Source organism: Mytilus edulis, chromosome 5, assembly GCF_963676685.1.
Source record: "Mytilus edulis chromosome 5, xbMytEdul2.2, whole genome shotgun sequence".
NCBI classification, from domain to species: domain Eukaryota; kingdom Metazoa; phylum Mollusca; class Bivalvia; order Mytilida; family Mytilidae; genus Mytilus; species Mytilus edulis.
The window spans coordinates 22047734-22515799 of NC_092348.1; the positions used below are offsets into that span (position 1 = coordinate 22047734).

The 468066-nt window shown below is 31.9% G+C and overlaps 9 protein-coding genes and 9 long non-coding RNA genes across 20 annotated transcripts; 10 read left to right on the top strand and 8 right to left on the bottom strand.

Annotated features, from left to right (window-relative positions):
- Positions 1–5059: 5059 nt before the first annotated feature.
- LOC139522320 (uncharacterized) lies at positions 5060–11267 on the top strand. Its single transcript, XR_011664383.1, has 4 exons — positions 5060–5147; positions 7238–7310; positions 8786–8995; positions 10431–11267. It is a non-coding gene; the product is annotated as an uncharacterized lncRNA (long non-coding RNA).
- A 5577-nt stretch (positions 11268–16844) lies between these two features.
- LOC139522321 (uncharacterized) lies at positions 16845–22923 on the top strand. The gene is made up of 3 exons (XR_011664384.1): positions 16845–16906; positions 21300–21485; positions 22796–22923. It is a non-coding gene; the product is annotated as an uncharacterized lncRNA (long non-coding RNA).
- A 31641-nt stretch (positions 22924–54564) lies between these two features.
- LOC139522322 (uncharacterized) lies at positions 54565–63301 on the top strand. 2 transcript variants are annotated; one of them, XR_011664385.1, is made up of 4 exons: positions 54565–54614; positions 56260–56332; positions 61924–62130; positions 63164–63301. It is a non-coding gene; the product is annotated as an uncharacterized lncRNA (long non-coding RNA). The 2 variants fall into 2 exon arrangements; XR_011664386.1 differs by having other exon boundaries at positions 63167–63301.
- Positions 63302–70981: 7680 nt separating this feature from the next.
- LOC139523194 (uncharacterized) lies at positions 70982–80995 on the top strand. The gene is made up of 4 exons (XR_011664574.1): positions 70982–71045; positions 78639–78711; positions 79694–79858; positions 80882–80995. It is a non-coding gene; the product is annotated as an uncharacterized lncRNA (long non-coding RNA).
- Positions 80996–93591: 12596 nt separating this feature from the next.
- On the top strand, positions 93592–100034 carry LOC139522323 (uncharacterized). The gene is made up of 4 exons (XR_011664387.1): positions 93592–93678; positions 97679–97751; positions 98734–98898; positions 99921–100034. It is a non-coding gene; the product is annotated as an uncharacterized lncRNA (long non-coding RNA).
- A 31650-nt stretch (positions 100035–131684) lies between these two features.
- Positions 131685–137446, top strand: LOC139522324 (uncharacterized). Its single transcript, XM_071315860.1, has 3 exons — positions 131685–131759; positions 134732–134950; positions 137350–137446. The coding sequence occupies exons 1-3, from the start codon at positions 131714–131716 to the stop codon at positions 137397–137399; spliced, it is 315 nt and encodes a 104-aa protein (XP_071171961.1). The 5' UTR covers positions 131685–131713; the 3' UTR covers positions 137400–137446.
- Positions 137447–176905: 39459 nt separating this feature from the next.
- Positions 176906–181123, top strand: LOC139522325 (uncharacterized). The gene is made up of 3 exons (XM_071315861.1): positions 176906–176979; positions 179943–180122; positions 180940–181123. Exons 1-3 carry the CDS (start codon positions 176934–176936, stop codon positions 181056–181058), a joined length of 345 nt encoding a protein of 114 aa, XP_071171962.1. The 5' UTR covers positions 176906–176933; the 3' UTR covers positions 181059–181123.
- Positions 181124–188247: 7124 nt separating this feature from the next.
- LOC139525427 (uncharacterized protein C20orf96-like) lies at positions 188248–205276 on the bottom strand. The gene is made up of 12 exons (XM_071320755.1): positions 205117–205276; positions 201906–202043; positions 201036–201181; positions 199087–199145; positions 197217–197316; positions 196613–196712; positions 195900–195979; positions 195064–195141; positions 192937–193038; positions 189792–189857; positions 189137–189279; positions 188248–188462 (listed from the first exon to the last, which is right to left on the bottom strand). The coding sequence occupies exons 2-12, from the start codon at positions 202024–202026 to the stop codon at positions 188402–188404; spliced, it is 1056 nt and encodes a 351-aa protein (XP_071176856.1). The 5' UTR covers positions 202027–202043; positions 205117–205276; the 3' UTR covers positions 188248–188401.
- Positions 205277–211961: 6685 nt separating this feature from the next.
- On the top strand, positions 211962–212864 carry LOC139524993 (putative nuclease HARBI1). The gene has a single exon (XM_071320165.1). It carries the CDS (start codon positions 211962–211964, stop codon positions 212862–212864), a length of 903 nt encoding a protein of 300 aa, XP_071176266.1.
- A 573-nt stretch (positions 212865–213437) lies between these two features.
- LOC139523195 (uncharacterized) lies at positions 213438–215041 on the bottom strand. The gene is made up of 3 exons (XM_071317013.1): positions 214872–215041; positions 214307–214577; positions 213438–214160 (listed from the first exon to the last, which is right to left on the bottom strand). Exons 1-3 carry the CDS (start codon positions 214920–214922, stop codon positions 214003–214005), a joined length of 480 nt encoding a protein of 159 aa, XP_071173114.1. The 5' UTR covers positions 214923–215041; the 3' UTR covers positions 213438–214002.
- Positions 215042–222536: 7495 nt separating this feature from the next.
- Positions 222537–240260, bottom strand: LOC139525426 (uncharacterized). Of its 2 annotated transcripts, XM_071320752.1 has the most exons (5): positions 240124–240260; positions 234102–234176; positions 228690–229142; positions 227220–227393; positions 222537–223743 (listed from the first exon to the last, which is right to left on the bottom strand). In XM_071320752.1, exons 2-5 carry the CDS (start codon positions 234168–234170, stop codon positions 222673–222675), a joined length of 1767 nt encoding a protein of 588 aa, XP_071176853.1. In that variant the 5' UTR covers positions 234171–234176; positions 240124–240260; the 3' UTR covers positions 222537–222672. The 2 variants fall into 2 exon arrangements, with proteins under 2 accessions (XP_071176853.1, XP_071176855.1); XM_071320754.1 differs by lacking the exon at positions 228690–229142.
- A 10810-nt stretch (positions 240261–251070) lies between these two features.
- LOC139525430 (uncharacterized) lies at positions 251071–260970 on the bottom strand. Its single transcript, XR_011664895.1, has 3 exons — positions 255519–260970; positions 251800–253697; positions 251071–251363 (listed from the first exon to the last, which is right to left on the bottom strand). It is a non-coding gene; the product is annotated as an uncharacterized lncRNA (long non-coding RNA).
- Positions 260971–276811: 15841 nt separating this feature from the next.
- LOC139525432 (uncharacterized) lies at positions 276812–279051 on the bottom strand. The gene is made up of 2 exons (XR_011664897.1): positions 277069–279051; positions 276812–276949 (listed from the first exon to the last, which is right to left on the bottom strand). It is a non-coding gene; the product is annotated as an uncharacterized lncRNA (long non-coding RNA).
- Positions 279052–280604: 1553 nt separating this feature from the next.
- Positions 280605–283193, bottom strand: LOC139525431 (uncharacterized). The gene is made up of 2 exons (XR_011664896.1): positions 281969–283193; positions 280605–281599 (listed from the first exon to the last, which is right to left on the bottom strand). It is a non-coding gene; the product is annotated as an uncharacterized lncRNA (long non-coding RNA).
- Positions 283194–293807: 10614 nt separating this feature from the next.
- Positions 293808–377610, top strand: LOC139525422 (pleckstrin homology domain-containing family G member 4B-like). Its single transcript, XM_071320747.1, has 24 exons — positions 293808–294345; positions 305959–307179; positions 307893–308255; positions 324442–324883; positions 340047–340193; positions 345349–345472; positions 347218–347317; positions 348235–348339; positions 349007–349123; positions 350186–350436; positions 351114–351252; positions 361439–361561; positions 364051–364245; positions 365682–366652; positions 367487–367687; positions 368397–368646; positions 369283–369372; positions 370100–370243; positions 370991–371242; positions 371721–371898; positions 372863–372982; positions 373436–373630; positions 374210–374382; positions 375218–377610. Exons 1-24 carry the CDS (start codon positions 294244–294246, stop codon positions 375221–375223), a joined length of 6009 nt encoding a protein of 2002 aa, XP_071176848.1. The 5' UTR covers positions 293808–294243; the 3' UTR covers positions 375224–377610.
- Positions 377611–380031: 2421 nt separating this feature from the next.
- On the bottom strand, positions 380032–412442 carry LOC139525433 (uncharacterized). The gene is made up of 6 exons (XM_071320758.1): positions 412405–412442; positions 406071–406776; positions 404882–405017; positions 399617–399718; positions 382821–383126; positions 380032–381785 (listed from the first exon to the last, which is right to left on the bottom strand). Exons 2-6 carry the CDS (start codon positions 406761–406763, stop codon positions 380098–380100), a joined length of 2925 nt encoding a protein of 974 aa, XP_071176859.1. The 5' UTR covers positions 406764–406776; positions 412405–412442; the 3' UTR covers positions 380032–380097.
- Positions 412443–418316: 5874 nt separating this feature from the next.
- Positions 418317–421929, top strand: LOC139523197 (uncharacterized). Its single transcript, XR_011664575.1, has 5 exons — positions 418317–418627; positions 419471–419676; positions 420169–420235; positions 420547–420618; positions 421585–421929. It is a non-coding gene; the product is annotated as an uncharacterized lncRNA (long non-coding RNA).
- A 5235-nt stretch (positions 421930–427164) lies between these two features.
- Positions 427165–467516, bottom strand: LOC139525434 (uncharacterized). The gene is made up of 6 exons (XM_071320760.1): positions 467428–467516; positions 437639–438332; positions 436678–436804; positions 434714–434815; positions 433768–434073; positions 427165–429553 (listed from the first exon to the last, which is right to left on the bottom strand). The coding sequence occupies exons 2-6, from the start codon at positions 438317–438319 to the stop codon at positions 427902–427904; spliced, it is 2868 nt and encodes a 955-aa protein (XP_071176861.1). The 5' UTR covers positions 438320–438332; positions 467428–467516; the 3' UTR covers positions 427165–427901.
- Between the last annotated feature and the right edge of the window lie 550 nt (positions 467517–468066).

Here is a 468066-nt window from a genome sequence, read left to right on the forward strand (position 1 = left end):
TCTTTTTGTAGATATCAAGCAAGCACCAAACCACTATTTCTTTTTTCTTGAAATTATCAAATCCTGTCTGGTCTGGCGTTTTCAAACTTTACCAGCATCAAAAGCATTGTTTGCAGAATTTTGTTGGATGATTCTAATAAAATACAATCCAATAAAAATAGTCTAATATTAACGTTTTCCCGGTCAAACCCCACATTTGTGTAACGGTAAGAATTTAAATTGATGCCAATAGAAAACACAAATCAACAATAAAGTATAAGGATCTAACCTTTAATATAGAGTTGACACGTCAGTGATTTCTGAATTATATCTAGAAGACTGTCGTTAAATATCTAATGATGTTATGTCACTCAAGGAACACTTGTAATTTTTTATATTTATCTATATGTCATATATTATACAGCAATTAGTACTGTTACATGTTTTGATCCTGTCTTTACAGAAATCTGCATTTGAAACAGATGCTCGAAAGCAATCATCTTTATGGTTTTATATATTTAGATTCAACATTAAAGAATAACAACATTTTAATACGAAGATAAATACAGACTGATTACGACTGCACACGCAAAAACAAAAAATTGTAATGATAAAAGTTATTCAAACAACATTATATTATCAAATAAAAATGAATTCAAGTAGACTCTATCTTTAATGTTTTCTCTGCAAACTATATGGTTATATTGTTGCTATTTTTTTAATTCTAAGGATGTTCTTAGTTGAGGTTTTGGAATAAGTGTCAAATGTTCGGACTCCTCGGTGTTTTTCCATACGATACATGGTAAAATATGTTTCACCTATTTATCTTTCAACATTAGACTTAATAGCTCATAGAAGGTCATTTAACGAAATTAAGGATTCTTGATTTTCTATCTTTTGATTTGAGCCCCAAAATACCAATGCAAATATAAGGTAAAAATCCGAGTCAGCCTGTTCCCGCCATATTTTATAAATCAAATAATTCGAAAAGGAGGTATCATGACCTATCACTAGTTTAAGCTTATTTTGAACCCTTAACTAATACTCTTCCAGCTTAAAGTATCAATTTTTAATTCTTGATTTATTTAATTTTACCTTAGATCACCTAAGTACCTCCTTTTAAAAAATATGAATATCTGAAATATCTAGCCACCCCAAGGATGACTGGGGTATAGAAATATGGTCACTTGGTCTTCTCATGACCGGCAGTAAAACGCTTGCCGAAGTGGGGCGTCCGTTTGGCTGTGCGGAATGTATTAAGTTCGCAGTCACGTCCGGTCAGAAGGGGGACGTTAAATCCGATGCCTCGAGTAAAGAGAGTGCCACGCTCTTTGCACGTTAAGAACCCTTGCAACAACTCTATGAGGGGTCCGTAGGTGGCCTGTTGCAAGGCAAAATTTCTGTTCCTATCCAATATACCCTCATTTTCCAGTGACAGTCCAAATTTCACCGACCATCATCCCATATGGCCTCTATTGTATTTACCTACCTATTGTATTTATTGTGAACTTGTTCTAGTCCTGAATATACATGAAATATTTGCCACTGGACGTTAAACAACCAACAATCAATCAATCAATCTGAAATATCTAGAAAAAGTGCATTTTGTGCACATTTTGTTTTTACACCATTTTAAAATCATTACTGCATAAAATAGAAATTGTGAATATGAAATAGCATGTTTACATAATTTGAAGTATTTTTTTACGTCTGGTCTTGTTTGAATAGGTAAAACAAATATGCCTAGATCTGAGGCTATCAAATTATATTATTCGCCCACATTACACAAAATTGTCTTTATTTTGAGTGACAGCATATAGATTTTTACATAGTTTAAATAGCATTTGTCCCTATAGTAGTAATAATGGAAAGAGCAGATGCAATTTTTCTTGAAGAACTGCATTGCGATATAAAAAGTAAAATCACACAAAATACTGAACTCTGAGGAAATTCTAATCAGAAAGTAACTAGCCAAATGGCATGATCAAAACATCAAACACATCAAACGAATGGATGAAAACTGTCATATTTCTGACTTGGCACAGGCATCAGTGTAGAAAACGGTGGATTGAACCTGGTTTTATACCTAGCTAAACCTCTCACTTGTTTTAACTGTTACAACTGTTTACTCCATCTCAGTAATCATCTATACGATGTTAAGACTTTTGGCCTCATATGATTTTCTCATTACCCTTACAAATCATGAATTTACAAAATATTTCCGTTGAAATCCAGAAAATGACTCGGCTGCTTTCGTTTATCTTTTAATAATACTGAAAGACCAACAGTGAATGCGACAGCTTTTCGCATTCCTTTCCCTGTCACATTTCATGAGAAATGTTAACCCTCATTTATCTTGTTTTTTTAGCAAAGCCAAAGTGTGGTATATAATTCTATTTTTAAATATGTAGGACAAATAGGACGTTCATTTAAGGGCACATGAACACTATAGAAATTCAAAAGTATCGGTTTATCATGAATTTCATATGAATCCAACCACTCAAAATTATCTGAAACAAAACGGGCAATCGCCTAAACAATTGAAAATTCCAGTAAAATATCCAACTTTCACAGATAAAACAACTGCAGACAACATTACCCTGGGTAAAAATAACAAGGGAACATATCTTAATTTTCCTCTATTTATATCATATATATTGTTGATAAAAGACAATAAGGAATAAAAGGTATCATGGCACACGTTACAATCGTAATCAACGGAATAAACAGCGTACGATTACACACTTTATGATATCCTATCTATATTTGAAAATAATGGCAGTCATCAATAATTACGTAAACTCGGTCAAAGACAAATTGGTAAGTTTTATGATTTTTTACAAGGAATGTGACGCAATCTGGTTCTTCAGTCAACTTTGTAAATATTGATGTATAGTTGTAATTAAACGTCAGTAACATCGACGCTTGTGTAGAAAATTATACTCTTCTAGCTTGAGACAGACAATCTTTAAATTTAAGATATGATCCATATGGTCCTGTTATTATGAGCTAAATATCGTTCAACCCCGAGCGGACAATAAGCTTCTTCTAGAATACTATAGCTGCAACTCATTAAAAGCCTTCTTCTCTAGTTAGAAAGGAAAATATGTGAGATAAACTTATTGGAGGTGTGCATAATTTATTATAGTTTTAAGTATAGAAATACTTGGCATGCGTAATATTTTATCGTGTCCAGTACTACAGACAAAACTTCACAGAATATGACACTGCATATAAGAAAATAGTCATCACTGGAACTAACCACTTTTTCCCCTGTGTTCAACTTTAGTGACCATGTAACCTCAAGTTTCCAAAATATTCTATAGAAAAATTAATCAATATAGAATGGTGTTTTGAAACACATAGATATATGTGCATGACTCAATTTGTGTTTTTACTGCTGAAATATCGGATTAATTTCCTACAACTGTCAAATTAACGGAAACCCTTTTTCGTATGCAACCGGATTTGACGTACAATGATTTGATGGCATTACACCTTGGAAAAAAAATCCACTCCGAGGAAAATTCAAAACGGAAAGGCCCTAATCAATGGCAAAATCAAAATATCAAACACATCAAACGAATGGATAACAACTGTCATATTCCTGACTTGGTACAGGCATATTCTTATGTAACCAACGGTGGATTGAACCTGGTTTTATAGCTAGCTAAACCTCTCAATTGTATGACAGTCGCATCAAATTCCATTCTATTGCCATCGATGCGTGAACAAAACAGACAGACATTATAGATAAAAATTTAAAAAAAAAACAGCAGTCAACATTGTGTTTTAATTTCAAAATTACTAGAAATTAAAATATATGTAACAAAGAAGCACAAGATGGCATATAGACCAAGAATATTAGCAAAAACTAAAGACAAGAATACACAAATTTACCAAGGCAAAATAACACAATGACAGGATGTAAAAAGTACAGAGTCACGTCATATATCTAACAAAAACATATTAAAGTATAACTGAAAATAGCCAAAGCTACTAACTACAGACAAGTATAATGACATGTTGCGTTGTTAAAACAGGAGTTGTTTTTCCTTTCAACACCTCAATATTTGAACTATTTAGATACTACATATAATATCATATTCAACAAACTTATCATACTTTATGAATGATTTCTTACAAGTGCTGGAGTAATAACGAATTATTCAACTGGTAGAATGATTTAAAAACCGTTTCTTCAAATTTTATCCTTATGTCATACTTCACATAATACTGCTGAACGTTTTAAACAGAACGGGAAAACACCATCATTGTTACCTTATACTAGTTCTTTAATTCAAACTGTAAAAGGAGACCAATCAAACGCGCTTTTGCCTGTTCTTAATATTAAAGCATATACAAAGGAACCATTGAAAATCATACTTCGAAGATAGAAAGGGACAAATGATGGTTAACATAAAATGACGTATAAAAGCCACAACTCTGCATTGAAAACTTTTAATAACACTAACGTCTTTGGTGGGGTTCGTGTTGCTTAGTCTTTAGTTTTCTATGTTTTGTATTGTGTACTATTATTTGTCTATTTGTCTTTTTATTTTTTAGCCGTGGCGTTGTCAGTTTATTTTCAATCTATAATTTTGACTGTCCCTCTGGTATCTTTCGCCACTCTTTTTAACGTCCCGATAAATCATAGTGAACGTGTTCAATTTATTAGTATTCAATTGTTTCTACTTTCTTGACTGTATGTTTAAGTGCCTGCAATTGAATTTCGGCCCATTTCAGTCAAGAATATCTAAATTAATTCCAGATTACTGCCGTTAAATATTTAATCGCAAGCAAGGTATGCTGCACTTTCTAATATTCATAAATAAATATGTCATATATTGTGTAACAGTTAATACAGTTATATGTTCTAATATCGTATTTGCATGAATCTACATTGGAAACAGATGATCGTGTGAAATCCTCTTAAATATTCTATGCACTTTGATTCAACACATAAAAATACCAAAATTTCAATACAACGATAAATACATGCTGCTAACGATTGCACACGAAAAACAAAAACGAAGTAAAAACTAAATCCTTTTCAAAAATATATACACAACTTCTTTCACGGATAAAACATTATGCAATTACTTCTGGGTATAAAAAGAAAAATATGGTTAATGAAACTGAATGCTCGTAACAACGTTTTCTAAAAGGTATGACTTATATGTTATTTTTGGGTAAAACAAATACAAAAATATGTTATTGAGCGTATAAATCTGTTTAAACCTATTTTTAAAATTATCGGCAGATTTTCACCTGAAAAATTCAAATATAACATTAATTCCCTCATTCAATTTGTCATATAGCAATTAGCATCATCTTTTATATTTTTACTATTAAATAATGGGTATGATCGTACTATGTTTTTCCTATTTGATAAGAGACTCTCATTTTGAATTTTACTTAGGTTCTGTATTTTTGTTATTTCCTTTTTGTGTATATTTCTAAACTTATATCATGTTCATTTCATGAGTTAAGTATTCGGAAAAGGGTTTGCTAGCTCAAATTAGTTTAAGTCATGTTTAAGCTAAAATAAGTTGGGAAAGCATAACAAATAACGAAAGAAATTCTGCATTGATCCAGATTATGTTTGATGATGCAGGACATAAGATATTAAATAAAACATCATGTTTAAAAAAAAACACCACAAAAAGACTATCAACAGTCATCATTACACATTAGGACAACTAATGATTGATAAACACAAACTCAATCAAAATCAGGGTACAAATGTAGCATTATAGATGAGTCTGAATTCATCAAAAATGTAAATTTACGTTTGTTACCTTATTCACCGTGTAGAACGCCGCATGCGGGGTGTCGGCTATGTTTGACAAGGGGTGGCAATTTTTCGAAGCGAGGAAACATTATTAAAGTAAGTTCAAGTATCAAAATTTCTTTATTTAGAATTCTTAGTACCATATGATGTACTGCACAGAAGGAATTGAAACTCAATCTATTTCCTGCAAGTAAAACAGTCGTTTCAGTGCTCTGTTTTCTCAAACACCTCTCCCTAGTTTTCGGTGTTGCAGATTTTGAGGCTTCATATGCACATTTCTGGATAAAAACTACCTTAGACGACTTCCCTCTGCATTATTTATATGCAATTTAATTCCTATTATAGAATTTAACCAAATACCAGCTTCATACTTAAAATTAATTGGTTTTAAAACTAGTTTTTTTTATCAAAATGTAAAGTGTCACTTGGGATGTCAGATTTTGCACCTCAAGGGGTAGAGGCTTCCAATAAAAAACGAATAGATTTGCAGATAAATCATGTAAATCGGTCTTTATCTGATTCTTTTTAATTCAAACATTTACAGAGTCCTGCTCCTCACCAAAGGTGGAAAGCGACACAACATTAGGTTTATTGTTACAATCACTTAGTGGTTAGTCCAATCAATGTGTATGTGTCTCAACTTACTATCGACATGTTGTCGCATTAGTAGACATTTAAACAAGACATAGTTTGATGTGCAAATTAAAAAAATTTCACATTTTGACTGAGTAAGGATTTGCAGGGCGAGTAATGCATGCATATGCTCTTTTTGAAGTCATTCAAATTCCTTAGTGTTACTGTTTACCGTGATCCGAATCTGCTAATAAAATTATAGAACATAGGTTATTTGATGTAATATCGATTAACTCCGTTTTATGTAGTTTTCATTAGCATAACGTTTTTAACTTTATTGATATTTCTGACAACTAATAGATTTTCTAAAAATTTAATATTACAAAATTAAATAATCAAATTGATTTTAGTAAATAATCATGATTAATGTTCGTTAGCAATTACCTGTCATCAGTAATATGTCCTTCCAACCTGGATTCTGGTTTTGTATATAATGCTAACAAAATGGAACTACAATTTTGCCAACCTTCATTGAACAGTTTTACACATTTGAAGTCCCGGAAAGTTGAGCAACGCATTACAATTAGCTCCATCGAAATTGTTATGTGACGGGTTCGATTTTAACGAACATCACCTGTATACATGTAGGTGGTGTATTTTGTTAAATAGGAAATATCACGATATAATAAACTATTTTTGTTCACATCATATCCAGAACAAGCTAGATGATAAATCTTTAAATGTTGTTTCTTTTGAATTAGAAGAAATTGAATTTGATATAGTTTTCATAATAATGTAAAGAGAAAACCAAAATAAGATATGAAGATAAAACGGAAAAGGAAAGAAATTGCAAAACATCTTGAAGTAGAACTTATTGACTTTTTTATTTAGGTTTTCGAGTTTAACTAGCTCTGAAGCATGCAGAAGATTCTTCTTTTCTTTGTTCTGGTATTGCTCTTAGCTGGTGAGTTGAACATTATATATTATCTACAGTATTTTTAAAGAAGGGAGCAACAAAACAAAATATGGAGGAAAGAATGAGTGCTCCAAACTTGTTGAACCCTTAACCAGGTTGTGGTATTGTGCTAGTGGGTTGCTGTCATAATTATAATCACGTCTTGCTGTTGATACCAATTAAAATAATTTTAAAGATTTTTATCTGAAATAACATTTCATGTTAGAAGGAATCTTTTAAAAATATATATTTTCATCTCTCTTCTTTTTTATTTGCAGTGACAATATAATTATTGGTAATAGACCTAAAAAAAAACTTAGATAAATAAAGAAAATAATTTATCGCTGATTTTTGTATTCCAATTTTTCAATTGCCTCGATTCGTTTGCTCCATAGTAAATTTTGCATGATACAATATACAATTTGCTCGTTTTTTCTGGGCAAATTCTTTTATATTGACGTCCGATTATAATCATTAGTTAACATAAACAAGTTTTATAAACAAAACACAACAACCAAGGTGCAATCAACACTTCATTTTGTGAGATACCATGCATTAGCTACCCCTTAGAGTATATTTTTTTTTATAGCAATCTAATATAAAACTATATATCACTGAAATCATAGTTCACTTAAGTTTATAAAGAATTGAACAATGACGTGTAATTTAACCATATTCTTTTACATTAATTCGAATAAATAGCATAGCATCTGTCTGTTGCTTATTTTATCTCATTTTCGCCGTCTGTCTACTATTCAGAAGCCTAGCGGAAGTGTAATAAAGATACAAAAATGACTATAAAATACAAAATAAAATGGGTTTTGGTTTCTTCAAATGCAAAGTTTTTCTTCGGTGTCCTTTGTAATCTGTTAAAAGTACGCTTTCGTCTGTGTCATTGAAAGTTTTAATTTACTAGCTTAACAGTAAACTCTCCCCCGAAAAGGTGTTTATATCCATATATCTGAATTAAAATTATATCGAAAGATGTTTTGAATAAAAGATATCCTCCTTCAGCAAAAGCAGTCTGGTGTAAAATGTCGTCCCTAGGTTTCATAACTTTCAAAAATCTGTGTTTAATTAGTATGATTGTCAAGATGTTTGAAAATTATCGAAGCTAATGAGGCCATTTTTACAGAGATTCGACCCTTTTGACAAATATAGAGATACCAGTATTAAAGTTGCAGAGTTGCCGTCGTCAATTTGGAATTTAAAAGTCAAATACTGGGCGTCGATTCAAGAGCAATACCAAAAGATTTTGACTACAAGGCATATGATTGAACTTCGATTTGGAGTCATATTTAGGACATCGATTTGAAGAACGGGAGACTATTAGAACCCATTCATCGATATGAGTTAATATATAACAGAACAAAATTAATCAAGAAACTAAGGACAAGCATACACATTTCTAGTCAATTAGTTAAAGTGAAGCAGTTCGTTTGTCGGCAGGTTTACCAAAACTAACCGAAATGACTTTGTTTCAGTTGTGGAACAAACTACAGGACAGAAATGTTCTCTACAATATTGTCGTCGAAGGCCTAGAAGTGATTGTGGATGTAAAGGCTGTTGTTGGGGTAAATTGAATTGTCGATTTGGTAGCTGTGAAAGGCACAGGGGAAATCGACGAAGGGGACCAAACGGAAGAAGGGGACGAAGGGGGCGAAGGATTTCTAGTTGTTTCTGTTCGCAATGTGGCAAGTATTATCAGTAAAAATCGTTAAATGTTTACATTAGAATTCTAGTTGCCTATACTATGAGAATTCAAGAATACTTCATTTTCAATGAGTATTAAATATAACAAGAAGGTTAAGTTTGATTCATACTTAAATTCGTTGTCTGCTCTTAGGAGTGATGGTAAATACTTAACTCAAACAGTAGCTAAAAAAACTGGCATTACAAAGTATTCGTAACTAAGCAATATTTGTCGAACTGCACTTACACATCGAAAAAATGTCATATGTATAATTTATTCTTCTAGAAATACAATTGATATGAAATGTAGTAAAAGAGGTCTATAAATTAAAATCTATAGAAAATATCTAAAAAGCGCAGAAATATCCGTATTTCAAACATTAAATTGCTTTGACTCTAAAATACGTCCGTGAAATGTTGATTTAGAAATTATGTGTTATTGCTGTCATTGTTATGAAAGTGTTCTGGTTTTTTTTTAAAGTTGAAATTAATAAGTCAGACTATGTAGCGTGTTATGGTATAATAATTTAAACATAATCATCGTCACATTGCAAAATCGTATTTGTTATATTTTAAATTTCAATCATTACTCATACGTTAAACAGCTAGAATCAAAAGAAACCAAATTAATATTCAAGTTCATAGGTTTACTAACTCAAAACGCTAGTGCAAAAGAAGAAAAACTACCAAACGGCAAACATCAGAACACAAAAACAACACAGTAAACTAAAAATGACCAACACAAACACCACCGGAAATGTTGGTGATCTCTTGTGCCCCGGAAGGGTCAGCAGATCCTGTTTCGCATGTTGCAACCGTCACAAAATGATGATTACAGTTGAAAATAAAGAACATGATGAACCCTATTATTCTCATCTCACATATTTCAATTTTAATCACAGTTTTTTTATCACAGTTTTTAACTTAATTTATATATTTTTAATCTACTCCATCTCTAATAGCTGTAGGTCTGTTTTGGGAATAGCTTGTTTTCTTTTTTTTGTGTAACACCTTAGTTCATATAGACCAAAACAGTTCACAATTTATCTTTTAATTGAATTTGTCACTTGCATTTTGCTAGCAATAGTTCGATACAAATTTGTAAATATAAAATGTGGTATAATTGCCAATGAGACAACCCGCCAAAAGAGACCAAATAACACAGATATTAACAACTATAGGCCACCGTACGTTTGCATTATAATATTAATTTTAAATATATACGTAACATGGTTATATCTCAAATTTGAAAAAAAACCTGAAAAAAAATATAGTAACCAGACATTTTTGTCAAATTTCAGCACTTGGATTAATAAATCGAGTTAAATACCGACAACATAGTGAAGAAACTATATAATAAACCGCAGTTACATCATGCTTGAATAAGTTAAACAAGAAAAGAATTTATTACGTTGAATGCATATTTAACTCTTTCAGAAGGAGGAGGCCGACGACGTGGGCAGTCAGGAGAGGATGGACCTGACTAGAACTTTAAAAAGGCGATGTAATGATACTGAACAAAATGCTTTAATTAACTACAATATTTCTTTTGTTATTCTTGTAAATGTCTTCATTTGATTTATCTAGATTTTTTCAATGTCTTTTGTGTTTCTATTGTTCGTGCAAAATTGTTCACCTAACTTACTAAAGTTAACATAACGAACCTTGCCTCTTAAGGTTGCACTTTGTAAATAAATTAAATCCTGAAGTTTTTTTTATGCAAAATACATTTGCCAAGCGCTGCGCCACAATAAAAATATATCTAAATATCTTCAGGACATAGTAATTATCTGTTTTAGAAAGCAATGCTATAAATACAGGAACTATAAAATAGTTTGGAAGATAAAATGTAATATCAGCTGATGAGTTAGAATTCAAATGCACGAATCACAGATAATATCACGTGTACAAAATAGGTCACAATCATTCATTGTCAATCATGTTTATGACTATGAACAAATGAACCAAATGCTTTTGAATGTAACCACGTAATCCTCAGTTATGACACCGAATAAGCAATATAAAACAGGTAAATAGTAGTATCGTATAAAGTGTAAGATAAACAACAAGTGTAAAAACAAACGATATTACTCGTATACAACAATTACCTGAATATCTTAACGGTGAATCGAAACGTAAATGATGGTTTTTTTTGTAGACGAAACGCGCGTCTGGCGTACATAATTGTGAGCCTAGTATCTCTAATAACGTTTTTGAAATACTGCATTAATCAATGACGTGTTTTTCAATAAAAAAAAAACTGTTCTTCTTGAAGATTTGTTCCTTATTCATATGAGATAGACTTCAAGCAGGAGGTTCATTGGAAGAATATCATTATTCTTTTATTTCACATTCCTCTATGTTTCCAAAATAAATTAATTTAGTTTGGCGACTATACGGATCAAATCTTTCTAACAGAACTTTAAGTAGACGACCTCAAGGCTTATGTCTAGAATTTGAAAATGAAGGTCGGTTAGACGAATTCTATTTGATTTTTATACAATCAGAGGTTAATCTGGCTTAAAACCAAGGTTCATCCACTGGTTTCACATACGGAAACGTCTGTACCTAGTCAGGAAATTAACTGTTGATTTTTTTGGATTGATGAGTTTGAGCTTTTGATTTTGCTATTTTATAAGAAACTCTCCGTTTCAAATATTACTTGGAGTAAGGTATTTTTGTTATAATACTTTTGAGAACAAAACTTTTCAAGAAAAAAAGGATTTCAGCTTTTCGATTAACTTTCTTTTTCTATAATATATATTATAGCAACATCCAAGCAGCGCCGATATATAGATTTTAATGTTCGTCATGGTGTGTAAGTCTGTGTTCGACGTTTGAGTGTCCTGTTGGTATACTCCGCCTCTCTTTCATTTACTATAATTAGTTATCAAAGGTACCAGGATTATAACTTAGTACGTCTATATAAAGGATGTTTGCTTGTTATGTTTTGGAATTTTTGTCATATTTTCGTAATCCTCTGGTTTTATCCAGTTGAATGCCTAAAAAAAATTGCCCATTGACCCCTATTTTACTTTTTAAAATCTTAAACTTGTATAACTATTAGCCATCTGTAAACATCTTTAAAAATCCGTGTTATTTTTTGATAGTTTTAAGCTCTTAAACTTGTCAATGATAAAGCTATTAAAAATCAAGAGAGAACATTTTCCCACCAAAATTTCAATGGCTAACATCTCGAAAACAAGCACATTTGCTTATCTTTTTTTTTTTTTTTTGCTCTTTTGGTTCCTTTAATAATCCCCTATCAATATATACTAGTGTTATGCAAAGCTTGTTATTTTGAAACTGAGTAGCGAACCTCCTTAACACTACAATCTCACTTCGTATATGCATGCATGTCAATATATAACGTTAGTACAATCAGGAACTACTTGCTACGTTAACATCATATAATGTTTTCTAAAAATATAAATGATAAATCACGCAAGTGTTCTTTGCAGTTGGACCAACAATCGTTTATAAATAATTATCTATTTTTTGTATTCCTGTTTAATTCATTGTTGTGCGTTGTCTTCATGCCATTTTGTTTTTCTATATTAACGTAGTAGTTTGTTTTAAATGGATTAAGAAAATAACACAATGTTTACTGCAATTTTTGACATTTTTACCTAGTATGTCTTATTCCTTTTTCTTCATACATTGTTATGTAGACAAACTAGTATTACCATATTGTACCTACGTATAGTAGTTTTAGAGCTTTGGAAATGTACCCATAACATATAAAGGTATCAATGCTTGCTAAGCAATTCAGAACATTACATCCCAAGTGTAGCAGTCTGGGCTATACTGCATTTATCTTGTCTGTTTTTCCGTCAGGCTGTTTGTTCTTTCTCCCCTCCATTTTAAATCTTTCGTCCATACATCAAATATGTCCATCACACTATTCCCCGATACTTTTCAACATTATTTCATATATTTTCAGCAGCCTGTTAGTAATGAATTTTAACGTGTTAGTGCTTTTGTATCTGTTATATACCTACAAGTACTCCCTGTTGTAACAAAGAACCATTCTGTATCTGTGATATTAGAGGTAAAGGTATAGAAATGCAGCCATATATCATTAAAGTAAATCCTTGTGTATTGTATTTATCAGTATATTGGATCAGTCAAATGGTTATTTGAATTTTGGAAACGAAACAAGAAATAAAAGAAGTTAGCACTGGTTTACCAAAACTATTAGTGTATTGGATTTGTGGTATTATAAGTAGAGCTACAGAAATGCAGCCATAGATGATAGAAGTAAGACTTGATTCAACATCAAAAAGTTATTAGAATTTTGAAAAACCAAACAATGGATGAAAGAAGTAAACCCTTGTTTAACAAAGCTATCAGTATACTGTTTCTATGATAAAGTAGTTAGATAATTGTTAAATGATAATTGACAGTATTCATGCAACGTATATTAAATATGTGATATAGTAGTTAGAGATTTAGAAATGAAACCATATGTAATTAAGGTTAGCAGTTGCTAAGAAAGACAGAAATAGTTAAGGAGGCCGAGACGAAACAATATTTTGATGTTTTATGCGTTGGACAGCCATCCATGGTAGGAATCTTCAAATGTTCATTAAGCTATTTATTTTTCAGTGGATTAAACAGCCTTAAATGTAGCAGAATTTATAATACAATTTTAATAACTTCCGTGTATTTAAGAATTAATATTATGAAATGAATTATTTATGGTAATTTGTAAATGCAGTATGTATATATATTATGTTACATTCCTTAATTTGGCAATCACAGAATTGACTGTGAAATGGTTATTTCTATTATGAAATATTAAGCTACTGTTTGTTATTTTTGTGTGACTATAAATACTATTCTATATGAAAATTGTAAAATCTACAACAGACTAGAATTACATGAACATCATGAAATCCTGATGGGAGTTAATCAGATTCGCAGATTACACTAAAATAATTATACAATATGTCATCTTATGTTATTCGGTCAGTGTTGTGATTCACATTAAGTAATCTCATCATATTGCAGGATCAAAATTTTGTACGGCAGACACGCGTTACGTCTTCTCATCAGTGTCCCTTAAAAAAGAAATTTAAACCTAGTATAAAGTACATATTGAAAAAGCATTGAGGATTAAAATTTCGTAATGATTTGTAATATACAGCAACGGTAATCTATTCCTTCGACATCAATATTTTGTTAAAAAGTGTTTTTAATTCAGTTTGAAGGGAATCACTTATGGTATATCGATGAAATTTTGTATCACTTAGAGTAGGATTGGCACATGTTATATCCATTGAGACAGTTCGACCAAACCACTCGGTCATGGTCTATTGACATTGAAACCTTTGCTTAGTTAAAACGTAAAAGTTTCTAATTAAACTAGTTTGAGGAGAACCAGAAATGATAAGTTTATATGGTGTGTAGTTGTAGAACCATTGGCTCATTTCATATCCATGGTGATAATTTGGGTCCGCCCCTATGTCATGTTCTTTTGACTTTGAAACTCAGCAGAGTACATTTGAACGTTCGTTTTATGTCAGTTTAAGGGAATCACCAATGAAATTTGGTCTGACGTTTCATTGTGTTTTGCATATCTCATTTTTCATTGAGATTATTATGCTCCGCTCAGTCAATGGTTTATTAACTTGAATGCATACTTTACATTCTACAGTTAATGCGAACGTCATTTTCAGGTGAACCACTAACGTGCATGATGAATCAACATATTTGAAATCCATTTTTTTATGATTTGTATTTGACATTTCCACGATGAAAGGGAGTCAAAATAGGGGTGATCTATCAAAGGAGATTTTGACTTCTCTGGCAGGTGTCCTGTCTCGGGAGTCTCTTAGATCTAGATTTCTAGAGGTTTAACTTTTAGTTTATCTTTTGTGATATTTTGGTGGACTATATTTTGAATAATCAATTACAATTTCCGACTGCTACCACAGAAGTTGGTTCCTGGTCTATTAATGTCATGGATCTCATTCTGTAGGGAGATCATGGGATTAAAAGTATATATGGCATCCAATGAGTTCCATTACAAATAATCACATTTTAATTAGAGTAAATTGTAAAAATTGTGCAATCAACTCCTCCTACACTTATCAAATCTTGACTGTAATGAATTTCTTAGACTTTTTTCAGTGCACATGCTATTATTGAAATATTAATCAATTCACCAACAGATATACTAAAAATAAGTACACTAAACAAAATCCATTGTTTTGAAGGTGATTTTCGTAGCAAGCATCAAATCGTTTCGAATCGTAAATAGTTGTGAATAAATTAATTACTACAACACATCTGTCACTAAAGGCACAACGGTGTTACGATATAACTAAACATATTCAATGATAAGAACTATTATATGAACTCGAGCAAGTTGTGTTGTTAGAATAGTTTGTATTTACCTTTCAACCCCCAACTTTTAAACTTCTAACAGAGGAACAATCAAGAATTATAGTAGAACACATACTAAATTTTATTTGCAGATTAAAAATACTTTCCAATTAAAGTAATATAGATAACAAAACAAAGGTAAACGTGAAACAAAACGAAAATAATCAAACTTAATGAACGAAATCCTGCAAGTGTTGAAGGCAGTATCGAAGTATTTAACTAACAATTTGCTTAAGAAAAAAATTTTCAAATTTAATCTGTATTTCACTTAAGATACCATAATGCAACGTCATGAAAATAACAAAAACCACATTCCATCTCGAGTACATTATACGAGTCGTTCTTTTATTCAACTTGTTAATAGAGACAAATCAAAGTAACAATGAAAAGGTATAATTCGAAGATAGAAAGGGACAAACGATGGTAAAAAGGGGAGAATACTCCACAAAACTCTACACTGAAAACTTAGCTTTGAATCACCATGAAAAGCAGAAAGAACTGTGTTAATTCAATTTAATGGTAATCAGCAGTTTTTAGTTTTACAAAATCCAGTATTGAGCGGCTGCTATATAAATTGAACACTTGTCATGGAGTGATACTAAAACTATCTTAAGATGACTGCAGTAAGATAAGTTATTGTATCTCTTTCAAGGTACACTGCACTTTCTTATGTCAATTTATATGCAATATATTATGTAACTATTAATACAGTTATTGGTTCTGATCCCATATTTAAAAATGTATTTGTACGAATCTGCGTACACATATTGGAATGAAATTCTCTTCAATCTTAAAAATGCTATAAAAACACAAAAGAATAGCTAAATTTTGATCTAACAAAAAGTACAAACTGCTAACGATTGAATATGCAAAACAAAAAGGAAGGAAAACTCAATCCTTTAAAGAAAAACCATGAACAACATGTTTCACGAATGAACATTATCTTATTATTTCTGGTTTTAAAAAGTTATACAGTGTATGATCAATTCTAATGATCGTAACCAAGTCTTCTAAAAGGTATGTCTTGTGCTTTATCTTGAGTGTCTTGTTTGCTTTTTGTTTTTTTATTTATAACATGTTTATATATGCACATACACATGAATAGAACAAAGATATGTTGCTGATAAAATATCTTATCTTATCTTTTCTGATAGTTTATACAAAATATCAAACTACAAAGTAACAATATTTCGTTACTCGTTATTCACCAGTGCACACATTCACAACAAAGTCTAACAATTATTTCCATAGAAACAAGTTTCTTTTAAAAGAACACCAATTCTATATCGTAATTCCTAGGAAATGTTATGTTATAATGATTAATTGTGGTTTACTTCATATTAAGGACAAGGTCAATGATTTCTCTTTGAACTTATTTACTTTGAAATCTGAATTTGGAAAAAAATGATGTAAGGAAAACAAAATGAAATTGCGAAATAAAATAATTGATTTTTTTAATTTAGAGTTTATCTTGTTCCGCAATATGCAGAAGGTTCTACTTATCCTGGTATTGCTCTTGACTGGTAAGTTGCATATTATATATCAGTATTTAAAGAAGATGGGTAAAGGATCTCAAAATATGGAGAAAGATTGAATACTTCAAACTTGTTTAACTCAACCTGTTTGTTTTGTTGTGTTGACGGGTCGCTGTTATAATGCTTACACCATTTTTCTCCTTTCATTCAAACATGCTGTTTATACCAAGAAAGGGAATTATATAGATGTTAACTGAACTACCAATTCACGTTGGAAAAATTACTTTGCAATGTCTTGGTCCATCCTTGTGTAGGAATGCGTACTTGTATTCAAACAATATAAGGGCATACGATACAAAAAATATTTTTCTCGTTGAATTTTCTTTACAATTTGACACAATGACAAACATACCTTCATGAATTTCTTTTCGCAATAATAGTCTCATAATTTATTTTCATTTGCAATACTTTTCCTATAAAATCACAACACTTCCAAACGGAGAGAGACCTCAACCCATATTGTAAACCCACATTATGTTCGCATCCTTATGAATGTGTAACTTGAAGGAGGTGCCATTGAGGCTCTGAAGTTAGATGGTCACGCTGAGGTATGATTGTCTTTATGACGCATGATATTAAGTTTAGAAAAATAATAATGTCCTATTATTATGAGAGTTTGATTTATTGCATAGTCATTATCTACATTCCATATCTTATACAGCTGCAGTAAAATCCAATTACAGGGATCTATTTCATTCCTCACTCTCATTCAAACAAGCCGATTTGATTTGTTGCTTCTATGGAATATTTGAAAGTTGGCTTACTTTTTTCCAAACATATATACACTACAATGTAACAGTTATGAAAGGAAATGCAATTACTACTTATTATAATATTTGATTTAAGCTAGCTATACTTTCGATCATTCACTTACAAAACATCGAAAGCTGCTTCTAACCAAAAAAAAAGAACATTAAAATCGCATCTATGACATTTGAACATAGTAAACATTGAATATATACTTAATTTAAATCATCGCCCTTTAGCGTTACCCCAACGTACCGAGCTGTAAACTTGATATCGTCATAATAACACCATTGCACTCCCGCGTGATCAAAAGACACTTTTACGTCAAACATTCGCACATCATCGTGACCGTTGAGGTTCAATGTCCCACAAATATACAGTGTGTTCGTTTTCCTTTGTAAATACTTAATTTTAAAATACAATTAAATTCAAATAATCAATTTGTTGACGTTATTGATTTTTACACGATCATTGGATGCTTTGCGATAACATGAATCATTATCTACACTTGGCACTGATTGTTGACGACTATCTAGACGTTTCATATATAGACTTCGACCATCAGTCTCCAATCGAAATCCGTCTCTTTAAACGAATCCAGGTTCTTTAACAGTGTCCAATATTTTAACACTATAATCGACGTCCAATGTGACGTCATGAATTTCTAAAACGTTCTTCGCTCATTGATGTCCAACACAATTGAAAGTACACAAATGGTAATGCCAATTGACAGAATCAAAAAGTTCATTCAATAGTTGAACCGTTGTTATTCTTATATCTACATCAATTTGAGTTTTTTGTTCAATAGTTTTCAAAGGTACCAAGCTTATAATTTTAATATTAATACGCCAAACGCACGTTTCATCTACATAGTTAAAAACAGTTAAAAACCAAACAAATACAAGTTGAAGTGCATTGAGGACCCAAAACTTAAAACAAAATGCGCAAAATACGACTTATGTTATATATGTCTGGGATAAGAAAATCCCTAGTTAACTGGCAATTCGCATTCGGAAAATACATAAAAAGGAGGATGAATAGAGAACACAAATATTGGACGTATATTTGAGAACCAAAATAAAACAGACGTCGATTAATAAGGCATATAATTGGCCGTATATTTGAAATCTTATGTCATTATGACTGCAGATTCGGATGTCTGTTTTGAGAACGTACGTCCATTAGCGACCGTTTGTCGATCTTAGTCTCCATATACTAGTATATAAAGAAAAGAAAACAGAAAAGAAAAACCAAGTACAAGCATACCATTTTCTTGTGAAACAATACCTTTGAAATAAATCAGTATGTTTGTCGATATTCTTCTTCTTCTTCCTCTTCATCCAACTTCGGGGGTAGACTCATAGGTAGAAGTGTAAAACTGCCCGGAAACTTAGTGCTTTAATTAAAATGGCTAAGAACAATAACGTAGAATAATCTATTGAATACCATATTATCATTATTTACAGTGGCTTTGGTGGTTAAATAAGTTTGTGTGGGTGTTTCAACTGTTAAAGTGAATATGCGACTTTTGAAGGATTTCAGCATGTTAGACATACCTATATTACTTCAGTTATTGCATGCCAGCCAGAGATGTTGTTCGGATGAAAGAATATTCAAAGAAATCTTTAGTAATTGCTATTTGCCGAATTTATGTTGCCTCTGCGACTATCAAATTCTGTTAAATTGTTCTTTTGAATTTCTACTTACCTTTAATTAGTTTTATGAATCTTTGTTAATCTAGCTATTTATCGTCTACTAGTATTGTTTTTACTTTCCCATTGCAATGCATATATCATCTACTAATCTTCTTCCGGTGTTTTGTCTTTCATGCTGCTTTCCTCTGAATCGGCTCAACCTGATGTGGTGCTATTTATGCGGATATCATACAGGGGAAGAGTATCCAACGACTGGACGGACAAGTGATGTTTACATGAAGTTTTTAAACTTACGTGTGCAGGTTTTTTTTTAATTTATTTGTGCGAAGAAAACCCAACGTTTCATGTGCCTTGCAGGTGCTATTATTATTTATTTGTGTTCCCCAGTCCAGATCATGACTTACCATTACAACTTACTGTCTTTAACTGATTACAAAACATGGTTATGTAACACTACAAACTCCTCAGAGTCTGAATTGACTAGTTTTTGTGCTCAACCAGTAAAATCGAGCACACATTTTACTCGACTAGTCTCGACATTGTCTCGACTGTACTTAACTGTACTTAAGTGTACTCGACTAGGTCTCGACTTTACTTAATTAGTCTGATTCAGTACTTGATGATCTTTGTGTAGTCTGAAATGGTCTTGACCAAGGCTCGACCTGTCTTGACCTGTCTCAACTAGTCTCGACTCAGTCTCAACCAGTCTCGACCTGTCTCGACTAGTCTTGACCTTCAAATTTAGTTTTCACTGGTGTAAATTCAGCCCATCTAACTAAATTAAATATTGATCTTACAAAATTCAAGCTTATTAGGTAGTTTGATTTATTGCTGTGAAATGAAAGAATTTAATTTTACAATATGTAAAAAAAAAAAATTATTATATAAAAATTCAGATAGGCATCTTTAATTTTTTTTAATAACTTTTTCAAATCAACTTGTATTTTCATCAAACTATGCAAATATCTTAGATATATATCAAGCTTACTGAATCCCATTTCATTTAGTGTTTTGTTATATTGCTGTAAAATTTAAAAATAAAGTAATCTTGGTAAAAAAAAGCTGGGATTTGCAATTCAGACAAAATAGAGATAGTACACTTTAATTTGTGTAATAACTTTTTCAAATCAACTTGGATTTTCATCAAACTATGCAGCTATCTTAGATATATGTCAAGCTTATTGAATCCCATTTCATTTAGTGTTTTGTTGTATTGCTGTAAAATTTAAGAATTAAAGTAATCTTGGTAAAAAAGGCTAGGATTTGCAATTCGGACAAAATAGAGATAGTACACTTTTATTTTTTTAATAACTTTTTCAAATCAACTTGGATTTTCATCAAACTATGCAGCTATCTTAGATATATATCAAGCTTACTAGATTCCCATTTTATTTAGTTTTTTGTAATATTGCTGTAAAATTTAGAAATACAGTAATCTTGGTAAAAAAAGCTAGGATTTGCAATTCGGACAAAATAGAGATAGTACACTTTAATTTTTTTAATAACTTTTTCAAATCAACTTAAAAAATCTATACAATAATCAATCATCTGCAAAACGTCTTGCATTGCAAGTAACGTGTTCTGGTAAGTCATTAATAAATATTAAAACTAATATTAAGCCTAATACTGTTCCAAAAGGAACACCTGATACATCAGCTAATTAATAAGATTTAACACCATTTAAAAGTATCTTTTATTGACTGTAAGCTAAAAAAAAATCCGTTGTCCAATTAAAGTTTTGATTCCAGATACCGTTTTTGAGCTAAGCCTTGAAGGAATTTATCAAATTCTTTAGAAAAAACTAATGTATAACATCTATTTCATTTTCCATCTGCAAATGATTTTGATTTAACTTGGATACTAATAATAAGTTCTACATTTTTGGCTAATAACACCTTTTTATGACAATTGGTACACCGCCACTTTCATTTCTGACCCGTGTTTTACCTAAACCATAAAATATTTTGACTTAATTTCAGTTGTGAAACAAACTTCAGGACAGAAATGTTCTTTAGAATATTGTCGTCGAACTCATAGAGATGACTGTAGATGTAGAGGCTGTTGTGGGAGTAAATTTGAATGTAGCATTGATAGATTTATATGTCACAAAACTTGGGATCATCTACGTCGAAAATCGATTTGTAGTTGTAACTGTTATGCATGTAGTAAGTATTATTTTTTACATATTAATTTTGGTTGCATATACACTGAGAATACAAGCATTATTCATTTTAATAGATAAAAGTGAGAAGACGATTTACTTAACATATAAATTAAGGATGTGGTCTTAGGCGTAATTGTAAATACTTAAATCAAATAATTACAACAGTAAATTAAATACTGGTGATGTCAAAGTATATATTACTAGGCAATATTTTGAAATTCGGAGAAATTTAGTATAGTTTTAAAATAGAAATTTGATTAAAAATTATATGTTATTGCTGTTAATACTTTACAAATATTTGGGAATAAGAACATTGGTTATTTTTTCAATAGAAATCAATAAGTCATAATATGAAGCATGAAAAGTGGATAATAAATACAAGATAATCATAACGTGGTGACGCTACATTAAACTGCAAATTCATATTTGTTTTCTTTATTTTTTCATACTCAGATTTAAAATTGATTAAAGGAGGTGAAAGATGCTCAAGGGAATATCAAATTCATTAGCCGAAAACAAACCGACAGTGCCATGGTTAAACACGAAAAAAAACCAGACAAGCAACAGTACACAAAATATAACACAGAAAACTAAAAGAATTAGCAAGTCGAAACTCGCCGAAAAACTGGAGTTGATCTCAGGTACTCTAAAAGGGAAAGCATATCCTGCTCCACCCGCGCCATCAATAAAAAAATGATGGAAATCAGCAAAAACGAACACGGTGACTCTTAATATTCTCGTTCAATTTTGGTCACATTAGTACTCCTTATTCATATAAACTGTTATGCTAACAACTTTAATTTAGGTTTGTGGTTTATGTGTGTATTTATTCTTTTTTAACATCATAGCTTGGTTAATCTAAATAACTTATATATATTTAGGTCAAATATTTTTGTCAAATAGTCTTCTTTCCAACTTGTCTGTTGATCTTTTTTTTTTGTTCAGTATTGGGTTTTTTGGTGTGGTTTTTTTTTATTTGCGTTTTATTTTATTTTTTTCTAAAGTGTTTGAATGATCATTTGGTATCGATCGCCTCCCTTTTTTTATCAATTTTTTGATAAAAAGTTCATAAATTGGATTATACTTTATTTTAGTTATTTTCGAAACAATTTATAATAAAACAAAAGACAAAACTATATTACCAAGAGATTGTTTTTACTATATGTTCTGTAACAATAAATAGAGTTTATTACAGGCAGTAAAGCAAATAAACTATATCATACACCGAATTAACATCATGTCAGGATCAATAAAATTAGAAAAGTATTTATAACAATAAGTTGTATTTAACCTATTCAAGTTTATTTGCAGCACATAGTATGGGGCTACCTAAACCAGGACGTACTACAACGCCGCCGCAACAAGAAAATGACACAATATTTTCAGAATGAAAAATTACAAAAAGATTGGAGAGATGTCGGTACTGAAATAAGATACTATTAAAGACTATTTGTAATGTTTCTTTTGATATTCTTGTGAATGCAAGTATTCAATTTTCCAGATTTTCCCTTTTTATTTGTGTTTCTATTGTTCGTCTTTAATTGTTAACATTTCTAACTATAGTTAAATAATGTAACTTTCCTATTTAAAGTGTTCATGTATACTAAGTTAAGTACGTTTTATGTCTTAAATGAGAGCCAATATTGCTTAAACGATAGTCTGAATTCGTAATGGTATTAAAATCCTCTGAATATCGCATTCTATGATGTCTTGACCAAAGACAAGAGAACGGGATTGAAGGAAAGAATATGGTCATGCCCGTGGCTAACAGCGACACAAATACACCATACTAACAAATCACGATAGCTTCCGATAAGCTTTCAAAGGAATAATTTCATCCTTAAAATTTATAAACCTATGTAAACACCTTCCTTGTTAATCAACTACCATAAAGCGTAGAATACTGAAAGAAATACAAGAACTCGAATAATGTACGAGTATACATAAAATTCATTTTTTTGTGATTTTTAACTTTCTCGATTGCCAATCCAAAAAGGCTTTTTGTAAACGAGCAAAATTCCTTGAAATGGGTATTGTCTGCTTTAAAAAAAATTGTATTGGTGCCAATCTTTATGACAATTATGGTTTATTTTATATGCAATCTATTATTTGCCAAGTGCTGTCACACAAGATGATATAGCTTTACAGCTTTAAAAAGTGATATATATATTATTAAGAAAAATAATGCAATAAATACAGGTACAACAGAATAGTTCAGGGGTTTAGATGTAATATCGGCTGCTGAGTTGGAATGAAATGCACGCATCACATATAGCATCGCGTTCACAAAATAAGTCGCTAACAGTCAATGTCAATCATGGTTATGACTATAGACAAATGAACCGTACATTTAGTTTCTGAATGTCACTACGTATTCATCATTCCTGACACCAATTGAGAAATATAAAATGTATAAGCAAGCAGTGACTAACGTAATGTATGATTAACAATAAGTGTAAAAACAAAAGAAAGCATTCGTATGCATCAACTAACGGAATTTCTCGACTGTTTATTTAAAATTTGGTGACTATGTGGAACGCATCTATCCCATCGAATTGGAGATAAAGGATACTACAGATACAGTTAAGTCGGCTTCATATCTTGACTTACATCTAGAAATTGACAATGAGGGTCGATTGAAAACAAAACTTTACGAGAAAAGAGATGATTTCAGCTTTCCAATTGTGAACTTTCCATTTCTAAGTAGCAACATTCCAGCAGCACCTGCATACGCGGTATATATCTCCCAATTGATACGATATTCCCGTGCTTGCATTTCCCATCATGATTTTCTTGATAGAGGGTTACTGCTCACAAGGAAGCTATTAAACCAAGAGTTCCAAATGGTGAAGTTGAAATCATCCCTTCGTAAATTTTACGGACGCCATCACGAGTTGGTTGACCGTTATGGAATAACCATTCCACAAATGATATCGGATATGTTCCTTACGTCGTAACTACAATCCCCTTCCCTTTCATGAATGTGACCTACCAAATTAGACTATTTACTGGATTTGTAATCACATAAGCAACACGACGGGTGCCACATGTGGAGCAGGATCTGCTTACCCTTCCGGAGCACCTGAGATCACCCCTAGTTTTTGGTGGGGTTCGTGTTGTTTTTTCTTTAGTTTTCTATGTTGTTTCATGTGTACTATTGTTTTTCTGTTTGTCTTTTTATTTTTAGCCATGGCGTTGTCAGTTTGTTTTAGATTTATGAGTTTGACTGTCCCTTTGGTATCTTTCGTCCCTCTTTTAATCGTTACGTCACTTATGAGTCTTTGCTATGAAACCAGGTTTAATCCACCTTTTTCTACATTTGAAAATGCCTGTACCAAGTCAGGAATTTGACAGTTGTTGTCCATTCGTTTTGATGTGTTTTATAATTTGATTTTGACTCTCTATTTCATTTACTACTAACACACTACAATATTAATACGAATATGCATGCATGTCAGTACATAAAGTAAATACAATCCGGAACTGCTTGTTATTTAAAGATCATATCAGTAAATATCATCTGTATTTGTACCAGGCTAAGAAACAGGTGTAATGCTAGCTTTAGCGAGCTATTACTGCTGTTTCCACCGAGTACAAATACAACCGATATCTACAGACACTAAACAGTTATTGTCTATATCCTGCCATTAGGTGTGTATAGCGCTGTTATAAATTCATAAATCGATAGAGAAAAAAGAAATCCGGGTAACAAACTAAAACTGAGGGAAACGTATCAAACATAAGAGAACTACGACACAACAGAGACACACCACCGAAATGTAACACACACAGAAACGAACTATAATGTAACAATGGCCATTTTCCTGACAAGTACGCCGGAAATAATCTCGCATGGTCATTAATAATGCATCGCTCAAAAATAATATATAGTTATTATAGTTACTATAGCTATTGTTATTACAACTACTTTCTACAGTAAAATGAAATAACAAAACATTGTTCGATTTAAGTAAAAAAATGTTTGATTTGTCCTCCGCTTCATAATTTCGAACTGTCCGTGCGTTCACTGATTATCGATATTATTGCATGGTTGATTTGGTATGTTATGTATTAACACATTCAAGTTTTGAACTTGAAGATTGGAGCCGTAGAAAACGGAGTTATTACTTCTGTTCGTGTTAGTATGTTGCGGATCGGAGACAAGAACATTCATAGACGGAGTAATACGTCATTTGAAACAGATTGCAGTACACATTCGGAGGTCAGAAAAGTTCAAACAACACTCGTCAACAGCAGTACTTAAAAATTGTTCGAAAGCTCAGCGTGCATATCATTAAGCAATATCTGTATAGTACATGTAGTATACAAATACTGGCCAGCAATATCTGTGTGGCTGTTAATGTATCATTCGACACCCCATTGTAGGATAAAAGTAATAATAAACCATTAAGCCGGACCCAAAATTGTTTTTAAACAATTATTATTAATTTTTGTGTATGCTTATCTTTCGAAGTTGCTTATGCGCTTTGTTTTCATGCCGTTTTGTCTTTCTTTGTTGACATAATTATTTGCTCTTGAAGTTGTTACTCTTCAAGGGTGACTGGGGAATATATGGTCACTACATGTCATCTTCTGACCGGCATTAAAACCGTTGCCAATGCTGGCAACCTAATAGCTGTTGCGGGATGTATCAAATACGCTGCCTCGTCTAGTCAGATTTTGACGTTAAATCCGATGCCTCGTGTAGAGAGAATGTCACGCGCTCTGCACGTTATGAACCCTAGCAACAACTATTTTGGGGATCTGTATGTGGACTGTTGCAAAGTTAAATTTGGGTCCCTATCCAACATGTAGTTTATGCCAATATCAAACGACTATGGGAGAGCAATAATGCTTATTATGGATTTTTTTTTGTTATTTCAATTCCATTCAAGGTCTTATTTACTTTTTTTATTTCGCTATTCTTTTCAGGCTCTTGATCACAAATCTCTTAATTCACGGCTTTTGATATTTACAAATCCTTGGCTACACAATAATAAGCTGTCAAATATTTCATAATTAGACTAAATTCAAAATAGGTCTTCGGACAAATACAATTAATGTTGTGCTATTTTCATCTGTATATCATTGGGTGCATACCACTACTGATTGACGGTTTTGTCCATAATTTATCAGCTAGTTCATTTATATGAATTTTAGTTTAAAGCAACCTAATGCACACAATTTGTTTGTTTTCACACAATTTTCATTCAAAAGAAAAACCCCGACAGGGTACACCATAACTGTTTATTAAAACGTGCATGTAAAGGTTAGAAATACATAAAATAACACTATTGCAAACTTAATCCTAATTTTTTATTCTATTTTTAGAAATTTACATATGAAGTCACTTTTTGTGACGTTGATACCTTGGTATGACGCACATTTCAAAATTCTGTTGTGTTCCGTGTGTGGAAGGTGCCCGTTATTTTTCTGTGGTTAACATGTTGAAATGTACTCTTCTGTATTTATGTATTTCTCTGTCCCGAGTGTTCTGTCGTTTATTTTAAATGTAATCTTATCACGTAATGTTGTCATTTTAGTGGTATTTTTAACATTCCTATATCACCAGGAGGTTTGGCTATCCATAAAGCCAGGTTCAACCCACATTTTATCTGTAAATCTCCTGCACCAAGTTAGGAATTTAGCATTTCATTATCAAATAGTCCGTTTCTATGTATGTCGGTGTTTGCTTTTGTAGCAGATCGGTGTTTCTGTTTTTCTGTTAATCCGTTTTATTACTCTAAAACTTGATGTTTTGCCCTTGGTATTTGGTTTGTGAGCCGGGTTTGATTTTGCTTAATCGATTTTTTTTTACTTTTGAACAGCGGTATATTACTGTTGCTTTTATTTGACATTTCCACCTTTTATGTCTGATTATTTGTTCACACCTTGCTGTCAATATAATGGACTCTTATGCGGCTGTCGTAAAAGTAAGAGGTTTAACTAGCTACACAACCCGGTTTTTTCCGCCATTTCTTACCAAATGAAATGACTGTACAAAATCAGGAAATGACAATTGTTTTCTTTTCGTTTGATGTGTTTAAGGGGCTTTGTGAATTGAAATTTCTAGGGAGTTCGGTATTTTCGTTTCTTTTGCTTTTTGCACTATTTTATGTTTTTAAAGATTAAAATTGTATAAGATTGATATTATTTTTAGATTAAAATCCCAATACACTAGGATTTATATTTCTTTTCTGTCAGAATTCATTACAAAATATTTGTTTTGTTATTCTGAATTGATTATATATAATTGATATTCAGAAAAATTACAATCTAAAACGGTCTTTGATATAACAATTATAAACGAATTGTTTTCAATTTCTCATTGCTGAAAGGTAGAAACACCGGTTTCCTTTTATTTAGTTATATTTGGTTTGAATTCAAGTTGAAAACAAAAGAAGTTTATGCCAATATCAAACGACTATGGGGGAGCAATAATGCTTATTATGGATTTTTTTTGTTATTTCAATTCCATTCAAGGTCTTATTCACTTTTTCTATTTCGCTATTATTTTCAGGCTTTTGATCACAAATCTCTTAATTCACGGCTTTTGATATTTACAAATCCTTGGCTACACAATAATAAGCTGTCATATAATTCGGACAAATACAATTAATGTTGTGCTATTTTCATCTGTATATCATTGGGTGCATTCCACTACTGATTGACGGTTTTGTACATGAGGGTTTCATCAGCTCAGTGGGTTAGCACTGACATGATGTATAATATCGTTTCTGAAATTGTACATTTATACAATTGTAAAACATTTAGAAACTAAGCTTAAAGATAATACAAGCAAGGTTGACTATATATTAATACATACTTATCTTTTAAATGTTTGGTATTAACTGTTCCTGGTGGAGGTAAAATCATTGAAACGCATCAGCTGCAAAAAAATATGAAATGATTCTTCACACCTTTTTTGATAAATGCCCGTGGTTGATTACATCACTTGTTCCACTTTTGTTGACAGTCATGCGTACAAAAACAATTGGGTACAGAATTTTAACAATTTTTGTTTTGTGTTTTGTTGTCGCATAAAAATTTCAAGAAAAACCTTAAAATATGCAATATCTATAACGCAATGCAAGAATACTGTTCATAATATACGGGTTTGCCTATACGAATATATTATGTATTAAATGCAAATGCATTGTTAATATAACATGAAAATAAGATATGATATGACTGCCAATGAGACAACTACCAGCCAAAATTTAGTGAATGTCAGCAATTATTAATGGGAATCATGCAGCCTTTAATAATGAGAAAACCGACACCGTATAGTCGTCTTTAAAAGGCTCCGACATAAAAATGTGAAACAATGAGAAAACCAATGACCTTATTTACAGTTTAATAAAATATATTACGATGAAACAAATATAGAGACAGATATGAACCTATGAAAACCACTAAACCACATGCTTCAGAATGTTTGTTGTAAAATGCTGAACTAGATGATAGAAAAAAAGCTGACGATGCAAGTAGTTAAAGCTTTTTAAACGAGTCATACATGATAGATTGAAGTTAGTTCTGCTGTAACAAATAAACATATGTAAAATATGACACTGTACTGAAAACTTTCGAATTGAAACCAAAATGAGATTATGTTCAAACAAATCTGTGTTTTGTATCGTATGAGTTATAAAGTAGTTGGACTATTGGAAAAGGTATAGTCAATAATATACTTAAAAAAAGGAAATCTTGGGTTTACAAATAAGTACATTATAGCTGAGATCTGAAACGACTAATGCACAGTGAGATAACAGTATCAGTCCTTGTATAGTAGGTAGCACTTAGAAAGGAAAACAAAATATGATTGGGAACATATTATTGATTTTGTGTTGAAGCTAGTAAGTATATGATATATATCTGTGTCATTACAGATGACTGCTAAGTATGAATTGTACTAAACAAATTGGATATCAGATTTTTAAAATGACCGTTTGGTTTAATAAGAAAGTTCTGTTTGCTAAGATTTTATAAAAACGAAGGTCTAAAAGTTATATTTGTCAATTGATTTAAAGAACAACTAGATGCACTCATTTTTATAGCATGAAATGAGTATTTTTAAACTAGAAAAAAATTTCAATATGTGCTATATTACAAAATTTGATATAACGTTGTGTTTTACCAAGTTGTGAAATGAAAGACAGGAATAGTTAAGAAAGCCAAGATGAAACAATATTTAGATGGTTTGGTGCTTTCTCTGAACCTCTGACGGTCCCTACTATGCAGCCAATAAATAGTAGGGACCTTCAAAAATTCACAGGATGCATTCAGCATGTTCTATTTAATTTCCGTGAAGCAAACAACCATAAATGTAACACTTTGTATAATACAATTATAATTACTTCCGTCTAATATTTAAAAGTTAATATTATGAAGTGAAAACTTTTGACAAGTCCTAATTCTAATAACAGATGAATTAAGTATATTGATATTTATGGTAATTTGTAAATGCAGTATTTATGAAATATAACATTCCTTAATGTCAATCATAAAATCCACTATTAAACAAACATTTATATTAAAGAAATTTAAAGCTACAGTTGGTTTTGGTTTGTTTTGGGGTTTTTGGGTTTTTTTTTGTCTGACCAAAGATATTATTTAATGTGAAAATTGTAAACTCTACAGCAGATAAGAATTATAGAAACATGGCAAAATAATGCTGGGAACTAATCAGATTCACAGATGTCACGATAAAAGCATAATGCAATATTACATCTTAAGTTGTTCTACAAGTCTTGCAGTTCACATTTAGATAATCTTATCATAGACAAACAAAGGTCACAACTTTATCTGTGTCGCTTTTTAAAAAAAGACGTTTCCCGAGTACAGCTAATGTGAGCCATTCCCTGGGTAGAAAATCCTTCATATTCCTGAAATTCCAACTATTTCATACTGTATTTTTAGTTATGGCATTATCAATGGTTAATCAAGCTTTTTGTCTTGCATCTAAAAGTTGTGAATATGAAACTCAAAATTGAGTTCTACGGTGACATCAATATTTTGTGACAATTTGTTATTAATTCAGTTTGAAACAAATTACTATTTTGATATGTAGTTAAAGTAGCATTGGAACATCTTATCTCCATGGAGATTATTGCAGTCTCAATCATGGTCTATTGACTTTGAAACTTTAATTTAAATGTAAAAGTTTCCGATAAGATTAGTTTGAGATTAGTATGATATAATTCCGTTAATATATCCCCTAGAACTATAAATTAAATATACAACAAACACAGCTTTCTCTGTCTCATTTTGGACTCAAATCTTGAATTTGACACACGCAGTCACTTCAGTACAAGAATTTATGACAAGCGAGACGATTTTTATTTTGAAATTATCAATTTCTCCCACCTTAGTAGCAATATAGACTTTTTAAAACGTCAGCAGTGTCTGAGTAGAAAGTGTATGAACTAGGAGTATGTCAAAGAACGTTTCGGGTTTTTTCTAAAATACATCAATGAAAAGTACCAAGATCTTGTTAATTTTTAATCCGTATCAACTTCACAAATAATACATGATATCATTTGTATTATTGTATTATTTTTAATTTTAGTTTCTTGTGTACAATTTGGAGTTTAGTATGGCGTTCATTATCACTGAACTAGTATATATATTTGTTTAGGAGCCAGCTGAAGGACACCTCCGTGTGCGAGAATTTCTTGCTGCATTGAAGACCTGTTGGGGACCTTCTGCTGTTGTCTGTTCTATAGTTGGGTTGTTGTCTCTTTGACACCTTCCCCATTTCCATTCTCAATTGTATGATGTTGTTTATTATCTTAATAAGTGCTATAGTTTTTTTTATTTGTCTTTATGAATTTACTTTTACTGTTTAGATTATTTTTGGTGATATTCATTTTACGTGACTCTTTAGTGATACATTCCTTCTTGTGCTATTGTGATATGTTATTTTTTTGTATTTTTGTCTTTCATTTTTTCTTCCTTTCTTTTTTGTGTTTCTATGTTACATATTAGGTTGTTTAATAGTGTTTAAGATTATAACACTATGTTGACTGCTGTATCCATATTTTCACATTTTTACCTATTATGACCGGTTACTTTTTTCACACATCGCTGTCAATATAATTAGATCAGAAGCAACTGTCATGCAAGTGAGAGGTTTATGTAGTTATAAAACCAGGTTTAATCCAACCTTTTCTATTTGCATGTATCACGTCAGGAATATGGCGGTTGTTGTCCATTCGTTTGATTTGTTTGAGCTTTTGACTGTGCCATTTAATTACGGACTTCCGTTTAGAATTTTCCTCGGAGTTGTATGATTAGATGACTAGAGTCTGATGGATTGAAGCACCTTTGTTAATTTGATTTTATGGTATTCAACTGTTTTCAGTTTTCCTAGATCCAGTACTCAGCGGCGCCTGTAATATAGATTGAAAACCAGGAACATAATGCAAAAGACGGGCATCACCCCATTCATCTCTGTTGGAAAATAAAAATATCAAATACCCTAAATTGAAAAAGTGTGGCAAAGTGTGATTTTCATTGGTTTTTGTTTGTCCTTTTAACTAAATAACCGTATAAACTACGTAAAATCCTTTGACATTACCGAAAAAGATCAAAATGAGTTCACAAGGAAAAGAATATCATCTAATCGGATGAAAAATAAAATCCAAAACACTTCAACAGGAATCAACCCCTCTGTATCGCAGCAACTGCTGACGCCACTCCAAATCTGTTGACATACTCAAGTTGCAGAATTGTATAAGCAATTAAAAAAATCGCCATTTAAATAAGTTGAAAATAAACAATCTGTATATACAAATATGTGAACATTACCAAACCTAAACATTTTATATTTTTTATTAATTGCACTCTCGCTAGCGATAAACACATATTTTAGCCGGGTTTATAGTTTACAGAAGCAGATCGGAATCAGTTATGACGTAGACAGTAATCATTTTAATCGCAATCATGTTCATTGATTATAAGGACGATAAAAGCACATCATATAATAACGTTTCGACATCATATAATGAAGTAAACCGAACTACATAATATAAGATTACAAGCACATAATATAATGACACAACCACATCCTACAAAGATATTTGCACATAATATAATGGTAACTGCATATCATATAATGATATGTACACATCATCCAGTATATTTGCATATCATATAAGAATATATGCACATAATATAAATACATTTGGACATCATATAAGAACGTTTGCACATCATATAAATACATTCACACATCATATAAGTACATAATTATGCACATCATATAAGTATATTTGCACTTCATATAAGTATATAAGCACATCATATAAGTATATATGCACATCATATAAGTATATATGCACATCATATAAGTATTTTTGCACATCATATAATGATGTTTGCACATCGTATAATGATGTTTGCACATCATATAATGATGTTTGTACATCATATAAGGATGTTTGCACATCATATAAAAATATTTGCACATCATATAAAGGTGTTTGCACATCATATAATGACAATTGCACATCATATAAAGGTAAATGCACATCATATAATGAAAATGGTCATAACAAGACAGTGTTGGCGTTCTATAGAAGATCCTTCTCCACTTGTGGCATCCGTCGTGATTTTCATGTTAGTGCAAACTTTTTAAAAAGTATAATTTCGGGGAAAAGGGTCAGGATTGTTGTTACAACATAAGGATTAATCCGCTTTTATATGTAAAACTGATATTCCATATCGGTCAACAAACTCATGATTGTGTCATTAAAACTTACAAAGGAATGATTTCAACTTCACCACTTGGAATTCTTGCTTCAATAGCTTTCTTGTGAGCAACAATCCTGTACCAAGGAAATTATGATAGGATAGACAAGCACTGTAATATGGTTATATACTCCGTATATGCATACGCTGCTGCATAGAAATGGAAAGTACACAATTTTGGGAAGCTGAAACAATCTCCTTTGTGTAAAATTTGTTTTCAACCGACCATCATTGTCAATTTTTAGAAGTGATATGTAGAAGATATGACGCAGACTTGACTGAACCTGTTGTATTCTTTATCTCAAATTCGATGGGATAGATGCGTTCAACATAATTTATTTGTTAGAGAACATCATCAATATAGTGGAATATAAGGAAATGGGTACTGCTCTCTTTTGTTTTTACTTATAGTTCCTCTATCGATCTATGAACAAAGTTAAAATTACATAAACTGAACTTGTCCATTTTTTTTTATAAAAAATCAAAAGCTCAAAAGCATTACGTTTCTACGTTTGCGAATGATTTTGTTTTTTTAAGAAAGCAGGACCAACTCTTTAAATGTTCGTTTAATAGTTTTAATTGTTTGGAATTTATAATGCTAGTGTAAAGTGTAGAAAAGTCAATGTTTCAATACAAAAGCAAGGTGAAAAAGTCTTAAATTGCTGTGTCATTTCGTCTCTCGTGGAGATTTGTCTCATTTGGCAATCATGCCACATTTTCTTTTTTATATATTAGATACTATGTAATAATATAGTATCTTGATTGATTCACGTCACCTTTAGCATGTTTAGAATATTTTCACAATAACTTTGAATCCCATTTTTTTTTGGCTAAAATTTTGTTGTTATAATGTAAAAACGAAAGTCTAAAAGTCATAACTGTTAGCCGATATAAACGAACAACTAAAAGCATGCATTTTTTATAACATCAAATGATTTTTTTACACTAGAAATAATTTTTTTCAATATGTGCTTATATATAATAAGTTTTGTTATACCAAGTTTGGAAATGAAAGACAGGAAAAGTTCAGGAAACCGAGATAAAATGATATTTAGATTTTTAAGTGCATCTTTAAAACTTTGGAAGGTCCCTACGACGCACCTGGTACATGGTAGGGACCTTCAACAGTTCAGAGGACGCGATAGCTTTTTACTTATTTCCGTAACGCACAAAACAAATAAATGTAATAAACAATTTTTATAACTTCCGTGTAGTATCTAAGAATCAATATAATGAAGTTAAAACAAGCCCGAACTCGAATTAAATATATAGTTATTTATGGTAATTTGTAAGTGCCGTATGTATAAAATATCACATTCCTTAATTTGTCAATCATAAAATCCTCTTTTAAATGGTTATTTCTATAACAAGGAAATATTAGGCTACTGTTGTTTTTTTGTGTGTGAACATTGTAAAGTCTGCAACAGATTAGACTTACATGAATATGATGAAACATGCCGGGAGGTAATCAGATTCGCAGATTACACAAGAAATCATGATGTATTATTACATCATATGTTGTCCGATCAGTGTTGCAATTCACATTTAACATTAACTCAGCATATATATACTAGGATCAAAATGCTGTACGGAAGAAGTGCGTTTCGTCAACTCATCAGTGTAGTTTTAAAATAAAAGTTGAAAAGACCGAAATAGAATACGAAGTTGAAGAGCATTAATGACACACAATTCGAAATGTTTTGCCAGATACGTCTAAGATCTTCTATATCTGTGGTAGAAAACCCATAGTATTTCGAAATTCCAAATTGTGTAAACAGATATTTTTTACTTATGAACATATCAATGCTGATCTAAGTTTTTGTCTTGCATCGATAAGTTGTAAATGTGAAAATCGTTTTCGTTTTTGTTTACGTCGGCGACATCAACATTTTATTTAGATTTGGTATTTATTCAATTTGAAGAGAATCACTAACGCTACAAAAAGCGGTATACTACTGTTGCCTTTATTTATGTCTATAATATTTTGTATTCAGCTAGAGTTGCATTGACATATTTCATGTCCATGCAAATCATAAGACCAAGTCAACAGTCATTGGGTTTGAAACTTTTGCTTATTTCAAACGTTAAAGGTTACAATCGAATCACTGATAATTAGGACAATTTGCGGGAAGCACTACTGATAAGTCAATGATATTTGGTATGACGTTTCATTGTGATTGACATATCTCATTTTCCATTGAGATTATTAAAATTTCCCATAACTCGCGGTCCATTGACTTGAATGCAAATTTTAAATGTTAAAGTTTGTGAGAATGTCAGTTTCAGGTGAACCTCTTACATGTATAATTAGTTAAATTATTTGGTATGCGAAGAGGTGGAGGGTCGAGATCTCAAATAAACTCATCATACTTACCAGGATTGAAATTCTATGTTTGCGCCAGACGCAATATACTTAACCCCGTCTGATTTTTGTGTCTGTCCCAAGTCAGGAGTCTCTGGCCTTTATAAGTCTTGTATGTTTTTTTTTTATCTTGGGTCATTTCGAAGTTTAGTGTGACGTTCATTTTTTCTATATATTTTTTTATATCAACATGGTATACTATACTATACTATCAAAATAACATACATGCAAGACATATCACTATGCCAACAATTCCTTTCATTAAACATTATGTATCAATGTTCAAAGTGATTAAACTTTTTAGCACAAACAAATACGATACAATTTAATTATATACAGTACATACAAGGAATGTTTTAGTTTAATCAATTTCTTTGGTAACTTCGGATAGTTTTTTTAAAATATTCAAATAAGCATTGTAGAGCTTATTTAATTGACGATATTGGGATTTCGTGTTTTAATTCGAAAATTTTGATAATATTATAAAATCGTTTCGGATAAAAATAATAAACATTGTCAAAATGTTCAGGCTTAAATCAAATCTGTATTTGGGTAGGTTGATACCAGCATACGATCTGTATTGCGTTTTATACTATGATAGACCAATAATCTTTAACAACTATGTTATATAACTTTGTAAACAGGTTAATTATGAAATATGAAAGTCAAGTAGTTCGAGCATTTTTCTGATTAAGTTTAAACAAATTTCCGAACAAATATTCTTTACTGTTGGTAAGCATTCATCAGTCGTCACTATCCTACATATTAACAACTTTTGTTTATATTGATAATTTAGAATTTTCATTGAAGGTGAAGCAGAATGTGGTGTCAATTAATTCATTAATATGCAAGACTGATATTCCTTTGTATCATGTTCTAATTCGTAAAAGTCAATTGACGCTATGCAAGTATTGTCTCCCTTGAACAGGTTCATAATTTTATATTTACGTATAGTTATTTGAATTTTAAAATTCAAATAATTACAAAATTTATAAATTCAATAGATTTCAGTTTTTGTTATTGGTTTATTAAAGACATTGATTCATACATTTAGTTTTATTATTTTGTTTTAAAACTTTCAAACTTATTATATACTGATGTTAAGAACCTTGCATATTTTTAAAAATATTATTCAGTTATAAACGAGACAATAAATCACAGACCATGTAAGACTGGCGGGAGAAATTATGGTCGTTCTTAACTTCTTATCTACGATAGACTTGGGTTAGGCCGTGTTCGCATTGACCTAAACTCTATGTTGTTTTAGTGTAACTCACACGCAAACTATACACAGTTACGTTCCCATTGATATAACTCAATGTTTACATGTAGTTTAAATCATGTTTTGTCGACATGCAGTTGATAGCCAATGTAGGCCTTGTGTAGGTTATTATACACAAAACTAGGCATTTAGAACATAAATACCATGTATATTTAAGGAAGAAACGATTTTTTAATAAAATTGATATTTATAACATTAATTAATAAAATTCTTTACAAAATATGTGTCTACACTTGATATAGTGCAGTGACAGAATAGGAAAAAGTCGATTATTAAAGGAGTTTAATTTCACTTCATGGTACACGGCTAAAAGTTGGCACAGTCCTAGAAAAATGATTTTACTTGAATTTAAGATTGGTCGTCAAAAAGTCGTATGGTGCAGTTTTTTTTATTTCAGCTTTTAGTCAGCAAATTTGACATCAAATGCAGATCAGAAGTGGCATGCAGTTTGGCTATTTATTCAAAAGTTGCCATCGCATATCTTTCTTTTTTGTTTTATTTTAACGTGAAACATAATGTTCTATGCATTAGGCAAAAAGGGTAATCATCAAAGCCTTTTGACGACAAATTATGAAGGTAAAAACTACTATTAACGGGGAAATTTTGTGTTTTACCCGATTCCAACATCATACAACAAAGCGCTGATGAATGGATTATATCGTATCTACTATAAAGTAATACAACTACAATTTTTCTTTTCATGTACACATGTTTTTATGAGGTCATATTGTTTAAAACGATATTTTTTGTAACTTAAGAAATCTCTTCTCATCAAACATTTACTTAAAAATATTCCGGATAGTTGTGTCCCGTCCATGATTGGGCTGGGACATAGTTTTCCTGCAATATTTGGACTTTATATTACTTGTTTTTGTTTTTGTTGATGTTTTATTGTTTAGTTGAATTATTTTGGTGGCCGTAATTCTTTTTTAAGCTTGCGTTATTTTGATTTTATTTATGTAAAAGGCGAAATAAGTTTTTCAATGGTTTATTTAAGAAATAGGGATCCGACAAAATCCCAAAAAGATAACAAAACTAGAAAGTCCGTTGCAACTTTGCGTTATCATTTCAAAGAAGCAAACATTCATTTTAATACCTTAAATATTGTTATTTTATTAAATGGAGAAGAAGAATAATTGATTTATTTTTACAAACGTACAGTAAATTGAGGTATTTTGACACAGATGATTGTTTTCATGATACAATATACACAAGATTGCGCATATAATTGTCACTTTAAATCATAGATGTACATCTATCATTGGGTTCATTCTATTCGCTTGAAAATTGTTTATAATAAAAATGGATACGAATGATGCATAAGTCCACATGACATAGTGATATCTAGAGTTCGCACTGCAATTTGAAATGCAGAACCTTTTAAAGACCTAAAGTGAACCTTTAATCTTAGTTCTATGATTTCAAAATTCAGATATATTGAAGATTACCTTTCTCTTTTTTACCTACATTTTAGTCAGTCAGTACTTACATTTCCCAGTTAGCTAGTGATAAAGAATACTACAGAAATTAGAATGTTCGCTTCATATCTTGGCCTTTTTCTTTGATATTGAGACGGATTAACGACTACAAACATATATCTATGACAAACTTTGGAGGGCGGTTTTAACTTTCCAGATGTCAATTCCCCAGCTAGGTCTCAATGTACTACACTTCTCTGCGCCATCGTATTATGTGCACATATCTCAAATGATACCCTATGCTGGTGCTTGTTGAGTCAATACAGTCTTCTTGGACAGGGGTGTACCCCTGACTACTTAAAACAGGCCGCAGAATTTTAAGGGATATTCAAACATATTAGTCGACAATAATATCAAAACGGCATGGTAAAATTAGGTGAACGACGTAAATGACAAACAAAATTCTGCAAAACTTTAAATAGACCACCAAAGATTAACACGAAACATTCTGAAAAGAAGGTAATCTCGTGTGCCCCCGGAAATTTTAGAAAATTCTGTTTAAATTGTAACACATGAGTGTCGAACGTGGAAATTTAATTTTGGTGTCATGTACTTAAATATGAAGAACTTGCGACTGAAAAAGACACAAAATAGGTTTTTATATTACAGTATCACGAATAATGATACATAAGCTCTGTCGTGGCCCAACTCACTAGCGGTTTACAATTTTTAGATACTAAGTGTCAGATCATATCTGAAAACTTGCAATTAATTTGTGTTCCATTCCTGTTTGTAATATAATAATACTTTTGATTCGCATGACACGGGTAACATTTGTTGACACAACCAAACTGAACTATTTTTTTGTTTTTCCTGGAATTTCCCTAGCCTTATTTTAAACATAACCATGGGTAACTTACGTACTGTTGCCTGTGTTTCTTTGAGGCATACAGACAAAATGGCAGCCGGCTCAAGTCAAGAAACCGAAGTCACGGTTATCAAAGGTTCTGCTATGTGTACTATTTTTTTTTTCATTTTTTGGCCATGGCGTTGTCAGCTTATTTCGACTTATGACTTTTAATGTCCCTTTGGTATCTTTTGTCTCTCTTTCATATGCTTGCATCTATTGTAAAGAAAATTACAACCAAGACGAGGAATTTCATTCTCTAAAACAGAATATTTAAGTTAAGGCTGTTTAATGCTTATTTGTCATAGAGACACTATGAACCTTTACTGGAAGTCAAACAGTTGTATTCTAAATTACAAGATCATTCACAGAGAAAAGTTTTTTTTACCATCAGCAGTGTGATACATCCCTAGTTCAGATATCAAATCACTTATACAGACCAGAATGTAAGGCATAACGACCACAAAAATTGGAAACATTGCATAGACTACATACAGTCATGTGATCATGGCTAGCGTATACTGTCGATGCGGATCACAGATGGGTTTTTTTCTTGGCTTTTATTTAGACATATTTTGAGTTTCAAGCAGCAGGACAAGAAGTTTTTTTCAATACAGGGTTCTTTTGACATTTGTCCTAGAGATGCACTGATGTTTCAGTTGTTTTATGTCCCCCATAAAATAGATTGACATGGCCAAAGTGTATTTAGCAATGACGATGATGCCCAATGGTGATTGATAAAAGCTCGCTATATGTGGTACACATACATTTGACCACCACTGTATTGCAAGGCACAACACGTTAAATGTCCGAAGTTTAACATTGATATTCGAAATATCATGATAGGATTTGTGACTTAAGAATTTTGTCGTGTTCTCTATTAAACACTTCGGACCAATACTGACATTTGAGATTTGCTAAAACTTCCACTTGCGAACATACGTATTGCCAATGGTAAAAACGTCGTAATAACGTCCCCACATTACGAAAGTCATTTGAGGTCTGAATTACTGATTAAAGTTATAGGTATATTTAGTGCTATGTCAATATATCCCGCATAAAAAAAAATGATCTTGCGTCACTTAGTTTGGGATTGAATAACCGAAACGTTCTTCATTTTCAAACGAATAAAAGGCTATTCTTTCATAAAATATACATTTTAAAAGTTGTAAGTTTATCTTAAAATGATTTATTTTCCTATTGATACAAATTTATTTCATAGAAATTGTCATGACATTGTCAAAACTCAGCTATAAGTATGTTTTGAAATAATTTGTGTTGTCTGTTTTGCATGAACCGAGTTCAACGTATATGGCAAAAACTTAAGTTTTCACTTTCATTGATGTATACTAGATGGTTATATCAATAAACACATATTTTTTCATAATTTTATATAAATTTTGTTAAGTTTTGACTGAGAATGTTCTTAGTTTTTGAAAAAAAAACATCCTGTAAAACTGAAAACTACCCCCCTTTTTGTACAGTCGCATACGTGTGTTCGGAAATCTCATATAATGATGGATTTCCACTTTTTGGATGAAAAATTGAATAAGGAAGACAATCGATTTAAGTTTTCAATCATTCTACTGTGAAAAGGGTATTTAAATTGGAGTTAGATATTCAATTTTAATTTTCCTTGAAAACGACATATGACCTATGATCAAGATTTCTGAAAAACTGCACCATATTTTCATTTGACGACCAGAAGAATCTCAAAGTACACATATTTCCAAATCCAATGATATATGATATAGCCGTGTACCATTTTTGACGATTAAAATTTTATAAATCCGACTTTGGTCACCGGCCTAATAGTTTTACATAATTTAAACCATAGATTTTACACCGATTTGGACTTCAACTTTTTTATAAATATTTTTGAAAAGAATATGTTGAAAAAAGTATATACAAATGTGTTTTCATGCTTTTAAATAATATTATAAAGTTATAAATTATTTATTTATAAACATCTTCAAATATTTTTTTACTATACACGATGTATTTTTAATTCTTGATATTGTGATAAAATGATTTTAAATTATTATTAAGCTTTTTTATTCTCTGCTAATCATATCAATGAACAGTTTTATTCAGTGCCGGCTAAATAGCAAATTTGCAATTTTGTCGGTGCCGGTCAAATAGCCACTGTCTTACAAAAGATATTATGGGCACTATATGCATGTTCAAAGCCTTATTTCCTCGTCTCTGGATGGACTTTTTATAAAATGAACGTTGACATTTTGTTTATTTACGTTTGCGACGTCATTTTCATGGGAGATAACTTGTTTAAAAAGCAAGAAGCTAAAAAGGTTATTCGGAGGAGAAATTAATAGGGTTATTCACCGCTGGTGTAAATTCTAATGGTTATTTGTCCTTCCTTACAATTGAATGAAAATTAATCAAATTATTCCATGTCATGTCATCTAAATGAAAATAGGGAATGTCAAATTTTCTTTGCATGTTTGTTTTTATTTGGTGTTATGTTTTGTTTCTGTTTCCAGGTCAATTATACCACATTTTTCTGATAGGTTATTAAAGAACAAGTTTGCTAGATTATTCTCCATTGAGGATGGTATTTTGTTTTGTCAGAGATACACACATTTTATTGAATCTAGTTGACTTTAGGAAAGACTTCTCTGTTGAATTTTGCTGTTAGATTATTGCCTTGTTTATATATACCACAAAGTTACTTTATTTATAACTTAAAGGATTCATCTTGTGAAGAATATTGTCACTGTTACTTTGAGATATAGAACTTAAAAAAAGTTCTTTGCTGAGATTTTGTTTAATGTGTGTAGGTATCATAATACCACTTCAAATCCACTTTATTTTTAGGAGGGTTTTATGTATGGTGTTGTCATGACCCTGCTCATGTCGGTGCACTGGACTCCAAACTTAATTAATTAGGATTGTCAGTCTACAGTACTACTGAAGGTCATGGTTTTCTTTTAGGACTGTGGCTTTTTCCAATGAAAACTGATTGTCACGAAATAACTCAATATTGTTGAAAGTGGGATTAAACACTAATTAATCTGTCTGTCATACATAAAACACTTGCATGAATTGACATTACAGTTGTTTCCTTTTGGCATTGTTATCTCGGAGTTGATGCTTTTGAAATTAAAGAAATGTTATTACCAATGTTATTTCAACTGATTGGGCGGGGCTTACGTTTTAATTTGAATAAGGACAGTCTATTTGAATATGTGTGTGATAAGGATGATTGCCGTTATAATTATTACTGATTTCTAATCACCTATCAGTGTCATCATAAGAATTTACAAAGGGTGCAATCAACAGTTTTTTTCTATGACGTCATGTTTTGAGTGACCATGCATATGTGGCACTTACTGGTGGACTGATTAATAAAGATACTTGTATAAATCTAGATATCACTGGAATCAGAATGTCCTCTAGTTTATAATGAAATAAAAATAATGTGTACTTTTAATATATTATAAAAATTTCATCCAATGAACCATGGGGAAAAAAAGGTATAATTTTAACATGAAAAACTTGAAATCAGGTCATGTGCCCACCTATGAAGACATGATCCATGCACATTTTTCATAATCAAAACTGTATGAATTTTGTAGGACTTTACCTGGCCTTTCAAAAACATCTTGTTTCAGGGTACGGTTTCCTGCTCCGAAAAGAGCTACAGTGGCTGCAAATAAGTTTTCAATTTTCACTGCTAAAAAACAGACTGTTTACAGTGTTGTCTCCCCTCGAAACATGTATATTTAATATGATTTTTAAAATCATTTCAATCATTCAACCTGTTTTAATTAAAAGCTAATTAACTATTTTTTACAATCAAATACAAAAAACATGATACTTTTTCACCAAGTAAGTAAATAAACAGGGGTTTCCCTCCATGGTTGTTTTTAGTCGGGGAATAACCCCTAGTTTTTAGTACGAAACTGTTTATAGCACCCAAAAGAATGACTGGACACTTCATCATGTTCATTGATGAGTTTATCCTAAAACACCTATCTATAGATGGACTGGTTTATTTTAACATGTGTCCCCGAGGGTATCACCAACCTAGTAGTCAGCACTTCGGTGTTGACATGAATATCAATTATATGGTCATTTTTATAAATTTTCTGGTTACAAAACTTTGAATTTTTCGAAAAACTAAGGATTTTCTTACCCCAGGAGTAGATTACTAGCTTAGCCGTATTTGGCACAACTTTTTGGAATTTTGGGTCCTCAATGCTCCTCAACTTTGTATTTGTTTTGGCTTTTTAACTATTTTGATCTGAGCGTCACTGATGAGTCTTATGTAGACGAAACGCGCGTCTGGCGTATAAAATTATAATCCTGGTACTTTTGATAACTATTTACACCACTGGGTCGATGCCACTGCTGGTGGACGTTTCGTCCCCGAGGGTATCACCAACCCAGTAGTCAGCACTTCGGTGTTGACATGAATATCAATTATATGGTCATTTTTATAAATTTTCTGGTTACAAAACTTTGAATTTTTCGAAAAACTAAGGATTTTCTTACCCCAGGAGTAGATTACTAGCTTAGCCGTATTTGGCATAACTTTTTGGAATTTTGGGTCCTCAATGCTCCTCAACTTTGTATTTGTTTTGGCTTTTTAACTATTTTGATCTGAGCGTCACTGATGAGTCTTATGTAGACGAAACGCGCGTCTGGCGTATAAAATTATAATCCTGGTACTTTTGATAACTATTTACACCACTGGGTCGATGCCACTGCTGGTGGACGTTTCGTCCCCGAGGGTATCACCAACCCAGTAGTCAGCACTTCGGTGTTGACATGAATATCAATTATAATGTCATTTTTATAAATTTTCTGGTTACAAAACTTTGAATTTTTCGAAAAACTAAGGATTTTCTTACCCCAGGAGTAGATTACCTAAGCCGTATTTGGCACAACTTTTTGGAATTTTTGGTCCTCAATGCTCCTCGATCAACTTTGTGTTTGTTTTGGCTTTTTAACTATTTTGATCTGAGTGTCACTGATGAGTCTTATGTAGACGAAACGCGCGTCTGGCGTATAAAATTATAATCCTGGTACTTTTGATAACTATTTACACCACTGGGTCGATGCCACTGCTGGTGGACGTTTCGTCCCCGAGGGTATCACCAACCCAGTAGTCAGCACTTCGGTGTTGACATGAATATCAATTATATGGTCATTTTTATAAATTTTCTGGTTACAAAACTTTGAACTTTTCGAAAAACTAAGGATTTTCTTACCCAGGGAGTAGATTACCTTAGCCGTATTTGGCACAACTTTTTGTAATTTTGGGTCCTCAATGCTCCTCAACTTTGTATTTGTTTTGGCTTTTTAACTATTTTGATCTGAGCGTCACTGATGAGTCTTATGTAGACGAAACGTGCGTCTGGCGTATACAATTATAATCCTGGTACTTTTGATAACTATTTACACCACTGGGTCGATGCCACTGCTGGTGGACGTTTCGTCTACGAGGGTATCACCAACCCAGTAGTCAGCACTTCGGTGTTGACATGAATATCAATTATATGGTCATTTTTATAAATTTTCTGGTTACAAAACTTTATATTTATCGAAAAACTAAGGATTTTCTTACCCCAGGAGTAGATTACCTTAGCCGTATTTGGCACAACTTTTTGGAATTTTGGGTCCTCAATGCTCCTCAACTTTGTATTTGTTTTGGCTTTTTAACTATTTTGATCTGAGCGTCACTGATGAGTCTTATGTAGACGAAACGCGCGTCTGGCGTATAAAATTATAATCCTGGTACTTTTTATAACTATTATTGTGAGCAAATCGACCAAACTCCGCCCAGTCAAGTGAAATAAATTGAGTAATACACATGAAAAATTTTCTTGTTTCATACTACACTAAGAATGATGGTACAACGTCTTTAAAATAAATTCATTTATTGAAGAATATATACAAAATATTTTTACAATGACAAAATATCATTATGAAATCCTTATTATATAATATATATGTTTTTACTCTATATCTATAAAGTTTGTTTTGTTTATGTTTAGTATTTCTAAAAAAAAAACCAATAGTCTTATGTATTTCTTTCAAAATATGAAGTTAAGTTTTGTAACTACTCTGATTTGATTTACCAGTAATATCATTAACAAAGGGAAGATAATCTGTTTGCTGCACTGGTTTGTTTATATATATCTAACTGAGCAGCAAACTGAAAACAATGTCTTGCATTTATTGTATCACCCATCAACTGATATGCAATACCAAGACAGGTTAGGGAATAATCTGAAATACCTTTAAGTAAAATGTCATGTTTAGAATAATCAATAATTGTCTGATGTAACATATGGAGATATTTTCTACATGATGTAATGTCACCTTGATGGTATTCACACAGGAAGGTCAGAAACAGTCCAAACACTACAGAATATATCACTATAAGATGGTCTGTAACATCCAGTTGTAGTTCTTGTGGAACATATAAGGACTTACATTGAAAGAAAAAGTTAAAAATGTTTTGTATTTTTAATACGGTGTGAGGTCTTTTTTCCTGGTTTGGATTTACACCATTCTGAAATGCCATATAGAAATGTCTACATTTTTCTATTGCAAAAGATTGTAGTATACTTAATGATGTTAAGTAATTTTTATGAGAATAAAAGAAAGAGGCCAGTTTCAGCCATCCAGATACTTCATCTGAATGTGTTCCTATCGATAAATGACTCAGGTCATGTTTGTATTTATAATATTGAAGTTTGTTGTTTGAATTTGGTCGTTGTTGTAAAGTGTCTCTTACAAACTGATAAATTCGTGACAGAAATAGTGTAAAGATGCCTCTTGATAATGATTCTTGAATGATATAGCAAATTTTTTAACAAGGTTACATGATAATTTTCCATTGAAATTATCTTATAATCATGCATTGAATATGTGTTCTTCTTTGAGATGTTAATTACTATGGGTAGTCTACTACAATCATACAGAGTCTCTGAATGTATGAAACAGTGAATTCCTTGTTCATATGAATTCTTTAGGATATTGGTCATTATTAGTTTGTTGTTACTATTAAATCGTAAATAAAACAAATTATTGTCAGGAATAAAATAATGAAATACAGTTGAATATTCAACACAGTATATCAGCCTTTGTAAGCAAGCCATGAAGCATGGTATAATATTATCTGGTCTCCATACTGATGGGTCTAATTCTTCTGAGATCCAAAACATCAGTGTCTTTAGAAAATAGGAACACAATAAACCTTTCAGATCTTGGTGCTTGTCTACAATTTCTTTGAGAAGGATTTTTAACAAGGCATAATAACATAAAATTGAAAAATTGGGGTTCTTTGATATGCTGAATTTAACTGTGTATGTAGATTTTATATTTTTGGTCCCGTTTACAAATTGGTCTACATTAAAGTCCAAAGGGTCCAAAATTAAACTTAGTTTGATTTTAACAAAAAAAATGAATTCTTGGGGTTCTTTGATATACTAAATCCAAGCATGTACTTAGATTTTTGATTATGGGCCCAGTTTTCAAGTTGGTCAAAATCAGGATCTAAAATTATTACATTAAGTATTGTGCAATAGCAAGAAGTTTTCGATTGCACAGTACTCAGCAATAACAAGAAATCTTCAATTGCACAGTATTGTGCAATAGCAAGAAATTTTCAATTGCACAGTATTGCACAATAGCAAGAAATCTTCAATTGTACAGTATTGTGCAATAGCAAGTATTTTCAATTGCACAGTATTGCGCAATAGAAAGACATATCTAATTGCACAATATTGTGCAATAGCAAGAAATTTATTTTCAATTGGAGTTATCTTTCTTTGTCCAGAATAGGTAGTTGAGTAAACTTAAATCATTGTTTTATACAATATACAATGTATATTCACTTTTACTACCAACTGATAAATTAAAACAATCTTTACCATTCAGTGATAACAAGCACTTTTTTACATTTTAATATTTTATGATGTATCTGAATGAGTAATTATTACCTTTTTTTGAGAGGATTAATATTCAACATCATAGTGGATTGGTCAAAGGCAAAACAAAAAAATTAAGTTCATTAGACCACATTCATTCTGTGTCAGAAACCTATGCTGTGTCAATTATTTAATCACATCCAAATTTAGAGCTGAATCCAGCTTGAATGTTGTGTCCATACTTGCCCCAACTGTTCAGGGTTCAACCTGTGCGGTCGTATAAAGCTGCGCCCTGCGGAGCATCTGGTTATTATTGTGGTCATGATAACTACTCAGTCCCATTATTTGCATTTATAATAAAACTCCCAATAATTTCTGATTTTACAGAAGTATAATACAGTAGATAGATGAAATGGTTTGACTGTGAGTGAAACAGCTACACACCACAAACCAAAAAAAAAAACCCCACCCATAGGTCACCCTAAATTCCTATAAAACAGATAGAAAACTCCATTCTGATCAGTATTTAAAAATCAATTAAAGGCTTGTGAATGATAAATTCATGTTGAAAACAATAAAGGAAAAACAGACATCAACCAACAACAAACATCTAGTCATATATTCCCGACAACATGAAATACCAATCAACTGAAAAAATCAAATGGAATGAAGTCTGCTCAGAAAACTAACAAAAAAATCTAACTGATATAAGAGTAGACACAGTTACTGAAAGCTGTTTTAAAGTAAACTCCAACCAATGAACCAACCTCAGACAAAAGCAGGAATCAGTACATATCTGACTGATTGAGGTAACATGAAACATAAACAGTCTGAAAAAGCACGACCTTGTGCAATGTCAAATTATAAGTATAGTCAAACCTGTAAAGAAAGGTTATACTTTGGACCAGAGAAAACTGACCTTATAAACGAGTTGATCATTGCATTGTGGTTCAAAATATACGGATGTTTCTATACAGTGGAAGAGGATAATCACTTGACAAGTTAATTTTGCTTAATAAAGATTACTTTATAAAGCAATACTAGTGTTGGTTGTTGGACCATACACTTATGAAATAGTTTAGCAATATCATTTAATTACTCTTCATAGATACCAGGACTAAATTTTGTATATACGCCTGATGCGCATTTCGTCTACAAAAGACTCATCAGTGACGCTTGAATCCAAAAAAGTTAAAAAGGCCAAATAAAGTACGAAGTTGAAGAGCATTGAGAACGAAAATCCCTAAAGGTTTTGCCAAATACAGCTAAGGTTATCTATGCCTCAGGTAGAAAAGCTTTAATATTTCAAAAAATTCAAAAATTTGTCAATAGTAAATTTATAGATATAACCATATCAATGACAATTCATGTCAACACAAAATAGTGCTGACTACTGGGCTTTTGATACCCTCGAGGGGAAATAAATATCAACCAGCAGTGGCATCGACCCAGTAGTTGTAAATAAACTCATCATAAATTATATACATAATCGTTTTCAGTACCAATGTAGACCATCCAAATATCTTACTACATTGTTAAATTCAAACTTAATATTTGTATGTATGAAAGAATTGGGTGAAAATAGGTTTTGGTAACAAAATCGCTCAATGAATAGTGTACCATAGCAAAATTGCACAGAAGGACAGAAACTATAAAGCAGGTAAATATTAGAAACACCTATGCATTGTTCTATCTATATCCGTCCTTTCGTTTGGTTCCAATTTTATAGTTTCATTATGTACATGTATATAACTAAGGATATGTGAAATGATTGCCAATGAGACGACTTTCAACCAAAGTTCAAATGAAGTGAATGTAAGCATCAGCATACCAAAGACGACCTAGAAAACTAAACACTAAGAAACCCGGCAGTTATACGAGGAAATCCGAAAGGCAAAAAAAAGATCTTGCTCCAAAAGGATGACGGGATTATTGTTAGGATGATTGGAACATACCCGTTGTTACCGATGTCGTCCGTAAATGTTTTAGAAGGTATAATTTAACTTCATCACTGGAAATTCCTGGTTCAATAGCTTTCATGTGAACAGCGATCCCCTATGAAGAAAGTTGGGTCAATTTATAGATGGAAGTCTAGATGAAGTTTACTGTATTTCTTATATAGGCGATTATAGCCTCCATTTCAAGTTCGGATAAATACCGTCAACAAAGTCACAGAACTTTGAATTATTTAGTAATAGGGCAACATCTATATAGCGGAAAATGATGTTTCAGGATAATGCTTGCGTCTTTTATTTTTTTCTAATCTCTTGCATCAAGCAAGCTAACATGAACGAAAGAACAAGTCGACAAGAAAAGGTGCACAGTTTGTTCCCATTGTAATGCCGTTTGTTTGTTGAGAAACTCGATTTGATTGGTTTTCGGATCAGTCAGACGCGTGCTTTTTATAATGTGTGATTGCCTTTCGAATAAGATATCTACATATACTTCTTGACTTCATGTTGTTTGAATATGGAGTTGGATATGATTGGAACAATAGTGTGCCCTCTTTTTGTTTCAGGTAATAATTATACATATAAAAACGAAAAGGCGAAACTGGTTTAACAAATCAGAATACAGGATCAAGAATATACTAGCTAGATATTTGGAACTGAAACCATAGACGATATGAGGAGCTCAATGTTTATCAAATCCGTAAATTGGATCTGTGATACAGTATTAAGAGCTTTGAAAATATAGCCCTTGTTTATCAAGTATATGTATTTAATCTACGAAACCAATCGTATCATAGTATGTCTTTATATTGGATCTGTTATTGTAGGCACAGTTTACCAAATGAAGCCGTCAATGATAAAAGATGGATATAGTTAAACAAATCAGTATATTGGATCTCTGATATAGAAGGTAGAGCTTTAGAAACGAGACCATATATGATAGTAGTCATTATATATATGTTGACCTTTAGAAAGTAAAGCAATAGACGATAGAAGACAAAATGGTTATAAAACAAGTTTACTGTATCTTATACGATCTATAAACAGTGAAATGTTAGTTTCAGTTGTAGAATAGTATTTAGCACTTGAAATTTAAAAGCATACATGACTTAAAAAGTTGTTATTCGTTTGTGCATCACAGTTCCAGTAAGTAAATATCTAGCAGTTCTGATTTATTGGTCGGTACTGTTGCTGGTTGGCCGTTAGTCTAAGAGGGTATAACTAGCGCAGTAGCCAGTACTCGCTACTGGCATTAATATGAATATGGTGTTAACAAATTTGCTGTTACCAAATTTTTCAAAATAATTGAAATTAAGGAATATATCTCTCTCACGTTAGAGCTCTGATTGCTTTCCCAGATTCCCAAGTTATTTATTCTTAAATATATTAAGATTTTCAAAATTTTGCGAAAAGAACACAGAATAGACATGAACATTCGCATCATGCTGGATCAATTGAAATGTTTTAAAATTAATAAACATATATCTAAACTTTGCAATAATGTATGGTAGACAGTCTAAAAGTCATAACTGTCAACCGAATTGAAAGAACAACCTGAAAAAGACGTTATTAAATTATAACATGAAACGACATTTTTTTTTGGTTCTAGAAAATAATTAATTCCAGTATGTTCTTTATCACAAAATTTAATAAGTTCTTTTATACCATGTTGGAATCTACCAAAAAAAAAGAAGACAGAATAAGGTAAGGAAGCAGATCTTAAATGATATTTAAATAAATGTAACGATTCGATAGTTAGACAGTAATTAGTATATAGGGATATTTGATTGACTCCCGACGGAGCGCACAACAATGAATGTAGCATAATTTATAGTTCAATTTTTATAACTTCCGTGTAGTATTTATTAGTTTATACCATTAAGTGAAAACATTTGTGACAAGTATATTGTTATTTATGGTAATGTGCAAATGCAATATTCATAAATATGTGATGTTCCCGATCCCTAATTTATCAAACATCAAATGCATGTTTATATACATAAAAAAATATATTAAGCTACTTTTTTGTGTAACCATAATATGATATTAATAACATATGAAAATCATAATCTCTGCAACATGTTAGTATTACATCAAATCATATTTGGAGGTAATCAGATTTAGATTACACAAACTATCATTCTACAATATTAAATTCTATGGTGTTAGACCAGCGTTGCAATTCACATGGAGATGCGATCATAACATATCTTCTCAGGTTTATAGTCACTGCAGGGTGTGTTGCTTGTACTATCTGGATTCAATCAAATGTGTCCCTGTGACTGTGGTTTTTGTCCTTATATTTGTACAGGTTTTTAATTTTCAGCTGTTCACATATTCCATTATAATTTGGTCTCTGATGGTTAATTGGCAATCATACTTCATATTTATTTGTATCATGATGGATTAGTACAAGATAACCATTCTGTACGCCAAATGCGCGTTTCGTCTACAAAAGTGACATTTTAAAAAAAGGTGAAAAAAACAAAAACAAGATGAGAATTAAAGATATAAAATTCTGAAATGTTTAGCCAAATACAGCTTAGGTAATCGTCTCATGAGGTCAAAATTCAACAAAATTTCAAAATTTCAAAGTTTTATACACAGTTAACAATTATTCTGACCATATCAAAAGCAGTTGTAGCTTTCTGTCTCGAATCGACAAAATTCTGAAGGCAAAACTTGGAAGTGATCTTTCGGTGGCAACATAGACATTGTAAAAAATTATGTTAAGGTCAGTTGAAATGATATCACGAATGCTATACCAATGATAATTGGTATTTAAAGTTGGAGTAGCATTGGCAAACATCTTTCCATAAGGAATATTGGACCAAGCCCTCTCAGTCTTAGACTAGTGACATTTAAACTTTTGATTTTAGTTGAAATGATAATGTTTATTATATAATCAGTTTTAGGCAACCTCTACTGATACGCCAATGGTATTTGGTGGGATGTTGTATCAACAGTAGCAAATATCAATCCATGAAGATTATATTGACCCATATGTAATAGTTTACATGATGAGGCTTAGATTGTGTCACTTCGTGGGGATCACTAATGATAAGTAAACAATATTTGTTATGAAGTTTCATTATATTGGGCATATCTCATTTTTTTGCAAGGAGAAAATTTAAGATTTGTTTTTTCTTCTTCCTTAACTATATCAAGTAAATTTGAGAATCGCGAAATTATATCACCTCAAAATTTGTTAGAAAGGACTATATAAACGCAAAATAAAGAATCCACGAAAATAAGTTGTTTTAGAGTAGTTTACCTGTTAAAGATTTTTAGATGTTAAGTCTCAGTTGAACGACTTACTTGTATGATCAATAAAGTCCAATAAACGTATATGGTATGCTGTTGTATTATGGTCCTTCAATAACTTTCTTTACATTTTATTTTGTATTTCTACATTTGAAACAGCTATATTGAGTCATTTGCTCTTTTCTATTCAAATACTTTTTTTTATATCAATCCTCTTCCCAATAAGGCCTTCCGATAAGTTAATAATTTTAATAAAAATGTTCAATGAACTTTAATTTCGAAATCTAAGTTTAACCTTATAAGTCTTACGTAATAAAATACTAAATACATAACCGGTCATAACCTATAGCTTCTTTTGAGTTTCTTTTCAAATTATAACATAAAATAGTGTACAAAGGATAACATTTACAAAGTCAAATACACACTTACTTTATTCATTGTATTTTCAGTATCAATATAAACATATTTTACAGGTTGGAGACATACAAAACCCGGGATTTAGTATGATAATGTTAGATTTGTGCAATCAACTCATACAAGAGTGTCCATCACAGATCCTTGATACTTCACATATTTTAAGTTGTCACTTGCTATTATGATTTTTTTTAAAGATTATTTTTTTCAGGTATCTAATCGAATTTTCTAGAAATGTAAAAAAAAATCCACAAAATGTACGTCAAAGAATACACGGTTTGTGTAATTAACTCCTCCCACAGTTTTTACACAGATCCAAAAAACATTCCATGAAGAAATTGGAACTCACTCATTGTTAGCAACATTTATGGTAGAAGTTTTGTGTTTTTACTCCAAATTCGAGAATCTTTACATGAAGATTGCACACATGTTGACGTTGTACAACTGCTATTATTAAAGTGTTTGTGGATTTGTTTTCTCATTTTTCGTATTTTTGTGAACTTTGGAAAAATTTATGATAGGGGGTAGAAGCTTCGTGTAATCAACTCATTTTGCACCCTGACCAACGAAACTGGAAAGGAAGATTGAACATATGTTAAGTTGTACTTCGTCTGTGTTTTTTAAAAAGAATTTTAAAGCTTCATTATTCTAATATTTTTTTCTGTTCAGAACAGAGTATACTGCATTGCATATGAAACTTTCTGTCTTATAACGCCTTTCGCCAGAATCGCATTCCGTTTTTAAAGACTCATACGTTGCGATCGATTATCAAAATGTTAACACCATAAAAGGCTGATGAGTATTGAGGACCCAAGATTATGAAAGGGTTTGGCAAATGTAGCTACGATAAATTAAAGAGACATATGCATTTTTTGTCTCCCACCAATTGCACGAGTCATCATCAACTTCAGCCCATTATACAAGACAAGTTTATACTTTCATTCTTCTATCGTATCAATATATTCCGCCAATTAAATTTCTCTTTCATGAAACATAAGCTTTTAATAACAGTTGCAGGTGGATATTTATTTCCCCAGGGTATCACAAATTCAGTAGTCAGCACTTCTGTGTTGACTTGATTAATCATTGATATGTTCATAATTATAAATTAAATGTTAACAAAACTTTGAATTTTGGAAATACTAAATACTAAATACCTCAAGAAAAGATTACCTTAGCTGCATTTGGCAAAACTGTTAGGAATATTTGGGCCTCAATGCTATTCAACTTCGTACTTTATTTGGCCTTTTTAACATTTTTTGATTGGCGCGTCACTGATGAGTCTTTTGTAGACGAAACACGCATCTGGCGTAAATATCAATTTTCAATACTGGTTTCTATAATGATTTTATTTAAATCATGAAAATGCGGAGTGAACTTTATTTTATTTTTTGAAGCTATACGTTGTTTTCAACTTTCTAGACTCGAGCATTTAAAACCTACAATATCAAATAGACACATCAGTGATACAAATTATCTCTAATAGACTCCTGTTTGATATGTAATGATGGTATACATTCAAGGTAAAGTGTACTTTTTTATATTTATATATATGTGTGAAATATTATACAACAAGTATTACTTTCATATGATCTGCCCAAATATTTGCATTATTTTGCATTTGAAACAGATGTTCGAGTGAAATCCTCTTTCAGTTTTTTATACTTTTATTCAACACAAAAGAATAGCTAATTTAAATACAACGATAAGTAAATAATGCCAAAGATTGCACATGCAACACAAAGGAAGAAACTGCTAAACCCGATAAAATATCTTGCAAAACATGTTACACGGATTAAACATAATTTAATTACTTCTGGGTATAAAAAGTAAAATACGGTTGATGAAACTAAATGCTCTTAGCCAAGCTTTCTTAAAGGTATGACTTATATTTTTTTCTTTTCTTTTTCTTTTTTTTTTTCTGATATTGTGCGTTTGTATATATGTAGGTTTACTTATTATATCATCTTCTCAACCAAGAGAACCAAGAAAAAAAAACATATAGTTAAGACAAATTAACGATAAAATATGAATAATGGCATTTCATATTTTGAAACAGACTTCATCAGCTTTAATATGTTCTTGCTGTCAAAGTCAGTATCAAAAACAAATTATTATATGTATGATGAAAGATTGTTGTTCATGTCATATCAAGGACATTGTAAATCATAAATTTTGATTTCTAGTTACATTGAAATCATAGTGAACCGAATTTAATCAAGTTAAAAGAAAAGAAATATAGAGAGAATGATGCCCCAGTTTGTATAATGCCTTATAAAAGGACGTTAATAAGGAAGACACCACCCAAATTCGAACTTGATCTAAGTTGTGTGGTCATAACCGTTGTAGATAAGTTTCATAACATTTCGTTGAGGTAAACTAATGTAGAAAACAAAAACTAAGTTTTGGAGGTACACATAGACGTACAGATGGACAAGATAACACTTAATGGCTACTCTGCTTCATATAGATATCAAAGGTGACAGGCTTATAATTTGATAGCCCATACACGCGTTTCGCCTACAATAAAGAGAGGCGAAAGGTACCAGAGGGACAATCCAACTCATAGATCGAAAATAAAATGACAACGCAATGGTTAAAAAGTAAAAAGACAAACAGACAAATAAATGTACACACGACACAACATAGAAAACTAAATACTAAGCAAAACGAACCCCACCGAAATCTAGGATGATCAGGTGCTCCGGAAGGGTAATCAGATCCTGTTCTGCATTAGGCACCCATAAGACTCATAAGTGACGTTCCGGTCAAAATAGTTAGAAAGGGAAGCAAGTAGTTGAAGAGCATTGAGGACCCAAAATTCAAAAAAGTTGTGCCAAATACGGAAAAGATAATATATGCCCGGGGTAAAAAATCCTTATTCCATGTATTTTGAATATTTCAGATTTTGAAGACCCTTAATTTAAAAAAGTGACAATGTAATAGATATACATGTAAACACCGAAGTGCTGACTATTGGGGTGGTGAAATCCTCGGGGACAAATAACTGTCTTAACACATTTTGTCAAACTCATAGATCGAAAATTAAATCACAACGCAATGGATATAAAAAAAAGACACACAGACAAATACTAGTACTCAAGACACACCATAGAAAACTAAAGACTCAGCAAAACAAACCCCACCAAAATTTGGGTATGTTTACAGGTGCTCCGGAAGAATAAACAGATCCTGCTTTACATGTGGCACCCGTAAGACACATTAGTGACGCACAGGTCAAATAGTTAGAAAGCCAAGCAAGTATCAAGTTGAAGAGCATTGAAGACCCAACATTTCCCCAAAAAATGTGCAAAATACGAAAAAGATAATATATGCCTGGGATAAGAAAATCTTTAGTATTTTGAATAATTCAGATTTTGAAGACCGTTAATACATAAAATATAATGGATATACATGTAAACACCGAAATGCTGACTATTGGGGAGGTGATATCCTCGGGGACAAAACGTCCACCAGCAGTGGCATCAACCCAGTGACGTAACTAACATACTTTTTTTATTTAGATTTCCAAGTGTATCTAACTCTGAAGCATGCAGAAGATTCTTCTTATCCTTGGTCTAGTATTGATACTGGCTGGTGAGTTGCACATTATATATTACCAACAGAATTAAGGAAAAAGGGAAAAGATACTATAATATAAAAAAAATTAGTACTACAAATGGGATTAACCGTAACCTGTTTGTAGTGTTGTATTGAAGAGTTGCTGTCACAATGACGTAGATCGATCCTCTTACTCCTTTTATACAAAGCATGTAGTTAATCCCAAGAAAGGGATTAAAAAAAAATATGTCTAAATATCGATTCACATTGGAAACAATGTTTTGCAATGTCCTATTTCATTATGGTCATCCCAACCGTGTGGAGATGTAATGTTTTAAGTTCTGATTTGATTGGACAATAACCACAATTAACATATAATTTCATCAATTTAAACTAAGTATTTGAAAATATTCAGACAATATTCAATCCTTGGCTACTGGGAGCGTTTTCTTGTAGGGTAAAGAAAAGGGAACATACATCTTTGAAAAAGGGGAGTTCAAACTTTCTCCTAAACTATTACAATATTTAGTAATTCCGCTTGAGTGAATTTTTTGAAAAACTGAGGCTTTTCTACCTCAGGCATAGATTACCTTAGCTGTATTTGGCAAAACTTTTAGGATTTTTGGTCCTCAATACTCTTCAACTTCGTTCTTTATTTGACCTTTTTAACTTTTTCGGATTCGAGCGTCACTGATGAGTCTTTTGTAGACGAAACGCGCGTCTGACGTATATTAAATTTAGTCCTGGTATCTACGATGAGTTTATTTACTGTAGTTAATTGATTGGGTTAAATTTGTTCATACATTTGATTTGAAATCTTGATTGCTGTCTAATTGACGAACTGCCGACAATTATCCAACACATACAAAATAGTTTTAACTTTCAAGTAAACGATTAGTACTGATAATTAACAAATACTCCTCGCATTCGCGTGAATTCATGTCTTAATCGTTGAATATTTTTCTATATTTTGAATTTTTCAATTAGTTATTCTATAGTTGACTTAAAAGATACTCTCTCTCTCTCTCTCTCTCTCTCTCTCTCTCTCTCTCTCTCTCTCTCTCTCTCTCTCTCTCTCTCTCTCTCTCTCTCTCTCTCTCAGTGAATTTTGTTGTTCGACTGATGGTCTAATATTCTCGTCTTAGACAGCAGCTACCATAACAGTTAATGATTGCGACATTATGTGAAACATCTATACATTTCCGATGATATTTCTCAGGAATTTAGAACTTTGCAAAGTGCGTGTATGCTTCAGTTATGGTAATTGGAGCATGCCATACAAAGCCAAAGGTTTTTTTTTTATTTCATCTGACAATAAAATACTGTATTTTCTATGTCAAAATGTTCAGTTCTCAACTAGAACAGTACTTATATCGATCTTCATTTAAATTGGTATTACGTTGTACGAAATTTTACCTGGCGACAAGTTTATATGTTTGTTAAAGTGACCCAAGCTAATCAACGGTTTCAACGGGTAATCCGTTTATCGAATAGGGCATTTATGATCATCAAGATTGACTTATTCAAACAGAATCGGTCAGTCGACATTTGTCTTTTCATTTAAAGAATGTTTCAACGAAAACACACTTTGCAATGTTTATCCTAGTTTCATGGAGTGACAGGAAGTCGAAAACCATACTGAACTTGTTAAACAGTACTGGTTTTCCGTTTTACAAAAACGCAAATTAAGATGCAGTTTGTCTTTGCTTGCTTCAAAGGAAAAGCGCATCTGAATAAAGAACTATGACTTAATTCTATGTGTTACTAACATTAGGATTCCCCCTTAAGATATGTCTAAGATAATGCCTACATAATTCTGGCTTTAGAATCAATATGTCTAGGTCTTGTTAGTTATGGGCAAAATTAAAAAAAAAAGGTCTTAGTAGCAGGATGGATAGGGTTTTTTGGTGCATTGGTCATCTTTTTCTGTATTATTTATTCTCTAATACAAATTGTTATTATTTAATAGGTCAACACACCCATTGTTCTGTTTTCTTCATTAAATTACCTGTTTGTTGCTTCTTCGTTATTTTTTTTTAATGAAAAGGCAAAATTCTGTACTACATATAGACTATAACTATAAGGACAATAGTCACTATCTAAGTCTCATAAGTCACTGCTTGGAGACATGAACATTCATATATGATGTTTAGTGGCAAAAACACAGGTGCTTTATTTTATACATTATTGTCATATTTCTATTCTTCTACATATGAAATACTGACAAAGAAAATAAGAGTACACATGTTGTCTTTTTTATGTATATAGACCCTATGCAAATACTTACTTTTTGCATATGGTAAATGATGAAAAATGCAGGCTGAGTGCATAAGAAGTATAGCTTTAACATGGTTTCAATTTGGAAGAAGAAATCAAAACAAGGCGGCTCTAAGGTTGGTTCGTTTCAAACTAGCGACAAAACTTAGAAGCTGACGATCTTCCTGGCTCAAACTTTTAGGGAGCAAGAACAGCCCTCGAAAGGGTTTCCGACTTTAAAACAAAGGTCCGTTAGTTATCATAACCTTGAAGAACTTTTTACAAATGTAAAATATAGAGATTTGAATTATTGTGGAATATTTGTTTTCCTACAAAAAAAAAACACTTGCAATCCAACTATATGCTATTTAAATGTACATTCTTTAAAAGACAATCCATGAAAAGTCATGAATAATTATCACGCATAATCGTCATGCTTAACCGATTTGTTAGGTTTAATACCACCATTGATTTACCCCTATTAGTCTTTGTTATATTTGCACTTTTAAAAAAAATAAAATCTGTAGAAATTATCTTTGTTTCAAATAAAGAAATACTAGGCATGAGTAAAGTTTTATCCTGTTCAGTACTATAGAAAAAAAATCACATAGCTGTTCATTGCATATAAAAAAAAGAACCATCATTGGAAGTTAATCAATAAGATGTCTCCCCTTTTTTTATTTCTGTACAAGGTTCAGTCACCATGTAACCTCAAGATTATAAACTATTATATAGGAATCCAAGTTAAAAAAAATAATGGTGCTTTGAAATACCCAAGACATATGTTTATGACACAGAAATCTTTTACTGCAATAAAATGTTGGAGTAATTACCTACAACTGTCAAATTCAAAGGAATATATTTTTCGAGATATTTTCGTATACAACCGAATGTGACGTACCATGATTTGGTGGTATTACACCGGCAAGTATTATTTCTTTAACACCTTTTTGAAATAGTGAAAAGCATCAGCTCGTTCTATATAATACTCTTTTGTAATGAGTCTTAATTAATACTTCTTTCAATTAATTGTAACATGTGTTATGCATTCTTTTTGTATACATGGTTATTTGGGGTCGGTTTTTTTTGCAGTTAAAAAAATACTTCTACAATAATTTAAATCTGTAAAGGAACATAGAATACACCTATGATTATCCAGGATTTCCTCTTTGGTAAGTGTCGTGAGGTTATATGTTGAGTTTATAAGTGAATTGTCAATACCTAACTCGTTTATCAAGCAGTTAATGTAATGAGTTTTAAACACAAAACGTTGTGTTGTTTGGGGCTTTATCTGCGGGGACAATAACATACTTGTCATGAGGTAAGATACATGTTTTTGTAATGAATCACTTTGATTCAAACAAAAAATTCTCTGAAACTGACTTTATCAAGATGCTTGATTCCTTGATTGACAACATATTTATTACGTTCGGAGGACGTGTTTTAAACAGACTGTCGGCATTTCAATTGGAACCAATTGTGCCCTTCTTCTTGCCGACTTTTTTCTTTATTATTATGAGGCTGACTTCTTAGGAAGAAAGATAAGAAGTTAGCAAAATCCGTTAACTTACTTTCCGCTATAAAGATGATGTTCTTTCACTAAATAATTTAAATTTGGTGACTATGTTGAACGCAACTATCCCTTCGAAAAAAAGGAATTCCACAGATACAGCTTAGTCGGCCTCATATCTTGACTTACATCTAGAAATTGACAATTAGGGTCAGTTAAAAAAAAACTTTACGACAAAAGAGAAGATTTCAGCTTTCCAATTGTGAACGTTCCTTTTCTAAATAGCAACATTCCAGCAGCACCTACATACGAGGTATATATCTCCTAATTGATACGATATTTCCATGCGTGTATTTCCTATCATGATTTCCTTGATAGAAGATTGCTGCTCACAAGGAAGATATTTAAACAAGAGTTCCAAATGGTGATGTTGAAGTCATTCCTTCGTAAATTTTACGGACACCATCACGAGTTGGTTGACCGTTATGGAACAACAGTTTCAAAAATGATATCGTAACTACAATCCCCTTGCCTTTCATGAATGTGACCTACAAAATTAAAATATTTACCGGATTTGCTTTAACATTTGATTTTCGATTTATGAGTTTGACTGTCCCTCCGGAATCGCCGTTCCTCTTTTATAGAAATTCATACAATTTATAGAAATTCATACAATTTATAGAAATTCATACAATTCATCGAACATCAATGAATATGTTAAACTTTAACTCCAACTTTATGTGGTTGAAGCTACAAACATATATTTTTTATAGAACGTCAATATATATATGTTAAACTTTTACTCAAAATAGTAGGTCCAGTAAGACCCGTTTTTGGCCCCAACATATAGCAGTTTTACAAAATTGTAAAAATATAAACGTTTAGTTACTTATTGGACACTAGAATGCTTTTGCTACATAAATATGGACTGTTTTTTTTTATAATAATATGTACATACATGTATATCGGGTACTAGCATCATTAAGTCATGCTAAATTACTGAAATCTTCATAATTTTGGCATTTTAGTTAAATTTTAAACGGTTTCCGTGTAGAACGAAAGTGGCCGCATTCGTGTTCATCCTTGATATTTAAGTTGTATTTGATGATAATACATAACATATATAAAGGTTGAGGATGAACACGGATGCGCGGCCACTTACATTTTTGCCAAAAACCATCTGAAAAGTGAAATTTTTCGGCATGTTTGGTAGATTTTTCATATTTGAGCTCGAATCAGATCGTTTTTAAAGACTAAATCAGTTAAAATCTTTCACTTTAACTAATTGAATCAAATGAAATAGACACTTGAGTGTTTAGAAAGTGGCCAAAATCTTTCGTCAGATTAACCAGAAATTTGAGGCCAAAATCAGACCTTACTGGACCTACTCCTTTTATAAAGTTTAAGCTACAAGTTTGTCTTTTGTCATGCATCTGATCACCTTGAGAGTTGTACAGGCTTGGAAGAGCTAATATATTTAGCAAAATATTGCGTATATCTATTTAAAATCTAATAGAACTTTTTTATGTAATGATTAGCTTGTTAAAGTTATATTCTTAAACATTCATATTATTTTAATTCAGTAACTGTATCAGTTCATTTTCATAAACTTATGCCCGCATAAATAGATTGGATGTTGATTGTTGCTATATTTCAATATTATATATAGAAATATATAAGAAAAAAAAACGGAATCGCTTTCACAAAACAACTTACGACTAAGATTGTTCTTAAGTCATTAACAAACCAGTATAATTACGATCAATCTTAGTTGTCAGTGTTTTTTTTAGTGAAATCTACTCCCACAAGCCCTTTGTAGTTATCCTTACCAAAACTTTAAATTATCATTACTTAATTTCAGTTGTGGAACAAACTTCAGGACAGATATGTTCTTTGAATTATTGCCGTAGAAGGCCTAGAAGTAACTGTAAATGTAGAGGCTGCTGTTTGGGGAAATTAGGTTAAAAGTATGGTAGATGTGAACCACGTTGGCGTTTTCCAGGTTCACGACCGATCTGGAGTTGTTTCTGTTATCGATTTCCTCCTTTTCCCCTTCCTCCTCCTCCTCGTAAGTATTATTAGTAAACAAAATCTCAATTTTTCTTTTAGATTTTAGTTGTCTATACTCTGAGGATTATGCAATTACAATATGTATATGAACAAAAAGAAGATTTGCTTAACATATATAATAAAGATCTGGTTTTACTAGTGAGGGTTAATACTTTACACAAGCGTTGTATCAAATGCTTTAAAACTGCTTTTTGGCAAAGTACACGTATCTTGGCAATATTTTGGAATTCGGAGACTTTTTGTATGCTTTTATAATTGTTTATCAGTTATAACATCTACTGGTGTTTATGTTATGAAAACAATAACAGCGTATTGGATTTTTCTCTCAATAGAAATCGATAAGTCAGAATATGTGGCATGAACAGGGATAAAAATTAAAATACAAATTAACGTGGTGACAATGTTACGCTGCAGAATCGTAATTGTTATATATTTTTTTGATACATTACTCATGTATAAAAGAGGGAAAAGATTCTAAAGGGATAATTAGATTCATAGACTGACAAAAACCGGCGTTGTTCGATTGTCCGGAAGAGTCAGCACATCTTACTCTACATGCGCCACACAAACAGATGAAGACTCGAAAAAAGGATCACGATGACCCCTCCTAATATTCTCATTGGGTACAATGTTGGTCACATTAGTTAAGTTTTTTTTATTTGATGAGTACACTATCTCGCTCAAAATCCCAGCTTAGTATTAGGATGTAGTTTGTATTTGTTATATTTTAATACTCAGGACAAAATAGTTTCAGTCACAATCTTAAGTTATCAAGTTTATCTTCTTTCCAATTTGCTGTTCACCTTTTGAAACAAAATTTAGAAGGAGGATTATCAAATACCAAATATATTCGTAACATGGTTATATCTCAAATGTAGAAAAAACATAGTAAAAACTTTACTTTCTGCAGACAACATAATCAAGTTTTGTAACAATACGTTAAGTTGAATACATACTATATAGATAAGAAACTACACCGTAGTTACTTAAGGAAAGTATTTATAACGATAAATGCAATTTTATTTTTTCAGAAGAAGAAGGATCTGGCGCTCAATCGTCAGGAAGTAGAGGGGCGTCAGGAAGTAATGAGACTAGTACTGTGCCGCCAGTATAGAACAATAGAAAGATGAAAGAGATGTCGGATCTGAAATAAAATACTGTAAACAAAATTCTGTTGTATTTATTTTGATATTCTTGTAAATGCAATCATATGATTTTCTAGATTTTTCCATTTTTTTTTCTATTGTTCATTTTGTTCGACTTAAATGTGGTATGAGTGCCAATGAAACAATGGTGTACGCGTTATGTCCTAAAAAATCATAGACGATAGTATTTCTATGAGATTATTTACTCATAGTAACATTATACTACAATGCGTGTGCAAAATGTGTTGCTATAAACATTACATGTCATACATGTGTATGACAATAAACAAATGCATCATGATATGAGTGTCTGAATATTAGCACGATTCCATCAGTCCTGATACCGATTTGGCATATATAAAATTGCTAAGTAGCAATGTTTAATGATTCATAAGAATAACAGCAAGTGGAAAAACAAAACAAAAATGCATTCATATGCCACAATAATATGAAATATGTAATCACGTTAAATTGGAACGTCTGAGCAAACAAACCCGCATCCGGCGTACCCAAGTATAAGTCTTGAAGCACTGCGTAGGTATTTTTTCTTCTACACAGTCATCTTCTTCTTATCGTTCGCCTTTACACTTCAATACCAGTCTCCTCAATAACTTTGAATGTCATCTGTAACACATTCTCTGGTCAATATAGCTTCTTTTTAATGGTGTTTCTGAGTTTCTGTAAGAGATGTGCAATTTCCTGCTCTGCTTCTCAACAAGGACATAAGGAAGAACATTAATTTTCATGACTTTGTGTAGATGCTAGTTGATTCTGTTGTGTCCTATCCTCAGTCTTAAGATGGTTGTTTGTTAGCTGATGGTAGCTATCTTGCTGCTAAAGGGTGTTGAAAAGAGATTCAATGATAGTCTTCATTTCTGTGTAGCAAACTGGATTTTTTTTTCAGTATTTGTTCAGAACCTTGCTTTGCTAATTTATCGGCTTGTTCATTACCCCAAACACCACAGTTTAATGGATTCACTGTAGTACTGTTGTTAAACTTTTGATGTTTTAAAAAGCTTGTTGGAGTTGAGTTAGCTAGTCGTTCGTCAAAGCATGTAGCATCGAGAAGGTACCCGTCAGGAATACTAATTGAGTTGTGATAACGATTTTGTATTTGTGATAGAGTATGCAACATGAGTAAAGGCTTCTTTTTCAGTTTTGTGGTTTGAACTATGTAGGTCTGCCGGCATGTTTCATGGTGTTGCCACACACGAGTCCACCTTTACTGCCACATCTGTCGAATTAACATGCATTGCATGGAGTATGAAATACATATCCTTGTGTATCTCTACTTCATTTGGCCTCCGTTTGGGTACTAAATGTATATACCAGCCCCTCCTTTTGTTCATTTGTGACTGACCTATCTGTATATATATACAAAGTACTCTTACACAGTTTCTGAAAGGAACATATCTGCAGTCATACTCATTGTAAGTGTTTTAACAATGCTACTCTGTTCAGACTTGGTGGTATTTCACAAAACTGAGGTCTGGATGTGCAATTTTTAAGTTAATCTTCACACGATTTGCTTTTCATTGTAAAAGCTATGAGCTCGATATTTCTGGGTAGAACGTCCTGGTGTTTTCTTTGTAAGGTACTGTAAACCAACTTATTTTCGCGAGCGATTTATTTTCGCGACTTTCGCGAGTAGAAAAATAACGAGAATATAAATCGTCGCGAATATGTCAATCTTTGATCTTTCCTTCATAAACTTCATCAAGTTAATTAAATAGCCGCGAAGTGATCAAGAAAGGGTAAAACGCGAAATAAAGTATCCGCGAAAATAAGTTGGTTTACAGTACTTGTCTCAACTGTTAAGCTGGATCTTTTCAGTGTCTGAAGAAAGCTGTTTCAGTCTGTAATATTGTGTGATCTTGTGAACACTGATATTTGGTTCACTTTCATGAAAAATCATGACTTTGCTCTCCCTTGTCTTAATTAATGGGGTAATGTTTGTTCTTTCTTCCGTAATATTTATTGGAATTTATTTCATAGTACATAATCAGAAAGGAGGTGTTTTTCGACAATCAAATAAAATTCCTATGGGAGTCAAATGTGTTACTCTTCTTGTCGACATGTTCCTTTATCATATGAAATATAGTTAACGTAGGAGCTTTTCCGTAAGAATGAAGTTGTCATTTTTCTATCAAATCGAACATACACAATTAAGATTTCTATATTGCTTACGTTTCGAAATTGACAATGGGGCATTTTGTTTCTCTGAGTCAGACTGTTAATGGCGTCTTAACACTAAATCAGTTGAATGATACCTGTGTATTGATTAAAATGTCAGTCTTAGGTACATGATTTTTTTGTAACAAGTTGTTATTGACTTTAAACTTGCTGACAGTAACTGCAAATACTCTCTGATATGTACATATTGTCTTTTTTGGTGTACGAATGTACAAATTTCCTAACCCGTTCGTTCTGTGTTTTTGTTAATATTGTGTTTCTGCTTTGTATCGGTAAGAATATTTCAGTCCTCTCCGACTGTTTTTTTTTTATATTTGTTTATATGTTGTGCTGCCACACCAATGTCACAGGCTTAGAAAAGGCTAAAAGCTAAACGCTCGCAAAATTATTTAGCCCTGACAATTCTGTGAGTGTCTTAATCAAATCAAGAGCCTGTAATTCAATGGATGTCTTTGATTCATGTCTGTCATATCTTTTATCAAAAATAAGTTTATTATAAATTATGCCGTTATTTTTCTCATTTGAATTGCAAAAGGTATCAGTATTTCGTGGCCTTTTACAGCACACTATAAGGTACTGGTTTTTCACATAGTTGAACGCCGCATAGTTGCTTGTAATTGCCAACATCCAATTAACACAACTTTGACGGATAATTGAATCGTACGCACATCTCCCTATTGATGAAATGAGGGTCGGTTTAGACCAAACAAATCTTTACAACAAAAAGACAGGTTTAAGCTTTCCATTTAATTGTCCTCTCCTATAAACTGAAAGGATATCAATACCAAAGGATATCAACAACTAGCTCAGTGCATCGTCAACTGACATGACTTTTTAAATTGCATCTTTATGCATTCATAAAACACTATGAAGCCCACAGCTACCGTAAGCAAAATTGACAATACATGGACATTACATGGACTTGGCTATTATTTTAATGTCCATTCCTTAAATTTAAACAGCTTCTCACTTGTTAAGATACTTATACATACTTGGCTTTCAAAATGTTGGGTTTTAGCGTTCCTCAAGAATGTTTATCCGAAAACTCACTTCGTCTTCAACCAATTTATATGTTTTTCTCCTTTCTGTGACATAAATAAATGACTGTTTCTGATTACAACACTTGTAGTAAGTTTATTCATCGTTATATGCCAATAAAAGCCAGGACAAACAAAGAAAATTCCAATGTATTTTGTAAATAGCAATAGTGATTGTCTACAGACGTTTCCAAATCTATCACTTAACGTAAGGCTGTCTCGAAGTGGTATTCAAATAGTACGACGAACCATGCACGCATCTGGTGATCTCTATTTGAACCTACTGTGATAAACTGCTTTTAAATGTTACTAATGTTAGTTGTTAGACATACTTGATTATAATACTTTTGCGACAGGTTCTTCATGTGTTTTTGTGTATTTAATCCAGTAACTGACATATCGCCTATCCTCTCTTTTTGTTGGTAGCGAAGTTATGACACTGTTAATCTTAACATCTGACATGTCAAAACTATGAGTAATGATTGACAATCAAAGGGTTCAAGATCTCTCAAAAATGATTTAAATATCGTTGGTAAATTAATTGCTCCCTAGATATGTCAATACTTTATAACAGTCTTCAAATTTAATCAGAGTTTATGGAATAGTTGCACCTAAGGGACAATAAAAACTGTTACACTCATACCCAGTCAAAAAGTATACACTATTTACTCGCCATATATTTGAAATAAATCATTTTTGGGGAAAAAATCCATTTTTTAGGAATTGATTTACATTTCCTTTTAAATAATTTTAACTTTTAACGCGACAAAAGATCAATCGACCAGAAACTGAATGTCATAGAAATTAATATAACAAAATCACAGAGTATAGCGCTATCACATTGAAACTGCTTAATAAGTACAGATAGCTCTTATGGTTGAATTTTTTTTTAACATATGTAATAAATACTTTTTTCAAATGATTATATATGGTGCGATGCATAAATATATATATAGATGGATGATAGTTACATGAACATTTGTATATTTGTACTTTGAAAGAAGATAATTCTAAAGGTAGATGTGAAAAGTGTCTGCTGAAAATATTTTATGTGAAATTTTGTACGACCAACAGCATTTCATAGAGGACATTATTTTAATGGTGAAGAAACACAACCATATGTTTGTCCTTATATATCACCTTCTCATTACTAAAAAAATTTGAAAGACTAGTTGGCTTCGAGTAAGGCTAATGATGTGTTGTGGCGTGAAAGTTCAGAAGCCAATTAATGGGCTAGATATACATATATGGTTGACGCATATACTTCTGCTAATCATAGTTCTTGAGGTATTTTTTGTTCATCACTTAAATCCTCATTTTTTTTTAAAGTTCTTTATTAAAGGTGGCATTTTTCTATATAATATAAGAAACCTATTTTAAATTAAAAACCAATTGTTCAGAGAACAATTGAAGGTCTTTCCACTGAAAATAATGTATTTTAATATGAAAGTTGTAAAATTAAGTTTAAAATGTCATTTCAATCGTCAACTGATAGGTTATTGTACGCTGATTCCAGAAATATATGGTTTCTATACAAAAAAAATTAAATAAGGGAGATAATTTGTTACTTCCGGTTTGAAAAATGTTACTTCCGATAATATTTGAATATTTAATTGACACTGATTCCAAAAAGATCTGGTTCTATATACTTTTTAATTAATTAAGTACAAAAAATAGCTACTTCCGGTTTACACGAGGTCTTTTCCGGTTGTTTTTTTCAAGGTTAAATGGTTTGATACCTTTCGCCAAAAGTCTCATGGCTATATCATGTATACATATGAGCTGAAAGCAAAGGTCAAAAACTAGAACGTCAAATTAATCTATGACCTTGAGATCAATTTCAAGGTCATAAACCAAGGACCTCAAATCAAAAGACAATAGGTCTTAATTATATTTGGTTAATCAGTTATATCACCATACGCGTATTTTTAAATACAAGAGGGGAGAAAACTCACTTTTACGTTCACTTTTACGTTCAACGTAACCGTGCAATCAAAATGTACGTGTTACGACATGTCGCAACTAACAATTTAGAAAAAATAATTTGTCGATATCTTATAAGGTTTCTGGAAATTAGTGAAAATAAGCCAAATTCAAAAATTAGAATATGACCTTGACCTTTGACCTTGACCTAATTTTTATTTTTTTTGACCAAGGACCTCAAATCAAAAGATCCTTGGTCTCTAGCACTTATGGTTTACAAGATAGAAATGCATATCACTTATATCAAATGCATAAGGGGAAATAACTCTCATATGGAGCGTTCATACCACTTCGGTCTAAATAGGACAAATCATGCGAAGGATATAACGAGCAATTTTGTAAAATAAATTTGTCATAATCTTTAACGGTTGCGAAGGAGATGTGATAACAAGGAAAACAGTGTTTGGGGAGATAACTCCTACAAAGAAAAGTATTTGTTTACGCAGGGTAAATTTCAAAGGCGCATAAACTGTTCGATATCATATACCAAATATCTAAGCGACATATTGCAAAACAAATGTTTATCGCAAGAACAAAATTAGGCGGAAGAAAAAAAAAATAATCAGAAGAAAAACAATAGGTCTTTCCACAGAAAAGTGGAAAGACCTAATAAAAGAACATGTTAACCCCAGAACACTTTGTTTATAATTTTTGTTTTCTTGGTTATCTTTAGTCTGATAATATATTTCTCAAAATCTTATTTGCAACTGTTAAAACTCCGAGTTGCCATAAAATTATGTAAACCATTCAATATCGTCTAGGAAAACGTGAAGTTCAGGATAATAACAGTGCGAAAAAAATGTACTACTAGTGTTTTTTTTTTTAATTTTGAAAACAATACCAATACAGTATATACGAGCGTATATACTGTATTGGTATTGACTACTTTTGTACCGGAAACCGATACGAAATTCAGCTGACGGCGACAATAGTTTAAGTATTGAATTGGTTAATGGTAAGTTCATTCTGAAGATTTACAATGATGAATTTAAACACAAAGATTGCACATAATTTGGAGTTGCTCATCAGATGTTATGGACTTTAATGAAAAATTTTATATTTCATATTCATATTTTCTTCGACACACTTTAAAGGGATTTGTATGATATTTTCTTATCACGCATCAAACCATTTCGAATATAAACAGGTTTTGAATATATTCATAGAAACTAACAATTAAACCTATCATTCCATCTTCCTAGGTTCAAACGCATAGGGTAAGACATAACTAAAACAATTAAACGTTAGTGACTGTTGACAGACAATACATACCCCTGTTGTGTTATTAACATCGTGTCTTGGTCACTCAAATCTTCAACTTTTAATCTTCTATACGAGGAATAAACAATATTCATAGAAAAAATACTATATTATATTTTGTTGACACTTGTATCGTAAAAATATGTTCCGTACAGTTAAATTAAACTGTCAGATAATCACAAAAGCGTTGACAGTCATACAACTACAACAAACAGGATATATAACCAATTAAAACAGTTTTTGAAACACAATTGATAATTGATTCTGGTTAGCAATATAAACTTTAAACCGAACTTGCAAATCAATTTGCCACCAAAAATATTAAAAGCATGTACACTTTTTCTGTCCATGTATCAAATCTTTGCGAATCTACAAAGGTTGTGAATAAAAGGTAAGGTTCATATATGACCAAACATAGCCTCTTATTTCAACTTTATGATAAAATTAAAAAATTGTTATTTCTAGGCTCTTAAAGGGAAATATTTCAAAAAACGTACTGCTTCGTAAAACAAATTCTAGACATAAGAGTACATAATTGGTCTTAAAATAAGTGCAATTTGCATATCTTGTCAAATACAATACGAAGACGACGAGATTTATGTATCTTGTATATATCTTGTTGCGTTGTAAAAGCACCCCCAACCTTTCAACTTTATCAGAGAAATAATCAAGAATCAACGAACAACACATGCTTCAAAAAAGCTCTCCAACAACCGTTAAAAATACAAAAGAAAGAATGATTAAGAAACCTTAACTTTTACCATTTAGCAACACTAACACTACGAGATATCGGAGAGAAGTTTCTTTATCTCATTTTTAATTTTCAGTTTAAAATTGTTTTGGACTCTAAGATCAAGCAGCTACAATATAGATTAGACACGTCAGTGATATCAAAGTTAGCTCTATCGTTAGAGACTTTATGATGTTATCTCATTTAAGGTACACTTTACTTTGTAATATTCATATGCATTCATATATTATGTAACAATTAATTCTCTTATATGTTCTGGTCAAATATTTGCCCTTGTATGCATTTGAAACATATGTTCGAGTGAAATCCTCTTTTAAATTGTATAATATTTTATTCAACCTAAAAAAATATCACATTTGAATACAACGATAAGTATAAAATGCTTAAAATTGCACATGCAACACAAAGGAATAATAAACCAAATCCTTAAAAAATTGTAATGCAGATTAAGTTGCACGGATGTCACATAATTCAATTACATCTTGGTATAAAAAGCAAAATACGGCTGATGAAACGAACTGCTGGTAACCAAGCTTTCTAGAAGGTATGACTTATTCTTTTGTTATCTATTTCATTTTCTTTTTTTCTCCCTTTTATATAGAATGTAAAACAAATATTCGTGGCTTACCGAATGAATATAGAAACTTATCTTTTAAAACCAAAGGCAGAATGTTATATTCAATGGTACTAGGACTCCCTCATTCAAAAATTCATCGAGACACGGACTATTCAATAATGTGCAATGATCGTACTTTACATACGTTTATAATCAGAATGAAAACATAATTATTTGGTGAGGGGTTCGGAAGCTGAACTTAAGTTCCGTTGTTTACGAACAAGAATAAGTTGGAAAAGTATATCAATGCCCTTTTCATGTAGCTGTTATTTATTGAAATATGTTAATTGACGATATGAAATATCAGAAAAGTTAAGGAAAAGTGCATTATATTGTAACGTGATCGAGGGGAGGTCAACACCGACACAGACGGACGGATATAGCCATCTATGGCACGACAATATATCCTGTGGTAAATTCCCAGTAACTTAATAATACGGTATTTATATATACAAGTTTATTAACAAATGTACATAACTTCAGACACATTGACAAAGTAAGCTACAAAGTTTAAGCATATAAACTTTAAATGCAAGTCCTCCAGAATCTAACTGATTCAAGACTTCAAGGAATACACATCCTTACAGTATCACAGCTGATACACAATCTGCCAGTCTCTTGACCAACTCCCCTTATCATAGAGTTTAATTACTTCATCTCTAGACAAACAAATAGGCATAGCTAATTTTATTATCCTACACACCAGGACATCGTTTCTGGTCTTAATCACATCTGACAGTTCAACTTTAACTGCAGATAATAAACTAGCAACTTGTCAAATTAGCCTTGCGTCATTAATTTTCTCTGTACACAAAATAAACAGTTATAAAGCCAAACTAACTAGAGGTCAATATTTACAAAACATTAAAATATTACATTGCCTCCTTCTTTGAAAAACATGTGTCTCACATGTAAACAAAAATAACTTTAACTTATTAAAGTATAGAAAACTACTTTTCAAAAATAAAACAAAAATACGCAATAAAAATATACGAAAAATCAAAATAGATCAAAAAATAATTTCAACATTTTAACAATAAAATAAATCAATTAACTCAATCATAATTATGAAAACATGCAATGTTCATTTCAATTTTAAATGTTCATAGCTTCAACAAAGTTCTAATCAGGTACGTATCTGTTGGGTGGACGTTTCACACGATGACCGTTACCGTATTTAATATTGTCCGTTGGAAAATTAGACATATCGCACTGTTCATTTTCACTCAATTCAATGTCAGACTCAATGTTATTTTCTTCGATTGCGGTAGCGTGAGACTCGCTGTCTCTTTGAATTACAGTTTTAATTAACCAATTGTCAAAATCTCCATGATACGGTTTACGTCTGTTGTAATAAACAACTCTTGGTTTTGATGATTCTAACTTTTGAATCCGGTATACCAAGTCACAAATACTGTTTGTGTTGAAACTGGATAAATGTTCTGGAATGTCTTCTCTTGGCGAATCTTGAGAATAAGCTGACTCGTTAAGTACTGTTACTGCTTCACATGGCGTTTCAATAGTTTTTGCATACACTTTAACAGACTTATCTGTTGCGTTCAAATCTGGAATCGGAACGACATCTGATGATGAATTAACTACCGTTTTAGCCAACATGAGCTGATGCTTCTCCACAAATTTATCTGAAGCTACTAACATACTACAATCTGGAGCATAACCAATATCCATAACTTTCCCCGGAATAATCTGGTCGACACCCGGCGGAATAACTGTTGTCTCTGACACAGCAACCCGACAACATCGCACACCTTGTGTATTAAATACTGCACAAGATATCTGTTCTTTGTTAACAGTCATTGTATTGTAAGCCACATCAATGCAACACATATTTTGTTTCATGAAGTCATAACCGATTATGCTGTCTATATCTGCATCTATTTCAGCTACCCACACATCGTGTTTTAAAAGTGTCCTTCCGATTTGAACGTTCATTTGACCTATTCCTCGGACTTTTAGTGGTTGACCGTCGGCAAGTTTCATGTTTGTTTGTGTTGGACGCAACACTACTTTGTTTTTATCGGACAGAGAATTGTATACCTTATCGTTCAAAATTGTCACATTTGCACCTGTATCTACTAAACATTGAACGTTTGTACCTTGAAATTTACCAGGAATATACATTTCTCCACCGTCACTCGCAACGTTACCTGTTCTAACTCTGTCTTTTTGTTGATAACTTGTGTTACTTTTGTCATGTTTAGGACAATTTCTTCTAATATGGCCTGTCTCTCCACAAGTCCAACATCCTCTTTTTCCTGGTTTGTTGTTATTATTGTTAAATCCGCGTCTATGTTGACTCATATCGCTCTTCAGAAAATGAAGCTCACGTCGAAGTTCTTCTACCACATCAGTCAGTGTTTTAATTTGACCAGACACTTCTGAATTTTCCGAAATAGCAAAATTTCGAACACTTGAAGGTTTGTCCCTTTGTTTATCCGCAATATAAAAAGCCTCAAGCTCAACAGCCAACTTAACTGCATCATCTAGTGTCTTTGGGTGAGCTTGATGTATACGCAACCGTGTATCCGCGTCATCTAATGCATCAATGAAATGATCTCGGCTCAACATCTCCTGTAGTTCAAGTTGAGCTTTGGGATATGCTTTACGGCTTAGTCTCTTTATATGTTGCGCCAATTCGGGCAATTCTTGATCTCTTCTTTTACGGATATTCTTAAGCTGCACACGGAAAAGCTCTGTTCTGTTTTCGGTTCCAAATCGACTTGTTAATGCGGCACATATCGATTGATAATCTTTACGCTTTATCGAATCAATATCGGCTAAAACACTTTGCGCATTCCCACCTAGACTTGTCCAAGAAACATTGCTTTCTGATTATCCGTCCAACAATTTAATTCGGATATTATTTCAAACTGAATTTTATAATCTTCCCAAGGAACAGAACCATCATATTTTGAGGGTGGGACAACTGGCTTTTCAATTTTCATACGCTTGGATGAATGCGATCCTTGATTACCAAAAGGTTGGAATACGGATGGAATCGGCGATCTTCTCGGAGTCGGAGCACTTGAAATTTCTTCCTGAAGAGTTTCATACTCTTTGGTTAAACGCTGAATTTCTCTTTGGGTTTCAATCATTCTAGGCGTTGAAGATGATAACACAGTTGTACTTAATCCTATTCCCGTATCCATTGATACTTTAGGTCTTGCACCTCCGAAATAGATTTCTTTATCAGAATAATCACGTTTATCCATTTTATAACAATTTAATTACAGTTACTTTATTTACACACAAGAAATATTTAATCCTCTCACACAAAATTATCGGACTATTACTATAAATCCCTGAATATAATTAATCCATGTTAATAATATCCACACCGCTGCCACCAAAAAATGTAACGTGATCGAGGGGAGGTCAACACCGACACAGACGGACGGATATAGCCATCTATGGCACGACAATATATCCTGTGGTAAATTCCCAGTAACTTAATAATACGGTATTTATATATACAAGTTTATTAACAAATGTACATAACTTCAGACACATTGACAAAGTAAGCTACAAAGTTTAAGCATATAAACTTTAAATGCAAGTCCTCCAGAATCTAACTGATTCAAGACTTCAAGGAATACACATCCTTACAGTATCACAGCTGATACACAATCTGCCAGTCTCTTGACCAACTCCCCTTATCATAGAGTTTAATTACTTCATCTCTAGACAAACAAATAGGCATAGCTAATTTTATTATCCTACACACCAGGACATCGTTTCTGGTCTTAATCACATCTGACAGTTCAACTTTAACTGCAGATAATAAACTAGCAACTTGTCAAATTAGCCTTGCGTCATTAATTTTCTCTGTACACAAAATAAACAGTTATAAAGCCAAACTAACTAGAGGTCAATATTTACAAAACATTAAAATATTACAATATACTTCATTGGGTGAGAAATGAGATTACGTACAAGAAGCGGACGATACAAATAATATTTATCAAAGGTACCAAGATCATAATTTAGTACGACAGACGCGCGTTTCGTCTACATAAGACTCATCAGTGACGCTTATATCATAATATTTATCAAGCCAAACAAGAATAAAGTTGAAGAGCATTGAGGATTCAAAATTCCAAAACGTTGTGCCAAATATGGCTAAGGTAATCTATTCCTGGGATAAGAACATCCCTAGTTTTTATAAAATTCAAAGTTTTGTAAACAGGAATTTTATAAAAATGACCAAATAATTGATATTCATTTCGGTGCTGACTACTGGGCTAGTTATACCCTCGGGGACGAAACGTCCATCAGCAGTCGCATCGACCCAGTAGTGTAAATAGTTATCAAATGTACCAGAAAACATCATTCAATTTTGAACTCAATCTTAGTTTTGTGGTCATATCCATGCATTGTGGATAGTTTCATAACATTTCGTTGAGGTAAACTAAAGTTAGAAACAGAAATTAACTATTGGAGGTATGCATTGACGTACATATGACCAAGAGTAACATTTAATGGCTACTCTGCTGCATGTAGTTATCAAAGGCTTATAATTTGATACGTCAGACGCGCGTTTAGTCCTTATAAGAGTAATGAGTGACACTCAAAATGGTAAGAAAGTCAAACAAGTATAAAATTGATGAGTATTCAGGACCCAAATTTCCAAAATATTGTGCAAAATACGGCTTAGGTAATCTATGTCTGGGATAAGAAAATCCGTAGTATTTTGAATAATTCGTGCATTTACAAACGATTAATGGCTTCCGATACAGTTTCAAGGGAATTAACTCTTGGCGCGACGTTAAGTGTTTGAATTCACACAAAACGTAACTTCTTGCGGGACGTAATGCGTGTAATTTTCCGGAAAAAGAAACGTAATGTGGAATTTCGATTTCTCCCGCATGTTAAATTCTACGCCATTAATATTAGTGTATTTGATTCTAAGAGGATAAAAGTCTAATAACATCATAACAAATAAAACAAATTACTGTTTTTTTGAGATCTTCAACAAAATATCGTATAGTGAACAATCTCAAGACGAATGACCCTTTTGGTGCATGTCAATTATAATTTTTATTATCATTCATCTTCCATGACATTTTATTACAGCACAGGAAGCCAATGATATTTTAAAAGTAATACCGAAAATGTAGGTGCACGCCGCTAATATAAACAATGATACAACTTTTATAAAAGAACAAAGTTCTTATTTCTTCCACGTTGCACGTATTTTATCTAACAAAAGGCAATAGCTAACAATAGTTTATGTACCCGTAAAATTTTTTACGGGACGTATTATATTGATTATTTGGAAAACAAAAGGGCCTGGAGTGGAGTATGTTTTAATCAACAGCATTTTCTTATAATAGGTAAAAATAAAGTTGAATTCTTTGATTCGCTGTTTTACGTCATGCCGGCTAACAAATTGAAAACTGTACCTTTACGCCTTATTTTAAGTCCTGATATTTAGTATTCGTTTTGTCATCTGAGAAAGTCATACTGATTAAAATACTACAATAGGGAACAATTTGACAATGCTTATTATGACCCGTGTATATAGTAAAATCCTAAATACACCGTTTTGTGGTGCGCCTGTCATATGCGGAACGTACAGATAAGGTTATAGGTAACAGGTGAATATAATATTGGTATCGGTATCAGATTCAACCCGGATCTTGTTAATTATTGGCAATATTAATATTGTGTAAAACAAAAGGGTCTGGAGTGGTGAAATTTTAAATCAACACCATTGTTCTATATAAGCTATATATAAAGTTGAATTTTTGATTTGTCGTTTTCCCCCATGACGGCTGACAAATTGGACCTCATTATTTCAGTATTATAGATAGTTTCATTGTTTGGACAATTTAAAAGCATTCTTTAGCTAATTAAAGATTCTCCTTTAAACGATTTTGCTTTTGTTTTCTGACCACATAAAACAGAAGACGTGGTATAATTGCCAATAAGACAGCTCCCAACAAGAGAATAACATGACACAGAAATTAATAACTATGTCACCGTATGGTCTTCTACAATAAGCAAAGCCCATATAGCATAGTCAGCTTTGAAAGGTCACGAAATGACAATGTAAAACAATTCAAACGAAAAAAGTAACGGCCTAATTTACGTGCTGCAATTTATGTACACAAAAAGAAGTTCCGTTTGCAGGATAATGCTGAATTCACACGTACATGTAATTCGAATTCGATTCGCATTAACTAATTGGAATTAGTTAGATTCGTATTCGAAATGTTTTACATCCTATCGTAAATTCTAATTCGAATTGCAATACGCGTTAAATTTGAGTTACTGTCCAAACGACGTTAACTTTTAATTCGTATCAACAAATCCGGATTTCTCAGGAACGTGAATAAAAGGATTTTAAGGAATATTTGTAATGAAAAAGGACCCCACCAAACAAAACAAAATAAATCTAGAGGTCAACATTCGGTATGAAACAATATACGAGTGTGTACAGTAAATGTACCTGTATGTCAAGTTCTGAATTGCCGAGTCTTTAATTTTAAAAGCCGTAAACATTATCAACAGTCCGTAATACCTTTTCTTCAGATGTTTCTTACTTAGACCACAAACAGAGAGAGAGGTTTGTGTTATTCACATGATTTGATTTTCGGAAACAATATTACCAACTTATAGATAGTAATTTACATGCAAAATAATCTGAAAAATGTCGCCGGTAATTTGCAGAGATAACGTCTAAATTATCTGCCTGCGACGTCGTGCACTTTAGCGCTAACGTTGAGGTTATAAAGGGGGGACGCAATTTTGAGAATATATCGCGTTTTTCATTGAATTAAGCTCGGTGACCTATATTTTTTCTTTGAGATAATTTGGATTTGGAGAAAGCATAAAAAAATGCAGTTTATGCAGAAAAATGCTTGAAATGACATTTTCGGAAACAGTTTATTTCCATATTTTTAGGTTTAAAAAAATACCACTTTGAGCATATGGTCCGCAATGTCAAGCAAGGCTTGAATAATTGTAGTCGTGTAGTGAATTATTTTTTCCCCTTTTTGTCACTTATCACAGCTTTAGATTAAACCGATCTTAATAGTTTACGACGAAAATATCTGCTCCCAAAAATTTTATAACATTGCGCTTAATTTTTTTAAAAAAATGCATAAATCCTCAATTTTCAGCCTCACTTTTTCCGATAAACGAGCACGGTTACCTATGTTTTATTTTATGTTTTATTTTATAACACGACAATGCCTACAACATATTAAAAAATTATAAGAATGACATTTTATCGAGAAACTGTATCGGATGCCCTTAGGTTTTTTTTTTAATTTTTAAATGAGCATACAATTGATATCCATATCAACACCGAAGTGCTGACTACTGGGCTGGTGATATACTCCGAAACGTCCACCATCAGTGGCATCGATCCAGTAAATACTCACCAAAGGTATCAGGCTTATAATTTGATATGCATGAATAAAAACGAAACAAACAAACACAGAAAAAAAGTTCAGGAATATCTAAAGGAAGAACTAATTGACTATTTTTATTTAGATTTTCAAGTGTATCTAACTCTGAAGCATGCAGAAATTTCTTGCTATCCTAGGTCTAGTTGTTTTCCTAGCTGGTGAGTTGCACATTATATATTATCAACAGTATTAAGTTGAAAAAGGGAAAATATATCAATATATAAACAAATTAGTTCTCTAAACTTGCTTACCCTAACCTGTTTGTAGTAGTGTGTTGATGAGTTGCTCTCACAATGACGAAGATCCTATTGCACCTTTTATGCAAAGCGTTCAGTTGATACCAAGAAAGAGAATTATGCAAAAGAATTGTCTAATTATCAAATCACGTTGGAAAAAATGTTTTGCAAAGTCCTATTTTATTAAAATAATCACATGTTTAGACGAACAGCAATCAAAGAGAGATGTACGAAAATTTACAGTGCAAAGTTAACAATTACAGAAACAAGATTAATTATCAAGCTAAAGAACAATACTGATAATTAACCACGAGCACTTGTGAATTAATATCTTAATCATTTGATATTTTTTTTTCTATAATTTGAATTCTTTTTGTTTGTCTGATTAATTATTCTTTAATTAACGAGTATTATAACGTAGTATGTTTGCATGCAGTCTTATGTTTAGAAACCCTGCATCGACGCCTTTATATTGGATGTTTTCTAGTTCTCTCTCTCTCTCTAGTCATGCCTAACGTGACGTTATGTCAAATTGGAAGTTATAACGTTACTTCTATGATTCATTCGGGACGTCGATTTGACAGCTTTTAAAAAGGAAAGTCACAAAAATACTGAACTTAGAGGAAAATCAATTCGGAAAGTCCATAATCACATGGCAAAATCAAATAACAAAACGCGTCAAAAACGAATATACAAGAACTGTCATTTTCCTGACTTTGTACAGGCAGAGCAAGACATAATTTTGAAAACTTTATTTCCATAAACGGATCCACACCTAAATATATTGGATGTTGATTGTTGATATTTCTAGACATTAAATATGTATTGAAATGCATATAGAAATGAAAGAGGTCCTTTGTCGTTATAACTGCAAAAACTCTAAACTATTATGACATAATTTCAGTTGTGGAACAAACTTCAGGACAGATATGTTCTGAGAATTTTTGCCGTTTTCAGACAAATAACTGTGGATGTCAAGGCTGTTGTGTGGGGAAATTAGGTTTAAAGTTTGGTAGATGTGAACGACGTTCACCACCGGTCTCTAGTTGTTTCTGTTATCGAAATGATCGTAAGTATTATACGTGAAAAATCGCACTTTGTTTTGTTCGTACTAAGGTTGTATTCAATCTGAGAACACAAGGATAATACATTTAGTATAGAAATAAAAAAAAATATCAAGGATCTGCATGGATTTACGGGTAATGGAAAATATTAAATCATTGTATAGTGGCTAAATAGATGCTTATGGTAAAATATATTTCACTCGGAAATATTTCGGAATTGATGAAGTTTTGTATGCTTTTACAATATAATGTTAATTACAATTTTATCACATTGGTCTCATGTGTAATGTTCTAAAAGTATTTGTAGTCTTTTTTTATCAATAAAAATCAATAAGTCAGAATATGTAGCGTGAAAAAGAAGTATTAATATATAAAATAAAAGAAATATAACGTAGTGATGGTGTCACGTTGGAGGATCGTTTTTGTTATATAATGTTTTCATACATTTCTCATATCTAAAAGAAGGGAAAGATACTGAAAGGATATTCAAGTTTACAAGTTGATAACAAACTGACAATGGCATATCAAAACAATCTACAATAAACAAAATACAACATAGAACACTTAAAAACGAGCAACACGAACACAACAAAGGAAAAGGATTATTCTCAGGTTCTCCGAAGAGGTAAGCAGATCTTGCTCCATTGGCCGAACACCAAAAGGAGAAAGACATAAAAAAAATGATCACGATGACCCATAATATTCTGTTTTCGTTCAATGTTGGTCACATTTATTAGCCTTATTTAAATTTCATTAGGTGACTATATCGATAAAAGCCTCATCTGATATTATTGGCCAATGGGTGCCCAGGCTAAAATAATTTGAGTCACAATTTCACCTTCTTTTCAACTAAATAGTATTTTTTCTAAAAAATATTATATATATATATCTAAAGTATGAATACATAGCATAGTTATATCTTAGAAAAAAACAGGGTCGAGTTAAACACATGCGATAAAGAAAAGTAACTGCACCGTTTTTAAATTAGAAAAGTATTTATATCGGTTAATGCAAGTGTACTTTTTCAGCTGATGGAACAGCAGCAGCCGTAAATCCTTCAGAAAATTAACCGCCAGTTTAGAACTATGGAAAGATGGCAGAGATGTTGGTTCTGAAATAAAACACTAAAAAGAACTATCTGATGAATGTATTTTGTTATTCTTGTGAATGCAAACATAGCATTTTCTTGGGTTTTTCCATTTCCTTTTGTTCGTTTTAAATTGTTTACCTTCAATACTATAGTTTAACGATTTATCTTACCTTTCTACCGTGTTTATGTTTACTTATTAAATAGATATAAGAAGATGTGGCATGAGTGCCAATGAGACAATAAAGTACTTGTTCGTCTTAGATGATAGACTGTGATATCTCAATGATAGTATCTACTCGCAGTTACATTAAAATACTCTGAATATCGCATTCTTTGATGCAACAAAGGGAGACGAGAGAACGGGAATGTATGAAGGAAAATTAAACAAGCACATGTTTTCTGCGACAGTAATTTACCATAACAGTCATCCAAATCATGATGGCTTCTGATACAATTTCAAGGGAATTATTTCATCTTTATAATATTTAACCCAAATAAACAGTTGACTTTTAAGTAGTAATCTTCTGAAGTAGAATATTAATGGCACCAAATATGTTTTAAGTCGCTCTTTTGTTGAAGTAACGCCGTCAAAAGTTTTACGGAAACCAACGCGAGATAGTTGACCGCGATGGCGTATCTGCATCACAGAGGTACACGCGAATGATCGTATTATCGTAACAACAATCACGTTATCTCTCTCAAATGTTACATCATAGAATGATACCTTTTCTGAAGTTTTCTCGACAACACGACGGATGTCATAATTGGAGCAGGATCTGTAATGTGGCACCTCAGTTCAGTCCTGATTCATTGTAGGATTCGTAATGCTAGTTTACACGTAATATCATTGTTAGGTTCAGAATAACTTTTGAAGTCCATTTGATGCCGTCCGCTTCTATTTCTTGCACTTTTAATACGACAATCTGTATACGAGTATATCAATACTCAAAGTAAGTACAACCAGGATCTTTCAGCTACATATATAGCTCGCATAAAGAATACTAAAATAAAATAGATAACAAATCACACAAATATTCTTTGTAGTAGTACTCAGAATCATAAATGAGTAATTGCACTATTATATCATCCAAAACAATTCATATTTCTATTCTTTTATTTATATATTAAAATCCCAATAGTCTAGGATTTATATAATTATATCTTTTCAGATACAATGAAGGCAAATTTCTAAACAAAGTCTTTTTGTGAATTCTTCATAAAATATGTTCTTGTGATTCTGAATTGATCCTTGTGTAATTTGAAATTCTGCATAAATTACAATCTTAATAAAGGCAACACTTCTATACCGCTGTTCAGATATGACAAATCGATAAAGAGAAAACAAATCAGGCTTACAAACTTTAATCGACATTGATATTCTGCAAAAATGACAATCGAAGACTGTAGATGAAATAACACATCTTTTGTTATTTTCTACTTCTCATTAAAGAAGGCACATACACGGTCTACATTTGCTTAGTTGTCTATTCGATAAAAGGTAATATTGCTCACAATTGCCCTTTTTGTATTTCCAATTACATCAGGTAAAGTTGACTTAAGATGGAGTCAAGTATTATTTTACGGCCTTGACCACAAATCTCTTCATTTGTTTCGGTATTAATAAGTCATTGGCTATCAAATAATAAGTTTTCAAAATTCATGATGAAATTAAATCCAGAGAGGGTATGTGTTTCCCCCCTTTTTATAACACAGGATCGATACGCCACTGTTGATTTATTGTTAGTCCCAAAGGATATAACCAGCTAGCTCAGTGCGTCGTCACTGACATTATTTATAACGCAGTGTTCTTAAACTGTACCTTCATGCATCTATAAACACTACGAAAGTTATCCCACATCTTCAATCAAAATTGACAATACATGGACTTCGATGATATTCTAATTTCCCTTTTCTTTGAACAGGGTCTCACCTGTGTTTAGATACTCAAAAATCAAATCACTGAAATACTGAACTCCGAGGAAAATACAAAATGGAAAGTTACTAGTCAAATGGCAAAATCAATTGATAAAACAGATCAAACGAATGGACTATCATATTCCTGACTTGGTACAGGCATTTTCAAATGTAGAAAATGGTGGATTGAACCAATGATTATTTTTTAACAACTCTCATGTAATTTCAGTCGTAACCTTAAAAATAAACCTGTATCTTCAGTTTTCTCATAGACTCTACCTCCAACTTTTTTCATTTAAAGGGGGAACTAGCAGTCACATTCATGTTTTGCCCAAATTCTCATATTTGATTCAGATCAATTTTTAAAAATGTAAACAACGTCAGAGCATGGGCTCAAGAATATGTAACTTGTTTGGTGTGATTTTAATATACACGCCATTAATTTTCAAGTTAGACACCGAAACCTCCGATGATTATACAGGCGATATACAATACATTAACTTATAAATAGAAATAGAAAGTGAACTCGCGCAAATGGATAATTTTTTAGGTCTGTTTAATTTCATTATATAGGTAAGAAATATTTTATATCATTGTTTTACCTGTAAAGTATTAATGATTTGGGGATCGAATCAGTCAACCAAATGCTGTACATTTGTATCACTTTCAATGTTTTCCTTGAAATAACTAAACAACTAACACAATGCATGCGTCATCAATCTCTAGCTAAGGGATTAAGTCTTGCACATATAAACGGATTTATTGAGGTCCAATTATTTACTTGCAAGTTATTAATTTACAATCAACATTTCTAAGCGTAATTTGACGAAATGGAACCTTATTAGTAACTAAAATCGAATACTTTTTAACTATTTCACTTTCATAAATGATTGTAAAAAAAATCTTATTTGACTATAGAATTCTCTGCAAAACTAGAAATCCGATAGCTACCTTCATTTGAGAAAAGATACCAGGATTATAATTTAGTACGCCAGACGCGCGTTTCGTCTACACAAGACTCATCAGTGACGCTTATATCAATCATATCAAAATATTAATCAAGCCAAGCAAGTACGAAGCTGAAGAGCATTTGGGATCCACAATTTCAAAAAGTTGTGCCAAATACGGCTAAGGAAACCTATTCCTGGGATAAGACACTCCTTGATTGTTTGAAAAATTTAAAGTATTGTAAACAGGAAATTTATAAATAGTTAAAAACGAAGAAGACCGACAGACAATCAATAGTACACAAACCACAACATAGAAATCAAACGACTGCCACACGAACCCCACCAAAACCTGCGGTTGATATCAGGTAGCCAATAAAAGGGTTGAGAACTCATGGTTTTGGTATATAATTGGGTTTTCCTTTGAATTAATTGGGTTATTGAACCCTGCAATGGGCAATTACATTGGTTTTTTTCTTATTTGTATTGCGTGATCACACAAATACGCAGCTTATCTGGAGCTCTGGACTGTAACTATATAGACAAGAAACTACACCGTAATTACATAAGGAAAGTATTTATAACGATAAATGCAATTGTACTTTTTCAGAAGGAAGTTCAACCAGTAAACCAGGGGCGCCAGGAAGTAACGGGGCATCGGGAAGTAATGAGACTAGTACTGTACCGCCAGTATAGAACATTAGAAAAATGAAAGACATGTCGGATCTGAAATAAAATACTTTAAAGTTTTAGAACGAAAGGAAATTTCCAATTATAAATATAATAAAAATAGATTTACGCGACGACTGTAAACTGCTAAGGGTAAATATTGCAAACGGTAGCCAATAAAAGGGTTGAGAACTCATGGTTTTGGTATATAATTGGGTTTTCCTTTGAATTAATTGGATTATTGAACCCTGCAATGGGCAATTGCATTGGTTTTTTTCTTATTTGTATTGCGTGATCACACAAATACGCAGCTTATCTGGAGCTCTGGACTGTAACTATATAGACAAGAAACTACACCGTAATTACATAAGGAAAGTATTTATAACGATAAATGCAATTGTACTTTTTCAGAAGGAAGTTCAACCAGTAAACCAGGGGCGCCAGGAAGTAACGGGGCATCGGGAAGTAATGAGACTAGTACTGTACCGCCAGTATAGAACATTAGAAAAATGAAAGACATGTCGGATCTGAAATAAAATACTTGAAAATATTATAAATTATTATAAATTAAGGAATGTATCTCCCTCATGCAAAGCTCTGATTCCTTTCACGGATTTGGCTATACTTTTTGGACCTTTTGGATTATTAGCTCTTCATCTTTTATATAAGCTTTGGATTTTAAAATATTTTGGCCACGAGCATCACTGAAGAGACATGTATTGTCGAAATGCGCATCTGGTGCAAGAAAATTGGTACCGTTAATTTAATTAAAGAATTTTCTGTTGTATTTATATTGTTATTCTTGTAAATGCAATCACCTTATTTTCTAGATTTTTTCATTTATTTTTGTGTTTCTATTGTTCATTTTCTTCGACTTAAATGTGGTATGAATGCCAATGAGACAATAATGTACGTGTTGAGTCTTAAAATCATAGACGGTAGTACTTCAATGATAGTATTTACTCGTCGTAACATTATACTACATTGCGTGTGCAAAATGTGTTGCTATAAACATTAAACGTCATACTTGTGTATGACTATAAACAAATGGATCAAGATATGAGTGTCTGAATATAAGCACGATTTCATCAGTCCTGATACCGATTTGGCATATACAAAATTACTAAGTAGCAATGTTTGATGAGTTATTAGAATAACAGCAAGTGAAAAAACAAAAAAATGCATTCATATGCCAAAAATTATACGAAATTTGTCACGTTAAATCGGAACGTCCGTGCAAACAAAACTTTCATCCGACATACACAAGTATAAGTCTTGAAGAACTGCGGAGGTAATTTTCTTCTTCGCAGTCTTCGTAATATAATCGTTCTCCTTTACACTTTTATACCAGTCTTCTCCAAAAAATTGGAAGTCATCTGTAGAACATCCACTGGTCAATATAGCTTATTTTTGAGTGGTGTTTCTGAGTGCCATATCTTATCTCTCAGTGCCTGATTGATCTTGCATTACTGTAAGATGTATGCAGTTTCCTGCTCTGCTTCTCCACAAGGACACATTGAAAATGGATAACTTCCATGCCTTTGTATAGATGCTGGTTGAGTCTGTTGTGTTCTATTCACTGTCTTAAGATGGTTGTTTGTTATCTGATGATAACTGTCTTGCTGTTAAAGGGTGTTGATTAGAGATTAGATGATAGTCTTCATCTCTGTGTAGAAGACTTGATTTTCATTCTGTTGTTTTTCAGAACCATGCTTTTCAGTCAGTTTAATTGAAGTCTGGAGCTGGCATGTCAGTTAACTGCTAGTAGTCTGTTGTTATTTATGCTTTTTTGTCATTTTGTTTATTTTCTTTGGTTACATCTTCTGACATTAGTACCCCAAAAGAGACCAAATGAAGTAGAGATACACAAGGATATGTATTTCATACTCCATGCGATGCATGTTAATTCGACAGATGTGGCAGTAAAGGTGGACTCGTGTGTGGCAACACAATCAAATATGTCAAATAGACTCGCACTTCTCTTGAACTGAATTTTAATGTATGTATTGTTAATCGTTTACTTTTCTACATTGGCTAGAGGTATAGGGGGAGGGTTTAGATCTTACAAACATGTTTAACCCCGCCGCATTTTGGCGCCTGTCCCAAGTAAGGAGCCTCTGACCTTTGTTAGTCTTGTATTATTTTAATTTTAGTTTCTTGTGTACAATTTGGAAATTAGTATGGCGTTTATTATCACTGAATTAGTATATATTTGTTTAGGGGCCAGCTGAAGGACGCCTCCGGGTGCGGGAATTTCTCGCTACATTGAAGACCTGTTGGTGACCATCTGTTGTTGTTGTTTTTTTTTTGTTTTTTTTGTTTATTTTTGTTTGTTTATTTCATTTTTTTTTTCGATGGTCTCTTTGACACATTCCCCATTTCCATTCTCAATTTTAGTTATTAATTTATCGACTTGTTCATTACGCCAAACCCCACAGTGTAAATGTACTGTTTTTGATGTTATAAAAAGGTCGTTAGAGTTGAGTGAGCTAGTCGTTCGTCAAAGCATGTAGCATAGAGAAGGTACCCGTCAGGAATACTAATTGAGTTGCGGTAACGATTTTGTTTTTGTGATAGAGTATGCAACATGAGTAAAGGCTTTTTTTTCAGTTTTGTGGTTAGAACTATGTAGGTCTGCCGGCATATTTGATGGTGTTGCCACACATGAGTCCACCTTTACTGCCACATCTGTCGAATTAACATGCATTGCATGGAGTATGAAATACGTATCCTTGTGTATCTCTACTTCATTTGGTCTCCTTTGGGGTACTAAATGTATATACCAGCCCCTCCTTTTGTTCATTTGTGACTGACCCATCTGTTTATATACAAAGTACTCTTTCACATGTTTCAGAAGGGAACCTATCTGCAGTCATACTCATTGTAAATGTTTTAACAAATGAATGCTACTCTGTTCAGGCTTGGTGGTATTTCACAAAACTAAGGTCTGAATGTGCAATTTTTAAGTTAATCTTCACACGGTTTGCTTTTCATTGTGAAAGCTATGGGCTCGATATTTCTGGATAGAACGTCCTAGTGTTTTATTTGTAAGGTACTTGTCTCAACTGTTAAGCTGAATCTTTTCAGTCTGTCTGAGGAAAGCTGTTTCAGTCTGTAATATTGTGTTATTTTGTGAACACTGATATTTGGTTTACTGAATCATGACTTTGCCCTCCCTTGTCTTAATTAACGGTGTAATGTTTGTTCTTTCCTCCATATATTTATTGGTGTTTATTTCATAGTTCATAATCATAAAGGAGGTGTTTTTCGACAATCAAATGAATTTCCGATGGGAGTCAAATGTGTTCATCTTCTTGTCGACATGTTCCTTTATCATATGAAATAGAGTTAACGTAGGAGCTTTTCCGTAGGAATGAAGTTGTCATTTTTCTATCAAATCGAACATACAAAGTTAAGATTTCCGTATTGCTTACGCGTCGAAATTGATAATGAGGTGGTTTTTTTCTTCTCTGAGTCAGACTGTTAAAGGCATCTTTACACTAAATCAATTCAATGATACCTGTGTATTGATTCAAATGTCAGTCTTAGGTACATTATTTTTTTGTAACAAGATGTTATTGACTTTAAACTTGTTGACAGTAACTGCAAATACTCTCTGATATGTACATATTATCTTTTTTGGTGTACGAATGTACAAATCCTCAAACCCATTCGATCTGTGATTTTGTTAATATTGTGTTTCTGCTTTGTATCGGTAAGAATATTTAAGTCCTATCCAACTGTTTTTTTTTCATATTTGTTCATAGGTTGTGCTGCTACACCAATGTCATAGGCTTAGAAAAGGGCTATGCTCCCGCAAAATTGTTTAGCCCTGAAACATTCTGTGAGTGTCTTAATCAAATCAAGAGCCTGTAATTCAATGGATGTCTTTGATTCATGTCTGTCATATCTTTTATCAAAAATAAGTTTATTATGAATTATGCCGTTATTTTTCTCATTTGAATTGAAAAAGGTATCAGTATTTCGTGGCATTTTACAGCACACTGGTTTTTCTCGTTGTTAAACGCCACACAGTTGCTTGTAATTGCCAACATCCACTTTATATAACTTTGACGGATAGCTGAATCGTACGCGTTCTTACCACATCTCACTATTGATGTAATGAGGATCGGTTAAGAACAAATCTTTACAACAAAAAGATAGGTTTAAGCTTTCCAATTGTCCTTTCCTATAATCCAACATCTAATCATGCGCCAGCATATGGATATATATTACAATTATCTATAGTTTGTGTGGCATGATAATACCTTGTTAGAGAGGGTTGTTGCTAATACGGAAGATGTTGAACCAGTGGTCGAAAAAATCACAAAAAGTACCGAACTTGGAGGAAAATCTTAAATGGAAAGCCCTAATTAAATAGCAAAATCAAATGATAAAACACATCAAACGAATGGACAAAAACTGTCATATTCCTGACTTGGTACAGGCATTTTCAATTGTAGAAAATGGTGGATTGAACCTGGTTTTATAGCGGTCACCCTCTCACTTGTATGACAGTCGCATCACATTTCATTATATTAACAACGATGTGTAAACCAGACAGACATAAGTGGTCGCATTGAAGTAATGCCGTCAAAAGAAATACGGAAATCAACACGAGTTAGTTGCAATTATGGCATATCTGGAACACAGAAGTACACGGGAATGATCCTTTTATCGTAACAACAATCACGTTAGCTATCTCAATAGTTACATCGCCGAATGATGCCTTTCCCTAAAGTTTCTTGACAACACGACGGATGTCATATTCGGAGCAGGATCTGTACTGTGGCACCTCAGAACAATCCAGGGACATTGTAGGATTCGTGTTGCTACAATACACGCCATAACTTCTGAAGTCCATTTGAACCTTCTGCTTTTATTTCATGCACTAATAACATTGCAATCTTATAACAAGTATGCCTGCATATTAATAAACAGAGTACATACATCCAGGAACTACATAAAGCTTGCTTTAAGAATAAAAGGATATGACTTATAAATCACGCAATAATACTTTTGTAGCAGGACTCTGCATCGTTTACAGGGAATTACACTAATTCACCTATTAAATCTTCAGACTAATAAAATTGTATTGAATGATTAAAATCTCAATAGTCTATGCTTTATATTTCTATACTTTTTCAGCTGCAACGTTAACAAATCTATAACCCTTGTCAGAATTATTAAAAAATATTTTTTTGTCATTCTGAATTGATTCTCATGTTATTTTATATTCTGCAAAAACTTCAATCTAAAGGGAGGCCCAATCAGTATACCGCTGTTCAAAGGGCATCAATCAATTTATAGAAAACAAATCTAGGTACAAAACTAAAACTGATATTGATATACAAATTTAAACCGTAAATGCAATGACAATCATTATTACCACTTATCTTATTGTTTCTTACTACAACGAAAGAAAGTACATACACGATCTCCATTTGCTTAGTTGTATATAATTATACAAATATGACAGGAATAATTACAGCAAGTTTGAACGTTTTGTAATTCGAATTCCATCAGGTCAAGTTGACTTTATATTGAGTCAGCTTTTATTTTAGGGTCTTGATCACGAATATCTTTAGGTCTTTAGGTGTTCTTTAAATTCTATAGCTATGGGTCAATACCACTGTTGATTAACTGTTGGTACTCAAAGGTACCAACAGCTAGCTCAGCGTGTCGTCATTTATATAATTTTTTAAAATTGCACCTTTGCATTCATGAGAAACTTAGAAGCTTAGCCCACAGCTTCTTTTAGCAAAGTTTACAATACATGGACTTGGCAATTGTTTAGGTCCCTTTTCTTTGAACAGCTTCTCACTTGCTTAGATACTTATACATACTTGTCTTTCAAATGGTTGTTTTTAATCGTTCCTCATGACTGTATATCCAGAAAAGTACTTTGTCTGCAACCAATTTATAAGTTTTTTTCTCCTTTTTTGACAAAAAAATGACTGTCTCTAATTACCACACTTGTAGTACGTTTATTCACTGTTATATGCCCATAAACGCTAAGACAAACAATTAACTTCCCAATGTAAATAATAATAGAGATTATCTACAGACTTAAAATCGTTTCAAAATCTATTAATTGACGTAAGGCGGTCACGAAGTGATATTCAAATAGTACGATGAACCATACACCCATCTGGTGATCTCTATTTGAACATACTTTGATACTGCTTTTTCATGTTACTAATATTAGTTATTAGACATACTTGATTATAATACTTTTGCGACAGGTTGTTTATGTGTTTTTTGGTGTATTTAATCCAGCAACTGACATATCGTCTATCCTCTCTTTTTGTTGGTAGCGAAGTTATAACACTCTTAATCTGAACATCTGACATGTCAAAACTATGAGTAATGATTGACAATCAAAGTGTTCAAGATCTCTCTAAAATGATTTAAAGATCATTGGTAAATTAATTGCTCCCTAGCTATGTCAATACTTTATAACAGTCTTCAAATTTAATCAGAGTTTATGAAATAGTTGCACCTAAGGGACAATAAAAACTGTTACACTCATACCCAGTCAAAAAGTATACACTATTTACTCACCGTATGTTTGAAATAAATCATTTTTGGGGAAAAAAATCCATTTTTTAGGAATTAATTTACATTTCCTTTTAAATAATTTTAACTTTTAACGCGACAAAAGATCACTCGACCAGAAACTGAATGTCATAGAAATTAATATAACAAAATCACGGAGTATAGTGCTATCACATTGAAACTGCTTAATAAGTACAGATAGCTCTTATGGTTGAACTTTTTTTAACATATGTAATAAATACTTTATTCAAATGATTATATATGGTGCGATGCATAAATATATATATAGAGATGAACGATAATTACATGAACATTTGTATATGTGTACTTTGAAAGAAGATAATTCTAAGGTAGATGTGAAAAGTCTCCGCTGAAAATATTTTATGTGACATTTTGTACGACGAACAGCATTTCATAGAGGATATTATTTTAATGGTGAAGAAACACAATCATATGTTTGTCCTTATATATCACCTTCTCATTACTAAAGATTTTTGCAAAGACTAGTTGGCTTCGAGTAAGGCTAATGATGCGTTGTGGCGTGAAAGTTCAGAAGCCAATTAATGGGCTAGATATACATATATGGTTGACGCATATACTTCTAATAATCATAGTTCTTTAGGTATATTAAGTTCATCACTCATATCCTCGTTTTTTAACAAAGTTCTTTATTAAAGGTGGCATATTTCTATATAATATAAGAAACCTATTTAAAAAAAAAAGAACATGTTAACCCCAGAACACTTTGTTTATAATTTTTGTTTTCTTGGTTATCTTTAGTCTGATAATCTATTTCTCAAAATCTTATTTGCAACTGTTAAAACTCCGAGTTGCCATAAAATTATGTAAACTATTCAATATCGTCTAGGAAAACGTGAAGTTCAGGATAATAACAGTGCGAAAAAAATTTACTACTAGTGGTTTTTTTTTAATTTTGAAAACAATAGCTCGTATATACTGTATTGGTAGTTATTATATAATATTTTTGTACCGGAAACCGATACGAAATTCAGCTGACGGCGACAATAGTTTAAGTATTGAATTGGTTAATAGTAAGTTTATTCTGAAGTTTTACCATGACGAATTTAAACACAAAGATTGCACATAATTTGGAGTTGCTCACCGGATGTTATGGACTTTAATGAAGAATTTTTATATTTCATATTCATATTTTCTTCGACACACTTTAAAGGGATTTGTAAGATATTTTCTTATCACGCAGCAAACCATTTCGAATATGAACAGGTTTTGAATACATTCATAGAAACTAACAATTTAACCTATCATTCCATCTTTCTAGGTTCAAACGCATAGGGTAAGACATAACTAAAACAATTAAACTTTAGTGACTGTTGACAGACAATAAATACCCCTGCTGTGTTATTACCATCGTGTCTTGGTCACTCAAATCTTCAACTTTTAATCTTCCGTACGAGGAATAAACAATATTCAAAATACTATATTATATTCTGTTCACACTTGTATCGTATCAATATGTTCCGTACAGTTAAATTAAACTGTCAGATAATCACCAAAGCGTTGACAGTCCTACAACTACAACAAACAGGATATATAACCAATTAAAACAGTTTTTGAAACACAATTGATAATTGATTCTGTTTTGCAAAATAAACTTTAAACCAAACTTGCAAATCAATTTGCCAACAAAAATATTAAAAGCATGTACACTTTTTCTGTCCATGTATCAAATCTTTGCGAATCTACAAAGGTTGTGAATAAAAGGTAAGGTTCATATATGACCAAACATAGCCTCTTATTTCAACTTTATGATAAAATTTAAAAATTGTTATTTCTAGGCTCTTAAAGGGAAATATTTCAAAAAACGTACTGCTTCGTAAAACAAATTCTAGACATAAGAGTACATAATTGGTCTTAAAATAAGTGCAATTTGCATATCTTGTCAAATACAATACGAAGACGACGAGATTTATGTATCTTGTATATATCTTGTTGCGTTGTAAAAGCACCCCCAACCTTTCAACTTTATCAGAGAAATAATCAAGAATCAACGAACAACACATGCTTCAAAAAAGCTCTCCAACAACCGTTAAAAATACAAAAGAAAGAATGATTAAGAAACCTTAACTTTTACCATTTAGCAACACTAACACTACGAGATATCGGAGAGAAGTTTCTTTATCTCATTTTTAATTTTCAGTTTAAAATTGTTTTGGACTCTAAGATCAAGCAGCTACAATATAGATTAGACACGTCAGTGATATCAAAGTTAGCTCTATCGTTAGAGACTTTATGATGTTATCTCATTTAAGGTACACTTTACTTTGTAATATTCATATGCATTCATATATTATGTAACAATTAATTCTCTTATATGTTCTGGTCAAATATTTGCCCTTGTATGCATTTGAAACATATGTTCGAGTGAAATCCTCTTTTAAATTGTATAATATTTTATTCAACCTAAAAAAATATCACATTTGAATACAACGATAAGTATAAAATGCTTAAAATTGCACATGCAACACAAAGGAATAATAAACCAAATCCTTAAAAAATTGTAATGCAGATTAAGTTGCACGGATGTCACATAATTCAATTACATCTTGGTATAAAAAGCAAAATACGGCTGATGAAACGAACTGCTGGTAACCAAGCTTTCTAGAAGGTATGACTTATTCTTTTGTTATCTATTTCATTTTCTTTTTTTCTCCCTTTTATATAGAATGTAAAACAAATATTCGTGGCTTACCGAATGAATATAGAAACTTATCTTTTAAAACCAAAGGCAGAATGTTATATTCAATGGTACTAGGACTCCCTCATTCAAAAATTCATCGAGACACGGACTATTCAGTAATGTGCAATGATCGTACTTTACATACGTTTATAATCAGAATGAAAACATAATTATTTGGTGAGGGGTTCGGAAGCTGAACTTAAGTTCCGTTGTTTACGAACAAGAATAAGTTGGAAAAGTATATCAATGCCCTTTTCATGTAGCTGTTATTTATTGAAATATGTTAATTGACGATATGAAATATCAGAAAAGTTAAGGAAAAGTGCATTATATACTTCATTGGGTGAGAAATGAGATTACGTACAAGAAGCGGACGATACAAATAATATTTATCAAAGGTACCAAGATCATAATTTAGTACGACAGACGCGCGTTTCGTCTACATAAGACTCATCAGTGACGCTTATATCATAATATTTATCAAGCCAAACAAGAATAAAGTTGAAGAGCATTGAGGATTCAAAATTCCAAAACGTTGTGCCAAATATGGCTAAGGTAATCTATTCCTGGGATAAGAACATCCCTAGTTTTTATAAAATTCAAAGTTTTGTAAACAGGAATTTTATAAAAATGACCAAATAATTGATATTCATTTCGGTGCTGACTACTGGGCTAGTTATACCCTCGGGGACGAAACGTCCATCAGCAGTCGCATCGACCCAGTAGTGTAAATAGTTATCAAATGTACCAGAAAACATCATTCAATTTTGAACTCAATCTTAGTTTTGTGGTCATATCCATGCATTGTGGATAGTTTCATAACATTTCGTTGAGGTAAACTAAAGTTAGAAACAGAAATTAACTATTGGAGGTATGCATTGACGTACATATGACCAAGAGTAACATTTAATGGCTACTCTGCTGCATGTAGTTATCAAAGGCTTATAATTTGATACGTCAGACGCGCGTTTAGTCCTTATAAGAGTAATGAGTGACACTCAAAATGGTAAGAAAGTCAAACAAGTATAAAATTGATGAGTATTCAGGACCCAAATTTCCAAAATATTGTGCAAAATACGGCTTAGGTAATCTATGTCTGGGATAAGAAAATCCGTAGTATTTTGAATAATTCGTGCATTTACAAACGATTAATGGCTTCCGATACAGTTTCAAGGGAATTAACTCTTGGCGCGACGTTAAGTGTTTGAATTCACACAAAACGTAACTTCTTGCGGGACGTAATGCGTGTAATTTTCCGGAAAAAGAAACGTAATGTGGAATTTCGATTTCTCCCGCATGTTAAATTCTACGCCATTAATATTAGTGTATTTGATTCTAAGAGGATAAAAGTCTAATAACATCATAACAAATAAAACAAATTACTGTTTCTTTGAGATCTTCAACAAAATATCGTATAGTGAACAATCTCAAGACGAATGACCCTTTTGGTGCATGTCAATTATAATTTTTATTATCATTCATCTTCCATGACATTTTATTACAGCACAGGAAGCCAATGATATTTTAAAAGTAATACCGAAAATGTAGGTGCACGCCGCTAATATAAACAATGATACAACTTTTATAAAAGAACAAAGTTCTTATTTCTTCCACGTTGCACGTATTTTATCTAACAAAAGGCAATAGCTAACAATAGTTTATGTACCCGTAAAAAATTTTACGGGACGTATTATATTGATTATTTGGAAAACAAAAGGGCCTGGAGTGGAGTATGTTTTAATCAACAGCATTTTCTTATAATAGGTAAAAATAAAGTTGAATTCTTTGATTCGCTGTTTTACGTCATGCCGGCTAACAAATTGAAAACTGTACCTTTACGCCTTATTTTAAGTCCTGATATTTAGTATTCGTTTTGTCATCTGAGAAAGTCATACTGATTAAAATACTACAATAGGGAACAATTTGACAATGCTTATTATGACCCGTGTATATAGTAAAATCCTAAATACACCGTTTTGTGGTGCGCCTGTCATATGCGGAACGTACAGATAAGGTTATATGTAACAGGTGAATATAATATTGGTATCGGTATCAGATTCAACCCGGATCTTGTTAATTATTGGCAATATTAATATTGTGTAAAACAAAAGGGTCTGGAGTGGTGAAATTTTAAATCAACACCATTGTTCTATATAAGCTATATATAAAGTTGAATTTTTGATTTGTCGTTTTCCCCCATGACGGCTGACAAATTGGACCTCATTATTTCAGTATTATAGATAGTTTCATTGTTTGGACAATTTAAAAGCATTCTTTAGCTAATTGAAGATTCTCCTTTAAACGATTTTGCTTTTGTTTTCTGACCACATAAAACAGAAGACGTGGTATAATTGCCAATAAGACAGCTCCCAACAAGAGAATAACATGACACAGAAATTAATAACTATGTCACCGTATGGTCTTCAACAATAAGCAAAGCCCATATAGCATAGTCAGCTTTGAAAGGTCACGAAATGACAATGTAAAACAATTCAAACGAAAAAAGTAACGGCCTAATTTACGTGCTGCAATTTATGTACACAAAAAGAAGTTCCGTTTGCAGGATAATGCTGAATTCACACGTACATGTAATTCGAATTCGATTCGCATTAACTAATTGGAATTAGTTAGATTCGTATTCGAAATGTTTTACATCCTATCGTAAATTCTAATTCGAATTGCAATACGCGTTAAATTTGAGTTACTGTCCAAACGACGTTAACTTTTAATTCGTATCAACAAATCCGGATTTCTCAGGAACGTGAATAAAAGGATTTTAAGGAATATTTGTAATGAAAAAGGACCCCACCAAACAAAACAAAATAAATCTAGAGGTCAACATTCGGTATGAAACAATATACGAGTTTGTACAGTAAATGTACCTGTATGTCAAGTTCTGAATTGCCGAGTCTTTAATTTTAAAAGCCGTAAACATTATCAACAGTCCGTAATACCTTTTCTTCAGATGTTTCTTACTTAGACCACAAACAGAGAGAGAGGTTTGTGTTATTCACATGATTTGATTTTCGGAAACAATATTACCAACTTATAGATAGTAATTTACATGCAAAATAATGTGAAAAATGTCGCCGGTAATTTGCAGAGATAACGTCTAAATTATCTGCCTGCGACGTCGTGCACTTTAGCGCTAACGTTGAGGTTATAAAGGGGGGACGCAATTTTGAGAATATATCGCGTTTTTCATTGAATTAAGCTCGGTGACCTATATTTTTTCTTTGAGATAATTTGGATTTGGAGAAAGCATAAAAAAATGCAGTTTATGCAGAAAAATGCTTGAAATGACATTTTCGGAAACAGTTTATTTCCATATTTTTAGGTTTAAAAAAATACCACTTTGAGCATATGGTCCGCAATGTCAAGCAAGGCTTGAATAATTGTAGTCGTGTAGTGAATTATTTTTTCCCCTTTTTGTCACTTATCACAGCTTTAGATTAAACCGATCTTAATAGTTTACGACGAAAATATCTGCTCCCAAAAATTTTATAACATTGCTTAATTTTTTTAAAAAAATGCATAAATCCTCAATTTTCAGCCTCACTTTTTCCGATAAACGAGCACGGTTACCTATGTTTTATTTTATGTTTTATTTTATAACACGACAATGCCTACAACATATTAAAAAATTATAAGAATGACATTTTATCGAGAAACTGTATCGGATGCCCTTAGGTTTTTTTTTAATTTTTAAATGAGCATACAATTGATATCCATATCAACACCGAAGTGCTGACTACTGGGCTGGTGATATACTCCGAAACGTCCACCATCAGTGGCATCGATCCAGTAAATACTCACCAAAGGTATCAGGCTTATAATTTGATATGCATGAATAAAAACGAAACAAACAAACACAGAAAAAAAGTTCAGGAATATCTAAAGGAAGAACTAATTGACTATTTTTATTTAGATTTTCAAGTGTATCTAACTCTGAAGCATGCAGAAGTTTCTTGCTATCCTAGGTCTAGTTGTTTTCCTAGCTGGTGAGTTGCACATTATATATTATCAACAGTATTAAGTTGAAAAAGGGAAAATATATCAATATATAAACAAATTAGTTCTCTAAACTTGCTTACCCTAACCTGTTTGTAGTAGTGTGTTGATGAGTTGCTCTCACAGTGACGAAGATCCTATTGCACCTTTTATGCAAAGCGTTCAGTTGATACCAAGAAAGAGAATTATGCAAAAGAATTGTCTAATTATCAAATCACGTTGGAAAAAATGTTTTGCAAAGTCCTATTTTATTAAAATAATCACATGTTTAGACGAACAGCAATCAAAGAGAGATGTACGAAAATTTACAGTGCAAAGTTAACAATTACAGAAACAAGATTAATTATCAAGCTAAAGAACAATACTGATAATTAACCACGAGCACTTGTGAATTAATATCTTAATCATTTGATATTTTTTTTTCTATAATTTGAATTCTTTTTGTTTGTCTGATTAATTATTCTTTAATTAACGAGTATTATAACGTAGTATGTTTGCATGCAGTCTTATGTTTAGAAACCTTGCATCGACGCCTTTATATTGGATGTTTTCTAGTTCTCTCTCTCTCTCTAGTCATGCCTAACGTGACGTTATGTCAAATTGGAAGTTATAACGTTACTTCTATGATTCATTCGGGACGTCGATTTGACAGCTTTTAAAAAGGAAAGTCACAAAAATACTGAACTTAGAGGAAAATCAATTCGGAAAGTCCATAATCACATGGCAAAATCAAATAACAAAACGCGTCAAAAACGAATAGACAAGAACTGTCATTTTCCTGACTTTGTACAGGCAGAGCAAGACATAATTTTGAAAACTTTATTTCCATAAACGGATCCACACCTAAATATATTGGATGTTGATTGTTGATATTTCTAGACATTAAATATGTATTGAAATGCATATAGAAATGAAAGAGGTCCTTTGTCGTTATAACTGCAAAAACTCTAAACTATTATGACATAATTTCAGTTGTGGAACAAACTTCAGGACAGATATGTTCTGAGAATTTTTGCCGTTTTCAGACAAATAACTGTGGATGTCAAGGCTGTTGTGTGGGGAAATTAGGTTTAAAGTTTGGTAGATGTGAACGACGTTCACCACCGGTCTCTAGTTGTTTCTGTTATCGAAATGATCGTAAGTATTATACGTGAAAAATCGCACTTTGTTTTGTTCGTACTAAGGTTGTATTCAATCTGAGAACACAAGGATAATACATTTAGTATAGAAATAAAAAAAAATATCAAGGATCTGCATGGATTTACGGGTAATGGAAAATATTAAATCATTGTATAGTGGCTAAATAGATGCTTATGGTAAAATATATTTCACTCGGAAATATTTCGGAATTGATGAAGTTTTGTATGCTTTTACAATATAATGTTAATTACAATTTTATCACATTGGTCTCATGTGTAATGTTCTAAAAGTATTTGTAGTCTTTTTTTATCAATAAAAATCAATAAGTCAGAATATGTAGCGTGAAAAAGAAGTATTAATATATAAAATAAAAGAAATATAACGTAGTGATGGTGTCACGTTGGAGGATCGTTTTTGTTATATAATGTTTTCATACATTTCTCATATCTAAAAGAGGGGAAAGATACTGAAAGGATATTCAAGTTTACAAGTTGATAACAAACTGACAATGGCATATCAAAACAATCTACAATAAACAAAATACAACATAGAACACTTAAAAACGAGCAACACGAACACAACAAAGGAAAAGGATTATTCTCAGGTTCTCCGAAGAGGTAAGCAGATCTTGCTCCATTGGCCGAACACCAAAAGGAGAAAGACATAAAAAAATGATCACGATGACCCATAATATTCTGTTTTCGTTCAATGTTGGTCACATTTATTAGCCTTATTTAAATTTCATTAGGTGACTATATCGATAAAAGCCTCATCTGATATTATTGGCCAATGGGTGCCCAGGCTAAAATAATTTGAGTCACAATTTCACCTTCTTTTCAACTAAATAGTATTTTTTCTAAAAAATATTATATATATATATCTAAAGTATGAATACATAGCATAGTTATATCTTAGAAAAAAACAGGGTCGAGTTAAACACATGCGATAAAGAAAAGTAACTGCACCGTTTTTAAATTAGAAAAGTATTTATATCGGTTAATGCAAGTGTACTTTTTCAGCTGATGGAACAGCAGCAGCCGTAAATCCTTCAGAAAATTAACCGCCAGTTTAGAACTATGGAAAGATGGCAGAGATGTTGGTTCTGAAATAAAACACTAAAAAGAACTATCTGATGAATGTATTTTGTTATTCTTGTGAATGCAAACATAGCATTTTCTTGGGTTTTTCCATTTCCTTTTGTTCGTTTTAAATTGTTTACCTTCAATACTATAGTTTAACGATTTATCTTACCTTTCTACCGTGTTTATGTTTACTTATTAAATAGATATAAGAAGATGTGGCATGAGTGCCAATGAGACAATAAAGTACTTGTTCGTCTTAGATGATAGACTGTGATATCTCAATGATAGTATCTACTCGCAGTTACATTAAAATACTCTGAATATCGCATTCTTTGATGCAACAAAGGGAGACGAGAGAACGGGAATGTATGAAGGAAAATTAAACAAGCACATGTTTTCTGCGACAGTAATTTACCATAACAGTCATCCAAATCATGATGGCTTCTGATACAATTTCAAAGGAATTATTTCATCTTTATAATATTTAACCCAAATAAACAGTTGACTTTTAAGTAGTAATCTTCTGAAGTAGAATATTAATGGCACCAAATATGTTTTAAGTCGCTCTTTTGTTGAAGTAACGCCGTCAAAAGTTTTACGGAAACCAACGCGAGATAGTTGACCGCGATGGCGTATCTGCATCACAGAGGTACACGCGAATGATCGTATTATCGTAACAACAATCACGTTATCTCTCTCAAATGTTACATCATAGAATGATACCTTTTCTGAAGTTTTCTCGACAACACGACGGATGTCATAATTGGAGCAGGATCTGTAATGTGGCACCTCAGTTCAGTCCTGATTCATTGTAGGATTCGTAATGCTAGTTTACACGTAATATCATTGTTAGGTTCAGAATAACTTTTGAAGTCCATTTGATGCCGTCCGCTTCTATTTCTTGCACTTTTAATACGACAATCTGTATACGAGTATATCAATACTCAAAGTAAGTACAACCAGGATCTTTCAGCTACATATATAGCTCGCATAAAGAATACTAAAATAAAATAGATAACAAATCACACAAATATTCTTTGTAGTAGTACTCAGAATCATATATGAGTAATTGCACTATTATATCATCCAAAACAATTCATATTTCTATTCTTTTATTTATATATTAAAATCCCAATAGTCTAGGATTTATATAATTATATCTTTTCAGATACAATGAAGGCAAATTTCTAAACAAAGTCTTTTTGTGAATTCTTCATAAAATATGTTCTTGTGATTCTGAATTGATCCTTGTGTAATTTGAAATTCTGCATAAATTACAATCTTAATAAAGGCAACACTTCTATACCGCTGTTCAGATATGACAAATCGATAAAGAGAAAACAAATCAGGCTTACAAACTTTAATCGACATTGATATTCTGCAAAAATGACAATCGAAGACTGTAGATGAAATAACACATCTTTTGTTATTTTCTACTTCTCATTAAAGAAGGCACATACACGGTCTACATTTGCTTAGTTGTCTATTCGATAAAAGGTAATATTGCTCACAATTGCCCTTTTTGTATTTCCAATTACATCAGGTAAAGTTGACTTAAGATGGATTCAAGTATTATTTTACGGCCTTGACCACAAATCTCTTCATTTGTTTCGGTATTAATAAGTCATTGGCTATCAAATAATAAGTTTTCAAAATTCATGATGAAATTAAATCCAGAGAGGGTATGTGTTTGCCCCCTTTTTATAACACAGGATCGATACGCCACTGTTGATTTATTGTTAGTCCCAAAGGATATAACCAGCTAGCTCAGTGCGTCGTCACTGACATTATTTATAACGCAGTGTTCTTAAACTGTACCTTCATGCATCTATAAACACTACGAAAGTTATCCCACATCTTCAATCAAAATTGACAATACATGGACTTCGATGATATTCTAATTTCCCTTTTCTTTGAACAGGGTCTCACCTGTGTTTAGATACTCAAAAATCAAATCACTGAAATACTGAACTCCGAGGAAAATACAAAATGGAAAGTTACTAGTCAAATGGCAAAATCAATTGATAAAACAGATCAAACGAATGGACTATCATATTCCTGACTTGGTACAGGCATTTTCAAATGTAGAAAATGGTGGATTGAACCAATGATTATTTTTTAACAACTCTCATGTAATTTCAGTCGTAACCTTAAAAATAAACCTGTATCTTCAGTTTTCTCATAGACTCTCATACCTCCAACTTTTTTCATTTAAAGGGGGAACTAGCAGTCACATTCATGTTTTGCCCAAATTCTCATATTTGATTCAGATCAATTTTTAAAAATGTAAACAACGTCAGAGCATGGGCTCAAGAATATGTAACTTGTTTGGTGTGATTTTAATATACACGCCATTAATTTTCAAGTTAGACACCGAAACCTCCGATGATTATATAGGCGATATACAATACATTAACTTATAAATAGAAATAGAAAGTGAACTCGCGCAAATGGATAATTTTTTAGGTCTGTTTAATTTCATTATATAGGTAAGAAATATTTTATATCATTGTTTTACCTGTAAAGTATTAATGATTTGGGGATCGAATCAGTCAACCAAATGCTGTACATTTGTATCACTTTCAATGTTTTCCTTTAAATAACTAAACAACTAACACAATGCATGCGTCATCAATCTCTAGCTAAGGGATTAAGTCTTGCACATATAAACGGATTTATTGAGGTCCAATTATTTACTTGCAAGTTATTAATTTACAATCAACATTTCTAAGCGTAATTTGACGAAATGGAACCTTATTAGTAACTAAAATCGAATACTTTTTAACTATTTCACTTTCATAAATGATTGTAAAAAAAATCTTATTTGACTATAGAATTCTCTGCAAAACTAGAAATCCGATAGCTACCTTCATTTGAGAAAAGATACCAGGATTATAATTTAGTACGCCAGACGCGCGTTTCGTCTACACAAGACTCATCAGTGACGCTTATATCAATCATATCAAAATATTAATCAAGCCAAGCAAGTACGAAGCTGAAGAGCATTTAGGATCCACAATTTCAAAAAGTTGTGCCAAATACGGCTAAGGAAACCTATTCCTGGGATAAGACACTCCTTGATTGTTTGAAAAATTTAAAGTATTGTAAACAGGAAATTTATAAATAGTTAAAAACGAAGAAGACCGACAGACAATCAATAGTACACAAACCACAACATAGAAATCAAACGACTGCCACACGAACCCCACCAAAACCTGCGGTTGATATCAGGTGCCTCGGAATGGAAGATCCTCCTCCTTCACTTATGACATCCGTCGTGATTTTCATGTAAGTACAAACTTCTTAAAAAGTACCATTTCAGGGAAAAGAGACAGAATTGTTGTTACAACATAAGAATGTATCCGCTTTTATATGTAAAACGGATATTCCATATCGGTCAACAGACTCATGATTGCGTCTTTAAAACTTACAAAGGAATGATTTCAACATCACCACTTGGCATTCTTGGTTCAATAGCTTTCTTGTGAGCAACAATCCTGTATCAAGGAAATCATGATAGGATAGACAAGCACTGGAATATGGTTATATACACCGTATGCATACGCTCCTGGAATGTTGCTACGCAGAAGTGGAAAGTACACAATTTTGGGAAGCTGAAACAGTCTCCTTTGTCTAAATTTTGTTTTTTTTAACCGACCATCATTGTCAATTTTTAGAAGTGATATGTAGAAGATATGATGCAGACTTGACTGAACCGGTTGTATTCTTTATCTCGAATTCGATGGGGTAGATGCGTTTAACATAATCAATTTGTTAGAGAATACCATCAACATAGCGTAAGATAAGGTAATGGGTACTGCTCTCTTTTGTTTTTACTTATAGTTCCTCTATGAACAAAGTAAAAATTACAGAAAACTGAACTAGTACATTTTTTTTTATAAGAAATCAAAAGCTCAAAAGCATTACGTATCTACGTTTGCGATATTTTTTTTGAAAGAAAGCAGGACAAACTCTTTAAATATTCGTTTAATAGTTTTAATTGTTTCGAATTTATACTGCTAGTGTAAAGTGTAGAGAAGTCAATGTTTCAATACAACAGCAAGGGGAACAAGTCCTAAATTTTGCTGTTTCATTTCGTCTCTCGTGAAGATTTGTCTCATTGGCAATCATACCGCATTTTTTTTTTATAATAGATTGTATGTAATTATATAGTATCTTGATTGATTAACGTCACCTTTAGCTTTACTTTTTTTTTTGGCTGATATAACTAATGTTAATAATTTAGAAAGAGGTTGCATGTTACACTTGGAAGACTCAATCCTATACCATTGTTTTAGGGACACTTATGAAGTATCAAATACAGTGGTTTTTCATATTTGGTTGAAATTCCAAAGGAACATAGAACAGTACATTGAATATCTAAGGTTTCCTCCATAGCAAGTGTCATGGGGATATAGGTTGAGTTTCCAATTGAATTCTGAATATCAAAAGCATTTATCAAGCAGTTTATTTAATGTGATTATCATACAAGTACGATATTAATTTGGCTCTATCTGCGGGAACAACAACCTATTCGTCATTGAGTTAGTGTTTTGCAATATTTTAGTTTAAAAATATCGATGTAGCTTGGGTCTAATAGACACATCTTAGTATTCGAATTCTGATGTGTAACATTGGCCTCACATCCTTGATTTCAGCCTACTCAGACTAACACAAATCAACTAATCAAAATACTTTTTTTGGTGCTTGATGCACAAACTTTTTTTTCTGCAGGGACTGAGAAAATTATTATGATCAAGATCCAAGAATGTTTCTTTGGTGATGCTTAAACTCAATATATCAAAACACCCAAAACCTACTACAAATGGTAAAGAGAGAATGAAATCCAAGAAGACCAATACGCTTCATCAATTCACGAACATGACAAAAATGGTTCAAATAAAAATAAATGAATACAATGTTTCCCTTTATTACGTTTAGCATCTATTTATTTTGTGGCCATATATATATATATATGTATTATTTTTTTTTCCTCGTGTTTTGTTTGTACATACATCTCAACATCAGGAATTTTGCATACTATGACTCATTTTTAGACTTTTACTCGATTTTGACTTAACCAGTCATCTCAGTACCAATATCTATGACAATTAAGTCAATTCTAATTTTGAAATTACTATTCTCCCAACTTCAGCAGCAATATACCAACTGCACCTGCATATATTTCACATCTCATTCGGTTTACAAGAGCTTTTAGCTTTAAGCTGCTACTCTGACTTAAAATGTCACCACTGTCTGAGCAGAATGTTGAATTATATATACATAATTGAATAGATGAATAGCATTGCAAAATCTTCTTGAAAGGAGGCTATCCAAGGATTATTATTGTGTATATTAATATCATATTTCATAGATGAATTAACATGTAAATTTGTCCCATACAAGGGTGGTTATAAAATTTCATATGTTTGGATAATGTTATCATCAACCTGGTTTCTTTGATTGATATTAATAAAACAACAGGTATAAACATGTTTGTTATAAAAATAGAACATCATGCAAAGTAGCAATCAGAAATCATTATTCAAAAATTAAAATTGACCAACGATGTTAAAACGAATATGACGTAGAACACTGCACAAAACTCTAAACTGAAAACTTAACTTTGAACAAAACTTTACACTGAAAACTTAACTTTGAACAAAACTTTACACAGAAAACTTGACTTTGAATAATACTAACACCATGAAAATCGGAGTGAACTATGTCGATTCAACTGAATTGTTTTCAGGTATATATATTTTTTTAACTTTCTTGTCTCTTTCATTTAATTAGCGACTACAATATGAAGCCGACACGATAGCGATATCAAAATTATTTTACAAAGACTGCCGTTTGATAAATGATGATGTTTTCCCATTCAGGCTCTTGCATTTTCTTATATTCATATATGTGTCTTATATTTTACAACAATTATTTTCTGGTATGTGTTCTGATCATATATTAGCCCTTATATGCACTTGAAACATATGATCGAATGAAATCCTCATTAAGGTTTTAAATTTTTTTATTCCGCACAAAAGAAAAGCGAATTTTGAATACAAAATTTGAATAAAATGCGAATGATTGCATATGCAACACACAAATTTAATCCTTTAAAAATACCTATGCACAACATGTTTTTCGGATAATACATTATGTAATCACGCCTAGGTATAAAAGTAAAATACGATTGATGAAACTAATGTTCGTAACTAAGTCTTCATAAAGGTATGTTTTGTTTTTTTTGCGTTTTGTTTCTGTAAATTTAATGTATGTTTAATTACAGATAATGTCAAACAAATATCTGCTAGGCAATTATAGCTATGGAATCGTAAAGTTTAAAACCATGGACAGAGTTTGATAAAATAAATGGTACATGAACGCTTCCATGCAATGGCTCATTCAATAACAATACGCATCATCATTTAGATCCGCTCTATCTAATAAATTGAATGTGTTAGGCTCGTACTTTATATACATATCTTACCATCTGTCAAGTTCATTCAAAGAGTTAAGACAAGTACTAGTATTTGGTGATGAGTTTGGCTATAGTTTACTCATTTACAAGCAAAAATAAAGTAGAACAATCTAAATAGTGCCGACCTTTGATATTGTACTGCTATCTGATAAGGATGTTTTCATGTAGTTGCTTTTTCAATATAATAATACAATATGAAATACCCGAAAAATCTAGAAAATTGCACTATCTTTTATACTGAGTCATTAATAAAATTATGTTCAAGAAGCAGAAAAGACAAAGCATCAGATATTCAATCTCACAAGTAAAACAAAAACTGTCTACTTTGCGATAAAAAAAATAAAATAATAATAATGACAAAAAGAGTCTTTAAAACACCTCATAGAAAAATGAAGATTGAACAACTCCTACTTAGTTCTACAAGTTTAAAATACGTCATCCAATGGATTCGCATTTGAGAAAATTAACAGGTGTCACCAATCAAGCAGAGTCAATAATAATGATATTTGTGTCTAGGTATATGAAAGATTATTGGTTGTGCAAGAGTTTGTGACTGTAGTCAATGTATTAGTCTTTTAAAGGAACATTTATCTAATGCATTAGTGGTACTGACTGGTTAATTTCGACTTCACCTTTGACTCATTTTTTATTTCAATAATTATAGCTCGGATTTTTTTTTATCTAGACTTATAAAACAAAATAGATTATAATGTAGATAGTAACCATGTGTAAACAAACCCTTTGTGTTTTTTCAACAAATTCTCTCTTTGAGTTATTGAAATAACTTAGCCAAGAAACACATTGAATCCAACAATACATATACCAAAGTTAATATCATCAACATTCTGATTTTAATTCACAATATATTTGTTTAGCTTCGTTGGTTTGTATTCAAGAGACAGTCAATATTCTAATTGTTATTTATTGTTCACCTATGCTGACCGACTTTCTGTACACATATGAAGCAGAGTTCATACAGAACATTCTCAAAGACATTCAAATTGCATTTCAATTATACTACTGAAACTATGGCTGCGCCATATATTGATATTTTGTTTGATATTAAAACAGATGGACGATTCAAACTTGAATATGTGAAAAACGTGATTAAGGCAATTTCCCAATTTTCGACTTCCCATTTCTTAGAAATAAATTACAATCTGCTTATCGTATGGTGCGTACATATCTCAATTAATAAATTCCGTGTGTGCATGTCTGTACTTTGCGGACCTGATGAACAAGATAATGCTACTTACACAAAAATCGACTCAACAAAATTGTGCGGTTACCATCACGAAACGTCTGGATCTCAATCCCTATTAACTATCGACACTCTTTGTGTTGGCAGACCTTTAAACAATATAGATTTTCTGATCCGAAAATTTAACAGTTCATTACATTTGGACTGAGTGCGATCTAGATGATGCATGCAAAGAAGGAGTTGCTGACAGTCACACTATCGACGCAGTCTCTAGCGGTCCGTTTGTAATCTTATCATTCAATTAGTGATGGTTTTATTCCGATTTTATCTGTCATGGACTTTATAATATAAGTTAATTGAAGTTACCTTGAAAGTAATATTTTCTTACTACTAGTATATCACTTTTTGTAGTGCATTTCGTTCAATTGGATATATTATGATATAATGATAGATGGTTGTTTGCTTCGTATCCAGGACAAGTTAAATGATAAATTTTTAATTCTAGTTACTTAGGAAAATCTTTTATATACATTATACAGTAAAAAAAGGAGAGAACATTATTGATATATCTTGAGAACTAATTGACTTTTTGTTCATTTAGATTTTCAAGTTTATCGAATTTTGAAGCATGCAGAAGGTTCTTCTCATCCTAGGTCTAGTATTGATCCTGGCTGGTGAGTTGGATATTATATTTTATCAACGGTATTTTAAATAAAATAAAAATAAATAATTTTAAAATATTTTTTAGATATGAACAGTTTCAAAGTTTCGGAATTATAAGAATATGTGTGTCTGAAATTATAATTGACGTTAGGAGGAAAGTTGTCCTTTTCTTCTCGAGTAGGAATACGTTTTAACACATTTTAAGGCCATACCATACAGAAAAAGATATACTATTGGTTTTTCCTAATCATTTGGCATAAAGTGAATCCAATAAACTTATGTCATGACAAATAATCGTTCATGCCTTACGTTACAAGATATTTCAGAAATGGATTTTTAGCCAGACGAAAAGCGCGTCTAGCGTATTAAAAAATAATCCTGGTACCTTTAATAACTATTTTCAAAGTGTTTCGTAATTGATAGGCATTTGATCAAGTCCCTACTATGAAAGCTCAATACTCTTTTTTTGTGAAATCATACAATTATTGGTTATTAAAAAAACCTAGACAAATCTTGCCAGTGTTAATGGATACAGAAAAACAATTGCCGTTGATTTTTGTTTTTGTAACTTTTAATTTTCCTCGAATTGTATATCATAGTGTATGTTTCGCATGCTTAAATATACATATTTTCGTTTTTCTATTCAAATATTTTCAAATTTACATAATCTATAAAATGACGTTTGCGATTCTTCCGTGAATTGAAATTCGAATATATGTTTATCCACCCTTGGTACTATATAGTATACTCTTAAATCACTAGACTGAAAGATGAAATAGGTCAATAATAATGTAAACATGCAGATCTAGAACGAACTGATATATGTAACGAACAAAGTAGTGTCTCTAGTATATATGGTATATACAATTGAGTCAAACAAATAAGTATCAAAGCAGAACGAAAAATGTTGGTCCTAAATGCTGTTCTACTGCGTACTTTATTTGGCCTTTTTAACATTTTTCGATTCGAGCGCCCGTGGTCATTTATACATTTCCTTTGGTGCCCTTACATTTATAAATACAGCGCTCTTGGGAATTCATGTTTGAAAAACATAAAAGAGGCCTTTAGATATGATTAATTTTCAAATTGTTGTTCATTTACCACTATTCATAATTTTAAAGATAATTTGGTATTCGTTTAAGGAGCACTTAGATTCTGGTTTTTTTATTTAAAGAATATTCCAATGCCACGATAATAAAATATGTTTCCTTCCAAGAATATGAGCGAAAAGTGGCATATACTTTAGGAATACAACAAATGATTTAACGATGTTGTGATGTTATAAAGAAAAAAAAATGATTATAATACGTGTTTTCAGCCGTTTATCACCTGCACTTGTGATCCAAATGATGGATCTATCGTAGAGTTGTCACTAGCTTAGACGTACTTAAATAATTAATTCTTTGACTGTATCTTGAAATCCTTCACAATTAAGCTAATCTCCAATCAATACCATCTTTATTGCTCATACATAATGTACTGTGTTTCAACTCTAGATTCTAATAATGATTTATGGTAAAAGTAACGCTATGCAACACAAAGCTGAATTATAAGTTCAGTCTATGAGGCCGAGTAGTCTTTAGCGCTGAACACGGTGCAAGCGGTGTTGTCTTGATATCCATATTGCATGAGTTTGATTCCCGGCGAGTGAAAAACAAAATATTGTTACCGAAAATTTGCGGGTTTAACATTGTTTTTCTGATATTTAGAGTAATTTAGATCCTAAAAAAGTTAACCGAAAAACAAAGTACAAAGTTTTTTAAATGCATTTTTTAGTAAATAATAAGTAAAAGTTAGGTGAAGTAGTGTGTTTATCAAAACCTTAAAATTATTATGACTTAATTTCAGTAGTGGAACAAACTACAGGACAACTATGTTCTTTATAACATTGTCGTAATTCGCCTAGATCTGACTGCTTATGTAGAGGCTGTTGTTATGGAAAGTTGCAATGTAGATATGGTAGCTGTGCTGGACATTACCTAAACGGACAATGGGTGTATAGTTGCTTCTGTTCATCATGTCCCTGTAAGTATTAGCAGTTAAAATCATATTTTTCACGATCGAATTTTGATTGTTAAAATACTCTACAAATTCATAGATAAATAATTTAAATCTAATTAGAAGAATAATTGCCTAGCACAATCAATTATGGACCTGGTTTTGCGAGTAGTTGTACATACTTTACTCAAATAACAAATCTAGGAGCTAAACAAATAGGCAATGTGTTCGTAACTTTGCAGTATTTTGGATTTCGGTAAAATTTTGTATGCTTTAACAACCTGTAGAACGTCACCTATTTATCGGGAAAACACCATCATGGAACATTCACAATTTGGGAATAATCAATTAGAAAAGTATTGAAATAAGTCTACGAATGTAAATCTGTAGCAAACATTGAAAAGGCGGCGACATTATTGCATTTTTGGACGCAAAATTGATTTGATTCGGAATTGCGTTCATAGGATGTCCAATAGAAATTGTATGTTATTTCTGTCATTGTTGTATCATCAATTGCTGTGCGCCATCACGAGTTGGTTGACCGTTATGGAATAACCGTTTCACAAATGATATCGGATATGTTCCTTACGTCGAAGCTACAATCCCCTTCCCTTTCATGAATGTGACCTACCGAATTAGACTATATACCGGATTTGTAATCACATAAGCAACACGACGGGTGTCACATGTGGAGCAGGATCTGCTTACCCTTCCGGAGCACCTGAGATCACCCCTAGTGTTTGGCGGGGTTCGTGTTGTTTATTCTTTAGTCTTCTATGTTGTGTCATGTGTACTATTGTTTTTCTGTTTGTCTTTTTCTTTTTTAGCCATGGCTTTGTCAGTTTGTTTTAGATTTATGAGTTTGACTGTCCCTTTGGTATCTTTTGTCCCTCTTTTGTAGAAGGATTTGGGAATACACGTAATATTTTTTTTCTTCAATAAAACACAATTAGCCAGGATATTTAGCGTGAAACGGATTTATAATTACATAAAAATCGTTTTATACATCGTGACAGTATTTGTTTATTTTAATTCTCATAAATTATTCACACTTTAAAGAGTCACTGTCAAAAGATTTCGAATGGATACTCAATAATCCATGAGTCGATAACAAACTAACAACCAAAATATAAAAAAACAACATCAAAAGATAGAAAGCACTTAGAATGCAACATAGAAAACTAATACCTGACTAAAACGAACACCATCAAAAAGAACGGGTGATTTCAGGTGCTCTTGAAGGGTTCGTATATCAGGCTCCAAATGTGACAAGCAGGCACCAATCGCAAAAAAAAAACCCCACCAAACGTAAACGATGTCTTCTTCTATTTTCTTTTCGTTCAATTTTCACAGAATTTAACTTTATTTACATAATCTTAATTGACTGTATTGCTAACGGCTGTAGGATTGGTTTTCGGTTTGTATATATATATATAATGTATTTTAACATCCTGGCCTTCATTGGCCAAAATATTTTAAATCACAATTCATCCTTTACATAATCAAATAAAAAATACAATGAAAACAGACGTTATCAATTCCACGCGTCCAAAGCTATTTTTTTCTTTTGGATATACCTTAATTCCGAACGTTCAAAATCGAATAATTGAAAATCGTGGATGTATGAAAACCTATTCATATAAAGAGGTATAAAACCAAAAAATTCAAAAAATAGTCAAAATTCTTTATAAATTAGAAAACTGCAAGTGGACAATTTTAGAAAGGTTTTTAACTAATCATGTCCGTACCAAAGTAGTGACTACTAAACTTAAATTTGGAAAAAAAACCCATTAATACATATTCTTAAGTCATACCATATGTTTTGTAACAATAAATCGTGTTAAATACAGACAACATTATAGAAAACTATAGTATACAACACATTAACCGCATGCAAGTATCATAAAACTATATTTTTCAGTTCGAGCTAGTGCATCAGGAAATGCTACTGCAGATTAGATATATACAAACAATGAGAGAGATGGCGCTACTGAAATCAGATATTATAAAGAGATATCTGTATTATTTCTTTTGTTATTCTTGCAAATGGACTGAAGGTTTTCAAATATGGATTCATTTATATTCGTGGGTAGAATTTTTGTGGATTAAGGAAAACTTACATGTTAATGGATATTTAAATTCGTAGTTTTACCTAAATGTGCATACAAGCCTATATAAAGTTTTGTTAATTTCGTGGTTAACCTGTTCCCACGAAATGCACGAATATTTGTTTCAATCGAATATATAATAATGAATCTACAGTATATTAAACGGATCTAGCCAATCAAAGTTTATATATAGAAACAGTTAAGGCTTTTTCTTGGCTTACGTTTTGAAATTAACAATTAGGTCAATATTTTCTTTGACTGTTTATGACGTCTTTACAATAAACTCATTGCATGATGTATATGTACTGATTGATATCATAGTCTTAGATACATGATGTTTATCCTTAATTTATTTGGGCATGAAAATAGCTGTCAGTAACTTGAATACTCTCAGATCTCTTCTCAGTGTCTGTTATTTTGTAGGAATGAATAAATCCCCTGCCATGAGTTCAGCTATTTTTTGAAATAATTTTGATGGTTTGTTCATATGTTGTGATACTTCACTACTGTTTCAGACAAGAAGAATAATGAATGCCCACAAACATGTATACTCATGCCAAACTTTTGGTGTGTCTGTCAAAATTCAGGAGCGTGTAAATCAGTGATAGTCATAGGTTCATGTCTATCATGTGTTTTTTTTCGTAAAATTGTTTGACATGAGTTATGCCTTTAGTTTGCATAATTGAAAAGTTTCAATTTATTAGATCTTTTTTAGCCGACTTTATGGTATTTTTTTCCTTCTCATTGTTGAAGGCATACAGTTGCCCAAAATTGCTTACATCCACTTCATTTGAACTTTAGTGGATAGTTGTCTAATGTCAATCATACAAATTCTCCTTGTTTAATAATGTTCACATATAATTGCTTTCATTTTCTCCTTGATTCTAATGATCATGCACTAGGTGACCATTTTTCTTAAAAAAAGACGTTTTAGATAAATAACTATTATTGACAATTAAGAATCGAGAGTCTATAGTTGAGCCATTTAATTTAGGGACCATCTCAAAAGAGTAAAACTAATTATTGATTTACTCGGTACAATAATAAATTTTTAGCCCAGGCGTGAACCCAGACATTTTTAAAAAGATTGGTGCCAATACCCTGAACATCACGGAAGAGGGGCGAAAGATACAAGAGGACCAGTTAAAACTCATAAATCGAGAAAAAACTTACAACACAATGGCTAAAAATGTATGAGATACAAAAAAAATAATAGTAAACAATTATAAACAACATAGAAAACTACAGACTGAGCAATACGAACCCCAACAAAAACTGGGGATGATCTCAGGTGCTCCGGAAGGGTAAGCAGGACTTGCTCCACATGTGACACCCGTAGTGCTGCATATGGTTTTACAAACCCGGTAAATAGTCTAATTCGGTAGGTCACATTCATGATAATGAGAAGGGATTGTAATTAAAACGTTAGAAACATATCCGATATAATCTTTGAAATGTTATTCCTTAGCGGTTAACCAACTCGTGATGGCGTCCGTAAAATTTACGAAGAGATAATTTCAACTCCATCATTTGGAACTCTTGGTTTAATAGCTTCCTTGTGATCAGCAATCCTCTTTTAAGGAAATCATGATAGGAAATACCAGCACGGTATATCGTATCAATTGGGAGATCAATACCCCGTATGCAGGTGCTGCTGGAATGTTGCTACTTAAAAATGGAAAGTTCACAATTAGAAAGCTGAAATCATCTTCAAGTTGTTTGTCGTAAAGTTTTGTTTTCAACCAACCCTCATTGTTAATTTCAAAATGTGGGGCAAGATATGAGGCAGATTTAGCTGTATCTATTGTATCCTTTATCTCTTGTTAGATGTGTTCAATATAGTAACCAATTTTGAACTATTTAGTGAGAGAACATGATCTATATAGCAGAAAAATAAAGTAAAGGATAACTAACTTCTTATTTTTTATCCTTCAAAATTCCTGTATGACGTGCAATGTACCCGGAGTATAATTTAATACACCAGACGCGCGTTTCACGTTTCGGCCATTGTTATATTATTGTTCGTTTATGTGTGTGTTGCATTTTAACGTTGAGTTGTTTGTGTTTTCTCTCTTATTTTTGAGATATTGAGATAAGACGTGGCACGGTACTTGTCTATCCCAAATTCATGTATTTGGTTTTCATGTTATATTTGTTTTTCTCGTGGTGTTTTGTCTGATGCTTGGTCCGTTTCTGTGTGTGTTACGTTTCGGTGTTATGTCGTTGTTCTCCTCTTATATTTAATGCGTTTCCCTCGGTTTTAGTTTGTTACCCCGATTTTGTTTTTTGTCCATGGATTTATGAGTTTTGAACAGCGGTATACAACTGTTTTCTTTATTCGTCAACATAAGACTCATCAGTGAATAAACTCATCATAGATACCAGGACTTAATTAAGTAAATACGCCAGAAGCGCGTTTCGTCTAAAAAAGACTAATCAGTGACGCTCGAATCCAAATCATTCAGATCAAAATAGAAATAAAGCAAAACAAGTACAAAGTTGAAGAGCTTTTCGGTAAACAAGTCGACAAGAAGAGGGGCACAATTAGTTCCCACTTGTACCTACATTAGCCAATCTTTTTTTTAAACAAAGCAATACCAACTCATTCATTTTGTCTTTCATTTTGGAATGTTCAATACTTTTGTAAATTGTAGAAAAATCATTTTTTTTATACTATTGCAAGATGAAGAGTCTTATATTGTATGTACTATAAAGGATTTTTAGAATTTTGAAATATCCACATCTGAATCACGCCACTTCTAGAATAGGCAGTTTCACAATAACTTTCAAGAAAAAAAATCGAAAGACAAAGAGGATTTTAATCTTGGACTATCGCCTACCGACCCTATCCACCATCAAACAAACCCCTTGGATCCGCTTATGTTACCTTACACAACGATGATGTTATGAAGTTCAGAGAAAAAAAACCCAAAATGTTTAAAATTAGAACGTCTGTTAAATTTTTATATTTTTTTAAAACTTTTTACATCCCCACAACAAAAAGACAATAAGTACAGATCTGAAAGTACACAGTTACTGACAGCTTGTTTAGAGCCATATGTAACTACTTAAAGTAATTAAAAAAACGGCATCTAAGACTAAAACGTTCGGTTTATTTTAATTAGAATGAGAGTCAATGGCTAAAGCCGTTACAAATTTAAGCACTTGCTTCCTTATGAATCGGTCATATGCAATTGGTATCATAGAAATCTCCTTTTGATGGTTTTCTTATGGCTTAAAACATATCCATGGTATTCAATTTTATCTTTGCTCTTTGGTATTTTTTTCATTGAAAATGTCACATAAACAATTTATGGTATAATACCGTTGTTGTCGAAGAATTTTTCTCCATTGCATAGGCCGTCGTATAACGAGTGGTTGCGCTTGCAAGGCTAATGACTATAACTGTCAAACAACACAGGGGCGGCAGTATACTTCACATTTATGCAAGTTATCGCCTGCAAAATGAAACACTGGTAAAGTTTTATTCCAGACGCAAACATTTGCACTGTATTCATATTTAGGTTTGTTTTGATTGTCAACCATAACCATATACGACTGATACGCAGCGGTTTCTTGTGCCACCAACATGATGCACCATAATTGAACTCGATGCCAGAAATAAGAAACGGACTTCAACAGAGAACCTTTTTATATTAGTTGATAAAATATATGTCAACCGTTGATAAAACAAAAGACCATTCTAAATGAAAATGCAAAACGCTAAATGGTAGTATTGGAGAATGCAGATTTTAGGTCGAACATGCAATTCTCAAATTTTAATACAATGTGGCGTCATCCGGACTGGAAAATAAATAAGATTGTTTAACTTTGCGCTGATTAAGCTGAAAATATAAAAATCCTTACTTTTTCATGTTTCATTTGACTTAACATAATGCATTATGTTAACGATAGGTAAAATCAATACGTCTTTTGAGACGACCCTTTTAAAATGTTAATCGTCTCTCGTTTGTTTCTTGTCAAAAGTAATCATTTATCTAACACGTCTCATAAGCACTAGTCATTATCTTCTACAAGAAAGGATTGAAGTTTGTAGTTAAGACATTATTACTGGATTGACTCTTATTCTGTGCAAGAGGCTTACTATCAGTACGCTCAGTTCTTTGGTGTTCGTAAATAAGATATAAAAAAAAATCACATTTGTATGTAAAAGGGTATTTTGTATTGTCTCAACAGCTGTGTCAGTGTAAACTTGAGAAAATGTTTTTTAATTGTTTTTTTTTTCTTCTCAGAAAAACTTAGGAACGTATTTCCGTACATTTGTTGCCACATCAAATAAATTAATGTTCTGATTTTGTCACTACCGTACTGTCGTTTTTTGGCCATTTAAATTTTTCTTTTCTTCATCTCTTACCTTTTCTTCATTTCAAGTAATGACTGTTTCAATTTGAATTTATCTTTTTTTCTTTTCTTTTCTCCATCTCCAAATTTTCCATCATTTCAAGTTCTTCCAGTTTTTCTCTTTTTCCGTATAGTTTAAGTTTAGCTTCGTTTTCCAATTGGTTTAATTTAATTTACCGTTCAAATTCAAGCGGTTTAATTTGAAAGCCTCAACATTTTTTAACTTAGGTTCAAGAGCCTCTCGCCAAAATTTTTGAAGTCATTGTTTATTCCCAAATCATTTTATAAATAGTTTTACCATATATATACCCTAAAATCTATTTGTATAATTTGCTTTAGTTGATCAATCATTTCTGGTCTGGTGTTTTCACAATTTACCGGCATCAAAAGCCATTTCGTAGAATTTTGTTGGTTAATTCTAACAATTATAATACAAGAAAAAGTCTGAAATGAACGCTTTCCCTGACGAAGCCCCTATTTCTGTTATGGTCAGAATTCAGCTTTAAATTGATGCAAACAGAAAACACAAATCAATAATAGAGTTTAAGTGTTTTTGCTACCTTGTTTCAAAACAAAAAGCTTTGAAACATTGTTATTAATTGATAGCATAAAAAACGGAACTTAAAAAGAAGAAAATAAAAATGGGTCTATATGCTTGCATTTGAGACATAAACCATCAAATTTTTGGCGGGAAATTATTCACTCTAGACTTTCAATACAATTAACATTTGAAGCATTTGTTCTTCCAAAAACTATGAAAAAACAAGGATTGTATAAAGTTTTCAAATATGGCTTTTATAACAATATGCTATAAAATTGTGAAAAGTAAAATAGGGAGAAGTGGGGAAGAACTTTATCTGGCACTAAATGAATAAAAACTAGACAAAAATCCAAAAATCTGACAAAAAATTTAAAAAAAACCAAGATGAATGAACATCCTTAACACGATTTATTACAGAAGTCTATAAGATCAGGTATAGAAGTTGAAATGTCAACTTAACTGTACATATATGTAGGACTCAAGTATATGGTAGGTTTTAGATCTATGGGAGATTAATTATCCATGGTAAATATGACGTCATGCCATTCCCAATCTGGTAGATTTGTTAGAATCCAAATTTATGGTTACCTTTTAGTTTCATAATCATTGGCATTTTCTTTTATTTTCCTGTTCTATGGTTTTTAAATCTTTGACTGATTTTCTGTAAAGATCTGACTAGTCCGTACATATCTGACTAAATATTTTGATGTCGAAATGTACAAAAGTCAAAAGTAGCGAAAGAGCTGCTTTTAAGTAAAACAGGTATACAAAAAAATCTGAATAGGATTATTACTAAGAAGCTAATTTATAACCGTTTGTTAGGTGACCACAGACTTTAGAATTGAACTCATATGCGCCGGAAGGATAAGCTAAAGTATTTTCTACTTTCGCTATGGTACCATTTAACACAAAAATCAGTTTGAATTTTTAACAGATATCTAATTGAGCATAAAATAATGTAAATCATTTTTGACTGATGACAATTTAAGTTCTGTAATAAACAATGAATCAACTCGCCTAAAACACATGCCTTTCAAAAACAAATTTATATCTCAAACAGTATAGTAAATCGACATATGTATAGCGGAAAATAACATTAATATCTATTAGAAATCATTGACATATTTATTTTTTCCAAATCTCACTAAAATCATTTTCTACATTTTAACAGGTAGTCACTGTTATATAGCTGACAACATACGTTACGCTATGTTTCCTCTGACGGATTATTGAAGAGATCATAGGGATATAAAAAATAGCATAAGAACAGCCAAAAAACAACTCAAATGCACAGTAAAAACTCAATAAAGGGTGATGACAACACGAGAATAAGAAAACAAGGGGAGAAAAAAAACCACTATCTATCTATTTTCTTTCCTCCTGTATAACAAAACCGTCTTCGTCGTCAGCGATAGCTTCGAGGTAACATGATGTTATTTAATTGGGACGGGAAATTACGTAACATCCAAATCTGCCAATAAGAAAAAACAAAAAAACTACCATATATTTGTGATTTGTTTGGCGTTTGTGACATCCTATTAACAATAGATTAGGGATGTCCAATCTAGTATGAAGTAGTGAACGTAAATATAAAGTATTAATTCAAAATTTCCAGAGATCTTTTGATAATTCAAGAATACATAATGTCACATCAGTCTAACGTATGTGTCGGTATATAAAGCCGCCACCGAAAATCTCTAGAAAACTGTAGAAGGGAATCTTCTAGTAAACTGTAGAACAAAAACTTCTAGAGTTAGTGGTAAAAGTTAGATTTGAACATCCTGGATTTAGATTATTCTGGAATCATTATGACAGTTAAATAGAACGTTTTAATCATTTTATCAGTATCTGTAATTGTCCCAGTGATTTCTAAGCTACACAGTTTTTGTAAACAACTATACGGCCACAAAAACAAATTAGGTTAAGCAACATAACACAAACATAACAATATCATCACACACGTTCTTTAATTCAAATTGTTATAGAAAACCTTTTGAACGTGAACGTGCTTGTGCTTGTGCTTGTGCTCCTTTTAAATATGAATGATCAGACAAAGAAACATTTAGAACTCATTATTCAAAGAAAAAAAGCAAATTACGTCGCATGCTTCACAAAACTTAACACTAAATTTAACTTTTATTTCAGTTTTAAGTTTTCTCCAACTTTTCTACCGTAACCTTTAGCACCTCTAATATAAGAGTCGACACGCCAGTGCTATGTAAGTTATTACTTCCGTTAAATATCTAAAGATTTTATATCACTAAAAGTACATTTACATATTTTTTTTTATATTTATCTACATGTTATATACTATTTAACAATTGATACTGTTACATGTTTTGATCCTGTATTTACACGAATCTGCATCTGAAATAAATGTTCGGATGCAATCATCTTGTACATTTTATATATTTAAATCAACATTAAAAAAATAAAATCATTTTAATACGAAGATAAGTACAGACTGTAACGATTGCACATGGAAAAACAAAATGAGACAAAATTATATACTTTAAAAAACATGCAACTTATTTCTCGGTTAAAACCCTTTATCCAATTAATTCTTGGTATAGTAATTACAATATAGTTGATGAAACTAAATGTTCGTTACCAAATCTACAAAAGATAAGATAATAATCATCACTGGAAGTTAACAAATTAAATTAAACACCTTTTTCCCTCTGTTCAACCGTTAGTGACCATGTAACCTGAAGATTCCAAAATATTCTTTAGAAACCCTTATTCAAACAGAATGGTGTTTGAAAAAACAGATCTGTATGCTAATGGTTCAATTTTTGTTTACCTCAATGAAATATAGAATGAATTTCCTACAGCTGTCAAATTCACAGAAATTGTTTTTCGTATGCAACCAGATGCAGCCCAGTAGTCAACACTTCGGTGTTGAAATGAATATCAATAATGTGGTCATTTTTATAAATTTCCTATTTACAAAACTTTGAATTTTTCGAAAACTAAGGATTTTCTTATCCCAGGCATAGATTACCTTAGCCGTATTTGGCACAACTTTTTGGAATTTGGATCCCCAATGCTCTTCAACTTTGTACATGTTTGGCTTTATGAATAGTTTGATACGAGCGTCACTGATGAGCCTTATGTAGACGAAACGCGCGTCTAGCGTACTAAATTATAATCCTGGTACCTTTGATAACTATTTGATGCACAATGCTATATGGTGGTATTACACCTTGAAGAGTATAACGGACCTAAATTCTTTAAGGATTTGAAAAACGCAGCTAATGTACTCTGAAGAAAGACAATAAAAATCAAAACCAAGGAGTAAACAAAGACTCAAAAAACCAAAGGACATTTATATCAACAGTTATAAATAATAATTTGCACCATCTGGATCCATTGGGTTCCTACCGAATACACACATTTGTTTCAACATTAGCCCATTAGATAGCACACGTATATGTCCTGTGTCAAATCAGAAATATGGCAGCTGTTATCTAATAGTTTGTTTCTATGTATGTTGCACTGTTGTTTGTTTTTTGTTGCACTTCAGATTTCTGTTTTTTCGTTGTTTTACTCTTAACTCTTAGGTGATGTGTCTCCCTCGGTTCTATTTTCTAACATGTGCTTTAGTAGTTCTAAATATTAAATATGAAACAACGGAACGGTCAAATACAAAGTTCGAAAATGATAGGGAAAACTATCATTAACAAAAAATGACGTGACAGTGATGGCTAAAATAAGACGAATATAATACCTACCCATGTTAAAACTACAATAAAGTATCGCTTGCATCAATTATTTCGATTCTGGTTATGACAATTAATGTAATTTCTATGTTCGATGTGTATAAGTGTTACGCGTTTGTGTAGGCTCTTCAATGAACCTCCCTTTTTTGTAAACAAGCAAACGACTGGCAATGTGATTTTTTAAGAGGGAGGAGTTTGAACATCCGGCATAAACGGTTGTCATATATAGGTCAAATTTGTAAATTTTGAATTGCAACACATTACAATCATAATAAATGAATAAGTAAGAATATGTGCAGCATTTAAGATTTTGGATGATTTTTAAGTTAATGAAATATATCTTAAATGCATGACAATTTGATAAAATTCATTTTTCTGCAGTAGTCTCCATATGCATGCGCAAATATTTGTTTTTATTGGATTTAGAGCATGGGTTTATTCACAAAGCCAAAGAAGCACGTCAATTAATAGTATTCAATTAGGTATTTTTTTTCCTGGCTGCAGCTTTAAGGGCCTGCAATATAATTTGGACCCATGTCTGTCAAAGATATCCAAATTATCTCTAGATGACTTCTGTTAAATATATATCACAATCAAGGTATGCTGCACTTTCTAATATTTATAAATATGTCATTTATTGTGTAATAGTTTATACAGTTATATGTTCTGATATCGTATTTGCATGAATCTACATTGGAAACAGATGATCGTATGAAATCCTCTTAAATGTTTTATACATTTTGATTCCACGCATTAAAATACCAAAATTTCAATAAAACGATAAATACAAACTGCTGACAATTGCACACAGACAAAAAAAAACTAAATAAAATCTAAATCTTTTCAAAAATATATACACAACTTCTTTCACGGATAAAACATTATCCAATTACTTATGGGTATAAAACGAAAAATATGGTTAATAAAACTAAATGCGCCTAACCAAGTCTTCTATAAGGTATGACCTATATTGGTTTTTTTGTAAAATAAATACAAATGTATAAATCTGTGGAAACCTATTTCTAAAATCATCCGCAAAATTTAACGTGAACAATTAAAATATAAAATTAATTTCATCATTTAACTTTTCATTCGGCAATTAGCATCATCTTTGAGACTTTTACCATACAATACTTGGTAATGATCGTATTTTGATTTGTCATTGATAAGGGCTAACAGTTTGAATTTTACTTAGATACTGAGGGTTTTTTTTTTGTTTCCTTTTTCACATTCATGTTTAAAGATATGTCAGGTTCATTTTAATAACGACTTAGGTATTTTGAGATTGTTTTGCTAGTTAATATCATTTTTAGTCATTTTTAAGCAAGAATCAGTCTGGGAAGTTGAGAAAGCATAACAATGGACGAAATAAATTCTGCGTTGTTTTTTTAATAATGCAGAACATAATTCTGAAAAATACTTTGTTAAAAAAATGACTTAGTATGGCAGCTCTAAGGTGAAAACAGTATTTCTTCCAAAAGTCAATACATATTTTCAGAAACAGAAGAGAGTAATATTTTTTTTCCGTATTCCGTGAGAGAAAATATGATCACGCCAATTATTAACCGAAACCAATAGTACATAAACGATTTCAGCACTAAAATGCACATTAATTTACGAGACTTGTTGCGCAGTGAATAAGATTCTCCGCAGATGAATGTGCTGGTTTTTTTTCAAAATCCTGTGCATATATATCTTCTTGACCATATGAGATTTTTTTTTAAATACCGTTTGGGTATATACGCATATAGTCCGACCATATGCGTATGGTCTGACCGTACGCGTATGGTCCGACCGTACGCATATGGTCGGGGTAATTAACAAGTGTACAGATGATACTTTTAACTCTTAAGGTTATGATCCTTCAAGTTGTCAAATCATTGAAAAGACGATACCGATCAAAGGTCATCTTATTATATTGAAATGATAAAAATATTAATTAAATAATAATAAACAAGTTCACGCAGTTTATTTTACTCACTAGTCACTAAAGTAAACACATTTTATACCGATTTGTTATTACTAGTGAATCGCAATATGTGACTCATATGTCGACTTAAGATATTTTCTTTAATTTCCTAATGAACTGCTATGGAATGTCCTAGTACCCCAGTAGCGCTGCGCACAGCTGCTTAGAAGGCTAGCTTTTCACTCAAAAACGAAAGGTGTAACTGCAAATTAAAGATCGTGCACAACCAAGACGTGCAAATGCAAAAAAAAAGATATCTGTCAAAGATAAAAGGTGCTGCGGGAAGTACATGTCACCATAAGCATGAATGCAAAAATATAATTACCGATGAAAACTAATTGTGACATCGATATTTGATGGTTATGTAGCCTTTAAATTATATTCATGTAATCCTCATTGTTTTCTTTTAGATAAAGATCATTGTATTATTGAAAAGTTTCTAATACATATTTGAAAAAAACACCTATATGGTCCAAAATACACATATGGTCCGGCCCGTTAATACCGAACGAGTATTTACTCATTTGTTTGGACCATACGCGTACGGTCGAACCATACGCGTATGGTTGGATCATATGAGTATACGCATATGATCCGGAACATAGACAAACCTTCTTAGATAAAACTAATATGGAATAATTTAAATCATTGATTGTATTCTGTGATAGGTAAACAGTTGCAGCAGGTTTTAATTCGTTTGTCTTTTAAAGCACATTTATGTTATAGGTTATTGGTTCCTTATGAGGTCTATTACATATTATAAGTTATTTGATAATATTTATTACCTCCGATTTATGTAGTTTCCATTAGCATAACGTTTTTAACTTTATTGATTTTTCTTACAACTAATATAATTACTAAAAATTTTACAAAATCAAAAAATCAAATTGATTTTAATTAATAATAATTAATAATAATGATAATTGCTCATTAGCAACACCTGTCATCACTAATATTTCCTTCCAAACTGGATTCAGTTTTTTGTATACAATGCTAACAAAATGGAACTACAATTTTGCAAACTTTTATTGAACAGTTTCACACATTTGTAGCCCCATATTTCCTTTCATATCGTCACGGAAAGTTGAGCAACGCATTACAATCATATCCATCGAAACTGTTATGTGACAGATCATTTTTCAGGAAAATCACTTGTATGTATACATGTATGTGGTGTATTGTGTTAAATAGGAAATATCACGATATAATGAACTGTTTTTGTTCACATCATATCCAGAACAAGCTAGATGATAAATCCTTAATTGTTGTTTGTTGAAAATAATAAAAAATCGAATTTTATTTATTCTTCAAAATTATGCAAAGAGAACACCTAAATAAGACATGAAGATAATATGGAAAAGGAAAGGAATTGCCAAACATCTTGAAGTAGAACTTATTGACTTCTTTTATTTAGGTGTTCAAGTTTAACTAACTTTGAAGCATGCAGAAGATTCTTCTTTTCTTTGTTCTGGTATTGCTCTTAGCTGGTGAGTTGCACATTATATATTATCTACATCCTTCTTAAAGAAGGAAGCAAAAATGAAAAAAATACGGGGGAAAGATTGAGTATTTCAAACTTGTTGAACCCTTAACAAAGTTACGGTAGTGTGCTAGTGGGTTGTTTATCATTATGATCAGGCCTTGTTGTTGATACCAATTAAGAGAATTTAAAAGGTTTTTATCTGAAATAACATTTCATGTTAGAATGATCATTTATAAATATATATTTTCATCTCTCTTTTTTATTTTTTTTTGCAGTGACAATATAATAATTGGTTATAGGCCTTAAAAAAACGAAGATAAATATTGTTACTGCAAATAAATAATGAAAATAATCTATCGTTGCTTTTTGTATTACACTTTTTCAATTGCCTCGAATCGTTTGCCCCGGTTAATTTTGTTTGCTACAAGATACAATTTGGTTGTTTTTTCTGTGCAAACTGTTTTATGTTGACGTCGGATTATAATCATTAGTTAACATAAACAAATATCATTAACAAAACACAACAAACAAAAAACACAGAAATGTTAATCTTCCAAGAGGGGAGAATTTAGATTTCGGAAATGAAACTATCTAATTTGAACGAGAAAAAAACAACAAACGAAAAATAAAAAAGGCACACACCAATATGATATTAGATATTTTTACCCACGAAAGATTAAAAAGGAATATTAATTTATGATATTTACGACTTCAACAAATCAAGGCATTTTAGTCCCAATGTATAGTATACAGGAAGTAAAATATGCGTTTCCTGCCTATTGACATTGGTGTGCTGACATGTATATGTATAGGATTTTTCGAAAACGATGAATAAAAACATCAATTGAACTTTTGTGTCTCAGGAATTTTAAAGAAAGTCGATATTAGAACATAGAATAGTTTCTTCCTCAAAATATACGCGAAATGTGTCACATATATTGAAAACTAATATTCGTAAAATAAAATGTTAGATAAAAAGGTACGTCATCCTAACGAAACTGAACATAAACAAAGTCTTGCTGATTTAACAGCTTGACATAAGAACAAACAGATACATTAAGGTGCAATCAACCCTTCATTGTGTGAGATACCATGCTTTTTCTACTCCTTAGTTTTGAATTTTGGATTATTTTTATAGTCATCTAGTTTAAAACTATATATCACTGAAATCAGGGTTCACTTAAGTGTATAAAGAAGTGAAAAATGACGTGTATTTCAACCATATTCTTTTACATTAATTCGAATAAATAGCATATACATGTATAACCCATTTAATGCTTCAGTGTTAGTTTTTAATGGATGGAATCCTATTTATGTCAGTGACTTAATATATCTAATCTCCATTGTTCTTCTACTGACAAACTAGAAGACTAGTTGAAGTTTGATAAAGATATAAAAATAATTATATTTAAAAAAAGGGAAAAAAATCTTCAAACATTTTCTTCGGTGTCGTTTGTAATCTGCTCAATGTACGCTTCTTTGTCATTAAGAGTTTTGATTTACTAGCTTAATAGTAAACTATCCCTCGAAAAGGTCTATTCATCCATATATCAGGCTATGATGATAAGTCGTTCACCTAAGATCATTTGTTTTCTTATTTTTTCTGTAGACTTAGTTTTGATTTTTTATTACCATGCATTGTAAAGCTTGTTTTGTTTACATTCAAATTGTCGTCAAAATAACGTGATGTAAAATCGTTCTTCCCAATCAAATTGCTCTACTGTTAATTAGGTGATTTTTTTTCAGTCTACGTCAATTACGTTATTTGTTTGTGGGATATTGCTTAAAAATAGTTTGCAATAATATGGGATTTTTATTAAACAGGAAACCTCATTTTTTTTCCATCCCTTTCGACATCAATGGAATTTTGTATGAATAATTGCCTACAGTCATGATGGTCAGAATATCAATCTTTTTATAATGAATAAAAAAGAATTTCTATGGATAATAAATGTAAACTGTTTTTTATTAACCTACTATATATGCCTGTATAAAATTATGGCATGGACATCGTTTTTCTTTCATTTTGGTTGGACTTTATTTCTTGGGGAAAATCGCGAAAGACGTAAGGAGCATGTCATTTTGAAATTCCTAAAAATAGGATTTACTTGACCTGTATTGCAAGCTACAAGATAGATGACGCTAAATGGAAAGTACACAGAGCAATGGAGGCTGGAAATGGGATTTTGTGAAGTTCTAGAATATTTCGGAAGTCGGGATTGAAACGGTCATTAGAAAATTGGCATTGTTGTACAATACTTGAGAAAAACAATGAAACTAACCTTTAGACATGGTTTTTTTTCATCAGAGTGAAAAGGTTTCTGCACTAATTTTCTACGCTGGAAGTAGCGTAGTGTCGTCAATTAATTGTTTCCCTGTGTGTTAAGTTCAAACACAAATACATCACGAACTAACAAGATGAACGATTTGAGACTACGGTAGGATATCTAAATTAAAATTATATCGAAAGATATTTTAAGCTAAAGATATCCTTCTTCAGCTAAGCAGACTGGTGAAAACTGTCGTCCCTAGTTCAATAACTTCAAAAATCTGTGGTTAATTAGTATGATCTTCAAGATGTTTGAAAATTATCAAAGCTGATGAAGCCATTTTACATAGAGATTCGACACTTTTGACAAATACAGAGATACCAGTATTAATGTTGCAGAGTTGTCATCGTCACTGTGGATTTAAAGGTCATATGCTGGTCGTCGATTCAAGAGCAACACCAAATAATTTTGACTACAAGGCATGTAATTAAACCTCGATTTGCAATGTTATGTCATAATGGTGTCTTATTTAGGACATCGATTTCAAAAACGGGACTGTTAGACCCAGTCATCGATATAAGTTATTATATAACAGAACAAAATTAAACCTGAAAGTCAGGACAAGCATACACATTTCTAGTCTATTAGTTAATTTAGGGTGAAGCAGTTCGTTTGTCTGTAACTAAACAAAGTGACTGTATTTCAGTTGTTGAACAAACTTCAGGACAGAAATGTTCTTTACAATATTGTCGTCGAAGGCCTAGAAGTGATTGTGGATGTAAAGGCTGTTGTTGGGGTAAATTGAATTGTCGATTTGGTAGCTGTAGAAGACATAGAGGGGATCGACGAAGGGGATCAAGCGGACGAAGGGGCCGAGGAGGACGAAGGGGACGAAGGATTTCTAGTTGTTTCTGTTCGGATTGTGGTAAGTATTATCAGAAAAAAACGTAAAATGTTAACTTTAGAACTCTGGTGGTCTAGACAATGAGAATTCAAGTATACATTGTAGTTTATTTTCAATTAGTATAAAAATGACAAGAAGGTTTAGTTTGCTTCACATATATGTAGGAGGTGCGATAGGGACGCTGAAATACGATGGTCTACGCCGAAGTGCGATAGTCCTTTTGCTGAAATGTGATGGTTTTGCATAACGTTTAGATATTGAGACGTTTTTAATTACACGTTATTACAAAAACTCAAAATGCAGGCAGGAACACAAGATGATTTGAAGCAGAAAGTTTCATGCCTACAAAGGAACGAAAATAGAATGAATCGAATGATTCAAGTCTTGAACAGTTTTGAATATTAGGTGTGGAGGTTAACGAAATTTGTAAATTAACGGAACAAAGCGGCTAAACAATTAGATGGTATTGGTCTCCTGATGTGGTAACCTGTGTTCGGAAGTACAAAATGTATGCCGGAAAAGTTAACGTATAATGTCTTATCTTATTTTTAATTTTGACTTTTTTCCTTGAAAAAAAATGTATTTTTCACATGATTTTGTGCTGACAACTAAATAATAACATAAAATAATTATAAGCATTTCTTCGTTAAATCGAGTAGCGATTATTTTATTTTATTCAGCGGCGTGCATGAATCCTTTGTTAAATAAACATCTCAGTGTTTTTTTGTGATTACAGTTTTTTTTAATATCTGCAACTGGATAGGCGAAACTTAAACCCGATTGTTCCCAACTTGGTCTTGAAAGTAAAAGCAGCTAATTACCCACTATGAGTCATTCAAACAAATATTATGATATCAGATTAACAGATGACTGTGTGTTGTGAACAATTTCTTAGACATGATATGACAAAACAAGTTACTCGTATATTTAATGAAATAAGTTTGATCCTGCTTAGTGAACCTGTTTGATTTGTATCGCTCTTGAGCACACAATATAATGACACATCTTATAAAACAACATCGGTGACTCCAAATTTTTTTCGCTTATAATTTCGTTATGAGTATTATCTATCTTTATTCGAAATTTCAATGATTTATTATTAGTAAACTAAGTATGAATAGTGTGAATTCCCTTAAATCTATTTTCTAATTCCTGACCCCATACTGATGTATGCCCTTATAAGATCTTATAAGCAAATGATTAGCATATCAAAAATTAAAGTCTTGAATTTTAACTGAACAGAAATACAAATCCGATACCTCAAATACTAGGCTAGCGTGCTAACCACTTCACCTTCACATTAAATAGGATTCCCAATTCAGACCTTCGCATTTAGCATAATATGTTTTATACATTTTGATTCAACGCATTAAAATACCAAAATTTCAATACAACGATAAATACAAACTGCTGACAATTGCACACAGACAAAAAAAAACTAAATAAAATCTAAATATTTTCAAAAACATATACACAACTTCTTTCACGGATAAAACATTATCCAATTACGTCTGGGTATAAAACGAAAAATATGGTTAATAAAACTAAATGCGCCTAACCAAGTCTTCTATAAGGTATGACCTATATTGTTGTTTTTTTTTGTAAAATAAATACAAATATATAAATCTGTCGAAACCTATTTCTAAAATCATCCGCAAAATTTAACATGAACAATTAAAATATAAAATTAATTCCATCATTTAACTTTTCATTCGTCAATAAGCATCATCTTTGAGACTTTTACTATACAATACTGGGTAATGATTGTACTTTGATTTGTCATTTGATAAGGGGCTAACATTTTGAATTTTACATAGATACTGTGGGGTGTTTTTTTTTTGTTTCCTTTTTCACATTCATGTCTAAAGATATGTCAGGTTCATTTTAATAACGACTTAGGTATTTTGAGATTGTTTTGCTAGTTGAAATCATTTTTAGTCCTTTTTAAGCAAGAATCAGTCTGGGAAGTTGAGAAAGCATTACAATGGACGAAAGAAATTCTGCGTTGTTTTTTTAATAATGCAGAACATAATTCCCAAAAATACTATGTTTAAAAGAATGACTAAATATGGCAGCTCTAACGGCGTAGGTGAAAACAGTATTTCTTTCAAGAGTCAATTAAACTACATATTTTCAGAAACAGAAGAGAGTAATTGGTTTTTTTCCGTATTCCGTGAGAGAAAATATGATCACGCCAATTATTAACTGAAACCAATAGTACATAAACGATTTCAGCACTAAAATGCACATTAGTTTACGAGACTTGTTGCGCAGTGAATAAGTTTTTCCGCAGATGAATGTGCTGGTTTTTTTCCAAATCCTGTGCATATATATCTTCTTGACCATATGAGATTTTTTTAAATACCGTTTTGGTATATACGCATATAGTCCGACCATACGCGTATGGTCCGACCGTACCCATATGGTCGGGGTAATTAACAAGTGTACAGTTGATACTTAACTCTTCATAAGGTATGATCCTTCAAGTTGTCACATTATTTAATAGACGATACCGATCAAAGGTCATCTTATTATATTGAAATGATAAAAATATTAATTAAATAATAATAAACAAGTTCACGCAGTTTATTTTACTCACTAGTCACTAAAGTAAACACATTTTATACCGATTTGTTATTACTAGTGAATCGCAATATGTGACTCATATGTCGACTTAAGATATTTTCCTTAATTTCCTAATGAACTGCTATGGAATGTCCTAGTACCCCAGTAGCGCTGCGCACAGCTGCTTAGAAGGCTAGCTTTTCACTCGAAAACGAACGATGTAACTGCAAATTAAAGATCGTGCACAACCAAGACGTGCAAATGCAAAAAAAAAGATATCTGTCAAAGATAAAAGGTGCTGCGGGAAGTACATGTCACCATAAGCATGAATGCAAAAATATAATTACCGATGAAAACTAATTGTGACATCGATATTTGATGGTTATGTAGCCTTTAAATTATATTCATGTAATCCTCATTGTTTTCTTTTAGATAAAGATCATTGTATTATTGAAAAGTTTCTAATACATATTTGAAAAAAACACCTATATGGTCCAAAATACACATATGGTCCGGCCCGTTAATACCGAACGAGTATTTACTCATTTGTTTGGACCATACGCGTACGGTCGAACCATACGCGTATGGTTGGATCATATGAGTATACGCATATGATCCGGAACATAGACAAACCTTCTTAGATAAAACTAATATGGAATAATTTAAATCATTGATTGTATTCTGTGATAGGTAAACAGTTGCAGCAGGTTTTAATTCGTTTGTCTTTTAAAGCACATTTATGTTATAGGTTATTGGTTCCTTATGAGGTCTATTACAGATTATAAGTTATTTGATAATATTTATTACCTCCGATTTATGTAGTTTCCATTAGCATAACGTTTTTAACTTTATTGATTTTTCTTACAACTAATATAATTACTAAAAATTTTACAAAATCAAAAAATCAAATTGATTTTAATTAATAATAATTAATAATAATGATAATTGCTCATTAGCAACACCTGTCATCACTAATATTTCCTTCCAAACTGGATTCAGTTTTTTGTATACAATGCTAACAAAATGGAACTACAATTTTGCAAACTTTTATTGAACAGTTTCACACATTTGTAGCCCCATATTTCCTTTCATATCGTCACGGAAAGTTGAGCAACGCATTACAATCATATCCATCGAAACTGTTATGTGACAGATCATTTTTCAGGAAAATCATTTGTATGTATACATGTATGTGGTGTATTGTGTTAAATAGGAAATATCACGATATAATGAACTGTTTTTGTTCACATCATATCCAGAACAAGCTAGATGATAAATCCTTAATTGTTGTTTGTTGAAAATAATAAAAAATCGAATTTTATTTATTCTTCAAAATTATGCAAAGAGAACACCTAAATAAGACATGAAGATAATATGGAAAAGGAAAGGAATTGCCAAACATCTTGAAGTAGAACTTATTGACTTCTTTTATTTAGGTGTTCAAGTTTAACTAACTCTGAAGCATGCAGAAGATTCTTCTTTTCTTTGTTCTGGTATTGCTCTTAGCTGGTGAGTTGCACATTATATATTATCTACATCATTCTTAAAGAAGGAAGCAAAAATGAAAAAAATACGGGGGAAAGATTGAGTATTTCAAACTTGTTGAACCCTTAACAAAGTTACGGTAGTGTGCTAGTGGGTTGTTTATCATTATGATCAGGCCTTGTTGTTGATACCAATTAAGAGAATTTAAAAGGTTTTTATCTGAAATAACATTTCATGTTAGAATGATCATTTATAAATATATATTTTCATCTCTCTTTTTTATTTTTTTTTGCAGTGACAATATAATAATTGGTTATAGGCCTTAAAAAAACGAAGATAAATATTGTTACTGCAAATAAATAATGAAAATAATCTATCGTTGCTTTTTGTATTACACTTTTTCAATTGCCTCGAATCGTTTGCCCCGGTTAATTTTGTTTGCTACAAGATACAATTTGGTTGTTTTTTCTGTGCAAACTGTTTTATGTTGACGTCGGATTATAATCATTAGTTAACATAAACAAATATCATTAACAAAACACAACAAACAAAAAACACAGAAATGTTAATCTTCCAAGAGGGGAGAATTTAAATTTCGGAAATGAAACTATCTAATTTGAACGAGAAAAAAACAACAAACGAAAAATAAAAAAGGCACACACCAATATGATATTAGATATTTTTACCCACGAAAGATTAAAAAGGAATATTAATTTATGATATTTACGACTTCAACAAATCAAGGCATTTTAGTCCCAATGTATAGTATACAGGAAGTAAAATATGCGTGTCCTGCCTATTGACATCGGTGTGCTGACATGTATATGTATAGGATTTTTCGAAAACGATGAATAAAAACATCAATTGAACTTTTGTGTCTCAGGAATTTTAAAGAAAGTCGATATTAGAACATAGAATAGTTTCTTCCTCAAAATATACGCGAAATGTGTCACATATATTGAAAACTAATATTCGTAAAATAAAATGTTAGATAAAAAGGTACGTCATCCTAACGAAACTGAACATAAACAAAGTCTTGCTGATTTAACAGCTTGACATAAGAACAAACAGATACATTAAGGTGCAATCAACCCTTCATTGTGTGAGATACCATGCTTTTTCTACTCCTTAGTTTTGAATTTTGGATTATTTTTATAGTCATCTAGTTTAAAACTATATATCACTGAAATCAGGGTTCACTTAAGTGTATAAAGAAGTGAAAAATGACGTGTATTTCAACCATATTCTTTTACATGAATTCGAATAAATAGCATATACATGTATAACCCATTTAATGCTTCAGTGTTAGTTTTTAATGGATGGAATCCTATTTATGTCAGTGACTTAATATATCTAATCTCCATTGTTCTTCTACTGACAAACTAGAAGACTAGTTGAAGTTTGATAAAGATATAAAAATAATTATATTTAAAAAAAGGGAAAAAAATCTTCAAACATTTTCTTCGGTGTCGTTTGTAATCTGCTCAATGTACGCTTCTTTGTCATTAAGAGTTTTGATTTACTAGCTTAATAGTAAACTATCCCTCGAAAAGGTCTATTTATCCATATATCAGGCTATGATGATAAGTCGTTCACCTAAGATCATTTGTTTTCTTATTTTTTCTGTAGACTTAGTTTTGATTTTTTATTACCATGCATTGTAAAGCTTGTTTTGTTTACATTCAAATTGTCGTCAAAATAACGTGATGTAAAATCGTTCTTCCCAATCAAATTGCTCTACTGTTAATTAGGTGATTTTTTTTCAGTCTACGTCAATTACGTTATTTGTTTGTGGGATATTGCTTAAAAATAGTTTGCAATAATATGGGATTTTTATTAAACAGGAAACCTCATTTTTTTTCCATCCCTTTCGACATCAATGGAATTTTGTATGAATAATTGCCTACAGTCATGATGGTCAGAATATCAATCTTTTTATAATGAATAAAAAAGAATTTCTATGGATAATAAATGTAAACTGTTTTTTATTAACCTACTATATATGCCTGTATAAAATTATGGCATGGACATCGTTTTTCTTTCATTTTGGTTGGACTTTATTTCTTGGGGAACATCGCGAAAGACGTAAGGAGCATGTCATTTTGAAATTCCTAAAAATAGGATTTACTTGACCTGTATTGCAAGCTACAAGATAGATGACGCTAAATGGAAAGTACACAGAGCAATGGAGGCTGGAAATGGGATTTTGTGAAGTTCTAGAATATTTCGGAAGTCGGGATTGAAACGGTCATTAGAAAATTGGCATTGTTGTACAATACTTGAGAAAAACAATGAAACTAACCTTTAGACATGGTTTTTTTTCATCAGAGTGAAAAGGTTTCTGCACTAATTTTCTACGCTGGAAGTAGCGTAGTGTCGTCAATTAATTGTTTCCCTGTGTGTTAAGTTCAAACACAAATACATCACGAACTAACAAGATGAACGATTTGAGACTACGGTAGGATATCTAAATTAAAATTATATCGAAAGATATTTTAAGCTAAAGATATCCTTCTTCAGCTAAGCAGACTGGTGAAAACTGTCGTCCCTAGTTCAATAACTTCAAAAATCTGTGGTTAATTAGTATGATCTTCAAGATGTTTGAAAATTATCAAAGCTGATGAAGCCATTTTACATAGAGATTCGACACTTTTGACAAATACAGAGATACCAGTATTAATGTTGCAGAGTTGTCATCGTCACTGTGGATTTAAAGGTCATATGCTGGTCGTCGATTCAAGAGCAACACCAAATAATTTTGACTACAAGGCATGTAATTAAACCTCGATTTGCAATGTTATGTCATAATGGTGTCTTATTTAGGACATCGATTTCAAAAACGGGACTGTTAGACCCAGTCATCGATATAAGTTATTATATAACAGAACAAAATTAAACCTGAAAGTCAGGACAAGCATACACATTTCTAGTCTATTAGTTAATTTAGGGTGAAGCAGTTCGTTTGTCTGTAACTAAACAAAGTGACTGTATTTCAGTTGTGGAACAAACTTCAGGACAGAAATGTTCTTTACAATATTGTCGTCGAAGGCCTAGAAGTGATTGTGGATGTAAAGGCTGTTGTTGGGGTAAATTGAATTGTCGATTTGGTAGCTGTAGAAGACATAGAGGGGATCGACGAAGGGGATCAAGCGGACGAAGGGGCCGAGGAGGACGAAGGGGACGAAGGATTTCTAGTTGTTTCTGTTCGGATTGTGGTAAGTATTATAATAAAAAAACGTAAAATGTTAACTTTAGAACTCTGGTGGTCTAGACAATGAGAATTCAAGTATACATTGTAGTTTATTTTCAATTAGTATAAAAATGACAAGAAGGTTTAGTTTGCTTCACATATATGTAGGAGGTGCGATAGGGACGCTGAAATACGATGGTCTACGCCGAAGTGCGATAGTCCTTTTGCTGAAATGTGATGGTTTTGCATAACGTTTAGATATTGAGACGTTTTTAATTACACGTTATTACAAAAACTCAAAATGCAGGCAGGAACACAAGATGATTTGAAGCAGAAAGTTTCATGCCTACAAAGAAACGAAAATAGAATGAATCGAATGATTCAAGTCTTGAACAGTTTTGAATATTAGGTGTGGAGGTTAACGAAATTTGTAAATTAACGGAACAAAGCGGCTAAACAATTAGATGGTATTGGTCTCCTGATGTGGTAACCTGTGTTCGGAAGTACAAAATGTATGCCGGAAAAGTTAACGTATAATGTCTTATCTTATTTTTAATTTTGACTTTTTTCCTTGAAAAAAAATGTATTTTTCACATGATTTTGTGCTGACAACTAAATAATAACATAAAATAATTATAAGCAGTTCTTCGTTAAATCGAGTAGCGATTATTTTATTTTATTCAGCGGCGTGCATGAATCCTTTGTTAAATAAACATCTCAGTGTTTTTTTGTGATTACAGTTTTTTTTAATATCTGCAACTGGATAGGCGAAACTTAAACCCGATTGTTCCCAACTTGGTCTTGAAAGTAAAAGCAGCTAATTACCCACTATGAGTCATTCAAACAAATATTATGATATCAGATTAACAGATGACTGTGTGTTGTGAACAATTTCTTAGACATGATATGACAAAACAAGTTACTCGTATATTTAATGAAATAAGTTTGATCCTGCTTAGTGAACCTGTTTGATTTGTATCGCTCTTGAGCACACAATATAATGACACATCTTATAAAACAACATCGGTGACTCCAAATTTTTTTCGCTTATAATTTCGTTATGAGTATTATCTATCTTTATTCGAAATTTCAATGATTTATTATTAGTAAACTAAGTATGAATAGTGTGAATTCCCTTAAATCTATTTTCTAATTCCTGACCCCATACTGATGTATGCCCTTATAAGATCTTATAAGCAAATGATTAGCATATCAAAAATTAAAGTCTTGCATTTTAACTGAACAGAAATACAAATCCGATACCTCAAATACTAGGCTAGCGTGCTAACCACTTCACCTTCACATTAAATAGGATTCCCAATTCAGACGTTCGCATTTAGCTAGTTTAAACAACGTAAAAATAAGACAATCGCACTTCATCGTACCCACGATCGCACTTCAGCGTACCAACCAACGCACTTCAGCGTTTCTAACAACAAGTAGCGTCACAATGTCACTATCGCACTTCAGCGTGTTAACCAACGCATTTCAATGTTTACAATCTAACTTCAGCTTGATCATCGCGGTTCGGAGTACCATCGCGGTTCCGAGTCCTTCAAATACATCAGGGATGTGGTTTTACGAGTGATGGTAAATACTTAACTCAAATAATTGCATTAATTTCGATCAATACTCAAGCTTTAAAGTGTTTGAATCGAAAGAAACCAAATTAATATTCAAATTCATAAGTTGGCTAACTCACAAAGTCATGATAAAAGAAGAAAAAAAGACAAACAGCAGTACACAAAAAAAAAAACCACAGCAAACTAAAAAACTTACCAAAACAAATACCACCGATAAATGGGTGTTATCTCTTGTGCTCTAGATGGGTAAGCATATCCTGCTCCACATGTTGAAACCGTCACAAAATGATGATGAACCCTCTTATTATCACATTGTTCAATTTTTATCACAGTTTATAACCTTATTTACAAATTGTTAAACGACTGCATTCCCTTAAAGCTGTTGGTTTGATTTGGGATTTCTTTGAATTTCTTTTTATGTAACACCTTAGTCCATATAGGCAAACACAGATCATAATTTATCTTTTAATTAAATTTGTCTCTTTCAGTTTGCTAACAATAGTTCGATACAAAACCTTAATATAAAACAAAGATGTGGTATAATTGCCAATGAGACACATTTCCACAAGAAACCAAATTAAATAGAAATGAACAACTATAAGTCACCGTACGGTTTGATTATAATACATTTCAAATACATACGTAACATGGTTATATCTCAAATTGAAATAAAACCCTGAAAAAAATAACCAGACAATTTTGTTAACTTTCAGCACATGGACTAACAAATCGAGTTAAACATAATAGGCAAACTATATAATAGATCTGCAGTAAAATCATGCATGAATAGATTAGATCAGAAAAGTATTTATAACGATAAGTGCATATCTAACTCTTTCAGAAGGAGGAGGCCGACGACGTGGGCAGACAGGGGAGGATGGACCTGACTAGAATTTTAAAAAGGCCAAATAACGATATTGAACAAAACGATATAAAGACTAGAAATAACTGTCTATAATATTTCTTTTTCTCTTTTTTGTAAATGCAATCATTCGGTTATTTAGATTTTTCCAATGTCTTTTGTTTGAAAGACGATAGTACCTAAACGATAGTCTGAACTTGTAAGGGAATTAAAAGGTTGTAGAAAAGAAAACATAAAGGCCGTGGCTACTTGCAACTTCATCGGGATGTATAAGTACCCGGCCACGTCCACTTGTAATTTTGTCTATCTGATGAGTTAAGCCTTTTTCAACTGATTTAACATGTTTAACCCCGCCACATTATTTATGTATGTATGTGCCTGTCCCAAGTCAGGAGCCTGTAATTCAGTGGTTGTCGTTTGTTTATGTGTTACATATTTGTTTTTCGTTCATTATTTCACATAAATAAGGCCGTTAGTTTTCTCGTTTGAATTGTTTTACATTGTCTTATCGGGGACTTTTATAGCTTACTATGCGGTATGGGCTTTGCTAGTCGTTGAAGGCCGTACGGTGACCTTTAGTTGTTAATGTTTGTGTCATTTTGGTCTTTTTGTGGGTAGTTGTGTCATTGGCAATCATACCTCATCTTCTTTTTTATATTGAAGGAAATGCAAAATCTAGAAAATTTTAACATTTCTCTTATTTTTTGCAAACAAACGAAATTTCCTCCAAAAGCATATTTTCTGTGTAAAAAGCATTTTTGTGATTGTTGCCAATTTTTATGATAATTTTTTTTTATATTCAATCCTGAAGTGTACCTATGTAAAATCATTTGCCACATGTGTACCACAAAAATATATCTAAATATCTTCAGGATATAGCAACATCTCCATCCTGACTCCAATTTAGCAATATAAAATTAGTAAATAGCAGTAACATATGAAGTGTAAGATAAATAACAAATGTAAAAACAAATCATATTACTCGTTGGCAACAATTAACAGAGTTTCTTAACGTAAATTGAAACGTAAATGATGAAACTTTTGTGGACGAAACGCACGTTTGGCGTGCATACTTATGAGCTTAGTATCTATAACAACTTTTTTTAAACTGCATTCCTCAATGACATGCTTTATAATAATAAAAGGACATTCCTTTGGGAGCCAACTGTTCTTCTTGACAAATTGTTCCCCTTATTCATATGAGATAGACTTTAAGCAGGAGGTTCATTGGAAGAATATCATCATTCTATTATTTCATATTCCTCTATACCTTTCTACTGTAAATTAATTTAGTTTAGCGACTATACGGAACGAAGCTTTCCAAAAGAACTTAAATAAAAAGACCTCATGGGTTATGTCTAGAAATTGAAAGTAAAGGTCGGTTTAGACGAAATCTATGTGATTGTCATACAATGCCAGGTTAAGCTGACTTTAAAACCAAGAATAACTCACTATGGTTTACAGTTGGAAACGTCTGTACCTAATAAGAAATATAACTTTACTGTTGTTTTCTTTTCGTTTGACGAGTTTGACCTTTTTATTTTGCTGTTTAACAAGGAACTTTCCGTTTTAAATATTTCTTGGAGTAAGGTATTTTTGTTATTATTCTTTTAAGAACAAAAGTTTTCAAGAAAAGAAAGAATTCAGCTTTCCGATTAACTTTCTTTTTCTATAATATATATTATAGCAACATCCAAGCAGCGCCGACATAAATAATTTTCGTCACGGTGTGTAAGTCTGTGTTCGACGTTTGAGTGTCCTTTTGGTATCTTCCGCCTCTCTTTTACTCACTATTAACACTACAATATCACTATTAATATACATATATATATCAACTCATGACGTTAGTACAATCACCAACCGAGTGCTTCGTTAAGATCATATACAATTTTCAAAAATATAATTGATAAAAGAGGGATGTAAGATACCAGAGTTAAAGATTAAAAATAAACTGACAACGCCATGGCTAAAAATTTTAAAAAAGAAACAGAAAAATAATAGTACAGAAAACACAACATAGAAAACTCAAGTCTAAGCAACACGAATCCCACCGAAAACTGGGGGTGATGTCAGGTGCTCCAGAGGGGTAAAGCAAGTGTTCTTTGCAGTTTATAAAAAAATATTTACCTTTTTGTATTCTTGTTTTTGTTACTTTTGTGTGTTGTCTTTATGTCATTTTCTTTTTTATGTTAACGTAGTAGTTTGTTTAAAAGGGATTAAGATAATACCATGTTGACCTCAATTTTTGACATTTTTACCTGTTATGTCTTTTTCCTTTTTTCTTCATACATTCTCATGTTAGACAAACAAATATTTTCATAGTTATCTACATATAGTAGTTTTAGATCTTTGGAAATGAATTCATAACATATAAAGGTAGGCGTAGCTCAGCAATTCAGAACATTACATCCCAAGTGTAGCAGTCTTGGAAATAGTGCATTCATCTTGTCAATTCTTCCATCAGTCTGTTTGTTTTTTCTCTCGTCTTGTTTTAAATATTTTGTCCATACTACACATATGTTAATCACACTATTCGCCAGTACTTTTAAATAATAGATTTCATATATGTTCAGCACCTTGATAATAATGATTTTTAACGTGCGAGTGCTTTTGTATCTGTTATACAACTATGCTTACCTCCTGTTTACAGGTGATTTGAATTATGAGTTGGGTAGGCTTAGCACAACAAAAAGTTCAACATAACTAACAGTATACTATTTCTATGATATAGTACTTAAAACTTAGAAAATAGAATGATAAAAGTTGATTGATAGTACTAAAGCAACAAATTAGTATATAAGATCTTTGATATATTAATTAGAGATTTAGAAATGATATCGTATATAATTCAAAGTAGTAGTTGCTTAGAAAGACAAAATTAGTTAAGGAAGCCGAGACATATTCATATGTTTTAGTGTGTTAGGCAGTCATACATAGTAGGCATCTTTAAATTTTCATAGGACGCATTAAGCTATTTAATTTTCAGTGAGTAACAAAGCCTCAAGTGTAGCAGAATTTATAGTACAATTTAAATCGCTTGCGTGTAGTATTTAAGAATTAATGTTATGAAATGAAAACATTTGACAAGTCCGAATTTGATTTAAGTAAATTGTTATTTATGGTAATTTGTAAATGCAGTATTTATACTATGTTAAATTTCCTGAATTTTGTCAATCATCGGATTGACTTTTAAATGGTTATTTCTATTATGAAATATTAAGCTCCTGTTGGTTTTGTTTGAGTGACTATAAATATTATTTTATATGAAAATTGTTAAATCTACCATAGATTAGAATTACATAAACATGATGAAATCACGATTGGAGGAAATCAGATTCGCAGATTTTACAAAAAGAATTATGCAATATTTCATCTTCTGTTGTTTGGTCAGTGTTGCGATTTACATTAACATCAACTCATCATAGATATTCAAGGATGAAAATTTTGTACTGCAGACGAGCGTTCTGTCTACTATTGTCGCTTTAAAATATATAAAAGACCAAATAAAGTACAAAATTGAAAAGGCATTAAGACCCCCAAAATTCCGAAATGTTTTTCCATATACAGCATAGGTAATCTATTCCTCGGGAAAAATCCTAATCATTTTGAAAATTCCAAATATTTTTTATATTATGGCCATATCAATAATAATTCAAGCCTTTAGTCTCGAACCGAAAAAGTTGTGAATGTGAAAAAAGTCATGTTTCCGGCGACTATAATATTGACATTGCATCTTTTGCTAAGTGTAAACGTAAAAGTTTATGATGTCTAAGCATAATGAATTACTAAATGCATACCGTATAGCAACTTATGAGTTCTATTGCAAATAATCACATTTTATGTCTGGAATAAGATATAACTAAACACAGTCAATGATAGTAGGTAAGTACATGTGTGTGTACATTAACACGAGCATGTTACGTTAATAAAAGAGTTTGTTTTACCTTTCAACCCCGCAAATTTTAAACTTCGAATTCTAGCAGAGGAATAGTCAATAATTGTAGGAGAACACATTCTTAATTTCATATACAGATTAAATAAACTTTCCAATGTAAGAAATATAGATAACAAAACACAGGTAAACATGAAACAAAACAAAAATAATCATAATTCCTGAACGAATTCATGCATGTGTTGTAGGCAGTATCGAAGTTTATAACTGACAATTGACTTTAGAAAAAGTGCATTCAAACTTCATTTGTATTTCACTTTAAATACCATAATGCAACGTCATTAACGTTACAAAAAAGCACATTCAAACTCTATTACCTTATACGAGCCGTTCTTTAATTCAAAGTGTATAAGGACACACATCAAACGTGCTTCTTCGTAGCTTGGAGGATCACACAAAGGAACAATGAAAAGTTATAATTCGAAGATAGAAAGGGACAAACAATGGTAAAAATGCGTAGAATTCTCCACAAAAATTTACACTCAACACTTAGCTTTACATCACCCTGAAAAATCAGAAAGAACTTTGTTAATTCAGTTTAATTGTAATCAGTAGCTTTAATTGTCCTTGATCCAGAAGGGAGCATCTGTGATATAGATTGAACTCTTATCCTTCAGTGATACTCAAAGATACTGATCTTAAGATGACTGCAGCAAGATAAGGTCTGTTATCTTTTTCAAGGTACACTGCACTTTCTAATGCCAATTTATGTGCAATATATTATGTAACAATTGATACATTTATATGTTCCGATCTCGTATTAAAAATGTATTTGCACTAACCTGCATTTGAACAGATGTTCAAACAAATCCACTTTAATTGTTTACAAATTTTATGCAAAGAAAAGAATAGCTAAATTTTTATACAACGTGAAGTACAAATTGATTAGGATTACATATGCAAAACAAAAAGGGAGAACAACTCAATCCCTCAACATGTTTCATGGATAAAACATTATCTTATTATTTCTGGTTATAAAAAGTAAAACTATGTGTTATGAATCTAAATTATCGTAACCAAGTCTTCTAAAAGGGTATGTTTTGTGCTTTATCTTGAGTGTCTTGTTTGTTTTGTTTCGTGTTTGTTAGTTTATAACATGTTTATATATGCAAATATATATGAATAGAACAAAGATATGTTGCTGATAAAATATCTAATCTTATCGTTTCAATCCAGAATTTAATATGAAAGGTTACGTTGATGCCCTTAATCAATAGTTGATTTAATGATAAACACTAACATTTAAAACTTTCTTTATTTCTATTGGTATATAAAGATTAAGAATAAAACTGAATTCAAGATTTCCTTTGCTAGATGGAAATCATTTCTGCACTATCAAATAATTTGTAAGCATTGTTCTTCGCATACCATCCTACACAAATGCGTTGATGGATTTTGAAACTGAACATAGTTTTAGTCTTTTACAAGGCAGAATAAGTTAAAAAGCAAAACATTTATTAAAAGAAAGTGAATTATTCTGTAGTAATTATGAAGAAAATATGAATATAAATATGTAATTGGTTCCTATTGATTGGTATTTGCCTTTCTGTATAATTCTGTTTATATGAAATTTATTTGAATAGGATTATATATAAAAATGTGAATATTAGATACAAGTTCTGTTTAAGGTCATAAAAAATCTTACTTAGTGAAGAAACTTACTAGTTCTACCTTCATTAACAACTAAGATGATATCATCAAAATTCTGAAAATTCTCATTGACAAAATTTTGTTAAGCTTAGGTCGATTGCCAGTCGGTATCGCATCAGACATGCGATAGTCCAATGGATACTAATTGTGCACCCCTACTGACCCGTTTTCTTACTGAGATGAAGCATAAGTCATACAGAACCTTCTCATAGACCAAAATAAAAGCATATCACAAAGTTCATTTTTACTTTTAGATATATAATTGATGCCCAATCACTTTTTTAAAGTGCAAAAATTCAAGTAATAATGTGTAACTCATATATGTCTTATGAACCTGCGATGAGAAATAACTACCGATGATAGGTCTTCGTCACATCTTGATATTTCCGTTACACACATGAACATATTCAAAAAGAATATCCGATAAACGTGGTGAATTTAACTAATCATTTGTAAACTTACTATTTCTTATACATACCATACCATCTTACCCATCGTATTTAGATTACATATATCAAACAATACGTTTCTCTCAATAATGTTCACACTATGCGGACTCCATTTAGAGGGATCTCCTTACCTCCAATTTGTTTACTACTTAAGTTTTACGGTAACCATCACAAAATGGGTCGTCGTTATGATCTGTTTGTGTCTAACTTAAAACCGACAGGTTTTTGCGTTCGAAGATCTTCAGATACCAGATATATTGTCTAATCAACAACTTTTCCAGTTCTGACATTTTAATTGATATTGAATTCGCCTGGTGGGTGAGGCTTTAAAAGAAGGAGACGCTGACACTATCGATGCAGCCTGTCGCACCTCTTTTTGGAGAAATGCAATTCACTCAGTGGTGTTTTTTTTTTTTTTTTTTATCCTAGATCGAATCTTTTTCATTGATTTCAAAACATCATTAAACTGTTGTGACCTGAAATATATATTTGAGGTCTCGGTGGCCGATTGGTCTAATTAGACCACCTACTGTAGATAAAGCCTGTCACACTGCGGTTTTGGTCTTGAATCCAACAATGGACAGGGCGTGTACTATACTACATTCATAATTGACTAGAATTGTTAGTTTTTTTACCGAAGGCAGGTGGTTTTCTCCGGGCACCCTGACTTCCTCCACCAAAAAATTACCGTCCATAGTAGCATTTAAAGTGGCGTTAACCACCAATCAATCAACCAAATGTTCTTAAATTGTTTACACAATTGAATAATAAAATAATTGGTTTTACTTAATATTTTATGTGCAACTATATGTTAGCAGTAATGATTCATTTCAAACTTGATTCAGTTTTTGAATTTCAAACTTAAATAAGTAACTATATATTTGTCAACCTTTATAGAACAGTTTTACGTATCTGTTGCACAACATTTTCCTTTTATCGGTCGGCAAATTTAAATAAACCTATCGTAATTTCTGCTTCTTGCTATATCTTTGTCTAAATTTAAAGCTAAAAAATACGAACAAACTCATATAAGCTATAACAATACTAATGATTAATAAATACAGCTGTTAATTTTGATGTCTGCTATCCCTCCGCATTGGTAGTCTGAATACATAACTATCAATAGTAAAAAAAAAAATCTACGTTTATTCTACAATGCAAATGAATTCAATGCTTACAGTTAACAGTTATACTTCTAACCTCTTTGCTACGATGCTCAAGCAATCTTGGTACATAAGTTCTTCTTCTTAAGAACACATCAGTATTACACTTTCTAGTTCACGGTTAGAATATTGACTCAATGGTAACGTTTTAAACTACACATGGTACAGTTACACCATATTTAGCTTTATCAGTACAGCTAATAACTTATAGTAAACGTACGTCATTTGCTCTATGAAATATACTTTAAACTATGAATCCATTCTGATAATTTATACAAAATATCAAAATACAAAAGTAACAACATTTTATTACTTGTGAATATGAAAAATTTCTTTAAAAAACATCAAATGTATACGTAGTGTATTGTGCTTCATAGGAAATATTATGTTGTAATGAGTGGTTGATGTTGATTGCATATCCAGGACGATGATTTCCTTTTAAGTTTATTTCCTCTTAAATCGAAATTTGATAAACTTATCATGATAAATGTATTTAAAACAAAACAAAAGATGTAAAGAAAAAAAGGAATTAGAAATGTGAAACATTTTGAGGTAGAACTAATTGATATTTTGTTTTCATTTAGATTTTCAAGCTTATCTCATTCTGAAGCATGCATAAGGTTCTACTTATCCTTTTATTGCTCCTGACTGGTAAGTTGCCTATTATATATCATTTATAGTATTTAAACAAGTCGGGATAAGGATCTCAAAATATTGGAAAAGACTGAATACTACTTCAAACTTGTTTAACTCAACCTGTTTGTGTTGTTGTGTTGACGGGTCGCTGCTATAATGTTTTTTCTCCTTTGATTCAAAACATGTTGTTATTACCAATCAATACACGTTGGAAAAAATCCTTATTAACGTGTAACTTGAAGGAGGTGCGATTGAGACGCTGAAGTGAGATGGACACGCTGAAGTGAGATGGACACGCTGAGGTGTGATTGTCTTTATGACACATGATAATAAGTTTAGAAAAAAAAATTACTATTATTACGAGAGTTAAATTTATTGCATAGAAAGTATAAACAGTACATGTTTTATACAGCTGCAGTAAAATGCAATTACAGGGATCTATTTCATTCCTCACTCTCATTCATACAAGCCGAATGGATTTGTTGCTTCTTTGGAATATTTGAAAGTTGGCTCCTTGTGTCCAAACATATATACACTTTAATGTTACAGGTATGAACGGAAATGTAATTACTACATATCATTATATTTCATTTAAGCTGGATATACACTCGATGATTTACTTACAAAACATCGAAAACAGCTTCTGACAAAAAGAAAAGGTACATCTAAATAGCATCTAGGGCATTTGAACATGGTATACATTGAATATACACTTAATTTAAACCATCGCCCTTTAGCGTTACAACAAACGTACGAAGCTGTAAACATGATAGCGTCATAATAAAACCATTGCACTCCCGCATGATCAAAAGACACGCACTTTAGCGTAAAACATTTGCACTTCAGCGTAATCATTGAGGTTCAATGTCAAATACACAGTGTGTTCGTTTTCCCTTGAAAATACATAATTTTAAAATACAATTAAATTCAAATAAGCAATTTGATGACTTAATTGATTTTTACACGATCTTTGGATGCTTTGCGATAACATGCACCTTTATCTACACTTGGCACTGACTGTTGACGACTATCTAGACGTTTCATATAAAGACTTCGACCATCAGTCTCCAATCGACATCCGTCTCTCTACACGAATCCAAGTTCTTTAAACAGTGTCCAATATTTTAACACTATAATATAAACAAGTATGTCAAAAATTGAGAAAAATTCTGCTGAAAATATAATAATATACTGGTAGATTGTCAAGGACAGCGGCTATAGGTACCAGTCTTGTATTACAATTCCAGTTTACCGTGCATGTCAAAACATGGAGGGGAACAAAATAGTCCTTTTTTTCTGAATTTTTTTCTGGACTCAATTTTTTTCAGTTTAATTATAAGTGTATGCTGAATTAAAACATATATATAGATTTAAAAAAAAAATGTTGTTTCTTTTTTTGGAATATCAATCCAGAAAAGATGAAGGATATCATGTTTATTGGAAGTAGTGCGGCCTAGTAAACACAGCAAAGAGGAAGTAGAAAATAATGTTTTGACTTCAGGGTTACCTAACTTTCATTCTTCGTGGCATGACCCACTTTTTTTACGATTAAATCACAATTACACATTACTACATACATGATATGAACATGATTTTTTTTCCATGTAGCATTTTTTATTTTGCATGTAAGCCTATGGAGCAGTCAATTACAAACTGCAACTTTTATATTTCTTTTGACATGGAGGATGTATCTTTGGTAGTGAAAGCATATAAATCGAGTTATTTTGCTAAGAAAATTATCATCAATTATTCTGTTTACATTAACCTGAGATTGGAATTCAGATGTGAATTTAGATGTCACGACCTTTTTTTGTAGATCAATCTTTTTCCAAGAATACATTTTATGTTTTGATTTTTAAGATATTTTGATCTTGCAGATTACATATACCAATAAAATATTATGATCAGATGTACTTGGAATGGATTTTATTTTGATTATTTTTGCAGTTGGTTTGTTCAAAAAGAAGTCAAAGAAGTTATCTTTCTTAGTTTGCAATTTAACATTTTGATCCACGTTATTCAGCAAATCTAAAAATACTTCGTTCGACTCCGAGGTATATAATTAGTCAGATATAATTTATTCATGCCATTTTATGTCAGGAAGGTTAAAGTTTTAAGCAAACCAGAAGGTGGAGTTCTTTGGTTTTTTATGGAAGTTAATTAATTCCAACGATCACTTGATTGAAATTGTCAATATCAGTATCATTTGGTGGTCTTTTTTTTAGTACCAGTAATATAAGTTTAGGCAAAAATTAATTCTACATTTTGGCAAAAATCAACTTTTTATGACAATTGGTACACCGCCACTTTCATTTTTGGCCCGTCTTTTACCATCCCATAAAATATGTTTACTTAATTTCAGTTGTTGAACAAACTACAGAACAGAAATGTTCTTTAGAATATTGTCGTCGAACTCATGAAGATGACTGTAGATGTAGAGGCTGTTGTGGGAGTAAATTTGAATGTAACATTGGTAGATTTGTATGTTACAAAACTTGGGATCGTCTACGTCGAAAGTTGATTTGTAGTTGTAACTGTTATGCATGTAGTAAGTATTATTTTTTACATATAAATTTTGGTTGTATAAACACTGAGAATTCATTTTTAATAAATAAAAGTAACAAGACGATTTGCTTAACATATAAATTAAGGATTTGGTCGTATGCGTACTAATTGTAAATACTTTACTCAAATAATGACAACAGTAAATTAAACACCGGTGATGGAAAAGTATATATAACAGGGCAATATTTTGAAATTTGATGAAATTTTGTATAGTTTTAAAAAAGAACGTTGATTAAAAATAATGTTGTGGCTGTTAATACTATACGAATAATTGGTATTAAGAACATTGGGTTTTTTTTCAATAGAAATCAATAAGTCATAATATGGAGTGTGAAAAAGGGATAATGAAAAGAACATAATCATAACGATGTGACGCTAAATTAAGCTGCAAATCAGTATTTGTTTTCTTTATTTTTTTATACTCAGATTTTAAATTGATTAAACATGTTAAAGGAGGTGAAAGATGATCAAGGGAATATCAAATTATTAGCCGAATTCAAAACGACAGTGCCATGGTTAAACACGAAAAAAAAACCCAGACAAGCAACAATACACAAAATATAACTCAGAAAATTAAAAGAATAAGCAAGTCGAAACTTGACGAAAAACTGGAGTTGATTACAAGTACTCTAAAGGGTTAGCATATCCTGCTTCACACGCGCCATAAATAAAAAAAAATATGATGAAATCAGCAAAAAAAGAACACGGTGACTCTTAATGTTCTCGTTCAATTTTGGTCACATTACTACTCCTTATTCATATAAACTGTTATGCTAAAAGCTTTAGTTTAGGTTTGTGGTTTATGTGTGTATTTATTCTTTTTTAACATCATGGCTTGGTTAATCTAAATAACTTATATATAATTAGGTCAAATATTTTTGTCGAATTGTCTTCTTTCCAACTTGTCTGTTGATCTTTTTTTGGTCACTATTGTGTTTTTGGTGTGGTTTTTTTTTTATTTGCGTTTTATTTTATTTTTTTCTTAAGTGTTTGAATGAATATTTGGTATCGTTCGCCTCCCTTTTGTAATCAATTTTTTGATAAAAAGTTCATAATTTGGATTATACTTTACTTTAGTTATTTTCGAAACAATTTATAATAAAACAAAAGACAAAACTATATTACCAAGACAATATTTTTACTATATGTTCTGTAACAATAAATATTTACAGGCAGTAAAGCAAATAAACTATATCATACACCGCATTAACATCATGTCAGGATCAATAAAAAATTATAAAAGTATTTATAACAATAATTTGTATTCAACCTATTCAAGTTTATTTGCAGCGCATAGTATGGGGCCATCTAAACCAGGACGTACTACAACGCCGCCGCAACGGGGAAATGACACAATATTTTCAGAATGAAAAATTACAAAAAGATTGGAGAGATGTCGGTACTGAAATAAGATACTATTAAAGACTATTTGTAATGTTTCTTTTGATATTCTTGTAAATGCAAGTATTGAATTTTCCAGATTTTCCCTTTTTTTTTGTGTTTCTATTGTTCGTCTTTAATTGTTAACATTTCTAACTATAGTTAAATAATGTAACTTTCCTATTTAAAGTGTTCATGTATACTAAGTTAAGTACGTGTTATGTCTTAAATAAGAGTCAATATTACTTAAACGATTGTCTGAATTCGTAAAGGTATCAAAATCCTCTGAATATCGCATTCTATGATGTCTGAACCAAAGACAAGAGGACGGGATTGAAGGAAAGAATATGGTCATGCCCGTGGCTAACAGCGACACAAATACACCATACTAACAAATCACGATAGCTTCCGATAAGCTTTCAAAGGAATAATTTCATCCTTAAAATTTATAAACCTATGTAGACATCTTCCTTTTTAATCAACTACCATAAAGCGTAGAATACTGAAAGAAATACAAGAACTCGAATAATGTACGAGTATACATAAAATTCATTTTTTTGTGATTTTTAAATTTCTCGATTGCCAATCCAAAAAGACTTTTTGTAAACGAGCAAAATTCCTTGAAATTGGTATTGTCTGCTTTAAAAAAATTGTATTGGTGCCAATGTTTATGACAATTATGGTTTATTTTATATGCAATCTATTATTTGCCAAGTGCTGTCACACAAGATGATATAGCTTTATAGCTTTAGAAAGTGATATTTATATTATTAAGAAAAATAATGCAATAAATACAGGTACAACAGAATAGTTCAGGGGTTTAGATGTAATATCGGCTGCTGAGTTGGAATGAAATGCACGCATCACATATAACATCGCGTTCACAAAATAAGTCGCTAACAGTCAATGTCAATCATGGTTATGACTATAAACAAATGAACCGTACATTTAGTTTCTGAATGTCACTACGTATTCATCATTCCTGACACCAATTGAGCAATATAAAATGTATAAGCAAGCAGTGACTAACGTAATGTATGATTAACAATAAGTGTAAAAACAAAAGAAAGCATTCGTATGCATCAACTAACGGAATTTCTTGACTGTTAATCGTTACGTCACTTATGAGTCTTTGCTATGAAACCAGGTTCAATCCACCTTTTTCTACATTTGAAAATGCCTGTACCAAGTCAGGAATATGACAATTGTTGTCCATTCGTTTGATGTGTTTTATCATTTGATTTTGACTCTCTATTTCATTTACTACTAACATACTACAATATTAATACGAATATGCATGCATGCAGTATATAAAGTAAATACAATCCGGAACTGCTTGCTATTTAAAGATCATATAAGTAAATATCAGCTGTATTTGTACCAGGCTAAGAAACAGGTGTAATGCTAGCTTTAGCGAGCTATTACTACTGTTTCGACCGAGTACAAATACAACCGATATTTATAGACACTAAACAGTTATTGTCTATATCCTGCAATTAAGTGTGTATAATTGTTTTGCTTTGGAAGTCAGACAAACTAGCACATTTATTTTCGATTCATAATCCACGTTGAATCATTTTTTTTTAAATTCACACAATCAGCTAATGACAAATAAAGGCAACAGTAGTATACCGCTGTTCAAAATTAATAAATCGATAGAGAAAAAAGAAATCCGGGTAACAAACTAAAACTGAGGGTAACACACACAGAAACGAACTTTAATGTAACAATGGCCATTTTCCTGACAAGTACGCCGGAAATAATCTCGCATGGTCATTAATAATGCATTGCTCAAAAATAATATATAGGTTTATAGTTCCTCTAGCTATAGTTATTACAACTAATTTCTACAGTAAAACGAAATAACAAAACATTGTTCGATTTAAGTAAAAAAATGTCTGATTTGTCCTCCGCTTCATAATTTCGAACTGTCCGTGCGTTCACTGATTATCGATATTATTACATGGTTGATTTGGTATGTTATGTATTAACACATTCAAGTTTTGAACTTGAAGATTGGAGCCGTAGAAAACGGAGTTATTACTGCTGTTCGTGTTAGTAAGTTGCGGATCGGAGACAAGAACATTCATAAACGGAGTAATACGTCATTGGAAACAGATTGCAGTACACATTCAGAGGTCAGGAAAGTTCAAACAACACTCGTCAACAGCAGTACTAAAAAATTGTCCGAAAGCTCAGCTGGCGGATCATTAAGCGATATCTGTATATTACATGTCGTTTACAAATACTGGCCAGCGATATCTGTTTGGCTGTTAATGTATCATACGACACCCCATTGCAGGATAAAAAGTAATAATAAACCACTAAGCCGGACCCAAAATTGTTTTTAAACAATTATTATTATTTTTTTGTATGCTTATCTTTCAAAGTTGCTTATGCGCTTTTTTTATGCCGTTTTGTCTTTCTTTGTTGACATAATTATTTGCTCTTAAAGTTGTTACTCTTCAAGGGTGACTGGGGAATATATGGTCACTACAGGTCATCTTCTGACCGGCATTAAAACCGTTGCCAATGCTGGCAACCTAATAGCTGTTGCGGAATGTATCAAATACGCTGCGTCGTCTAGTCAGATTTTGACGTTAAATCCGATGCCTCGTGTAGAGAGAATGTCACGCGCTCTGCACGTTAAGAACCCTAGCAATAACTATTTGAGGGGTCTGTATGTGGACTGTTGCAAAGTTAAATTTGGGTCCCTATCCAACATACCCTCAATTTACCGTGGTAGTCCAAATTTTACCGACTTGCAACCCAGTTGACCTCTATTACTGATCCAACATATTGCATTTGTTAATTTGTCATCGACCTGTATATGCATTTAATATTTGCCACTGGACGTTAAGCAATCAACAATTATTCAATGTAAAAATGATTAAGAAAATAACATAATGTTGACTAAGTTTTTACACAGATGGATGACTTCACAAATAAATCTATGACATCGTGACGATCTCAACTTCCAAATTATCAACTTCCCTTTCTTAGCTCTAAAATACCCTCAGCTCCATCGTATGGTGTTTACATATCTCAATTAAGACGCTGTACTTGTGTATGTATACACTATACGGACTTTATTTACAAGAGTGTGCTCCTTACGCAGAAACTACTTCAACAGAGATATGAGGACGAACGATAAAAAATGACACTCCGAATTTTTATGGACACCATCTCGAATTGGTTGATCTTTACGATGTGTATGTATCTAAACTTAGTAGTGACATGTTTACCACGTCTTAAATAGTGGTTTACCATCTACGTTGTCTAGTCTTCTAAGTACCGAACATGACATCTTCCTGAATATGAATGTTTAACCGAGTGTATTTGCATTGCTTTTAGTGTCTCGGTATTTATACATCCAGCATTTATGTTTTAGTTATGAGGTGTGTTTTGTAAGTCTAGTTCGTTATGTGCTATGTCTTATCGTTTGTGGTATGAATTCTATTTTTATTTTTCATATTTATTTAAAAGTTTAGATAATTTATCAGCTAGTTCATTTATATGAATTTTAGTTTAAAGCAACCTAATGCACACAATTTGTTTGTTTTCACACAATTTTCATTCAAAAGAAAAACCCCGACAAGGTTAGAAAATTAAAAAAATACACCATCACTGTTTATTAAAACGTGCTTGTAAAGGTTAGAAATACATAAAATAACACCATTACAAACTTAATCCTAATTTTTTATTCTATTTTTAGAAATTTACATGTGACGTCACTTTTTGTGACGTTGATACCTTGGTATGACGCACATTTCAAAATTCTGTTGTACCGTGTGTGGAAGTTGGCCGTTATTTTTCTGTGGTTAACATGTCGAAATGTACTCTTCTGTATTTATGTATTTCTCTGTCCCGAGTGTTCTGTCGTTTATTTTAAGTGTAATCTAATCACGTTATGTTGTCATTTTAGTGGTATTTTTAACGTTCCTATATCACCAGCAGGTTTGGCTATCCTTAAAGCCAGGTTCAACCTACATTTTTATCTGTAAATTTCCTGCACCAAGTTAGGAATTTAGCATTTCATTATCAAATAGTCCGTTTCTATGTATGTTGGTGCTTGCTTTTGTAGCAATCGGTGTTTTTGTTTTTCTGTTATTCCGTTTTATTACTCTTAAACTTGATGGTTTGCCCTTCGCATTGGTTTGTGAGCCGGTTTGATTTTGGATAATCGACTTTTTTTTACTTTTGAACAGCGGTATATTACTGTTGCTTTTATTTGACATGTCCACCTTTTATGTCTGATTATTTGTTCACATCTTGTTGTCAATATAATGGACTTTTATGCGGCTGTCGTACAAGTAAGAGGTTTAACTGGCTACACAACCCGGTTAAATCCGCCGTTTCTTACCAAATGAAATGACTGTACAAAATCCGGAAATGACAATTGTTTTCTTTTCGTTTGATATGTTTAAGGGGCTTTCTGTATTGAATTTTAGGTTCGGTGTTTTCGTTTCTTTTACTTTTTGCACTATTTTATGTTTTTAAAGATTAAGATTATATAAAATTGATATTATTTTTAGATTAAAATCCCAATACACTAGGATTTATATTTCTTTTCTGTCAGAATTCATTATAAAATATTTGTTTTGTTATTCTGAATGATTATATAATTGATATTCAGAAAAATTACAATCTAAAACGGTCTTATATATAACAATTATAAACGAATTGTTTTCAATTTCTCATTGCTGAAGGTAGAAACACCGGTTTCCTTTTACTTAGTTATATTTGGTTTGAATTCAAGTTGAAAACAAAAGAAGTTTATGCCAATATCAAACAACTATAGGAAGCAATATTGCTTATTATTGTTTTTTTGTTTTTTTTGTTATATCAATTCCATTCAAGGTTTTGTTTACTTTTTTTATTTCGCTATTATTTTCAGGCTCTTGATCACAAATCTCTTAATTCACGGCTTTTTGGTATTTATAAATCCTTGGCTACCAAATAATAAGCTGTCATATAATTCATAATGAAACTAAGTTCAAAATAGGTCTTCGGACAAATACTATTAATGTTGTGCTATTTTCATCTGTATATCATTGGGTGCATACCACTACTGATTGACGGTTTTGTCCATGAGGGTATAATATCGTTTCTGAAATTGTACATTTATACAATTGTAAAACATTCAGAAACTAAGCTTAAAGATAATACAAGCAAGGTTGAATATATATTAATACATACTTATCTTTTAAATGTTTGGTATTAACTGTTCCTGATGGAGGTAAGATCATTGAAACGCATCAGCTGCAAACAATTTATGAAATGATTCTTCACACCTTTTTTGATAAAAGCCCGTGGTTGATTATATCACTTGTTCCACTTTTGTTGACAGTCATGCGTACAAAAACAATTGGGTACAGAATTTTAACAATTTTTGTTTTGTGTTTTGTTGTCGCATAAAACACCTCGGGGTATTAAATTTCAAGAAAAACCTTAAAATATGCAATATCTATAACGCAATGCAAGAATACTGTTCATAATATACGGGTTTGCCTATACGAATATATTATGTATTAAATGCAAATGCATTGTTAATATAGCATGAAAATAAGATATGATATGACTGCCAATGAGACAACTACCAGCCAAAATTTAGTGAATGTCAGCAGTTATTAATGGGAATCATGCAGCCTTTAATAATGAAAAAAACCGACACCGTATAGTCGTCTTTAAAAGGCTCCGACATAAAAATGTGAAACAATGAGAAAACCAATGACCTTATTTACAGTTTAATAAAATATATTACGATGAAACAAATATAGAGACAGATATGAACCTATGAAAACCACTAAACCACATGCTTCAGAATGTTTGTTGTAAAATGCTGAACTAGATGATAGAAAAAAAGCTGACGATGCAAGTAGTTAACGCTTTTGAAACGAGTCATACATGATAGATTGAAGTTAGTTCTGCTGTTACAAATAAACATATGTAAAATATGACATTGTACTGAAAACTTTCGAATTGAAACCAAAATGAGATTATGTTCAAACAAATCGGTGTTTTGTATCGTATGAGTTATAAAGTAGTTGGACTATTGGAAAAGGTATAGTCAATAATATACTTAAAAAAAGGAAATCTTGGTTTTACAAATATGTATATTATAGCTGAGATCTGAAAAGAACTAATGCACAGTGAGATAACAGTATCAGTCATGTATGTTAGGTAGCGCTTAGAAAGGAAAACAAAATATGATTGGGAAGATATTATTGATTTTGTGTTGCAGCTAGTTAGTATAATTATGATATATATCTGTGTCATTACAGATGACTGCTAAGTATGAATTGTACTAAACAAATTGGATATCAGATTTTCAAAATGACCGTTTGGTTTAATAAGAAAGTTCTGTTTGCTAAGATTTTATGATACTAATAACGAAGGTCTAAAAGTTATATTTGTCAATTGATTTAAATAACAACTAGATGCACGCATTTTTATAGCATGAAATGAGTATTTTTACACTAGAAAACAAATTTCAATATGTGCTATATTACAAAATTTGATATAACGTTGTGTTTTACCAAGTTGTGAAATGAAAGACAGGAATAGTTAAGAAAGCCAAGATGAAACAATATTTAGATGGTTTGGTGCTTTCTCTGAACCTCTGACGGTCCCTACTATGCAGCCAATAAATAGTAGGGACCTTCAAAAATTCACAAGATGCATTCAGCATCTTCTATTTAATTTCCGTGAAGCAAACAACCATAAATGTAACACTTTGTATAATACAATTATAATTACTTCCGTCTAATATTTAAAAGTTAATATTATGAAGTGAAAACTTTTGACAAGTCCTAATTCTAATAACAGATGAATTAAGTGTATTGATATTTATGGTAATTTGTAAATGCAGTATTTATGAAATATAACATTCCTTAATGTCAATCATAAAATCCACTATTAAACAAACATTTATATTAAAGAAATTTAAAGCTACAGTTGGTTTTGGTTTGTTTTGGTTTTTTTTTTTTTGGTTTTTTTGTGTGACCAAAGATATTATTTAATGTGAAAATTGTAAACTCTACAGCAGATAAGAATTATAGAAGCATGGCAAAATAATGCTGGGAACTAATCAGATTCACAGATGTCCCGATAAAAGCATAATGCAATATTACATCTTAAGTTGTTCTACAAGTGTTGCAGTTCACATTTACATTATCTCATCATAGACAAACAAAGGTCACAACTTTATCTGTGTCGCTTTTAAAAAAAAGACGTTTTCCGAGTACAGCTAATGTGAGTCATTCCCTGGGTAGAAATTCCTTCATATTCCTGAAATTCAAACTATTTCATACTGTATTTTTAGTTATGGCATTATCAATGGTTAATAAAGCTTTTTGTCTTGCATCTAAAAGTTGTGAATATGAAACTCAAAATTGAGTTCTACGGTGACATCAATATTTTGTGACAATTTGTTATTAATTCAGTTTGAAGGAGATTACTATTTTTGTATGTAGTTAGAGTAGCATTGGCACATCTTCTCTCCATGGAGATTATTGCAGTCTCAATCATGGTCTATTGACTTTGAAACTTTAATTTGATGTAAAAGTTTCCGATAAGATGAGTTTGGGATTAGTATGATATAATTCCGTTAATATATCCCCTAGAACTATAAATTAAATATACAACAAACACAGCTTTCTCTGTCTCATTTTAGACTCATTTCATGTCTGGAATTTGACACACGCAATCACTTCAGTTCAAGAATTTATGACAAGCGAGACGATTTTTATTTTGAAATTATCAATTTCCCCCACCTTAATAGCAATATAGACTTTTTAAAACGTCACCAGTGTCTGAGTAGAAAGTGGATGAACTAGGAGTATGTCAAAGAACGTTTCGTCCTTTTTCTAAAATACATCAATGAAAAGTACCAAGATCTTGTTAATTTTTAATCCGTATCAACTTCACAAATAATACATGATATCATTTGTATTATTGTATTATTTTTAATTTTAGTTTCTTGTGTACAATTTGGAGTTTAGTATGGCGTTCATTATCACTGATCTAGTATATATATTTGTTTAAGGGCCAGCTGAAGGACGCCTCCGTGTGCGGGAATTTCTTGCTGCATTGAACGCAAACGGCCTACTTTTAAAAAGATAAGCTGGACAACAGATAACATAAAAACACTAGGTATTCAACATGGTTATAACATTGATAACGACAAAATATGGAAATCAATACTGGAAAAAGTACAAAATTGTGTACACATCTGGAAAATTAGAAAATTGACATACTCTGGAAAAGTCCTTATTGTTAAAAATTTAATTTTTTAAGTTTGTGGTTATGAATTAGAAATAAGAGGTATACCTGAAATACATAAAAAGACTTAAATAAGATAGTATGGGATTTTATGTGGGATGGTAAAGTGAATCAAGTAGACCGGAAGGTTTGTTGTTTAGACGGTAAAAAGGGGGGCATGGGGATGGTAAATTTGGATAGTTGGATAGAAAGTAAATATATCAAATCGATATATTCAATATTACACAAGCCATTATCAAGTTGGAATGTGATAGGTAAATTTTGGTTAAAAAAATATGATAAAAAATTTGCAGATAAACTTTTTCTGTGTAGATGTTCAGACCTTTCAGGTCTTGAGATAAAAAAGACTACCACATTATTACAAAAACGCTTTACAGTCGTGGTCAAAATTTTACAAGGATCACAAGGGTATAATAACTAATAAAATGGAAGTAAAAAACAGCCTTTATTTGGAAACTCAAATATTTTATTTCAAAGAAAATCTATATTTTATTCTTCTTTTTCAAAAAGTCTAATAAAAATTATTGGTGATATATGGGATGATAATACCAATGAATTTAAATCGTGCAGTGAAATATATCAACAACTTATAGATAAACGCAATTGTATTTCGGAATATTCACGAATTAAAAGTGCCGTACCGCAAACTTTTATACAGGTTTTAAGAAATAACGATGTACAACGCACTTTAAAAAACTACAAAATCAAAATTTCTGAAAACTTTGAATTTATAAATCCAGATAACAAAATCATTAAAATCAAAGATTTGACATTAAAATATCTTCAGTTAAATTTAAACATAACTGAGACCCCTAAATGTCAAACATAATGGGAAAATTCGTATAGCGAGTACATAAATTGGGAAAAAATTGGGCTAAATCTCAGTAAACTGGATATTAATAGAAAAGTTAAAGAGTTTCAATAGAAATGTATACACAGGATTATATATATAGAAAACAGACTGCAAATGATGCGTATGGAAAATGGAAAATGTCACTTATGTGATGAAAACAATAACATTGAAACTCTTGAGCATTTATTTTACCAATGTAACAATGTCAAACCATTGATAGAAACAGTTGTCAGAAATTTACAACTGTGTAACTTAATAAATAACGATGCACTCGTTGAAAAAGATATTCTATTAGGAATCTGTTTATATAATTCGAATAATATAATTGTTAACGCAATAATACTTTATTTTAAATGGGCTATTTGGAAAATACGTAATAAATGCAAATTCAAAAAAAATAAACTGAGTATGCAGTCTATACAGGCTTTGTTGAAATTGCATATGAAAAACGAATTAAAACTACTTTTACTACGGTCAGATATAAAATATATATGTTGATTAAAAATTGAACTCTTTATCGGAAATATGTAGGTAAATATTTTTAGTTCAACTGCTCTAAACTAAAGGTGTGTTTGATTTCATATGTAATAATAATACTATATCTTAGGAAGAACGTAGGGCAGACTATGTTTGTTTGGTATTGTTGGTTTTTTTTACAGAAAGAAAGATTTGTACTGTAATTGATATTTGAATCTATGTAATATTAATCTGTGCATATTAATATGTTTATTAGTAAATTACACACATCACGTTTCTTAAACATCAGTACTCACCACATGTGCTTTATACTTTTATAATCCATACGTCAGTTACAGAATCATTTCAACTTTTGTTCATTCACATTAATTCAATAATTTCCAATTCTAACTATAACTATTATTATTTTTCAATCAAATATATAGTTTTCACGTTTAAATCAACACATGTATAATGTAAGTCAGTGAAGCGGATATACGTTAATTATTATGAATTACAGCGCCAGTGATGCGTAGCAGGTAAAATCAATTGTATTGATTATTTTTAAATGTATACTTATGTAAACTATGGGAAGTTTAAACTCATTTGATATTTTCCCTGGTCAAGTGAGGCTGTTAAAAAACAGGGGTCCCTAAGTATGCGACCTGGGCTGACATCAGACTCGGACTTCTCTTGAACTGAATTTTAATGTGCGATTTGTTATGCGTTTACTTTTCTACATTGGTTAGAGGTATAGGGGGAGGGTTGAGATCTCACAAACATGTTTAACCCCGCCGCATTTTTGCGCCTGTCCCAAGTCAGGAGCCTCTGGCCTTTGTTAGTCTTGTATTATTTTAATTTTAGTTTCTTGTGTACAATTTGGAAATTAGTATGGCGTTCATTATCACTGGACTAGTATATATTTGTTTAGGGGCCAGCTGAAGGAAGCCTCCGGGTGCGGGAAATTCTCGCTATATTGAAGACCTGTTGGTGACCCTCTGCTGTTGTTTTTTATTTGGTCGGGTTGTTGTCTCTTTGGCACATTCCCCATTTCCATTCTCAATTTTATTAGGTATTTATATAGCAGGAAATAATTAAATAAAAATATTTGTTATCGTTAAAAAAAAAAAGACCTGTTGGAGACCTTCTGTTGTTGTCTGTTCTATAGTCGGGTTGTTGTCTCTTTGACACCTTCCCCATTTCCATTCTCAATTGTATGATGTTGTTAGTTATCTTAATAAGTGCTATATTTTTTTTATTTGTCTTTATGAATTTACTTTTACTGTTTAGATTATTTTTGGTGATATTCATTTTACGTGACTCTTTACTGATACATTCCTTCTTGTGCTATTGTGATATGTTATTTTTTTGTATTCTTGTCTTTCATTTTTTCTTCCTTTCTTTTTTGTGTTTCTATGTTACATATTAGGTTGTTTAATAGTGTTTAAGATTATAACACTATGTTGACTGCTGTATCCGTATTTTCACATTTTTACCTATTATGACCGGTTACTTTTTTCACACATCGCTGTCAATATAATTAGATCAGAAGCAACTGTCATGCAAGTGAGAGGTTTATGTAGTTATAAAACCAGGTTTATTCCAACCTTTTCTATTTGCATGTATCACGTCAGGAATATGGCGGTTGTTATCCATTCGTTTGCTTTGTTTGAGCTTTTGACTGTGCCATTTAATTACGGACTTCCGTTTAGAATTTTCCTCGGAGTTGTATGATTAGGGTGGCTTACGAATCATTCTTGTTCAGACACCACCCGATGACTAGCGTCTGATGGATTGAAACACCTTTGTTAATTTGATTTTATGGTATTCAATTGTTTTCAGTTTTCCTAGATCCAGTACTCAGCGGCGCCTGTAATATAGATTGAAAACCAGGAACATAATGCAAAAGACGGGCATCACCCCATTCATCTCTGTTGGAAAATAAAAATATCAAATACCCTAAATTGAAAAAGTGTGGCAAAGTGTGATTTTCATTGGGTTTTTTTTTTTTCCTTTTAACTAAATAACCGTATGAACTACATATAATCCTTTGACATTACCGAAAAGGATCAAAATGAGTTCACAAGGAAAAGAATACCATCTAATCGGATGAAAAATAAAATCCAAAACACTTCAACAGGATTCAACCCCTCTGTATCTCAGCAACCGCTGACGCCACTCCAAATCTGTTGACATACTCAATTTGCAGAATTGTATAAGCAATTAAAAAAATCGCCATTTAAATAAGTTGAAAATAAACAATCTGTATATACAAATATGTGAACATTACCAAACCTAAACATTTTGCATTTCGCGGGCAGTACGTGGATTAAGCATGAGGTCTCCGAATTTGGACATTTTGGCTTTTTCTGTGGAAAACACATTGTTTCAAAGACAAATTAAGGAAGTACAAAACACTACATGTATACGTCATATCACAAATATTTCCGAATTTGAATGGTTTTGGAGGAGTAACACTACAATATACATCTCACCATTTATATTATTTGATAACATTTTATAAAACAAACCATCTCGCCATATTATGCATGAGTAGACAATTTTATAGCTGTTGTTGTGAAATATTTTAAAAACTGACTGTGAGTTCAATTATGTATTTTGCAATGAATAGAAATAAGAAGATGTGGTATGAAAGCCAATGAGAATACTCTCCATCCAAGTCATAATTTGTAAGAGTAAACACTCATAGGTCAAAGTACTACCTGAAACACGTAACCTTTGCTTAACTCAAAAGCAACCTATAAAGAGCCTTAAAATTTGTTTTATTATATTTTCGCCACAGCCGCAATTTTCTCCAATTAGCTCTTGGATTAATTGATCTTAATCTCCCTCCGAAATGTTTGAAACGTTGATTTTGTTGAATTGCATTGTCTCATTTTTCTTATTAATTGCACTCTCGCTAGCGATAGACACATATTTTAGCCGGGTTTATAGTTTACAGAAGCAGATCGGAATCAGTTATGACGTAGACAGTAATCATTCTAATCGCAATCATGTTCATTGATTATAAGGACGATAAAAGCACATCATATAACAACGTTTCGACATCATATAATGAAGTAAACCAAACTACATAATATAATGACACAACCACATCCTACAAAGATATTTGCACATAATATAATGGTAACTGCACATCATATAATGATATGTACACATCATCCAGTATATTTGCACATGATATAAGTATATTTGCATATCATATAAGGATCTATGCACATAATATAAATACATTTGGACATCATATAAGAATGTTTGCACATCATATAAGTACATTCGCACATCATATAAGTACATATGCACATCATATAAGTATATTTGCACTTCATATAAGTATATAAGCACATCATATAAGTATATATGCACATCATATAAGTATATATGCACATCATTTTTGCACATCATATAATGATGTTTGCACATCGTATAATGATGTTTGCACATCATATAATGATGTTTGTACATCATATAAGGATGTTTGCACATCATATTAGGATATTTGCACATCATATAAAGGTGTTTGCACATCATATAATGACAATTGCACTTCATATAAAGGTAAATGCCCATCATATAATGAAAATGGTCATAACAAGACAGTGTTGGCGTTCTATAGAAGATCCTACTCCACTTGTGGCATCCGTCGTGATTTTCATGTTAGTGCAAACTTCTTAAAAAGTATAATTTCGGGGGAAAGGGTCAGGATTGTTGTTACAACATAAGAATTCATCCGCTTTTATATGTAAAACAGATATTCCATATCGGTCAACAAACTCATGATTGCGTCATTAAAACTTACAAAGGAATGATTTCAACTTCACCACTTGGAATTCTTGTTTCAATAGCTTTCTTGTGAGCAACAATCCTGTACCAAGGAAATCATGATAGGATAGACAATCACTGTAATATAATTATATACTCCGTATGCATACGCTGCTGCAATGTTGCTGCATAGAAATGGAAAGTACACAATTTTGGGAAGCTGAAACAATCTCCTTTGTGTAAATTTTGTTTTCAACCGACCATCATTGTCAATTTGTAGAAGTGATATGTAGAAGATATGATGCAGACTTGACTGAACCTGTTGTATTCTTTATCTCAAATTCGATGGGATAGATGCGTTTAACATAATTTATTTGTTAGAGAACATCATCAATATAGTGGAATATAAGGAAATGTGTACTGCTCTCTTTTGTTTTTACTTATAGTTCCTCTATGAATAAAGTTAAAATTACATAAACTGAACTTGTCCATTTTTTTATAAAAAATCAAAAGCTCAAAAGCATTACGTTTCTACGTTTGCGAATGATTTTGTTTTTTTAAGAAAGCAGGACCAACTCTTTAAATGTTCGTTTAATAGTTTTAATTGTTTGGAATTTATAATGCTAGTGTAAAGTGTAGAAAAGTCAATGTTTCAATACAAAAGCAAGGTGAAAAAGTCTTAAATTGCTGTGTCATTTCGTCTCTCGTGGAGATTTGTCTCATTGGCAATCATGCCACATTTTCTTTTTTATATATTAGATACTATGTAATAATATAGTATCTTGATTGATTCACGTCACCTTTAGCATGTTTAGAATAAATTTTCACAATAACTTTGAATCCCATTTTTTTTGGCTAAAATTTTGTTGTTATAATGTAAAAACGAAAGTCTAAAAGTCATAACTGTTAGCCGATATAAACGAACAACTAAAAGCATGCATTTTTTATAACATCAAATGATTTTTTTACACTAGAAATAATTTTTTTCAATATGTGCTTATATATAATAAGTTTTGTTATACCAAGTTTGGAAATGAAAGACAGGAAAAGTTCAGGAAACCGAGATAAAATGATATTTAGATTTTTAAGTGTATCTTTAAAACTTTGGAAGGTCCCTACGACGCACCTGGTACATGGTAGGGACCTTCAACAGTTCAGAGGACGCGATAGCTTTTTACTTATTTCCGTAACGCACAAAACAAATAAATGTAATAAACAATTTTTATAACTTCCGTGTAGTATCTAAGAATCAATATAATGAAGTTAAAACAAGCCCGAACTCGAATTAAATATATAGTTATTTATGGTAATTTGTAAGTGCCGTATGTATAAAATATTACATTCCTTAATTTGTCAATCATAAAATCCTCTTTTAAATGGTTATTTCTATAACAAGGAAATATTAGGCTACTGTTGTTTTTTTGTATGTGAACATTGTAAAGTCTGCAACAGATTAGACTTACATGAATATGATGAAACTTGCCGGGAGGTAATCAGATTCGCAGATTACACAAGAAAGCATGATGTATTATTACATCATATGTTGTCCGATCAGTGTTGCAATTCACATTTAACATTAACTCAGCATATATATACTAGGATCAAAATGCTGTACGGAAGAAGTGCGTTTCGTCAACTCATCAGTGTAGTTTTAAAATAAAAGTTGAAAAGATCGAAATAGAATACGAAGTTGAAGAGCATTAATGACACATGTACACAATTCGAAATGTTTTGCCAGATACGTCTAATATCTTCTATATCTGTGGTAGAAAACCCATAGTATTTCGAAATTCCAAATTGTGTAAACAGATATTTTTTACTTATGGACATATCAATGATAATTTAAGTTTTTGTCTTGCATCGATAAGTTGTAAATGTGAAAATCGTTTTCGTTTTTGTTTACGTCGGCGACATCAACATTTTATTTAGATTTGGTATTTATTCAATTTGAAGAGAATCACTAACGCTACAAAAAGCAGTATACTACTGTTGCCTTTATTTATGTCTATAATATTTTGTATTCAGCTAGAGTTGCATTGACATATTTCATGTCCATGCAAATCATAAGACCAAGTTCAACAGTCATTGGGTTTGAAACTTTTGCTTATTTCGAACGTTAAAGGTTACAATCGAATCACTGATAATTAGGACAATTTGCGGGAAGCACTACTGATAAGTCAATGATATTTGGTATGACGTTTCATTGTGATTGACATATCTCATTTTCCATTGAGATTATTAAAATTTCCCATAACTCGCGGTCCATTGACTTAAATGCAAATTTTAAATGTCAAAGTTTGTGAGAATGTCAGTTTCAGGTGAACCTCTTACATGTATAATTAGTTAAATTATTTGGTATGCGAAGAGGTGGAGGGTCGAGATCTCAAATAAACTCATCATACATACTAGGATTGAAATTTTATGTTTGCGCCAGACGCAATATACTTAACCCCGTCTGATTTTTGTGTCTGTCCCAAGTCAGGAGTCTCTGGCCTTTATAAGTCTTGTATGTTGTTTTTTGTTTTATCTTGGTTCATTTCCAAGTTTAGTGTGACGTTCATTTTTTCGATATATTTTTTTATATCAACATGGTATACTATACTATACTATCAAAATAACATACATGCAAGACATATCACTATGCCAACAATTCCTTTCATTAAACATTATGTATCAATGTTCAAAGTGATTAAACTTTTTAGCACAAACAAATACGATACAATTTAATTAGATACAGGACATACAAGGAATGTTTTAGTTTAATCAATTTCTTTGGTAACTTCGGATGTTTTTTTTTTAAATATTCAAATAAGCATTGTACAGCTTATTTACCTGACGATATTGGGATTTTGTGTTTTAATTCGAAAATTTTGATAATATTATAAAATCGTTTCGGATAAAAATAATAAACATTGTCAAAATGTTCAGGCTTAAATCAAATCTGTATTTGGGTAGGTTGATACAAGCATACGATCTGTATTGCGTTTTATACTATGATAGACAAATAATCTTTAACAACTATGTTATATCACTTTGTAAACAGGTTAATTATGAGATATGAAAGTCAAGTAGTTCGAGCATATTTCTGAGTAAGTTTAAACAAATTTCCAAACAAATATTCTTTACTGTGGGTAAGCATGCATCAGTCGTCACTATCCTACATATTAACAACTTTTGTTTATATTGATAATTTAGAATTTTCATTGAAGGTGAAGCAGAATGTGGTGTCAATTATTCATTAATATGCAAGACTGATACTCCTTTGTACCATGTTCTAATTCGTAAAAGTCAATTGACGCTATGCAAGTATTGTCTCCCTTGAACAGGTTCATTATTTTATATTTACGTATAGTTATTTGAATTTTAAAATTCAAATAATTACAAAATTTATAAATTCAATAGATTTCAGTTTTTGATATTGGTTTATTAAAGACATTGATTCATACATTTAGTTTTATTATTTTGCTTTAAAACTTTCAAACTTATTATATACTGATGTTAAGAACCTTGCATATTTTTTAAAATATTATTCAGTTATAAACGAGACAATAAATCACCGACCATATAAGACTGGCGGGAGAAATTATGGTCGTTCTTAACTTCTTATCTACAATAGACTTGGGTTAGGCCGTGTTCACATTGACCTAAACTCTATGTTGTGTTAGTGTAACTCACACGCAAACTATACACAGTTACGTTCCCATTGATAGAACTCAATGTTTACATGTAGTTTAAATCATGTTTTGTCTACATGCAGTCGATAGCCAATGTAGGCCTTATGTAGGTCATTATACACAAAAATAGGCATTTAGAACATAAATACCATGTATATTTAAGGAAGGAACGATTTTTTAATAAAATCGATATTTATAACATTAATTGATAAAACTCTTTACAAAAATATTTGTCTACACTTGATAATTTCATTTGTTCTACAAAAAAAACCACTTTACGTAGCTTTATTAATCCCTTATCGACAAGACTCAAAACATCATCACTGCTGAATACATAATTCATTTGCAAAGGTCTTCCCGAATCGACTGGACAAACACTGAAATATTTGCTACTGGTCTTTACTCAAACAACGATTCACTCATAATTGCATTACTGATAAAGTGTGAGGTAAACGTGTTGTTTGTATAGTATCTCAGATCCGTCAAAAAACACTTAGAAATAATTTAAAAAAAAAAACACCATCCCTTTGCCAAATACTTCTTGGAGAAGAAATACAATTTAAAACAAGCAGAAAATATAGAAATGTAGTGATCCTTAACATCTCAATTTTTTTTCTTCGTCTGTAAGCACGCTGCTGCAGCCTACATTTTCTAATGCGTAATCGAGACATCTTTAGTACAATGTATCTTTAAACTACTGAAAATCATCAAAATGGCTTTCATAAAGAGTAACAACTTAACTTCCAAGTTTCATAAGGGAGGAACGACTAATATTCAAAAAGGGGGATGTGGTTTTTTTTGCGAGTCAGAATTTATTTTGCGCGGACGTTTTTATTCAGTTTTTTTCGATGCTGGCAATCAAATATTTTTTTTCAATATTCAACCCTATAATGTATGCGGAAACTCTGGATTAAGAATATTTTTAAATCATCTGTATGACCAGAATAATTATTTTTTTTATCAAATACGGTATCAGAATATTTTTTCAGGAAAAATCCATCCCCCATCATTTTGAAGTCAAATGATCGTTCCCTAATTGCTAGAAAAGTTGTCCGAAACATTTGCATTCGGTTCTACGTAACGAACATTTAAATGGCATATAGTTTACAAGTGTGAACAAATCTTATGTACAGGTAACGAAACAAGGTGTATAGATGTGAACAAATTTAATGTGAAACTAGTGTACATTGCATTAAACTAATTGTAAACATGTTAACTGTTCATGGCGTTTAGTGTGAACACGGCCTTAGTGAAGTTTGCCTCAGACACTCACAGTTTGATGCACATAATGTGTGCCTGATTGTATTAATAAACTTGTATTGTATTGTATTGTTAATAATATGAGGTAAAACATTCAGGTTAACCACACACGTGTTAATAGACACATGTAGTCATTCTACTGTCAAGGAAACACTGTTTTAAATTGTGTCTACATCAACTAACCTGCACCAGCAGTGTTCCTGCTACTTTTAAAAGTATTTATGGTTTTAATATGATGTATATAATTATGTCATAATTCAAATGAAGCAGGCTAACTGTTTTAGTATGGTTGCATTACTTGATTCCATAAAGACAAATACATGTATGCTGTGGCACCCCTAGCACAAGCTACATGTACGCACAGACTCAATAACAGAACATCATAATCACCACTTTATTACAGAAACTTCAAACTTATGTCAAATGCATTAGTGAGAAATTATGATAAGAACCTAAATAAACATTTGAATTTTTATGAAAAAGACTATACAAGAAAATTATCTCTCCATATTGATGAAATGTTAGGAAAATTGACTAGAGTTATCTTATATTAATCACAAAGAGGGACTAGCAAACAATTTTTAATTTGAGCCTAATAAACATTACAACAATTTTCCACTAAAAATGAATGTTACTTTATTCAATCATAAAGACTTAGTTACCCATATCTACTAATTTTATTTGAAATTATGAATTTTTATGACTTTAGATAAACATGCTACATTGTATAATAAGTTTTCCACAGAAAATACCATCAAAACATCTTTCAAAATCTATTTTTTTCCAGGAAGGTAACTAGGATGACATGTGTCAAGGAGAGTAAAAGGAAGTGAAAACATTGGGACATCTATCAAAGAAGGAGATTTTGACTTCTCTAACAAGTGATTTGTCAAAAAAGAGGAAATTTTCGTCGTTTTATTGTGGCGTTTTATTGAACTTGATTTTAAATAGTCATTTAAATTTCCAAGTGCTATTACGTGTGATGGATGCACAGCAATTGATTCCTTCTTTATATACGTCATGTATCTCACTCTATATGGGATTCACATAAAAAAAATCAAACCTGTTTGAGTAAGGTAACACTTTCATGAACATTATGTACCAAACAACATTGGCAAAATATATTCTACTTTTACATCTACTTTTTTCATTATTTGCATATTTTACCCTGAAGCACATTTAAATGTATGAACCGCCGTTTAACAGAACCGCCGGCTACCATATCTATCAAAATAGGTTGCAAACATTAATCCATCATTCTGCCTCTGATGAAGGTCCCCTTTGGGACCGAAACCGGTCAAGCTATAACCCATCACCAGGCGCTGTTACTTATGTGTATTGGCATATACTATATTTTTATGTTTTCACATTTCACCCTGCTGGTACACCTAATTGATATGGCTTCTACTGACGAAAGTTACATTTTGAGCTAGTGTGTTTAGAGACCTCTTATGTCAGTACACCTTTCCTTTATTGCATACACATTTAAATGTATGATTATATGACTATACATTTTTCTGGTGTACATGTATGAAAAAATTACGATTTCAGAATGGCAATATTTAAAATTGAGAGTATGAAATATAAAACCCGTACTTTCATGTTATATTGATATATGAAATAATGATAATTTCTATGTTTAATTCATCTGATTACCTCCCCACTCCCGGAAACAATGCTTTTTTTATTAGTTGTTATTGGCTTTAAACTAGGTGTCAGTACTGAGAGTACTTTCATATCTGTACATATTTGATTTTCGTTCAATATGTTGTAGATAACTAAGTCACGCCGTTTATTTTCTCGTTTAAATTGATTAACATGTGTGTATACCTTTTATTGCTGACTATACAATATGGGTTCACTTATTGTTGAAAGCCGTACGGTGACCCATGGTTGTTAATTTCTGTGTCATTTAGTCTCTTGATAAGAGTTGTGTGATTGGCAGTCATACCATATCTTCTTATATTTATATTCATAGAACACATCATACTACAAGAAAAACACCATTCCGATTACATATACGTGTTCTTTAAATAACTTGTAAAAGGAGACAAATTAAACATGCTTGTGTAAAACACACATAGAAACAATCAGAATTTATAACTCGAAAATAGAAAGGGACACCAATGGGCAAAAGAAATAGGGTAGAATACTGAACAATAATTATTTTATGATTTGCATATCTATAAATACAGAAGTTGGATTGATCAATAAGATTTTTTCTCTTGGTCTTCAATTCGCCGAATCTAAAGGACTATGGGTAAGATCATTGTTTGACACCAAAATGAAAATAACGTTACGTCATTGGTTCAATTTCCATTGTTTAGAACGTTTTAACAAATCACAACGTATTGGTGTACGCTTTTTAAAATATTACCCAGTATATATTAGATTTCAAAACGGCGAATTCAATAAACCATGTTTCCAAAACTACTTTCGTAACCTTCACTGTGATCCATTCATGCGCGATGCACATGCATGCAGGGATCCCGGGATTTTCAGCAAATTGAGATTAAATAAAATACATAATATTTTTTTTCTATTTTTATTGATATATAATAAAAAAGAAATAATTCATTAAAGCTTCGGAAAGGTATAAAATTTAAATTTAAATAAAATTCCGCGAAATTTCATGAATGATTAAGCGAATTTACGTCATGGAAAAACACGACGTCATACGAATAAAACATTTCAAGGGAAAGATTATTTCGTTATTTGTACGCTTCAAATTTTTCAAAAGTTTTTGAGGTCGGTGCTATTTCATTTTAGATTCTGATGTATTTATTGAACATTTTATGGATTTTAGAAAGTCAATATGGCGGCCAACTCCTTAGTAAAGACCTGTGAATTGTGCATTTAATGGCAATTATAGTAGCCATTACACAAAAAATGTTAAATAATCGCAAGTATTTGGCTTAAGAATCATAAGGATTAAACACATTTTTTTCTAGAGGCTTTTACTCAGTTTGCGAGTTAATCGCCCCAGTTTACAAATCAATAGCCTCTTGAAAAAATGTGTTTAATTTTATAGTGATATCCAAAGTATACCTAGATGGCTGCAGTAAGATAAGTTATGCTGTTATTTCTCTCACTTTCTTATTTCCATATATATATGACACATATTTGACAACAATTAATACAGTTATATGTTATGATCCTGTATTTGCACGAATCTCAATACAGTTGTTCGAATGAAATCCTCTTTTACACATTTTATTAAACACAAAAGAATATCAGAATTTAAATACAAACATAAGTATAAAATGCTAACGATTGCATATGCAAAACAAAAAAGCAGAAAAAATTAAATCCTTCTAAAAAATATGCACAACATGTTTCACTGATAAATCATTATCTAATTATTTCTGGGATATATAAAGTAAAATATGGACAATGAAATTAAACGCTAATAAAGAAGTTTATAAAAGGTATGTCTTATGTCTTATGCTTTTTCTTTTCCTTCTTTCTTTCTTTCTTTTTTGTTTGTTTGTGTATTGTTTGTTTATTTATCTTGTGTTTGTATATATATATTATAAAGAATAAATATATGTTGCAGAGCAAATATATCTGCGAAAACTTATGTTTCCAAACCATAGGCAGAATTTTATATGCAATGTTATCCAAAAGTAGATTTTATGACACACATCATCATTTAAAAATGTTTTTTTTTCTATCGATCAAGTGTTGTAATTAAAATGAACTTTAATTTCCGTTTGCTAAATGGAAATATTTCTGCTAGTTAGGGTAAGACCTACACGTACACATAAGTTGTATACTGTTCTTTGCATGCCATCCTACACAAATTCGATAACGGGTTTGGAAACTGAACATAGTTTTAGTAATTTAAAATGCATAATAAGACTGTCATACAAGGGAGAGTTTTAGGTAGGTATAAAACCAGGTTTAACCCACCATTTTACAAGAAAATGTCTGTACCAAGTCAGGAATATGACAGTTGTTATCTGTTCGTTTGATGCGTTTTGGCTTTTTATTTTACCATTTGCTTAGGGACTATCCATTTAAAATTTTCCTCGGAGTTTGTTATTTTTGTAATTTTAGTGTTTTTGAAAACCTATACACGATGAAAATGTAACAGTTATCGAAGGAAATTCTGCATTGTGTTATGCTTTTTTATGATGCAGCACATATAAGTCATTCCATCAACATTATGTTTCAAAATTATATATAAAAAAACTAAATAGGGCCGATCTTTCATATTGTATTGCTATATGTATCTGAACTCGATTGGTTCATGTAGTGGAATTCTCTAATTAGTAATAAGAATAACCAGAAAAATCTTGGAAAATTGGAGTATATACTTCACTGAGTCAGACATGAGAATACTTACAAGAGGCAGAAGACACATAGGGATATTAATTGTCATTAGACGAAGACAGACTGACAAATTCTTCATTTTATACAGGCATTTTCTTAAGCAGTTGTGGCCTGAAATGTACTTGGGACCTCGGTGGCCGAATGGTCTAATAGTCGACTTTCTGTATCACTAGCCTGTCAACACTGAGGTTGTGAATTTGAATCCCATACGGGACAGGTACAACCGACTCCATTCTTAATTGACTAGGATTGTTATTTTTCCAACCGAAGAACGCGTGTTTTCTTCAGGAACTCCGGGTTCCTCACCCTAAAAAAAACTTACCGCCAACTTATAGCATAAAGTGCTGAAATGGCGTTCAACAACAATCAATCAATCAATCAACTGTTCTTAAACTGGTAATTTTACACAATTTATTGTTCTTAACACTTTGTGTGCATTATCGCCAATCACATGTCAGAAGTAATGTTTCATTTCAAACTTGATTTAGTTTTTATTTTTCATGCCAAAAAACGTTAATTATAGTATATATTTGCCTACCTTTATTGTACTGTTTTATGTATTTGTATCCTTACATTTTCCTTTTTATCGTCCGGAGAAGTGTAATAAGCCTATCGTAATGTCTGCTTCTTGCTATATTTTGTCTAGTTTTAAAGCAAAAAAATGCAAACAAACTCATAAATCGTGTAACTATATACATGTATAAGGGGTAAAAAATACGGCTGTCAATTCTGGTGCCTGTTGTGGTTTATTCTGGCTATTCCTACATTTTGAATTTTATAAGTAAATTAGCAAAATGTTATGTAGGAGTTCCCAGATTTTTTCTGTAAACAATGAGATTAAGTAGGATTATGTTGTAACAACACTAAACTAATGAATCAAAGGAAATCCAGGTAATTCTTGTCTAAATTGACATTAATCATAGCACTCACATAGTAATGCATTGCACATACAAGAGAATACAAAGTCTTAATCAATGTGTAGGAGATGTGAAATAGCATCTCCATACTCGACTGGAGTAAGCTCATTATTCTGTAACCTTGTTTTCAGTGTTTGCAGTCTGTCATCTACTTGCCTGTATTTTCTCTTTCTTGGAATACGTTTCCATCTGGCTCTGTACTGGATAAGTGTGAAAGCATCGATGGCAGGATTCTTCTTGTCTCAACAACTTGATCATGCTGAAAATATGTGTGTGAGGTGCCTTTACTAACTTCTTAAGTTTACTATGACAACCTTCAAGAGGGTTTGTTATTCTAGGACCTTCTGTTGTGTAGTGGTTCCATAGGCTTTGGTTGTTTTCTACCCAGAAGTAGGTTTCGTAGTCTGTAATGATAAGGGTTGGTGTGTTAGTATCTCCATCATCGATGTCCTCCATTGCGTTAAACCAAACATCTACAACTGTATTGGGTGGTTAAAGTGGCAGAACTGCAGCTCTTCGTACAAGTTAGTGAATGTCGCCCTTTTCAATGTATTCAGTCTGCAAACCATACGTCTGTGCATTTCGCCAGATATACTGAGTGTATTGGAAAAAGCACCCTTTAATGTTGATTCCTGGGAAGATTGAAGTGGCTGTGTTTCTGGTGGTTATTTCGTAGTCGAGGAACACCGTGGCTTGTTGTAGTAGAATGTTGAATTGGTTACATAAATTTTGAAGAAAAGTGAGTAGCCTTGTGTTTGTCTACTGATCTTTACCGAGTAGGAAACTGTAAACAAGTTCAAAGTTAATTAGCTTGGCTTAATCTATTAGGCCAATGTATACACTTATCTATAATAATTTAGCACTTTTATCATTACTTTTGATATTCAATTCATTTTAAAAAATCATAATTTATTAAATTAATCAAATTAATAATTTTTTTGAGGCTGGAGTTGAACGTGTGGGTTACTTTTAATTTTCTTTTAAATACGTTTTTTCAAGACTTTTAAATGCTTTTACAACCTTTTCTTTAAAATAATTCTATTTTCCGGACTACTATATGCTTTTAGTTCCTTTTTTTGTTTTGAATAATTATATTTTCTATAAATTCTATAATATTAAAAACACTTAAGGTAGCTGGCTTGTCATGTTTTGGATTTTTTGTCAGATTTTCGGAATCCTCTGGTTTTATCTATTTGAATGCCTCTAACAAAATTGCCCGGTAACCCCCATTTTTCTTTTTGTACATCTTTTACATGTATAATGATAAGCCATCTGTGGAAGTTTTAATTATTTGTTAATAGTTTTTTAGAACTTAAACATGTCAATGATAAAACTATGAAAAGTCAAGAGAGAAAAGTTTCCCCCCAAACTTTCAATGGCTAATATCTCGAAAACAAGCACGGTAACCTATATATATATTTTGCTCTTTGGATTCCTTTATTTATCCCCTATCAATATAAACTAGTGTTTTGAAAAGGTAATTATTTTGAAACTGAGAAGCGAACTCCCTTAATTTTAATACTTGATGCATGTTTCCAAACAAAAAAAATCCCATTTTTTACATATAAAAAATAATTTTATTTAATTTCCTCAGGTAAATTTACCTTTGACACAATTAGAAACTAACGACCAAAACAACATATCTTGCAAAAACAACATTTATTGTTCTTCTACTAATCTCTTATGAAGGAATAGCCAGGGTTTACTCCTGGTTTGCCCACTTTTAATTCTACCAATAATCTATTAGTTAAGAAAACAAAAAAGACAAAAGGTTTAATGAGCATACAATTGTATAGTCTGTTCCAACTTAGGTATATAGTTTGTCATTGTTTTTCTATATATCAAATCAAATTAAAATCAAATATTTTAATATGGTTTCACCTCTCTACTTGTACGATACCAATATGAATACAATATCTACAGCATGTTTAATTAAAAAGTACAAAACATTCAAGTTACTCTCAAAAGAGTTATGAGAGACTTATACATAAAAATGGACAAATCAATAAAAGTTAAAATAAACTTCTTTTTATCTATATATATAAAACATTCTTCTTTAGAATTAAATTATCATAGCAGATTTTTTATGATATATGAACCAATTTTACAAATCTATTGCATAAGGAAATAAATAAAGCACTATTATGGTAAAATACTTTTAAATTATGAAGCACCATATGTACAATGATGAGAAATACAATCTTTTATATATACATCAAAAGTCACAAAACATTATTTCACTTAATTGTTCAGATCAAATGGAAAAGATGGGATGCTGCATCAAAGTAAACTATCACGTTGATGAATAAGTCCTTGTTGGTATCTGTCTATCAGTAGTTGGGTTTTAGTGTCTTTTTTGTGGGCGGGCTCCTCCTTCTGCATACTGAATAATATTACATTCTGTAAGTGCCTTGGTCTTCTTCGGTAACTCGATGATCTCTATGATGTCGTAGATGTGGTGTGGGCATGTTTGATTCACTTCATAAGTTTGTTGTGCCATCCTTCCAGGTGATTTGTGGTGTGGGGTCCTTCTATGTTGTAGTGGTTCCATTTTATTGTGTTTTTTTTTTTTTTTTTTAAAGAAAATGCTAGTTTGGATGCAGATAACTGTTCAAAATGTGTCATATTTAAAGCTTGAACAGTTGCATTTATATTCTATATGTAAGAATTAATTGGATATTTTAAAAATTAAATTTCTGAACAGAGTACTTATTAAAATTTAGAAATAAAATTTAAGTTCAATAAATTAAAAAAAAAATGACATTTATTCTAATCTTTAGTTTTATTATTTTACATTTCACTTTTTTTTCAGAATGTATCAAAATAATAAAAACAAAAAATAATAAACATTTTTTTGTACACATTTTTTCTTATTTCTTTTTTTTCTGTTTGTCAAATTAAATACATTTTTCTGCCAAAATTTTTTATAAAATATAGAATATTTTGCACATCTTCCTTGATTTATATATACATAGCAGAATATAATATCTTTTTTTTTAATTTTACAGGTAAAATAAAAGGTAAAAAATATGACTATTATTAAGAAATAAACTATAATTATTATAACAACAATTCCCCCTATGTTTACACATGCATGTAATTAAAAGTGGGCAACCAGGATGACACCATAGCCAGAATAATAAAATAAAATACAAAATGTAGAAATAGCCAGAAGACACCGACTGTTCTATCTCGGCATTGGTAGTGTGAATAAATAATCCAAAGTAGAAAATGATAGGTTTATTAAACTTCAGAACGGCTGATTTATTTGCATACATGTACAATGTTCTAACAGCTATACAATTACCATAAGGAGCGTATCTACTAAAATAACATTATTTCTAGTAATATTTTTGTAATAAATACAAGGCTTACAGCTATCTGAGCTGCTTCTTATCTCCCTACTATGACGTTAACTTAGGAAATAAACGGTGCGGCATACAGCTAAATGCACTGCTTCTTACTTATAGGAACCCCCGGGATCCTTGCTCTAGACAAAATGTAAACACAGCAAAGACTGACGGACTTGGCTTTGTTCTGGTAGCTATTATAATTTACCAGAAGTAAACATTCAAACTAATCTAGATATTAATTCTACCAGTTGCAAACTCATAAGTGTACACTTTCAGGCTAACACTTGAAATATTAACCCAGTGGTAACGTTTTTAACATTAACAACACATGACAAATCAGTGCCATATTTCGCATTAATTAATTGATACAGCTTATCATTCAAAGTAAATGTACTTAAATTGCTCATTAAATATACTTAAAACTAGGAAATACTTCTGATAACGTATATTAAATCTTAAAATACAAACGGTACAATATTTCATTCTTTTGACCATAACCATGCAGTGCACACATTTACAACAAAGTCTTACAATATTTTCAGTATCTACCTCGAAACTGTAAATGGCAAGTTTCTTCTTAAAAAGTATCAACTGTATATGTAGTATATTGAGTGAAATAGGGAATAGTAAGATGCAATAATTGATTGTTGACTTTATATCAAGAACAAAATGAATGATAAATATTTATCTCTAGCCACGTTGAAATGATATGAAAGCTCAAATGTGATAACTCTTCATAACAAATTTATAAAAAAAATCATAAATGAAAATAAGGAAATATAATTGCGAAACATATTCAGGTAGAACAGAAAGATTTTTTTTCATTTAGATTCAAGATTATCTTATTTTGAAGCATGCAGAAGATTCTACTTATCCTTGTTCCGGTTTTGCTCCTGGCTGGTGAGTTACACATTATGTAGTATTTAAAGTATTTAAAAAAAGAGGGGAAAGGATCTCAAAATATTTAGGAAAGATTGAGTACCTCAAACTTGTTTAATCTTAACATGTCTGTGGTGTTGTGTTGACGGGTTGTTGTGACAATGGCGTGCACCTTATTTCTCCTTTTATGCAAAAACGTGTCGTTAATAATCTTTATTGCAAAATTACACCCATAAGGGTCAAGCAATACAAACAAACAATTATACATTTTAAATACAATGCAATACAATACAATGAAATACAATACAATATAATAGAACATATTTTAAGAGTTCAAATAATAAATTGATGTATAAAACACAATCAAGAGCTTGTCTGACATGGGTCTGACCCCCTCAGTTCTAAAGACTGCTTAATGAAGACTCCAGTATGACAAACAAGTTCAGGGATGGAGTTTAGAATGTGTTTTAATTTATTTAATGCATCAAGATGTTGTAATAATGGTACATAGTCTTTTAGATAAGCAAACAAATTAGAACGTAATGATATGGTTAATGTCACAATACAACAAGAAATGAAATTCGTCATCTAGGACTCCACATTTTTTACATAATCTTTGTGCTCTTGGAATGTTTCTGTACCTTCCCAATTCAATGCCTAGGGAATGATCACTAAGTCTAAATTTTGAAAGTAACTGCCTATGTATAAAATTATTGCAATTTTAATATTCCTCAGACTGACAATTAGTTTTTAATTTCCCATAAAGACAAAGCTTGGATGAGGAATCCAATTTTGAAAATTTATTTAAAGTAGTTTTTTCATATTCCTCTGAAACACACTTTTTAATATTACATTTTAACACATTTTTTTTATTGTTTAAAGGGTACATTAATATTAGAGTAATTTTCTGGGTTTATTTTCATATCTTCAAAAATTTTATCTGCAAATGAATACCAAGAATAAATTCCTGCGGAATGTAAATTTATGTTTGTTTGTAAGGATTCTTTAACCAGGGGATTAATATTATTACAGTTTATTCTATAAAAATACATGAGTGTTTGAGTTTTTATAAAGAAAATCTACCTAATTCTGATCTAGCACCAATGTTAGTGGCTGTCTTTTTCAGTCCTAATACTGTTTTACAAAATTTAGAATGATTCTTCTCAAAAGGATATGTTTCTGCTAATGCAAGAGTATCACAAAAAAGTATTGTTTACAGCAGCTCTATTAGATGCCCTAAAAGTTGACAAAATTATCCATAAACGAAATTTCATAGTTGTTTGTCAAAATAGGTATTATAAGAGTATCAAATAATTTACAAGACAAATTAGTGGGAACAAAAAAAAAATAACAATATAAAGAAAGGGAATATAAAGATCTTGGTCTGAAATATCAATTCACGTCGGAAAAAAAATATTACGCAATTTCCTAAGTCATTCTCATTCCAGTATTCATACGTAATCACAGCATACGATTCAGAAAAATGTTTCTTTACAATTTGACACAATGTCAATTTTAATGCGATTATGCAATGACCTATATCACTTACTTTTTGATATTCAAGTTTGCACGTTTCAATTTCCTTTTTCCATATTTTTGAGATGAAATAACAAAAGTCCAAAACGGCAAGAAATTTTCAAACCCGAGTTGTATACCCACATTAAGTTGTGCATGCTTAAATATACAAGACTCGATAGTGCAATTTGAACATTGACGTGCGATTCTCTTCTTCTTGTTTATGACGCGTGGTATTAAGTTTAAAACTAAAATGTGTATGATAGTCGGAATCAATCTATTGGTTAGTATATAAATTCCAATTTGTTTACAGCTGCCGTAAAATCAAATTACGGTGATCAATATTATTCCTTGCTCTCCTTCACAGAAGACGAATTTATTTTTTAATGCTTCATTTGCTTCGTTCCGACTCATCAAGTTGTACATTGTATTTGCATGCATTGAAACTACCATGATTTTCTTTTATGGTATTATGCAGTGGTTTGAATTGAAAAATAAATATAAAGTGTTCAAATTCTGAACGATCGTATTTTGTCAAAACATATTACAACGTAACAGTTATGATTGCAAATGAAATGACTATTTATTATTATACTTGTTTATGGGTTATACTCTCGACGATTAACGAAAAAAACATCAAAAGCTAAATGTAACAAAATAGTTGACTTCTATGGCACCTCTTGGACACGTGCGCATGAAAAACATTGAAAATTAAAAGAAATTCAAGCCATCGCACTTCAGCATTAACACCAACGTACTTTGCCGTAATAATGTTTGCGAACTTTGGTTTCTTGCGAAAACAACGCGTTAAATTTGAATGCATCATTATATACTCTTAGTACTGATTGTTGACCCTATCTAGACGTTTGATATATAGACTTAGATTGACCTTCAGTGTCCAATCGACATTGGTTCCTTAAATCGACGTTCAATTCAATGTCAGGTTATCAAAACACTGTCCAACATGTTTACCCTATAGTCGACATTCATGCATTTCTGAAATGACCGAAGTCTTCACTTATCGATGCGACATGTTTGTGTTCATGCATGTTAACACCAATAGACAGAATAACGCTGTACAGTAATATTCTTATATTTACAGCTCTTTTTTAGGTTTATGTTCATTTGCATTGGGAAAATGTCTGTAACAAATTAGGAATAGGACAAGTTTTTTATTGAATAAAGTTAAAAACAAATTGTGACGTCATTGCAAATTTCCGTAAAAAGGACGTTGATTAGAAAAGACAAATAGTTTACGTCTATTTGTGAACAACAATAAAATTTAAAAAAAAGTCATATAATTGGCCATCGATTTGAAATCGCATGTTATAATGACGTAAGGTTTGGTAGTCGGTTTGAATCAAGAATCCGCGTACAAGCATATCTGCAGTGAATCAGTTTATTTGAAGTGAGGCAGTACGCTTGTCGATATATCCACCTATATACTAAACTTTATGACTTAATTTCAGTTGTCGAACAAACTACAGGACAGAAATGTTCTACAGAATATTGCCGTAAATGGCCTAGAAGTGACTGTGGATGTAAAGGCTGTTGTTGGGGAAAATTAAATTGTCTCTACGGTAGATGTGAAAGACGATGGGATTTTCAAAGTGGACAATCGCTTTATAGCTGTTTCTGTTATAATTGTGGTAAGTATCATTAGTGGACATATATTTTACATTCGAAGTTGGTTGTATTTAGTGTGAGCTTGAAAGGATAAGTCATTTTAAACAAACAACAAACAACAACAATTTTATTTTTCAATTAAGAAGCCCCGAGAAGCAGTACAATTACAGTTTAAATTAAAGAGTACAAAAAAATTCGTATTCGTATTCGTTATGAAGAAAGAGCTGCTTTTCTGGTCTTTATCAAACTACCTATTAACTTTATTATTATGTTTTTAAGGTTTATGACCCCTTCTGCAGCCCTTTTTGAACGAACTTTTCAAACTTTAATTGTATCAAAATTACAGATATAATGTATAATAGAGATAGGCCATATTGTACATATTCCAATGGGAAACTTGATGCAAAGCATTGTTTTTTACCATTTCATTGCATTTAATAGAAAAAAGAGGACTTTGTGGCAAATAAATCAAGATTTTTGTAGAAAATCCACGTGTTGACCTTGATTTCATTAAAAGTAACTTATACAAGCATAAGTTTCTTTATTTACAAAGAAATCAAGTGCAAGTGTTTACCTAAAATAAAAGGGTTCGATCAATCTTTCCTAATTTAAGGGCAACTAACCAGATTAGTTTCATTATATGTCTTGAACTTGCCATTCCGTACCATCTCCAAAACCAGTGTGATCGTATAGATTCAGCATAGCTGAATGAAAAATTATGAAAACTATTTTTACCATATATTCTTTCAAATTATATCGATGTAATTGCAGACAATACAGTAGATAAAATATATTATGCACCTCACTGATATCATGACAAATGCAATTAAATTGTTTCAGGTGGAATTGTAGCACATGATATGGGGCCATCTGAACCACCTGTTCCAGAACCTATTATTGTAGACCCAGGATCCACAGGAGTAATTGGCGCTTCAGCCCCACCCTCACCTCCAGAATGAAGAACAACGAAAAGATGGGGAAAATGTCGGAACTGAACAAAAATGCTATAAAGTACTTTCTGTTATATTTCTTCTGTAATTGCTCGTAAAAAAAATGAGAATGGAAATGAGGAATATGTCAAAAAAAATGCCACACAAGTTCAAAAGTCATAAATCGATTGATAGAAAACAATCCTGGGTTACAAACTAAAACCAAGGGTACCACATCAACTATAACAGGAAAACAACAAAACAACAGAACACCGAAGTGCTACAAAAAAAAATTGACAATATAACATACATAGAAACGAACTATTAGATAACAACTGCCATAATCCTAACTTGGTACAGGACATTTTAAGACAAAAGTGTGGGTTAAACCTGGTTTAATGGCTAGCTAAACCTCTGCGTTTCATGGAAATGTTAAATATACCGCTAAAATGACAAAATATACGGGAATACAGTAAAATGCAAGAACACACATGACAGATAAACACATCATACATAAGTAATATAATAGTACATCTCGACATGTAAACCCAATAATAACAACGAATAAGTACAAATTGATTTAGGACAGTACACACAAACCCTTTAATAGAATAAACAATTGGGTGTCACACGAATGCATCAACGTCACAGGTAAAAAACAAAACAATTTGATAGAAATCAAGACTAGGTTCCTTATTGTGTTATTTGATGTATTTTATGAAAATAACAAGTATATTAAAATAAATTGGTAATAGTGCAACTAACTATGTCGGCCTTTCTTCCAAAATCAAACTGTGTTACACAAATAAATCCTGTGCACATAATTGTTTTTAACTAAAATCATACTAATGAACTAGGTGATTACTTATCTTTACTTTTACATACGAATAGAAAATAAAAGATAGAATCACAACTTTAAACGATAAGACACACAACAATATCCGATCAGTATTATAAACAAAACTTCGTAATTAAGTACACTAATGCTTGATGAACAAATACCTAGACACGTCTTATAGCAATGCAAATTCACACTCAGAAAAACAGTAATCTTTCGGGATAGGTCACGTTCGGTTATTAAAAGATCAAAGAAATAACAACCTTTCAAAAGAGCAGAAAACAGCGGAAGGCCACCAATGTGACATCAACACAGCGAGACAATCCCGCATCCGGAGGCGGGCTTCAGCTGGATCCTAAACAAAAAAGTGTACTAGTGAAAATGGACATCACACTTTACTACAAAACATATCAATAAAAAAAAATTAAAACAGTTACTATAGTTAAACTATTTGTCTTCACCTCTTGAACATGCACATGTAGATAAACTCATCATAGATACCAGGACTAAATTTTGTATATACGCCAGACGCGCGTTTCGTCTACAAAAGACTCATCAGTGACGCTCGAATCCAAAAGAGTTAAAAAGGCCAAATAAATTACGAAGTTGAAGAGCATTGAGGACCAAAATTCCTAAAAGTGATACCAAATACAGCTAAGGTAATCTATGCCTAAGGTATACGTAGTATGGAACGTTTATGTCTACAATGAGAGACGATAATAATTTAACGGTTTGAACTCGTTATGGAAATAATCTGCCGCGAATAATCGCATTCCTTGATGTCAAAAACGAAGACAAGGGACGGTATAATAGAAAAGCATATGAAACGTGACCCATAAGACACTTAAACACTATAGTAGTCAACAAAATCATGATATCTTCCGATAAGCTTTCAAGTAATATCTTCATTTTTTTTTTAATCTGTAACCTTCTAAATTAGAATATTGTGTGAAATGAAAAACCACGAATATCTTTAAAATATCTCTCTTTCTAAAAATGTACTAGTATAAGTTTAATTCATATATATTTGTGATTATTAAGTTTCTCGTTTATCAATCCCAAAAAAAAGTCCTTTAGCAAACAAGCAAAATTTCGTTTAGGTGTTGACATGAATATCAATAATTTGGTCATATTAATAAATTTTCTGTTAACAAAACTTGGAATTTTTCCAAATAAAATAAGAACTTTCTTATCCCAGGCATAGATTACCTTAGCCGTATTTGGCACAACTTTTTGGAATTTTGGATCCTCAATACTCTTCAACTTTGTACTTGTTTGGCTTTATAAATATTTTGATATGAGCGTCACTGATGAGTCTGATTTCCTCATAAAGTCAACCTTGCCTGAGGGAGTTGAAACCTTATTTTCTTTATAATTTCAAAATTTATCGAAGTACAATTTTAGATAGGTTGGTTATAAATGATGTCAGTACCGAAGTACTGAATACTGAGCTGATATCCTCGGGGACTGCTAGTCCATCAGCAGAGGTATTGAACCAGTGCTGTAAAATAGTGAAAACAACACGTTTAATAATTTCAGGCGTCAGAAGCGTTTTTCTGGATTCACCACCATCAGGAAATCATAAAACAAAATATTTGAACGCCGAGGATGTACAAGTACTGAAACAGTTGAAGAGATATACGACAAAAAAATCCTGGGGAAAAGCAGATTCCAAATTCCATATGATCAACTTTGCTTGAGGGAGTTGAAACCTTTGTTTCTTCATAATTTCTAAATTTATTAACAGACAACAGTTGGTTGTAATTGTTGACAATCTTTATGATTTCTTTTACATTCAACCTTCAGAATCAACCATTATTTTTCTAATGTAAAAAATCATTTGAAAAGTAATAAAAACAATAACAAACTCCGGTGAATACTCAAAACGAATGTTCATAATCAAATGTCAAAATCAAAAGCTCACACATATCAAACGAAGGAATAACTGCCATATTCCTGAATTCTGATATAGAAAATTGTGTAGTGAACCTGGTTTTATAGCTATAGCTACACCTCTCACTTTTATGACAGTTGCTTAAGATTCAATTGCATTGGCACAATTTGTGAACAAAAAAATATAATAGGTAAAATTGACATATAAAGGGGTACAATAATCTTCATTGTGTCATAATCTAAATCACTATAAAAACAAACAAATATGTCAACAAAGAAATAAAAAAGGCATCTACACAAAGTATATAAGATAAATTTTCAAAAAGGAAATAAATAATTAGCTTCAGAAAATAGATTTTGACTCGGACTTCTCTTGACCTGAATTTTAATGTGCGTATTGTTATGCGTTTACTTTTCCACATGGCTAGAGATATACGGGAGGGTTGAGATCTCATAAACATGTTTAGCCCAGCCACATTTTGCGCCTGTCCCAAGTCAGTGGCCTCTGGTCTTTGTTAATCTTGTATTATTTTTAACTTAATTTTCTTGTGTATAACTTGGAGTTTAGTATGGCGTTCATTATCAATGAACTAGAATATATATTTATTTAGGGGGCAGCTGAAGGACGCCTCCAGGTGCGGGAATTTCTCGATGCTTGACCTCCTGCTGTTGTCAGTTCTATGGTCGGGTTGTTGTCTCTTTGACACATTCCCCATTTCCATTCTCAATTTTATTTATATCATTTTGAAATCAATACTATAATTACAGTAACAATAAAATAGTTCGACTCCAAAAGCACTTATCTCATGCAACATGGCATCGCTAAATTTTGATATCATCCAGGTTTATGACTTCAAACAAATGCACCATACTGTAAGGTTTTGAAAGTCTCCACTTATTCTTCAGTCTTGACACCGATTGAGAATTATAAAATATGTAAACAGCAGTAATTAATCAAATGTAAGATAAACATTAAGTGTTAGAAGGAGGAAAGATTAAAAATGACACTCCATAAATTTTATGACACCATCACGAATTGGTACCATATACGTCGTCTTGTCTTTTTAAAGTACCAAACATGATCCATTCGCGAATATGACTCTTTTGCTGAGTGTGATTTCACTTTGTCACGGTATTTGTAATCCAACATTCATGTATTTAGCTATGTATTTTATTTGTAATTCTGATCGGATATTGTTAAATGACTTATCGTTCGTAGTTTCTATTTGTTTTTCTTTTCGTATGTAAAAGTAAAGATATGTAATCACCAAGTTCATTTCTAAGATTTTAGTCTAAAGCAACTATGTGTCCACTTTTCATTTGTTTTAATTTTGATTTTGAAAAAAATAACGACATAATATAATTAATTGTCTAATAACTAACACAATTTTATATTAATATTCATGCAATTGTTGTAAAATACATCACATAACAGTAATAAACCTGATCTTGAACAGAATAAAAAATTCCCTGAAAGTAGCTAGCTAGTGTGAAAGACAGTTCGTGGTTCTGTTGTGGTGTTTTTGTGTGCTGTCCTATGTTTTACGTGTTCGTTTTTATTCTGTGGTTAGCATGTCGAAATGTACTATTGTATTGCTTATTTGTGTATTTCTCTGTCCTGAATGTTCTGGCATTTATTTGTACTTTGGCATGTAATGGTGTAATTTTAGTGTTAAATTTAACATTTTCATAAAAGTGCTAAGTTTGGCAAGCCACAAAACCAGGTTCAACCCATCATGTTTTCTTAAACTGTACTGTACTATGTCGAGTAAAAAGGCAGTTCAGTAAAACCTGTATAATCCTGCCGGATATAGGACCGTAAATAAACTGTTATCACAGAGATATGTCTCGCCTTTTTGTAATTTTGGCAATGAATTGTGCCAATTAATGCTTATACAATTGCAAACCAAATATCAATGACCTACCACAAGTGGATCCCCATAAATTGACCTAATCACAAACTAATACAAGTAATGTAAGCAAACCAATCAAAGTCAATAGACCATGACTGAGGGTGCGGAGCCAAATAATCTCCATGGCAATGAGGTGTGACAATGCTAATACATCTGCATACCAATTATCATTGATGTACCACAAGTTGATCTCCATAAACTGACCTAATCACAAATTAATACATGTAAAGTAAGCAAACCATTCAAAGTCAATAGACCATGACAGAGGGGGCGAGCCAAAAAATCTCCATGGCAATGAGATGTGGCAATGGTAATACATCTGCATACCAATTATCATTGACATACCACAAGTGGATCTCCATAAACTGACCTTATCACAAACTAATACATGTAAAGTAAGCAAACCATTCAAAGTCAATAGACCATAAATTGAGGGGGCGGAACCAAATAATCTCCATGGCAATGAGATGTGGCAATGGTAATACATCTGCATACCAATTATCATTGATATACCACTAGTGGTTCCCCATAAAACTGAGCTAATCACAAACTAATACATTGTTGACACCGTCGCCGACGCCGGAAACAGCATACCTATGTCTCGCTTTTTGACTCCGTCAAGGCGAGACAAAAACGGCCGGTTTGGACAGTGTGCCGTTGTATTTAGGTTTGCGTTTTGACCAGAAGTTATTAACTTGAATGTGATGTCCGATATATAGCACTGTAAAAGTTCTGTCCAATTGTAAATTAGATTATAAACTGATAAATAAAAAACGTAAAAAATGCTATAACTTTGCACAATCATTGTTTTGAATCTTTTTATTCATTGTCTCTAGACATTAAAGAAACCGCTTATTCCTCGAATTTGAAATATTATTTTAACTTTATTTTTATATATTTTTATATATACTCATTTGTCAATAAACCTCGGTAGCATCAGTCTCTGACTTGTCATTTGCACTTTCACGTTGTGCTAATCGTTTTCATTTGCATCAGAATCCCTGCGTTATTTGAATTGTGACACAAGAGTTTTGTTTTACTTCATTTCCAACGTTGGTAAAAGTCAGAATTTTATGAAACGAAATTTCATCTCGATCAAAACATTGTGGTATAGTGTACAATACCCATGGATTGTAGTCATCCGGATGATCTTCATTATCAGGTTCAAAATTTTGGGACTTCACAAAAGGGAACCCAAGATTTCGGAAATACGAGTTTTTTCTTCTTCTTCTTCTGGTATACAGTTACAGCTTCATTAATATTGAAGATTACGAACTGCTAACTTTAATTATTTACTCCGCAATTTGAAAAGAATTATACAAGTTACAACGTAAATTTTGTCCCAAGGTTCCCTCTGTGATATATTTGGTGTGTCTTTTAATCTTTTTTACACTTTTATAGTTTTTTCAATAATACAGCTCACTATATGTTGTACAACTTGAAACAGTAAGTTCCCAGTTTAACACCTGCATGGCTAATTGATTATCATATACAACCATCTTGTATAAACAAATATGTTTTGATTACATATCTCATTTTAAATTAATTAGAAAACCCGGTTTTGACAGGTAATAATTCATGTAATTAAGGGTATTAGGACTGAATCATTAGACCATAATGGCTTTAGAATTAGAAAGATCATATCATATTGAACAAGTTTACTTAGTTTCAAGTTGATAGGACTTCAACTTCATCAAAAACTACCTTGACCAAAAACTTTAATCTGAAAACAGGACAGCTGGATGAACAGATGAACAAACCAACAGACAGATAGACAAACAGATGAATGAACAGACGCATAGACCTAATAAGAGTGTGTCTCTAGTACACAGATGCCCCACTTGACTATCATTTGCTATGTTCAGTGGACTGTGAAATTGGGGTAAAAACTCTTATTGGGCATTTAAATTGGAAAGAATATATCATAGGGAACATGTGTACTACTTTATCAAAAATTACCTTGACCAAATACTTTAACCTGAAGTTGGACAGACGGACAGACGAAATGAAGAAGGAACAAATGAATAGACGGACAAATGGACGCACAGACCAGATATCAAAATGCCCCCTATACTATTGTAGGTGGAGCATAAAAATATAATGCCCCTAAGTGAGGGATAAAAGAGGGAAAGATAATGAGGAATGCATTTTCAAAAAACAACTAATGGGCTATTGTATGTTAATTTAAAACTCGGTGGTTCCACTTCTAATATACAAAGTGATAGGTCCCCTTTTCAAGATTAAAAATATGTGAATAGGTCAGTAAAACTTTCAGAAATATATGATAAGGTCAATAAAAGTTCCCATTATTTCGTTGGTCATCTTTCTTGGTGGTCCTGGCTGTGTTTTATCAACCAATTTTCTCTCTTTTTGGCACTTTGGTATTCCACTGTAACATTACACAACAAACAAAACCCAAACAATATGGAAAAAGGTAACATTTTTACCTACGCAATATATGAAAAGGTATACATTTTTTTAAATCTAATTTATATGAAAAGGGTGGGGGTAACAGAACCCAGCAGCAAAAAGCATGTTTTAAATCTTCATCAATAGAAGGAATAGCTAACAAATCTATTGTTCATATTTACTGAAAAATTCTGACTTTACATCAAATATATTAATCAATGTAAGTGTAATTTTTTACAAATAATTAAATAAATACAATTATTTATACACTCATTCTATTGACACATGCAGTCATCCATTCATATAATAAAATTTAAATGCTATATTGGTAACCACTGTTGAGTTGGTATATCAAGAATAACATCCATGTCAGGGGTACATCTGAAAAAAAGAAATATTGTTTATTAACTATAAATTTCTTCACATTCAAATTAATTTTCAAATTTCTACTGTACTCCACTTGAAATAGTTTAGGATTGATTGGTGTTGTTACATGAAAAGATAGATGCAACACAAGTCCAGTCTAGTAAATGTGACACATATTGTACATGCTGTCCTGAGTTAAACAAAGAGTGGCCTTAAGAATTAACAGTGTTTGGTATTTTGAAAGACGTCTTGAAAGCTCAATGATATTAATGTGGGAAATAACTATGACATATTTGGCTGTAATAGCAATTAAGAATTGAAGAGTATCGTTTGTTTTTTAAAACTTCTTGGTAATTATATGTAATTATATGTAAGAATATATTAAAGTTTAAGAACAACAGGAAGTTGATAAACAATGAATGTGAATCAACATTACATTGTATACCATACTATCAGAAAGCCTGTGGCTAAATTTTAGGAAGCTCTCATATTCAGTTTCTTAGAAAAAATTAAAGAAAGTTTCATGGTACTGACAGATGTTAGGACAAGACTCACTGAAAGACAGATGGAAGGGGTCTTCCAAAATACCTCTCTGCTTGGGATCAAGCATATAATAAATAAAAACTATAAAATGTTTCTTGCAGTTTCTGTAAATATACAGATTTTATCATCTACAAAGTAATACTCACTTTTCTCTTTGTGGGAAGAATTCTGGGAACATTTGATATCTTGTGTTAGTTTTTGGATCTCTGAGTAACCTTTGAACTTCTTGTTCTATTTGTCTGTTTTCTTGTTTTAACTGCTCCTGATTCTTTCTGTGAATTTCTATTTCCTAACAAAAGCAAGAAACAAAGCATTTACAAGTTGATCAGTTATTAAAAATGTAATATTGATCGATAATTCAAGTCATTACTCTCTGTCTTGGATTTTTTTAATTGGATCCCTGTCTATGAAAGTAACTAAGAAATTTACCACGTACATCATAAAAATCCAAACTTAATCAATTACACATGAAGAATGAAGCCTGTGTAAAAGTGTTATGCTGGTTTCATAAAACTTAATCAATTTATTAGTTTAATGCAGAAAAATAAATAAACAAAGTTCTAAGTATTGATCAGGTTCTATAACCTGTTTATGATGAAACGTCTTTCTAAGTTTTGCATAGTTCCATGATGGTTTGATAAAGTTATTAAAGTTAAATTTTTCTTCAGGCTGTACCTACATGATTATTGCAAAGAGTTAGACGAACTTATTTCATATATGGAGAAACTACATGTGTAACACTGAGGAAAAAAATGTGACTCTCTATGTTATTCCTGCTATCTTAAACACTATATGACTAACCTTTGACATAACCATATTCTGTAAAGCCATATCTTTTAAACTAGGATGCATCATGGATATAGCTTTCTGAAGAGAAAAAAATACTTTTGATGACATATAAAATCCTTACATTATAATATTCATCATAACTTCACCTCTAAATAAAATTAAAGATTGAAAACTCAAAAAAAAAAAGCCTCAATTTTCTGTTTTTATTCATGATCAAAAAATAAATTTCACAGCTATCAGAATATTGTTCATGAATTTTTTATAAAAAAAGAAGGAAAATTCAACAAAGACATGATACTAAGACAAAAGAAATTTACAGGAAAGAGCACAAATTTGAAAGTCTGCTAGAAGTAGTTTTTGACTAAAAAATTATTATCATGGATTAATTATCTATATTCAATATAAACAAGTTTTAAAATCCCACCTAGATGAACTAATAAATAAAATGTTGTTGAAATAAATATGTTTAAACTAAACTAAAATATAGTAGAAATTTAGAATTTGTCTGAAAATGAAAAATTTCTGCCATTAACAGATTTTAATATACAAAATAACTCTTATATGGTCAGTAAATAATTCTTATGTTAAAAATATCAGTTATCAATGTTTATTTAAGGAATGAGTGCAACATAAACTAGAGGAGGCAGATGGATTCATGACAAAATTGTGTTTTGGTGATGGTGATGTGTTTGTAGATCTTACTTTATTGAACATTCTTGCTGCTTACAATTATCTCTATCTATAATGCATTTGGCCCAGTAGTAAAAGTAGAAATATTTTGTAAAAATTTACAAAATTTATGAAAATTGATAAAAATTGACTGTAAAGGGCAATAACTCCTTAACCCTTAGACTGCTACGCGCGACTATTGTCGTTCCGATAAGACAGTCCGCTACTGCTACTCGCGACTATAGTTGTTTTCCGTACTCGTTTGTTTACACAGTTACCATGGAATGGGCGGAGTCAATATTCATGAGATTGCGGCAGTTTCGACTTGTATGGATTCTGATTGGCTTAAAATCTGCGTTCTTTCGAGTGTCTCTTGACCTTTAATCAGGTATAAGCGATAAACCGAAAGTGAAAATTTTTGATGAAAAAAGTGACAAAATGGCGGACATTGTTTGGAGAAATGGCCAACACGTTCAGAAGTATTTCAATGATAACGATTTAACAGCGGCGGACGATTAAAAGGATTTGGACGAGAACCGAAGATATAATAGACAGAAATGGAAGTATTCTATCAAAACTTCAAACAGAAGACTTTTAAAGCGAGAATTACGGGGATTCCCAGACATTGTTCAAAATGGATGACATGAAACAGGATTTGCGATGTTTATCATTTCGCCTTTCAAATGTGAATCAATATTGACTAACATCGATAGACCCGAACTTTAAGTTTGTCAAGATTATATATTGATGAAAGCTTTAAAAATGAACTTGTCGTGTAAATATATTTGTACATGGAAGTAAAAGTCGGCGCAGTGAAAGTTGGAGGAAAATACCGGAAAATATTTGCATAAAAAAGGCCGTTGGTCTGAGAAGAAACTTTTATTTTTTGATAATCACAATGGAACTTAGTTCTTAAAAGAGATTTTAAACTATATTGGTTCAATTCTGAAGTCATGGATACTTTTACATCAATTGATGGATCGTTTAATAAAACATGAAAAAATAAGTTTACCTTTGTTTACCTATTTTCGCACCTGTACAGGTAAAACATGACCAGAGACTCACACAAAAATAAAATAAATTAAAAATACAGAATCTAACAATACTTTTTTATATAACTTTTATTGATGAATATTCAATATTTACAAAGATACAGCAATTGTAAGTGAACATGTTTATTTCATCAGTGATTAAAATTTTACTCAGCATTACACAAAAGTACAATAGAAATCAATGCAGCAGTCTAAGGGTTAAGGGGTCAATTGACCATTTTGGTCATGTTGACGTATTTTTAGGTCTAACTTTGCTGAACACTATTGCTGTTTACAGTTTATCTCTAATTTCAGGGCAGATAAATCTTGACCTGATAAACAATTTTACCTGCTGTCAAATTTGCTCTAAATGCTTTGGTTTCAGAGATATAAGCCAAAATTTACATTTTACCCCTACTTTCTATTTTTAGCCATGATGGCCATCTTGGTTGGTTGGCTGGGTCATCAGACACATATTTTAAACTTGATACCCCAATGATGATTGTGGCCTAGTTTGGTTAAATTTGGCCCTGTAGTTTCAGAGGAGAAGATTTTCGTAAAAGTTTACAACAACAGATGCCAAGTGATGAGAAAAGGTCACTTGGCCCTTCGGGCCAGGTGAGCTTAAAATGTGGTGCACTCTGAATAACTTGTGTATATAAAATATTACCTTTGCAAGGAATTTTCCCACTGGTTTGAAAGTTTATATATGCATTAATATTGTCTAGTCTCAGAATGGTGTCATTCATTACAATTTTGTTATTTTTTAAAAGTTATGGTCATTGTTTTTAGATTTAAAGTTTATTTTAGGGCAATGTTATTTCCAGCTTTTAGTTTGATGATCAACTTCCAACTAGATTTAGAAGTTTTAGGAAACCATATAAATACATCCTAGAATAACCCAATACTAATTATATAACTACTAATAAATGAAGGTCACCTTGTTTTCAATATAAAAAGAGCCATTTTTTATCTGAAGATAAAACAAATCATTTTTAGCCTTGTTTTAAATTTATGTTCCTTAAGAAAACTATAGTTTAAAGCATAAGTAATATCTTGTTGTCTGAAATTGATGTTGTAATACTGTTTTAAAGGAAATTTTTAGAAAATTTTCTTAATCTAAAAAAATAATGATTATTCTGTAAAATTCTCACGAAAATAATTTGACTATTAATTTGTTCTGCAATTATGATTAATTTATTCTGTATATATATTGTTCATTTCTGCAATCATTATTGTATTCATCAATTCTTTAATTTTTCTCAGTTAATTATATATAATCTTTATACTTTTGCATCGAATTAATTCTGATCTTTAAGTTTTCACATTTTTCTCTATTCGTTCTAGAATGTCTAATGAAAATATTTCCTTGTTATTTTAATTAATGCATTTCAAATCCACAAGACATGTCAATAAATTATTTCATTGGAAGTATATTTTCTATTATAAGTATTAACCTCAGTAATTTCCTTTGTGATTGCCTGCGATCTTTTTGACCTATCCTTTTCATACTTGGATAGTTCTGTGTAAATTATGTGTTCTAAATCTTCTTGGTCTTCCTGTAAAAAAAATTTACAAAATCTTATAATAAATCACAAAATTATATAAAAGACAGCAAACTTAAACTTTTCTATAAAAATCAGATGATATAGGCAATCTACATCTATATTGTAGATTTGATAAACCACAGCAAGCTGAATATATAAACTGACAAGGCAGTAACAGTGGCAGTGCATGTAGTATAGTGCATGAACGAGTTACCAAAGGCAAAATTTACTTCTATAGTTGCCGTCACATAAAATTGGCACAATGATTTTTGTCAGAATTTTCTTAAATATCGACCGCATTTACTTGAGATCATGGGGGAAAAAATCCTGTTCAAATATCCACTACTGTCCTACCCTTTATTTGTTTGCACTGTATAATCCTGACCTTCACATATTCCAAGATTGTTTTGTATGGTGGAATCCGACATTGTTATTACCAGAAGACAAGTGTGGCCGTCGAGTTCCACGTGCTCTCCATTTTCTTGTGTCTCTCAGAGCTTTTCATCATCTTTACGTAAAAAGCGCGGGAAATTGTATCAATGACACAAAAAATACCAGAGAGTAACGAATGTTATGTAATAAGGGATCCTCATAGATGGTGGTTTTACAATGTAAATAATCTTGAAAAATGTGAAGGTCAGGACTATACAGTGCAAACACAATAAAAGGTAGGACAGTAGTGAATATTTGGACAGGATTTTACTTCCGCTAAATGAAAAACATCATCTTGAGTAAACGTGGCTGATATTTTTTTCTTCTTCAATTTTATCTCACGGCGACTACAGAATCCATGCAATAGAATTTTATATCAGTATAAAATGAGTCTACTGGAAAGATCAAAGTTAATACAGTCTATTCCACTTAATTGCATACCGCTTAATAGCATAATTCCATTAATTGCATAAAACCATTTCCCATTCATCTAATGTTAAATTGTCTGGTTATATGCATCACTCTACAAGTGGCCTTTCGGTTTATTGCATAGAAAATTATCGCCATCTAGATATGCTTAGTTAAATCTGTTGAGATTTTTTACCGGAAACCGCAATTTGGTGAACTCTCCTAATTGGGCTTGGAGTATCTGCATTTATGTTAAATATTACAGGGCAATTTATATATATATGGTTAAAGAAGTTTATACATCAATCATTTAATTTTAATATATTTTGAAAAGAGTAGTTACTTCTATTTATTATATTTTCTCACTTTCAATACTTGTGTCCAGTAAATAATCGTTACATGACCCCATTACTGCTTTGCATATACAAAACTAGCGAAGTTAAATAAACAGTGTTATTTTACTCTGCAAGCTGTACATTGTTAAAATGATTATAAACTGTGTGGTATTATTGAACAGTTTATTTTAATCAAAGTGTAACAATATACAAAAAATATACATTGTACATCGATGTCATAGAAACAAATCTATTTTTAGAATGAATTTATTTTGGAATCCAAGGAAAACTGGTAAAGGAAACATCGGTACGCAAATAAACTAAAACAAAATGTGTTTATAATCTTAACTCAAATAATACAAAATAAAATGACACTAAACATATAACTTTTATAAGAATAAATCAATATTCAATATGTTTAATTGGATTATAGACGTTCATCTGTCTTCAGCGATTTCCTTTACTGATCTATTCTGTCGATGTTTTTTGACTCCGTAATTTGGCATTTCAGATATAAGCATACTTCGCTTTATTGCATAATTTTGTCTGACAAATAGGCTATGCAAATAACGGAAATGTACTGTATTATCTTTATTGACAGAGACCTTTATATATTCATACTACATGTTGCATCATGGAGGAACTTGATTCTTTTATAACACATACTTTTACAAGAGATATTTGTAAAACTCCATAGATCAAGTCGTGAAACTCTAAAATAACCCAAACTCTGTAATATCATCTGGTAAATATCAGAACAATTTTTTATTTCAAAACTCTTTTGATTTTATTTTAAAACATGTAATATCAAACAAACTTGATTTGATATCTTTTGAATTTGAACTAAGAACATGAGACAAACCTGATTTGATATCTTTAAACTTTGTATTTCTTTCTGGAGTGTTGCAATCCTCATGGCCTTTACAGGATATTCTTTATCCTAACAAAACATTGAAATATGAATAGTTTGCTTCAATAATAATAAAGATAAATAATGGTTGTCAATAAATAACTACTTGAGTTGACATTACTCATACCACTCTGTTATAACTGAGTTTACACCAAGTCTTTGGTGGTTGTTGCTTCTCAATTTTTAGCTAATGTATTGAGTTTTGTGTCTAATTTAACTCTAATTTTTAATACCTTGTTGTGAAATGTTATCATTTGGCTGTAAAAAGACATGACCATATATATCTGGTTTTTATTGTTCTTTGTTACAAAAGAAAATAAATGCAAGTTGATTGAATAAACAATTATATTATCACAACAGGAACTAAAATGTTTTTTTAGAAAAACAATACTACTTTTTACATCCCCCTAATTTTGGCCTCTAAAACTAGCTATAGTGTGCAGTGAATAACCAGGTGTTCATGCTGCTTTTAATTTTTTTGTTGTGTAGCATGTTTTGTCCATCCTTTTGACCTGATAACCATGATTTCATTTCTATTTCACATTCTGTAATACACACTGGTAGGACTATTTACATGTATCAGATGCTGGCAGTATAGACTATCTACATCCTGGTCCTCATGATAGTGTTTACTATATAGACAACAATCATATTATGGCTGTAACCTGTGTTAATCCAGAAGGACATCTTCCCATATTGTTCCCAAGGGACACAGTCAAAGAAGTATATCATATACATTGAACATGATGAAATAGTACTGCATTCAATCTGGTAAATTTTTTACTCACTTTGTAATTCAACAATGTATGTAGTTGTTCTTGCTTATTTTTCAGTTTTCTATCTAAAGTATCCACTTTTTCTTCCAAAGCTGAAAAATGCAAAATATAAATAAGTAAGAATAGCTGATTTTTTTTTCAATTGACAATCAGGTTGAATTTGATTTTACAATAAGAATAGATCCTCACAAGTTTTTGCTAGGAATGCATTAATCAGGCAATAACCTTAAGAGCAACCAATAAACAAACAGCATCACACTTTCCTACTTGGGTTTTATTCAGTGAAAAATTCAAATTGTATCTGAAACCAAAGACTCTGTAAAGATTTATCACTCAAAGCTGAAAATTTGAATTAAAATTTTTTTGTAACAAAAACAAACTCGCAAATTATTTGAATTAATAATTTAAATGAAGCAATCGTCAGTAAATCATTGGTAGGCACAAGAAAACAGGGAATGAACTAATTATGCCAATTTTCAATGAAATCTATATTAGATCTAAACTGTACGTATCAAGATTGGCCTTCCTAAAACATTATGTTACTGTCGTGAATATCAGTTTACCTAGCTTCACTACAACTCAATTTGTGACTGTAAAATCTGCATTTTACAAAGGCCAAGCTTAAAATATAAAACAGTTCATTCCTAAATTTAAGATGGACAGACAAATGCAAACACATTTATAATCATATTTTCATGAATCTCTGAATCCTCTTTTAAACATACCTGATAATATCATCTGTGTTCTCTGTTTTGTCTGATCTAATTCATCTTTTGTCTCCTTATGTTCTCTTGAAAAGTTTGTATTTAAAGTTGAGATACCTCCCTAAAAGATGTAGAAAATATTATTAAAATACTCTTTAAATGAAAGAATAAGGCAAAGCAACTCATATGTTTCTATTTTTGATTGTTGGAATGAAGCTATTTTACTCGAATTAGAATCATATATTTCAAATTTGATAGTTCTAAATGTAATTTTTTTCTTAATTATTTTTCATTTTTCTTTACATATTTTTGTGGTAAATTTTTTTGAATGTCTATAAAGAGAAAAGAAACATTTTTAATGACAATCATTGTTGGGTATATTGGTGATGTCTAGGGATATAAATAACAGATTTTATTTGTAAATGTAATGTTAATCAATTTAATCAAAATCAATCATGTTATGAACTTTGGTTAACCTACATGTATCTTTAATTTAGCTTTATTTTTTGTTTGTAATTATATTGTAATTATTCTGCTCATTTTGGGTGCCATGATTGGCAAATAAAATATTTGTTTGTTTGTTTGTTTTGTATTTTTTCTATCATACATGCTGTAATTAAGTTACCCTGTATTTTTCATATCTTCTGAGTAAAGCTTTAACATCATCCAATGTACCATGCTCCTCTGTTTCTACAGAACCTCTGATCTTTATATTCTCATTTAATCTATCAGGAGGTCAAGGAAATGCATGTTCTGTTTACATAACTGCTCATTTACATTATAATTTTAAACTTGATAATATTATTAGATTTAATACTTTCATTCTAATTCCTTTACTTGTCCTGCTCTGTGAATTATCAGGTTGATAAGCAATGTCATTATGATATACATTATTTCACAGTATTATTTATTAACTCCCTTTAAATGAAATTAGATGTCTATTAATACATTTTCTCTTAGAATAGCAGGGCTCACACTACTTCAGAATTATAGGGAGAAGTGACTTCTCTTTTTGAAACTGATAGGGAGAAGTGGTGAGATTTGAAAGAGAAGTGCTCATTCACGCGGTGCGCTACAATGTTTGGATTTTACAATAGTATAAAGGGTCATATGTAAATAATGTTCTTTTTATGTTGTTCAATTCATATGAGCAAAAAATTACAATTAAAGTAACATTTGAAATTAAAAGTTGTTTAAGTTTTACCAAGGTTCTTGTGAGAAGCTACCAACTAAATATCTAGCACTAAAAAAAAATATTTTATTTTAAAAAATATAAAGAAATTATAATATATCAATTACAATTTAATTAAAAATTATCTTGTGTATGATATTCAGTGTTTCTCATAAAAAAATATAAAAGTTATTAAGCTGGGCCATAATATATTGATATTAGTATAATAGTCTCAGAGTTAAGCAACTTTAATCAATAGTTTGAAACAATTCATAAAAAATATAGGGAATTATATACACCAATCAATTAGATGTAACCAAAAGTCTCTTAATGCGTGTGGAATGCGTAATTTTCCCCTTTGGGATCAATATTCTTCTGTCAGCTGTTCCATCTGTGCGTCCGTAGTAATTATTGTAAAAGTACGGATTTCAGTCATAGGTGGTCCAGTTCAGATCCGTAGTTTAGAAATAGGTCAATGGCGGACGAATGCAAGAAAATTTACAAAAATAAACGATGTTTGACAAGTTATTTGGAAAGGAACATGACGGTTTTAATGCAATAAATGGATTAAACATTTACTGGAGGCAACTTTTATCACGTTTAAATGAAGTAACAAACTTATTTTGCCGCCGAAATTTAGGTTGATGTACGTTTTCGAGTAACAAGCACCGGAACTTGCGTAAATGCACGAAGTGATAAAAAGTTGTATTTTTATCAAATAACCTGCTACACACTGCGAAGACAATGCTTCAACCTCTTTTCTAAAGATAATGAATCGTTTATGTCTAAATTTCTTTAATTATCAGTAAAAAAATGATGTCTCATCAACTTGGTAAAAATTGAAAATGTCCGATGACGGAAGCGACTGAAAGCGACTATCGTCAAGAACAGGGCGACTTGTTTTCGCTTTTGGGGGTCGGGGAAAGCGAAGTGACGGTCGGGAAGGCGACTTCTTCGCCCAAGTCGCCTGGTAGCGTGAGCCCTGGAATAGACTATAATATATTTTACAGGACGGCTTTTGATTTAGATTGACTTTTTGTATATTTAACGATTTTGTTTGTAAAATTAATTCAACTGATGAAAAACTATCACTGCATAACATACTGAATCATTCCTTATAAGGCTACTCTTAATTCACAAACGTTTGCGATGTTTGATGCGAAAGATTCAAAATAAAAAAAAACATCAATAATATACAAAAAAAATAAAATTAAAAATCAAGTAATGTTGAAGCAACAAGTAAAGAGTGTTTCAAAACTAAAGTATTATGTATTTATATATAAATGCTCTATAGACAATCATCAGTCAAAGGTAAATAGGATACAGTTCAAAACTTCTTTTCTTGTATTCTTCATTTGTCCTCCTCCTTGTCTTTATTCTAAGCTGAAAATGAGAACATATTCCTGTTAATTAAGGATATTTATACTAATAGAAGATAAGAAAACTTCATGATGAACCATACCATTGTTTTAACCAAAGTTAACTAAAAAACAACTCTTAATCACAACAAACTACTTTCCCAAAAACATTCAATGAAATTTTCAAACTCAGGAGCAGTATAATACCACCAATTTATCAAGTATGTCATATCTAGTTGCATATGAAAAGGAAGTGAAAAAAATATTCCCTCGAATTTGATATTTGTAAGAAATTAATCCTACATTTCATTGCAGTAAAAAATATATATCTTGGGTGTTTCAAAGCACAATTCTTTTTTTATTTGATGTTTCTATAGAATATTTTGAAACTTGAGTTAACATGGTAACCAAAGTTTGTCAGGGAGGAAAAAGTTGTAAAATTTTATTGGTTGAGTGATTGTTATCTAATATCATTTTATATGACATGAAATATAATGTGAAATTTGTCTGTAGTACAGCACAGCTAAAACTTTACTCATGCCCAGTATTTTTTTATTTGAAACTAAGATAAGTTCTGCCCAATTTGTCTAAAAGTGCAAATTTAACAAAGACTAATCTATAGGGAAAACAATTGTGGTAAATATTACACCTGAAAATATTCACACAGTATATTTATATTTCATTCTTCAAAATTCACCTTTTCTTGACCAAATTCTACAAAATTTACTAAAGTCCACTCATTTTAACTGAAGTTATGGTGTACAGATGACTCAAAATGCATCTTTTTTAAATAAATAAAAAACTTTTCCCAAAAATATTTGCATAATTCCTTCCATTTAAAACTCAAGAGATATTCATATATCTGCAATGTTTAATGGAAATGTGGTATTATTCAAATTAATCATTACAATGTTCAAAGAATGTCTGATGGACACTCCAACAGACAAGACATAAAATTGAGAAAGGAAATGGTGAATATGTCAAAGCGACAACCACCCGACCATAGAGCAAACAACAGCCGAAGGCAACCAATGGGTCTTCAATGTAGCGAGAATTCCCGCACCCGTAGGTGTCCTTCAGCTGGCCCCTAAAATATGCATAATAGTACAGTGATAATGGACGTCATACTAAACTCCGAATTATACACAAGAAACTAAAATTTAAAATCATACAAGACTAACAAAGGCCAGAGGCTCCTGACTTGGGACAGGCGCAAAATTGCGGCGGGGTTAAACATGTTTATGAGATCTCAACCCTCCCCCTATACCTCTAGCCAATGTAGAAAAGTAAAAGAATAACAATACGCACATTAAAATTCAGTTCAAGAGAAGTCCGAGTCTGATGTCAAAAGATGTAACAAAAGAAAATAAATAAAATGACAATAATACATAAATAACAACAGACTACTAGCAGTTAACTGACATGCCAGCTTCAGACCTCAATTAAACTGATTGAAAGATTATGTCTTCATCATATGAATATCAGGTACAATCCCTCCCGTTAGGGGTTTAGTATCATACTATCATAAAATATATGAGAAGAACATAACCCGTGTCATGCCAACAACTGTTTTTTTAGAAATAAATGTGTTTAGTTCCGATGCAAAGACCCTATCAGTGAATCAATGTTAAAGCCAAAATATGCAATCTTTAATGACCTGACAACAGTATCGTAACTATATCCCCTTTTAATAAGTCTATTTAAAGGTTTTGTTAGTTTCTGAGGAGAATACTGACATTTTTGTGCTTTATAAAGAATATTTCCAGTCTTAATCTCCTCACCAAAGTGTAAATAGGAAACTACTTTTGAATACATGTGGTCAGTATTTGAAAGATCCATGAAAAAAAATATATCTGGAAAACAACTCTAAACAATATAGATAGCTACCTTAAGACTTTTCCTGTATACTATTTACCTCTAAAATCTTAATTCTTTCTGTTCTGCCTTTATCTAGTTCAGCTTGTTTAGCTGCCTCCTTCTTTTCTCTATATGTTGGCACATGAATACCCTTTGAAGGTTCTGCAGATTTAGCTCTCAATCCAACAAGAAAAGATTTACTTGCTAAAAAACATAATAATTAAAGTAAATTTTCTACATAAAAGTCAAATATTTTCACACAGTATAATGGTACTGTAAATTCAGAAATTATTGCGATGTTTTTATTAATGAGAAATGCGACAGAGTTATAATCTCAATAAATTTAACGCGCATTTTGACATTTTTTATAAGAATTACCCAGGATTTTTCACAATATCGCAAAATTTAAAATTGCATTTCAATCTTAAATGACAAAATTGCAATAATGAATGCAAACAATAATTTCTGAATTTACAGTTATTGGTAGAACATTCTTCCTATAGCTTTGAGATTTACAGTTTAATAAGAATTGGCTAAAAATGCATGCATGTAAATATGATTTCTCAATTGTTTGGATTGCAGTTCTCAAAATCTTGTTCCTCAAAACTAATGAAAATTTGTAAGTTCAAGTTCATCATTACCAATAATACAGAAACTTTTCTCTAGTTGTGTATGCAGTTTTACTGATAATATAAGTGATACCAATTAGAATACAAATCATTTTAACATATATACCCTAGTAAACTTTTAAATGTTACAAATTTTAAACTGAAAATTTTAATAATAATTTAATAAATTATTGAAATTTTCATCAATTATTCTATATTCCTATTCAGTTTCATACATCATACATATACTTATTCAGTAAAAGATAGAAATCTAAATATGTGAACTACGAACAAAAACATGCAGTGTTTAATATACAAACCATCTGGTTTTACTACAGCTTTACTAGGTTTACTTCTTCTTGTCCATTGTTCATAATCAGCAAATTCTAATTTACTGTCTAAATTTTTCATTAAATCATCCTTAACTGGTGCACCTGCCATCTTTGCAATTTTTTTCTCTACAAATAAAAAAATTGATAAATAAATATATGAATAAAATAGAACTGCATGTTATGGTTGTTGCCTTGGAAACATCAAATTGTCTTTTATTCATTTGCTAAGTACTGTAATAAATATTGGTTTAATGTACCATCATTACAAAACTTAAACTACAAAATAGATATCCATAGGTTTCATATGATACAATGTATGATGAAAACATAATCCTTCATTCATTTTAATAGAGGTCTTGAGCTGGCATGTCAGTATAACTGCTAGTAGTCTTTTGTTTATGTATGTACAATGTATCATTGTCATTTTGCTTAGTTTCTTTGTTACCTTTATATATTCTGGCATCAGACTCCAAATAATTTTTTTATTTTTTAGTGTGTATTGCTGTGTATTTCTTTATTCTGTACATATTATTTGCTAGAGTTATAAGAGGAGGGTTTAGATCTCACAAAATATGTTTAACACCCCACATTATGCACCTGTCCTAAGTCAGGAGCCTCTGGTCATTGTTAGTCTTCAACTCTTTTAAGTTTTTAATTCTAGTACATTTATATGTTTTAGAGTTTAGTTATGACTTCCATTTTCACTGAACTAAGAACAATTTTTTATTTCAGGACAAACTGGGACCCATTAGTGGTCTTTGAGAGTTATCTTATCTTTGGTTGGGTTGTTGTCTTTTTACATATTCCCAATTACCTCTTTCAATTTTATCCAATTTTGGTAACACTTGACCATACATTTTTGTACCTGCTTACTTTTGAAAATCTCCATGGGGTTCAAGGGGACAGGGTTACATTTTTCATTTGTGTTTTTTGTGACATTTTATGCACAGATTTTTTACACTTGGTAAAAACAATAGGAGTTTGGGTCTTTGGGACATAGATTGTAAATAAGTAATAGGTCTAGGCATGTTGATGACTATACATTTACTGTATGTGCCAAAGCAGGGATCTCCATGGCCTGTTTAACGATGGTGCCCCGCCATCGTTCAAATGTTTTGCGCCATCGTCAAATGACTTGCGCCATCGTTAAATTGTCTTGCGCCATTGTTAAATTGTCTTCCGCCATCGTTCAAAACTTCATCGTTTTTTGCAGCCCGACGCCATTTTTTTTATCATTTATAATCAAATGCATGTAATTGCATAACCCTTAGGCTTTTTATGTTATAATCCAACACAGTTCTAACGCCTGAGGGATATCCGATTTAAGATCGCTAATCACTTAATTGTACCTGAGCTTATACAGGTAGATCAACGAACCACACAGGAGAATACTATTTGAGGATAGACGATCCATTTGTCGAATTAATCAACTAAGTTTCAGCAAATGATTATGATAATTTAGATTAAATAAAAAAAAATAATAATCCAGTTACAAAGGAAACAGTTTAACAAGTCGAACACGTGCTTTATTTTGACTTACGCAATCAGCATCCCCCTTTTTTAAGAAGTACAAAATAAGACGCAAAACAGTAAATATTATTTCATTGCAAATAACTTGAATACTGCTGTAACGATAATTTAGAATTACTTTAGAAGTTTAAAAGTAAAAACTTAAATATTTCCTGTAAAGAAATATCGTATCGTAATTCCGAATTCATTTCGTATATTCCGTGTTTCCGGTTTCTATTCAAACTCGAAAGATGCATGTTGCACAGCATCAATTTGACAGATAAATTCATTAAAAACGTTTTCCTTTGTCAATGTTTGCTTTACAAATCTCTTAAATCTTTTAAATAACCCGTACAAATCGTTTTATTGTTGCTGCAAATCAGCCATACCGGTAATGGGTTCTGAATTTGACAACTGTCCATGAAAAATAAGCTCCACATCATATGATTTTTAATCCTCATAACAATTACCAAAAATACAAGAAATCTACATGGGGACCTTCATGACAGCTTTTGGTCATTCTCGACTAAAGGGGGACCATGAAGACTTGGCATTTGAATGGTTAAAAACGGCAATAAATGAAAATATTGATACAAGTTTCTAAATCTATAATGAAAATTCAAATAAATATAATTTAAATAAGCAATGATTTAGCATGTTCACCATTCCTTGTATAGAGGAATAAAATACTTCTGATCGCGCTACACTGTACAGCGGAGACACGGTTTGTAATGGTGAAAGTTCCTCCATTGTTCAATTTTCATCCATGGAGATCCCTGCCAAAGACTGGGGTATGCACTTTAACCCAAAGAAATGTTACATCCTGAGCATTAAGAACAAAAGCCAAAAATTATATACCCTCGATAGTCAATACGCCATAATAAAAATCCTGATTCAACATTTCCGCATTTTTTTTTATGGCATATACACCTTATGGCTATTTGTCCGCCATTACTATTACTACTATATATCACACAGAAAATTTTTGACGTCACAAAACAAAATATCTGACGCCACAATGGAAAAGTGATTGTTGTAAGCATCAAAAGTTCAAGCGCCTTTTGCGGCCGGGTCAGCCGGGATTAGCGATAAGGTGTATTGACCCCTAGTAGACATGTCAGACATGACGAAGCGGCAAGTTGGAATTTAGTCCTGATACCCGATCCTGCATCTAACATGTCTAAACTAACTATTCAATTTCTCACGAGAAATTACCAGGAGAAATGGTGCACAATACGAGGAATATACAAGAGAGACAAGTCGTGTCAATTATTGACCTTAGGATCAGGAAGCAAAAATTTAGCTGGCACCATTAAAGTGCTGCCTATAAAAACAACTAAAAGGCAATTGAAACAACAAACTGTAAAACAGTGCAATTTAAGAACTCATTTTTCGTAGAAACTGTGATTCATTGGAACCAACTGGAAGAAGGCAATGTGTGCGCCAAGACAGTTGAGAGCTTAATTCAAAACAGCTCTCCAACGCTGTCAATAGGCACCCTCTCTCCCGTCAAGTTAAAGAACAAGAATGGTTACATGTGAGGTAACGATACAGATAAGTTCATTTGTTGGTCAAATATAAACAAACATTGTGAACCCATAATCAATTTATATCCCGTGAGACTTCGTTAGTTGTTCTTTTAAGTTTTATAATTTCTGTTTTTACCAGCATTCGTCAATTGTAATTTTACCTTTTTTATTTAGCGCTATTATTATTGAAGCAACAATGACTTTTGAATGAAATTGAAAGACCGCATTATGCGGTAAAAGTTCCTAAAAGTCAGATTGACATAATTTTTTAAGAAAATTGTTCGCCATTTGTGTTTTTGTTTCCATAGTACTAAGGAGAGTGCATACAAGGGGGATAACTCCTCGGGATTTTTATAAGACATCTTGCCCCACTAGCATATCGCCCCACATTTTCACCGTCTCGCCCCTTTTTAATAAATCGACCCACTCTTGTATAGAAGAAGAATAGAATAAGAATAAGAATAAGAATATTTCATTTTCAATTAAAAGGCCCTATCAAGAGCTTTTATGACATTACATACAATTACATAAGATTAGACATACATTAGAGACATATAAGAAAACAACATCGTTAAATACTATTTCAGGGACTGAATTTTCGGCTCTCCCTTAACACCATTTGCGAGTATGGTCTCGAGGAAACAATGATAGTCTGTTGGAAGGGGACGATAAATTGCTGACCCGTGTTAAGAGAGAGCCATATCTCTTGCACGTTAAAAACAACCTTGTAGATTTTGAAAAAGAGCAGGCTAATGCCGCTATAAGGCAGCACTCGCATCGGCAAAGTAGTCCGAGATTACTCGATTACTGTTTTGCCGTTGGACGTCAGAGTAATCTCGGACTACGGCAAAGTGGAAAGGGATTAATATAAGTTGCAAAACTTGTTTCCCAATCCACTATAAATAGATGTTTTTAAAAAATTAATTACTTTTAAAAATGCTATAAAAGGCCAGAACAGAACCAGATAATATTAGTTATCTTGGTGTAATCAGGGGTGTACAGAATTTTACACCGTTGTTGAAAATTCATACACCCTGAGGCGCAGCCGAATGGGTGTATGAATTTTCAACAACGGTGTAAAATTCCGTACACCCCTGATTACACCAAGATAACGAATTTATTTCTTATGAACATTTCCTTAACTCATTTTGAAACCAGGATGTAAAATTGAAAAAATGGTAATGAAAAATTTACAGTGTAACGTTTTTTTCAATGTCTATGTTGCTGCCCATTGTAAAATACTTTTTACTTAATTTTTGGAAAAAATCAGAAAAATTTTGTGTTCTTTGAGTTTTCCGGAAAACAAATTTTTTTAAATATTTTTTATTTAAAAATTTTTGAATTTTTTTTTTTTTTTTTTTAAATTTTTTAAAACATTTTATTTTGATTATTTTTTTTTTTTTTTTTTTTTTTTTTCTTGGCAAAAAAAAAAAAAAAAAATTCTGAAATTTTTGGCAAAATTTTATTTATCCCGGGGTGAACCAGGGTGGGGTGTTATTTACACCGGGGTAATTAACCAATCAGATTGCAGTATTTTTGCTGCATAAGAAATAATACAATTTACATCTTTAAAATATACCATTTGAAATCATATACCACTCAAAATATGTATTTTTGTGGCTAATTTGCATTTATTATATTTGAAAATCTCCTTATCTCTAGATTTTTAGATAAATACTTTCCTAAACATTTATACACATTTAAATTTTCTTGTGTAAATAGCCGGCCATAAAATTATTACAATTTAAGAAATGTCAGTAAAAAACTCATTTCTGTTATCAATATATAGTGGACATTCAGTTACAAAGTGAATCTCATCTTCAACTTTATTTAAAGTGCAGTGTAAACATTTTCTCAGTGTTCTATTCACATAAATTTTGGCATATCTATCAGTCTCTATCCTTAAGGGATGAGCGCCTATTCTATTTTTTTCAGATTGGTTGCCTTAATTTAAAATCTTTTAGATCCAAAATATTGTACATACCAACTAGCCCCAATTATGAAAAACATAAAATCACGTTGACTATAGGTTTGACAACTCGTCCCAATTATGAAAAGGGTTTAGATCCCGCTGAATATTAGTGTTGTTTTGATTTTGACTTCAAGCTGTGATTTATCCAGAGACATTTTTTCCATCGCAAATAATTTTTCAAATACCGATAAAACTGTCTCGAAAAACACATGTCTTATCCATTAAACAGGTATTTGGGGCATGGATCTATCCGATATCAATACCTTTTCTACTATCCACACGAACACAAAGTGAAAACAAGAAAAGAAACAGCCACTGTGGTTGCCTTATGTTATACGTTAATACATATGTTTTTTGGTATTCAGAAAATATCGTATGTTATCCTCTGCGTGACTTTTGGTTGTTTTTACAGTTATTGGTCATGGGCTGCTGGCTTATTGACATATTCTCGACATATCTTTAAAGTAACACTTGACAATATACAGAAACGCCAGTTTTGGACTCATGGTGATTTGTTATAGCTTAGCAGAGACTCTTTTATTGCTGAATATGGTAACTTGTTTTGTTTTAATTTATGCATTTAAAATTTTAAATTGAAACTAAGCGTTTTGATTTGGCGCCCGTAAATAGTGGTATGATTAACCCCGCCCCATTTTTATGTTCCAAGTCAAGATCCCATAATTAAGTGATTACCGTTTATTATGGACAATATTGCATATCATATTTTTTTTATTTTTCGTATTGTAAATAAAAGTTTTCTCAATTGAATTGTTTGATACCTTATCATGTCGGTGCCTTTTACAGTTTACTATGTGGTATATGGGCTTTGCTAATTTTTGAATGCCGTACAATGACATATCGTTTGTAGTAATCTAATTCAAGTGGTCTCTGGTGAAAAATTGTCTTATTAGCAGTTATACCCCATCTTATAATTCACTTATTCAGTACAAAATGTTAAAATGAGGATACATACTGACTTCTACTGCAGTGGCTAAAAGAACACATAGACAAATCAATATAAATCTAAATAATCAAGCATATATATGCACAACATTATTACATACAAATTGGCTAGTACATCTCGTGACTCATGTATATGGCTGATGTATATGGAAAAGTATACTTTAATACTAGTCAATTAGAGTCATAAAGGATAATCTTATTTTCATATGAATCGGAGTTCCTTCCAGCTCGTTCCTTCAGACACTTGTCAAAAACGGGAAGATCAAAGAAGCCAGGTCATTAAATTTCACATTCAGATATATTGATGATATGCTTTCCATTAACAATCCAAACTTTTCTGATTGGATTTCATTAATATACCCCAAGAACTAGAAACATAAGAAACAACAGACACGTCATCCTGCGCCTCATTTAAAGATTTAAAGACTTGTACCTCGAGTTAAACATACACGGTCATCTCAATACCACAACAAGTACAAACGAGACGATTTTAATTTGAAATTATGAATTTCCCTCATCTTAGTAACAACCAGTGGTAACAATATATATACCAACTTCATCTGCTTATGGGATATTCTTTTCCCAACTTATTCGGTAATCACGAGCATGCAGCAACTATTCAGACTTTTTAAAACGCCACCAGGGTCTCAACAGAAAGTTGATGAACAGGGATTTATAGAAGAACTTCCCGTCTTTTAATAACGTGTTATATATATAGTATTCTTTTATAGTTGTGTTTTGGAATATTACTTTTACTGTTTTTGGTGGTATCCATTTGACGTGGCTCTGTACTTACACATCCCGTCATTGTGTTATTGTTCTATGATAATTTTTGCATTCTAGTCTTTCATTTTTGCTAATAATATGCTTTGTCTATTTATATGCCTTTTTGCGTTTCTTTGTAATATATGACGGGGCACTGTACTTAAAAATCCCGTCATTGTGTTATTGTTCTATGCTAATTTCTGTATTCTTGTCTTTCATTTTTGATAGTATGTTTTGTCTAGTATTGTTTTGTTCACACATCGTTGTCAATATAATGGAATTTGATGCGACTGTCATACAAGTGAAAGGTTTAGCTAGCTATAAAACCATGTTTTATCCATATTTTTTTTACATAAGAAAATGCCTGTACCAAGTCAGGAAAATGAAAGTTGTTATCCATTCGTTTGATATGTTTGATCATTTGATTTTGCCATTTGAATAGGGACTTTCCGTTTTGAATTTTCCTCAAAGTTCAGTATTTTTGTGATTTTACTTTTTACGTGTGGCGTTTAAAGCATGCAACTAAAGCGACAATGTATCATTCGTCGGGAATTGCTGTCTAAGAAGGCATTCATGTGTGTATTTATCATAATTATACTATGTTTATTAAAAACATTCTGTCTTGTCAACATAAGTTACAAATAAACGTTAGAATTAGTAAATTACAATAAATACTCAAAACATGCAATGGAATGATTACTTTGAAAGTTAACGAATCCATCAAATCAATCAGAACGAATAATTGGAAGCGGACAATATTACTCTTAAAGGGGCATTATCTATCACATCTATGTTCACTGAGTTGACTTAAATTCTCATATTTGATTTAAAATGATTTAAAAAATATATCCGAATTAAAATGTCTGAAATAAACACTTAACAATGCATGTACTCGATAATAAATTGGCATTTCATGTGTGTTTTAGTCTAGACACCATCTAATTAACCGTCGAGAAGACCATTCCACTGTCACATAGCTAATATGAGAATTTGAGAAAAAAAGATAAACAGTTTTATCCAATCAACTAGCAAATCATGTAATATTAAGTTTGATTTTTATTTTAATTGAGCTTTTACGCTTGTTAATATTGCTTAAATAATTTTGTGATTAAAAGTATATGTAACTTAAATGGGCAATAGGTGTCAAATTCATTCTCAAATTTGATTTATACCATATTTTCAAATTACAAAAGAAACAATAATCAATGTATTCCCCGTTTCCATTATCGATTCTATTTTCTCGTAATATTGTATCGGCATTTCGTGCGTATTTCTATCTAGATGCCAGATGAAATCCGAAGACTGCCGATGGTCAGATAAACAAATTCAAAAATAAAAGAATAGGAAGATTGTGCAATCGTATAATAACTATTTTACCAGACATTTATGTTTGATTTCATGTTACACATCAAAAATGATATGTATGTCATCGTTTTACCTATACATATGAGAACAATTTGTTGTGCTACGGATTAGTAAGAAAATGGTTATTCCTTATTGCTCCCTTGTTATACATTTCAATGTTGACTGTATTTCCTTTACAATGAATGAACCACATGCGAAACATATCCGCAACTCATCCTCAGAACTCATCTCTGCTAAAGGTTAGATCAAAGGTTGCAAGAAATACAGATTTAACTGAGTTGAATCATTGACTTGCAAGCCAACAATACATCAACGACGTGGTTTGGTTTATTTTGACAAAATTGAACCAAACTGGCAGCTAATGTCGAAATACTATTGTATATTCAGCTTTTATACATGTTTGAAATATAAAAATCACAATTTTTTAACTGTTTTTTGTCTGATTCGTAGCTAATGCCCCATCAACTCTTAGGAAAACATAAAACATTAATAAAATAACGTAAAAGCTACATACACATGTATTAATTTTATAATTTTTCACTGAACTGTACTTGTCGTCTAATTACAAAACAAATAAATAATAAATAACGATATATGACAAACAGAAAAAAACAAATACATTTACTTTTAAACAAATGTAGCGATTACGAATATTATTGTCAAACAGATTACAAAATACGTTCGATTTACACAGAACACCTTTTACTAAAGACATCACATATTTTAAAAGTAATAAACTGGTCACATTTATCTTAATATATTTAGTTTAGAATATTCCGTCCTTGCCGATGATCGATTTTTTGCTCCAGGAAGCATTTGATTGCGTATAATATTTTGAGCCAGACAAACAAAAAATAACTGTCTGTCTCATGGCATCATCGACGTGATACTATCAAAAGATTTTTACTAGAGCCTTAGTCATAGACTTCTGATAATACCGATAATAACTGTTTTTTTTACAATTATGTAGAACTACCAATAACACATATAATAAATCCAAAAAATCATGCGTCTGTAATTAAGACAACCCCTCCCTTAGCCCCAGTCACACTGTCACGTTTCGGCTATCCCGTTTTGCTACGTTTTCAAAACGTAGCGAAACGGCAATATCCGTAGTGAATCGTATCGATCCGTACTTAAAACGGCTATATACGTAGTTATGCGTAGATTGATACGTGATCGGTGCCGTTTGTATTGGTCTGCACAATACAAACGTGACTAAAAATGAAAACGTAGTACTAACGTAGAAAAGCGCAGTAAAACGTAGAAGGAACGTAGAAATGCGTATTAGAAACGTACCTGATACGTTCTAAAACGTATTTGATTACAATCACTAGGTGTTATTACGTTTAAGTACGTATCTGCCACGTTGCATTAGGTTTTTGTACGGTATATTACGCTTCATGGTACGCATTAATAGGTTTCATCACGTTATTCTAGGCATTATTACGTATCGATGCGTATTACTACGCATGATTACCTTCTTCTACGTATAATCAAACCACGTGTATCTATATTTCTCGCCATTTGCTAAAATAGTTTGTCAGTCTTACAGCAAGATGGACAGACAACGGATGGAAATGACAAATTATGGATTATTGATACACAATCATATTTTGAAATTGAGAATGTTGTTAAACAGACACAGACATAAACGAATAGATCGCAGAGTGCGCACGGTATGGGTAAGGGATTGGATAGGTAGAAGATCTCAGTTTGGTTTTTATGCACAGCTGTTGGATGAATTGAGATGTGAAGACACCGTTTTTTTCAAAAACTTTTTGAGAGTTGATCCAACCATGTTTCAGGAAATTGTTAATAGATTAACACCAAGGCTACAAAAGAAAGACACGTGGTACCGAAAGGCATTGCCAGTTGGTCTTAAAGTAGCAATAACCCTTCGATATCTAACCACGTGCAGGAGGCAGTTATCATTCACTTATGTATTTATTTAGAGTGCCGCACAACACGATATCCAATCTTGTAGTACAAGTCTGTGAAGCAATTATTTCCGAGTATGCTGAAGATGTTATCAACACAGCTACGGAAGAAGCTGAATGGCTAGCCATTTCGCAAGAATTTAGTGATATGTGGCAGTTTCATCATGTGCTAGGTGCACTAGATGGGAAACACGTTGCTATCAAATGTCCGGCTGGTGGTGGTTCTAAATACTATAATTATAAAGGATTCCATTCTATAGTTCTAATGGGCTTAGTAGACGCTAATTATAAATTCAAATGGGTTAACGTTGGCGCACCAGGTGCTTGCTCTGATGCACAAATTTGGAATCAGTCAGACTTAAAAAGTCATATAATTGATGAGAATATGCACATACCAAAAGCAGAGCCTCTTCCGAATGATGACAAAGACATTCCGTACTTCATCGTTGGTGACGACACGTTCGCCCTCAGAAGTTGGCTAATGAAGCCCTTTTCTAGGAGGAACATGACCCTTGAAGAGAAAGTTTTTAACTACAGGCTATCGCGATCACGAAGAGTTGTTGAAAACGCATTTGGGATACTTGCAAATCGATTTCAATGCTTACTTTCAACTTTAAAGCAAGAGCCTAACAATGTCGTATCCATTATTCTGGCATGTGTTTGTCTGCACAATATAATGAGGATAAGATATCCAGGTGATCAGAGCATTTTGTTAGACAGAGAAGACGAGAACCACCATCTTTTACCTGGAGCTTGGCGAGACGAAACAAACCTGAAGGGCATTGATGATGTGCAAGATCGCAACTATCCTAGCAAGGCAGCAAAACAACAAAGACTGTATCTTAAACACTATTATTCGTCACCTGCAGGAAAAGTTCCATGGCAAGAACGAATGGTTCAATAACGTTTTTTAACTGTCTTATCGTAGTATATTTGAATGATAAGTATATGATTTGTACTTTTGTTTATTTAACTTTGAATGTATCAAAAAATATTATCATGATACATGTAATTAAACTTTAAGAAATTCTTCTATCAATACCAGTTTTCTGGTCTTTTAAAAACAATGGCACGCATGGGTCAGCATACTTAGGATAAATTGAAAATTTCATTATTATAACACTAAAACAACAAGACAAATCAAAATAAAAAAAAAAATTTGGGATCCCGCTAACATATTTAACCCCGCCGCATCATGTATGCATGTGCCTGTCCCAAGTCAAGAGCCTGTAACTTAGTGGTTGTCGTTTGTTGCTGTGTTACATATTGTTTTTCGTTCATTTATTTGTACATTAATAAGGCCGTTAGTTTTTTTTTCGTTCGAATTGTTTTACATTTGTCATTTCGGGTCCTCTTATAGCTGACTATGCGGTATGGACTTTGCTCAATGTTGAAGGCCATACGATGACCCATAGTTGTTAATTTCTGTGTCATTTGGTCTCTTGTGTAGAGTTGTCTCATTGGCAATTACACCACATCTTCTTTTTTTATATTAACCAACAAAATAATCACTCAAACGAAAAAACTTTTAATTTTACAGACAACTGTCATAATACATGAAATAAACAAACTGTCTACATAATAGAGTCGTCTTTTAATGTCATTCATATAAAACTTTAAAACACCTGTACGGTTCCTGGTATGAATAAGTTTATAATGAGAAAAGTGACGATGAGGGTGAATCAACGTTCATTGAATCCGATTGCATTATTACACTGGCAATACTTGATGTTGTAATATCTTCTGCGCATGTAACAGGTGGAGCAGAATGTGCTCTTATAGGTTCAATATCTGCTTGAGTTTTAGACCGGTTTTGCAGAAAGGCGACGTCCTGTCCAGGTAGCTGATATTGCTGCTGCCATGCAGGTAGGTACCCAACATTACTTGATTGATTACAGAAGCTGCCCATGGGAACATCCAATGCAGATTGTTGACCAGTGAATCCCTGCAACAACAAAAAAACATGACCATATAAACAAGTTTGATCAACTGTGTATCATCGGCGTTGGAATTAGGTACTAGAACTGGGGTTATGCGGGGTTTCAACCAGATTTATTGCCTTCTCGTGTTAGTCTTCCAAGCTGAGATCTCATTGACTCAACCCATGTCCTGAGAGTCTTCCAATCCTCTACCCCTAGCTCATTGGCTTTTGCTTGCCATCGTGTATTTTTGAGAGCAGTATCTTTGTACTGATAATGAGCTGAAAGAGAAGAAAAAAATCGGTCACATTGATTTTTAAATATAAAGACCATGCTGTAAGTTTATCTATGTCTACTGGTGGGGTTAATCTTTTGACATTTATTCTCCGTATTAATATTTTAAATTATAGCAAATAAATACATGTACCTTTGTTGTATAGAGGTTCGTTTTCTCTATACCAATCTGCCAACTCATCCTGCTTTTCTTGTGGTATTTCTAATGGCTTGCTTCTTTTGCGCTTCTCTTTATTGGTATTAGCTGGCTGTTCAGTATCACTATTTTGTGTTTGCTCATTTGTTTCTTGTGTATTAGTTGTTTCAGTCTCAGGCGCCACACTAACTATGCGGCCTCTGCCACGCCCACCACGACCCCTTCCTCTGCCTCTGGTCCTCATCAGAACGGTCTGGTTTGAAACACACTAAAAGATAAATCAAATACCGGTAAGAGGAAAATTGGATTTAAAACGGACAATGTGCAACGTAGAATATTTCAAAAGAGCAATTATTATAAAAGGGAAAGCATTGACAATGTTCTAACCAAAGCTTTAAATGTTTTTTCATGATTCATGTATCCACTCAACAAAAATCTTATCTGAAAGAAAAGACAATAAAATCTTTCTTTTGAGTACAAAAAATCTAAATTTTTAGACCATAAAATGGGAACAAAATAATTTAATTACAATGACAGATGTATTAATAATTATAAAGTGTACCTCTATTAATGTCTCCAGATTTGTTTTAGTTACTCTGCTCCCTCTTTGCATCTCTGTCCTTTCTAAATTTTATTGAATAATGATGCCGTTTCATGATAAGTGATCACAGCGTAGTGACACGTGATACTGCGTGCAATAAACTTGCTAAATCGTAAGAAATCTTGCAAAAGCGTACTTGAACCGATTTAGAAACGTACTTAACCCTAGTAATACGTAGTGAAACGTAGTAAACCGTAGTAAAACGTAGTTTATACGTACTGAAGCGTATTAAAACCTAATAGAACGTACCCCTTGTAGTTATAAAAAAACGTAGCAAATCGTAACAAAACGAAACAATACGTAGAAGAACGTATCAAAACGTGGCGTAAACCTAGTTAAACGTACGGACCGTTAAAAATGACAAAACAATGCCATGAAACGTAGCATTTCTACACGTACTAAAACCTAGCTGTCGAAACGTGACAGTGTGACTGAGGCTTTATAAAGCTTTCATAAAACTCGAGTTAAGACTTAATATCAGAAGAACCAAACAAAATCTCTTGATAGATATTTAAAAAATAAAACGTAAAACCCTTTTGATGTGCACAAGGCTTGTGAGTTTTTATACAATTATAATTTTTATCTGACGTATTTTTAACAGGGTTCAAACTGCAATATTCAACTGTAAAAACTGCCAAAAATAACTGTCTGACATCGAAAAGATACAATGCATTACCTAGCAACTTAAATATATTTTGTTCCACTGGATTACACTTGTCAAATGTGTATTTGATAAACGTTCATCAAAATAAACACGGGATATTCTATCACAGCGAGCTTTAAGATCTTCTATGTCAACAATATACTACTGCATATAGAATGGTGACAAACACATATTAAATGTACAAAAGCGACATAATTCAATAACTTTTTAAAATATCAATTAGGCCGCTAAACGATAGAAATGTCAATTGAATTAAAAATTATAATTAGAACCTGTATGGAAATTTTGAAATTCAACCATTATATAACGTGGGTTCTTAAATGTGTGTTTATCACAATGTGCGAGTATAACATATGTAGTATAAAGTACCATGAGTATTGTAACATTTATACCATACAATTTATAAAATTATCGTGGGTTGACAACTCATTTCAAAAGCATTGGTGATTTAAAAAAAAATGTGTGTAAGCTATACAAAACTGCTATAAAGCTAAGTTATCGTGCACAGATTTTAAAGATTGCATTAATAATTGACTTTAATTAATTTTCTTTATCAAATGAAGTACTATTTTGACACGGTGAAAGATAATAGATTCATTGTGAAGTGATGTGACAATTTTCCAACAAAAGTTAGTCACAAATGAAGATATTTTGTAAAAGAAACTACCTTCAAAATAGATAGAAACCTCAATTTTGTGTGGTTATATATGAGTGTTTACACATTGACCAATACTCACTTGTTAACAAAGAACTAAAAGGGACAAATACTACTTTTTTTGTAAATCACTTGTTTCAGAACATTCAAAAATTGTTAATCTATACTACATTTCAATGCACTTGTAATGACGTCTGTATATATTAAGCCATTATTTCCTTTGTATATAAAGTATCATATATACTGAGTGCCAATGAAAACGCAACACTTGGTTTTTCAAAAATAAAATTTATATTAGAAATCATAATCTTTCAAACTGAATTGTTCTTAAAAATTAACAATTCTAACAATAGATCGATATCAAACAAAAATGGTTCATTGTCATCTTTCGGGCGCAATAGATAAACGAAACATCCAATGTCGAATTACAAATCACAGTCCTAACTAAAAATGTTACAACCCCGTTGTGCAGCGCAATCTCGACAGCGCCGTGGAATTGATCATCCCGGACGTTTAATGTGATCTCGAGGAATGTTATTCCACTTGTCCTGTAAAGCAAACTCAAGCTGACTTTATGATATTGGTGGTGGTTTTCATCGTCTAAACCATGTCAAATCTGATGCAAAATTTGCTCTATCGGACCTAAATCTGGCGAAACGCACGACTTTTGGCCAAGGCTGGTGCCAAACGTCTATGTAACCACCACTGATGATTTTTGGTACATAATGAATGATTTTTGGTCTACAGAATTCGATGTTTACACCAGACAGCCGTTTAGATGTCGACTGTGGTCCTCTTTAACCGTTGAATTTCTGCGCAAATGGTGCTTTACTGAAATTGCTCCATAGGATCTACCGTGACCACCATTGAACTCACGTGACCTTTGGACATCCATCAGAGTCGATATCGGATATGTTAAAGACCAAATGTATCGGTTTTGCTGAGCGTTTCTTGCTTTTTGAACCCCGGGATGTGGCTTATCATTAACTGATCCATTTTTGTTGAATTTGTGGATGATTTGGGTTATTGTATGCTGTGAAAGGCTTCATTGGATCATGCCCGAAACTGCATGTCGCTGGTTGTCAGAAAGTCCTGGCATTTACTCAGATGTTTATTGCAGTTTCCTTACAATAAGGGCGGGAAAATTCATGACATTAGCCAAGCTTTAAATGACAAAATCGTGAAAATGGTGCGTATGTTGAAAAGCGGTGAACTCGGTTTATGTCCGTTCAAAATAACCCTTACTTTGCATTTGTTCCAAAAATCACCCAACCCTAAAGTTGTCGACAATTGTCTTTAAAGTCATTTTCAACCAACTTTACAAAGTTCTAATATAAAATAAATAAAAGTTATCAGACTTTTTTGAAAAACAAAAGTGTTGCGTTTTCATTGGCACTCAGTATATATGGAATACGTCAAATACATTGTATTGCAACAACTGACATAATCACGGCTGGTAATCTACACACGCAGAACATTTGGTTCTGCAATGAAAACCGTGAGAGGATTTTCAGGTTGTGCTTGAGTGGAGCAATTGTCACCACTTCGAAAGGTATATACATTTCTAAATCGCAATTTTCTTTTTCGACTGATCCAAATATTAAAAATCGGAGAATGCTATGCTGTGGTGAATACTTGAACAAAGAGATAGATGTATCATTTACCGTTGTACGTGGAGTTGAACTCCTACAAAATCAGTTGCCGCACGAGAATTTGCCTAAAAAAGTGACATTTAAATTTTGAAATGGTTATAATTACAGACCCTCAAGTTCAAATTTACTTTTTATTTGGTCAATGGGTATGAATATCGTTTTAGGCGGTGTGTACGCTGTCCGGTGTTGATCGACATCTAAATAAATTTAAAAACCTCATATTTTCATTATGTCATGCGTGAGGGGATCGGTTCTGATTGAGGACATCGTGAATGCGTGAGAGGACGTGAAATCATAATATTATATCCAAACTATTAGTCTTTGAAAGTTGCCTAAATGTGGTCAGATTGTTCATGAAAAAACACATTTTGTGCATAAACAAAATTAATGAGATAGAATTTTAAAATACATTGTGGGAAGATAAAATTTTGTCAACGATTTGTTTCTAGCTACAAATAAAAGTTGAAAAATTTCATATCAGCCCAGTATACATTTTTTACGAAAAGAGTTAACTCCCCTTGTATTGAGTATTTAAAAAAAAAAAAAAAAAAAAAAGATGAATCGCGAAAATACAAATTTTGATATTTGTTTGAATAATTTGATTTATACAATACATCACAAAGTTTCTGTATATGAATAAACAGTCTAACCAATAAATTGCAAATATGTCTCCAATAAAGGCAACAGTAGTAAACCGTTGTCGAAATTCATAAATTGATTGAGAAAAAACAAATTCGGACTTCAAACTGAAACTGAGGGAAACACATCGAATATAAGAGGAAAATTACGACACAACACAAACACAACATTAAACTTTAACACACACAGAAACGAATTACAATTCAACAATGGCCATTTTCCTGACTTGGCACAGGACATTTTAAGAAAAAATGATGGGAGGAACCCGGTTTTGTGGCATGCCAAACCTCCCGCTTCTCCGGCAATGGTAAATATATCATTTAAAGACAACATTACATGACAGGACTACAATACAAATAAATGAGAGAACATATAGGTCAGAGAAACACTCCAATTATAGCTAACAAAAGGTACCAGGTTTAAAAAAAAGTTATACGCCAGACGCGTCTTTCGTCCACACCAGGCTTACCAGTGACGCTCAGATGAAAAAAGTTCGAAAGCCAAGACAAGTACATTGAGTACCAAAAGTTCCAAGAAGTTGTGCCTAATACGGCTAGGGTTTCTGCCTGGAATAAGAACATCCTTGTTATTTCGAATAATTCATAATTTTGCAACTATTGATGTTTTATAAAATGACTATATAATAGATATACATGATAAAATCGAAGCGGTGACTAACTACACGATAAAAACGGATACATAAAACAACATAAACCAGCACATAAAAATTCACAGCCGAGTTAGCCAAAACCATAAACGCACAAAGTGACGTCACATATGAATTTCTTAAACAATATCCCCAAAATAGGATAGACAGAATTCAGGATTAGATTCGCAATACTGATATAAAATTTATCAATAACAATGAAAATTACAATATTAATTAATATCAAATTGTGGTAGTAAACTATACCGATTATTTGCCCAAATCCACGAATTTAGGCACATGCCGTGTTTGAAATTTATTGGTTAGACTTTTATTCACAAAAAGAAAACTTGGTGATTTATTGTTATTTCAAAATTCTATCTCATAATTTTTATTTTTGCATACAAATTTGTTTTTTCATAAACAATCTAACCGTATTAAGGCAACTTTCAACAACTGATAGCTTGTATATAAAGATATGATTTCAATTCCCCTCACGCATTCACGATGTCCTCAATAAGAACCGATCCCCTCACGCATAACAAAATGAAAATATGAGGTTTTTAGATTTATTTAGATGTCTATCAACACCGGACAGCGTCCACACCGCCCAAAACGACATTCATACCCATTGACCGAATAAAAAGTAAATTTGAACTTGTAGGTCTGTTAATAGAACCATTTCAAAATCTAAATGTCACTTTTTTAGGCAAATTCTCGTGCGGCAACTGATTTTGTAGGAGTTCAACTCCACGTACAACAGTAAATGATACATGTATCTCTTTTTTAAGTATTCACCACAGCATAGCATTCTCCGATTTTCAATATTTTGATCGGTCGAATAAGAAAATTGCGATTTAGAGATGTACATACCTTTTGAAGCGGTGACAATTACTCCACTCAAGCACAACCGGAAAATCCTCTCACGGTTTTCATTGCAGAACCAAATTTTCTGCGTGTGTAGATTACCAGCCGTGATAATACTAAATTAAATTATATATAACAGCTTATTATCAACATAGTGTTGCATATATAACTGATAAATCAGTTATCTTTCTAATAAGTATGTGATAATATTAAAGTCCTTTACTACAGGTCCTTGTCATGGTATCCTGAAAATATCGATAATAACTGTTTATAAATAATACAATTTTGCTATCGATTCAAACCCTTCTTCCAATATGTAGTCGATCTCAACCATTGAGGATGATATAGCAAAACACATTATTTTTATACCAGATTACCTGTAGCAAGAATATGCTTAATTTGAGAAAAGAGTGTATGCAATAACATTAAGAAGTCTTTTCATTTAAATAAAGAAAATTATATGTTTTTATTATTAGTAGAAAAGGTTGGGTTATTTTTTTTCGTTTACCCATACTTCTAACATGTTTGTAAATAACATACAGAAAGTAAATTTTGGCTTTTAAATTTTAATTTTTATTTCAATTTACCGTTAAAGCTGGTATGAAACGTTGTTATGACTTCATATTCGAAGAACCAAACATATTTACTTGATAGATATTTTAAAAAAAACACCTAAATATTGTATTTGCTTTTCTTAACAAATGTAATAAACAGCTGCGCCATGAGTGCACGATAAACCCCACGCCTTGTGTGGAAGTTTTATGCAATAATCATAAATAGTTTCTGAGAAAGTTTAAAGATTAACCATATATTGTTTTTGAAAATTTTGAATCAAAACCAAAAAGTATACAGATCTTTAGATTAATATAACAAAGAAGTGTGTAAAGTTTTAAACATAATCATAAATTGTTTTTGAGATACGGCGCGACATGTAAAAAAAACCCTCCCCCTTTTTTTTTTTTTAGAAAATACTCAATAACTCAAAAATAAAATTTTGAATCATCACCAAAAAGTATACAGATCTTAAGTTAATATACCCAAGAAGTGTGTAGAGTTTTAAGTAATAATCAAAAATAGTTTTTGAGATACAGTGCGACATGTGAAAAAATCACACCCCTGTTTTAGTTACAAAGTGCCGTAACTCAAAAGTTTTTAATCTTATTTTCACCAAAAAAATACAGATCATTTTACCGTTATAAGAAACAACTATATCAAGTTTCATGAAATTTGGATACGTCGTTCTCAAGTTACGGTGCGACATGTTTACACCGGACAGACAGACGGACAGACGCAGGAAATTTGTATACCATAAAACGTCCCGTCAAAATTTGACGGCCGTATAAAAAGTAAAATCACAAAAATACTGAACTCAGAGTAAAATACTAATTGGAAAGTCCATACTTAAATGGCAAAATCAAAACCCCAAACACATCAAACGAATGGATAACAACTGTCATATCCCTGACATGATACTGGCATTTTCTCAACAGAAAATGGTGAATTAAACCTGGTTTTATAGCTAGCTAAACCTCTCACTTGTATGAAAGTCGCATAAAATTCATTATATTGACAACGATATGTGATCAATCAAATAGACATAATAGGTAAAATATATCAAAAATTAAAAAAATGTTTTAATCTTAATCATTATATATAAATCAAACAAATATACAAAGAAGCTCAAAAGGCACAAAGACAAAGCACATGATTAGCAAAAACTTAAGACAAAAATACTAACATTTACCATGGCATAATAACACAATGACGGAATTCATAAGTACAGAGACACGTCATATATAACAAAGAAACACAAAAAGGCATATAGACAAACACATTGACAACAAACAAAAAAATGAAAGACAAGAATACATTGTTTTAATGTGAACACAACTTTTGTATTTGAGAAATTATATATTTTGTTTTGTCTGACGTAATTTTTCACGGGGTTCAAACTTCTCTTATTAAAGTAAGAAAAACTACTTAAATTATTGCTTTAAATTCTATTCACAAATATTTGTACATATGGGTTAAGGCTTAACTCAAAAATGTTGATTAAATACAAGACGTCTTATACAATGAATCCAAATTAGTGTTGGTAAAATATTGTTTTTTTCTAACGCATTTTGACCGAATTAGACTATTTACCGGATTTTTAATCACTTAAGCAACACGACGGGTGCCACATGTGGAGCAGGATCTGCTTACCCTTCCGGAGCACCTGAGATAACCCCTAGTTTTTGGTGGGATTCGTGTTGTTTATTCTTTAGTTTTCTATGTTGTGTCGTGTGTACTATTGTTTTTCTGTTTGTCTTTTTTTATTTTTAGCCATGGCGTTGTCAGTTTGTTTTAGATTTATGAGTTTGACTGTCCCTTTGGTATCTTTCGTCCCTCTTTTTTTTTTTTGCTCTTATCTAATTATGTCAAAACTATGTGTAAAAGGAAATTTTTGCTCAAATAAAAAAGTCATTATTTTTGTTCACATGTGTGAGTCATTATTTTTGTTCACATGTGTTAGTCATTATAATGACATTTTAAGGCCCTGCATTGCATTGATTTAATGTGATTGAAATTAAGTACGCCTGGCCTTACCTATAACTTACCATAAAAGTTATGTTGTCTGAATATGAAATACCATAAAGTTAGTTTTTCTGATTGTATACCAGCTGTAACGAAACATTTGTTCCACTTATATTGATATTTGGCTGGCTTGCAATCTTTGTAACTTCTACTTCAACGTTATTTACACCATTGTTGATACTGGCAATGTTCGTTGTATCCATTTCTATTATTGTTTCTTCTTTATTTGAGGACAATTGCTCCACTGGAGTATTCGGCAGCGAAATATGGCTATATGTGGATTTGAACGAATCTTCAGACTTATTACTATCTGAACTATCTTGGCTACATCTGCTTGAATGCTTGTTGGTAGAAGCAATTTTCTCATTGACATTTATATTAGCATATTGACGCATAATCGGTAGAGGGGTATTTTCGATAGTTGTAAAATCTGTTAGATTTATATTATCGACATCGCTTGTTGAACCTTGATAATTTTCATATTGATGGGCATCTGATTCTGGCAAGGTTTGGACGAAAGGCTCTTGTACTGATATAATTGTCTTTGATTCTAACATCAAATCCGATCTTGGACTTCTACTTTTTACTGTTTCAACTGATGAACTTGATTTATCACTTACTCGATTGTCAATATCAGTATCAAAGCTATCTGAATCAAAGTTATCTTTCTTATCATTGTCAGATTCTTTGCATTTATTGAAAGAACAAGCCGCTTTGTGTCCTTTCACCAGACCTTGCTTTTTCGATTGAGAAATATTTTCTATATCAGTGGTTTCAATTGTTCCATCTTGAAAGTTAAGAGTTTCATATCCCTTCTCATCTGGATATTCTTCAACCGTATCATAGTCGCCTTCTTTATCATCCTCCTTCGGTGTATTTCCATTGGTCACATCAAGGGTTGAAGAAATAGATGCTGTAACGGATTTAACTTCGATTTCTAATTCAGAAGGATTGGTGCCTTCCGTTGATAGTTTGATTTCGCTTTCATCATCATTTATTGGTGGAAGGTTGCACTTTGTGTCTTTAAATCTCGTTTTATTCATCTCATCAGTCAAAACCTCATTTCTTCTTATTGAACTTGAGTTTTCATATGCACTACTGTTAGGTCTGTCTGATTGGATGTTTGGGAGATTCTATATCAAAAAATGAAATACTATTAAAATGTATCTTAATAATCTTTTGACATTTGCATTCAAAAATACATTCGTATTTGCACGTATGATAAGCTTATGTATAAAACCAATTGGTTTATTTTCTATTCTTTGTGCTGTAAAATTTATAATAGTGAGATTAGTTTGATGATTGCAGTTGTCTGTTAAATATCATTGCTCAGAAAAATAGTCATATTTATACATCATTATATCGCATGATACCCATAGAGTTATTGTTTTAAAAATTCGTCTGAAAATGATAGTTTTACGTGGAACCATATTTTACGGAGTACATAAACACACAATAAGTACGACAGTCATATCAAGTACTAGTTTACTGTGAACCTTTGTGTTTATAATTCCTGTCTACTGAATAAAATAACACCTCGATGGACATTTTATTTCTTCTTAAATTTTGCCCTTGTTTGTTTAAACTAAGATATCGTAATACTGCAAAATCAAAAATCTATCCTAAGCTTAAATGACACAGATTTAGATATATATTCCCGTTCGACCTTCAAAATGAGAAAAACACGTTCCTAGGATAACAAAGTGTATATAGTAATAGTTTCCATAAATCGTGATTAAAATAACAATCCTAGATAAAGAATATTGATGCACTATTTCCTCTTATAAAAATCCCAAACCGCATACATAATTTTCATCGACAGACAACTACATCTTTCGATGTTTTTGTTTAGTTACACGTTCAGATATATTTGATATGTCCTGTTGCTTAATGAATAACATTTTAACTTGAAGTGAACTTTCCATTTAGAGGTTTAGCATAATAAGACTTTTTTATTTAACACAAAAAAACCACTTCGAACTATCAACTTTGACAACTATCAATAGTTCCTAGTAGTAATGTTGAAATCGTTTCTTCGAAATTTTCACGGCCGCCTTCATGAGTTTGTTGACTGTACCACAGAGTACATTGGATATGTTCCAATTGACGTAGCTACCATCCTGGTATCTTTTCATCGATTGTAAAATTATTTAAAGTGTTATTTGTATTTAACACCAATTTGTACTTTCTATGAACAACACGACGGATGACATATATGTTAAATGATTCTCTTAACACCACGCAGCATATGTGATCACCCTCAGGTTTTTGGAGTAGGTTCGTTTTCTCAATCTTCAGCCTTTTATATTATGTTTTTGTCTATTAACTAATGAATTTTGGAATTCAGCCTCCTTTTTTCTAAATTTTAGTCATATCAGATACCCTAATCATGCGATGTTTACAATTCAAATGATGGGTAACGCAGTTCACATTTACCATTTTTCATTTTAAAAAAAACAAACTTGTGCTCAAAATGCTCAAACAACTAAAGTAGTGTTTGTCTACATCGACACTTTTTTCAGTTGCACTTTCATATTTTTAATAGTACTTTTTGAAATGATGACGTTTAGTTTATTCTTTTGTATTTCCTAACTCGGTCTGTAGTTAACATTACAATGCACACAATCTATGTATTACTGGTAAATTATTTATCTAGGGATTTCGTTACCACATTTTTTTATATATATTGTGTCTTGAATCTTGGCTGTGAATTAAAACCCTTATTGATGGGCTACTACATCTGAACTTTTTCATCAATTTCTTTTAAAGTTCGTACACTAATTAGATACGGATCAGTGTAAACTTATCAATCCTTTAAAAAAATGTCTTCTTAGTAATCAAGAGGCTCTCAAGAATCCGAATCGCTCACCTTGTAATGTTTTGCTTGAATCTTCCACCAATGACTATAGATATATTTTTTCTTTATAGATATGAGTTGTTTAAAAATACTTTTTAAATGTTCTTTGTATCTCATATTTTACCACTATGTTCCATTTTAGCCATAGTGGCTATGTTTCCTCACGCATAAGGAAACAGAGAAAAACAAAATTTATACTAGATTCTCTAAAACTCATTCAGCCCAAGTTTGGCTTAAATTGATTCCTGAGTTTCAGAGGAGAGAATGTTACAAGAAAACAAACTCGATAAACCAATTATGAAAAATTGTCTTTATTGGAAATAACTCTTGAAGGGGTCAATTGACAATTATGGTCAATAAACATATTTTAAGATCTTACTTGGCTGAACATTTTTGCTGCTTACAGTTTATCGTGATCTATAATAATATTCGAGATAATAGCCAAAAACTACAATATTTCCTGAGAATCATCAATTTAGGGAATAAACAAAAACATCAGATACCAGATTTGGCTGATAATTTCAGGACAGGTAGATCTTTACCTCATGAATGCTGGAACTTCTTGTCTGATTTGCACAAAATGCTTTAGGTTGAAATATAAGTCAATACTGCATTTTACTTTTTGTTCCAAATCAGCCATGGTGGCTATGTTTCTGAGGAAACGGAAAATAAAACAACTAATTCTACATAACATAAGAATCATTCAGCTTAAGTTTGGTAAAATAGTTTCAGAGGAGAAGATTTAAAAAAAAAACCATGATAAACAAATTATGTAAAATTATCCTTAAAGGGCAATAACTGCTTAAGAAATCAACTGATAATTTTGATCATAAGTCTTATTTGTAGTTCTTACATTGCTAAGTATTTTTGCTGTTTACAGTTTATCTTTATCTTTTTAATAGTATCCAAGATAATAACCAAAATCTACAAAAATTCCTGAAAATATCCAATTGACTGACAGAAACACAACCAATTCTAGATGTTAGATTCATCTGAAAATTCAATCAAGTGGATGAGTTCCAGTTGGTGTATCATTCTGGGAGGACATGTTTTGTTTATTTATAAAATTTTGTTGGCTATATTTGAACACAACTGTACTTGAGTCGGTACCTTATGTCTTTTGTCTTTTAGGTTTTATACGCTTAGTGCTGATTAGGGGGATCAATGTTTAGTTTGCTCTTTTGTTGTGTAGTTGTATCGCTATTTCGGGCTAGGGTATTGCACAACCGTAAGCATGTTTGCCCCCTTGAGGATATTGTTTTTTGCATATGTCGGGCTGGGGATTTCCTCTTTCGAAATGCATGTAGTTAATGTCGTGTCGTAACAGAGGCTTTTTTTTGCTAACCGTACTGCGTATATTTGACTGTTGTTGAATGCTAAACAGTGTCTAATAGTCGTTTTTACCTTCTTCCTTTAAAAATATAATGGAGATAGTTGTCGACTTATGCAGCATGGGATTCACTACTTTTCTCCCCGGACAGAAGTATCTTAGTGCGGTGTGTATTGCAAAGTCCTCAGATTTCTTTATTGTGTTTTTTTTTATCGATTTTTGTTTGCCATGTCGTTATGATTTTATCATCGACTTTGAATATCCTCTAATCTTTTACCTATTTTGTTTTGTCTCAGATACAATCATATCACATTTCTTTATTCATATCGAGAATGGAAGTAACTTCCACAGACATTGTCAAATTAAGAAGATTCTACGTATGCTATGCATGGTATCTTTCATAAAGTATAGGAATACTTTACCTTTTCTGGTTCCACAGCAGCAGTTGGGGCTTTTGTGTATCTTGTCTTCTTATCAACTTCTTTTTCAGCCTCTTTTGCACACAATGCAGCTTTTTGTTGTCCACTTAAGTTGTTTTCCTCCGTCTTGTCTGTATCGAATGATATAGAATTTTTCCTGATGTCGTTTCCGTCAACCTATAGGTCGAGAAGGTAAAATGTATAAAACAACTTGTATTGTATTGATGTTCGTGGTTATTTGAAGAAGAGAAGAATTATGTGGTTTCAGGTTTCTCCATAGATTTTTATATTTTTTTGACAGTGACAAAGCATATAATGACGAAATTTATACAATACTGATGCTATCGATGAATTTTCTAAGACTTGTTTTAAACAGTCATTATAGTATTCTATTGAACGTTCAGAATCATCGACTTGTTGTTTTATCATTCTGATTTGGGTTTTATGGGGTTAATATCTGTTCACTTTGTTCTTATTGGACACACGATTAAAAGAGTTTCTTGTTTTTTCTGCATTGAAATTTGGTAAAAATTAACGATGTGCATGACACAAGATCGTTGTTGTGCTAAGTTATTAATATTAATAAGTTGTGCTTCCAATTAAAGATATGGTACTAGGGGAACAAGAACGACTTACCATTTTAGCGCATCTGACATTAACCGAGTCTTTAAAGTATTCATGTACATCAATTTTAAGTTTCTGTGCTTTGTGTACTCTTACATTTGTTTGTCTATTCGTCTGTTAATAATATATTGTTGTTTTCTTCCAATTTTTGGAATATTCTTATAATTCTTTACTTAAATCAGCCGGTGATATTTTAGCGTTAGATAAAATTTATTCGTTTCAGCAGGCATATCAAATAATTTGAGCTTGCTTTCGGTAACTGCAAGAATTTTCTGTATCGTTTTATGTAGAACGTAGTGTTGGTTCTGTAATTTCTGTATTCATATATATAGTGATTTTTTAAAATTCACGCACATATGACTTTCTGTTGTAATGATAGTGCCTTTTTAGGGGAATGAATATTAAAAAAATCTGGTGAATCAAGTTGAAGTTCTTCCATTATTTAAAAGTTTTACGAACACAATCATTATTTAATTTACCGAATGAAATATCTGTCTGGAGACATACATGTATAAATACACACTATTTTTATGTCGTTGGTTTTAAAAATTCTGAACAAAATGTACGGAATGTTTAGGGGAAATCGGTGTTTATGTTTCATTAATTCTCTATTGATTTACAAAGGGAAAACTGCTTCATGTTGATAATTCTGTGTTTTCATCCTTGGGATTGAAATTTGAAAAAAAAGTTAAATGACTGTACACAATGCATCATTTTCATAGTATTATAAAAAGACAAATAAAAATTGAAATGCAAAAGCCTTCCAGCTAAAACTGTCTAGACGATTAGACAAATAATTACTGAATTAAATGAATTCTTTTCAAATAAAAATAAACTTTTTTTTAATACCTTGTTGCATGTCGTCGAATTACGTTTTATATCTTCACTCCGATTTGTACAAAAAACATACACCACCATCATTCCCAAAGCTATTGCCAAGAGGGCAGATAGACCAATGACTATATATAACAAAATTCCTTTTAATTGTGTCTCTTTGTCTATATCTTCACATAAACATGTTGTTTTTAAAGAACTATCCTGACACAATATCAAACAGGCCAAACACACTTTATTTTCGTTGAGTGTTATTCCATAATGACTTGATGGACATTTCTTTTTGCATACAAACATGTTTGATTTGAATTCATGGTGCTTTCCATAACAATTGCCTTTCAAATGATAATAATCTTTCGGACACCCATTGGTCTTACAGCTGTCATTTTGTAGATTCGTGCAATAAGGACAACACGTGTCATCAAATGTGGCGTTGGTGTAGTTGCATTTAGGTGTTTCTTTGTTTTCCTATAAAAACATATTGTTAGATTTTGTTTTAAATATTTGAAAAAATATGGTACTAGAAAAATGCGTAGATATTTTAAAAAAACACAATTGTTTAAGCCTATTAAATCTTTACCATAGTTTTATTCACTTCTAATGAGTACTCAGAGCTCTTTGTGTGATGTCAGGTGTCGAAGGTAATATCTGATCTAATGTTTAGTACGAGCTATTTCAAACTGATATATAAAGTAAACACATTTATTTCATACCTAGAATTTTTAAGCATTTTCATTTTGAAATTATTTGTAGTACTGAACCGAGTGCTCACTTACAACTATTCTAAAAGGGAAATGCTCTTAACCAACACAACGACTTATAACAATATAAAAGTATATGTATATGCAAGAATATGCATGGTAAAAGCTACCACACCAGGCTCATAATTTAATGCATCAGTCGTGTTTTGTTTACATAGTGTCGTTCGAATAAAATAGTTTGAAACGGAAGTCAAAAAGCAATTTTAAAATACATTAAAAAGCAAATAATTCATTAAATTGACCAAAAGCCTTCGAAGGCTAACTATGACTTGCTTGAGTGTTTCGAATGATTTTGACGTTTTATAAAATAAATTACACCTAACAACAGTTTCATCGATTAATCACAGATACTCGCATCACCTTTTTCAGAATCGTAGAATAAACCTTTCATGTCTCTTTGGGTTGCTCGAACAATTTGTCAATATAACGTAACTTTCTCTTATTTTTCTTGTTCGGTGTGAGAAAAATATTTCTCTTCACTAGTGAAATATCTGTTCTCGGTGAATGATTGTTCTAAATGTAGTTATGACGTCAAATTTTCTTAGTTTCTTCTAGATTCCCTATTGTAACGTCATAATGAAACGGCGACTATGCATTGTGACGTCAAATATAAAGAACACAGCTTTCTACAATTTTTTTTTCAAAATGAAGGACAAAAATCATTTGAGAAACAGATTTTACCACCTAAACTCGAGTATGACGATATTTCTTTACTCTCAATAGATTTATTTTAATTATTTATAAAACTCTAAAAGCCTTGCGATAAATAGATTTATCATATGTTTAGTAGTAAATACAGTAGTTTTGCATATTTGATAAATAGCCTGCTGTTTAATCCATATCGCGCAACTTTGATGCGCACCCTTTATCGCATACTCTTTATCACACCCCTACTTTTTTTTTTTTTTTTTTTTTTACATAAAGTCAGTTTTTATTTATGTAAGCTTAAGAAAAATTTTCCTCAAAATAGGTCCAATAGAACGGTCATTCGGGCGTGATGCAATTTATTGAATGACGTCATTGTTTGGTATGTGACGTCACGAACGTCAAGTTTTCATATTTTTTGGCACACTAAATGCAACTATAAAAAATACAAAACACACAAAAAATACAATAATAAACCAAATATTTTTAAAACAACAGCACGCAAATTGTAAGGTAACCCAGGTGCTTCGGATAAGTAATTGAGCAGTTCTTTTAAGGCCTTTGAAACAAGACAAAAGTATAACTGAAGGTATCCCAGTGTTATGGATCAGAAAACAGTTCATATAATATAATACTCTTCTGTTGAAATATATGATAAAGCGTATAAAACATGGCAAAATCCGTATCACATGCCGTATCACCCTCGACCAATATCATCCCTCGGGCCGAAAAGCCCTTGGGCTGATATTGGTGTCTCGGGATGATACGACATATGATACGGATTTTGCCATGTATTATTCTCTATTAAACAATTAAAGGAGTAGGTTCAGTAAGACCCCTTTTTGCCCCCAAAATATAGCAGTTTTACAAAATTGTTAAAATGTAAACTTTTAGTTATTTTTTTTGGAAGGTATAATGCCTCTGCTACATAAATATGTGCTGTTTTGTGCATTACAATGCACATATATCGGGTACTTGCATCATTAAGTCATGCTAAATTACTGAAATCTTCACAATTTCAGCATTTTAATTAAATTTTAGACGATTTTCGTCTTAAATGAAAGTGGCCGCATTCGTATTCATTCTTGATATTGAAATTTAAGTTGTGCTTAATGATAATACATAACACATATAATGGTCGAGGATGAACACGGATGCAGCCACTTTCATTTTGACAAAAAACATCTGAAAATTGACATGTTTTGGCATATTTGATAGATGTTTCATATTTAAGGTAAAATCGGAGCGTTTTTAATGAGTGAATCAGTTAAAATCTTTCACAAAAAATAATTGAATCAATTGAAATATTCAAACTCCCTCAGGCAAAGTTGACTGAAAGTAAAATCAGCTTTTTGTTGGTATGATTTTCATGTTTTCGTGTCTTGTACATATTTGGCTATCAATTTCAAAATTTGAATTTTTGGGCGTTCCTGATTAAGTTGAATAAGGGACATCGATTCAGACGCGCGAAATTGTCTGTCGGAACTGAATTAGTGTTTTATATCTTTTTTTTTGCATAGTTTTATTTCTCATCGACAATGGCCGGATTTTTTAAAAGAACTACATCGATCGGATCTCGTTTGAAATCACAGTAAAGCAGACAATAGACTTTGCGTCGCCAGTTAAATGGAAAAAAGAAATACAATATCAACTGGATAGTTTTATAAATCATGTTGATTCAATTTGCCTTAATTTCAAAATAATTATCTCGGAATTAAAGTGTCTGACAAACTGCCATGCTTATAAGCCAGATAAGCTACAGATAAGCTAGAGGACAGTTGTCTTGAAGAAAGTATATAAGTTTCTTTTGATCTATGCTGATGATTATTTAAACTTTTTTCACCCCATCCCTTTACTTATGGCTTGTATTCGTAAAGTTCTAATCTTTGGAAGCGACTTAATCCTTAATACTTTGTTATATCAATCAAAATATCTTTAGTGTTTTATTTGTGAATAATATATAGCTGTTTTTTAAAGGATAACAGTTGCGTTATTCATGATAATGAGACTTAATTAATAGCAACAACAAAATAATTTTACCTTCCTTTTCTGAAAAAAAGACAATTAAATGCATCACGGTATCATTCACCATCTTTAAGTAATTTTTAAGTAATTGTATAAAATCCTTCGTGCGAAATCCTTCATTATTTACAATTGGCAAACTATCAAAATGTTTAGATTCTAAAGATTTTATAAAGGTTAACAACACGTATTTATAGATATTACAGAATAAAGTTGGAAAGTAAAAGGTAATTTACCTAATCTTTCCGAGCTTGTACATCCCAATTTCTCTCATTCCATTGGTCGATGTTATTTCATTATTTAATTGTTACAATATTACCTTGTCTTTTGTTTATGTGTCTATCATTGTCTATGTGTTTATTTTTTTGTTTATTGTTTATTTATATAAATAAGGCCGTTAGTTTTTTCGTTTGAATTGTTTTTAATTTTATCATTTCGGTGCCTTTTATTGCTGACTATGCGGTATGGGCTTTGCTCAATGTTGAAGGCTGTACAGTGACCTAAAGTTGTTAATTTCTGTGTCATGTTGGTCTCTTCTGGAGAGTTGTCGCCTTGTCAATCATACCACATCTTCTTTTTATATAATATATCTATTATTATCTAAAAACCGATCAATAATAGATCAGTTGGTTTTGTGATACTAGAATAAAAATTATTTTTTGATTGCATGTATTCATTTACAGTTTTACCTTGATTATATGCAATATCATACATTAAGTCTGAAAATTGAAAACTATTTTTTTAAATGGCAGTGAACAATATATAGTGACCATTGTTAAATATTACAAATGCACAAACCAATCTGGATGTTTTAGATAAAAATATGCAAATTGGTGATACTCTGAATCTGTTGACAGTTATGATTTTTCGACGCTCTGAATTATTACGTTGACATACTGTTATCAAACAAAAGATTTCTTTTTAAGATGCCCCTTTGAAGAATTTTAATTGGAAGAGCATTTGCTGCAACTTATATTAAACTTTTCTATTCTAAATATACACATATTGAACCGTAATGAAATTATTTAGCTGTAAATCTTACCGTTGGCAACATTTATATATATAAAAGAAGATGCGTTATTAATGTAAATGAGACAAGTCTTTACAAGAGACCAAATGATACAAAAATTATAGGTCACCGTACGGCCTTCAACACTCAGCAAATCCTATACCCCAGCTAGTCAGCTATAAAAAGTCCCGTTTCAGAAAGTCAATTTGATTAAGTTGTATATATTCATTGACCTTTAGCACACAAACTTGTTCTTTGATTTTTTTATCATATTGCAACACAAACTTTAAAAACACGGGATGTCGCATCCTAGTTTTTATGCTGATGTTCTAGTTGGTATCACATTATGTTTGATTTAGTTGTCATTGGCTAATAACTAATATAACTGTCAGTAACTGAAAAAATTTTAATTCGATATTCTGAGTATTTTGTGTCATTGTTTTATTTTTTGCTCCCTATCATATTGACGAGTCCATCCCTTTCAAAATGACTTATACAATGCCTTTGTGTAGCCCAAACATATTTATAGCTATGAGAAAACCAAATTCAGATTGAAAGAAATTAAGAAGTTCTGCTTAATGCATATATATATATACCGAAATGTACAGTACCCCTCAATTCATATATTGACGTAGTATTCACATCAAATGACAAAAACTAAATTTGGGTTTGGAGAGTGTTTTAAGTTTATGCTTTTACTAAAAAAATTACTGTTTCCAAGCAGAATCTGTTAGAATTGACATAACGGAACACTTTCTAGTCTTATAGTTTTGACGCAAAATGACTCCTTCACACTGTGTATATGTTATGGCCTCTCATATCGAGCTTTGGACATTTCTAAAACTGTGTCAGTGTAGTCATATGAAGGTTATTATTTTTAGTTTGTATTTGTGTATGTTTATCTATGTGTCTCAATTAGTTAGATACAGTTGATAATTTTACTAGTTTATCAAAACAGTTTGATACAATAAGAATGACAGCTAGACATACCTGAAATTGAATTGCTGTATTTACATATAATAATAACCATATTAACGTGCTCCTTTTCTGCAAGCTCATTATCACCTAAAAGATAAAAAATTTCATATCAACATATGAATATAATGACATCTCAATTGAGTATACACCAATGAAAATTGATAACGAAAATAGAAGTAAACTAAATAATCTTATAAGATAAAAGGTATTAAAAAAGAAGTCAAAAGTACTCAAAATGTACTGGTGCTGAACTTGACCTATGTTAATAATGCAAGAATTTTAAGACTAAGAAAGTTGTTTTAAAGTAAAATAATACTTGTCAATGGCCAAAATGTAGTTGCATGGCATCATTAAAAAAAATATATATATTAATATTTTGAATTCAATATTGAAGTTAGAAAAATGAATTAGATTTTTTTTTTAGTAGCGCAGCGCTTAATCGCCACGATTTAGGAATTGAAACTCTTCATTATATATTTTTATAGTTTGATGAGCCATAAATCCAGGTTTAATCCAATGTTTTCTTAGAATTTCCTTTACCAAGTCAGGAATATGGCAGGTGTTATCAAATAGTCCGTTTCTTTGTATGATGTCGTTTGTTTTTGTTGCAGTTCAGTGCCTCAGTTTTTGGTTTGTGACCCGATTTTTTCTCCCTCTCGATTTATCGATTTATGACTATTGAACAGTTGTACACTACTGTTGCCTTTATTTATAGACCCCGTTCATACCAGTATTTTTTTAATCGATCTAAATATAACAAGTTTGCATTCGCATTATCTTTAATAATAATGATATTCATTAATCTCATCATCTGAAACACTACTTCATACAACAGGTTAACATGCAATCAATGTGACATAATTACCCGTGAAACTATAAACCCGTTGTTGTATAAATAAAAATGATTAATCAAAATAACATGAATAATGTAATGATAAACACACTTGGAACAATTAATTAATCAGAATATTGTTACACTTATATTTTACTAGTAAGTTCAAGTTTTGATACTTATAAAAAAGAAGATCTGGTGAGATTGCCAATTAGTCCAGTTAAACTAAATTTTAACCTCATTGTAACAGAAAATATGTTAGTTCTAATCTGGCATTAAGCCCCAATATTAACAGAAAAAAGTCCCATAAAATCATACTTGAGGAATACTCAAAATCAGCATTTTTAATTTCCTATGGAAATCAACATTGGAAAGGAGGGATAACTTCTCAAACATTAGCCTATTTTTGTGAGTTTTTTGTCGATCTCCTTAAAAGCCATGTTAAGTATGATACTTTGTTATTCTTGTCAAAATGTCACAATAAATAAAATAAGAATGACCACATACAGTCAAACGAAATACATGTATCATGTATCGCTACATTAAATTAATAATAGAATTGTTATTATCGTAAACATTTGTTTGGTGTTAATGTCATAATTTAAATAAATCAATGCAGGAATATCTGAAAAAAAGAGATTTTATTATGCCGAAATGCTAAATTAACACTACTTTAACCATCGACTGTAGACAGAAGTGTTTTTATCGTTCTAGTTGGGCTCTTTTGGCTGTTGAACTTTATTACATGTTCTTGAATATATTTGACATATCATTTGATATCTCTGGCAAGTTTGAGATTACGTCCTACTCGGAAAACTACCACCAGAACATTTGTTTTAAAACCATTTGTTGAATGACACATTCAAAGTAAAATCACAAAAATACTTAGCTCCGAGGAAAATTCATAACGAAAAGTCCCTAATCAAATGGCAAAATCAAAAACTTAAACACATCAAACGAATGGATAACAACTGTCATATTCCTGACTTGGAACAGACATTTTCTTATGTAGACAATGCTGGATTGAACCTTGTTTTATAGCTGCTAAACCTCTCACTCGTATGACAGTAAACTGAATGATTTTTGCGCTGGGTACTATTTAACCATACATTTTATTTGAAATATTCATTGCATACATTATGTTACTATGCTGACAAGTTATTGTTAACAGTTCCAAATAAAATGATCGAATGGAAGATGCACAGTGCATAAAAAAATTCATCTGTTAATAGAGACATATGCCATGCAAACTGAAATTGATGTCATACACGTTACTAGAAGAAAGAACAAATAGTAATATCGACATCATGTTTTCGGTTCGAATGAAATCAACTGATTTGAAAGATTACAGAATCAAGGGGTACGGATAGTGTTATATTGTAAGAAACTAAATATAAAAATTGAAAATATATAGGCTAGCCGATGAAGTAAATTGGATTAGAAATGTTATTTTGACGGAGAACTCGTTAGCCAACCTTTCGTTTTTAAAGCAATTAGAAAATAATCTATAGAATTTTTTTGTAGTCCTTATTCCGTCAATATAACGGAACTATAAAAAAAATGTCATGCAAGTGGGAGTTGAGCAAACTATCCAACCAGTTTGAACGTTTCATGTTCTTTATGAAATCCCTGCACCCAGTCAGAAATAAGGCAGTTCTTTTTCATATACTGTTGATTGATAGCGTTTGATTTTGATTTTTTTTTTATTGACTTCAATTTTCTAAATTTGTCTTCAGGTTCAATATTTTTCAAATACATAAACAAAAAATGCCTGTACCAAGTCAGGAATATGACAGACGTTAACCATTTGTTTAATGTGTTTGAGCTTTTGAAATTGACATTTGATTAAGGACTTTCCGTTTTGAATTTTCCTCGGAATGCGGTATTTTTGTGATTTTACTTTTTGATAAACTTTTTCAGGCAAGCAAAAAACAGTTTTAATCTTTTTTTATTATTTAATACATGCAGTTACTCCATAAGCAAACAACATCTTAACGGCATTGATACCTCCAGAAAAGAAAACAGACACATTATTACGTGATGTTAAATTTCATGATAAATTTTTATGGAGTATTATCATAAAAGAGGGACGAAAGATACCAAAGGGACAGTCAAACTCATAAATCTAAAACAAACTGACAACGCCATGGCTAAAAATGAAAAAGACAAACAGAAAAACAATAGTACACACGACACAACATAGAAAACTAAAGAATAAACAACACGAACCCCACCAAAAACTAGGGGTGATCTCAGGTGCTCCGGAAGGGTAAGCAGATCCTGCTCCACATGTGGCACCCGTCGTGTTGCTTATGTGATTACAAATCCGGTAAATAGTCTAATTCGGTAGGTCACATTCATGAAAGGGAAGGGGATTGTAGTTACGACGTAAGGAACATATCCGATATCATTTGTGAAACGGTTATTCCATAACGGTCAACTAACTCGTGATGGCGTCCGTAAAATTTACGAAGGGATGATTTCAACTTCACCATTTGGAACTCTTGGTTTAATAGCTTCCTTGTGAGCAGTAACCCTCCATCAAGAAAATCATGATAGGAAATGCAAGCACGGGAATATCGTATTAATATTTGATCTAAATAAACAATGTATTAAGAGGCCAGTAAGTAATCGTCATACCATTTATAAAAGATTATTTTAATTTTATTAATAGTTGATGCTCGTAAGCCTTGCTATTGAAAAATTGTTATATCTTTATCAAGTTTGAGTATATCATATATTTTTAAAGTTAAAGTATTATATAAAAAGTTACAATTGATAAAAGGATATTAACAAATATCGAAAAATATTTAAAAGTTTTGACGAGAAACTTTATATCTTGGATGCATGTTAGAACAATAGTAAAAATCATTAAAGGTATATAATTATTTAATCTCCTCTTTCTCGTCTTTATAAACGGAAAATAATCGGCTGTTTAATTAATTGATGTTTACTTTCTCATTGTTTCTGATGCACGCTTGGTTGCACAATATTGTAAATAATTAAAAGTTTATTTTTGTGATTTTCATTTGTGCAAGATAAAAACAAGTGATGGATTATCCATGAAGGTATGAATAAGTATCAAGGAGAATTTCTCTCTGTCGAGTATTTCTTTGAAACAGTCAGTAGTTGTCCCACAGGCGTTTGGCTCGGGTAACTACAAAATGTGTTTCAAATCCTTTATAGTCGTATAGAAGAAAGAGAATTTTTAAATGCCTTTGCTGCATCGAATTTGTCTGTATGTTTGCTCGTGATTAAACCAGGTATTTGCTTTGCTTTTAGCTAGGATGTCATAATATATGGTATGACAATTTTATAAGAAATTATTCTATAGAGCATGTTGAATCTACTTTTAAGTCTTCTTTTTTGTTTTGATAGACAGAAGAGTAGATTTCGCATGTTTGCGTCACTTCCAGTAAATTGAACATACATATCTTTCTGCACGTGTTTGGATTTGTTTTATGAAGATGATGTTCTCTGTTCCCAGGTCTGGTAAGGGCTTGGTATGCTCGGTCATTAATAGTCACTGAATTATTTTTTGTATTTCTTCTAATGAATGCAAGGGTTCTGTTTGCTTTAGACATGTTAGATTTCGTGTTCTAATTGTGTTTGTACCACTGTCAATTTAAAATATTTAGAATTTTAAACTCAATCAAGAATGGGATATTGTATATTATAATAGTTATAGAAATAAATAGATGTTTTCTTTGATGTCATTCGTATGTTGCATTTGTGAGAATAGAACAGATGGAGCCATTACTTTTCCCAGTGTAATTGTCCTTTATTGGTATCTTAAGAGTTATATATATTCAATCTGATTTAGGTATGATTCGTCGGTAACGCACAAGATCCTCTGTTTGGCAAATTATTGCAAGTTGTTGTGAAAAGTATACGACATGGGTTGTGAAAAGAAAAACATCGTCGTCTTATGTCTAAAATTTAAATTTTTTGGTACTTATACAAGTGGACAATATGGATTGTTACTTATAATTATTATCTTTATTAAGCTTGGTATAACAATGTTTTGCTCCTCCAAAATTTGTTTTGGCTGCAAACTATAATATGCACCATGTGGAATTCCTATATCAATTGCACAGCAAAACAATTATATGATTATCATTGCTTTATTAGTCAATACAAGAATTTAATTCCCCCTTTTTATATAGAGAAAATAATCAAACATGTTTATTTTATATGAAAAAGGTGAAGAAATAAAGGAAGAAGACAAAGTGTAAAATATGTACAAGCTAATAATGCTCGATTATAATTTTGTTTCATATCAATACCCTTAGTACATATTGTGTACTTAACTTTATATGTTCTTCTTCCAATTATAATTGAAATTTAGATCTGTTTTGTGAAAACAAATTGAGAAAATATAAATGTACATAAAACTTCCAAAATAGTTCCTTATTCTAAATTTAGTAAAGGAATCCTTATTTCATATTTACCTTATTGACATCAGGGTAAATTTATTTAAATCACAATTCATTATCGTGTTGTGATATATTGCATTGAAGCGTTCACTTTCAATACAGGGAAGTAATGTTAAAAGTAAAAACAAGGAAAATTCTCTCTATTCGGTGTCTAAAAGGTTATAAATTTTATAAAACAAATCATATCTGAAATCAATGAAAATATCATTTTGACATGTTATGTTAAATCAGTGAACATGAATTTCATAACTAATACTGCTTTAAAATTTGGTTTTGCTATATACTAACTTCATGTTGAAATATAATATCAATTGTTACACAAGACATCATTTATTTTCATCACTCCATATAAGAAATCAATACCCCCCCCCCCCCCCCCTTTGTTCTTGTTTAATATAATTTGATGTATATGTTTATTGTAAAAAATAAATAGACAATAGTCTAAAACGGGGTAATTAATCGATTCAAAATCTAGTTTAAATAAACAAAAGGACCAACATTACCAAAATCAAATATTATGTGTACATGGTGTATGTACCAAACACACTTCAAAAAGAAATAAACGAATACATGTCTTACGTGGTAATAAATTAAAGTTGTTTTCTTATTTTTATATTTTTTTTCTGTCAATTATATTTTACCTACTTTTGAAAAGAGAGAGGTTGTTGAAAATTGTTACTTTTCAACAGGTATGTCAGAACTGATGCGGCGAAGATGTAATTTTTTATTTGTATCTATGAAAAATAATACATTTAGTAATACTTACTTTATTTTGATACTATTGTTAAATCCATTCTAATTGAAAATCAAATTCAATTTAGAAAACATATTGAAAAAATATATATACATAGTATACTTCCAAAATACTTCCTTGTTATTTCCTCAGAAAAGGAAGCCTCATATCATATCGTGATTTGCACTTTGCATATAATATATCAAGGTAAGTTCATGAATTTAAATATCAATTCATTATGTGGTTGAAATATTGCATTGACATTTTTTCTATCAATACATGGAAGGACGTTTTTATTATTTTAAAGGAAAATGTGAAATGTAGAATGCTTTAAAAATTATCATTGTTATATATACAAATGAGTTATTACTGATCAACAGAAGGATTTTGGATTTTACCCACAAAAATCCAAGTTCACTTCAATATTTCCACTTACCACCCTCCTTAAAAGAGGGACGAAAGATACCAAAGGGACAGTCAAACTCATAAATCTAAAAGAAACTGACAACGCCATGGCTAAAAATGAAAAAGACAAACAGAAAAACAATAGTACACATGACACAACATAGAAAACTAAAGAATAAACATCACGAACCCCACCAAAAACTAGTGGTGATCTCAGGTGCTCCGGAAGGGTAAGCAGATCCTGCTCCACATGTGACACCCGTCGTGTTGCTTATGTGATTACAAATCCGGTAAATAGTCTAATTCGGTAGGTCACATTCACGAAAGGGAAGGGGATTGTAGTTACGACGTAAGGAACATATCCGATATCATTTGTGAAACGGTTATTCCATAATGGTCAACCAACTCGTGATGGCGTCCGTAAAATTTACGAAGGGATAATTTCAACTTCACCATTTGGAACTCTTGGTTTAATAGCTTCCTTGTGAGCAGTAACCCTCTATCAAGAAAATCATGATAGGAAATGCAAGCACGGAAATATCGTATCAATTGGGAGATATGTACCCCGTATGCAGGTGCTGCTGGAATGTTAATACATAGAAATGGAAAGTTCACAATTGGAAAGCTGAAATCATCTCTTTTGTCGTAAAGTTTTGTTTTCAACCGACCCTCATTGTCAATTTCTAGATGTAAGTCAAGATATGAAGCCGACTTCACTGTATCTGTAGCATCCTTTATCTCCAATTCGATGGGATAGATGCGTTCCACATAGTCACCAAATTTTGAATTGTTTGGTGAAAGAACGTCATCTATATAGCGGAAAGTAGAGTTAAAGGGTATTGCTAACTTCTTATCTTTCTTCCTAAGAAGTTACTGCATGAAATCAGCCTCATAATAATAAAGAAACAAGTCGGCAAGTAGAGGGGCACAGTTTGTTCCCATTGGCATGCTGACAGTCTGTTGAAAAACACGTCCTCCGAACTTTACAAATATGTTGTCAATCAAGAAATCAAGCATCTTGATAATATCGGGTTCAGAGAATTTTTTGTTTGAATCAGAGTGATTCTTTACAAAGTATGATTTATCCCTCCCTAAGACAAGATACTTGTATTTACGTTGGCCATTCTTTTTTATGAAGCAAAGTAATACCAACTCTTTCAATTTGTCTTTTAGTTTGGAATGTGGAATACTTGTGTAAAGAGTAGAAAAGTCAAATGTTTTAATACTGTTACAAGATGAAAGAGAGTTAGATTGTATGTACTCTAAAAGATCTTTGGAATTTTTAAGTATCCACATCTGATTCATGCCACCTCTAGAATAGGCAGTTTCACAATAACTTTGAAGCCCGTCTTTGATTGCTGATAAAATAGATGTTAATAATTTAGAAAGAGGTTTCGTGGACCACTTGGAAGACCCAGCAATATACCGTTGTTTGTAAGGACACTTATGTAGTTTAGGTATCCAATACAGTGATGGAAGATCCAGTTCTTCATCTTTGGTTGAAATACCAAAGGAACAAAGAACAGACCTATGATTATCCAGGATTTCCTCTTTGGTAAGTGTCGTGAGGGTATATGTTGAGTTTCCAAGTGAATTGTCTATACCTAATTCGTTTATCAAGCAATTAATGTAGTGACTTTTACAGACAAAAACGATATTATTTGGAGCTTTGTCTGCGGGGACAACAACATATTTATCATGGAGGTCGGATAAGTGTTTAGCAACATTTGGGTTTTTTAAGATTGACGTAGCATGGGCATTGATGGACCCATTCAGTTTCTAAATTCTGATTTGTATTAACGACCTCACTGCCTTAATCCATTCAGATAAAGTGTCTACGTCTTCCTTTTCACGTTTAGCCCATTGCCTGGCATAATCCTCGACTGAGTCCATCAAAATTTTAAAGTTGTATTTCCAATTGATGGATTTAGGCTCACGATATTTCGGACCTTTCGATAACACATTTCGTGGAGAAGTGTTATAAACAATGTTAAAGTCACCGGTAATAACGTGGCCAGCAGGATTATATGTGAATTGGGACTGTTAAAGAATTTTCAGGCCTACTAATGGAGGTGGGAAAGGAATTATATAAGGAATTAAAAGAATATCATTCACATATTTACGTCTTCAAATCCAAAATTGCAGACTTGGCAAAAATGGACTAGTGGTTTAAAAATCTTCATAAGAAACTGCATGTTTTTCTCAATTCAAAAATGTCCCTCTTCTAAAGAAAAAGCTGATGTTTCACTGACTCTTCTGGCTGGTGCAATTTCAGCCAGAACAAAACTGATTTAAAGGTTAAATCAACTGAATTTAGAGGTTCAAAAGGGTTCTTTGTCAGATTCAACAAAACTAGTGATAAATTTCATATCGTAGTCAACAGACGGATTGGTGGATTCGTATTAAATAGTCCTTTTATCACGGACGATAATTCAATACTGTTTGAAATTTCTATTCCATTCTGTTCAATCAATATGCTATAACTGATTTAAATTATGACCTGTTAAAGTTTGTGGTATACAAATTTTCAAACAGAAGAAAGATGCGAACAGAATTCTGCTACTTCAATTATAATTGAAGAAGTATGACTGATATTGTGTTCTTTACACCAACTACATCATATCCTCGTATTCTGAGTCTTGCATCATAAACTGATTTGATGTTTTTCTTGCATGTGCCATAATCTCTGCAGTTTTGTCTGAAAATCCCTTTAAATTATCTCGCAGTTTTACAATTTCCTTGCTACAAGATTCAATGTTTGTTTATTTTTATCAATATTTTACTTCGATTGTGAATCTGCGAGAGCAGATCTGGCAGAAATGGTAATGTTAATGGTATATCTATCAGTAGATCCAGTCTTAGAGGATACCATGATTTTATTGGCCCCATCGGTGCAATCAGAATAACCACCGTCTCGAATCTTTTGTAATACTCTTAAGAACAAGAATTGGAGGAGGCAAAAAGTATGTGCAAACTCTTCTGTAAAGTGTCTAATACCCATTTATCTCTTTATATGATCATTTCCTACTTCCTGTGAAAAATTAACATACGCACCCCTACCTGGAGAATTATTTTACAGTTTGTACAAAATTCTTTGAAGTAACTATCTTGGAGCTAGGAATCCTTTTGGGACCCAGTACTTTTTCGGGGAAAATTCTATATTCTTGAAAAATTTCCTGCACAAAAATTATCCTTGTTAAATTTGGGTTAGAATTAACAGTGCTTGTCCTAGCAGTTTTAGCTGTACATGCTGTATGAGGATAAGAAATATCGGTATAATCAGCTTTTCTTTTTCGATCGAACGTAAATTATCTTATAATGTATTGTAGAGTGTAAAATAGCTGTCCATTAAAAAGTTGACTGCCGAAAAAAAGCAACTTCATAAACTTCTGTTGTGTAGACTTACTTATGAAGTGAACATTTTTCAAAAAAAATATTCTGCTAGTCTAAACTGAATTTGAAATGATTCTTTCAGTAGTTACTAGTAATAAACGATTTACATCCTTCAATCCTATCATCTTGACAGGTGGCTTTATCAAGAAAGGTAGAATTCATAGTGCCATAGGAAACAGCTCTAAAAGTGTCCTAGCAGAATTGTCAATACGACGAAAATCATTATCTAGTTCTCTATTGAACGGTGGAATATTGCCTTTGTGACTAATGACATACCTTCAGAATCTTCAGTATTGTCATCCAATTTAGGAGGATAAGAATAAGCATTTAAATCATCTTTTTTAACCATGAAAGCCTTGTCGTGCCTGACACAGACAGGTCTGGTGTTTTAGCTCACCTGGCCGAAAGGACAAGTGAGCTTTTCTCATCACTTGGCGTCCGTCGTCCGTCGTCGTCCGTCGTCGTCGTCGTCCTGCGTTAACTTTTACAAAAATCTTCTCCTCTGAAACTACTGGGCCAAATTTAACCAAACTTGGCCACAATCATCATTGGGGTATCTAGTTAAAAAATGTGTCCGGTGACCCGGCCAACCAACCAAGATGGCCGCAATGGCTAAAAATAGAACATAGGGGTAAAATGCAGTTTTTGGCTTATAACTCAAAAACCAAAGCATTTAGAGCAAATCTGACATGTGGTAATATTGTTCATCAGGTGAAGATCTATCTGCCCTGAAATTTTCAGATGAATCGGACATTTCGTTGTTGGGTTGCTGCCCCTGAAATGGTAATTTTAAGGAAATTTTGCTGTTTTTGGTAATTATTTTGAATATTTTTATAGATAGAAAAAACTGTAAATAGCAATAATGTTCAACAAAGTAAGATCTACAAATAAGTCAACATGACCAAAATGGTCAGTTGACCACTTTAGGAGTTATTGCCTTTTATAGTCCATTTTTAATCATTTTTCGTAAATCTTAGTAATCTTTTAGAAAAATCTTCTCCTCTGAAACTACTGGGCCAAATTTAACCAAACTTAGCCATAATCATCATTGGGGTATCTAGTTTAAAAAAAAAATGTGTCCGATGCCCTGCCCAACCAACCAAGATGGCCGCCATGGCTAAAAATAGAACATAGGGGTAAAATGCAGTTTTTGGCTTATAACTCAAAAACCAAAGCGTTTAGAGCAAATCTGACATGAGGGTAAAATTGTTGATCAGGTCAAGATCTATCTGCCCTGAAATTTTATTATGAATCGGACATTCCGTTGATGGGTTGCTGCCCCTGAAATGGAAATGTTAAGGAAATTTTGCTGTTTTTGGTTATTATCTTGAATATTATTATAGATAGAGATAAACTGTAAACAGCAATAATGTTCAGCAAAGTAAAATCTACAAATAAGTCAACATAACCAAAATGGTCAGTTGACCACTTTAGGAGTTATTGCCCTTTATAGGCAATTTTTAACCATTTTTCGTAAATCTTAGTAATCTTTTAGAAAAATCTTCTCCTCTGAAACTACTGGGCCAAATTTAACCAAACTTTGCCATAATCATCATTGGGGTATCTAGTTTAAAAAATGTGTCCGGTGACCCGCCCAACCAACCAAGGTGGCCGCCATTACTAAAATTAGAACATAGGGGTAAAATGCACTTTTTGGCTTATAACTCAAAAACCAAAGCATTTAGAGCAAATCTGACAGGGGGAAAAATATCTATCTATAGAGATAAACTGTAAACTGCAATAATGTTCAGCAAAGTAAGATCTACAAATAAGTCAACATGACCAAAATGGTCAGTTGACCACTTTAGGAGTTATTGCCCTTTATAGTCACTTTTAACCATTTTTCGTAAATCTTAGTAATCTTTCAGAAAAATCTTCTCCTCTGAAACTACTGGGCCAAATTTAACCAAACTTAGCTATAATCATCATTGGGGTATCTTGTTAAAAAAATGTGTCCGGTAACTCGGCCAACAAACCAAGATGGCCACCATGGCTAAAAATAGAACATGGGGGTAAAATGCAGTTTTTGGCTTATAACTCAAAAAACAAAGCATAAAGAGCAAATCTGACAGGAAGTAAAATTGTTGATCAGGTCACAATCTATCTGCCCTGGAATTTTCAGATGAATCGGATAATCGGTTGTTAGGTTGCTGTTTTTTTTTGTTATTATCTTGAATATTATTATAGATAGAGATAAACTATAAACAGCAATAATGTACAGCAAAGTAAGAACTAAAAATAAGTCAGTATGACCAAAATAGTCAATTGACCCCCTAAGGAGTTATTGCCCTTCATAGTCAATTTTTAACAATTTTCTTAAAATTTGAAGATTTTCAATAACATTTCCACAGAAAGTACTGTACAGTTATAGATAGAGATAATTGTAAGAATGTTTAGTAAAGTAAGATATACAAACACATCATCACCAAAACACAATTCTGTCATGAATCCATCTGTGTCCATTGTTTAATAATCACATAGACCCAGGTGAGCGACACAGGCTCTTTAGAGCCTCTAGTTTAAACACCCAGCGATAGCTTCCTTTTCAATGAATTTCTAGTCTTTACCATGTCAATAATTGCACCTTCCAAAGGCAATTTAATTGCCGATTTCTTTCAATCTTTCTGATACAAAGAAGGTTGGTCATTATCCTGAACCTCTCCTTCATTATTATATACACATGGAAAAAAGTATTGCAACACCTTGATTTTTTAAAACTTGAAAAATTAGCCTCTTATTTTGGATGGAATATGATAAAATATTTGTAAAATAATATTGAAACGTAGTTAATGATAACATTGGCATTAAAACGAACAAAAGATGAATAAAAAAAATAATGTTTTATCTGACCAAAATTTTCATAACAAAATGAAGTGTTTTATGTACAAAAAAATGCATTTTACAACTTTTACTTTAGTCGAACTTTACAATGTCAGACATTTCAAAATTAATCTTTAGATGATTGTTCACATCATGATTGATCGTTATACGCCAAAGAATAAGTATTTTGTGCGTAGCCTCCATTCAAACGGATAACTGCATGCATCTTAACGTCTTTTGATTCCTGCCATAAGTCGACTAATTTGTTGCTAAGGTAGCAGCAACCATTCCAAAAGGGTCCCATATATGCTCGATATATATTGTTCAAATTCGGGTTACGATCGGGCCAAGGAAGATAAGCCGAATTTCATTGGAGCAATCGATCTTACTCCACGATGCTAATTTCCAACGCTGGCGAGCTCTGCACTATATTGGATACGGGCAACTGTGTGTCTGTTCGTAGGCAAAGGTCCCCGAAATGGTTTTATCGCACGATAACCAGTAGCCGATCTCGAACAGTTCTTGTTTAAAGGCTCCTGTATCATGTGTATGGTCATCAACCTCTTAGGATTGTATTGTTTTCAATTGGTTTCCTTCTGACCAATCTTCATTATGCTTGACTTTCCCTAGCAGATGTTATCGGGGGTCTTCTTGATCTCGGAATGTCTTTAACATCGTTTGTTGTCTGATTTTTATTTTCAAAACGACTTATAGTGGAATGGTGACGACCAACAATACGTGCAATTGTCACAACGACCTACCTGCTTCTCTTATGCTGATTATCTGCCATCTTGCTGCAGTTATGAGTTGTGGATGACCAATTACAAGGTGAAAATCACATAACTTTATAAACTTGGTTATTTAAAGTGTTGAAAACACTGAGGATAAAAACATCTGTTTTATTGTAGAGTACAGTAGCTGCATGTGTAGATAAGAACTTATCGAGTCGATATTTATTGATTAAACTCAGGTGATATTTAAATAATGTTTAACTAGTTCTATTTCAACAAATTATATCACAAACAAGAATGTGTCCTCAGTACACGAATGCCCCACTCGCACTATCATTTTCCATGTTCAGTGGACCGTGAAATTGGGGTAAAAACTCTAATTTGGCATTAAAATTAGAAAGATCATATCATAGGGGACATGTGTACTAAGTTTGAAGTCGATTGGACTTAAACTTCATCAAAAACTACCTTGACCAAAAACTTTAACCTGAAGCGGGACAGACGGACGGACGAACGAACAGACGGACGGACGGACGCACAGACCAGAAAACATAATGACCCTCTACTATCGTAGGTGGGGCATAAAAAATAAAGAGTGTTTTTTAATTTGAATTTCAATTTGGTGTTGCAATACTTTTTTCCATGTGTATATAAAGAGAACGGCAGCCATCTTGTGAATAAAAGAAATTCATTCAACGGGATTGGATGCATCTAGTGCCCCTTGGGGTACATATAAATATTTGATAAATGAGAGCTACAATCATCAAGGTTGATGAACAATTAAGACACCTGATCTGTAGTTGACATTCATCGTACGGTTTTAAATGTGGCCTACGAGGTAGAGCTGAAATAGGATTATCAAATTGCTCAAACCACATCATTAGCGTTTATGTCCAACAGATTTTGATTTAGCAAATGTTCTACCTGTTCGTGCACAATTGCAGAAATGTCTCTTGTATAAATATTTTCAGTCTATATTTTGAATGTTATCGGCAATTATTATTAAATAATCATGGTCGACAATATGGTGGACCACCGCATCCACAGACAAGACTTGTGCCCCGAGCTGCATAGATAACCTGTCGTATTTAGCACAACTTTTTAGAATTTGGATCCACAATGCTCTTAAAACTTTGTACTTGTTTGGCTTGATAACCATTTTGATCTGAGCGTCACTGACGAGTCTTTTATGTAGACGAAACGTGCGTCTTGGGTATAAAACTAAGCCTGGTACCTTTGATAACTATTTACACAAATGGGTCGATGCCACTGCTGGTGGACGTTTCGTCCCCGAGGATATCAGCAGCCAAGTAGTCAGCACTTCTATGTTGACAGTAATATCAATTATGTAATATATTTTTTTTTATTTCCTGTTTACATTAGTATGAACTTTTTTAATAAGGATATTCTTATCCCAGGCATAGTTTCCTTAGTTGTATTTGGCACAACTTTTTGGAATTTTGGACCCCAATGCTCTTAAAACTTTGTACTTGTTTGGCTTAACCTTTATAACTATTTTGATCTGATCGTCACTGATGAGTCTTATGTAGACATGTACACCCAGGGGTCGAATTTAAGCGTTTTAGTGTACTGGCCAGCCGGACTAGTGGACTTAAAATCTACTGGTCCGGCTCAAAATTTACTGGTCCTGCAAAAATGACTTTCATTTGATAACCACTAAAAGATATGACAGATGTTTTCCTCTTCTTTATTCCAGTAGATTTTTGTGCTGTTCTGTTTGTTCATGAGCCAGTACAAAATCTTACTTTAAATTTGAAGATCCCGTTACAAAAATACATTTCTCATCTAGGTCTGTGACTGCAAATTGTTCACATGTTTAACAATGCATTACATTACGATGGACTTTACAATTTAACCATTCGAGATCTTTTTCCCAGGATATTTTATATTTACGTTTTCCTTTGTCAGTTTGAAAAATCTTCTTTTTGAATGTCTCTTAATTAATTAATTTGTTTTGCCCGGCGTTTTAACTCCATCCAAAAATGTCCACATTTTGTGTTGTTGTGTAGTACACTCACCTGAGATATTAATTAAATACTTTTAAAATAGTACCCCCAGTACCCTAGGTAAAAATAATTTCTCAGGTTTATTTTTTTGTAAACAAACCGAGATAGAGATGCAATCAGTGCTTTTTACGAAAATTTCTACTGGTCCGCCGGACCACAAGCTGACAAATTCTACTGGTCTCAGACCACTGGACCAGCACCAATTTCGACCCCCGTGTACACCTTATAATCATTTCATACATCAGTGCAGATCTTCACTTTGTTAATTATGAATTGGTTGAGGTAAGATATAGGATGTTTGCTAATGTGCTTTGTCTATATGTTATTATTTTCTTTGATACACATGACCTGGCTCTAACTATACATCATGTTACAGTGCTATATATTGTAAAACATTTTTGTATCCTCATCTTTTATTTTGCAAATGTTCTTTGTTTATATGCCTTTTAATGTTTCTTTTGCTTTGTTCACATATCGTTGTCAGTTTAATGGAAATTGATGCAGCTGTCATACAAGTGATCGCTTAAGCTAGCTTAAACCAGGTTTAATCAATCATTTTTAACATAAGAAAATGCCTGTACCAAGTTAGGAATACGACATTAAACATTCTTTGTACTGGAACAAAATGGTAACTTGATCTATAAATTGTCAAAGTGTAAAACTCATAAATATTAGTCAATATCTCCAAGACCATAAAAAAGAATGTTTGTTTGCCCTAACCCTACCCAAAAAAAAGGTGCCTACTCGAAATTTTGTATTGTCCTGGTGTGAAAAAGGTATTTTGGTTTAATAAGGCATGAAGACTAAAGAACATCGGACACTTCATTTTATCTTTGCTGAAGAAATAAAAAGAAAATGCCTACCTACCTACCCGCAATCTCTACCTTGGGTAGGGTTTGGGCAAACCAAAATATATTCAAGTGTGGCCCAAGGATGACAAAATTGATTTGCAACTTATAATAAACTATATACCAATCATCAAATCAATATCTTCCAGCATGGCCAAAAAAAAGGTGTGAAAAACAGATTGTTGGAGAGAATTTATAAAGTTCAAGGACCACAACTCTGCACAAAATCACGACCATAACAAAATTTGATCAGGACCTGTTGCTCATCACGATAAAAATACACCAAATACCAAATCAATATCATTAAGAAACCAGAACGTGCCAATATTACACGAATGCCCCACTGGCACTATCATTTTCTATGCTCAGTGGACAGTGAAAGTTGGGTCAAAACTTTTGATTAGACATCAAAATTAGAAAGATCATATCATAGCTATAGGGAACATGTGTACCAAGTTTAAAGTTGATTGGACTTCCAACAAAAACAACACAAAAACTTCAATTTTTTTTCCTGAATCTGGATAGATGGATGAATGGATGGACAGACTAACAGGGCACATATTGAAAAACATAATGGCCCTAAGTGGGGCATACAAAAGTGTGGAACACTGAATTGCCAAGCTTACCAATGTACAGATGCAAACCTAAAGTTCGTTCAACAACACCAGTAAGGGACTAATAAATGGTTAATATCCGTCATAGTAAGATAAGGAATATAATGTTTTTTTTACTATTATTATAAATCAGAACACCATATAAATACAACATAACATTTAATTTATTCTATATTTGTTTATAATCAATACAATCTTTCTCAAAATATTATAGTTCATAGTATTAGATGGAATGTCTGATCAAATATTGTCAACTGCACTTCTTTAGATATAGTCATAAATCAACTGTAACAAATCTGCTCCAACAATCCAGTTACAAGAAAAGTTGGTCGCTATCATCAATTGAAAATTCCATTTAAGTAGAAAATGGGTATGCTGAAATGAATCCTGCTTGAACAGAAGCTTGATGTCAGACTTCATCCATGTGCTACCAGACTGCAAAGTAAATGAGTGTTTCTAAAAATCTAGTCTTCAAATGAAAACTTTATAAAACCTACCGGTACATGAATTTTTAATAAGTATGCAAATAATGTATATCTTCATTTGCCTAAAGCATGTCTAAATGTTTGTATTGGTTTAGTATTTTAAAGCTAGATAAATCTTAAATTCATGACAGTATTGTTAGATATAATTAAAAAAATTTTTTTTTACCCAGAATAAATAAAATTAACAGATGCAGCCTGATCTATAGGTAGTAAAAAAAATTACTCAAACTGATGCTAGCAGCTATCTTAAACTCACTGCATATATAGGACAGAGAAACAAAGTTCAATTGTTGTTGTTTTTTGTTTGGCTGTAGCGATTTTCTGGAAAACATGATTGGAACACATTTCTTTTCTGCCATAATTTTTAACTTGTATAATTTTCTTACTGAGTCAAAAGTAACATCAAAAACTATCTATCTGCTGCATTGGTTGGTTCATCAGTTGTGGTCCATAGTCACAAAAGGCATCCATTCTGCCTCTACCATTTCCATGTGTCTGTTAGGTTGGTTGCATCATCATTAGGAACACCATGTACCATCTGGAGTTCTGAAGTTTGGAGTTGGATAGTGGTTAATCGTCAGGCCGGCATCTTTTGAGTAGTTGATTTGCAGTGGTCTTTAGTGGAGTTTGTGGTGAGACAAAAATTCAACAACTTGCAAAGAAATACATGTAAATAAACTATGCATTCAAATTACGTCATTATGTGTTGCTTTTGAAATTTTCAATTCATGCTGCCTTTACAAATTATTAAATTTTTCCTTCACCACATTCTTTTCTGGAATCTGGTCTTGGTCACAGTCCCCTCACATATAACACACTGTATCTGTTTGTTGTCTGGTTCCTGGTTGGTTCATCAGTTGTGGTCCATAGTCACCAAAGGCATCAATCCTGCATCTACCATTTCCATGTGTCTGTTTGGTTGGTTGGTTACATCACCAGTTGAAACACCATGTACCATCTTAAGTTCTGTAGTTTGGTTGATCGTCAGGCAGCCATCTTTTGAGTAGTTGATTTGCAGTCATCTTTAAGAGTTTGTGGTGAGACAAAAATTCAACAACTTGCAAAGAAATACATGTAAAGAAACTATGCATTAAAATTACCTCATTATGTGTTGCTTTTGAAATTTTCAATTCATGCTACCTTTACAAATTATTAAATTTTTGCTTCACCACATTCTCTTCTGGAATCTGGTCTTGGTCACAGTCTCCTCGCACACACACACACTGTATCTGTTTGTTGTCTGGTTACTGGTTGGTTCATCAGGTGCGGTTCATCAGTTGGTTCATAGTCACCAAAGGCATCCATCTTGCATCTACCATTTCCATGTGTCTGTTTGGTTGGTTGGTTGGTTGCATCACCAGTTGAAATACCATGTACCATTTTGAGGTCTCTAGTTTGGTTGATCGTCAGGCAGCCATCTTTTGAGTTGTTGATTTGCAGTCGTCTTTAGGAGTTTGTGGTGAGACAAAAATTCAACAACTTGCAAAGAAATACATGTAAATAAACTATGCATTAAAATTACCTCATTATGTGTTGCTTTTGAAATTTTCAATTCATGCTGCCTATACAAATTATTAAAGTTTTGCTTCACCACATTCTCTTCTGGAATCTGGTCTTGGTCACAGTTCCCTCACACACACACACTGTATCTGTTTGTTGTCTGGTTACTGGTTGGTTCATCAGGTGCGGTTCATCAGTTGGTTCATAGTCACCAAAGGCATCCATCCTGCATCTACCATTTCCATGTGTCTGTTTGGTTGGTTGGTTGGTTGCATCACCTGTTGAAATACCATGTACCATTTTGAGGTCTCTAGTTTGGTTGATCGTCAGGCAGCCATCTTTTGTGTAGTTGATTTGCAGTCGTCTTTAGGAGTTTGTGGTGAGACAAAAATTCAACAACTTGCAAAGAAATACACGTAAAGAAACTGCATTAAAATTACCTCATTATGTGTTGCTTTTGAAATTTTCAATTCATGCTACCTCTACAAATTATTAAATTTTTCCTTCACCACATTCTCTTCTGGAATCTGGTCTTGGTCACAGTCCCCTCACATATAACACACTGTATCTGTTTGTTGTCTGGTTACTGGTTGGTTCATCAGGTGTGGTTCATCAGTTGGTTCATAGTCACCAAAGGCATCCATCCTGCATCTACCATTTCAATGTGTCTATTTGGTTACATCACCAGTTGGAACACCATTTACCATTTTGAGTTCTGTAGTCTGGAGTTGGTTAGTGGTTGATCGTCAGGCAGCCATCTTTTGAGTAGTTGATTTGCAGTCATCTTTAGTAGGAAGTACACCACTAATTCATGGTCCCATTGCTTTCTATGTTAAATTCCTCCGTTTCAAGCAGGCACACCTCTTTTATTTTAAGTTCAAATAAAGTGGCAATCATTGCATTTCAAAGCAACACTTTATGGTGTCTTGTACTGAAAAAATCAACATACCTTACATTGCATATAAGAAAGAACTGGTTCCCGGAACTTCAGATGTACCAAAACAGGTACTTCAGATCTGACAAACAGACAAAATGTACCCTCTTTTTAAAATTTGGTGCAGTTTTTTTACTATTCAAAATTAAAAGTCCAAAAGTGTTCTACAATGATCACCAGTCCTTCAGCTTTCATTTGATACCAAAAATACCTAAATATTCTACATATTTTGAAAGTTACACTCATGCGTAGGAACTATTTTGTGTTAAATATGTACTACTTTCTGGTATGTGCTTTCTGGCCGGGCCTGAATTAGTGGTGTTACACCTATAACAGAACCAAACTTGCTATATTGACTTGAGCATTACTTTATTTCATTCTATGATCTATTTCAAGCAATAAAAAACATATAAAGCCTTAGTCCAAATACTATTTTATTAATTTAAAGCTCAAATTGGACTGGTAGTAACATATGGGTTATTCAAAGAAAACTGCATATGTATATTACCATTGGCCAATATATTTTTTTTATTCTCAATATCATTGTTTTATTTATTAATTTCTATTAGGAAAGCTATGTGCTTACTAATAGTCATATTTGTATCAGAGGTTCTTCATTAAATAACAATACATTAGTCCAAACTTAAGACATAAATGAGAAATTATCCCCCCTTTTTTCTTGAAATTGAAAAAAGGCTTTTTTTTTGCATGAAATATAATTCTGTGGTAAAACATAGATTAATAAGAGCAATTTATATATCCCTCAGCTAGATAACTTGCTAAACTGGTCCAAAATTACATGTACAGTGAGATTTAAGAATTCTTATATGAGTATATACCATTTGCCTAGATTGTAAAAGGCTACCATAAGAAAAACAAAAAAACTTGAAAAATCATGAGATTATTTTGACCAAGAGCTATTTTGTTCCATAAACAAGTCATAAAATACATGTTTTATTGATTTGAATCAGAAAAAATGCAAAAATGAGAACTTGGAGTCAAGTCTTAACTGCATGCATGTTGTATGACCATAAAAGGCTAACATATTTGAGTATGCCAATTTAAGAGCTTAAATTTCCCATAAGCAGGACGGTTGACCCAAAAAAGATGATTAGACATGATTACTAACATCCTATTTGACTTATTTTCATTGGAATAGGTACAACTTCTAAAAATTGGATTTCTGGTGATTCTCTGTAATAGGAAGTACACCACTAATTCATGGTCCCATTGCTTTCTATGTTAAATTCCTCCGTTTCAAGCAGGCACACCTCTTTTATTTTAAGTTCAAATAAAGTGGCAATCATTGCATTTCAAAGCAACACTTTATGGTGTCTTGTACTGAAAAAATCAACATACCTTACATTGCATATAAGAAAGAACTGGTTCCCGGAACTTCAGATGTACCAAAACAGGTACTTCAGATCTGACAAACAGACAAAATGTACCCTCTTTTTAAAATTTGGTGCAGTTTTTTTACTATTCAAAATTAAAAGTCCAAAAGTGTTCTACAATGATCACCAGTCCTTCAGCTTTCATTTGATACCAAAAATACCTAAATATTCTACATATTTTGAAAGTTACACTCATGCGTAGGAACTATTTTGTGTTAAATATGTACTACTTTCTGGTATGTGCTTTCTGGCCGGGCCTGAATTAGTGGTGTTACACCAGTAGAGTTTGTGGTGAGACAAAAATTCAACAACTTGCAAAGAAATACATGTAAAGAAACTATGCATTAAAATTACCTCATTTTGTGTTGCTTTTGAAATTTTCAATTCATGCTGTCTTTAGAAATTATTAAATTTTTGCATCACCACATTCTCTCCTGGAATCTGTTCTTGGTCACAGTACCCTCACACATCAAACACTATCTGTTTGTTGTCTGGTTACTGGTTGGTTTATCAAGTGTGGTTCATCAGTTGAGGTCCATAGTCACCAAAGGCATCCATCCTGCATCTACCATTTCCATGTGTCTGTTTGGTTGGTTGGTTACATCACCAGTTGAAACACCATGTACCATCTTAAGTTCTGTAGTCTGGAGTTGGTTAGTGGTTGATTGTCAGGCAGCCATCTTTTGAGTAGTTGATTTGCAGTCATCTTTAGTGGAGTTTGTGGTGAGACAAAAATTCAACAACTTGCAAAGAAATACATGTAAAGAAACTATGCATTAAAATTACCTCATTATGTGTTGCTTTTGAAATTTTCAATTCATGCTACCTTTACAAATTATTAAATTTTTGCTTCACCACATTCTCTTCTGGAATCTGGTCTTGGTCACAGTCCCCTCACACATCAAACACTATCTGTTTGTTGTCTGGTTACTGGTTGGTTCATCAGGTGCGGTTCATCAGTTGGTTCATAGTCACCAAAGGCATCCATCTTGCATCTACCATTTCAATGTGTCTGTTGGTTGGTTGGTAGCATCACCAGTTGAAATACCATGTACCATTTTGAGTTCTCTAGTTTGGTTGATCGTCAGGCAGCCATCTTTTGAGTAGTTGATTTGCAGTCGTCTTTAGTGGAGTTTGTGGTGAGACAAAAATTCAACAACTTGCAAAGAAATACATGTAAAGAAACTATGCATTAAAATTACCTCATTATGTGTTGCTTTTGAAATTTTCAATTCATGCTGCCTTTACAAATTATTAAAGTTTTGCTTCACCACATTCTCTTCTGGAATCTGGTCTTGGTCACAGTCCCCTCACACACACACACACTGTATCTGTTTGTTGTCTGGTTACTGGTTGGTTCATCAGTTGGTTCATAGTCACCAAAGGCATCCATTCTGCATCTACCATTACCATGTGTCTGTTTGGTTGGTTGGTTGCATCACCAGTCGGAACACAATGTACCATTTTGACGTCTCTAGTTTGGTTGATCATCAGCTAGACATCTGTTGAGTAGTTGATTTGCAGTCGTCTTTAGTGGAGTTTGTGGTGAGACAAAAATTCAACAACTTGCAAAGAAATACATGTAAAGAAACTATGCATTAAAATTACCTCATTATGTGTTGCTTTTGAAATTTTCAATTCATGCTGCCTTTACAAATTATTAAAGTTTTGCTTCACCACATTCTCTTCCGGATTCTGGTCTTGGTCACAGTCCCCTCACACACACACACTGTATCTGTTTGTTGTCTGGTTCCTGGTTGGTTCATCAGTTGGTTCATAGTCACCAAAGGCATCCATCCTGCATCTACAATTTGCATGTGTCTGTTTGGTTGGTTGGTTACATCACCAGTCGGAACACAATGTACCATTTTGAGGTCTCTAGTTTGGTTGATCATCAGCTAGACATCTGTTGACTAGTTGATTTGCAGTCGTCTTTAGGAGTTTGTGGTGAGACAAAAATTCAACAACTTGCAAAGAAATACATGGAAAGAAACTATGCATTAAAATTACCTCATTATGTGTTGCTTTTGAAATTATCAATTCATGCTACCATTACAAATTATTAAATTTTTGCTTCACCACATTCTCTTCTGGAATCTGGTCTTGGTCACAGTCCCCTCACATATAACACACTGTATCTGTTTGTTGTCTGGTTCCTGGTTGGTTCATCAGTTGTGGTCCATAGTCACCAAAGGCATCCATCCTGCATCTACCATTTCCATGTGTCTGTTTGGTTGGTTGGTTACATCACCATTAGAAACAACATGTATCATCTTGAGTTCTGTAGTCTGGAGTTGGTTAGTGGTTGATTGTCAGGCAGCCATCTTTTGAGTAGTTGATTTGCAGTCGTCTTTAGTGGAGTTTGTGGTGAGACAAAAATTCAACAACTTGCAAAGAAATACATGTAAAGAAACTATGCATTAAAATTACCTCATTATGTGATGCTTTTGAAATTTTCAATTCATGCTACCTCTACAAATTATTAAATTTTTCCTTTACCACATTCTCTTCTGGAATCTGGTCTTGGTCACAGTCTCCTGGCACACACACACTGTATCTGTTTGTTGTCTGGTTACTGGTTGGTTCATCAGGAGTGGTTCATCAGTTGGTTCATAGTCACCAAAGGCATCCATCCTGCATCTACCATTTCCATGTGTCTGTTTGGTTACATCACCAGTTGGAACACCATGTACCATTTTGAGTTCTCTAGTTTGGTTGATCGTCAGGCAGCCATCTTTTGAGTAGTTGATTTGCAGTCGTCTTTAGTGGAGTTTGTGGTGAGACAAAAATTCAACAACTTGCAAAGAAATACATGTAAAGAAAATATGCATTAAAATTACCTCATTATGTGATGCTTTTGAAATTTTCAATTCATGCTGCCTTTACAAATTATTAAATTTTTGCTTCACCACATTCTCTTCTGGAATCTGGTGTTGGTCACAGTCACCTCACACATCACACACTGTATTTGTTTGTTGTCTGGTTCCTGGTTGGTTCATCAGTTGGTTCATAGTCACCAAAGGCATCCATCCTGCATCTACCATTTCCATGTGTCTGTTTGGTTGGTTGGTGGCATCATCATTAGGAACACCATGTACCATCTTGAGTTCTGTAGTCTGGAGTTGGATAGTGGTTAATCATCAGCTAGACATCTGTTGAGTAGTTGATTTGCAGTCGTCTTTAGTGGAGTTTGTGGTGAGACAAAAATTCAACAACTTGCAAAGAAATACATGGAAAGAAACTATGCATTAAAATTACCTCATTATGTGTTGCTTTTGAAATTTTCAATTCATGCTACCTTTACAAATTATTAAATTTTTGCTTCACCACATTCTCTTCTGGAATCTGGGCTTGGTCACAGTCCCCTCACACATCAAACACTATCTGTTTGTTGTCTGGTTCCTGGTTGGTTCATCAGTTGTGGTCCATAGTCACCAAAGGCATCCATCCTACATCTACAATTTCCATGTGTCTGTTTGGTTAGTTGGTCGCATCACCATTAGAAACACCATGTACCATCTTAAGTTCTGTAGTCTGGAGTTGGTTAGTAGTTGATTGTCAGGCAGCCATCTTTTGAGTAGTTGATTTGCAGTCGTCTTTAGTGGAGTTTGTGGTGAGACAAAAATTCAACAACTTGGAAAGAAATACATGTAAAGAAACTATGCATTAAAATTACCTCATTTTGTGTTGCTTTTGAAATTTTCAATTCATGCTGTCTTTAGAAATTATTAAATTTTTGCATCACCACATTCTCTTCTGGAATCTGGTCTTGGTCACAGTCCCCTCACACATCACACACTATCTGTTTGTTGTCTGGTTACTGGTTGGTTCATCAGTTGGTTCATAGTCACCAAAGGCATCCATTCTGCATCTACCATTACCATGTGTCTGTTTGGTTGGTTGGTTGCATCACCAGTCGGAACACAATGTACCATTTTGAGGTCTCTAGTTTGATTGATGATCAGCTAGACATCTGTTGAGTAGCTGATTTGCAGTCGTCTTTAGTGGAGTTTGTGGTGAGACAAAAATTCAACAACTTGCAAAGAAATACATGTAAAGAAACTATGCATTAAAATTACCTCATTATGTGTTGCTTTTGAAATTTTCAATTCATGCTACCTCTACAAATTATTAAATTTTTACTTCACCACATTCTCTTCTGGAATCTGGTCTTGGTCACAGTCTCCTGGCACACACACACTGTATCTGTTTGTTGTCTGGTTACTGGTTGGTTCATCAGGTGTGGTTCATCAGTTGGTTCATAGTCACCAAAGGCATCCATTCTGCATCTACCATTTCCATGTGTCTGTTTGGTTACATCACCAGTTTGAACACCATGTACCATTTTGAGTTCTCTAGTTTGGTTGATCGTCAGGCAGCCATCTTTTGAGTAGTTGATTTGCAGTCGTCTTTAGTGGAGTTTGTGGTGAGACAAAAATTCAACAACTTGCAAAGAAATACATGTAAAGAAACTATGCATTAAAATTACCTCATTATGTGTTGCTTTTGAAATTTTCAATTCAAGCTGCCCTTACAAATTATTAAAGTTTTGCTTCACCACATTCTCTTCTGGAATCAGGTCTTGGTCACAGTTCCCTCACACACACACACTGTATCTGTTTGTTGTCTGGTTACTGGTTGGTTCATCAGGTGTGGTTCATCAGTTGGTTCATAGTCACCAAAGGCATCCATCTTGCATCTACCATTTCAATGTGTCTGTTTGGTTGGTTGGTTGCATCACCAGTTGAAACACCATGTATCATTTTGAGTTCTCTAGTTTGGTTGATCGTAAGGCAGCCATCTTTTGAGTAGTTGATTTGCAGTCGTCTTTAGGAGTTTGTGGTGAGACAAAAATTCAACAACTTGCAAAGAAATACATGTAAAGAAACTATGCATTAAAATTACCTCATTATGTGTTGCTTTTGAAATTTTCAATTCATGCTGCCTTTACAAATTATTAAAGTTTTGCTTCACCACATTCTCTTCTGGAATCTGGTCTTGGTCACAGTCCCCTCACACACACACACTGTATCTGTTTGTTGTCTGGTTACTGGTTGGTTCATCAGTTGGTCATAGTCACCAAAGGCATCCATCCTGCATCTACCATTTCCATGTGTCTGTTTGGTTGGTTGGTTACATCACCAGTTGAAACACCATGTACCATCTTAAGTTCTGTAGTCTGGAGTTGGTTAGTGGTTGATTGTCAGGCAGCCATCTTTTGAGTAGTTGATTTGCAGTCGTCTTTAGTGGAGTTTGTGGTGAGACAAAAATTCAACAACTTGCAAAGAAATACATGGAAAGAAACTATGCATTAAAATTACCTCATTATGTGTTGCTTTTGAAATTTTCAATTCATGCTACCTCTACAAATTATTAATTTTTTGCTTCACCACATTCTCTTCTGGAATCTGGTCTTGGTCACAGTCTCCTGGCACACACACACTGTATATGTTTGTTGTCTGGTTACTGGTTGGTTCATCAGTTGGTCATAGTCACCAAAGGCATCCATCCTGCATCTACCATTTCAATGTGTCTATTTGGTTACATCACCAGTTGAAACACCATGTACCATCTTAAGTTCTGTAGTCTGGAGTTGGTTAGTGGTTGATTGTCAGGCAGCCATCTTTTGAGTAGTTGATTTGCAGTCGTCTTTAGTGAGTTTGTGGTGAGACAAAAATTCAACAACTTGCAAAGAAATACATGGAAAGAAACTATGCATTAAAATTACCTCATTATGTGTTGCTTTTGAAATTTTCAATTCATGCTACCTTTACAAATTATTAAATTTTTGCTTCACCACATTCTCTTCTGGAATCTGGTCTTGGTCACAGTCCCCTCACACATCAAACACTATCTGTTTGTTGTCTGGTTCCTGGTTGGTTCATCAGTTGTGGTCCATAGTCACCAAAGGCGTCCATACTGCATCTACCATTTCCATGTGTCTGTTTGGTTGGTTGGTTGCATCACCAGTTGAAACACCATGTACCATTTTGAGTTCTCTAGTTTGGTTGATTGTCAGGCAGCCATCTTTTGAGCAGTTGATTTGCAGTCGTCTTTAGGAGTTTGTGGTGAGACAAAAATTCAACAACTTGCAAAGAAATACATGTAAAGAAACTATGCATTAAAATTACCTCATTATGTGTTGCTTTTGAAATTTTCAATTCATGCTGCCTTTACAAATTATTAAAGTTTTGCTTCACCACATTCTCTTCTGGAATCTGGTCTTGGTCACAGTCCCCTCACACACACACACTGTATCTGTTTGTTGTCTGGTTACTGGTAGGTTCATCAGGTGTGGTTCATCAGTTGGTTCATAGTCACCAAAGGCATCCATTCTGCATCTACCATTTCCATGTGTCTGTTTGGTTACATCACCAGTTTGAACACCATGTACCATTTTGAGTTCTCTAGTTTGGTTGATCGTCAGGCAGCCATCTTTTGAGAAGTTGATTTGCAGTCGTCTTTAGTGGAGTTTGTGGTGAGACAAAAATTCAACAACTTGCAAAGAAATACATGTAAAGAAACTATGCATTAAAATTACCTCATTATGTGTTGCTTTTGAAATTTTCAATTCATGCTGCCTGTACAAATTATTAAAGTTTTGCTTCACCACATTCTCTTCTGGAATCTGGTCTTGGTCACAGTCCCCTCACACACACATACTGTATCTGTTTGTTGTCTGGTTACTGGTTGGTTCATCAGGTGTGGTTCATCAGTTGGTTCATAGTCACCAAAGGCATCCATCTTGCATCTACCATTTCAATGTGTCTGTTTGGTTGGTTGGTTACATCACCATTAGAAACACCATGTATCATCTTGAGTTCTGTAGTCTGGAGTTGGTTAGTGGTTGATTGTCAGGCAGCCATCTTTTGAGTAGTTGATTTGCAGTCGTCTTTAGTGGAGTTTGTGGTGAGACAAAAATTCAACAACTTGCAAAGAAATACATGTAAAGAAACTATGCATTAAAATTACCTCATTATGTGTTGCTTTTGAAATTTTCAATTCATGCTGCCTTTACAAATTATTAAAGTTTTGCTTCACCACATTCTCTTCTGGAATCTGGTCTTGGTCACAGTCTCCTGGCACACACACACTGTATCTGTTTGTTGTCTGGTTACTGGTTGGTTCATCAGTTGTGGTCCATAGTCACCAAAGGCATCCATCCTGCATCTACCATTTCCATGTGTCTGTTTTGGTTAGTTGGTCGCATCACCATTAGAAACACCATGTATCATCTTGAGTTCTGTAGTCTGGAGTTGGTTAGTGGTTGATTGTCAGGCAGCCATCTTTTGAGTAGTTGATTTGCAGTCGTCTTTAGTGGAGTTTGTGGTGAGACAAAAATTCAACAACTTGGAAAGAAATACATGTAAAGAAACTATGCATTAAAATTACCTCATTTTGTGTTGCTTTTGAAATTTTCAATTTTTGCATCACCACATTCTCTTCTGGAATCTGGTCTTGGTCACAGTCCCCTCACACATCAAACACTATCTGTTTGTTGTCTGGTTACTGGTTGGTTCATCAGTTGGTTCATAGTCACCAAAGGCATCCATTCTGCATCTACCATTACCATGTGTCTGTTTGGTTGGTTGGTTGCATCACCAGTCGGAACACAATGTACCATTTTGAGGTCTCTAGTTTGATTGATGATCAGCTAGACATCTGTTGAGTAGCTGATTTGCAGTCGTCTTTAGTGGAGTTTGTGGTGAGACAAAAATTTAACAACTTGCAAAGAAATACATGTAAAGAAACTATGCATTAAAATTACCTCATTATGTGTTGCTTTTGAAATTTTCAATTCATGCTACCTCTACAAATTATTAAATTTTTACTTCACCACATTCTCTTCTGGAATCTGGTCTTGGTCACAGTCTCCTGGCACACACACACTGTATCTGTTTGTTGTCTGGTTACTGGTTGGTTCATCAGGTGTGGTTCATCAGTTGGTTCATAGTCACCAAAGGCATCCATTCTGCATCTACCATTTCCATGTGTCTGTTTGGTTACATCACCAGTTTGAACACCATGTACCATTTTGAGTTCTCTAGTTTGGTTGATCGTCAGGCAGCCATCTTTTGAGTAGTTGATTTGCAGTCGTCTTTATTGGAGTTTGTGGTGAGACAAAAATTCAACAACTTGCAAAGAAATACATGGAAAGAAACTATGCATTAAAATTACCTCATTATGTGTTGCTTTTGAAATTTTCAATTCATGCTACCTCTACAAATTATTAATTTTTTGCTTCACCACATTCTCTTCTGGAATCTGGTCTTGGTCACAGTCTCCTGGCACACACACACTGTATCTGTTTGTTGTCTGGTTACTGGTTGGTTCATCAGTTGGTCATAGTCACCAAAGGCATCCATCCTGCATCTACCATTTCCATGTGTCTGTTTGGTTAGTTGGTCATATCACCATTAGAAACACCATGTACCATCTTGAGTTCTGTAGTCTGGAGTTGGTTAGTGGTTGATTGTCAGGCAGCCATCTTTTGAGTAGTTGATTTGCAGTCGTCTTTAGTGGAGTTTGTGGTGAGACAAAAATTCAACAACTTGCAAAGAAATACATGTAAAGAAACTATGCATTAAAATTACCTCAATATGTGTTGCTTTTGAAATTTTCAATTCATGCTACCTTTACAAATTATTAAATTTTTGCTTCACCACATTCTCTTCTGGAATCTGGTCTTGGTCACAGTCTCCTCACACATCAAACACTATCTGTTTGTTGTCTGGTTCCTGGTTGGTTCATCAGTTGTGGTCCATAGTCACCAAAGGCATCCATCCTGCATCTACCATTTCCATGTGTCTGTTTGGTTGGTTGGTTGCATCCCCAATGAAACACCATGTACCATTTTGAGTTCTCTAGTTTGGTTGATTGTCAGGCAGCCATCTTTTGAGTAGTTGATTTGCAGTCGTCTTTAGGAGTTTGTGGTGAGACAAAAATTCAACAACTTGCAAAGAAATACATGTAAAGAAACTATGCATTAAAATTACCTCATTATGTGTTGCTTTTGAAATTTTCAATTCATGCTGCCTTTACAAATTATTAAAGTTTTGCTTCACCACATTCTCTTCTGGAATCTGGTCTTGGTCACAGTCCCCTCACACACACACTGTATCTGTTTGTTGTCTGGTTACTGGTTGGTTCATCAGTTGGTTCATAGTCACCAAAGGCATCCATCTTGCATCTACCATTTCAATGTGTATGTTTGGTTGGTTGGTTGCATCCCCAATGAAACACCATGTATCATTTTGAGTTCTCTAGTTTGGTTGATTGTCAGGCAGCCATCTTTTGAGTAGTTGATTTGCAGTCGTCTTTAGGAGTTTGTGGTGAGACAAAAATTCAACAACTTGCAAAGAAATACATGTAAAGAAACTATGCATTAAAATTACCTCATTATGTGTTGCTTTTGAAATTTTCAATTCATGCTACCTCTACAAATTATTAATTTTTTGCTTCACCACATTCTCTTCTGGAATCTGGTCTTGGTCAGTCTCCTGGCACACACACACTGTATCTGTTTGTTGTCTGGTTACTGGTTGGTTCATCAGTTGGTCATAGTCACCAAAGGCATCCATCCTGCATCTACCATTTCCATGTGTCTGTTTGGTTGGTTGGTTACATCACCAGTTGAAACACCATGTACCATCTTAAGTTCTGTAGTCTGGAGTTGGTTAGTGGTTGATTGTCAGGCAGCCATCTTTTGAGTAGTTGATTTGCAGTCGTCTTTAGTGGAGTTTGTGGTGAGACAAAAATTCAACAACTTGCAAAGAAATACATGGAAAGAAACTATGCATTAAAATTACCTCAATATGTGTTGCTTTTGAAATTTTCAATTCATGCTACCTTTACAAATTATTAAATTTTTGCTTCACCACATTCTCTTCTGGAATCTGGTCTTGGTCACAGTCTCCTCACACATCAAACACTATCTGTTTGTTGTCTGGTTCCTGGTTGGTTCATCAGTTGTGGTCCATAGTCACCAAAGGCATCCATCCTGCATCTACCATTTCCATGTGTCTGTTTGGTTGGTTGGTTGCATCCCCAATGAAACACCATGTACCATTTTGAGTTCTCTAGTTTGGTTGATTGTCAGGCAGCCATCTTTTGAGTAGTTGATTTGCAGTCGTCTTTAGGAGTTTGTGGTGAGACAAAAATTCAACAACTTGCAAAGAAATACATGTAAAGAAACTATGCATTAAAATTACCTCATTATGTGTTGCTTTTGAAATTTTCAATTCATGCTGCCTTTACAAATTATTAAAGTTTTGCTTCACCACATTCTCTTCTGGAATCTGGTCTTGGTCACAGTCCCCTCACACACACACACTGTATCTGTTTGTTGTCTGGTTACTGGTTGGTTCATCAGTTGGTTCATAGTCACCAAAGGCATCCATCTTGCATCTACCATTTCAATGTGTATGTTTGGTTGGTTGGTTGCATCCCCAATGAAACACCATGTATCATTTTGAGTTCTCTAGTTTGGTTGATTGTCAGGCAGCCATCTTTTGAGTAGTTGATTTGCAGTCGTCTTTAGGAGTTTGTGGTGAGACAAAAATTCAACAACTTGCAAAGAAATACATGTAAAGAAACTATGCATTAAAATTACCTCATTATGTGTTGCTTTTGAAATTTTCAATTCATGCTACCTCTACAAATTATTAATTTTTTGCTTCACCACATTCTCTTCTGGAATCTGGTCTTGGTCACAGTCTCCTGGCACACACACACTGTATCTGTTTGTTGTCTGGTTACTGGTTGGTTCATCAGTTGGTCATAGTCACCAAAGGCATCCATCCTGCATCTACCATTTCCATGTGTCTGTTTGGTTGGTTGGTTACATCACCAGTTGAAACACCATGTACCATCTTAAGTTCTGTAGTCTGGAGTTGGTTAGTGGTTGATTGTCAGGCAGCCATCTTTTGAGTAGTTGATTTGCAGTCGTCTTTAGTGGAGTTTGTGGTGAGACAAAAATTCAACAACTTGCAAAGAAATACATGGAAAGAAACTATGCATTAAAATTACCTCATTATGTGTTGCTTTTGAAATTTTCAATTCATGCTACCTTTACAAATTATTAAATTTTTGCTTCACCACATTCTCTTCTGGAATCTGGTCTTGGTCACAGTCCCCTCACACATCAAACACTATCTGTTTGTTGTCTGGTTCCTGGTTGGTTCATCAGTTGTGGTCCATAGTCACCAAAGGCATCCATCCTGCATCTACCATTTCCATGTGTCTGTTTGGTTGGTTGGTTGCATCACCAATGAAACACCATGTACCATTTTGAGTTCTCTAGTTTGGTTGATTGTCAGGCAGCCATCTTTTGAGTAGTTGATTTGCAGTCGTCTTTAGGAGTTTGTGGTGAGACAAAAATTCAACAACTTGCAAAGAAATACATGTAAAGAAACTATGCATTAAAATTACCTCATTATGTGTTGCTTTTGAAATTTTCAATTCATGCTGCCTTTACAAATTATTAAAGTTTTGCTTCACCACATTCTCTTCTGGAATCTGGTCTTGGTCACAGTCCCCTCACACACACACACTGTATCTGTTTGTTGTCTGGTTACTGGTTGGTTCATCAGTTGGTCATAGTCACCAAAGGCATCCATCCTGCATCTACCATTTCCATGTGTCTGTTTGGTTGGTTGGTTACATCACCAGTTGAAACACCATGTACCATCTTAAGTTCTGTAGTCTGGAGTTGGTTAGTGGTTGATTGTCAGGCAGCCATCTTTTGAGTAGTTGATTTGCAGTCGTCTTTAGTGGAGTTTGTGGTGAGACAAAAATTCAACAACTTGCAAAGAAATACATGGAAAGAAACTATGCATTAAAATTACCTCATTATGTGTTGCTTTTGAAATTTTCAATACATGCTACCTTTACAAATTATTAAATTTTTGCTTCACCACATTCTCTTCTGGAATCTGGTCTTGGTCACAGTCCCCTCACACATCAAACACTATCTGTTTGTTGTCTGGTTCCTGGTTGGTTCATCAGTTGTGGTCCATAGTCACCAAAGGCATCCATCCTGCATCTACCATTTCCATGTGTCTGTTTGGTTGGTTGGTTGCATCACCAATGAAACACCATGTACCATTTTGAGTTCTCTAGTTTGGTTGATTGTCAGGCAGCCATCTTTTGAGTAGTTGATTTGCAGTCGTCTTTAGGAGTTTGTGGTGAGACAAAAATTCAACAACTTGCAAAAAAATACATGGAAAGAAACTATGCATTAAAATTACCTCATTATGTGTTGCTTTTGAAATTTTCAATTCATGCTACCTCTACAAATTATTAATTTTTTGCTTCACCACATTCTCTTCTTGAATCTGGTCTTGGTCACAGTTTCCTGGCACACACACACTGTATCTGTTTGTTGTCTGGTTACTGGTTGGTTCATCAGTTGGTCATAGTCACCAAAGGCATCCATCCTGCATCTACCTTTTCCATGTGTCTGTTTGGTTGGTTGGTTACATCACCATTAGAAACACCATGTATCATCTTGAGTTCTGTAGTCTGGAGTTGGTTAGTGGTTGATTGTCAGGCAGCCATCTTTTGAGTAGTTGATTTGCAGTCGTCTTTAGTGGAGTTTGTGGTGAGACAAAAATTCAACAACTTGCAAAGAAATACATGGAAAGAAACTATGCATTAAAATTACCTCATTATGTGTTGCTTTTGAAATTTTCAATTCATGCTACCTCTACAACTTATTAATTTTTTGCTTCACCACATTCTCTTCTGGAATCTGGTCTTGGTCACAGTCTCCTGGCACACACACACTGTATATGTTTGTTGTCTGGTTACTGGTTGGTTCATCAGTTGGTCATAGTCACCAAAGGCATCCATCCTGCATCTACCATTTCCATGTGTCTGTTTGGTTGGTTGGTTACATCACCATTAGAAACACCATGTATCATCTTGAGTTCTGTAGTCTGGAGTTGGTTAGTGGTTGATTGTCAGGCAGCCATCTTTTGAGTAGTTGATTTGCAGTCGTCTTTAGTGGAGTTTGTGGTGAGACAAAAATTCAACAACTTGCAAAGAAATACATGTAAAGAAACTATGCATTAAAATTACCTCATTATGTGTTGCTTTTGAAATTTTCAATTCATGCTGCCTTTACAAATTATTAAAGTTTTGCTTCACCACATTCTCTTCTGGAATCTGGTCTTGGTCACAGTCTCCTGGCACACACACACTGTATCTGTTTGTTGTCTGGTTACTGGTTGGTTCATCAGTTGTGGTCCATAGTCACCAAAGGCATCCATCCTGCATCTACCATTTCCATGTGTCTGTTTTGGTTAGTTGGTCGCATCACCATTAGAAACACCATGTATCATCTTGAGTTCTGTAGTCTGGAGTTGGTTAGTGGTTGATTGTCAGGCAGCCATCTTTTGAGTAGTTGATTTGCAGTCGTCTTTAGTGGAGTTTGTGGTGAGACAAAAATTCAACAACTTGGAAAGAAATACATGTAAAGAAACTATGCATTAAAATTACCTCATTTTGTGTTGCTTTTGAAATTTTCAATTCATGCTACCTTTACAAATTATTAAATTTTTGCTTAACCACATTCTCTTCTGGAATCTGGTCTTGGTCACAGTCCCCTCACACATCAAACACTATCTGTTTGTTGTCTGGTTACTGGTTGGTTCATCAGTTGGTTCATAGTCACCAAAGGCATCCATTCTGCATCTACCATTACCATGTGTCTGTTTGGTTGGTTGGTTGCATCACCAGTCGGAACACAATGTACCATTTTGAGGTCTCTAGTTTGATTGATGATCAGCTAGACATCTGTTGAGTAGCTGATTTGCAGTCGTCTTTAGTGGAGTTTGTGGTGAGACAAAAATTTAACAACTTGCAAAGAAATACATGTAAAGAAACTATGCATTAAAATTACCTCATTATGTGTTGCTTTTGAAATTTTCAATTCATGCTACCTCTACAAATTATTAAATTTTTACTTCACCACATTCTCTTCTGGAATCTGGTCTTGGTCACAGTCTCCTGGCACACACACACTGTATCTGTTTGTTGTCTGGTTACTGGTTGGTTCATCAGGTGTGGTTCATCAGTTGGTTCATAGTCACCAAAGGCATCCATTCTGCATCTACCATTTCCATGTGTCTGTTTGGTTACATCACCAGTTTGAACACCATGTACCATTTTGAGTTCTCTAGTTTGGTTGATCGTCAGGCAGCCATCTTTTGAGTAGTTGATTTGCAGTCGTCTTTATTGGAGTTTGTGGTGAGACAAAAATTCAACAACTTGCAAAGAAATACATGTAAAGAAACTATGCATTAAAATTACCTCATTATGTGTTGCTTTTGAAATTTTCAATTCATGCTGCCCTTACAAATTATTAAAGTTTTGCTTCACCACATTCTCTTCTGGAATCAGGTCTTGGTCACAGTTCCCTCACACACAAACACTGTATCTGTTTGTTGTCTGGTTACTGGTTGGTTCATCAGGTGTGGTTCATCAGTTGGTTCATAGTCACCAAAGGCATCCATCTTGCATCTACCATTTCAATGTGTCTGTTTGGTTGGTTGGTTGCATCACCAGTTGAAACACCATGTATCATTTTGAGTTCTCTAGTTTGGTTGATCGTAAGGCAGCCATCTTTTGAGTAGTTGATTTGCAGTCGTCTTTAGGAGTTTGTGGTGAGACAAAAATTCAACAACTTGCAAAGAAATACATGGAAAGAAACTATGCATTAAAATTACCTCATTATGTGTTGCTTTTGAAATTTTCAATTCATGCTACCTCTACAAATTATTAATTTTTTGCTTCACCACATTCTCTTCTGGAATCTGGTCTTGGTCACATTCTCCTGGCACACACACACTGTATCTGTTTGTTGTCTGGTTACTGGTTGGTTCATCAGTTGGTCATAGTCACCAAAGGCATCCATCCTGCATCTACCATTTCCATGTGTCTGTTTGGTTAGTTGGTCATATCACCATTAGAAACACCATGTACCATCTTGAGTTCTGTAGTCTGGAGTTGGTTAGTGGTTGATTGTCAGGCAGCCATCTTTTGAGTAGTTGATTTGCAGTCGTCTTTAGTGGAGTTTGTGGTGAGACAAAAATTCAACAACTTGCAAAGAAATACATGTAAAGAAACTATGCATTAAAATTACCTCAATATGTGTTGCTTTTGAAATTTTCAATTCATGCTACCTTTACAAATTATTAAATTTTTGCTTCACCACATTCTCTTCTGGAATCTGGTCTTGGTCACAGTCTCCTCACACATCAAACACTATCTGTTTGTTGTCTGGTTCCTGGTTGGTTCATCAGTTGTGGTCCATAGTCACCAAAGGCATCCATCCTGCATCTACCATTTCCATGTGTCTGTTTGGTTGGTTGGTTGCATCCCCAATGAAACACCATGTACCATTTTGAGTTCTCTAGTTTGGTTGATTGTCAGGCAGCCATCTTTTGAGTAGTTGATTTGCAGTCGTCTTTAGGAGTTTGTGGTGAGACAAAAATTCAACAACTTGCAAAGAAATACATGTAAAGAAACTATGCATTAAAATTACCTCATTATGTGTTGCTTTTGAAATTTTCAATTCATGCTGCCTTTACAAATTATTAAAGTTTTGCTTCACCACATTCTCTTCTGGAATCTGGTCTTGGTCACAGTCCCCTCACACACACACTGTATCTGTTTGTTGTCTGGTTACTGGTTGGTTCATCAGTTGGTTCATAGTCACCAAAGGCATCCATCTTGCATCTACCATTTCAATGTGTATGTTTGGTTGGTTGGTTGCATCCCCAATGAAACACCATGTATCATTTTGAGTTCTCTAGTTTGGTTGATTGTCAGGCAGCCATCTTTTGAGTAGTTGATTTGCAGTCGTCTTTAGGAGTTTGTGGTGAGACAAAAATTCAACAACTTGCAAAGAAATACATGTAAAGAAACTATGCATTAAAATTACCTCATTATGTGTTGCTTTTGAAATTTTCAATTCATGCTACCTCTACAAATTATTAATTTTTTGCTTCACCACATTCTCTTCTGGAATCTGGTCTTGGTCAGTCTCCTGGCACACACACACTGTATCTGTTTGTTGTCTGGTTACTGGTTGGTTCATCAGTTGGTCATAGTCACCAAAGGCATCCATCCTGCATCTACCATTTCCATGTGTCTGTTTGGTTGGTTGGTTACATCACCAGTTGAAACACCATGTACCATCTTAAGTTCTGTAGTCTGGAGTTGGTTAGTGGTTGATTGTCAGGCAGCCATCTTTTGAGTAGTTGATTTGCAGTCGTCTTTAGTGGAGTTTGTGGTGAGACAAAAATTCAACAACTTGCAAAGAAATACATGGAAAGAAACTATGCATTAAAATTACCTCAATATGTGTTGCTTTTGAAATTTTCAATTCATGCTACCTTTACAAATTATTAAATTTTTGCTTCACCACATTCTCTTCTGGAATCTGGTCTTGGTCACAGTCTCCTCACACATCAAACACTATCTGTTTGTTGTCTGGTTCCTGGTTGGTTCATCAGTTGTGGTCCATAGTCACCAAAGGCATCCATCCTGCATCTACCATTTCCATGTGTCTGTTTGGTTGGTTGGTTGCATCCCCAATGAAACACCATGTACCATTTTGAGTTCTCTAGTTTGGTTGATTGTCAGGCAGCCATCTTTTGAGTAGTTGATTTGCAGTCGTCTTTAGGAGTTTGTGGTGAGACAAAAATTCAACAACTTGCAAAGAAATACATGTAAAGAAACTATGCATTAAAATTACCTCATTATGTGTTGCTTTAGAAATTTTCAATTCATGCTGCCTTTACAAATTATTAAAGTTTTGCTTCACCACATTCTCTTCTGGAATCTGGTCTTGGTCACAGTCCCCTCACACACACACACTGTATCTGTTTGTTGTCTGGTTACTGGTTGGTTCATCAGTTGGTTCATAGTCACCAAAGGCATCCATCTTGCATCTACCATTTCAATGTGTATGTTTGGTTGGTTGGTTGCATCCCCAATGAAACACCATGTATCATTTTGAGTTCTCTAGTTTGGTTGATTGTCAGGCAGCCATCTTTTGAGTAGTTGATTTGCAGTCGTCTTTAGGAGTTTGTGGTGAGACAAAAATTCAACAACTTGCAAAGAAATACATGTAAAGAAACTATGCATTAAAATTACCTCATTATGTGTTGCTTTTGAAATTTTCAATTCATGCTACCTCTACAAATTATTAATTTTTTGCTTCACCACATTCTCTTCTGGAATCTGGTCTTGGTCACAGTCTCCTGGCACACACACACTGTATCTGTTTGTTGTCTGGTTACTGGTTGGTTCATCAGGTGTGGTTCATCAGTTGGTTCATAGTCACCAAAGGCATCCATTCTGCATCTACCATTTCCATGTGTCTGTTTGGTTACATCACCAGTTTGAACACCATGTACCATTTTGAGTTCTCTAGTTTGGTTGATCGTCAGGCAGCCATCTTTTGAGTAGTTGATTTGCAGTCGTCTTTATTGGAGTTTGTGGTGAGACAAAAATTCAACAACTTGCAAAGAAATACATGTAAAGAAACTATGCATTAAAATTACCTCATTATGTGTTGCTTTTGAAATTTTCAATTCATGCTGCCCTTACAAATTATTAAAGTTTTGCTTCACCACATTCTCTTCTGGAATCAGGTCTTGGTCACAGTTCCCTCACACACAAACACTGTATCTGTTTGTTGTCTGGTTACTGGTTGGTTCATCAGGTGTGGTTCATCAGTTGGTTCATAGTCACCAAAGGCATCCATCTTGCATCTACCATTTCAATGTGTCTGTTTGGTTGGTTGGTTGCATCACCAGTTGAAACACCATGTATCATTTTGAGTTCTCTAGTTTGGTTGATCGTAAGGCAGCCATCTTTTGAGTAGTTGATTTGCAGTCGTCTTTAGGAGTTTGTGGTGAGACAAAAATTCAACAACTTGCAAAGAAATACATGGAAAGAAACTATGCATTAAAATTACCTCATTATGTGTTGCTTTTGAAATTTTCAATTCATGCTACCTCTACAAATTATTAATTTTTTGCTTCACCACATTCTCTTCTGGAATCTGGTCTTGGTCACAGTCTCCTGGCACACACACACTGTATCTGTTTGTTGTCTGGTTACTGGTTGGTTCATCAGTTGGTCATAGTCACCAAAGGCATCCATCCTGCATCTACCATTTCCATGTGTCTGTTTGGTTAGTTGGTCATATCACCATTAGAAACACCATGTACCATCTTGAGTTCTGTAGTCTGGAGTTGGTTAGTGGTTGATTGTCAGGCAGCCATCTTTTGAGTAGTTGATTTGCAGTCGTCTTTAGTGGAGTTTGTGGTGAGACAAAAATTCAACAACTTGCAAAGAAATACATGTAAAGAAACTATGCATTAAAATTACCTCAATATGTGTTGCTTTTGAAATTTTCAATTCATGCTACCTTTACAAATTATTAAATTTTTGCTTCACCACATTCTCTTCTGGAATCTGGTCTTGGTCACAGTCTCCTCACACATCAAACACTATCTGTTTGTTGTCTGGTTCCTGGTTGGTTCATCAGTTGTGGTCCATAGTCACCAAAGGCATCCATCCTGCATCTACCATTTCCATGTGTCTGTTTGGTTGGTTGGTTGCATCCCCAATGAAACACCATGTACCATTTTGAGTTCTCTAGTTTGGTTGATTGTCAGGCAGCCATCTTTTGAGTAGTTGATTTGCAGTCGTCTTTAGGAGTTTGTGGTGAGACAAAAATTCAACAACTTGCAAAGAAATACATGTAAAGAAACTATGCATTAAAATTACCTCATTATGTGTTGCTTTTGAAATTTTCAATTCATGCTGCCTTTACAAATTATTAAAGTTTTGCTTCACCACATTCTCTTCTGGAATCTGGTCTTGGTCACAGTCCCCTCACACACACACTGTATCTGTTTGTTGTCTGGTTACTGGTTGGTTCATCAGTTGGTTCATAGTCACCAAAGGCATCCATCTTGCATCTACCATTTCAATGTGTCTGTTTGGTTGGTTGGTTGCATCACCAGTTGAAACACCATGTACCATTTTGAGTTCTCTAGTTTGGTTGATGGTCAGGCAGCCATCTTTTGAGTAGTTGATTTGCAGTCGTCTTTAGGAGTTTGTGGTGAGACAAAAATTCAACAAATTGCAAAGAAATACATGTAAAGAAACTATGCATTAAAATTACCTCATTATGTGTTGCTTTTGAAATTTTCAATTCATGCTACCTCTACAAATTATTAAATTTTTGCTTCACCACATTCTCTTCTGGAATCTGGTCTTGGTCACAGTCTCCCCGCACACACACACTGTATCTGTTTGTTGTCTGGTTACTGGTTGGTTCATCAGTTGGTTCATAGTCACCAAAGGCATCCATTCTGCATCTATTATTACCATGTGTCTGTTTGGTTGGTTGGTTGCATCACCAGTCGGAACACAATGTACCATTTTGAGGTCTCTAGTTTGGTTGATCATCAGCTAGACATCTGTTGAGTAGTTCATTTGCAGTCGTCTTTAGTGGAGTTTGTAGTGAGATAAAAATTCAACAACTTGCAAAGAAATACATGTAAAGAAACTATGCATTAAAATTACGTCATTATGTGATGCTTTTGAAATTTTCAATTCATGCTGCCTTTACAAATTATTAAATTTTTGCTTCACCACATTCTCTTCTGGAATCTGGTCTTGGTCACAGTCCCTTCACACATCACACACTGTATCTGTTTGTTGTCTGGTTCCTGGTTGGTTCATCAGGTGTGGTTCATCAGATGAGTTGGTTCATAGTCACCAAAGGCATCCATCTTACATCTACCATTTCCATGTGTCTGTTTGGTTACATCACCAGTTGGAACACCATGTACCATTTTGAGTTCTCTAGTTTGGTTGATCGTCAGGCAGCCATCTTTTGAGAAGTTGATTTGCAGTCGTCTTTAGTGGAGTTTGTGGTGAGACAAAAATTCAACAACTTGCAAAGAAATACATGTAAAGAAACTATGCATTAAAATTACCTCATTATGTGTTGCTTTTGAAATTTTCAATTCATGCTGCCTTTACAAATTATTAAAGTTTTGCTTCACCACATTCTCTTCTGGAATCTGGTCTTGGTCACAGTCCCCTCACACACACACACTGTATCTGTTTGTTGTCTGGTTACTGGTTGGTTCATCAGGTGTGGTTCATCAGTTGGTTCATAGTCACCAAAGGCATCCATTCTGCATCTACCATTTCCATGTGTCTGTTTGGTTACATCACCAGTTTGAACACCATGTACCATTTTGAGTTCTCTAGTTTGGTTGATCGTCAGGCAGCCATCTTTTGAGAAGTTGATTTGCAGTCGTATTTAGTGGAGTTTGTGGTGAGACAAAAATTCAACAACTTGCAAAGAAATACATGTAAAGAAACTATGCATTAAAATTACCTCATTATGTGTTGCTTTTGAAATTTTCAATTCATGCTACCTTTACAAATTATTAAATTTTTGCTTCACCACATTCTCTTCTGGAATCTGGTCTTGGTCACAGTCTCCACGCACACACATATTGTATCTGTTTGTTGTCTGGTTACTGGTTGGTTCATCAGGTGTGGTTCATCAGTTGGTTCATAGTCACCAGAGGCATCCATCCTGCATCTACCATTTCCATGTGTCTGTTTGGTTGGTTGGTTGCATCACCATGTACCATTTTGATTTCTCTAGTTTGGAGTTGGCTAGTGGGCGATCATCAGCTAGGCATCTTTTGAGTAGTTGATTTACAGTCGTCTTTAGTGGAGTTTGTGGTGAGACAAAGATTCAACAACTTGCATAGAAATACATGTAAAGAAACTATGCATTAAAATTACCTCATTATGTGTTGCTTTTGAAATTTTCAATTCATGCTACCTTTACAAATTATTAAATATTTGCTTCACCACATTCTTCTGGCATTCGGTCTTGGCCAGTCACATCACACATCACACACTTTCTGTTTGTTGTCTTGTTCAGGTTTCGTTCATCAGTTGTGGTTAATAGTCATCAAAGGCATCCATCCTGTATCTACCATTTCCATGTGTCTGTTTGTTTGCAATTCCAGATGGAACACCATGTGCCATCTCGAGTTTTCTAGTTCAGAGTTGGTTTGTGGTTGATCGTCAGCCTGGCATATTTTGAGTAGTTTATTGGTAGTTGTCTTTAGCAAAGTTTGTGGTGAGACAAAAATTTTAAAATTTGCAAAGAAATGCATGTAAAGAAACTGCTTAAAATTACCTCATTCTGTGTTGCTTCTTTCGTTTTGAATGTATGATGCCTTCACAAATCATTATCATTTTTGTTTGTTGTCTTGTTCCTGGTTGGTCCCTCTATTCAGCAAAGTTATTTGTCGTGCTTGCACTATTTCCATGTTCCTGTTGGTTGGTCATTGCATCACCAAGTAATATCTTCAAATTCTGATTTGCAATTGATAACAAACCATCAGTCCATTCCAAATCAACACCATTTTGTACTGAAAGTTTTGCTGTGTTGTCATTTTTTGTATTTGTATACAAGTTTAACTTTTTTTGCACTTTCACCTGTTGTTATTTTTTGTTAAGTCAGCTTTTATTTGTACGACAACGATGGGTTTTTTTTTAAGTGTACTTTCAAATTTCATTATTTCCTGGAGTGTTTTTTTCTTTTCTTTTCTGTAGAATTCTGAATTTCTACAGCAGACTTTTTGCCTGGCCTTGAAGGCATAAAACTTTGCTCAGTGCTCGAAACATGAAATCCAGCAATTTGATTGGTTGATTTTCGAGTCCGAGTACAAAAACGATGCTCGAAAGTTTTATGATCGTGAGGCCTGGTAGATGCTTATGACCCCATTATCTTTTTAAATCGCTTAATAACTCGCTTTATAATTTTTTTTATTTCACTTCCAAAAAGTTTAAGAATAAAGGTTGTTTTTAGAGGATAGATGTTTCTTGAAAATTGTGTCCTCATTATAGCAAACATATCAAATGATGACAAATTATTTGTTTATCTATTTCGGTAGTCAAAACCAAAAATAAGGATTCAAAATAGTTTAATACAAAAAGTATGTATTCCAAATTCACCTTGGACATTTTGAAGTTAAATAGAAAATATGGATACAACCTTACTTCTCATTTCCACCACAAGATGTGTATACATTTTTGTTGTTGCCGCATATGGTCAATCAGTGTGGAAAGCAGTTCAATATTTATGCCTTGATTCAGGAACTATGATTGTAATAGATAATATAAACAGCATCAACTCCTTACGACTTCTCCCAGATTGAAAAAGCAGATAATTTAATAAACACTTTAACAGTTAACATTGCTGTCTGATTGACTTTGATACCACATTCATGGAAAATTGAATTGCAGTCCCATTGACATAAATACCGCATTCATGAAAAATATAACCCAAAGTTCACAGAAGGGTGTTCTACTACTTAGTAGAAGGTGACCACGGATATGGACTTAATTGCCTAAAAGTTACCACAACCAAGAAAAACACAATGCCTGCGTCATATTGTACAAATATTAAAGAGGAAACCATGTCAAGTTTATGATGTCCAAGCTATGAATTGTCACGTGTTCTTTTTCTAGATAAGATGGAATGTTATTGAAACAGTTGCATTAGTTTCATACCAACAAATTGAAAGAGACTTTTGAACACAATCCTAACCCTTTGTATCTGCAGTTATCATCACAGAAGTGTCATATTATTTAAAGTTTATGAAATGTTAATGTGTTCATAATGATATGTACATATTAAATTTCCAGTCCATTTGAATAAACAATGTAGATTTTAAAAAAGAAACAGGTCTACAGCACAGAAGGCAACTATTAAAATGTTTAAACAAACTCGCCTTTTAATTTACTAGATATGTACTTAATGCAAAATTAACAGGACATTGAAAACTGAATAAATGACACTTTTGTGATATATTGTGTGGATGCTATTACACTTACTGATTGTTGGGAAGCAAATAAAATGTATCAATGATTGGCTCACAAGTGTGTGGATCATCATCTTCCTTGAATAAACTGTGCAATAATTTGCTTTTTGATTGTTCTTTGTATTTGGTTACTTAAAATACAGAGCCAGTGTCCATGCTTTACTTAAAAGGATTTGAAAACTCTCCATTCTACAACTGTTCAGGATCTTACATAATTGTCGTGATGAAACTCGCTACTATACAAAAATTTGACAGCCGACATTTCATTGGTAGTTATAGTAGAGATTAACGTGTTTTCAGACCATTGTAAGCAAAGCATAGACAGAGGTTTTGTATCATTAATCAGATGAGTTGACTCATTTTTGGTGCAGTTAATTTTTAGTTTGTGTATACATGTAAAGTTGAATACTATGAAGGATCTGCAGATCTCTCCTTATAACAGCACCAAACTGAACTAATATTAACGGTACCTGCTTTTGATAGCTTTGTTTTTCACCATTTATCAGTATTGTACTTTCAAGCCTTCACTCTACAGGACAGCCTTGATCAGCCTTCAGGGGTTCAATAAGTCAATTATGTGTCCACAATAAAACACAACCCAATAACAAGTGTCTCCATGAAATCATCTATATAGACGATTGGAAAGTGGAAGCATGTAGTTGGCCATTGGTCAAGAACAGGTCACACACATTTTTGCTTTATTGAACTGCAATCACTTCACTTGTTTCAACTATTGACTATTGTTAGGATAAAAATCAGTACAAGTTTTTGAAACCTCAATGTTTTAAGAAATTTCAAGAAAAAAAATCTAACTTTTTTTCATTTTTGTGCTTAAATTTGCATCTAATTATAAATTGAAGTGTTTTGAACCTGATAACAAATATAAACTTTTCAATAAAATAAATATTTCAATTGAACAAATTTAGCTCATCAAAAGAACATAGACAAACCAATAATTTACCTTCACCTCTCGTTCTCTTTATTGCAGCAGCACCAAATGAAAAGTCTGGGATTCTAACTTCCTGTAGGAGAGTTGCGGAAAAGCTTATATTGGATAGGACTACATACATCTGCACTTCATAATGTAGAAGACAATTAATTGGCCAGTGTGGACATGTCATTCAGTAGCTTTCAACCTTTAGATAAGTATACTCTGGATACTGATGCAAGCAGTTTATGGCTGCAACAAGGTAACTCCCAGATGAAAAGAGAAAGACAGTAATGGAGACACAAGAGCTCTTCACAGATTTAGTTATTTTTAAGAAGTTATATAAAATGCTGCAACTCAAATATGACAATGGTGTTTTGAAAGTTAGGTTTAATACACATTGAATTGAAACGTGAAATGGGCTCACCCATGATAGGCAAGGGTGCTCTTCAAAGATTTTCTCAGCACATACCTATTTTGGAGATTACATGTATGTTACTTTAAGATTATAAAATATTCCACTGACAGTGACTACAATTTGCATCAATTTTAATAGATTACAAGGTTTAAATTGTTGTGTCGGAATAAATTACAAAATTTTTACAGTGCCATCTGTGCAAATTTTTAGTGGTGATTGCCGTCCGACACCAAATGTAGAATTTAATTTTTTTTAAACAGGATGGTAATCATTTTTTGATTTAGAGTGACCGCCATAAATTTTATTTTTCTTCACTTCACATGTGTAACTGTAAATTTACTCACATTTGAAATTTAAAAAAAAATATTGGGCTATCCTACATCAGAAATAAACAAAATTTTGTTTATAAATTCAAAATCTCTACAAACCACAAACTCATCAAATTCTGGTAATCACTTTCAGACTTAACAGCAGCCTTTCACCTTTCTGTTATCGACAGCAGGGGTATACCAAGGACAACAGCAAGGGTACATCTAGGACCAACATTCTATCACCTTTCTGTTATCAACAGCAAGTGTACATCACTGACCAATGGCCTTTCACCTTTATTATCAACAGCAAGTGTGCATCAATGACCAACAGCTTTTTCACCCTTCTCAAAACAACAGCACTAGTTCATCAAGTCTTATCTAAAGATTCAGCCATTTATACAAACTTACAATTCATCCATTCCTTTAACATGTTTAAGAATGTCATTGTGGACTGTAATAAAAGCTTATTTACAAGTCAAAGGTTATACAAGGATATGCGATACAGAGGTTGAAGTTCTGGCAATTTACATACTATTTGAATTAACAAACTTTTAAAGCTTTTTCAAAATACTTTGTTATATACGACAAAAAAAGTTGTTAAAATATTCACTTCTATCAATTGAAACTTCTCCAACTTGACATCTTGCCAAGGCAATATATGAATTTCTGCAATCTTACTTCCTATTTTAAGTCTCCATTTACAACACTCTAACCATTTTGGAACAAATAACACATTTTACTTTTAATTTTAAAATTATTTTGGTTTTAATGTTGATGTTCAATTTTGAAGCATCATGTTTACAAATATTATTTCATAAATGAGTAAAATATTTGGTCAATTAATTTACACACAAACAACATGTACCTTACTTTTACCTTCCAGGTTTTATCTTATTCGGCAGACAAATGTTCTTTCAAAAGGAACCAAATGATTGAGGACAGCCAACAAGTATTGTACTGGATGATGCATTGTTGTCCACTTTTTACTCTTCCTTGTCAATACTTTCAAGAATCAAGAGGAAGACGGAGGAACCCAGCAAGGAATAACGTTGCAATTCAAGAGTCTGTGGTATGAATGGACTTTGGAGCAGTAAAATGTAACATTTCAAGTAGAGTTGATATGCAACACTATTTAGTGCTGTGCAAGGTTATTATTTGGCCTCCTCTTGGTTTCAGTCACCTTTCCCCAAAGGAAATGAAAAGGAATAAAAGTTACATTCATACATCAAGGTCTACAATTTAGAAATCTTCAATTGTACATTCAAGTTGGAGTTTACTGAAAAACATTGCTTTCAGGGCATGCTTGGCATAATATACATTGTATATTGAACATGTGAAACTTCCCAAACACAAATTTTGCATTATTTTAACTTAAAAGTGGAACAGGATGAAGCAATCTTTATTGTTTGATTTAATTTCATAAAATTCACAATTTTGAATAGAACAAGATTCATTATATTGGATTAATTTCATGTCAAATGAAAACAATGAATGACCATACTAAAAAATGACTGATACATTACAAACCACTGCTCATTAGTTGATAAAATGATGCAAACTAGATTCTTAATACTTGAATAAACTACCAGTTATTTCAACATCAGTTGTTCATTTTCTTAACAGTTCAACTTTAGGAAAACCCAGTCTTTGATTCCATGACAGCAGAAAAATATGGTACCAAGTCTATGAAAGAAATCCAGTCTTGTTTACCAACATGTATGGTTTCTTGCTTCAGAGTATAAAGACTGCATACTGAAATTTTAATATTAACAAGGAAAATCATGAAATATTTCTTTTTTAAAGTAATTTTCACAATATACAATGCATCTGTATCCTGTGTACTGTATTGTTTGACAACAGAATAAATTTTGGCAGCAGTTTTATATTTTTATAGTTATTGGTTAAAGTTTCAGCCGCATTTATTTAAAAACATTTTCAATAATTAATAAAAAATTTACTTCTAATATCAGTTGGGATAAATTGGGTTTTTCTATGCTAGGTTTTCAAATAAAAATATCAATAATGAATAGAACAGATTATTTATAATGGAAATTTAGTTTCAACTTGAAATATTTAAAATCACTTAAAAATTGGGAGTTCTGTAACATGCATAATGAATACCTTTCACTAACAGGGCAAGTTATCATTCATTTGAACATTCAGGCTAATAGTCAACTGCACCTCGACTTTAACCTTTGCAGGAGGCATCCATTCCTCCCTCAATCCCGTTTACTAGTCATCTTGTCATGGAAAGCAATAGAGCCCATCCATTTATGAAATCCCTGGTAAATACTTTTACAATAAAGTCTCAACATTTATAGTCTCTTTTAACTTGTATTTAAAGTAAAAAAAAAAGATTTTATACTTCATCTTACTGATTGTCACGTAGAAACCCTGAACTAGAGCAGGAATCCAACCTTCTTACATACACAACATGGACAGTATCACACGGGTCAGTGGAACAGATACACAGGGCAAGTGAACTGCAAATAGGCTGATCGTGTTGGCGACCAACATATCTCATTAATAGTCTTGAATGGCGACCATGTCATCCCACATATTTCCTTTGAACTGTGTGAAAATAGGAAGGACGGCAAGCTGATAAAGCTACATACACATCTCTATACACAAACTTGAGACATATTGGCCAGTCTTCATGAAGGCTTGAAAGCTGATAAAATAATATATATATGATTTAAATTGACGATGCAACAAAGTATATTATAATCAACATATTTTATTCAATAACAAACAAAATATAATAACAGAATACAAATCACGAAATTTTTGAACACGTATGGTGGGAAAACATTAAAACGTTTGAATTATAAAAAATTATGAATTGTAAAGCTTCTCAAAAAACGAATTTAAAGATAAAATATCGTCGTTACCACCTGATTTTGTTTTACCCTCATCATAAATTTCTTTTCCGACATTTTCACCATCCCGTTTTGCCAATTTTTTACCAAGTTTTTGTAGATCCAATAATAATTTCATCTCCGTGGATTGTAATAAAGCTTTGGCCCGATAATGAAAATCTTTCCCATTTACAGTCTTTTTCTTTGATCGTACGCGACGTAGTAAATTCAACACAACTGAAGATTCGGTTACGGAGATTTCTGTGGGCGCCATCTTGGATTGACAAAAATTGTTCTATTATATCAAATATCCTCGAATTTAAACTAAAATGAATAAAATCGGTAATCGTCCAATCTAATAAAAGGTTCTGTTTAACAAAATTAAGTGTCCAGACATTAAAATAAAGCTCAGAAACTGTTATATCGACACATCAGGGTTTCAATCTGTTTGACATAGGTCCTGTCTTCTTCTCGTCAGACGCAACACTGGCAACGCACACATCGAACTATTTTTAAGTAATACCCACCTACGTCATAAACACATGACAAATTAAGAAATATCTTGAAAATTCTATTCATATGCGTCAATTCAGTACTTTAGGTTTAATTTGATTTATAACCTTAATCATAATTATAGATATCACATGTTTTGGTCCGTATTGAGAATTTATGAAAAGATAATATAATGTACTATTTTTTTGCTCGCATTTATCTTGTAAAATTATAAATCTACTCAGTCTACGTCACAACAGATTGGAATGTTCTAGTTGAGACTAGTTCCAAGCGTATGCGTCACAACCTAAATTTAGACACGGCAATGATTATGAATTTGTTTATGTCACAAGTATAATGTTACTTATATGACAAATAAAGATTATTATAAAAAAAGTTTATTGACAAAAATAATGAACACCGTGGAAAATTCAAAATTTGTCCGTAATGATCCGTAATTAAATGAAAAAATCAAAATTGACAATTTGTCATTGATGAAAATTGGTAACATGAAGTTTATTTATTGTTTTTGTAGAATTATTATCATACAGAGTCCTACAGAAGGGATGGTCATGTTTTTTACGCAGGTGTTTGTGGAGTACTAGTGGACCCCCCCCCCCTTCTTTTTTTAATTGTGTATTTATATTTGAAAATATTTTTTTCATATTTTAACCTATATTAAATTACTTTTTTTTTATGTAAGACCTGTGTTTAAAGTATTTTCAAAAGAATATTTGTAAAGATATTAAGAGCAGAGGGGATTTTTTTCACAAACATTTTAAAAGTTAAACTCAAGACTCAGACTCAAGATTTTTTTAATAGTTTATTTTGTATTATATTGGTTTAAATTGCTAAATACTTCTAACTGTATATTGAAAAATTGTTATAACAGCTTATATTGTGAATTAGAGAGTTGTCCAAATAATAAGTGTATCATGGTCTGGTTGTATTTTATAAGCCTAGGAATGAACTTTTTCTTATTGGTTTAGGTGATGTATGGTATAGCCAAAACCTTATTTGTGATTTGTCTGAGTGTATATTTTGCTGTCATAAAGCAACGTTTGTACGATTGTCTAAAACAAGAACATGATGCTCAATTGCATATTTCTCCAAAATGATCTTATTATAAATATATTGTAGATAATTTTTATTTTATGCAAACCGATTCCAAATGTTTACAAAAAATGGATAACAAAAATAAGATTAAGCAGCCACAACTTAGCTATAGAAAATGTAAGATTTTATGGTATAACAAGAAATAATAGAACATGTACTTTTTGTAAAAATGATATAGAGGATGAGTTTCTTTTCATCCTCAAATGTCCACGGTTTTAGAACAATTTATATTAAACCATTTTATTGGGAAAAAACGGCGAGTGTACAAATTTATTAAACCGATGAGTACTAACAATGTAAAAGAGTTGTGTAATTTAGGTAAATTTATATTTAGATCTTTTAAGCTTAGATCTGAAATGTTAAAATAATTAATAGTTTGTTTATTACTACAACACCTCAGTCTGCTGTCACATAGTCTGTGTTTATGTATGTATTATATGTATTATTGATGTTGATATAATTGTATACCTATAGTTTATATAGACTTTGGTAATAAAGATATATATTTCAAACCAGAAGCAATATAGCTTATAGGATCTTATAGGTATATCATAAATATATACATGCATGTATATCATAACAGAACATTTTAAATACAATCGGAGGCAAGACTGCACAGTATAAGTTATTCAGAGGATTGTCATGAAAATGTGTGGCGTATTTCAGATATTTTCCTAAATTAGACAATTCCGATAAATTCTTTGTTGACAATAATTGAACTAATTTAAAAACAGATGCATTTGTTTAATAATACCTTTTTAATATGCAATTTTCTGTCATATTTTGTACATTTTAAAATAAAATGAAACTCATCCTCGATATCACCTTGGTTACATAAGAGACATAATCTTTCATTTCTTGCTTTTTTGGTGAATCTAGCTGCCATATTCAATATTTAACATGTGTGCATGAACACAGTCTATATACTTATTTAGAAAATACATCGTGGACTTCAATTTTTTGTCAAATAAAAATGCAATTGAAAATTTAATTATCCACACGATGTTAATAGATAGTACATTTTGATGATGAATCGAAAAACATAGCCAGTGTGTTTTTCACCAATTTACTGTTATCAAATGAATATCGATATCGTTTATTTTTAACGCCGCCGGGGTATTTGCAAAATTGATATGCCTTTTTAATTAAAGTTAACCCTAGCTCTCTGCCGTGGTATTTGCCAAAATATACTCTATCCGACTGGACGCTTGTATAAAACCAGGTTTAATCCAACATTTTCTACATTTGAAAATGCCTGTACCAAGTCAGGAATATGATAGTTCTTGTCCATTCGTTTTTGATGCGTTTTGTTATTTGATTTTGCCATGTGAATATGGACTTTCCGACTTGAATTTCCTGTAAGTTCAGTATTTTTGTGATTTTACTTTTTTTTGTAACGTCACGATCATCAATGCGTTTTTGTTCTGAGGGGTATTTGCGAAAAATACAAGTCTTGAGAATGAAATTTAACATTCTCTCGTCTGGTATTTTTCGCAAATACCCCTCCTTAACATGATATATCTATTCACAAATATTTGTAAACCTGTATCGAATTTATCGCTATTTGGCTAATTTTTTTTTCACCTTGTACATAGTACGCCGCAACGCGATTTCATATTAGGCTGCTGCTAAGTCAGACCATTTTGTAAAAATCCAAAAGACACAACTTAGAAATGTATTGGAATACTGTCCGTTTGGATTCATTTGTATGCCAAGAGGAATAACTCTATTATTATCCATAGAGTTATAAATTATAGTACAATGAGTAAGTACTGGATTCGCCAAAAATACAGAGAGATTTTTTTAATCTACTGGACAATATGAGATCATGTGATAGTTTAAATGTGAAAATTTTTCATAAAAATCGGTCCATGTGAAGCAAAAATTTTAACATATCACTATATATGTGTATTTCACCATGAAAATTTAAAAGTTAACAATATATTATTAATATTCACAACAAAAAAACGTTCCGTTTTATCGTAACGGCTTAATATGTTCAGTTGAAAATATTTTTTAATATGCTTCGGAGTTTTATACATTTAGGATATTGCTCTACATGTGCAAAATATCCATCTACATGTCAAATTACCTTGATAATTTCTGTGTCATTTGGTCTCTTGTGGAGAGTTATCTCATTGACAATCATATCACATCTTCTTTTTTATATTTTGTTTGGTCAAATTTATCAATTAGGACACAGTGACATCACAAATGCCATTATATATGAATTGTAATGGAGCAAAAAAGAAAACTATTTGTGCATGCGTGTCACTTATTTGGGATTTTCGTGAAAAATTATCACTGGCCAAAAAGACGATAAAATGACACGTACTTTGATTATTTATGAGTAAGTTTAATAGCTGGAGAACAAAATGTCATACAAGCGCAAATTAAGGAGTAGGTCCGGTAAGGATCAATTTTGGCCTCAAATTTCAAGTTCATCTAACGAATGAATTTGACCTCTTTTTAAACACTTAACATGTTAAGTGTCTATTTCATTTGAATCAATTAGTTTATGTGAAAGATTTTAACTGATTAAGTCATTGAAAACGATCCGATTCAAGCTCAAATATGAAAAATCTACCAAATATGTTGAAAAATGTCACTTTTTAGATAGTTTTTGTCAAAAATGAAAGTGGCCGCATCCGTGTTCATCCAAAATCATTATATATGTTATGTATTATCATAAAATACAACTTACATTTCAATATTAAGGATGAACACGAATGCGGCCACTTTCGTTTTACACGAAAACCGTCTAAAATTTAGCTAAAATGATAGAGTTGTGAAGATTTCAGTAATTTAGCGTGACTTAATGGTGCTAGTACTCGATATATGTGCATTGTATTGCCAAAAACAACCAATATTTATGTAGCAGAAGCATTCTACTGTCCAATATATATTTATAAGTTTACATTTTAACAATTTTGTAAAACTGCTATATTTTGGGGCCAAAAAGGGGTCTTACCGGACCTACTCCAAAATTATAGAAATTGGATAATTAATCTTTCGTGTTATCTATATCCATTCAGGACTTCCTTTATTGGTGTGCGTGTATGTGTGTGTGTCACCGGGCCCCATTTGTAAATTTGTGAGAAAACCTGTCACCAATAATTAAGGGACGACATCAAAAGTTCAATGTAGGATAATAAACTTAATTTTATATAGTTTTTCACTGACACCCTACTTAATTGAGTGTTGCTAAACGGCGGAAACGGAAAACGGAACGGAATACGGAACGGAAACGGAAAAAGGAATCAGAAAGAATTGACAACTTTTCTTTTTTGTTATTTTATCTATATATGCATGTTCTATATAGTATAACACATGTTTACAAAAACAGAAAAACAGAGGAATGAGATTTTAAAGCATAAAGTATTGAAAAATTAGCAGATGATAAGACTGTATTTTTATACTATCGATGCATTGAGTCCATATTCTATTTTTTTTCTCTCGTCCCTACTTAAGCTATTATGTCTTTCCATTTGGATATTATAACGGTTTATTTTGTGGTATATATTTAGTACAAGTCTTCTTATAGCTATTCACTATAATTGTATCAACTATGGTTGATCTATTAGTTATTATAGTCAATACTGAATTATTGTTCATTCAACAATGGTTCTGCTCTGTCAGACTATTGGTAGTCCTGCTTTAGTCTTTAGTGGTTGTCTTGTATACTTTGAGAGTTCTTTTTTTTTTATCTGACCTGGCCCTGCCAAGCGAGATTTTCTCGTCACCTTGCGTCCGTTTCGTCTTTGTCAACTTTACAAAAATCTTTTCTGAAACAACTTGGCCAAATGTTGACGAACACATGTCTTTAAGGAAGTTGTTTAGCATTGGTGTACCGTGTATCTAGTTTTCAAACGTGTATTGGATAACACTGACGGCCAGCCAAGATAGCCGACATGGCTAAAATTAAAACATTTGGATAAAATGCGAATAATGTCTATTGAAAACTGCTACGAATAGCGAAAACCTGTGAAAAATATGTTTAGAACGTTGAGCTTTACCTAATTAATGTCCAGTTCCGTCAAAACGGTCAAATTATTTCTTATAGGAGTTATCCCCCTTGTATGACGAATTTTACCACTTCATATGTTTGCCAATTATATTGAAACATTTATTAGCAAAAATTACCAGGAAGACGAGAATTCAAGGAGGTCAAAATATCCGGCGAAATTGTTTCTCGACTCGTTATTGGAGTTTTCGCTATATAAGCTTTTACAAAATTGAATCTTTGTTTTTTTTGCCAATTATCTTGAAAGTTTATAACACAAATGATCAGCAAGACTAGATCTACAAGCAAGTCAAAATTTCTGTTATAGTAATTAGACTTTTTAAAGAAATGAAGGTCCTTAAATGACGACTTTTTTTTTATCCTTTCTTGAAAGAAGACAGGGAGATTTTGTCATGAACTATTCAATATAATTCAAGTATATAATGTTGAATAGGTCCCATTGTTTTAGCTGTTATGTTTTTCCAAAACTGTTTGCTATTGTCTTTGATATCTAGCTCCTATATCCTATTATGAACATAATTGTTGTCTGATTTCGTAACTTCAGTCGTTATTGATTTTTAAAGTTCTTTTCATTTCCACCTTAAATTCCGTCTAAATAAATATTTCTTTCCGTTTCCCTTTCCGCCGTTTAGCAACAGCCCTACTTGGTTTGGGAAAAAAATGATTTACCAATAAGGATATATATGAAATCGATCTCGATGTCAATTAAACAAAACTTTTAGCAATTTACACCCCCCCCCCCCCCCCCCCAAAAAAAAACCCCAACCCAAACTATTTGAATGATGTTTTTTTATCCTTCATTGATTTGTTTATGTCGTCCCTAATATATGACCATTATCAATTCCACCATGTCCATGCAGTCAGTATCAGCTGTGGTTAATTAAGGGAGCTTTTAAACAATTTAAAAAAAAATTAGGAGAACTTTAATTAAGGAATTACTGATCATGTGAGCAAGTCGACTGTCTCGTAAATTACATAGAGGCATGCAGGCTGTTGCCTCTTATTGCGGACTGACACAAAAAAAAAGCACTGAAAAGAAAACAATTGTTAAAATCATGCATTGCACTGGTTGTTACTTATACGTCTATTAAGGAGATTGGGATCAAAATATACAAAGAGGCTGCTCTGAGCAAGTAATCAAACAATCAAAAATTCAATGGTGACTATGTCAAACGCATCTATCCCATTGAACTAGAGATAAAGGATACACCAGATACAGTTAAGTCGGCCTCATATCTTGACTTACATCTAGAAATTGACAATGAGGGTCGGTTGAAAACAAGAGAGATGATTTCAGCTTTCCAATTGTGAACTTTCCATTTCTAAGTAGCAACATTTCAGCAGCACCTGCACACGGTGTATATATATCTCCCAATTGATACGATATTCCCGTCCTTGCATTTCCTGTCATGATTTTCTTGATGTAGTGTTGTTGCTCACAAGGAAGCTATTAAATCAAGAGTTCCAAATGGTGAAGTGGAAATCATCTCTTCGTAAATTTTACGGACGTCATCACGAGTTGGTTGACCGTTATGGAATAACCGTTTCACAAATGATATCGGATATGTTCCTTACGTCGTTACTACAATCCCTTCCCTTTCATAAATGTGACCTACCAAATTATACTATTTACCGGATTTGTTATCTCATAAGCAACACGACGGGTGCCACATGTGGAGCAGGATCTGCTTACCCTTCCAGAGCACCTGAGATCACCCCTAGTTTTTGGTGGGTTCATGTTGTTTATTCTTTAGTTTTCTATGTTGTGTCATGTGTACTATTGTTTGTCTGTATGTCCTTTTCATTTTCAGCCATGGCGTTGTCAGTTTATTTTCGATTTATGAGTTTGATTGTCCCTCTGGTATCTTTCGTCCCTCTTCTAAAGAGACTTTCAATGTCGATTTAATGTCAAAATGCGCATTGTTGCAGTAAAAGTGGTACCGTTATATAATGTTTTTATACAACCCAACAGCACAAAAGGACTATACAGAGGCTATATATGCACATGAAATGGTTGATATAATATTAAAATAAATGAAATGACTTCTGACAGCCAAATGAAGTATATATGGAAGGTTGGGTAAGGTCGGTAAAAGTCGTCTACCATGCACAAATAGACTTCTCTATATCTCAACAAACAATAATGATAATGGAATTTACATGCTATATCATGTATGGCCGTAGGATGCATTAGCCATTCGAGACAACCCCACACCCATAGGACTAAACACAAAAGTTTACAGAAGGTCACAAGTGATAAATGTTTACTTTCTATGATTTAATTTCTAGCTATCAATCACTTGACAAAATTATACTGTACCTTAAAAAGTTTCTGGAATTTTAAAGGGCATTTCATATGTATTCGATACCTATCCAGAGCGTCATTGTATTAAAATGCAGCTATATACACAATGCAAATATAAATGGCAAAACAATTCAAAGTACTGCATAGTTTGTATGATAATGTTCAATATTATGTTGAAAGCAGTCAATAATGAATCGCATCCTTTTAGTTTATGTGTGACATAGGAGAAAGACGGGGAGAGAATGTACATCCTTTCCTATTTTCAATTTACTTAAATGACCTGGACGATTTCAGGCTTTATTCTGTTATGGTGAACTTGGCAGCGCTCCAAAGGAAGTAGCTGTTAATTTGTAAACAATCCTCGATAATGATATAGTGTTGTCTGAATGAGTTTTGCTAAAGGCTCTCTTGGTCAAACACCGTGGGTTCTTGAAAAAGAATCCACGAAAAATGTCAAACAATACTTTAACAACACATAAAGAAAATCATGCATCTTAGACTAATTTATAAATCAGTATATACACATCCAACATCCTATGAATTTTGTGTAAAGACGTCATAAACAGTTGACGAGAAAAACAGGATCTTGTACGATGTCAAGATACAGGAATCAACAGATTGTAGATCTATGAAAGTGCATGTAGATATAGGAAGATGCGGTATGAAAGCCAATGAGACAACTCTACATCCAAGTCACAATTTATAAAAGTAAACCATTATAGGTCAAGGTTCGGTCTTCAACACGGAGCCCAGGCTCAGCACCAAATGACAAGCTATAAAGGGTTCCAAAAACTACAAGTGTAAAACCATTCAAACGGGAAAACCAAAGGTCTAATGTATGTCACAATAATATTTAGTCTGCTTTTAATTTACTTAAATCAATATTAATACCAATAAAACAATATTCAAAGACTTTAATAATTACAGTGTTGAATTGGTAACCTTTTAGAATACGTTTATTTAAAGTATCGATAAGTCTAGCAGGATAGTTTCTAAATTTCCGATCACGGTTAACAAAGTCTCCGTAAAACTGAGGATGTGCCATCCCGTTGTAATAAGTTTTCTATACAGGTACAACCAAACTTAAAAAACAAAATATATGAAAGAATTAAGTAAAAGTTTTAAGTAATTTATGGTAACGAAATCCCTGACTTAATAATTTACCAATATTGCATATATACGTTCGTTACAATCATCTAAAACGTAACACGGAATAGCGAACGCTTTGTGAAATATAAACTCTGTAAGATGATGCCAAAGGAACATCACCATTCAGAAAAGGAAAATTAACAATAGGGAACGAAAAATCACCCTTTTGTCGTAAATTTTAGTGTGGAGTTTCTCGAGTAAAATTGGAACATCTAAATCTATAGGAGAGCTATTAGCGTTTTCATTTGCTTTGTTTAAAGTAATTAAGTTCCTTTGTGTAAAATTCTTGATTATGATGACGGTAAGTGTTGTTAAATATTTGTTTCTTCTGTTATATTGTTAAAGTACCTCCAATGTGTGAGTTCGTACATGGGGTCTTACGCACTTGTAATGAAGCTTTGCCGTAAATAAGAACTCAATGTTTTTTTCGTTTATTGTTTTGTAACAAATCAGGCCATTAGTTTTCTCGACGTACGAATTGTTTTCATTTGTCATTTCGTAGCCATTTTATGCATTATGGGTTTTGCTCATTGCTGAATGTTGTACGGTGATCAATATATAGTTAAACAATTACAACATAAAATTGAGAATGGAAATGGGGAATGTGTCAAAGAGACAACAACCCGACCAAATAAAAAAACAACAGCAGAGGGTCACCAACAGGTCTTCAATGTAGCGAGAAATTCCCGCACCCGGAGTCGTCCTTCAGCTGGCCCCTAAACAAATATATACTAGTCCAGTGATAATGAACGCCATACTAATTTCCAAATTGTACACAAGAAACTAAAATTAAAATAATACAAGACTAACAAAGGCCAGAGGCTTCTGACTTGGGACAGGCGCAAAAATGCGGCGGGGTTAAACATGTTTGTGAGATCTCAACCCTCCCCCTATACCTCTAACCAATGTAGAAAAGTAAACGCATAACAATACGCACATTAAAATTCAGTTCAAGAGAAGTCCGAGTCTGATGTCAGAAGATGTAACCAAAGAAAATAAACAAAATGACAATAATACATAAATAACAACAGACTACTAGCAGTTAACTGACATGTCAGCTCCAGACTTCAATTAAACTGACTGAAAGATTATGATTTCATCATATGAACATCAGGCACAATCCTTCCCGTTAGGGGTTTAGTATCATACCATCATAACATATATGAGAAGAACATAACCCGTGTCATGCCAACAACTGTTTTTAGAATAAATGTGTTTAGTTCCGATGCAAAGACATTATCAGTGACTCAATATTAACGCCAAAATATGCAATCTTTAATGACTTGACAACAGTATCGTAATTATATCCCTTCTTAATAAGTCTATTCAAAGGTTTAATTTAAAATGTTTTTTTCGTTTTTTAGTTTGTACATGGTACATTAGGCCGTTAGTTTTCTCGTTTGAATCGTTTTACGTTTGTCAATCATTTCGGGGCGTTTTATAGCTGAAACGAGGTATTGGCTTTGCTCATTGTTGAAGGCCATATTGTGACCTATAGCTGTTAGTTTTGGTGTCATTTTGTCTCTTTTGAAGAGTTGTCTCATAGACAATCATATTACATCGCCTTACTTTTAATATTTAGAAGCAATTCAGTTATTGCTGAAGCAAGCTCATCTACAAACTTATCTTCAGAATATACAAGTTGCGTTTGTTGTGAACATGCAATGTTTTTGATATTACAGTTGCTTGTTTTAACAATGTACTTTTTCCACTGTCAGTGTGTTTGGGTGTAAGATATTTTTTTCCTTATAAATATGAATGTCACGTTAATTTAAGCATGATCAAAGGATTGCTGTTGTTGGTATAATACTCCAGTGATTTTTTGGTTAAAACAAAAAGACGACCGAAGGCACAGTAAAATCTTGTGATCACGGTGTTTTGTGGATTAATTAACATTAAAACGGACAAGATATTTTATAACATGTAAACTTCAAAGTACACACGGGACATGATACGTTATTTAAAGTGTCATTTAATGTATTCCAGGTATAATATTGCATATTTATAAAGCTCATCAGGTGTCCCAGTCAGGTGTAAGATGCGTTTTGTACATAGATGAAAATAAATTAGTATCAATATGTGACATACTAAAATGACAGTATATAATGGTAGTGAGGTGTGAAATATACGTGTTTTCCTTACCTTTTGTGTATTATGTGAAATGATATGAATTATAAAGGAGGATTGGTCGGACTTTATTAAAACTTTAGCCTATACATCTTAAAATGTTGTTCTGACTTAATGTGAAGGTGACAAGTTGACAATTAACACATTACAAGGCATCCTGCTAAATTCATTCGGAATAGCAGGGGAAAGATGGCTATACATGGATTATCTAAATATTTCAGAACTGTGAAATAAATGTTAAGGATTTTAATTGACACTTTAAAGGTTTTCTTTAAATTAAGAGGAAATATAAAACTTCAGAAGGGGAGATTGTAGCTAAAACATCATGTTTTCTTCACAGATGGTCGGTGGTGCTAAATACATCGGTGGGATATCTAAATCTGTAGCATCTAGTGTTTGGAACTTATTCCGTACTAGCCAAGAAGAGGTAAGGTCGAGGATTTGTTTTAATCCAATATGAGTAAATACGACCAGGCGGTCGGGAATATTTTGAAAGATCATATTTATTTATCTAGTTTATACAGGGCCAGTCGATATTTGAATAGACTGTCCCTGGTTCATAACAGAAAGATTTTTTTTTACCTTTATATTTGAAAGACAGAATTGACAACGTTGATCTTTTAATAAAACAGTTTAGTGTCTTTGTATCCCAGTATGATGATTCTTGAACTGGTTCTACCCGTAGCCTTCGTTTCTACTACTCAGGGTACAGGACACTGTTACTGTCTAGCAGGTTTTTAAGAATCTGTATGACCTGGAACATAAAATTGAATTTAAGTAAAATAAAAGGGACTGGTATATACAAAGAGGCAGGACTAATTTATCAAGAGCTGATTGAATTTCAACTCTTGACATGTTTTATACATCTTTCAATCTTTACTTACTTTTACAGGACAGCAATATATCCGTATGTTATATTGTACCATGATGGTGTAACAAGAATCAATGTGCTGTATTTCCACTGTTCGATCTTTTCTTTTAAAACTAATTGGCTCTATAGACCTCAAATGTACACTTCAATGCTTTAACACAACTTGGTGTATTTTTGAACATATGAGTTCATCAAAATTATATGAAGGTTGCTCGAAAACTGCAATGCAGAGTTAATTGAAAACATGTGTAAGAAGGGCATTCTTACTCGAAAGGAACATTGTGATAATGTCGGGAGTAAAGGTATACATTGTCCTCGAATAAAAAAATAATTCAGTTTGATAGGAGACGTTGTTCTTCGTTGCAAATTTGAAATAAAAAACAAAAAATATAAAATTTGCAATATGTTCTTCAACAGCAGTATGTAGCATTTTTTTTATTTGATTGAAATATTTAAATTTTTGTGCGAAACTGTTTAATACAGAAATATATATTTCTAACCCAGCGTGCCAAAATTTAAAGCTAATGATAAGCTTAGTCACAAATGCATACAAAAGTCAAAGATAATGGAATAAAACAGACTTTCGTGACGTAACCAATTAATAAGCACTTAAAAGAATTTGAAGCATTTATATCAAGTTTAAAACTGAGCGGTATGCAATAAAGATATAAAAGCCAAGAGTATGCAAAGGTAAATAGAAATTTAACTTCGCACTATTGTCTTGTACATGAGGAGGAACCTGACTATCACGAGCTGCCCTACCAATTCTTAACCAAACTTTTAAATTATCCCAAAAAGCAATTCTCTCCTCGTCTCATTCCGCAGATTCCAGAGTTTGGGCTCTTGCATATCCGAATGAGTGCAGCTCACTGCTGTGAATAACAATAATTTTGTCAATTCTGTAAGAATAAATTGAGAATGGAAATGGGTAATGTGTCAAACCGATAATAACCCAGCAAAAGAGCAGAAAACAGCAGAAAGCCACCAATGTGTCTTCAAAACCAAGAGAAAGCCCCGCAACTGGATGCGTGCTTCAGCTAAACAAAAATGTGTACAAGTTCAGTGATGATGGATGTTACACTAAACTCCAAATCATGAACTAGAAGAAAACTTTTGAATTATCCAAGACTAACAAATGCCAGAGGCCCCTGGCTTTGGACAGGCGCAAAAATGAGGAGGGGTTAAACGTCTTAAACATGTTTCAACCCTCCCTATACATATAGTCAATGTAGAAAAAACAAACACATGACAATGAACCGTAAAAAAATTGCCACACATTAAAATTAGGCATTATGAATATAAGACATCGGAAACGCTTTATTGTAACAATGTAAGTCACTAGAAAATTGCAAACATAATCTTTGGAGAACAGTACTGACAAAATAAAAGCGCATCAAACAATTGATATCTACACATGCACACATACAATTAAACACAGAAAAGCGAGATAAAAAGTATGTATGCATATAACACAAACATTTGAAGTATGCATACATTAACGCAATAGTGCAATCAAGCAGCTAAAACACAAATGCATTGAACTGCATGCACACTTTACTAAACAATTAAGTAAATAGTAATTTTAAATCTACCCAATTTCGTTAAATATTTTCCCGTATACGTTTATAAAATTATTTAATTAGGAGATTAAAATACAACGTTTCCCATGAAAACATCAAACTGAAATTGGACCCTTCTAATGCCAACATCAAACTAGAATTGGACCTGTCTAATGCCAACTTTATCGATGCAGACACGCTTAAATTGGATGTGTACTGATATTTAAAAGTCTAATATGAGTATCAAATTTATGTTGGTAATCAATAGTTACACTATTTAGTTTAACTTCTTTTTCACAATATACAGTATTGCCATCCAAAATGAAATTATAAGTCCTAGGACTTGTATATAAATGTTCATAATATACAATCATTCCTTGGTTAAATATACAGGCCTAGGCTAGCTAGTTATATTTTCATTTGTTTTTAATTTTGGCCTAAACTTATTTGAAATTTTACCAGGGGCGGATCCCGCCATTTTAAAAGGGGGGTCCTAATCCGGGACAAAAGGGGGGTGGGGGTGGGGGGTTCCAACTACATGTCCCTATTCAAATGCATTGATCGTCCAAAAAAAGGGGGGTTCCAATTAACCCCCTCCACCCCTGGATCTGCGCCTGAGTTATACCAAACCAATTAATAAGCTAGAATCTAAGATATCTTAATCTTAAGTAGTTGCAATGCCAATAGAGTGGGGCACTCATATTCGCCGGGGACACAATTTCGCAAAATTTAGCCACTTACCGCAAAGGACCGAAAAACAGACAACGATTTTCAGCCAATTTCCTGAATGAAAAAAATATTTCAAAGAAGTATTTCTTAGTAATTCTTTGACCGATTGCCCCAAATTTCAGTTCTTTACACCTTTGAAATGTCTGCTATTCATCTATAATGAAGTTGATTTGATAAATAGTGTTTAAAGCTGTAGTTATTTGGTTTTAAATAGATGTGAAAAAACGGCGAATCATGTGTCCCCCATTGACAAAACATTAGGAGATTTCAAATATCCTTTAATCTAACTTTTCAGATGATTTTTTTTCAAAGAAACACATTTTCAAGTTAAGTATATTTTGTTTTTGGTGGGTCTCATTGGGGTCTAAGCGTGACGCGGGATTGCCGATTTTTTGTAAGCGTGACACGTGAAAGTCAAATTATTGTGTCGTGAAAACGGGAAATGAGGTCTTGCGGGACCCGGGAAATGACAAAAAAATGAGAATTGCTTACGTATATAGTGTAAGCGGGATACGGGAATCTGACAAAACAGTAAGCGGGATCCGGGATCGGAACCCCCCAATGAGACCCCCTTTTTGATGTCTAGCATGAAAGATCATGAAACCCTGCACGATTTGATCACACGGATTTTGAATCTTATCCGGATCCCAGCATCAACAATGTTTTCTTATTCTTTATCTATCCACTAACAATATACTCTGGCGAAACACTCATCCTTGTCTTGCAAGTGTAGGCACATCATCTCAGGATATAAGTCGTCTTCAAACAAAACTAAAGCTTCTTACAGGCACCTACTATCTTCAAAGCAACAAAGCTTCATTTAATCAAAATAGCGTAGATCCAACCTGCTTACTATGCAAAGAATCCGCAGAAACGGTAGATCACTTCCTTCTGGAATGTAAGACTTTGCATGATATCCGCATACCATACCTGCATGAACTTGAAAGCTTTCTTTGTAGCTTTAGAAACTGTACCAAATGCTTTAATCTTACTAACGTTGTAATAGACGCACAGCTCATTTTAGATCCGAGTCACTTATTATGTGCTTGTGGTTGCAGATGCAAATGCACTGACAATTGTTTTATGGTAGAATACATATCCAGAAAATTATGCTATGCGTTACATGCCAAGAGAAACGAACTCTTAAAGACCTTACCGTCTAGCAAGAGCAAGAGTCAAAGACTGTAGCCAACGTACACCCCACGGGGCGTACATTTATATTTATATTTTTATTTTTTCAAACTAAGTGTGTATAGACATATATATTCATTGTGAAGTGCTCCTTTGAAGGAGGGATTTCCTAATACAGATACAGATGGGGAGATAACTTTTGGCGGGACTATTTTTAAGATGAAAAACTAAAAAAATATGACTTTTCCTCTGTCAAAGATGAAAAAAAGATGGGTGAATCTACTTTAGAGAAACTAAAAGAACACTGAATATATTTATCAGAATACTAGACTAAACAATTTTTCGTTAAATAGTACACGTAGACTCAAATTGGTAATGAAAAACTTCAAATATCTCTGTAAGTGTAAACAACTAATTTATTTTGCTAATGTAATGACAGGGCTCAAAATGAGTAGATTTATTATAATGAATCATACATAAGTAAACTCATCATAGATACCAGGACTAAATTTTATATATACGACAGACACGCGTTTCGTCTAGAAAAGACTCATCAGTGATGCTCCAATCAAAAAATGTTAAAAAAAGCTAAATAAAGTACGAAGTTGAAGAGCATTGACAACCAAAATTCCTAAATGATTACATGATTCAAACTGTTAGTAGACAGTATAAAACTAAAAAAAATTCTATAATTCCCTACTTAAGATATAATACACCTTATCGCTATTTGTCCCACATTACTGGAAATCGCACAGGTTCCTGTAAAATTTTGACGTCATTAAACAAAATATCTGACGCCACAATGGAAAAGTGATTGTTGTTGACGTCAAAAGTTCAAGTGGCCGGGTCAGCCGGGATTAGCGATAAGGTGTATTTACAAGTTTCTGAAACACCAAATTAATGCAATTTATATCTCTTATACATCATTTGTACATGTAAGTTATATATCATCGTGTGATGTGTTTTCGTACTAATAACAATTTTCACTTCTTACGGTTTTCACTGTTGAGTTTTTATTCACATGTGTACTCCAGTTTTAAAAGCATGTTCTGTCGAATGATTTTAGGTATGTATCTAGATTTTTTTGTCACTTTGCTAATTTACTACGATTTTTTACTGTTTCCAATTATTTTGCGATTTTCGTATGTCAAAAAACCGCGTCATATGTTTTCGTATGAAATAAAAACTGAATCAGTACATATTCAGGAAATGACTATAAAATCCCGAAATGAGTATTTTTTTAAAGTCTTGTTTCTGGTTATTGCTTGATTCATAAAAAAAGTTATATAAATCTTTTGAATTTTTAGTACTAAAATGAAGTAATAAATAGTTTTTGGTGGATGTTTTATGTGCTGAGATTCTAACATTTTGATTGTTTTTCAGATTGGCACTGGGTTTCTACTAACAATGACTAAAGACCTTATTTTTTAAAAATTTGAAATGCAGATTTCAAATATTGTGATTAAATGTAAAAAGCTAAGACTGTTTTAGGTTGTATAAAAAAATTGTCAATAAAATGTTGAATGAATGGAGTTTGAACAACCATTTTAAAATGTTTTATATAAGAACCCAGTTCATTTTAACTCGCTGGTTTGTAATAAAAACTTATCAAAAAAACACATGACAGTCACATATCTTGAAGACCCAATGTCTGACAGACAAACAACATAGCTGAGATTACTATAACAATATGTGTTATAGTAGTCTCAGCTGTACTTCATGTAACCCTTCAGACTTTTTCAACAACTATTCTAATGATGCATATTTTTGGCATTAAATAAAAATGGCTGAAAGAGGTCAGTTTTATTAAATTTGTTCTAAAAAAATATGTCTTTTAAAGACATTTTGAATATGTTTTAAAATTGTCAAGTTGTAGTGTGGTTGTTCCAAATATAGAAACCGAAAAACACGTCACAATATACGCCTGTGCAATCGAAACCTGTCAAATATGGATGGTACGAAAACATATGACTCAACGATATCAGAAGCCTTATTTTTTTTTTTTCGAAATGTACAGTTTGTCTATATAGATTTCCAGAAGTATATCAAATTTAAAGGTTTTATTAATGAAAGAATTATGCCAATATGCATCAAATAATCAACTCTTAAATTAATTATATAATCATCATGATCATTGTGACATCCAAAAAGTATGGGCAAAAATGCATGATTCATTTTCATGTGGAAGTTAATAAAATTGAGAATGAAAATGGGGAATGTGTCAAAGAGAACAACCCAACCATACTAAAGACAACAGCAGAAGGTCACCAAATAGGTGGAACAATTTTTGCCCATTTGTTATGAACCATCACATAATAAATTAATGATAAAATTGATCATAAGATGTTAAACTAAAGCTGTTATCAATCAATCAATCTTAAAAATAAGTTCCTTAACAAATGTGCTAAAGATGATACAAACATTTTTGGTAGTTTTCAACATTTTCAGTTTATTTCAAAATTATTTTTCTCTAGGTGAGTTTATTGTTTGGTGCTCATAAACCCTTTTAAACAAAATCATTTGAGCGTACGCTAAGTACTAAGAAATGTCTACTCCTCCACACCTTTATTGGGAATATATATTTAAAAACATTTCATCTCGGCATATTTGTAACGTTGGAAAACCAAATAAAAAACCATATTTTTGGGAGCATTTATTCAAACCAAAATATTTTTCTTGTAATACTTGAAAATAAGATAAGCATGATGAAAGGTCAGATAAAACAATTTATTTTTATAAAGGTTTGTATAGTATTTTTATACGACCACAAAAATTTAATTTTTTTTGGTCATATATATTGGTATCACGTCGGCATCGTCGTCGTCGTCAGTGTCGTCCGAAGACAAATTGTTTCTGGATAATAACGTTTGAATAAGTAAAAAGAAATAAATAAAATTTTAACACAAGGTTTATAACCACAAAAGGAAGCTTGGGATTGGTTTTGGGCGTTATAGTCCCAAAGGTTTAGGCATTAAGAGCCCAAAGGGGCCAAAAACAGCATTTATCTAGTTTCAGGACAAAAAGTTGTGTATTAGTATTTCAATTGTTCTGATATATTGTACCACAATGTTTAATACCAAGAGTAGAAGGTTGGGATTATTTTAATGGGTTACTAGGAATTAAGGGCAAAAAACAAGCATTTTTCTAGTTTCAAGACAATAACTTGTGTGTTACTGTATGGATCTCTCTTACATTTTACCACAAGTTTCCATATAACTCAGGGAAGGCTGGGAATCAGTTTGGGGTTAATTTTTCCGAAGATGTAGGAATAAGTGGCCAAAAAAGGGCCAAAAAGAAGCATTTTTCTAGTTTACTGACAAAAATTTGTGTTTAAGTGTATGAATCTCTATAATTTTTTACAAGAAGGTTCAATACCACTAAAGAAAGGATGGGATTGATTTTGGAGGCTATGCTCCCAATAGTTAAGGAATTAAGGACCAAAAAGGGGGCCCAAAATAATCATTTTTGTAGTTTTCAAACAATAACTTATTAAGTGTATGAATCTCTCTGAAATAAAATCACAAGTTTCCATACCATGAAGGGATGGTAAGTATTGACTTTGGGGGATTACGGCACAAAATTTGTTGGCAAACTAGGGCCAAAAAAGGAGAAAAACTAGGTATTTCTGGTCAATGAACAATTAAGACAATATAAAAGCAGTGCAAGGGAGGTAATTCTAAATCATTAAACAATCAATGTCATACCTGTCAACCTGTGACGATGAAAATGCAGGTCATGACCTGCATTGAAGAATCAAATCTCAGGTCATAACGCGTACGAACTTTTTCGAGCTGAATTTCAGTATTTATGGTACATTTTCTTATAATGTATATCAAAGATACCAAAACATCAATGCATGTTCACTTTGTAAAGTCATTTTAAATATTAGGCCATAAAAAAGAATAGGTTTGTTTGCCCAAACCCTACCTACCCAGAAAAAAGCTGCCTACTCAAATTCTTTTATTGTCCTGATTTGAAGAAGTTTTTTTTTAATCAAAAATTCATGAAGATTAATAAACACCTGATGCTTCAATTTCTTTTTTTGAAAAAAAAAAAAGAAAATGCCTACCTACCTACCCACTGTCTCAACCTTGGGTAGGGTTTGGGCAAACCAAAATATTTTTAATTGTGGCCTTATTTCATTGCACTTTTGAAGATTTTTATAAATTTGTGTATCTCAGTCTAATGTGCTTTACTTTTTGAGAGAAAATACTACAATCATCAACCACTAGAATTAAATGTAATTCTTAAATGTTTGAGACTATTGACTATGTAGTCTTTAACCATAATATTTATCGTTTAACAAGACTATGATAAAATATAGTAATATTGAAGGAAGTATAAATGTAAAAAATAATTTTCAACTTTAAAAAAAAAATTGTATAAAGGTATAAAAATAATAAAAAGTTATTTTTCAATATGTATTTGAATTTTATATTTTTATGATTTAATCTTTTTCACCCATAAAACGTAAATATAAGGAATAATTTTGAATGGTGACAAATAAGGGGAAGTAACTCTAGTTCAGCAGATTAAACCAATTGTACAATTTATTTACGACCTAAAGCTAAGGTAAGTGGTGTTAATTAACAGTGTGTTTGACACCAAAGCTGTCAAGTGAAGCCAAGTGAAGCCACTTAATGGGTCACTTAATTTGACAGTTTACATAGCTAGATGAACTTCCTGTTCATGGAAGAATTACGAATTTGACGGTATTTCAAAGGAATATTACTTATGAAATCAATCTCAAGGCTAAGAAATACGGGTCATTTTCGGAATTCCCGGGTTATTTCAATGACCCGGCGGGTGTTCCGGGTGATCCCTTAGAATTGTGAAAATCTCGGGTCACACCCGCAGAATACGGGTCAGTTGACAGGTATGCAATGTTGGGTATGTTCGAATTTACCTCCCTTACACTACTTGTATATTATGTATAAAGAAATGTCAGGTTTTGGACTAATTGCAAAAAAGGGGGGTAGTTGTTTTCAATTTTTTTTCATTAAATTTCTCAAATTCTAAATTTTTGAAAAGTTAAAAGAAGAAATCTTTAATTGCACAATATTGCGCAATAGATTTGTAAGATCTTGACATTTGATATGGGTCAGAAACTCATATTATGTCAAAAATTTGATTGCAATCCAAATTCAGAGCTGTATCAAGCTTGAATTTTGTGTCCATACTTGCCCCAACTGTTCAGGGTTCGACTTCTGTGGTCGTTTAAAGCTGTGCCCTGCTTATAGGCCCATAATTCCATTTAAAGCTTTTTCGTGACACCTCATTTCATGCATTTACCCAATGGTGAGGTTTTTTGATGTCTATCTAATAGAAGCTCAGTGCAGGAAATATTTTTGACTTGTCCCTTCTGGTTGTGCTATTACAGAGGTAACCTGCTCATGAAAAGTAGCTAGAGTATATTTTCTTGTCTGGAAGATTTTGAGATAAGCTGGATATGCATGCCATTCTGATGATGTTTTGTACACTTCACAAATATTTTGATGAAAGCATTCAAATTCAGTATTATTTAGTTAAAAAAAAAAAAGAAGTGAAATTTGAAAAAGCAATGCAGTTTGAAATAAATAATTTTTCACGGTCATATGTAAACAATCCCAGAAAATTCATTCTAGCAGTTTATAAAAATAAATTATCAAAAAGACCATCCACTGCACGATAATGACACCATTGCACAATCAGTAACACCCTAATACAAAAAGCATGTATGAAAATTAGAATATATGGTACAAATATTTCAATGAAATCATTCAAATTCAGTAATATTCAGTAAAAAAATAATAATGTGAAAAGTGCCTATGAGACAACTCTCCACCAGAGACCAACTGACATAGAACTTGGCAACTATAGATCACCATACTGCCTTCAACAATGTGAAAAGCCCTTCTACACTGAATATCAAGCTTTAAAAGGCTCTGAAATGATCAAACAACAGAACTAAAGGCCTGATTTATATACAAAACAATAAATGCAAAACTTTAACTGTGATACACAGAAGCGATGGACAACCAATTAGCAGGCTCCTAGGCATGCTAGGTGACTTGGGAGAGACACATATATTATGTACTTACTTAACCATGTTTGTGGGCAACTTTTTTTGTTGAAAAATTGATAGAATTATACCACTGCTTTGATACAGAGACCAACAGATAACATTTTTTTTTAAGTTTACATGTACTATAATGAAAATTCACTGAAAAACCTGAAACAGAGCAGTATTGGTTTTGTTTGAAGAGATCTATACCTAAATTTCACCAATGGTGGCAATTGAAAAAAAAAATCAATGTGAAAACCTGAGTTATTTCCCTTTGTATAAAGAAAAACATGTCTGAAATTTCATTTATAAGGAAGAAAATACCTGTTCTTCACATCACTGGGTCTATAGTTAAATGTTTTCTCATATAAATACTTCATTAAATCACTTCATTGTAGAGGGATTCAGTAAGGATAACATCATAGCTGATTTGATTAATTATGATTTATACATTAAAACTTTCATACATTAGTTTTGTCAGTGCTGTAAATACTTGCTAAATAATCCACAAAAGAGTTTCCCACTTAAACCTCTTCTATGTCTCTGTGTCATCACTCAATCATGACCCTCCATTGGGACCCAACATTTCCGTTGACACCAAAAAATGTTGGAATCATTCAGTTGAATGAAAAAGTTTAAAGTGATAAAGTTTGCTCTATGTTCATTTAATTATGTGTAGTGGAACTAAATTAATTTCATTTATTCTTCAACTGAATTCATTTGACTTGTGTGTCAAGAAAAAGTGTTCAACATTATCACTCAGAAATGGATTCCTTAATTATATACAGGGGTTGACCTAGTAACAATTAACTTTTTCATGTTAGCAATGATGACCAGGTTGTTGGTTACGTACAAAAGTAGGCAGTATGAGGAAGCCATTATCAATCCATTTGCAAAAAAAGAGGATCTTTTCAATCCAAAGAATATTACTTTCATTGAAGCAAGAATAGGATTATATAAGACTGATAATTTTGGTGTTTTGCCCATGACCTTTCAATATCTTTGTAATTTGCTGCTATATAACTTAAACCTGATGCCATCTAAAATGATTGACTTATGAATAAGATTCTAATTTTTCTAGAAACAAGATGCTATTTCAAAATTCCTTGTTTACAAGGAATCTATACAAAATTTCTCCGTAGAGAAAACATACATGTAGAAATTGACAATTTGACAAACTAATTGCCATTTACTCATACATGGAGCTATTGGCATAATTAAATATAAGCCCTAGCCTAATGCAAACATGTTTTACACATTTTATTATCTGTTTGTAAGACATTTGGCAGTCAAACGAATTAAGGTGAAGGGCTGTAGCTCAAATCTAAAAATTAATGGGAAGACCTTAAAAAGAGACAATTATGAGATTTTTTTTTTAAATGACATGTAAAATGTGAAAGACAAGTTTCAAACATATATATACATACTGACATCTGACAGGAAAATTTGAAGTTTATTATTTGATAGATCTATTGAAAAGACTTTTTAAATGTTTATGTGAATTTTAGATTAAAAGGCCAAAACTGGCATTTTGATACTTTCTCTTTTTGGCAGTGAGATTTCAAATGGTCAATTATGCTTATGGTCATTTAGGTACATGTTGCATGGTCCGAAAATTTTGCTGATAATTCTCTTCATGATAATTTTTACTTATATAATAGAGAATGAGATTCTCTTGTATTAAATGTAAATTTAATACTTCCATAGGGCCTTGCAGACAGCAGTGATGAAAACAGTGACTTAGAAAGTTTAGATGGATCAAACGTACGCAGCAGAAACTTGGAGGATGAATGGCTACAGAAGTATAAAGATGTCCAGACAAGCTTAGCAGGAGATGACTATCATGACAATGTTCCTAGTCACTTAGAACTAAGATGTGAAACACAACATCATAACGACGATTATCATAAAGATAGACACAGTCATGAATCTGAAGATTCATTGCCTCTGAATCACCCATCTGAATCTTCATGGCAAGATAAAAATAACTGTGATGATGGATGCAATATTCATTTTAATGCAAACTCGGTCAAGTGTTCTAATCAAACAGGGTTAAAAAATCACCTCTATCATGTAAGTGAAACAAATTCAAATGCTTCATCTTGTGAAAGACAGATTAAGCAAGCAAATGAAATTAATCCTGTTGATTATGTGAAACATAATCAATTGAAAGAAACTAAAACTGATCTTGAAATTTGTATTGAAACAGATCTCCACAAGGAATGTACATCATATTTGGAAATTTTTTTGGCAAAAGAACCTGTGCAGGAAAATAAAACTGATTGTTATGATTCCAAAGGAAATAATTTCCAGCAGGAATACACAACTGATTTTGAAGATTCTAAGGAAGGGGATTTCAGGCGAGAATGTACAACTAGTTTTAAAAGTTCTGAAGAAAGGGATTTCCGGCAAGAATTTACAACTGATTTGGCTGTTACTGAGGGAAAAGACTCTCTTCATGAATCTACAAGTGATTTAGAAAATTCTGTGGAAAAAGATTGCCAACACCACACTACTGATTACAATGATTCTGTGGGAAAACAAGTTTGGTCTGAAAACATAACTGAATTAAATAAGCACAAGGCTAGAACTCCAGACAACAGTTGTGTTGAACCAGATTCACATGAAAGTGTGGCATTTGAGAGGAAGATGACTTCAGGAAATGAAGCAAGTTTAGAAATTGGTACAAATGAAAAGGATGTTTCAGCAAAAGAAAATACCAAACCAAGTCTACCTAGTCACCAGATATATAGAAATCTACATTTGGTAACTTTACGACCTACCAGGGGAGTGAAGGTTAAGCCTGAGAGAAAGAATAAGTCTCCTATACATAGTAAACAATCCAGTTCAAGATTCATTGATAGAGATAGAAAACCAAATTTATATTGTGCCAAAGCAAATGTGAATGACTCTCCACATGCTCTAGAGGTAATGAAATCTACAGATAATTTCAGGCATATAAAAGTCTGAATTGTTTGAAACTGTTTTATTAGTGAAAACCAACAAATGTAAATTTGTAGAAAAAAATATTTACACATGTTATAATTCCATTGTTTTTACAGGTGTAGGGTTACTTGCAAGATATTTTTCTTAAAAGATGATAGGAAAGAAATCAATTATCACAAAAATAAGAGATTTAAGTTCAGATGACTTTACTCAACAGGCTAAATGCATCAATATTCTATTATAAACAAAATCTATTATTTGCACTGTCATGACTGTTAAGCTTTCATAATACAGAATGGATCATCTAAGATAGTGGTTACTACAAATGGTTACTACAAAATTCACAGCAGTCCATAGTTAAAATGTAGCTAAATGGCTGAATCTCTAATGTATCAATATTTCTACTTGGTGTTATCTCTTACTTTGATAGTTTCATTTTCCTGTACAGTGTTTTGCAGCCACATTTTGACACATGACCGCTACATTTATATGCACGTAAACTAGTATTATTGTGACATGTATAATTTTGAAAAATTATGAAAATATTATGAGTTATATAACGAATAAATCCTGTGTCAGCTTGGTACGTATTTAGTATTCATATATCAGTATACTTAACTAATGAAAATGTTTTTCTTTTATATCATTGTTGTTTGAAAAGTTAATCATGAGTAAAATTTTATTTATTCATTCAGTCTAGTAGAGGGGATACAGAAAACACACCAACCAGGACAAGAATGGATGGATCCTGTCATAGAACTGCTGACAATACAATTAAAAGGATTCAACGGTCCTCACCATCTGTTTCCATGGATGCTGAATCTAAGGGTTGTAACTCTAACCAGAAAGTGCCTCCATACAGAGTTAATGCCACACAGAGATGTTTAGACAATACAGAGTACCTATACAGTAAACTAAGAGCTGTGTATGGAGAGTGTACAGACGAAGCTGTGAGAGAGGCTGTGGTACAGCTGAATACCAAATACAGTGGTTATATGTTGTATTTCTGTGATACCTTCCTAGACCCAGCACTAGAGCTCATCAAAACTTTGAAAAAGGTAAGGACAATGATTACCAGATAGCATTAGCATAGGGTACATGATAACAGACTGAAAAAGCCATGATCAATGAAGAAGGTAATTTTTAGGGTTAAATATATTTGGACTTCTTTTTAAATTGATGGAAAATAAGCATTATATGGAGCTACATATGTTCATGTAAAACTTATCACATGTTAAAGAAGAAAATCTTTCAGACAATGTAATTATTAGTTATGTCTACATGGCTAAAATTTGACTGTGATGTCAAACAAGAGATTTTTTTAGATGTTTTAAAAAGAAACAACTTTAATTGTTTAATAAACATTTTAATGTTAACATACTGAGCAAACATTGGCAAATGCCTTGCAAAAATTTTGTTTTTCCTTTGAGTTTGAGTAAAACATGAAATACACTTCATGTGTGAATATCTTTTTAAGTGATGATACTGTGGTCTGCATTGTTGACAAGCATATTTACAAGTCATATGGTCAAGATTTTGCTTATCAGTAGTTTTGCTATCTTACTTAATAAACTTTTCAATTAATGGATGCATGCATTAGATATCATAAAAACATGTGTAACCCTGCCACATTTTTGCGCATGTCAGTTGCCTCTAGCCTTTGTTAGTCTTGTATGATTTTTAATTTTAGTTCCTTGTGGGTTTTTTCGGAGTTTAGTATGGCGTCCATTATCACTGAACTAGTATACATTTTTGTTTAGGGGCCAGCTGAAGCACGCCTCCAGGTGCAGGAGTTTCTCGCTACATTGAAGACCCATTAGTGGCCTTCGTCTGTTGTCTGTTCTTTTGTCGGGTTTTTGTCTCTGACATATTCCTCATTTCCATTCTTAATTTTATAACCCTTGAAAAGTGAATATTGTATCTACAAATTATTTAAAGTTTTGAATACTTAAAGTTTGACTCTTGTTAGTATGAAGCTGCAAAACCAAAGCGTGTATGGTCCTTTGTGTATTGTTATGGTTATTCCTAACCATCTATAGTTTGCAAGAACAACACAATTATAGCCTTTATATGAGGTCAATATGAGGATATATATATTATATACCTGAAAGAAGTATGTTGACTAAGGACAAAAATAATATCCCAAAGACTGTAAGAGCTACGGTTCCACAGCTAGACCATGTGTAGCATTTTAAAGCTTATAAATGAATGTCAATGATATATTGTTAGGTATAAAATAAGTACCTAAATGTATAATCCAAGAACTAACCTTGTCTTTTTTCTGTAAACATATATTAAGCCTTGTAAATTTCTTGTACCTTAATTAGGCTTGTAATCCTGTATTAGTAGATCATATCCTTAATTAATTGAGTTTTATATATGTTATTCAAATGGAAGTTAATGGCTTTTTAAATTTTTAAGAGACTTAATGATGATTAATGCCAAAGTCTATAAGAGCATCAGTTTACTGCTAAATAGATTTGTTTAGTCACATTTTTAGTTAACAAAAGATTTACATGTATATGGATTAAATTACAATCATGACAATAAAAAATTGTATTCATAGATTTAAGATGACAATTATTTTATGCAACATCATTGTTTTGAAATATTACGAGTTTATTTGAGACATGGACTAGAAAAGGGGCCGGATTAAAGACCTGAAAAGTTATTCTTAAAAATTGGAAATTGTATCTTTTATCAATGTATTTTTGTCCATTGAAATTGATGTATATTTCATACGAAATCATAAAATGATTTTTCATTTATATGATTAAAAGTAGAAAACCATCATTTTGCTGTTACCCTATTATGAAGCCAGTACCCTCAAAGGTATAACTAATTGATTGAAATGTTCCAAATATATGTGACAATAAATAATGATATTAATGAATGAATGGCTGTTTAATGTCCATCATCATATTACATGCATATTGAGGACAAGTACATATTATGACATGAATCCTGCTTTGTACCAAACTGACACACTGAGACATATTTTAAAGTGCTAGTTCACGAAGTATAAGCCTGCAAGAAGACATGTAATCATAACTTGACATTTTGTTCTGACTTAAAGCTGAGTTTGACCTCACCAGGGATTGATGCTTACCACAGTCAAAGAGAGTCTGCTCAACCACGACACCAATAGAGGGGGTTGCTATGTATTGGAATTTCATATTTAATTTAAAGCCTATTGCATTGAGTGTGTATGTAAATGTATCTTTGGTTAGTTTGCTTGCTAGCTGAACTGTGAAGTCAATATCAGGTAAGGTAGACTAGTCCTACAGACAGATAGTTTTGTTATCTGTTGGACCAGTCTTCTCTTAAAGGAGGGTAGCTTACCTAACCAAATAATGACAAACAAAAAACAAACAAACAAGCTAACAAAAGATATTATCTTTACCTACACACTCAATGCAATTGGCTGTAAAAGGTTCCAATTTTAAGTTATGATAATGAAAGAATTGTCTTAAGTTATAACACATGGTGTGAATAGGCACAGTTTTCAATGACAGAATTTCTAGACCTAAAAAATCCTATATTTTCAATTTGTACCAGGGTGAATTGAAAATATAACTCGGAGTCATTGAGTGAGAGAAAAAAAACTTCCTTTTTAACTAGTTATAAGATGCAATGTATTGGAATTGACCAGGGCTAATTAAATGCAAATTTGAATGATATACTTTCTTATTGTGAACCATTTGTAATAAATGTCCATTATATATGTGACTAGCTGTAAATGCCCACCTGCGATCAAAGTTGTAATGATCCGTAACATAATTATACCTTGATAAGTATGTTAAGGTATAAATCCTGTAGACTACCCAGTAATAAAACAATTTATCTTTTTGGGTGAACAGCTATTGTAAAAGGTATGTACCTTTATATAAATTTAAAATTTATGAATGGGAAGATATTAGTTTGTTCAGATCTCTAAATATTAGCCATATTATAGCTAGTATAGTTAAAGAGAAAAGAAAAAATGTCATTATTTTGCTGTACTGCCCGGTAAAAGTTGTATTAAAGAAGTATTTATTTGAGACATAGATCTTAAATCTAGATGCATTTATATTTATATTTATAAATAAAATTCTTTGTGCAGAAATTTTCATCATAACGCTAGTTAAAGTTATATCTGTTGTCCCAAAATGTGCTCAATAGAAATTTTCAAACACAGTTACTTGTCTTTTTTCCTTTTCAAAATTATAAAAGTTGTGATATTCATTATTTATTGCTTCTGATTGTTAGTATATGAAGGCTAAGAAATTTTCTTCTTTTATTCAGTTCACTAAAAACATGATAACTTAGAAATGTCACAATTTTTAAATTATATTTCAACAAAAAATTGATAAGTCTGTTTCGTTTGCAGATAAATGTTTGAATGCATGACTTAATGATATAAGATTTTACAGTATTATGTATTCCTTTGATGTTGTCCCTATCAAAGAAATCACTTTGTACAGATATGTAGGTATGTAATAGGCTTATAGTTATCGATATTAGGTAATCTTTATGCATGTGATAGGGTTTTTTTTTTTTATTTACTATTGTATTTAAGAGTGAATTCAATCTTTTCCCTTTGTTTTAGTACCAGGGTGTGTATTATAATTATTTTAACTAGTACTTCAGTTAGAAACAGAATTTAAAAATCTTTTGTTTGCCAAAGCCTAACTGATAAAAAAAATCTTCAAAAGATGAAAGATAGCTTTATGTTTAAGCTCGGTATTGTGTGTATTGTTACAAAAAAGGTCCAAAGTTTTCCTTTTTATTTGTATGTGTATAAACCTTAAGATATTTAAGTTTTAAAATTTGAAACATGTAGGATTGATTATTTGGAAGTTTTTATCTAAAATATTTTAAATTTAATTTTGATTAGATATAGTTAAGGCATAAGTAAACAATTGTTTAAGCCTAATGTAAAGTAAAACTTGAAATTTACAACTTGAATTGAGGCTTGTTTTGAATATAATCTGTGGAATCAAACACCCCCATTCATTATTACAGAAACAAACTTAGTTCTTTGTTGGATTCAGTGTTCAAAGTATTGCCAACTTAAATGTTGACTCAAAAGATAGGACTAAAAATGCAATCACATTGGTTAATTCCCCTTGTACAGTAGTTGATGTGCTGCTTACCTCCCCTTATTAAAAAAAAACCAAAACAGGCAATGACTATAAAACCTCTAAATGTTGCATGGTAAACATAAATTATGCAAATGAACAAGACGTTTTATGAATACACTTTAAAAAACAATAAAAAGAAGATGAAAGGGAAATAGGTCCTTAGAAACAGTTTAAAATTAGGGAGTAGTGCAGTTTTATGCCCTAAATGATTTAACTTGTGATATTTAAAATTCTGATTTGTATGCTTGCTGCATATAAATTATATTTAAGTTGTGAATAAGTTTAAAAGAGATACTCTTATTTATTTATCTCAAATGTGATTTAAATGTTGTTCCAATGCATTACCATTTGTATACCATTTGTATTTTGTGTAAATTCCTTGTACGTGAGGAATTTATAGATGAAATGTTTTTCAGTAATTTGTTTCATTTGTATATACATGTACCTCTGCTGCTAATTAAACATATTTTCTAAGTTTGATTTTTTATTATATTTTACAAATACTTGTTTAAAAAAGATCTGAAGATAATAAATATCTTATTATCAACAGTTGTATCAGATGCACAAGTACAGTTCTGCAGGGTTGTTATAGTTTGTTTGTTACAATCTCTTTATTTTGAATTAAACTAAAGGATTCCCTGTCTGATTATAGACTGATATATCTATCTGGGTGGTATATAACCACATTATCCTTATATATAATTATATATATACTGACTAAATTGTCACATTTTTATTTTAATTGCTCAAAACTATTTTAAAAGGTTTAAAAGGTTAATATATGCAGGATGGATTTTTTTTAGGTATTTTTATTATGACAAATAATTAAGTAGTGTTTGTACCATTACTTATAAGGTTACTGAGTCTAAAGGAAAATGACCTTATGAACATGATGAATGGATAAAGAATCTGTTAATTGTGTTGTTATTTTTACCTAACTATATCAGGTTCACACAAATATATACTGGTAAAATTTATGAAATTATTGCCACTATTCATTATTGCAACAAGTGAATGTATATGGACACTAGTTTTCTTGTTTGAATTGGTTTACATTTGATGTTTTATGGCCTTTTATAGCTATGCTGTATGGGGTTGCTGGTTGTTAAATTCTGTAGAGTGGGGTGCTCATTTTCGTCATAACTTTCCATGTTTTCTGCAGTGTATGTTCAGGTTTTCATGGTTTTGAAGTATACTGATTTTTTTTTATGTAAAGTTAACATTAAAAGCAATATATTCTTAGCTTGCAAACTTGTTTCTTCGAAAAAAAAATATCTGAAAAATTAGATGAAAGGCTGTTTGAAATGTCCTGATATTTTGTCAAAGGGGGACACATATTCACCGTTTTTACATATCTATTTTAAATCAAATAACTGCAGCTTTAATAATTTTTTATCAAATCAATTTCATTATTGATGAATAGCAAACATTTCAAAGATGTAAAGAACTGACATTTAGGGCAATCAGTCAAAGAAATAGTAAGAAATACTTCTATGAAATCGTGTTTTTCATTCAGGAATTGGCCAGAAATCTTTGTTGGTTTTTTTTGTCCTTTGAGGACTAAGTGCCTTAATTTTGTCTAAGTTTCAAAAATAATCATATTTGGTATAAAATTATAATTTACCGGCATATTTCTTCCATTTTAGCCATCCTTTGCAGTTTTTACACCTCAAAATCATAAAATGGCGAAATTGTGTCCCTGGCGAATATGAGCTCCCCGCTCTACAGTGACTTAAAGTTTAGGTCCTTTGGTCTCTGGTTTATGCCACATCTTCTTATTTTTGTATTGGGGTTGAATTGAAAGAATTTTGCAGAATGTACTTCAATGAATGCAATTATTAAAACTGTTTTGAATGATAGTTACTTACTAGTGTATATGGTATATGTGGAAATTTATGAAATCACATTGTTATTTAGCAAAAAATGTGCATGCAGTAATTTCTCAATTCACACTTTTAAATGCACATCATTTTTTTGCCAAAAATGATTTGGAAAGATATCAGTCTGAGAATAAGGTTAAAAGGACTTTGGACGATCAAGAGGCAAGACTATGAGTAGACTGTAGGAGGTGTTTTATACGTTAAATCTAAATATTAAATGCTTTAGTATTAGTGTTTTACGGTAGTTCACAGAAGTATTAAATTCAAATATTTGCTCATGGGTTTTGACTGTCTTAACAATTAGATGGTAATTTAATGAAACCAAAGTTAAAAGTACAAATTAAAGTTGACACAATACATTTACATATTGTGCAAAATCATGACAGAGTCTTTAACTTAATTACCCAATTGCATAAATTGAGGTTTGATATGTACTATGTCAATATACACTCATATCTGATTCATGTTAAATGACGGAAGCCATTTACGGAGTCCTTTAACATGGCAAAGAGAAAAAGACTTTTTCTTATCTTTCCAACAATTTTTCTGCCACATTGAGTTGAAAATTACTTTAGATTTACCATATAGATACTTTTGAAAATGTATTTTTTTGGTTTGGAATTGAAAAGATTTAAAATAAATTATTTGGTGTTAATTTTCACAATTTTTAATTTTGCTTTATCACTTCGTAGAGAAACATTGTAAGAAAATAGTTCTATATAAGATCATTATAGAAACATTGAAAGAAAATAGTTCTGTGTAAGATCATTTATCAAAAGAAATTAAACATTTTTATGGTATATATTTGTAAACATAATATTTCGTCTGATCTAAATCAGTGTGTATTACTCAAGTGAAAAGGCAATACGGAGACATGAATAATCATATTTCACTTGTATTAAAAAGCAATTTAGATTGACCCATAAATAACAAGGAAATAAGACAAAAGAACACACCCATGAAATTTAAGTAAGACCTTTTGTTTATTCACTCCATTAGCAGATTTTTACCTTTCACATGAATGAAAGTCAATATTATTGTTTTCGTATGTTCAGTGGTGTCATCGTTTTGTGTTTCAATAAATGATATCTTCTTGAATAAAAATTTCGTTTTTGAAATTGTTTAATTAGGTATCACATATGGTATGTTAAGTTTTCTGATTGACATATTAGATAAATATATGATACATCTATATCCACAGACAATATAAGGCTAGTATTACAAGGGTAGGGTCTTATACCCAAAGTAATTATCTTTGTTACAACCAGGGTAGGGTCCTATACTAATAGGTAATTGTCTGTAATGGATTGGAAAATTGGTTCCTTAACCTTTTTGTCACAGGTGATTTACCATACATTTAAGATTTGTTGGAAATTTGTCACATGTTTTCCACACTTTTAATTTTAATTTACAGCAAATTTCCAAGAGGTTTTTAGAAATTATTATACATATATAATATGAGTGCATCTGTACTTAGCTTATATTTTACATGACAAAAATTATAAGATAAAATTGAGAATGAAAATGAGGAATTTATAAACTAAAGTTGTCTTTTTTTGCTTAATTAAGCCTTATGCTAATATTTACAAAGCTAACATATATATTAAAAAAACAATATTTTGTTCCTGAATTAGTTAAACTTGTGCCAAGATGTGTGACAACATGTGAATTGTTAATACTAAAAACAAAGTGTTAGAATGAATGTGTCTGTTACTTTTTAATATAAAAATGTTGTAAACTTGTAGAGGATAATTATAAGTTTTCCTTTATAATAATAATAATAATCTTTATTTGTCATATAAGTAACATATTACTTGTGACATAAACAAAAGTAACAACAACAATAAAATAACTGAGTTGAACACACACACATATCTATATATATACAAGTAAAACTAACTAAGAGTCCCCTGTCCTCAGCTCTAAAGACTGTTTTATAAAGGAACCTGTTTTTCTAGTTTTTGAGTATCAGATAGATTTGGAAACATAGGATTATCTATTGCCATGTGATCAAAAAGTTTTATACGTAAAACATTATTAATTTGACAGTAGAGGAGAAAGTGATTTCCATCTTCTATGGTTTTACAAATTCTAATTTTGGTAAATAAACGTCTAGTTTCAAAATTCAGATATTTTAGATAAAATTCTTGGTCTTGTTTGATTTTTATATTTTTGTAAAGAAAAAGTTTGTTATTTTCGTTCAATCTGTTTATTTTATTTTCCAGTAGTTCTAAATAAATGTTGCTTGTAATATTCTTAATCCAAGTTTTTTGTTTGTTAACTTGTTCCATATTTTGACAGGACATTATTTTTTGTATATCAATATTCATTTCTTTGAACACACAAATATCAGTTGCATTATAGTCTGTGGGTGCTTCATACATAAAAGTCAAATCACATTGACCTTGACCTCTTTGATAGTAAAACCTTGTAAGATTTGTGTCCAGTACATAACTTTAGATTACACTAAAACACAGGTATGATGATGCATCATGGGATGGGGGTATGCCAAAGATCGATGCTGACCTTGACATTTGACTTCTATAATAGGAAAAATTGTCAGATTTCTGTAGGATGCATAACTTTTTTAACATATATAGCACTTCTAATGACAAAACTTTATGTGCGGAAGTAGTCATGGGATCAGGATGGTTCCAATACCAAATTAAGTCACTCTCAGTTTGACCCTTGACTTGTGTCAATACTAAATGCCACAGCAGCAACTATTATGCATGTACTTATGCTCTTATTGTTTTAGTGTCGAAGAATTGCTGTCTCATTCACATATAAACCCTGTAGGTTTTTTTATTCACTCCCAAGAAACAGAAATGCTATATTCTGTTATCAATAGAATTGTAAGAAGAGATATTTTGATTCCATTCTTTATTAATTGTCATTAAAAAATACTAAAGATCAATCAGGAACTTGTCAATACATATTAAATAATGATCATTTATTTTTACCTAATTACCTGTATACAGGTGTAATATTATCTGATTATATTGTCATTTATGTCACCTTTATAGTTTTGTAATGCATGTGAGTCCCACTAGTCTGATGATACATTACTAGTATATAGTCCAGAAAATCATGTATTTTCACACTAGAGTTGTCATGTAAATCATTTAGCTGACTGGATCCTAATTTTATGAGAACATGTTTTCTTTTTCAGTATTTAGGGAATCAATAACTTATACAAGTGTTTGAAGCAAGATATGAAGCCAGAGTCTGGGTGCAGGAATTTTTCACTGCAATGAGGACCCATTGGTAGCCTTTGGTTGTTTTCTGCTCTATGGTCAGGTTGTGGTTTCTTTTACACATTCCCAGTTTCCATTCTGTATTCTAATGTAGAAAATAAGGCATTGGAATGACTTTTTTGTTCAGAATAAAACATGGGTTTTATAAATATTTGACTCGCCTACAGTAAATACAGATTGTATTACATGTATGGAAGTTATGCTAATCTGACCACATCTTAATGTCAGAACTTGATCTGGCATGAATTGGTTGTCCTTGGCCTCATTTTCATGGTTCTTTCACTTTTTTAGTCAGCATTTAAGTTTTTTTTTCATTAGTTGGTCAGTTGTCATTAGCTTTTCAATGTGCACACTCTTCTGAATTGATCATGCTATCCATTGGACAAAGTAGCCAGAACAAAATACCAGATAAAGTATTGACCATCAATCTGATATTCAGATAGTCCAACTCAAAACTGTATAAGGAACTTAAAAAAATTCAAAAGGTAGAATATTAAATCTTGCGTTGTTTTAAAGGAAATTAATTTCATATGTACCCAATCAAATTTTGAGTGGTCAAACTCTTTTCTGGGATGATAGTTAATGTGCACATGAATCTGTTTTAATCCCTGAGTGCATTTGTTTTTAAAAAGAATGCTTTAATTTGAAATTACCAATTCATTGGTTACTTTTTTAATTGTGGGTGCTTTTGTAATTGTGGATTAAAATCAGCGAGTGAGCTTAAGTGAGGTCCAACACAGTTGGTAAAAATAAATCCCTCACAAAAGTGTCATGGCATTATTATAAGACTCAAACGTTATGACTGAATATTTATATGAAGTGATGGTACAAAAAATGTATTATCTATTGTAACAATACACACTATCCTTAGAAACTGTTTTATGGGGACAGAACATATTCACAGTTTGATGGTTTGGTATTGTCACCTTTATAATGTTCAATTGTATAAATACCATGGAGAAGTATAGCACAGTAACTGTTACAAATATTTATCTTCCTTTTATGGATTAAAAGAAAAGTTTAAAACCTGTCATGTTTAGTAATAGATCATTTGTAAGTCCCCATATGGGACATTTTCTATTTGATGGGAGGATGGCCCATGGCTACTAACTCATCTTTACCCAGCAATACTGATTTTGTATAAAACTAGTTGAATACTTAATTTGAATTGAGGGATGAAAGATGGAAAAAGTTAAAAAAAAAAAAAATATTTGCAATTAAGTTGTATTAGGAATATCTGTTAAAAAGTTATGACATAAATGTACAACATTTCTTTTAAAAATATGGAGATGTAGTATGATTGCCAGTGATACATTAAACTTCTATCTACCAAAGTACAAATGAGATGCAAGCATCTATAGGTCACCATTATACATTCAAATTATTATTTTATTCTTTTATCATTTTAATGAGTTTTGTATGTTAATTTTCACATTCAGAAAAAATAAACATCACAGTATATTTTAAACAGTCAAACTCAAAGTTATGGTTGTAGAATTTTTAAGACTATAATAGTGTAAACAAATTGACATTTGAAGATTTATCACTTGATAATGAACATGTGACAATCTTGACGTCCAGTATAGCTGTTTAAAATGGCCTACCTGGACACAAAAAACACAGGTGAAATTTAAACCCTGAGCCTTTTGTATAGAATCAGAATGCACAGCAAATATGATTAACAGATAAAAACTTGTCAATATTTTAAGTATGGAGACATAACATCTTTTTATTATTGTGAGGAGTTTATGATCTCATGGACACAATCCGTTAAGTTTTTTGTCACCTGTGTAGTGGACGGTTTGAACTGGTCATATTTGGCATAGGTTTATAGAAGAAAGGTAGGAGACTTTTATTAACGTTTTTACCAAATATATAAAATAATACTTTTTTTGAAGAATAAATATTTCAGCATATATATATTATATGTCTTATTGGATGAATGAAAGTTTTCAGATAGCATTCTTGTGACAAAATTAGAACAGCTCAAATATTATCTAAAGATAATTTTGCAAACTTATAGTACAAAGTTAAAGGAGAGATCTTTTATTGGTCAAATGAAAAGATACATATAAACTTTTATACTTCATCTGTGAATTCAAAACTCTATGTTTTTGTAGGCACAAAAAAATCTGACCTGCTTCATGCAGTTTTGATGGGTATTTATAGGAGTAGGGACTTAATTTGCACTGTATATTATATCCCTGTGTTTAACCAGTAATATATACACAGAAAAAGGGGGATTGTGTCTGCAACCCTGGTTACAGGTTTAAGAATGATGGGAACTGATATGGTCTATTAACACATGCATTAGTTTTATCAATGAAAATTTGATTCAAGGAACATTCAATTGATACCTTAAAAAATTATCATAAGAATTAAAAATCATCTTATATTATTCATGTATTCAACGGTTATTGAATATATAGTTAAATATCATTTAGGCAAAAGATAGAAGTGACAAAATGGAAATGGCCTTTTCTTGTTTTGTATAAAATCACACAGCTTGACTTTGTTTGAAATATTTTGACAAATATAAGATCCTTTGGAATGAAAGGTGATATTAATTTTAATGTAACAGCAAGAACCTTTCAAGGAAATAGGTTGATTCCTGTCAGAAACTAGTTACAAATGTTATATGTACAAGGATGAAAACAAAGATGAGTTAACAGTAGTAGAAATTCGAATAATTTTACTCAATAAAGTTGAACAAACATAAAAATGCTGACCACAAATATTGGTTTGTATGACACAGGCATTTGAGTTGTTTTTATGGCCTTAAAAGCAATGTTAGTAACTTTAGCTAGCTTTTTAGACTGAATTGTACAGTAAAACATAAAAGTAAGCTGTTGAAAGGAAAATCACCATATATAAGCTTTTATTATTTGACCACTACAAATTGAGTTGTCTGTTAATTGAAATTGATAATTATTATACTAATAAAGGCATCTCATGTTATTTTAGAGGAAAATTCCTGAAAAAGTGCCAAGTCAAAATTATATGCATGATATAGTTACGTTATAACATATTATTTATTTTTTGCCAGATTTTTGGACTGCACAAAAAAGTATTATGACTCTTTAAGGTTATAATATCTTTGATTTATTAGACTTATTGCAATAATACTATAAACTGTGCAGATTTAAGTTTCATACTTAACAAATATTTTTTTTACAACAGCCTAAGAATATACATAGAAAATTGGTCAGTTTTGGTACACAATTACAATATTTAAGTTGGTAGGAGTGTAACCCTAATACCACCGCTTTAACCTTTTCTATTGTACGACTTGTCACATGATAGGAAATCTTTTCTTTCTAATAACCAGATTGATGTATTAACTTATTGTGGAAATATTTCAATCTTGCATGATTTAAAAGATAGGGGTATTTGGGTTACCACCAATGGTACAGAAAATGTAAGAATTTAAAGTGAATAATTAATGGTATGTCAATTTTTGAAATTCAGATTCAACCCAATAAAAGGTAATTTTTTAACAAACGTTTATTTTGCTATTGTTGTTTAGTTAAAAACAGAAAGTCATTTCATCACAGAGGCACAATCTTTCATTCCCTTAAGTTCAGTTTCCACACATCTGTTTTGATTTTGCTTATATATTATTATCCTTTAAATTCTGTGGAAATTCTATAAGGGGAAAACAATTTTGGAAACAAATTAGTATGCATTATTAATTATGAAAAATTATATTGTAAGCATTTTGTTAATGCTCAAATTCTGTATCTGACCATGCATAATTGTCCGTTCAAGCCTAATGTATTGGTGTTGTCACTTTATGTTTAATGTGTTGGTGTTGTCAGTTCATACCTAATGCATGAGACCTTTCAGTTCATGCATTATGTGGGGGGTTTTGTCAGTTCATGCATAAAGTGTTGTTCACTGTTGTCATTTCATACCTTGTGTGTTTGAGATATCAGTTCATGCATTATGTGGAGAGTTTTGTCAGTTCATGCATAAAGTGTTTGGGTTCATGCATTATGTGGGAAGTTTTGTCAGTTCATGCATAAAGTGTTTGAGATATTAGTTCATGCATAAAGTGTTGGAGATATCAGTTCATGCATTATGTGGGGGGTTTTGTCAGTTCATGCATAAAGTGTTTGAGATATCAGTTCATGCATAAAGTGTTTGAGATATCAGTTCATGCATTATGTTGGGAGTTTTATAAGTTCATGCATAAAGTGTTTGAGATGTCAGTTCATGCATTATGTGGGGAGTTTTGTCAGTTAATGCATAAAGTGTTTGAGATATCAGTTAATGCATTATGTGGGGAGTTTTGTCAGTTCATGCATAAAGTGTTTGAGATATCAGTTCATGCATTATGTGGGGAGTTTTGTCAGTTCATGCATAAAGTGTTTGAGATATCAGGTCATGCATTATGAGGGGAGTTTTGTCAGTTCATGCATAAAGTGTTTGAGATATCAGTTCATGCATTATGAGGGGAGTTTTGTCAGTTCATGCATAAAGTGTTGGAGATATCAGTTCATGCATTTTGTGGGGAGTTTTGTCAGTTCATGCATAAAGTGTTTGGGTTCATGCATTATGTGGGGAGTTTTGTCAGTTCATGCATAAAGTGTTTGAGATATCAGTCCATGCATAAAGTGTTGGAGATATCAGTTTATGCATTATGAGGGGGGTTTTGTCAGTTCATGCATAAAGTGTTTGAGATATCAGTTCATGCATAAAGTGTTTGAGATATCAGTTCATGCATAAAGTGTTGGAGATATCAGTTCATGCATTATGTGGGGAGTTTTTTCAGTTCATGCATAAAGTGTTTGAGATATCAGTTCATGCATTATGTTGGGAGTTTTATCAGTTCATGCATAAAGTGTTTGAGATGTCAGTTCATGCATTATGTGGGGAGTTTTGTCAGTTCATGCATAAAGTGTTTGAGATATCAGTTCATGCATTATGTGGGGAGTTTTGTCAGTTCATGCATAAAGTGTTTGAGATATCAGTTCATGCATTATGTGGGGAGTTTTGTCAGTTCATGCATAAAGTGTTTGATATATCAGTTCATGCATTATGAGGGGAGTTTTGTCAGTTCATGCATAAAATGTTTGAGATATCAGTTCATGCATTATATGGGGAGTTTTGTCAGTTCATGCGTACAGTGTTTGAGATGTCAGTTCATGCATTATGTATTGATGTTAACAGTTCATGCCTAATGTGTTTGAGATGTCAATTCATGCATTATGTGGGTGGGGGGAGGGTGTTATGAGAGTGCTATATTTGCATACTTGCAGGATCAATGGAATTGATACAAGCTTGGATTGAGGTTAAAGTAAAAAAACAGTGCACCTGTTTGCCTTTGGTCTACAGTTTTCTCATGGAAATCTTGGGAAATTTTGAAGATTTTTAACCTCTATGATGTTTAATAAGAAAACCAAATCTGTACCCTAATAACAAGTTCAATCATAAGTTATCTGTTTAAAGATCTATACCAGACGGACTGAAATAATGTTGAGTTTGTAGAATAGAAATTTGTTGAATTTTGGCATAGGAAAATATTTGTATAAAATAGCTATTTGTTTATTTCATATCAAATCTGTGTATTGCATATTAATCGATCTTTGATAAGGCTGATATGAAAAAAGATATGTTAAAGTAAATAGTATTAATTCTTTGATCCGATAAAAGGTGAAATGCATGTTTGAACATTTACAGTTTATATTATTAAAATGGTAATGAATTACAAAGCTGTTGATTACTATTATTATTAACCAACACAGGTAAGAAGGATTGTTCTTATTCCAAATTAATTTGTTGTAAAAGTTTTAAGACTTATTTTAACAATGGTAAATGTATTGCTAAACAATTTTATTTTATATGTATGCTTCGAATAAAAAAAGTACTTCATCATGAACCCAATCAATTTAAAACCAAAGATTTTGTTTAAAATAGACAGTAATTTAGTTTTCACAGGGTTCAATTTCTAAAGGATGATTAGTTTACTTTATATAGTTGAGTTTACTTTTGATGAGTTTGATTGTAGTTGTAATTGGAAATAAGAATGTCTCTGACCAGGCTCTTCTGTAAAAGTAAATGTTTTGGATTGAGGTGTCTGCACTTGATGATTCAATAATTGACCAATTTTCAAAAAGAAATATATTTTACCATTAGATCCGTTGTATGTAACAACCCACTTGATGAAGGGATAGAATAAGATTTAATTCTGATGTTTTTAACGAGTCATTTCCTTTAGGTATCTTATCGTATTCTTGTTTATTTTGTTTGCTGTGTTTTTCTGCTAGATGCCTCTTAAAGTTTTGAAATGAGACATGCCCTCAATTAAGAATATCATTTTGGTTTGATGAAAGTATTCTTAATTGTCGTAGTTTAACTGTATATTTTTTTTATCAAGTGTGAATTTGTACTTTTTAGAATAAAATCGGTTATCACGTCTTACATTTAGTTCAACCTGGCTTCCATTCATAGACCTTGTTTAAACTAAATATAAAAACAAAACTAACATTGTGACTACAAATGACTAAACATGTATTAGAGTACTTTGGTTATTTTATACTGAGGTCATGATGATCATAGCAGAGATAAAAAGCGTATTGTTTGGAAAAAAAATGTAGTTTTGTTAATTTAAAGAAATAAAACCATTTGGTCAAAACTAAAGTATGAAATTACAGAAAGAAAATGCAATATTACTGGAGACCATGACATGCATTGACGTTGTTACAAATACAAAGTTTCCGATTTTAGTATTTTCTAAAGAACTCGGTGTAGATTTAATAATCAATTAAAAAATCTAGTGATATCAGAGTATACTTCATGAGGCCTTTATAAACAATAAAACCCTTGGTTGGAACCAGTTTCACATCTGAGATTTTTGTTTTGATTTTGAAATCTGAGGCTTCAAATTAACAATGACTTCCATTACCAGGTTTACTTGTTAATTTATGTTCACGATTATAAAGACAAATTTACTCACTAGTTGCCTTTTTGGTTTATTTGCAGAATTTCCAAGAACCAGGATGTCCTAGTACTTTTCAGTGGCCAGTGTGTTGTCAAGGATCTATTATTATTCATCTGCAGGACACCAAACAACTGTTACCAGGGCAACAATATATTTACATCAGAAGGTCATCTGGAGGTCAAATACAGCTTGCTGTTAAATATTGTTCATTACAAGGATTACATGATGTGATTTTGAGGAAAAATAATGAAATTGCAAATGTTTTAAATATGGAATGGTCCAATCGATTTAAAATGAGGTCTGATGAAGATCTTGGTAAACTACTTCAAAAAACAATGGTGTCTTTTGAAGATAGTATACAAAGAATAAAACTAGAGGAAAGTGCTGATTCATGCAAGGATTGTAAGAGGAATAGACAAATACCAGATGGAAAGAAAGTACTGTCAGCACTCACAAATAGATCAAGGTTCTCAAACAGACCAGGTAAGACCATTGTAAGGTTCTTGTCTACAGGGGTCTATTAGAGATAGGTCCATCTGATTTCATAATTAAATCTTATATGAAAGCCTGATGGGTTTTATATTGGAGGCAGATTATTTGACAAATGAGTTGCCTGCTCATCTAGTTCACACAACATTAGCTTTCAGAAGTTTTTGCCTGCTTGCAAAATTAGACACATTAGCAACATTTGTTGATTTTCAGTGCAATGTAGTTCTTGCTAGAAGTTGGCACTAAGATGTTATGATCTTTGAACTGTATTTGATCGCAGTATAGTTATTTAATATATTATATAAGGAAATGTGGATTGAATACCAATGAGACAACTCTCCACTAGATGCCAAATGATGTAGAAAATGGTTAGCAGCTATATAGATCACTTAAAGGCCTTCAACAATGAACAAAATCTACACTGATTGTAAGTGATATATACTCCAGTGGCACAAATAGACAATCATAAAGTCTAGGATATAACTGAAGTTAAAGATACATAAATTGAAAATAAAATAAGAAAAGGGGCTTGATGGGACATTACCAGGCCATAATTTTTTAAAGAAACATTTCAGTTTGCACATAAAAATTAGCTTTAACCAATTATTTGATAAAAACACCTTCAGCATATTCAGATCAGAAGTTTTATTTGTATTTATTACAATTGATTCAGAATTGAAAAATGAAACATATATTAAGAAATATGTTCCAAGGTTACAGTACAATACAAACAATTCATAACACTTGTATTTGATGAAATTTTAATGTATGGGAAAGGAAAAAAGGTTACAATTCAGATCAGCAATGTCTTGTTTCGACATAGATCAGTTCACTTGAATTATAATTGCATTTTAATGTACAATAGTAGAGTTCAGGGAAGCTTTCTTTCTGATTTTTACAAATTTTTGTTTAAGATAGTTTAAGTAATTTAAAAGTACCTCACTGTAACTTACCTTTATAATCGTGATAATTATGTAGGGATTTGTCGTTCATAAAATATCTTCAACTGTTTGCTTGGCTGTTTTGTACATCAAATTAACTTGCCTTCTTTACAAACTTAAGCCAAAACTACTTGTCTGTCTGGCTGGCTAAAGTTTACAAGTCAGTTAAAGCCAAATGTAGCAATGGCTTTCTAGTCAGCTGAAATTAAAATATACTTCTTCACTGTGTTGTCCCAGAGGCGGATTTAGGGGGGGGGGGGGGGGCCCAGGGCCCCCCCCCCCCCCTTTTTGGGAAAAAATTTGGTTGCTTATATAGGGAATCACTGAAGCGTGACTGGAGCGGGCCCCCTCTTAGGTCAGTCAGTGGGCCCCCACTTATGAAAATTTCTGGATCCGCCACTGTGTCCGACATCAAAACAAAGATGCCTACTTTGCAAGCTGACTATATTTTAGTGAATTACCTACAGGAATTACCCTTGCAAGAAGAACTGAAATAAATTTGCCTGCTTTGTTAGCTGAAATCATAAGTTATTGTCTTATACACAAGTTGGCATGAAAGGTATATCTTACCAGCTTAGCAAGTTGGAGTGAATAGTTTGCCTGCATTGCCTGGTTATTTTAACTATCAATGTAAATTTGAGGGCAAGTTAGTTCTGTTTTCTTACTGTTTCCTTTAAAAGTTATGCATGTGTATTTAAAAAATTTTGGCTTCAATTTTGTATTAATAATATTATTAATAATAATAATAATAGCAAAACGGAATTGCACAACAGGCAGTCTATATAAATCCTCTCCAATTTTCAATTTGGCCTGCATTTTTGTGATGTGAAATGTTCACTATCAAAATTTTTTCTATGAATAGAATCTTCTCCTTTTTTTCTTGAAACTTGTGTGAACTTTGAATGTTCCAATTTTTTATTTTTTTTTTTAAATTAAAGCACTGATGGCATAATTAAGAGAAATGTAGGATGAGCTCCAGGAGTGAGTAAGAGTAAGATTGGTATGGAAGAGGTGACATGAAAGATTTATAGAATGAGTTTATTTGATCAGTGTTCAACTTATTTACCAGTTAGCAATAGATTCTAGATTTAGATTTACATTTGTGTTTTGTCCAATGATTTGTGGTTGTCCAGTTTGATTGACATGATCATACCTGTGTGGCCATTTGTTTGATGGATATATTAGTATATAATAAGGATAGGTGAACTGATGACAAATATACTGTTGTCTGAGGACATTATCCTGCAAACAAGTACTTGTATAGTTAGACAGGTGAACCAATCGTCATTACAGGTGTGAATAATGATTATCTTATTAAGTGTGAAACACTTTTACGGAAAAGATGTTCAAGAGTTCATTATATATATATATTGGGACAATGCTATTCAAATTTTGCAGTGAATATCCTCATTTCTTTCAACTATATAATCATTTTGAAAGTACTTTTTAGCATATATAAACTTAATTCTTGTATGTACTTTTCTGGTAAGCTTGAAAGTTTTGTTATTTTTGTAACTTTTAATATGAAGTATACTTAAAGACAGTATTGAAAAAATATGAATGAAAATTTAAATAACTGAGTTTATATATTATTAAAAAACACAATATGTCTGACGTGTGTCCTAATATATCATTTATACCCGATTAATTTGTGTAATGAAGGAGATTAATGATAATCCGTGAGGTTATTAATTTACAATTAATGGCACTTCCTTTGACCAATTAATACTGGGCTTACAAAAAAATCATTCCATTGTGACCTTTAATTTTCCACACAATTACACATGAACTGTCGCATGCATTTTTGAAAATCGGCTAAAACTGACTGACGCCAGTTAAGGTAAGTCTGTCAAAATATTATGTAAAAAAGTATTTCCGTTATCTGGTTACAGCAAACTTGGTCAACACTCCCTCTTTTGAGTACTGTGGATTCATTATTATACATGGATTCCAATTTTCTGTGGATTTCGTGATTACACCTTAACTGCCAAATTAATGTTCAACTAATAAAAAATTGCTATATTGGCTTGTATGCTTGACTTTGACAAAACACTGAAATTAAATATTCATGCAGAAGTAAGTTTTCCTTCATCAAAGAAAATTAGTATCCACAAAAATAAAAGAATCCACAGTAGTGTCAGTTCTATCCTGCAAAAATAAAAGATGCTAATTTAAGCTTGGACAAGGACATACCATTAAATGTGGCTACAGGTAAGATATTTTAGCATATAATATAACAATAGGAACATCTTTGTGCAAAAGGAAAGGAGATTTATGTTTTTGACCTCAAACATTACAATTAGTAAATTTTGCCTTTAAACATTACCATTTGTAAATCTTGCCTTCAACATCACAATTTGTAATTTTTGACTTGAACATTACAATTTGTTATTTTTGACTTGAACATTACAATTTGTTATTTTTGACTTTGAACATTACAATTTGTTTCCTTTGAAATGATAATGATTGCAAGTTGTTATTTTTGACTTTGAACATTACAATTTGTTAGACCAGACACAGGTTAAAAGAAGATTACAAAGGTTGACAGCTGTAGAATAGTAGGGCAGTATATATGCTGCTTTAATTTTACAAATTTCTCCTAAAAGATCAGAAAGCATTCCAGTGGTGTATGGTAACATTACTAACATTAAAGTATTCCTATTCACATTACAGGATTAAAGGTGGACTTTAAATGTGATAATTTATGTCATAGTAAATCTGTTAAGGTCCACTATTTCATGTCACTTTATAATTGACCTTAATTTAGGGACAATATTGATGGTTATATAAATGTTAACCCTTACTGTAGTCAGGTCAATGTAAATAGAATAAGTATTCAACTTCAACATAGGCTGTGTTTCACTTTGAAATCAAGAAAAAGTGAATAAAAGATCATTGGCCAGATTAAACAAATTTTGTATTTTGATGGGAAACAAAAGAATTATTTCAGTTAGTTCATAGAAAATTGTTTTGATACACTCTCCAATAGTTTGGTATATTTCACATCCCCATACATATTTTTGGAGCTATCAGACATGCTTGAGGCCAAGGCTGTTCAAGCGAACCAATAGAGTTGTTGGCTTTGAAGACTGTTACGATGATAAATCAGATTAATGCCCCTTCCTATAAAATATTTCTTAGCGCACGCTGCAATGCAAAGTCTGTAGTGTATGAATACCAAATCTTTAACCAAAATTCCAAAATTTCAAAGGTTATTCTAAAATTGGCCATCAGTTTATTAGTTAATTGTTTGAGTCAGATCCAGTTGAATATTTATTGGAGCCAATGTCACATTTAATTTGTCACTTTGTTTTAGTTTGTCTCTTAAATGTGTTTTTAGGGGCAAAGTTTATGGACTGAATATTAGAGCTATTAATTTTATTTATTCATTTATGAAATGCACATTTATTAATGCAACAAGAATTTTATTAATCTAATCAAGATTTAATCAGTCAAAGCAATATTGTGTCACTTTGTCACCTCTTGTCACTTTTCCTGTAAATACATGGACTGCTGGTCCTGATTTAAGATGACAGAATTGGTTGAAACTTATTGAACTGTTATTACTGGTCTAGATCTGTATATATGTCAAGGTTATGTTCTATTATGGTTCAATATCCAAAATCTAAATACATGGCCATGGATTGATTCAGATTCAGGGAAATAATATGTCTTCTTTTAGCCAGTGATGAGTTTGCTTTAGGTTAATATAATAAAAAGACCTGAAAAACTGTGATCTGTTTCAATTTTTATTGCTGTTGGATATTGATCAGTAAGTTAGTCCAATTGTTTATTGTCCCCTGAAGCTTTTCTTAACAATTAATCTGTCAACATGATGTCTTGTTACTTGTAGCCCTTCTTTATCCTAAGGATTGTATGTGTTGACTGATTTATATATGGCAATGGGCTTAATTTATGACTTACTCTTCTTAGAAAACATTCTTGGGCTTTCTGGTATCATCTAAGCACATACCATTGAAGGACTTAAGAATGCTTAAAAACTTTATTAGTTCATAATAAGTATTTCATTGGTCTTTCCCAGATAAGTTTCATGTTAAGGTAGATCATAAGTATATACTTTATGAGACAGAATTTTCTTATAATTTGCCAAAATGAAGATTTTACTATTCTTTTTTCAAATATATAATAAAAAGTAGGGGTCACCATGCTATTTTTCAAGCAATGAGTTGTTGAAAATTGCCTAAATTTGGTTAGATTGTTCATGAAAAAACACATTTGTGTGCATAAAAATAATTCTATGAAAAGAATTTGAAATAAATTGTGAGAAGATAAGTTTTATTACATGCTTCAAGAAAATAAAAATAAAAACGTGGGTCACCGAACTTGTTTTCTTGCTGCAAGTAAAAATAAAAAATTTCCCTCTTAGTCCAGTATAATTTTTTTACTAAAAGAGTCATCTCCCCTTAAATGGCTCATTAAAAAAAATGATTTTTAAAACAAAGCAAAATGATGTTTGTGTAATTTTTTGATAATACAATAAATCATCAAGTTTTCCTAATATAAATAATCAGTCTAATCATTAAATTTCAAATCTGTCTCAAAATTTGCAGACTTGGGCAAATAACTATACCGATTTTGTACTTTGATTGTACAATCCAAGATGGCGGTATACCATGTATCTACCTTAGTTTTAGATCTCACCAACTACACATATCTGAGGTAAGGCCTTTCCAGTTGATGAATGATGTTAATTGGCAGAGGCCAACTTTAAAATTATGTCAACTGCATCACATTTAATGCAGAGATGACTATGGCTAGGTATTTGTTTTTGTTTTGGTACAAATCATAAATGTGCAGTCTTTGTCAGATGATTCATGTGAAAAGTTTCATGTTTCTTTTCAGTTTTGTTTGAAAGTAATATTTATTGCATTTAAGCCCTTATGGAAACAACAAAACTAAAGAACTTTTTTCTAAAGTTTTTAAAGGAAGTCCTGCCATCTGCTTTCATCAACAATAAATATAAATTAAAAATGATAATTCAAATCTAAGCAACGTATAGTCTTGTAGAAAGAAATTTTAATTGGTTGTCATACATGTATAAGATAGATTGACAGTCCTTTCAACAACCATCATTGCCATAAGTACATTTTAATTGAATGATTTTATATGGGAAGTTCTGTATCCAATTCAATATATATATAAGAATAATAAGCTGTCTTAGCAGATTTTCCATTTCTTATTTACTCATTTAATTTCCTAAGTCTGCATTTAAGTAAATACCAGCCATAGAAGTGTGTTTAACAAAGAAAGGTTAATTTAAATGTCTTTTTTATAAAGAGTTAAACTTCACTATGTACATTTGTGAACAACTGTTTAACATTCTGTCATTTATTTGTTGACATCTGACCCTGTAATAAAAGAAATCTTCAATTAGACCTGTATTTGACAAAATAATACAAATCCACATTCAATTAAATCAATAAACTTTTCAAGTCAGCGATTGGTTCTGTCTGATATTTAAATTAATTGATTGAAGTCCTAAAGAATAAGCAAATCTTAGACTGTGAATTTCACCATAAAGAAGAAAGTGGTGTGTCTCGATTTTGTGAATTTTAATTTAACGCTACTCAAAGGTGTTTGTTGGTATTTGTTTACAGCAGTGTGATCTTTATGGCGTTTACAACAACTGGACAAAGACCAGTCAATTCAAGATGATTTGATTTTGTGATAATTCTCATTTCATTAATGCATGCTCATGACTGTTCGGTGATTTAGGATCATTTTGATGAAAAACTTCATCTGGACATATTAAGTTTCTGTACAAATGGTAGAAGTGACCAAGATTTTGTTAGCTGGATTTTCTACATGGACAAAACTATTTGAATAATGTGTATGTAAGCATGCCTCTGAGTATATATAATCACTAGATATATTGATATAGGTATTTAACTTTAATCCTATTTTAATATTTGTTTTGGTGGATAGGGTCATTATGTTTGAGATAATAAATTTTATTATGCTGATAATGATCAAAGTCTGTTTTAAGATTAATAAGGCATGACAAAATTTAATTTTGATAGCTTTATTTTGTTGTCATTACCATTTATCCTTAATCTTGGGTCTCAAAACTGCTTATTTTGTATAGTTTGAAATGCAAGAATGGGAAATTTACAATGGGAGATTGACTGTTTAAAATTCAAATTATAACAAAGGCAAATGAAATAATATGAAGAATAAAATAAAAAGTCAAGACCAGAGACCAGACACATTGATTATGACAAATTAAGCCTTCATGTTGCACACACCATTACTTTTGGAAAACAGTCGCTTAAAATTTTATGTTTCACACAATATAATATTTGCTATTTTTGTAGTTTTTTATTTGATTGTCCTGAATTCATAATTTGTATTTTTGTAATTTTCATTATAAATATATTGTTGTTAATTTCTTCATAACTAAAAGAAATAATTAAAAAAGAATTTAAAAGTAAGAAAAAGGGAAGTCCAAAAGTGTGATACAATGTAGCTAGGGTTTGTTTAAAATAAGCATCATAAAATGTTAGTCTTCCACAAAGAGTTATCTTTCATAAGCCAATGTAGGTTTTGTTATTATGTTTGTAAATTATGCAATGGAAAATGAATTTACATACATGTACAGTTAAAGACTTTTAAGTTATTCTGTTGTACCTATCAAAGTGACAGAGAGTTTAGTACACACAACAATAACATATCAGTCCTGATTGGCTGACATAACGTTGATATTGACTTGTACAGTGTAGATAGCACAATATTACCACACAGTCGACTTCCACATGGCTTAGTGACAAAAATCATTGTGTAATATTACAATTCATTGTAGATCTTAACCAAGCATCTGGATTTTCTGGATAAATTTGATGGTCGAAGGAGAGGTTTTCGCCGTTTAATATTTAATGTCAATATTTGTATTATTAGTGGTAAAGGAATTAATTACGGAGATCAGAATTTGTTTGTGTTATTGAGCGAGAGTGATCATTCATGTTATTGACCAAGTGTTTAGGATAATATTTAACTTGAAGGTCTTGAGAAAATATTAATAGGATATTTATAGCGTTGATTTATCGATATTTATATTGATCAAGGAAAGCACAGACAAACGCAGTGTTGCAGGTTTGTTAAATTATTGTAATTTATTTCAATAAAACATTCTATTTTATGATGTCTGAGGATCAAACTCCGTCAATGTATAAATTAATTAAAATGGCAATTGTTGATATAGATTAGAAATTTATTTTAAAAAGTACTTAGGTTTTAAAAAGTTAAACTGAAAAAAATGTTAAAATTATATATCTGTAGGATGAAAACTAGTGCATGCATATCATGATAAAGGGCCTAGCTCTCCATTTCCCTATTAGCAATTTATTTAGAGGGCTGGTTGTATAACTTATTTTATTTTCCACGATTGCACCGGAAGCTAGTACTAAGATAGATAGTGCCTTGACCTTGGGGAAATCATACCTATGTTTCTTTCCTGATTGATATTAACGAGATAAGTATCTTAAAGCCAAGAAAGTGTTGATTGGTAAATTGATGCTGACATGAATGTTAACAGTAATATAATACATGTTATTATTAAAAAGGGGGGGGGGGGTAAAAACATGACCCTCTAGAAGTGTATTTGATTCACTTGTAAGATTGCATTTAAGGAGTGTATTGTGATATGATTGTAATGCTAGGTTGCTGTCTCAGTGATATTGACACCACCTCTCCTTTTCTTAGTATGTCATTTATACTTGGTGAAGACAAATAGATGCTCAAAATAATTGATGTGAAAGGATCATGAATACATGTATGTGACTCAATACCAGAGAAAAATAAATACATGTAATAAATGCCAGATCACTGTTCTTATAATTGTCAGAGAAATACATCACTTGCAAATAATGGTATGCTTGAGGATTCAATCAAGTTATAGATAAAAAGGTTTTTGACCTGCATGCTAAACCCCTAGGCTTTTTACTTTCCCAAGTATGTTGGTACATGTACAAATGTACCATATTTCTGTTGTGTTTCTTGTTATACACTTAACTATTAGTGATATTTATTTAATTAAACCTGTAATTGCATACTTTGGGAATATTTTAAACGATATCAGTATTCACTTGAGCCATCAACTGATAGTTACTTGACTATAGTTTCAGGTCAAATTAATTTTCATTCATTTCTTTTTAAAAAAATATTGCTACTTTTCATTAAACATTTAGATACTATCTTGATATAGTTGTAGGTATTGCAGATTCTCATAATAAATTTATATTATTTATCCCTAGGGTTTCTTTTATGGGTATATCATATGTGCTTAAATAATGTTTTCTAAATTGGTCTTCAAGTCTCTTGACAATTTCCATTTAAAGGGTAAATATTGTGACCTAAGAGAAGTTAAAATCTACATAACAGTTGAAGCAGGGTAATTTGACCTTGCAGTTGCAAAATCTTTCCTTTTTAACTGGCAGGTCTGATGTGATTGTCATTTCTCTACTTGTGATCCCGAAAAGCTGAAACACAGAGAAAATGTCAATTTGTAAAGGATAGATAAACAGTATCATTGTTTTTGAAAGTTTAAACAAAAACCCAGGGCTAACCTTGATATTTAATATTTATAAGGTCCTGTCTTTTTTAGCAGTTTTGATAATAATTGTTGATCAGAAGATTTCAGTCGAAGTATATACTTCATTGACTTATGAATGTGGCTGTCATTTTGTATTTCACTTCCATCCAAGTTAGGGGCTGAGTGGTCTAAGTAAGTGAACAACTCTATTACTAGCTTGTCTCAATACTTCGAGGTTGTAAGTTCTATTCCTGCATGGGACAGGTGCTCTTGACTCAGATCTTAACTGAATATGACTGTAAGTTTTTGTACTTCTCTTGGCACTCTGGCTTCTTCCACCAATAAAAACTGACCACTAGGAAATGAGAGCACAATAGTGTTGAAAGTTGTGATAAACACCAATCAATCAATCAATCAATCAATCAATCCAAGTTCTGGGTAACTTTTCTCATTTTACTAATTTTGGACATTCATTGAAAACATTGAACTTTTGAAATTTGAAAGTTACCAGCATACATTTTGAATAAAGCAATAATTGATTCATTTCAAGGTTAGAGAATTATGAAGTACAATTAGGAAATTATTGAAAAGAACTTAATATTCTCCAAAATGGAAAATTCTTATTTTGCTTTCACGGTTCAGTTGATGTAATGTTTTATACCAATGAAAGAACTATGTACTCACAAATTACAGACATTTGTCTCTTTTTTCTCTCTATTTACTGAATTAATAATTTCATTGACGAAATTGTAAATGTAATATAGAGAGTGGTTTTGTATTATATTTATCAGACTATATATGTTTTACTTTGATGTTTTGATTGAAGTAGTTTTTATATTGCTTGTTTGATTTCCTATTTGTATGATACCACAACCAAAATATGTTCTTTCATTGAAGTGGTTACAGTACAACCTCAATATTACGGTTCTAATTATCTGACACACAAATTGATTATACTGTAAGTTTATGAAGCTTCTCATACAATAATATGTTGGAAGTCTGACCATCCTGTATACTTGTCAAATACATATATCTTGTGTTGTCATTTATTAGATGACCATAATCAAATTACATGTCTTTAATTGCCCTTCCTTTGACACTTGTCCATTTTCATCTGCTTATTTGACCAGTCACTGCAATATTTTTGTATATTTTAAGGTTTACATTTTGAATCAGTTATAAAGGACATTTTTAATATTTACCTGACCCAAGGCCGCATTTATTGACAGGCCATTTTTGTACCTGAATATTTTTCTTTCTATAAAATCTTTTCTGATAAGCATGGACAGCCTAAGTCTTTTACCCCTTTTATTATTTTAATTCTATACAAATTGAACTTGCCATATATGTATATATACATTTTTATACAAGGTGTAATTTTGTGACCTCTTTGACTGTAATCTAATCTGCATTGGCCTTCCATGTTTATAGATTGACAACAAAATTATAGACTTGAGTTTTAGAATTATTTCCAGTCAATGTGATACTCTGTCATCCATTAATGTGATAATTGAAGATAATCATGGCAGATAAATTGTCCATTTGTTAGGGACAATAAAATTGGTAAAGCTCATTTTGTTTTTATGGTTGTGTTTATTGTAAAGAGAAAGAATTGTGATTTCAAGCATGTCAATATATGCCAATAAATGTATGAAATGCATTTTCTGTTTGATCAGTGAAAGATTTGAAATAATTTTCTGGTTTTCACAATTTATGCAAATAAGAGTAGTTGATTCACAACTTCATACATGTACAATGTATTTCTCCATGCAGTCAGCCTTTTCTAAATCAATTCATGTAACAAGGTAAAAACCAATTTATCCTTCCATTATATTAATATAAAAATACTTTTATTGCAAATATTTATTAAAAATTGAATTTTCTCGTAGTAAATAATTGAAGCAAACATAATATTCATTCAATATACCAACATGTTGATTAGTACATAGATATATAAGTATGTATATCAAGGCTGTGACACAAGATTAGTTCTTTCAAGTGAAATAATGAAGTTATGTCTGTCTGTGGATGAAGTCTTCACTTTAAAAGCTTTCCCTGATATATACATAGATGTACATATTTGGAGTAAGTCTTTTCTTACTACAACAGAACTGATACGATAATTATTTTGTTTTAGTTTCTTACTCTGCTTAATGGAACGAGGAAGAAGTTAGATTGTACAAATCTAGTAAAACATTATACATGAAAGATTGTTAGAATTATTTGAGTTGTTTTACCATGTTTACATTTGTCATTTTGGGGCGTTTTAAAGCTAGATTATAGTGGTATGGGTTTTGCTCATTGTTGAAAGCCTTATGACGACCTATAGGTGTCAATTAGTCTCTCAGGTGGAGAGTTATCACATTTGCAATCATACCACATCTTAATTTTACACTCATAGAAATTGGTATAAAGCCTATAAAGTAAAATTGCAATGCTATAGTAATGTTTGTAATTCTGTTCATCCAGTATGTCTGATCTTTTGACTCTTTTGTCAGCAAAATATATATACATAATTGACTTACTGGTGGAGCACAATTATAGGACTTACTAATTCGACTGTAATGAATATACTTGTCAGTTGTTTTGTGTACAGCAGCTAATAAATATATTCACCATAAACAATCAAAAGGTAGTTTTTGGTCACATGAATGTAGAAGAAGGGGATATACAGAGACAGCAACCCCCATTTGACCAAAAACAAATTCATCCAGGATAAAAGAAAACTGCTACATTGTACATCCAAAAATGGATAATGCTTATTGACATTTTGATTAGGCAACTGGCATTTGGACTTGCTTCAAATAAAAGAAAACAAATGGTTTCTTAAATTTGCTTTCTTTTTTTCTATGAAAAATATTGCTTTGGTGTTTTTATTGGGTGGAGTAACATTCTGCCATGGCAGCTGACATTGTTTGAAGTAGAACATTAATTTCAATGAATTAACTGCACTGTTGGTGTAACAGACTTTAAAGTCATTATACAGACAACCTGTTGCATTTTATTACTTATTAATGTTTCTGTTAGTATTTCCTAGGAAGAAAAGTAAAGAAACATTATCTATATATCTTTTTGTGTTGATTTTGTTAGGTTTTCTTAATCTGTTGTAAAAAACATCTATGACTTATTTGATTACACTGAAAATCTCATAGAAGTGATTTTTGTTGCAAGATTTTTTGGCAGATTATGTTGCTAGCTTTGCTGAACATAGTCAAGGAATTGAGACCCTACTTTGATTCAGTTTGATGAGTTCTGTTTGAAAACCTTTATGTTCTGATACCAAGATACTCAAATAAATTTCAAATGGATCCTCACATCAATTATTGTAACTAACACTTTTTGTTGGTATTTTGAACTTTTTAAGATTCCAACATAAATTTTCATTAGATTTTAAAGGTATCCTTGACTCAGTAGTCTGTAATCAAGTGGCTGTCATAGGTGGCTTATTGAACTGTCAGTTATATTTGTTGCTAGGTTTATTGATTTGTACATATATCAGGCCAATAGTTTTCTCATTTCAATTCTTTAATATTTTGCAATGTCTTACTATTACTATACTGTATGGGATTTGCTCATGGTTGAAGGCCTTACAATGACCAGTTGTCCTCTGCAGTTGCTTTTAAAAAGAAAAAAAAATGAAGACAGATGAAAGATTGATAAAGAAGTGCTTAAGAAAGTTCAACTTAGGTAGTTCTTCTAATATAATATTCACAGTTACTGAACCCAGTGCAATTTAGTGTGAAAAACCACTTCTACATTGTTTTGAGTAATGCAAGTAACATTTATAAATAGAATGTAGCATTCTGATTGTTTTGCCAGCTTTAAATGTTTGATTGAATTTAGAAATGTGTTTGTGACTATCATACTAGCAACATGAAGTCATTGGCTTTACATTAGGTATAAATAACTGAGATGAACAAACTGTTGGAAAAGTATCAAATTTAGAAATGTAGCTTGTAATTTGTTTCACATTCAATCATGCTGAGGGTGAATAATATACAATAAATATGTAAATTATAATGGGGGAAATAGTGAAAGACTTAATAGTACACTTATGGTCAGATCATATGTTTTCGTAGTATGGCATTATTTGTACTAGCAATGATTTTTTAATGGAAATTGTGATGTTACAATGCATTTTTAATAGCATGATACCAAGGATAACAGGCTATAATGTTTTCATACGAATGTTGAAATAGGTCATTTTGTATTTTTCTCTCTATAAAGATATTAGTCCTAAAGTTTATTAAAACCAATAGACAGGAAAATGTAGATTTCTGCAATAAATATCCAACAAAGCTATTTGAAAAACTTATAACTTATTCAGTGGTTGATTTATATGGTTGATGATGGTGGGATTATGGAAGGACAGATTATCATAACAATGATGGATCTGCATGTTAATTGATCACTAAGCACTGCACAATGTGCATTCATTAACATTCCTGTGATCCCAATTGAGAAAAGTGAAAGTAGGAGGGTGTGGGAGCACAGATGTTTATCACTAAAATGAAAGTAAACCAGCCATGTGCTTTCTTTCATCTGATTAAATTAGCAGTAATAATTGGAATTAGCAGGTAGAAGTAATACTAACAATTACCTGCATTGATGCTATTGTCTAGTGCTAGGTTAAACAAGTTCACAGTACATGTTGGTAGGTAATAGGTGTGGTTGTGACACAGTCTCTAGTCTGTGGCATCCTATTTCAGTTGTGAGAATTGTTTTAGTCTTTATTAGGTATAATGTGAGAAGAAAGCTTTTATCATTTCTCAGACCTACCTAATCAAGAGGTAATTTGAAGGGGGTGGCATTGATTACAGCTGTATGACAATGAAGTTTTTGCATTTTTTTCAAGGTTTGAGAATTTCTGAAGAGAAAAAATGTAGCTGACAATTACCTGAAGTGATCATTTGCTTATTTTCAATAAGATATTGTATAGTTCTGATAAAGGGTATTTTGAATGAGGTTATAAAATAAACTCCTTGAAGAAAACCTTTGTTATAAAGACCTCAGTAGCTGATTGGTTTTAGCAGTTAATCTACTGTATCAATAGCTTGTCATCACTGAGGTTGTGAGTTTAAACACTGCAGTTTGATTCCTAACTTATTGACTAGGATGGCCACTGGTGTTCTATAGACGCTTTTGCTTCCTCAGGTAATTGTTCATATGTGTATAATTACTACTTATGGGTTTCACAGAATGGCATAAAATTTGGCCATCTCAACAGTGGTAGTATTTACTGCATGGATTGGCACCAAGGATTGACGAATAATAAGTAAAACTTTTGTCCTGAATTCCAGACAGAATTAATTACAGATTACAAGGCTTATATTAGTGTGCCAGATCATATATTGTTTAAGATTTGACAGGACAGTCATAGGGTGTGGGTGTATGTTATGTAACAAATATACTGTAATGAGTAATGATATCAGGGGCATGACCAGCATACTCAGTAAAGTAGAATTTTAATAGTGCAAGATCAAAATCTAAGCCTAAATTATAGTGTTGTGGGTTCTAAGCCCCGTCAGCAATATTTGTGGATACAATTTATGATGGTCACAATTCATTTTAGTGCAATATCTACACTTGTTTTTGCATTACATGTTCTTTTACGCAGTATAATATTCAACAAGAGTTCTGTTTACTAATGTGTCTTGTTTATTTTCAGATGGTTACTACCCACAGATGAACAACGATTTACAATGTAATCAGCCTCGGAGTCCAGGATTTTATAATCACAGAACTCTGGATGTTCCTAAAACTATCATGGATGTAGATTATGATCTGTTACAGTCTGGGATAGCTATTCTACCAGGTAGGTGTAGTAAACAACATATTATAAATAAGAAGATGTGGTATAATTGCAATGGGAAAACTCTGCAGAGACCAAATGACATAGAGGTTAACAATATAGATCTCTTTTCATCCTCCAACAATGATGAAGACCCATACCATAGTCATTTTAGACACTTGCTACTGTCGTAAGTAGTCTTGCTCTTATGTGGCCTTGCTTGCAGTTGCCTTCCTTGTATGTGTTTTATTTTCAGTTGTCTTAGCTTTTATGTGGTCCTTCTTTCAGCTGTTTTGCTCATATTAGTTGTCTTGCTTTAATGTTGCCTTCTTTCAGTTTGTCTTGCTTTTATGTGGCTTTATTTTCAGTTGTCTTACTCTAATGTGGCCTTACTGTTAGAGATCTTGTCCTTAGGTGGCCTTCTTTTGTTTATCTTGCTCTAATTATGAGGCCAAACATTCAGTTATCTTCTCTTGTGCGGCCAAACTTTAAGATTTTTGCTGGTATGTGGCCATTCATTCACTTATCTTGATTGTATATGGCTTTTCTTTCACTTGTCTTGCTCTTATGTGGCCTTACTTTCAGTTGTCTTGCTCTTATCTGGCCTTACTTTCAGTTGTGTTGTTGTTATGTGGCCTTACTTTCAGTTGTGTTGTTTTTATGTGGCCTTACATTCACCTGTCTTGCTCTTGTGTGGCCTTACATTCACCTGTCTTGCTCTTATGTGGCCTTACATTCACCTGTCTTGCTCTTATGTGGCCTTACATTCACCTGTCTTGCTCTTATGTGGCCTTACATTCACATGTCTTGCTCTTATGTGGCCTTACATTCACCTGTCTTGCTCTTATGTGGCCTTACATTCACCTGTCTTGCTCTTATGTGGCCTTACTTTCAGTTGTCTTGCTCTTAGGTGGCCTTACTTTCAGTTGTCTTGTTCTTATGTAGCCTTACATTCACCTGTCTTGCTCTTATGTGGCCTTAAATTCACCTGTCTTGCTCTTATGTGGCCTTACTTTCAGTTGTCTTGCTCTTAGGTGGCCTTACTTTTAGTTGACTTGCTCTTATGTGGCCTTACTTTCAGTTGTCTTGCTCTTAGGTGGCCTTACTTTTAGTTGACTTGCTCTTATGTGGCCTTACTTTCAGTTGTCTTGCTCTTATGTGGCCTTACTTTCATTTGTCTTGCTTTTATATGGTGTATAGAAGTTTAAAAAAAAACGTAATGTTCAGAATTTTGCATCTGATTCTAAACTTAAGTTGTCTTAGCGTTCTCATTTGTGGTCTTACTTTTAGTTGTCACAGTTTTATATGACATTAAGAAGTATTAAAAAAAAAACATAACCTGCAGAAGTATAAATCTAAATCTGTATTAACTTTGTCTTATTAGCCAAAACATCTAAAGGGATTAGTGTCACCCTTATGACAGGTTAAAAATGAACCAATATCAGTTAAATATAGAAATTTTCAAACGCAAATGTAAAAAGATTTAATTGAAGGACAGATATATATTATACATAATGACATGCTGACAAGGTGAACACATATTTGACATGATATAATGAGCTTATCTAATTATGACAAATGTCCTGTACATGTATCAGCAAAAATAGATCTGAAGGTTCATATAGTGTACGATATATAAGTTTTTGTATTGAATACCTTGACTGGATTTATAATCAAACCATTTAAAGAAACATGTCTGAAAAATTGGAGTAGTCCAAAATATGTTTGATTTTAATTCATTAAATTCCATATATGGATTAAATCTTATAAGAAATTACACCATATGCAGGGTGTGTAAAATACATCTGTCAGAAATTTAATTAGAAAAGCATGAAAATAATGACTTATTCTACAACTTTTTTCGCTCTTAGGACTGAATATATACCAAAAAAGTTATATGGACACACATCATCACAAATACTATGATAATTTAGTGTTAGTGTAGCAAAAACTGAAGATAAAAAAGAATTATAATCTTTGAAACACAAATTGAATCACAGACTTCAGTTTGAGAAATTTCATAAGGCCAAAACATTCTATCAAATCAATCAGCATTCTCATAAAGCTGTCAGCAAATTTTCTAATGTAAAAAGGAGCATTTATTTGTTTAGATGTTAGATATTGCTGCTTTATAATAAAGATAGACCGCTGCTTTTTTAGTTTTTTTAGTTTCAACATTTTAGCATGTCCATTTTTCCTCATTTAAATCCTTTAGATGTCATATGAAGTGGAGTTATCAAGTTGAAACTATACAATTTTTTTTACATTAAAAACCTAAATATTCTTAAATTTTTTAAATAGATTAATTATACATCAAGTCCTGTATTTGTCAATTTATTTTGATTTAATTCTGATGATATATATATTTATATATTATGTCATCCGTTGTAAAGTTTACCACCTACTGCCTAACTTTAGAATAATATTGTGGCATTCCTATCCAATGTTTGTCTATACTAACATGGAATAGAGATTTACTCCAATTTGTAAAGTAAACATACAAAATTAATCTGTTGGGTATTAGGCTCTGAGGTATTAGGTCAGTTTGTCATGTTTCTGTCCCCATTCACTCAGTGAACATGTCTAAAGTCACATTTTTGATAAAGAGATTTAATATTATCAGACTTAGAATCACCATTAAACTTCAAAATTTCCTCAGTTATTAATGATGTAACCAATTTTCCTGGATTGAGGAAAATTTGAATTTTCCTGGATTTTTGATTTTGTGGTTTTGCCAATTTCTGCATGCGAAACCTGTAGAAGACTTATAATTTGTTGAACGTTTGAATTCGTGGTTTGCCTCTGCCTACCAAACAAACAAAAATTGGTATCCAAAAAATAATAATGAATCCACAATTAGGATAAAAAGATTTGGCATGATTGCAAATGCAACAAATTTCCATCAGAGACCAAACTACTTGTATGTAAGTAACTATAGGTCACTGTATTGCCATTAGATACATTTTCTTGACCTTTGACCATGACAGGTGTTATGCTTAAGATTTTCAATGTAAATTAATCAATCATAATCAGTAAAGCAAGTGAAAAATTTCATAGTTTGCATTCTCATTTACTATAACTGATAACTGAGGTGAAAGTTTAGCCTTATATCTATAGCAGTGGTCCCGGGGGTCTCAGATTTTATCAATTATCTGCTACAACTGCAGTAAATATAGTACAAAATGTTTTTGGTGCAGTAGAGGACTATTTCCTATTTGACCTGCAATTCAACATTTACTTGACCTTGAGTTGACATACTTTGATGTCATCTTACTTTTCTTTGCATATTTCTTATGTCATAACAATGGTTACTGAAACAACATAGCAGTTTTAAGAATATGACTCAGTGTTAAGAATTTAGGACAGTTTACTTTACTGTTTATCTAAATGTTTTTACTTTATACGACCCTAATGTAATATTTACACTAAACTTGTAACAGATTAGCTAAAGTTTGAACTAAATATTTTATTGATACTAAAAAACGGTTTGACTCTTAAATGTATTTGTTGTTATGAGGTTTGATCTTGGTGAGGAATTTATGTGACATAATAATATTGTCTGTGATCTCCTCTTTGAAGTAGCAGATCAATATCTCAGTGGAAATCTATACCTTTGCTTTCGTAATGTTGTCTATAAGATTTGAGAATGGAGCACAAGGATTTGTCGACTGCTGTTAAAATAAATCTGTGTTTAGTATGTAAATATGCAGAGGGCTTTGAAATCTCATGAAATCCTACTACCCTCAAGATTTAGTAAGTATTCAAATCCCTCTAGTAAAGTTAATATAAATTTTAAGATTTGACATGAATGTGATGAACAGTTATCAAATTAAAATTACTATGTCATTGAGGACAATGTGTTCTATACTTGGACATAGTGGTTAAAGTAGTTCATTGAACCAATGTTCTATTCTATGCCTTGGTGGTCAGAGGTTTAAGTAGTTCATTGAGACCAATGTTCTATTGTAGGCCTTGATGGTCAGTGGTTTAAGTATATAATTGAACCAATGTTCTATTCTAGGCCATGGTGGTCAGTGGTTTAAGTAGTTCATTGAACCAATGTTCTATTCTAGGCCTTGGTTGTCAGTGGTTTAAGAATTTGAATGAGACCAATGTTCTATTCTAGGCCTTGGTGGTCAGTGGTTTAAGTAGTTCATTGAACCAATGTTCTATTCTAGGCCTTGGTGGTCAGAGGTTTAAGTAGTTCATTGAGACCAATGTTCTATTCTAGGCCTTGGTGGTCACTGGTTAAAGTAGTTCATTAGAATCATTGTTCTATACTAATATATTGGCCTTGGTGGTCAGTAGTTTAAGTACATCATTAAGACAATTGAATTTGTTCTATACTTGACCTTGGTGGTCAGACTGGTTTAAGAGGTTTTTAGAGACCATTGTTCTATACTTGGCCTTGATGGTCAGTGGTTGAGATAAAAAAAAATATACTTGACCTTGGTGGTCAGACTAGTTTCAGTGGTTCTTTGAGACCATTGTTCTATACTTGGCCTTGGAGGTCAGTGGTGTAAGTAGTTCATCTACTGAATTACTTGCCTGTCAATATTGAGGTGAACCTAGCATCTCCCATATGTGCTTTATCACAATCAATATTCTGCCAAAGGCTGTTCTTTCTCTCTGGGTTTTCCTGCTTCTTATACAAATAAAAACTGACCACTTCCAAAAAGCAAATAGTGCAGAAAGTTGTGTTAGAATAACATTGAATCAATCAATATACTTTATAGCTTTTCTCTAAAACTGGATAATGTTTTATGAAAAAAATCTCTAGCTCATAATGCATTTATTTTACAAAAGACTGTCTAAACATTTTTACAACACAATCTAGGAAAGACACAGACAATAATTTTAATCAGAGAAAAAATTTCCAATGTGTCCAAATTAAAACAAAAACATAAAAAATTAGACCTAATTGGTTGTTAGTTCATAGTATTACATGTAGTACCTTGTTATGACCTTATAATGACATTTATATATAACAAACTAAGAAAAGGTTTAACCAATTTAGTTATGTAGAAGCTAAATATGTCAAAATGATTTTGTGTATAAATAGTTAATATGGCAGGTTTAAGATTTTCAAGGCCATTTAAAACTAATATGTCACAAAAATTATTCTTGTATTTAGTGTTCATCACATATGTAATGTTTATTTATTTTTGCTTTTTTCTAGGATGTCGAGATATGCGAGGAGGAGCGGTAATTTTCATATTCACAGGAAGTTCTCTCTGGAAAAATCAACAGGTATCCAGCTCAGAGCTAGCCAGACTCCTTTTGTATTATAGATCTGTTCCCAGGTAAGTAGCCTGTAAAGAAGTATTTCTGATACCAATATTAATGCTTCTTCAGAAGCTGATAAGCATAACAATACACATGTATATACAATTCTAACAGTACCAACATAAAATGAAAACATTGGTGTATACTGAAAACCTTTTCTTCATAGCAAGAAGTCATCATGCAGCTAGACAAAATGATACTTTGTTGAGGTCATAAAAGGAATTCTAAATTCAACAACGAAAACCATTAGCATCTGGTGAAAAAAAACAAAAACAAAAACAAATCAGATTCCTAATTCCCACTTCAAAGTGATAACATGCTTTAATCAAGATTTTGAAGAAACTAATAAACTGCCAAGAATACAATGGAAATTATATCTTGAAGATAAATCAGAAACTAATTATAAATTACAACTTACATCTTAGATTTTAAGTTGTTGTATATATACTTAAAACATGAAAATCAATGGTTCCATTACATGTATATGTATATATGGAGAGTAAAATTGCACTTTCAATCTGTTAAAGAGACTGGAAAGATACTAACGGTATATTGAAACTCATGAATTTAAAATAAACTGACAACACCATAATGGTAAAAAAAAAGACCAACAGACAAACAATAGTACACAAAACACAATATAGAAAACTAAAGACTTATCACTATAACTGGAAGTGATCTCCTCTCCAATGCTCTAAAGACTGAGCACTATAACTGGAAGTGATCTCCTCTCCAATGCTCTAAAGACTGAGCACTATAACTGGAAGTGATCTCCTCTCCAATGCTCTAAAGACTGAGCACTATAACTGGAAGTGATCTCCTCTCCAATGCTCTAAAGACTGAGCACTATAACTGGAAGTGATCTCCTCTCCAATGCTTTAAAGACTGAGCACTATAACTGGAAGTGATCTCCTCTCCAATGCTTTAAAGACTGAGCACTAGACTGAGCACTATAACTGGAAGTGATCTCCTCTCCAATGCTTTAAAGACTGAGCACTATAACTGGAAGTGATCTCCTCTCCAATGCTCTAAAGACTGAGCACTATAACTGGAAGTGATCTCCTCTCCAATGCTTTAAAGACTGAGCACTATAACTGGAAGTGATCTCCTCTCCAATGCTTTAAAGACTGAGCACTATAACTGGAAGTGATCTCCTCTCCAATGCTTTAAAGACTGAGCACTATAACTGGAAGTGATCTCCTCTCCAATGCTTTAAAGACTGAGCACTATAACTGGAAGTGATCTCCTCTCCAATGCTTTAAAGACTGAGCACTATAACTGGAAGTGATCTCCTCTCCAATGCTCTAAAGACTGAGCACTATAACTGGAAGTGATCTCCTCTCCAATGCTCTAAAGACTGAGCACTATAACTGGAAGTGATCTCCTCTCCAATGCTCTAACGACTGAGCACTATAACTGGAAGTGATCTCCTCTCCAATGCTTTAAAGACTGAGCACTATAACTGGAAGTGATCTCCTCTCCAATGCTTTAAAGACTGAACACTATAACTGGAAGTGATCTCCTCTCCAATGCTCTAAAGACTGAGCACTATAACTGGAAGTGATCTCCTCTCCAATGCTCTAAAGACTGAGCACTATAACTGGAAGTGATCTCCTCTCCAATGCTTTAAAGACTGAGCACCATAACTGGAAGTGATCTCCTCTCCAATGCTTTGGATGGTTATTACCAAACTGATCAGTGACAGTTAAATTAATGTAACAATTTTTGATGGTTGTTCAGATGTTATTATTTTATATTTCAGAGAGGAAGTTAAACAGAAAGGTCTGACAGTTGTTGCTGATGTCAGAGGATCCAACTCTTCTACAATTAATACTTTGTTAGAGGCTATATATTTACTAGAGGTAGATAGATTGTTAGAATCCAAATTTGTCTATAAAATAATTCACATACAACAAAAACAGGAATGCTTAAAAGAGTGGTCAGGGCTTTTATTCCTATATTTGATTCGAGAAGGGCTCTTTTTTTAATCTTTTAAATTGCATAAAACACAATGTATTGGTTAAAAACCCACTGGTATTTAACTGAGGTGCTCTTGAAGAATAAGCTATTCCTGTTGGTCATATTGAACATTGGAGTTTGGTTAAAACTCTTGTAAAGATGTTTAAAGGGGCAGGGTATGTGCAAGATCGACTATGAAAGTAAATTGTTAACATGTTTCATAAAAAGAACCTTAACCACACAACTTGTATTTCACAATTCAAGGAACAATGACCAGATGACAATTGTTTCATATGTGCCACTGACACTCTTGTATATATATATCCCATGCAAATAGAATACATAAAGTCTTAAGGTAAATAATACTTATTAAATATAAAAAGTTGATATGCCCTGTACAAATTTCATAGGATCAGTGTCAAGGACAAATACATTTTTTCACATGATGGTGATACCCATAATCTGATTTGAAAGTAGTCCTTGGCATTATTTTTTTGTAAGATTGTTGCCAAACTTCTTATGCATTAGTGTTTAAGACAAGTACTTTACAATGGATATTAATCACAGTAGCATCTTACATCTAAGAGTGTTTATTTATTTCCTATCTGAGAGTAGAGTTGGATATTTAGAAAAAATGTATTAACAGTATCATTTGTGAAGAAAACAAATTGACAATGTTGAACAAATTTATTTTTCAGCAAAAAGGATTGAAAATTAGCAATAAAAAATAAATTTGTTATAGGACAATGATTTTGCTAGGATAATATTTCACAGCCTTAATGTCAGATGATTATTTCATTATTCTTTTTTCATTTTTCAGGGTAATATACCAAATTGTATTTCTTCGTTATTATGTGTTGCTGATCTGCATACTGAACCATTGGTGCTGAAATCTCCTGTGTATGACAAGAAGGCAACTTTTAAGGTATAGTTTGATGTTGCTATTAGGGTTGCATGTGGCCACTGCAAGCTGTAGAGCTACTTCTATGAATATAAAAAAAAAATTAAAGAGATTTATCATGTTTATGATGAATGGTTTAGGACAAATTTGAGATTATAAAACTATATTAAGAATTCAATTTGCCTATTGGTTTAGGAAAACTGCTTTTAATGTGGTTCATATTTTAGTTGAGGAAATCATTATTTGTTGGTGTAATAAAGAATTATATCACAAATTAATAAAATCTTAAAAGACATTCAAGAAAAATCTTTAAGAATACCTAAATCCTATCAAATTTCTTTCAATTGTCTTTGGATAGTTACTTTTGTTTACTTCAAGTATAGTACTATTTAATGTGAAGTTATATTTGATATCTAAAAAAGCAGGGCTTATATTACTGTTCTTCATATAAATTTATAAGAATTAAAAAAAAAATGTATTTGGACTATTGCATGGAGCTGGAATGGATATTGCTGAAGATGGAAATTAAATGTTTTTTTTAAGAAGAATAAAGAAAATTTGATCAATAGAGTAAACACTGGTTAACCAAATAAGAGTAGGATTTCATTTCTTTCCAAAAGATATTATGAATATAAAATCTATTTTATATGATACCTTATATATACTTTACTATTCTTTTATTAATTTTCAGAGCTCTGTTTTACTGTCAGTTGAACAATTATGTGATTCTATAGAATTAGACCAGCTTCCACTTATATTCCATGGGTTATTTGTATACTGTCACGAGGATTGGGTTAGATTTCATATGGTATGTCAAATTATTTATCATAATCTTTCTTGTGTCTAGAAATTTACTGGAAGTATTTTCTTCAATGTCATAACAAATGAAAAATAAGTAAAAGTACCTTATTTGGAATAATTTAAAACCTTTTGGAATATCTAAAATATCGAATTACTCTCTAAAACTCAATGAAATATAAAAAAATTAAAAATGTATAATATTATTAATCCTTCATAGTCTGCTGGAAACCATGCACCGCGTATGGTGGAGAATTGTCTCATTGTCAATCATACCACATCTTACTTTTATTCAGTTTATTTTTTTGACAAAAGACCCTTCCCACTGTTAGTTATACCAACATATTAACTTATTTCAATAAACAAGACAATTATTTATTTATCAATAAAGTTTCAGACAAAAAGTCTGATAAGACAGATATTTTAAACCATTTAGAGCACCAAAACCACAAACGCCTAAACTGTTTAGCCGAATCTGTGTAAGGTCAAATTCCACCAGAGGGAGTTACAACCTTGAATAGATTAAGTAGAATTACATCATATTAAAATGAAAATAACCAATTATATTGTATGATGTAATTCATGATTGTAACAATCACAAGACAGTACGTCTTCTTTAGACATGAATTATGAATTGATATGGTCAAAATTACAAAACTTTGATTTTTTCCAAATACTGAGGATTTTCTACCCCAGAAATATTACTTTTATAGCTACAATTAATAAACCTTTCAAAAGTTTTGTCCTCAATGCTCTTCAACTTTGAACCTTTCACTTTTTGTATTCCAGCATGACATATCTGATTAGTCATTTGTATAGAAAATGTGCATCTTGTGTACAAGATTTTGAGTCTGGTATCTATGCATAATGAGATAATTTAGGCTTAATAGTCACTCACATCAATCTTGAAAGCTGTACTGTCTCAATCAATGGTATCAAGAAAAATGCATGATACATATGTCCTTGTGCATGTTCTACTCGTGTTTTTTTTTCAATGCATATCTTTTATTTAGAAGTTTGAGCTTGAAAAGTTTTACTTTTTTATAATCTGCTCTCTTTTTTTCTTCTTCAGAAACTGGATCCATTTTTGTCCAAATTAAGAGCTACAGCCAAATATTTAATATGTGTAATTCAGGATTTATCAGACGTTGATGTTATGCCAAAAAACTTTGATGAAACAACTCGGACAATCAAACACCATGAAGAATCAGTGAAGTCTGCTTTATGTGATCAGAGATTAATTTCATTACAATCTGATGGAAAAGGAATAATAAGTGATTTACAAAAAGAGGAGGAATATATGTCACATACAGAAGACTATAGGTAATGTCCTGATTATACCCCCACTAAAAAAAAGTGGGCATTTACTATTTTACCTTTGTCTGTCTGTCCCTTTGTCCATTTGTCTAATGAATAATTTTTGTCGCATCTTTCTCAGGAACTACATTATAAGGATTTCTGAAATTGTATTTCAGGGTTTAAATAAGTCATCTATACTGTGAAATGCTTTTTCAGATTCATCACTTAACAACTTCCTGTTTACTGAACACTTACATATTTTTGCACTTTTAAAATTATCCAGTTGCAGAGGGGGGTCTCATCAGTGAGCAGTAGCTGGCAGTTTCACTTGTATTAACACTGAACCCCATAATATTCATAAATATTTCAAATCTTTGCACTCTTACCAACCAATTGTTCTAACAAATCTTTTACCAGATCCATAAAATCTATTAGAACCTACTCTAGGAAAAGATTGATGTAAGACTAGCTAAACAATTTAACTAAGATTGTTGTGAACATTCTAGGAACTGTATGAGAATGGATAAATTATTAAGATGAACTATATTTTTGTGTTTTTAACATTTCAGGGACTGCATGAGAATTGTTGAGAAATTATTCATATTAATTATATTTTTTATTTTTTTATATTTTGGGGACTGTATGAGAATTGTGAAGAAATTATTTTGATCAATTATTTTTTTGTGTTTTTACCATTTTAGGGACTGTATGAGGACTGTTGACCAACTATACATTCAGTTACAGAATAGTATGGTTAAATTAGTAAAGCTTTCTGAAAACAGATTGAGAAAACTGGAGAAATGTTTACATCTCAGGGAATTTGAAGAAGAAAGTAATAAGGTTTGTTGGTTTTAACTGTTATATGAGCAGTTTGTGCATGTTGGATAAGTCTTAGGAAATTTATGTTGTGATGTAAGGGAGATAATCTGAGTTTAATTTTCGTAATCAATAATCATATGATGTTGTCTGTCTAATTATTATCCAGAAAACATTCATATTTCCTTCTAAATTATTTTACAGTATGTATTTTATCAACCAAGCTGACCCTAAATGAATTTATATTCTATTTTTGTAAGCCATTTTGGTTTTGATGCTAACATTAGGTTACACAAACCTTTTGCATTCAAGAAATCAGATGAAGCATATGTCAGGAAGCTGAAATTGGTATTATCAATTTATCCTGACAGTATATAGACATTCTATATTGGAATAAATAAATTGCACAGTGATATACTTGATAAGAACCCTAGACATCTCATAAGGAATTTTTACCAAAATTGTTTTTTGATTTTGTGTAGAACTTTTTGGAAATTTCCACATTGTGTGTTTGAGTCCATTCATTGGGTTCCACGATGTTATGATTTCCTGATATTTCAAAGGTCCCGTTGATGAACATTAAATTGAAATATATCAATAGAACTGATGCACATTTTGTAATCTGAGCTTATCTGAATCCTAATTTGCATTACATGTACATGTATAATCTAGTATCATGAGTGCATATCATATCCGGTTCATATGAAATCATAGAGCATCCTCTCTAACTAATACAGATATTAGAAAGGGTGTTGATGTAATGTTTTTAAACTTGAAAGGGAGGTAATTGTCCTTGACTGTACTGTTAAATATGATCCAGGCAATTTTAGATAATCATTATAAATGTCAAAGCAATTATTGTTAGTGTTTATTTTGTGAATCATTTAATTCCTTCCCTGTGGTAATACCATAATACTGCAATTAAGTCATATGATGTTTACTAAATGATTTGTACTTGGTGTAAAGAGATCACTGCAGATCTATTTATCTGCAGTGACGGATCCAGAAATTTTCATAAAGGAGTCCTCCTCCAGTCATACTTTAGTGACTCCCTGAATAACCAACCAAATTTCCCCCTCTGATCTGTTATTTAAATGAAAACAATTTATTTCATATAAAGAAGAGAGATGTCCAATAAATTTGTTTGGCAATTTAAGAATCAAGATTTTAGGTTAACTGAACAAAAGGACCAGTGTGAGTTATTGGTTAAACTTGACATAAGATTCTGAAGATGTGGTATTCTAAACTTTTTACTGGACAAAATCATCTCAAAGCACTTAGAAGTTAAGTGAAACCAACTGGCTGTTTCCCATAACAAAAATTGTTAGCTAAAATAATGATTCAATTTTTGTTATGAAAAATCTATTTCAATTGACCTACTTGTCCAAATAAAGTGAAAATAAGTTTTTCCCACTGTTGTCATTCCTCTAATTTGTAGATATTTACCTGATAATTTGTGTATAACTAAAAAAGATGTTATACCATTTGACTGTCTTTTGACCTAGAAATTACAGCTGATTGACTTAGAAAAGTTTCACCTTCATATTTATTCCTGTCAGCAGATTATTTGCCACTCCTTGGATTACAATTTCACCTAGTACTTTTTAGGGAAATTTTGGGAATATTGTAGATTTTTTTCCTTCATTGTCAGCCCTCTTTGAAATTAATCAATATGTATTTGGTATATAATTGTATATTTAATATCTCATCTGAGTTTAGCCTTGGTTGTTCTACTTTGAGCACAATTAACTCATAAAATTGATTTTTTCGCTCAGTTAATCTTTTGAATATTGTGCTGCTCAGTTTAGTATCAAATTGTATAATGAATTATTTGCAGAGATTGTCTTTGTTGACATATTAAGATCCAATTTCAATCCATGGATTTAGACAATTTCTTGAAGATGAGTTTTGTCACTCAATATTCAGTCTTTATAGCAGACATGCAATTAATTGCAATCTATAAAGATCTCTTCTGAGCACATTATATCAACATGCACAGAAACTGCTGCCTTCATACAAATCAAAATCTATGGAATCCATGATTGGAGCTCCAATTTGTAAATTTTTAACTGGAGATCCACTGACATTTTCTCATTCTAAGTTTTGAATATAGGTTGGTATATTTCCTGCAGAAAGAAATTTTATTTGAATAGTGAACATTTTCATGGGATAGAGTGTTTAAAACTTCATTTAGAAAAGTTCTAAAAATTTAGACATTCTAATATCTGGAGTAGACAATTGATTTAGAAAACAGATCCTTTGTCCAAGCTTTAATATCAAGGATCTGTGAACACTTTGTTTGACTTTCAGTTCTGGTAATTGTTCAATCAACCAATTAAAATTTCAACCTTCAAATTTTGGAAGATTTGTAATAATTAGACAAAACCAAAGGATCCTGAAAGGTATTAAAAAACAGAAATTTGAAAGCTTGAAATCTGGAGGTTGACATGTATATATGTTTTTGGGCAATGCTTTACACGACATCTGTAGCAAAGTAGGTGCTATGATGTCTTTACTGAGGCATCTGTAACTTATTTGTAGGTGATCTTTAAAAAAAAAAGAAGGTTTGATTTATTGTTTTTTATAGTCTAGTAAAAACCCTGAGAAAAAATGAGCTGGAATCATTTGAGATCAATATCAATACAAAAAACCCGTCCCCACCCGGTGGTCTGGAAAGAAAAAAAACTTTACTTTATTGCATTTTACTCAATAAAATGATGGAACAAGGAAAATCCCTGAGAAAATATTGGTTGTAAACATTTGAGATCAATGGATTATCCATATGTTTCTCACCATTGTAACATTAATGTAACATCAGTGTTGAAATCGATTGCCTTCGTTACGTAACTTGATGAAATGTAAGACTTATTGATTCAAGTATTGGCTGTAATTGTGTGAGGCTGTGAAACTTAACAATGTTTGTATCCCTTGTACAAATTGATGAGGTGTGGGATCAATCTGCAATTCATTATCTCTTATTCAATCTCAGTAATATGTTTTGTAAATTTGACAGTATTGAGAGCACTCTTGATGTTCTAATTATTGGAGTTTGATTTACAATTGTCCCAGTTGTGTATTAGAAAAGCAAGAATGTTGTTTAAAGTGGAAGAAAATAAATATCTAGTCAGTGACAGTGTAAACTGACCAGTAATGTTCCTTTATTCGTGTGTTATGTGTTATAGGACAATTAGAATACTAAAGTTCAGATATATTCATACTGTTTTCTTTATTATAATGGGTCAAATTTTATTTATTTAAGAACAAAACCAATATAAATATAAAAAAAATTAAAAAAAAAAAATTGTTATTTGTGTGACTATATATAGATGTTGGGAGTATTGATTTACATATAACCAACCGTGCAAGGGCTTTATAGCCAGTCAAGGTCGTTAAAAACTTCCATTTGTTGATTTACATATGTCTGGATATACATGATATACTTTAATATAACTCAGGGTCAAGCAACAGTTTATTGAGTTATAAGTGTCATGTTTGTTACATTTATAAGTACAGTATTAATTTTTTTTTTTTGCTTTCTGTGGTGCATTTGAACTGCAGATTAAGTGGTTGACTTTCATAGAACCATTTTACCCTTTTTGTGGGAACAGTATTGTATTCATAGAATTGTATAGCAAGAGCCAAATTTATGCATTAAATGCACTGATTACCAAAAATATTGTGGGCCATGCGCCTGTACTAATTTCTCAATTGTTTTATGCGACAAAATATGTGGAATGTAGTTGAGTATCACATTATAAAAAAATACAATTCTTGTAAATCCTTTTAAAAATACAGTATACACAATCTAAATATTATGGGCCCTAAAATATTTTTATCAGTTTATTATATAAATTGATATGTACAGTGATCTCAAGTTCGACATTCTCATTTTCTATAAATATAACATAACATTCCAACATTGACTCCACCAATAAAAACTGGCTGCCACGAAATAGCCTAAAAGCAGTGCTTTAAATCAAATAAAATCCAAAGTGAACTGCTGGTGATAGAAAGTTATAGGAGCATTAAAACAACTGTAGTATCATTTTAAGAGCAATACCAGCAACATACCTACCCACTAGTCTATCTGTGAAGTAACTCTCTTGGTATGTTTCATTCATCACTTTACAATGCCCATCAATAACTTACTTCTTGGCACAGTCACTGTATAATGTCCATTGATAATTGACTTGGCACAATCACCATAGGTCTATATTAACCCAGCGTTCTTGGACAGAACTTCAAAAACAGATTGACACAGTCTGCTGTTTGTTTATATTAGCTATAAGTACATATTCTCTTTCTGCTGACTTAGCTGTCTGTATGATAACCATATGACTGGTCAGTAGCCAGTATGGTTAAGTCAGAAGTTCTCGACTTTCTTGTGTGAAGAATAGCAACCCTTTACAGTTTTAGGGGTCTTTATTCATAGTGTATTTGAAAAATGTCATATAGGCAAGATTGATTATATGTTTATCCAAGGCAATAAACTCCTAAATTTTTAAAAGGAATAAGAATTTGTGTAGTTCGTATTAAAATCGGAGTTACTGCTGTAGATTATTAAAAATCTTATAGCAAGTTTCTCAAAATTTCTTTTGATCCTATTATGTGATAACTCCTTCTCAAGGAACTCATCTGAGATTGTTTTTTCTGTTTTTAGAAGAGTGAGAATGCATGATGTATAATGCTTACGTCATTGATGTTGTCAAGAAAAATAGTGAAAAGCAGATTATCTATAATATATCAAACTACAGGAAGTTTCTCCTCTAATCTCATCTCAGGGTTATCCCCTTTGATAAGATTGTATCAAAGATACTCCCTGGCGTCATCTCAAAACCATAGATAGTAAAAGCCAAGCAGTTTATAGATGATAAATTGGTTATTTCAAAATATTCACTGCAAAGGCATCATGTTTTACTACTCATTCAACTTTTTTTTTCATTTTCAACATTTATTGTTACATAGACAGTATATTAGAAAGTGGTTTTCATTGTCTGTTATTTTACTGTTAGACACATCCTTGATTAAAATATTACAAGGTAAATTGAGATATTTGCCATTTTCAATAAGAAAGTTATTAAAATAAGAGTCTTGTTGGAAAATGTAGATATCTTAGTTAAAACTCTTGATCTTATTTGACTTATGCTTTTATAAAGAAAAATCTATTTTAGAAAGAAAGTTTATGTTTCAAAGTAAAGTTATTATTTCAAATGTGTAAAATCTTTGATTAATGAGCATAATAATGGGGTGGAAAGCATGAAAAATCATTAGAAATATCATCTGACTAATTGGAAGATTAATGGTTAACTGTAAAAAATGAATAAAAACATGTTCTCACAGCAGACGGCACATGTCCAGAATGGTTAATAAGTTCCCTTGATTGTTTATTTATTTTAGTATGACTAAAAACATCTGTTTTTATGAGTCTAACACCAATTCCTTAATAAATATCTAATCTAGAATTAAGCCTATTTTATCTCTTGGCTTTATCATCATCAATTCTACTAAAATTACAGAGATCATTTTCTCCATTTTATAGATAACTGATGTTTTTGTATGTATTGGCAGATTCTTTGCTTTGATCCTAATTTTTGGTAAATATGAATTATGATAGTGAATCATAGTCATCTGGGTTACAAGGGTGTTTGATAACTTGCAGTTTCTATGGAGACTTTGATAAAGTTTTGAAGATGTGCAAGTTTTGAAATCTCTATAATCTTAATGGCTTATAATATCTGAGAAGTGTGTCAGACTTGTGCCTCTGTAGATTATAATAGTGATAAATTTTTGGAGTGTAATGTCGGATGTATTTTCTATCCACAGCACAAAAATTGTTATATAGTTGTAATTTTTAAAGGATAAAGAGTGTATTTTAGTGATTAAACAAAAAATTCAGAATGCATGATAGAATGCTGGAATATGTTGTAAGTAACTTGTATAAATAACAAAGATAAAAGTAATATCTTCAGAGGGCTTTCCATCTCTTTGTAAAAAAATAATATTTTTTTTGTGCTTAGGTGCATATACATTTTTTTGGTAGGGAATTAATTTGTTCAAGGCATAAATTGAACTATCAGAGATATTTGGAAATGGAGATTTAATTCTTTTTTTATAGATAAAAGTTATGTTAATGTTTTATTTTTTTATTTTTTCATGCAAAGTGTTAATTCCCTAGGATTAAATCATTCTATTTATTTCGTTCAATGCTTGTAAGTAAAACAATTTAAAGAAATAACTGTTGAAATTTATTGAATATTGCAATTGCATGTTACACTAACTTTAAAAGGAAACCGCTCCCAAATACAGGAAATATCGAGTTATATTCAAATGAAGTTGGACTTGAATGAAATTTTGCATTCAGATGTTTGACTGAGCAGTCTGGACTATTGACTAGAAAATGGTGTAATCAGACATGACATTTTAGTTGTTAAGAAGTGCAGATGACAGGGTCAGTCACAGAAATAGAAAATTATTATTCATGAAGGTTTCTTTATCAATTGACCATTTGTCAGAGCTGAACATAAAATCAGTACCTACATATTGTTAGCTGAAATCAAGAACTTATTCATTGGGTAATGCTTAAATTAGAACATTCATTTTAAACTTTTGAAATTTTATACTTTGCTAATCTAAGAATCATCTTTGCTCTTTCACATTACCAATGAGAGAACAGTTGTTTTCAGTGGCAGTTTGAATTTATTTCTTCAAACTTAATTTAAATTGGTTAGCATGGTTAACTTTTTGGTTTGTGCAAACACCAAATAATGATGTTTTTTTATTGATGAACTTGAATGAACATTTGCATTTTCAAAGATATTTGATTTTGTGGTTTTGCCAAAGTCAGAAACCAAGCATTTAGTTGATTTGCACTTCATTGAAAATTTGAATTCTTGGTTCATCTATATCCACAGTATACATGATAATTGCCATTTAGTTTCCCCCAAATAATAATGAACCCACTGTACCTATTTAACAGTTTTAAAAAAGTTTGACTTAGATATGTAAAAAAAAGCAATAAAGTATATAAGAATAATTAAGCTAATTGAAGTGCAAAAAGTAAACTGATAATAACAGGTTATCTTTGAATGACTTAAGATAAGGATGAAAACATAAATGAATTTCAATTGAGATTCTGATTAAGTTATGAAGACATTGGGTCTCATTAGATGATCATGGACTCCCTCAATGAAAGACCAATATATTCAGTTCAATATTTTCTAAGGATTATAACTCCAATCTTCTTCTTCTTCTTCTGGAAGTCCACCCTATCTGCAGGGTCACCGCATTTAAAAATTTTGTTTATTTTTAAAATTGCGTTGTTTAAAATTTTATCTACTGGTTAAAATTTAAAATAATATTAACAGTTAGAATAGGATGAAACTAAAAATTAGTTAAAACAGGAACTTGTATGTACACTATACATTTAAAATTATAAAATGGATAAAAGTAATCTTATCAGTTGTTTATATTCTCTTAACAACGGAAAGTGAAAGGAACTACTAATCTGTACTAGTAATTGGTTAAATTTATGGACTAGTATGGTTTCTTAATAAGTTTAAATATATGTAGTTAAAAGATAAAATGGTAAGGGATACTAATAAAACAAGAGACTTGTAAAAATTAGTTTTAAGTAAAACAGTAGAGTTTGTCAATAGAATTTGGGTCTATAAGATTTTTTACAGGGGTAATTAATACATATGCTCTAGTTATGGTTTAACTATGAATTACTTAGTAACACTCTTGATTGACTAGGATTGTCAGTTTTCCTATAGAAGGTCAGTGGTTTTCTACAGGCTCTCCAGCTTTATCCATTAATTAAACTGGCCGCCAAGAAATAGCTCAAAAGGGGCACTTAAAAGTGGCATTGAGACACCAACAATCAATCAATATAGAAGGATTATTATGTGACGAGAGAAAACTAGATAATATTTAAGATTTCAAATAAAGTCAAATCTGAGAAGATATGTCATCTAAAGTTCAATGTAAGTAAAGTTTCACTGTACTCCTTTATTTTGCTTCATAACGAAAAAGATGAGTTTAAAGCACATTCTATTATAAATGTAGGTTAAATATTACCTTGACCTCATTAACATGGATCATTGATTATGTAAAGTTTATGTGATACCTGTAGAAAACCCTTTATCTTGAAGAAAATTCAACAAACATTATATCAATAACAGTATTTATAAAAGCGGGTGAGACAGTTTCAAGGAGGCGTTTCAGTGTAAGCATGCTTGTCTTTATTTCTCCTAACAATTGAATACATTAAGAACATAGAGGAAATATCTGGTCCCAACAGACACCAGCACTTTATGCTATGAATTGTATTCATTTAAATGATGGTGTCTTTTTCTTTAAAATATTCAATTACCTTTTGTTAAAGTATAAAAACAATTTTTTTAAACTTGATTAACAATATCTGTTTTACCTGTTGGTTTCCCTGTTTGGACCTCAGTAAAGAATGTGTACAACATGTTGTATTGAGTTGATGTAGATGATTTTATAGTTCTTAATGGGGGTGTTATTGAACATGTTAGAAATATTACTGCAAACAATTATATAGGTAAGCTTACATTTCTATTTTATGTCATTTCGTAGTTTCTATGTAAAACAAGAGGTATAACCTATTTCAGTATACCCTCTTGATGCATATTGTTAAAACAATGGTCAAAATTAGGGTTTTGAAGTATAATGCTTGCTCCTAAACAAACAGGATACCCACATGAGTGACATAGAAATAGACTCAAGGTATGCAAGTTATTTTCCTTAAATGCACCAATAGTGACATGTATTGATGATTTCTAGTGTAGGGCCAATCTTTTTTAGTCCAAAAATAAGAGGTCCCTGTTGCTTTTCAATACAAAATCTTTACTTATCTCCCTTGCCTATCAAGTCTGCACTAAAAAAAAATTAACTCTCTTGTGACTTCTTTGTTTCTTTAGTGTGTAAAGGAAAATATATTATTTTGCTTTTGGTATAGGGAAGAGTCCATGAGGTGTCAATTAATAATAAACATCAGGTGCACAACAACAACTAATTAGCCACAATCTTAATTGTGAATACCATACTTATATATACATATATGTATATATGTCTTCATTTTAATGACTGCACCCATGTTACTGATAACACTGCTGATTTTATCACATATGCATGAGTTAATACCAGGTGTAAAAACTGCAATATGTTAAAAGTGTCAATGTTTTAGCATACAGTGAAAGGTCCTGTACTTCCATCTTTTTATGTGAATGATTTATTTCAAGATGAAATTAAAAAAAAAACAGTTAAAATGAGATAATTTGTTCCATAACAATAATGTAGTGGACTGCCAAATGAAATAAATAGCTATAGACAAGTTTGAAGATAAAGATTATTCTGAATGAGATTATGGGCTTAAGTGTTGTTTGCCTAAATTCCAGTGGCAAATCTTTCACACTTGTTGTGGATGAGAACAAGTTAAGAAATGCATTAGATGTGGCACTAAGAAGAAGGTTGACTAGAATGTAGGACAAGAGTATTATTTTGCCACTTAGGTAATAAATGTTTCAGTAGGTGCAAAATTTGACCTTGAGATAGGACACCTAGGGAGTCTAGACCCCTCAACCAGTTGTTTCAAGGGTTCTTTAGTGTTAATATGAAGAGCTTGTAGCAAGGGTCACACTGTCAAACAAATGGCCCTTTACAAGGTTTTCATTACAGAATGGAAAATGTCCAGGTAGCAACTAATACTATATATATAACTACTATACCCTGGTTACCTAGGGTTCCAATGACATTAGGAGGAGGTCCTTGCCTACAGGTTTACTAAAAAAAATCTGACATTCAGATGTATTAGTATGTAGCTTTTTATACCACAACAGTTCCGTCATGGATAAATTGATCTTATGTTAACTTTAATGTCTGATTTATGAGAAAGTCATCAACAAACCTGACTATAGTGTTAATGAATAGCTTTATACTAACTACCTAATGATAGTTAACTGTATTTGGATCCAATTCCAAAACCCATTTGTCCGACCTTCTTGATAAAGATAAATGGTGGTCACTAAAGTGACAATTACAGAATTCAAGTCAAAGGAAAAAGCCATCATTTCAGAATTTCCCAATCACATCCAACAGGAAGAGATTTCTATTAATTTACAAGCTGGATCAATAATCTTCCCACTTATATATCTGTGTGTTTTACTTAATCCTGACCTCTCTTTTTCAGGTCATCAGTTGGTTAAAGAGCCATGGTGGACAGATCGCAGACCGATATGCTAATTTGGCTGACAACCTAAAAGCCATCCGATCTCAACAGAAAGACTTTGAGAAGTTTCATTTCAGCGCAATGGTAAGTGAAAAACATAAATATTTTGTTTTTATTAATTATTATTTATTATACTAGAAATCATTTTTACAACTTTTTAAATGATTGATTCTGCTTATTAAAGTATGCATGTGCATGTTACGTGCAACGATGTGAAAGATAAGTGCATGCAGATGTTCTTTTATTAAGTGCAAGCTGATAAAGATGCATATACAATATCATAGCTTTATCTTTCTTTTATATACTAAGTCCTGATCTAACCACTCCCATAGCAAATGAGGTGCTTAAAAAAATAACTGGAATGACCAAAAATATTGTAGGTACAGCAGACCGACATTGAATGTTAATCAAAGATTTTACACATTTTTAACCACAATAACATGTAAATAATTTTGCTCAGTCTGAATATGTTGAGTATACATAAGTGTCTGATATTTTCATGAAAATGAGTAAAATAATAAATATCAGACTAAATTAAAAGAATTTAAAGGGTATTGAAGTATCTCCCTTACTGAAAGTTCGAATATAAAAAAAAATATGACGTTCCAAATCGTATAAAGACTTGTAAGTATTACATTCTGGCAAACTAGTGTCCATTATAACACTAAAAGTTATATCAGAAGGACATAATTGGAAATATAGCCAGAGGGATTAAAGACTGTTTTCATCAATAATAAAATACAGAAATTACTTCAGATATAAAATTTGTGATTTCCTTTACTCTAGGGTAGATATAAATATTTTTTTTATTGTTTTTAATATTTATAGCTGGAAGTGGCATGTACTAATTAGGAACATTGTTAAGTAATTCAATACTAAGTAAAAAGATCACAACAAAAAAATGATTTGAATCTTTATCACAACTTAATGGTATTAATGGTAAATATGGATTCACATTTTAAGATCTTAGGAGTTACATTCTGGTATATAAAAAAAATCAATAAACACTGTTTCTGGTAACTTAACTCTATTATTGAAAACTTCAAAAGGAGGACAGTTTCTGATGCTGAATCTGTATTTATGAATTACATGATATGACAGAATTACTGGTTAGAATCATATGATCAAACATAATCTGATATATTTTATGTGCATAATTATTATACTGTTTTTCTCTGCAAAACTGCATGTGATGTATATAATGAATGCATATGTATTTTGTAATTGATACATGTGTTTAACCTCTTGGTTACCTTATTACTTAAGATTTACCTATATAAGAATAAAGCTAGGCTTTTGTAAAAAAAAAAACCAGCTTTTGAATCTTCTTGCCTATTGTTGAAGAGTGTTCATTGGACTCTAGGATTCTTTTGTTTTTTGTTTCGTTCAGCAGCTATCATATTAATGTTATATACCCAACATCTCTGTATATTCTTTACAACACTAGAAGAGCACATAATATGGAAGCAATTTCATTAGAAATTCTTTCTGTATGATGTGTACTTCTGTTTTGTATCAAGGAGGAAATTAAAACCATTTCTGAGCTAAATTAATAGGAATAGACCTTAAAATGCCTTTAGCAAATTAACACTGAACTTGTTAGTAACAATCAATAAAAGAACAGCATCAGGCTTGATCATTTGTCACTTTGATAAGATTCTTTGCTTTGGCCAATGGTTTAATTTGAAATCAATCATAAAATATCCGCAAGGCCTTCTATTCCTGTTATGGAACACTACTCCCTCTTTATAAGTGATAACATTGCTTGGAAAAGTTGTTTTTAGCGGAATAAGAGAAATTAATTACGGAAGAATTCATCAAATTATCGTCTGAAATGCAATAAAATAATTTAGCACCATCCCATTGTTGGAATATAATGAGTATGTGCCAGGTCCAGGATAAGATATCTGACAATGAAATTAAGTTATTTTAGATTGGTGTAAATATTAAATGTTGATATCTTATTAGAAACTGACACATTACTGACATTTCTGGGTTTATAGAAATTGATCTGATTGAAATGAATATCCCTTACTGATTTAGCGATTTTTTTTCGTGAAAGTGTCTGAAATTAAGTATATGTTGTGTCATTAGTAAGGATAAGAACTTGATAAAGAAGTTTTATATGGTACTTTTTTTATGTTGTAGTAATATAGCTAAAATTCTATAATTGAGAATGATAGCTGGAATCCCTAGGTGAATAATTTTTGTCTGGATAGAATCCGATTAAAAGGAAAGCTTTCAATTGCATTTGTCTGTTGATATTTAAATGGAGAGTTGGAAATTGACAGCTACAGCTAATGTTACATACAAACATACAATTTTCTCCATAAATTTTTTCTGTACACCGTAACAGTACATGTTTTCTCTAAATATATAAAGTCAGAATAATTTTAAAAACAATAAATCAAATAACCTTGGCATAGTTTTTGTGACACACTTTTGTACATTGAATCTTTAGGACATACTAATTTATTGGATCTATCTTTTTTACCAATTAGAAATTCTAACTGTGTATGCTAGAAAAAATAGTGACATTTTGTAGTTCATATATTTTTACTTTATTATTACAGTCTTTCATAGAAAAGGGAAATGATTTGTTAGAAGAGGCCAGTATTTTAGCCCAATCTGGAGACTTTGAAGATGCTACAGGGTACAAAGAATTGGCCCGGACTCTGAAAAAACATTTACAAGACTTCACACATAGACTAGAGACCACCAGGGAAAGGATAGAGAGTACCACAAAGTGTTATCATCTCTTAGATAAGGTATGAAATATTACTGATGGGGATCTAAAACAGAAGTGATATGTTCTCTTGGCCCTATACCATGGAATAGTGTAATTCTGACTTGGTCCAGGCTGGTAAAGTTGCTGTGTTGTCTAGGTCTCATACCTACTTGTACTGTATGACTGATTGGATTATTCCTATATCTTGATTGCAGTCTGCATTGGGTAGTTTTGTAGTTCAGTCTTAATCCAAGACCAAAAGAATGAATGTATATAGTAACAGATTGGAGCAATGGGTGTCTAAAAAATGTTCAAATTTTAAAATTATTACCGGCATATATCTTATGAGATTTACTTTGTCCTGGTTTAATGCAGAAACTTTGTCTGTGATTGAAGGTATTGACTTATATCTCTTTTTGTCTTTTATTATATTTGGTATTGTGCAATATCTTTGATAGCCTCTTATTGATTCATGTACTAAACTTTAATGGACCAATTTTCAGGTCTACTTTAAGAATAAGTTACACCCAAGGTCAATCAGTGAAAATTACATCATTGAACAATTGCCTCTAAATGTGATGTAATAACATAAGCATTCTTAACATAAGAAATGAACCAATATAAAAGTTGTCTTAAGTCTCTAGGCTATTTGTATTGATACTTCAACTTATCTGTTGATATCTTTTTTGTTTTGTATCTTTGCTATCATGCTTTAGTATGTCCATGACAGCTCAATTTGAGTATAATGGAGATATGATAATTTAAGGAGAAAAATAAATGGACTAATTGAACTAATTACACTAAGACCAGAATCATGATCATAATGTTCACCAGGATATTAAAAAACAAACCAACAAATGTCTAATACAACTCAGAAAACAAGCATAAAATATCACAGAAAAAAATGTTTAGTTGAGCCTTCAAACTAAAAAGACATAAATACATAAGGTTGACGAAGAAAAAAAATCAATGAATCTTAAAGTAAAGCAAAGAAGTATAATATCTGCAAATAGATCTTATTGACATTAATGCATATCAAATCTCTCATCATTAAATACTATTTATGTGCCAGAAAATCTTGATATTTTTTATACTTTGTGAGAACATGATCTATAATGGATATGGCTTGTTAATTAATGTGTTTACATCAAAGACTCCATAACAAGTGGTTTATCCTGTTGATTTCAAGTGTTCATTGCCTAATACTCTCACACCTAGTAATATGCTTGGGAGGGAAAGTTGCTTCTTTTTGGAATACTGTCAAATTTCTCAAAGAGAATCATAATTCATGATTTTATATAATGTTTGATCATTTTGTTGATAAAGAAAGTGAAAAATTCATTCAAGATTTTGCAACCTTAGAAGAAATTCTTTTCATCTGTGCTGGAATATTAAACTATTAGTCTTGTGATATTTTTTGTTCCTTTGGAACAGGATGTTAATATAATTGTACATTAATAATTTGATATGTTGTAGAGTTATGAATGGGCTTTAGAAGCAATGAAATATGTGGCCAGTATGAAAATGGACCATTCTACGACTTTAGAAGGACTAGAAAAATTATTACGTAGTCTCGAGCTTTATTTGCGTCATCATCCTGCCATGACGGAGGCAACATTTGCCAGTATGTCAGAACTTGCCCAACAATTACAAAACGATAAACTTCTAGAACAGTGCCGTGTGGCGAAAGCACGTTGTGTTGAAACAAATAATTTATTGAATCTCAGGCTTGGAACTTTACGAAGGGCAAAAGAAAAAATGTTAAGAGAACAAAATTTACAACCCTCAAATAGTTTTAGTTCTCCACATAGAAGCCCTGAACGGACTTATGCAAAGGATTCTAATCAAATGAGTCAGTCTTATGAGGTAGGAGATGGGGGATGGAACCCTATTCTCTCCAGTACCCCAGCTGTTCCAAACCGTGCAATCCATCCAGCTTTTAGGAAATGTGTTTCCGAGGCAGCCTTTTCACCTCGTTCAGGAAATTCTTTTATTACTGAGGATCTATCTGATCATGTTGTTACTTCAATTCCAAAAGTGTTAAATGACACAACCTTAAAATCTTCTCGAGAAGATTTAACGGAAGACTCATCGGAAAGTGCTCAAAATAACAAGAATAATAATACTGAAAAACTTAATAATTCAAAAACGAATTCAACAGATTTTGTTTTTACTCCTCCATATGAGCCTGGAAATACACTTTCTTCTCATAACAGACCTGTGAAAAAAATGTTAAAACGGACTACAGTGAATTCTCTTGATACAAGTGGTGTTATTCAAAATGGACATACAAGTTTACAAAAACGGACTAGTGCTCCATTACCTAGTAATGTTATAATTGAAGAAGATGAATCAAAATTATCCCCGCCATTAAGAAATCCACATCTGAAGACTGTTGAATGTCGGCCGGTCAGTATGATAACTGTCAGTACAGATAGTCTTTCAAGGTAGGTCACATCAGTTATATAAAGTTAACCAATATTGGTAGAGAATTATTCCGACCATGAAGAAACCACAGACAAACCCTTGAGTATATTAACTGTTAGTACAGACTGTCTTTCAAGGTTTATAGTTAAACAATAACACAGGATATGTAGTGAATTGTGACCAGTTAACAAAAGAGCAGTGCTTGTATTGATGTCCTTCATCATAAAGGTTGCGAAAGGTTTTAAACTATGCAGCTTAATAGTTCATAGAATACCTTATTATCAAGATGCACCTAGTTGTACTTTTTATCATATTTAAGATTGTTACATGTATCTTGCACATGTTGCATATACATGAGTATTGACATTTGTAAAAAAAATAATAAAGGAACAAATGGCTATAAATGTACTAAGAGATTAATAAATGTAGTACCTCAATATGATTTCATTAGATATTACCATGATTCCTGGGCAATGTATGTAACAAAAATTAATAACAGTTAACAGTGTTACTGAGCTTAAAGAATACAATATTTATTTTCTATGGTTCAGTTGAATTGAGTTGATGATACAGGAATTTAAATCTGTACATACTTGACTTACAATTTTATTAAAGTCTGTATCTCCAAATTCATCAAATAAATGAATTGATCAGCAATCCTCTTAATTGATAAATATCTAATGATAGACTGGCAATATTAGACTTAAATTTCGGTGTATTTTAAATTGTGGGAAACTGTGACTTTTGGTATTATAATATGTGCTGTCAAATTGATTTTAAGTATACACATATACAAATTTTATACATGATAGATGAATTATTAAAATTTGATTTATGATATATTTTTTTTCTAGTTTACCTGAGGAGGAAGAAGAGAATCAAGAGAATAGTTGTAACAGTCCTCAAAAGAGAGATTGGTCCAAAGGAGTTTGTGATAGTCCACCTACCAGAGAATGGACCCCAGTCCCTGTAAATTCACATCTGTCAGAGTTCAACAGAAACGTCCCAACTGGATCTTTAGCTGGTCTAAAACTTTCTGGAAAGGAATCAAAAAGGTATAGCTAGGCATATTGTGTCGACACTAGTCAATTGTGAAAGACTATGTTGACTCTTAGATAACCTCACATTCCGTTTCATTCATACATTGTAACTTATTGTTAAAGTTATTTATATACATGGGACATCAGCTGTTTCAAATGGAATTTTGTGAATGTATGTTGTTGATTGTATTGAATACTACAATGGAGACTGATGAACTCATTTATTAATTATGATATTAATGAATTATGTGAAAATGCACATTTAGTTGGAAATGCTGTTATTGTCACATTGTTTTGATAAGAACACATGCTAGCTTCTATTTATTTGAAAATAATCAATTAATGAAACAGTCAATGGGAGACTACTCTTGTTGAATTATCACAACTATTCTTAGATTGAAAATTTGGAATTATTGTGCTATAACATCTAAGTAATGAGATTAATATTAGTACATGTGTAATACTGAGGCATCACACAACTTACCCTCCCCCCCCCCCCCCCCCCCCAAAAAATAAGATTTTTTGAACAACAAATGAATACAAAAGGTAATATGGCCCTGAAAATTACACTACTAAAACGATGGATCAACACCTATCAATAAATCTCTAAGATAAGGATAATAATTGCTTGGATTAACTGCTCAAAGAAAATAGAATCATGTTGAAGCTGCATGGAATATCAAAGTATGATATATATTTATAATTTTTTTTATTTTATTTTCAGTATTTTGGCTCATGTCATGTGTGAGATGGTACAAACAGAGAGAGACTATGTTCAGTCATTACAATACATTATAGAAAACTATATCCCAGAATTATTACGGGAAGACGTACCTCAGGCGTTACGTGGAAAGAGAAATGTTATATTTGGAAACCTTGAGAAGATATATCAGTTTCATTATCAGTATTTCTTGAAGGAAGTTGAGATGTGTGAACAGAAACCTTTCCAGATCTCACATTATTTTCTTATGCATGTAAGTAGAAAGATGTTATATCAACATGATAGATATTTCTATGCTAAGTATAAACATATAGGATAATAAGGAGATGGTATGATTGCCAATAAGACAACTATCCATGAGACCAAGGGTTGAGGATGCAATCATTTATAGGTCACTTTACAGCCTTCAACAATTAGCATAAGGCATAAATTTCCTGGCATGACAAAATGATAAAAAGGAAACCAATAAGTTAAATCAATGGCTTGATTAAGGCTTGTTTTTGTTTTAACCAGTTGAGATGATAATTTAAGAGAATTAAATTAAGAAATAGTTCACAAAATACAATTTATCCATGTTAACAGTGTTAAAATAGAATTTAAAGTTTAATGGCAGAAGTTTGCAAGTTGGAATCATTTTAGGGCTTGTCTTTTATTTTTCCATTTCTATAGGTATAATGTAAATAAATGATATATCACCTTTCATGCTTATATTGAAATCCTACAAAGCACACATGCTAAGATATGGTTGTCATTATTTATGAAATAAAGGAGTTTAAGGGTAAAGAAATAGAAGAGATTCAAAATTTGCCAAATACTCAACATGGTCATAATAGTATTTAAATATTGCAAGGAAAACAAAGAATAAATCTGAGTTTATTATTTTTTGCAGGAGAGTTTTTTCTACCTGTATGCTTTATATAACAAGAATAAACCGAAGTCTGATGCTCTGATGGCAGAATATGGCAAAAATTTCTTTAAGGTAAGTTACTTTATAATATAAATGCTTATGAATAAATGGATAAAATGAGATGTAGGATACACATCTATGAGAGTCACCAACCCAACAACATTAAAAAATGTCAAAGAAATCTAAAGATCAACAGTACCAAATACACAATCTTCAAGTGTCTATACGATATGTCAAGCTCCTAATAAACACCAAGTCAAGAAATGTAAATAAAACAAACATGTGCTTGATACAGTCAGAAATCATTCAAAATTTAGGTTTTGAACTATTGGTTTGACCCCATTCACAAATTGATTGAGGAATATATGTATATTTTTATTCCTTTCAAATCAAACAGAATGAGCAGATATACTATATTACTGATGCTTTGCCAAATAACAGTTTAGCCATTGAATGCTTTTAAAACAGACCATGATATTTGTTCACATTTGCAAATATAAATTATATTTCTTGACAACACCTACTGCATATGTATATAATGTTTTGTATTATAATAGAAAACAAAAGATATTTGGTATCCATCAATGACACAAAATCAGTGCATACACGTCTCCATTCAACAATTTCTCTTAATTAATGATGAAATGAGAAACTATATTTGGAAGATGCACCTGTGATAGGGCTGTCTTTAGGAAAAAAGAAATAAAATCGGGAGTAATTAATATGAATATATAAACTCTGCCCCAAACTATGTGTAGCAATTTATATGGTTATCTTATTATTCTGTTTTTTGTTTTAGCAAAAACAAGAGGAGCTGGGTGATAGAATGGACTTATCTAGTTACTTACTGAAACCTGTACAAAGAATGGGAAAATATGCCTTAATGTTAAAACAGATCATGAAGGAATGTCCACAGTCGGATGCAGCTTATCAAGACTTAAAGGTTGGTAACAATTACATAACTTACATGTCATTGTCAGATAATGGAGGAATGTCCTCTGTCTGCCAAAACTTTTTATGACAATTATATAACGTGTCATAGTCTGTTTGTTAATCAGAAAATAAGTATTTAAGATATGTAGAATTCTGACTTAAATAGTTTGGCTCATAACTCTCTTTTAAAATGTGATCTACAAGCAAATTATTAGTGATTTGTAGTCTTTAACCATTTTTGCCTGACCAATTATTGAGAATCCTGAATTATGTGATTATTTGAATATCACTTGTAAGTAGAGTCGGGCACTTCAATACTTTATATTTTATTTTCAAGAAGAAAGGACATAGCATCTAGAAAACCTGCAAATCATTTCACAAAATATGAACATTTCAGTATAACTACGATCAATATTTGTTTTAATATTTTTTGTGTTACACATACCAATAATTTATTTCTGTAGTTAGAGCATATATGCCAAGGCCATTACTTAGGACAGAAACATTATTTTCATAAAAATGATAGCAGGTATGGAGTTAAGTCAATTCTACAACAACAAAACATTGAAGGCAACAAAAACGCATGTTATGTATCAATTTTTAGTCATAAATGATTGTAATTGTAAGTATGGATTAGATGAAACATACGTTTATTTCCCAAAGATATGAAGTAACAATGTACATGATCCATTTGAGTAAATAATTCTTTCTGAAACAACCTGGATAATCTAAATCAATTTGTTTATTTGCATTGTAGGCAGCTGAACAAATGGTAAAATTCCAATTAAGACATGGTAATGACTTATTGGCCATGGATGCTTTGAAAGATTGTGATGTCAATCTTCAGGAGCAGGGGAGCCTACTCCGACAAGATGAATTCCTTGTATGGCAAGGGAGGAAAAAATCATTACGACACGTCTTCTTGTTTGAAGATATGATATTATTCAGTAAAACCAAAAGAAACAGACATGGGGGACCAGAATATTATGTTTATAAAAATAGCTTTAAAGTAAGTTTAATGTTTAATTGAAAATAGCTTTTGTTTCCAGCTGTGGAAATGTAAGAATGTTTTAGTTTTTTCCTCCATTGTGCTTTAAAATCATTTTGATATGTTCCAAAAAGCTTCTTTTTTTTTTTTACACATGTTCCAAAAAGCTTCTTTTTTTTTTACACATGAGACAAAAACATATTTTTTTTATGGAAGATGTTGCCAAAAATCTGTCAGAGTTAAATAAAAAATATTTTTAATTGAATCATGCTTTTTAAAAATAGATTATTTATAACTAGATAACAATGGATTAATATATAAACCATTTGTTGTCCAAATTTATTTATGATCAGAAATAGCACAGAAAAATAAAGAAAACTGCATTTTGATGTGCATTCTAATGATAGAAGAGAGATAACTCTGTGTAAAAAATAAAACATATTTTATGAACTTGGAAAGACATATACTTTTATTTGACGTTGACTTTTTTTCTTTTCAGATGGCAGATATAGGGCTGACAGAGAACTATGGAGAATCAGGGTATAAGTTTGAGATCTGGTTCAGAAGGAGAAATTCTGGGGATAACTATATCTTTCAGGCTCCTAACTCAGATGTTAAACTACACTGGATCAGAGGCATTTCTAAAATCTTGTGGAATCAAGCTTTAAAAAATAGGGGTGAGTGCACTTTGAATTGCTTGTAGAATTTTTATGTACAGTTTTAAATTGCAATCAGACAAGAAGAGACAAAAGTGTAATTATAAATTTGACATTTGAACAAAAAAACAGACAAGCAAAATCACCCAATTTGATTTAGAGTTTAACACTATATACCTGAAACTAGAATATTTCTCCTATCTTATCTAGCAAATTGTCAATTGCAGAAGCATTTGACACATTTGATGGCTTTATCATATTCAGGATGTAACTGCTCATCTCAATTCTGTTTTTATGCAAGTACTTCAGACAACCTTGGACAAGTTTCATCATTTTTATGCCCCACCTACGATAGTAGAGGGGCATTATGTTTTCTGGTCTGTGCGTCCGTTCGTCCGTTCTTCCATCTGTATGTCCGTCCGTTTGTTCGTCCGACCGTCCGTTCGTTTGTCCGTTTGTCCCGCTTCAGGTTAAAGTTTTTGGTCAAGGTAGTTTTGGATGAAGTTGAAATCCAATCAACTTGAAACTTAGTACACTTGTTCCTTATGATATGATCTTTCTAATTTTAAAGCCAAATTAAACTTTTGACCCCAATTTCACGGTCCACTGAACATAGAAAATGAAAGTGCATGTTTCAGGTTAAAGTTTTTGGTCAAGGTAGTTTTTGATGAAGTTGAAGTCCAATCAACTTGAAACTTAGTACACATGTTCCCTATGATGTTTTCTTTCTAATTTTAATTCCTAATTATATTTTTCATCCAATTTCACGGTCCATTGAACATGGAAAATGATAGTGCGAGTGGGGCATCTGTGTACTTTGGACACATTCTTTTTTATATTCGATTTTTTATTTTTTTTATTTCTAGTTACCAGGTAGGGTTTACTGTTTAATTACTTGATCTGGCGAGAAGAAATAATACAAAATTATAAGAAAACAGTAAATAGTAAAAAGAATGATTAATATGAACAAAATAACTTTTTTCAGATCGTCACATGACCGAGATGGCTACCATGGGTATAGGAAACAAACCATGTTTAGATATCAAACCTAGTGCTAATAATATACAGGATAGATTTGTTAACTATGCTTTAGGAGGAAGGGGAGGTAATTACCTATATAAATGTTTACCATGTGGTTGGTAGGCAAATAAAACTTTAAACAAAGGTTTCTTCTGAAAATTGGACTCAAATTTGTTCTGTAAAAAAAGAAGAAACTTAGTATTGGTGAATAAAAGTTCAATTGTGTGTTACAGTATTGTGATTAAATATTATTTCTCACAAAGAAATTATGATAAAAATTTTTTTTTAAATCCATCTGCAGCAAAATGTTGATCATTCCTTAAAATATGTCTTGTAACAAGTAGCTTCTTTAAAAAAAAAAAAGAAAATATGAAACACATGTAAAATAGCATTCATGCTTCTTTGATTAATATTCTATAGGTAAATGTTGAATAAAGTGAAACAAATTGAATGCAATTTTTTCTTTTTCAAATATTAGAAGTGAAAATGTAATTTATTTTTAATTTATAACTCTTCTACAAACATTTTCTATTTTCAGCGAGGACCAGGAACTCAATAGCTGTGTCATCTTTTGATCATTCAAGGCTCAACAACAAACGACCTCATTCTATCATCTCCATTGGCAGCACATCGTCATCCAACAGTAGTCATTCTGGTCTGTTTATAAATCCTGGTGCTGGCGGGGATCCCTTTGACAGTCCACGACACACCACTAACACATGTTTATCTAATGGTAAGTCCTGGTCAATAAATCTCTTGAATCTTACTTACTTATTGCTTTTGAAAGTTTTCATTTTTCTATTAACATATTTCCATCAAATCAATTTTTTATTTAAGGTGGTACATAACACTACAGGGAGTTAACTGTAAAAATCAGCTGAACATTTTAATCACGTTTTATTGTTAAGGACATATTAGGCTTCTCTAGGATCAAAGTTAGTGTTTGTCAAACTGCTATATATCCAATTAAATCTTTCCAATAAAGGTGTGGTTCAAGTTTTTTGAAATTTTCATATTTTTGTCAAAGTGTTCAGTTAAATTTTGTTGAAATGTTATTAACCAGCCAAATTAATTCTAGTAAAGGTGTTTGGTACCACCTTATAATTGTAATTACTCTTTATAGCAAATATAATTTTGGGAAGATTCTGATCGTTCTTGATAAGGTTATCTTGGCACACTTAAGCTTGTTTCATAAAAGTATGTTACATAAATAGTACTTTCAAAAAAATAAACCATTAACCAAGCAAATGACTCCACAATGATCCCCAAACTAATACTGCAGTTTCTTATTGAATATCTTTTTTCTTTCCAGAGAGTGGTATAGGTACTGATGTATCCAGTAGTTACATAGATCAACCTTCTGAAAGTTTCCATAAAGACATGTCACCAACACACCAATATCAATCACATAATAGTCCACAACATCCACAACAATATCGTATGGCATCACAGGAAATTCCACCTCTAGCTTATAGTAGTACTGATGTAAGTTGGGTTATTATTTTGTTTCTTTGAATGAAAAATTTTGTCTCTTTTGTATATGCAAGATTTGTAAGAACATTATTTACTTTATGGAAAGATTGGAACTTGTTCTAAATCTTTCTTAAGGCACTGGCCTCCCTAACAACACGACAGGTTATCTACTTATTGTATTCACTGCACAGAAATATAGTTCTCTATAGTTCTCATGTATGTGCATATAATACAGATATAAACTGTGAAAAAAGGGGTATATTTTTGGAGCAGTTCATTCAAGATTATATGTCATTAAGGTGTGTGCATGTGCAGGCTTTTTAATGAGTTTGATTAAGTAATTGAGTATTGATACAATACTAGTTAAAAATTCCCATAAAATAAAAAAAAACATATGCTATCATATATCAAAAACTAAAATCTTAAGAATTGGTCTGATGAAAAATCAGAATATAAAATATTCCTCATATTATGTAAGTTGTTAATATTACAATACTCCGAAACACTAAAAAAAAACCCAGAGACTATTGTTTTGTTTAACTATGATTAAAAGAATAAAAATAGAGAACAAAAAAGTCAATAAGTCTTGGAGCGTTTTGACATGCTGCTTATCACTTACCAACTTTTATCAGTGTGTCTTTATATTTAATAAACAATATTATAGTAGTCAGCTATTTTTTGTTTATGTCAGATTGACACTAGAGAGCTCCTTGATATAGTATACGTATTGTCAGGGAATATTTTATCTTTGAGAATGTTGCACACTAATCAAAATAATGTGTAGAAGATAATAATTATTATATGAAAACTTTTGTTTATATTAACAAAATAAATTCCTTTTTTTCAGGTATAAACATGACAAAGATGTATTCTAGTGCACCCTCACAGACAGACAGACGACTCATCTCATTAGCTTACTCTTCAGTTTTCGTCCATCTTATCACATTAATTTTTTTTTTTCGAAGAAGAGTGCAATGCAAACATATGCTGAGAAACATTGCTTTCAACATTTCATCAACCATCAATCAGACAACAGAACTGTGAAGACTGTTTTCAATAGCAAGCATCATCAGTTTTAAGTAATGGAAATTCTTTATGGAAGGAATTGGTGCAACTATTAAACAATGTACAAATTATCATGTCTTCATGTACGAAAAAACTTGTGTCTTAGTAAAATTCTATATTGTAAAACAATAGAACAAGAAGTATAGATAGTGCTTATTTACAATTCTTCATGATGACTTCATATTCATGATGACATACATATAAAGTATTGATGTAAACATTGGAACATAATAATTGGTGCTAAATTACATTGTGTCATTCATACTGGTGTACATACTACATAAGTGTATTATATCATTCTTACTACATGTATATGATTAATAAATGTGTATTATTTATATTTGCTGGTACATTTGCTCTTTCCTCAATATAATTTTAAAAAGTTGAACCATAATTCAGATTTGAACAGAAACTTGTTTTTTCTTCACTTTTTATGTGTCTTTTTATCAGGTCAAATGTATTCAATTATATGAAAAGTTTTCCATCTTTATCCTCAGATGTTTAGTTAATATTTTTAAACCTGCTCATACCAATTTCCTGCAAAGTACAAGTTCAACAATTCTGTTCCATTTTTGAATATAAGATGCCAAATGAAAACATATTTATATAAAAGGAATAAAAACAGTTCAAAATTAATAAATAATGAAAAAACTACGACTATATATAAAATAAATGATGACAAAATGTTGATAAATTCAGACATTGTATTTTTATTGGAAAAAAACTTAGGTTACAACCTCCGCATGGAATGTTGCCCTTGAAATGTTTTGGCTATTCTTTCTTTTTTGTCAACAACTCCAGAATTATTTACAATGTAATGGTCTAAACAACTGACTCTGGGTTTTCTAGAGGAAGTAACTTCTAGCCTGTCAGTCAAAAAACTTATATCAGTACTCAGAGTACAATATTTGAGCTAGAAACACCAAAAAACAGTATTTTGATTGGTTGATTTCTGATTCTGGGCCTGATGATTGTACTCAAATTTTTATCACCACAAGACAAGAAAAACACATGCACAAAGTTTGATATGTTAAACTTGATTACATTCATTGATGTATTATATAATTTATACTATATAGATATATTACAGTAGAAGGAAAAAACACTAGTAAGAAATCTGTAATAGTTCTGTCAAAATAAGAAGATGAAAATGTTTATATGTGTAACTGCTGTATTTAGATGATCATTGGAGTATTTAACGACCTTGACTTGCAATACAGACCCTGAAAGGTTGGCCCTGGCTTATATAAGAAAGAAGATCTGGTATGATTGTGGTATGTTATGCTTTTTGGGCATTTCTATATTTAACGTTAATGTTGTTGGTTATTTAATGAACCTGTAAATATTTAGTCAGTATTACAGAATGTCTTCCATTGAGTAAATTAGGACATAGATTGGAGATTGATATTGTTTTACATCCATCAACTGTTATATATAGTTATCAAAGGTACCAGGATTATAATTTAGTACGCCAGATGCTAAAAAAAGGAAACTGGAATCTGTACTTAATCAGATAACTTAATATTTTTGCTATTGTAAATTCAGAAACTAATGTATGCATTTATATTTGATTTTTTTTTGTCATTTAAGACTCAAATGCGATTTTAATTTTTGCGATATTGAGAAAATCATGTTTAATTCATATTAAAAATTCAAAATGAGAGTTTAGATTATTGCTATTGTAACCATGTCGCTTTTTTTTGCAATAATAAAAACATAGCAATTATTTCTGAATTTACAGTATTTAATTTTTCTAAAAAGTATATATTCTGAAACCATCCTGAATTTGAATTCTGAACTATCAAACTGTATGATTGAATTTCTTATCATTAACTCTTGAACTATAAAATGATTGAAGTTTTGGATCCTGAATTCTGAATTCTAGGAATATAATATAGTTGTACAGGTTTACATTTAGTTCTTTTAAAGACACCTTTATAACTCCAAAGTAACCTTAGTTATGGCTTATTTTCTATGAATTACACTTCAGTGAAAATAAGACTTTTGCTTATTTGTTATGTTCAAAGTGGTACATGTATAGTATGGCTTTCAAACTAATGTTTAGTTTATGTGTAAAGATTTTTATATAGTAAGTTCATATGTAAATGAATGATATTTAAGTTCTCACAATTTTATGTGTACACCTAAATTTACCTCATAAAAATGATAAAGAAATTTGTTTAGTGTTAGTTATGTTTTAGCCTATATACTCAGTTTGTTAATTCTTCTTTTGGTCTATTGTGTGGAAGGTTTACATGTACAGTGTGACCGATAACTTCACAACAAGATAAAAATGTTTTGAAAGGTTTTCTATATTGAATTAAAATTCATATTTTTACATAAAGTACGATTTCCAATGAGACAAATATCCATCATAGTCTGAATGACATGGCTGTGATCACCAATAGGTCACCATACAGCCTTCAACATGGATCAAAACTAATACCATATAGTCAGCTTCAGAAGGCCTTGGTATGAGAAAATTTGAAAAAAAATTAAAAGGAAAAACTGATGGACTGAATTATGACAAAAAATAATCAAATAAAACATATAACAGACAGAAACATACAGCACACACTTAATTGCAGGCTCCTGATAGCAGTCTCTTCCTATCCTCAGATTTATTTGTCTTATATTATCTCTGTTTATGACCCATTCCTTAGCAGAGCAAAGTGTAATGCGGGGTTCACACATTGCCGATTATTGCTCCCGTTTGAGATCAGACAGCGATACGACACGAAAAGTGAAAAAGTCGGATTAGTATCCTCAATTATCTGGAATGTCCTATTATTGTCTGAACGCAGTCGTTTTAGTTCGTAACAGATTCCTACTGGTCGGGAAGGGTCCGAATAGTTCGGCAAAGCACACCGACAGTTAGGTGCGTCCCGTAACATTCGGGGAAACTCAGCCGATTTTGTCTAGTCGGATTACAATCGTGCCTATGTCGTGACAGATTCTGCTGTATCGGATCGAATTCCTAACAATGTTCTGTGTATTCGGGACGGTGTCCTGTGGAACGGGAATGATCTGGAGAAGTCCCGACAATAACAGAATACAATGCGACTGAGACCAGACAAAGCCGTTTGCAATGCGATAGAGCGGACCGTGATAGGATTACGTTCCGACAGTACCCGATCATCCCGATTATGCCGACAGTTTTCGAACGGATAACTTCCGTCAGCGTCAGTTCACTGTCTTGTCACTATCTGATCTCTGTCGGATTACATTCGGTAGAATCGGGACGCAGTCGTGACATACTCGGTCGAATTTTACCTGGCGAAAGATTCAAATCGAATTTCCATCCACGATTCACAGGATCTTGATCAGACTTTTGACAAATTTAAATTCGGGAATGGTCCTGTCAAGGACGGCAGTAAAAATCGTGAATGTGTGACCCCAGCTTTAAACAAATCACAACAAACTGGTTACATCAATGTACTATCTTTTAGTTTTAGTAAACTTTATATTCAACAAGAGCATATAGAAAAAACATCTCAGGAAGATGGTTTTATGACGTTTAAAACTTACAAAAGAAACCTTTATAATTATACCTAAAAAAAAAACCTTGAGAATTTGTGATGCCCTTTCCATGGAAGAGGGGGCATTAATTTTTACCCTTGTCCCAAAAGTCGTGCAGTTCTCGGACTGTTGATGGTGCCTTTACACTTAATCCTATGGATGTTTATTTGTACTTAAATTTGGGAATACAAAATGAATCTATTAGTTGTCATTGGCATTGAACTAGCTTTGCGTTTGTTGGAATTGTATTCCTGAAGTGTTGTCATTTTAGCGACGTATTTTCACATTGTCATATAAGTTATAGTATTGGCTAGACATAAAACCAGGTTTGACCTTGGAATATATATGTCCTTGATACAATCCATCATTTTTCCTGTACCAAGTCCGAAATATGGCAGTTGTTATAAAAAAAAAGTTGAATACTATCTATGTATGCATGCCATTTGTTTTTGTTCAATATGATATTTGTTTTACTGTACAAGACCTTCATGAGCAGTCAAGGTCGTTAAAAACAATATTGTCGTCATTTCCTTACGTTTTGGTTTGTAACCCGACTTGGTTTTGTCTTAATCGGTTTATGAACAGCGGTAAACTACTGCTGCCTTTTTGTTGTTGACTGCAAGAAGCTTTTAATGGATGCTTTGTATCTATATTGTATTATGTTAGTTGTTTTCTTGGGCTTCTACCAATCAATTGGGCTAAGCCATTCGCATTTTATTTTTACATTTTTGCATGTTGTGCTGTTCAAGGTTGGTGAGAGGATTGAGTTCCTACAAAAAAATTTAACCCAGCAAAACTCTGAATATACCTGATCCAGTAAGGAGTCAGTGAATACCGGTGGTTCATGTCTGTCGGGTTTTTCTTCTGTCCAAATTTACGGACAAAACATTAAAACACGTTAACAAAGAATGTTTTGTATCATAATTATATAATTCAAATATTTTTGAACACTTGACAGTCTTATAAAGACAATGACACTAATTAGAAAAAATATATTCATAAAAATATGTGCTTGATCATTTGTTACGTATAAATAATATCTTCGTAAAACAAATTGAAACAAGAAAAGAGTGTAAATTTGTTGAATCTTATTTCGTACAAAGCAAATACAGAATACCTTACGAATTGTTATCATTATACTTCTTATAAACACGAGAAAACGAGGACATATGTGTTATTTTTGTCTTGATTTAATACGAACAGCTTTCGACAATCATTACTGAAGACCATGTCAATCGGGTTTTTTATAAAATTTCCTTCGTCCAGGATGACGTCAAGGAATTTTCCGTTTGGTGTGAGTCGTTGGATATTATAAGAGCTGTTACCGGCCAGATACATGTTACCTTCCTTGTCGGTAATCACAGACCGAATTAATTTTAAATCTTTCGGAGTGTATCTAAATCGTCGATGTCCTTCCAGATTAACACAGTATACAGCCATATGATTGCTGTCTATATAGTAAACAGTATCATGAGGACCAGCTGAATGTAGATAGTCTATTCTACCAGCATTTGCTACCCTCACTGTGGTTATATGTTGCCCCTGTTTATCAACAATATATAAGTATCCTTGATGTCCACCAACACAAATCTTGTCATTGACAACAGCGATAGCATAACAATCTCCAGGTACAGAATGTGTAGAACCAGGTTTCATTGTTTTAGTGTTGATAAATTGTATGGAATGTTGATGAGGTTGAGTAGCGACAGATTTGTCTTCTCCGGATAAAACGGCTATATCCCATGGTTCACCTGATAACTTACAGTCATGTAAGTAATCTCCCTTTTCACTGTATAGCAGGATGTTTCGACCATAGAAGTTACATAGTAAGAGACGATTTTCGTCTGTTTTTCCTATACTGCTGATCCATACACCACCTGGACGTTTTATTTCTATTTTACTGTGTAATGTAAACTTCGATGTCATTTGAATACTTTTATCTGATATAGGAACTTGAACTTGTTGCATTCTCGGTAGCTGGTAATCGGCGTTGTATTGCATAGAATTTAGTCGGGTTGATCCCAAAGATATAAAAGTATTCATGAAGTTGTCTGGTGGATGAAAGGTAATCTTCCTAGTTTTAAGAGTTGGTAAGATTGCCTTAAGTTTATTCTCGTAGTCTGAAATTTCTAGTTTATATCTATTGAGCAGAACAAACAATTGCTTATGTGAACCATATTTGAGTACTATATTAACTTGATCAAACATGTGTTTTATTGGTTTTACTATTTGTAATAATTTTTTTTTACTTGATTCGGATTTTAATTTTTGTTCTTCCTTTAAATAGTACGAATCTTGTCTAATTTTGTCTTCAAGTTCGTCTAATCGCTTAATGATTCCGGATTTATGACTTGCAACTTGTTTGGAAATCGCAACTCTATCATAACCATCAAGGCTTTTTATATTTTCGTCCTGATTTGTGATTGCTGTGTCTAATGTCTTCGCAATGTTAGATAAAGCAAAAGATATGTCTTGAAATATAACTGATTGTTTAACATCTTTTGCTGCATCTTCTAAAGGCACTAATTTGTGACAGCAAGAATGTTCGCTTGTTATACAAGCCCGACAGCATAAGCAATCATGTTCTACACAGAAGAAGTCAAGAGTGAGACTTTCATGCTTGGAACAATTGTTTTCAAAAGTTAATATCCCGGTGCTTGTCAGATTGTGATGCGAAAACTCTGCATTCAAGTTATGGTTTTCGAAACATTGCTGACAAAGGTTGTCTTGACATTGATAGCAGTATTGAATAGCCTCTGATGAATGCTTCTTACTGGAACAGGGGTCACATGCAAACGTTGATGTTTCCATCTTCTCAGGATCAAGGTGTTCTGTAAATCAATGATATTTAATATGAAAAAAGTAAAATGACAAAAATACTGAACCGGAAAGTCCCTAATCACATGGCAAAATCAAATGACAAAACACATCAAACGAATGGACAACAATTGTCATATTCCTGACTTAGTACAGGCATTTTCAAAGTAGAAAATTGTGGTTTAAACCTGGTTTTATAGCGCGGAACCTCTCACTTTGATGACAGTCTCATCAAATTCCGTTATGTTCACAACGATGAGTGAACAAAACAGACATAAAAATAAAATAGTCAAAATATGGGTACTGCAGTCATCACTGTGTTACAATCTTAAAACAATTTTTTTTTCAAAAAAGCATACAACATCTATCAAATTAAAAACAGATTCATTGCTTCGCTTGTCTGACGGCAGAACATTTATTCGTCACACAGGAAGAAATTTTGTCGTTCAATGTCTACACACAAAAAATTTGACATGATTTAAAAAAACATTGAACAATAGATTCAAGAAAAAGGCTAGTAGTCACAACTTTTGTTTTTTTCTTTTAGAATGATAATAAGAGTCAGCGAACCAGTACTATTTGAAATTATTAGAAACGTAGATTTCAATTCTTTATGGCGAAGTTGACCATACATAGATTTAGATAATTGTTTTTAGATCCTTTTTGGTTATATAGATCTGGAACTGTTAAGTTTCTAAAATCTATGGCTTTCAAATATTCAAATATTAGGCTTTTATTCGTTCCCGATGAATGTAAATCAAATAAAGCACATTGGAGGCATTAAATTTATAACTTGCTATTTTTATTTTTTCATTTGCATTTGCCATCAACTCTTCATTTTACCATTCAATAAAAACGTGTTTGACATATCAGGCAGTTAATTTTCTCCTTTCCATTATTATAGTGTGGGCCAACTAGAGCTAATCATGTGGTATTTAATTTGTTGTTTCGTATTTAAATGTCACTGTCAGTTCATTTGGTCTCTCACGGAAAGTTGTCTCATTGGCAATCATAACATATCGTCTCATTTCCATAATGCAACTACGTACGTGATGCAAATTTCTCCTTGGATACCACAAGTTCCACTTTTACAATAGTTTTGACCTCAGTATCAAGACCACAAATGTCAACAAAATGTCTTAAAAATGATTCTACTGCCTCTACAAATAATTTGTAGTTTTGCAGCAAAAACATTGGAGCTTTTGTCTGAATCAACAGTGATCCTTTGTAAACAAATTCTATATGGAACTTCTGTCCTATCAGAGATGGAGTATTTTCCAAGGCTTCTTTAATTTCATCAACATTCCATTTTTTTGGTGTGGCCAACCTCCATTCAACATAGCAAACGTCAGGATCTGGAAAAAGGTCAGTTAATATGCATTGAACATTACAATATACTTTATTGATCATCATACTTATAAACTCACCACATATACCATATACGATTAAATCTGTATATGCTAGACGCTCGTTTCGTACAAAAAAGATTTATGTGTAATGCTCTAATCGAAAAGTTAAAAAGGCTACACAATATACCACTCCTTTAGCCCCCACAAAAAAAAAAAAAATTATCTTCAATTTTTGACCCCCCATTTTAAAGAAAAAAAACCCTTTTTACATCCAAAATAAAAATTTTACCAACATTTTTGTGTGATTTTTAACTTCAAAATTAAGAAGAAAAAAACACACTTTGTATTTATACCCCCCCCCCCCCCATAAAAAAAATAAAAAATTTTTTTTGTAAAGAGCACACCAAAACCTTAATCCTGGGGTTTTTTATAAAACTTATTTTTTCCCCTAAGGGGAGTAGTATAGTACTTGAACGACTCCAGCGCCCCCCTCCAAAAAAAAAAAATTTGGCCCCCAAAAAATTACCCTCATTTCAAGTAAAAGAGCCCTAAATTTTCATAAAAAAAAAAAGCAAAAAAACACCCCAAAAAACACCAAATTTTCTTACTCCCAAAAAAAAACCGGGATAACAGGCAGAGAAAAAATTCTGTGGGATTTAAGAGAAAAAAAAAAAAAATCAATTTTTACTTTAAAAAATGAAAGAAAAGCAAGCGAGCGGAGCGAGATACACTCCGGTTATCCTTAAAAAATGGAAGCGAACGATTCCCTTTATGAATTACCAAAATATCCCCATTGTGCTATTATATGTGGTCAAACTGGATGTGGAAAAACAGAGTTTGTTCTTGATTTATTAGAAAAAGAATATAGTGGAGTTTTCAAATATATAGTCATACTTTGTCCAACCATCCAATGGAACAAAGCATACAAAAATCGTGAATGGATTGGTGATGTTAGAAAACCAAAAACAAAAAAATTAATAATTGTTAATCCTATTGTTGAAGTTAGAGAAGCAAACGGTTCCCTTTATGAAGAAGAGAAGCTACAAGAACTATTAAGAATGTTCTTTAAAAAATATGCTGGTCATCCAACATTATATATCATTGATGACTGCAGTGCAACAAAAGAACTTACAAAGAAAAAAGATATGCTGTCCGAGCTTGCATTTTCAGGAAGACATGCGGAACAATCAGTGTGGGTTATTTCACAGAGATACAACTCTGTTTTAAAAGATTTAAGAGAACAAACAAAATGGTTATGCATGTTCTACACAAAAGATAGAGATAGTTTTGATAATTGCCTAAGAGAAAATGATGTTATTCCTACTTTGGAAGAAAGACAAAGAATAAAGGAAGAACTTAAAAAAAAGAAACATCGTAAATTAATATTAAAGACAGATCAACCTACTGATTATTGGTTACTTAATTGATTTTTATTAGCAATTCTCAAGTAATGCTTAAGTAATTCTTAAGTAATGCTTAAGTAATTCTTAAGTAATGCTTAAGTAATTTAACCAAAATAAGTAATTCTTAAGTAATTTAACCAAAATAAGCAAAATAATTCTTAAGTAAAGCTTAAGTAATTCTTAAGTAATTTAACCAAAATAAGTAATTCTTAAGTAATTTAACCAAAAATAAGCAATAAAAAAAGCAATGCTGTTGGAAATACTAACAATTGCAACAAACACTGCAGTCTTATCATTGGTTGGATATGTTGTATTTAATTTTTTTAAAGTTAAAAATAAATTATATCCGTTTTTTGAAACGTATAAAATGAATGCTGAAGAATTATTATGCGAGCAAATTGTGGAAAACATAAATATTGATGATGAAGCGAGCGAAGTGAACGGTTCCCTTCAAGAAAAAAAACGCGAAAGATTATCAGCTGTTGTTGCTGGTGGGAGTAGTAAACAATATCTGGGTAAAGAATTACAACTGTCAGATATTGATAAAATGACAACAGAACAAATAAACAAACTATACTGTAAATATGAAGCAAGATTGGGAGCTAGTATGACCAAGACATTAGGAAACTCTTTTATAAATTTATATGTCATGGGTGTATCAAAGTTTTTCAAAGTTGTTAATCCACCAATTTTGATACAAGACTTAGAGGAAGATCCTTTTATCAATAATGCTTTAACTAATACATGTTGTGAACTGTACTATAGATATGGAATGTATCTTGCTCCTTTTACTGCAATATTAACAACAGCAAGACATATCGAACCACTCGCTTCGCTCGATTTCCAAAAAAAAGATGAAAAAAATGACATAAAAAATGATGAATGAAAATCCTGAACAAATAGAAAACAAAGAAGAAAAAAAAGAAGTATTTAAAAAACCCAAACAAAAAGACCCAAAAAGAGTAGCTGCTGGTAAGAAAGGTGCAGAAGTAAGAATAAGAAATGCAGAATTGAGAAAAAAAGAAGTGGAAAAATTAAAAAAAGAAAATTCAAAAATCAAACAAATAACAAAAGATTCTGATACAGAAACAGATTATGAATCAAACGAACATATTCCTTCGGTTGAGAAACACTCCAGTTCCCTAGTTGATTATAAATTTGTACTTTTTTTTATAAGTATTGTTGGATTGGGATTGTTTTTTTACAACCAAAGTAATAAACCAGAAATAATGATTAAAGAAATAACAAAACCAGAAAAACAAAAGAAAGAAATTGATCCTTTTGAATTTAATTAAATTTAGTACATTAAAATGACAACTCAAAAAGACGGAAAACAAATAGCAAATATGTTATATCATGCTGGAGTGGAAACATTGTTAACAGTTGGATATGCAGAAATAGGTAAAAAGGTATTAAGGAGGCCAGCACCAAAAGTGGATTTTAATATGAATGATGTTGTAATGTTATCCATTGATATATTACTTGCAATGGCAACAAAAGATATGTTGATTAAGCAAGGTATTATACCTGCTGATATTATGAAGTAATTTTTGTTTTTATAAAATGGCAAGTGCTTTAACAATGATGCTTGGTGGGGCAATAACAAATGCTTTTGCATTTTCAGGGAGTAATTATTTATTTTCACATATGGGTAGTAATGCAAATGAAGAGAAAATAAGACATGATAAAGCTATAGAAAAATTAGAAAAAGCACAATCAGAATGGAATAAAAAAAGAATACAAAAATTAGATTTTATAAATGAACAATTACAAAAGGAACATCATGCGGTTCAGACTTTTGATGATGTTGACCAGGCAATGAAACTATACTATCGTGTCACGAATAAAAAATTAACTTCATTATCACCTAAACCTACATTAAGTGATTTTTATACTCCATCAGAAGACCAGAAAAATAGAGAGATTGCATTTGTTGTTGGTGGTATGGCATTAACTGGTTTTATTGTTTGGGTAATAAAATAAAAAATAAATACAATTTACGTTTGTATGAAAAATTGGAAAAATAAGAAAAAATTGATAAAAAATAGAGTCCCTAATTTCTGTACTTTTCCTGTTTTTAGGGGTATAGAGAAATAATAAAATAAAATAAAAATTTCTTTTTAAGAATTTTCAGGACACTGTTTTTCAAAAACATATTCATAAACTTTATCTGGTCTAATTAAAGCATCCCAACCAGGGGGAAATTTAGATAACTTTTTACCTTCAAACTTTTCCATTACTTTCATTTGTTGTGGAGTTAAAGGGCATTCACCATCATCTCTTAAACAACATATTTGATAATTTGATAACATTATTCTTCCTAATATAACAATAGCATCAGGATCATCTTCTTTAGTATAAGCTTCAATCATTTTTTTTGTCTTTTATTTTTAAGAAAAAAATTTAAATTATATATTTTTTAATTTCTTCTCTAATATCCATAAGGAAAACTTCTAATTAAATTTTCATTTTCACAATATACCATTCTTTTATCAAACATATAATCATAATCTTTAACTTGTTTAACTGTTTTAAGTTGATGATCTTTTCCTATTTTTATATTATTATATTTAACAGTTTCATATTTTTCATTTTCATCAGTAACTATTTTTATTTTTTTATCTAATGTAATCTTTTTTTCTACTTCAGCATTTAATCTAAAACCTTTACAACAGCTAACTAGTTTTTCTGTATCTAGTTTCATAGAATAATCTTTTGGACCAGCAGATATAAATTGTTTTATATGATTAGCGTTATGTTTTGAAACAATTTCATCTGTTAAATCTCCTAATTTATTTCCCATCATACTTTCTATCTTTTTACAAGCTTCAGAACCATCATCATTATAAATACAAGAATCTGTATCCATGTATAAAACTCTTTCTTGTAAAATATCCAATAGTTCGTATAATTTTAATCTAGCATGTGCTGTTGTAAACAAAGCTATATAAACATTTACACTTGGATTAGGTTTAGAGTATTCTTCTTTATTTTTATATTCTGTTAAAACAATATCTTCATCTAATATCATAGTACTTATATCTTTATATTTTTTATTAAATACTATTTTAGTTATATGTTCTAAAGTAAAACAATATTCTTTTTGTGTAAAATTATCTCTCATACCAAAATGTCCCCATAAATTATTTAAACATATTTTAGCTATAAATCTTAATCCTGAATTGTACTTAACTTTGTCAATATCTAAATCATAAGCAGTATTATCTATAATGTATTGTATTTTTGTTTTACATTCTTTATCGTTTTTACAATCATTTTTACAATATTTAGGATCACATTTACATCCTGAAGCTTCTTGTTTATATTTCATAAACGTATCTACATAAAGTTTAAATATATCTGTAGATGTTTTTTCAAAATGTTCTAGTTCATATATTTTTTGTAATTCATAACCTTTTTCTATTGCTTTATCTATTTCTATTGTAGACCATGTACCTACTATAACTCTTTCCTCATCAGAATGTATACATTTTTCATTTTTAATATTTTTACATTCTTTACATCTTTTTATTTCATGTATTTTATCATGTTTATTTAAAGTAGGATCGCTTGACGCATCTATGTGTTTACATTTAAAAGATATTTTATTCATACATGTTCTACATAATCCAAAAAGTAATTTATGTGTATTATCACTAGTTGATTGTTTATAAGGTAAAACAGGGTGATACAATCCTTTAGGTGGTAATATTTTACATTTCATTATTCCGAAATAATTCCTATGGGGATTTTTTATATAATCATCTACAGAAACATCTGTATATGTAATAGGATGTCCTATAGGATATTTACAATATTTATTTACTGATGGATACAGAGAACAAAAATCTACATATCTACCTTTTAAATCAGAAAGATTATTGTATAATTGAATAGTTTCTGTTCTTCCTCCATAAAATGCATCTCTTTTATCAATAGGTTTTAAATGTGGATCAACGTCAGGATATTTTTGTTGATCAAACTCACATTCCCATATTGTATGAATTTTTACATTTGGTTTTAGATAATCTTCAATAGTTTTAAGTCTTTCTTTAGTTTGGTCATATAACTCTTTCATAGTTTTTTTATTTCTATCTTTTTTACATATTTCTTCAGGACTATAACATTTTGGACATCCATGCCAATAACATCCAAAAAATTCATAAACATTACGCATTTTATTTTCTCTATCATAATAATAACCATCGACTTTATAACATTTATTATTAATGAATAATTTCTTTTCACCTCCCCTTTTAGCATGTTGAATCATTATATTATATTCTAAAGAAATATACTCTAACCATTGTATTGATTTTTGTGAATGTACTTCTTTAATTGTCATCTTTTTGTGAATTCCAATTGTTTCATTTGTCAACATTATTGTTTTAAATATTTTTGTACAACATTGAGCAATTGTAATATATTGAAATGGATCGATACAATTATTGAATATATTTAAAAATAATTTTCTATATAAGGTACAACCTTTGGCAAGAATTAAAACATCCAATAGACAATAATAAAATATTTCTTTATAGAATTTAAATTCTTTTTCTTTAACTTTATTATACCATTCATCAAATAATTCTTTATTTTTAATTGTCATAGTATTATAACCAAAATATTCTTTATCAGGATAAATTCCCTTATATTTTTGATTCTCTGTTGTATTAAAATAATGTGGAAAATAACCTTTGTTACCCACAAATCCAAATGTTTTTGGGAAAGCAGCTAATCCACATAATGTAAAATTTATAGAATCTATGAATCTTAAATTTATTCCTTTAATAAATATAGCTGTTAATTTTAATCCTGAAGAAATAATACTATGTTCAATTTTATTTTTTACAATGTATCCTAAAATCGGTTGCATATCATAACCTTTTCCATAATGTGAAATAAAAGTGTAGTCTTTAAATTTGTCTCTTATGAAATATTTACAAAAGTTGTCTATTACAGAATTTCTTATAGGGGTTTCATATTCCCTAAAGGGAATTTTTTCTACATCACTAAAACAATCATCTATGTCTAATTCTAACAAGTTTAAATTATCAATATTGAAATCACATTTAAATACTTTTACATAGTTATTTTTAAAACAATAAATATTTTCTAAATCGTAAGCTATACAAAAATTCATTATATGTATTCCTGTTTCTTGATTTGCTTCAAAATCAAAATATATATATTTATTATTTTTTACTTGTTTTGGTACTGATGGTTTCATATAACATAAGTGTTCTTCATTACTTTCCGTGTATTTTTCATAACATATTAAACATATTTTTTCACCACATTTGTGATTTTTGCCTGTATATGTTTTGTTACATTTATCACAAATATGTTGTTTTCTGATAGTTGTTACTGTGTTATCTTTGCATGTATGTTGTTCAGTATAACCAATTAAACATACTTTACAAAACCTACGTTTAGCTAAAAATCCTGTTATATTTGTTATAGTGTCAAAGTGTTCATCATGATAATATAAATATATTTGTTCATTATATTCTTCATTACCATTATATAAAATATATTCTGTACTATTTGATGTAAAAACAATTATCCTAATATTAAGATAATTTTCAAAAGCTTTTAAATCATCTAAATTATTACCTTCTTTTTTTATTTCTACTCCTGATTGTTCATGCAAATCTTCAGCTAATCTTTTTTGTAATGGTCTACCTTCATTGATATGTTTTAATTGAGAATCTGTAAAATCTTTTAATAACTTATTTGAAGCTAAAGAAGTTACAATTGCCCTTGATAAACATATTGTATCATCATTTTTTATTTGGATAATACTTCTTTTATTTGTGACATCTAATATTTTTAAACCCCTACCTTTTCCTCTTTTATTAGGTATAATAGTAACTTCAAAAATAACTTCTTCTAAATTTAATTCTTCAGCACTATTTAATAATCTTTCCATTTGATCCATGAATAACTTTTTAACTGTATTATATGTTCTTATAGGCCAGCTTTTATGTTTAGTAATTATGATTTCATGAATAGGTACTATTTTAATTCTTCCATTAGGGTAATCTTTTATGGAATAGTCTACCATGTGTTCAAAAGCATTTGTAAATGTTTCTTGTTTTTCATCCTTTAGACTAATTTTATAATTAAATACATAAATACTTGCTTTATGTTTATATTCTTTTGTCAAAACAAGTTTATATGAATCTCCTCGCTTGGATAAAATTTTATCCTTTTTTGCCTCCATTTTTAAAGAAAACATTTTAGTTACTTCAAAATGTCTAAAACAAATCTAACAAATAAATTAGCAGATGAATTACATCATAGAGTTATAAAATCTTTTCCTAAAAGACGTGTTTATGTTAATTCAATAGATCAAACATGGGCAGTTGATTTAATAGATATACAACAATATTCAAAACAAAATAAACACTATAAATATTTATTAGCAGTTATTGATATTTTTAGTAAATATGGTTGGTTGATTCCATTGAAAAATAAAACAGGAGTAGCAGTAAGTGAAGCATTTAAAACATTATTTAAAGAAAGAAAACCAATATATATTTGGTCAGATAAAGGATCTGAATTTTATAATCGACAAGTAAAAGAATTGTTAAAAGATAATAACATAAAGTTATATTCAACTGAGAATGAAGAAAAATCCAGTGTAGTGGAACGCTGGATAGGAACAATGAAACAACATATGTATAAATACTTTACTGCTAATGAAACTTTTAAATATTATGATATACTAGATAAATTAGTTAAAAATTATAATAATACAGTACATTCTTCAATTAAAATGACACCTGTTGAAGCAAGTAAATTAAAAAATGAATTAACAGTGTATAAAAATTTATATCCAGAAAAGGAAGAGAAAATTAAAAAACCTAAATTTAAAGCAGGTACTAGAGTAAGAATAACAAAAAAAAAAGGTAAATTTGAAAAGGGTTATACTACTCGTTGGAGAAAAGAAATATTTGTAATTGAAAAAGTTTTAAATACAATTCCTTTTACTTATAAAATAATTGATTTAAAAGGCGAAGAAATAACAGGTGCTTTCTATGAACAAGAATTACTTTTGACTAAGTTTTAAATCTCTAGGTAGATTTAAAATCCATTGAATAAATCCATTAAATCTTAAATGTCTGTCTTGTATAGCAAACAGTAATTACTGGTTTGAATAGTTGAAACGTTGTGAATTTGATATTTAAATCTAACTACAGTCAATTGTAATATTATATATATTAATAAAAGAACAAATTCAATAATATCGACAAAATGTAAGAAACATACTTGAATTCGTTTGTTAAATCATGCATCAAACTAATTAACTGCGTCAGTAAAAGTTTAATAGTTGTAAACAAAATTTTCAGGTAAAATTTACAATAACCTGTAGTTAAGTAAGTATTTACTGCATCTAAGGAGTTGTTTACTGTAACTAAGTAAGTGTTCATTGTAACTAAGGAGATGTTTACTGTATCCAAGCAAACTGTTTATATTTAATTCAATAGGATATGACTTTTAAATAAACTAAATCGATCATTGTAAATATTTACAGGTAACAAAGTGCGGTTTTTAATTAAATTTGCCATTTAATATTGCTACAGTAACTTCAAAATGGAATCTGAATTGAGAAGATGTTATTTAGTTAAAGTGTCGGATGAATTAGAAAAACTTGAAACATTATTAGTGAAACGTAATAATACGATAAATTTACAAGATATGGAGATAAACGGCATAAAAAAGGACATTGAATATTTAACCGAGAGAATAAATAAAACTAAGGAAGATTTTGGTGACAGAAACAAGAGACGGATTTGGCTTCGATTAACAAGACAAAAAGTTAGTGCAAAGACTAAGCTTAAAAAATTCATAACAAAAAGAACCTGTGAGAATGAAGAAAAGACTATATTGGAAATAAAGAGAAGTGATTTAATTTCTGAACATAATAGGATAACAGAACTTGTTCGTCAAGACAGTAATTCCTAGTAATTAACTTCTTTAAATCTTCCATCTTCAAAATTAATTTGTGCATCTTGTATAACAAACAGATAAACATTTATTAATTTATTTGCTCCTGCTGTTTTAGTTATTTGGATAGTAATACCTTCAGAAGCATTTTCAATTCTTCTACCTGAACCGTGTAACGAATTGTCATCTGTTGAACGTAGATCTAACCATAATGCATAATTAGTTGTAAGATATTTTTCTAATGTTGTATAGGATAAATTTAAATCCTTTAAAACTTCTTCTGTTGTTTTATTTCTTTTTGAATTTAAAGCAAAGAATTTATTTATTTCATCCCATTGTTGATATGCTTTCATTCCTTGACTGTATAGTTGATTTGGAACACCTTCTATTGTCATTTCTACTTTTGTTATGTTAGGATTATAATAAGTTTCGGTACTTGTTCTTTCAGGATCTTCGAACAACATTAGAATTCCTTTCATACTTCTAGCTGGAACATTTAAATTAATATTCCACAATGTATCAGATTTGTTTTTGGTTATTTTTCTATGTCTTAGTATTCTATCGTACAAAATAACCATCTTACCATTAACTTGTTGTCTTATCTGTCTTGCTAATTCTGTATCAGTAACCATATCAAATTCTAAACAAATGTTTTTGATTGTATAACTTGCAGATGTATCTGTTGATTTAATAACATTGCTATAATTATTAAATGTAAGTTCATATTCAAGTCTATCACCAAGACCTGCTTGATAAAAAGGCATATGAGTTTCTAATAGTTCAAAATCAAGTGGGATACAAAATCTTGCACCATATGCAGTTGCAATTGCTTCATCGCCTATGTCTGATGCTTTATCATTCGCGCCAACTCTGTGTTTTAACATGTTTGTTTCACCAATACCTTGGTATGCCATATTTAAACGTTCAGATGTAGATTTCCATAAATCAACATAACAATGATAAATATCACTATCATCAATTGACATAATTTCATTTCCACTTATACGAATTGTTGTTTTTTTAACTATTGTTCTTCCTATGTTTTGATATATAGTTGCATTGTCGTCTGTAGATGTGAGTTCTATTTCAAATGCCAATCTGGTTGTTCCAGGAACAATAACATCATTATTGCTTAGATTGGGGAATCTCACTAATAGCTGTTGATTTTGATCAATAGTTGAAGGATTATTTGTTATTGATACACTTTGACGAATACCTTTCACACCACGGGGTTCTCTTATTTTTCTGTAAGGATTTAATTTGTTTCCGTATGCCGACATTTTTAAGGATTAAATTTGTTATAAAAATAATTCAATTATCACTGATACTAGAGTATTGATACATGTAGAATTATCACTCTCACTAACAAACCCTATAATATCTCCAGCCTTAACTTCAAAAGGTATATTAAAGTTATGATAACTGTGTGTGTCACCATTACTTAAACTTATTCCGTAACTATATGTCTTATAATTATTAACAGTTATCATAACATCTATATTATCTGAGTTTGTTCTTAAACTTACTAAACTAATACCCAATATTTGTCCTGGAAAGTTCATTACATAATAACCACCACCACCATCACCAAAATTAAACTTTTGTCTTGCATGTAATGGACCATCAATTCCAGCATTTATACTTATTATTTTTCTGTCTGGTTTATTTTTAATATTACCAACTATATTTTCAACATTTAAAACTCTGATGTTTAGGGCAGAGACACCCCGTTGTAAATGTTTATCCTTAGTATCCCTTGTTCGAAGTTCACTCTTCATATTTAATATTTCCTTTTTTATTTCCGATGTATCTACGTTTTTTTTTTTGACACCAAGTATGCTCATTTTATTAAATAAATTATATAACTTCTAAAACACAATTAATTGGTAAATGATTAATTATCTTGTTATTATTTTCATCTCTTATTTCTAATTTCAATTCTGTTATAACATCATTTACTAAACACTTATATTCCGGATGCTCAAATCTCGCTGTTATAACTTCACCAAACTCTTTATTCTCGACTGGAATAACAGCCAATAATGTACTTGGCTTACCATCAAGATAATTATGAGAAGTGCTAACTTGTTCCAAATGGATATATAATGATTTATGGATAGCAAAATCCACAAATTTGTTTCCATAATGTAATTCATCAGGTTCGAATTTACGTTTATTATTAAATCCTAACATATTTCCCAAACCCTTACTTATCTTTAACTCAGTAGTAGTGTTTAATGAAGCGATACCATTTGCTTCATTTACGGATAATACAATATTTTCTTTTTGAAATTCATCCACTATTTGTTGAAAACTATAATAACCATTCATAATCCTTTGCTGTGTCTCTCCGGTTTTTGTAATAAACCCATGATAAACATTATACCAACCTATACTGTATCTTATAAATTTCAAACCAATACGTTTATTTCCATTTCTGTTATTTATGTATTGTTCTAAGTTTATTGTATTATCAATATTTGAAATAGTATGAAACATTTTTAATATAAAAAAATGATAACAAAAGAATTTAAATATAATCCTAATGTTTCATATAATCCAGGTATTAAATATTCTGAAAAAGATCATCAATTAAAAACAAATCTTGTAAATCAAACGATATTTGTAAATCAAAAAGAGAACTTTAAAACATCTTTTCCTGATTTATTTCAAAACTATCAAAACCCATCAATACACACTAACGAACCATGGAATACATGGATTCATTCTTCATTTGATTGGTGGCAATGTCAGTTAAATTTTGCAGTTTGGTGTGCAAGTACAGGATGTGGTGTTTCTTATAATGATCATATACAAAATACTTCGCTTGACGCAAATCTTACAAAGTCTTTTTATATGTTTCATTTATATTATTGCATTGCCAGAATTTTAAAAGAACTTAAATCACCTTTACCAACAGATTCTTCTTTCTGTTATTATAAGAACTCATATGACAAAGCTGTATATCAAAAATTATGTAAAGAATTTAATGTTTCAATAGATACAAATTGGAGACAAAAACTAGAATCATCATGTCAAGGATTAGGAAGTTTTGAGCAATATTATAAACCAAGTGGTAAATATAGACAAAATCATAAAAAGGATGGTCCATTCTTTAATATTCATGATACAATTTATCACGAAAAAGATATAAGTATGGCTTGGACTACTTTTATTTTAGATAAATCAGAAGGTTTTACACGAGCAGGTATTGAACGTATTAATGAAAGTATTAAAATTTATGTATGGGCTTTATTAGGTGCACAATCTCAAACAAAAACAGAAATTTTAAAAGTAGGAACAGGATTTGATGCACAAAAACAATTCTTAGCAAATGTACAAGATGTTATTAATAGTCCTATTGATTTGCCCACTCAGATATCAAATTATCAAAATGTTTTAAAATACGCAAGAAGTAAAGTTGATTATGCTTATGGACTTGGCTTATATATGTCTCCCAGTGATATGGTTTTACAAATTGGAAGTATTGTTGGTTATAATAATAAAATTATAATTGCAACAGAAAATCAAACACTTGGGTTAAATGATGATTTAAATAATAAAAATTTTGATCATGTTGATTTTAAACCAAAAGAACCTGTAAAACCACAAGAACCTATAAAACCTGAAAAGCCTAAAGAACCAAAAATAGATCCAATAAAAAAAATTGAACATGAAGATCATGAAGATAATAAACAAGCAATAATATTTGTAAGTATTGTAATAGGATTTACAGCACTTTATTTTTTCAAATAATCTCTAGCAGCAGTAAACAATAAACTAACAACTAAAATAAGCAATGCCCATAAGTTGTTTGCAAACCAATTTACTACGTCTTTTGTTGCAGACAATAACCAAGAAACAATAGAACCTATAATACCTGGTAATGCAGCTGCTAATTTTCCTGCAAGAAAAGATAATAATTTTCCAAGATTTTTTAATTGTTTTTTTATCCAGTCTTGTACACCACCACCTTTTGATGGAGGAGAAGGAGCAGGAGAAGGAGAACCAGTAAATGCTTCAACAATAACACCAATAATCATTCCAAAAGCAGTTAAAACACTAACTATTGTTATTCCTTGTTCTCTGAATAATGTTCTTATTCTTTCACCTAATGTTCTGTCTTCGTTTAAAATTTTATGTATTGTTTGTTTAAATCTATCTAATTGACTACGTAGTTTTTCTCTATTAATATTAATTACTTCTATTCTTGCACTTCTCTCAGATTCCAACTCTCTCATTCGACTACTTATTTTATCTATTTGAAATTTTAAATTGTCTTCTTTAGCTTGTTTTAATTTGGCATTTTCTTTTGCTAAGTTTTTATTTGTTTCATTTAGTTTTGCTAATTCATTTGCAATCTCTTCTTTTACTGATGTCATTGCACTGATTATTCCATCCATCTCTCTTTTTGTCATTTCTGTTTGTGTTTCATTATCTACTAAAGATGTTCCTTGTTCAATAAATGAAGTTTCTATTTCTTTCACATATGTTTCTGCATTACTTGCTGTTTCTAATAATTCTTGTCCTTCTTCTTGTGTAGATATTTCTTGTAATGGAATTTCTATATTATCGAGTTCACGAATTGGTGCTTTATTTATTTTTCTCTGAAACTCTGCTCTACCTTCTCTTAAATTATCAGATATTTTATAATCATCTACACCTAAAACATCCCTGACAAAATTAACACCGTAATAACTTTTAAGAGTGCTAAATTTATAAAATTTTATTTTTTCTTTTTGGTAATGCGTTAATGCAATATCATTACCTTTTTCATCTTTTACATATAACATTATTTTTCCATCATTTTCTTCCCCAACAAAAAAACCCTCTTCATTACGTATAGTTTCACCATTTTTTTTATAAAATTGTTTAATCATTTTTTTTGTAGTTTCTTTTTTATGAATTTTAGATTCATCTTCTGATAAATATCTTGTTTTTTCAAATTCATTATTTATATAATTTTGAAACTCTTCATCATCATTATCCATTAATGGTGTTTTTTCTTCATCATCATAATCATCATCATCATAATCATCTATTTTAAACTCATAACCCCCTTCTGCCATTTTTAATTAAATAAAATAAAAATGCCATTTTTAATTAACCAAATATTTCTGTTAATAAACAATAAAAACTACCTGTTAATATTAATTTTTCTACTAACAAAAAGATATATTTAAATTCATTATCAACCATTATTTGTAGATTTTCTATAATTTTATCTTTTTGTTTTTTTGTAAGTCCATTTATTTTCGCTTGACGCTCTTCTTCTTCATCTGAAGAATCTTCTTGTTCTAAAATATATTGAATTGTTTTTTTAGCGCATTTCGATTTTTCAGTTTCCATTTATTTAATAAAAAAATCACCCTGTGTCTAAAAAATCGATTCATAGTTTGGTGGATTTTCCCTAAGGGGAATAGAAGAAATTATAACTTTATTTATAAAAATTATAGATTTTCCATTTTTTTTTTTATTTCGTTTCTTACTCTATTTTCTGTTTCTTCTATAAGTTTTTTTCTTTCATCTTCTCCTAAAGTAGTTAAACTTTTTCCTTTTAGGAAATTTTCCATTTTTCCTTTTTGGGAATTTTTTTTCATTTCATTAAATTTTTCTTGCTCTTCTAAAATAAGTTTAAATTCTTCTTCACTTATTTTGTTGTCAGTTAAAGACCTAGAAATTAAATCTTTAATACTATTTAATTTACATTCTGTTAAAGTTTTTATTTCGTAATGTTTTTTAGCTTTTAAAGTAAGCTTTCTTCTTATTAATTTTATTACACCACCAATACTTCCGCATGCGACTGCTGTTATTTGTAAAGGTAATAAAATAGGAATAGCAACACCTATACCTGCAGAAATAACTGATGCTGAAATTAAAGTTGTATCTATTCCATCTGTAAAGTTTACTCCTCTTTTATATTTTTTATATAAAGAATTTCTTTTGTCTCTTTCATTTTTTAAAGAATTTTCTATTTCTGAAATTTTTTGTAATCTATAGTTTTGTCCATCTTCTATAGGTAATTCTGGATATAAATCAGGAGCTGTAGGTTGTTTCATTTTTTAAAGTAAAAATTGATTTTTTTTTTTTTTTCTCTTAAATCCCACAGAATTTTTTCTCTGCCTGTTATCCCGGTTTTTTTTTGGGAGTAAGAAAATTTGGTGTTTTTTGGGGTGTTTTTTTGCTTTTTTTTTTATGAAAATTTAGGGCTCTTTTACTTGAAATGAGGGTAATTTTTTGGGGGCCAAATTTTTTTTTTTTGGAGGGGGGCGCTGGAGTCGTTCAAGTACTATACTACTCCCCTTAGGGGAAAAAATAAGTTTTATAAAAAACCCCAGGATTAAGGTTTTGGTGTGCTCTTTACAAAAAAATTTTTTTATTTTTTTTATGGGGGGGGGGGGGGGGGGGGGGGGTATAAATACAAAGTGTGTTTTTTTCTTCTTAATTTTGAAGTTAAAAATCACACAAAAATGTTGGTAAAATTTTTATTTTGGATGTAAAAAGGGTTTTTTTTCTTTAAAATGGGGGGTCAAAAATTGAAGATAATTTTTTTTTTTTTTGTGGGGGCTAAAGGAGTGGTATATTGTGTAAGGCTAAACAAGTACGAAGTTTAAAGGCATTCAGAACACAAAATTCGGACAGGTTGGCCAAATACAGCTAAGGTTATCTATTCGTTGGGTTAAAAATCCTCAGTATTTCGAATATTCAAAGTTTTGTGAAAAGTTATTTTATTACAATCTCAATGATAATTCATGTCAAAACATAATTTAAGCAGTATTTATAGATGAGCCAAAACTATAAAAAGCTTATCATTCTAAGACTTTTATTTTTTATCTTATATTGTACAAAGATTGTCCTTATTCAGTAATCCAGCTAATATAAAACAAAAAAACCTATAAGGAGATGTAATGTGATATACTTTCATTTGTCCTGATCAAATTCCTTGATGAATAAGAAAACATTAAGCTCTATAGTCGCTTTTCATTATTGACCTTAAATGTGTGTTTCATATGCTATAGAACAAAGGTAAGATACGAACTCAAAATAACATCAGGATCATAAATTTAAAATAAATAATCGGAGAATAATAGTTTCTAAACGCATAAAACTTTAACAAAAACAAGATCACAAAACACATACCATGCGAAACTGTTTTATCAATGGGATATGCAGCTTTTGGTAGTTCATTTTGCACCACTGTTTTAACGTCAAATAACATTTCCCCTATGCCAACAGTTATAGCTATAAAAAGATATTGTATGTTTAGTAATCTCCTTAAACAAAAATCTTCTTGTTCAAAAATGAGTTTAACAAATATTTACTTTCTATATTCTACCGAAATATATTGTGCGAACGGGAATCGCCACGCTAATTCCATTTCCATTCCTCTTTAGTTTGTTGTTCTATTAAACATGTATGATCTAAATTTAAGATAAAAAAAAAACACGTTGAATGTTGTAGTTGTTCTTTGTTTGTTATTTTTTCTTGATTAGTTAGTGGTTAGTGTGGTCATATATTGTTAGTGATTTCTATTTCCCTCTTTATGTATTGTTAAAATAATGCGACATTGCATGTTAGTTTTGCCTTGATGTCATTACATGTATAATGTATAATGGATGTTATGCTTTGTGCTTTCAGGTATTTTATTTAGGTTATTTTTCTGTTCTCAAATATGAATGAATTAAAGATATTTTACTGTATTTTGTGCTCTTTACTGAAAGCCGAATATTTTAAAAAACAAGGATGTGTAAGACGCGAAACATTTGAAGATCTTTGTGACCTACAATTATAGATAAGCAAATACAAGGTCCAATTTGCTTGAAGTAGTTATAATTTAATAATGAATACAATGTAAACAGTAAAATCACAAAAATACTGAACTCGGAGTAAAATTTAAAACGGATAGTTCCTAATCAAATGTCAAAATCAATAGCTGAAACACATCACAGGAATGGATAACAACTGTCAAGTTCCTGACTTGGTACATGCATTTTCGTATGTAGAAAATAATGATTGAACGTGGTTTTATAGCCAGCTGAATCGCTTACTTTTATGACAGTCTCATTATATTGAGAAAGTTGCGTGAACAAAACAAACAGCCACAATAGGTGGAAAAATGACAAAAATAGGGGAACAGCAGTCAACATTGTATTATTATCTTCATTTTTTACATTTGGAAGTCAAAAAATTGCGAGCAAAAGGATCAAATATTTGCTTTGAAATCTATAAGGTTTTAAATATTTTGATTATAAAGAGCACATTGTAAATTTTTAACACGATATTAAAGTATGTTTTAACGTTTTAATATGTTATTCATATTTAATAAGATTTACACCAATCGTATGCACCAGATGCACTTTCTGACAATAAATGTGTCGTCATTGATAGTCCTGGCCGATATATTTGAATGTCCAGAACCAAATGAAACGTCGAAAGAGAGAAATCTTTATTTAAAAACGATATTTTTTTAAAACTCTGAACAAGACCATTTCTCAAAAAGGTATCAACAGAAACAAAAGATGCAATTCTGATGTCAGTAGTCACTTCTTGAGGACTGACATAATTTATATGGCATACTCTTTAGAAATAATTAAGAAAATTAAGTAGGGAAAGTTGAACGGAGTTAAACGTTGCTATTCTTATTAGTTTAAACTGTTACCTCATGTGTCTCATTTATACAAAGAAAACAAAAAGTAAACGGACAATCAAAATTTATAAAGCAATTACAGTGAGTTGACTGTTAGTGTTGCTCTCCACCAATTGCAACTCATTCAAAATTTTGACCAAATTGCAATTTGTTTTATTAAACCAAATTGTTCAACTGGTCAGAAAATTGAACAAATTGTTCAGTCAAAATGTGAAAGTGCAAGGTGATAAAATAAAATATACTTACAATCCTATAAGACTTTAACTCCACTTTAATGATGTTGTGACAAAAATTAGTTTATCAGTTTGTATAGTTATATTATATTCATTTCCATGCTGAAGGGGAACTGTTTATTTTGAATTGCTATTAAATTGTCCAAACTAAGCTTTCATATAGTTTTTCTTTCTAAAAGTATTCTATATTTATAAGAATCAGATATCATTTTAAATAAAACATCATATATTCAGTAAAATATGTGTGAAATAACATTATGCTATTGATAAATTTTCAGGGGAGATAACCTAAAATATTATTCTTTTGAATAAAGACTTTTTGAAAGAAAAGTTATTATCTCCCCCATGGAAACTTCCTACAAACATATATTGCAATTTTACACATATTTTACTGAATATGAAATGTTTTAATTCACATAATGTCTGATTCTTATAAATATAGAATACTTTTTTGAATTGCTATTAAATTGTCCAAACTACGCTTTCATATAGTTTTTCTTTCTAAAAGTATTCTATCTATAATACTAAAATTACGAGGTCCAATTTGTCAGCCGTCATCACGTAAATACGACGAAAAAAAAAATTCAACTTTATATATAACTTATATAGTACAAAGGTGTAGATTAAAAATTACACCACTCCAGGCCCTTTTGTTTTCCACGTAATTAATATTGCCAATAATTAAGAAGTTCCGGGTCGAGTCCGATACCAATAGTATATTCACCTGTTACCGATTACCTTAGGTAGCAATACACAGTTAGAAGTTTAGTTTCGCATTATGGCCCCTGTGAATTTTTTAAATATGAAAGTTTTTGTACAATAAAATTGATTTTTAGATAATTGAAGAATAATATAGCCTTCTTAGTGGGTTTATATGAACATTTAGATTGATTTTAACATGTTTTATAGGCCATTTCTATGATTGACAGTCCGTATTTTCCTATCCGTACCGTTCATAGGTCCATAAATTATTGTAGTGTTTATCAACAAAGATTTTGCGCTCGATCTTTTCAATTCAATTTTATGGAAAAACGAGCAGGAAAGCATATGATTTTTTTTGGACCACTTGATAGATATAAACCTATGGATTCAGGAAAGGTATCACTGTAATTCATTGAAATTTTCCTTTAGACCAAATTTTGGAGACTTTTGTGACATGTTCACCCCCCTTTTTTGCTATATTTTGTATCTAAGAAATGCAGATTGTTGCCATGGTTACACCCAAAAGGGATTATATTTCACCCTTATGACCATAAGAAATCAAATCTATGGAAGATTTTCTTTCTACAAGTATATACATGCATAACACACATATAAAGCCTTCTTTGTTAGACAGGAGGGGAAAGAGGGTGTTTAAAAATTATGAGTGTCAATTTTAAGTTTTTTTCCTAACTGTGTATTGCTACCTTATGGCATTTGACAAAGCAAATAATTGCTTTTTTTTTAGACAAACATACCACAAAACTATTGATATTTATGTTATAGATACAATTCTAAGGGAGAAACAACCTTTAGTATGACAATATATGTTAGTTTTGTTGTTTATTGTCCTTAGCAACCAATATAGACATTTTGGCACAAAGACTTGGTTCCGTTATACATTGATACTTTATTGGCTACCCCTTGGAAAAGAAGATTGCGCGTTATGTAGAAACCTTAGAAGGGAACGCTTTATATTTTTTCATGCGACTAAATCAAATTTATTATTTTAGCAAGTATAAAGTCACAATTTAGCATGAATTAAGCCTAAATTTTTTCCCGCTGTTATAAATAAATTCAGTATTTACCAAATTTTAGCCAAGGCTTTGGTATGGTAATACACAACAAAATTGACATTCTAGAGCCTTAAAATAGCTTTAACTTGTAAAAGTTGTCTACTGTTAAGGTTAATTTAAGTTTTTAAACAAGAAAAGACAGGGTTAGAAGGTATAGTTTTAGAAAATTGACTAAAAAAGGAGAAAATGCACTTTGACATGGCATGTTTCATAAAATCACTTTTTTGTTGCATTTCAGTGTCAACTGCTAACCTTCATAAAATATTTATTTCTGAACCGATTTTCAAAACTAGCAGGCGAAAATGCTCGTTTTAACTAGTAGAAAACAGAAAACCATTTAAAGTGGAATTGGGAAAAAAAATGTTAATCCTTAAGGTAGCAATACACAGTTAGAACTTTAGTTTCGCATTATGGCCCCTGTGAATTTTTTAAATATGAAAGTTTTTGTACAATAAAATTGATTTTTAGATAATTGAAGAATAATATAGCCTTCTTAGTGGGTTTATATGAACATTTAGATTGATTTTAACATGTTTTATAGGCCATTTCTATGATTGACAGTCCGTATTTTCCTATCCGTACCGTTCATAGGTCCATAAATTATTGTAGTGTTTATCAACAAAGATTTTGCGCTCGATCTTTTCAATTCAATTTTATGGAAAAACGAGCAGGAAAGCATATGATTTTTTTTGGACCACTTGATAAATATAAACCTATGGATTCAGGAAAGGTATCACTGTAATTCATTGAAATTTTCCTTTAGACCAAATTTTGGAGACTTTTGTGACATGTTCACCCCCCTTTTTTGCTATATTTTGTATCTAAGAAATGCAGATTGTTGCCATGGTTACACCCAAAAGGGATTATATTTCACCCTTATGACCATAAGAAATCAAATCTATGGAAGATTTTCTTTCTACAAGTATATACATGCATAACACACATATAAAGCCTTCTTTGTTAGACAGGAGGGGAAAGAGGGTGTTTAAAAATTATGAGTGTCAATTTTAAGTTTTTTTCCTAACTGTGTATTGCTACCTTATCTGTACGTCCCGCATCTGACAGGCGCACCACCAAACGGTGTATTCAGGATTAATATGTTATATTGTATTACACGGGTCATAATCACATGGTTGACACTACTTAATTGTCAAATTGTTACCTATTGTAGTAGTTTAATCAGTTACACTTCCTAAGATAACAATATGAATACTAAAAATCTGGACTAAAATAATGCGTATAGGTACAGTTTTCAATTTGTTAGCGGGCATGACGTAAAACAGCGAATCAAAGAATTCAACTTTATTTATGACTAATATAGGACAATGCTGTTGACGGGGTGTGTTCTAGTATTTATAAGAATCAGACAAACTGATAAACTAATTTTGTCACAACATCATTAAAGTGGAGTTAAAGTCTTATAGGATTGTAAGTATGTTTTATTTTATCACCTTGCACTTTCATGACTTGGCTGTGGTTTTCTACAGCAGTTGGTTCAAATTTCTGACCAGTTGAACAATTTGATTTTAAAAAACAAATTGCAATTGGGTCAAAATTTTGAATGAGTTGCAATTGGTGGAGAGCAACACTTACAGTCAACTCACTGTAAAAAAAAAATGGCAAAAAAATAGAAACAACAGTCTTCAAGACAATACTCAGAAAAACTAAGGATTGAATTATTCGATTCGGGTTAGAACTTTTGTTTTCACAAATGGCATTCGTCGTGTTTCTCTTCGGAAAAAAAATATACCTTTTTGTTCTTCAAGTCTTCTAAATACCTCGGATATCATTGCATGCATTGCTTCAGTTTTCTCTGCTAAATTCCTGTTTTGCTGTTCTAATAATTTAGACGTTCGTTTTTGCTCCTCTATAAATTCTTCGAGAATCTGTAAAGATTATCAGTATATACACATGTGAAGTTTAACCTATTTCTAGTGCGTGTATGTTTTTTTAGTATGAACGCTTGTAATGAATAAATCCTTATAAAATGTGCGATTTATTCAACGATACAAATCGTATATTAAGAAATGTCTCCAGGATCGTTCATTACAAAAAACATACTTTTGGACCATTGTTCCTTCAATTCACATCCGGCTCCATACTTCAAGTGTCATAATTTAGATGGCCACGTACTAATCTTTATACAGCTGGTTGATTATCAACCAAAAAGTTGTAGGTACATGTTTTTAGATAAGCTGTACGCTTTTTTTTGTATCTTATTAATGGATTTTAGACATTTGAACGTCGGTAAAAAAACCTGTTGTCTCCAAGTATTAACAGTGTAGTCGATTATGTAAAAAATGTTTAGTCACATCTTCGATGGTTACTAATGCTTACAGAACCATGAGAAAAAAGAATAACAAATAGGAAAAGGTAGCCGGAAAAAATCGGTATCATGTGGCAATATTTGGGTTCTAGAATTCTAATATCAAAAAGAATTCAAATGTCTAACATATTATTTTTCTGATGCGTCCGTCATATTTTTGTCGATATATTGCCATGGATCTTTTTAATTTTCTTACAATTAAAAATCGCCTGAAGAATTATACTTTGAAAAGAACATATTTATCAATGAATCGTTCGAAAGGACTGTTTTGCATATTAGTATACAATTTCACCAAAAGCTGTATATAAATTGGCCATGTTTCTGACGTCGTAGAAATATTCCAGCTAACATTTATTCACTAAATGTAAAAACACATGCAATTTTATTATTTAGCCCTTAGGCAAAATTTACCACAAATTTGTACCAATTAAGATATGATACGAGGCGATCACTAACTTGATTCCTGACTTGGAAAAGGCACATGACCACGTAGGATTTTAAGATCATAACCATATTGATTGATACAAAAACAAGAGATGAACATATTAATACAAATAGAAGAATAGCATAGAGAAATCACTCTGTTACTTTAAGAAATCTTTGAAAATTATACCTGACGGATATTGTCGTTGTTGTTCTTTTTGAGGTCTTTGTTGATAATTGTCAAGAGATCGCTGTCTTTGAAAGTAGAAATTTTTTCTTTTGTCATTTTTAGAAACATCGGACCTACAACATCTGCTATATTCAATAGTGATCCTTCAACCAAAGACAATTTTTGATCATATTCAGATTTCGATATTTTATCACTCGGCGAATGCGCAATAAGATTTCTTGTTTCTTTAATATCTTTTATCCATTTTGGATTTCCAGATATTGACCTAGGTGGGCAACACGAAGTCAATACAGCAGACATAAGTGATATATCCATAAAATCAACAGAAGTGGTTCGCTTTGCCGAAATACTACATAGGCAGATTTGTTTTCTCTGAGGTCCTTTTGTTCTTTTATGACCATGAATTTCTTTACTTTCGTCTGTTTCAAACAATAAATCAAACTGACTAGGAGTAAGACGACTTATTTGCTTAGTTTCCCCCGGAGAACGTGTCTTACATTCACAGCATTCAGTACAAGGATGTATATATTGATGAACTAAGGTATGTTTATGGTTGTCTAAAAACATAAAAAATTCCACCGAGTTTAAAACTTTAAACTCAAAGTAAAGGTGTAGCGTTTCTGTGACTGGTCCAGTGATAAATGTCAAAAGCCTTATAAAATTCTCTTTTGTTTTCTCTTCACCCTCTGCCATTTTGCTTAAAACTCTGCAAGAGAGAAATACCTAAGTTATAAACAAAAGGAATAACGTCTAATACAAAACATGCTTCACGCAAATACAGCTTACATGTATATTAGATTTGTTCCTATTTTTAGCAGAGGTAGATTCATTTAAGGTATGCTGATTTCGTTCGTCAAAAGGCTATTCATTTTCTCCTTCTTTTCAGGAAAACTGACCGAGCAGTTATTCGAAAATATACTCCTCGAAATAATGTACTCATTCTTGGTTATTCGTTAATTGAAGTGTTATAAATTAAGCCTTTATTTTTATCGTTTGTATTGTTTCACATTGGTGCCTTTTTATGGGTGACTATTAGTTATGGGGTTTTCTCACAGTAAAATTGAGAATGGAAATGGGGAATGTGTCAAAGAGACAACAACCCGAGCAAATAAAAAACAACAGCAGAGGGTCACCAACAGGTCTTCAATGTAGCGAGAAATTCTCGCACCCGGAGGCGTCCTTCAGCTGGCCCCTAAACAAATATATACTAGTCCAGTGATAATGAAACATACCGTACGAATAGTGTCATATATCCACATCATTTGACGTCTTGTTAATAGTTGTTAATCATGTGATAGCTCTATATTTTTTCTCTCTTTTTTATTGTTTTATACCAAGAATAAAAGTACTGGTAAACAAAAATAAACATACACGTTTCTATGAATGTGGTTTCCATATGTTTTATGCAATACAATACATATATAAAAAAGAAGATGTGGTATGATTGCCAATGAGACAACTATCCACAAAAGACCAAAATGACACAGACATTAACAACATAGTTTTAAATTGTTAATCGCATGGTTGTGATCAAATTAAGCGAAATAGGTATCATGAGAGCTCTATTGGACTATGGAATTGTCTCATTTAAGTCCTTATCATTTTGCAATAATCTAACAATAAAAATACTTATACTTATACAAATCTTAATCATCGTATCATGAAAAAATATTGTTAGTGAAACTACAAATTGCAATAAATATTAAAAACGGCATGTGCGACTCAAATGCAGAATGTAAAATGGCAGGTTCTTATTATCTTATAAACAGTCATTTTTTAATTGAGAATATACAGAATAGTCACCACAGAGTATGCTTTTCTATGAAATTACACTGATTCACGACATAATAAAAGGATACATCTCATGACAAAAATACATGTTTATTGTTGTCTTTCACCGTTCCAAAAAAAAAGAAGGAAAATGAACAACAGAGAAATCGTCAGTTTTGTTTTGAGTTTTGAGTTACAATTAAAAAAATGATAAACGATGGTCGCAGGAATCAAACATCATAACATTACACAATGCAAAGATAACTTTAGCCAGATTTGGTCCAATTTATTTGCTTTGTTTTGTACTCTTCAGACTCGTTATTGGTTTTTTTTAATCGTTTCGAGCGTCACTAAAGAGTCTTCCGTGCACTAAAAGAGCGTTTGGCATGTTTAATCATAAACTGTCAACCAACGGATGATGATAGCACTTGTAGTACACAAGTGGTAAAAAACTGAATATGTAATTTGGATATATATTTGAAATTATCAAAATGATTTATTGTGTATGCTGAATAAATAAATAAATACATATTTTTTTTATTATAATGTCACATATTGATTGGAATTTTTTTTTTTTTTATCATATCACAGTATTCAATAAACCAAACAACACTCATTCATTAATTTGACTTATGAGACACCAAACACCTGCTTTTTAAATATCAATTTAGTTTTTAAAAAGATTCATGATATCATCATTTTAATAAATTTGAAAGCAGAAATATTTTGAGCAAAACTAAAAAATTTGAAGTGAATTTTATTTAAAAAAAGATATATAAATATATATCAAATTATTCTAAATTCTATGTTATTTCATCATGAAATTAACAATTTGCATTGTTTAATATAAAATATCAAAAATAATTCATAGTTAAAAAATTGTTGTGAAGTCATGATATTGTTTTACCGGTTTTTATTTCAGTGATTGGACTATCATTTACCTGTAAGAAACCATTATGTAACCTTTAGCTCTCCAATATTTTTAAGAATAGCTAGTAGCTATATCCTCTTTCTAAAAAATATTGGACAACTAAAGGTAGCATAACTGATTCTTACAGATAAATGAAAGTTTAATCAATGAAATAAAAAGATCTTTTAATTATCTCAATTGTTTTAATTATGTAAACAAAAATACAACCAACGAACAAATGACAATTAAAAAAAACATTTTATTAAAGTCACCTTCCAATACAATAATTTAATCACTCACCAAAGCGGTTTCTTGAGGAAAAAATCACTTTTAAGATTTTTAACACTTTGGGAATTGTCAATGTATTTCTAATATTCGAACAAGAATTTAAAAGAAAATGTTTTTTCAGATTCAACACTATGAAAGGAACAAAATTTATTTAGTTTATTTCCTAATGCTGTAGGCGGCTCGTCTTAATGGCTTACAGGAGAGAACTGGCGTGGAACAAGGCTATACCATGTCTGTACGAGTGTGGTATTATTTGAAAACCGTAAGTCTCGGTCATAATATACTGTCAATCGGTGCCAAATATTTGTTGTCATTAGTAATTCTCTTCATCAAGAACATGAGTTAATCACAATAATTTTCAAAAATATTTGTCAATATCAATATAGGTTGAAATTATAAAAATATTGAAATCGATGGAATTATCTTAATACACGTATTCTAAAAACTATAGTTATATCTGAGGTGCAGTTTGAAGTAAAACTCTCTTCGTATTCCTTGGAATATTTCTGCTTAATTAGCGTATTAAAATAATTTATATCATAAGACGTTATTCGAATTCAAAAGTTCTTATTTCATCAATGAATTTTGTTAGGAAAGTTATTAGTTTGATCTCGTATGTATCCCGCGACCGTGTATTTACCGTTAATTACAAAAATACAAAAAAGGTACAAACTAGTATGACCTTGATCGGGTATTACAATAAAAGAGGGACGAAAGATATCAAAGGGACAGTCAAACTCATAAATCTAAAATAAACTGACAACGCCATGGCTAAAAATGACGACAAACAGACAAACAATAGTACACATGACACAACATAGAAAACTAAAGAATAAACAACACGAACCCCACCAAAAAGTAGGGGTGATCTCAGGTGCTCCGGAAGGGTAGGTCACATTCATGAAAGGGAAGGGGATTGTATTTACGACGTAATGAACATATCCGATATCATTTGTGAAACGGTTTTTCCATAACGGTCAATTAACTCGTGATGGCGTCCGTAAAATTTACGAAGGGATGATTTCAACTTCACCATTTGGAACTCTTGGTTTAATAGCCTCCTTGTGAGCAGTAACCCTCTAACAAGAAAATCATGATAGGAAATGCAAGCACGAGAATATCGTATCAATTGGGAGATATATACCCCGTATGCAGGTGCTGCTGGAATGTTGCTACTTAGAAATGGAAAGTTCACAATTGGAAAGCTGAAATCATCACTTTTGTGGTAAAGTTTTGTTTTCAACCGACCCTCATTGTCAATTTCTAGATGTAAGTCAAGATATGAGGCCGACTTAACTGTATCTGTTGTATCCTTTATCTCTACATTTAAGGTAGATCATAAGTAAATGTTTTTTGAGACAGAATTTTCTTATAATTTGCCAAAATGAAGATTTTACTATGCTTGTTTCAAAAAAATAATAAAAAGTATGGGTCACCGTGCTATTTTTCAAGCTATAAGTCGTTGAAAATTGCCTAAATTTGGTTAGTTTGTTCATGAAAAAACACATAAGAGTGCATAAAAAAATTTCTATGAGATAGAATTTTGAAATAAATTGTGAGAAGATAGGTTTCATAATATGTTTTAAGAAAATAAAAATAAAGCATGGTGTCACCGAACTTGTTTTCTTGCCACAAGTTAAAATAAAAAAATCCCTATTAGCCCAGTATACATTTTGTACTAAAAGAGTTGTCTCCCCTTAAATGGCTCATTTAAAAAACATGATTTTAAAAACCAAAAAAGTTGATATTTGTTAAAATATTTTGAATAATACAATAAATTAACACGTTTTCGTACGTTAACAGTCTAACCATTCAATTGCAAATCTGTTTCCAAATTTGCTGAATTTGGCAAATAACTAGACCGATTTTGTACTCTGATTGTACAATCCAAGATGGCGGTATACCATGAATCTACCTTTAAACAATTAATTTAGTTTGTAACCCGGATTTGTTTTCACTTAACCGATTTATGAATAGTGAACAGCTTGTGGAATACTACTGTTGCTTTATTCATCAAGCTTTTCAATAACAAATAAATGATATTCCCGAGTTATTTAGCAGAGACAATAAAGTTATCAAAGGTACCAGACTTATTTTTTTACGCCATACGCGCGTTTCGTCTACATAAGACTCACCAGTGACGCTCAGATCAAAATAGTTAGATAACATAAGCAACACGACGGGTGCCAAATGTGGAGCAGGATCTGCTTAACCTTCTGGAGTACCTGAGGTCAACCCAAGTTTTCGGTGGGATTCGTGTTGCTTAGTCGTTAGTTTTCTATTGTGTCTTATGTACTATTATTTGTCTGTGTGTCTTTTTATTTTTAGCCATGGCGTTGTCAGTTTATTTTTTATCTATGAGTTGACTGTCCCTCTGGTATCTTTCGTCCCTCTTTTAGAAGGCCAAACAAGTATAAAGTGGAAAACATTGGGTACCCAAAATTCCAAAAAGTGGTGCCAAATACGGCTAAGGTAATATATGCCTGGGATAAGATATTTTTTTATTTTTTTATTCATCATACTACATATCTATACATACTATACAATCGTTATACATATCATATTTTCAATATTATGAAGATAATCCATACAACACTACACACATGCATACTCTCACACATTACATCGTTATCACTTAGATTTTTTCTTTTTCTTTGTTTCTAATCTTTAAATTTAATAATAATTTGACAATTTATTCTTTGTATTCTTTGTACACAGAAATTGTCACGGTTTTGAAGAGAAATATCACCATTACACGAATTTGTCTTTCATTAATCATCTATCGACATAGCATTGGAAGATACCTTCTTTACCTTCGAGTATTTATGTTTGAGAGTTCCTGATTAATAGGTAAATAAAGACAAGAGTAACGAACGGAAGAAAGCTTTTAAAAGTTATTTTCGTTTCTCTTTTTCTTTGTTTTGTTGTTCAATAAAAAACAATGTTACAAATGACAACACCAAAAGCTCAAATGTATTCGCCTTTGTATTTCTCATGGCAGAAACGAGGTTTACTGAGCAAATGTGAAGTATCAAACTATGCATTTAAGACATTCTTACGTCCATTGTTTATGTTTGTCACCTATGTTTGTCGTTTCTTTGTTGTATCGAGTTATTTATTATGATAATTTGATAGAGCATGTCTTAAAATAATCAATACGTGTATATTGATCTAGTAAAAGGAGACAGTATTAAAGAAACGAATTATCTGTTCCTGAATCATAATTGTGGTTCTATCGACAGATATATCTATATATATATATATATATATATCAATGTAAAAATAATGAAAATAAAAAACAACGATGTTCAATGTGAATATGATCATTCATTTATAGTTTTCTCAGTTGAATATAAGCATACATACCTATCTCTACTGGTAACCTGATTAATGTCACGTGTGTTTATGACAGATTGAATAACATTATATGCATGAATTTCTTTCAATGCCGAAGTATGGGTTAGTTTATGAAAAGGTATATACCTTTATGTTCTAAATGCACTGTGTTCAAACGAACATAAAGTATTTATGTGCTAAATCTCTCTGGATTTTTGTAAAGCATACATATCTGCGCACATTAACATGTGTACCTTTACCTTTATACAATAAAGGCATAATAGAAAACTAAATACCTATTTAGATACTGATAGGCGCAATGACCATCTCGACGCACAAAGAAAGCAAACTTGACGTTAAGTACATATCATATACATTGTACCGAGATTTTGAGATACTGACAAACGCTTCTGTAAACTTTCTAATAGAAGTGGGACATTTAAAGACGTATCGTATCCGTTTCTGATACATATATATATGTGTTATTGTTTAATAGATTATTTTCATGTTTAAATAAGTGATTTTCTATGTTAGATATCGTTCTGTCATTGATACACTCTTTTAATTACATGATAGTTTTCAACTCATGAAGGCGTCTCGGTGACCGAGTGGTCTAAGTAGTTTCTACTGAGGTTGTGAGTTCGAACCCAGCTCGTGCGGGTGCACTTGACTCCAATCTTAATTGACTAAAATAGTCAGTTTTCCTATCGAAGATCGGTGGTTTTTCCCTGGTACTCAGGCTTTTTCCACCAATAAAAACTTGCTGCCACAAAATAGCCTAAATGCGGTGCATAAAAGTGGCGTTTAAACTGCAAAAATCATTTAAAAGAGTCCTTCTGTAGCCATGTATATTACAAAATTTATGAAATGCAATAAAATCAAAACAGTAAAGGTATAATAGAGGTTTGCAATATTATGTATATATACAGGGGAAACTTCGTTCAGAAAATCTGGACCTTGTGACAAATATAGACTAAGTTTAAATCTACAGACTTGGATAATAAGATTTTTATTATCAAATTTTAAACATAGTTTACTCCCTTCTTTGATGTGCTAGCGTTTATTGTTTACAAAAAGTCATCAGTTAACAACCATTCAAAAACAAAACTCATATTGAGTCACTTAAGTCGAGCGCACCCTAGAAGGCGTTTGTAAAAAGGATTGCCTGCTAACTTATAATTTTTTTATTATTGTCAATAATTTGGTATCAGTTATCAATTCGACTCATATGATATAGATGACTCAATTTCCTTTTCTGAGCAAATTTAAAGTACATGTATGAATATTGTTCACGTAATCTTTAATTGTTTTATAATTCAACTTCATGCCTGGGTAGTTCTAATGATTTAAATAAAGTTTTAAAACATATATAAGTATATTGATTGACACGAAAATCACGTGATTGTTATATGTGTATAAATTTTTAGTTTCGGTTGTCGTCCATGCGATATTTTTATTCTTGTATTGTAAATAATGTAGAAATATCACTTTTAGGACAACACATACAATTAAGTTCAGATATACAAGAAGCATGTATGTAAACACAAATAGTACATAAAATAAACAATTATTCAACATATTAAACGAACAATTTATATATTAAAAATTAAACAGATCAAAAGTTTGCATCGCCCTTTCATTTCCCCCCATTTCTTTTCCCTTCTCTGGATTACTTTTGCACGTAAATAATCAGTTGAGGAATAATAACCCATATATATATGGAAAGCCAACGGGGTCAAAATTCTTACTTCGTAACTTGTCAATTTGTAACTTGTAACTGTGTGATTTGTCAATTTGTATATTGCTGTTTTGTAACTTGTCGATTCGTTAATTGTCAATTTGTATATTGCTGTTTTGTACCTTGTCGATTTGTTAAATGTCGATTTGTATATTGTCTATTTGTATATTAATGTTTTGTAACTTGTCGATTGTTAAATTGTTAATTTGTATATTGATGTTTTGTAACTTGTCGATTTGTTAATTATATAAATGTCGATTTGTCTATTTGTATATTAATGTTTTGTAACTTGTTGATTCGCAAATTGTCAATTTGTATGTTGATGTTTTGTAACTTGTCGATTCGTTAAATGTCAATGTGTGAAATGTCAATGTGTGAAATGTCATCGTTGTATTATGCTAACGATCATTATGACGACAGATGGCGCTCGGATTCGTCTACGGTGTATAAGCCTCTTGTAAGTAGGAGCACCGGCATATGGAATATATACCAATGTAATTTAAATCAATTATGTAAAGCACATTTATATAAAAGAAAACAAATAGATAAATACATTGTTTGTTTTATATAGCATGTATATCAGGGTCTCGCTTTTATTTAGAGTTTACTGTACTGGTCACCAAACCTGGGATGGGATATCATAGATGTGTCGCTCTCCTCGAACGGGCTTCCTTATCAACTTCGCAAATATATTACTGTCACTTGGCAGGAAATGTATACTTAATATTTAACCGGGTCCAAATAAGACTAAGTACATGAAATATAAGACGGTGCTGGAAAATTTATACTAATAGTGTCCTGGGCATCAAATTTTGAACTAAATGTATCATGAATGGGAGAAATGGTTTGACACTCATTATTCCTTAATGTTATAATCTCAATATAAAAATTTCAGAAAAGAATGCAATTCTCTAATGATGTTTTAATACAAGAAGCAAATAGACGAACGATCTTTATTTATTTGCCTCCTGAGTAATGAAGATAAAAGATGTCACAGTTTATTATATCATATTTGAACTTTGCAAAGACAAACTGAATGTTTTTTTTTTAAATGAGTTACTTGATTAATATATACTATTATATTAAAATTGTATTGAATATGCACTATTTTGTAATAAAATCTAAAGGAACCAGAAAACTAAACGAGGACCTAAATTGGACTACCAATATTTCCAAAAATGCAACGTAGTCAAGAAGTCAAAATTAACACTAGGATTCCTGATAAGAAAGTTTTTCAGTGCTATAGAGCCAGACAATTAAAAAAAAGCTCGTCCAAAAAAGGACAATCAATTGCTGCCAAGTGCCCGATTGAACAATTATCAGTCAAGAAACGTATTGAAAAAATTGCATATCAAGAACTTCAAAAAGTGTTTTGAGATCTCAACGAGCAAAAAACCACAATATTCCAACTTATTTTTCGTAAAAACAGTATTCGAGTGGAACCACCTTGAAGAAACTGTAGTGCGCAAACCGCGAGCGTTGCCAGTCGTTCAGAAACTGCTCTCGTGCATCGTCAATACATCGACGGCGCTCTGTCTATCGTTGTATTAAAGCCGGGGTTTTTATCCACAACGTTTTCCTACAGATACAGATACAAATCTAGAATGATCATGGTACTATATCGAAATATATTAGGAGGTTTTCCCTCTGGATAGTTTGTTAATGACCATGATCGTAAAACTATGAAACTGTTTAGGTTTTACTACACGCGTCACCTACTTAAAATTGACAATGGAAATGGGGAATGTGTCAAAGGGACAACAACCCGACCTGGGATCATGGTTGACTGCTGGACAGAAGAGCCAGGCGGAATACAGCATGGTTTGTCAATTGAGTTAGGATTATATTGTTACGAATTCATTGCAAATGATTTTTTATTTTACATGACATGCACAAGTTTTAAGCTTCTTGACCAGAAAAAATTCAGTAGGCATGTGTATCAATATATATATGTCAGCCCTTTCCCCTCCTATCAGAATAAAATGAACCGATAATAGCATTTTAGGATTAATAGATACGTTTATTACTAGAACCTGGGTTTTCCAGTAATGATGTAGCCTTTTATAGCCGACTATTTGGTATTATGTTTTCTCATTGTTGAAGGCCGTAGGTTGCCTATACTTGCTTACATCGACTTTATTTGAACTTTGCTTTGGTGGATAGTTGTCTCATTGTCAATCATACGGTTTATTACCACATCTCCTTATTGTATTTACCTGAATAATCCAGTCGTTATATTCCACGGACCAACGACTATTTCAATTACCTCGCAATTAGGACAGATCGATTACGTTGAGGGACTTGACTAGTCGGGATGTATTTTTATAGTTTCCGTTCTCGAACGAAAGTCCACGTCAGTAAATAAAATAAAACTGGGGTCCTGTAAACATGCAATTTTTGTTTTGCTTTCTTTTAGACGCATTTGCTGTAATTGATTGATTAAAATTACTTAGGTATATATATTCCATATGGAGGTGCTTCTACTTACAGGAGGCTTATAAAACGAAGAAGAAACCGAGCGCCATCTGTCGTCATAATAATCGTTAGCATACTACAACGATGACATTTCACACATTGACGCATCACGCATTGACATTTAACGAATCGACAAGTTACAAAACATCAATATACAAATTGACAATTTACGAATCGACGTTACAAAACATTAATATACAAATAGACAATATACAAATCGACATTTATATAATTAACAAATCGACAAGTTACAAAACATTAATATACAAATAGACAATATACATATCGACATTTATATAATTAACAAATCGACAAGTTACAAACTGTGACATCAATATACAAATTGACAATTTACGAATCGACAAGTTACAAAACATTAATATACAAATAGACAATATACAAATCGACATTTAACAAATCGACAAGTTACAAAACAGCAATATACAAATTGAATATTAACGAATCGACAAGTTACAAAACATCAATATACAAATAGACATTATACAAATCGACATTTAACAAATCGACAAGTTACAAAACAGCAATATACAAATTGAAAAATCACACAGTTACAAGTTACAAATTGACAAGTTACGAAGTAAGAATTTTGACGCCCTTTCCATATATATATACGTTTAGATACGTCAACGTATCAGATACGGATACGATACGTCTTTAAATGTCCCACTTCTAATACATAGCCGTCTTTAGCTTGATCGGATTTCCACCGACCATGTATTTTAAATAACCTATCTGAAATATTGTTTTGAGCGGCAGCTCTGGCACCACCTGATCTATTTTAGAGATACAACCAATCTCTGATAATGCACATTTAATCAATTCTCTCGTTCTGGTATAGGATAAACTATAGCTTTTCTTCCTAAGAACAAAATTCTGTGATTTTTTTCAAAAAAGACAAAAGTCTAAATATATATATATCAGAAGACAAATCAATGTTTGCTTCTCTTTAATAACACCAACAGTCTAATATTGTACATGGACATTGTGGAGTGTCAAGCTTTGATATCAATACATGTCTGCCTTTCCTGTAACAGTTTGTTTTACTCTTCTCAATGAAAATGTCTATATATTCATTACAAACTAAAATGTGCTTTGCTTTTATACTACACAGTTCTTGATACCTTAAAAATCCGGTATAAGATAGTACACACACTTTTAATAGGCGTAAATCTTTAAGAGAACGACCAACTGAATTGTACTTTGAAAATAATTTGATCTTAATATCAGAAGTAACTGGACTCTTTTTCTCTATAGGTCTGTTCAATTTCCTTCTTGATGCTTTTACGATCAATCTAACCATTTTTGACAAAAAACATCTGAAAAGTGACGTTTTTTTAGCATATTTGATAGATTTTTCATACTTAAGCTTGAAACGGAGCGTTTTTAATGACTTAAGGTGACTTCCGATACTAAGGGAGATAACAACATTTTACTGATGTAAAACTGGTTCCCGTTTAAAAATTTAGGATATATCGCCTGTATATCTAGGTCACGGTAACAGTTCCGATGTCGTCTGTTGACAACGTGTGTAAACAACTTCCAAGTTACAGCTCATCGGTCAGAAGAAAGGAAGGTTTATCATAAAGGATAAATGCATGCGTTCTTTAAAAATAAAGAATATGAATAGCTTCAGCCTGAAAGTTCACACAGTCTTAAATGATTCTCAACTTATAATATCATATGATATAGTTTTTGGAAGTTGGAGAAATTCGGCGTCCGATCACAGACAGTGATGTTTTGTTTGACGAAACCTGGAAAGAAGGTCGACGGCTAGCTCTGGTTGATCACCTAGCGCAGAATATGTTCGTTAAGATGTAAAACTGTCCCCTGTGGATACTGTCTGTGAACGGAAATACGACCTTCAAGGCTTGTACCAGGAGGTGGAGGCCGTGGAGCATTTTGTCCATACCATATCGTTGTAGCTGCAGTGCATGTAACCTGCATATCATGTTTGACAGTGTAGAAACGAGGGGGAAAATGGGAATGGTGAATTTTTTATCAATTCAAAAGCTGCACATGGTAAGAGAGTTCAATTTTCTCTTTATTATATATTCTCTTTAGACTTTACACATTTACTGGTTGGAGAAGGTGTATGGTTTCATGTCTTGAATAAATGAACCTGCCCCACACCTCTCTTTTTCTTTCTTTAATTCCCCTCTTTTATGGTCTGGGGTTTATGTGGTTTGAGGGTATAAAGCTTTATTTTGAGGGGAAGTGCTGCCCAAATTTTTTATGAAGCTGGACTTAGTAATTTTTCTGGAATTTTGCCCCTGGAAGTTATTTATCATTTTTGCAATGAACACAAAGACATCTATACATAAGGGGCTTTTTAGTTTTGCATCCAAAAGGAGAGGATTATTTTGTAAATACTTATTTGGTAGCAATTATATAACCATACATAAAATTAGAATTGAAAAAGTAAACAATTGCAGTCACAATGATTCATTCACAAAATTAATGTTTTACAAACTCAAAATATTAGTTTTCTTTATTTTATAATCAGAATTTTCATATTAAGTCATCTTTTGCATGTGATCAGAGACCAAGTGGTCTGATACCTTACATATTTAGTCATTTAAAAACACCTAGAATGATGTGTAGAATGCAGGATAATGCATGAAGGCAAAAAAGAAAATTAAGAAGGGGGCACCCATTCTAATTCCACATTATTAGAAATAAATGTGAGTCTGTGATCTATAAGAATAAAGGTAAACATGAATTCACAATCATATTATATGAATATAAATTGAAAAAATCAATTGTATATTCCAAATAAAATTATGAACTCAAGTCTAAATAGTTTATAGTTTATCTAATTTACCAATACATGTGCAAACTGACATTTCATATCATATTTTTCAGGAATGATACATGCAGGAATTTGTGCCACACATTTCAACAATTTCCTTAATGGATTGAATGTACTTTCTGTGAATTCATCAGCCATACTTAAAGAAAAAGGAGAATTAAACTGGAAAGAAAATATTTGCAGTTGCAAAAGAATCCTGTAAATAAAGTCAAAAGAAGAAACAGTTTTAAAGATGGTTAATTTAATGAATAATTAGAAGGTAATTAAACCTTTAGTCATATAATTTCAAAGTATTTTTTGATAATTTTCCTAAGTAGTTATATAAAGTATAACGAGGACCATAATTATATTCATATTTGCACTTCAGCAGTAATAAAAATGAATTAACAGATCTTGCTAATAATTTCAAGTTGAGGGTCAATATTTCAAATCAATTTTGTGGTAAAGCATTGTAATATATACTTGAAGACTTTCATGTATAGAACATGACAGAATTTGTTTCAACAAAAATATTGAACTAGAATTAGTTACATTTGTATTTATTAAATGAAATCTATATTAATGTATAATTTCAACAAATTTAATGAAACCTATTTGGTTTTGAAAGCCTTTATACATATTATTATTACAAATTTCATTGTTAAAAGCCTGAGTTTCCAGTTAATTTTAAATGTAATATATTTTAGCTATAGTATTTGAACACTGCATGCACTTTCATTTATATATATTTGTTATCACTTTTTTTCATTAGGTTGAAGCTAGTTTTGTTGCAGAATTGCAAATGTTTGGTACTGGTTGAAACTATGAAAGTAATACAGGTAAATTTAAAGAATTTAGACTTTAACTTTATTAATAGAAAAGATATTCCCAAATGTCAAGGTGAAAGTGGACATTGTAGATTCTAAACACCCATGTGAAAGCAACAGTCTTCTATGGTGAGAGGATGCCATACTTAGCATTAATGCTCTTGTTATTATATGGAATATGGCTTTTTTTATCATTATTTTCACTATTTTGATATTCATCAACCAACATTGATAACAAGTAATATAAAACTCTCACTTTTTATGAATCCTATATCATATTAATTTACTTATTTAATTTTTGTTATATTTGTTATCAATTGTAGGTCTCATGGTTATCATTTAACAGCAGGTTATTAGCAGCAGTTTTGTGGAAAAATGAAGGATGACTGTCAATGGTAAATACATACATTTTAGGATAATTACATGTAGTTACCTTTGAAAAAAAACTTAGGTTTCATTTGAGACTTTTTAATCTGATAATGGTGTTTTGCAGGCATTTATAACATTTCTTTTTGGACAATATATTTAGTAGACTCAACTATAAAATGTAGGATCATGTAAACTTGTACACAGATGTCACTGACCTTCATTTTCCACTTCACTGACTTTGGTTACATTAAACATCCAATTTCATATACAACAAATGTATATATCAGCAACTAAAAGGTGTCAGATCATGCAAACTTATATATACACTCTCAGAGTCTCAGTAACTCAGCTTCCAGGCAAAAGAAGGTCACAGTGATCCACATTTTACACTATTGATTTGTACTTTATTTCATAATTTAAATACAAAGTATATTATCAAGACTGCCACTGGTTCTTATGTGCCACAATTCTGACAGTGAAGATAACTATGTGATGTAGATAACTTATGTTTATTTCAAACTTGGTCACATGCTGTATATGTAAATTTTTACCAGAAAGAACAGTTCAACTGTATTGATTTAAGGTATATGGTAAAGGTCACACCTATTAAATATACATGTATACCTTGAATTTGCATTGGACCCTATAATGCTCCCTATATCATTTATATTGTCAATTATTGCATTCCAAATTGCCATTGTACACAAAATAAAAACCACTAAAATGGATGGCCATCATATGCAAAATCAATATAAAATGCATACCCATCAGCTGACCTAATTATTGCAATCACTTCAAAAACCTGGCCATATATCATATTTTAAAACTCTTAATGAGTACCTTTGTTAGTCAGGTATAATATAATCTTTTTAAATTGATGTTGTAATGCATGATTGGATTAATTTTGCACTCACTGAAATATTATATAGATTTAGTAGTTTATTAGTATATATTACACCTTTTCATTACAAATAAATAAATTAAACTTTCAGGTAAATGCAGCAATAGAATGTTCCCCTGGAAAATTTACGCAGAAAATTTGGGAAAGTATGAATAAGAAATTAGAGAGGCAAACAGATAACCAGAAAACAAAGATTTTATAAGCAAAGAATTGCCACTAATAGTAATATGATATATCTGACTGGGAGCAACATGTACTATTCAATATGGAAGGATTGACAATTTTGACTGAGAACAAAGTGAACTCTAATAATGCTATGACTATCAATAAGTACTTGACTGAATCAGAGGAGTAAACTATTTACATATTTGTAAATATAACAGTTATATGTTTGCTTGATTATTGAGGCATTCAAAATAAAGAAAGTTGAAAAACCTTTGAAAAAGTTATTATCTCATCATTTTTTGGTTATGTTACTATGACAACTGAAATATATAATGTATTATCATTATGCTTCATCAAACTTAAATCATTAACTGAGGAAAAGGTGACAAAGTCTTTTTTAATTCAATTACTTGCATGACTGTTACCTATGAATCGATAATTTAAAAAAAAATATGTTTGGTGATTTTCGCTAACTTCTGAGTAATTTATTTTGCTCATTTAAGACCACAGTAATACTAATATAAGCTGCATTACAATGTATCATAGTATTTGTTTACATTTACATAGAAGCCATGTGTTGTTGCTCTGAAATCATGGTATTTGATCTGCCATTGTCTGTTAGGTTGTTAATCTTGCACATCAGAACAATGCAAAAACTTGAATTTTCCAACTTCATGTCCTGTTGCCATGGTAACCGTTGTTCATAGAAACCAAAAAGTTGTTCTCATTTGATTGCCTTGTGAAACTGTATTATTCTGGGTTAGTTTAACAAAGGATATGACAACATATGTCACACTTTGATCACCGATGATGAAAGATATACAAAAAACTGCTGTTGATCACTGTTTCGTTAGGGGTCACAAAAACGTTTTTCGGGCAAAAAATAGTCTGGTGACCCATATTTTTTTTTATTTCTTTTTAAAGCTCATTGTTATGAACATCTTATGTCAAATTTAAAAAAATATTCATTGGACCATTTTTTTGGAAATTTAAGAAAAATTGAAATTTTTAACAAAATCTGTGTTTTTTTTGTGGAGCAGTGTTGATGAAATTAGAGCCGAAATCAATGAAAATGAATAAAACTGCCATTTTTTGTGTTTTATTTACATTTTAAATAATAATTTTGTAATAAATGAAGAACAAACCTTTCAAAATACTTTCAAAGGCTTAAAAAAAAATCCAGAGTTTCTACATCAGGTATGTTTTTATGCATACACGTGATGTTCCAACTTTGGTGACCGTTACCATGGAAACGAGTCTGGTGACATACTATTTTTAACTCAAATTTTCATAGAGGCCATTGCATAGTATATGTATGCAAATTTTAAGAAAAATTCAATGGTGAAAAAAAATTTGCTATATCTGTAGGGATCCACCTTAATCAGTTAAAATCTTTCACATAAGCTAATCGAATCATTTGAAATAGACACTTAAGTGTTTAAAAAGTGTCAAAATTTTGTCGTTAGATGAACCTGAAATTTGAGGCCAAAATCTGCCCTTACCGGACCTACTCCTTTAGGACAAGACTGGGATCAGTACGTTGATTTGAGACACAACTCAGATAGTATTCAAGAATTGTTTTTTGGTAGCAAAATATTCACTGTTTGAAGCCAGTACCGTTATTACGAAAGAATTCTGAATTTAATGTTTTCATCTCTGTTGCCTCTGTCACATACCATTGTCTGTGTGCAATATAATCAGTACCTTGCAAATTACCTCCTGCACCTATATCACTATCATCAGTGAAAACATTAAATTCAAAATTCTTCCGTAATAACGGTACTGGCTTCAAACAGTGAATTTTTTTTTCTTGAATACTATCTGAGTGGTGTCTCAAATCAACGTACTGATCCCAGTCTTGTCTTATTTATAACAGAAAAAGTACACTTTGTCATAATTTGAGTAAAATTTCCAATAGCTGGTGAAAAGGAAATTATTTTCCTACATAATTCAGCTAATAACCTAATTTTAACTTTAAAAGCTTTAGACAGAATTACATCAATCAAATTGATAAAATTTTCTATTTTTATTAACGGCAACTCCATCAAAGAACTTTTCAAATTCCAAGTGAAACCAAGACAAACTAAGGTTTGAACAGGTGTTTATATACACTTGTCCTTGTTTGGAACAAAACCTGACAATATCAAATCGTTTTTTACCCTCACGGATTGTTCACCACAAAGGTTTTCAGTCTCCGCTAAACATAAACCATCATCTAAATACACTGTAATTTTGATACCGTCTTTGCGCCAGTGAGCAATTAAAGGTCTTACAACTTTAGTGAATACGTACCCCGCTGAACAGAGGCCAAACGGTAAAACTGTAAAAACAAAATATTTTACCGTTTCACCAAACTTCCAAGATAACCCCAAATATTTCTGATGATGGGGAAAATGTTTATGTGATGATATCCTGCTTTTAAATCAAAGGCAAATCCAAAACCAATCGCTTGTCAAAAACTGACTGGCAGTTTTCCAGTCCTCAAACGTAATCTTACTATAAACGATTTGCTTGTTTCAAGTCTAAAATTAGACGACCTTTACCTGATGAATTAATCGATACAGTTAACGGGTTAACAACATGCGGTCTGTTCGATACCTCTTTTATCAAGCTAGCATCAATTAATTCCTGAACTGCCTTTTCTACAAAATCTTTATGTTCTAACACAGATTTATTATTTCTTAGCAAAACGCTCTCTGGTTCATTAATTAAAGGTATTTTATAACCATTCTCAATTAAATCTAAATAAACTTTGAAGCATTAATATTTTCCAAAAATCTGAAGAGTTTTTCAGTCTATTTTTTAACGTTTATACAAGCGGTACCAAATTCATAATCATAAAAAGAGTCAAAACTGTCTACATTCTGTACCTTAAGAATATCTGGAGATCTCTCAGTTTGGTGCTTCTCTGGCACCTGCTGAATTTCCCCCTTTTTTACAATCTTTTGCCCAATGTCCATACAGACCACAGTTGTAACAGATGTCCCTAGCTCTGTTCCGACGAGATGTGACGGGGGGGGCGGCGGCCCCCGCGACAAGAAAGGGTTGTTGCTGTGAAAAACCACCATTATTACCATTGTGAGCAATATTTGACGGACCACCTGCAGATTCCGCGGGTCTTTTCTTTAAGTTTTGACACTTGTCCTGTTTCACGGTTTTCAATTTTTTCACTGCTCTGCCATCAGCCGCCCGAATGCGCTTCCCATCCTCTGAGTTACTAGCCACGTCATCCGACAATTACTCGTCCACAGTTTTCCACCCACCTTCAGAGTTATCAGCTATACGAATCAGCTTATTCCTTTTCTTCAAAGATTGACCAGATTTTTTCAACACTCTAACGGCCTTCTCATAGCTCCGGTGCTCTATATAGTCTACAGCAATAGCAATATTGTCTAACAAATCAGAATTTAAGTCAAACTGAACTTTGTTACCCTTAAACTTGAAGGAACTCTCAGATTTTTGTGCCTTTCGTGCAAGATCATGTGTGGTATCTACAAAATTTCTCTCGATTCCCGTCAACTTTCTGGTAAAATATGTTTTCATCAACGACAACAAATCAGCATTTGTAATTTCATCGGAAGCAGTTTGACCCGGCAGCTCTACATCTTCCATATCACGTAGTTTATCAGGCTCGATATCAGACATAACGAAATTAAACTTCAATACAAAAGAAACGTACGACAATGGTCACTGCCCAAACCTCGATAGTTAAATATATATGGAAGTGTTTAACGACCTTGACTGGCTTTTCAGCCCTTGCACGGTCGGCTCGGTACCGGAAGGCGTTTGGTGAGCTTTATCATATTTTGATGCGTACGGTCAGGAACAGGTAAGGACGCCATATGTAGGCCGCCATCTTGGTTTTGGTGAGTTGTTTTTCTTTTGTTGACTATTTTGATGTTTTTCTTTTACTTCACAACGGCTGCTTTCAGGGTCAGATTGGTCAGCTTGGCAGCCCGCTAACCTCGATGAAGGAGTACCGGTAGATGAGTCTCGGACGTAGTATTATAGATGACAAGAAGCGTTATCAGGACCAAAGCCGCGAGGCAGTGAAATGAAGGTCAATCACCCAACACCTAGGATACAGCCCTCAGACGATAATCGGCATAACACTCCCCCATGATACAATGAGTTTTGGAGTGCATGTAAACGTGGGTACGCCTACTACTACGTCTACTGTAAGGCTTGGATTGGTTTCTGTCATCTAAAGTAGTAAGTCGTTGATCATCTAACTGTAAACCCTCATCGAAGATAGCGGGTAAAGGAGAGCTGGCCTAGCACGTCCGTTCAGCTGTAATGACTGAGACGTGACTGGGATTTGAATGATAGTTAAATCTCGTGCAACTTTCATTATATACTGACCGCAAAAACCGGTTTACAACTATTTTGAAAACAAAATAGAATAAATTACATACTTCAAAAATCATACGCGAACCGCACATAAATATTTTTGTTATTGAGAGTTTATTTTGATATAAACTTATAAATTTAACGTGTTATTGAGATGCGATTGATAGTTTATTTTGGTTGACTACTTGCATCGCAAGTGTTTATTAAACGGAGTTTATTAACTAAGTTTTATGTTTTGCAAATTTGCTCAGGAGTTGCATATCGATCATATATTTGTTAATTTTCGGACAAATTCAATTGCAGTGAGAGAAATAGATTCCACTACTGCAACAAGTGTGTTACGACATTTCTACCCTGGATATACTTACATTTTAATATTTAAAGGGCGAGGCTTGCAGAGCTCTTTAAATAACTAAAATGTAACTGCTGAGAGTGGAGAAATGTCATAATACACGAGTTAAAGTGGTGTAATCTGTTTCTGTAATGATTTTTTATCCTTCCTTTTTAAAAATTTGAAGAAAGTTGTGTACTTTTTATGCGACGTCATCAGGCATGGTCGCTATTTTGTTCATGACGTCACAATAGATAGAAAAATTCCGAAGAAACTAAGAAAATTTATGTCACAATTAAATTTCGACCAATTATTAGCCGAGAATAGATTTTTCACTAGTGAGGAATAATTTTTCTCACACCGATCAGGAAATGTGAACAAGGTGATAATAACACAAAAATTAGAGAAATCATTTTCTCACACCGATCAAGAAATGTGAAAACAGCACAAACATCAGAGAAAGAACATTTATCAATTTAACAGTAAAACTAAAACAAACTATATAAGTTAGATCAAGTTCCTTCAGAAAGTAAAAAAAAAAGCTAGTCAAGTTGCATTTAATAAATTTACCTACACAATGTTTCATGGTACATGTGGAAACATTTTTGTGTACAAATTAATAGCACGGATGATACATTATCACAAATGTAAGATAGTGTTATACACTGGTAAAGACATTAAGGACCATAAGTGTTAATCTTTAGTGAAAAAAAAAGAACTTGCATTGGTCAACAATATTTAAAAAAAAAATGAGAACTCATTACAAACATTTTTTTCTAAATGCGCACAGCATTTTATTCCGAAAAAGCCAGTTGCATTTTTTGTTTTATTATTTCTATCACAATACATATACAATATTAGGTCAATGTCAGAAAAATATCAACTTTTTTGTATGAGGCTGAGAAACTGGGGAAGGGCGAGGTTGTACCGAGCCCTTCCCCAGTTTTGGGCCGAGTACAAAAAAGTTGATATTTTTCTGACATTGACCTACTAATGTTTTTATACTGCAACTTAAATAAATAAATTCATAGCTATTTAAATTGTAACACAAATTTCAAACTTATCTTCATTCTTTAATGAACCCCTGATTGCGAAGAAAGTGTTCCATGATGAAATTGACATTGCACAAAATATAGCCATGCAATTATATTTAGGAAATAAACACAACTAGTTGCAGTATAAGATCAAATCTTACCCTAGTGGACATTCATGCAAAATTACCAAGTACACGGGAAAAACATGTAATATGAAAATTAGAAGGCAAATCCAAGAAACTTGATTGGACGAGAAGTTGTACGTATGTTCTAAACATTGATAAAACATAAAAAAAAAAGGAATGATAAAAAAACCAAACAGACTTAATCTTTAATTTCTAAGAGCATTAAATTTTATATTCACATCCTGTTTAATGGTATTTCTAGCTCGGTTGATGTAATCACATATCCTGGCTCAATTTAAACGAAAGTTATAAAAGATAAATAGCCGAAGTTTATTTATATCAATCTCTCTATACACCATATATACTGAATATTGATGATTCATTTTAGAAGAATTTATTTTTTTTATTTGCACAAGAATACGAGGAGACACGTGTTATCTGTAAATTGATTAATCACAAATAGCTTTCGATAATCGTAACTGAAGACCATATGAGCTGGATATTCTATATCATTTTCTTCGTTCAGAATGACGTCCATGAATTCTCCGTTAGGTGTTAGTCTTTGGATATTATTAGAATTCATACATGCCACATAAACATTACCTTTCTTGTCGGTTATAACAGACTGAGGGCCTTTTAGATCGTTTGAAGTGTATTTGAATTGTTGTTCTCCGTCCAAAGTAATGCAACATACAGTATCGTCATAAAAGTCTGTATAGTAAACACTATCACGAGGGCCTGTATTGAGAAAGTATAAACTAACATATGGTACTGTAACTGTGTTGATAAGTTCACCTTCTATATCGAGTATTGACATGTACAAACCTTGTATACCCCACACACAAATCTTTTCATTTACTACAGCAACACCTAAATAACTAACAGATAAAGTTCGTATAGAACCAGCTGTCATTGTTGTTATATCTATAAACTGTATAGATTTCTCATCAGGTAGAGTAACGACTGCTTTGTCTTCACCAGGTATTACAGCTATATCGCACGGCGAACCGGATAAAATGCAATCCTGTAAATAGGTACCATTGTCATCGTAAACCAGTAAGCTTGTACTGCAGTAATTACAGAGCAATAGACGATTATCAGATGTGATAGCCATACCAGTTATACAAACATTTCCAGGGCGTTTAATCTCTATTTTAAGGTCTAATATAAATTGCAATGGCGTTTCAGGATCTAATAATGGCACATGACCTTCTGGAATAAGGCATGTTGAAGAATCTAGTTTTATTGATCCCAAAGACCTAACTTTATTCTGAATGTCTGTTGGTGGTTTATATATGATTTTTCTTGTCTTAAGGGTTGATAGTAATTCTTGAAGTTTGATTTTGCAAGCTACCATTTCTGATTTACTCTTGTAATTCAAAACGAACAATTCCTTCTGTGAAGAACACTTCAATACTTGATTTAATTGCCTTGATATGCTTTGGATTGGGATTTTTATCTGCAGTAACAAACCTTTACTATATTCAGATTTATCTTTCTGTTCCTCTGTTAACGAGCAGGTATCCAGTCTAATTTTGCCTTCAAGTTCGTCCAATCGTTTTAGGATTACAGCTTTATGACTTTTAACGTTATTAAATATCGAAATTTCACTATCATTTAGGCCTATAATATTGTCATCCTGGGTTGTGATTGCTTTAGCTAATGTTGAATTTAAACAGAATAAATCATTAGATAAGTCTTGAAAAATGTCTGATTTATTCATCTCTTTTGCTACAGCCTCTAAAGGAACCAAATTCTGACAGGATAAATGTTTTTCATCAATGCAAGACTTACAACACAAGCAATCGTGTTCCTCACAAAAGAACTCGAGACTGCTGCCTTCGTGCTTGGAACAGGTGTTTTCTAAAGAAATATCAATGTCTGTCAGGTTGTGTTGCAAACATGCTGCATTTAACATATGGTTAGCGATACAATGACGACATAAATATTTTTGACATTCTAAGCAATATTGAATTGCGTCTGTCGAAAAGTTTTTAGTGGTACAGATGTCGCACTTTAAACTTGGTATTGTCAACTCCTCTGAGACACAATATTCTAAAAAAACAAAACAAAAAACTTGGATAACAATTGCATCATAAATGTAAAGGGAATTTGAAAGATTCTATACAATTCTAATACATTATGTTATCTGCATTGTTCTTATATGATTATGAAGATAATTTATTTAAAAGCATGGACATTGTTGTCAGTTATCTTTACACATCAACATTGTACTGAACAATATTGTACTGAATTGATTACAAGCGCTGGATTGTCTGAAGAATACTGGATCTACCGAAAAGGACAAGACTGAACATTGACCGAATGACTTAACATGACTAAATAATTTATTGTTCGACTTTTCAGACGATGTTATAAAATCAAAATAACCGTTTCATACTAAAATTCATTTACGTGTGATGCATTTTAAGATTAAGATACCTGTGGTACTTGTACATCCTGTCATAATGTTATTGTTTATGATATTCCTGTCTCTAATTTTTTTAATATGCGTTGTCTATATGCCATTTGTGCTTCTTTGTTTCATATTTGTTTGCGCTTTTAGAGATTAAGGTTTTGTTACAGGACATTTTAAGAAAACAGGGTGGCTTGCAAAACCTCGCGTTTTTATGGCAAGGTAAAATATAACACTAAAGGACAACATTACATGACAGGACTACAGTACAAAAAAATGAAAGAACTTTCAGGACAGTGAAATACACAAATAAAAAATACAATATTACATTTCGACATGCTAATAGTTATCAAAGGTACCAGGCTTATAATTTAATACGCCAGCGTTTTAACTACAAAAGAATTACAGTGACGCTCAGTTTAAAATAGTCAGAAAGCCAAACAAGTATAAAGTTAAAGAGCATTGATGACTTAAACTTCACAAAACAATCAAATACGGCTAAGGTTATCTATGCTTGGGATAAGAAAACCCTTAGTATTTAAAATAATTCATACCTTTGTAAACAGTAAATATATAAAAAAAAATGACCATATAATTGATATTTATGTCAACACCGAAGTGTTGACTTACCATAGAATAAAAACGAACACGTAAAACAACCCAGGACAGCACCTGAAACTAGCACAACACAAACACAACCACGCATTGTCTATCACATGACTGGATTGACGTTACAAAAGGACATCACAAGTAAATTTCCAAATATATTGATATACAAAATGTAGTTCAATATTAGGTTTGAAATTATCGTATTTGATGTATTTTAAAACAATTACAAGACTAGTAATATAGAATTGTGTAGTAATTAGATAATTAATTGTATGATCTAGCTATGTCGGTGTTTCTTCTGAATCAAACAATAAAAAAAAATAGTGTACGTTTAGTTGCTTTAAACTAAATCTTACAAATGATATGGGTGATTAATTATCTATACTTTTAAATACGAATAGAAATAATAAATAAATTAGAAGTACAACTACAAACGATAAGACATTTAACAATGTCCGATCAGAATTACAAATACAACATCTTAACCAAGCTCATGAATGTTGGAAGAGCAAATTCCGTGACACGTCTTATAGCAATGCGAATTCACATTCACCAAAACAATTATATTAGGGGATAGGTCATGCTCGGCACTTTTAAGAACCGACGACGTAAATTGTAGAACATTATCTAAGACGTGGTCAAAATGTCCGTAGTTATAGTTAGACAAAGACACATCGTATGGATCATAACATTCGTGATGTTGTCCATAAAATTTACGGAGTGTCATATCCATACCTATCCCAAGTCTAGAGCCCGACATCTGTCATACTTGTTTTTCGTTTATTCAAACTTGATCAGAAAAACTCAGGCCGTTGATTTTTCTCGTATGCGTTATTTTACATTTAGTTTTCGAAGCATACTCGTATCATATAGCCTGTAATTATCGTTGACAGCAAAAGGGGAATAATTGTATTCAGACTTTGTTTTGATACCAGTGACGGACTAAATCCCGCTTGGCATGATTTCTCAGCACTTGATGTTTTATCAATGTCTATGATATACAGTTGTGAAAAGAGTTAACTACACAAGTGAAAGCGTTATACTTAAAGTAAGTGAAAATGTATTAATACATATCATTGAGTAAAACTTTGACTTTAATATTCGTATTCCAATCCTGCATGCAATTAACAGGGGCAAAACAAAAATTGATTTTTTTAAACACACGACAACATGCTTAAACATAGTTTAAATGTTCAAGGAAAATGCTTGGCATTTTTCCTTTTGTTGGTTTCTGTTCAGCAGCTTCATTTCCGAAAACGACGTTTTTCATGTGTCTATAATTAGAATAATATCAAATGTTGCCTTCCGTTTACCATGAATATAACTATTTGTCTTAACTAATTTAAAAAAAAATTCAGAAGTCTCCCATAAAGAAATGTTTGTATGGTAGTCTAATGTTTGGTGTAAGCTATCTTTTCAACAGATAACAGTTAAACAACTGAAAATCACGCAAATGACACAGAATGACAAAACTGTTTGAGCCAATACATTGAATAAATTTTAAAATAAGGCTATATGATAGATCACTATACTCATTATCGAAGGCCATATGGTGACCTCATAAAGTAAAATCATTATCATCTACGACAGACAAAACAATTGAACTGCAAGGTAAGCCATCTACTTTCCTATATAGATGTGTTACAATCATAGATAAAGCGACGAGTTAATGTATTTACTCGAAAGCTTTATCTGATAGCCTACTTGGACGAGGTGTCCAAGGCTCTTGCTCGGGCCCTTGACACAGTTAAAGCGGGGTACCAAAACCTGCTGAGACAACAACATACATCATTGGGCTATTATTTGAGACGAGGTATATATAAATTATGGAGCTAGACATGTATTACTACAGTGAAATTGAGAATGGAAATGGGGAATGGAAATGGGGAATGTGTCAAAGAGACAACAACCCGACCGTAGAAAAAAACACCGGCAGAAGGTCACCAACAGGTCTTCAATGTAGCGAGAAATTCCTGCACTCGGAGGCGTCCTTCAGCTGGCCCCTAAACAAATATATACTAGTTCAGTGATAATGAACGCCATACTAATTTCCAAATTGTACACAAGAAACTAAAATTAAAATAATACAAGACTAACAAAGGCCAGAGGCTTCTGACTTGGGACAGGCGCAAAAATGCGGCGGGGTTAAACATGTTTGTGAGATCTCAACCCTCCCCATATACCCCTAGCCAATGTAGAAAAGTAGACGCATAACAATACGCACATTAAAATTCAGTTCAAGAGAAGTCCGAGTCTGATGTCAGAAGATGTAACCAAAGAAAATAAACAAAATGACAATAATACATAAATAACAACAGACTACTAGCAGTTAACTGACATGCCAGCTCCAGACTTCAATTAAACTGACTGAAAGATTATGATTTCATCATATGAACATCAGGCACAATCCTTCCCGTAAGCGGTTTAGTATCATACCATCATAACATATATGAGTGTTATATATATGTTGGTTCCCCAACATTAACATCGACTAACATTTAGCTGTCGTCTTATCCCCTCCTCTACCCCATAGTTGACTTCAATCAGCTTTTGTTTCGCGAGCTGCTGACTTCTCATAGTTAAAAAAAACGTGGTCGACTAATCACTATACACGAAGTATTTTAGGTGTACAGTATTAAACATATACTGATTTCATAAGTACAACTACAGGATGCTTTTCGTTTAAGCTTTGAGGCACTATTTATTTATATTTTATATCTTAATGCGTCTGCCTATTCGTTTAGTGTATGCTTCCTATTTTTGGTTTTAATTTCTTTTCTATCGAGTAAAGCCGTTTCAATTGCTATTTATGTTGTAAATTTGCGCTTCTGTATCAGGTGAGAGTTAAGTTTGGCGCCTGTTAAAAAGTTTGAACCCGCTGCATGTTTATGCACCTGGTCTAAGTAAGGAGCCTGTTTTTCCGTGGTTTTTGTTTGTGAAGTTGTTCATATGTGTTTCGTTATTTTTATAGATTATACCGTTGTTTCCTGTTTGAATTATTTTACACTAGTCATATTGGGGTCCTTAATAACTTGCTGTTTGCTCCAAGGCTCCGTCTTGAAGGGTATACTTTGACCTAGTATTGTTAACTTTTTATACATTTTGACTGAGATGGAGAGTTATCTCATTGGCATATCCCTCCTTTATACCTGAATAATAATAAAAAAATGCATTTGCACTTTCAAACAATGTTATATATGGAAACATTATCCATATTGAATTGAAATAATGACGTAGTACGTACGTGACGTAAACGTTTCCATGGATACTACAAGTTCCACTTTAACAATATCTTTGGTTTCCAAAACAAGATCACAAATGTCAACGAAATCTCTTAAAAATGATTCTACAGCAAGTTGAAGTTCGTTGTCATTTTGCAGGAAACATATTGAAGCTGTGGTCTGAATCACCAGTGATCCCTTGTAGACAAACACTATACGAAACCATTTTCCCATCAGACCTGAAAGATCTTTCAATTTGTCCTTAATTTCATCGACATCCCAGTTACCTGGTGCTGCAAGCCTCCACTCCACATAACAAACGTCATCATCTGGGAAAGAAAGTCAGTCCGTATATATATTTTTTTTGGTATTAATTATTAAACATAATATCGATTTAATTCGCCATAATAACACGGAACTACAAAATTCTGAACAATATTACATTCTTTTATTAGTAATATATTATTCTACCATATCAGCCGTTATATTCATTAACCCAAACTTATAGCTAACACAGAAACAAAATTGTGTTAAAAAGTTCAGAAAAAAGTCATTAACAAATGAAACAAATATTTACTTTTATTCTCTAGTTTTTAATTTCGTATCTGACATTCAATGTACTGGTGGTAAATTAATTCAACAGTAGTTTACCAATGTTCAAATCGCGTATATCGATAAGGAATATAAAAATTCAGGTAAAAAATCGGAAACTGGTGGAATCGGGTGCGTCGACATGATAGTGATCTCTTGCTATGTAGCATCATTTGCCATGCGAGGTCACGCTAAATGTAATGTCACAATAGAGAATAGACACAATCAGTAAAATTACACATCAGATGAATAAACTGATGTTGAAAAATCCTAATAAAGATATGAGAATTGAAATAATTTCACCATCAATGCTTAACTTATGGACAACCTAAAAATCATATAAAAAGGTTTTAAACATTGAAAACAGGAAACACATACCAATGGAGACTGTTTTTTTTGGCAAATCTGATGCCTTCGGCAGTTCACTTCGCAGCACTGTTTTGACCTCAAATACAATATTCCGGATGTCAACTGATATGTCTTGAAATAGAAAATGTTATATATAAATATATATATATGTATATAGCAACCTCTTGAGACTGGTAACTGTTGCAAATTCCGCTTATTAGACATCAAGTACAGCACACTGCTTATAATAATTGATTATAACGTCCCTGTCGTTACCGTACTTTCTTTAGCATTTATCAAAGTAGCAAGTCTTATGTTAATATGTTCATGCCGTTATACGAAATCTTAGCCACTATTCGCAATGTTAGAGCTGTCAACAGAAAAAAAGCCAAGTTGAGGGCGGTTCGAGTGGGCCACAAAGGTGTAGTACGTAAATCTTGAGGAAATTTGAAGACATAGATCAAGTTCCGACGCGGATTATGAAAATTTCAATGTTACTTGACGCTGTTATACGAAAGAAAAGGTCTTTAGAGAACATCAACGAGAAAATCTTAAAGCAAACTTCGGATGACGATGTAGCAGTGGAAATACAGGACTCAGATAAGTATACTTGTTCAATTTAGAATATAAACTTCGACCTATTAAAAACCAACAATCAATACATACCTCAAAAGCACTGTCGTCATCTTGCAATATCATTCTACCAAAGTTTAACTTAACCACTATTTACTGGAGATACATTAAACCGGCAATCAATTTGGGACTTATTTGAAACAACAATCCACACAACTCCTACACTGAAACAAAATTCCACAAAACGAAGAATTACAAAAGAGGAATGAATGATACTAGAGGGATATTCACTCATAGATATAAAAAAATTACAACGCCATGGCTAGAATAAGAAAAGACAAACAATAGTACACAAAACACAACATAGAGAAAAAAGACTAAGCAACATGGACTCCACCAAACAGTGGGGGTGATCTCAGATGCTCCGGAAGGGTTTGCAGATCCTGCTTTACGTGGGGCACCCGCCATGTTGCTCATGTTATTACAAACACGGTAAATAATTTAGGTCACATTCGTGAAAAGGGAACGGGTGTTAAGTTACGACATTAGAAACAAATCCGATATCATTAATGTAATAGACATTCCATAACGGTCGACCAACTCGTGATGGACTCGTTATATTTACGCGGAAAACCCAAAACAACAGTTTCTTTGAAGAAGCTTAACATTAAGTCTTGAATATTGTGCCACAAAAATAGGCATATGTTCGATATTTGGCCGAACAATTGCAACCGTTGATGCAAAATCAAATTGTATAGATATAAAATTTTATTACTTTTGTAAGGGTACATAAGAAATGAAATATGACATATGCATGTACCTATCATAGGGTGAAACGCTCGTCTGGCGTAAATACAGAAATTAATCCTGTAATCTATGATGAGTTTATTTACAACCACTGGGTCGATGCCACTGCTGTTGGAGTTTTCATTCCCCGAGGGTATCACAAGCCCAATCGTCTGCACTTCTATGATGAACTGAATTATCATTGATATGTTCATATTTATAAATTATCTGTTTACAAAACTTCTGAATGTTTGAAATACTAAGGCTTTTCTAGCTCAGGAATAGATAACCGTAGCTGTATTTGGCAAAACTGGTAGGAATTTTGTCCTCAATGCTGTTCACCTTATTATTATTTCATTTGGCCATTTTAACTTTTTTTGGATTTGAGCGTCACTGATGAGTCTTTTGTAGACGAAACGCGAGTCTGGCGTAAATACAAAATTTAATCCTGGTATCTATGATGAGTTTATTTAAGTGATATAGAAAAACATGAAAAATGCGATAATTGTTCTTGTTTACTCCTACATATTTAATTAGAGACGCTCTGAATGAAATGGTTGCTTTTGTACTTTGTTTTGTGCTTACAGGTAATACTATATTTCTTCCTAAATGCTTTAACGCTTCTTCGCTGTTACCTTTTTGTTCACGCAGTTGGCTGAAAAACTCAGTCTTCATTACCTCAGCATTCTCTTCCAAATTTCTGGTTTGACTTGCTAATGATTCAAATGTGCTTTTTTGCTCTTCTACGAACAATTCAAGAATCTAAAAATAGATAAAATTGTATAACGTGTACACATGTAACACTTGTCATTTCAAAGTCATTTTATTTTGATATCAACTAAATATATAAATACTTCACAACGTCAATGTAGTTAGAAATCCAAGAGGCATATAGCATCAAATAAATATATGTAACAATTTCTCTTCCTTTTATGATTTTTTCCAGATGGTATCCTAAAACGCAACAATTAGGTTAGAAATGCCATCTAGTGTCTTAAATTCATTTAAGGTAGATCATAAGTATATATTTCTTGAGATAGAATTTTCTTATTCTTTGCTAAAATGACGATTTTACTATGCATTTTTCAAAAATATAATAAAAAGTATGAGTCGTCACCGTGCTATTTTCCAAGCTATGAGTCGTTGAAAATTGCCTACATTTGGTTAGATTGTATATAAAACATATGTGTGTGCATAAAAAAATCTATTAGATAAAAAATTTAAACAAATTGTGAGAAGATAGGTTTTATAATATGTTTTAAGAAATAAAAAGAAAAAAATGGTTGCACTTAACTTGTTTTCTTGCTACAATTAATAAATTAAAAATTTCCCTATCAGTCCAGTATATTTTTACTAAAAGAATAATCTCCCCTTAAAAAGGCTTATTTGAAAAAAAAAGGATTTTAAAAACACAAAGTTTGATTTTTTTTTTTAAATATTTTGAATTGAACATTTTTTAACAATCCGTCACACCTGTATTAATCTCCACTCATCGATCAGTCAAATAGTACTACACATGACTGATTTAAATAAAAGTCCTTTAAAGATAATGAATAATAGTGGCTCTCATACAAGAAAGAATTTCAATGTACTTACCTGACAGATACTGTCATTGTTGTTCTTTATGATATCTCTAATTGTTAACAATTCGCTCTTTTTAAAATAAGAAATTTGACTTATTATAAGTTTAAGACATGTAGAACCTACAACACTAGCTAGATTCAATACCGACTGTTCTGTTATTAAAAACCTCTGATCGAATTCAGTCTTAGTTATTTTACCACTTGGACAATGTGCTAAGAAATTTCTTGTTGATTTTATAGTTTTTATCCATGATGGATGTCCAGAAATAGACCCAGTAGGACAACATGCCTTAATCACTGCAGACAACAGTGTTATATCCATCACGTCAATGGTGGTTGATCGTTTTGCTGAGATACTGCAGAGGCATAATTGTTTAATTTGACGACCTTGTATGCTCTTATGGCCTTGGACTTCTTGTGTTTCATCTTTTTCGAACAATAAATCAAACTGAGTATCACTCAAGTGGCCTTTTTTCTTTGACGTTTTATTATCATTTTTACATTCACAACATGGAATAGATGGATATAGTTCATGGAATAAGTTGTGTTTATGTTTTTCTAGGAAAATGAAAAAGTCTAACGAGTTCAAAACTTTGATCTCAAAGTAGAGCTGAAGCGTTTCTGTAGCTGGTCCAATGATGAAGGATAAAAGTCTTATATAATATTCGTGTTTCTCATCCTCTCCCTCAGCCATGTCGATTTAAATTCTGCAAAATAGTCATACTTAGATTATATACACAGTTAAATCGCCTATAAAGCACGATTTGCAGCTTAATATAGAATTGGTTAGTTTCAGGTGAGATATGTATCAAATGACGACTATCCATTTGCACTATCATATATAGCCATGTTAAGTAAATTTTGAAATCGAGACAAACCCGTGAATTGACTTGAATGCAACATTAATAATTTCCATATACTGTAAAATTATTTAAATGTCTTAACATTCTACATTTATTGCTTTATTGTTTTCCGATGATTGAGTCATGTAAAGAAAGCATTGAAGACCATTGAACAGTTTACCTACCCTCAAAATTGTACTATTTTAAAGTTTAAATTTACTTGTTTACGTTGATCTTGCTTGACAGAGTACTAGGATGTCCTAACACAGTGAAGGTAATTTGTCGAAAAAAAATATACATTCCAGAGTCAATTGTCAGTAATATGAAAATGATCTATTGAATATACCAGTAATATGGTGAGTTCATTTCAACGAGATATTTAGGATGCGTTGATTTTAGAAAAAGAAACCCGGGTAAACGAAACAAACTGACTGTAACGGTTTAATATCAATGACCAGACTGTTTAAGGACACTTTTAATTATTTAATTGTATGTGTATGTTTATGTCAAATCGTGTATATTAGGTATCTTGAATACAATTCATAAAATTTGCTTACACCTTATCATGAGAACATACTGATTTCCCTCTTCCCTTATATATGTTTAATGAACGGCAAAATTGGAGTCAAAATCGAAATTCGGCATATAATTGGATTACATCATTTGATAAATCAACTTGTTACGTAAATTGAGTTTCAAATTTATTCGACCAAAACTTCATGGTTAAAGCGTTACATTTAGATTATTGAACTTCATGAACTTGAAAACGAAAGTAAAATAATATATTTCTTATCTCATGTACGCCTTTTGATTGAAATGTTAAACCATTTGTATTGTAAAAACAAGATAACGCATTATAGTACCCTGCTAACTTTATAAATGCTAATATTTAAAATTCATAGCGTTTCTTACATACCTGTCTTTATTAATAGTATCCTGTGTAGGATCGTTTGTTTTTTAAAACTACATTTTCTGATATTATGAATATTGACTGACTAGATATGTTAGTAAATACAAGTTTACCGTTGACAATGCATTTAAGAGTCAAAGTTGATAGTTGAGTAATTTAAATAAAATACAGCATTCTTTAAATGTTTGATTAACACTGGGGTAAAGCTGATGACCGTAACTGCATTCACGGTCATCCCAAGATGTCGGATGAAAAATTAGGTCAGTTTCTGTATTGTCTGTTAAAGTGTTTCTAAATCATTTTCTTTACAAATCATACATTGAAACGATGTAAATTTATAAAAGAATCTCTCGGAAATCACTAATTACTTCGGAGAAATGTGCATGAAACGGGAAATTCGATTTGAAAAAATCGCCAAGATGACCGTAAATCACAATCGAGATGACCGTAACAGAATCAGCGATTCATAACAAGGCTGACCGTAACTGCTTTTAAGATGACCGTAATTTGTAAATGATGACCGTAACTTTTAAAGGATGACCCTCAATTCTAAGAAATATCCGTATTTATATAACTATCGTTTTGTATCAAATGATTAATCGTGTTGGTATACACATATTAATATGAAAGTTTTATCCTATAGTAGAAGAAAATAAGACGTGCTTCAAATGCAAAGATTACCATATGTATCTTTTTTACAGTAGAGGGTTCAATTTTTTAAATGAATTTGCCAAAAGACATGCGGTGCACAGCCTTCAACTGCTCGACAAAAGATTTTTTTTTTGTTTCTGGGATTCCTTTTAATGACATATAATAAATACACATTTTTAAAAATGCCAAAAAATTGCATGTACACCCATTGATATTATATCGTCTTTCATTTTGTCGTGCAAATAAAATAACAGAAATATTCTGAAAATATCATTCGAATAAACTAGTGAAGGTGAGCTCCAGCAAAGTAGATCCTTAAAATAGTATTGTACGAAAAGCGTATCACAAGGCGGAACGTTGTCAATACAGAAATGTTATTCATACAGTCAGGATTCTACTTCTTCAAAATTATCTCCCCATTACGCCAGTTCATGCTCACAGTCGTAGAAATGGAAGCCATTGTAGGGATGACGCTCTGCCAATTTTGCTCTTGAAAACTGATAAATTTATCCACATATCACCATTACGATCGATCGTTATATGTCAGTTATATTTTAAAATACAAATGTATCTACTAGCTAATGAGCATTAGTTAATGATCTTGTCTGCATTGATTCAACTTAAAAATATTGTCTGTTTGGATGTCAGATGGAATTTTTGAAATTCTTAAGCATTTAAAAAAATTCTAATTAAATATTTCGTGGAAGGGCAGACTAAACATTTTCAGTGGTTGAAGATTGTAAACCCTAGTTATAACACACACATTTTCATCATCCAAATTAAAAGACTGTCGTCAAGTACTTTTAGAAAAAAAATAGCTATTCGAACACACCTACTCTGTTTTTGTGATTCATTAGATAGGTATCTCAATTGACCCATATATTTCATCTTTTCGTACTGTCATTTTTTTACGTTATAAAGTCAACCTGTAGCTTTGATATATAATAATGATAGAATCTGAAGCGAGATGCTATATAAAATACTCTTGCTTTGTACGTTTTAAAGACAAAATATACACCCCAAACATGCCCTAACATAAAAAGGTGCACTCGATTTTTCTCTTTTCGATACAATCGTTACCTGTTTTGGGGAATTTTTTCTTGATTCACATAATGGAAGGGCAGACACGAAAATTTCTGAACTAAAAGATTGATATGTTCTCCGTCCGTGATAAAAAAAATCGGAGGTTATGCATTTTCTACATCCAACTTATAGATACTATATATAAAAAAGATGTGGTATTATTGCCAATGACACAGCTATCCAGAAAAGACCAAAATGACACAAACATTAACAACTATAGGTAACCGTAAGGCCTCCAACAATGAGCAAAGCCCATACCGCATAGTCAGCTATAAAAGGCCCCGATAAGAACCATGTCGTCGACTTGATATCTTATTGTTTTGCATTACTATGTAATAGATACATTGAAAACTTATGCAAATGGTGTTTTTAAAATAAGAAAATTGTCGTTTTATTTGTTTCTATTAACTTTTTAAAAATTTTGTTACTATATCAAACATTACAGTTAACTTTTATCGCTTTTTCGATAAACACAGAGCTTCGATTCTTTTGTTCTATTTCAAAAGTGTTTCCGCCTGCATATATCAAGACAAATTAAGATTTTAATCTGCTTCCTCTGGACCCATACACATGGGCTCGATTACCAAATATTCGTATGTATTATTAATGTTTTTAATGCTCCATTTATTGGCATTATGTTTTTCTGATCTGTGCGTCCGTTCGTCTGTTTGTTTGTCCGTTTGTCCAGCTTCAAGTTAAATAAAATTGAAACTTAGTACATATTTTCCCTATGGAATGATCTTTTTAATTCTAATGCCAAATTACAGTTTTATCCCATTTTCATAGTCCACTAAACATAGAAAATGATAGTGTAGATGAGGCAACCGTGTACTAGGGACACATTCATGTTTCTTCAAATTTTCGTCATATCGCTGTAAATTTGTGTTAAAATTTTAACGTCGATATCAATAAATATTTCATTGTTTACGAGAAATATGCAATTTACTATCATTGTTATAAATCCTAAATATGGCCAATTATATTATAGTTTAAAAAAAGACATTTATGAAACATATTTATATCCGCTAACCGAGCCCCTATTGAGATCGACAAACTCAACAAAAAAGCTTTGAATACAATACGGATATTTCTTAGAATTGATGGTCATCCTATAAAAGTTACGGTCGTCCTATATAAATTACAGTCAGTCTTTACAAATTACGGTCATCCTTTACAAGTTACGGTCATCTTTTTACCAATCACGGTCATCCTTGTTTTATGTTACGGTCATCTTGAAAATATTTTGATTATGATTTACGGTCATCTTAACGATTTTTTCAAATCGAATTTCCCGTTTCATGCACATTTCTCGGAAGTAATTAGTGATTTTCGAGTGATTCTTTTATAAATTTACATCGTTTCAATGTATGATTTGTAAAGAAAATGATATAGAAACACTTTAACAGACAATACAGAAACTGACCTAATTTTTCATCCGACATCTTGGGATGACCGTGAATGCAGTTACGGTCATCAGCTTTACCCCAGTGATTAAGGGACGAATCGTGTATATTAGGTATCTTGAATACAATTCATAAAATTTGCTTACACCTTATCATGAGAACATACTGATTTCCCTCTTCCCTTATATATGTTTAATGAACGGCAAAATTGGAGTCAAAATCGAAATTCGGCATATAATTGGATTACATCATTTGATAAATCAACTTGTTACGTAAATTGAGTTTCAAATTTATTCGACCAAAACTTCATGGTTAAAGCGTTACATTTAGATTATTGAACTTCATGAACTTGAAAACGAAAGTAAAATAATATATTTCTTATCTCATGTACGCCTTTTGATTGAAATGTTAAACCATTTGTATTGTAAAAACAAGATAACGCATTATAGTACCCTGCTAACTTTATAAATGCTAATATTTAAAATTCATAGCGTTTCTTACATACCTGTCTTTATTAATAGTATCCTGTGTAGGATCGTTTGTTTTTTAAAACTACATTTTCTGATATTATGAATATTGACTGACTAGATATGTTAGTAAATACAAGTTTACCGTTGACAATGCATTTAAGAGTCAAAGTTGATAGTTGAGTAATTTAAATAAAATACAGCATTCTTTAAATGTTTGATTAAGGGACGACATCAAAAGATCAATGTAAGATAACAAACTTAATTCAAATAGTTTGGGGGTGGGGGGTTGAACTGCTGCAAGATATGGTTATCCGACATTGATTTTTACATATATCCATATGGGTCAATCAATTTTTCCCAAATTAAGTTAAAAGGGGGGTAGGGGGTCAGTGAAAAAACTATTTGAATTAAGTTTTTTATCCTTCATTGAACTTTTGATGTCGTCCCTAACCAAGTACACCAATATCAATTTGTTTATTCGTGTTAAAAAATACATGTAATTGTTATCAAAGGTACCAGGCTTATAATTTAATACACCAGACGAGCATTTCGTCTAAATAAGAATCACCTGTGACGCTCAGATAAAAATAATTATAAAGCAAAACAAATATAAAGTTGAAGAACATTGATGACCCAAAATTCCAAAACGTTGTGCCAAGTACGGCTAAGGTAATATATGCCTGGGATAAGAAAATCCTTAGTATTTCGAAAAAAATCATACTTTTTTAGACAGTAAGTTTATAAAAGAGTTGTCAATAAAGTCATCATAAATACCAGGATAGTGAACGAGACTCTTTCCTACTTTTTCTTTCGTGATGATTAGTTTGTTGGTTGATGACTTCAAGTGACAAGGTTTTTAAATACATTTATGTGTTGATTATTATATTTTGTAATTCTCTTGGTATATTTCTAGATAGAATTATTAATTGAAATGTCGTTTGACGAATCCTACATTCATAAATAGATTTATTTACTTTAGCTCAGAATTTCTACTCGGAGAATTGTAAATGCCCCATTCGTCCTGCCACAATAAAAAGGCAACGCGGAAACTCATTTATCTATCAGATTCAGGGAGCTTGGTCTGTAGGAACATTCGAAAAATAAAAATGGAGGCCCTTGATCCTTTTTTAAGCATAATGTTTTTTCATGTTTTAAAACAGTCAGTCTGTATTTGTATGGTTGTATGTCCATGAATAACAAGGAAGTAACAACTATTCCCCTCTTCCCCTTCCAAATATAGCTTCGTATGTGTCTTTAACAGAAGCATACAAATATGTAACACTTCCTTCAATAAATTATCTTTTTTCTTTATATATGTTACAGTAAATAGGTGAAATTAGGAATTACACGTAATTACTAAACATTTCAGTTAATACCTGTATTTACTAGCCAATTTTGTAATTACATGTATTTACTAGTCGTTTCAGTGATTACTGGTATTCACTGATTTTTTTGTTCATTTTTACAGCTATTTACTTACTTGATATTTTTGTTTTAAAATTAAAGATATAATTCAAGATACCAAATAAGAAAGTAAAAGGTAGGTATTTTAGGGCTTACTTAAATAAGGATTAAGGAATATGAGGCACCTCAAAAATGTATACTCTTCAATGTTTGTGACTGGTAAATGGTTGTTTTATAAGTTTTGAAACTCCCTAGATAATCATTTTCAGCATGCAAGACAATGAAATCAATCCAAAATTGAGAAATACATTTTTGAGAAGTTTATAGGCAACTTCGCCACCTCTTTTAGATGATAGACATTCGATAATGCCAAATTGGATTGAATAATCTTGATAATTATTAAAATCTCATAATTTCTTTAAATCAAAGTCTTTATCAGGCGTACTTTGCATATAAACTTGCCCAATGACATAATAAGTTAAATTCCTTTTACGAAATAGGTTTATTTACGACATCTTTTGACAGACTGTTGCCATAAAGCTGACATTCTTCACAAACAAATTTATACAATTTAGCGGTGTTAAGAGTCACATTTCATATTTCTGTGTTGGTTTTTTTATGAGTTTTTCAAGAACTGCAAACTTAAAAAAATTATCGTCGTTTTTACTTGTATAAGAATCATCTTTTTGTGGATTGAATAAGTCAATTAAATGGTCCATTCCTTTTGTTTTACTTCAATGTTGTCGTTCTGGTTCTTTTTGTCGAGCCTGCGACTTTTGTCGCAAAAGCGGGACATAGCAAACCATTTTGTCTTCAGCAGCGTCCACAAATACTCACTGTGGTTAAAGTTCTTTCAATTCTAATAACTGTCCTGGATTTCTACCAGACTTGACCAGAAGCTTGTTTGTGATCATAAGATAATTATCAAGAAGTAAATTTTGTCAAAAAAAAATCAAGTGTTTCCGTATTTTACTTATAAATGGACATAGGTTTTATGCCAGTTAACATTACATGCACACTGTGGTTAAAGTTTTTAAAAACTTTCTTAAATTTCCGAGATTTCTTTTAAACTTAGACGGAAGCTTGTTTATGATCATAAGATAATATCCAGAAGTAAAGTTTGTAAAAAAAAAATCCTTTTTCGTATATTCCTTATAAATGGACTTCATTTTTTCCCAGTTAATATAATACCTACACTCAGCGGTTAAAGTGTTTTTTTAAACATTTATTAGATTTCATTAACTGTCCTGGATTTTAACCAAATTTGGACAGAAGCTCCTTACAGTACTAGTCAAAAATAGTATCTGGAGGAAAATTTTAATATTTTTTTTCCTATTTTGTTGAGCCTTCGACTACCAGCAAATGTAGGCGAGATACCGCGTAATCCCTACAAATTTAAATCTGAATACATCGGTGACCTATCTCCAGCTAGCGGTTGAATTGAAGGTCACATGAATACGTATTCAATGAGGTCCAATTATTCACTTGCAAGTGCACAACTCATCAACCAGGTTTCTCATCTTATTTTAGTAAAATAGAACTAGATTGACTGCTAAAGATGAATTATAATTTCAGTATATCATTTTTATAAAACGGGTCGGCGAGTCCCGGATCAATCGGCGGTTTTTTTTTCACTGAGAGAAGAATCTGTTTTGAAATCAATTTATTGATAGTCTATTGAGGTATTCATTTATGAAATAGATTGTACGTCTTCCTAAGACAATTATTCTGTAGAGTATCGCTATTTTTTGTAAGTTCTTTACTACATTAGTCGTAAAAACTTTGATTTTTTGTTTGTTTGTATACTGTGAGTACAAACAAAATGGCGGAGTCCGACTGTTTTGAATCTGTTGAAGAAAGCTCTTCAGTAGGCAGAGGCTATTAGTCTGACTTCTCCACAAGAGGTATGTCTGATAATTCTATAGAAAGAGAGAGCAAGAAACGCAAATTTGCAACCCCTAGTCCAAATAAAAGTTATGCACATGCAATCCAAACCCCAGCCACAGTCCGATATAGACCTTTACGCAATGCCCCTCGACCCTCTGTCCCCGATAACCAGCATATTATTATCAGTGCTAGAGGTGTTCGCCTAGCAGAAGAAAATCCCATCAAAATTCAAAAAAATATTTCAAAGGAGTATGGAATTGTTAAAAATATTAGACCAATAAGATCTGGTAACATTATTGTAAACTGTATGGATGGTATGCAACTAAAACAACTGATGAAAGCGACTCAGCTAGGTGAATGGCAAGTCAAGTGCTCTAAACCACAAAGTCTTCTGAGCTCACAAGGATGCATATATAATGTACCTCAGGAATATTCTGAGGAAGACATTAAATATGCATTAAATGAATATGGGGTCACAAAAGCCATACGGCTTACATATTATGACAAAGAACAAGCCAAAAGAGCACCATCTAGAACTATAAAATTGTTCTTTAGCACACCACAAATGCCAACATCTGTATGCATTGGGTTTCTAAAGTACAGAGTCAAACTTTTTGTACCCAAGCCAATCCAGTGCTATAATTGCCAACAGTTTGGCCATGTGGCCACAAATTGTAAAAGGGAAAAAGCATGTGTAAAGTGTAGTTTAAGACATGAAGGTCAGTGTAATTCTGATACAGCAGTGTGTGTAAACTGTAAAGGTCCTCATCAGTCTAACTCCAAAGATTGCCCTAAAAGAGTGGAAAAACAAAAAGCTCTCAAAAAGAGCAAAGAATTAAAGATATCAGTTGGTGAAGCCACTAAAATTGTAAAAGGTGAAGACACCAAGACCTTTGTTGCTGAGAAAGAATTAAATAAGCAACATATCAGTAAAACAAAAACCCACAAAAAAAACATATTGGGTGAAGCAAATATTACTGCTTCCCAAATGGTATCTATAATGACTGTTGCAATAACTCATATAATTAATGCTCCAAAGGAGAGAATTACAGTTGAGAATGTAGTAAAGTACATCAGTGAAGTGGCCAAAACTCTAAACTTGTCTAATGTTGACACAGATCAAATGAATCATTATATTGAGAAAAGCCAGTCCATCAGAATATAAAATTCAAAATAATATATATATATATATATATACTTAAAGAGTATTAATTTGAAGAACATCATTACTAACATTATGTATTTATTAATTATATTATTAACAATAATGACTAGTTCATTTGTCATACATCAGTGGAATTGCCATAGCTTTCATAGCAATGGTCCAGAATATATATGGAATTTATCAAATTCCTCTACTTATCCAGATGTAATATGTCTACAAGAAACTTGGTTTAAAAGTGAAACTGATCTAATTGAAATTAACGGTTACACAGTTGCAGATTTCTCAGTTAGAGACGGTATAAAGGGGGGTGGCACTGCTATATATGTCAAAGTAGACATCCCATACTCTAAGAAAGAAATAAACTCAAAATTTGAAACTTCTGTAATTCAAATATTAATAAACAGTGATATGGTCACCATTATTAGCCTTTATGATGCATCAACAGACACAAAAGAAGATGATTATATAAATCTCTTGAATCAAATTGATGGTAAATTTATTATCTGTGGTGACTTTAATGCTCATCATTATTTATGGGGTAGTAATAAAACTGACACTAAAGGTAACTCATTGCACAATGCTATTAGTACCAATAATATTATAGTGTTAAATGATGGATCAGGTACTAGACAAAACCCCTCCGATCTACAATTGTCATGTATTGATATATCAATGTCTAGTGTACAGTTAGCACATCAAATAACGTGGGCAGTAGATAATAAATCTTTATATAGTAGTGACCATTTTGTAATACAATTAACATTGAATCAAACCTCGTCTTGTTCAAACAGCGAACAAGAGTTGATTTGGAACTATAAAAAAGCTGATTGGGATGGGTTCGCCAGCTCATGTCATAAACAACTTAGTGAGAACATGGTTACTGACAATATTAATGAATCATGTACTCATCTCACTAACACTATCATTAAAATTGCTGGTGAGCACATCCCTTCTAAGAAAAGAAGGAAAAATAATAAACCAGAAGTACCCTGGTGGAATGAAAACTGTACATTGGTGGTAAAAGAACGCAATAAAGCTCGTAACAAGGCCAGACATACGGGGGGTGGACATGATTATTTATTATACAAAGAAAAAGAAAAGGAATGTAGAAATACTATTAAATTAACACAGCAAAAATATTGGGAAACCTTCTGCAGTGGCTTGAATAATAATAATAATATAGGGCAAGTATGGAATACAATTAAGAGAATGATGGGCAAAACTATTAATTCTCTAATTTTGCCTACTTTGATTTATAAAAATAAAATATATGAATCTACTAAAGAAAAGGCTAATATATTAGCTGAAGCATTTGCCAATGTAAGTAGTTCAAGTAACTATTCAGAAGAATTTATATCACATAAAGAACATATTGAGTCTAAAGAAGCTGAAAACTTGAAACAATATTTTTCTGAAAACTCTCAGAGTTATAATGAACCATTTACCCTTAATGAATTACAGGATGCTATTGCTGATACATCAGATACATCTCCTGGTAAAGATAAAGTTACCTATAGTATGTTTAAAAGTTTTAGTAATAAATCACTTGGTGTACTTCTTTTATTATATAACAGAATTTGGTTCTCACAAGATCTTCCCCTGGCTTGGAAACATTCAATAATAATTCCAAGCTTTAAAATGGGGAAAGATTCAAGTGACCCACATGCATATAGACCAATTGCTTTAACATCTAATTTTGTAAAAATTATGGAAAAGATGATAAATAACAGACTGAGGTGGTACCTTGAGAAAAACCATATTTACTCACCTTATCAGAGTGGATTTCGTCAAAATAGAAGTACGATGGAACAAATAATTAGACTTGATAACGATATACAAAAATCATTTTTAAAGAAAGAATATTTAATTGGAGTATTTATTGACTTTCAGAAGGCATTTGATATGATATGGAAGTATGGACTTCTAAACAAAATGGTTAAAATTGGGATAAAGGGTAACATGCTCGGTTGGGTTAATAGTTTTCTCACTAACAGAACAATACAGGTCAAAATAAATAACACTTTTTCTGATATTCTCACGATCCAAAATGGTACCCCTCAAGGAAGTTGCATCAGCCCGACATTATTCAATATTATGGTAAACGATCTCCCTTCATGTATTAATAATTGTTCTATTTCCCAATTTGCAGACGATAGTGCAATATGGCTGTGTGGTAAAAATATTGGTTATATTCAAAGGAGAATACAGAAAGATCTTGACAATATAAAATCATGGTGTGATAAATGGGGATTTCTCATATCCCCCTCTAAAACTGTAGCTATTGTCTTTAGTAGAAAGAAAAAGTCTGAGAAGTTATTATTAACGTTAGGTAACAGTCTATTACAAGTAGTCAATGAGGTGAAATTTTTAGGAATAATTATTGATAGTAAATTGACTTGGTTAAAACATATTCAATATATAGAGGCAAAATGCAGTAAAGTCCTAAATTGCATGAAACTTCTAACAGGTACTAAGTGGGGAGCAAACAGCCATTCTCTTAGAAACATATACATTGCTCTTATAAGATCCAAAATAGACTACGGATGTGAAGTATATAATTCTGCCTCACATTCTGTAAAGAAAATACTGGACCGGGTGCAAAGTCAAGCACTTCGAATTTGTACAGGTGCATATAAAAATGTAGCCACAAGTGGACTGCAAGTAGAAATGGGTGACCCACCCTACGAAGAACGTAGGCAGTGCCTTATTACAAAATCGTTTTTAAATATATCTAGTCATGAAGACAACCATCCAACTAAGGAAAGTTTAGCAAAAAAGGCAACATTTCTCTGCTACTCCAGGGAAATAAAACAGAATAAAAAACCATATTTTATTGTTTCAAAAGATATGATTAATCAACAAGATGTTGATATTAATCAAATATATAAATACAAACAATTCCCGACACCCCCTTGGCATTTGACTAAACCCCGTGTATGTTCACAACTCTCAAGTCTCATCTCGAAAAAGGATAATCCACACTTAATTCGAAGTGAAAGTAACTTCATGATTGATACGCAGTACCGCCAGTTTTTAAAAATATATACGGACGGATCTAAAGATCCAAATTCTAATAAAACCTCATGTGCATTCGCAATACCTGAAATGGGAATAAAAAAAGGTTTCAAACTGCCTAAGAATATGTCAATTGTCACTTGTGAGCTTATGGCAATATTTCTGTCTCTTATGTGGTTAGAAGAATTTAAACCAAATAATGTCGTTGTGTTTGTCGACTCTCTATCAGCTCTCCAAGCCTTAAAGAGTAATTTATATAAGGTAAAAAATTATTTATTATACGACATTATATTTTTTTACAACCAGTTAGTCAAACTAGGTAGCAACATAATATTTGAGTGGATCCCAAGCCACGTCGGAATTTTAGGAAACGAAATTGCAGACCAGACTGCCAAAGTGGCTCTTAATAAAGATACAATAGATTGTCATATTCCCCTATATAAAGAAGACATCAAATGTTTAACAAAAAACATTTTAAAACAAATTTGGCAAAAACAGTGGTCAGACAACCCAAAGGGTAGATTACTACACTCCTTCCAAAATAATGTATCATTTAAGATTACTATACCACAAATGAATAGAGAAAATGAACGAATAATATTCAGATTAAGATCTGGCTCTATTAATATCAATAAGTATCTACACAAAATAGGGAAAAGTCCGAGTGAAATTTGTGAAAACTGCAAAGTCACAGACGATGTAGTACACTTCCTATTAGTCTGCTCAAAATATGATGTGCAACGTAAACAGATGTTTGATATGCTTAAAAATAACGGAGTCGTAGATCTCTCGTTGAAACACCTTCTATCCGGATACACACACACTTTCAGTCCCGTGCATAACTATCTACGGGAAACTAATATACTTATAAGGAAATAGGAAGACTCTCAACTACATGTATAAGTGCCATTTAGCTTTAGTCTAGAGATCATAAAACAAATAATTATGTATTTGGAACAAGTCTATATGAATTATTTTTCAGATGGTAGCTAAGTTAAAATATTTCATCAATTCAGTATACAACCAGCAAGATTAAAGATAAATGAAAAACTCACCCGAATTTGAAATAATTTCCTTTTTAAATTTATTTAGAACTAGCATAAGCAAGTCACAAGTGCAATGCACACTTCACCTTTGTGTCAGTCCTTTGAGCGTAATCAAACAGACTTTTTCTACCTGTGTCATACATCAGTAAATCATTCACCTTTCAAACACCAGTACTAATTGACCATGAAATGCACGCATTTAAATTTAACAAGTATCGACATTCAATTTAATCATTCTGATCTATTGAAGATTATTATACTAGATAAGTTAACAGTACATGTTAAGGGAAAATACAACATCACATTAAGATTCTCTACAATGGACAATTACAGTCATATTTTTTTTAAAGATATGAAAACAACAAACACATCGCACTATGCTCAGATAATTAACAATAGAAACATTTGTTACAGGCCTTTTTTTATATGAAAGTGCCACCAACATTTATCTTAATTATGTAACGTTATATGTTAAAAGTCTTTAAAGCTTAAACAAAAATACAATATGTCCTCTCAGATTTTCATAAACTGACAACTATAGTCATACTCTTATTGATAGAAATTAAGAAAAATAAACAAACACAATCACTACGCTCATACATTATTAGAATAGAAACAAGTCTTAGAGTTGAATCCTTTTCTATGATAATAAAATGATAAATTCTAAAATTTGTACTAGAGGATGTCAGTTAGACAAACATACACAGATTATTGTATAATTATATATATGAACATCCCAGCACTTATGTTTCGCTGGCATTCTCTGTACTAAAAATAAAATCAAACAATGTCATTGTTTAAATAATATACTGGTATTAAATTTTTTCATATTTTTCTATTTTTGCTCCATTTATATATTATACACTGTATATATATATATATAAATCTAAATAGGCGATTAAGGGCATAGGTAGGGATGATTTCTCGTTCAATGACAGAAGTGTTTTTTTTTCTTGTCAGGGAATGAGGAATCACAAAATACCAGTATGTCTTTGGCAATTTATTTGGAAAAAATTGATGCAACTTACTATTATGGAAAAGGAAAAACTACAATCAATCCTTTCTTAAGGATTCTTTATTTGCTACACCAATCGAGGGAGACGTCCTTACATTGGTAGCATATAACTAGCACATGTCTTGTTACCGGTTTCTAAATATACTTTTTTTTTATATACATGTATATAAGTATATCACAGACGACACAAAGGTGAACAACCATATAAATTTTCTGAACAATTTTATGACACCTATCAATTAATAATGTACATTTCATTAGGGACTATCATTTGCTCTTGATTTTTTTTCATTTTCATAGTACATAGTACATGTACCTTCTGATATGTTTTTTTTTTTTTTATTGTTTTTTTTTTGTCTCTCAACATATATATATTTTCTAGTAATTCAGCAACCATGTTCGTCAAAGTTTCATAAGATTACTCGCCAAAACGTAATACTAAAAATAAATTAAAGACTGAAAGTATAATTATATACATAATATCTTAAATTATGTTATATGAATCTAAGGCGCAATTACTACATAAGTAAGCCGCCTTCCAAAACCAATAACAACAACAAATAAATGATTTAACAAAAACAAAAATCATAATTTTTTTTATATCTCGTAGCTAATGCTCCTATAACAAAAAGGTACATTTAAGGCTGATCACTTTATAAGAGGCCTCACTGATCTTCTATTGTTAGTATTACCATAAACATATCATTTATAAATCATTTAAACATATTACAACATTGTTTTTAACAGTTAGTAAATAGGTGTAAAAAATCATTTTAAAATTAGTAATTACTGGTAATAACTGGGCCGTTTCTGGAATTACTTGTATTTACTAAATGCATTGGGGATTACATGTAATTACTAAATTTTAGTAATTACTTGTAATTCCTAATTTCACCTATTTACTGTAACATATATACCTCTTTTGCCAGTGACCATTTAATTCATGTTTTGATTAGTTTTTGTGTGAGCATTTTGTTTTCATTTGGATTAAAAATAGACTAGGATCATACCGTTTGAATTATTTTGTGGAAAACGTTCAGTTTTTTATCTGAAAATGCCCTGGTATTTTCTGTTACGCTTTATTTTTTACGACGCCACCCAATGTATTTCATCGAGGATCTGGTCCTCTTACTACTTGTATTTGGTTGACAATATTTCGGGACATTTCACCATTTTTCATGAACAATGTTGTTTTTTTGTCACTGAACATCACACAGATAAACAATATACCAACAAATATAAAGTATGCCTCTATTCACAAATTTGTAAAATTATTAATGTATGAATCACATAGTCAATCAATCAATATGATCATCCAACTAAAGATTTCAGTCAATCAATCAGCTTATCTTACCAGAGATTTCATTCAATCAATTAATGAATGTGAAATGTGTCAACTTTATTTTATGCATGATTTCAATGAATCAGTCATCTATTAATGTTCATCATAACCTGTTGTCAAATATGGTCGTCTTTACACCAAAATTTCACTTTAGTTACAGACAAACCTGTGCATCAAGAAAAGTTTTTAGGCATGGCAGGAATTAGATAATAAAATTTTAAATGCCTCTATTTGTCTTTTAATTTTTTTTTCATTCCTACATAATTAAGTTTGAAAAGATGTTTGCGAAGCTTCCCTTATATAACAACTGTTGAAAGTAGTAATGGAAAATGCACATCAAAATCCAGGTATTACTAAGTTTTTAATTTTCTGAAACATAGACGACATAAAGAAAGAACTTTGGAATGTGACCAGTAGAAAAAACACATGGATGAAGACCAACTTGAATTCTTAGGAAGGCCCAATGTGAAGGCAGTGGTAGTATAATATTTACAGAATTAAATATCAGTTTGAACTCGTATACCTGCGGGGTATAAAAGTTTTGAAAATAAACCGCACAGCCATATGTTTTGACCTATGAAAAAAAAGTTGATACGAGTTATCAATTGTAGGATATATTTCTATCGGAAACTTCAAAGAACAAGAGGCATAGCTTTAGCTATAAAAAGAGTTCCTATTGGGTATTTTATTGTCTTTATTAACAGTTGCGAACCTCCCTATATGTGTTTGTTGTTCGTAGTATAAAAACTTGTTGTTCTTGAATTTTTGAATCTTTTAAGTATACTAAAGTTTATCTGCATTTTGAAAATATTATTCTTATACACAAATGCATAACATGACTTTCTCAGGTTTAATGCGAACTGTACCTAGCCATTGTTACCTTAGCAGAAAATAAAATCCAAGGCGTTCAGTATATTTAAGTTATCAACAATATCGTGTTTTCATTTTTACGAAGCACTTAATATTGCAAACTGGATTTATTGAAACAACGTCTTAAATTTTGTACTCTTTCAGTGATTTTTTTGGTGAGAAAAAGTTGTCAGAATCAGAGAATTTTAAGTCTTGGGACATATTATTTTCCTAAACCTCCATTTGTAACTTTTAAATAAAAAAAAATTTCTCTGACACATTAGAATCTTAACTTGACAAAGCAGCCAACAATGTGATACAGTGGTAGTAGAATGACTGAAATACTTCATAGAATTCGAAGTTCCTAAGGATGAAAGTATACATTCTTATACATTGATAATTGTGCGCTTGTCATAGTCAGTCTATGGAAAAAGCGAATCGATATAAACGTTTCTTATATCAACGAGCGATATCGTCTTACATCAACGAGTTGCATTGTGGGAAATTTCAGACGAATGTTAGCATTTGTACGAAGAAAGGATAATTTCTCATTATAAAGTAATGACTCTTTTATTAAAACAGGGTGACATTTAACACGACATACGTCTGTTATACAATTTCCATGAATTATTTTATATTACAAGGAAGGTGTATTTAAACTAGAAAATTGAACTGTTGATTGAATGAAACATAAATGCACGATTTATCATTTGTAGATGTACACATTAAATAAATATCATGTAGCAAATCCAGTGGAATGCAATTGAGATGTTTAACCCCGCCGCATTTTTGCGCCTGTCCGAAGTCAAGAGCCTCTGGCCGTTGTTAGTCTTGTATTATTTTAATTTTAGTTTCTTGTGTACAATTTGGAAATAAGTATGGCGTTCATTATCACTGAACTAGTATATATTTGTTTAGGGGCCAGTTGAAGGACGCCTCCGGGTGCGGGAATTTCTCGCTACATTGAAGACCTGTTGGTGACCTTCTGCTGTTGTTTTTTTCTATGGTCGGGTTGTTGTCTCTTTGGCACATTCCCCATTTCCATTCTCAATTTTATTATCAATTGTTAGCTAAGCCAAAATAACCTATAAGTCAAAGATACTGTTATATTTTATCATATCAATGCGATGTTAGTCTTATATAATAGCGATGTGTTTTTAATATCAAAAATTTATGAATGTGATTCTTTTCTAATATAACTGCTATAGTTTTTTAATATAAAATGAATACGGTAACACGTCAAATTGCATGTCACGAAAACCGAAAACATAATTCACAAACTTATAAAAAAGAAGATGTGGTATGATTGCCAATGAGACAACTGTCCACAAGAGACCAAAATGACACAGACATTAACAACTATAGGTCACCGTACGGCCTTCAACAATGAGCACAGCCCATACCGCATAGTCAGCTATAAAAGGCCCCGATAAGACAATGTAAAACAATTCAAACGAGAAAACTAACGGCCTTATTTATATAAAAAAAATGAACGAAAAACAAATAGGTAACACATAAACAAACGACAACCACTGAATTACAGGCTCCTGACTTGGGACAGGCACATACTTAAATAATGTGGCGGGGTTAAACATGTTAGCGGGATCCTAACCCTCCCTCTAACCTGGGACAGTGGTATAACAGTACAACATAAGAACGATCTAAAAAAATCAGTTGAAAAAGGCTTAACTCATCAGATTGACAAAAATACAAGTGGACGTGGCCGGGTACTTGTACATCCCGACAAAAAAGGACACTAGGAACAGATCTGAGAGTACTCGCAGTTATCTGACTGCTAGTTCAAAGCCACTAACAACTTATAAAACAAATCATGCATCTAAGACTAAACTATCAATCCGTACACACCCAACATCCAATGGATTAAGTGTAAAGACGTCAGAAACAGCCAGAGAAAAACATGACCTTGTGCAATGTTAAGTTAAAGGTATCGACAGATTGTAGATCAATGAATGTGTATATGTATATAACATACTAGTAATATTTAGTTTGCTTTTAATTTACTGATAACAAAATCAATATTTCATGACCGGTTTAAGGTTTGAAGATCAATATCACTAAAATGTCGTACCTGTTACAGAATTAACGCTTACGTGAACTTATCATTTCGAAAATGTTGCTGATTCTATTGATAGTTGACAGTGTTAACAACCTGTTCAGTCCATTGTTTTCAACCAAATGGTTTAACCGACTTATTCTGTTTGAAGTGATGATGCAATGGCGGAATTTAAATGTGGTTGTAAATAGTCTACCGACATATTAGATTCATGGGTAATATCGAAATAGACAAAAATATCATTACTTGAAGAAAAAAAACATTCATTCAAACAATCCAATCCAATACAGTTCCCAATTACACTTGTGACAATGAATATTCAAATGGTAAAATAAATATTCCAAACAAATTGAAATGTACAAATGCTGATGTCCCGAACTTTGAAGATACCAACTGAATAGCCTCAGATTATAAATTGAACAACTTCAGATACCACGAAAATCAAAAATCTTGTCAAACAGAAAATATATTCATTATTAACATAGAAAATAAGTATTCAGAAGGAAAACAGTTCTTGTTGGATATCAAAGACTTTTCCCCTTGGTAAATCGATATCTCTATGAGTATATAATCAGCTCGCCGCTTGGACACTCTTTTACTTCGCGATGACCGTGAGGGCATTCCGATGTAGTGTTGCCACATATATTTGACTTTCGTTTTTGACTGGTAACCGATCGTATAAATACACGGACATTTCTTAGTGCAAAATAACAATCCGTATCGTTTGTTATATGACAATAACAATCAAAACCAAGGAGTAATCAAAGACTTGTAAAAGACATTTACATCAAATTCATTTTTTTCAATGAGTACTCAAAAAAAATATTTTTAGAACACAAATAAATAAGATGTAAATGTCTTTTGTCGTTAGAAATGTGTATATATTTATGTTTATAAATTTAGATCGTTCAGTGCTGTTTATTTTGGTATTTTTATTGACGTAATCGTTCTTGTACCATTACTCAGAGGCCTTGCAAATAAACTTCTTTCTTTTGGCCCGAGAACACAGTTATTTCGTAGTGCATTTCTTTCAAACAATAAATTCAAATTAAAAACATCGCACATGCTCTATCTCGAAAAGATTTTTACAGTGTAGTGTACTACTGGTGTAACAAATACTATTAAATTTATATAACTTCTACCAGCTCTTACTCAAAATATTGTCAATTCTGTGTTAAGGGATATAAAATTCAGTTTGAAAGCTTCACACGTAATAAAATTTCACCTTTTTTGACAGGACCAAATCACTACTTAACATAGATTCAGCACCCAAATGACGTTTTTGGAGAACTGGAAAGCAGTTATTTATAAGGGGGAATTTTAACGATTTATAGATATAAGAAGATAGTGCATGAGTTCGAACGAGACAACTTTCCATCAAAGTAAAATTTGCTTAAAGTAAACCATTATTGATCAAAGTAGGGTCTTAAACACGGAGCCTTGGTCAACAGCGAACACCACGCAATATAGGACCCAAAACATTACTAGTGGTAAACCATTCAAACTGGAAAACAAACGGTCTAATTTGTATAAAAACGAGATTCAAAAGTACAGGTCAGATTTTGTCGAATCAATTTGAACGAGGACAGTATGATTCACCATTGAATAAGTTTGGAAAAGATTTCCTTATCTTTCATATGAATATTGATAATACTGACTCTATTCCAGAGTTAAAGGAGCTGCCAAAATTTTATTTCAACATTGTTAAAGCATGTATAACTAATAAAAAAGTACAACAGCCAAAAAACTTTAGATCTATACGTCAAGAAGTTATTTGGGGAAATCATTTCATAAAGATAAAAAATAAATGCCTTTTATTCCAAAACTGGATAAATAGTAGTATTATCTTTGTTAATGACATCATTGATGAAAATGGTAATATAGAAGAGAATTTTATTTTACAAAAGCTTAAAATAAAAAGTAACTGGATGTCAGAATTTTACCAATTAAAGAAAGCTTTTCCAAGAGAATGGTTAAAGATTTTAAAACAGGAAAATTCAAAGAAAACTAAAGTTAAAACACCCTATGCAATACATATTAATAATAATTGTAACAAAAAAGAATATTTAGAAAATGTAGATACAAGAAAAATTTATACTATATTAATTAAGAATGAAATTGAAATACCTGTTGGTTTTTACAAATGGAAGACAATGCTTAACCTTGAATACATTAAGAGTCTTTCGTGTAATATGTTAAAGTTTGTTCATCATTTTTTAAAAGATAACAAATACAAAGTGTTCCGTTGGAAATTGCTACACTTTATTTTACCTTGTAAAGTTTTATTGAAAAAGTGGAAGATCTGCGATATTTCAAATTGTCACTATTGCAACACCACAGAGGATTATGATCACATGTTTCTTAAATGTCACTTTCTTGATAATTTCTGGAGTAAAGTTAAAAAACTCTTAGAAAAACTGAATATTAATAATAATATTCTAACATTAAAAAATTTAGTATGGGGTTATAAAATAAATGATGAGCAATACTATGAAATTAATTATCTGATTACTATTATAATGTTTTGTATATATAAGGCAAATTATATGTCTGAACAGAAAACAAAATCTTTAGATGTATATTCTGTATTTAAAGCAGAATTCATGTACAGCTACAAAGTGAAGGCAACTAGTAAACATACCAAGAATAAATGTCTACTTGATAAAGTTGTCAAATTGTTGTAATAATTTTTTATGTTTGCAAATGTATAATCTAGCAAAAAAGAAAAGAAAAAGGATAATATTATAATTTTTTTAGATCCGGAACTGATTAAGAGAAATTATTTTACCTATCACCGATAAGCGTGGAGATATCCACTGTTTGTTTTTTTTATCGTTTAAAAAAAAAGGAAAAAAATATTTACATACTATCTTTTTTTTCCAGAATCGAAACATTAATACATACCTGTGAATTGCTAATTATATTAATCATAAATCACTATTTTAAACTGGTAATTTCCAAACCAGGAAGAGATATTAATACAATAATATAAAATCGATAACTGCAAGTGTGAACTATTTCCGGAAACTTTTTCTTTCCAAACAAGCTAGATACACATATTGATAAATTAAAATTTCATATATACTTATTTATTTACGGTTGAAAATGAAATATTTATAACATAGATTAGATAAATTGTAATGTTTTATTGTTAAACAGAGAGAAATCCTGGATTTCTTGTTAAAATAAAGATACCCTTCACTAGAATGCTGGACTAGTGAAGTAAATTGTTAACAGCAAGCAATATATTGTTGAATAAAAAAAAAAAAAAAAAAATGATTCACCATTGGCACAAGTTAGTTTCATTGTTACTAATAAAGAAAGTCTTCCATGCGTGCATTTAGATATCGGATATATTTCATTTCGATGCGTTCATTATAAAATTTGCTAAATGTTATATATGTGAACAATAATTTTGATACTTAGTTATTTAATTACGACATTGTTTATTAAACCCTTTATTTGATTAGTTTTGCTTCCAAAACCAATTAAGAAATTTGAATGCTGTTACCTAAAACAATTTTAATTTAAGCAATGGTCTTAAAACTACTTATTTATATACAATACTACTAAGAAGTAAAATCACAAAAATACTGTACTCCGAGGAAAATTCAAAACAGAAGGTCCCTTATCAAATGGCAAAATTAAATGATAAAACACACCAACTGGCGAATGGAAAACAACTGCCATATTTCTGACTCGGTACTGGCATTTTCAAATTTTGAAAATGGTGGATGAAACCTGTTTTTATAGCGCTAATCCTCTCACGTGTATGACAGTCTCATCAAATTCTGTCATATATAAACTTTTGCTTTTAACTAACTTATGAATGTATATTTAGAATCAATTGTTGTTTATATTTGAACAATAAGTTTTAAAGTTAGTATTTCCTTAATTTTTCGTTGCCGAAAACAACATTTTTCGCATGGAAAGTCTGCATTTTACAATTGACATTAGACAATATCGCTATGTGAAATAAAAAACGTTTTTATCGATTCGCTTAATCCATAGACTGATAGTGTCAACTCCAAGTAGAAATAACCGTGTTATTTTCACAACGTAGATGAAATCCTCTTCTAATATTTGTGGATTCTTACTAAGTGTTGGCTACCAAAACCACTCAAAAATCTTACAAATATTCATCTCGGTTTATTTTATTTGAATAACATTTTATGCCCAAACTGAATAAAGACTTATTTAAAAAACATGTAAATGGACAATTTTATAACACTAACATTTACCTGATGATATCTATATGTATATTAATCAAGATTTATCTAATTATACTGTGGAAATGAACATGATGAACCAAGAAAGAAATTAATTAAAAACAGCAACATTTTTTTTTCTCTCCAGATTTCATTAGTTCAGTTTCACATGGTAAACTTACGACAAAAGAGTAGTCCTATAACATATGACCTTGGGGGCATTATTTACTATTTCTATTTACTGTTCTGATATTTTTTTTTACTATCAATGTGCCATTCGCATTAAAAAATAAATAAATTAAAAACTGAAAATGTCAGTATAAAAACGTTAAAAATTGAATAAGAATGCGAAGTCATATGTTATAGGACTAGACAAAAGAGATGAGGGTGCTTTTGAATTTTCAATTTTTGGACGGCGATGTTCCTTTCTGACAATGTGTATACATATTTCATAACTTGTTCGCACTGCCCTTGTTTGAAAAGATACTTAACATGTTTTTAACGTAATTTATAATAACACGTTATTTGCTAAATTAAATATTTCGTGACCACAAATTAACTTAAATGTGTACTTAATTCTTTCATTAATATACAGGTTTTAAAATTAAGCTGAACCTGTATAAGTCTTATCAACAAGGTCAATACCAGATCTGAACTTGTGTCGCTGTATGTAATGGGTTTATATTGAATGTATGCTGAGGCATACCATAGAACATGTAGAAGTCAATAATAGTTTGACAAAATATTTGCCTTTTGCGATGAGTGTTCAAACATTCGACACGCAAGAAGTAGCTGCACGGCTGAAGTTAAAATTCGTTATAACTCATCATTATCAAGCTCTAGACCAAGTATGATATATTATTTCCTTCCATAAAAGTCAAGAAAAGTATGATAAAAGTTTAGTACACAATGGCTTTCTGACGAACGGAGTGGAATCATTATTATAAAACTTTATGTCAAAATGCAATATCATGATTTGTTAAAACTATGACAAATACGACAAATATATTATAACCCTTCACGGACACCATTGATCAACAGTCTGCTTTAATTAATACTATTTCTTTGAATTTGAAATTTAATAGACAATAATGACAGAGCATTCAGAACGATAAATTAAGCAAAACATTTCTGAGAGGTTCCGCCTCATTTGACAATGTTTTCCGGGGATAACAATCTCCTTTACCAACATCTCAGTTATGTGTTTTCTATTTACTTGTAAACTATTTATTTAAAATCAGTAGAATCCCTCTCGGAAGACCTGTTACGCAATTGTTATAACCAGTAGAATCTCCCTCACATGACCTGCTTTGCTAGTGTTATACTAGTAAACAGTAGAAACTCCATGACATGGTCTGTTGAGACAGTATTATAATCAGAAGATCCCCCTAACATTACCTGCTTAGCAAGTGTTATAACCAGTAGAATCTCCCTCACATAACCTGCTTTGCTAGTGTTATACTAGTAAACAGTAGAAACTCCATGACATGGTCTGTTGAGACAGTATAATAATCAGAGGATCCCCCTTACATGATCAGCTAAGTCAGCATTATAATCAGGCCCGTAGCCAGAAATTGCCAAAAGGGGGGGGGGGGAGTATTTGACTCATGAACTCGACTTTAACAGTCACAATTTGAACATAAGGCTGACTTTATCAGTGCTTATTTGGTTTCAAGGGGGGGGGGGGGGGGGTTAGTCGTCCGAACCACCCTTGCTACGGGTATTATAATCAGTAGAATCCCTCCCACATGACCTACTTAACAAGTGTTATAACCAGTAGAATCTCCCTCACATGACCTGCTTTGCCAGTGTTATACTAGTAAACAGTAGAAACTCCATGACATGGTCTGTGGAGACAGTATTATAATCAGTAGAATCCCTCTCACATGACCGACTTAACAAGTGTTATAACCAGTAGAATCTCCATCACATGACCTGCTTTGCCAGTGTTATACTAGTAAACAGTAGAAACTCCATGACATGGTCTGTTGAGACAGTATTATAATCAGAAGATTCCCCCCTTACATGACCTGCTAAGTCAGTATTAAAATAAGTTGAATCCCTCTCACATGACCTACTTAGCAAGTGTTATAATCAGTAGAATCTCCCTCACATGACCGGTGTCCTATAGTCATTCTTCCCCCATGCCAAATTTTCCGGGGGGAAAGACTGGATCGATCCAATATTTCCCCCCGGAAAAATTGGCATGATTCTTCTTTTCCCCCTCAGCGTTATGGGGGAAAAACCAGGATCAGGCCAATTTTTCCCCCACAGTTAGCGTGAGAAGCTAAATTTTAAGCCTTGAAATATAACGTCGGCGACGTCACGGTAAGAACTTTTTATGAAAAAAAAAAGAATAGTCACTTTTCTTCTATCAGTTTATAGTTACCAAAGCTTCATCGTACGACTATACATTTGATAGGTATTTATAGAGATAGATATGTTATATTTATACACAAGAAACACAATCTGATGCGATGATCACATCCATTCTCTTTCGTGAACCCTTGGTATCATTAACTAGATGAATACAATTACTTTAACCACTTCTGGTCAAGTAGTAGATTTTCCCAGGACAGACGTCTATGATGTCTCCAAAGTAATATGGTGAAATGACTTCACATGATAAGTCATGCAAAGTATAATTACTAAGTAATAGAACTCACCAAAAGCACGGATAGAGATGCATACTCGTCGACTTAAAGCTTTAATTCAGGAGAAGAAGTCCGATACGGATGAAACTTAATCTAACCCAGAAAAGATATGAACACCCTCTCTAGCCAGCACGTGAGACGTAGAAGTACAAGGACTAACCACAGTATAGTTTGAGCTGTACAAGATCTACAAAAAAATCCAACCTGCCCTACAGATGCATAGGGTCGAACACTTTCCAGCACTCATGATACAAATTCGACGTGGTAGTAAGTAATTAAAGGCCTCTGGTACCGTACGGCATTTCACAATGAGAAACCATCATAAATCATAGTCGGCTATAAAAATGCCCTGACCATAAAATTGTGAAAAAATTGAAACAAAACTAACGGACTTATTTATAAGAAAATAATTTACGAAAAAAACATGAACGACATGAAACGACAACAATCACTGTCACATGTTCCTGGCTTTGGAATAACACATAAATAATGTGGCGGCCTTAAACTCAACCCTCCTCCAACCGCAAGAAAAACTGTAAAATATCATCGGCAATTGACTTCACTAAAATGTTAGTACGGTGCACCATAATCACTTACATAAAAACAATAGACACAAAGCACCGAAATGAAAGTAAAAAGTATTCGCTTTTTACACTGAAAGGTATTTCAAAGCTAGTAAAAATGTAGTCTAGTCGGACTAGGGGACAAAGACAGAATGGTAAACATGTAAACAGACTGATGAATATGTAGACAGACTTGTGGACATATAGACAGACAGATTGACAGACTGATAAAATCGTAGACAGACTTGTGTAAATTTGAATGAACAACAAATTTGTATACAACTAAATATAATTCTAACACTGTTCGGTTTAATTTCCAGACATGCATATACATATATTGAAATCTATATCATGGGGGGAAAGATTGGCATGGGGAAAAAGTTACTATATGTATACGTATTGTCAACTTTCTGCAGGGGAAAAATGACAATGATCCAAAATCTCCCCGGGGGAAACATTGGCTCATGCCAGTCTTTCCCCCGGGGGAAAAACTGGCATGGGGGAAGAATGGCTATATAACACCGACTAAGCCAGTGTTATACTTGTTATCAGTAGAAACACCATGGTCTGTTGCGACAGTATTATAATGAGTAGACCCCCCTCAAATGACCTGCTTAGCCAATGTTATTAGTTATCAGAGGTACCAGGAAATATATATGTTGTTTTCAACTTTTACAGCATTTGGTCGATACCTCTCCTGAATGGTTATAATTCCCTGAGGGTCTCATTAGCTAAGTTGTCAGTACTTTGGATCTATCATGATTTAATAAAGACAACAGTAGTATACCGATGTTCAAAACTCATTAAACGATAGAAAAAAAAAAATCTGAGTCACAAACCAAAACCGAGGGAAACGCATTAAATATAAGAGGAGAATGACGACACAACATTAAAATGTAACACACACAGGAACGAACAAAGCATTAGACAAAAAACGATGAGAATAACAAATATAACATCAAAACTAAATACATGAATTTGGGATAGAAAAGTACCGTGACACGTCTTATAATAATGTGAATTCACACTCAAATATAAGAGGAAACAAACGACACAAAAGAAACACAACGTTAAAATGTAACACACACAGAATAATCCTTTCTAAAAAATTTCGTTTATAAAGAAACTTAAGATTCAACTCCCTTTAGCTGACCGTAGATATATTTTGCTATTTTTCGTTGTTTTTTTTTGGTGATATAGTTCCTCAAATATTTCTTCTTTTTTGTTTACATCCTTGGATATCAAATATTCGACATTGAACGTTCCTGATTAAGATAAATCCAAAAAATGTTTCGGACCCATGAAATTTAAAACGTAATGTTTCCATTTTTTATAAACGGCAGAATCCCCGTACCAATAAAATTGAAAAAGGAAAAGGGGAATATGTCAGAGAGACAACAACCCGACCATAGAGCAGACAACAGCCGTTTAGCTAATTTTAGCAGGATATGCTAACTCTTTCAGAGCACCTGATATTATCCACAGTAATTTTCAGTGGAGTTCGTGCTGCTTAGTCTTTAATTTTCTATGTTGTGTCTTGGGTACTATTATTTGTCGGTTTGTCATTAGGTCTTTCCACCTTTCCGTGGAAAGACCTATTGGATTTCTACTGATAATTAGGTCTTTTCACCTTTCCGTGTGGAAAGACCTATTGATTTTGTTCTGATTATTTTTTTTTGTTGTTCTGCCTAATTTTTTTCTTGCGGTGTAAAAGTTTCAAAAGATGTCGCTTAGTTTTTTTGTATATGATATCATACAGTCTATACGCTTTTGAAACTGATCCTGTTTAACCAAACACTAATCTTTGTAAGTGTTATCTCCCAAAACACTGTTTTTCTTGTTATCAGATTTCCTCCGCAACCGTAAAAGAAAGCGACAAATTTCTTTTTCCAAATTTCTCGTTATATCCTCAGGATGCTAAGTTTTATTTTGACAGAAGCTTCACGAAGACCCAAAAAGAGAGTTATTTTCCCTTTTGTATTCAATACTATTGAAATAAGTGAAATACATTTGTTAACTGGAAAACCATAAGTGATAGTGGCCTATGGTCTTTTGATTTGAGGTCCTTGGTCCAAAAAACTGAAAATGAGGTCAAGGTCAAAGGTCAAGGTCATGTTCAAATTTTGATTTCGGCTTGTTATCTCTAATTTTCAAAAATCATACAAGATATCGACAAAATATATTCATACAATTGTTAGTTGCGACATGTCGTAACACGTAAATTTTACTTAAAAGGGTACGTAACATTTAATGCGAGTTTTCCCCCCTTTTATATCTAATATTAGTTGTATGGTTATATTACTCATTCACCATATAAAGTAGAAGCCTAGAGTCTTTTGATTTGACGTCCATGGTTGATGACCATGAAATTGAGCTCAAGGTCATAGGTAAATTTAACGTTCTAGATTTTGACCTTTGCTTTTCCCTCTTATGTATACATGATAAAGCCGTGGGACTTGAAAAAGGTTGCAAGCAACGTGAAAAAGCCAACCGGAAGTGACCTTTCATAAACCGGAAGTAGCCATTTGTTGTACTTATTTAATGTAATAGTATATAGAACCATCTCATTTTGGAATCAGTGTCAAGTAAACTATCAAAACAAACCGGAAGTAAAAAATGATCTCCCTTATTCATATCTTTTTGTATAGAAACCATATATTTTTGGAATCAGCGTTCAATAAGCTGTCATTTGACGCTAAAATTGACATATGAAACCGAATTTTAATATTTTCATATAAAAAAGATCCCTACTGGTGGAAAGACCATCAATGGTTCTCTGAACAAGGTGGTTTTTCATTTTCTCTTTGGTATCTTTCACCCCTTCTTTATATACAACATAATAAGTTTAACATGCTTGTCACATGATATGTTTGGCTTCAATTTTTAAAACCGAATAATAAAGTACTAACACCACACACAACTGTTTTATCTATGTTTTTTTTTTATAAAAAGTGGTAAATTTTGAAAATGTTAGTGTAGTCGCCTATCGCAGAATAAATAGAAATAAAATTGAGAATGGAAATGGGGAAGCCTTTTTACCTATATCGTTACTGTGTTTACACGTAAGGGTGAACATATTAAAATAAACCTTAATTCTAAGAGAAGCACCTGTTTTTCTTCGAAAAAGGAAGATGATCCCAAAAACAAACTCTGATTTCTCATTGCAAGTTTATGGAGACTTTATTTCCACTACACCAAAAGGTAAATATTGAATATCTTACCATACCGTCTTGATAACTCGTTATTTCATGGATGAGGTATCGGTATCTCTCAAATATAATCCAATCTTACAGAAGTTAACTTTCAATTACTGTAAACTAACTAAATTTCGCGAGCGATTTATTTTCGCGACATTCGCGAGTAGAAAAATAACGCGAAATTAAATCGTCGCGAAAAGGAATAACTTGGATCTTTCCCTATCAAACTACATTAAATAAATAAGAAAATCGCGAAATTAAATCGCCGCGAAGTTGACTAGCTGGGTATAAACGCGAAATAAAGTATCCGCGAAAATAAGTTGGTTTACAGTAGTCATTTCATTATGATTTTCTCGAGTACTTATTCCAATATATAAGTCGCTTGTAATATAAAAAACAACAAAAAACAAAAACAACGCAAGGTGTCTACTTGGTGATCTTGAAAGTTGATATTGAATAGTTTATACATTTTTCATTTATACCTGATTTAAATATTTACCTGATTCCTGAATTGATAATAAAGAGTTAAATTCGTTATCGTTACACCTTACATTATTTTGGCACGCAACCATAATATTATTGAAGCGAGTAATCACACACACATACACACACATGTGGTAGTGTGGATTTTTATCATATTAATCATTTATATATTTTATATGT

What these genes read in the sequence shown, in the direction of transcription:
- LOC139523195 (XM_071317013.1), bottom strand. Translation starts at nt 214,922, where the DNA reads ATGCAAAGAGGGAGCAGAGTAACTAAAACAAATCTGGAGACATTAATA. An exon ending in ATCTGGAGACATTAATAGAG is followed by an intron (nt 214,578 to 214,871) that starts GTACACTTTATA and finishes TTTATCTTTTAG; the next exon opens with TGTGTTTCAAACCAGACCGT. An exon ending in CGAACCTCTATACAACAAAG is followed by an intron (nt 214,161 to 214,306) that starts GTACATGTATTT and finishes CTTCTCTTTCAG; the next exon opens with CTCATTATCAGTACAAAGAT.
- LOC139525434 (XM_071320760.1), bottom strand. Translation starts at nt 438,319, where the DNA reads ATGGCTGAGGGAGAGGATGAGAAACACGAATATTATATAAGACTTTTA. An exon ending in ACAATGACAGTATCTGTCAG is followed by an intron (nt 436,805 to 437,638) that starts GTAAGTACATTG and finishes ATCTATTTTTAG; the next exon opens with ATTCTTGAATTGTTCGTAGA. An exon ending in AAAAAAAACAGTCTCCATTG is followed by an intron (nt 434,074 to 434,713) that starts GTATGTGTTTCC and finishes TTTCTTTCCCAG; the next exon opens with ATGATGACGTTTGTTATGTG.
- LOC139522325 (XM_071315861.1), top strand. Translation starts at nt 176,934, where the DNA reads ATGCAGAAGATTCTACTTATCCTTGTTCCGGTTTTGCTCCTGGCTG. An exon ending in TCCGGTTTTGCTCCTGGCTG is followed by an intron (nt 176,980 to 179,942) that starts GTGAGTTACACA and finishes ACTTAATTTCAG; the next exon opens with TTGTCGAACAAACTACAGGA. An exon ending in CTGTTTCTGTTATAATTGTG is followed by an intron (nt 180,123 to 180,939) that starts GTAAGTATCATT and finishes AAATTGTTTCAG; the next exon opens with GTGGAATTGTAGCACATGAT.
- LOC139522324 (XM_071315860.1), top strand. Translation starts at nt 131,714, where the DNA reads ATGCAGAAGATTCTTCTTTTCTTTGTTCTGGTATTGCTCTTAGCTG. An exon ending in TCTGGTATTGCTCTTAGCTG is followed by an intron (nt 131,760 to 134,731) that starts GTGAGTTGCACA and finishes ACTGTATTTCAG; the next exon opens with TTGTGGAACAAACTTCAGGA. An exon ending in TTGTTTCTGTTCGGATTGTG is followed by an intron (nt 134,951 to 137,349) that starts GTAAGTATTATA and finishes TAACTCTTTCAG; the next exon opens with AAGGAGGAGGCCGACGACGT.
- LOC139525426 (XM_071320752.1), bottom strand. Translation starts at nt 234,170, where the DNA reads ATGAGCTTGCAGAAAAGGAGCACGTTAATATGGTTATTATTATATGTA. An exon ending in ATTCGACGACATGCAACAAG is followed by an intron (nt 227,394 to 228,689) that starts GTATTAAAAAAA and finishes CTCGACCTATAG; the next exon opens with GTTGACGGAAACGACATCAG. An exon ending in CTGCTGTGGAACCAGAAAAG is followed by an intron (nt 223,744 to 227,219) that starts GTAAAGTATTCC and finishes TTTTTGATATAG; the next exon opens with AATCTCCCAAACATCCAATC.
- LOC139525422 (XM_071320747.1), top strand. Translation starts at nt 294,244, where the DNA reads ATGTTTTCTTCACAGATGGTCGGTGGTGCTAAATACATCGGTGGGATA. An exon ending in GTTATCATCTCTTAGATAAG is followed by an intron (nt 364,246 to 365,681) that starts GTATGAAATATT and finishes GATATGTTGTAG; the next exon opens with AGTTATGAATGGGCTTTAGA. An exon ending in CAGCTTATCAAGACTTAAAG is followed by an intron (nt 370,244 to 370,990) that starts GTTGGTAACAAT and finishes TTTGCATTGTAG; the next exon opens with GCAGCTGAACAAATGGTAAA.
- LOC139525433 (XM_071320758.1), bottom strand. Translation starts at nt 406,763, where the DNA reads ATGGCAGAGGGTGAAGAGAAAACAAAAGAGAATTTTATAAGGCTTTTG. An exon ending in AAGACTTGAAGAACAAAAAG is followed by an intron (nt 399,719 to 404,881) that starts GTATATTTTTTT and finishes ATCTTTTTATAG; the next exon opens with CTATAACTGTTGGCATAGGG. An exon ending in TGATAAAACAGTTTCGCATG is followed by an intron (nt 383,127 to 399,616) that starts GTATGTGTTTTG and finishes ACCTTTTTCCAG; the next exon opens with ATCCTGACGTTTGCTATGTT.
- LOC139525427 (XM_071320755.1), bottom strand. Translation starts at nt 202,026, where the DNA reads ATGGCAGGTGCACCAGTTAAGGATGATTTAATGAAAAATTTAGACAGT. An exon ending in AAGAAAAGAAGTTTTGAACT is followed by an intron (nt 197,317 to 199,086) that starts GTATCCTATTTA and finishes ACCTCCTGATAG; the next exon opens with ATTAAATGAGAATATAAAGA. An exon ending in TCACAAAGGAAATTACTGAG is followed by an intron (nt 189,858 to 192,936) that starts GTTAATACTTAT and finishes TTTTCTCTTCAG; the next exon opens with AAAGCTATATCCATGATGCA.
- LOC139524993 (XM_071320165.1), top strand. Translation starts at nt 211,962, where the DNA reads ATGTATTTATTTAGAGTGCCGCACAACACGATATCCAATCTTGTAGTA.